We start from the raw sequence: 576,716 nt of genomic DNA on the forward strand, positions 1-576,716 counted from the left end.
TTCACACCTACTTTTTCCGCGCCTCTCCGGGGCTCAAGCGTCTCTGATAACAATGGTGCTAACACCGAGCGCTTTAAGAGAGCTAGCCTTTCACACCCAACCCTTCCGTTTACAAAGGAGCACAGTGAGCCGTAGAAGAGGAAATAATTCAGTACTGCTCCGTTGAAACAATGCATCGTCATTAAGTGAGATTAATCCAATCTCCTTTCCTCCGAGTCTATCCCAACAGCCCTAGACAATTTGTTCCACGCGTTTTTATTGCTATCCAGCCGTTTACCCTCATTTTAATGTTTATTTACATGTTCATATAAGCCGCATTCCTCGGGTACTTTGCAAAAAAATACAAGTAAATAGTTACATGCAAAAATCTTTATAGCTGCACAATGCGTGTCTGCAGGCCAAACAGGAACTTTGCACCAAAAATCGGGCTTGCACAGATTGAATGGGGCACCATTTACAAAGAAATAAGCCATATGGTTAAACATCAAGGATTTGGGGCTGCAAAGAAAACTATCTAACTGTTCACGTTTGTTCTATATAAGCATCATTTCCTGAATGTAATTCCCTTTACACTTCACTTTACTTGACACTCGTCACGTGTCACACTCTAGCTATGGTATGTATGTCATCTGCACCCACTAGTATAGCGCACGTTCTGCTCTTGGTATGCCCTTGTAGTGCCTTCCTGGGAGTAAGGACCCGTTACCATTGAGGGGTTACCATTGCCGCGCGCAGTCTGCTTCGCTCTGTGCTCTTGGGCTGTGTTTGAGATCTGGGGCCACATGGCGATGAGCTGAGCTGGCTCGGTGCAGAGCCCAGTGCCTGTTTTTTGCATCTGAGGCATCTAAGATTCATCACTATGGCCTGGAATTTCTCTGAGTTAATGAATGAACTTTAGAGAGAACAAGAGGCATTCTCTACTCACTGTTTCCGACTTTCACCAGCAGACTGGAAGAAACCTCTGCCTGCCCATCTCAGCAACTTTACTATCCAGCAAAAATCAATTCAAAACCTACTATCGAGGGAGCATAGTTTCCGAGCTTTGATGACAAATACAGGTTTAAACTCCCCTGCCCAACCACCTCAATATGCATCTCTGAGGCTCGTTTTATGGAGCGGTGTTTGATTATGTTGACTTTATCACTGGTTACCAAACATTGCGCATCCAATAAAAGCCCCACGAAGAACAGCAGATGCTAGGGTTGTTTGTTGACGGGGTGTCTGCTCTTTGGAGAGCCGCAGGTCGCTCCTTTGAGTAACGCCCATACTCTCTACTTCACTCAGAGGCTTTCCTCTGATTAAGGTGCAGCTGAGCTGCCACTTCAAGGAAACACTATATGTGACTATATGTTGCTACATGACCCAATCAGAGAAGGACACATTTCATTTTCACCTGTTCTGTCCTGGAGTTTACTTTGTCTGATAAAGAGGAACAGCATTCAGCAAGACTTGTAAACCTTCACCTGATTGGCTCAAGACGTGACTCGATTTTTAGCCAGTATGGCGACCTGAGCTTTCAGGGGCTTCGACAAGGCCTTGTAATGATGTTAAAGTGTCTTAGATACGCAGATAATTTACAAGGTTTGTTTGTCTCTAGCAGCAGCACAGATTCGAGGAGGGCAGTCATACGGAATGTACTGCAGTCCCAAGTGTCCAGAGGAATCCAGACCCTCGGGGGCATCTGAGCTTTGGAATATTCTGTCCACTGACCCTGGCCTGACCTTTGGAAGGGACACAGCGCAGCCATTTCACTCGCTTTCCCAGTGACTAATTTTTCATTGTTCTTGGAATTAACACCTTCTCCGCCATCTATATGAGCTCCTAGAGTTAAGGCTCCTTGGGGCATGGTGGTGATTTAAGAATAATTCAGATTTACCATTCGCTACTTTTCTAAGATGTTTTCCTTGTTTACCCTCACAATATTGCGTGACGGTAAATATGGCGGCTTGAATGAAGTGATGAAAATCTCAGACATTTTGTTAAAGGCGCGGTGAATTCCTGTAATTGTAGAGGTCTTGGATTTAAGACCTTCTGAATGTTTGCTTTTTTGTATTTAAGGCCTACAGCTATTCTGCCTTTTGTACTCTCTGGTGGTCATTTCTTCTTCTGTCAGCCTGTGTACCTCTTTGTACGATAAGTGTATATTTATGTGTCCTAAGGAACAAGGGAAACCAAAGGGGATTTAAGGGAGCGTGGCTATCCGTATTTTAAGGAACAGCGGTCCCTTACTATAAAATCTTTTAAACCATGTTACATAGAGATACAATGACATCTATGTTAGTTTTCCGAATGGAATAGCAAATGCTTTTAATAATGCATATAGCATAATATTGAAGTAGGAAACACAACAGAAAAAAGGTCAACAAACATTAGGACTCAGACATTTTACATGTGACTATAATGAATTCACGAGTGGCTCCTGAGGCGAAAAGCCGGGAGCGGGGACTAATTACTTTTAAAATCATTGTGATGTGATACTGTGTTTTTTAACTGTTACCCCCACCTACCTGAACATTTGGCTTTTCAGAAACAGCGCTACTCGCTGCAACGACTCCCTTCCTTCGGCCGCCATTCCCGAGGGCGAGGCGAGACACGCCCCCTCGGCTGGCCACACCCCCTCCAACCCCCCGACCCATCGGCATAAAGCATGTGTCTTGGTAGGAAGCGCAGCGGACGAGCGCAGCGGGCGCGACGTTTGCGCGCCGAAGGCGCGCCTAAGGCAAGCCCGTCTGCGCCCGTCCGCGGTCGGACGGGGCTAGGGGCACGACTCCATGCCAATTTTATCTCCTACTCCTCTGAGGAGCTTATCACCCTCCAGGGCCACTTGCCACTCTCGGACTCTGTCCGCAGGCATATTACTTCTCTAGGGATTGCACCCTCTCCCACTCCTACTCTGCCGTTCTCTCCGCCCGTCTGTTTCCCGCAATGCCCTCTCCCACCCGGCCCTTCCCCTCCCACCCCGTCACTATCCATCCTCTTGCTTAACACCAGGTCTGCGGTCAAGCACCATCATGAGCTCTTTGTCTTGCTTGATTCTGAAAAGCCTGACTTACTGCTCTTGACCGAAACCTGGTTCTGTGACTCTTCCCTGCCTGTTCTCTTGGCTACCCTCCCCCCCTCCTATGTGGCCTTACGCGCTGACCGCCCAGCAGGCAGGGTTGGCGGTGGAGTGGCGATTATTGTTCGGTCGGAACTAAATTTTCAACCCATCCCCTCTCCCCCCATCTCCTCCACTGAATTCCTCACTGTTCGTTCCCTCGCCCTCTCCCCTCCTATCACCTGTCTCCTAATGTACCATCCTCCCCAGTCTTTGCCTCTATTCTTGCCGGCTTTTCAAGACCTTTTGGCCAACATGGTGGTCAATTATGCCTCGGTCTTGGTATTAGGGGATTTCAACTACTGGCCCTCGGACCCTTCTGAGTGTACAGCCTCGAAAGAATTCACAGAGACTCTCACATCTTTAAATTTCATACCACACATCTCTGTCCCCACTCACTCTCACGGTCACACTCTTGACCAGGTCTGGTCTCTTAATCTTCCAGTTTCCCCGGTGACGGTCTCCCCCTGTCCCTGGTCCGACCATGCCCTTATTTCCTTCTCCGTCTCTCTCAACCCGATATCCAAAGTCCCCCACGCTAAAAACACCTGGGCGCGGAATTGGAATAGAGTTGACTTTCCCACTCTTATGTCTCACCTTCAGAATTCTACCCCGTCCCTCTCCGATCTCTCGTCCGACTCCCAAGCCAACACTATCAATACCTGGTTGGCTAGAGGTTGTGACTCAGTGGCTCCCCTGCGCCGCATCTCCGTCCGGCGACCAAAGGAGTCTAACAGGTGGTTTAATGACCACCTAAAAGATCTAAAGCTGTCCGCTCGACAGGCAGAAAGGCACTGGAGGAAAAATTATTGTCCCTCACTCAAATCCCTTTATCTGAAATCACTCGCCGACTATAAGATCGCAATCATTTCCGCCAAAACCTCCTATTTTTCAACCAAAATAATGTCTGCCGAAAACAAACCTAGGGAGATCTTCAGCATAGTGCAGGACTTGGCTTACTCCGACAAGGCTTCACCTCAAATCCCCCCATCCCAGCCCCTTTGTAATCAACTAAACACTTACTTCCTCGATAAGATCGCTACCATCAAAGCCAACATCCCCCCTCATCAGCCTATGTCGACCCCTCTCCTCCTACTGTTCAAAACCTTCTCACCTCCATCCCCCCCATCACTGAAGAGGTATTCCTAGACTTACTCCCCAAAGTAAAGTCAGGCTCTCCGGCAGACATCTGTCCGGCACGAATTCTCCAACGAATCTACTCCTCTTGTCCTGAACCCCCCATTACCTTTCTTAACAGCTCCCTAGCGCAGGGAGTAGTGACCCCTACGCTCAAATCAGCCACCATAGTGCCCATCCTAAAAAAACCTGGCGCTGACCCATCCATCTCAGCCAACTACCGCCCCATCTCCCTGCTGCCCTACTTGGGCAAGGTGCTGGAACGTTATGTCACCACGGTACTCAGCACCCATGTAGAGGCCAATGGGGGATTGGCTTCCCGCCAGGCTGGCTTTCGACCTAGGCACTCGACTGAATCAGTCGTGGTATCAGTCCTGGACAACCTCAGGAAGGGCATGGATTATAACAAACACCAGGCCCTGGTACTCCTCGATCTCTCGGCCGCATTTGACACGGTAGACCACACCATCTTACTGCCCGTGTCAAGGCGGCTGGAATTGAGGGAGCAGCCCTGGTGTGGCTTTCCTCCTTCCTGAGGGACCGCACTCAGGCGGTCCGGCTCGGAGATTTTACAACCATCCCACTCCCCGTCACGTGTGGTGTCCCCCAGGGTTCTTCCTTGTCCCCCCTACTATTCAATCTCTACATCTTCCCCCTCATCTTCGCTCTTCAACAGCTGGAGGTCACCGTGTTTAACTACGCGGATGACCTCCAGCTCATCTTTGATCTATCCTCTTCTCCCCTCTCTGTTTCCAGCTTCCAGTACACCATGACATTTATCAGGGACTGGATGAACCATAATCATCTCAAGTTGAATCCGGACAAAACCGAGTTGGTTCTTACCGGAGGTTCTTCCAGTCCCTGGAATTCTCTCTTCTGGCCCCCTACCCTTGGTCCTGCCCCCACTCCTTCTACCACGGTCAAAACTCTGGGGGTTAAAATGAATAATCAGCTTACCCTCCACTCTCAAATCAGCTCCGTAGTCTCCTCCTGCTTCCTCACTCTCCGAACTATCCGCACTGTCGCTCGCTTCTTCTCCCCCCAGACACTCAAAATGATTATGGCCGCTCTAGTCATATCACGACTGGACTACGCCAACGCCCTCTACAACGGCATACCAGCATACAGCCTAAGGAGGCTACAGGTGGTCCAAAACCAAGCCGCCCGACTGGTCTTTGGTCTCCCACGCTACCACCACTCCACACCCCTCCTCAGGGAGCTTCATTGGCTCCCGATAAAGGAACGTTCTCTGTTCAAAACCGCCTGCATGGTTTTCCAGGCTCGTCAAGGCACCGCACCTGCTTTCATCTCCTCACTAATAACAGAATACGTTCCCTCTAGACAACTTCGTTCCTCTTCCAAGTCCCTTCTCCAAATCCCACGCTTCAGACGCAAAAAGTGGGGTGGGTCCAACTTTTCCACCTTGGCCCCCACTTTCTGGAACTCCCTTCCAGACCACCTACGTGCGTCTACCCACTATCTATCCTTCCGTAAGGATCTAAAAACGTTTCTTTTTAATCAGGCATTCCCTGTGTAAACCCCCTCTCCGGCCCAATCCCGGGCTCCCTTCTGTCTCTGTAGCCAATCCCCTCCACTAGCGCCAAGAAACCGTTCGGTGCACGCTGCGCTTTATAAATGTTTTAAATTAGAAATTAGAATGAAGACAAGCAAAACATGTCACATATTGCAATAAAGTTCCAATGCTCACATATCAATTTATATATCAATGTTAGGAGTCATGATAGTATTTGTCGATGATGTTTCAATCCCATTATAGAGTATTGGCACCATCATCAGGGCATAAGGAATTATGGCTAAAACGCAAAATGCCAATCGGTCTCGCCTTTGGGACCTTATAAGTGTTTAACCATGCAACAGTTAAAGTTGTTGCACCAAGGATATTGTGCTGCATAACTAAACACTTATAAGGTCCCCAAAAGCGAGACCTATTGGCTATGCCAATGCTTGTTTATTTACCGTTCCAAGATGGCAGATGCCACTTCAAATGGTAAATATAAAAATACGTTTTTAAAAGTTTGAAAGTGCAAATTTCAGCAACAAAAAAAACGATTGCAGATTTGCGTATGCGTACCGGAGAAGCGAATGGTGGCGGAAGGAAGGAGAAAGCATCACACAAGGGAGAAAGCAACACTGGGTGGAGGAATGCAAAGGGGGGGAGAGGAGAAGTGCACAACACAGAATCATGGCTCACAGGGTGGGCGTTTAGTGGGCCCACACGGGGAAGAGAGGGAGAGAGCTGGGAAACACATGCATTCTCTTGGCGTGCTTACCCCCAAAGAAAATTAGTAGTTCTCTAAAGGAAAGCACTGGCAGGTTAGAAGCCAGCCAATCAGAGAGATGATAAAGAGGCTATACTCCAGGGGAGGGACAAACATGAGAAGGACAAAGCAGGGCATCGAATAAGAAACAAGCAAGTTAGAATAACAATAAAGCCAACCAATGGAAAGCAATGGGCGGGCTGTAAGCCCCTAAAAGTTCTTGGGAAGCCTACAAAAAGTTTTTCACGACTAGACAGCTTTTGCTGTCTGTTAGGCGAGACCTAGAGAAAGGTGGTTTGTGCAGAGAGATTTAGATTAACCACAACTTCTGCCAGTACCATGCTTCGAGGGGGGAGGGGGGGGACCCATAACAGAGTAAGGGAGAATGGGAAGAGACGGGGACATAGAGAGGGATAGAAGGGAAAGATGTGTGTCTATCCAAATGCAACAGCCAGAGACCACCAATAAAACATGGACGCTACAATACCCAGGAAGGGTAAGGAACGACCTATGCAAATGCTGCAAGGTGGGGGGAGAATGGAGCAGAATCAAGGGTGCAGGAGGGCAAAATGAAACAAGATGGCCTCTGTGATATGTAGGAAGGGGCAGGGAGAGTGCCTGATGGCGGTGCACGAGGAGCGGTGTAGGGGCAGTGAAAGAGAAGAAGAAGAAACAGTATTTCTAAAGCACCTGGTTACCCATGGGCATCCCCGCGCTGAATATAATATAGAATATAACCATAACGCAGCTGCTGACACTAAGCGGCACCTGCAGTGATAGGGAGGTGGCCACGACAGCCCCAGAAGGAGCGGCCGGGGACAGATGAGAAGCGATGGAGTAATAAGGGCAAAAAAAGAATAAACACAATCAAGCGAAGATGCGCATTCATGGCAATTATAATGAAAATGTGTTATTAATCTATGTACATCAATCTAGTGTGAGGGCATGGAAGCGAAAGAGACCTGTTTTTACGCATTTTGCACTGGGCGAAAAACAAGCATTTGCAAAGACGAGAGGCCTTGCTGTGCAAGAGCTATTGGCTTTGTCAATGTGCTTTAGCCATGTTTGTACACCAGTGTGGCTGCTTTTCAGCATGCCTAACAGTTAGTGACATAGAGGAGAGTGGTGTGGAGTGGAGTGTTGCAAATTGGAGTGGAGTATAATAGAGTGGAGTGGAGTAGAGCAGAGTAGAGTGCTGTAGAGTGGAGCAGAGTGGTGTAGAGTGGTGCGGAGTGGTTTAGAATGGAGTGGAATAGAGTGGTATATAGTGGAGGAGTGTACAGTGTAGGTGCATAGAGTGGAGGGTCATAGAGTGGAGTAGAATGGAGCAGAGTGTTGTAGAGTGGAGTGGCACAGAGAGGCATACAGTGGAGTGGTGTGGAGTGGAGCAGACTGGTGTGGAGTGGTGTGGAGTGGTGTGGTGAAGAGTGGCGTAGACTGGAGGGGCGTAGAATGGATGGTCATAGAGTGGAGTAGTGTGTTGTAGAGTGGAGTGGCATAGAGAGGCATAGATCGGAGGGGTGTATTGTGGAGCAGAGTGAAATATTATGCTGTAGAGTAGAGTGAAGTGGCGTAGAGTGGAGTATCATTGAGTGGTGTGTCAGAGTGAAGCAGGGTGTTATAGAGTGGAGGGAAGTAGAGTGGAGGGGCGTAGAGTGGATTCGAGTGTCGTAGAGTGGAGTGACTGATTGGAGTAGAGTGGAGTAAAATGGTGTAGCCTAGAGTGTCGTATAGTGGAATGTGGTAGAGTAGAGTGTCCTAGAGCAGGAATGTTGGAGCACAGAATGAAGTGTTGTAGAGTGTAGGTTCGTTGAGTGGCAGGTTGTAGAGTGTCATGGAGTGGAGTAGAGTGACATAAATTAGAGTGGAATAGCGTTGCGCAGTGGAGTAGAGTAGAGTGACATAGAGTGGTATAGACTACCGTGTCGTAAAGTGGAGTGTTGTAGAGTGAAATGTGTAGAGTGGAGGAGCGTAGACTGGAGGGTGTAGAGTGTCATAAAGTGGAGTGGTGTAGAGGGGAGTGGGATAGAGTGAGGTGTTATGGAGTGGAGTGTCATAGAGTGGAGTGGCGTAGAGAGGAGTAAAGTGTCATAGAGTGGAGTAGAATTACAAAAAATGTGCTTCATTTGTGCTTTCCTAATTTTTATATATTCTGAAATATTTGCACAGTTCATTTATAGACATTTAAATTTTATTGTGTGTTAGAAAATAGCCTTTCCTTTCACCCCCTCAGATTATCAGGTAAATCATCTCACTTTGATGTCAGAGAGATAAATGTTAGTTTAAACGATTAAATTTTGAAAAATAGAGATTACTACAGGAGTGCTCCCCTACCCCATAACTCCAGAGAGAGAAATGTAGACATTAAGAAGATGACTTGGAAAAGAGAGCCTGACATTTGACCTCTGTCATTGAATGCACAGCAAATGTGATACGATAATAAAAAAAATGTATAGACCCGTTTACAGAAAGCAAGCGGTCTTGGAAGAATACAGTAAACAGGCCAAGCTCCACAGGAGGGACAATGACATGCTGGACAGCCTAAAACAAATAAAACCAGCAAATGGAAAGCAAGCAATTGTGAGTTACAAATCACAAAGCCAATGATAAGCAATGGGAGGAATGTGTCAGCTTTCCAAATGTCTCCACAAAGTCTTTAGCAACCAGTCAGCTGCGCAGCCTGGTAGGCTTCAACCTAAAAGCTACTGTTTAAACAGACCAGATGCATCAGAGGCCTGGTCATCAGCCCCATTCACAGCAGAAGTAAAATTCATACATGTCTAAATCAATCAGATTTGAAGGCTGTACACCTTCTTGTTGGGCATTGCCCTCCCACTGGTGCCTAGATATGTGCTGGCCCTGTTACCGGTCCACTGCCCTCGCTTTGGACTTGAAAAGGAGCCCTGCGCCACCAGCTGAGCAAAGATTTCTTACCAGGAAAAGGATTTGGAGTAGGTTTCCCCGAGGCTGGAACAAGCCTGGATAGCCCCGTAGAGCGTGCAAAGCTTCTGTGTCCTAACCGTGATGACAAGGCTCAGGATAGCCTCACAGGAGGCAGCACCGCTGGTCTGCAGCTCACTATGGCTCAGAAGACCTGAATCCTGAGAGACATAATGACTCAAAGGAGAGTCAACTGAGATCAGAAGGTGTCTCAGCACTGCTGAACAGGACTTAGAGAATGCATCAAGATGTCCACTCCATCCAGGGAGTGCGAAGACTGTAGCAGGGCCCAGGAGAGCCAGGTGTGACTGGTTGGCGCTGTCTCTTCACTGTCCATAGGACTCCACATGTCCACTGACCCTGGCTCGCCTCACAATGGTATTCGGGACCTGTGCAAGAGAGTGGCCAGGACTCCACATGTCTACTGCCCCTAGCTTGCCTCACAGTAGGCACCTTGGGCTGTCATTTAGAGACGGTGCAAGAAAGTAGCCAGGACTCCACATGTCCACTGACCATAGATCACCTCACAGTGGGCACCTGGGCGTGTCATCCCGGGAACTGTGCAAGAGAGCAGCCAGGATTCCACATGTCCGCTGACCCTAGCTCACCATGTAGTGGGCACCTGGGCCTGGTTTCTCGGGACGTGCAAAAGAGTGGTCAAGACATCACATGTCCACTCACCCTAGCTCGCCTCGCAGTGGGCATGTTGGCCTGTGGTCTAGGGCCGTGCAGAAGAGTGGTCAGGACTCCACTGTCAACTGACCCTAGCTCGCATCACAGTGGGCACCTGGGTCTGTGGTCCAGGGATGTGCAAGAGAGTGACCAGGACTCCGTTTGTCCACTGACCCTAGCTCGCCTCGCAGTAGGCTCCGGAGCCTGTGGTCTAGGGACATGCAAGAGAGTGGCAAGGACTCCACATGTCCACTGACCCTGGCTCGCCTTGCACTGGGCATCTGGGCCTGTGGTCTACGGACATGCAAGAGAGTGACCAGGACTCCATATGTCCACTGACCCTAGCTCGCGTCACATTGGGCACCTGGTCCTGTGGTCTAGGGACGTGCAGGAGAGTGTCCAGGTATCCACACGTCCACTGACCCTAGCTCACCTCACAGTGGCCACCTGGGCCTGTGGTATAGGGACATGCAAGAGAGTGGCCAGGACTCCATATGTCTACTGACCCTAGCTCGCCTCGCAGTGGGCTCCGGAGCCTGTGGTCTAGGGACATGCAAGAGAGTGGCCAGGACTCCACATGTCAACTGACCCTAGCTCGGGTCACAGTGGGCACTTGGTCCTGTGGTCTAGGAACGTGCAGGAGAATGTCCAGGTATCCACACGTCCACTGACCCTAGCTCACCTCACAGTGGCCAGCAGGGCCTGTGGTATAGGGACATGCAAGAGGGTGACCAGGACTCCATATGTCCACTGACCCTAGCTCGCGTCAAAGTGGGCACCTGGTCCTGTGGTCGATGGACGTGCAGGAGAGTGTCCTGGTATCCACACGTCCACTGACCCTAGCTCACGTCACAGTGGGCACCTGGTCCTGTGGTCTAGGGACGTGCAGGAGAGTGTCCAGGTATCCACACGTCCACTGACCCTAGCTCACCTCACAGTGGCCACCTTGGCCTGTGGTATAGGGACATGCAAGAGAGTTGCCAGGACTCCATATGTCTACTGACCCTAGCTCGCCTCGCAGTGGGCTCCGGAGCCTGTGGTCTAGGGACATGCAAGAGAGTGGCCAGGACTCCACATGTTCACTGGGCATAGCTCGCCTTGCAGTGGGCACCTGTGCCTGTGGTCTAGGGACTTGCAAGAGAGTGACCAGGACTCCATATGTCCACTGACCGTAGCTCGCATCAGAGTGGGCACCTGGCCCTGTTGTCTAGGGACGTGCAGGAGAGTGTCCATGTATCCACATGTCCACTGATCCTAGCTCGCCTCACAGTGGCCACCTGGGCCTGTGGTATAGGGACATGCAAGAGAGTGGCCAGGACTCCATATGTCCACTGACCCTACCTCGCCTCACAGTGGGCTCTGGGGCTTGTGGTCCAGGGATGTGCAACAGAGTGGCCAGGACTCCATATGTCCACTGACCCAAGTTCGCCTCACAGTGGGGTCCGGGGCTTGTGGTCCAGGGATGTGAAAGAGAGTGGCCAGGACTTCATATGTCCACTGACCCTAGCTCGCCTTACAGTGGCCACCTGGGCCTGTGGTCCAGGGACATGCAAGAGAGTGGCCAGGACTCCATATGTCCACTGACCCTGGATCACCTCACAGTGGGCACCTGGGCCTGTGGTCCAGGGACATGCAAGAGAGTGGCCAGGACTCCATATGTCCACTGGCCCTAGCTCACCTCGCAGTGGGCACCTGGGCCTGTGGTCCAGGGACATGCAAGTGAGTGGCCAGGACTCCATATGTCCACTGACCCTACCTCGCCTCACAGTGGCCACCTGGACCTGTGGTATAGGGACATGCAATGGAGTGGCCAGGACTCCATATGTCCACTGACCCTACCTCGCCTCACAGTGCCCACCTGGACCTGTGGTATAGGGACATGCAAGAGAGTGGCCAGGACTCCATATGTCCACTGACCCTAGCTCGCCTTGCAGTGGGCTCCGGAGCCAGTGGTCCAGGGACTGTGAGAGAGCGTGGCCAGGATAATAGATGGCCTCCTCTCATGCTGCACTCACACTAAAACGGCTGGGTCTAAGCTGGGGTGACATGGTGAGCAAACGAGCAGTGGACTTGACCCAGATCTCTTGACTAGATGTGAATGTTTTGATTTGTTCTGCATTCCGTCCATCACGTGTGTTTCTTTTGTTTTCACACCCACACTCTTACATCGACTGAACCCCATAAGACGTCCTTGAGCGCCTTTATTTCTGATCCCCAAAAGGACACACGGGTTCTTCTATTGCATTCCCAAATACACGTGGGTCAGGATGAACTCTTCTAAACCATCGTTCTATTATATATTGTTTCACTTCTATCACCCTTACACCCGTACCCCGTTCCTTGTCTAGTGAGTGCTCCCACATCTCAGGTGCTTCAGGCATTGTGAAAACATGTACTGGGGTGAATGTATGACATTGTTCTGCATTCTGTCCATCAACTGTTGTTTTTGCATTGGTCACCCCGAGTGGGAAGGGTATGCTCAGACGTGGGTCCCGTGCTCTCCATGCCACTGGAATCAAGCTATCCTGGCTGAAGAGGGGTGAAACCCTGAATCCGGTCCTAGGATGCTTGTTTCCGGTCCAGGGAGGACCTGGCATGGCAGTTCGGGCTGGACTGTTCTCATGAGGCACAGGGTCAAGACTGATTTGCATATGGCTGAGTTCAAACTGGAACGGCATGGTGAGAAAACAAACGATGGATTTAGGCCCAGATCTCTGTACTGGGGTGAATGTATGACATTGTTCTGCATTCTGTCCATCAACTGTTGTTTTTGCAATTGTGAAAACATGACCACTGTGGGCCATTTAAGAGATGTGGACTCCTAAAGCCTGGTCTGGTGGCCTCCTGGACTAATGTGTCCACGGTAGGGGCCTGTGTTTGATCTCATGGTCGTAGGTTCAAATCCTGGTGGGTCCACTCAGTCTTTCATCCTTCTGAGGTTGATAAAATGAGTACCATTTAGATGGGTAACAATAAACATGCTATTCAGCGCCAACATACCTTTCTTGGTGAACGTGCGCTTTACAAATACATATGTTATGAAGTTTTTACCCCCTGCTGGGTGGCGAGCATTGGTGGTATCCCACTACCTTCACCCTGCCCCCCAGGAGTATTTGCAGTGATCAGTTGGATGTCCAGCTGGCATTCGCGACAGCCAGTGGTGACCCGACATCAGCTGACTCCACAGCCTTGGTTGACCAATGCTCCGAAGCCCTCGCCCTCCTAGAGTAGGGTGACCAGAATTTTAAAGCCAAAAACCGGGACATTTCCCAAAAATAGGACTACAATTTTCCTTCAACCCAGCGCACAGAATGACAGTGGTCCTTAGCAGATATTTAGTGAAGAGGCAATAAGAGCGTACATAAAATGCCATTTATAAAGCCAGTAGCATGCCTGTTAATCAAAGTGCTTTTTTTATAACAGTTGCTAACGATCCCTGCTTTGCAAAACATAACAGAAAACCTCCCACCGTTTTCACCCGACCCTCTCTAAAAACCGGGGCATGAGCTGCATCTCCTGAAATGTGCCGGGACAGCTGGTGAAATTCAGGGACTGTCCGGGCTGATCCGGGACGCCTGGTCACCCTGTCCTAGAGCCCCTGTGATGTGCACGCCCTGCTGATCTCTGCCCCCAGGCCCTTCCCAGCCTCAGGGCCAAGGTCACACAAGCAGAGGCGCATCCCTGCTCTAGCCAGCGCTGGTCTTCATTCATTCACAGGGCTTCCCCTTGTGGGACAGGAAGTCATTCGCCCACCAGGTGTTCACTGAAGGGCTCCAACGCCTTCGGAATCCGCCCAACTTGATAAAGCCCCCCACGTCCCCCCGAGTTGCACCTCAGTTACCCCTTTTAGAAATGAAATCAAATGCTTGATTGCAAACACTCCTCTGGTCAGGCAGCTGACTGACGTGTAAAGGTGCCACAGTGTGATTGTGAGTGATGGTGGAGGAGAGGCTTGAGGAATATTTGGAGTCCCCTCCCTTTGGCACCTACTCCCAGCCAGGATATAAATGACAAAAGGTGTTAGTGACGCCATCACACGGTGCGTTACTTACTCTTTTTCCATCCAAAACAAAACGCTTTTATCACCCAAAATGCTTCTCTTGGTCAGAGCCAGGCGCCCTACCCCCTCCCCCCTCCTCCCCCCCATCAATAAAGACCCCCGCATCACACACCTCCGGGGGAGGGCAGCCCCCCCCAGTTTGAAGATTTCTGCTCTAAGATAACTTTGGACAAGCACTCTAAGGCTAAAAGGAAGCTCTTTGTGCCCAAACACTACAAAGCGCTTGGGGGTCATTACTGGCCCCAGAAGGCGGTGGCACATTATTGGTTTTCTTTGGGATCACTATGGTAACTACCGTACCTTTCAGCACTATAAAGGCTCAGCATTGGCTGAAAGTACCAGCACTGATGGACCAAGTTGAGTGTGAGTGATTACTGCGTCACACCGCAGCTGAGTTTTAAGCCCGCCCCCTCCTTGAGTGAGCCTTGTTTGCTCGACCCTGTACCCTGTTTACCAGGTGAGTCTCGTGCCGCCCAGGTTCAGTGCAACAGTGCCAGGGTCCAGGGACAGCACCCCCTGGTGCATGCCCAGTACCGGAAGCGTAGGCCTGACAACGCCCCTTGAACCCTGAAATGTCACTCATATCCCCCTCACGAACACACAGTCCACCTATCTTTAGCAACGTCATCAATACTGCCCACCCTGCTGTGCGCATTGCTGGCACCACCACCGCTCACATCACAGGAACCCTCTCATGCCAACCTTGTCACACATCCCCTGCCCCACTACTGGCTAAAGCCCCTACTGACCACCCTGGAAGAAAAGTGGCGACCCAGCAGCCCATGAAACTCCAGGGAGCGTTTAACAATATCCTTGCCTTCAAATGCCTCCTTCGGGCCTTCCCTCCACCTCTGATGTTCCCCCCTCACCCACACACCACCAGGAACCAAAACCTCACCCACTGATACATTCACTGATTTCATTTTGACTCACCAATCAAACATGCTACAGCAGAGACTGTAACCTCCCAGGGAACCCCGCGCCAGGAAGATGAAAGAAGCTCTTGTTAGCTTCCTCAGCACACTGGACTGCACCCAAGACACCCCCAGCCCCACACAGAACAAAGCAAATATGTTCTTCTACACCTGGCCAGCGCTGCCCTTCCCTCTGCTGAACACCACCCACCTCCTTCCTTGGAATGGACAGAGCCGAACTTCTCCCTTCAGCCAACAAGACAAAAACTCTGTTTTGGAAGCTGTGAGTGGGCAGAACGGAGGTAGGCGTGTGTCAAGGATGTAACGTCCCCACCCCCTTCTTAGACAAACTATGAGTAAACACCTCCTGTGGTTGGACAGATCCTCCAAACAGAACGTAACCTTCTCGCACCAGAATACACCTAGAAGCTTGACCTCGTCTGTGCGCGCCTCTTGGCGCACGCGACTCATCTACGAAATGAAACCTGGAGTTCATGGCCATTTGTGGCATCAGAGACTTTGGGGTGCCTCTTGGCGCACGCGACTCATCTACGAAATGAAACCTGGTGTTCATGGCCATTTGTGGCATCAGAGACTTTGGGGTGCCTATTGGCCCACGCGGATCATCTACGAAATGAACCCTGGTGTTCATGGCCATTTGTGGCATCAGAGACTTTGGGGTGCCTGTTGGCGCATGCGACTCATCTACGAAATGTACGCTGGTATTCATGGTCATTTGTGGCATCAGAGATATTGGGGTGTCTCTAGGCCCACGTGGATAATCTGCATCATGAACCCTGGTGTTCATGGCCATTTGTGGCATCAGAGACTTTGGGGTGCCTCTATTTATTTATTTATTTATTTGCAGAGTTTTATATAGCGCTGGCTAGAGCCAGAGGTATCAGAGCGCTTTACATGAGGATCAGCGAGTAACAGGTTACAAAATTACATGAGTTACAGGAGCCAAGAATGAACAGAGGAGAAAACCAGTGATTACACAATAACAAGAAATATTAACGCATATCATAGCCAAGACACACGTCTAATGGGGAATGGAAGGCAGAGGGGGATGGTAAAAGGGGTAAGGAATGCAGCTAGAGTCAGGCAGACCGGCAAGGGGCAAAGTACTTCAGAGGGACAAAGCAGTCAAAGTGAGAGACAGGCAAACCGGCTGGGGACCCCCGATCCAAAACATCCCACGTATCGGTGAACGTATACGATGAGAGGGGTGTGGGAGGCCTAAGGGGGGGGAGAATAAAGGAAAAGGTCAGTAAGGCAAATAAGGAGTAGTCCAGCAGCATTGAGGATCCGTCGAAACTGCCAAGCTGGAAGACCCACGTCAGCCAATAGTATTATCCCCAAATGGCGGGATATACAAAAATCAATCCAAAAACCATAAAGGTAGCTGACTCCACGGCTCCACGCAGGGCTGGAAAGGGGAAGTAGCCACAGGATCATGGTGGGAGGAGGCGGGGGAGGAAAGGAAACATAACGGGGAGACGAGGAAAAACTATGTCTAATGTTCGGCTGGGTAGGTGACGGCCGAGGGGGTGACCAGAGCCAAACTCATTTATAGCTGCCTAAACAGCTCCACCGGGCATCGGCCATGTTGCTCGGTCTCCGCGGTAAGTACAACATTCATGGTTTCCACCTGGGGAGCATTGTTTTAGTTCCATCGGCAGCACCAGTCCCGGTGTTACTGGGAAACCCTGAACTATGTAAAGAAAATCTTAAATACACATATTTCAAGATATTGCAACACTTGTTTGTGTCCCTCCAGTCTGTTTAAAGAAAAACTCTCCATTATCGACCGCTGGTGGAGGTACAAGGCTTCTGAATGTGATGTACTACCTATGCCATGGTCCGGCCTATGAATACACAGCACTCTTGACCTAGGCCCACGCAGCTCATCTACGACACGAACCCTGGTATTCATGGCCATTTGTGCCATCAGAGACTTTGGGGTGCCTCTAGGCCCACGTGACTGCTCTACCACATAAACCCTGGTATTCATGGTCATTTGTGGCATCAGAGACTTTGGGGAGCCTGTTGGCCCACGCAGCTCATCAACGACATGAACCCTGGTGTTCATGGTCATTTGTGGCATCAGAGACTTTGTGGTGCCTCTTGGCCCACGCATCTCATCTACGACATGAACCCTGGTGTTCATGGCCATTTGTAGCATCAGAGACTTTGGGGAGCCTGTTGGCCCACGCGGCTCATCTACGACATGAACCCTGGTATTAATGGCCATTTGTGGCATTAGAGACTTTGTGGTGCCTCTTGGCCCACGCCGCTCATCTACGACATGAACCCTGGTATTCATGGCCATTTGTGGCATCAAAGACTTTGGGGTGCCTCTTGGTCCACGCAGCTCATCTACGTCATGAACCCTGGTATTAATGGCCATTTGTGGCATCAAAGACTTTAGGGTGCCTCTTGGCCCACCCGGATCCTCTGTAACATGAACCCTGGTGTTCATGGTCATTTGTGACAGTCATACACTTTGGGGTGCCTATTGGCACACGCGGCTCATCTACATCATGAACCCTGGTATTCATGGACATCAGACACTTTGGCGTGCCTCTTGGCCCAAGGAGCTCATCTAGGTAATGAACCCAAGTATTCATGGCCATTTGTGGCATCATAGACTGTGGGGGGCCTCTTGGCCCACGAGGCTCATCTAGGACATGAACCCTAGTATTCATGACCATTTGTGGCATCAGATACTTTGGGGTGCCTCTAGGCCCACGTGGCTCATCTACGACATAAACCCTGGTGTTCATGGTCATTTGTGGCATCAGAGACTTTGGGGAGCCTGTTGGCCCACGCGGCTCATCTACGACATGAACCCTGGTATTCATGGCTGTAAGACCTGGGGTCTCCAGGCCCTATGGGGCGGTAACGTGACACGAGCGGTCGGGCCACCAAAGGTCTGTGTGTAAAGCAACCATACAACACGCACCTCACATGCGACGAGGAACACACACAATAAGTGACGCCACACTGTAGGAATTATGTAAATACTCAAGTTTATCCACGTAGATCACGTTAAATGCAGTTCATGAGGTAGCAGTACATTTCATATGCGGATAATACAATAGCTAGCGATGTACATATCAGTCAGGAGCTATAAAGGCTGTTTCTACCACATATGCAATTCATGAAATGACAGTACTGCCTGGGGCACAACTACCACTCACGTAGCTGCACACGCGCGTTGGGCGCGCTAACCGGTGACGACCTCAGAACGGGGCACCTAGCATGGAGAGCTACTCGTGATCTCTGGCACATAGCACTGTAATAGGGAATATAAATAACAGAGCGCTACTCGTAATCAATAGCGTTTAACACATCAATATGGCACATGAATAACAGCGCGCTACTCGGACTTGATAGCACGTAACACTTTAAAGCAGGGCATGTAAAAACAAAGCGCCACTCGTAATCGATGACTCTCAGTACCTTGGAGCGGAGCGTATAACATAAAGCGCCACTCGTAATCAATGACTCTCAGTACTTTGGAACGGAGCATATAACATAAAGCGCCATTTGTAATCAATGACTCTCAGTACTTTGGGACGGAGCATATAACATAAAGCGCCACTCGTAATCAATGACTCTCAGTACTTTGGAGCGGAGCATATACCATAATGCGCCATTCGTAATCAATGACTCTCAGTACTTTGGGACGGAGCATATACCATAAAGCGCCACTCGGAATCAATGACTCTCAGTACTTTGGAGCGGAGCTTCCAGCGGGGAGCTCCGGTGCAGTTCGTGGGGCACCGCGCTTCAGTACCGCTCGAGGGGACACACGGAAAGGATCCCTCGGCGGGGTCTCTTCCGTCGTGAAGACAGGGTGGGGGAATCCCACAGAGAGGAAACCCGGCTAAGGGTGCGGTGTGGCTCCCAACCCGCAGGGGGCGCACCGGGGGTGATCTCAGCCTCCGGGCTTACCTTGATCTCGGCGTCAGCAGGCGTCCGCTCCCACGATGATGGGGGAACTCGGCCCCGGCCTCGCACACCTCCTCACGCAGCTGCGACGGCAGCGGCGGGGCCCCGGGCTTCTCCGCGGGCCTCGTGACACGCTAGGGCACTTCTCCAGGCCTCCAGGCCACGGCGGTGAGCGCGCTGGCTTCGTCGTCACCAGGGGGGGGGCTCAAATTAAGGATGGGGTTCTGTGCTCAGCGGAGCACGCTGCCGGGGGTTCCAGACCAGGGCAGGGAGCGCAGGGGTCACAGCGCTAATACCTGGTCGATCCCCGGTGGTTCTCCAGTCAGCTTTGCATCAGGGTTCAGGGGTCAGTCTGGACACGCAGTCTCAGTGCTTGGTGAATAGGTTTCAGAGTTCAATCTGGACACGCAGTCTCAGTGCTTGGTGAATAGGTTTCAGAGTTCAATCTGGACACGCAGTCTCAGTGCTTGGCTTGTAAGTTTCTGTTCTTAGATGTCAGATAAGGTCTTGTTGGCGCAGATGTATCTGGCGCCCTTAAGGGGTTCTGCTACAGGGGGGTTAGGAATGGAGAGGGCGACTAGATCCTTCCTAGTCAGGCTGGGCAGAGAGTCTCTGGGTCCTCCTACTGCTGGGCAAGATCAGTGGGTTTCACAGGGTCCCTCACTCACTTAAGAGGCAGCACCTAAATCCTGTCACTCTCAGAGGCATAAGTCCCTGGCTAGGCCCTACCGCCTACACTCCTGGTGGCTTCTTCCAGCTCTGCTTCACCCCAATGGCCAACTCACCACAAAAGTTTCCCTCCCTCTCTTAAGTAGCCCTAGGTCAGGTGACCTCTAGCCAAGGCGGCAAAAGAAAAACCACACCTCCCTTCTAGAAGGTTCCAGCACATTCCAGGAGCTTCCCCACTCTACCTATGGGACAAAAAGGCGGGCTGGAGTCGCAACATTGTTGTGGGGTTCCAGCCAGCTCCTGGCAGCTAGGGTGCTACTATGAAAGACCACTCTGCAGTAGCAGGGGCCTGTGGCAGCCATCTTGGGAGAAGGGAGCACCTGCACCTTAATACTGTAAAAACGAAAAAATTCAGGGAAAAAGGGCCAAGTCCAACAATGGCCATTTGTGGCATTAGAGAATGTGGGGTGCCTCTAGGCCACGCTGCTCATTCACTCATAAACCCTGGTATTCATGGCCATTTGTGGCATCAGAGACTGTGGGGTACCTCTAGGCCCACGCGGCTCATCTACGACATGAACCCTGGTATTCATGGCCATTTGTGGCTTCAGAGACTTTGGGGTGCCTCTTGGCCCACGCAGCTCATCTACGTCATATACCCTGGTATTAATGGCCATTCGTGGCATTGGAGACTTTGGGGAGCCAGTTGGCCCAAGCGGCTCATCTGCGACATGAACCCTGGTGTTTATGGCCATTTGTGGCATCAGAGACTTTGGGGTGCCTCTTGGACCACGCAGCTCATCTACGTCATGAACCCTGGTATTAATGGCCATTTGTGGCATTAGAGACTTTGGGGAGCATATTTGGCCCACGTGGCTCATCTACGACATGAACCCTGGTATTCATGGCCATTTGTGGCATCAGAGACTTTGGGGTGTCTCCTGGCCCACGCAGCTCATCTACGTCATGAACCCTAGTATTAATGGCCATTTGTGGCATTAGAGACTTTGGGGAGGCTGTTGGCCCACGTGGCTCATCTACGACATGAACCCTCGTATTCATGGTCATTTGTGGCATCAGACACTTTGGGGCACCTATTGGCACACACGGCTAATCTACATAATGAACCCTCGTGTTCAGGGACATCAGAAACTTTGGGGTGCCTCTTGGCCCAAGGAGCTCATCTAGGTAATGAACCCTGGTATTCATGGCCATTTGTGGCATCAGAGACTGTGGGGGGCCTCTTGGCCCACGCGGCTCATCTACGACATGAACCCTAGTATTCATGGCCATTTGTGGCATCAGAGAGTTGGGGGTGCCTCTTGGCCCACGGAACTCATCTATGTATGATCCCTGGTATTAATGGCCATTTGTGGCATTAGAGATTTTGGGGAGCCTCTTGGCCCACGCGGCTTATCTACAACATGAACCCTGGTATTCATGGCCATTTGTGGCATCAGAGAATTTGGGGTGCCTCTTGGCCCACACAGCTCATCTACGTCATGAACCCTGGTATTAATGGCCATTTGTGGCATTAGAGACTTTGGGGAGCCTCTTGGCCCACACGGCTCATCTACGACATGAACCCTGGTGTTCATGGTCATTTGTGGCATCAGAGACTTTGGGGTGCCTCTTGGCCCACGCAGCTCATCTACTTCATAAACCTTGGTATTAATGGCCAATGTGGCATTAGAGACTTTGGGGAGCCTGTTGGCTCACGCAGCTCATCTACGACATGAACCCTGGTATTAATGGCCAATGTGGCATTAGAGACTTTGGGGAGCCTGTTGGCCCACGCGGCTCATCTACGACATGAACCCTGGTATTAATGGTCATTTGTGGCATTAGAGACTTTGGGGTGCCTCTAAGCCCACGCTGCTTATCTTCGACATGAACCCTGGTGTTCATGGTCATTTGTGGCATCAGAGACTTTGGGGTGCCTCTAGGCCCACGCAGCTCATCTACGTCATGAACCCTGGTATTAATGGCCATTTTTGGCATCAGAGACTTTGGGGAGCCTCTTGGCCCACGCAGCTCATCTATGACATGAACCCTGGTATTCATGGCCATTTGTGGCATTAGAGACTTGGGGAGCCTGTTGGCCCACGCCGCTCATCTACGACATATACGCTGGTATTCATGGTCATTTGTGGCATCAGAGATATTGGGGTGCCTCTAGGCCCACGTGGATAATCTGCAACATGAACCCTGGTGTTCATGGTCATTTATGGCATCAGAGACTGTGGGGGGCCTCTTGGCCCACTCGACTCATCTACGACATGAACCCTGGTATTCGTGGACAGCAGACACTCTGGGGTGCCTATTGACACACGCGGCTCATCTACATCATGAACTCTGGTGTTCATGGACATCAGACACTTTGGGGTGCCTCTTGGCCCAAGGAGCTCATCTGGGTAATGAACCCTGGTAATCATGGCCATTTGTGGCATCAGAGACTGTGGGGGGCCTCTTGGCCCACGCGGCTCATCTACGACATGAACCCTAGTATTCATGGCCATTTGTGGCATCAGAGACTTGGGGGTGCCTCTTGGCCCACGGAACTCATCTATGTATGATCCCTGGTATTAATGGCCATTTGTGGCATTAGAGATTTTGGGGAGCCTGTTGGCCCACGCGGCTCATCTACAACATGAACCCTGGTGTTCATGGTCATTTGTGGCATCAGAGACTTTGGGATGCCTCTAGGCCCATGCAGCACATCTACATCATGAACCCTGGTATTAATAGCCATTTGTGGCATTAGAGACTTTGGGGAGCCTGTTGGCTCACGCAGCTCATCTACGACATGAACCCTGGTATTAATGGCCAATGTGGCATTAGAGACTTTGGGGAGCCTCTTGGCCCACACGGCTCATCTACGACATGAACCCTGGTGTTCATGTTCATTTGTGGCATCAGAGACTTTGGGGTGCCTCTTGGCCCACGCAGCTCATCTACTTCATAAACCTTGGTATTAATGGTCAATGTGGCATTAGAGACTTTGGGGAGCCTGTTGGCTCACGCAGCTCATCTACGACATGAACCCTGGTATTAATGGCCAATGTGGCATTAGAGACTTTGGGGAGGCTGTTGGCCCACGTGGCTCATCTACGACATGAACCCTCGTATTCATGGTCATTTGTGGCATCAGACACTTTGGGGCACCTATTGGCACACACGGCTAATCTACATAATGAACCCTCGTGTTCAGGGACATCAGACACTTTGGGGTGCCTCTTGGCCCAAGGAGCTCATCTAGGTAATGAACCCTGGTATTCATGGCCATTTGTGGCATCAGAGACTGTGGGGGGCCTCTTGGCCCACGCGGCTCATCTACGACATGAACCCTAGTATTCATGGCCATTTGTGGCATCAGAGAGTTGGGGGTGCCTCTTGGCCCACGGAACTCATCTATGTATGATCCCTGGTATTAATGGCCATTTGTGGCATTAGAGATTTTGGGGAGCCTCTTGGCCCACGCGGCTTATCTACAACATGAACCCTGGTATTCATGGCCATTTGTGGCATCAGAGAATTTGGGGTGCCTCTTGGCCCACACAGCTCATCTACGTCATGAACCCTGGTATTAATGGCCATTTATGGCATCAGAGACTGTGGGGGGCCTCTTGGCCCACTCGACTCATCTACGACATGAACCCTGGTATTCGTGGACAGCAGACACTCTGGGGTGCCTATTGACACACGCGGCTCATCTACATCATGAACTCTGGTGTTCATGGACATCAGACACTTTGGGGTGCCTCTTGGCCCAAGGAGCTCATCTGGGTAATGAACCCTGGTATTCATGGCCATTTGTGGCATCAGAGACTTGGGGGTGCCTCTTGGCCCACGGAACTCATCTATGTATGATCCCTGGTATTAATGGCCATTTGTGGCATTAGAGACTTTGGGGAGCCTGTTGGCCCACGCGGCTCATCTACAACATGAACCCTGGTGTTCATGGTCATTTGTGGCATCAGAGACTTTGGGGTGCCTCTAGGCCCATGCAGCTCATCTACATCATGAACCCTGGTATTAATAGCCATTTGTGGCATTAGAGACTTAGGGGAGCCTCTTTGCCCACGCGGCTCATCTACGACATGAACCCTGGTATTCATGGCCATTTGTGGCATCAGAGACTTTGGGGTGCCTCTTGGCCCACGCAGCTCATCTACGTCATGAACCCTGGTATTAATGGCCATTTGTGGCATTAGAGACTTTGGGGTGCTTGTTGGCCCACGCGGCTCATCTACGTCATGAACCCTGGTATTAATGGCCATTTGTGGCATCAAAGACTTTAGGGTGCCTCTTGGCCCACCCGGATCCTCTGTAACATGAACCCTGGTGTTCATGGTAATTTGTGGCATCAGAGACTTTGGGGTGCCTCTTGGCCAATGCAGCTCATCTACGTCATGAACCCTGGTATTAATGGCCATTTGTGGCGTTCAAGACTTTGGGGTGCCTCTAGGCCCACGCAGCTCATCTACGACATGAACCCTGGTGTTTATGGCCATTTGTGGCATCAGAGACTGTGGGGAGCCTCTTCGCCCATGTGGGTAATCTACCACATGAACCCTGGTATTCATGGACATTAGACACTTTGGGGTGCCTCTTGGCCCAAGCAGCCCATCTAGGTAATGAGCCCTGGCATTCGTGGCCATTTGTGGCAATCACACTCTTTGGGGTGGCCCTTGACCCACACAGCTCATCTACGTAATGATGTCATCAACAGCAGCCCTCAGGGAAGATCTCACCACCCTGACGTCATCCACAGCAGCCCTCAGTGAAGATCTCACCACCCTGACGTCATCAACAGCAGCCCTCAGGGAAGATCTCACCACCCTGACGTCATCCACAGCAGCCCTCTGGGAAGATCTCACCACCCTGACGTCATCCACAACAGCCCTCAGGGAAGACCTCACCATCCCGACGTCACCCACAGCAGCCCTCAGGGAAGATCTCACCATCCTGATATCATCCACAGCAGCCCTCAGGGAAGACCTCATCATCCTGACGTCATCCACAGAAGCCCTCAGGGAACACCTCATCATCCTGACGTCATCCACAGCAGCCCTCAGGGAAGACCTCATCATTTCATTGGTACCTGCCCATAGCTATCATTTTGTTCATTCAATCCTTTGTAAAGCACTCCGATACCCTTGGGTCATGTGCGCTGTGCGCGCTTTATAAAACACTCTAAATAAATCAAAAATTGGGGCGAGGCATCCGCTGTGAAGGTGCCCAGTAAACCTCAGGGATTAGTAATAATGGTGAGATAACTCTGGTGGTTAATGCACTTGCTGGAGAGATGTGTGTTTTGTGAAGTCCCAGATTTGAATCAAAGTGGTAGAGAAGGTAAATGTGCGTCAGCTCTCAGCATGCTCCGGTGCCCCTGGACTTCAGCTCCCAGCCTGCACCTGTGTCTCAAGGCTTCAGTTCCCAGCCTGCAACGGTTTCCCTAGACTTCTCCTCTCAGCCTGCTCCGGTGCCCCTGGACTTCAGCTCCCAGCCTGCACCTGTGTCTCAGGGCTTCAGTTCCCAGCCTGCAACGGTTTCCCTAGACTTCTCCTCTCAGCCTGCTCCGGTGCCCCTGGACTTCAGCTCCCAGCCTGCACTGGTGTCCCTGGGCTTCAGCTCTCAGCATGCTCCGGTGCCCCTGCACTTCAGCTCCCAGCCTGCACCTGTGTTCCTGGGCTTCTCCTCCCAGCTTGCTCTGGTGCCCCTGGGCTTCAGCTCCCAGCCTGCACCGGTGTCCCTGCACTTCAGCTCTCAGCATGCTTCGGTGCCCCTGGACTTCAGCTCCCAGCCTGCTCCGGTGCCCCTTGGCTTCAGCTCCCAGCCTGCACCGGTGTCCCTGGGCTTCTGCTCTCAGCCTGCTCCGGTGTCCCTTGGCTTCAGCTCCCAGCCTGCTCCGGTGCCCCTGGGCTTCAGCTCTCAGCATGTTCCGCTGCCCCTTGGCTTCAGCTCCCAGCCTGCACCGGTGTCCCTGGGCTTCAGCTCCCAGCATGCTCCGCTGCCCCTTGGCTTCAGCTCCCAGCCTGCACCGGTGTCCCTGGGCTTCTGCGCTCAGCCTGCTCCGGTGTCCCTTGGCTTCAGCTCCCAGCCTGCTCCGGTGCCCCTGGGCTTCAGCTCTCAGCATGCTCCGGTGCCCCTTGACTTCAGCTCCCAGCCTACACCTGTGTCCCTGGATATCACCTACCAGCCAGCTCTGGTGCCCCTCGGATTCAACTCCCAGCCTGCAAAGATGTCCTTGGACTTCACTTCCCAGCCTGCTCAGGTGCCACTGGGCTTCAGCTACCAGCCAGCACTGGTGTCCTAGGGCTTCAGCTCCCAGCTGGCACAGGTGTCCCTGGGCTTCAGCTCCCAGACTGCACCGGTGTCCCTGAGCTTCAGCTCTCAGCATGCTCCGGTGTCCCTTGGCTTCCGCTCCCAGCCTGCACCGGTGTCCATGAATTTTAACTCCCAGCCTGCACCGGTGTCCCTGGACTTCTCCTCCCAGCTTGCTCTGGTGCCCCTGGGCTTCAACTCCCAGCCGGCACCGGTGTCCCTGCACTTCAGCTCTCAGCATGCTCTTGTGCCCCTGGACTTCAGCTCCCAGCCTGCTCCCGTGGAACTGGAATTCAACTCCCAGCCTGCACTGGTGTCCCTGGACTTCACCTCCCGGACTGCTCCGGTGCCCCTTGGCTTCAGCTCCCAGCCTGCACCTGTGTCTCAGGGCTTCAGTTCCCAGCCTGCAACGGTTTCCCTAGACGTCTCCTCTCAGCCTGCTCCGGTGGCCCTGTGCTTCACCTCCCAGCCTGCTCTGGTGCCCCTGTGCTTCACCTCCCAGCCTGCTCTGGTGCCCCTGGGCTTTAGCTCCCAGCCTGCTCTGCTGCCCCTGGGCTTCAGCTCCCAACCTGCACCTGTGTCCCTGGACATCACCTTCCAGCCTGTACCGGTGTATCTGAGCTTCAGCTCTCAGCATGCAGCGGTGTCGCTGCACTTCACCTCCCTGCCTACTCCAGTGCCCCTGAGCTTCAGCTCCCAGCCTGCACCGTTGTCGCTAGCCTTCCCCTCCGCCCTGACTGACGCTCCTGTCCTGGTCGACTCAGTTGGTACTGGTCGAGACACTAGATGGACCTCTGTCGGTGACAAAAAAATTGGGTCAGGTAATAGTGGGATTTCCCACCTCAGTCGCGACATAAAATTGGTATTGATTGTCTGTTCAACTTTTGCAAAAGCCGAAACCAAGGGGTAAGTACTGATTGTACTGTTTTTATCGTGTATCCCTTGATGTTTGTTTCAGGAATTTGTAATGCCTGGTTTTAGTAAGTTTCGTAAATGGTGTTGCTGTTTTTGTGATAGGGACTCCGCATTGGAGCATTCCTGCCCAGTTCCTCCTTTGGGGACTCCAAACCATGAAATATACGTTAAACATGGTATAGGGCCCATAGTGTTTTCTTCTTTGTGGCAGAAATATACTAAAACAGATGATGAATTACAGTGGCCCCAGTATGGGAGTTTTGAGCCACGTGTCTGGGATAATTTGGAAGAGAAATTGTTTGGCCGAAAATTCCGACCGGCCATGTTTGATTCCTTCCGGGTTTGGCGCAAGGAGGCCAAACAGAGGGAAATCAAACAGAAAAAACTGGAATCTAAGCAAATACGATTATCAATTGTTCAAAAAGCGCAGGCTCATGAAACGGACAAAGTAGATAAAAGTATTGATATGGTTAATAGAGCTCATCATTTACACATTGATAAGTGTTATCCTGCTTTACCAATGTCACCCACGGATCGGAAAGATCCAGGTGGTGATGGTCTTCTGTCACTCATGTTATCTACACCACCTCCCTATGCACCAGGTGCACCCGTTCCCCCGTTTAATGCACCTCCTCAAGTTAATGTAGTTGCACAAGTAAATGCACCTCCTCAGCCGCCCCTCACCTTCCCCCTGGAGGTTCCGTGGTTCCCCAACATCACACCCCGCGAAACCAACAACAGGCTCATCCGACTGCCCCCGCCATTATTTCAGCCCCCTTTCTCCTGCCACTGTGTCCTCTATCGTCTCTGTCCCGCCTCCATCTCCTTCTCCATCATCCCGTGCCTCTCGGTTTCCTTCTGCAACTTGGTCACCCGTATTTCAGGCACTGCGCTCTCGTACACCCCGCAAAGGGACTCTTATGGGAAATATGTACACAGACCACTGTGAGCAGAGTGTTTTGGACAAACAGGCGCGTAAATGAATGACGAATGAGGGCGCGTATGGATCTCACGAGATCATAGAAACGTTTTTTCAATGGACGAATGCTACGCAGCGATATGTTTTTAATGTTATGTGTGACATCCTGATAACAATGTGGCAGGCTGACATATCAGAGGGCCCCCCAACGGATCTGCTTCAGTTGCAAAAGGATGTGGCGTCTGGTTCTGTCCAGGGGGAGGACATGTATAATGCGGTTATTACTTTGGTCTCTTTCCGAGACATGTGGACCTGTCGGAACAGTGATAGGAGTGGCATCTGTACTTTGGGAAAGGGTTTCCCGATGAGAGAGGTTCCACCCGTTTGGAGGGACCCAGTCCCGGCTGTGGCGGGGGGTGCAGCTGCAATACCAGGTCACTTTCAGCAGGTTTGGGTTCATGTACCATGGAAAAGAACTGATGTCCTAACTTTGAAACAAGCTTTGCCCGACGCCCGAAAAAACCCTACCGGTTACTATAAGGAACTTACTCAGACCATAGAAGCATGTATAATGAATTTGGCCGATATAGATATGTTGATGGGTAACGTGGTGCCACATGATGTTTGGACTAGGATTCGACGAGCAGATCATGTGGCGGAATTAGGAGGTACCTGGCAACATATTCAACAGATAGATGCTGCCCAGGTGGGTGGATCCAAGCCTGAACAGTTGATACAGGATTTGCCCGGGAGAATAATTGATTTAATGAAGACATTTGTGCCCCCTCTTCGGGTTAATTGGGATAAAGTGACTGCTTGCAAACAAAAAAAGGATGAAAGTGTGTCTGACTTTTTCACTAGGTTCGAGGGAGTGTTTCTTGATCATAGTGGCCAGGATATGTCCACTGAAGGAGAAACACGATTATTTGTTGATAAGTTTGTGTCTAACTTGTTGCCCGAAGTTTCCTCTAAAATAAAAATGTCCGAGAGTGCTTGGCCTATTTCCACACCCGCAGGCATCCTTACCACAGCCCAGTACTATGAGAATAGGGATCAGGAGGAGAAGGAAAAAGCAGATAGGAGAACAAAGGATTTAAAGACGAAGGTTTTGCTTCAGCAAGCTTATGCCCCCACAAATAGGCAGGCACCCCATGCTGCCCCTCCCCCTCAACGACTACTCCAGTCTGTCAGATATACTGGTGTGCGCCCTCCCCTGGGCCCGAATCAATGCGCATACTGTAGACAGGAAGGCCATTGGCACGACCAATGTCCTGTATTAATGGCTCAACAGAGGCAGGGAGGTGCCCCTCGTGGAGGAAAAGGCCGGCAGGGCTCCTCATCTAGAGGCAGAGCCCGTGGTGGAGGTGTTCCCCAGGACTCTAGACCTCTCCTACAGCAGGCCCAAAACTGTTTCAATTCCCCTGGAGGGAATTATTACAACGATGATTATTATCCAGAGGAAGGGACTGGCTTTATTTCCCACTAGGAGTGCCCAGGACAGAGTGAGGGAGCTATCGATACTCCTGTGGATCAACGTGGCCCTTATGTCACTATGACCACTTTAGGAGTATGGGAGAAATTTTTGGTTGACACTGGCGCATCCCGAAGTTCCATCATCCATTCCAAGCTCCCTGGGGCACCTTTGTCTGGCGCACACAACGTTTCGGTGGGTTTCTCTGGAACGCCCGTCCGGAACCCAGTTTCCTGCCCCCTACCCCTATCTATTGGACCTTGCCACTTGGAGTCGCCCTTTATTCTTACCACTGGATGTGGTGAAAATTTGTGGGACTGGATTTACTAAAAAGACTGTATGCTACCATCCATTGCTCTCCCGAAGGGGTCCATTTGACATTAGGTCCAACAACTGTCTCCCCTACGTATCTCTCTCGTTCAGCTCTGCCAGAGGACCTTAAGTCCCTCCCGGCATCCTTTATGGGCTAGTGGGGATAATGATGTAGGACTGTTAGACATCCCCCCTTATACTGTCACTGTGCAGGAGAATGCGCGTCCTCCACGTATTCCTCAGTATAAAATACCACCGGAAGGTGAGCGTGCCCTTTTAAACATTATTTCTGAATTGATCCAGAAGGGTGTGATGGAGGAGACCCGCGGTAATCCATGCAATAGTCCCGTCCTTCCTGTCATCAAACGAACAGATCCTGACAAACCTCCTCAGTATAGATTAGTAGTAGACCTGCGAGCCCTTAACAAACTGGTAGTTCCACAGTTCCCTGTTGTCCCAGATATCACCACTCTCCTTACTATGATTCCTCCCGCTGCTTGTTTCTTTTCTGTTATTGATTTGAAAAATGCCTTTTTTAGCGTTCCCATTGCACCCACCAGTAGAGGTCTTTTTGGGATATCCCTGGGTGGTCGCAGCTTCAGGTTTTGTCGCGCCCCCCAGGGGTACACTGAGAGTCCATCTATTTACAGTCAAGCATTAAAAGCGCAGTTGGATTCTCTATCTCTGCCCACTGGCACCACCTCGATTCAGTATGTGGATGACTTGCTGATTGCGACTGATTCGGAGGAATTGTGCCGACGGGCAACTCTGAAGCTGCTACAGCATTTAGCTACTCATCATCACAAGGTTTCCCTGCCTAAATTGCAGTATTGTCAACACCAAGTGACCTACTTAGGTCATTTGTTGTCGAAGGAGGGAAGACGTCTGACCCCTGAAAGAATACAGACAATTTTAGCAATGACACCCCCGCGTACACAGAAGGAGGTTCGTGCCCTTATCGGTATTACCTCTTACTGTCGCCAATGGATACCCAATTCTTCGTTAATGGTCAAACCATTATTATCTTTGACACTCAAAGACACACCTCATCCCCTTCCTTGGTCAGAAGAATGTCAGAAAAGCTTTCAAGACCTACGCTCAGCTCTATGCTCAGCCCCTGTGTTAGGAACACCAAACTATACAAAACCATTCACATTGTATGTCCATGAGCGAGAAGGGTGTGCATTATCAGTGTTAACACAGCAATTTGGAGACAAACAGCGCCCATGTGCATATTTCTCTGCAGTATTAGACCCTGTGGCTCGAGCAATTCCTAGCTGCCTGAAGGCAACAGCGGCAGCTGCGGTGTCTATCCGCCAGTCAGCAGGTCTGGTATTGGATACCCAACTTATTGTAATGGTTTCCCATGCAGTAGACATGCTATTAAACAGAACGAAGACACAACACCTCACTAGTGCCCGTCTGTCTGGTTATGAACTGACACTATTAGCTAGCCATATCACTATTAAGAGATGTACCACACTGAATCCAGCTACACTCTTACCGCTTCCCTCCGATTCAGATCTTGTGGAGGGAGAACATGATTGTAGTTTTAGAACAGAGCAGGAGACTAAGGGTCGAGTGGATCTACAGGATGTTCCCTTTCCAAAGCCTGATGGAACACTCTATGTTGATGGTTCATGCTCTAAGCTACCCAATGGCGACACAACAACGTCCTATGCTATCACCACCCTCTCTACTGTGGTAGAGGCACAGCGAATACCACATAAGTCGGCCCAGGCTGCTGAATTAATGGCCCTAACAAGAGCATGCGAGCTAAGCGAAGGGAAAGTGGTGAATGTCTATACTGATAGCCAGTATGCCTTTGTGGTAGCGCATAACTTTGGCCGCCTGTGGGCAGAAAGAGGGTTCCTCACCTCCCATGGCACTAAGATACAACATGGTCAATTGATTAATAGATTACTAGAAGCACTTACGATGCCAGCTAAGATAGCAGTAATAAAGTGTAGCGCCCATAAGAAAATAAGTGATGATACTGGGCGAGGGAACGCATTTGCGGACCAAATTGCTAAAGGAACAGCAAGCGACATATCCAATAGAATATATGTGGCTGGACCCGCACGATGGGTTGTAGAAGGAGGGATGTGTGAAGATACTTTGGAAAATGTAAAGGATATTCAGGCCGATGCTACGGTAGAGGAAAAAGCAAAGTGGGAGGAAATGACTGGTCAATTGGACGAAACTGGCTGTTGGATAGATCTGTCAGATCAGCAGCGCTGGCTCTTGCCAGACGCTTATGTCCTCCCAGTAGTTACTATGGCCCATGGCCCAGCTCATATTAGCACAAAAGGGATATGTAAAACGTTAACACCAGTGTGGCAGAATTAAAAAATACCAAAATGTGCAGAAAACGTAGTAAAGAATTGTTTGATTTGTGTAATGCATAATCCTGGTAAGAGCACGCCAACACCAGCTGGACACTTTGCACCACCCTCGTATCCATTTGAGGTCCTTCAGATAGACTACATACAAATGGAAAGGTGGTGTAATAATCTGAAATATGTCCTGGTGGTGGTTTGTGCCTTTTCTAAATGGATAGAGGCTTATCCTCTTAAGGATAATACAGCTGTCTCTACTGCTAAGGTACTCCTGAAAGAGTTCTTCCCCAGATTTGGCCTACCTAGAGTTGTGTGGAGTGACAATGGTAGCGAATATGTGGGACAAGTCATGCAGAAAGTATGTACAGGTCTGGGCATTAAGCAGAAATTTCATGCAGCCAACCACCCACAGTCAGCTGGACTGGTGGAACGATACAATGGCACATTGAAGCTGAAGCTAGCAAAGATACAGGCTAGTACAGGTCTGGCATGGTCCGATGCCTTGCCTCTGGCCCTCCTGTCTACTAGGACAACAGCACACTCACGTACAGGGATATCTCCTTATTCAGTGGTGTTTGGGCGACCGTCCAACGTGTGGGGTATCCCTAGGCCAAAGAAATTTTCTGATTTTGATTATCCTATGTTAATTGATTACCTGTATGAACTGACTAATAAAATGCATATTCTCCATCAGCAGGTGCATGACGCCTTGCCCTCAGCTTCCACTGATGCAGGCCACTCCATACAACCAGGAGACTGGGTTTGCGTGAGAAACTTCCAGAGGTCCAAGAATCTCGAGCCTCGGTGGAAAGCTCCTCAACAAGTTCTCCTGACAACACGCACGGCCGTGAAAGTTGCTGGAAAGAAAAACTGGATTCACGGAGTGCATTGCAAGAAAATCCCACTGCCTCTGCCATATGACCAATGGGTAAAAGAAGGAGTAGGAGACGTTGAATGTGAGAAAGTACCAAGGTTCGTCCCTTTCAGCGATGCTCATTTTGACTTTGCTACCTCTGAGAAAGAAGACGACGCCATTCTGCAAGAGGCTGTGCCACCACACTTGAGGTTAAATACAACTGAACCCCACCTCCTCTTCCAAGACCCTACGGTGCCGGACTCGGCACGATATAACTTGCGCCGGAGGCCAAGAAAAGATTCTTGACAAGTCCTTCTCTGAGCTTGCTGATACTCTTGTTTGTCCACTCAAGCTGCAGGGCCGTGATATCTGTCTCAGTACGTGACCCGAGTCGTGCTTATAGGGCTGCGGGACCTGAGTGGTCAATAGGACTGCAGGGCATCACTGCTGGGTGAAACAACCACCAGTCACGGGCAGCGCCTAGGGACACGGGAGTTTGGCTGATCTACCAGCATGACTGAGAATTCGGTTGAAATAAGGTTGCCAAGCACAGCATTGAAGATAACCAAATATGCAAAGGTAATGCATGGACGCTATGCCGCCTGTCTCTTGATATCATTGCTGTTCTGTCTGGTTTTGGCTGGCATTGGCTGGGGCCTTCAGGCCCTGTTACCACAACAACAGCGACCAAATGTAACGGAAGAACATAGCTATGTTACTTTGCCACCACATGAGGAATACCGACGCAGAGAATATGTTAATAATACGTTCGTCCAACTTTTGCACCAACACCAACTGGTAGTGAACGTAACTGGCTGTTGGGTGTGTGGCCTTCTGCCACACTCCACTGGCAGGGGAACGCCATACTTGACATTGCCTTTCACCCTGAAGGGGTCGGCCTGGGTCTTCACGTCCCTGTTCGCTAATGCCTATCTGAACAAACCCGGCCAACACGGCGAACCCCGCACTGACCCTCTGGTAACTGGGATACTAGCAATGTCGCACTATTACCAAAAATTGAATGAATTCCCAAGTGAAGAGCGCAAAGCATTTATTGACTGGAATGTGACTTACTACGTTACCAGTCTCAAGGAAAATGTGAAGCGTAAGAATGAACAACCAACGGTGTGGACGGTGCCTCATAAGGGCCACTTGTGCCGCAATGGTACAGGTCGGAATGCCAAGGCTCAGTTGGGAATGAGCATCTGTGTGCGGACGTATACATTCCCTATCCCGACCTCTCCTCCCTTGGTGGCGGCCCAAGGAACATATTTCATTTGCCATGACATGGCTTTCACATGGCTGCCAGCTAACTTCTCGGGGACATGCTATGTCGCCTTCCTCCTTCCACCGACATATACCGCTCCAGCAGGGCATCATAGGTCAGCACATACGACTAGGGACAAGAGGGGTGTCATTGGTGCCAAGGATACCGCTGGCCAGGAGGCTGGGGACTCCCTCAAAGGGTTTATTCCTTTCTGGGGTCCCATGATGAATAGCCGGGACATAAGACATCTCACGAGGGTGGTCGAAGCAACGATAAATAAGACGGCTGGGGCGTTGGGCAACATTACAGCTGAGCTCCAGGCTGACCGCCTTATGGCGCTTCAAAACTGCATGGTCTTAGACATCATCCTCGCAGACCGTGGTGGTGTATGTAAATTGATTGGATCTAGTTGTTGTATATATATTCCAGATAACGCCCCAACAGTGTACCAGGCCATTTCTCGCTTGCATAAGATGGCAAGTTCAATTCATCAGGACGAAGGAAGCTGGTCCCTGACGGGATGGCTCTGGGGAATACTGTCAACATGGGGTTGGAAAATATTGACTTTTATAGGACTTGCATTAGCCCTGGTCTTTTCCTGCTGTCTTTGTCTCCACTGCGGTCCAACCATGTGTGGTCTCTGTGCTTCTGCCTGCCAGTCATATCCAATGCGAAGAGCAGATTAAAAGGCTAAAAATATGCTACAACAACAAATATATGAACTAATGGCCATAGAGGTGGAGTAGCATTAGAGCAGAGTTGCCTTCGCATGGCAAAAGGAGGGACTTTGGAAATGTGATGGACTGAAGAGACGCCATTCTGTATAAAGCAGGCTTCATTTTATATTGCATTGCTTCGACAACTCTGCTGATGTGTTCATAACCTTTGCTCTGGTGCTCTGTTGGCCTTCCCCGCTCCTTGCGTTAAGCCGACTCTGATAAACTATATGCTAACCCGCCTTGTTATGTTAAAACTGCTGGTGGCAGTCGAGCCGCTCCTTGCAAGGTTCGCACTTGCATTATTTGTCTGTCCTTGGCCTCTGCCTGATGTTGCAAGAATGGAGAAACCCCATCACGCGGCGTTCACGTCGTCTGCCCTGTAACGAAGAAAATGTTTATGATTGGTTGATGCTTAGGGCATGTTTTTGTCTACAAAAGATTGTACACTGCGGAGTAAAGCAGCAGTCTCCCGAGAACTTACTCTGTGTACTTCTGGGACCACTGTTCATAGCTGCAGCTAATAAATTGTTCTTTCTCGCAGACAGATGGTTCCGTGTCTCTGTTCATATTGGTAAGGTGAACCCAGAAGAATTTAGGTGTTCCCTGCACCGCCGGACAAAACGGTGCCCGGTTTCTTCACAGGGACACCAAATGTGCCCCCAGTGCTGACTTCAAAGCACTCTTGGAGTGCACCCACCCAGCCCCAATACACTAAAGCCTGTCTGGGAGGTGGTGACACCTCCCTGTGACAGGAAACCTATTGTCCAGGCCTCCCCTGCTGGAGTTTTGTCCAGCAGCAGGAGTGCAGACTCGTGTCTGTGGCTGGCAGCATCCATTTTGTGATGCCAGGGCTCTGTTAGCTGGTACCGGGTATACTGGTGCTGTCATGTCTCTCCCTCTAGAAGGGTGGGTTCATACTCCCACACCAGTTACTAGTGTGGAGGTATGATTCCAAGGTGTTTGACACCAAACATGACATGTTTCCATGCAGATATTCCAAAGTTTGAATTTACCGTTTGGTTATAATGCACTTAAGAGTATATGGCTTGGATGCATCACAAACAACCCTGGAATAAAGGTTCTGAAAGCTGCAGAGGAGCTCTGCTCATGCATGGGCACCCTCTCAAATGAAACCCGGCACCCTGCCTTCAGGATTGGTAAGGCCGGCCATAGGGGTCACTGTTAAATGTGCAGTGAAATGGAGAGATATAGTGAACCTATATCTCAGTAAGGGGTGCATGTACCACCTTACCCAGGCTGCAGTAGCAGACCTGTGGTGTCATTTTGGAAGGCTTCCCAGGGGTGGCACAATACATGCTCCAGCCCCTAGTAGGCCTGTGGGGTACTTATGCCCTGGGTACATAGTATACCATATACTAGGGACTTACCAGGGTACCCCAGCATCCAATCTGGAGTGTACCTAAAGTACTTGTAATCAATTTAAAGGGGAAAGCAGATAGGCTGGGGTCCTGAATAGAAGGATCCCAGCCAAACTAAGTCAAAAACCAGCAAAACACCAGGAAAAAAGTGGGGGCAACCAGATTCAGCTACCAGCCTGCAACGGTTTCCCTAGACTTCACCTCTCAGCCTGCTCCGGTGCCCCTGGGCTTCAGCTTCCAGCCTGCACCGGTGCCATTGGGTTTCAGCTTCCAGCATGCACCGGTGCCCCTAGGCTTCCGCTCTCACCCTCCACCGGTGTCCCTGGACTACACCTCCCAGCCTGCTCCGGTGCCCCTCTGCTTCAGCTCCCAGCCTGCACCGGTGTCCCTGGACTACACCTCCCAGCCTGCTCCGATGCCCCTGGGCTTCAGCTCCCAGCCTACACCAGTGTCCCTGGAATTCAGCTTCCAGCCTGCTGCAGTGCCCCTGGACCACACCTCCTAGCCTGCTCTGGTGCCCCTAGGCTTCCGCTCTCACCCTCCACCGGTGTCCCTGGACTACACCTCCCAGCCTGCTCCGGTGCCCCTCTGCTTCAGCTCCCAGCCTGCACTGGTGTCCCTGGACTACACCTCCCAGCCTGCTCCGATGCCCCTGGGCTTCAGCTCCCAGCCTACACCAGTGTCCCTGGAATTCAGCTTCCAGCCTGCTGCAGTGCCCCTGGACCACACCTCCTAGCCTGCTCTGGTGCCCCTGGGCTTCAGCTCTCAGCCTGCACTGGTGTCCCTGGACTACACCTCCCAGGCTGCTCCGGTGCCACTGAGCTTCAGCTCACAGCCTGCTCCGGTGCCCCTTGGCTTCAGTTCCCAGCCTGCACCGGTGCCCCTCGGCTTCAGCTACCAGCCTGCACCGGTTTCCCTAGACTTCACCTCTCAGCCTGCTCCGGTGCCCCTGGGCTTCAGCTTCCAGCCTGCACCGGTGCCATTGGTTTTCAGCTCCCAGCCTGCTCCGGTGCCCCTTGGCTTCAGCTCCCAGCCTGCACCGGTGCCCCTCGGCTTCAGCTCCCAGCCTGCACTGGTGAATAAAGTGAGCACAAGGGAGCTCCTTTTGTGTTTAGAAGTCAGTCCATGGCTGTCTACATCATAACTGTGACTGGCATCTGGATATCTCTGCACCTCCCCCAGCTCACTGAAATCACTCACAGACTAGCTCCTCAAGCTGTGCCTGTAGATAGCCACCCGGCCTCTGCTTAACAAAGTTGCACCCTGTAGTACTCCTCCGGGTGGGCTCACCCAGAGGAGATAAATAAAGGGAGCGGAAGACCGCTCGGGGTCTTCATCCACACAATGTATTACTGTGTGGTGTGTGTTTTGTGCGCTGAGCGTTGCTAGGCCTAGCTGCGTAGGAAGGCCGAGCCGCAGGAGCTACCTCACCCTCCACACTGGCGATGAGGCCGGTGCCTAGCCAAGCTGTGACAGCCGAGTGCTGGCTGCCCAGCAACACTACCTGCGTGAACTGCAGCCGCCACAAGAGTCCGCACACCTGGGACGATGTCTCCGGAACTCCTGTACTATGATGGCAGTGCAGTGATCAGGCCTCACCTCGTTGGAGTGGTTTCCGGCCCTTAAGGCCTCCTAGGAGGACTCCTGAACTTCACAACCATGAGGAAAGAATTTGGCGCCTCCACTGAGCCTTGCCGTGTCACGCTGGCTGGCCGACGCCTGCATACAGCATCCCACTGGTGAGTGCCCTGCTGCCGGCCCAGCTCGCACACATAAGCTGCCTGTTCGCTGGCAAAGAGTTGCCCCGCCTTGCTTCACTCCGACAGCGGCTCACGCTCTCGCTGCTGCCTCACTTAGCAGACCCAGCGCCGCCCACCTGGAGGAGTGCGTGCCCGATCCTGCGGCGTTCTGTGGCCACGTGTTGCTGCACGGCCGGACAGCAAAGGACTGCAACCCAAATTTTAAAAAAAGGAAAAATACGAAGAGAACAGTAGGAATCAAAAGGAGACATAACAAGGGGCACAATATATAAACTGCATCACACAGACTGAAGGGGGTGTCACGCAGTGGATCACTGGAAGCAAATCAGGGTCACACCTACCAGCTTGCCAGATCTAGTATTGTATTGTATTGTATCTGGGTTTTGTATCGCGCCAACTCACCGACAGGTCTCAAAGCGCTACTGACCAAGTACAGAACGAAAGACGGGAAAGATATATAGATGGCAGGTCTAGCAGTTCATTATTGAAGCGGGAAACGCATTCTTGAAGAGTAAGGTCTTCAAAGACTTCCGAAAGCGGAGGAGATTGGGCTCTCTACGAAGCGCCTCTGGCAGCTTATTCCAGTTGATAGGAGCCTGCACTGAGAAAGATCTGCCTCCTTTGGTGGTTAGCTTAAAGCGTGGTTGAGACAGTAAGAAAGAACCCGACGATCGCAAGATGCGTTTAGGTTCGTGAAGCTCGAGCCTTTCTTTTATATAGGCTGGCGCCTGTCCGTGTAATGCTTTGTGGCAGATACACATGCTTTTGAACTCCACTCTCTGTAGCATGGGCAGCCAGTGTAATCGATGGAGCAGGGGGAGGCATGGGTCCTCCTTGGTACTCCAAAGATCAGGCGTGCTGCGTCGTTTAGAATGACCTGGAGACGGCTAATGGAATACTTTGGAAGGCCGAGATACAGCGCATTTCCATAGTCTATTCTAGACACTATTGTGGCTGACACAATGGTTTGCAGCATATTCCTCGAGAGCAGGGGGGCGAGTTTACGTAGTTGCCTGATTAAGTTAGTACAGCAGCCAACTACAGCAGAAACTTAATTAGCCATTGAGAGTTCTTGATCGATTTTCATCCCCAGACTCTTGACATTGGGGCATGGTTTAGGGGTAGGGCCTAGCTCCTGTGGCCAGTATAGGTCGCTCCAGGGGGACACAGCAGTTGAGATAACCAGGACTTCCGTTTTATCCGGATTGATTTTCAGCAAGTTAGATGACATCCAATTCACTGTGAAGCGTAGGATGTCTTGAGCCACTGATTGTGCCGATGATGTATTGTCGATGCTCAGCAAAAGCTGAGTATCGTCGGCATAGTTGAATACTTTACACTTCATGTTTGCCAGTGACTCTATCAGTGGTTGCAAGTAGAGGTTGAATAAGAGTGGCGAGAGCGCTGACCCCTGTGGAACCCCACAGACTAAACTGCCCACCTCTGAGACCTGGTCTGCCAACTGGATCTTCTGCGTCCTTCCTGTTAAGAAGGCTGTGAGCCATTTAAGAGCCTGTCCCCCTATCCCGAACCCAGCCAGCCGCCTCTTCTTACTTCATCCTCACATGCCCCACGACCAGCTCCAACATCATGAGCATGCCGCCACAAGCTGATGCGGCTACACCGCCAAGGGACGCCACCCAGCCCCCGCAACACCACAGTCATGTTGTGGTGATGCGCCTCCCGCAATTCAGTGAACTCTCCGACCCCGCAACAGCGGCTCCTCGCTTGAGGTCATGGATCGGATGCTTCAACCATTACTTCAGGGGCACAAGGGAGACAGAAGGAGCCGTCAAGAGATCCCTGCTCATGCACTTTGGCGGCAGGGAGTTGTACCACCTGTTTGAAACGCTCCCGGACACAGGCGATGATGACGACTTCGACGTCGCAGTGTTGGCGCCCAACAGGCATTTTGACCCCCAGTTGAACCTGGACTTTGAGTGTTTGAAATTGGGCCAAGCCAAACAATCATATACTGAGTCTGTTGATGCCTTCTAAGCACGCCTAAGAAAACTAGTGAGCACATGTGCCTTCCACGACCAGTGGAAGGAGATACGGGCCCAACTCATTGAAGGGTGCCGGTCAGTGGTGTTACGACGGCTAATCCTCGGGCAGCCTGGGATATATCTCGTTGATATCTTTATATTAGCTGGGTCCCGTGAGCTGTCAAACTCTGGAGCCGAAGAAATGAAATCAGCCCTCAATAGGCCGCCGGCAGCACCCTGCACCTCCAGACCCGCCACCATCAAGGAAGAAAGGGTAGACACCGTCCAGAAGCACCCGGGTCCTGTTTGCATGGCCCAGAGAACACCCACGAGCGGGCCCTGCGGAAACAGTGGATGCAAGCCCAGTCGGCCTCGGAGCTGTACTCTGCAGAAAAATGCAAACAAAGACTGGTTTTCAGTGGTGTAAGCAAGTCGGGCACTGTCAGAGACAGAGATGAGATATGCTCAAATCGAGAGGGAGGCTCTTGCCATCAAATGGGCCTGTCAGCACTTCCACCTCTACCTGTATGGCCATGAGTTTAGGGGTTAAGACAGACCACAGGCCACTAATTCCCCTGTTCACCAGGACCACGTGCCTAACACAGGATAGAAAGGTGGGCTGTGTAGCTTCAGGCCAACTGCTTTGATGTTGTTTTCGCCCTGGTGCCAGCAACCCGACCGACTACCTGTCACGCCACAGCGGCTACACAGCCGCCCCGTAGAGAAGAAGAGCACACGGAAGGGCTCATCAAGATGATTACCCAGGAGGCATGTCCCATGACACTGACGCTGGAGGAAATCGGTGCATCAACCGAACAGGACGGAAACCTGGTGAAGTTCAGGGAGCCACTGACGCACAGAATGGCAGCATTTCTTGGATGGCTCCCGGTCGCTGACTGAGGAGGACCAATTCACGAGGCAGCAACTGTGGAGAATCCGCCATGAGCTCAGCGAGGAAAATCACGGAGTAGTGCTGCGAGGCCAAGTAATGGTGGTCCCGAGGGACCTGTGGAGCCGAGTCGTCAATCTTGTCCATATAGGGCCCCAGGGAGCAGCAAAAACCAAGGCGTGTCTCCGCAGCAAAGTGTGGTTCCCAGGGATGGATGCTCTGGTAGACGAGACCGTTTACCAGTGCCACTCATGCACGATCCCAGGGGGAGGTCCAGCGCCAGCACCAGTGCTCACAGAAGGACCCAGCCATGAACCATGGTCGAAAGTCAGCATTGACTTCGGATGCTTCACCGATGGCCGCAGCGCCATTGTCATGATGCACTCGCATTCCAAGTTTCCGGTAGTGGAGGTAGTCTCATCCACAGCGTTTCCCCAAGTCAAAGTGGTACTCGAGAAGACATTTGCAACGCTGGGCATCTCAGACGAGATCAGGTGGGACAATGGGTCACCAATCCAGGGCGAGAGTTCCAAGACTATCTAACGTCTTGAGCCATCCAACACCGGAAGATTACACCTCAGTGGCCCCAAGCAAACGGGGGGTGGAACGGGTGGTCACAAGGAACGTGTCCTCATTCAAGAAGGTGTTTGGACCCCGACCAGACCGAGGGCAAGACATCGATCCCGAAGGAGAACCCGACGAAGCCTTTGACCTGGCATCCTCCCCTGCTCCGGGTGGAGGGTGCCATGCTCCAGAGGGTGCGGCCGGAGTGATCCAAAATTAAACCCTGCATTGCCAAATCCCCGAAAGTGACACCTCCCCGGCCGGACCGGCGGGGACAGGACCAAGCATCAGCTCCCAGAGCCCGACATATGGTCTTGGGCCAAATCCTGCCCCAGTCAACAACTCAGAGACTTTGTGGGTTCTTTGCACCTGGAGCTGTAGCTGAGTTGGTCGTGGGCACCAGAGGAAAGGAGAGATGTAGAGAACCACCCGGCCTCTGCTTAACAAAGTTGCACCCTGTAGCACTCCTCAGGACGGGCTCGTCCAGAGAAGATAAATAATGGGGCGCAAGACCGCTTGGGGTCTCTGCCCACACACGTATTACTGTCTGGTGTGTGTTTTGTGCGCTGAGCGTTGCTAGGCCCAGCTGCGTAGGAAGGCCGAGCCGTGGGAGCTACCTCGCCCTCCACAGTGCCGAGGTGTTTGCTGTTGGAGGGTGGGGGTAACAGTGGGTGGCAGCAGGGGTCGAGAGGGAGGTGGGACGGTAAGAAAGGTGACTGAAGGGGGGCTAAAAATAGCGCTTGTAGCCCTAGAGCCTGGTGACAGGGACTCTGACGTCCACATGACCTTTATACTCACAGACACTTACCCCCTCTGAAGACGGGCGCCCTGAACCTGGGCCCAGGGCGCCCATACCAATGGTCGGCCCTGCTTCACTTAATCACTCGCTCACACACCCCGTCACTCACTCAAACACGTCTCACTCACTAAATACTCATTCACTCACTCACAGGCTTACTCACTCAATGACCCTCTCATTCAATCACTCGGGCACTCATTTGCTTACCTAATAACTGCCTCACTCACGGACTCCTCGCACTCACTCACCTCTAACAGTGCCCCAGTCTCCTGGCCCAGCACAAGCACCGGTCTATTTACAAGCACGTGTACAGCTCCTCCGTGTCACCGGTTCACAAGCACGTGTAAAGCTCGTCCGTGTCACCGGGTCACAAGCACGTGTAAAGCTCAGGCACATGTAAAGCTCGTCCGTACCACCGGATCACAAGCACGTGTAAAGCTCGCCCGTGCCACTGGGTCACAAGCACGTGTAAAGCTCGTCTGTGTCACCGGATCACAAGCACGTGCAAAGCTCGTCCGTCTCACCGGTTCACAGGCACGTGTAAAGCTTGTCCGTGTCACCGGGTCACAAGCACGTGTAAAGCTCAGGCACATGTAAAGCTCGTCCGTACCACCGGATCACAAGCACGTTTAAAGCTCGTCCGTGTCACCGGTTCACAAGCACGTGTAAAGCTCGTCCGTGTCACCGGGTCACAAGCACATATAAAGCTCGTCCGTGTCACCGGTTCACAAGCACTTGTAAAGCTCGTCCGTCTCACCGGTTCACAAGCACGTGTAAAGTTCGTCCGTCTAACCGGTTCACAAGCACGTGTAAAGCTCGTCCGTGTCACCGGGTCACAGGCACGTGTAAAGCTTGTCCGTGTCACCGGGTCACAAGCACGTGTAAAGCTCAGGCACATGTAAAGCTCGTCCGTACCACCGGATCACAAGCACGTTTAAAGCTCGTCCGTGTCACCGGTTCACAAGCACGTGTAAAGCTCGTCCGTGTCACCGGGTCACAAGCACATATAAAGCTCGTCCGTGTCACCGGTTCACAAGCACTTGTAAAGCTCGTCCGTCTCACCGGTTCACAAGCACGTGTAAAGTTCGTCCGTCTAACCGGTTCACAAGCACGTGTAAAGCTCGTCCGTGTCACCGGGTCACTGTTCACCAGCGCTGGTCGGTGAACTCTGTAGCAAAGTGTGGTGTGAATCCCATGATGGAATTAGGCCACAAGTCCTAAAAAAGAAGTGGGGGGACTAACCTAGTTAGTAAGTAAGCAAGTGGCATCACAGCGCGTGACATTACGCCGCGTGACATTGTGGTGCATGACGCGCGTGACATCACAGGAAGTGGCATCACAAGAAGTGATATCAGATCTTAAGCCCTCGCATACATGTTTAGCTGGTGTATCATGAGTACATTTGAGCACATTTTGAGTAAACTTGCAAATTCTTATTTAAGCAGAAGAGTCGCACTTTTGTACACTACACATAAACCAATGTTGCCTTTTGTCAGCGTAAAGCTTCCTCTAGACATAGTGCTTAAAAAAAAAGGGGATATTTAAATTATTACAGCGCCTCCTCAGGGGTAGTAAGCACTATATAAATGCTATTTATTCTGTGCACATACTGGGAAATACCAACTCATCTGACGTTCTTGCAGCGCTTGCAGATCTCCTAAACAGGGACTGAATAACGTGAAATGCTGCTCTTTAAAGTATGTGTGAAGTGCTCAAAGGTGGGCTCCTTTGCTTCCCCTCTGCTGCATTTGCTTCTAGGCGCGAGGCTCCCGACTGCTGCCAGCCAGGAGACTCAACAAAAGGAGGCCTGATGACCCCTCAACCTCGACCTTTGTTAAGAGCCAAGCACGTGCCATGGGCCCAGCAGGAGTTAGAAATAAGATAGCCCCCTCCCCGCTGCACGTTGTTGCCGATGGAAAGCAGATAACGCGCAGTCGCTGCTAAAAGTGGGTGTTTGGACATTACACCGGACGATTTCAGCATATTTTCACAGAGCCCAACTTCTTGGCATGGTGGACGGCGTTCACCTTGTGAAAAAAGTGGGTGGACGCCCTCCACCCCAGGGTACCCCGACTCGTGCCCTAGGGAGAGGATGTGGTCCGTCGGCTAAACTGCCGACTTTGGTGCAGGAAACCAGGGTTCGAGCCTCGAGGTCGCGTCCACATCCTGTGATTCTGGGCAACTCACTTAATCTCCCCGTGCCTGAATGTGTAATGTAAATACGGTGCTATGTAAAGCGCTCCAAAACCTTCGGGTTGAGTTCGCGCTATATAAATATGCAAAAAATAAAAATCATGTGTATTAACGTCAAACAGTGATCTCAGGCCCTTCTAAACGCCGCAGCGCCCCCTCGAGGTTGACTCTAAAGCTGCCAGCGCGCCTCGGGGACCCTCGGACCGAGGCCGCCTCGGCTGGGGGGTCCCTGCCCATTCGACGCATCTCCACAGACTTGGAAGGGAGGTGGGCGCCCCCAGCCCTCGCAGCTTCGGTCCCCCATCCCCCCACGAGAGCAGGCGTGCTGCAGGGACTGGGAGCCTGGGCAAGGGGCCCGCAGTGCTTCACTTCTTGTTGGCGCCTAAAGCTGGTGAAAGTGTCCTGCTGAGCGTTGTCAGCCGTCTGCAAAAGTGAGATTCTGCCAGGGCCCCCCCAGGGAGGGCTGTAACCACCCCTCCGCCTCCATGGGCGAAGGAGCACACAGTAACAGCAAACGGCATGTAGCGCTGAGAGCGCACCAAATGAGCAGACACTGGTGACGCCACAGCCCCTTGGGCTCCACAGCTCCACAGCCTCTTTTTTCCCCATTCAGCCCAAGCCCCACGTTGAGCTAGCGCCCCCGGTGAACAGCAAATGACATGTAGCGCCTAGAGTACACGAATAATCAACAGATACTGGCGCCACAGTCCCATGGCTGAAACAGCTGGGAGGTGTGCGAGGAGGGCCTTTCCACCACTCGGCCCAATGCGCCATCAGGTGAGCTAGGTAGGACCCACGAGTATTTATTTATTATTTATAAGTTTTATATAGCGCTAGCTAGACCCGTGGGTATCAGAGCGCTTTACATACACAAAGGGAAAAAAATACATTACCTAGCAGGACATGTGGATGCCTAAAGATATAAGCAAAACATTATAATTCGCCATACAGTGAAGGGGAGGAAATGGCACGTAGCGCCTAGAGCACACCAATAATGAACAGAGACAGGTGCCACAGCCACTCGGCCTGGACAGCTGGGGAGGTCTTGGGAGGAGGGTCTCTTCCACCATTTATCCCAATGCCCCCCATACCCCCGTGAGCTAGCACCCACGAGTATCAGCAAATGGCACGTGGCGCCTAGAGCACACCAAGAAAGAACAGAGACTGGTGCCGCAGTAGTATGGCCTGGACAGCTCTGGAAGTGATGGTAGAAGGGTCTCTTCTGACGACTCTTCTGAGGGTGGACCCCTGTATGAGACCCCTCCCCACCGTTGTTGCTGCACTGCATTGGATTGTGAGGCAAAGGCTGCTTTGCTGCTGCACTGCATTGGATTATAAGGCAAAGGCTGCTTTGCCCCTGCACTGCATTGTATTATGAGGCAAAGGCTGCTGTTCTGCTGCACTGCTTTGGATTGTGAGGCAAAGGATGCTTTGCTGCTGCACTGCATTGGATTAAGAGGCAAAGGCTGCTTTGCTGCTGCACTGCTTTGGATTGTGAGGCAAAGGATGCTTTGCTGCTGCACTGCATTGGATTAAGAGGCAAAGGCTGCTTTGCTGCTGCACTGCGTTGGATTGTGAGGCAATGGTTGCCTTTTCTGCTGCACTGTATTGTATTATGAGGCGAAGACTGCTTTGCTGCTGCACTGCGTTGGATTATGAGGCAAAGGCTGCTTTGCTGCTGCACTGCATTGTATCATGAGGCAAAGACTGCTTTGCTACTGCATTGGATTATGAGGCAAAATCTGTTTTGCTGCCGCACTGCGTGAGGCAAAGGCTGCTTTGCTGCTGCACTGCGTTGGATTATGAGGCAAAGGCTGCTTTGCTGCTGCACTGCGTTGGATTATGAGGCAAAGTCTGATTTGCTGTTGCACTGCGTTTTATTATGAGACAAAGGCTGCTTTGTTGCTGCCCTGCAATGGATTATGATGCAAAGGCTGCTTTTCTGTTGCACTGCGTTGGATAATGAGGAAAAGGCTGCTTTGCTGCTGCACTGTGTTGGTTTGTGAGGCAAAGGCTGATTTTCTGCTGCCCTGTTTTGGTTTATGAGGCAAAGGCTGATTTTCTACTGCCCTGTGTTGGATTATGAGGCAAAGGCTGCTTTGCTGCTGCACTGCGTTGGATTGTGAGGCAAAGGCGGCTTTGTTCCTAAACTGCATTGGATTATGAGGCAATGGTTGCCTTTTCTGCGGCACTTCATTGGATTGTGAGGCAAAGGCTGCTTTGCTGCTGGACTGTGTTGGATTCTGAGGCAAAGGCTGCTTTGCTGCTTCACTGCATTGGATTATGACGCAATGGTTGGCTTTTCTGCTGCACTGCGTTGGATTGTGCGGCAAAAGCTGCTTTGCTGCTGCACTGTGTTGGATTACGAGGCACAGGCTGCTTTGCTGCTCCCCTACATTGGATTATGAGGCAAAGGCTGCTTTGCTGCTGCACTGCATTGGATTATGAGGCAAAGGTTGCTTTGCTGCTGCCCTGCATTGGATTATGAGGCAAAGGCTGCTTTGCTGCTGCACTGCTTTGGATTGTGAGGCAATGGTTGGCTTTTCTGCTGCACTGCGTTGGATTGTGAGGCAAAAGCTGCTTTGCTGCTGCACTGCGTTGGATTATGAGGCAAAGGCTGCTTTGCTGCTCCCCTACATTGGATTATGAGGCACTGCGTTGGATTGTGAGGCAAAGGCTGCTTTGTTCCTACACTGCATTGGATTATGAGGCAATGGTTGCCTTTTCTGCGGCACTTCATTGGATTGTGAGGCAAAGGCTGCTTTGCTGCTGGACTGTGTTGGATTCTGAGGCAAAGGCTGCTTTGCTGCTGCACTGCATTGGATTATGAGGCAATGGTTGGCTTTTCTGCTGCACTGCGTTGGATTGTGAGGCAAAAGCTGCTTTGCTGCTGCACTGCGTTGGATTATGAGGCAAAGGCTGCTTTGCTGCTCCCCTACATTGGATTATGAGGCAAAGGCTGCTTTGCTGCTGCGCTGTGTTGGATTGTAAGGCAAAGTCTGCTTTGCTGCTGCACTGTGTTGGATTATGAGGCAAAGGTTGCTTTGCTGCTGCACTGCGTTGGATTGTGAGGCAAAGGCTGCTTTGCTGCTGCACTGCATTGGATTGTGACTAAATGGTTGCCCTTTCTGCTGCCCTGCATTGGATTATGAGGCAAAGGTTGCTTTGCTGCTGCACAGCGTTGGATTGTGAGGCAATGGTTGGCTTTTTTGCTGCACTGCATTGGATTGTGAGGCAAAGACTGCTTTGCTACTGCGTTGGATTATGAGGCAAAGGCTACTTTGCTGCTGCCCTGCTTTGGATTATGAGGCAAAGGCTGCTTTTCTGCTGTACTGTGTTGGATTGTGAGGCAACGGCTGCTTTTCTGCTGCACTGTTTTGGATTGTGAGGCAAAGGCTGCTTTGCTTCTGCACTGCGTTGGATTCTGAGGCAAAGGCTGCTTTGCTGCTGCCCTGTGTTGGATTCTGAGGCAAAGGCTGCTTTGCTGCTGCACTGCATTGTATTATGAGGCAAAGGCTGCTTTGCTACTGCACTGCATTGGATTATGAGGCAATGGTTGGCTTTTCTGCTGCACTGCATTGTATTATGAGGCAAAGACTGTTTTGCTACTGCGTTGGATTATGAGGCAAAGGCTGCTTTGCTGCTGCACTGCATTGGATTGTGAGGCAAAGACTGCTTTTCTGATGTACTGCGTTGGATTGTGAGGCGAAGACTGCTTTTCTGCTGCACTGCATTGGATTGTGAGGCAAAGGCTGCTTTGCTGCTGCACTGCTTTGGATTCTGAAGCAAAGGCTGGTCTGCTGTTCACTGCATTGGATTCTGAGGCAAAGGCTGGTCTGCTGCGCACTGCATTGGATTCTGAAGCAAAGGCTGGTCTGCTGCTCACTGCATTGGATTCTGAGGCAAAGGCTGGTCTGCTGCGCATTGGATTCTGAAGCAAAGGCTGGTCTGCTGCTCACTGCATTGGATTCTGAGGCAAAGGCTGGTCTGCTGCTCACTGCATTGGATTCTGAAGCGAAGGCTGGTCTGCTGCTCACTGCATTGGATTATGAGGCAAAGGCTGCTTTGCTGCTGCGCTGTGTTGGATTGTGAGGCAAAGTCTGCTTTGCTGCTGCACTGTGTTGGATTATGAAGCAAAGGTTGCTTTGCTGCTGCACTGCGTTGGATTGTGAGGCAAAGGCTGCTTTGCTGCTGCACTGCATTGGATTGTGACTAAATGGTTGCCCTTTCTGCTGCCCTGCATTGGATTATGAGGCAAAGGTTGCTTTGCTGCTGCACAGCGTTGGATTGTGAGGCAATGGTTGGCTTTTTTGCTGCACTGCATTGGATTGTGAGGCAAAGACTGCTTTGCTACTGCGTTGGATTATGAGGCAAAGGCTGCTTTGCTGCTGCCCTGCTTTGGATTATGAGGCAAAGGCTGCTTTTCTGCTGTACTGTGTTGGATTGTGAGGCAACGGCTGCTTTTCTGCTGCACTGTTTTGGATTATGAGGCAAAGGCTGCTTTGCTGCTGCACTGCTTTGGATTGTGAGGCAATGGTTGGCTTTTCTGCTGCACTGCGTTGGATTGTGAGGCAAAAGCTGCTTTGCTGCTGCACTGCGTTGGATTATGAGGCAAAGGCTGCTTTGCTGCTCCCCTACATTGGATTATGAGGCACTGCGTTGGATTGTGAGGCAAAGGCTGCTTTGTTCCTACACTGCATTGGATTATGAGGCAATGGTTGCCTTTTCTGCGGCACTTTATTGGATTGTGAGGCAAAGGCTGCTTTGCTGCTGGACTGTGTTGGATTCTGAGGCAAAGGCTGCTTTGCTGCTGCACTGCATTGGATTATGAGGCAATGGTTGGCTTTTCTGCTGCACTGCGTTGGATTGTGAGGCAAAAGCTGCTTTGCTGCTGCACTGCGTTGGATTATGAGGCAAAGGCTGCTTTGCTGCTCCCCTACATTGGATTATGAGGCAAAGGCTGCTTTGCTGCTGCGCTGTGTTGGATTGTGAGGCAAAGTCTGCTTTGCTGCTGCACTGTGTTGGATTATGAGGCAAAGGTTGCTTTGCTGCTGCACTGCGTTGGATTGTGAGGCAAAGGCTGCTTTGCTGCTGCACTGCATTGGATTGTGACTAAATGGTTGCCCTTTCTGCTGCCCTGCATTGGATTATGAGGCAAAGGTTGCTTTGCTGCTGCACAGCGTTGGATTGTGAGGCAATGGTTGGCTTTTTTGCTGCACTGCATTGGATTGTGAGGCAAAGACTGCTTTGCTACTGCGTTGGATTATGAGGCAATGGTTGGCTTTTCTGCTGCACTGCATTGTATTATGAGGCAAAGGCTGCTTTGCTGCTGCCCTGCTTTGGATTATGAGGCAAAGGCTGCTTTTCTGCTGTACTGTGTTGGATTGTGAGGCAACGGCTGCTTTTCTGCTGCACTGTTTTGGATTGTGAGGCAAATGCTGCTTTGCTTCTGCACTGCGTTGGATTCTGAGGCAAAGGCTGCTTTGCTGCTGCCCTGTGTTGGATTCTGAGGCAAAGGCTGCTTTGCTGCTGCACTGCATTGTATTATGAGGCAAAGGCTGCTTTGCTACTGCACTGCACTGCATTGGATTATGAGGCAATGGTTGGCTTTTCTGCTGCACTGCATTGTATTATGAGGCAAAGACTGTTTTGCTACTGCGTTGGATTATGAGGCAAAGGCTGCTTTGCTGCTGCACTGCATTGGATTGTGAGGCAAAGACTGCTTTTCTGCTGTACTGCGTTGGATTGTGAGGCGAAGACTGCTTTTCTGCTGCACTGCGTTGGATTGTGAGGCAAAGGCTGCTTTGCTGCTGCACTGCTTTGGATTCTGAAGCAAAGGCTGGTCTGCTGTTCACTGCATTGGATTCTGAGGCAAAGGCTGGTCTGCTGCGCACTGCATTGGATTCTGAAGCAAAGGCTGGTCTGCTGCTCACTGCATTGGATTCTGAGGCAAAGGCTGGTCTGCTGCTCACTGCATTGGATTCTGAAGCAAAGGCTGGTCTGCTGCTCACTGCATTGGATTCTGAGGCAAAGGCTGGTCTGCTGCGCATTGGATTCTGAAGCAAAGGCTGGTCTGCTGCTCACTGCATTGGATTCTGAGGCAAAGGCTGGTCTGCTGCTCACTGCATTGGATTCTGAGGCAAAGGCTGGTCTGCTGCGCATTGGATTCTGAAGCAAAGGCTGGTCTGCTGCTCACTGCATTGGATTCTGAAGCAAAGGCTGGTCTGCTGCTCACTGCATTGGATTCTGAGGCAAAGGCTGGTCTGCTGCTCACTGCATTGGATTCTGAGGCAAAGGCTGGTCTGCTGCGCATTGGATTCTGAAGCAAAGGCTGGTCTGCTGCTCACTGCATTGGATTCTGAAGCAAAGGCTGGTCTGCTGCTCACTGCATTGGATTCTGAGGCAAAGGCTGGTCTGCTGCTCACTGCATTGGATTCTGAGGCAAAGGCTGGTCTGCTGCGCATTGGATTCTGAAGCAAAGGCTGGTCTGCTGCTCACTGCATTGGATTCTGAAGCAAAGGCTGGTCTGCTGCTCACTGCATTGGATTCTGAGGCAAAGGCTGGTCTGCTGCTCACTGCATTGGATTCTGAGGCAAAGGCTGGTCTGCTGCGTATTGGATTCTGAAGCAAAGGCTGGTCTGCTGCTCACTGCATTGGATTCTGAAGCAAAGGCTGGTCTGCTGCTCACTGCATTGGATTCTGAGGCAAAGGCTGGTCTGCTGCTCACTGCATTGGATTCTGAAGCAAAGGCTGGTCTGCTGCTCACTGCATTGGATTCTGAGGCAAAGGCTGGTCTGCTGCTCACTGCATTGGATTCTGAAGCAAAGGCTGGTCTGCTGCTCACTGCATTGGATTCTGAAGCAAAGGCTGGTCTGCTGCTCACTGCATTGGATTCTGAGGCAAAGGCTGGTCTGCTGCTCACTGCTTTGGATTCTGAAGCAAAGGCTGGTCTGCTGCTCACTGCATTGGATTCGGAAGCAAAGGCTGGTCTGCTGCTCACTGCATTGGATTCTGAGGCAAAGGCTGGTCTGCTGCTCACTGCATTGGATTCTGAGGCAAAGGCTGGTCTGCTGCTTCACTGCATTGGATAATGAGGCAAAGGCTGCTTTGGCACTGTGTTGGCACCCAGAGGTCGGGGGTGCCTGAGCACTCACCCCCTCACAGGGGAAGCGGAGGACTAACTGGGCCTAAGGTGTGCTCGGAAAAAGGACCTTCCTAAGAACCCAAAAGGAAGGTTCGGTTCGAGGTCAGAGTCCAGGGGGTGAAGCGAGTGTGACACAGCTCAAGAAGTCCAATAGGCCAGTGTGGATAGAAAAGTAACTTCATTATTCAAAAATAATTCTTATAAAAATCATTGGGTTTAGACAATCCAGCCAACGCGTTTCATTCCCATATAGGGAACTTCCTCAGGGCTGTAAAGTTATAACATAGGCACATATAAATAACATATAAATCAAACGGCACAAGACTACAAAACATAACACAAATTGTACAAAAGAACACACACAAAGGTAAACGGTATTGATACAAACAAAACAGAAAAAGACACAAAGTTCTGAACAATTTGACTGCACAGTCCTAACAAAGAAAAAGAAAAAACACATCATATGTCAGAACAAAGCATGTAATTTATAACATTAATACCAAATTGAGTCAACTATTTGTACACCATGCTAACAGTGTTGACCTAATATCCAGCATAGGAATTCATTGGATGCTAGAATAATAAAAATCATGTGGAAGAGAAAAGAAAAGAAACAGAGAGGGGACAAGGAAAAAGAAACAGAGAGAGGACAAGGAAAAAGAAACAGAGAGAGGACAAGGAAAACGAAACAGAGAAGGGACAAGGAAAACCAAGAGTTAGAGAATTGATACTGTAGAATGATGAATAAAAAAATGTGTGCAAGGTTTAGTTAGACGGCATCTTTGAATAAAACACAAACTATGTATAATATAATATGAGGCACCAAATCAACCTTCTTACCAAACAAAGTATCATGTGTAAGAGTTTTCGTTTCTTATTCCTTGTCCCCTCTCTGTTTAGTTTTCCTTGTTCCTTGCGCACCCCCATTTGTCACATGATTCTTTGATCTGGAGTACAGTTACGCCACTCGACGGCTGGCGTAGGGGTAGTCTGCACAGCGATCGCACATATAGGAACTGGCACGAGGTGCGGAATAGGAGGTCCGCCGTTGTTGCTTTGGGATTCTTTAGAAACTCCCTTCAACTTAAGGCTTTTCCTAACAGCTCCTTCCGCACCTTTAAATGCCTATCACTTGAGCTTCAATTGCACCACCGCTCACCCCTCTGATTCCATGCCATTTACCACCCGCCTGGTAGCGGCCCTTCGTTTATGGAGGAACTCAGTGACCTCATTAGCGACCAATACTCGCAAAGTGACAATCAGATCTTCGTGGGTGACTTCAATCTCCACTGGGGCTTGCTGGAAGACTCTTCTGCGAATATGCTGGCCAACTTCCTCTCCGCAAACGATCTTATCCAACACTGCACAGATACAACACACTGTAAGGGCTCAATCCTGGACCTTGTTATTTCTAAAGCAGGCATGCTTACTATCGCTACCCCTATTCATGTAGACTGGTCTGACCACCTCCTCATCCCATTCTCTCTTCACCTGTCACACTCTATAACTCTCGGCCAACCTAAGAGGGCTACCTCCTGGTTCCGTAACACTAAAAATATTGACCTCGGTACCCTCTGTGATTCTGCTTTGCTATCACTCCCAAGGCTAGACCCAAACCTGGATGTTAACGAACTCACCTCCCAATGCCTCTCAGTCCTAGCAGTCGAAATCAATAACGTCGCTCCTCTTCAAAGCAAAAGGAAAAGGCCCACTCCCTCAGCACCTTGGTTCAACAAATCCCTTTATGAAGAAAGGAAGTACCTAAGAATCCTGGAGAAACAATGGAGGCAAGCGCCCTCCACCAATAATTTGGCCACGCTTCGTTCAGCAAGATCCAAGTAGCACAAGCACATCTTCCTTGAAAAAGCATCGCACTTCAGAACCCTCCTCGACTCAGCCAAAAATAGACCCAAAAAACGATTCGATCTCATCAATAACCCAAACTGCTCTCCCCCAACCTCCAAGTTGGAGGATTCTACAAAGAAAGCAGCGGAATTCGCTATATTCTTTGATGAAAAAGTGAAATCACTGGTGGATCAGGTCATTCATCCTACCCCTCCAGAGGAGCACAATTCCTTAGCCATTTGGCAGAACTTTGACCCCATCTCTGAAGATGCCCTCCTCGAATGCATCCTCGAAACAAAGCCCTCCAACCATTCTCTTGACCCCATCCCTAGTGCCATTGCCATTGACTTCTATACCCATTCTCTTTCCTATTGGACCATTCTGGTCAACCTCTCCCTCTGTCAAGGCTCCTTTCCTGTTTCCTTCAAAACTGGGCAGGTCACCCCTCTGCTTAAAAAACCCACAGCTGATGCGAACGACCTCAACAACTTCCGCCCCATCACTAACCTACCTTTTCTTGCGAATATCACAGAAAGATGTGTAGCGAAACAAATCTCTCTGTAGAACTGGCTTTTTGGAGACCCCCCCCACTAGGAGAGTCAAAGCCAGTGTTGCAGGGGACACCTTAAAATCTACGGGTTCTTCTTGCTTAAATCATACATTACCAAAGAGTCCAGGACAACCAGCCGTGGAGGGAAGTAAGTTATTTATTAGCTCGACTAAGGACAGAGGTCCCAGAATGGTACAAAGACAATTCTACGGAGACTGCTGTTTTACTCCACAGCTTACACATATTTATAGCGCTAGCCACGCCCATTTGTACAATACACAGTTCCACATTTTGATAAGTTCCTCATTCTGACAAGTTCTTCGTCAGTCTTGTGGTGCAATCGTGGTCAGGGGACATCTGTTCTCTGATTGCACAATGTCCACAGCCCCGTGCTTCCTTGCCCAACTGGTGTGGTCTTGGGGCACAGCCTCGTGCTTCCTCTATCAGTTGGTGTGGTCACAGTGCACAGCCTCGTGCTTCCTCTATCAGTTGGTGTGGTCACAGTGCAGCTGGTCGTGACAGGTTGAGTTACCAACAATGGACAGGATGTGGCTGAGTCTCTGGCACAACTGGGGGGTGAGGCACACAGGCAGCTTCTCGGAATCAGCTCGACCACAAGGAGCAGGGAGGGTTGGGCAAGTTTCAACAGGGACGTGGAAAGCAATTCTTCATCAGGTTGCCGAGAGCATGGCAACACAAAATGGAGTCATGTGGCTCATTTTAAAATACAGTTCAACAGTCCCTCCTTTTGCCATGCAGAGGCAACAATCAGTCGTCATCCAGGTCAATGTCCATCATCACCTGGACCTCTTTCTCGATCATCATCATGGCATTGTGATGGTGTGAATTTACTTGTTTGTGTGCCAAAGAGGTGGCACAGAGCCCACACAGCACGGGCACGCATTGAACACAGAGGCAGCAAGAGAACAATGCGGCTGCAAGGATTGCAATGCTGTAAAGTCATGAGGCGGTCCGCTTGAAGTTCAGCCGTGATGTTACTGAGGGCACCGGCAGTTGCGTTGATGGTGGCTTCTACCACCCTGGTGAGATGTCGGAGATTGCGACTATTGACCATAGGGCCCCAAAAGGGGAGGAACCCTTTAGCAAAGTCACCAAATTCTTGGCCAGCTGTGTCTTCAGTGTCAACCACACCTCTCTTCTGGATGTGGTGTTTTGCATCGCTGTGTAGGTGGGGGGAAGCAACCAAGCAATGTAACAGGTGCCTGCCCAAGACTTGGGTAGCCAGGTGTAGGCCTTGTTCCCACACACAAAGTACGTGTTCAGTGAGGACACCAGAGCTGGGAGAGTCGAACCATTGAGCTGGATTGTGTAGGCACAGTCACTTTCTCCCACCCATACTGTTCCACTGCTCTTCATGCAGTATTTCCCGGGATGTGGGTAGACAGGGAGATCTCTGATAGGTGGCAGTCTTTTCTTTCCCCCACCATTGTAGTTGTTCGATGGATAGAAAGACCCATGATTGTCCTCATATTCATTCTTTTCTGCTGAATCTTTATTCATGCTTGGCCACTCCGCAGCCATGATGTGGCGGAATGCTTGTCTGCTACTGATCTTTCCCAGGGATCGCGTGGATGTGTCACCTGAATAGAATGCATCAAAGAACACAGTGTACCAGCCGTAGGCCGAGCCAGCTCGAGAAAAAGGAGCAGGAATCAGGGACATCCCAGTGCTTGCAGTATGGGGCAGCAACCCACATAGCCAACAGTTTGTCGTGTTCACCACAAGCTGGTGCTGGTGTAGCATTTGAATGAAAGTGTTGTTAAAGAAACCTGTCCTTCTGTTTCTCTCATGGGTGGGTAATGACACATGTTGATGAGGCGATTCTATAGTGGTAGGAGGCTCAGATGCTGCAAGGGTAGCGTGTATTACCCATCCGAGGCAGGCCAGTCCCAGTGAAATAGTCATTAATACGATTAGACAGATCGAGTACCGGCCACGTATTGTCTTCATGTACTCTTGTTTCTTTATTTCTTTGCTCTTCAAGCTTTCAGTGTTCATTTTGTTCATCGTCTGCTTCACTTGGTCTTCCCTAGTTGCTGCCTGTGATTGGAGGTTAGTGATTCCGGCGGCCCTATTGGCACGTTCCAGTCTGCTGTACCGGCTCTGGCCAAAAGCGTCGGTGTATCACAGCCCTGCAGCGGTTTGTCGGACCATGTCAAGCAGAGGGCAGAGACCCTTGTCTCTTCAGTCCTTTTTTCTGGGTCGGAGGTTGTACCGAGTGGACCTGGGCGTTGTCTGATCAGGAAACAAAGGCTCTGGCTGTTGAGTGTCCCACAACCTCAGTTGCGGAGGAACGGCAGATTGCAGGATGTCGTCGTCCTCTCGTTCAGATGAAGCCCAGGCAATGTTGGCGTCACCGAAGGGTACAAAGCGTGGGACTCTTTCACATTCGTCGTCACCCAGGCCTTCCTTGACCCACCCGTCGTATGGTAGTGGTAGGGGCACCTTCTTGCAATGCACTCCGTGGACAGTTTTTTCTTCCTGCCACCTTCACTGCAGACCTGGTAGCCAGCAACACTTGCTGGGGCGGCTTCTACCTCGGCTCCAAGTTCTTTGTTCTCTGGAAGTTCTGGATGCAGACCCAGTCACCGGGCTGGATGGTGTGACCAGGGTCCTCTGGTTTGGGTGGCAGGATATCTTGTACCTGACGATGAATGAGACGTAGGTTAGTGGTCAATTCATGTAAATAATCAATCAACAATGGGTATTCACTGGCAGCAGTAGGAGATGATACCAATGAAAGCACGGACCTCCTTCTGCATCTTTGGTGGGGGCATTTTACTGATTGTTTGTATTCGTTCAGGGGTGAGGCGGCGTCCCTCCTTCGACAGGAGATGACCTAAGTAGGTCACCTCATGTCAACAATATTGGAGTTTGGATAAAGAAACTGTGATTGAACTGGGCCAGATGTAGGAGCAATTTCATTGTAGCTTCTTTACACAACGTCTCGGTGTCTGCTGCTATAAGCAAATCATCAACGTACTGGAGTAGTGCTGTACCTTGGGGTAGGGTCAGGGAATCAAGTTGGCCCTTGAGGGCCTGACTATAAATTGAAGTGCTCTCTGTATATCCTTGTGGAGCTCTGCAGAACCAGAAACTCCGTCCTGCCAATGAGAAACCAAAAAGGGCCCTACTCTGTTCATCAACGGGTATACTAAAGAAGGTATTTTTTAAGTCAATGACAGTGAAAAAACATGCAGACGGGTGAACCATAGTCAGTAGGGTGGTGATATCTGGGACCACAGGAAACTGGGGAACTACTATTTTGTTTATCTCGCGCAAATCAATGACAAAATGATAAAGAGGGGGCTTGGAAGGATCGGTGCGTTTTAGGACAGGCAAAATTGGGCTATTGCACACATTTCCTCTTGTCTCTTCAACTACACCCTTGTTAACAAGTTCAGAAATGATCTGGAATAATGCCCTTTCCCCTTCTTTGGGTATTTTGTATTAGGGAAGTCGGGGAGGGCGAGCATTTTCCTGCAGGGTAACAGAAAAGGGGGGTATGGACAAAAGGCCGACATCAGTATCACCTTGGGCCCAAAGATCAGGAGAGACTTTCTGAAGTTCCTGGGGAATTGGATCTGAGGAGGCTAAATATACTGGGTGTGTGGTGGGGGACCCATAGTGATGTAAACCGCATCAGGAGAACAGTATATTGTTTCATGTAATCTTTTTAATAGATCTAAACCCAACAAATTTTCCCCACATGTAGAAGTCAAAACCAAAGGGGAATCAACTGTGTAGGGTCCTATCGTTAGTTCCAGTGGTTGTGAAATGGGGCTAGATACTGGGGTGCCAGAAAACCCTACAGAAATGTTATTCGCGCCAGACAAGGGGGCCCCAAGGACTTTGGACCTAGCAATAGAACTTTTGGTTGCACCAGTGTCGACCAAGAATTTTTCCATAGAGCCCAGTGTTGTAACATGAACATACGGTCCCTTCTGGTCAACAGGAATAGGCACGGGTTCCTTCTCTTGTCCTTGGCAATCCTAGTGGGACAAATACCCAGTCCCTTCTTCAGGCTCATAATCCTCAGTAAAGTAATTGCGGTCCTCATAATTAGCGGTATCAAATCTATTCTCTTGCATAAGGGAGCGCCTGTCCTGTAACTGTGTTCTAGGTCCGCCTCGGCCTCGTCCTCTCTGGGGACGTTGTCCTGTGAAGTGGTCAGCGGGGGCAGAGTTGTTTTGGGCCAACAAGGGACACTCGTCGCGCCAATGACCCTCTTGGTGACAATAAGCGCACTGTTTGGGTCCCAGCGGCGGGCGAGGAGTTACGGGGGCAGGTCTCTGAGCTATTCGTTGAAACTTAGGGGCACCTCTGTTTTGGGTCTGGGTCGGGTATGCTTGTTGGAGTAAGACCTTTATCTTTAAGTCTTTAGTCTTTTTATCCGTTCTATCTCGCTCTTCATTCTCCCTATTCTCATAGTACTGGGTCATTGTCAAAATACCAGACGGGTTGGAAATGGGCCATGCACTTTCTGACATTTTGAGCTTAGTCCCAAGTTCTGGCAACAGATTAGACACAAATTTATCCACAAACAGTCGCTGTCCCCCTTCTGTAGTCATGTCCTGTCCACTATAGTCGTTGAATGTGCTTTCGAATCGTGTGAAAAAGTCAGAGACACTTTCATCTTTCTTTTGTTTACAAGCAGCTAATCTGTCCCAATTAATACGGTGGGGTGTCAACATCTTTTTCATGGCAGTAAATATCTGGGCCGGAAGGGCCAAGATCATGGGATCGGGTTTCTCACCGCCAGTTCGAGCTCTGTCAGCTTCCTTAAATACCTTCCATGTATGGCCAAATTCTGTTTGATCATTATGGCGTATTGTTGGACCATACTTCAGTCGGTACTACTTGTCCCGTTAACATATCTATATCTGCTAAAGTCATTACGCCAGATTGGAGTGTCTGAGTCAATTCCTTAGAATAACCTGCTGGATTTTTACGCGGGTCAGGCAATTGATTTTTAAGTTGGAGGACGTCAGACCTTTTCCAAGGGACATGGACCCACATCTGCCTAAAACCTGCCGGTATTTCAGGGTTGCCATCTGCGCAAGCGACGCGGTCTCTCCAAACAGGCTGTACCTCCCTCATCGGAAACCCTTATTTTTTATTTATTTATTTATTTATTTTTTTAAATTTGTTTTTATTTTTAATAATAAGCAGCAGTACAACACAGCAGTCGAACACGCAGTTTTCCACAATATTGAGCAGTTCAGTAGCCACTGATAGTGACAAGTTTGTAGGTAACAATTCCACAACAGTGCATGTCATCAATACCCACCACCCCGCGCCTATACCTCTGGGCCTCCCCGCATCAGTCTGAGTCCGAGGCATCATCGTCAGAATCTGAGGGTGGGTCACAGATGCCACCTCTGAATTTATTCCACGCCCCCCACACTTTACTCCATTTACGAGGGCAGCCTCGTCCAATAAAGGCCGACCTCTCAGCAAACATGGCCTCGTCCATGTCTGCTCCCCATGCGGTTAGTCTCGGCAATTCCCCTGTTCCCCATTTTTGAGCTATGTTGCGTTTGGCTATCATAATCCCTAGCGTAGCCCAGCCCTGCGCCAGGCGCGAGAGGTCGTTAGGTTCCCATATATTCAACAGGCAGCGTCTAGGTTCTGGTATTAGTGAGACTCCCCCTGACTGCGACAGCGTCCGCATCACCTGTTTCCAGTACTCCTGGAGTACGGGGCATTCCCATATGGTATGGAGGAAGGTTCCCACCTCCCCGCAGCCGCGCAGGCAGAACATATGTGACACACTACCTATAATGTGTAGAGTGTGTCTGGTGTAGTATGAGCGGTGCAGAATGCGGAGCTGTACCAGTCGGAGCCTCGATGGTATACCCGCCTCACGCGGTGAAGCCAGCGCCTCCCGCCACTCCGGGTCATAAAATTCCCCCATATCCCGGGACCATTTCTCACGGAGAGGACCCACTGGGTCAGGTAGGTTGTTAATCAGTTTGCGGTATGTAAGCGATGTGGCCCTTTTGGGCATATAATCCGTTAATAACCGGTCCTCCAAGGGCGATGCCTCCGGTACCGCCGCGCCTGGTGTCAACCTCGCCAGTAAGGCGTGTTTGAATTGTGTGTATCGGAACCATTCGGAGGACGCCAGTTCGTATTGTTGCTGAAGGCGCTCAAATGTAATGATGCCACCCCTGTGCCACATGTCGCCAATTGTGGAGATCCCGATATTGTCCCAATTATCAAAGCCCCTGCTGTTTCTGAGCTTCCCGAGCTGTTTTGTGTCCCACAGAGGTGTGAGTTGGGTCAAGACCCCGCGCCACCCTAACTTGGCCTGCGCCGCGTGCCAAATGGCAACGGTCTGTCTAAGTGAGCCGATGAGCGCAGGAGCCAGTTTACCATCATACAGGGGTGACAGCACCCCTCGCTCCCCCAGTAGGTCCCTATCGGCTTTGAATGCCGGGTCTGTGCGCGGAACATGGAGCCACTGATTAATTACTTTTAGCTGCGCCGCCCAGTAATAGAGTTGAATGTCTGGAAGCGCTATCCCTCCATCATACCAGCCGCGAGTTAATTTGGACTGTGCTATACGCGGTGGTCTGCCACCCCACAGAAGGTTAGTCACCTGCGCTGCTACCGCGCGGAAGTATTCCGGCGGTATGCGACACGGTGTGTTTTCCAGTATATATACGAATCGAGGCAGGGCCATCATTTTAAACAGGGCAGCTTTCCCCAGCAACGTGAGCGGCAACGCACCCCAGTGACGCACATCGCATTTGAGCCGGTCAAGTGAGGGTTGCAGATTCAGTTTTAGGAAGTCCGCATGGTTTGCAGTGACGTGGATACCCAAATATTTCAACGATCCCAGCGCCGTCTGTAGTGGGCAGTTCGCGGGGAGCCGAGGGGAAGGGCCGTGCAGCACATACATTACCGATTTTGACCAGTTGATCGTATAGCCGGACGCTCTCCCGAAGATTTCGCAAATGTTAAGTAGAGCGAGGATTGAGCGCCTCGGGGAAGATAGATAGAGCAGCACATCATCCGCGTAGAGGGATATGCGGTCTTCCCAGTCATTTGTGCACTTAAGTCCCCGTATCAGGGGCTCCCAGCGGATCCAAGCCGCCAAGGGCTCCAGCGCTAGGGCGAAGAGCAGGGGCGATAGGGGGCACCCCTGACGAGTGCCACGCATCAGGGGAAAGTCTTCAGACATATGCCCGTTAACGGCAACATGGGCCAGTGGTTAAGTATAGAGAAGCCGGACCTATGCACAAAATTTGGGTCCAAAGCCCAAATGTGATAGTACTGCGAAGAGGAAGGGCCATTCGACCATGTCAAATGCCATTCGCGCATCCAACGAGAGCAGCACCGCTGGCTCCTGCAATTGCCCCACTCGGGCCAACACGCCGTGTAAGCGCCGCAAATTAAGGGCCGTGCTCCTGCCGGGCATAAAACCAGATTGGTCTGGGTGTATAATGTCTAGCAAATGCGGTGTTAGTCTGGACGCCAAAAGTTTCGCAAGGACCTACACCTCCGCATTCAGCAGCGATATAGGACGATAGGAGTGACACTCTGAAGCAGGCTTGCCAGGTTTCAGTATAGCCACTATGGTGGCTGTTCGCTGGTCCTGTGGGAGTTCGCGCACACGGAGACTATCTGTAAACATATTAAGCAAATGAGGGGCAACCGTCCCGGCTGTCCGCTTATAGAGTTCGACCGGAATGCCATTCGGTCCCACCGCCTTACCCGATTGCAGCGCAACGATTGCCATTTGTACCTCCTCTCCTGTGATGTCCGCCTCCAAGACACTCGCCGCCTCAGGGGTGAGCCGGGGCATCGCCAAATCCCGCACATATGTCCCCGCCTCCTCCTCTGTCATGGAGGAGGTGGAGGAGTAAACCAGCTGGAAATGACGCGCAAGAGCGCCCACTATCGCGTTGGGTTCCGTCAGCACCTGGCCCTCCTCAGATTTGAGTTGCGCTATCCACCTGGCTCCACCCTCCCGCCTGTCGAGCCACGCCAGGAGCTTCCCAGTCTTATCACCCAGGTCATCGATTTCGCAGTGACATCGACTGTACATTATGGAAGAGAAAGGTCTTTACAAGGTGTTGCACCCCTACGGGGGGCAAGATTGCTGCGGACTTACTAGGAGGCTTCTGGACGACGCAATGGCCAGACCACTGCTGGGTGCCTTGTGTGGGCTTGGTCCCTTGGTAATTAGTGGATAACTGCCCTACGGCTTCTTGGGTTAGAGTCCCTTCGAGGCACTTGTCAATAAGGTTTTGGTATGCAGTGTACTGATGATGATGTATGTCGAGATCTTGAGGAAACCAATAAAGTTTGTTGAAAATCAAAAAAAAAAAAAATCACCCAGGTCATATATCTTGTGCCGCGTGGCTATCAACTGTTGCTTCGTGTACTCTGTGAGGTGCGCCCTATACTTGGTCTGTGCGGTCTTCAGGTCCGAGGCCGACTCCGGAGAGGGGTCCCGAGCCTGTCGTGCCTCTGCCGAGTGCAGCTCTTGTTCGATCGACTCCAGCTCTGCCAGATGCGCTCGCTTGTGCGCTGCTATGGTAGTGAGCGCCTTATCTCGGAGGGCCGTTTTATATGCCTCCCACAAAATCGTCGGTGAGGCAACCGAGGGGGCATTTTCCACAAAGTAGAGGCTCGATGCCTTCGAAAGCGCCTTGTGGATCGCGGGGACCTGTAGATAACCGGGGCGTATTGAAGGGATACGACGACGTGCGAGGCGGTAACATTCGTACTTCAGAAGTAGCGGGGAGTGGTCGGAGATACCCCTGGGTCTGATCTCAACACTGTCTATATTGCGAAGACAATTAGCGGAGCCCAGGAAGTAGTCAATCCTAGTGAGACTGTTATGCACCCCCGAGTGATACGTGTAGTGCTTTGTTGTTGGGTGATGCAGCCGCCACAAGTCCGACAGCCCCAGGGCTTCAACAAAACTTCCGAAACGGGACATTCCCGCCCCACCTGTTCGCTGAGGGTGTCTATCAAGTGCTTCATCTACAACTGCATTAAAATCGCCGCCGAGGAGCAGTTCCCCTTCTGGTAGGTCAAGGAGAAACTCACTAAGTGCCGGCAGCGCAGTGGCATGCATTGCGGGAGGAATATAAACAGAGACTATGTTAAGGGGGCGTCCCTCCCACTGGGTGGCTATCGCCGCGAACCTCCCCGATCTGTCCGTTTTATGTTTGTGTATAACTAATGGGTACTGCTTCCGTACCAGAATGCCCACCCCCCTAGACCCGGAGGTAAATTCTGAATGCGCCACCATTTCGTAGCCCCATCGGTCCATTGCCTTACTAGTTGTGTTAGTCAGATGGGTTTCCTGTAGTAGGACAATCGCTGGAGCACATCTCTTGAGACTATGCAGGACTAGGCCACGGTTAATTTTGTCCCCCAAGCCACGCACGTTCCACGTGAGTAGGGAGAGTGGCGGTATCGGAGTGGAGGAACTCGTCGCAGGCTCCCCCTCACAAGCAGCAGACATTAGAGCGCGTGAGAACGAGGGTAATTAACAGCGCGTAGGGATCGACGCGCAGCATGTGTTCTGTAGTGGCTGTGTGCACTGCATTGTATACATTACTTTCAATTTGAACCGTAAATACTGAAAAAACCTGAAGAAATACCCCCTTTCCCCCCAACCCCCTCCCTGCCTCCCTGCCATGCGGACTCCAAACTGCCCGCCACCCCAACTCAGCAGAGTGCTCAGAACCCATACCCCAATACCTAACTTCTGTGCAAGGAGCGGGAGGTCCGAGAAAGACCAGAAACATCCCCATTTCGAGCGTCCAAATGTTCCGAGCTACATTAGGAGTGCGCAGACACCTCACCACCCAGGAGCCGTCCCCCTTACCCTCCACCGTCCAATAAAGAGTCAAAGTTTATCGCTTCTGGATTAAGCCTCGCGTTGCAGCCGGGCCGCAGCTTCCACAGCACCATCTCGGCCAGTGGGTTCCTCCGTCTCTCCAGTAGGCCGCTTTTGCCTGTCTGAACGTCCTGAATGTTTCACCTGCTGCCATCCCTCAAGCCAATCATGCGCTTCCTCAGGCGATTCGAAAAACCACGTCTTCCCATCCGCTACCACCCGCAGCCTGGCTGGAAATAACATGGAATAGGAAAGTTCACGGGCCCTCAGTCTCTATTTTACTTCCAAGAAACTTCTCCAGCGCGCCGACACAGCCGCCGTGTAGTCCGGAAAGAAGGACACTTGCGAATTCTGTATACGCAAGGGTGAAGCCACGCGGGCCGTCTGGAGAATGGCATCTTGATCGCGAAAGTTAAAAATACGGGCCAGGACCAGCCGGGGGGGAGCTCCGATCTTAGGCCTACCCCCGGGCACCCTGTGCGCCCGCTCCACCGAAAAGAAGGCAGAAAGTCCCCTGGGTTGCAGTTCAGTTTTTATGAGGTTCTCCACGTAGAGATCCATGGCTGGGCTCCCCTCGCTCTCCGGAATGCCTGTGATGCGTACGTTGTTGCGACGGGAGCGCCCTTCCTGGTCATCAAGCCTCTCGAGCATGCGCTTGTTTTCGGCCTCTAGATGCGACACTTTTGAAAGCAGAAAGCTAGAGTCTTTCGCCAGAGTAGCAGTCACCTGTTCAACCTCCGTGACTCTGGTGGACATTTTCTGGAAGTCAGCGCGGAGGAGCGTCACGTCCATGGAAATAGACCCCACCGTCGTTTGCACTTTAGTAAGGGCGGCCATGATATCCTCTGTCACTTTAGGCGGGCCAGCTGCAGCGGGGGCCCTCTCTGTGCGATCGGCGCGTTCCGTCAACGGGGGAGAGTCTTTAGTATATGCGTACTTGTCCAATTTCCCTTGCTGATGCGCCCTACTCCCTTTACCGCTCATGACGGAGCCGGGGACCAGGCTATATAGATGGTTGTTAGCGCTATGGCACAAGGGACAGAGCGCAGGGCCCCAGGACCAGTCGCCCTTGATCTCCACGCTGTGCTCGAGGCGGCGCCGCCACTCCTCAGGCTCCGGCACTGCGTGGGGGCAGAGCCCACGGGGGACGGCACACCAGTGAGCCACTCACCACCACTCTGAGGCTCCTACAGCCGCATGCGCCCGTGTGTCCCACTCATCCGCGCCCCTCGCCATAAAGGGCGCGGTGCGTCGCCGTCCCGCAGATCACCGCCGCCGCACCTGGCTTGTGTAGGCGGTACACGTACTTTATATAATGGAGTTCGGGCGTCACAGACATCTATTCAGGCCCTCACATCAGCCCCCGGTCCATCCAGGCCACCAGCCCCGTCACTCCCGGCGTCTCAGATGCCGTGTAGCCGCAAATGCACAGCCGGAGCACCGCTCCGCCCCCACCTCGTCGATGCAGCAGTGCCACTGATATGCTGTCAGTCCGAGGCAGTCAGGCTCCGGGCACCACCCCCCGGGTCGTCTTCTGTGCAGTCCGTCTGGCTTCCGGGCTGAAGGCACTTCACCGCAGCGTTCCCGGGTCTCGTGCGCAGCACCCGGGTCGCGCCTCCCTAATCGAGGCTCCGGCTTCAGCCGAGGATATAGGCCCCAACTATCTGTTCTCAGGCCACGGGGAGACTCCGGAGCGGTATCGCTGGGTGTCGCTTCGCTCCAGTGTTACTGGCGTGGACTTTAGGCTCGCTTTTAAGCGCGGATCATTGAGCGGATGGCGGGGAGGACGGTCTCACTCCCGGAGCTCCTTCAGGCTGCGGCCATTACGCTCGGCAGCTAGCCACGCCCCTCCGGGAAACCCTTATTTAACGAAACACCAGATAAGGAGTGTCTGTAGGCTACTAACATGATTAGATCGCATAATAGTGCTGGGCCCCGAATATCCCCTTTTTCAACCTTATGGCGAAGGTCAGACAGACCTGGGGGTGGACCTGATTCTACAACATCCTCCCACATTTGGATCAGTATGTCACACATTTCACAAAAAAAGTAAATCTGTTGAATGCGTGTCCACTGATCCATTGTCATCCATATATCCTGAGCGGTGTACATAGTGTTATTTTCCATCCATACATGAGCTTGTTGACTCATAGTGAGTTGTTCCTGTGTACTACCTATCAGTCTGCGCAAGGTGCGTCGTCTGGGAGTGGATGGTCTATATGGAGTTACATAAGGGATATAATCACGGACCACTGACCATGCATTCGCTAATAGCCCTGCACTGGGGGAAGGCGTCGGATGACTGTCAACAAGAAATGGGTTGGTTACAACAGGAGTTAAAGGCACATTAGGTTGGACAGGTACGGGACTAGTGGAAGGTGCAACAAGGGGAAAGGAAGGGTGGACTTGCATTGGTGCGGTGGCCTGAACACTCAGGGCGTTGGGAACGAGTGGCTGAGGTATCGGATTGACCGAGGTATGGGCAGGGGCAACAACTGGAGCAGTAGCGGGGGTCAATTGGGCGGGATCAAGGGCCGGATACATGGCGGGAGTATAAGGGGGAGGGGTGTTCAACATGGAGGCCATGAGAGAGTCATCCTCCTTGTCCCGGGCCTTTCCCGGAACCTTTTTTTGTAACGTAACATCCATCTATCTGCATTCTATTTAATCTATCATGTATTACTATACCCTCTTGTATTCTCTGATTATCATGATTCTGGGCTTTCTGAATCACACTCATACGCATTATTTTAGCTTTGTTCTTTTTGAGTTTGATTTCTTTCTGTTTGGACTCCTTGCGCCAAACCCGAAAGGAATCAAGCATTGCAGGCCTAACGTTTCTAAATGATCTAATACAGGAGGCTCAAAACGACCATACATTGGCCATTGCAATTCAGTATTACCCTTTGTATACTTGTGAACATAATCGGGCCAACACCATGTTTAGCATAGACTTCATGATTAGGGGTCCCCAAAGGAGGAATCGGACAAGATTCCTCCAATGCAGAGTCCTGTGTACAATAACAACAACACCATTTCCGGAATTTACTAAGTCCAGGCATCTCTAGATGTGTATCCTGGATCCAAACGTCAAAGGGTACAATCGAATATTTACAGCCTATAACTGTGCTTACCCCTTGGCTTCGGCTTTTGCAATCAAATACCAAAAACAAAATACAATTCACCAAAGAAGTGGGCCACTCCCACTCTTACCTGACCGTTAATCTTCCGTCACACGGCAAGTGTCACAAAGGTCTCGATCTCCAAAGACTAGGAACCGGAACTGGGGCGTCAGTCGGGGCCGCAGTCAGGTAGCCCACTGGAGGGAGGAATCACGCAATCGGAGACCTCGGGCCCACAAAGACAATTTTCAGCCAATGTAGTGGCGCGCCTTCCTTGGAATTCGATCACGGACCCCTCACGACCACCAGGCTTGATGATGACCACCGAAGACGCCCCACGTTTGGGCGCCAGATTGTAGAACCGGCTTTTTGGAGACCCCCCCCACTAGGAGAGTCAAAGCCAGTGGTGCAGGGGACACCTTAAAATCTACGGGTTCTTCTTGCTCAAATCATACATTACCAAAGAGACCAGGACAACCAGCCGTGGAGGGAAGTAAGTTATTTATTAGCTCGAGCTAAGGACAGAGGTCCCAGAATGGTACAAAGACAATTCTACGGAGACTGCTGTTTTACTCCACAGCTTACACATATTTATAGCGCTAGCCACGCCCATTTGTACAATACACAGTTCCACATGTTGATAAGTTCCTCATTCTGACAAGTTCTTCGTCAGTCTTGTGGTGCAATCGTGGTCAGGGGACATCTGTTCTCTGATTGCACAATGTCCACAGCCCCGTGCTTCCTTGCCCAACTGGTGTGGTCATGGGGCACAGCCTCGTGCTTCCTCTATTAGTTGGTGTGGTCACAGTGCACAGCCTCGTCCTTCCTCTATCAGTTGGTGTGGTCACGGGGCACAGCCTCGTGCTTCCTCTATCAGTTGGTGTGGTCACAGGGCAGCTGGTCGTCACAGGTTGAGTTACCAACAATGGACAGGATGTGGCTGAGTCTCTGGCACAACTGGGGGGTGAGGCACACAGGCAGCTTCTCGGAATCGGCTCGACCACAAGGAGCAGGGAGGGTTGGGCAAGTTTCAACGGGGACGTGGAAAGCAATTCTTCATCAGGTTGCCGAGAGCATGGCAACACAAAATGGAGTCATGTGGGTTATTTAAAATACAGTTCAACATATCAAGGACAATGATCTTCTTGACAATTCCCAGTCCGGCTTCATTCAAAACTGCAGCACTGAAACAGCCCTGCTGCAAGTGATTGATGACGCGCTGCGGATACTCGATTTGGGAGAGTCTTGTCTTCTAATCCTCCTTGACCTTTCTGCAGCCTTTGACACTGTCAATCACAACACTCTCCTTAACACTCTTCAACAGAGAATGGGCATGGAGGGCACTGTGCTTAAATGGTTTGCGTCCTTCCTCTCTGATAGATCCCAAATGATCAAAATAGCGAACAGTCTTTCATCTCCTTTGGCGGTCGGTCAAGGTGTTCCTCAAGGCTCTATACTTGCACCCACATTGTTCAATCGCTATTTAGAACCATTGGGAAATCTCCTAAGTAAATCCCGGATCCACTATCATCTCTATACGGACGAAACCCCAATCTACCTTAAGGTGTCCTCCACTCACGATCTCTCCATCCTAAACCCTACTCTCGACTCCATTCAAAACTGGATGTTAACTCATCAACTGATTCTGAATCCTTCCAAAACTGAATAACTCCTCCTCTCCTCCTCACTCTCTCCCCCTCCGGTTCAATCATGGATGGATCAGATAAATCTACTTAACAATAAACCCATCATTGTCGACAGCGCGAAATCCCTTGGTTTCATACTCGACAAAAAACTCAATCTACTCTCCCACATCAATTCCATTGTTGAGTCTACTCGATACCAACTGCTCCTTCTTTGGAGGATTAGTCGCTTCTTCCCGGAGCACGACCTTAAAACCCTGGTCCAATCGCTGGTTCTCTCCAGACTGGACTACCGCAATTCTCTTCTTACTGGCCTCCCCAAATCCCACCTGTCCCCCCTTAAATCGGTGCTTCATTCAGCAGCTTGTTTCATTTATGGGGCCAAAAGAAGCGACCACATCACACCCATTTTATCCACCCTTCGTTGGCTTCCCATCGAGGCAAGATCTATCTACAAGACTGCCTGTATCACCCACAAAGCCTTGCACTCCTCCTCTCCTCGCTACCTGGCGAATAAACTGAAACTCTCTGGAGGCTCCAGACCATCACGTAATGCAGAAAATGTATTGCTTGAACCTCCCACTTTCAAGAAGGAAAGATCGATGGCCCAATCCTTTTCAGGCAACGCGGTGAGAATCTGGAACTCACTTCCGCCTCAGCTCCGGACCACCACCTCTTCCCAGGCCTTCAAAACTGACCTCAAAGCTCTCCTCCTTCAAAGACACTTCCAAATGTAATTCACGCCCTCTCTATTATCTGAAGGAAGTCCTTCCACTATAGGCAATTCGGTTCTCCATGACTATAGAAGCGCCTTCTCAGTGTGTTCTTGTGGTTTGAGTGTCTGCCATTTATTGCAGTATTATACTTCTACTTGTATCTTGTACGCTTATGTAACATGCACACTTGTCACTTTTTTCCTCTTGTAACGTATTGTTTGCTACCTCTTCTTGTATCTTGTTTGCTTTTGTTACTAGCACAATTGTTACTTTTACCTCATGTAACATAACGTTTGCTTTTGTAACATGCCCACTTGTAATTTTCTCCTCATGTAACGTTACTGTTCTTATTGTGAAGCGCTCTGACACCTTCGGGTAAAGTCCGAGCTATATAAAAACGCAAAAAATAAAGGGGGAAAAGGTTAAAATAGCGTGAAAATAAAAGCACACGTGAGAGCAGGACTCTACGGTCACTCACCCCTGCACCCGCCGAAGAGAGGATAGTCATTCCAGGCAGACCATAAAACCAACAGATGCTGAAAGCCCGTTATCCAAGTTAGAAGGCATCATTTACAGCCGGCGCCTCACCTCACACCCAGGAACAGCAGGAGACGCGCTGACACGTCAGCACGCAAAGCCTACCAGAAGCAGAACGTAAACACGACGTCTGTGCTGTGCCTCCTGGTCTGTGGAAACCAGCCCAGGCACCGACGCTGTCTGCAGACCGCATCACGAACTGCCACCCACGGTACCCAGCCTGCGACACCCAGTGCCCCAGCAGTGTGTGGTCCCAGGCCTGAAGAGGTCTCCATCACCTGAGACCTCTGTCAATGTTACAAGAACAGGGATAATGCCCCTTCTGGTACCCAGCCTACGACACCCGGTGGCCTAGCAGTGTGTGGTGTCAGGCCTGAAGGGGTCTCCATCATCTGAGACCTCTGTCAATGTTACAAGAACAGGGATAATGCCCCCTCCGGTACCCAGCCTGCGACACCCGGTGCCCTAGCAATGTGTGGTGTCAGGCCTGAAGGGGTCTCCATCATCTGAGACCTCTGTCAATGTTACAAGAACAGGGATAATGCCCCTTCTGGTACCTTGCCTGCCAACTGGGCGACACCCGGTGTCCTAGCAATGTGTGGTCCCAGGCCTGAAGAGGTCTCCATCATCTCAGACCTGTGTCAATGTTACAAGAACAAGGATAGTGCCCCTTCAGGAACCCAGCCTGCGACACCCGGTGCCCTTGCAGTGTGTGGTGTCAGGCCTTAAGAGGTCTCCATCACCTGAGACCCCTGTCAATGTTACAGAACAAGGATAATGCCCCTTCCAGTACCCAGCCTGCGACACCCGGTGCCCTAGCAGTATGTGGTGTCAGGCCTGAAGAGGTCTCCATCACCTGAGACCTCTGTCATTGTTACAAGAACAAGGATAACGCCCCTTCCGGTACCCAGCCTGCGACACCCGGTGCCCTAGCAGTGTGTGGTGTCGGGCCTGAAGAGGTCTCCTTCACCTGAGACCCCTGTCAATGTTACAAGAACAAGGATAACGCCCCTTCCGGTACCCAGCCTGCGACACCCGGTGCTCTAGCAGTGTGTGGTGTCAGGCCTGAAAAAGGTCTGCATGATCTAAGACCCATGTCAGTGTTTAAAGAACAAAGATAATGCCCCTTCCGGTACCTTGCCTGCCTACTGGGCAACACCCAGTGACCTAGCAGTGGATGATGTCAGGCCTGAAGAGGTCTCCATCACCTGACACTCCTGTCAATGTTACAGAACAAGGATAACGCCCCTGCCGGTACCCAGCCTGCGACACCCGGTGCCCTAGCAGTGTGTGGTGTCGGGCCTGAAGAGGTCTCCTTCACCTGAGACCCCTGTCAATGTTACAATAACAGGGATAATGCCCATTACGGTACCCAGCCTGCGACACCCGGTGCCCTAGCAGTGTGTGGTGTCAGGCCTGAAGAGGTCTCCATCACCTGAGACCCCTGTCAATGTTACAGAACAAGGATAATGCCTCTTCCGGTACCCAGCCTACGACACCCAGTGCCCTAGCAGTGTGTGGTGTCGGGCCTGAAGAGGTCTCCATCACCTGAGACCCCTGTTAATGTTACAGAACAAGGATAATGCCCCTTCCGTTACCCAGTCTACGACACCCGGTGCCCTAGCAGTGTGTGGTGTCGGGCCTGAAGAGGTCTCCTTCACCTGAGACCCCTGTCAATGTTACAAGAACAGGGATAATGCCCCTTCCGGTACCCAGCCTGCGACACCTGGTGCCCTAGCAGTGTGTGGTGTCAGGCCTGAAGAGGTGTCTCCATCCCCTGAGACCTCTGTCATTGTTACAAGAACAGGGATAATGCCCCTTCCGGTACCCAGCCTGCGACACCCGGTGCCCTAGCAGTATGTGGTGTCAGGCCTAAAGAGGTCTCCATCACCTGAGACCCCTGTCAATGTTACAAGAACAGGGATAACGCCCCTTCTGGTACCCAGACTGCGACATCTGGTGTCCTAGCAGTGTGTGGTTTAGGCCTGAAGTGGTCTCCATCACCTGAGACCCCTGTTACTGTTACAGAACAAGGATAGTGCCCCTTCCGGTACCCAGCCTGACACCCGGTGCCCTAGCAGTGTGTGATGTCAGGCCTGAAGAGGTCTCAATCACCTGAGACCCCTGTCAATGTTACAAGAACAGGGATAATGCCCCTTTCCGGTACCCAGCCTGCGACACCGGGTGCCCTAGCAGTGTGTGGTGTCAGGCCTGTAAAAGGTCTCCATGATCTAAGACCCATGTCAGTGTTTAAAGAACAAAGATAGTGCCCCTTCCGGTACCTTGCCTGCCTACTGGGCGACACCCAGTGCCCTAGCTGTGGATGATGTCAGGCCTGAAGAGGTCTCCATCACCTGAGACCCCTGTCAATGTTACAGAACAAGGATAATGCCCCTTCTGGTACCCAGCCTGCGACACCCGGTGCCCTAGCAGTGTGTGGTGTCAGGTCTGAAGAGGTCTCCATCACCTGAGACCTCTGTCAATGTTACAAGAACAGGGATAATGCCCCTTCTGGTACCCAGCCTGCGACACCCAGTGCCCCAGCAGTGTGTGGTCCCAGGCCTGAAGAGGTCTCCATCACCTGAGACCTCTGTCAATGTTACAAGAACAGGGATAATGCCCCTTCTGGTACCCAGCCTATGACACCCGGTGGCCTAGCAGTGTGTGGTGTCAGGCCTGAAGGGGTCTCCATCATCTGAGACCTCTGTCAATGTTACATGAACAGGGATAATGCCCCCTCCGGTACCCAGCCTGCGACACCCGGTGCCCTAGCAATGTGTGGTGTCAGGCCTGAAGGGGTCTCCATCATCTGAGACCTCTGTCAATGTTACAAGAACAGGGATAATGCACCTTCCGGTACCTTGCCTGCCAACTGGGCAACACCCGGTGTCCTAGCAATGTGTGGTGTCAGGCCTGAAGAGGTCTCCATCACCTGAGACCCCTGTCAATGTTACAGAACAAGGATAATGCCCCTTTCGGTACCCAGCCTGCGACACCCGGTGCCCTAGCAGTGTGTGGTGTCAGGCCTGAAGAGGTCTCCATCACCTGAGACCCCTGTCAATGTTACAGAACAAGGATAATGCCCCTTCCGGTACCCAGCCTACGACACCCGGTGCCCTAGCAGTGTGTGGTGTCGGGCCTGACGAGGTCTCCTTCACCTGAGACCCCTGTCAATGTTACATGAACAGGGATAATGCCCCTTCCGGTACCCAGACTGCGACACCCTGTGTCCTAGCAGTGTGTGGTTTTAGGCCTGAAGAGGTCTCCATCTTCCAAGACCTCATTCAATTTGAAAAAAACAAGGATAAGCAAAAACATCTAATAAGTATGAGCGCATCTCCACACAAGCCAAGTTGGGCACTATTTCAACACAGGAGTGGAAGTGAGTCATAAATCAACCAGGGACCTTTTTATAAGGACCTGCTAGATCTGCAGGATCATCCCTCATCATTTAATATAATTCAGGGATACAAGATTATTTACCATAGAATTGGGCAACGACCCAATCGAAAAGAATTATGCTTCTGGTCAAGTTCAGCAGTATCTGGAGCCGATAAAGCCACATGCGGTATTTCCAATGACCAGATTACTGATGATTCAGGTTTGGGGTATTGCAGGAGGATTCCAAGTAATCCCATATAAGCCCCTATCGGACGTAGAGGGACATGCTACTGAGCCCATTTCTGTAAAATGAAATTCTACTGCACTCATTCACGGATGTTGGCATGTCATTCTGGGCCTTTATTTCTTGGACAAATTTAGCCAAGTTTGACTTGGAGGCGTTGTACCTGAAAACCAGACTGGTAATATCATGGGTCACCCTATACCTATTTGGGCATAAACTCCCGTTTTGACCTAAATTGGTAACATGCGCCTTACAATACCTGATAACAGAACTAGGTAATGGAGTGACAGAGTAGGTGTGGGGTCAGTCACTTAGTAGAGAAGCTGTGCTGCAAGAAGTTACTATGACATACAAGAAAATGGTAGCTGGAGAAAAGATGAGAAATGAGATATGGCTGTACTGGGTCTGCGGTGGGAAATGAGTTCAGTTCAGAGATATGACCCACTGAGTCCTCCCAAGGTCATCAAAGACAGGTAGGTGGACATGACCCATGAGAGTCTTCTAGGGATATCAATCAATCAATTAATCAGTACATTTGTAAAGCGCACTACTCACCCGTGAGGGTCTCAAGGCGCTGGGGGGGGGGGGGGGGGGGGGGAGGGGAGGAGTGCTGCTACTGCTCGAATAGCCAGGTCTTGAGAAGCCTCCTGAAGGTTAGTAGGTCCTGGGTCTGCCGTAGGAGGATGGGGAGGGTGTTCCAGGTCTAAGCGGCGAGGTGGGAGAATGATCTGCTGCTGGTGGTCGCTCTTCGGATGCGGGGGACGGTGGCGAGGGCGAGGTCCGGGGAGCGGAGCTGTCGGTTCGGGGTGTAGAAGGTGAGTCGTCTGTTAGGTAGCCGGTCCGGTGTTGTGGAGTGCCTTGTGTGCATGGGTGAGGAGCTTGAAGGTGATCCTCTTGTTGACGGGAAGCCAGTGCAGGTCTCTCAGGTGTGGTGTGATGTGGCTGTGGCGCAGGATGTCGAGGATCAGGCGAGCAGAGGCGTTCTGTATGTATTGTAGTCGTTTCAGGAGTTTGGCCGAGGCTTGTGCGTAGAGGGCGTTTCTGTAGTCCAGCCTGCTGCTGACAAGGACCTGGGTGACAGTTCTTCTTGTTTCGGTGGGGATCCACCTGTAGATCTTGCGGAGCATGCAGAGGGTGTTGAAGCAGGAGGACGAGACGGTGTTGACTTGCTTGGTCATGGAGAGTGTTGAGTTGAGGATAGACCCCAGGTTGCGTGCGTGGTCGGTGGGTGTTGGTGCTGCTCCCAGTGCGGACGGCCACCAGGAGTCGTCCCAGGCTGAGGGGGTGGAGCCGAGGATGAGGACCTCTGTCTTGTTTGAGTTCAGCTTCAGACGGCTGTTCTTCATCCACTCGGCGACGGCTTTCATTCCTTCCTGGAGGTTGGTTTTGGCAGTTAGGGGGTCCTTGGTGAGGGAGAGAATCAGCTGGGTGTCGTCGGCGTAGAAGATGATGTTGAGATCATGCAGTCGGGCGACGTGGGCGAGTGGTGCCATGTAGACGTTGAACAGTGTCGGGCTGAGGGATGATACTTGGGGTACGCCGCATATGATCTCGGAGGCTTCGGAACGGAAAGGGGGGAGGCGGACGCTCTGGGTTCTGCCGGAGAGGAAGGAGGTGGTCCATTCCAGAGCCTTGTCTCGGATCCCTGCGTTGTGGAGGTTTGTGCGTAGGGTGCGGTGGCAGACAGTATCGAAGACTGAGACCAGACTTAGAGCTCATTGTTGGTGGCCTGATTTTCATTGTGTAGCGAAGGGACTATTTACCATCCAGGGAACAATGGGCAAATAGAAAGATTTAACCACACATTGTCATGGGGTTTGCAGTATATCATATACGATTAAATCTTGGCACAAGAGTTTTAAAAACTAAGATATATAAAATAATACTGTATTTGCAGCTGTATCAACCCTTTTTACAATCTGAACAGATATGAGGGGCCATATGTAGGTAGCTAAATACCGGTCGGTAACGGCCGAAATTCGGTAAATATCCCGTTACCGACCGGTATTAAGGCATTTGAGATGTAGGAGGCATGATTTAAGGATTCGGTAATTTACCGAATCGATAAGGGATCGGTAAAATACCGAATCGGTAAAATACAGATTCGGTATATTACCGAATCCTTAAATCATATGTAGGGAGCACTCAAGTGAGTGAATTTCAGTAGTAAGGATTCGGTATTTATCACCAACTACAGGTTGATGATAAATAACGAATACCTTTCAAAAAGCTATATTTGGCTGATTTAAAAGTGCCATGTGGCAGACATACATGCCCTTAGGGCATGTATGTGCGCCACATGTGCACACATGCACGAATCAGGGGTGCAACAGGGTGTCAATGTGACACCCTGCCACCCATGAATATGCTTCCCCTATTACCGATTCGGTATATACCGAATCGGTAATAGTAAATGGCTTCCCATTCATTCGGAATGAATGGGAAGGGATGCATTATTACCGATTCGGTAAATACCTAGTCATAAATACCGATATTTACCGAATCGGTAATAATTACCGATTGCTTACCTACATACTATTTACCGATTCATAAATACCTAATCGGTAAAATTCGGTATTTATGAATCGGTAAATATAATTTATCTACATATTGCCCCAAGTGAGGGCTTTCCTAAATCCCGAGTGACTGTCCTCAAAGGGGTGCAAACAAACAGCAGTGAGAGGCAGCACTAATGGAGGGAAAGTTGAAAGAGGTAGAGACATATTGGCCCAAACAAGAAACCTCAATGGAGGCTACGTTTGAAATGCACTGTGATAGAAAATCCAAAACCAGCACCTGTCCCTGGAGGCAAAAGGGAATAAACCAGGCGTTTGTGGAAGGTAGGTGAGGGGAAGGATAGAGAAAAAAGGTGTGGGGAAGGGTCAACAATGAGTTCAGGAGGGAACATCATGAGGTCAATGTGAGATGGAAGGATTAAGGAAAGTTTTGGGAGAAGACTGATGCAAGAGGAAATATTTAGCACAAAATGAAGCTGGTGTATCTTATGGACTACACTGCTTTTTCATTTTCTAAGGCAAAGGACATGTGAGATCCCGTGTGTGTATCTGTGTGTGGGATTCTGTTGACCTTGTGTGTATCCAATGGCTGTTATCACACGATGAGTAGCATAACCTGCAGTGCAGAATATTTGCACTTATACCCTTCAGATTCCTTCCCTTCTGTTTTACGTGCTCGAGAAGAGTCCCCTGTTAAATATTAGTAGTCACATCTGGTACTGTGTAAGTGCATTTTCCATCCCTACCCTAAGAAACCCCCATAAGTGCGGTTCAGGACACTGCACCAATGCGCTGCATGCTCTGTATGGCTGCAGCTCTAACTAACTCGGTAAGATCTCCCTCCCTCCCTTGCTAGGTGGCAGACACCATAGTGTCCTGCGTTCTGGCTCCTGCATAGGCCTGCAGGATGCCAACTGTCCTGCATTCTGGCGCCAGCTCCTTCATAGGCCTGCAGTATGCCCACTGCCCTGCATTCTGGCTCCAGCTCCTACATAGGCTGCAGGATGCCCACTGTCCTGCATTCTGCCTCCAGCTCCTACATAAGCCTGCAGGATTCATCACTGTCCTGCGTCTTGGCTCTGGCTCCTACATACGCTGCAGGATGTCCACTGTCCTGCATTCTGGCTCCTACATAGGCCTGCAGGATTCATCAGTGTCCTGCGTTCTGGCTCCTACATAGGCGGCAGGATTCCCACTATCCTGCGTTCTGGCTCCAGCTCCTGCATAGCCCTGCAGGATGCCCACGGTCCTGCGTTCTGGTAGTTATTCAGGGCCACTGAAATTATGTGGCAAGGGAGGGCCAGATTAAGTGGCAAGGTTGAGAAAATTATGCAGCACAAAAAGACAAATTATGCGGCATAATGCGGTACATTTTCAAATAGTTAAACAGATATATAAACCTTGGCACTCTTGTTCAATTTAATATTAATTCGTACAGTTGTTTAAACAAGTCAATTTAAAGTACCAGCAGGACATAAATTTAGTTCTTGCCGTATCAATTTAATATGAATATATAACAGAGTCTTGAATCACAAATTTAAATAGCAGTGACATTATAATCCAGGAGTAGACAGCTTGGTGTAACAATCCTCCTTTTAAGCAGTGAAACGGCAGCCGACATGTGTTTCGTTTCATAGAAACTTTTTCAAGGCTGCAAATAATGCCATAAGAAAAATTCTTTTCATTGTTCATATCCATAAAAGATCAAACTTCAAAGGAAACAGGAAAAATGAAATCTTATATATATATATATATATATTCACTGAAAAAACCATAGCTTTCACACACGTTATAGTTAGGAATTAGCATTTAAAAAACCTTGCAATTCACTTAAAAAACCATAGGTTTCACACATGTTATAGTTGGGTGGATATTTCACTCGTAAAAAACCAATGAAATTTCCCCGTTATAGTTAGTTCAGATAACTATAACTCGCGCGCCCGCAATCCTCTGCTCATGACGTCACATATTACATCATTCATGACATGGTCAGTGGCATCACTCTTGACATCACTGATGACATCATCCTTGTGATAGAGTGGCGGTCGCGCGAGTTATAGTTATCTGAACTAACTATAACGGGGGAATTTCATTGGTTTTTTACGAGTGAAATATCCACCTAATTATAACATGTGTGAAACCTATGGTTTTTTAAGTGAATTTGCAAGGTTTTTTAAATGCTAATTCCTAACTATAACGTGTGTGAAACCTATGGTTTTTTTCAGTGAATTTGTATGGTTTTTTAAATGCTAAGTTATGTATGTATTATTATTTTTTTTATATATTTATTTTTCAATAAACTACGTATTACATTTTTTAAAAATGTTCTTTATGGTTTTTCACCGTGCGCGCACGGTGCGCGCACCCCCGCGATTTAAAAAAAAAAAAATTTTAAATGTTTTTTTCTGCCTTCGGGGTCCTTCAGGGACCCCCTGACAAAGGCTAGGGGGTCAGGAACTCTCTACCCTGCCCCCTTTTCACGTTCGCCACCTTCCTTTTCCACTCTCGCACTGAAAACAAACAAAATGGCGGCCGACACTTCCTGATTTCGACCGATTCGAACGTTGACTGACATGTAACAACCAATCAGAATTACGCTCGCGCACGTTAGGGTGCGCGCACGGTGCGCGCACTGTGTGCGGCTATAGATATGTATGTGCTTTTTACTGCAATTTTGTCTGGAACTACTGAACAGATTGACTCCATATATGCAAAAGGCACATCCCTGACCTGAGGACTACCTCTCTGCCAAATTTCAAGTAATTCTGTTCAGCCGTTCGGGCTGTATCTTCGACTAAAGGTCCTATGGGAAAATGCATGGGGAAAACGCATTTTGGGACCCCCTTTTTTTCTCGGCCCCGCTTGACGAATCCCCCTGAGACTTTCAGGGTAGGAGCTGAGCGGAGCGCCCCATTAGTTTTGAAAATTTCGCGAAGATTCGTCAACCGGCGCCAAAGTTATTCAAAATAGAATTTTGAGATTTCCTATGGAAACACGGTCCTAACTATAACTATCTACTCCGCCAGTAGATAATATATATATATATATATATATATATATATATATATATATATATGTATGTATGTATGTATGTATATATATATATATATATATATGTTTGCATTCCGGTTAGTTTATTAAACTAACCGGAATACAATGTAATAAATGGAATGAGAATGCCAGCACTGATTAGCATGCCTATAGAAATGTTAAAAATTAAGTAGTCACCCATCAAATCCTAGAAATATTCTGATTCTATGTTTATTCTAACCTTACAGATAAAACATCCAGTGGATTTATACAAAAAATACGTGACGCGGTCTTCTGTTCTGACAAAGAGCTATAATATATTTAGGTATATTTACTATGTTTAATCTATCAACATATATGGGATATCATATCTTTTATTCTTGAGCTAGAATGTTCTTAGACTTTCCTTTTTTTTTTTGTTTTGTTTTGTCATTGTTAATTCATTAGGGACAGACGATTCCCCAATACAAGACTTGGACATTTCTATACAACTTTTTGGTCGCCTACTTTATCAATGATCGAAGGTATCTATTTGCACAAGACCCAAAGAATCTTTAGTGGGCTATATGAAATAGCCCTCTATCTGCTAGAACATCTTCATCTTGGGCTATAAGCACTGCATGCTTTTTACATTTTTCACTACGGGTTACTCTTGGTCTATTTGCACTATCTTCTTGTCTTAAGCAAGTTCACACGTTATATCAACATAGCTGATCTTACGATCTCCATGTTGTTGCTTTCTATATAGAAATAAGATTGCGTTTTTCCTGTTTCCTTGAAAGTTTGATCTTTTATGGATATGAACAATGAAAATTATTTTTCTTATGGCATTATTTGCAGCCTTGAAAAAGTTTCTATGAAACTAAACACGTGTCGGCTGCTGGTTCAACGCTTAAAAGGAGGATTGTTACACCAAGCTGTCTACTCCTGGATTATAATGTCACTGCTTTTTAATTTTGTGATTCAAGACTCTGTTATATATTCATATTGAATTGATACAGCACGAACTAAATTTATGTCCTGCTGGTACTTTAAATTGACTTGTTTAAACAACTGTATGAATTAAAATTAAATTGAAAAGGGCCTTCCACTGCATAGCAATGCATGTCACTGCATTTTTAGTAATTTTGAACCGTTTGAGCGAGAAACACTTTTTTTCCCCTTTAAAATCTGCAGATTATGTGGCAGGTGATTAATTATGCGGCAAATGTATAATTAAGTAAAAATCGTCTCGACCGCACAATCACATAATTCCAGGGACCCTGATATATTGTATACAGAACTGGGCTACATCAGCGTGGTGAGGATCTGGGACACGGTCCCACAATCGGCCGACTCATAGTTGCATTTTGACGCGATCCGAGCCCATATCCCTCATTCCAGGACAGTCGCCCCCACCATGACATCGTCACTTCAGTCTCCCCTATACACTGCTGCTTGTTAAGGCCACAATTCTATTCTATTTATGCATTACTTTGGTGGTTCTCTTCCCACCCCCTGCTTCAGTAAAATCCAGTCCATTTTTTATCTCATACTCACTACCAGCTCCCCCACTGATGCTCTGTGCTCCCAAACTTTTCAAAAGGAAGCTGAGGAGTGCGCTCAAAAAGTGACTGCCCACATCACACAATTTGGAAAATGAGAGGCTGGGAGTAAGACCCATGTTTCTTGGCTCTACAGTCTCCACTACCGGAGACAATGAATGCCAAGGCCAGTGCTGTGCCCTTCCCAGTCAAATGCCAGAGTGCCGCGGGCCTTGCCTAGCTTTAGACTACAGTCTTTATTTCCAGCATATTTAGGTGAAGTGGTAACGCTGAGGCCAGATGTCAAATATCCCAGTTTCATGGCTAAACTGTACCCACTGGACCACATCTGGTTCTGTCGTCTGTACACCCAAGTAACGTGCCACCCTTGCTAGGGGTGCCGTCATGTTTAGCAGTGTCCACCCATGAGACTTGCCACCCTTGCCATGGGTCCCACCATGTTTTTACAGCACTGCCCACTCGCCACCCTTTCCAGGGGTCCCGTCATGTTTGTTCAGCACTGCCCGCTCGCCACCCTTGCCATGGGTCCCTCCATTTTTTTACTGCACTTCCCACACAAGGGGCTCGCCACCCTTGCCAGGGGTCCCTTCATGTTTGTACAGCACTGTCCACCCAAGGGACTCACCACCCTTGCCATGGGTCCTGCCATGTTTGCACAGCACTGCCCACCCAAGGGACTCGCCACTCTTGCCAGGGGTCACGCCATGTTTGTACAGCACTGCCCACCCAAGGGACTCGCCACCCTTGCCAGGGGTCCCTTCATGTTTGTACAGCCCTGCCCACCCAAGGGACTCGCCACCCTTGCCAAGGGTCCCGCCATGTTTTTACAGCACTGCCCACTCGCCACCCTTGCCAGGGGTCACGCCATGTTTGTACAGCACTGCCCACCCATGAGACTCGCCACCCTTGCCATGGGTCCCACCATGTTTTTACAGCACTGCCCACTCGCCACCCTTTCCAGGGGTCCCGTCATGTTTGTTCAGCATTGCCCGCTCGCCACCCTTGCCATGGGTTCCTCCATTTTTTTTACAGCACTTCCCACTCAAGGGACTCGCCACCCTTGCCGGGGGTCCCTTCATGTTTGTACAGCACTGCCCACCCAAGGGACTCGTCACTCTTGCCAGGGGTCACACCATGTTTGTACAGCACTGCCCACCCAAGGGACTCGCCACGCTTGCCAGGGGTCCCTTCATGTTTATACAGCACTGCCCACCTAAGAGACTCGCCAGCCTTGCCAGGGGTCCCTCCATGTTTGTACAGCACTCACTACGCTTTCGTTTGGTCCTGTGGCAGTAGGTGGTTAGTGGGCTGGAACGCGTGCGGTGTTGCTATTTACCACGGTGGGTCAAAGGTCAAGACTATTTCAATCCATTTGGATACCAGAGTTGTGAGTTTTTTAAACGTATCTCTCAAACGTCGCCCTAGCAGCAGTCTGGGGTTACTCCAGGAGGTGGTAAAGTGACTTCAACTCACGAACAGTATGAACAGTAGTCACTCTCCCTGGATAAACTCGGTCTTGCGAGGCGATGCAGCTCTTAAAGGGCCTGATTTACAGAAAAGGGGTAGAATGAATCTCCAGAAACGAGCCCCTCTGTTCATCGACAAACATCTGCTGAGCCACGCTCCAAGTGTCTGCACACACATGAAGTGCCCTAGAAGCGAGGGGGACAAGTGGCCACCTTAGGTGTACAAAGTCCCAGAGACATAAAATAACCCATAGACCTGGCCCAGGTTGTTCGGACCGGTGACCCAAATTTGGGTGCCCAGGGCTGGCTTATACAGGGGCGAGGACAAGAGAGGTAGCGGGGCCCCTAGACCACCCTTTTTCCCTCACACACTGTTCTGTGTGTCCCTCTTCCTCACAGCATGTCCCCTCCCCCCACCCCCCCACCCCCCGCTCCTCACAGCACATGTAATTTACTTTATTCCCGTTTTAGGTCTCGCGACCTGCGTTGCACTGCGCAGCAGTGCTCGCGCAGGCGAGAGTCCATTTGTCCAGGGTTCAGAAATGAACCCTGGAATTGCACACGTTCGTGCGTGTTCATTTTCTTTTCAGATCTGTCATTGGCCCTTGCGTGCGTCTTAGTCTTAAAGACTGCACGCAATTGGCCCAAGGCGCGTGCATAGCTCCTCCCATGGCCTATTGGTATCTATTACGCGCACCAAGCGTGTAATAGACACCAATAGGCCGTGGGAGGAGCTGTGATCGTGGCAAGAGTCAGGCGTGACGCGCGCGCCACTTGCTTTTATTTACTTTTGGTATAATTGCGGCACACGCGCTTTACTTATAACATTGAAAGTAAAGCGTGGGTGCCGCGATTATACCAAAGGTAAAGAAATAGATTTTGTTTTCTATTTCTATACTTTTGGCATGATCGCGGCACCCGTGCTTTACTTTTGATGTTATAAGTAATGCGCGGGTGCCGCGATTATACCAAAAGTAAAGGGATAGAAAAAAACATCTATTTCTTTACTTTTGGTATAATCGTGGCACCCGCGCTTTACTTATAACATTAAAAGTAAAGCGCAGGTGCCGCGATTATACCAAAGGTAAAGAAAAAGATTTTGTTTTCTATTTCTTTACTTTTGGTATAATCGCGGCACCCGCGCTTTACTTTTAATTTTATAAGGAAAGCACAGGTGCCGCGATCATACCAAAGGTAAAGCATTTTTATTTTTACTGTGCCTTCTTCAATTGAAGCTGAAGCAACCCTTCCAGCAAAAGTTCGCGCACACAATAATTCCTCCCGATAGCTGCTCCGCTGAACTCTTTGACAACTAAATGAAAAGAAAATGGCGTCCCTCAATCCTCTTCGCTGTAGCTGTCCTGTACAAACTGCTGGAATACTGATGAATTTGTAATCACACTGCGTGTTTTTATCAGATGAGACAATGAATATATGGAGACAAGACAATCTGTTGAAGGGAGGGAGGTGTACATGCAACCATACTGTAGAGAGCTGATATAATGGGGCCATGCGAAGAACAATGTTTAGGTGAGAATTTAGAGGGTATGAAATGTTTAATGCTGAAGTGATTTCTCTCTAACTAAAGCTCAAGAAAAGCATCGGCCCAGGCAGCACAGCCCTCCTACTGTGCCCAACCAATCCTTTTAAATCACTCATTAAATGCAAGTTATGTCTAGTGTCATTATCTTAACAAGCATTTGCAATGCAACAAGTCTCGCATTTACGCCAGTTTCAGCTATTGTAATTGTAAATGACAGCGCCTTTTATTTATGTTTTGGTTTTTGAAACATAAATAAAATACATTGTCATTTACGATACCAATAGCTTAAACTAGTTTTTGGGGGAAACGCCTTAAATGTACAATCAATATAACTGGAAGGCTATGCTGACTTTGTGAGACTTGCGTGTTGCAGATTCCTGCATATCTCTTCAGTAAACCTTGTACAAACCGAGCCATCCACACCGTGAGGACTCATCTCTGTTATTTGACGCTTTGTTTTTTATCTTTGCAACCGTGAAGTTGGCAGATGCTGAACGAAGTAGCTAATATTTACCCGGTGTGCTTTGAAGGTAAAATGGTGAATTGTTGCGACTGCCTCCATCATCAAGGCATGGAGTATTGACTGTCCTACGTTGTGTGACTGATAACCGCTGGAGCTGCAGAAGGTGTCTATGGCTAGTCTGCAAGCGGCCGGTTATACCTAAGAAACCAACACAAAAGAGCAGGGATTTTTCAGTCCCATGAGCGGGCGGTTTGCTGCTTTGCACTACCACAAGGCACGCTGTCCAGGGCATACTGTCGGCCTTTGTGGCTACTGTTTTGGTTGGTCTAGACTGCTTCTTGGTCGGTCTGGTGCCCTGTTTGTACCCTCGTCTCTTCAGATGTTGGCACATCCAGCCTGTCCACTGTCGCACTCCCTTGACACCCATTTGCCTGGCTACGGGTGGGAATGGTCGGGTCTGTGCATAACTTACCTGGCCCTCACTCTACTCCATTAAAACATAAATATATGCCTTTGGGAAGTGTCACCAACTGGCACTGGGCATACAGAATCCAGCAGTGCCTGCCTTTGGCCACGTTAACCTAAGATTATCTGTGATTGGGTATGGGAACTGATAATAGGCACCAGAAGCCTGGGAGCTTCTCCTAACAGGCACGTGAAGCTGGACAGACAAACAGGGATTGTGGTTGTGTGTGTGGTTGTGTGTGTGTGGTTGAGTGTGTGTGTGGTTGAGTGTGTGTGTGTGGTTGAGTGTGTGTTTGTGTGGTTGTGTGTGTGGTTGTGTGTGTGGTTGTGTGTGTGGTTGTGGTGGTTGTGGTTGTGTGTGTGGTTGTGGTGGTTGTGTGTGTGGTGGTTGTGTGTGTGGTTGTGGTGGTTGTGTGTGTGGTGGTTGTGTGTGTGGTTGTGGGTGTGTGTGTGTGTTGTGTTTGTGGTTGTGTGTGTGGTTGTGTGTGTGTTGTGTTTGTGGTTGTGTGTGTGTGGTTGTGTGTGTGTGTTGTGTTTGTGGTTGTGTGTTTGTGTGTGTGTGTGGTTGTGTGTGTGGTTGTGTGGTTGGATGTGGTTGTGTGATTACACATCACATAATTACACTGTATTCAATACAACATAAATACACTCCACATACCACTCAGTACTACATAATTGCACGTCACATAATTACTCTCTACTTAATGCAACATAAATACACTCCACACAATACCATTCTGTGCCACATAATAACACAACACAACACATAATTACACTGTACTCAATGCAACATAAATACACACCTTTCACTCAAGTTCTTGCTATGTAAAAAAACAAAAAAACAATTGCAATGCGATAGGTCTCACGTTACTGAATCCTTGAGCTGCTATTGGTGTTGCATTATTATTAGCAATGCCAACAGCTCAAACTTTAATAATGCGAGACCTATTGCATTGAAAATGCTTGTTACATGAGTTGCGTCGCGGAGCTTTTCACAGAAAGGCGTCCCTTCCTCACATTACTTGCACCTCTCCCCTTACACTACGCTCGCGCCTCTCCTTCACACATCCCACTCTCACACCACATGTGCGTCTTTCCCTCTCCCTGACCTTGCCTCCATCAAAGCGCCTTTTAACTAACCCTACACCTTGATGGCCGACTCCCCGAGTTACGTGCCTCGTGCTTGCACACATTTCCCCTACACGCCCCCCCACGCTAGTCATATCTCACCTTAATTCCTCACCTCGCTCGCCCTTAGGCCCCTCTCCCCAAACCCGTCGCCTCATGTCACACACCGCACCCTACTCCCTGCTTCAGGCATCTGTGCCCCGAACCCCATCACCTAGCAAAACTCACGCTGTCGCACACGTCACATCTCACTTTAGCTCCCTACCACCCTCGTGCTCTCGCACATGTCCTTCATACCTCACATCTCACTCTAGCCTCTCACATATCTCATCCTAGCTTCCGGGGACTCTCCCCCTGCCCCCACCTTTACATGACACATCTCACACTAGCTCCCTCACACGCCCTGCCCCCTCACATGTCACATCTCTAACTCCCTCATACACTCCTGACCCCCTCACACGTCACATATCTCACACTAGCTCCCTCACACACCCTGCCCCATCACATGTCACATATCTCACACTAGCTCCTTCACACCCCCCTGCCCCCTCACATGTCACATCTCCCACTAGCTCCCTCACACACCCCTGCCCCCTCACATGTCACATCTCACACTAGCTCCCTCACATACTCTGCCCCCTCACATCTCGCCCTTGTTTAAAGAATCCTTCACCGCCCTGCCCTCTCCACACACCCTTCACATCACTGTGACACATCCTGAGCCGCCTCCCGCTCCTCTCTCCCTCAAGGCCCCATCCTTCCCTCCCTCCCCCTCCACGCACGCACGCACACTCTCCCCCCCAGCTGGGAGCTTTGTGCTCGCTCCTTCCCCGGTATAGATTTCTCTTCCCAGCCTCATTTGTGCTTCTCTTTCTTCCGTCTCCCCCGTCCCTCGGCCCCCGCAGCCAGCTGCCTCGGCGCTCCCTCCCCCTCCATAACTCAAAGGCTGTCAGCCGGGCCCAGACTGCTGGCGCCGGGCGCCTGTCCAGGAAAACACAGCCGGCGAGAGGCCTGCCCGGGCAGGGCCCCCGGGCCCCACATCAAACCGCCCTTTATCTGCGAGGGAACATTCCCCTCGGAGGCAGCCGGGGCCAGGCGCGGGGCGGCCCGGGGCCCCCGGCCTGCTGGGGCAGGAGGGGGTGGGGAGAGGGAAGGGGCGACCTCACAGGAGGGGTGAAGGGTGTGAGAAGGAAAGGGGCGACCTTACGGGAGAGGTGAGGGGGGAGAGGGAAGGGGGCGACCTCACAGGAGGGGGAGAGAAAGAAGTGTAGAGGGGAGAAGGGCCAAGCAGCTGAGCCCTGCTGGGGCATGATGGGGGGGGGGCAGAGAGACAGAGGAGGAGAGGGGGGGCAGGAGGAGAGAATTAAATATACTGGGAGAAGAGAGAAGGAAGGGTCAGGCAGCTGGGCAGAAACCCAGAGATGGAGGGAACAACCTTCCAGATGGGGAGACGGGGCAAAAGAGGAGGGAAGGAATATACTGGCAGAGGAGACGAATTAAGGCTCAGGCAGCTGGGCCCTCGGCCTACGGGGGCAGGAGGGCGGGGGGGAGGGGGCAGGAGAGAGCGACCTTATAGAGGGGTGAGGGAGAAGGGGGTATATACTTGGAAAAGAGAGAAATAAGGCGGCACCAGGGAAGAAAGAATGGTTATTGGGAGGAAGGAAGAGAACCAGAGATAGGCACAGGAGGGGGGAACATAAAGGAGAAACCCCAGGGAAGAGGGCTGTGCTTCACCCACACCTCTCCAGCTGCCCTTATCTGCATGTCACGTCACTAGGTACTGCACAGCTACCCAACTGGCATGTGTCTACGCTGCATCCTGTTCCGCATACAGTAACCTAACGCCCCGGTAGCAGGGTCACTGGAATTATGCGGCAGGGGAGGCCCACATTATGCGACAGAGTTGAGTAAATTAGGCGGCAAGAAAAGCCTAATTATGCGGCAATTTTTGTGATAGTATGTCTTCATTATTTTGTCATTTTCAAACTTGTTAACTTTGGGCATTGGTTGCACCTCATTGGTGCCAGTTTAACACCTAAATGTAGAAATAAGCAACACAAATGTAATTAGTCAACTTGAGCAAAGGGCCTTCCACTGAGCTGCATCGAGGTCCGCTGCATTTGAGTAACTTTTGAACCGTTTGAGCTACAAACAAACATTTTTTTGGGTGAAAATCTGCAGATTATGTGGCAGATGATTGGTTGTGTGGCAAATATATAATTATACGAAAATCGCCGCACAATCGCATAGCTCTAGTGGCCTTCCCCACCTTTCACATCCTTGCATCGACGCTCCATGTATTCCTAATAAAAGCTGCAATGTAAGAAATATGTGCATGGCTGTGTCTGTAGTCAGCATATGGGTGACGTGCATACAAGCCAACATTTTAAAAGTGGAAAGTGGAAGATTTTGCCAATAAAATTGGGGGAAAGTATTTTGCCCTTTGCCTTACATTAAAGCACCGGCAGTTGTAGGCGGGAGGCAGTTAAAAAAAGAAGCTATTTTTTGGTTAAAAAAACACATCGCCCTCTTTACTCGGGTCACTTGGCATGTATGCCCAGCCTGGTGATTTCACGCTCACCCATGTACAGCCCTCTGAACCCTGCGCGGTGAAGGCCGTGCTATAAAACACAACAAGTAAACAAGAAAAGGGTGACTGCAGGAGTCGGGGAGGCTGAGACCTCACAGAAGGGAAAGGGCGAGCCACTGGGAGAAAGGAGGGTACCTCACAGAAGGGAGAGCCAAGGGGAGAAAGGGAGAAACTTCACGAAAGGGAGAGACGATGGGAGAAAGGGTGAAACCTCACAGAAGGGTAATGGAGAGACGAGGGGAGAAAGGGTGAAACCTCACAGAAGGGTAATGGAGAGACAAGGGGAGAAAGGGTGAAATCTCACAGAAGGGAAAGGTCGAGGCACTGGGAGAAAGGAGGGTACCTCACAGAAGGGAGAGCCAAGGGGAGAAAGGGTGAAACCTCACAGAAGGGAAAGGGAGAGAAGAGGAGGGGAGAAAGGAGGCTACTTCACAGAAGGGAGAGACAAGCAGGCGCGCAACACCCATTGGACTCACAGGGCTTCAGCCCCCCCCCCCCCGTCGTGTGTGGCAGCCCGGGATGAGACACCTTCCCGGGCAAAAAAGCAGCCGCACCCGAGCACTTAACAGGTCTCTTTAAAAGACCATTTGCATGTTAATGGGGCCTCGCTGGTGTTTCACCCCTTCTAAGAGCCCCTGCAGCTCCGCTCTGCCTATTGCTTAAAGTTCAGCCCCCCCCGAAATTTTTGCTCAGCCCCCCCCCCGAAATTTGGCTCTAGTTGCGCCTCAGACAAGGGTAGAAAGGGTGAAACCTCACAGAAGGGAGAGACAAGGGTAGAAAGGGTGAAACCTCACAGAAGGGAGAGACAAGGGTAGAAAGGGTGAAACCTCACAGAAGGGAAAGGCCGAGACACTAGGAGAAAGGAGGGTACCTCACAGAAGGGAGAGCCAAGGGGAGAAAGGGAGAAACTTCACGAAAGGGAGAGACGAGGGGAGAGAGGGTGAAACCTCACAGAAGGGAGAGACAAGGCTAGAAAGGGTGAAATCTCGAACAAGGGAAAGAGAGAGACAAGGGGAGAAAGGGTGATTCTCGAAGAAGGGAAAGACGAAGTGAGACAGGATGGAACTTCACAGAAGGTAAAGGGAGAGACGATGGGAGAAAGTAAGAAACCTCACAGAAGGGAGAGACAAGGGAAGAAAGGGGAAAATCCACAGAAGGGAAAGGGGAGAAAGGATGAAACCTCACAGGAGGGAAAGGGAGAGACGAGGGTAGAAAGGGTGAAACCTCGCAGAAGGGAAAGGGAGAGACAAGGGGAGAAAGGGTGAGATCTCGCAGAAGGGAAAGGGAGAGACGAGGGGAGAAAGGGTGAAATCTCGAAAAGGGAAAGGGAGAGACAAGGAAAGAAAGGGTGAAACCTTACAGAAGGGAAAGGGAGAGACGAGGCGAGAAAGGGTGAAACCTTACAGAAGGGAAAGGGAGAGACGAGGGGAGAAAGGGTGAAACCTCACAGAAGTGTAAGGGAGAGAGATGGGAGAAAGGGTGAAACCTCAGAGAAGGGAAAGGGAGAGACGAGGGGCAGAAAGGGTGAAACCTCACAGAAGGGAAGGGTGAGACGAGGGGAGAAATATTGACTTAGAGATAGAAAGTAAAGTTGGATAACTGGGTAGAGACTGGCCGAGGGAAACGCACTACAAGGCAGAGGAGACAGAGACCGGGAGAACCAGGGAAACACTTTGCAGAAAGGAGGTGCGCCCAGGTAGGGAAAAGAAATCCCGGCACTAGGAGGAGGGGTGACCGGGAATGTGGGATGGAGATAGAAGGGCTAACAGGGATAAGGGGCGGGGGAAACAGGGGAAAACCTCACAGAAAGACGAGGGAGACAAAGAGGCAAAGGAATACTACGAGGGAGAGAAGGGAGGCGGGCAGAGGAAGGGAGAAACCTTCAAGAAAAGGAAGAGCAAGTCATACTGACAAGGAGAGTGGAGAGGCCAAGAAAGAGGTAATGGTGATGCACCCCTGGAGAGGAGAGGGGTAAATGGGAAAGTGGGGCAGGAGAGGCCCTAACAGGCCGAAGAGAAGGGAGTTATTGTGGGACAAAGACCCAGTGACGGGGAGAAGGAGGAAGAATTGGTGAGAAACCTCATAACGAGAAGAAAGGTAAATAAAGACGTGAACAGGGTGTGAGGTGGTGGGGGAGGGCACTGAGAGTTAGAAAAGAGACATCAACAAAAGAATGAATAGGGGGGAAGGAAATACCATGGAGGAGATGAGGCAGGCAGACAAAGGGGAGCATATAATAATAATAAAACCATTTCTAAAGCGCCTGGTTACACTACCATAGTGTGTCCCCGCGCTAACAAATGCTGCTGCTGCTCACCTAAGATCAGAGACCGGGAAACACATAGTACCAGGGGAGGCAGACAAAGGATAGGAGAGGAAAACATAGCATCAGGAACAGGCAGACAAAGGTGAGGGCAGGGGAGGAAGAAATACTACCAGGGGAGGCAGACAAATGGGAGCATAGGAGAGGAAGAAATACTACCAGGGGAGGCAGACAAAGGGAAGCATAGGAAAGGAAGAACTACTACCAGGGGAGGCAGACAAAGGGAAGCATAGGAGAGCAAGAAATACTACCAGGGGAGGCAGACAAAGGGAAGCATAGGAGATGAAGAAATACTACCAGGGGAGGCAGACAAAGGAGAGCATAGGAGAGCAAGAAATACTACCAGGGGAGGCAGACAAAGGGAAGCATAGGAGAGGAAGAAATACTACCAGGGGAGGCAGACAAAGGGAAGCATAGGAAAGGAAGAACTACTACCAGGGGAGGCAGACAAAGGGAAGCATAGGAGAGCAAGAAATACTACCAGGGGAGGCAGACAAAGGGAAGCATAGGAGATGAAGAAATACTACCAGGGGAGGCAGACAAAGGAGAGCATAGGAGAGCAAGAAATACTACCAGGGGAGGCAGACAAAGGGAAGCATAGGAGATGAAGAAATACTACCAGGGGAGGCAGACAAAGGGAAGCATAGGAGATTAAGAAATACTACTAGGGGAGGCAGACAAAGGGAAGCATAGGAGATTAAGAAATACTACTAGGGGAGGCAGACAAAGGGGAGCACAGGAGATGAAGAAATACTACCAGGGGAGGCAGACAAAGGAGAGCATAGGAGAGCAAGAAATACTACCAGGGGAGGCAGACAAAGGGAAGCATAGGAGATGAAGAAATACTACCAGGGGAGGCAGACAAAGGGAAGCATAGGAGATTAAGAAATACTACCAGGGGAGGCAGACAAAGGGAAGCATAGGAGATGAAGAAATACTACCAGGGGAGGCAGACAAAGGGAAGCATAGGAGATTAAGAAATACTACCAGGGGAGGCAGACAAAGGAGAGCATAGGAGAGCAAGAAATACTACCAGGGGAGGCAGACACTGGGGGGCATAGGAGAGGAAGAAATACTACCAGGGGAGGCAGACACTGGGGGGCATAGGAGAGGAAGAAATACTACTAGGGGGCAGACAAAGGGAAGCATAGGAGAGAAAGAAATACTACCAGAGGAGGCAGACAAAGGAGAGCATTGGAGAGCAAGAAATACTACCAGGGGAGGCAGACAAAGGGGAGCATAGGAGATGAAGAAATACTACCAGGGGAGGCAGACAAGGGGGAGCATAGGAGATTAAGAAATACTACTAGGGGAGGCAGACAAAGGGGAGCATAGGAGATTAAGAAATACTACTAGGGGAGGCAGACAAAGGGGAGCATAGGAGATTAAGAAATACTACTAGGGGAGGCAGACAAAGGGGAGCACAGGAGAGGAAGAAATACTACCAGGAGAGGCAGACAAAGGAGAGCATAGGAGAGCAAGAAATACTACCAGGGGAGGCAGACACTGGGGGGCATAGGAGAGGAAGAAATACTACCAGGAGAGGCAGACACTGGGGGGCATAGGAGAGGAAGAAATACTACCAGGGGAGGCAGACAAAGGGGAGCACAGGAGAGGAAGAAATACTACCAAGGGAGGCAGACAAAGGGGAGCCTAGGAGAGGAAGAAATATTACAAGGGGAGTCAGACAAAGGGGAGCACAGGAGAGGAAGAAATACTACCAGGAGAGGCAGACAAAGGGGAGCATAGCAGATGAAGAAATACTACCAGGGGAGGCAGACAAAGGGGAACCTAGGAGAGGAAGAAATATTACAAGGGGAGTCAGACAAAGGGGAGCAAAGGCGAGGAAGAAATACTACCAGAGAGAGGAGCGAGGCAAGAAAAAGGAAGCATAAGATAGGAAGAAATACTACCAGGGGAGGCAGACAAAGGGGAGGACAGGAGAGGAAGAAATACTACCAGAGAGAGGAGAGACACAAGAAAAGGGGAGCATAGGAGAGGAAGAAATACTACCAGGGAGAAGAGAGAGGGACGCAAAGGGGAACATAGTAGAGGAAGAAATACTACCAGGGGAGGCAGACAAAGGGGAGCATAGGAGATGAAGAAATACTAACAGAGAGAGGAGAGAGGCAAGAAAAAGGAAGCCTAAGAGAGGAATAAATACTACCAGGGGAGGCAGACAAAGGGGAGCATAGGAGAGGAATAAATACTACTAGAGAGAGGAGAGAGGCAAGAAAAAGGAAGCCTAAGAGAGGAATAAATACTACCAGGGGAGGCAGACAAAGGGGAGCATAGGAGAGGAAGAAATACTACCAGGGGAGGCAGACAAAGGGGAGCACGGACAGGAAGAAGTACTACCAGGGGAGGCAGACAAAAGAGACCACAGGAGAGGAAGAAATACTACCAGGGGAGGCAGACACAGGGGAGCACAGGAGAGGAAGAAATACTACGAGGGGAGGCAGACAAAGGGGAGCACAGGAGAGGAAGAAATACTACCAAGGGAGGCAGACAAAGGGGAGCACAGGAGAGGAAGAAATACTACCAGGGGAGGCAGACAAAGGGGAGCACAGGAGAGGAAGAAATACTACCAGGAGAGGCAGACAAAGGGGAGCATAGCAGATGAAGAAATACTACCAGGGGAGGCAGACAAAGGGGAACCTAGGAGAGGAAGAAATATTACAAGGGGAGTCAGACAAAGGGGAGAAAAGGAGAGGAAGAAATACTACCAGAGAGAGGAGCGAGGCAAGAAAAAGGAAGCATAAGATAGGAAGAAATACTTCCAGGGGAGGCAGACAAAGGGGAGCACAGGAGAGGAAGAAATACTACCAGAGAGAGGAGAGACGCAAGAAAAGGGGAGCATAGCATAGGAGAGGAAGAAATACTACCAGGGAGAAGAGAGAGGGACGCAAAGGGGAACATAGTAGAGGAAGAAATACTAACAGGGGAGGCAGACAAAGGGGAGCATAGGAGATGAAGAAATACTACCAGGGGAGGCAGACAAAGGGGAGCACAGGAGAGGAAGAAATACTACCAGAGAGAGGAGAGAGGCAAGAAAAAAGGAAGCATAAGAGAGGAAGAAATACTACCATAGGAGGCAGACAGAGGGGAGCATAGGAGAGTAAGAAATACTACCAGGGGAAGCAGACAAAGGGGAGCACAGGAGAGGAAGAAATACTACCAGAGAGAGGCAACAAAGGGGGAGCATAGGATCAGAAGAAATACTACCTGGGAGAAGAGAGAGGGATGCAAAGGGGAACATAGGAGAGGAAGAAATAGTACCAGGAGAGGCAGGCAAAGGGGAGCATAGGAGAGAAAGAAATACTACCAGGGAAGGCAGATACTGGGGGGCATAGGAGAGGAAGAAATACTACCAGGGCGATGAAAGAGGCAAGCAAATGGGAGCACACAACAGGGAGAAACATTACCAGGGAGAGGAGAGGGGCAAAAAGGGGAGCATAGGAGAGGAAGAAATACTACCAGGGAGAGGAGAGAGGCAGATAAAGGGGAGCACAGGAGAAGAAGAAATTCTGCCAGGGAGAGAAGAGAGAGACAGACAAAGGGGAGCATTGAAGCGGAAGATATACAACCAGGGAGATACGGAAGGTAGACACAGGGGAGCATTAAAGAGAGGAAGAAATACTACCGGGAAGAGGAGGGAGGCAAGCAAAGGGAAGCACAGAAGAGGGGGAAATACTAACAGGGAGAGGAGAGAGGGAGACAACGGGGAGCACAGGAGAGGAAGAAATACTACCAGGAAGAGGAGAGAGACAGATAGAGGGGAGCACAGATGAGAAAAAATAGAGACAGGGAGAACAGAGAGGCAGGGGAGTATAGAAGAGCAAGAAATACTGCTAGGAAGAGGAGAGAGGCATACAGAAGGGAACATAGGAGAAGAAGAAATGCTACCAGGTATAGAGAGAGGCAGACAAAGGGAAACATAGGAAGGTAACAAATATTACCAGGAAAAAAGAGAGACAGCGAAAGGGGAGCATTGGAAAGGAAGACATACTGCCAGGGGGATGAAAGAGGCAAGTACAGGGGAACGCACGTCAGGAAGAAATACCACCAGGAAGAGGAGAGAGATAGATAGAGGGAGCACCGGAGAGAATAAAATAGAGTCAGGGAGAACAGAGAGGCAGGGGGGCATAGAAGAGGAAGAAATACTGCCGGGGAGGCAGACAAAGGGGAGCATAGGAGATGAAGAAATACTACCAGAGAGAGGAGAGAGGCAAGAAAAAGGAAGCCTAAGAGAGGAATAAATACTACCAGGGGAGGCAGACAAAGGGGAGCATAGGAGAGGAATAAATACTACTAGAGAGAGGAGAGAGGCAAGAAAAAGGAAGCCTAAGAGAGGAATAAATACTACCAGGGGAGGCAGACAAAGGGGAGCATAGGAGAGGAAGAAATACTACCAGGGGAGGCAGACAAAGGGGAGCACGGACAGGAAGAAGTACTACCAGGGGGGGCAGACAAAAGAGACCACAGGAGAGGAAGAAATACTACCAGGGGAGGCAGACACAGGGGAGCACAGGAGAGGAAGAAATACTACAAGGGGAGGCAGACAAAGGGGAGCACAGGAGAGGAAGAAATACTACCAAGGGAGGCAGACAAAGGGGAGCACAGGAGAGGAAGAAATACTACCAGGGGAGGCAGACAAAGGGGAGCACAGGAGAGGAAGAAATACTACCAAGGGAGGCAAGAAAAGGGGAGCATAGCAGATGAAGAAATACTACCAGGGGAGGCAGACAAAGGGGAACCTAGGAGAGGAAGAAATATTACAAGGGGAGTCAGACAAAGGGGAGAAAAGGAGAGGAAGAAATACTACCAGAGAGAGGAGCGAGGCAAGAAAAAGGAAGCATAAGATAGGAAGAAATACTTCCAGGGGAGGCAGACAAAGGGGAGCACAGGAGAGGAAGAAATACTACCAGAGAGAGGAGAGACGCAAGAAAAGGGGAGCATAGCATAGGAGAGGAAGAAATACTACCAGGGAGAAGAGAGAGGGACGCAAAGGGGAACATAGTAGAGGAAGAAATACTACCAGGGGAGGCAGACAAAGGGGAGCATAGGAGATGAAGAAATACTACCAGAGAGAGGAGAGAGGCAAGAAAAAGGAAGCCTAAGAGAGGAATAAATACTACCAGGGGAGGCAGACAAAGGGGAGCATAGGAGAGGAATAAATACTACTAGAGAGAGGAGAGAGGCAAGAAAAAGGAAGCCTAAGAGAGGAATAAATACTACCAGGGGAGGCAGACAAAGGGGAGCATAGGAGAGGAAGAAATACTACCAGGGGAGGCAGACAAAGGGGAGCACGGACAGGAAGAAGTACTACCAGGGGAGGCAGACAAAAGAGACCACAGGAGAGGAAGAAATACTACCAGGGGAGGCAGACACAGGGGAGCACAGGAGAGGAAGAAATACTACGAGGGGAGGCAGACAAAGGGGAGCACAGGAGAGGAAGAAATACTACCAAGGGAGGCAGACAAAGGGGAGCACAGGAGAGGAAGAAATACTACCAGGGGAGGCAGACAAAGGGGAGCACAGGAGAGGAAGAAATACTACCAGGAGAGGCAGACAAAGGGGAGCATAGCAGATGAAGAAATACTACCAGGGGAGGCAGACAAAGGGGAACCTAGGAGAGGAAGAAATATTACAAGGGGAGTCAGACAAAGGGGAGAAAAGGAGAGGAAGAAATACTACCAGAGAGAGGAGCGAGGCAAGAAAAAGGAAGCATAAGATAGGAAGAAATACTTCCAGGGGAGGCAGACAAAGGGGAGCACAGGAGAGGAAGAAATACTACCAGAGAGAGGAGAGACGCAAGAAAAGGGGAGCATAGCATAGGAGAGGAAGAAATACTACCAGGGAGAAGAGAGAGGGACGCAAAGGAGAACATAGTAGAGGAAGAAATACTAACAGGGGAGGCAGACAAAGGGGAGCATAGGAGATGAAGAAATACTACCAGGGGAGGCAGACAAAGGGGAGCACAGGAGAGGAAGAAATACTACCAGAGAGAGGAGAGAGGCAAGAAAAAAGGAAGCATAAGAGAGGAAGAAATACTACCATAGGAGGCAGACAGAGGGGAGCATAGGAGAGTAAGAAATACTACCAGAGAGAGGCAACAAAGGGGGAGCATAGGATCAGAAGAAATACTACCTGGGAGAAGAGAGAGGGATGCAAAGGGGAACATAGGAGAGGAAGAAATAGTACCAGGGGAGGCAGGCAAAGGGGAGCTTAGGAGAGGAAGAAATACTACAGGGGAGGCAGGCAAAGGGGAGCATAGGAGAGAAAGAAATACTACCAGGAGAGGCAGACAAAGGGGAGCATAGGGGATGAAGAAATACCACCAGGGAAGGCAGATACTGGGGGGCATAGGAGAGGAAGAAATACTACCAGGGCGATGAAAGAGGCAAGCAAAGGGGAGCACACAACAGGGAGAAACATTACCAGGGAGAGGAGAGGGGCAAAAAGGGGAGCATAGGAGAGGAAGAAATACTACCAGGGAGAGGAGAGAGGCAGATAAAGGGGAGCACAGGAGAAGAAGAAATTCTGCCAGGGAGAGAAGAGAGAGACAGACAAAGGGGAGCATTGAAGCAGAAGATATACAACCAGGGAGATACGGAAGGTAGACACTGGGGAGCATTAAAGAGAGGAAGAAATACTACCGGGAAGAGGAGGGAGGCAAGCAAAGGGAAGCACAGAAGAGGGGGAAATACTAACAGGGAGAGGAGAGAGGGAGACAACGGGGAGCACAGGAGAGGAAGAAATACTACCAGGAAGAGGAGAGAGACAGATAGAGGGGAGCACAGATGAGAAAAAATAGAGACAGGGAGAACAGAGAGGCAGGGGAGTATAGAAGAGCAAGAAATACTGCTAGGAAGAGGAGAGAGGCATACAGAAGGGAACATAGGAGAAGAAGAAATGCTACCAGGTATAGAGAGAGGCAGACAAAGGGAAACATAGGAAGGTAACAAATATTACCAGGAAAAAAGAGAGACAGCGAAAGGGGAGCATTGGAAAGGAAGACATACTGCCAGGGGGATGAAAGAGGCAAGCACAGGGGAACGCACGTCAGGAAGAAATACCACCAGGAAGAGGAGAGAGATAGATAGAGGGGAGCACCGGAGAGAATAAAATAGAGTCAGGGAGAACAGAGAGGCAGGGGGGCATAGAAGAGGAAGAAATACTGCCGGGGAGAGAGGTATACAGAAGATAACACAGGAGAGGAAGAACTCCTAACAGGGAAAGATAGAGGCAGACAAAGGGAAGCATAGGCAGGGAAGACATACTACCAGGAAGATGACAGAGGCAACCAAAGGGGAGCCCATGACAGGAAGAAATGCTACCAGGGAGAGAGGCAGACAGAGGGGAGTGCAGAAGAGGACATACTTCCAGTGAGAGGAGACAGGCAGACAGAGGGGAGCACAGGAGAGGGAAAATTACTACCAGGGTGAGGAGAGGGGCAGACAACGGAGAGCAGGAGAGGAAGAAAAACTGTCAGGGAGAGGAGAGAGGCAGACTGAGGAAAGCACAGGGGAGTTAGAATACTACCAGGGAAAGCAGAGACGCAGACTAAGGGGAGCACAGGAGAAGAAGACATCCTACCAAGGAAAGGAGAGAGGCAGAGAAAGGGGAGAGCAGGAGAGGACGGAATACTGCTGGTGAGAGAGGCAGACAGAGGAGAGGACATGGCAGGAAGAAATACTCCCAGGAGAAAGAGAGGCAGACAAAAGGGGAGCACAGGAGAGGAAGAAATACTGCCAGGGAGAGAGGAGAGGCAGGCGACAAGGAGCATCGGTGAGGAAGAAATACTACCATAGAGAGGAGAGGCAGACAAAGGGAAGCACAGAAGAAGAAAGGCTACCAGGGAGAGGAGAGAGTCCAGCAAAGGGGAGCACAGATGCGAAGGAAATACTAGCAAGGATAGGAGAGAGGCAAGGGGGAGCACAGGAGAGGAAGAAATACTACCACTAATAGAGGCATACAAAGGAGAGAGCGGAAGAAATACAGCCAGGGAGAGGAGGAAGGTATACAAAGGGTAGCATTAGAGAGGAAGAAATACTACCAGTAATAGAGGCATACAAAGGGGAGCATAGGAGTAGAAGAAATACAACCAGGGAGAGGAGGAAGGTAGACAGAGGGTAGCATTAGAGAGGAAGAAATGCTCAGTGGTGGCTCCTCTGCGCGTGTTCGCCCCACTGCTATTGGGTGGTGGGGGCGGGGACGGGCTCCGTGACGCTGAGTGGTTTGCACTCCTCTAAGTGCATATGACAGTTTGGCCAGCCCTCTGGGGCAGGCCAAACCATCATGCACACTTGGCATGTTCTCCATTGGGCTAGGTTGCGCAGCCCCGTGGAGAACATGCCCATCCACCCCAGGCACTGCCTGAGCGTCCAAACAGGACGCTCATACCAATCAGGACTCTGCTTCTGAAGCGTTGTAATTGGCTGGGAGAGCCCGTAAGCCTGAGTGTTTCTGGTGCTGTAGAGGACCTGAAGAGGAGAGGAGGAGAGGCGGCGGCGGCACGGCGGCGAAGAAAAAGGTACGTTTATTTTTTTATTATTATTTTTTATTTATAATCCATTTGCACCACCCTGCTCACCTCACCACACCTTTCTGAGGCAGCTACCACTGGAAATACTACCAGGGAGAAGAGAGAGGGAAGCAAAGCAAAGTACAGAAGTGGAAGAAATACTAACAAGGAGAGTTGGGAGGCAAACAACCGGGAGCACAGGGGAGGGAGAAATACTACAAGTGAGAGAAGAGAGGCAGGCAAAGGTGAGCATAGGAGAGGAAGAAATACTACAAGCGAGAGAAGAGAGGCAGGCAAAGGGGAGCACAGGAGAGGAAGAAATACTATAAGTGAGAGAAGAGAGGCAGGCAAAGGGGAGCACATGAGAGGAAGAAATACCACAAGCAAGAGAAGAGAGGCAGGCAAAGGGGAGCACATGAGAGGAAGAAATACTACCAGGGGAGGCAGACAAAGGAGAGCATTGGAGAGGAAGAAATACTGCCAGGGGAGTCAGACAAAGAGGAGCACAGGAGAGGAAGAAATACTACCAGAGAGAGGAGAGAGGCAAAAAAAGGGGAGCATAAGAGATGAAGAATTACTACCAGAGAGAGGAGAGAGGCACAAAAAAGGGGAGCATAGGAGAGGAAGAAATACTACCAGAGAGAGGCGAGAGGCAAAAAAGGGGAGAATAAGAGATGAAGAAATACTACCAGAGAGAGGAGAGAGGTAAAAAAAGGGGAGCATAGGAGAGGAAGAAATACTGCCAGGGAGAAGAGAGAGGAAGACATAGGAGAGCATAGGAGAGGAAGAAATACTACCAGTGAGTGAGGCAGACAAAGAGGAGCGCAGGAGAGGAAGCTATACTACCAGATACATGAAAGAGGCAAGCACAGGGGAGCACACGGCAGGGAGAAATACTACCAGGGAGAGGAAAAGGAGGACAACAGAAAGAATTAGAGAGGAAGAAATACTTACAGGAACACGTGAAGGGCAGAAAAAGAGAACATTGTAGGGAAAAAATAATACCAGGGAGAGGCAGACAAAGGGGAACTTAGGAGAGGAAGAAATACTACCAGAGAGAGGAGAGAGACAGGCAGAGGGGAGCATTGGAGTGGAAGAAATACTACCAGGGGAGGCAGACAAAGGGGAGCATAGGAGAGGAAGAAATACTACCAGAGAGAGGAGAGAGGCAGACAGAGGGGAGCAGTCGAGTGAAAGGAATACTACCAGGGAGAGGGGACAAGCAGAGAAAAGGGAGTACACAACAGCAGGAAATACTACCAGGGAAAGAGAGGCAAGCAAAGGGGAGCACACGACAAGAAGAAATACTACCAGGGAATGAGAGGCAAGCAAAGGAGAGCACACAACAGGAAGAAATACTACCAGGGAAAGAGAGGCAAGCAAAGGGGAGCACACGACAAGAAGAAATACTACCAGGGAAAGAGAGGCAAGCAAAGGAGAGCACACCACAGGAAGAAATACTACCAGGGAAAGAGAGGTAAGCAAAAGGGAGCACACGGCAGGAAGAAATACTGCCAGGGAAAGAGAGGCAAGCAGAGGGGAGCACACGACAGGAAGAAATACTACCAGGGAAAGAGAGGCAAGCAAAGGGGAGCACACGACAAGAATAAATACTACCAGGGAAAGAGAGGCAAGCAAAGGGGAGCACACGACAGGAAGAAATACTACCAGGGAAAGAGAGGCAAGCAAAGGGGAGCACACGACAGGAAGAAATACTACTAGAGAGAGGAAAAGGATGACAACGGGAAGCATTGGAGAGGAAGAAATCCTTACAGGAAAATGTGAAAGGCAAAAAAAGAGAGCATTGTAGGGAAAAATAATACCAGGGAGAGGCAGACAAAGGTGAACTTAGGAGAGGAAGAAATACTACCAGAGAGAGGAGAGACACAGGCAGAGGGGAGCATTGGAGTGGAATAAATACTACCAGGGGAGGCAGACAAAGGGGAGCATAGGTGAGGAAGAAATACTACCAGAGAAAGGAGAGAGACAGACAAAGGGGAGCATTGGAGTAGAAGAAATACTACCAGGGGAGGCAGACAAAGGGGAGCATCGCAGAGGAAGACACACTACCAAGGAATGGAGAGAGGCTGACAACAGAGAACACAGGAGAGGAAGAAATACTAACAGGGAGAGGAGAGAGGCAGACAGAGGGGAACATATAGGATGGGAAGAAATACTACCAGGGAGAGGAGAGAAGCAGATAAAGGGGGGCAATAGAGAGGACCAAATTCTGGTAGGGAGAGGAGGGGGCAGACAAGGGAGAGCTTAGAAAGGGAAGAGATACTACCAGGGAGAGGAGGAAGGCAGACAGAGGAGAGCACACGAGAAGGAGAAATACTGATGGTGAGAGAGGCAGATAAAGGGTAGCATCAGTGAGGAAGAAATACTACCAAGGATATGAAAGTGGCAAACAAAGGGTAGCAAAGGAAAGGAAGAAATACTTTCAGGAAGAGGAGAGAGGAAGACAACGAGAGCATTTGGAGGGAAGAAATAATATTAGGGAGGGGGAGACAAATGGGAACATAGGAGAGGAAGAAATACTACCAGAGATAGGAGAGAGACAGACAAAAGGGAGCATATAATAGGGTAAGACAAACTACAAAGAGAGAAGTAGATAAATGGAGGCATAGGAGAGATTGAAATTCCACCAGGGAGTGGAGAGAGGCATACAAAGGGGAGCATAGAAAGGGAAGAGATACTACCAGGGAGAGGAGAGAGGCAGACAAAGAGGAGCACAGGAAGGTAAGAAAGGAGAGGAGAGAAGTAGAAGTAGGGAAGCATAGGAGAGTAAGAAAGTTTGCCAGGGAGAGGAGAGAGGCAGATGCAGGGGTACATAGGAGATGAAGAAATACCACCAGAAAGAGGAGAGGCAGATGAAGATGTACATAGTAGAGGAAGAAATACTTTCAGGTAGAGGAGTGAAACAGACAATGGAAGCATAGGGGAGCACATATAAAGATGAGATGATGAGACAGTTTACTGTCGGAGAGAAAAAAAGAGCTAGGCAGTGATCTAAAAATAAAATAAAAGCACATGTATAAGACTACACACTACTTTCACAGTGAGAGGAGAGACGAGAAATCTGCAAAAAGAAGTTGAAAAAACCCCAAAGATGGAGAGGAGAGTAAACAGCATCTCAAACAACACAAAGACAAACAGATGAGTTTAGGCAGTGAACTTCGCTCCGCTTGCGGAGTTTGTGGAGTTGTCCGCAGTCCGCATTATGTGGAGCTAACAAAGTTTTTTTTCTCGCTCACGTTCGTCAACGTCGAGTTGGGGAGCGCGAGGGAGGAAAATCCACCTCCCAGTGTGATTTTTCCTTGTTCGTGATCGCCAACATCAAGTTGGCGAGCATGGAAAAGCAACCCCCCGGCGAGATTTCTTAACTCCGGCGGTCAGATGTCTCATTGCGAGTGGTCGCGAATGCTCATGACCGCTACCGTTGAGAAACCGTCCGTTTGCGTTGAGAAAGCTGCGGCTCAAGTAAAAATCTACTCGAGCGGCAGAAAGGAAGTAGCACCCGCTTACGCTGGGCATTGTGCTATTCGCGATGATTGAACAGTGCGGACAAGCACCTGGCAATGAAAATCACAGTGAACAGCATTTATCTAACGCACGCTGCTGCTTGCAGAGCTCCGTGTAGCGCAGCTGAGTTTGTTTTGCACTCCGCGATTTCTGCCCAGGCTTACGAACAGAGAGCCATTCTGAGGGGCTAGTGCTAGAAGCAAAGACAGTGAAAAACAAAGAAATGTTTCCACAAGTAGTGAAAATCATATTAGACAGCTCCCCTACACCCCGTCCCTCACATGCCATGCTTTCTCCTTTGCCAACTTTCTTGTTCAACCTCCTGCTTCTCACAGCCCTGTGCTTTTCATCTACCTCTCCTTCCTATTTACACATCTGGTACCGTCTCTTCTCTCCCCTCTCATCCCATGATTTCATTTTTCTTACCCCTTGCTTCTCACACCCCTCTGCTTTCCATCTACCCTCATCTTCCTCTTTACACCCTGGTGCCGTCTCTTCTCTCACCTGACATGATTTCATCTTTCTTATTCCCTGCTTTTCACATACTGTGGTTTTCATCTAACCCCCTACCTTTAACTTTAGACCCCTGAGTCTCTGTTCTCTCACCTCAGATCCCAGTGAGTTCATCTTTCTTATCTTGCGCTTCTCACACCCCTCTGCTTTTCATCTACCCTCATCTTCCTCTTCACACCATGGTGCCATCTCACCAATCGCATCCCATGATTTCATCTTTTTATCCTCTGCTTTTCACACCCCTGTGCTTTTCATCTACCCTTGCTTATCACACCCCTGTGCTTTTCATCTACTCTTTACACCCCTGATTCTGTCTCTTCTCTCACCTCACATCCCATGATTTCATCATTTTATTATCTACTTCTCACACACCTGTGCTTTTCTAACCTCATCTTCATTTTTATGGCTCCTTCCATTATTTCTCTTCTCTACTGCTTCCTCTCACTCCTCCTACCCTCTGGCACAGCGTTTCCCTCGTCAGCACTTTGCTACCCCCACACATAACTTCCTTTCCTCTCTCGTAACTCTTATCACATCACTACATCTGTGCCCTCTCCTGCTTTCCCCTCATTTTCCCTCTTGAGCTTTCCCACGCCCTCTTCTTCCTCACAACCCTTTCTGACTGTCTTTCTCCTACAGCCCTGTTTGTTTCTTCTATTCCCTTTTGGCTTCTTGTGCAACCAGGCACTATACTAGCCACCACCATAACTTGACACAAGAGCGTTTACAGAATAGGGGAGAAAACTGAGCGCAAATGGGAAACATCACTAAGAGAGACTCCAGAGCTCAACAGAGACAGACCCCCAAGAAGGAAAACTGAGCCTGAACACAAACCTGAGAAATCAGTGTTAATCGTATAGAGCCACCAGAGTTGAACAAAGATAGATTCACAAGAAGGGAAACTGAGCTTGAATATAAATATGAGAAATCATTGTGAATCGCAGTGAGCAACTACAGCTGAACAGAGATAGATTCACAGCAAGGGAAACTGAACCTGAACACAAATATGAGAAATCAGTGTGAATTGGAGCGAGCCACCAGAGCTGAACAGAAATAGATTCATAAGAACGGGAACTGAGCCTAAACAGAAATATGAGAAATCACTGTGAATCGAGCAAGCCGCCAAAGATGAAAAGAGATAGATTCAAGGGGAACTAAGCCTGAACACAAATGTGAGAAATCACTGTGAATCGGAGTGAGTCACCACAACTGAAAATAGATAGATTCACAACAAGGGGAAAAGACCATGAATACAAATCTGAAAAATCACTAGAAATCGGAGCAAGTCACCAGAGTTGAACAGAGATAGATTCACATCAAGGGAAATTGAACTTCAACACACATAGAGAAATTACTATGACTCGTATATAGCCACCAGAGCTGAAGTTGTCTGAGCTGAACAGAGATAGACTCACAACAAGAGGAACTGAGCATGAATACAAATATGAGAAACAAGTGTGAATCGTATAGAGCCACCAAGCTGAACAGAGATAGATTCACAAGAAGGGAAACTGAGCTTGAACATAAATATGAGAAATCACTGTGAGTTAATCGTATAAAGCCACCAGAGCTAAAAAGAGAAACATTCACAAGAAGGGAAACTGAGCTTGAACACAAATATGAGAAATCAGTGTGAATCGCAGAGAGCAACCACAGCTGAACAGAGATAGATTTACAGGAAGGGAAACTGAACCTGAACACAAATATGAGAAATCACTGTGAATCGGAGCGAGCCACCAGAGCTGAACAGAAATAGATTCATAAGAAGGGGAACTAAGCCTAAACACAAATATGAGAAATCATTGTGAATCGTATAGGGCCACCAAAGCTAAACAGAGATAGATTCACGGTAAGGGAAACTGATCCTGAACACAAATATGAGAAATCACTGGGAATCGTATACAGCCACCAAGCTAAACAGAGATAGATTCACAAGAGGGTAACTGATCCTAAACACAAATATGAGAAATCACTGTGAATCAGAGCGAGTCACGAGAATCGAACAGAGATAGATTTACAAGAAGGGGAACTAATCCTAAACACAAATATGAGAAATCACTGTGAATCGGAGCGAGTCACGAGAATCGAACAAAGATAGATTTACAAGAAGGGGAACTGATCCTAAACACAAATATGAGAAATCACTGTGAATCGGAGCGAATCACGAGAATCGAACAGAGATAGATTTACAAGAAGGGGAACTAATCCTAAACACAAATATGAGAAATCACTGTGAATCGGAGCGAGTCACGAGAATCGAACAAAGATAGATTTACAAGAAGGGGAACTGATCTTAAACACAAATATGAGAAATAACAGTGAATCAGAGCGAGTCACGAGAATCGAACAGAGATAGATTTACAAGAAGGGGAACTAATCCTAAACACAAATATGAGAAATCACTGTGAATCGGAGCGAGTCATGATAATCGAACAGAGATAGATTTACAAGAAGGGGAACTAATCCTAAACACAAATATGAGAAATCATTGTGAATCGTATAGGGCCACCAAAGCTAAACAGAGATAGATTCACGGTAATGGAAACTGATCCTGAACACAAATATGAGAAATCACCGGGAATCGTATACAGCCACCAAGCTAAACAGAGATAGATTCACAAGAAGGGTAACTGATCCTAAACACAAATATGAGAAATCACTGTGAATCGGAGAGAGTCACGAGAATCTAACAGAGATAGATTTACAAGAAGGGGAACTAATCCTAAACACAAATATGAGAAATCACTGTGAATCGGAGCGTGTCACGAGAATCGAACAGAGATAGATTTCCCATAAGGGTAACTGATCCTAAACACAAATATGAGAAATCACTGTCAATCGTAGCGAGTCACGGAAATCGAACAGAGATAGATTTACAAGAAGGGTAACTGATCCTAAACACAATTATGAGAAATCATTGTGAATCGTATAGGGCCACCAAAGCTAAACAGAGATAGATTCACGGTAAGGGAAACTGACCCTGAACACAAATATGAGAAATCACCGGGAATCGTATACAGCCACCAAGCTAAACAGAGATAGATTCACAAGAAGGGTAACTGATCCTAAACACAAATATGAGAAATCACTGTGAATCGGAGCGAGTCACGAGAATTGATCAGAGATAGATTTACAAGAAGGGGAACTAATCCTAAACACAAATATGAGAAATCACTGTGAATCGGAGCGAGTCATGAGAATCGAACAGAGATAGATTTACAAGAAGTGGAACTAATCCTGAACACAAATATGAGAAATCACTGTGAAACGGAGCGAGTCACGAGAATCGAACAGAGATAGATTTACAAGAAGGGGTACTAATCCTAAACACAAATATGAGAAATCACCGTGAATCGGAGCCAGTCACGAGAATCGAACAGAGATAGATTTACAAGAAGGGGAACTAATCCTAAACACAAATATGAGAAATAACTGTGAATTGGAGCTATCCCCAGAGCTAAACAGGAATAGATTCACAAGAAGGGAAACTGAGCTTGAACATAAATATGAGAAATCACTGTGAATTGAAGCTATCTCCCAAAGCTGAACAGGAATAGATTCACAAGAAGGGAAACTGAGCTTGAACATAAATATGAGAAATCACTGTGAATCGCAGAGAGCAACCACAGCTGAACAGAGATAGATTTACAGGAAGGGAAACTGAACCTGAACACAAATATGAGAAATCACTGTGAATCGGAGCGAGCCACCAGAGCTGAACAGAAATAGATTCAAAAGAAGGGGAACTGAGCCTAAACACAAATATGAGAAATCATTGTGAATCGTATAGGGCCACCGAAGCTAAACAGAGTTAGATTCACGGTAAGGGAAACTGATCCTGAACACAAATATGAGAAATCACCGGGAATCGTATAAAGCCACCAAGCTAAACAGAGATAGATTTACAAGAAGGGTAACTGATCCTAAACACAAATATGAGAAATCACTGTGAATCGGAGCGAGTCACGAGAATCGAACAGAGATAGATTTAGAAGAAGGGGAACTGATCCTAAACGCAAATATGAGAAATCACTATGAATCGGAGCGAGTCACGAGAATTGAACAGAGATAGATTTACAAGAAGGGGGACTAATCCTAAAAACAAATATGAGAAATCACTGTGAATCGTAGCGAGTCACGGAAATCGAACAGAGATAGATTTACAAGAAGGGGAACTACTCCTAAACACAAATATGAGAAATCACTGTGAATCGGAGCGAGTCACGAGAATCGAACAGAGATAGATTTACAAGAAGGGGAACTACTCCTAAACACAAATATGAGAAATCACTTTGAATCGGAGCGAGTCACGAGAATCAAACAGAGATAGATTTACAAGAAGGGGAACTAATCCTAAACACAAATATGAGAAATCACTGTGAATCGGTGTGAGTCACGAGAATCAAACAGAGATAGATTTACAAGAAGGGGAGTTGATCCTAAACACAAATGTGAGAAATCACTGTGAATCGCAGCGAGTCACGAGAATCGAACAGAGATAGATTTACAAGAAGGGGAACTAATCCTAAACACAAATATGAGAAATTACTGTGAATCGGAGCGAGTCGCGGAAATCGAACAGAGACAGATGTACAAGAAGGATAACTGATCCTAAACACAAATATGAGAAATTATTGTGAATCGTATAGGGCCACCAAAGCTAAACAGAGATAGATTCATGGTAAGGGAAACTGATCCTGAATACAAATATGAGAAATCATCGGGAATCGTATACAGCCACCAAGCTAAACAGAGATAGATTCACAAGAAGGGTAACTGATCCAAAACACAAATATGAGAAATCACTCTGAATCGGAGTGAGTCACGACAATCGAACAGAGATAGATTTACAAGAAGGGGAACTAATCCTAAACACAAATATGAGAAATCACTGTGAATCGGAGCGAGTCACAGAAATCGAACAGAGATAAATTTGCAAGAAGGGCAACTGATCCTAAACACAAATATGAGAAATCACTGTGAATCGGAGCGAGTCACGAGAATCGAACAGAGACAGATTTACAAGAAGGGGAACTAATCCTAAACACAAATATGAGAAATCACCGTGAATCGGAGCGAGTCATGAGAATCGAACAGAGAGAGATTTACAAGAAGGGGAACTAATCCTAAACACAAATATGAGAAATCACTGTAAATTGGAGCTATCCCCCAGAGCTGAACAGGAATAGATTCACAAGAAGGGAAACTGAGCTTGAACATAAATATGAGAAATCACTGTGAGTTAATCGTATAAAGCCATCAAAGCTAAAAATAGAAAAATTCACAAGAAGGGAAACTGAGCTTGAACACAAATATAAGAAATCAGTGTGAATCACAGAGAGCAACCACAGCTGAACAGAGATAGATTTACAGGAAGGGAAACTGAACCTGAACACAAATATGAGAAATCACTGTGAATCGGAGCGAGCCACCAGAGCTGAACAGAAATAGATTCATAAGAAGGTGAACTGAGCCTAAACACAAATATGAAAAATCATTGTGAATCGTATAGGGCCACCAAAGCTAAACAGAGATAGATTCACGGTAAGGGAAACTGATCCTGAACACAAATATGAGAAATCACTGGGAATCGTATACAGCCACCAAGCTAAACAGAGATAGATTCACAAGAGGGTAACTGATCCTAAACACAAATATGAGAAATCACTGTGAATCAGAGCGAGTCACGAGAATCGAACAGAGATAGATTTACAAGAAGGGTAACTGATCCTAAACACAAATATAAGAAATCACTGTGAATCGGAGCGAGTCACGAGAATCGAACAGAGATAGATTTACAAGAAGGGGAACTAATCCTAAACACAAATATGAGAAATCACTGTGAATCGGAGCGAATCACGAGAATCGAACAGAGATAGATTTACAAGAAGGGGAACTAATCCTAAACACAAATATGAGAAATCACTGTGAATCGGAGCGAGTCACGAGAATCGAACAAAGATAGATTTACAAGAAGGGGAACTGATCTTAAACACAAATATGAGAAATAACAGTGAATCAGAGCGAGTCACGAGAATCGAACAGAGATAGATTTACAAGAAGGGGAACTAATCCTAAACACAAATATGAGAAATCACTGTGAATCGGAGCGAGTCATGATAATCGAACAGATAGATTTACAAGAAGGGGAACTAATCCTAAACACAAATATGAGAAATCATTGTGAATCGTATAGGGCCACCAAAGCTAAACAGAGATAGATTCACGGTAATGGAAACTGATCCTGAACACAAATATGAGAAATCACCGGGAATCGTATACAGCCACCAAGCTAAACAGAGATAGATTCACAAGAAGGGTAACTGATCCTAAACACAAATATGAGAAATCACTGTGAATCGGAGAGAGTCACGAGAATCTAACAGAGATAGATTTACAAGAAGGGGAACTAATCCTAAACACAAATATGAGAAATCACTGTGAATCGGAGCGTGTCACGAGAATCGAACAGAGATAGATTTCCCATAAGGGTAAGTGATCCTAAACACAAATATGAGAAATCACTGTCAATCGTAGCGAGTCACGGAAATCGAACAGAGATAGATTTACAAGAAGGGTAACTGATCCTAAACACAATTATGAGAAATCATTGTGAATCGTATAGGGCCACCAAAGCTAAACAGAGATAGATTCACGGTAAGGGAAACTGACCCTGAACACAAATATGAGAAATCACCGGGAATCGTATACAGCCACCAAGCTAAACAGAGATAGATTCACAAGAAGGGTAACTGATCCTAAACACAAATATGAGAAATCACTGTGAATCGGAGCGAGTCACGAGAATTGATCAGAGATAGATTTACAAGAAGGGGAACTAATCCTAAACACAAATATGAGAAATCACTGTGAATCGGAGTGAGTCATGAGAATCGAACAGAGATAGATTTACAAGAAGTGGAACTAATCCTGAACACAAATATGAGAAATCACTGTGAAACGGAGCGAGTCACGAGAATCGAACAGAGATAGATTTACAAGAAGGGGTACTAATCCTAAACACAAATATGAGAAATCACCGTGAATCGGAGCCAGTCACGAGAATTGAACAGAGATAGATTTACAAGAAGGGGAACTAATCCTAAACACAAATATGAGAAATAACTGTGAATTGGAGCTATCTCCCAGAGCTGAACAGGAATAGATTCACAAGAAGGGAAACTGAGCTTGAACATAAATATGAGAAATCACTGTGAATCGCAGAGAGCAACCACAGCTGAACAGAGATAGATTTACAGGAAGGGAAACTGAACCTGAACACAAATATGAGAAATCACTGTGAATCGGAGCGAGCCACCAGAGCTGAACAGAAATAGATTCAAAAGAAGGGGAACTGAGCCTAAACACAAATATGAGAAATCATTGTGAATCGTATAGGGCCACCGAAGCTAAACAGAGTTAGATTCACGGTAAGGGAAACTGATCCTGAACACAAATATGAGAAATCACCGGGAATCGTATGAAGCCACCAAGCTAAACAGAGATAGATTTACAAGAAGGGTAACTGATCCTAAACACAAATATGAGAAATCACTGTGAATCGGAGCGAGTCACGAGAATCGAACAGAGATAGATTTACAAGAAGGGGAACTGATCCTAAACGCAAATATGAGAAATCACTGTGAATCGGAGCGAGTCACGAGAATTGAACAGAGATAGATTTACAAGAAGGGGAACTAATCCTAAAAACAAATACAAGAAATCACTGTGAATCGGAGCGAGTCACGAGAATCGAACAGAGATAGATTTACAAGAAGGGGGACTAATCCTAAAAACAAATATGAGAAATCACTGTGAATCGGAGCGAGTCACGGAAATCGAACAGAGATAGATTTACAAGAAGGGGAACTACTCCTAAACACAAATATGAGAAATCACTGTGAATCGGAGCGAGTTACGAGAATCGAACAGAGATAGATTTACAAGAAGGGGAACTACTCCTAAACACAAATATGAGAAATCACTTTGAATCGGAGTGAGTCACGAGAATCAAACAGAGATAGATTTACAAGAAGGGGAACTAATCCTAAACACAAATATGAGAAATCACTGTGAATCGGTGTGAGTCACGAGAATCAAACAGAGATAGATTTACAAGAAGGGGAGTTGATCCTAAACACAAATGTGAGAAATCACTGTGAATCGCAGCGAGTCACGAGAATCGAACAGAGATAGATTTACAAGAAGGGGAACTAATCCTAAACACAAATATGAGAAATTACTGTGAATCGGAGCGAGTCGCGGAAATCGAACAGAGACAGATGTACAAGAAGGATAACTGATCCTAAACACAAATATGAGAAATTATTGTGAATCGTATAGGGCCACCAAAGCTAAACAGAGATAGATTCATGGTAAGGGAAACTGATCCTGAATACAAATATGAGAAATCATCGGGAATCGTATACAGCCACCAAGCTAAACAGAGATAGATTCACAAGAAGGGTAACTGATCCTAAACACAAATATGAGAAATCACTCTGAATCGGAGTGAGTCACGACAATCGAACAGAGATAGATTTACAAGAAGGGGAACTAATCCTAAACACAAATATGAGAAATCACTGTGAATCGGAGCGAGTCACAGAAATCGAACAGAGATAAATTTGCAAGAAGGGCAACTGATCCTAAACACAAATATGAGAAATCACTGTGAATCGGAGCGAGTCACGAGAATCGAACAGAGACAGATTTACAAGAAGGGGAACTAATCCTAAACACAAATATGAGAAATCACTGTGAATCGGAGCGAGTCACAGAAATCGAACAGAGATAAATTTGCAAGAAGGGCAACTGATCCTAAACACAAATATGAGAAATCACTGTGAATCGGAGCGAGTCACGAGAATCGAACAGAGACAGATTTACAAGAAGGGGAACTAATCCTAAACACAAATATGAGAAATCACCGTGAATCGGAGCGAGTCATGAGAATCGAACAGAGAGAGATTTACAAGAAGGGGAACTAATCCTAAACACAAATATGAGAAATCACTGTAAATTGGAGCTATCCCCCAGAGCTGAACAGGAATAGATTCACAAGAAGGGAAACTGAGCTTGAACATAAATATGAGAAATCACTGTGAGTTAATCGTATAAAGCCATCAAAGCTAAAAATAGAAAAATTCACAAGAAGGGAAACTGAGCTTGAACACAAATATAAGAAATCAGTGTGAATCACAGAGAGCAACCACAGCTGAACAGAGATAGATTTACAGGAAGGGAAACTGAACCTGAACACAAATATGAGAAATCACTGTGAATCGGAGCGAGCCACCAGAGCTGAACAGAAATAGATTCATAAGAAGGGGAACTGAGCCTAAACACAAATATGAGAAATCATTGTGAATCATATAGGGCCACCAAAGCTAAACAGAGATAGATTCACGGTAAGGGAAACTGATCCTGAACACAAATATGAGAAATCACCGGGAATCGTATACAGCCACCAAGCTAAACAGAGATAGATTCACAAGAAGCGTAACTGATCCTAAACACAAATATGAGAAATCACTCTGAATCGGAGCGAGTCACGAGAATTGAACATAGATAGATTTACATGAAGGGGAACTAATCCTAAACACAAATATGAGAAATCACTGTGAATCGGAGCGAGTCACGACAATCGAACAGAGATAGATTTACAAGAAGGGGAACTGATCCTAAACACAAATATGAGAAATCACTGTGAATCGGAGCGAGTCACAAGAATCGAACAGAGATAGATTTACAAGAAGGGGAACTAATCCTAAACACAAATATGAGAAATCACTGTGAATCGGAGCGAGTCACGAGAATCGAACAGAGATAGATTTACAAGAAGGGGAACTAATCCTAAACACAAATATGAGAAATCACTGTGAATCGGAGCGAGTCACGAGAATCGAACAGAGATAGATTTACAAGAAAGGGGACTAATCCTAAACACAAATATGAGAAATCACTGTGAATCGGAGTGAGTCACGGAAATCGAACACAGACAGATTTACAAGAAGGGGAAATAATCCTAAACACAAATATGAGAAATCACCGTGAATCGGAGCGAGTCACGAGAATCGAACAGAGATAGATTTACAAGAAGGGGAACTAATCCTAAACACAAATATGAGAAATAACTGTGAATTGGAGCTATCCCCCAGAGCTAAACAGGAATAGATTCACAAGAAGGGAAACTGAGCTTGAACATAAATATGAGAAATCACTGTGAATTGCAGCTATCTCCCAAAGCTGAACAGGAATAGATTCACAAGAAGGGAAACTGAACCTGAACACAAATATGAGAAATCACTGTGAATCGGAGCGAGCCACCAGAGCTGAACAGAAATAGATTAAAATGAAGGGGAACTGAGCCTAAACACAAATATGAGAAATCATTGTGAATCGTATAGGGCCACCAAAGCTAAACAGAGATAGATTCATGGTAAGGGAAACTGATCCTGAACACAAATATGAGAAATCACCGGGAATCGTATACAGCCACCAAGCTAAACAGAGATAGATTCACATGAAGGGTAACTGATCCTAAACACAAATATGAGAATTCACTGTGAATCGGAGTGAGTCACGACAATCGAACAGAGATAGATTTACAAGAAGGGGAACTAATCCTAAACACAAATATGAGAAATCACTGTGAATCGGAGCGAGTTACGGAAATCGAACAGAGATAAATTTACAAGAAGGGCAACTGATCCTAAACACAAATATGAGAAATCACTGTGAATCGGTGCGAGTCACTAGAATCGAACAGAGACAGATTTACAAGAAGGGGAACTAATCCTAAACACAAATATGAGAAATCACCGTGAATCGGAGCGAGTCATGAGAATCGAACAGAGATAGATTTACAAGAAGGGGAACTAATCCTAAACACAAATATGAGAAATCACTGTGAATTGGAGCTATCCCCCAGAGCTGAACAGGAATAGATTCACAAGAAGGGAAACTGAACCTGAACACAAATATGAGAAATCACTGTGAATCGGAGCGAGCCACCAGTGCTGAACAGAAATAGATTCATAAGAAGGGGAACTGAGCCTAAACACAAATATGAGAAATCATTGTGAATTGTATAGGGCCACCAAAGCTAAACAGAGATAGATTCACGGTAAGGGAAACTGATCCTGAACACAAATATGAGAAATCACCGGGAATCGTATACAGCCACCAAGCTAAACAGAGATAGATTCACAAGAAGCGTAACTGATCCTAAACACAAATATGAGAAATCACTCTGAATTGGAGCGAGTCACGAGAATCGAACAGAGATAGATTTACAAGAAGGGGAACTGATCCTAAACACAAATATGAGAAATCACTGTGAATCGGAGCGAGTCACGAGAATCGAACAGAGATAGATTTACAAGAAGGGGAACTGATCCTAAACACAAATATGAGAAATCACTGTGAATCGGAGCGAGTCACAAGAATCGAACAGAGATAGATTTACAAGAAGGGGAACTAATCCTAAACACAAATATGAGAAATCACTGTGCATCGGAGCGAGTCACGAGAATCGAACAGAGATAGATTTACAAGAACGGGAACTAATCCTAAACACAAATATGAGAAATCACTGTGAATCGGAGCGAGTCATGAGAATCGAACAGAGGTAGATTTACAAGAAGGGGAACTAATCCTAAACACAAATATGAGAAATCACTGCGAATCGGAGCGAGTCACGAGAATCGAACAAAGATAGATTTACAAGAAGGGGAACTGATCCTAAACACAAATGTGAGAAATCACAGTGAATCGGAGCGAGTCACGAGAATCGAACAGAGATAGATTTTCAAGAAGGGGAACTGATCCTAAACACAAATATGAGAAATCACTGTGAATCGGAGCGAGTCACGAGAATCGAACAGAGATAGATTTACAAGAAGGGGAACTAATCCTAAACACAAATATGAGAAATTACTGTGAATCGGAGCGAGTCACGAGAATCGAACAGAGATAGATTTACAAGAAGGGGAACTAATCCTAAACACAAATATGAGAAATCACCGTGAATCGGAGCGAGTCATGAGAATCGAACAGAGATAGATTTACAAGTAGGGGAACTAATCCTAAACACAAATATGAGAAATCACTGTGAATTGGAGCTATCCCCCAGAGTTGAACAGGAATAGATTCACAAGAAGGGAAACTGAACCTGAACACAAATATGAGAAATCACTGTGAATCGGAGCGAGCCACCAGTGCTGAACAGAAATAGATTCATAAGAAGGGGAACTGAGCCTAAATACAAATATGAGAAATCATTATGAATCGTATAGGGCCACCAATGCTAAACAGAGATAGATTCACGGTAAGGGAAACTGATCCTGAACACAAATATGAGAAATCACCGGGAATCGTATACAGCCACCAAGCTAAACAGAGAGAGATTCACAAGAAGCGTAACTGATCCTAAACACAAATATGAGAAATCACTCTGAATCGGAGCGAGTCACGAGAATCGAACAGAGATAGATTTACAAGAAGGGGAACTGATCCTAAACACAAATATGAGAAATCACTGTGAATCGGAGCGAGTCACGAGAATCGAACAGAGATAGATTTACAAGAAGGGGAACTGATCCTAAACACAAATATGAGAAATCACTGTGAATCGGAGCGAGTCACAAGAATCGAACAGAGATAGATTTACAAGAAGGGGAACTAATCCTAAACACAAATATGAGAAATCACTGTGAATCGGAGCGAGTCACGAGAATCGAACAGAGATAGATTTACAAGAACGGGAACTAATCCTAAACACAAATATGAGAAATCACTGTGAATCGGAGCGAGTCACGAGAATCGAACAGGGATAGATTTACAAGAAGGGGAACTAATCCTAAACATAAATATGAGAAATCACTGTGAATCGGAGTGAGTCATGAGAATCGAACAGAGGTAGATTTACAAGAAGGGGAACTGATCCTAAACACAAATATAAGAAATCACTGTGAATCGGAGCGAGTCACGAGAATCGAACAGAGATAGATTTACAAGAAGGGGAACTAATCCTAAACACAAATATGAGAAATCACTGTGAATCGGAGCGAGTCACGAGAATCGAACAGAGATAGATTTACAAGAAGGGGAACTAATCCTAAACACAAATATGAGAAATCACTGTGAATCGGAGCGAGTCACGAGAATCGAACAGAAATAGATTTACAAGAAGGGGAACTAATCCTAAATACAAATATGAGAAATCACTGTGAATTGGAGCGAGTTACGAAAATCGAACAGAGATAGATTTACAAGAAGGGTAACTGATCCTGTACACAAATATGAGAAATCAATGTTAATTGGAGCTATCCCCCAGAGCTGATCAGGAATAGATTCACAAGGGGAACTGTGCCTGTACACAAATAAGATAAATGACTGTGAATCGGAGGGAGCGGCCAGAGCTAAACTGTGATAAAAACATAAGATGGGAAACTGAGCATGAACACAAATGGGAGAAACCAATGTGAATCGGAGCGAGCCACCAGACCTAAACAGAGATAGATTCACAAGAAGGGGAACTGAGCCTAAACAAAAATAGGAGAAATCACTGTGAATCGAGCGAGGCGCCGAAGATGAAAAGAGATAGATTCAAGGGGAACTAAGCCTGAACACAAAAGCTTTGAACCACAGCCCTCTTGCAGACTTCAGGGACATTCTCAGGGTTCAGTACTGTGAATTTATCCGCAACCAAATATTCCATGGGTTCAGTGTGTGGATTTTTCCATGGCCCCTGTTGTAGAATTAAGGAATATTCCATGGGTTCAGTGCGTTAATTTATCCATGGCCTGTGATGCAGAATCCATTCGCTCAATACGAGAATCTAGCCTTGCCACTTGATGCAGAATCCTCGAATATTCCATGGGTTCACTGTGTGAATTTATGCATGGCCTTTGATGCAGAATCCTGGAATATTCCATGGGTTCACTGTGTGAATTTATGCATGGCCTTTGATGCAGAATCCTGGAATATTCCATGGGTTCAGTACCTTGAATCAATCCATGGCCTGTGATATACAATCTTTGAATAGTCGATGGGTTCGGTGCATGGATTTATCCACAGCCCCTGATAGAGAATCCTGAAATATTCCATAGGTTCAGTGCATGAATTTATCCACAGCCCTTGATGCAGAATCCTGAAATATACCATGGGTTTAGTAAGCGGATTTATCCACAACCTTTGATGCAGAATCCTGAAATATTTTATGGGTTTAGTAAGCGGATTTATCCATAGCCTTTGATGCAGAATCCTGAAATATTCCATGGGTTCAGTACATAAATTTTTCCACGGTTCATGATGCAGAATCCTGAAATATTCAGTGGGTTCAGTACATGAGTTTAACGACATACCCAGGGGTGGCTCCTCCGCAATGGCAGACGGGTGTCGCCCCACTGTTTTCAAGCAGCGCAGAAGCAAAAACATAAAATGATAATAGCTGTCAGTTATTATCATTTTATGTTTGGCTGCTTTGCGGGTGCGCGGGGCTGCTCTATGAGCAGCGCAGCAGAGGAGTGGTTTGCCCACTCCTAAAAGTGCGTAGTGACTGTTTGGTCGGCCGCCAAAACCAGTCATGCGCACTTTGCCACTTCTCCATGCAGGCTGCATTACAGCCTGCATGGAGAAATGGGCCCCTCCTACAGCCCCTCAGACCAATCACATTGCTGTAATTGCAGCATTGTGATTGGCATAGGGGAGGGAGCTCGGCTCCCCGCTTCCTTTTCCTGAATTCGGAAGCATCAGCGCAGGAGCAGTGATACCAGACTGGGCTGCGGCAAGGTAAGTGAGGTTTTCTTTTTCTTCTCCTGGTATCACGAGCCCCCGCTGTTGCACATACCCCGATACAGAATCCTGAAAAATTCCATGGGTTCAGTGCATAATTGTATTTACAGCCCCTGGTACAGAATCCTGGAATATTCCGTGGGTTCAATGCGTGAATTTATCCGCGGCCCGTGATGCAAAATCCATGAGTTCAGTACAGGAATATATCCACGGCCCTTAATGCAGGATCCTGAAATATTCCATATTTTCAGTGCATGGATTTATCCGCATACCCTGGTAGTGTATCCCAAAATATTCCATGGGTTCAGTACTGTGAATTTATCCACAGCCCATGATGAAGCATCCTGGAATATTCCATTGGTTCGGTGCGTGGATTTATCCACATCCCCTGGTACAGAATACTGAAATATTCCATGGGTTCAGTACATGAAATTTTCCATGGTCCATGATGCAGAATCCTGGCATATTCCTTGGGTTTAGTACCATGATTTTACCCATGGCCCTTGATGCAGAATCCGGGCATATTCCATAAGTTCAATGCGTTAATTTATCTACAGCCCCTCATACAGAATCCTGAAATACTCCATGGGTTTAGTGTGTGAATTTATCTACAGCCCCTGGTAGAGAATCCTTAAGTATTCCATGGCCCCTTCTTATGGCGGCCGCTGCGCGGTTAGGAGAGTGACCCTTGACCCTGTTACAGGCATGTCGCTCCCCATGCCGCACAGCACCGCCTGTGTGTCCTGCCCTTAGCCCCAGCTACTGCTGCTGAGGAGAGTTCGAGGCCCTTCTCCACCCGCAGGCTGCCACCTGCGCCTCATCCCTGGTGGCCAGTGGTAGGCCAAACGTAGGTTTTGTCTTGCTGTAATTGTCTTTGTGTCATTGTGTAGCGTTCTTTCTCCTGCTCCCCGTTTTGTACTTTGTGCCCCTTTGCCCCGGCTACCTCCATAAATTGTATCTATTTTGCCTCACTTGTTCAGTGCTTCTTCCCCCGTTTTCTTTCTGTGCCCTGTGCCCCCTTGCCTTCTGTACCTTCGCCGTTTCCTGCCCCCGTTTTCCCGCCGCTGCGTCCCCGCCCCCTGTTCGCCCATTCGTCCGCTCCCTCCTCCCAGCTGCCTCCTCCCTCCCACCTCCCCTTCTTATGGTGGCCCCTGCGCGGTGAAGATAGCGACCATTGACCTTGTTACAGGCAGGTCACACCCCACGCCGCACAGCACTGCCTGTGTGTCCTGCCCTTAGCCCCAGCTGCCGCTGCTGAGGAGAGTTCGAGGCCCTCCTCCACCCGCAGGCTGCCACCTGCGCCTCATCCCTGGTGGCCAGTGGTAGGCCATAGGTAGGTTTTGTCTTGCTGTAATTGTCTTTATTTGTTTTGTACTGTAAACTGCCTTATTGTTTAGCATTTCTTCATCCTGCTCCCCGTTTTGGACTCTGTGCCCCTTGCCCCTGCCTCCTCCGTAACTGTCATTGTGTAGCGTTCTTCCTCCTGCACCCCATTTTGTACTCTGTGCCCCTTGCCCCTGTCTCCTCCGTAACTGTAATTGTCATTGTGTAGCATTCTTCCTCCTGCTCCCCGTTTTGTACTTTGTGCCCCTTTGCCCCAGCTTCCTCCGTAAATTGTACCTGCTTTGCCTCACTTGTTCAGTGCTTCTTCCCCCGTTTTCTTTCTGTGCCCTGTGCTCTCTTGCCTTCTGTTCCTTCGCCGTTTCCTGCCCCCGTTTTCCCGCCGCTGGTCCCCTGCGGCCCCTCACCCTTCTTGCCCATTCGTCCGCTCTCTCCTCCCAGCTGCCTCCTCCCTCCCACCTCCCCTTCTTATGGCGGCCGCTGCGCAGCCACGCAGCGGACGCGCGCAGTGGGTGCGCCTAAGGCAAGCCTGTCTGCATCCGTCCGCGCCTGGATCGCGCCCAGCGCCGGAACCCATGTCCCCCGCAAATGCCACAACGCCCGTCTCTGCTACGACTCCAGCACCCTCCACGCACTCAACGGCGGATGAGCTCGCATCTGCTGCCTGGCCGCCCCGAATCGCACCCAAGGGCCCTTCTCCTGCCAGAACTGCAGCTTCACCAGCATCGGCCCAACAACCCACCGACCAGGAAAGAACCCAACCACCTCAGCTGCATTCTTCTCAACACCGGCTCCACCCGCAAACACGCCGTTGAACTCTGGGACCTGCTCGACTCAACCTCCCCAGACGTCGCCTTCCTGACCTAGACCTGGATGAATCCCTCCTCGGCACCCGAGATAGTCATAGCCATCCCAGATGGCTACAAGATCACCCGCAGGGACCGCACCAACGGAATAGGAGGAGGAATCGCCATCGTCCACAGGAACACTCTCAGAGTCTCGACCAACACCGACGACACCCTCAGCACCGCCGAACACCTGCACTTCCAGATCCACACCGACCCCAACACCACCCTCAGAGGAACCCTCGTCTACAGACCCCCCGAACCCTGACCACAGTTCAGCGACTCCATCGCCGACTGCGTCAGCACACACGCCCTCACCTCCACGGAATACATCCTCCTTGGGGACCTGAACTTCCACCTAGAGAACAAATACACCAACTCCACCATCCTGATCGACAACCTCGCCAACCTCGGACTCAGACAACTCATCACAACACCCACCCACTCTGCCGGCCACACGCTTGACCCCATCTTCTCCGCAAGCCCCCACGTCTCCTTCAACCACACCAACGAACTCCACTGGACCGACCATCGCTGCGTCCACTTCACCTTCCGAAAACCCACCACACACCACTGCACCCAACAGATGCCTCGCCGCTGCTGGAGCAAAGTCACCGAAGACCAGCTAACCACCACCCTTGCCCAGAGCCCACCTGCCGACCCCACCGACCCCGACACCCGCAACCTCAGACAGTGGATCGACGACTGCGCCAACACCCTCGCCCCGCTCAAGAAACCCTCCAAAAGCCACACCAGCAAGAAAGCCAGCTGGTTCACTGAAGACCTCCAGGCCTCCAAGCAAACCTGCCGAAAGCTGAAGAACTGGCTCCGTGAACGAACACCGGACAGCTACACAACCCACAAGGACGCCACCCGCAGACACCATCACCTCATCAGATCTGCCAAAAGGGCCTCCTTCAAAGACCACCTAGACAACAACGCACACAACGGCAAAGAGCTCTTCAACATCGTGAAGGAACTCTCCAATCCCAACTCCAACACCAACGACATCCCACCTTCGCAAGACCTGTGCGACTCGCTTGCCACCTTCTTTCATCGCAAGATCGCAGACATCCACGACAGCTTCAACGCCACAACCGCCCCGACAACCACTGAGACACCCGCCCCCAAGACCACCATCCACACCAACCGCCTGCTCTCCTGGACCAACATCAAAGACGACGACACCGTCACGATCATGAACACCATCCACTCCGGATCCCTGTCAGACCCCTGCCCACACCACATCTTCAACAAAGCCAGCACCGCCATCGCACCCCATCTCCCGAAAGACATCAACATCTCCTTCGAGACAGCAACCTTCCCGGAGAGCTGGAAGCACGCCGAGATCAACGCCCTACTCAAGAAACCCAAGGCGGACCCCAAGAACTTCCGTCCCATCTCCCTGCTCCCGTTCCCAGCGAAGGTCATCGAGAAGACCGTCAACAAACAACTGACCCGCTACCTCGAGGAGAACAACATCCTGGACTCGTCCCAGTCCAGGTTCAGCAGCAACCACAGCACTGAAACTGCCCTCATCGCCGCCACCGATGACATCAGAACCCTGCTAGACAACGGAGAAACCGTGGCCCTTATCCTCCTGGACCTGTCAGCCGCCTTCGACACGGTCTGCCACCGCACACTATGAACACGCCTCCACGACGCCGGGATCCAAGAGAAAGCCCTGGACTGGACCACCTCCTTGCTCTCCGGCAGAACACAGAGCGTCCGCCTCCCCCCCTTCCGCTCCGAAGCCACTGAGATCATCTGCGGTGTACCCCAGGGCTCATCCCTCAGCCCAACGCTGTTCAACATCTACATGGCACCGCTCGCCCAGGTCGCCCGTCTGCACAACCTCAACATTATCTCCTACGCCGATGACACCCTCCTGATCCTGTCCCTCACAAAGGACCCCCACACCGCCAAAACTAACCTCCACGAAGGAATGAAGGCCGTCGCCGAATGGATGAGGAACAGCCGACTGAAGCTGAATTCAGACAAGACTGAGGTCCTCCTCCTCGCATCCACCCCTTCGGCCTGGGACGACTCCTGGTGGCCGACCACACTGGGAACAGCTCCAACACCCACCGACCACGCACGCAACCTAGGGATCATCCTCGACTCCACCCTCTCCATGACTAAGCAGGTCAACGCTGTCTCTTCCTCCTGCTTCAACACCTTCTGCATGCTCTGCAAGGTCTACAAGTGGATCCTCACCGAAACTAGAAGAACGGTCACTCAGGCCCTTGTCAGCAGCAGGTTGGACTACGGAAACGCCCTCTACGCAGGAGCCTCGGCCAAACTCCTGAAAAGGCTTCAACGAGTCTAGAATGCCTCTGCACGCCTGATCCTCGACATCACTCGCCGCAGCCACATCACACCCCACCTGAGAGACCTGCACTGGCTCCTCGTCAACAAGAGGATAACCTTCAAGCTCCTCACCCACGCACACAAGACACTCCACAACACCGGACCAGCGTACATCAATGGATGACTCAGCTTCTACACCCCCACCCGCCAGCTACGCTCCGCCGACCTCGCCCTCGCCACAGTCCCCCGCATCCGAAGAGCAACCTCCGGCGGCAGATCATTCTCCCACCTCGCTGCAAAGACTTGGAACACCCTCCCCATCTGCCTACGGCAGACCCAAGACCTGCTGACCTTCAGAAGACTCCTCAAGACCTGGCTTTTCGAGCAGTAGCAGCATTCCCCTCCTCCCAGCGCCTTGAGACCCTCACGAGTGAGTAGTGTGCTTTACAAATGCAATGATTGATTGATTGATGGGTTTAGTACCGTGAATTTATCCACGGCCCTCAATGCAGATTCCTGGAATATTCCATGGGTTGAGTGCGTGAATTTATCCACGGCCCTCAATGCAGATTCCTGGAATATTCCATGGATTGAGTGCGTGAATTTATCCACGGCCCTTGAAGCAGAATCCTGAAATATTCCATGGGTTCAGTGAGTGAATTTATCCATGGCCCTTGATGCAGAATCCTGGGATATTCCATGGGTTCAGTGAGTGAATTTATCCATGGCCCTTGATGCAGAATCCTGGAATATTCCATGGGTTCAGTGCATGAATTTATCCACGGCCCTTAATGCAGAATCCTGGAATATTCCATGGGTTCAGTGCATGAATTTAACCACGGCCCTTAATGCAGAATCCTGGAATATTCCATGGGTTCACTGAATTAATTTTATCTATGACTCTTGATGTTGAACCCTGGAATATTCTGTGGGTTCAGTAATGTGAATTTATCCGCAGCTTTGATGCTGAATCAATGAGTTCAGTACATGAATCTAACCACAGCCCTTGATGAAAAATCTTGGAATATTCTATGGGTTCGGTAAGTGAATTTATCCATGGCCCTTGATGCAGAGTCCAGAAATATTCCATGGGTTCATTTCATGGATTTATCCACATTGTCTGGTACTGAATCCTGAAACATTCCATGGGTTCAGTACTGTGAATTTATCCACGGCCCATGATGCAGAATCCTGAAATATTCACTGGATCACTGTGGGAGGGATGGGCGGAAACAGAAGGAAGGAGGCCGGATCGGTGTAATATTGGAGCGTTTTATTGCTCAAATGGTTGGGTAAAGTATGCACAGGTATGATGTTCAAAATAAGGAAAAGATTGGGACAAACAAATGTTTATACATAACAGGGATTATTTTCCCTAGGAGATCCACAGTTCTATATCAAGGGTATTTTAAGTCTGTTCCACTAAGGTTTAAACGAAATTACTAGTTTCTTCACTGACGTATTCTCTTTCTCGTCTCTTTCAGGTACTCTGGTCGGTCGGAGAGGGTCCCGGAAGGCTTGGAGAGGGAATAAACAACAGAGGAAAATGACGCGGTAAGTATGTTTGTTTGTATCACTTTTATACTTTTACCTCACTCTGGTGGAAGATTTGTGCACAGGCAAGGAAAAGAAGGAGGGGAAACCTAGGAGGGTCTGATTAAACAGTTTTACAGGTGCTCGAGGGGGTAGGTGTACGATATAGAAGCAGCGGGAGGTTGGTGATACTGCAGAGTCAAGTAGTTACTCTCATGCATGAGAAGAGGACAATTGTAGTGCCCAAAATAGTGCAGAGGGTGGGTAAGAAACAATAAAACAAAGACAAAACAAATGGACTTTTCGTTTCCTGCTACCCAACCTCTGCCCTCTCTGATGTTTACGTACCGGCTCTGGCCGCAACTCTCCAGAGTTGCGGCGGTTCTTCAGTGTCCTCCGGTGACCACCACTCCTGGCTCCACACGTCCGAGGCATCTTCGGTCTCTTCCCGGAATGCGTCCGTGGCGTCTTCGGCTTCGTCTTCACTGGTGGAGTTCCTCTTCTGAGCCTCCTTCTCCGCGGTCGATTTCCTTCAGTCTTCTGCCTTCAAACACCTTGTTGGCCCCTCCTGTTCGCCATCTTCCTTTCTTTTATGGCGGCTGATTGGTCCACTGGCGCTATGGCCCCGCTCCTTGATTCGTCCGTTCGGCAGGGAGTGGAGATCTCGTACTGTAGGGATGAAACAGTCTATTTTCAACGTCTCTTTTCCACTAACGCCGTCAGCTGGACACGGAAAGAAAGGAGACCGCAGTGCTGGAATGGCAGATAAGCCAGGTTTTGGGGGCGCTTTCTTACATTCACTACCGTGAATGTTTACACAGCCCTTGATACAGAATCCTGACATTTTCCATGGGTTCAGTGCGTGAAGTTATCCATGTCCCTTGATCCCGAATCTTGGAATATTCTATGGGTTCAGTACCATGAATTTATCCACAGCTTTGATGCACAATCAATTAGTTCAGCACCTGAATCTAACCACAGCCCTTGATGCAGAATCCAGAAATATTCCATGAATACAGTGCATGTATTTATCAACATACCCTGGTACTGAATCCTGAAATATTCCCTGGTTTCTGTACATGAATTTATCCACAGTCCATGATGCAGAATCCTGGAATATTCCATGGGTTCAGTATGTGTGAATTTATCCACGGTCCATGATGTAAAATCCTGGAATATTCCATTGGTTCAGTATTGTGAATTTATTAAGGGACCGTGATGCAGAATCCATGAGCTCAGTACGTGAATCTATCCACGTCCCTGGATGCAGAATCATGAAATATTTCATGGGTTCAATGCGTGAATGTATCCACGGCACTTGAAACTTAATACCGAAATAACCCATGGGTTCAGTGTGGGAATTTATACAAGGCCCTTGACACAGATTCCCGAAATATTCCATGGGTTTAGTGCATGGATCTATCCACAGCCCGATACAGAATCCTGAAATATTGCATGGGTTCAGTGTGTGAATTTATCTACGGCCCGATAGAGAATCCTGAAATATTCCATGGGTTCAGTACTGTGGAGTTAGCTATATCCCCTATTGTAGAATCCAGGCAGTTCCATGGGTTCGGTTCTGTGAATGTTTTCCCGGTCCCCTGATGTTGAATCCTGGAGTATTCCATTGGTTCAGTGCATGAAGTTATCCAGGGCCTTGATGCAGAATTCTGAAATATTCCGGGTTCAGTTCTGTGAATTTATCTATAGCCCTTTTGTAGAATTCAGGAATAATCCATGGGTTCAGTTCTGTGAATTTATCCACGGCCCGATGTAGAATCCAGGAATCTTCCATGGGCTAAGTGCGTGAATTTATCAATGGCACAGGATGTAGAATCCAGCAATATTCCATGGGTTCAGTGCCTGAATTTATCTGCAGCCCATGATACAGAATCCTGAAATATTCTACCATGGGTTCAGTACCAAATGTATCCACGGCCCTTGATGTAGAGTCCCGAAATATTCCATGAGTTCAGTGCATGGTTCTATCCACAGCCTGATACAGAATCCTGAAATATTCCATGGGCTCAGTGTGTGAATTTATCCACAGCCCCTGGTATAAAATCCTGAAATATTCAATTGGTTTAGTACATAAATATATTCCCAGCCCTTGGTACTGTGAAATTATCTATAAACTTTATTGTAGAATCCTGGAATATTCCATGGTTCAGTGCGTGAATTTATCCACAGCCCTTGATGTAGAATCCTGGAAGTTTCCATGGGTTCAGTACAGTGAATTTAGCCACAGCCCATGATGCAGAATCCATGAGTACAGTACGTGAATCTACTCATGGCCCTTGATGCAAAAATCTGGAATATTCCATGGGTTTAGTACATAAATGTATCCACGGCCCATGATGTAGAATATCGGGATATTCAGCGGGTTCAGTTTATGAATTTATCCACAGCCCCTGAGGTAGCCTCCAGGGATATTCAGTTTGTTTAGTATGTGAATTATCCACGGTCCTTGATGCAGAATCCTAAAATATTCTGTGGGTTCAGAACCTTTTGTAGATCCCAAGAATATTCCATGGGTTTAGTACTGTAAATGTATCCACGCCCCCTGATGCAGAATCCTGGAATATTCCATGGGTTCAGTGCGTGAAGTTATCCACAGCACCCTGGTACCGAATCCTGAAATATTTAATGGGTTCAGTACTGTGAATTTAGCCACAACCCCTGATGTAGGATCTATGAATATTCAGTGGGTTCAGTATGTGAATTTATCCACAGCCACTGAGCTAGAATCCTGGAATATTCAGTGGGTTCAGTACTTGAATTATTCACAGCCCTCGATGCAGAATTATGAAATATTCCAGGGGTTCAGTACTGCAAATTTATCTACAGCCCCTAATGTAGAATCCAGGAATATTACATAGGTTCAGTTCTGTGAATTTATCCATGGCCCCTGATAAAGGAATCCTTGATTTTTTAATGGCTTCAGTGCCTCAACGTATTCACGGTTCCTGATGCTTGGTATACCCCAGCCAGGCAGCTTCGCTCTTCTGAAGCCAAGCTGGCAATGGTTCCAAAATTCAAAAAAATCAGATCCGGAGGCAGATCCTTCAATGTGGCAGCTGCCAAGCTTTGGAACTCGCTCCCAGCGGAAATTAGACATATTTCTGAATTTCTACCCTTTAGGAAAAGAATCAAAACCTGGCTTTTCCCCAAGACTTCTGTCCACTAATCTTGTCCCCTGTTGCTTCTGGCCTTTCCCCACCCCATTAGTTTCAGTCAGCGCCAGGATGCCTGCCATGGTGACAGCACGCTTAACAAATAACTAAAATAAATAAATAAATAAATAAATGCAGAATCCTGAAATATTCCTTGAGTTCAGTACCATGAAATTATCCATGGCCCTTCATGCAGAATCCAGAAATAACTCATGGGTTCAGTGTGGGAATCTATCCGCAGCCCATGATACAGAATCCTAAAATATTCCACCATGGGCTCAGTAGGCAAATGTATCCACTGCCCTTAAATGTCCAGTATTTGTAAAGTGCAATCAATTACCCGAAGGTGTGAAGGCACTGGGGGCCGTCGGGAAGATTGAGTGAACTATTGGCCAGAGTCACATGGTGCTGGGCTGATCTGCCGCTGGTGCCAGGGATCAAACCATGAGCTCCCGGGTTCCGGAGTCAGTCGCCCTGGCTGCTGCGCCACACCTCTACCAAAGAGGCCCTTGATGCAGAGTCCTGAGATAGAACCCCACAGGGTAGTTGTGAACCTGACCTGATACAACACCAACACCAGCCTAACAGTGTTATACCTCGTCGCTGAACCCACTGATATCCAAACCGAAACTATTTTGGCTGGGCTCAGTTCAAGGACATCTCAGAAGAATTCAGACTGTTCACAGAGACACAGCTGAGGGCAGGGGGGTTGATACCCTTCCTCAACCTACAGACAAAATCTAATGCCCACTGGTTGAAGATAACTTGGTGGGAAATGCTCAAGATGATGAACAGCACTGAGCTCTGCCTCAATTTGATCAAGGAAGAAATGCGAGCCATCCTCCTCATGGTAATGCAGCATCAGTATGTGCTGGACTTAATGACCGTGATGGAAGGAGGGGTCTGTTGCAAGATCAGTGCCTCCTGCTGCACGTTCATACCAGGGAATGACATGGACAATGGAACTCTGACACTTGCCATCCAAGCACTTTATGATCTACAGTGAAGCATGTGTGATGAAGGAGGTCCCCTGAGCAAGAGTGGTTTCAGAATTAGTTCTCCTGGCTCCCACAATGGATCTCCGGTTAGTGCAAATCACTGTTGCTAGTTGTGATTGTGTTCCTGTTTGTTTGTGGGATTGTACAATTGAAGATAACCTGCTGTAAAAACTCAGTTCTCAAATTAGGTAGAAAGCAAATAACTAGGAAGATTGTCTTAGTCAAAAGCGAGCAAAGGGAGCAGGTGTCACGAATGCACTCAGTATCGAGATACAAGGTGGTGTCACGGAAGAATTCTATAAAGCGAAATAAGTACAGAGAGGACAAACTCTGGAAGAAATAAGAACCAGAGAAACACATTCCGGGACACAGACGCTGCCACACCTAAAACCATTTGCGGTTTGGAATTATCACCGCCTAATAAAATGTATTCACATACGGAATATAGCCTTGAGAAAGTCGCGGGACGACATCCCCATGTTGCGACGAAACACGTGTTGGCTGTAGAGAATTACTGGGAAGATTTGTACGAAATAAAGTAAACAACAAAGAAGAAGGAAGACTAATCTTTTGCGCATTATTTTGTCTAGCGTTTGTGGAAACACGTTACATACTTATGTTATTTGAACACTGTCACGTGTGCTAAGTAGTGTCATTTGTTACAGAAGGCTGAGGCCTATCCTGAGGAGTAGGGTGGTTCCCCTCACCTTATAGCACCGTCATATACTGGGTCTACATATTAATGTGTGCAAATAGACTATGTGGCGCCTTTACCTAAATTAAATACCACTGTCTAGCTTTATCTGAAAGGGAGCAGGTGGAGCCTAATAAAGTAATGGTACAGATGCATGAGTTAGATAGTGTAGTTGAAGAATCAACTAGAGGGGGGAATGTTAATATGGTTATTGATGAGTGCATCGATAAAATTTAACTATCGTCATTAATAGAAACACCCATCCCTAACTCTACATCTACCTTGACATGCACATATGTAGGGAGGCAGACCCTGCAACCTGGGCCAGAGATTACTGATTGGTGGGTCACAGGTGGGAGGGTGTATAGCTGGCAGGCAAAACACATGGGCAAGAAACTCTTGATCAATCCCACACATTGGTGCAGTGACATCACAATGGTCAGGGGGCATTGCCCCCAATAAACCACACATGTCCAGAGAGGGTACGCACACATCAAAAAATACCATAAAGTCAAATGCCACACAAGTTAGTAACACATAGCCAATCAGGACCTAGCACACATACTGAATATGCTGTACATTTTGACAGATTCACCACTGGCCACACTGTGTCCGTGCAAGGTCAAGACCCACCTGTAGTAACCATTGACCATTAATTTATGACTCTAAGGCAGCAACCAACATTCCTCACCAAATATGTTACACCAGATACATTTATGGCTTAATGTAAAAAGGGATATAATACTTACGAAAACCCAACGTAAATGGAGACAGTTCTCAGACCTCATGCCTGTGACTGTTCTCCCAGCCGATTGGTTTAATTAAATGAAACTATTCCTGTTTTGCCAAACGCCTCTTATCTTCTGTTTTTTCTAAGAAATTTGAACCAGAGCAACACGAGTGCTACCCTGTACCCTTAGCATACAACGCCTCCCGGAGAATGCTGGATCTATGCACTAGGGCTATACCGTACCCTTATCCACAGTGCCTCCAGCAGAATGGTGGGATCTGTGCACGGGTGCGAAGTAGCATCGGAACCCGCCGTAGACCACAATGGAGGATGGCAGGAAGATGCTGCTGATGAAGAAGGTGAAAGTGTCCGGTGGAATCTAAAGGTGGATTCAAGATGAGCGGTACCTGCAAGCAGAGGAGACAGAGTCTATGCCACTCAGGAGTGACCAGGAGGCACAGGAGACAAATGCCCACCGATGTCAGAGATGCAGGAGAGTTTGATGGTGCCTTTTAAGTTGCAGCTGTGGGGACCAGGCGTCACTGTAGAAGATCTGAGTAGTCAGAAAACATAATGACACCAGCAAAAATTGGGGTATGACCATAAAAGCAGATCCTACTTTCCTATAATTTCCCAGAATGGCCCTTATAACCAGAGCTATCAATTTTAAAGAATTAAATAATCAGTACTTTGCAATGTGAATACATTAACGCTGCGGTCAATGAGAAAACACATAAATGCAATCAGTTACTTAGAGAATGAGTTCCTCGGAAACCACTCAGAGTTAAGGTCTTGTGAGTCCCTAGACCAGTTCCCATTAGCTGGCACAATTTTACCTGGCTCAGGGGAGCGGGGTTCAGAGGTGCACTTTAGATGTCAAACCGAGCTGTCAGTCAGGGTTGCATTGTTGAAAAGGTCCCCTTAGCTAAAAGGTACTTGCGGGGTGAGTTGTGCAAAACCCTTTGGAACCTAAGCAAGGAGTTGGCCCTGGACCAGGAGTCTCCAGGTAGATCTGATCTACCTGGCTCGGGGGACTCAGGTGCAGAGGGGCTCTTGGCTATCCGTGGTGCTGAACCATATCCACGGCGAGAGGAGCTGGCAGGCGCGCTAAGAGAGGGTGAAAATAACTGCAGGATCTTTACGATGGAGCAACAGGGGTGGCTGGTCATTCATGCATGTGGATCCCTTCTCTTGGAGTGTTGAATGAAGCAGGTTGTCATCGGTCTGACTACCAACAATCCTTGGTACCTGCAAGCACTCTGGTTGAGAAAATCTTTATCCGCAGGACCAGGGGAATGTTGTAGAAAGCTGAGCCTCGCTGAGGGTTGGGACTACAGCTCCCAGGAGCCACCTGCCCAAGGAATTTAAGTGGCTAAGCTGGACGGCTCAGGGAAGAGGACTTTAAGACTGTGGGCTTTGTGGTTTCTGCCTGGTGACTGCAGGGGACTGGTTCCTCTAGCCCAAGAGAGTTCTTTTGATGTCTGCAGTTGGCAGAGAGGTTTACCTTCCTTTTGGAACCAGCCTCTTGCCTTGGTTGAGTCGAAATCCAGAGGGTGCAAAGGTGGCTGTCACAGGTGCAGAGCTTAGCGCTTCTCTTCGTGGAGTCCAGCCTTGTCTCTTCTTGTTATCATGTTGACTCTGAGGTTCTGGTGTTTTTGGTGCCCCTTAAATCCTGGATTTAGGGGGTCTTACTGGGTGTGAGGAGTAGTATCCAATGGGCATCTAGTCGTGTAGCTAATCTGCCCCAGTAATGATGACATCCTGTGGGTGTATGTCACCAAAACTAGTCGGAACCCCTGATTTCTAGCCTAAATTCAAGATGGCCAGTGCCATCCTCGACTGTACACATCAGCTGCAACACCCTAGAGGTGTGGTCAGCATTGTGCAGGTGGACGCCTCCTGCAGAGCTAACTTCCTGCCTGTCTGTAAAAAACAGCGCCTGCGGTGGGGGGAGGCTTTGTCCTCGAGTGAGGGACAAGTTCCTTTGTCCAGTGGTGCCAGTGAAGCCTTTGAGGCTCACCGCCACACTGGTGTAATCACTGGCCACCCAGTGTGGGTGGAGGTGTCACCTCCTGCTCACCCTGGTCTTTGTCTCAAGCCTCTGGGAGCAACACACACTCCCCAGCGTGAGGTAAGACTTCAATCTTGGTGCCAAACCTACGAAAAAGCCCGCCAAGGCACAGGAACACTGGGTTAACTTGGTGGACACTCTAAAGTGCCAACTGAGAATCTGCTGGTCAAACCTTTGCACCACCATCGTGTTAGGGGTTAAAAAAGCACAGTGTTTGGTACCAAACACAAAAGAAATCGGAGGGGCCGTCATGGAGCAGGACATATTGAAAATGCCCATTGCCAGTCCATGTTATCTTACAGATCGCTGGTCACTTGCGGTAGGATTGCGTTTAGAATGCTACCACAGGGCAATATATGCTTGCACATATATTTCCACACATGTAATGTACTGCATCCTGCCTCCTTGGCTATAGGAGACCTACCTTTGGGGTGACTGACATACATTTACTGCAGTGAGGTGACCCTATCACACTTTGTGTGTGCAGGGTCGAACTCGAGCAGGCCACCTGCTCATACAGGGGTGGCATGGCAGACCTGCGGCTATTGGTTTCACTCGGGTCTGGCAGGGTGGCACAATCAGTGCTGCAGCCCTGGTACCCTTTACGCATCCCTGTCCTGGGTATGCCTTATGGGGCAGCAAAAGTACTTGCCAGTTGGGTGTACCAATTCTCATTTCCCAGTTTAAGGGAAAGAGCACTGGTGCTGGGCCAGGTTAGCAGGACCCAGCACACTTTCAGATCACTCACCACAGCATCTGACAGCAAAAAGGGGGGGCATGTGCAAAAAGCCCCGTTTACCACAGTGAGTGAGTCTTTGTAAGAGGCTGAGGTGAGTAAAACCCTCAATCCTTACAGTGTGCGAGTAAGCCTTATAATGGGCCGACGTTTGTAACTCCCTAGGTAATCACCACATACGAGTGAGCTGTATAAGGGACTGAGGTTGACTCCCTCACTCCCTGCCGAGTCAGCGAAACATGTAATGAGCTGGGGTCGTAACTCCCTTAGTCCTTACAGCGTGTGATTGAGGTCTAAAAGAAGCAGAGGTTGGTAACTTCCTCAGTCCCTACCTTGTGTGAGTGAGCTGAGAAAGGGTCTGACTGAGATTACTAAATACCTCAGTTCCTGCTGTGTGTGAGTGAGCCTCATATGTGGCTGAGGTTGGAAACTCCCTCAATTCTGTACATGATTGAGTTGTGTGAGTGGCAGATGTTGGGATCTCTTTCAGTCCCGACAGCATATCAGTGAGCCTTCAGAGAAGAGGTTGGTAATTCCCTCAGTCCTTACGGCATGTTAGCAAGCAGTATCAGGGACTGATGTTGCTACCCCCTCAGTCTCTGCTGTGTATGAGTGAGCTGTATAAGGCACTGAGGCTGCTGACTCCTTCAGTCCTTGCCGTGTGTGAGTGAGCCTTATAGGGGTTGAGGTTGGTAACTCCCTCAGCTTTACAGTGTGAGAATGGCCCTTATAAGCGGTTGAGGTGGGTAACTCCCTCAGTGCCTGCTGTATGTGAGTGAGCTGTATAATGGGCTGTGATGATAACTCCCTTAGTCGTTACAGCATGTGAGTGAGCTGTAGGAGACACTGAGGATGCTAACTCCCTGTGTGTGTGTGTGAGTGAGCCTTAAAGGGGCTGAGGTTTGTAACTCCCTCAGTCCTTACAAAATGTGTGTGCTGTACAAGGAGCTGAGATTGGCAACTCCCTCAGTCCTTACGGTATGTCAGTACGCCTTATAAGGGCTGGGTTTGGTAACTCCCTGAGTCCTTAGGGAGTGTCAGTAAGCCTTTAAAGGGCTGAGGTTGGTAACTCCCTGAGTCCTTAGGGTGCGTCAGTGAGCCCTATATGTGGCCGAGGTTTGTAACTCCCTGAGTTCTTTGGGAGTGTCAGTAAGCCTTATAAGGGCTGAGGTTGGTAACTCCGTGAGTCCTTAGGGTGTGTCAGTGAGCCCTATATGTGGCCGAGGTTTGTAACTCCCTGAGTTCTTTGGGAGTGTCAGTAAGCCTTATAAGGGCTGAGGTTGGTAACTCCGTGAGTCCTTAGGGTGTGTCAGTGAGCCCTATATGGGGCTGAGGTTGGTAACTCCCTGAGTCCTTAGGGTGTGTCAGTGAGCCCTATATGTGGCCGAGGTTGGTAACTCCCTGAGTTCTTTGGGAGTGTCAGTAAGCCTTATAAGGGCTGAGGTTGGTAACTCCCTGAGTCCTTAGGGAGTGTCAGTAAGCCTTATAAGGGCTGACTGAGGTTGGTAACTCCCTGAGTCATTAGTGTGTGTCAGTGAGCCCTATATGGGGCCGAGGTTGATAACTCCATGAGTCCTTAAGGTGTGTTAGTGAGCCCTATATGGGGCTGAGGTTGGTAACTCCCTGAGTCCTTAGGGTGTGTCAGTGAGCCCTATATGTGGCCGAGGTTGGTAACTCCCTGAGTTCTTTGGGAGTGTCAGTAAGCCTTATAAGGGCTGAGGTTGGTAACTCGCTGAGTCCTTAGGGAGTGTCAGTAAGCCTTATAAGGGCTGACTGAGGTTGGTAACTCCCTGAGTCATTAGTGTGTGTCAGTGAGCCCTATATGGGGCCGAGGTTGATAACTCCGTGAGTCCTTAAGGTGTGTTAGTGAGCCCTATATGGGGCAAAGGTTGGTAACTCCCTGAGTCCTTAGGGTGTGTCAGTGAGCCCTATTTGGGGCTGGGGTTGGTAACTCGCTAAGTCCTTAGGGTGTGTCAGTGAGCTCTATATGGGGCCGAGGTTGGTAACTCCCTCAACCCTGGGTCGTGTCAGTGAACCTTAAAAGGGACAGAAGTTAGTGGTTTCGTCCGTGTCGGTTAGTCACAGATCAACAATGAGGCAAATCCGCACCTAACCTTTGGAAGAGGAGACGGGGTGTTGAGGTGAGGTGAAGGGGTGTTGCGGTGAAGGGGGGTTGAGGTGAAGCCTTCCTCGGTGTCCAAAGCCGTCGGGGGTGCTGCCAGGGAGGGGTAGCTTGGCACAAAGAGCCCTAGTAATGCCTCCGTTTCACTGATCACAAAGCGCCGAGACGGGGGCAGCCGCTGGAGAGGCGGCTTGGAGGGGAGGCGCCGCCTTTGATCTGTTTTTGGAAGGAGGCCAGCTCACATTCCTCAGGTAGGCGGAGGGGGGCGGCTCCACAAAGGGAACCATCGCCCCCCCACCATCGCGCTCTGCTTTTCGGCACCGCGAGGCTTCGCTGTCAGATGAAAGGAGGAGCCGGAAGGATGCGCTTGGCACAGAGGCGTAACCATGGCAGCGCCGCGGATTAGGGCGAAGCCACGGATTCAAAGCTGCGCAGGGGGAGCCGGCTGCAGAGGAGGCACACGCGGCCCTCCATGTGCCTCGACGCCACTCTGGGAGCTGTGATCGGGCCACGGTTGTATCCAAAGCCCTAAGGAGGGCGGCAGAGAGTGCCACCCCCTGCACGTTCAGCGGCCGGGCATCGAGTGCAGGGCACAAGGTGTGGACCCACGTGCCTCCCCGAGGACGCCACTCCTGCGCCGTGACGCCGTCCCCGGCGTCGTGACGTCATCCCCCGGCGCCACAAGCTGCTGTTAGCACATGCCACCCTGCTCCCCAAAGGATGGCAAGGGCGGCTGAGGGCCAGTGTCAGGGTGAGGTGAGAGGCACCACGTTTTATTAATCTCTTACCCCTACCCCTACCCCTGTGGCCGAAAGGCATCGCGCCCCTGCCCACCAACAACCAGCACCCAACTTACTGATTCTACTCTCCGAAGCCGCGCACGAGGGGGCGCGTGCTCAGGCACCCAAGGGAAGGTGGGGAGGACTATATAACGACAAGACGACTAACAGCCGGTGGATGACGGCCTGTAATGTTCGCTGGTACCAGGCGGGGCTGTGGGAAGAGCACAATAGTTGTTGCCATAGTTAGTTTTTAAATGTATAATGCGCAACAGCTACCCAAAAAGGGTTTCCCGGCGCAAAAGACAACGTCAGAGCTACAGAATAAAAGAGCGGTAAAACAATTATCTGTTGAACAGCCAGGTTTTTAAAGACTTTTGAAATTTAGTATAGTTCATCTCGTTCCGGAGTGATGTGGGTAAAGAGTTCCAGGACAAAGGGCCGAGGTAAGAAAAAGACCGGCCGCCCATCCGAGCTAATTTGAATTTTGGGATGACGAACCTTCCTTGGGTGGCAGAGCGGAGATTTCGGGAGGGAAAATAAGGACTGACCAGGGACTGAAGATAACTGGGAGCACAACAAGATTTAATTTTGTGCATATAACTCAGTGCCTTGAACTTTATTCGATTCTCGATTTTAAGCCAATGTAACTTGCATCGATAAGGTGAAATGGAGGCGGTCTTCGGGACTCCACACAGGAGTCTGACTGCCGCGTTTTGTACCGTCTGTAGTCTTTGGACTATAGACTTGTTTGCGCCAAAATAAAGTACATTTCCATAGTCAAGCCTGGATGTGATAAGAGCATTGACTACGGTTTTCCTTGTAGATTCCGGTAGCATCCAACAGATTTTTTTTAACCATTTGAGAATGGTGAAACAAGTCGCTGCGACTTTGACAGATTGGGGGTGCATACTAAGTGAGTCGTCGATCGTGATACCCAGATTTCGAACTTGGGGAGAGGGGGAAGGAAGAACACCCATTTCACAAGGCCAGTGTTGGGGATTCCAGAGATCTTTATTTTTTCCCAGTACCAGTACTTTAGTTTTCTCACCGTTTAGTTTGATAAAATTTTCCTGCATCCAAGAAGCTATTTTACTCAGTCCAATTTTGAGAACAGAAGGCACATTAGTTTTGTGTGAGGAGAGGGAAAAAAGGATTTGTGAATCATCCGCATAAGAAAAGAGAGACAACCCTGAGCTCTCAGCTACCTCGGCCAGTGGTTTTACATAAAGATTGAATAACAAGGGGCTGAGAATGGACCCTTGTGGCACCCCATGGGCAAACGGGTGGACTTCAGAGCAAGCTGAGTGCGAGAGAACTTGGAAGGTGCGATTGGAAAGGAAAGCAATAAGCCAGTTTAAAGCGGGTCCGTTTACGCCCAGTGATTTGAGTGTCTTTATTAACACAGTGTGAGACACCGTGTCAAAGGCGGCGCTCAGATCAAGTAAAATGAGCGCGACTGTGTCCCCGTTGTCCAGATGGTGACGTAGGTTTTCAGTGACCCCAAGTAGGGTGGTTTCGGTGGAAAAACCTGCTCTGAAGCCCGACTGAGAAGGATGAAGTAGTCCGTGAGTCGTCACATACTGGGTAAGGTGTGAATGGATGTGTCTATCCAGAATCTTAGAAAAGATCGGGAGCAGGGATATAGGACGGTAATTACTCGACACGTCCGGGTCAGCATTAGTCTTTTTAAGAAGGGGGTGGATCATGGCATGTTTCCATGTAGATGGAATGGAAGCTTCTAGCAGTGAAGCATTTAGGAGATCCATTATCACAAGTAGAGGGGAAGAGCTTAATTGTTTTAATACTGAGACAGGTAATGGGTCATTTGGAGATCCCGATTTAATGTTGTTCAAGAGTGTAGTTAAGCTTTCAGTGGTACGTAAAGGCCAAGTTTCAAGGAAGTGGTCAGGGGGATCAGGTTTCTCAAATCTATTTAGGAGTGGATTTATAATATCGGGAGGAGGCTGAGGTGATAAAACAGTGGGGAGATTATTGGCCTGTTTCAGCACGATATCTTGATATATTGTGTCGACTTTTTGAATAAAAAAGGTGGCCAAAGCATCACAATTAAGTTTAGTTAGTGCAGGAGGTTGTGCTAGAGTTTTGGAGCCTGCAAGTTCCTTGACGGTGTTAAAAAGAGTCTTGGAACAATTAGTTGCATTTGCAATGGTGGTGCAAACAAAGTTTGCACGAGCTAATTTGCAGAGCTTGTGATAATTTTTTAAGGCACTTTTGTAGTCAGATTTTGATAAAGAAGTGTAATTCTTTCTCCATTTTCTCTCCAAAATTTTACAGTTAGTTTTTTCAGTTTTCAGTGACTCAGTGAACCATGGGGCTGGTGGTCGATGGTTTGCGATTTCTTTTTTTGTAAGAGGCAAACATGTGTTAATGGCATCCGTAAGCCAATTTTGCACTGAAGATGATAGTTGGTTAACTTGTTGCAAGGGACATGGTTTATGGGTATCTAAATGAGTGTTAAAGGCATTGATATCTAACTTTTTCCCAATTTCTAAATTGTAAAGAAGACGTGCTGGAAATTGATGAAAAATGTGCTGGGAGTGTTAAGTTAAATTTGACAAGGTAATGATCGGACCAGCTAATTGGGATGGCCAAAGAGCAAGAGATCTCTGTTAGGTTAGAAACAATAGGGTCGAGGAAATGCCCTGCTGCATGTGTGGGGCCAGAGTTTAATAAGTTAATATTCAGGGAAGCTAGATCGTAAATAAGATTTGAGCTGCTTTTACATGATTTCTTTTCTAGGTGGAGATTAAGGTCTCCTAAAATAGAGAAATTGGCTGATTTCATAGCTAAAGGAGCTATGAGTTCAGCGAAGGTCGAGGTCCAAGATGAGGAGGAAGAAGGGGGCGATAGACGAGTATACCTGAAAAGGTAAATCTAGGGGAAAGAGTCAGCTTAAGAAGAGCAGCCTCACAATTAGGGAAAGGGAGATGTTCAAAGTCGCATTTGAAGTCTTTCTTAAAAATAACAGCCATCCCACCACCCATTTTCAGATTACGATCTTTCCTCACTATAGCGTAGTTTATAGGTAATGCAGCAGCAATGTCAGGACCTGAACACTCATGGAGCCAGGTTTCTGTGAGGAAAATCGCATCAGGTTGGTCGTTAGATAAAAGGTCAAAGATGTCTGATTTATGTTTGGGTAAGGAGCGGCAGTTAATGCTGAAGAAAGAGTAGAGGTTATTTTGAGGAACCAATGAGTTAGGGTTAGATAATAGGCTTCCGGTTGTTTCTTTCAAACTAGAGGAAAAACAAAAACCACAGTTTTCACAGGTTCTGAAATTTCCTAATAAGTGAGCTTTGGTGCAGTTTGGAAGCAGGGGTGTGTGAAAGGCCATTAACTGCTCAGATGTGTATTTAAGGCTGCTGGTTGGGATCATGGTATCGCGGCTCTGAGTATGGAGAGGCTTTGGGTAGATTGCCGGGCAACCAGGGGTTCTGGCCCTGGGCCCGAGCCAGGTGCGGACGGGCACAGACGGGCTTGCCTTAGGCGCGCCCACTGCGCGCCCACTGCGCGCGTCCGCTGCGCTTCAGGGCCAGCATCCTAATTTATGCAGTTTTCAGCAGCTAGACTGCTAACTACAGTGCGCGTAATGGAGACAGCCCACACTTCCGGTTTTGCGTCCTAATTCCCTCCACAACAAACGGAAGAATCCGTGGTGGACCGGGGATGACACTTTGGCCGGTTGAAAAGTGCGTTTGTACAGGTAAAATATGCAATTTTAAGAACAGTGAAAAATTGTGATTTTTAAAAGCAGTATCCAAATTGATTTCGAAATGACTTTCAGTGACTTCAATGTTTAACACATTCAAACAGAAAAAGGTGGAGGATGAAGCCCTTTACCAGGCGCTTCGTTTACCAGCTCCTCAAAGCCAGAGTTCGTCTCTCTAAACCAGTCCATCCCATCAGGAATGGACTGGCCTTAGTGAAGACAACAAGAAGTAAGGGGATTTTATTCATAGTTCACCAGCACCCTGCAATGGACATCATAACAAGTGCAAGGTGCGAGGGAGGAGGGAGGGAGCAGCAAAACAGAGGACGGTGGGAGATGGGGTGGGTGTTTGGGCAAGAGCCCAGATGGTGAGAGAAGAAAGCAAGATAGGAGGAAAGGGTGGGAGATGGGGTGGGTGTTTGGGCAAGAGCCCAGATGGTGAGAGAAGAAAGCAAGACAGGAGGAAAGGGTACAGACTGCACATACAAGCACTCATAGAGTGAATGGAAAAAAGTTTTATAAAAGTACTTGCAGGAGTGTGTGGTCAGTGGAAGGGCACCGGCTGCAGACAGGAAATTGTACTTGGTACATGCTCCATGACAGGGAGAAACACTGGATGCGGCTGGAGGAAGCAGGAGGCGCTGACCAATAAGAAGCAAGGAAACACAAGTGACGTTGAAGCCAACCAATGATAAGTAATGGATGGACTCTGAGCCTGTTTTAAGATTTAACTGGCACATGCATCAAGGATGGCTTTTGCGATTCCTTAGTTGCGATTATTAAGGAATCGCAATTAAGGACTCGCAAAAGCCTATGCATGTAGGAATCGCTAAAAAAATAGCGATTCCTAAACAATCCTTAATTGCGAATCGCAAATTGCGAGTCGCAATTAAGGAATGGCTTCCCATTCATTCCTATGGGCCCACAGGCCCATAGGAATGAATGGGAGATTGCATGCGCAATTTGCGAGTACCAAATAGGTTCTTGCAAAGTGCTCATGCAATTTCAAGGGTGCAAGGGTGCCAAAAGGGCACCCTGGTGCACCCCTGAAATTGTAATGTGCACCCATGTTGCGCGCACACATGCCCCAAGGGCATGTGTGTGTGTAACATGTAACTTTGAAAAATGCATTTTAGTGCATTTTTCAAAGTTTTTGCAAATTACCGACCAGTTTTTTCCCCCGGTAATTTGCAACCCCTAAGGCAAAATCGCTATTTTAAATTGCTTCTAGCATTGCATTTAATGAATCTCAATTTGAGATTCTTTAAATGCAATCGCAATTTGCAAGTTTTGCATTTGGGATGATGCATCCCAAATGCAAAAATACCGGTCGCAAAGGGGCGGATTCTCGCTGGCGAAGTTTATTTCCCACCTTCTGGCTTGACCTGAGCAGCACAATAGTGACAGCAGGCAGAGCAGCAGGTCAGTCATCAAGAAAGTCAGCAGAATGAGCAAGAAGTGCGTTTACTCAGCACTTTACACCGGACTGGGAAGCACTGCTACTTCTGGGAAGGACCTGACTACCCATCTCCTGTCATGGTCTGTCTCCAACCAGCCCTTGCTCCTTGCCTGGTGGATGTAGGATAATACCGAACTCAACTGAGCCATGCAGACCAGAACATTCACTCCCTCAACAGCAACATACAGCTTCACATGACCATTTCTGCCTTTGAAAATGATATTCACTCTACAATAACCTAACGTGTCATTACTGTGCCCTTTAATGCCTCTCCGTGACAATCAGGAGGCTCCAGCTCTCCTAGGCCTTTGTAATCTTTCCAAATTCCCCACTTAGAATTCCTTGGTGACAATCGTCCCCGAAGACCCAGAATCAGCCATCAGGGACATGTTCCCTTGGATTGTCACGTGACACACCGGAGGACCCTATTTCCAGAAAGCCTTCTCTCTTGCTTTTGTCACTCATGGATAACACAAAACCTTTCCCTTCCTTTGTTGTGATATTCATCTCACGCTTATGCCTTAAAACGTCACCGCTATTCAACACATGCAGTATTGTAGATTTGGCAAACATATTTCCTTTCTTTACAGATCCTCACAAAATGCTGTGAATGACTCCAGATGACTCGTACTACCTCATTCATCACAGGAAAATCTCCGGTCAAATCCTTTGTCAATTTTCTTCAAATGAGTGTGTCCTTTGTTACGCCTCGCCACACTACACACTTCCACACCCTTCTCTCCTTCATGTCTTCATCCACAGACCTCGTCTACCCTTCAGACTGCTCATTACCTTTAAGAGTAGCAGCTCATCCTGACTATTGGGATCTCTCAACGCCCTCAACGGCTCTTGGATCCGAGCATTTACTATCATTTCACCCGCCGAAGACGTTGAAATGACATGCCGAAGACGTTGAAATGACATGCCGAAGACATTGACGTAAGAGTGGTTAAAATTCATCAAATGACTCCTTCAGACACTTAGCACAAACATCAGACTTGTATCTTTCTAATGATATACTTAGGTTTAATCATTTTCTTCATCATTAATAAAACATCATCAAATTAATCCATCACCCCTGGTGTTCCTGGAGTTCAATAATAGGTAAAGTTCTATAAACTCCATCCTTCCCAACTTAACCAATGCACAAAAATTGTTTTTCTGCTTTTCAAAGGCAATTTGTCCTTCCAGATGTGCCCTTCTAGGTCATAAATGTCTCTTTCCAGCTACTTCACGGCTTGAGATGCTCTCTTCTTGGTTTGAAGAAACTTGGATGGACTGGCGAACTGCATTCTGTACCTTTATCACGCTCTGGACAGTACTGTGGTAATGAGTAGGCACAGGGTACTGGGACTCTCTGATGCTGCAGCTATAGTTGTCAAGACCCAACCAATAACTGATCATTTAGTTTTACCCAACCTGTTGGCACAGAAGGTCTGCAGGAATGACATGGCGTCCAACCTGGTCTTAACTGACCTCACGGTGTTCAATCCTCGCACCACTTACCACATTCGAGCCAAGTTAGGGCCCCATGATGGAAGTGCAGGTAGGGGTTCGGGAACGAGTGAGTGGAGGTGGATGACTTAGTATTGTAGTCTTCTCATGTGTCTGGATATTTGTTCCTCTGTTAGGCTTGGGGACATGTATCATACATGGTTCACCTCCTTCCTGCAATACCGCTCGCAACAAATTAAAATCAACTCCTGTCTCTCGAAGCCAACAAAAGTCACACTTGGGGTCCCGCAAGGATCGATCCTCTCCCCGGGCCTCTTCAATCTTTTCATGGAGCCCCTCACAATCATCTTGAAAAAAGCTGGAGTGAATTGCCACCTTTACGCGGATGACACCCAAATCTATTTCAAAATCAAGTCTCCCAGTGACATCCAACACCTTAATGCCACTCTAACCGAGATCCAAACTTGGTTCAACGCTAACCACCTAAAGCTCAACCCAGATAAGACTGAACTAATCCTATTCTCTCCCAAAAGCAACCATCGTCCAATCCAAGAGTGGCTCAAGAATCTGGTCGCCCTAAACTGCCCCATCGTCCTATCCGACTCAGTTAAGTCTCTAGGCATTACCCTTGACAAGAACTTATCTATGGAGGCCCACATCAAAAACTCTGCAAAAAGTGCTCTTTTTTCTCTAAAACACCTCAAGAAATTGAAACCTTTTCTTCCCCATGATGACCTCAAGACAGTAGTCCAATCCCTAGTTCTCTCTAAAATCGACTACGGGAACGCCATCCTAACAGGGACTCCAAAAGCTCACCTAGCCCCTCTAAGGGCAGTGTTGAACATGGCCGCTCGACTCGTATCTGGAGTAAAAAGATTTGAACACACCACTCCAGCTCTCAACTCCCTCAACTGGCTTCCCATGGAAGGGAGGTGTATTTACAAACTGGCCTGCATCACACACAAAACCCTTCACTCTCCGGCCCCTAACTACCTGAACAACAAACTGGTAAGAGCAGGTCAATCCAGAATGCTGAGAAGCTCCAACTCACTCCTTCTTATTCCTCCGAAACTGAAAAAGAAAACCCCACTATACCGATCGTTCTCTGGCAACGCTCCCAGGATGTGGAACGCTCTCCCTAGAGTCCTCAGATGCAACCCCTCCTTCTCCTGTTTCAAAAAGGACCTGAAAATCCATCTCCTTAACAAATACTTTCCTGACCAACGTCAACTAACCTAGACTTCAATATCCGAGTTTACTCATCTCTCTAGACATTCGAGGATAGTTGGTGACCGGACTGTGTTAACCACCTTATCTTCCATGCTGTATTTGTTCTATCCCTGGTTTGCTTCCTTACTGGCTACCTCCTATGTAATGCAATTTCCGTCTGTTTTTTTTCTTTACAGTATGTATGTAAAGCTCTCTGATACCTACGGGTCAAGCTAGCGCTATATAAAACTTTTAAAATAAAAATAAAATAAATAAATACATCAACAATAACTCCTTGTGTGTGCAGAGCTATAGAGAGGTCCCTTTCAATCCAGTATGGGCATGCACTGGTGACGTGTGTGTATCACGGCTGTATGTTGGAACAACGCATGCCTTTACCACGCATGCCTTTACTCTGCAGTCTTTAAAATAAATGCGTCTTTTTTTTTTTTTTTTTTTTTTTAAACCTTTATTTGTGCATATTAACAGAACAAATACGGGCCTACAACCATCAGGCCGGCCACAATACGGTTAAGCACTAAGACAAACATTACATCCCCTGTGCATCAATGGTCAAGATTAGCAACGATTCAGGAGTTATACACTGGAGAGATCTTTGACACCAGGGGAAGGAGAAGTGAAGGTTAATTTTAAGGTTTTCAAAATAATTTTATCAAGGAAAAAGTCAGTAGAGGATAGAACCAAGGAGATTCGAGTCCGCGAGATGGCTTCACCACACGGGAGAGCAGCAGCATCATTAAAACGGCCATAGAAAATCTCAGACAGTGAGGCGACGCAGTTATATAACAGGATAGTCACATGAGTAAATACGCACCCCTCCAAAGCCGCCCCCACTCAGTCCACCCCACCCCCGGACCCCGAATCGAAACAAGTATAGCGCAGAGACATAGAAGAAAAAGGCCCATAGAACTAAAAAGAAACAGTAAATTACCCCCCCACCCTACACCAATGCGGAGGCTACGGCCTGCCCCCCCCCCCCAGCATAGTGCCTGTCGCCCTAATGAACCCGAAATATAGACAAGAGAGAAAGTAGGAATAGAGTAAAGATAATAAGAAAACAAAGAAGAAAGCGGGGAGGAGCCCACGTAACCTTGGAGCGCCCGAAACCACCGGCCAGCTACGCCTCCACACACTGAGAACCCACTACACCCAAAGGCGGTCGTGTGAAGATAGCGTGTCACAACAATATAAGTGAAGGCAGACAAATCGCGACGAATGCGCACAACATATGCAAACAGTTCCAGTCCCAGTCCAGCCCATCCGAGAAACCATGGTGATAGAAATCAATCTAGCCCTGGCCCGATCGCGGGCTTAAGATTAGACTAGCCCCCACATGAAGGCCCCGCAGCCCGTGCAGACAAAGACAATATGGCCGCTTGGGAGAAGATGGAGAAGTAGAGTCACAAAATGGCCGCCGATCATCTATTAAGGTCCCCTTGTGCACCATATAAAATCCAGACCTGGCCTGTAAAGTACAGGAGTTCCACATAAAAGAAGCCGTAGGCCACCGTGAACGGTTCCTCGAGGACGTCAGGTGTAGCTCAGCTGGATACTCTTGCGGACGCGGTGAGGCAGGCAACAACAAAGCAGGCAGCAATGGACGGGGAAACAAAGTGTCCACAATTGAGCAGGAGATCGATTGATCCTGGGTGCCGGGAAAGCATGATGCAGACACCAGTGTAGCACGGTTATACACAGTCGTTGCGTCCCCGCAAGAGGACGGAAGCACTGGCAGACCCACGTCTTGTTGATAACAAACGGGGCGCTCACGACCCGCAGCCGACAGTATGGAGTCGAACCGCTCACTCAGCGTTTGCAAGCCAACACACAATTGCAGATGAAAGTCCCGCAGGGCAGCCAGAACGGAGCCGCATGTCAGCGGAAGCTGCGCCCCCACATCGGCAGCAATCCGGGACGGCACTGTGGAGCTGGAGTCTGGTAGAGGGAGGGCGCAGCGGGCAGCGGGCGAGACCGGAGCATCACCCCCCAGCAGCGAGCAGGCAATCAACGCCATGTTTTACCGCTGGACGGTACAGTGGCCAGGGGGGGGGTTCTAACAAGGAGGCAATTCCCCGCAGGTCTACGCCGCAACAGGTGAAAGCCAACAGTCGCTTCCCCTCCCTCGGACTCTCTTTGCAGCCGACTTGGCAATAGAAGAAGGGGGTCTGCAGCCTTCCACAGCGCGGGCCACAGAGCGGGGCAGGAGACCCGCCACACCGGGGCTTACCCTATAGCTCCAGCCCGTCAGGTGAAAGGTGAGGGAGGTGTCCGGGCGTCTCTCCCCCGGCTCATCTGGCGACAGTCCGTGGTGTGAGGCGGGATCGGGGCCGCGGGGCTCAGGTTTGCGCCGGCGGGTCCAGTGACTGCGGAGCTTCCAGGGGGCCGGCCAAGGCCACAATAGAGCAGGGGTCCAGCGCGGAGAACAGAGGCCCCAAGAACTCCGGCATCCGGGCGGGCTCAGACTCCGGGAAAGCGGCGGCGCGGTCAGCACGTCGTCGCGCACGTTGCACCTCGAAGATCGGCTAGGATAGGAATCAGGATGATAGTCCGAGGCCAAGGGCCGGCGGAGCCGGGCGCTCAAGCGTCCGCTCCGGTCGCCATCTTGGCTCCTCCCCCATAAATGCGTCTTTAAAACACATTCCTTTACTGCGCATATCTTTACAATACATGCCTTAGGGAAAGCGCTGGACTTTGGAGCGGTATAATTTACTATTCCAACTCCAGTCTGCATAACAGTAGTGAAAGCGTCAGACTTTGATCACAGGATCAAAGAAATACGACCACATCTCTCCCTCCCTAAGAGAACTAAAATGGCTACCAATCGAAATGCGTGCCAACTTCAGAACTGCCTGCGTCACACACAAAGCTCTTCACACCGGAAAACCAGCCTACCTGGCTTCCAAACTCAAAAAGGCAAGACAAACGAGGAACCTCCAGAGCACCAATACCCTTCTTCTCATTCCACCGAAAGCCCGCAAACAAAAAAGCCTGTCTCGCTCCTTCTCGGGAAATGTACCCAAAATCTGGAACTCCATATCAGTTCACATCAGGACCAACCCCTCCTTCATAAACTTCAAAAGCCAGCTCAAAGACCTCTTCCTCAACAGATCACACCCGAAGTGAGAGATGCCACACAATGTGACAGAGCCCCTTCACCAAAGGAATCCTGCTAAGCGCAGAACCTAGACTCCTCAAGAGAAAGACTTTCCATCGCCTGTTCCCCTTCCCTTTTAGCCTCGTTCCCAAGACCGCCGGAACAAGATTCGACACAAGACAATGCTGTCTATCGTAACACTGTATAACTATTCGCTTCACGATATATGTTGTAAAGCGCTCTGATACCTCTGGGTCTAGCTAGCGCTATATAAAACTCTTAAATAAATAAATAAAAATAAATAGTTTGAAGTTCAAGCCACTTTTGTAAGTCATGGTGTTGTAACGACATGCGTGGTAAAGGAATGCGTGATAAAGGCACATTTGTTGTAACAGGCGCATTTTAACTGTAGTGCATGGTTTGGCCGTCGTGGTAAAGGCTGTTTCCCGTGTATCACAAGTGACCCAGCGAAGATACGTCAGTGCGGCGTGGGTTCAAGTTAAATGGTACGTTTCAGTGTTGTCCAATGAGACAAGATAAAAGGATGTTGGCAACGAGCTAATCTCCCTGTGTACTCTTTGGAGCCATCTCTGTGCCTCCCGCCCTCAAACCCCAACCACTGGCATTCCCAGCGCCCGCTGCCTGGCACAAATAGAGATATGGGGCAGCAGCCACTGTAACATTGCAGCAGGATGCGTGGCAAGGCAAGGGGCATCATTGCCTGCTCTGCTTGGCTGGGCGAGATGACACATTGTGTGCATTGATGCACAGAAGAGCATGGCATCATTGGTCTGACTGGCAGGGCTGCATAGTAGCATTGTCTGCATTGATTGGCAGGCCTTGATGGCATCATTGCAATAGTTGAAAGGGCATCTTGGCAGCATTGTCTGCAGTGACTGGCAGGGCAGGACGACAGCACTGTCAGCAGTTGTAAAATAAAATAAAATGACAGTGGATGTGGGGGCAACAGACGAGCGGCTGGATAGGGAGCAACAGGAAGCGAGTGGGGTGGGGAAAAGTACAACACACTGGAGAGCAACATGGGGGAGGGGGAGAAGAACAAAAGCGAAAAAGCAACACCGAGTGCGGGGACGATGGAGCTTGGCAGAGTGAGACGCTCTGAAGAGAGAGCATGGAACACGAGAGAGACAGCAACAAGGAGCGCCAGGTGGCAAGAGTGTTGGGGGGAAGAAGCACACAAGGGAGAAAGCTGGAAAACAGATATACTCTCATGGAGTGCTGAGCAAAACGAAAAAATAGTTCCCTAACAGTGGGCACTGAAAGGATTGAAGCCAATCAGAGAGGTGGTAAAGAGGCTGTGCTCTAGGGGAGGGACTAACACAAGATGGACATGCCATTGAATAAGAAGCAAGCTAATGAGCATGAAAATAAAGTCAACCAATGGCAAGCTAAGGGTGGGCTCTTAGCCCCGGTAAGGTCTTGGTAAGCCCACAAAAGTCTTTTGCAAATAGACAGCTTGTGCGTCTGCTAGGCTCGGCCCGAAAAGGAGCCCACAAGAGTTTTGTTGTGGAGTTACGTTAACTTTCCAAGTACCGAGGCTATTTACTGCTCCACGGACCCCTGTGCAGAGCTCAATGAATACATCAATATGCATTCGGTTCATCAATTGCATTGGGGCAGGCTGAGCTGAGCTCGATTACTTGATTTGTTAGTCGGTGAGGCTGAGACATGCATGATGGAAAGCATCGCCCTTGCAGCCTTAACATGTTAGAAGCCACACAATATGGCCTTCGTATAAGGCAGGGTGGGAATGCATTTTGCTGAAGAGACTGAGTCCGCTAGTAGGGGCGCGGCAAATGGGCCTGGTTAACTATGCTGAAGGCTTTCCCTTCATTGTTCGAGAGTGCCGCCTCTGCCGGCTGCGACTGTAGCGGCGTGTACAAAACACGTATCAAATTAGCATTTTAAATGACTTATTTATTTGTATAGTTTATAGGACAATTATGTTGTTAGACAAATTATTGTTTTGTACTGTGCTTTTGGTAAAAAAATCATAAAAGTTGCCAGTATTAATCAGAGATAAGGAAATATGATTTGTGACAAAAAACTTTTAATTTCTGTTATGAACATACCACATCTGTTTTGTATAATGTGACCAGCATACTGAACCTAACTTGCAAACATTTGTATGTGTTAGATAATAAAAGATTACACAGCTACGTTGCTATAGGGACGCCAGCGACCTACCCCTTGTCGGACATTGCTGTGAACAAGGATTTCCACTACTTCACGGGAGACCCATACATTGTACAATCTACATGCATTCATGTATGTATGGTATTACTATAGAGTGAACCTCGCCAAAAGGCTTTAGAGCGCTGACCAACATTTGAGGATATTTCTGGAGTTTTGATGCAAATAGAAGAGTGGCTGGAATGTGAAGGATTCCTTTGCTGGTGTCTCTTGTCTCCTATGGTTAGTAGGTACAGGTTGGGTGTCGATGACCACAGGAAAGGTACAAATGGGGGCGAAGGATATGGCCATTGGCTTTCAGTGGAGGTTACCAGGGCTGGACTGGCCGTAGCGGGCACCGGGCATTTCCCCTTGTGGGCTGCCAGGCTAGGGACCGGTTTTGGGCCCTTGGGGGCTGTTTTTGTTAGAGGACTGTGTTTGCAGCATAGCTGCAATATCTGCCCCTATAACAAAATTGGCCGAAACCGGCCCTGGCAAATAGCTCAGCTGCACCCCCAGCACCCCAGGGGGCTGGCCGAGCACTTTGCCAGGGCCGGTTTTGGTTCCCAGTCTGGCCCTGGAGGCTACTCTTACATTCACAGATATGGCTTGGGCTTGGCAGAGGGAGTGGGCAGCAGAGATCGTTGCTGCTAATACTACTTGTAGAGAGGGTTTGCCCATGGGTTCTTTCTTCACCTGATGCCCTCCTTAGTAACAACTAAAGAACCAAAGTGTTCTGTGTAAGTGGGAGAGAGAGTCCTGTTCTTTGAATGATGTGGGTGAAAAATTAGTGTGTTAGAATGACTGTTTAAGTGGGAAAAGTGGTAAGACAGCCCCTGCGACCCAACCCAAGCCTACCGATTGACAGGTCACAGGAGGGGTTAGACTTAGCCCAAAGACAAACGTGCACCCAGGGAAAACACTGATCGATCCCACAGATAGGTAGTTATACCACAAATAGAACTGAGGAGATTGGCCCCAATAAAACACGTGCGCGTTCCCAAAATACCCCAAAGTAAGATGCCACATTTAGTTAGGAACACTCAGCCAATCAGGCCACACCGTACCGCATGAGGTGATCAAGCGCTCTCCACACCAGACATCTGGACAAGCACACACTGGCCCGCACTAGCTCTCCCCGGGGTCGAGAGTCATCTGGGTCTCCCTTATCATGTGGTTGAATTTGTTTTTTAGGACTATGATGCTCTTCAAAGAGTGTCGAGGTGTTTTATTGTACCCACAAAATGTATATATGTGCGGCCAAAACGCCTGTACTCCGAGACTGTCTTCAGACGCGCCTCTGTTGAAACCCTCCCGGCTGCTGCATTTAATTAAACCAACTTGTTCCTGTTTTGCAAACCCCTCTTGTCTTTTCATCTATTTAAGGTAAATTCATATTTGAGTAACACATCACATTACTGATTGATTCATACACTTTGAAATTGACATTTTGAACAATAATGTCGCTGTTTATATGATTTCTGTAGATGCTAACCATTCATTTACAGTTCTCCTTGAATAAATTGCAGCATTAATCCATAATGTTTTTTCAATAATAATTCAGTTGTTGTAGTTTTAGATTATAATTTTACTTTTGACTACTCCTACCAAGAACATCTTCCAGTGTTTACCTGCAGGGTTGGCCCTCGACGGATATAGTTTGGAGCTTGAGCTGAAAATAATTTTGGTCTTTGGTACAAAAATGTGGAGGTTACGATAGCCTAGGATAAACCTTTTTATCCATAATTATGGTACAACTAAGAACACACATTTACTGTCATACAGAGGTTTACCCCAAAGACATCATATGTGACTTAAAGGACTCGATGTTTGAGAGGCTTTCACCTGATTGGATGGTGAGCCGTAGTTTTACCTATTGGGGTGTCAACCAGTAAATCTTCTCACACTCTTATCTCAGCTCGTATGAGTCAAACCTGTCCTGAGATTTCACATTAGTCACATCCAATCAGCAGAGACCTTATGTTACTGTTCAGAGAAGCCACGATCACCGCCCAAAGATGAGAAAGGGAAGAAGGACATTGCACCCCATAAAATTAAACAATACTCAGGAAACTGCTAAAGCAAAGTTAGCCGCTTTGACGGGGGGTGCCGGGGGTGGGGTGGAGAGGGAGGGCGGTTCTTCAGATGTTGGAAGCGAGCTACCTCCACTTCTTCCGAATGGTTTCCAGACATGTTCTGCCCAGCCTACTTTCATTCTGATGTTAGGAATCTGCACATCTCCACTGTTCCATCAGGATCCAACAAGGAACTAATACCAGTGACGCGGCTTCAGCAGCTGCTGGCTTCATTCATCTGGAGGATTAATCATGCGATAAAATACTGGATCGTGGCTTCATTGGTAAATTGTTGAAGGTTTTAAAATAAGCCTATTATCGTCGTTCAATTTTAGGATTTAAATGATTTTATTTAATTCTTGATCAGTCACTTGTTTTAGAACCAATCTTATGTATTTATGGTGATACCTTTTTGTAAATAAATGTATATTTTGTTTCTGGCTTTAGGGGGGGCTCAGGCTAAGGTCAATGAAAACCAGGAATAAAAAAATCATGGACCAGAGAGACATCAACTACAACAATTTGATATTATGAATTTCACAACAAACTATTAAGTATTGTTTCTGTTCAGATCTACAGAAGTTCAAGAAAAAGGTGCATCTCTTGATGACCATCTGCCTGCCTTGATCTGCGGTTCAATAGCAATAGATGTGCCCAGGGGTATCTCCGAAAACCCTGGAAGAGAGAAGCTGCTTTGAGAGTAGGGAGGACAAGGGGCATTTGCTCGCCTAACACCCCAAGGAGAACTCACAGAAATTGAATTCTCTCTCTTAAGAATAAGTAGTATCAGGCAGCGATTGGGCAAGTCTTCCAATCTTTGTATGCGCTATCTGAAGATGGCTGTCAGGGAACTCAAGGTCACGTTTCTGTGTATTATAACAAGTTAATTTTGAATAAACTGAAAAGCCAACAAAAAACAGCCTTTGACTCTCCTATTAGCCAAATCAAGATAGAAACAGCAATTTCCCAACTTGCGCAAGGGCAGGCAGCGGGCCTGTATATCCTGTCCACAGAGTAATATAAGACATTTCCCAAGAACCTGGCCCCCTTTCTGCATAAAATCTTTAATTCTATTCCTTTACCTGGCGCAGTGTCTCAGTCATGGAAGGTGAATGTTTTTCAGTCTGTGTGAAAAAGGGAAGGACCCAACAATTCACACCAACCCATTTCTCTAATAAATTCAGATTCAAAAACATACACAAGAACTCTATCAAATCGCCTTGATACCATGAAAATCTCCCTGGTCGATCCTATGCAGCGTAGCTTTATTCCAACGAGAGACACAACGTCACATATCAGTTTGTTAATATCGACTTGCAATGCATCAAGGACACTAGCCCAACCTGCCGGGAAGACCCTGCTGGATGCCGAAAAGGCATTTGACAGGGTCTCCTGTCTGTTCTTGTGGGCTGATTTGTCCTCTATGGGCATTCAAACACTTTATTAGAATCCATCAGCTCAAATACTCTATATGGGAGGTTTGTCAGGAGTATCTTTTATCAGTATCTTTTATTGAGTGAAGGACGAGGCAGAGTTGCGCACTGTCTTATCGCCTATTTGCTCCGTATCACACTTTGTATCCAGACACTTAAAACTCTATCTACTATTCCACCTTTAAATATACATAAGATAAAGGTTCAATTACTGCCATAGGCCAATAATATAGCAATCCTATCTTGATGCCCTACTAAAGCTCAAGAAGTCATTGACCCGGCAGCAAAATAGTAGCAACTTCCATGGTTTGAGGAAGGCAACTAGGTGAGGACAAGGAGACGGCCCTATGATGAAGGTGTGACTGCATGGACGGTCCCACCCGATAACCTTATGGAGCCTAACTGAAATTTCAGCCATATTAGATCGCAACAAAGGAAAGAGTCCAATCTGAGGGTCTGTATAAATTGCGTGCATGTTTTCTATTGCATACATTTATGAAAGCATGTATTAATGGCTGCAAAAAGCAACCATTAGATACAGTAATAATCATACTTAATGATCCTAAAGAAAGCCGACTGACCCACATGGGGATTCAAAACGGTTGAAACATGTCGATCACAGATGTATGGGGTCACTACACCCTTATGACATCGCACTGTTTCTAACCTTGCCAAAGAGCCAATAGAATAAAACACAATTGGATCTTGCAGGCAATTTTATTCTTAAGCACAATCCCTTCGCAATAGATCAAGTGCTCTGTTTACAAACACGTTGAGCCCACCCACCCACACTAGGTGAGTAGGACGTTGAGCCCACCCACCCACACTAGGTGAGTAGGACGTGGGTCGATGATGAAGCAAGCCATGAGTGGTACCTGTCGGTGAGGATACCACAATTATATCCTAAAAGCTGCATAGATTATACCGATTTACCCGGAGTACAGGTCTTACACTTAGATGAGATATACATTGGGCCACACAACAATCTCGCTGGCAAAACCAGGATTTACATATGCAAGAGTAACTCTCTTTAGTGGTTTAAGGCAATACAATTTCCGCAGGCCGAGGGCTCCAACCCAACATACGCTTCTCACTTCTGCCGAGTGGTGACCCAGCAAAATAGTATGGCCAGGTGTCGGGCACAAACTAAATACAGATAAAACTGCGATCTTGAGCAGTTCAGACGGTTCAGATACACGCTTTGTGGTATCAGCTACTTACTTGGGGGGCCACATTTCCATGCTCTTGGAGGAGATATCCGAGCTTAATGACGATACATGATCTAAAAAGTCTCTGGTGCTTATGCACAAATGGGGCGGAATCTGGTTGGGCTTCATAGGTCGTTGTAATCTCATTAAAATGATCATTCTGCCTCAATACTAACATTTCTTCTGGCTATACCACTTTTTCTTCCTAAGACAAACTTCAAAACGGTTGAAACCAGCCGGCAACTCTTCACCGGGCAGTAAAAACACTCCTCAGCGCACCATTGGTGACCTCTACTTCCTCCTAAAAAGGGGGAATGGAGCTTTCATCGCTTTGGCTTTACTTTACCACCGCTTCCATAGACACAAATAGCGCTGGGAGGGGTTACACCTGGACTTCCAGCGCTACCAATATTAAAATACGACCCGATAGCTATGATCCAGAATATTTTCAACACACGGGATTTAATACTTTAGCGGTTTATCATGAGTTCTGGCAGAAGGTTAGAACCTGGTTTAACATTGCACAGGTCAACACACACACGTGATGGTTAAACCACAATGTGCTGCCATTTTCCCAGGATGCATGTGTGCATGGCTTCAATTCATGTATGAAGTCAGGATCGGGGGTCACTTCCTGAAACTAACAGTTCAGGGAGTTTTTAGTTATCGTCAGTTGAGTGTTTCCTTCCACATCTCTCCACTAACGATTTTAATTCGACTTGCAACCAGTTTATGGAATTTTTGACTAACATGCCCAGGCCAGGGAGCATGCGTATTTCTTGGCAGTTCTTAATCAATATCCAGGAACATAATTTTGACCACTTAGCTAATAGGTGGACAAGAAATATGAGTTACAACGTTCAGTAACATTTTTTAAGTAATCAAATGTGCCACACGATTTGGAATGCCTTAGAGTTCAACTCTTCAAGGTCCTGCAGGATGCGTACAATACACCACACGATTACACAACTGGCGCCCCAGAAGACAACATGCTGGCACATGCATCAACAATGCCATTTGCGATTCCTTATTAGCGAAAAATAAGGATTCGCAAATAAGGAATAGCAAAAGGCTATGCATGTAGAAATCGCTTACAAAATAGCGATTTCTAAACATTCCTTAATTGCGACTCGCAAATTGCGAGTCGCAATTACGGAATACCTCCCCATTCATCCCTATGGGCCTAGAGGCCCATAGGAATGACTGGGAAGACCTTCTCAATTTGCGATTCTGAATTAGAGAATCGCAAATTGCTCATGCAACTTCAAGGGTGCCAGGGTGTCAAAAGGACACCCTGTTGCACCCCTGAAATCTGCATATGAGTACATCTTGCACACACACATGCCCCAAGGGCATGTGTGTGTGTAAAATGGAACTTTGAAAAATGCACTTTAGTGCATTTTTCAAAGTTTTTGCAAATTACCATGAAGTTCAACTTCATGGTAATTTGCTCCCCCTATTAGCGAAATCGCTAATATTTTTACTTTCATGCATTGCATTTAAGGAATCTCAATTTGAGATTCCTTAAATGCAATCGCAATTTAAGTAATCGCAATTTAGAGATTACTTAAATTGCGATTTTTGCCTTTGCTGCCAGTTCGTCGTGGGATTTACAGTGAGACTCCTTTTTCAGCGCCAGCAACTCGCCGGACCCGCTGCGCGGATCCCGCAGCGCCCTCTTAACACCGTAAGGGTGCTCTGGAACAGGGTTGAACTAAGCGGGGTGAGCGGTAGCAAACAGGGCTGCGAGCTGCAGGGGACTCCATTGCCCAGGAGTCCCTGCGTGCCCAATTGCTTCCACCTGGGCTGCTCTCCCTGTTCGTCACGCCCCCCTGCATAGCTGCTTGATTAAAACAGAGCCAAAACCTTGTTTGCCTGGGATTTACCTTTGCTGCCAGTTCGTCGTGGGATTTACAGTGAGACTCCTTTTTCAGCGCCAGCAACTCGCCGGACCCGCTGCGCGGGTCCCGCAGCGCCCTCTTAACACCGTAAGGGTGCTCTGGAACAGGGTTGAACTAAGCGGGGTGAGCGGTAGCAAACAGGGCTGCGAGCTGCAGGGGACTCCATTGCCCAGGAGTCCCTGCGTGCCCAATTTCTTCCACCTGGGCTGCTCTCACTGTTCGTCACGCCCCCGTACCTATTCCCCCCTCTTATTTAGGGAAGGTCATTCCAGCGACGCGGGAGCGCCCGGGGCTAAGCCCGGGCAAAGGGCGGGCCGTCTGAGGCCGGAAGAGACCGGACCGGGCCCTGTCTCTAACAACGAGTTTGTCTGTGAACCGCTCCTTCTGAACTCCACCGATCATTTAATGATTTTCTGCATATGAGAGTCCTGTATAGCCTGGTCTAATATTTCTAATATTATTAGTTGGCGAATAACTGTATTGGGTGACTGTGGACATGGTTCTTACGAGAGGAAGCAAAACCAAAGTAAAGGGAGGTGGGGGAAAATGCTTAGGCCCCATGGATGACTTTATTGCCAAGGCAAATAACTTTATTGATCAAAGCATTAGTCTAATAGAAGGCAGGGTGTCTTTAGATCTTGCTCTGGCAAAGAGGTCGTCCATGGGAAATTTGAAGAACGCAAAAACTCCCAAGGCCCAGCAAATAAGGGGGTGTGGGACGACTCCCATGGGTAGGAGAAGTCTCCCAAATAACGTAGATTTATCGGCCTCACATCTCTCTGATTTTCAATTAAGTCTGGACCTAGAAAGGACCCCAGAATTAATGCCCGAAATAACCCCAGATGAGATAAGGATTATCAGAGGGAGGAGAGAGGGAGCGATAGGGAAAAGAAGGATAAACCCTAAAAATCCGATTCAGCATGACTCCAGTATCCAACACGAAGTAAAACTCACAACACCCCTACAAGACAATCTCCTTTCTGACAACTCAGCTATTAATCAGTCCATACATGACAATCCAGACTCTCTTAGCGTAGCAAACTCTATTCATTCTCCACCTAGTAAAACGCAAAGGGATAATGTCAACCCACTTTTAATAAACAACATAGCAGAGCTCTTAAAAATCGCTATTACACCACTTGAATTAAGACTGTCCCAGATGGAGCAACAATTACAGCTTCTTGTTAACATCATGAAACCTAAACAAGTAATAAGGGATAAAAAAAAAGAGAGGAACCAAACCACCCCCTCAAAAGGTGCCACATATGCATAACAACAAACACGAAATTGCCCCAACAGAGTCCCCCTCAAAACTACAACCCCCCGAAGTACTTATAATAGAGAGAGTAGAAGAACCTATTGTTAACTCCAATATAAATTCTCCCCAGGTTAATGTCCCGGCCGTACTAACCACAGGTCCCAAAAATCCCTCCTTTAGGGGGGAAAAAACGTTGTACCAAACAAACACTTCGATTTTAAACAAGCAGGCCCCCAAAACAGCAACAATTGATTCCAGCATAGCCGATACGAGGGGCCCTAAAAGTAGATTGGTGGTAGACTTGCCACCAGAAGCAAGTCCATACGTTGTAGTTATGGTTGGCGTACCCGAGCTAGAAGATCATGCTGTGGAATCTACCTGGTCGTTGAAAAACAAGGTTCAGTTCTGGTTAAACAATAATCGCCCCATCACTGAACCCGGGTCTTCTAGGATTTTGATGGTCCGTAGAACGCCTTGGGTGGGAAATAGCAAGAAAACAATACCGGGAGACTGTATCTTGATTTCATTTGAACATCCCTGGGTGGCGGATTATATATGCTCTTGGGAGTTTCCAAACACCTATGGTGAAATAGGAACTAGGCGACTCTCCTTTTTCTACCCCTCGAGGTTCTTTAGGGAGGCTCCTACCATCAATGCTCCTCCCCGGGTAATAACAGCCCCAGCCCACGACAATTATTCTAACCAATGGAAAACAGTGGGTTCTCGTTCCCGTGAGCATGGTGGTTATCGGCACATACCAGGGCCTCGATTTTGGGGTGGAGGTAGAGATGAATGGGGCGTCCACCAACAGTGGATATCAAACAGAGAGCCAATGCAAAGGGAAACCTGGTTTGGAATCCCAACTGACAATAGATTCAGTGTCCTTGAGATGGTTGACTGACTATCAATTCCTTCTAAGGTCACCAACCATAGTTCATCTCACTCATTATCCAATGCCACAATAGATTGCTCAATTCAAGAAATAGCGACTAACGCAGAATCGTACCCGTTATCTATTCTTTTTTGGAACATAGCGGGGCTTCGTTCCAAAATCGAAGATGGCTCGATAGCATATTACCTGGAACAGGGGAAAATTATATGTCTACAGGAGACCTGGTCTCTAACGGAGCTTCATCTCCATGGGTTTCAAACGTATTTTACATCAGCTTTGGGAGGAGGCATTGGTAGACCAAAGGGGGGGCTGACCACATATATTGCCAACACAGTAAATTATCTTACAACATCGCTGGTTGCGTCGGACCCAAATTTCCAACTATTAAAGCTCCTTTTCAATAAAACCGAGCCCATCCTCTTGCTTAATGTGTATAACAATCTCGAGGATGATCAATTTTTGTCTCTTATTAGTAAAATCAAGGAGAAATTGAGAAATAATTCTATAATTGGTAAAGGGCCAGTTCACTTCATATGTGGCGGAGATTTAAACATACATCCATGCCCACATGTCGGGAAAAATAGATGTGGAATTGTGGATGAAGATGACGCTCCTATTATGCACTTCACTCATAGTAAAGTGGGGATTGCTATGAATAACATGTTACTGGATTTAGAACTTGAAATAGTAAACGAATCAATTCCAGGGTCAAACCTCCTACAACCAACGTACGTGGGCAGGGGCCATAGTACGACATTAGACTATATCCTCCTCTCGTCAGGATTGTCTCCTGGAGTAAGGTCCTGCGAGGTGTTGTTAAACACCTTTAGTGACCATTCCGCTCTCAGATTAGAAATACAACGAACAAAGGGACAACCTGAAATGGGCGCAATAGCGACAACCCTCGCACAAAATAAATTGGAGCTAGGCAGGACAAACGGGTATGCATTGAAGTGGGAGATGATCAATCCGGAGGTAATTATGGGGAAACTAGTAAAAGAGGCATATATAAATATAATCAACTGCCTCGATCTAGCGCTATCTGACGAAGAAGTTTTAACTAATTTTATACAAATATCAGAGAAGATCAAGGAACTTCTCACCACAACATCGAGGAGGCCACCCTCAACTAATAAAGGCTGGTTTAACCATTCCTGCACTATGGCCCTAGCTAACTTAAAAAAGGAAATAAAAAAAAACAGTTAGAGTCCCTGAAACGATCCAATTGCTGAGGCGTCAATATCTTTCTGCACGAAAGCAAACAATCATTGAATTAAAAAAGAAATTATGGGACGATTTACACTCCAGTGCTGTATCAAAGAATAGTCTGGATTTTTGGTGTACTGTCAAAACACCATATCTCTTGGATTCAGACAGCCCCAAGATAGAAGTGGCCATCGATGAAGCTACGTGGGTGGCACACTTCTCTAAAAATTTTAAAAACACAGCAACTGTTAGCAAAGGACCAGAACATTTTCTCCCAAATGTTGATTATCCCATGTCCCTATTCTTCGATATTACCGAAGTTTTAGCGGCCTTGAATGCAAGTAAAAGTGGGAAAGCCCCAGGCCCTGATGGGGTCCCAGTAGACCTGTTTAAATCTAATCCGGACCTCTGGACCCCCATCATAACAAGAGTATACACTGCAGTGGCAAAAGTGGGCCTAATTGATTCTTGGACAAAGTCAATTATGGTCCCGATCTTTAAAAAAGGAGACCGCCAAGATGTTAATTGTTATCGTCCCATTTCCCTTTTGGACTCGCTAGGTAAAGTGGCTGGCAGAGTTGTCCTCGAACGACTCCGGCAGTGGGCTGAGGAGGGAAACATTATTTCAGATCTACAATTTGGATTTCGGGAGGGGTTTGGAACGGTGGAGCAAGCCCTTAATCTCAGTCTGATCCTGGGAAAATATTGCCAAGCAAAAAAAGAAACAGTTTATATGGTGTATGTAGATTTATCTGCCGCCTTTGACTGTGTATCACACATAAAACTCTGGAACATCTTGACACATATGGGAGTGGACCCCCCTCTCGTAGATTTTATGAGAGAGTTATATTCTGGGGCCTCCGCAAGGGTGCGTTTTGGTACGAAGGGTGAATTGACCGCGCCTTTCGGAGTGGAGCGAGGAGTCAGGCAGGGGTGTGTCCTCGCCCCCTTCCTCTTCTCCTTGTATACAAATGGTTTGGAGGTGGAGATGATGAGGGGGGCTCTGGACCTACCTCGGGTAAAACGGCGTTTGATACCTGCCTTGCTCTACGCGGACGATGCGGTCATTCTGGCCCGCACCCCATGCGAACTGCAGAAATCCCTAAATAGATATGTCAAGTTTATGGGCGGCTTGGACTTACAAGTCAATGTCAAAAAAACATTTGTTATGGTAGCCGGGCGAAAAAAGAAGCGAGTAAAGAACATCTTTCTCAAAGATCAAAAATTGGAGGTGACTACGAAGTATTGCTATCTGGGGATAATGATTGACGACGGGCTCAACTGGAGAGCAGCAGTAGAGGCCAGATGTCACTTGTTTAAGAGAGCAATAATGTCCCTGATAAGTTTCTCACAGAGACTAGGGAAAAGGCCCCCAGTGGAGCTTCTAAAAATCTACTTAGCTAAATGCCAGGCGATTGCCCTCTACGGAGCCGGAGTATGGGGATCCGCAGAGGTCAGCGCCCTCCAGGTTGCTGAAAATAACTTCCTGAGATTTCTTTTAGCCGTACCAACGAGCACCTCAGTATACGCTCTCCATTTGGAGCTTGGAATCCCCTATCTCGAGGATTTGATAAGAATTCAGCCCCTATTGCTCTGGAGACGGATTTGGACGTCCGATAATAATATCTTTTCGCAGGAAATTTTGACGGACTCAATGACCATAGACCATTCTGTAAAAATAAAATGGTTATGTTATGTAAGAAATTTCCTCATGGATCTTGGCTTGGAGAAATATTATTCCGACCCTAAAAAAATTATTGAAATCCCAAAGAGAACGCTGAAAAAATTGGCGTTAACGCATCTGGAGTCCTTGAGGATGACCTCTGTTGCGACAAAGCCATCGGCCATTCATGCCAATCTGATTCAGATCACTTACTCCATTCAACCATACTTGACATTACAGATTAGCACCTATCATAGAATGTTGCTGACAAAATTCAGATTAGATTCTTTTTTCAGATTAGTTTCTTTCCCCGATAGAAATAGTTGGGATTCGATTTCGACCCTTTGTCCTTGCGACGAAGTATCGACACAGTCAAATTTACATACTATTCTGTTTTGTAAATTTTATCATCCACATAGGAAGGTTTGGTTACTACCTGTTTTAAAGCGATGGGGATTAAGACAATGTCGCCCGGCGATGCTGTTATCATGTCCTCAACTTTCTAAGATGTATTGTGAAACATAGGAATAACCTGTAAACTGGAGTTTGATCTGAGTCTATGTTGACGAAACGAAACTATGTAATTCCATGGTTTAAAGCTATATGACATGATATTCGATTAGTTTTAACCAACACTTTTTAAGATTAGTGTGTTTTTTTTTTCTCTTTTTCTTTTTCTTTTCTTTTGTATTGTATTGTCGAAACAATTGTTCTTTTATGGTTTTTAAAATTGCAAAAAAACGAATAAAGAAGATATTATTATTGCATTTGGATGATGCATCCCAAATGCAAAAATACCGGTCGCAAAGGGGCAGATTCTGAGAATCTGCCCAGTTGCGACCGGTTTTTGCTTTGATGCATGTGGGCCATGGTTCTTTCACTGTGCAGCTTCCATGTGGACACAACTCACACTATGGAGGATTGGTGTTTGAGGAGCTAAACTAAGGGTTCTAATACAGTGAGAACCTACATTGCTGGACACGTCCGAGTATAGATTTCAGGATCACTGGTTTGCTTGGAGCTATTGAAGGGTTCACATCTGTTTTACTTGGAGCTATTGAAGGGTTCACATCTGGTTTACTTGGAGCTATTGGAGCTATTGAAGGGTTCACATCTGGTTTGCTTTGAGCTATTGAAGGGTTCACATCTGGTTTACTGGGAGCTATTGGTGCTATTGAAGGGTTCACATCTGGTTTGCTTGGAGCTATTGAAGGGTTCACATCGGGTTTGCTTGGAGCTATTGAAGGGTTCACATCGGGTTTGCTTGGAGCTATTGAAGGGTTCACTTCGGGTTTGCTTGGAGCTATTGGAGCTATTGAAGGGTTCACATCTGGTTTGCTTGGAGCTATTGAAGGGTTCACATCTGGTTTACTGGGAGCTATTGGTGCTATTGAAGGGTTCACATCTGGTTTGCTTGGAGCTATTGAAGGGTTCACATCGGGTTTGCTTGGAGCTATTGAAGGGTTCACTTCTGGTTTGCTTGGAGCTATTGAAGGGTTCACTTCGGGTTTGCTTGGAGCTAGCTATTGCAGGGTTCACATCTGAAACAAATTGAAGTGCCAGGGGAGGTGGCTGATCCCCATCACTGTGCCCTTCACCGCTGGACAAAGAATGTTCTTGTGACTTTCGAAAGCATAGAAATGGACCTCGATTCAACTGCAGAAAGCTACATTCAGAAGACCTGATGGAGAAGCCCACTTGGTGTGTGGATGGATGTCTCCTTATCATCTCTTCAGATACTGTGGGGAGGTTTAGTGACTGCCATTTACAAGGCATGGGCTGGTCAATCAATCAATCAATCAATCAATCAGGAGTGTGTATAGGCATGGCTAATCACCCGTGAGGGCCTCATGGCGCTGAGGAAGGCTGTTGATCCGTCTGGGTGTGGAGGTTCAGTCGAAGAGCCAGGTCTTGAGGTCCTTCCTGAATTGTGTTAATGACGTTGATTGCCTGAGGTGGAGGGGCAGGGTGGTCCAGGTCTTGGTGGCGAGGTAGGAGAATGATTTTCCCCCGGTTCTGATCTTGTGGATCTGTGGCACGGAAGCCAGGGCGACTTGGGCAGAGCAGAGTTGTCTGGTGGGTGTGTGGAATGAGAGGAGGCGGTTCAGATATTCTGGTCCTGTGTTGTGGAGGGCCTTGTAGGCATGTGTGAGGAGCTTGAAGGTGATTCTCTTGTTGATTGGTAGCCAGTGGAGTTGTCGGAGGTGTTGTTATGTGGCTGTGGCAGGGGTTGTCGAGGACCAGTCTGGCTGCAGCGATTTGGACGTTCTGTAGCTTCCCGAGCTGTTTCTGGGTGATGCCTGCATAGAGTGCGTTGCCGTAGTCAAGTCTACTGGTGATGAGTGAGTGGGTGACAGTCTTTCTGGACTCTGTGGGGATCCATCTGAATGTCTTCCAGGGCAGGCAGAGCGTGTGGAAGGAGGATTAGGACACTGCATTGATTTGGTGGTTGGCCGGTGAGTATGAATGTCCCTTGAGCATCTCCACAGACACCATGGGGAGATTTAGTGGCTTCCACTTCTAAGGCATAGGCTAGTGAGTATGAATGTCCCTTCAGTATCTCCACAGGCACCGTGGGGAGGTTTAGTGGATGCCACTCACAAGGCATTGGCCGGTGAGAATGAATGCCCCTTGAACATCTCCACAGACACTGTGGGGAGGTTTAGTGGCTGCCACTTCTAAGGCATGGCCCTGTGAGCTTGAATGTCCCTTGAGCATCTCCAAAGGCACCATGGGGAGGGTTAGTGGCTGCCACTTCTAAGGTATGGGCCGGTGAGTAGGAATGTCTCTCTTCATCATCTCCACAGGCACTGTGGGGAGGTTTAGTGGCTGCCACTTCTAAGGCATGAGCCGGTGAGTATGAATGTCCCTTCAGCATCTCCACAGGCACCGTGGGGAAGTTTAGTGGCTACCACTTCTAAGGCATCGGCCGGTGAGTATGAATGTCCCTTCAGCATCTCCACAGCACCGTGGGGAGGTTTAGTGGCTGCCACTTCTAAGGCATGGGCCGGTGAGTATGAATGTCCCTTCAGCATCTCCACAGACACCATGGGGAAGTTTAGTGGCTGCCACTTCTAAGGCATAGGCTAGTGAGTATGAATGTCCCTTCAGCATCTCCACAGCACCGTGGGGAGGTTTAGTGGCTGCCACTTCTAAGGCATGGGCCGGTGAGTATGAATGTCCCTTCAGCATCTCCACAGCACCGTGGGGAAGTTTAGTGGCTGCCACTTCTAAGGCATGGGTGGGTGAGTATGAATGTCCCGTTGTGAGAAGTTGGCCTGGCATATGCTGGTCACTAGTTAAAGTGGCCACCTTGCACCAGTCAAATTCGACTCTTATGGTAGATTGGTTTAAGACAACATTTTAAAGAAAGCTATCCTAGTGGTAGCTGTGGATAGCAGCCTTCAGGCTAAGTCTCAGGGGAATGTAAAGCAGCTTGTTTTACCTTATAATCTCTTGAATTACCAAATGAAAAGACACCACACAGGTATATATATAAAATATATATGTATTTATTTCTAGACACACTCTACTAATCTCTTTATGAGATTAGAAGTCAGGAACATATGCACAAATCAATGTTTCACAACAGATTAAGCACTTATATGGCTGTGGCCCTAGGGGCGTACCAGACCATATACTAAACAAGCATTTGCAATGCAATAGGTCTCGCATTTGTGAGAGTTCGAGCTATTGGCATTGAAAATGACAATGCCTTTTATGTATGTGTTTTAAAAACTTGCAAGCGGTCGTAAACACGCACTTTTCTACTTATAGTCGTTGCTTACGACAACCACGGCTGCCAGTAACTGCGCCTCGTTTACTGACAGACTTGCTTGTCATAAGCAAGGACTACAAGTACAAAGGGCCTCATTTATGAGTTCCCTTGCGCCATCGGAACATCACTCTTTGTGACGTTCCGTGGCGCAGAAGCCTGCGTGATATTTATCAGGCAGCACTAAGTCACGTTTTTTGACTTAATGCTGCCTGATAAATATCAGTCCCTTTAACGCAGTGTTCTGCGTTAAAGGGGCGTGCAATGGGTGTTGCTGGGGATGTTCCCAGCAACATCCATGGCCTATTGACACTGCCCCAGATTTACGAGAAATCGTAAATCTGAGGCAATGCCAAAAGTAAGGGAGGCTCAACTGGGAGAAATAACTTTATAACTCCTTGTTTTTCCTTTTTATGTGTGTGCTACATTCTGCAGCACACATAGAAAGAGGAAAAGCCTCTTGTGATTATTTTTGAACAGAAAGGTTTCCCTTCCTGTACAAAAATAATCATCCCTGCAACGCAGGCACCCTTGCACCATGGTTGTGGGAGCCGGCCTCGTGGCGTGGTCCTGTTTCCCCGCGCTAAGCCGCACGAGGTCCCATGCACATCGGGGCTCCTCCATCTTGGATTGCACGTCACTCCACGTGACCACCTGTATGACCCTGCTCTACCCGGCCTCGGTCCCAGCGAGGCCCGACATCGAGACGCCAACCCCTGGCTCGGGGGATACCACGTGAGCCCTTCCCACTCTCGGCGGAGGGCAGTATCGGTGGGACCCCCTACCGTCTCTCCACACCTGGGTGTGATCACCCCACAGCTCTCTGGGGCCTGGCGCCTCTCCTGCTGGGCGTCTGGCCGGCCCCTACCCGTCCTCTCCGCCCCCTCCGGGCGCACGGGTCCGGACATCAAAGGGCTCTCGTCCTATATCTGGGGCGACCCGACAACAGGGCAGTAGTTGTATCCTGGAGTCGAGAGCCCTGCTGATCGGATCGCGGCTGACCCTACGAAGAAGGATCACCCTGAACCACCCCTTGAGCCCTGCTGACGACGTCGCGGCTCCACCGTGCCTAAAGACCTTCACGAACCTTTGGGGCCCTGCTGACGCTGTCGCGGCCCGACCTTGTTGAACCTGACCACCAGAGCCCAGCTGACCTCGTCGCGGCTCGACCTAAGCGGAACTACCATCCAAGCCCTGCAGACGACGTCGCGGCTCTCCATGTCCGAGCCGCTCTGAGACCAGCATCCAAGGTCTGGCGCAGAGCCCTCCCGTGCCTGGCTGGCACTAAGACTGTCCCGCTACCCTATCCTCTTGAACGAACACTGAGACTCTGACAGGATCCCTCGATCCCTCTGTAAATATTGCACGTATTACTGCCGATAAAGAATCTAATCTCGCAACTACTATTGAGTCCTGTGTGGTGGTGTTACTGGGCCTAGTACGATCATAGGAGAAAGACCTCCCCGAGGAGGCTTCTCAGCGGCGCTCGGCTATAACTTTGCGGTAGGAAGGTGCCGGAATAGTCTCCCCGACTACCCGGCGGGCCTCCCTCCAACATATGGTGGCCAGCGGCGGGATCCGAGCAAACGCAATCGTACAAGCAAGTAACGCAACCACTACCTGACCAGACGAGAAGAGAAAAATGGAACCATGGATGGCCAAGAAGCAACCATGGCCGCAACCTTCCAGTTGGAGAAACTGGAGGAATACACCCACAAGGAACTCAAACAATTCTGCAAAGACAAAGGGATCCCAACCACAGGATTGGGCACCAAGGAGGAAATGCAGAAAGCCCTGAAAGCCTGGGCAGAACCCGAGACCCCTCCACCCCGAGCCGAAGGGACCTCGGCCCGGGACGGAAACCTGCCGACCACGGCCCCGACAAACGGGGAGCGAACCATCCCAGACACCAGCCTTTCCCCCGAAGAGATACGAGAACGGGAAAGGGCCCGGACACACGAAATGGATCTTGCCCGACTCCGGCTGGACGGTGAGCTCCTACTGGCGGAGAAAAAGATAGCCCTGGAGCAACTACGACTACAAGAAGAAATCGAGGAGAAGAAAAGGCATCGGGAGCTAGAGGAGAGACGGCTAACCCTCGAGCACGAGAGGAGCCTCAAAGAACTTGAACTAAAAGCTAAAGCTGGGGAGACCAGCAACCCCGGAGCCCGGGACGCTCTGCCCCCGACCGAGCCAAAGGTTCACATCCCCAAGGATGTCGTCAAGGAGTACTATAAAAATGACGACATCCAGCAATGGTTCCGAGCGCACGAAGTCGCCATGACCTCCCATCGGGTCCCCCGGAAGGATTGGGGCGCCGGCCTATGGGGGAGGTTCCTCAGCGAGGGACGGGATACCCTGCTGCAACTCCCCGACGCAGTGATGACCTCGTACGACCACATGAAGGAAGCCCTACTCACACGCTACGGACTGTCGGCCGAGATGTACCGGCAACGCTTCCGGGACTGCAAGAAGATCCCCGGTACCACATGGGTCGAATAAGTGGACTTCTTCAGCCGAGCGTTGGAGGGATGGATCAAAGGGAGCAAGGTCACCTCATATAACGAACTATTCGACCTCATTGTCTGGGAGCACCTCGCCAACAACTGCTTTGTGGAACTAAGGCAACACCTCCTGGACAGTAAACTGACCGAGCCCCGGAAGCTCGCCGCCGAAGCGGACCGATGGGTCAACACCCGGGTCCCTCGGAACCCCGTGGGGGACTACCAACGGAGCACCACGGGACCTCCCCGCCAGCGCGGCGTAGGGGGGTCCCACCGCAGTCGAGAATTCCCAGCTGGACCGCCCAGAAGTCCGCCACGAGGGCAAACAACCAACCCCGCTTCCCCGACCCAGGGCCAAAGAGGGACCCCTGTCGCCCGGTCTGGACCACGACCGACAGTAACCTGCTTCGGATGCCAACAGGCCGGCCATTATGCAAGTGACCCGGCTTGCCCCGTGAACCGACGGAACGGGACCACGGGGCCACCTCCCCGACAAATTGCCGCCGCAGCCCTGGGGGAGGGAGAGGACGAGGAGGAGAACCACGACGACGGGTCCCCCGAGTGGGAACCAGCCGCCATGTCGCTTGTATGCCTAGGCTCCCGAGAAATGGTGCCCCGCGCCACCATCCCAAGCAACACCCAGAAGTACCAACAGTGGGTCACCATCAATGGGCGACGGGCCGAGGCCCTCCGGGACACTGGGGCCAGTGTGACCGCTGTCCGCTGCCATCTGGTGACCCCCGAACAGATCCTACCACATGTCCTCTGCCCTGTCCAGACCGCCGACAACACCGAGAGCATGTGCCGGATGGCCCGAATCCCCTTCGAGTGGGGAGGAGTGTCCGGCACCCTAAAAGTGACTGTCCGCGACGACGCCCCGGTGGACTGCCTCCTGGGGAACGACCTAGAGAGCTCCCCCTGGGCCCAGGTGGAGCGCCGAGAGCATCTGGGGATGCTAGGACTACCCGAGTGGGCCTGCACCACCACTCGGTCCATGACCGTCCAGCCAGCTGCGGCCCCGGCCCCCGACAAACCGGCGGGCCCCGAACCATCCACCTCCTCCAGCCCGGAGGAACCTGACGAGGAGGCCGGGCCCTCCGAACTTTCTTCCAACGAGGCCGCTCCCCTCAGCGAGATCCCCGAGCTGGCCCAGTGGCGCCACGACGAGGGCCCCACCCGTGAACAATTCCAGCAAGAACAGAAGGGCTGCCCGTCCCTCGAGGGGGCCCGACAGCAGGCGGCCGCCCAGGCTGCGGGGGACCCCTCGGGAACCCACTGGGTCTATTGGGACAATGACTTATTGAATAGCGAGCAGAAAGTCGCCGAACTAGGGGCCAGCCGGGTGCTGGTGGTCCCCCTCCGATTTCGAGAATTCCTCTTGAACCTGGCACATGACGTGCCCCTCGCCGGACATCTCGGGCGGGACAAGACGTACAGCCGCCTCGTGACCCATTTCTATTGGCCCCGAATGAGACGAGACGTGGACCAGCACTGCCGGTCCTGCCCGACCTGCCAAGCTAGCGGGAAGACTGGGGGACGCGTGAAAGCCCCCCTGCAACCATTTCCAGCCGTCCACACCCCGTTCGAACGAGTGGGGATAGACATCGTGGGGCCCCTCGACCCCCGGACCGCCCTGGGCCACCGCTTCATCCTGGTACTGGTCGACCACGCCACCCGTTAGCCAGAAGCTGTTCCCCTCCGAACTGTGACCGCTCCAGTGGTGGGCCGGGCCCTGATGGGCATCTTCTCCAGGGTGGGGTTCCCCCGAGAAGTGGTGAGCGACAGGGGGACGAACTTTATCTCGAAGTACATGAGATCCCTCTGGCAACAATGTGGGGTCACCTATAAATTCACCACCCCTTACCACCCCCAGGGGAACGGACTGGTCGAGCGGTTCAACCGAACCCTGAAGGGGATGATCAAGGGCCTGGAAGAGCCCCTCAGGAGGAGATGGGATGTCCTGTTGCCCTGCCTCCTGTTCGCCTACCGGGAGGTACCACAGAAGTCCCTGGGCTTCAGCCCCTTCGAACTGTTGTATGGGCACCCCGTCCGAGGGCCCCTCAGCCTGGTCAAGGAGGGTTGGGAGGCGAACGTCCAGAGTGCCCCGCCCGACGTCTACCGGTACCTCCTGACCTTGCGGAACCAGACTCGAAAGTTCCGTGCCCTGGCAGAAGCCAACCTTGAAGTCAGCCAAGAAGATATGAAACGCTGGTATGACGAGAATGCCTCAGCCGTCGAGTTTGAGCCGGGCCAGCAGGTCTGGGTCATGTCACCCGTGGACCCCTGCGCCCTGCAGGACAAGTGGACCGGGCCCTTCAAGATAGTTGAAAGGAAGAGCCCCGTCACGTACCTGGTCGATATGGAGTCTCCGAGGAACCCCCTCAGGGTCCTGCACGCCAACCGGCTCAAGCCCCATTTTGCCCGAACGGAACTAAGCTTACTACTGGCTACCGACGATGGGGGTGAAAGTGACTCCGAGCCCCTACCAGACCTCCTGGGGTCCTCGAGCCAAGACGGCTCCTTGGAGGGCGTCCACCTCTCCGCCACCCTGACACCAGAACAGCGCCATGATTGCCAGAAGCTACTGCAACCCTTCGCTGCCCTCTTTTCTCTCACGCCCAGGGTAACCCCCTGGTGCGTCCACGACGTGGACACGGGGGATAGCCCCCCTGTACGACACCGCGCTTATAGAGTGCCTGACCGAGTCCGGGCCTGCATAAAGACCGAGGTCGCCAAGATGCTCGCCCTCGGAGTCATCGAGCCTTCCGACAGCCCGTGGGCCAGCCCGGTAGTCTTGGTGCCGAAGGCCGCCGCCCCCGGCACGGCCCCCGAACTCAGATTCTGTGTCGACTACCGGGGCCTGAACGCAGTTACCAAGACCGATGCCCACCCTTTGCCACGAGCCGATGAGCTGATTGATCGCTTAGGGGCCGCCCGCTACCTAAGCACCTTTGATCTCACTGCTGGGTACTGGCAGATCAAGCTCACTCCCGGCGCACAAGAACGATCAGCTTTCTCTACCCCCGACGGCCACTACCACTTCCGGGTGATGCCCTTCGGCATGAAGAACGCCCCAGCGACCTTTCAGAGGCTGGTAAATAAGGTCCTGGCCGGTCTCGAAGCCTTCAGCGCGGCCTACCTCGATGACATTGCTGTCTTCAGCGACCACTGGGCCGCGCACCTAGGACACCTTGGGGAAGTCCTGACCGCTCTCCAAAGAGCCGGCCTCACAATTAAGGCCAGCAAGTGCCAGATCGGTCAAGGATCTGTGACCTATCTGGGCCATCAGGTGGGGAGTGGCCAGGTGGCCCCCCTCTGGTTAAAAGTGGACGCCATCCAGGCGTGGGAGCCCCCCGCCGCCCAAACCGCTGTCCGGGCATTCCTGGGTCTCACAGGCTACTACCGACGCTTCATAAAGGACTACGGCAGCATTGTGGGCCCCCTTACGGAACTCACTTCAAAGAAACAACCCAAGGCGGTGCACTGGACGCTCCGCTGCCAGACCGCGTTTGATACTCTCAAAGCAGCCATGTGCGCTGCCCCTGTGCTACAGGCCCCCGACTACAGCAAGGAATTTGTAGTCCAGACCGATGCCTCGGAGTACGGGGTCGGGGCAGTCCTCTCCCAGCTGGACGCCAAGGGCCTCGACCGACCGGTGGCCTTTATCAGCCGCCGACTGCTGTCGCGAGAACAGAGGTGGAGCACCATCGAGCGGGAGGCCTTCGCTGTGGTATGGGCTCTCAAGAAGCTCCGGCCCTACCTTTTCGGTACCCACTTCAGGGTCCAGACTGACCACCGGCCCTTGCGGTGGCTCATGCAAATGCGGGGCGAGGACCCCAAGCTGTTACGCTGGTCCATCTCGCTACAAGGGATGGACTTCACTGTTGAACACCGGCCCGGCAACGACCACGCCAATGCTGACGGCGTGTCCCGATTCTTCCGCCTCGGCGAGGAGAACCCCCAAGAAGATGGGTGACTCTCCCTGCCTTCAGCTGGGGGGGACGCGTGTGGGAGCCGGCCTCGTGGCGTGGTCCTGTTTCCCCGCGCTAAGCCGCACGAGGTCCCATGCACATCGGGGCTCCTCCATCTTGGATTGCACGTCACTCCACGTGACCACCTGTATGACCCTGCTCTACCCGGCCTCGGTCCCAGCGAGGCCCGACATCGAGACGCCAACCCCTGGATCGGGGATACCACGTGAGCCCTTCCCACTCTCGGCGGAGGGCAGTATCGATGGGACCCCCTACCGTCTCTCCACACCTGGGTGTGATCACCCCACAGCTCTCTGGGGCCTGGCGCCTCTCCTGCTGGGCGTCTGGCCGGCCCCTACCCGTCCTCTCCGCCCCCTCCGGGCGCATGGGTCCGGACATCAAAGGGCTCTCGTCCTATATCTGGGGCGACCCGACAACAGGGCAGTAGTTGTATCCTGGAGTCGAGAGCCCTGCTGATCGGATCGCGGCTGACCCTACGAAGAAGACTCACCCTGAACCACCCCTTGAGCCCTGCTGACGACGTCGCGACTCCACCGTGCCTAAAGACCTTCACGAACCTTTGGGGCTCTGCTGACGCTGTCGCGGCCCGACCTTGTTGAACCTGACCACCAGAGCCCAGCTGACCTCGTCGCGGCTCGACCTAAGCGGAACTACCATCCGAGCCCTGCAGACGACGTCGCGGCTCTCCACGTCCGAGCCGCTCTGAGACCAGCATCCAAGGTATGGTGCAGAGCCCTCCCGTGCCTGGCTGGCACTAAGACTGTCCCGCTACCCTATCCTCTTGAACGAACACTGTGACTCTGACAGGATCCCTCGATCCCTCTGTAAATATTGCACGTATTACTGCCGATAAAGAATCTAATCTCGCAACTACTATTGAGTCCTGTGTGGTGGTGTCACTGGGCCTAGTACGATCAAAGGAGAAAGACCTCCCCGAGGAGGCTTCTCAGCGGCGCTCGGCTATAACTTTGCGGTAGGAAGGTGCCGGAATAGTCTCCCCGACTACCCGGCGGGCCTCCCTCCAACAATGGTGCAAAGGTGCCGGTGTTGGTGCAGGCAGCCCATTGTGCACTGGTGCAGGGGAAAAGGACAGGAATGCGCCGTATCTTATAGCTACGGCACAATCCTGCCCTTTTCTTTTGCCGCAGGGAAGCGCAGCAGGAAGGCCTGCTGCGCTTCCCTACGGCAAAACCTCATAAATGAGGCCCAAAGTGCTTATTTACACACCGCTTTCAGGTTTTCAAAACACATAAATAAAAGGCATTGTCATTTACAATGCCAATAGCTCAAACTCTCACAAATGCTAGACCTATTGCATTGACAACTCTTGCAAATCCTTGTTTTTTCCTGCCTTGCTTTCACTGTCTGGCTTTGCTGTGCTCTGAAGTCTAATTGGGTGGAGTCTGCGTTATATATAAAATAATATATATAAATAAATGCACATAAAAAAGCAGACATATTGGGTGGAAGTTTATCTGGAGGATGTCTTAAAGGCTCTACCTACCCCTCTGCTGTTGACCCATGCTTCTCTAACCAGCCCTGCTTTTTAGGAAGAAAAGGCTGATCCTGCCTCATAGGGTCCTGGAACAGACTGGAGCCTAAGGAGGAACTACTGTTCAGTGCACTGGCATTATCTTGGCATACATGCCAACCCTCCTGATTCAAGCGGAAGACTCCCGATTTGAGACCTAGTCTTCTGTCTCCCGATTCATGGTTTCAGAAATCCGATTTTAAGGAATCTGCTGCTTGTAGACAAGTAAGCACGGAAATTATTTATAACCTCTGTCAAGCAATTGTCACCAGGTACCTTGAGCCTGCCCTAAAGCAACATACGAGCCTCTATCACATGTATAACACAAGCCTCTGCAACCCCTGTGGTGCAGGGTGGCCCCCTAACCAATCAGGTTGCCCGAATCGACCATGGTCAATGAATATTTGTGAGATATGGGGCCCCTCAGCACATTCAACAAGCATTGGCATAGCCAATAGGTCTCGCCTTTGGGACCTTATAAGTGTTTAGTCATGCAACAGTTGCATAACTAAATACTTATAAGGTCCCAAAAGCGAGACCTATTGGCTATGCCAAGCAGTGAAAATGATCGCGATCGCAATCAAACATCAAAGCGGCCCTGCGGCCGCGAAAGTGAAAGTAATTGCGGTAAAGCGGGGCACGCGCGCCCACGCGCATGCACTGTAGCTACAGGCTGGCCAGGTAGCACTTTTTAGAGCCCTCTCAATAAGTCTTGCCAGACCAGCGCATGTGCTGGGTCAGGCGAGACCTAAAAAGCAGGGCATAATTTTGTGTTACGCCACAGGCCTCTCTCTGTAGGTTTAGATGTGGGGCATGGACTGGTGCACTTAAGAGTATATGAATGAATGAATGAATAGAGTTTTTATAAAGCGCGATGGCTACCCTGAGGCGTCCCAGCGCTAGCGCAATTAAGCATAACATAAGTTAAAGAGGGGAACTAGTCAGTGGTAGTAAACAGTAGCGTTTTTAACCCCTTGCGGAATAAGAGATGGTTAGGTTTAACCGCATCCACAAACAGCCACAAGGAATAGACCCTGCCAGCTGCAGAGGGGACCTGCTCAGGCAGAGGCACCCCCTCACATTGTAAACCAAGCACCCTGCCCTCAGGATTGATAGGGCCTGCCTTAGGGGTGACTGATAGGTTTATATGTGTGTGTATGGTGAGATATAGAAACCTATACCTCAGTGAGGAGTGCTAACACTACCCCACTGCAGGCTGCAGTAGCAGGCCTGTGGTGTCAGATTTAGTCTGCTTCCCAGGGGTGGCATAATACATGCTTCAGCCCCTGGTAGGCCTGTGAAGTACCTATGCCCTTGGTACCTAGGGTACCATATACTAGGGGCTCATAAGGTACCACAGTATCCAATCACTAGTGCATCTAGTATGCACTCAAAGTTGTTTAGAGAGAACAGAGAGGCTGGGGCCCTGATTAGCAGGGACCCAGCCAGACTATAGCCAGAAACCAGTGTAAACATCAGAAAAAAATGGGGGCAACATAAGTGCAGATCCTACTCTCCTACACAAACCCCCCCCCCCCCCCCCAAACGCAGGGACACTAAACTAACCTTGACCAGTTGAGTCTTCGTGTTCTAAGTGGATATACCTTGAGAGTCCATCTGCATTGGCATGTTGGGTCCCAGGTCTATGTTCCACTGTATAGTCCATCCCCTGTAGGGAAATGGACCACCTTAAAAGTTTTGGGTTTTCACCTTTCATCTGTTTAAGCCATAGGAGGGGCTTGTGGTCAGTCTGAACTATGAAGTGAGTGCCAAACAAGTATGGCCTCAGCTTCTTCAGGGCCCAAACCAGAGCAAAGGCCTCCCTCTCTATAGCTGACCAACGTTTCTCTCTATGGGTCAGCCTTTTGCTTATAAAAGCTACTGGCTGGTCTTGAGCTTCATCATTCAGTTGAGACAGTACAGCTCCCAAACCCAGCGCAGAAGCATCTGTTTGGACAATTAACATTTTGGTGTAGTCTGGACTCTGTAAGATGGGGGCAGTGCACATGGCCTGCTTTAGGTCCTCAATTGCCTTTTGACAGCTAGCTGTCCACTGAACCTTTTTTGGGCATTTTCTTTGAGGTAAGATCATTTAAGGGGGTCACTATAGATCCATATCCCTTAACAAACCTCCTATAGTACCCAGTCAGGCCCAAAAAGGCTCTCACCTGTGTCTGGGTGGTTGGAGCAATCCATCCCATGATGGTTTGGATTTTGCTCTGTAAAGGGTGAACCTGGCCTCCACCTACAAGGTGGCCCAGGTACACAACCTGACTCTACCCTATCTGGCACTTAGTGGCCTTGATAGTGAGGCCTGCTTTTGCAGGGCCTCCAAAACATTTCTGAGGTGGACCAGGTGATCCTGCCAGGTGGAACTAAATACAGCAATATCATCTAGATAAGCTGAGTAATACGTTTCCATACCTGTCAGAACTTTGTTCACCAACCTCTGAAAAGTGGCAGGTGCATTTTTCAAACCAAAGGGCATCGCCACAAAGTGGTAGTGCCCACCAGGGGTTGAGAATGCTGTTTTGGCATTGGCATCCTCAGCTAACCTGATCTACCAGTAGCCAGCTGTTAGGTCAAATGTACTCAGATACTTGGCTGAGGCCATAGTATCAATCAGTTCATCTGCCCTGGGAATTGGATTGGCATCAGTCCTGGTGACTGCATTGAGGCCTCTGTAGTCTACACAAAACCTCATTTCTTTCTTACCACCCTGGGTATGAGGTTTAGGCACAAGGACTACTGGGCTAGCCCAAGGGCTATCTGAAGGCTCAATAACACCTAGTTCCAACATTTTCTGGACTTCAGTCCTGATACAGTCCCTGACATGGTCAGGTTGCCTGTAGATTTTACTCTTGACAGGCAGACTGTCTCCAGTGTCCACCTCATGGGTGCACCAGGAAGTCTGACTAGGGGTCAGGCTAAACATATGTCTAAACTGTTGCAGAACCTGTCTGCATTCAATTTGCTGATGATCAGTGAGAATGCTTCCAATGCAACACCATCTACTGACCCATCATCAGGGTTCTGTGAGAGCAGGTCAGGGAGAGGGTCACTCTCCTCCTCCTGTTCCTCGTCAGTTGCCAGGAGCAAGCCCATGTCAGCCCTGTCAACATATGGTTTCAATCTGCTGACATGGAGCACCCTAAGGGGGCTCCTGGAAGTTCCAAGATTCACCAAGTAGGTGACTTCTCCCTTTTGCTCAACAATCGTATGGGTGCCACTCCTCTTGTCTTGGAGAGCTGCTGGGGCCACAGGTTCCAACACCCACACTTTCTGTCCTGGCTGGTATACAGTCAGCACAGCCTTTTGGTCATGCCAAGTTTTTTGTAGTTCTTGGCTGGCCTCCAGGTTTTTAGTTGCCTTCTTCATGTATTCAGCCATCCTGGAGCGGAGACCAAGTACATAGTCCATCACATCCTGTTTGAGAGGTATCTCCCAGCCCTCCTTCACCAAACATAATGGACCTCTTACAGGATGCCCAAACAGAAGTTCAAAAGGGCTGTAGCCAACCCCCTTCTGTGGGACCTCCCTGTATGCAAACAGAAGGCAGGGAAGTAAAAGGTCCCATTTTCGCCTAAGCTTTTCTGGGAGGCCTTTAATCATTTCCTTTAGGGTTTTGTTGAACCTTTCAACTAACCCATTGCATTTTGGGTGATAGGGAGTAGTGAATTTATAATTTACACCACACTCCTTCCACATTGCTTTTAGATACCCTGACATAAAGTTTGTATCTCTGTCAGATATAACCTCCTTAGGGAAACCCACTCTGGAGAAAACTCCAATGAGGGCTTTTGCCAACACAGGGGCTGTGGTGGTCCTCAGGGGAATTGCTTCTAGGTACCTGGTAGCATGATCCACTACCACCAGGATAAACCTGTGCCCAGATGCTGTTGGAGGGCCAAGGGGACCAACAATGTATATCCCTACCCTTTCAAAGGGTACCCCCACCACAGGTTGTGGTTTCAGGGTGGCCTTTGTTGTGCCACCTGACTTGCCACTGGCTTGGCATGTGACACAGGAGTGACAAAACTCCTTGGTGTCCTCTGACATATGTGGCCAATGAAAATGTGGAACAAGCCTATCCCAGGTCTTGTTTTGACCCAAGTGTCCTGCTAAAGGGATGTCATGTGCTAGGGTCAAGAGGAACCCCCTAACCTTCTGAGGTATTACCAACCTCCTGGTGGCACTAGGGGTAGGATCTCTAGCCTCAGAATATAGGAGTCCCTCATCCCAATACACTTTATGGGACCCACTAGCACTCCCAGCAGCCTCAGCAGCAGCCTGCTGTCTGAGGGGTTCAAGAGAGGGGCAGCACTGTTGCTCCTTGCTCAGATCTTTCCTAGAAGGTTCCCCTGCCCCCAAGAACTCAACCTGATCAGGTTCAAGTCCCTCTGGGGCAGTTCCTTCTTCAGGAACTGCTTCTCCTTAGAAGTCAGGAACATATGCACAAATCAATGTTTCACAACAAATTAAGCACTTATATGGCTGGGGCCCTAGGAGCGTACCAGACCATATACTAAAACAAGCATTTGCAATGCAATAGGTCTCGCATTTACACAACTTTAAGCTATTAGCATTGTAAATGACAGTGCCTTTTATTTCTGTTTTAAAAACCAAAACATAAAAGGAGTTGTCATTTACAATGCCAATAGCTGAAAGTTGCGTAAATGCAAGACCTATTGCACTGAACAACAAGCATTTCTATTTACCCATTAAAGTGAAATCTGACTCTGTGGCAACCAGCAGCTGTGAGCAGAGGCCTTCTTCCGGTACTGACGGCTATGCAGTGCTGCATGATACCGCATAATTTGCTTTTTGTTGCCACATAATTTATCCAACCTTGCTGTATAAATTGGACTATTCCTCTTCTCCTCCCTCCTAATACCAGGTGCTCTGTATATGGGAGACCTATGGGCCTCTGTTTACATTCTGCGAGTAGAGCATAATTTTAGGTCAATCCGCAGATGGGCTGGGTACGTTACCGTAGAGTTCTGGATTTTATTACCCAGTATTGTACAGTGTTGTGTGATTTTGTACGGAGTTCTGCAGTGCACATCTTGGTCAGCCACACCCAGGAATGTGTTCAGGCCGCACACACAGATTTATTATAACGTACCTATAATTTGGACTGCATTTGTCAAGATAACATTAAAGTTGGGAGACAGTTCGCATGTTTAGGCTGCTGTTGCCATTTTCACCTTTGTGTAGATCCACCAAGAGAAGTCACATCTAAAGGGGTGTCATAAAGTCAGAAAAGTGCTCATTTACTAATTAATACCGGTAACACAGGTTGGCAAAATCGCGAGAAATTTTTTAAACGTTGTTGTTTTTTTGTAATTATAACTATCAATCTATCAAGATAACTCTAAAGTTTAACAATTTGAAGGTGGCCCAACATTTTATTGTAACACCAATCCCACTAACTACATTTACTCCAAAACAAGTGAGAGGAAAGGGTAAGATGACAAAGAGAAGGAGGAGACTAGAGGAAGGGAGAATACATGGATGATGGAAGGGCGGGGAGGAGAGTACAGTCTCTTGGGACCGAAAGTAAATGGAGGGGAATGAAGGTGGGGTAAGAATGGAATGACTGAGTGAAAGTAGGAGGGGAAAGGACGGAGGGATGGATGGTGAATGAAAGAGTGTAGACAGGGTAGGCATAATGCATTAGGGAGAGTGAGAAAGTGAATGAAGGCGCTATATGGGTGCGTATGACAGTGAAGTGTAAAAGAGACAAATGGAATAGCGGAGAAAGGAGGAGAGAGGAAATAGCAAAGGAAGGAAGAGATGGGGAATAGGAAGAGGTGTGAGAATGGAGTGGCAGAGTTAAAGGCGAGTCAAAAGTGGAAAGCATGGTGAGTCAGATAAGGAGACATTCTACACTTTGAAAAAATCATCGTTTTGTGAGAAAGAACTGCGTTGGCACAGGTGGCAGCTGTGTACAGTTGTGACAAGAGTATGACACACAAGAGGTCTAAACACTCCTGTGCGTCTGGAGCGGGTGCAGTACCCGGAAATGTCTCAGGCTTTGCCGGCACTTAAATGCCCCAGTTGTAAGTGCAAAGATAGCCCAAAGGCCAACAAATAAAATATATCGAGGGCTGGAATGTGGTCGCATCCCCCTCCCCTGAGCCACGCCGTTATCTGGAGGCCAGGCTGCAGTGGCGTGAACAGACGTTAGAAGCCTGACTGGCTGGGGTAGTCGTGTGAAAATACTGAGCGCTGGTCCCAAAAAAATGCCATTTCCCTCGGCATAAAAATGCATGGGGAAAAGGACGGGATTGAACCGCTAATAAATGCAGGGTGGCATCCAAACACAATCCATGTGTTTGTGTCACCCTGCTGCAGAGAATGCCCACATACACCAACAGCTTTAATTCCTGCCATGAAATCACCACGGCGGCTTCAAGCGCTGCTGGAAAGGGGAAAGTTGCGCGCACATGTTAATGCGCACTATTTACTTTAATTCCTGCCACGAAAAATCGCTATGGCCACTTCAAGTGCTGCTGGAAGCGGCCGTGGCGATTTCATGACAGGAATTAAAGCTGTCGGTGTATGTGGGCATTCTCTACAGCAGGGTGACACAAACACATGGATTGTGTTTCGATGCCACCCTGCATGTTAATGCGCAGTATAAAATAAAAAAGACTCGCTTGTAAATTACAGAGTAGACATCATCACCGAGCATCTGTTTTGGAGTATTGTACCCCTTCCCCCGCGCTATTTCAGGAGCGCCGATAGATGAGCAGTTGTGGCGAAGTAAAACGCGCGCGGCTGGGCAACATTGATCCAGCGAGAGCAGACGAGCGGCCGCCGGCAGGAGGAGGCCTTTGACTTGGTTTGTTTTATTATGCATCAAAGGCGGGATTGCCATTTTGTGGACTTTTTGTCCCAGCTGCTTAGGTTCTTTGAGAGCATCGGAATAACAAGACAAGCTCGGCGGAGCGTGGCGCGCGCGCTTGGCGGGGGCTGGGGAGCCCATTCCAGGCGGGGGAGCGGACCCTTTGAAGTAGGATGCCAAACGGATTGCATGGCGGCACGATGCACGTCATTGTGCGCGTGCTCGCCATGCAATCCGCTTTTGGGAGCACTTTTGGGAGCTCCTTTACTAGAGTTTCGCTGAGCGATCGCTTACGCGATAGCCAGCGAGACCTAAAAAGGGGTATAAAAAGAATGACTTGAGAAGGGAGAAGGCCTATGGTCTTCAGAAGCGCTGGGGCCTCACTAATCCACCCAAGACAGGTAAGTAAAGGACCCACGGGAGACGCTAGCAGTGTGAGAACACAGCCGCGGATCCCAATAGACTTTAATGGAGCAAGTCGCGGTTGGAATTTTAAAGTTTTAGGATACTTCGGGAGAGTCTACAAGCAAGTCACTTACAGGGTAAGTAGTTCTAGAGCCAACACACACAGGAGCACCGGAGTGCACGAGTTACCTAACTCAGGGAAGCCGGGTGCATAGGTGTCTTTTGGTGTCGAGTCGCGGTGTCGTTTTCACTGGGAGCCAAAGAAGACTTGCTGCTTGTGAAGACAGAAGAATTGTCCGGTGGAATCCAAGGCTGGATTCTGAAGAAAGAAGACCTTAAAGCAGTGGAGACAGTGTTCAAAGTCACTTGCCAGTGACCCGGGGCCAGGAAGCTGGATGCCTACAGAAGTCGGGTGATTTCAGGTGATCACAGGTGTCTTGACTCTCCAGCCATGAGGTCCAGGAGGCGTCAACGATGAAAAGGAGCTGGATTCGGAGTGTCCCACGAAGTCTGCAGCTTACTGAGGTGTCGGCAACCGTATTGGAGCCAACAAGCCTTGGCAACAGCAAGTCTTGTGGAATGTGAAGAAAGTCAGCGGTGCAGACCAGCAAGGTCTGAGGGACTCACCCAGCAAGGGTAAGTCAGGGCAGGCCTGGAGCAACCAGGGGAGCCCTTTGGTTAGATGAAAAATTCTTCAGGGGACCCACAAGCCAGCAAGGGATCGCAAAGATGCCTCGGGAGGATTCACTTCAGAGGAGCCCCCGGTCACTCGGGACGAGGTAGGCCTCTGATTTTCGATGGAAATCCTGCTGGAGGCTTGGACCACATGTGATCCAATGCACAAGTTCGTAGAATGTTGTGAAGGGGTTGCACTCAACAATAGTGCACGGTACCTGGGTATTGCTGTTCCTCGTCACTTGTGGGGTCCACTCGCCTCAGTTTTGCTGGGGACTCACAATGTTTGTCGAGAAGTCAGGAAATCCACTTCCGGGGCTGCATGGACTTCGGACTCCGGCGGGAGCGGGAAAGTTTGCAACCGTTGATGCAAAGTTTTGGTGCCTGCCAAACAGGGGAGTCACTCCTTGACTCCAAGGGAGATTCTTCAGTCTTCCAAAGGTAGTGGAACGTCGAAGGTCCAGGATTCTTCTTATAGAGCATCGTCCAGGGATATCTAGTTTGCAATGGCAAGGGTTCCCTATCTTATACTAAAAGAAAGGGAGGGACTAGCTCTATGACCACTCCTCTGGGAGGGTCAGGGGAGTGGGTGGTTACACCCACTTCCCTTTGTCCAGTTTCGTGCCAGAGCAGGGGCTGGTAGCCCCTGAACCGGTTTGAGCTGGCATATGCACAGAGGAGCCTACTGCTCCCCCAGTGCAGGACTTCAAAGCACTCTAGGAGTGCACCCACCCAGCCCCAATACACTAAATCCTGTCTAGAAGGTGGTTACACCTCCCTGTGACAGGATGCCTATTGTTTGGGCCTCGTCCACTGCGAGTTTCGGTCAGCAGCAGGAGGGCAGCCCAGTGTCTGTGCTGGTGGCATCCATTTTGTGATGCCAGGGCTCTTTCAGGATTCTACCGTGTTTCCACAGTAGGTACATGTCTATCCCTCTAGAAGGGTGGGATCATACTCCCACACCAGTTACTGGTGTGGGGGTATGATTCCAAGGCGTTTGACACCAAACACGATATGTTTTGATGCAGGGACCCAGCCAGACTATAGCCAGAAACCAGTGTAAACATCAGAAAAAAAGTGGGGGCAACATAAGTGCAGATCCTACTCTCCTACACTCTTGAGCATCTCCACAGACACCATGGGGAAGTTTAGTGGCTACCACTTCTAAGGCATGGGTGGGTGAGTATGAATGTCCCTTGAGCATCTCCACAGACACTGTGGGGAGGTTTAGTGGCTGCCACTTACAAGGCATGGGCCTGTGAGTATCCGGATCACTCAGTAGATTACAGTTTTGGGCACCAAAGCATTCAAGTCTCAGTACAACAGTCTGTTCTGATGACTGGATAGCAGCTGTACAAAACAAGCATTTGGAATGCAATAGGAGTTGCATTTACGCAAGACCTATTGCATTCAAACATGAGTAAGGGCTGGTGAGGGGCAGGGGGGCGGGGGGAGAGAAGGCACAGACAGCGGGAGGGGTAGAGAAGGCACGGGAAGAAAATAGTGCTCATACAACACTCAAAGTAAAGGGGCTAATAGCCATGGAAGGATACAACTGACGACATGGCTGCCATAAGGAGGTAATAACAATCCTATAAACCAATCAGAAGGCAGAATTTAGAAAGAACAAAGAGACAACCCAATGAAAAAGATGGGCGTGGAGTGGGCGTGGCTTCTCTCCCATACTCGACTACCACAGATCAACCCCAGAGCAGCGCTTGCGCCCTGGCTCAGGGCTCGACCTAAAAATTGTCAAATGTACCAATTCATATTAATTTTGATGATCAAAACTTAGGGCCCATTCACAAAGGTAAACTGAGACCAAAGTATAACTTTACGACTTTCGGTATTCAGATGGGCATTTACGAGTAGTAAAGTTTAACTTTCGTCTTAGTTTACCTTTGTAAATCAGGCCCATAGAGTTAAAAAGACCTGCTGGAGTGTCTGGAAGGCAGTGAAGATGCCCAAAGATCACCCCACAGTGAGCAGACAAAGCCACTTGCCATTACTAGAGGGTTGGGTGGAAAAGAACTCAGGAACAAACCCACAATCAACTTGAGGGCCAGGGTGGTAGGAAGGCATCTCAGAAGTACAACTCTGGTCACCTGTGATGGCCAAACATGAGAGCCTCTGAGCTCAGGTCTGTGCAGGTCTGTGAAGACTGCCTCTGTGCCAGGGCTGACTGAGGCAGGTCTGTGAAGAGTGCCTCTGTGCCAGGGCTGAATGCTGCAGGTCCGTGAAGGCTGCCTCGGTGCCAGGACTGACTGCTGCAGGTCTGTGTAGGTCTGTGAAGACTGCCTCTGTGCCAGGACTGACTGTTGCAGGTCTGTGCACGTCTGTGAAGGCTGCCTCTGTGCCAGGACTGACTGCTGCAGGTCTGTGAAGAGTGCCTCTGTGCTAGGGCTGACTGCTGCAGGTCCGTGCAGGTCTGTGCAGGTCTGTGAAGACTGCCTCGTGCCAGGGCTGGCTGATGCAGGTCTGTGCAGGTCTGTGAAGACTGCCTCTGTGCCAGGGCTGACTGCTGTAGGTCTGTGCAGGTCTGTGAAGACTACCACTGTGCCAGGACTGACTGCTGCAGGTCTGTGGAGGTCTCTGCAGGTCTGTGAAGAGTGCCTCGGTGCCAGGACTGGTTGCTGCAGGTCTATGCTGGTCTGTGAAGACTGCCTCGGTGCCTGGGCTGGCTGCTGCAGGTCTGTGAAGAGTGACTCGGTGCCAGGACTGACTGCTGCAGGTATGTGCAGGTCTGTGAAGGCTGCCTCGGTGCCAGGACTGACTGCTGTAGGTCTGTGAAGGCTGCCTCTGTGCCAGGACTGACTGCCGCAGGTCTGTGCAGGTCTGTGAAGACTGCCTTGGTGCCTGGGCTGGCTGCTGCAGGTCTGTGAAGAGTGACTCAGTGCCAGGACTGACTGCTACAGGTCTGTGCAGGTCTGTGAAGAGTGCCTCTGTGCCAGGACTGACTGCCGCAGGTCTGTGCAGGTCTGTGAAGACTGCCTCTGTGCCAGGGCTGGCTGCTGCTGGTCTGTGCAGGTGTGCGTAGACTGCCTCTGTGCCTGGACTGGCTTTTGCAGGTCTGTGAAGGCTGCCAAGGTGCCAGACCTGCATGCTGCAGGTCTGTGCAGGTCTGTGAAGACTGCCACTGTGCCAGGACTGACTGCTGCAGGTGTGTGGAGGTCTGTGAAGACTGCCTCGGTGCCAGGGCTGACTGCTGCAGGTCTGTGCAGGTGTGTGAAGAGTGCCTCGGTGCCAGGACTGGCTGCTGCAGGTCTGTGCCGGTCTGTGAAGTCTGCCTCGGTGCCAGGGCTGACTGCTGCAGGTCTGTGAAGAGTGACTCGGTGCCAGGACTGACTGCTACAGGTCTGTGCAGGTCTGTGAAGAGTGTCTCAGTGCCAGGACTGGCTGCTGCAGGTCTGTGCCGGTCTGTGAAGAGTGCCTCGGTGCCAGGACTGACTGCTGCAGGTCTTTGCCGGTCTGTGAAGGCTGCCTCTGTCCCAGAACAGACAGCTGCAGGTCTGTGCAGGTCTGTGGAGGTTTGTGAAGAGTGCCTCTGTGCCAGGCCTGGCTGCTGCAGGTCTGTGCAGGTCTGTGAAGGCTGCCAAGGTGCCAGGCTTGCATGCTGCAGGTCTGTGCAGGTGTGAGAAGACTGCCTCTGTGCCAGGGTTGACTTCTACAGGCCTGTGCAGGTCTGTGAAGAGTGCCTCGGTGCCAGGACTGACTGCTGCAGATCTGTGTAGGTGTGTGAAGAGTGCCTCTGTGCCAGAACTGACTGCTGCAGGTCTGTGTAGGTCTCTTCAGGTCTGTGAAGAGTGCCTCGGTGCCAGGACTGGTTGCTGCAGGTCTATGCTGGTCTGTGAAGACTGCCTCGGTGCCTGGGCTGGCTGCTGCAGGTCTGTGAAGAGTGACTCGGTGCCAGGACTGACTGCTACAGGTCTGTGCAGGTCTGTGAAGAGTGCCTTGGTGCCAGGGCTGACTGCTGCAGGTCTGTGAAGGCTGCCTCTGTGCCAGGACTGACTGCCGCAGGTCTGTGCAGGTCTGTGAAGACTGCCTTGGTGCCTGGACTGGCTGCTGCAGGTCTGTGAAGAGTGACTCGGTGCCAGGACTGACTGCTACAGGTCTGTGCAGGTCTGTGAAGAGTGCCTCGGTGCCAGGGCTGACTGCTGTAGGTCTGTGAAGGCTGCCTCTGTGCCAGGACTGACTGCCGCAGGTCTGTGCAGGTCTGTGAAGACTGCCACTGTGCCAGGACTGGCTGCTGCAGGTCTGTGCAGGTCTGTGAAGACTGCCTCTGTGCCAGGGCAGACTGCTGCAGGTCTGTGCAGGTCTGTGAAGGCTGCCTCTGTGCCAGGGCTGGCTGCTGCAGGTCTGTGCAGGTGTGTGAAGAGTGCCTCTGTGCCAGGGCTGACTGCTGCAGGGCTGTGAAGAGTGCCTTGGTGCCTGGACTGCCTTTTGCAGGTCTGTGAAGGCTGCCAAGGTGCCAGACCTGCATGCTGCAGGTCTGTGCAGGTCTGTGAAGACTGCCACTGTGCCAGGACTGACTGCTGCAGGTCTGTGGAGGTCTGTGAAGAGTGCCTCTGTGCCAGGGCTGACTGTTGCAGGTCTGTGCAGGTCTGTGCAGGTCTGTGAAGACTGCCTCTGTGCCAGGACTGACTGCTGCAGGTCTGTGGAGGTCTGTGAAGGCTGCCTCTGTGCCAGGACTGACTGCTGCAGGTCTGTGGAGGTCTGTGAAGAGTGCCTCTGTGCCAGGGCTGACTGTTGCAGGTCTGTGAAGAGTGCCTCTGTGCCAGGGCTGACTGCTGCAGGGCTGTGAAGAGTGCCTTGGTGCCTGGACTGGCTTTTGCAGGTCTATGCCACTCTGTGAAGGCAGCATCAGTGCCAGGGCTGACTGCTGCAGGTCTGTGCAGGTCTGTGAAGAGTGTCTCAGTGCCAGGACTGGCTGCTGCAGATCTGTGTAGGTCTCTGCAGGTCTGTGAAGAGTGCCTCGGTGCCAGGACTGGTTGCTGCAGGTCTATGCTGGTCTGTGAAGACTGCCTCGGTGCCTGGGCTGGCTGCTGCAGGTCTGTGAAGAGTGACTCGGTGCCAGGACTGACTGCTGCAGGTCTGTGAAGGCTGCCTCTGTGCCAGGACTGACTGCCGCAGGTCTGTGCAGGTCTGTGAAGACTGCCTTGGTGCCTGGGCTGGCTGCTGCAGGTCTGTGAAGAGTGACTCGGTGCCAGGACTGACTGCTGCAGGCCTGTGCAGGTCTGTGAAGAGTGCCTCGGTGCCAGGACTGGCTGCTGCAGATCTGTGTAGGTGTGTGAAGAGTGCCTCTGTGCCAGAACTGACTGCTGCAGGTCTGTGTAGGTCTCTGCAGGTCTGTGAAGAGTGCCTCGGTGCCAGGACTGGTTGCTGCAGGTCTATGCTGGTCTGTGAAGACTGCCTCGGTGCCTGGGCTGGCTGCTGCAGGTCTGTGAAGAGTGACTCGGTGCCAGGACTGACTGCTGCAGGTCTGTGAAGGCTGCCTCTGTGCCAGGACTGACTGCCGCAGGTCTGTGCAGGTCTGTGAAGACTGCCTTGGTGCCTGGGCTGGCTGCTGCAGGTCTGTGAAGAGTGACTCGGTGCCAGGACTGACTGCTACAGGTCTGTGCAGGTCTGTGAAGAGTGCCTCGGTGCCAGGGCTGACTGCTGTAGGTCTGTGAAGGCTGCCTCTGTGCCAGGACTGACTGCCGCAGGTCTGTGCAGGTCTGTGAAGACTGCCACTGTGCCAGGACTGGCTGCTGCAGGTCTGTGCAGGTCTGTGAAGACTGCCTCTGTGCCAGGGCTGGCTGCTGCAGGTCTGTGCAGGTGTGTGAAGAGTGCCTCTGTGCCAGGGCTGACTGCTGCAGGGCTGTGAAGAGTGCCTTGGTGCCTGGACTGCCTTTTGCAGGTCTGTGAAGGCTGCCAAGGTGCCAGACCTGCATGCTGCAGGTCTGTGCAGGTCTGTGAAGACTGCCACTGTGCCAGGACTGACTGCTGCAGGTCTGTGGAGGTCTGTGAAGAGTGCCTCTGTGCCAGGGCTGACTGTTGCAGGTCTGTGCAGGTCTGTGCAGGTCTGTGAAGACTGCCTCTGTGCCAGGGCGGACTGCTGCAGGTCTGTGCAGGTCTGTGAAGGCTGCCTCTGTGCCAGGGCTGGCTGCTGCAGGTCTGTGCAGGTGTGTGTAGACTGCCTCTGTGCCAGGGCTGACTGCTGCAGGGCTGTGAAGAGTGCCTTGGTGCCTGGACTGGCTTTTGCAGGTCTGTGAAGGCTGCCAAGGTGCCAGACCTGCATGCTGCAGGTCTGTGCAGGTCTGTGAAGACTGCCACTGTGCCAGGACTGACTGCTGCAGGTCTGTGGAGGTCTGTGAAGAGTGCCTCTGTGCCAGGGCTGACTGTTGCAGGTCTGTGAAGAGTGCCTCTGTGCCAGGGCTGGCTGCTGCAGGTCTGTGCAGGTCTGTGAAGACTACCACTGTGCCACGACTGACTGCTGCAGGTCTGTGCAGGTCTGTGAAGATTGCCTTGGTGCCGGGGCTGACTGCTGCAGGTCTGTGAAGGTCTGTGAAGGCTGCCTCTGTGCCAGGGCTGACTGCTGCAGGTCTGTGAAGAGTGCCTCTGTGCCAGGGCTGAATGCCGCAGGTCTGTGCAGGTCTGTGAAGGCTGCCTCTGTGCCAGGGCTGACTGAGGCAGGTCCGTGAAGAGTGCCTCTGTGCCAGGGCTGAATGCCGCAGGTCTGTGCACGTCTGTGAAGGCTGCCTCTGTGCCAGGGCTGACTGCTGCAGGGCTGTGAAGAGTGCCTTGGTGCCTGGACTGGCTTTTGCAGGTCTGTGAAGGCTGCCAAGGTGCCAGACCTGCATGCTGCAGGTCTGTGCAGGTCTGTGAAGACTGCCACTGTGCCAGGACTGACTGCTGCAGGTCTGTGGAGGTCTGTGAAGACTGCCTCGGTGCCAGGGCTGACTGCTGCAGGTCTATGCCACTCTGTGAAGGCAGCATCAGTGCCAGGGCTGACTGCTGCAGGTCTGTGCCGGTCTGTGAAGAGTGTCTCAGTGCCAGGACTGGCTGCTGCAGGTCTGTGCAGGTCTGTGAAGAGTGTCTCTGTGCCAGGGCTGGCTGCTGCAGGTCTGTGCAGGTCTGTGAAGAGTGTCTCTGTGCCAGGGCTGGCTGCTGCAGGTCTGTGCAGGTCTGTGAAGACTGACACTGTGCCAGGACTGACAGCTGCAGGTCTGTGCAGGTCTGTGGAGGTTTGTGAAGAGTGTCTCTGTGCCAGGGCTGACTGCTGCAGGTCTGTGCAGGTCTGTGAAGACTGCCTCTGTGCCAGGCCTGGCTGCTGCAGGTCTGTGCAGGTCTGTGAAGGCTGCCAAGGTGCCAGGCCTGCATGCTGCAGGTCTGTGCAGGTGTGAGAAGACTGCCTCTGTGCCAGGGTTGACTTCTACAGGCCTGTGCAGGTCTGTGAAGAGTGCCTCGGTGCCAGGACTTGCTGCTGCAGGTCTATGCTGGTCTGTGAAGGCTGCCTCTGTGCCAGGACTGGCTGCTGCAGGTCTATGCTGGTCTGTGAAGGCTGCCTCGGTGCCAGGACTGACTGCTGCAGGTCTGTGCAGGTCTGTGAAGAGTGCCTCTGTGCCAGGGCTGACTGCTACAGGTCTGTGCAGGTCTGTGAAGGCTACACTCAAATAAAAAAGAAATGGTGTATTTACATATAATCCTAACTAAGTGGTGCCCATAAATTCTACAGGCACAGTATACTATACCCCAGTAGTTATATTGTTTAATGGGTTTCTTATATCGCCCAGATAATGCCCCATGAGCCTTCAAAACGGAAGGGAAGGGGCATCTATAGTCACACAAATATCAAGGTTACCTCCTCACCAGGACACTGCCTCGCCGTGGCTCAGTGGGTTATAGTATACTGTGCATGTCGAATTTATGTGCACCACTTAGTTAGGATTATAGAATTTGTACAAAAGGGTAGTAGTGTTCCCTAACGGGAAAAACCTGCACATCAATACAAAATGTAATATACGGCCAAAAGTCAATGGCGTGAAACAATAAAATGAAATATTACTGTAAATGCAGCGGGCTGCTTGGCTAGCTGAAAGCACCCACCACCCAGGAGTGCTTATTAAGCAGATAGAAAGAACAACCTGCCAATTAAGAAATCAAGAAACAAAAGCTAATACAGCACACCCATAATCTGTATACAGAGGTCCTGCTTAAGAACCAGTAATGAGGGCCATTAGTCGTTTGAAGTCAAAGAAGCAATTTCACAACTTATGAGGTCATGTACGGCAATCCAAAGTCCAACAAGAGATGATGAAACGTCCACGTGATGTCAGTAGAAGACCTTCTTTTATTTCTTTAAGAAACCAATATCCAAGATAGAACACAGTCAACACGTGTTTCGTCAGTATTTGTCAGAACTAAAGACTTTCTCAAGGCTGTAAATGTAAACATATTTATCATCAATAAAATCCATAAACAGATATAATTCCTCTTATTACATCATGCCTAAAAGGCATGTATTGTAGAATGACAGAACATTATAATACCAATAAATTTTGCCCAGGTTAGATGCGGCAAATATGGTGAGCTTTCTTCCCGTTTTCCTGTAAATCGTGGAGTCCGACAGGGATGCGCGTTGGCACCCACACTATTTTGTCTATATATCAATGGGCTTATTAAGCACCTGGAGGATATTAGGGACATAGATGCGCCCAGACTTGCCACAGGTTTGGTGCCAGCGTTGATGTTCGCTGACGACACTCTTTTGTTATTGCGAACATCAACTGGCATTCGACGCATTCTGGATGGCTTTGTGGATTTCTGTGCAGAAAGAGGCTTAGAGATCAATTTGGCTAAAACCAAATACATGATCCTAAATCCCCCCAAACACACACGGCCAAACCCAGTCCTGAATGGTGTCTACCTTGAGCGGGTAACCACATTCAGTTATCTGGGGATTTTATTACAAGAAAACTTTGGCTGGGGTGGTCAAATTGCAAATTCTGTGTTAAAACTTGCCCAAACCACAGGGGGAATATCCCAAGTATTTAGGGGTTCGGTCTCCAAACCAGTGTCCCCAGCATTAGAAATATATAGGACACAAGTAAGAGCAGCCTCCATATATGGAGCAGAACTGTGGGGCCATACCAGAATACACAGCTTGATTGGGTCGGAAAATTCATTCGTGAGGAGCCTGTTGGGCCTTCCCTCTAGCTCCCCGCTGACCCCTATCAGGTTGGACTGTGGGTTACTACCCATCGAACAAGTGGTAATGCTGCGTCCATTGTTATATTGGAAGAGACTATGGTCAAATGAGGAGTTGGGATTCTACCGTGAGGAATTCAAGGGAGTCTGGTCCCAACTTAAGAGCAAGAATATCCCCTGGCTGAGATTCGTCAGGGATTCTTGCACTAAGATTGGCCTTCCAGAATTATGGACTACTCCGGAGGCCTCATGCCTGGCCCTACCCAAAGCTAAATTGGTTGAACAGTTTAAAAACTACCATCTTGCGCGTTTGTATGAATGCCCTAAGATCGGCAGGCTGACGGCCGTGTTCCTCCAAATTAAAGATAATTACAGGAAAGAGGAGTTTTTAGACTTGGTCAGTCCACCGGCCGCGAGGAAGCTTTACTGCCAACTGAGAATGGGTTGTCTCCCGCTCAGGTCATTTACATCTGGATGGGATGCCAATAAAATCACTGCTTGCCCGGCCTGTAGCTACATATTGGAGGATGAAAAACATGTCTTCTTTTTCTGCCCAATATATCTACCCCAAAGGAAACGCTGGATTAAGCCCCTATGCAATAATCTTGGTTTTAGAGAATGCGAAAAAGCAATGAGAGTTTTAAAGTATGACACTAAACCTCCGATAGTTTTTGCAGTCTCCCGGTTCCTCAACTCTGTTTGGTTATTACGTAGGAAATTTTTATAATCAACCATCCTGTCAAATATTTTTCTGTTTAACTTGAATGTAATGCGATACCTTGAAAATGATTGGATTGGTTGTTCTTTTTTATGTTTTCTTTTTATTGTATTATCTATTGTGAAATTGCTTGTTGCTTTTATGGTCATTGAACCGAAATAAAGTTTAATGATGATGATGATGATAATACCAATAATTAAAAGAAACCCAAGACAAAGTGTTAAGACACCAACTCGTGTCCAAAGGAAATTCCCAAAAGAGTGTGGAATAACAGAAAAGAATTTGTGAAGCAACAAACACGTTCAGAGAAGACAAAGGGCCCAAAAAAGCAAAATGATGTCTCAAAAATCATTAAAAGAAGAGTGTAAAAACGAGAGAAATGTAGACACACCTTTAAAAGAATCACTAATGTGCAAATAGGAATCTCCATATGTAAAAGAGGTGATGATCAACTATGAAAGAATTGCAGGCCTTACAAACCAAGTGACGAGTGAATAGCGAACAATGGAGGCAGAGCAACGACATAGCTAAAAAGGATAAAGAGTAACAGACCTATCGATTAATCGTATCCATTTTATGACTTTAGTCATTTACATGGTGTTGATTTTGTACTCTATATGCACTGACTCTTCAGGACTTCTTCATCAGATTTCAAAATGTATAAAATGTATACTATTAATCGATAGGTCTGTTACTCTTTTCACGCATTTCATTCTCAAAATCTTCCACACTCACATTACTGTTCTTGACTCTGTTATTATAACTGCCCCAACAGCCGTTCTCCTACACACACCTTGAAAGTGGCCCATTTTACGGCACCTGCTACACTTCTTGCCAACAGCAGGACAAAATGAACTATTCCCAGTGTGGTTCCTGGACCCACAGCTAAAACACACCTGTTGCCCGTGAGTTTGTTAACCTCCCTTAGCCCTCATGTCATTTGCATGTTTGTTACTCACAGAACATACGATCTCCTCATCAGTAACAGAAGTGATGGCGGTCTGCAGTTCCCTGTGTGATTGGACAGCACCTTCGAGGTAGATCTCTCAATACTCTTGGCTATATCTATCGTTTCAGTTAAAGTGGGATTGCGACACATAAGCAGGCGCTCCTGAGTTTTTTTTAAAGCAATAGAACACCAATTGGTCTCTTATATAAACATCAACATTTGCCCCAAATTCACACTTAGCTGCCACGATTCTCCGGGTAGCCACATAGTCTTCAACCGACTCATCATTAGACTGTTCGCACGTTGCAAAATGAAACCTTTCAGGGCATCCGAGAGCAGTTTCAGTCATCACAATCGATGCCGGAGTACCCAGACTCAGATTTTCACTCCAAGATGGCCGCACGTGGGTGTGATGGCTGACGTCACCTTGTGTGCTAGCCTTCAGCGCATGTGAGTGCCGCCACAGGAAGACGCACCACTGTGACGCACTCACTAGAAACGTGGCTCACTGATTTGAGCGGGCACCTCACAGTGCACTCGCGCTAAACCACTCACAGCAGATCCCTGAAACTGAGGGCCAGCAGGACACCCCCATGGAACAGCGGAGATTTCAGCAGAATTGTGCCTCCTCTTCTGCGGCCGTCCCCCCGACCACTGGTGCGAGCCTGGGAAACAGGCGCAACAGATGAAAACTGTTCCGTGGGTCTACCATAAATGCAAGGAGACCGGAGGACACCCCACTCCTGGTACCATAATATGTGGGTGCGGCAAAGTACACAGAGGTAAGGTAAAATCTTCTCTGAAGGTTATTTCTCCGTAGACCCACAATGGCGAGCTCCCGTCCAGTCTAGATCGGCAGCCAACTGACCAACCCAAACACTCTAGAACTGGATAAGCACTCGCAGCCAAAGGCAGCTATGACAATCTAGATCATTAAATACATTTAAACATGAACACTGCACAAGCAGAGACAAAAGAGAACAGATGACTACCACAAGTGCTGGACTCTGGACTCTGAAGGCTGCTGAACAGAACCCAGAACCATGTCTGCTGTGTTAATGGCTAACTGAACGCCTTTAGTGGGGCCCTTTAACTAAGGAACGCCGGCAGTGGATTGTGGGTATGCTTTGAAAGGTAACCACATGCATGCTGATGGCCTGGCTACTAACCTGTCAGCTACAGCGAGGAGACGCAAAGCAAACTCTCTCCTCCCTGGAGCATTCCGCATAATCCGGCTCCGGTGAAGGATGCCAAGTGCCAGCCTGGACTGCAGAGTTCTCTCAGAAAAGTGCAACATTTTTAAGTGCGAAGAATTATTCTTTTTTCTGTTCTGCTGGCGACTACTGGAGATTGGACCAAGTTAAGACACGCCCCCCGTGTGAGAAGGTGGTCTGATATATGCTGTCCACTAGTTCTAGTGGGCACCTTGTATCAGTCCAAACAACCCCTTATGGCGATAGGTTAAAGACAACCTTATATGAAAGCTATCCTAGTGGTAGCTAGCTGTTTCAAGTGCCGAGCACCAGAAAGCACTGGCTGAAATTAAGCACCAACAGATTACTTCCAAAATCCACGTTATTTCTGATTGGAGCTCCACCTGAAAAGCAACGTTCCAGTTAGTGGAAAGTTTGGCATCTCGAAACACCGCTGTTATCCCCCACCTGAGCCGGTTTATCCACAGTTAGTATACTTTAACTGTGAGGGTATACCTTATTTAATTTCTTTTGTTTGGCAACAATATGCTACTTAATATTGCTACTTTCGTTTTCTAAGAATTGCTGTTGCTCTTTTACGTGGCAGTGTTAGTATAGTGTTTGGTTCACAGTGGCCAGAATTAAATCACACGCATAACAGGAAGGCCAAAACTAAAATACACACCACACTAACACTGCTATCAACATGCAGGAGCCAACACACTTTTATCTCTTCGGGGTACAAACGTAATACCCGATTTGTCAGGCATAACCAGTTGTAATCAGTCCTGAAGCGAAGCCTTTGTTAGCTGGTGGAAACGGCTTTATCGCGATAGAGACACGCATTTGCAATACAATAGGTCTCGCATTTGTGAGAGTTTGAGCTTTTGCCATTGTAAATGACAATGCCTTTTATTTATATGTTTTGAAAACCTGCAAGCGGTGCGTAAACACACACTTTGTACTCATAGTCCTTGTTTACGAGACACGCACTCTGTACTTATAGTCCTTGTTTACGAGACATGCATGTTGTACTTATAGTCCTTGTTTTAGAGACAGAGACACGCACTTTGTACTTATAGACCTTCTTTATGAGACAGAGACGCACACTTTGTACTTATAGTCATTGTTTATGAGACAGAGACACACACTTTGTACTTATAGTCCTTGTTTACGAGACGCGCACTTTGTACTTATAGTTCTTGTTTACAAGACACGCACTTTGTACTTATAGTCCTTGTTTACAAGACATGCTCTTTGTACTTATAGTCCTTGTTTATGAGACAGAGACACACACTTTGTACTTATAGTCCTTGTTTACAAGACGCGCACTTTGTACTTATAGTCCTTGTTTACGAGACACGCACTTTGTAATTATAGTCCTTGTTTACGAGACACGCACTTTGTACTAACACTGCTATCAACATGCAGGAGCCAACATACTTTTATCTCTTCGGGGTACAAGCATAATACCCGATTTGTCAGGCATAACTAGTTGTAATCAGTCCTGAAGCGAAGCCTTTGTTAGTTGGTGGAAACAGCTTTATCGCGATAGAGACACGCATTTGCAATACAATAGGTCTCGCATTTGTGAGAGTTTGAGCTTTTGCCATTGTAAATGACAATGACTTTTATTTATATGTTTTGAAAACCTGCAAGCGGTGCGTAAACACACACTTCGTACTCGTAGTCCTTGTTTACGAGACACGCACTCTGTACTTATAGTCCTTGTTTACGAGACATGCACTTTGTACTTATAGTCCTTGTTTTAGAGACAGAGACACGCACTTTGTACTTATAGTCCTTCTTTATGAGACAGAGACACACACTTTGTACTTATAGTCACTGTTTATGAGACAGAGGCACACACTTTGTACTTATAGTCCTTGTTTACAAGACACGCACTTTGTACTTATAGTCCTTGTTTATGAGACGCGCACTTTGTACTTATAGTCCTTGTTTAAGAGACAGAGACACACACTTTGTACTTATAGTCCTTGTTTACGGGACACACAATTTGTACTTATAGTCCTTGTTTGAGACACGCACTTTGTACTTATAGTCCTTGTTTACAAGACACGCACTTTGTACTTATAGTCCTTGTTTATGAGACACGCACTTTTTACTTATAGTCCTTGTTTTTGAGACAGAGACACACACTTTGTACTTATAGTCCTTGTTTACGAGATGCGCACCTTGTACTTATAGTCCTTGTTTATGAGACGTGCACTTTGTACTTATAGTCCTTGTTTATGAGACAGAGACACACACTTTGTACTTATAGTCATTGTTTATGAGACAGAGACACACACTCTGTACTTATATTCCTTGTTTACGAGACGCGCACTTTGTACTTATAGTGCTTGTTTACAAGACACGCACTTTGTACTTATAGTCCTTGTTTATGAGACGCGCACTTTGTACTTTTAGTCCTTGTTTATGAGACAGAGACACACACTTTGTACTTATAGTCCTTGTTTACAAAGCACGCACTTTGTACTTATAGTCCTTGTTTATGAGACGCGCACTTTGTACCTATAGTCCTTGTTTATGAGACAGAGACACACACTTTGTACTTATAGTCATTGTTTATGAGACAGAGACACACACTTTGTACTTATAGTCCTTGTTTACGAGACGCACACTTTGTACTTATAGTCCTTGTTTATGAGATGCGCACTTTGTACTTATAGTCCTTGTTTACAAGACACGCACTTTGTACTTATAGTCCTTGTTTTAGAGACATGCTCTTTGTAATTATAGTCCTTGTTTACGAGACACGCACTTTGTACTAACACTGCTATCAACATGCAGGAGCCAACACACTTTTATCTCTTCGGGGTACAAGCGTAATACCCGATTTGTCAGGCATAACCAGTTGTAATCAGTCCTGAAGCGAAGCCTTTGTTAGCTGGTGGAAACAGCTTTATCGCGATAGAGACACGCATTTGCAATACAATAGGTCTCGCATTTGTGAGAGTTTGAGCTTTTGCCATTGTAAATGACAATGCCTTTTATTTATATGTTTTGAAAACCTGCAAGCGGTGCGTAAACACACACTTTGTACTCATAGTCCTTGTTTACGAGACACACACTCAGTACTTATAGTCCTTGTTTACGAGACATGCACTTTGTACTTATAGTCCTTGTTTTAGAGACAGAGACACGCACTTTGTACTTATAGTCCTTCTTTATGAGACAGAGACACACACTTTGTACTTATAGTCACTGTTTATGAGACAGAGGCACACACTTTGTACTTATAGTCCTTGTTTACAAGACACGCACTTTGTACTTATAGTCCTTGTTTATGAGACGCGCACTTTGTACTTATAGTCCTTGTTTAAGAGACAGAGACACACACTTTGTACTTATAGTCCTTGTTTACGGGACACACAATTTGTACTTATAGTCCTGGTTTGAGACACGCACTTTGTACTTATAGTCCTTGTTTACAAGACACGCACTTTGTACTTATAGTCCTTGTTTACAAGACACGCACTTTGTACTTATAGTCCTTGTTTATGAGACACGCACTTTGTACTTATAGTCCTTGTTTTTGAGACAGAGACACACACTTTGTACTTATAGTCCTTGTTTACGAGATGCGCACCTTGTACTTATAGTCCTTGATTATGAGACGCGCACTTTGTACTTATGGTCCTTGTTCATGAGACAGAAACACACACTTTGTACTTATAGTCATTGTTTATGAGACAGAGACACACACTCTGTACTTATATTCCTTGTTTACGAGACGCGCACTTTGTACTTATAGTGCTTGTTTACAAGACACGCACTTTGTACTTATAGTCCTTGTTTATGAGATGCGCACTTTGTACTTATAGTCCTTGTTTATGAGACAGAGACACACACTTTGTACTTATAGTCCTTGTTTACGAGACACACGCTTTGTACTTATAGTCCTTGTTTATGAGACAGAGACACACACTTTGTACTTATAGTCCTTGTTTACAAGACACGCACTTTGTACTTATAGTCCTTGTTTATGAGACGCGCACTTTGTCCCTATAGTCCTTGTTTATGAGACAGAGACACACACTTTGTACTTATAGTGATTGTTTATGAGACAGAGACACACACTTTGTACTTATAGTCCTTGTTTACGAGACGCACACTTTGTACTTATAGTCCTTGTTTATGAGACGCGCACTTTGTACATATAGTCCTTGTTTACAAGACAAGCACTTTGTACTTATAGTTCTTGTTTATGAGACAGAGGCACACACTTTGTACTTATAGTCCTTGTTTACAAGACGCACACTTTGTAATTATAGTCCTTGTTTACGAGACACGCACTTTGTACTCATAGTCCTTGTTTACAAGACACGCACTTTGTACTTATAGTCCTTGTCTACAAGACACGCACTTTGTACTTATAGTCCTTGTTTATGAGACAGAGACACACTTTGTACTTATAGTCCTTGTTTACGAGACGCGCACTTTGTATTTATAGTCCTTGTTTACAAGACACGCACTTTGTACTTATATTCCTTGTTTACAAGACACGCACTTTGTACTTATAGTCCTTGTTTATGAGACAGAGACACACACTTTGTACTTATAGTCCTTGTTTACAAGACGCGCACTTTGCACTTATAGTCCTTGTTTACGAGACACACACTTTGTACTTATAGTCCTTGTTTATGAAGACGCTCACTTTGTACTTATAGTCCTTGTTTATGAGACAGAGACACACACTTTGTACTTATAGTCATTGTTTATGAGACAGAGACACACACTTTGTACTTATAGTCCTTGTATACGAGACGCGCACTTTGTACTTATAGTTCTTGTTTACAAGACACGCACTTTGTACTTATAGTCCTTGTTTACAAGACACGCTCTTTGTACTTATAGTCCTTGTTTATGAGACAGAGACACACACTTTGTACTTATAGTCCTTGTTTACAAGACGCGCACTTTGTACTGATAGCCCATGTTTACGAGACACGCACTTTGTACTTATAGTCCTTGTTTACGAGACACGCACTTTGTACTGTACTTATAGTCCTTGTTTACAAGACACGCACTTTGTACTTATAGTCCTTGTTTACGAGACACGCACTTTGTACTTATAGTCCTTGTTTACGAGACAGAGACACACACTTTGTACTTATAGTCCTTGTTTACGAGACAGAGACACACACTTTGTACTCATAGTCATTGTTTATGAGACAGAGGCACACACTTTGTACTTATAGTCCTTGTTTATGAGACAGAGGCACACACTTTATACTTATAGTCCTTGTTTACGAGACGCACACTTTGTACTTATAGTCCTTGTTTACAAGACAAGCACTTTGTACTTATAGTCCTTGTTTACAAGACACGCACTTTGTACTTATAGTCCTTGTTTACAAGACTCGCACTTTGCACTTATAGTCCTTGTTTACGAGACTCGCACTTTGTACTTATAGTCCTTGTTTATGAAGACGCGCACTTTGTACTTATAGTCCTTGTTTATGAGACAGAGACACACACTTTGTACTTATAGTCATTGTTTATGAGACAGAGACACACACTTTGTACTTATAGGCCTTGTTTACGAGACGCGCACTTTGTACTTATAGTTCTTGTTTACAAGACACGCACTTTGTACTTATAGTCCTTGTTTACAAGACACGCACTTTGTACTTATAGTCCTTGTTTATGAGACAGAGACACACACTTTGTACTTATAGTCCTTGTTTACAAGACGCGCACTTTGTACTTATAGTCCTTGTTTACGAGACACGCACTTTGTATTTATAGTTCTTGTTTACAAGACACGCACTTTGTACTTATAGTCCTTGTTTACGAGACACGCACTTTGTACTTATAGTCCTTGTTTACGAGACAGAGACACACACTTTGTACTTATAGTCCTTGTTTACGAGACAGAGACACACACTTTGCACTTATAGTCATTGTTTATGAGACAGAGGCACACACTTTGTACTTATAGTCCTTGTTTATGAGACAGAGGCACACACTTTATACTTATAGTCCTTGTTTACGAGACACACACTTTGTACTTATAGTCCTTGTTTGAGACACGCACTTTGTACTTTTAGTCCTTGCTTACGAGACACACACTTTGTACTTATAGTCCTTGTTTACCAGAAGCAAGGCTGGTAGTAAAAGAGGTGCAGTTACTGCCAGTCTTGCTTTTGGTAAGCAGGGACTATAAGTACAAAGTGCATGTTTATGCACCACTTACAGGTTTTCAAAACATAAAAATAAAAGGCATTGTCATTTACAATGCTAATAGCTCAAACTCTCGCAAATGTGAGACCTATTGCATTGAAAATGCTTGTTTTATCTTGTCCCCTGTTGAAAGTTGGACTAGCATGGCCATTTAAATCATCCGTAAATGGACACATGTGGCTCACGCACTTTCTCCTCAAGTACAGCCACGTGGTCTCAAGCTGCATTATCAAAGGCGAGGAGGCGGGGATCCCTTATTGGAAAACCAGTAACCCCTGCAGATCAGACTGTGGGCCTGAGCTCAATAAGCTGGCCCCTCAAACTGATGGATAGCAATGTGGATCTTACTGGTCTAGCTGCAGAAGGAGGGATGGAGAGACCCTTGAACCTCCTTCCTTGACTGGCCTGATGGCCACAGCTCTCAGGCACTCTTCCTCGAGGCAGTAGAGTCTGATAAAGTCCTTACAGCCTGAGAAGAGGCAAGCCAGGTCACAAAGTACATCCTGAGGTTAGGAGAAGCCATGGAGAACAAGAGGCACGCCATGCCACACAGGGCATCCCGAGGGTGAAGAGATGACCCCGTAGGACAAGAACCAAGCCATGATACACATTGCACCCTGAGATTGACAAGGCCCCTGAGAACAAGAAGCATACCATGCCACACAGTGCACACTGAGGGTGAAGAGAAGCCCTTTAAGACAAGAGCCAAGCCATGACACACAGGGCACCCTGAGGGTGAAGAAAAACACCTTAAGGCAAGAAGCAAGCCATGCCACACAGTGTACCCTGAGGTTTAGAGCCCCTGACGACAAGAGGCAAACCATGCCACACATTGCGACCTGAGGGCGAAGAAAAGTCCCTTGTGGACAAGAGGCAAGCCATGCTACACAGTGCACCCTAAGGTTGAGAGAAGCTCCTGAGGCCAAGAGGTAAGCCATGCCACACAGTGCACCCTAAGGTTGAGAGAAGCTCCTGAGGCCAAGAGGTAAGCCATGCCACACAGTCCACCCTGAGGTTGAGAGAAGCACCTGAGGACAAGAAGTACGCCATGCCACACAGTGCACCCTGAGGATGCGAGCACCCCTGAGGACAAGAGGCAAGCCATGCCACACAGTACACCCTGAGGTTGAGAGAAGCCCTGGAGGACAAGAGGCAAGAAATGCCACACAGTGCACCCTGAGGTTGAGAGAAGCCCTGGAGGACATGAGGCAAGCCATGCCACACAGTGCACTCTGTGGCTGAGAGAAGCTCCTGAGGACAAGAGGTAAGCCATGCCAAACAGTGCACCCTGAGGTTGAGAGAAGCCCTGGAGGACAAGAAGCAAGCCATGCCACACAGTGCACCCTAAGGCTGAGAGAAGCTCCTGAGGACAAGAGGTAAGCCATGCCGCACAGTGCACCCTGAGGTTGAAGGCAAGCCCCTTAGGACTAGAGGCAAGCCATGCCACACAGTGCACCCTAAGGTTGAGAGAAGCCCTGGAGGATTTGAGGTAAGTCATGTCACACAGTGCACCCTGAGGTTGAGAGAAGCCCTGGAGGACATAGGTCTCGCATTTGTGAGAGTTTGAGCTTTTGCCATTGTAAATGACAATGCCTTTTATTTATATGTTTTGAAAACCTGCAAGTGGTGCGTAAACACACACTTTGTACTCATAGTCCTTGTTTACGAGACACGCACTCTGTACTTATAGTCCTTGTTTACGAGACATGCACTTTGTACTTATAGTCCTTGTTTTAGAGACAGAGACACGCACTTTGTACTTATAGTCACTGTTTATGAGACAGAGGCACACACTTTGTACTTATAGTCCTTGTTTACAAGACACGCACTTTGTACTTATAGTCCTTGTTTGAGACACGCACTTTGTACTTATAGTCCTTGTTTACAAGACACGCACTTTGTACTTATAGTCCTTGTTTATGAGACACGCACTTTGTACTTATAGTCCTTGTTTTTGAGACAGAGACACACACTTTGTACCTATAGTCCTTGTTTACGAGATGCGCACCTTGTACTTATAGTCCTTGTTTATGAGACGCGCACTTTGTACTTATGGTCCTTGTTTATGAGACAGAAACACACACTTTGTACTTATAGTCATTGTTTATGAGACAGAGACACACTCTCTGTACTTATATTCCTTGTTTACGAGACGCGCACTTTGTACTTATAGTGCTTGTTTACAAGACACGCACTTTGTACTTATAGTCCTTGTTTATGAGACGCGCACTTTGTACTTATAGTCCTTGTTTATGAGACAGAGACACACACTTTGTACTTATAGTCCTTGTTTGCGAGACACACACTTTGTACTTATAGTCCTTGTTTATGAGACAGAGACACACACTTTGTACTTATAGTCCTTGTTTACAAGACACGCACTTTGTACTTATAGTCCTTGTTTATGAGACGCGCACTTTGTCCCTATAGTCCTTGTTTATGAGACAGAGACACACACTTTGTACTTATAGTCATTGTTTATGAGACAGAGACACACACTTTGTACTTATAGTCCTTGTTTACGAGACGCACACTTTGTACTTATAGTCCTTGTTTATGAGACGCGCACTTTGTACATATAGTCCTTGTTTACAAGACACGCACTTTGTACTTATAGTTCTTGTTTATGAGACAGAGGCACACACTTTGTACTTATAGTCCTTGTTTACAAGACGCACACTTTGTAATTATAGTCCTTGTTTACGAGACACGCACTTTGTACTTCTAGTCCTTGTTTACAAGACACGCACTTTGTACTTATAGTCCTTGTCTACAAGACACGCACTTTGTACTTATACTCCTTGTTTACGAGACGCACACTTTGTACTTATAGTCCTTGTTTACGAGACAGAGACACACGCTTTGTACTTATAGTCATTGTTTATGAGATAGAGGCACACACTTTGTACTTATAGTCCTTGTTTGAGACACGCACTTTGTACTTATAGTCCTTGTTTATGAGACAGAGGCACACACTTTGTACTTATAGTCATTGTTTATGAGACAGAGACACACTTTGTACTTATAGTCCTTGTTTACGAGACGCGCACTTTGTATTTATAGTCCTTGTTTACAAGACACGCACTTTGTACTTATATTCCTTGTTTACAAGACACGCACTTTGTACTTATAGTCCTTGTTTATGAGACAGAGACACACACTTTGTACTTATAGTCCTTGTTTACAAGACGCGCACTTTGCACTTATAGTCCTTGTTTACGAGACACACACTTTGTACTTATCGTCCTTGTTTATGAAGACGCTCACTTTGTACTTATAGTCCTTGTTTATGAGACAGAGACACACACTTTGTACTTATAGTCCTTGTTTACGAGACAGAGACACACACTTTGTACTCATAGTCATTGTTTATGAGACAGAGGCACACACTTTGTACTTATAGTCCTTGTTTATGAGACAGAGGCACACACTTTATACTTATAGTCCTTGTTTACGAGACGCACACTTTGTACTTATAGTCCTTGTTTACAAGACAAGCACTTTGTACTTATAGTCCTTGTTTACAAGACACGCACTTTGTACTTATAGTCCTTGTTTACAAGACTTGCACTTTGCACTTATAGTCCTTGTTTACGAGACTCGCACTTTGTACTTATAGTCCTTGTTTATGAAGACGCGCACTTTGTACTTATAGTCCTTGTTTATGAGACAGAGACACACACTTTGTACTTATAGTCATTGTTTATGAGACAGAGACACACACTTTGTACTTATAGTCCTTGTTTACGAGACGCGCACTTTGTACTTATAGTTCTTGTTTACAAGACACGCACTTTGTACTTATAGTCCTTGTTTACAAGACACGCTCTTTGTACTTATATTCCTTGTTTATGAGACAGAGACACACACTTTGTACTTATAGTCCTTGTTTACAAGACGCGCACTTTGTACTGATAGTCCATGTTTACGAGACACGCACTTTGTACTTATAGTCCTTGTTTACGAGACACGCACTTTGTACTGTACTTATAGTCCTTGTTTACAAGACACGCACTTTGTTCTTATAGTCCTTGTTTACGAGACACGCACTTTGTACTTATAGTCCTTGTTTACGAGACAGAGACACACACTTTGTACTTATAGTCCTTGTTTACGAGACAGAGACACACACTTTGTACTCATAGTCATTGTTTATGAGACAGAGGCACACACTTTGTACTTATAGTCCTTGTTTATGAGACAGAGGCACACACTTTATACTTATAGTCCTTGTTTACGAGACGCACACTTTGTACTTATAGCCCTTGTTTACAAGACAAGCACTTTGTACTTATAGTCCTTGTTTACAAGACACGCACTTTGTACTTATAGTCCTTGTTTACAAGACTTGCACTTTGCACTTATAGTCCTTGTTTACGAGACTCGCACTTTGTACTTATAGTCCTTGTTTATGAAGACGCGCACTTTGTACTTATAGTCCTTGTTTATGAGACAGAGACACACACTTTGTACTTATAGTCATTGTTTATGAGACAGAGACACACACTTTGTACTTATAGGCCTTGTTTACGAGACGCGCACTTTGTACTTATAGTTCTTGTTTACAAGACACGCACTTTGTACTTATAGTCCTTGTTTACAAGACACGCACTTTGTACTTATAGTCCTTGTTTATGAGACAGAGACACACACTTTGTACTTATAGTCCTTGTTTACAAGACGCGCACTTTGTACTTATAGTCCTTGTTTACGAGACACGCACTTTGTATTTATAGTTCTTGTTTACAAGACACGCACTTTGTACTTATAGTCCTTGTTTACGAGACACGCACTTTGTACTTATAGTCCTTGTTTACGAGACAGAGACACACACTTTGTACTTATAGTCCTTGTTTACGAGACAGAGACACACACTTTGCACTTATAGTCATTGTTTATGAGACAGAGGCACACACTTTGTACTTATAGTCCTTGTTTATGAGACAGAGGCACACACTTTATACTTATAGTCCTTGTTTACGAGACACACACTTTGTACTTATAGTCCTTGTTTGAGACACGCACTTTGTACTTTTAGTCCTTGCTTACGAGACACACACTTTGTACTTATAGTCCTTGTTTACCAGAAGCAAGGCTGGTAGTAAAAGAGGTGCAGTTACTGCCAGTCTTCCTTTTGGTAAGCAGGGACTATAAGTACAAAGTGCATGTTTATGCACCACTTACAGGTTTTCAAAACATAAAAATAAAAGGCATTGTCATTTACAATGCTAATAGCTCAAACTCTCGCAAATGTGAGACCTATTGCATTGAAAATGCTTGTTTTATCTTGTCCCCTGTTGAAAGTTGGACTAGCATGGCCATTTAAATCATCCGTAAATGGACACATGTGGCTCACGCACTTTCTCCTCAAGTACAGCCACGTGGTCTCAAGCTGCATTATCAAAGGCGAGGCGGGGATCCCTTATTGGAAAACCAGTAACCCCTGCACATCAGACTGTGGGCCTGAGCTCAATAAGCTGGCCCCTCAAACTGATGGATAGCAATGTGGATCTTACTGGTCTAGCTGCAGAAGGAGGGATGGAAAGACCCTTGAACCTCCTTCCTTGACTGGCCTGATGGCCACAGCTCTCAGGCACTCGTCCTCGAGGCAGTAGAGTCTGATAAAGTCCTTACAGCCTGAGAAGAGGCAAGCCAGGTCACAAAGTACATCCTGAGGTTAGGAGAAGCCATGGAGAACAAGAGGCACGCCATGCCACACAGGGCATCCCGAGGGTGAAGAGATGACCCTGTAGGACAAGAGCCAAGCCATGATACACATTGCACCCTGAGATTGACAAGGCCCCTGAGAACAAGAAGCATACCATGCCACACAGTGCACACTGAGGGTGAAGAGAAGCCCTTTAAGACAAGAGCCAAGCCATGACACACAGGGCACCCTGAGGGTGAAGAAAAACACCTTAAGGCAAGAAGCAAGCCATGCTACACAGTGTACCCTGAGGTTTAGAGCCCCTGACGACAAGAGGCAAACCATGCCACACATTGCGACCTGAGGGCGAAGAAAAGTCCCTTGTGGACAAGAGGCAAGCCATGCTACACAGTGCACCCTAAGGTTGAGAGAAGCTCCTGAGGCCAAGAGGTAAGCCATGCCACACAGTGCACCCTAAGGTTGAGAGAAGCTCCTGAGGCCAAGAGGTAAGCCATGCCACACAGTCCACCCTGAGGTTGAGAGAAGCACCTGAGGACAAGAAGTACGCCATGCCACACAGTGCACCCTGAGGATGCGAGAAGCCCCTGAGGACAAGAGGCAAGCCATGCCACACAGTACACCCTGAGGTTGAGAGAAGCCCTGGAGGACAAGAGGCAAGAAATGCCACACAGTGCACCCTGAGGTTGAGAGAAGCCCTGGAGGACATGAGGCAAGCCATGCCACACAGTGCACTCTGTGGCTGAGAGAAGCTCCTGAGGACAAGAGGTAAGCCATGCCACACAGTGCACCCTGAGGTTGAGAGAAGCCCTGGAGGACAAGAAGCAAGCCATGCCACACAGTGCACCCTAAGGCTGAGAGAAGCTCCTGAGGACAAGAGGTAAGCCATGCCGCACAGTGCACCCTGAGGTTGAAGGCAAGCCCCTTAGGACTAGAGGCAAGCCATGCCACACAGTGCACCCTAAGGTTGAGAGAAGCCCTGGAGGATTTGAGGTAAGTCATGCCACACAGTGCACCCTGAGGTTGAGAGAAGCCCTGGAGGACATGAGGCAAGCCATGCCACACAGTGCACCCTGAGGTTGAGAGAAGCCCTGGAGGACAAGAAGCAAGCCATGCCACACAGTGCACCCTAAGGTTGAGAGAAGGTCCTGAGGACAAGAGGTAAGCCATTCCACACAGTGCACCCTAAGGTTGAGAGAAGCTCCTGGGGACAAGAGGTAAGCCATGCCACACAGTGCACCCTAAGGTTGAAGGCAAGCCCCTTAGGACTAGAGGCAAGCCATGCCACACATTGCATCCCAAGGTTGAGAGAAGCCCTGGAGGATTTGAGGTAAGCCATGCCACACAGTGCACCCTGAGGTTGAGAGAAGCCATGGAGGACCTGAGGCAAGCCATGCCACACAGTGCACCCTAAGGTTGGGAGAAGCTCCTGAGGACAAGAGGTAAGCCAAGCCACAAAGTGCACCCTGAGGATGAAGGCAAGCCCCTTAGGACTATAGGCAAGCCATGTCACACAGGGCGCCCTAAGGTTGAGAGGAGCCCTGGAGGACATGAGGCAAGCCATGCCACACAGTGCACCCTGAGGTTGAGAGAAGCCCTGGAGGACATGAGGCAAGCCATGCCACACAGTGCACCCTGAGATTGAGAGAAGCCCTGGAGGACAAGAAGCAAGCCATGCCACACAGTGCACCCTAAGGTTGAGAGAAGCTCCTGGGGACAAGAGGTAAGCCATGCCACACAGTGCACCCTAAGGTTGAAGGCAAGCCCCTTAGGACTAGAGGCAAGCCATGCCACACATTGCATCCCAAGGTTGAGAGAAGCCCTGGAGGATTTGAGGTAAGCCATGCCACACAGTGCACCCTGAGGTTGAGAGAAGCCATGGAGGACCTGAGGCAAGCCATGCCACACTGTGCACTCTGAGGCTGAGAGAAGCCCCTGAGGTCAAGAGGCAAGCCATGCCACATAGTGTACCCTGAGGGTGAGAGAAACCCCTTAGAACAAGAGCCAAGCCATGATACACAGGGCACCCTGACGTTGAAGAGAAGGCCCCTGAGGACAAGAGGCAAGCCATGCCACACAGTGCACCCTGAGGTTTAGAGAAGCCCCTGAGGACAAGAGGCAAGCTATGTCACACAGTGTACCCTGAGGTTTAGAGAAGCCCCTGACGACAAAAGGCAAGCCATGCCACACAGTACGACCTGAGGGCGAAGAGAAGTCCTTTGTGGACAAGAGGCAAGCCATGCCACACAGTCCACCCTGAGGTTGAGAAAAGCTCCTGAGGACAAGAGGTAAGCCATGCCACACAGTGCACCCTGAGGATGAGAGAAGCCCCTGAGGACAAGAGGCAAGCCATGCCACACAGTGCACCCTGAGGTTGAGAGAAGCTCCTGAGGACAAGAGGCAAGTCATGCCACACTGTGCACCCTGAGGTTGAAGGCAAGCCCCTTAGGACTAGAGGCAAGCCATGCCACACAGGGCACCCTAAGGGTGACAGGAGCCCCGGAGGACATGAGGCAAGCCATGCCACACAGTGCACCCTGAGGTTGAGAGAAGCCCTAGAAGACATGAGGCAAGCCATGTCACACAGTGCACCCTGAGGTTGAGAGAAGCCCTGGAGGACAATAGGCAAGCCATGCCACACTGTCCACCCTGAGGTTGAGAGAAGATCCTGAGGACAAGAGGTAAGCCATGCCACAAAGTGCACCCTGAGGTTGAAGGCAAGCCCCTTAGGACTAGAGGCAAGCCATGCCACACAGTGCACCCTAAGGTGGCGAGAAGCTCCTGAGGACAAGAGGTAAGCCATGCCACACAGTCCACCCTGCGGTTGAGAGAAGCACCTGAGGACAAGAGGTAAGCCATGCCACATAGTGCACCCTGAGGATGAGAGAAGCCCCTGAGGACAAGAGGCAAGCCATGCCACACAGTGCACCCTGAGGTTGAGAGAAGCTCCTCAGGACAAGAGGTAAGCCATGTGTCAGAGCTCACCTTCAGCTTCTCGCTGGTTACCGTTGTCTTGCACAGGAACAGAAGCTGCTAGCTTCCCGACTCCCACTACTAATCACTCAGCCCCAAGAAATGTCTTTGGCTCTAACTGATCAGCAAGGGGGAAGGGGGAAATTGGATAAAATAACAAACAAGAGAAGAGACTGGTTCTGGACCTTCTGGTTTTCCTATCTGGAATTCTTCTTCAGCTATCACTCTGCTACTGAAGATTCCTGAGGTAACTAAGCACACAACATAATTATTATTCCTCCTCTACTCTATTCTGTCTCTTTTCTTCTCTTCTCTAATGGTGCTTTCTACCTACCCAGTATCCTGAACTCTGTGCCTCTCTTCTTGTTCAACTCTGCCTTTTTTCTTCTTTCTTGTTATTTATGTCACTAATTATCTGTAAAACATATATTCGTTAAATTATACCTATTTATCTTTGTAGTTTTTATATCTTCTAAATTTTTCTCTTTTGACCTACCATCAATCTTTCGATAGTTGCCTTCTCTTTCTTCTCGTGGTTTCTCTTCTTTCTTTTCTTGCTTCTAGCTATACTAACAACTGTTGTCTTCTAGATGATTCTTTTGTGCTTTAACTTCTCCAGTTGCTTCCTCTCCTAGGTTACTGTGAACTGTTATAGCTCAGGCAAGTCTTTCTCCTTACTTTCCTAGTTGACTTTTCTATATGTCTTTTTATTTTCTCCCTTAGTAACCTCTTCAGTATATACTACAATAAACTTCTTTTCTTTTACAGGACTCGGTATGCTGATCTCTGCTGACCCTGGTAAGTCTTTACTTATTGCGTCACCCAACACTACTTATCATTTTAATGTGACCTTAAAATCTTTCAGTAATTCACTTAGCTTTCTTCTGTCTTCTTTTCAGGTGCATATAAACATAAACAAAATAGGGAGTGGAGAGGTACCACTCATCCGAGTGGTGGAGGTGGATACTTCCTCCCGGTCAAATGTTCATAAACATATGGATCCACCCGTAGGTTGAGTATATTAGGAAAATTCCTCAAGAAGACGAAATGTATCCCACGGCCGTGGAGAATACAAATCAGTTGTTTAAATACCCCTCACACACCAAAAGGGCCCTTGGTGTCATGCTTCATCATAGGGGTCTTCCCGCCCCTCTACGGGACGGGGCGTGCTGCGACCTACGTCTACGCGGGAGCACTGTTATAAGTGAAACCACTATGTGTGATGCAAGGGTGTGAGAGGAAGGGTCAGGAGTGAGTGGAAAAGTGAGTTAAAAAATACCTGGCTCTTCTGGTTGAATGAACTTTATTAAACCGTATGAGCTGGTATTAGTAAAATAGTGGGGGGAGGAGGAAAGTATGCCTCAATGAGCTAGACCTCCTGATGGTGCCGACATGTTTCGAAGCTTCCCCAAGCTTCTTCTTCAGGACCATAAGGATCCCTTCCTAAGACTCACAGTGATGTATTTACAATGAAAAATTAACGTATTGTGTCCCAAATAAATAGAATAATGTGGGAAGAAAATAACTTCCAATGGTTAGTAATGCCTAAATAGGTCTTATATGGTCCATTTACTTGCTGTAAATGAGAAAATTACTTCATGAGCGCAGGACCTGGTGGGGGGAATGCCAACTCGGCTATGAATCCCTGGGAAATTGTCCCGCCAAAATAACCACCCCGGTCGGCTCCGTAGATGACCGGGGTGGTTATTTTGGCGGGACAATGGAAGTTATTTTCTTCCCACATTATTCTATTTATTTGGGACACAATACGTTAATTTTTCATTGTAAATACATCATAGTGGTTTCACTTATAACAGTGCTCCCGCGTAGACGTAGGTCGCAGCACGCCCCGTCCCGTAGAGGGGCGGGAAGACCCCTATGATGAAGCATGACACCAAGGGCCCTTTTGGTGTGTGAGGGGTATTTAAACAACTGATTTGTATTCTCCACGGCCGTGGGATTCTTTTCAGGTGCTGCAGAAGTCATATCTCGTTTCCTGGAGCGATGAGGAAATAACTCCGAACTCGACTCTCAGTAAGTTGCCTCTACGGACTCTGCGGCTTTTTCTGTCCTCTTCGGTGAGTATCGGTTACCTAACTCGACACTACTCTCTTGCGTTACTCTGGAAAAATTTTCTTACACTAGATATTCTCTTCAGAACTGGGAACTCTCTCGAACACGTCTTCTCTGAGGAAATGTCTTGGTGAAGTGCGCACTACCTCAGGCGCGCGCGCGTCACATCGTCTCTCTCTGGATCTGTTAACAACTAGACCGCCGACCCCAGCGTCTGCGCGGCCATCTTGAAAATGCGGGCATGCCACAAACTTGACCATTGAAACCCATTCAAAACTGAAGCGCCCATTGAACTTAATTCCTTGCGCTTCGTTTTGGAACTCACATTAGGGATCCTGACACCATGCCACACAGTGCACCCTGAGGATGAGAGAAACCCCTGAGGACAAGAGGCAAGTCATGCCACACAGTGCACCCTGAGGTTGAAGGCAAGCCCCTTAAGACTAGAGGCAAGCCATGCCACACAGGGCACCCTAAGGATGAGAGGAGCCCCGGAGGACATGAGGCAAGCCATGCCACACAGTGCACCCTGAGGTTGAGAGAAGCCCTAGAGGACATGAGGCAAGCCATGTCACACAGTGCTCCCTGAGGGTGAGAGAAGCCCTGGAGGACAAGAGGCAAGCCATGCCACACAGTGCACCCTAAGGTTGGGAGAAGATCCTGAGGACGAGAGGGAAGCCATGCCACAAAGTGCACCCTGAGGTTGAAGGCAAGTCCCTTAGGACTAGAGGCAAGCCATGCCACACAGTGCACCCTAAGGTGGAGAGAAGCTCCTGAGGACAAGAGGTAAGCCATGCCACACAGTCCACCCTGAGGTTGAGAGAAGCACCTGAGGACAAGAGGTAAGTCATGCCACACAGTGCACCCTGAGGATGAGAGAAGCCCCTGAGGACAAGAGGCAAGCCTTGCCACATAGTGCACCCTAAGCTTGAGAGAAGCTCCTGTGGACAAGAGGTAAGCCGTGCCACACAGTGCACCATGAGGTTGAAGGCAAGCCCCTTAGGACTAGAGGCAAGCCATGCCACACAGTGCACCCTAAGGTGGAGAGAAGCTCCTGATGACAAGAGGTAAGCCATGCCACACAGTCCACCCTGAGGTTGAGAGAAGCACCTGAGGACAAGAGGTAAGTCATGCCACACAGTCCACCCTGAGGTTGAAGGCAAGCCCCCTAGGACTAGAGGCAAGCCATGCCACACAGGGCACCCTAAGGGTGACAGGAGCCCCGGAGGACATGAGGTAAGCCATGCCACACAGTCCACCCTGAGGTTGAGAGAAGCACCTGAGGACAAGAGGTAAGTCATGCCACACAGTGCACCCTGAGGATGAGAGAAGCCCCTGAGGACAAGAGGCAAGCCATGCCACATAGTGCACCCTAAGCTTGAGAGAAGCTCCTGTGGACAAGAGGTAAGCCATGTCACAAAGTGCACCCTGAGGTTGAAGGCAAGCCCCTTAGGACTAGAGGCAAGCCATGCCACACAGGGCACCCTAAGGATGAGAGGAGCCCCGGAGGACATGAGGCAAGCCATGCCACACAATGCATCCTGAGGTTGAGAGAAGCACCTGAGGACAAGAGGTAAGTCATGCCACACAGTGCACCCTGAGGATGAGAGAAGCCCCTGACGACAAGAGGCAAGTCATGCCACATAGTGCACCCTAAGCTTGAGAGAAGCTCCTGTGGACAAGAGGTAAGCCGTGCCACACAGTGCACCCTGAGGTTGAAGGCAAGCCCCTTAGGACTAGAGGCAAGCCATGCTACGCAGTGCACCCTGAGAGTCAAGAGAAACCCCTTAGGGCAAGAGGCAAGCGATGCCACACAGTGCACCCTGAGGTTGAGTGACGCCCCTGAGGACAAGGGGTAAGCCATGCCAGACAGTGCACCCCGAGGGTGAAGAGAAGCCCCCTGAGGGCCAAGAGATCAGCCAGAGTACTCACTTGGTTTAACCCCCACCAGAAGCAGAAGCCAGTTCACGCCAAGGAGTGTTTCTGTCAGTGCGTCAGCGTGAAAGAGAAAGGGGCCGGATATGAGAGCATAGCAGGGGATTCTGAATGACGTGTGAGCAGGTATGGGGCTTCTGGGGGGTCCATATGTGCATAGTAGAGGGCAACTGCCCTTAAGGGCTGGGGGAGTCTCTGAAGCAGGGGAGTGTGCATAGTGGGGGCTCAGAAGTGCATGTGTGCATGGTGGGGGCTCAGAAGTGCATGGGTGCATGGTGGGGGCTCAGAAGTGCATGGGTGCATGATGGGGCTGTGTATTCAGAGGTGTGCATGGTGCCTGGGGTCTGGGGGCTAGTACTTTGTACGATGGAGCTGTGACTAGATATGTGTGCTTGGTGACGGGGTGTCTAAGCAGGATATGCGTGCATAGTGGGGGCTTCCAGCTTGGATTTTGTGTATGGGGCGCTTCGGATCTGGATTGTGTGGCCTGCTGGGTGCTTCTGAGCGGGGTATGTGTGTATGGTGGGGATTCTGAGCTAGATGTGTATGTACGGTGGGGTCTCTGAAATAGATGTGTGTGAAACGTGGGGCCTTCTGAGTAGGATGTATGTGTATTGTGGGTGGCACTATCTTGGATGTGTGGGCATGGGTGGTCTCTGAGCATGAAGGTGTTGTCTCTAAGCTGGAAGTGTGTGATGGAGGGGGGTCACTGAGCTGTGTGTTATGTTATGCTCTGTTATGTGTATTTGTATAGCGCACGACTCACCCAGGAGTTTATTCTGGCACTGAGGCAGGGGGTGTATGGACCGAGCCAAGGTTGCAGCTAGGTGAAGGCGAGGTCTTCAGTTACTTGCGGGAATCAAGAACTGCGGTGGGGCTCGATGTGAGGAGGCAGACTGTTTCATTCCTTAGGAGTGAGGTAGGAGGAGGCATGACTCCTGGCTCTGGCTCTGTGCATGCAGAGGTTGTGTGCGAGAAGGAGTCTGGCTGAGCAGAGGTGTCTGGTAGGTGTCAAGAGCTCGTCTTCCGGGTGACGGTGGCAGAAGCTTCTTTGTGCGCAGAAAAGGCCCTTTACCTCCAGAGGCAGAACGGGATGTCAGATTGAACACAAATCTGGAACTGCTCCAGGAAATAATCCAGCAAGGAGAAGAAAAACTGAATTTCAGAAAAAAACCTTCAACCTGGTTAGAGAAGGCAGCAGGAAATGGAAAAGAAGATCAAATAAACTGGAGGTGGTGGAGGAGACACGAAATCCGCAGAGTGGCGATGAACAATGAAGAATTGCGACACAACTGGGCTTCACGGTGGTGTTTCTTATATAGTGGGAAACAGGATGTGACTTAATTCCAAAAAAGGATTGACCATCTTGGATTGGGAAGAAACAGAACAAAACATGAATTAACTTATATCCATAAATAGATATATAACCAGATTTTCAGGATATTATATAACACAAAATAATACAGAACACACTCTATTTTCTTGACAACATTTTTTCAGTGAGGACATCACTGTGTCCATCCCGAAAGAAGCAAACTAGGTTTGTGTAAGATTGTGCAGTTGTCAAGGTATGTGGGGCCAATGTTGTGTAAGTCTTTGCATGTGTGTGTGAGTAGTTTGAACGTTGAAGAGAGTTTGTTTGTAGATTGGCAGCCAGTGGAGCTCTTTGAGGTGTGGGGTTGTGGAAATATATCTTTTTAGGGGTACACTGGTGCAGGGTCACCCTTCTGTCCACGGGTTCAAAAAGCAACAAAGTAGAGATCTGCACTGGAGTTGGGAATAAATAACAAGTTTATTTATCACTTTTGAGTGGGACCACGTCCACACAGCACTCTCAAGTGCTGGAGGAAGTAGTACACTGAAGTCACAGAACACAGAGCTTTTATACAGTTTTTCTGGAGTGTAAGCACGTGAACAGAAATAGGAGGAGCACGTTTTGGAAATAGTTATCAACAAACAAGGGTAGATAAAAACTACTTGGTCAGCAAAGTGGGAGGGGGAGCTGAAATGCTTATGGCAGCAACAAATGATTGACATTTAACAGGTGTACTGGCAGCTACAAACTCTCAGCACACATATTGCTTTTAGCTGAGTCAGGAAGTCAACTAAAATAGATAGCACAGGCAGGAAAAAAGACGAGCAGCAGAGGACGGGAGAATTACCAAGGAAACAAAATGGACACCTCAGACAAAATGGCTGTTGCTTATGCCAAATATATATTACACGTTTTCCACTGGGTGATGAGAGTGTGGGTAGCAGATTGAGAGTTTTGTACGGTTTGCAGTCTTCTGATCAGTTGAGCGTTGATTCTGGCATAGAGTGTGTAGCTTTAGTTCAGCTCGCTGGTGATGATGGCATGGGTGACAATTCCGCAAATGTTAGTGGGAAGTCACTTGAAGATGAATGGTGAGGGGATCTCTAAGCTGGATGTATGTGCATGGTACAGGGTCTCTGAGCTGCAAGTGTGTGTATGATGAGATGGTCTGTGAGCTGGATGTATGTGTACTGTAACCCCAGGCGGAGTTGGCGGAGTGCCACAATGCGGAGTTCCATGGATTTGGGAAAAAACTTCACTCCGCTCCCCGCCTCCACCTCCCTAATAAAAAATATCAATAAAAAAAATATAAAAGAAAAAACACTTACCTCTGGTGTGGCGTCTCCAGGGTGCCCTCCTCCTCCTCGTCTGGTCTATCTCGCCATCTCCTCGTCCACATACGTCTTGCAAGAACTGTGCATGCACGCTCGCATGCGCAGTCCTACCAAGACGTACGGCTGACATAGGGGTTTGCGTGGGTGGACGAGGAGATGGCAAGAGAGACCACAGCGAGGAGGAAGAGGGCAGCCCGGAGACGCCACATCAGAGGTAAGTGCTTTTTTTGAGTTTTTTCCTTTTTTTTTTGCTGCAGGTGGGGGCTGGCTAACTCCACTCCGCTGCGGACTCGGAGTTTTGCCTCTACTCTGCATTCTCAATGGAGTGCGGAGTAGGAAAAACTCTGCAAACTCCCCTGGTGGTGCGGAGTTCTCTGCCCAGGCTTGGTGTACTGTGGGGGTCCCTAACCTGTATCTGTGTGCATAGATTTTCTCTGGGCTGGATGTGGGAACATGGCACGGGTCTCTGGGCTGGATGTGTGAGCATTGTGGGTGTCACTAACCTGGAACTGTGTGCATGAGGGTTGTGAGAAGCTGACTTGGTATATGGTGTACACTTATGTAAGTGGTCACCTTGCACCTATCCAGCCAACCTTTAGGGTGATTTTAGTGGTCTTAAACAACCTTAGAAAGCTCTCTTAGTGGCAGCTGTGGAGAGCAGCCTTCAGGCTTAGTCCAGAAGGATTGTAAAGCTGCTTGTGTTACCAGAACATAATCTTGTACGTATAGGTTAATTGAAAAAGAACCACACAGTGTATTTATAAAAATATGTATTTATTATAAGACACTCACTAACACATAAAGATATCTCCTATCCGGAGACATGCACAATGCACACAATACTTTTCAATAGAAACAGGTAAGTAGCACGGTATATACAGTGGTCACCAGGGGAATACCAAACCATATACTAAAATAGTGGTATGCGAACCACGACTCAAGTCAAGACTATACCCAGAAGACATAGAAGTGCCGGAGATCTCAGAATCCACCCAAGGTAAGTAGCCAGGATCCCCATGGAGGCCATGTGCAGAGTGGGATCATGACCATGGGATCAATGTAAGTCAATGAGTAAGTCGGGGTTGCAATTTTAAAGAAGAACTCTTCCCAGTGGACCCTGAAGAAACCCTTTGGAAGACAGAAGGTTGGAGAACCTCCCCACCCATGGATACCCTAGGAACCAGAATACCTACACCAAAGAAGCCGGGTGCATAGGTGTGAAGTGGCGTCGGCAACCATAGTCCAACCCAATGGAGGACTTCAGGAAGATGCCACTGCTGGAGAAGGTGAAAGTGTCCAGTGGAACCCAAAGGTGGATTCAATTTGTGGAGTATCTGTAAGCAGAGGGGACATAGTCTATGCCGCTCAGGAGTGACCAGGAGGAACGGGAGATGAATTCCCACCGATGTCGAGTGTTGCAGGAAAGCTGACGGTGAACTTGAAACTGCAACTGTGCAGACCAGGCGACACTGTGGATGACCAGGAACCGCATACAAGCTGTCCCACGTCAGATGTCGAGAGATGAGGAGTCGGTGTCCGTCGGGAGCTCCAACAAGCCTTGGCAACTGTAACCAATTTGGTCGAAGAAGGTACAATGACAGGACAAGCAAGTTCCAGGAGACTCACCGCAAGCAGGGGAGTCAGGGCAGGCCCTGAGCAATCAGGGAGCCCAAAGAATTCAAAGATGACCCTCAAGAGGACCTATAGACCGGAGGCACTAGACCTCGAAAAGCTCATCAAAGATGCAGGCCCACGGTGCAAGTGATGCGGTGAGAATGAAGATGTTCGTCACTGGACATGCTTGAGGTTGAGGCTACTTGGAGCCCGAAGATCTTGGTTCAGGGAAGCCAACAAGCCTTTGCAGCTGCAATTCAACACAGTGCACAGGGGTTCGGGTCCTGCAGCTTCAACAGGGGATACTAGCCTCAAACTTTGTGAGAGGACAGGACAGACCTCAAGGGATGTGAAGAACCACCACCTGTGTTGCTGAGCCTTTCGGAGTACATTGGAGCCCAGGATCACCAGACCAGTCAGCTTAGTTGCGATGCCTGCAGATGCGGGGAAGTGACACCTTCACTTCAAGGGAGATTCCTTCAGGTGTCTTGGATGCCCACAGTCCTTGGAAGGTTTCCTGTATGGACCACAGGCATGGACGTTGCAGCAGAAGAGCGACGAGAACAGGAGCAGCAGTAGTCTTCCCAGTTGCAGCTTTGATGCCCAGAGCGAAGTCCAGCGAAGCCCAGAGTGCCCAGATGGTTGAAGAAGTGGTGTCTGAAATTAATCTTGTCCCACCCTCAGGTAAGTCCTTAAGTACCCTAAGGAAAGGGTTAGGACGATTCAGGGTTCCCTCCCAGGGAAGGGGTCAGATGGTAAGGAGGATACTCCCATATCCTTTGTCCAGTGTCACACCTCCCTGTGACAGGATATCTATTGTTTTGCCTTCCCCTGCTCGAGCTTGGCTCAGAAGCAAGAGGGCAGAATAGTGTCTCTGGTAGGCAGCATCCATGTTGTGCTGTCCGGGTCTAGAAGAATGGTACCGGGAGCACTGAGGGCCTCCCGGAGGAGCTTTACAGTGCATGGAATCATACCGCCCACACCGTGTGGAGGTATGATTCCAACATGTTTGATACCAAACATGATAGGATTCATTACAGTCAGTTTCGAGATGGTCATCGCGTAATGACGCTGTGTGAGAAGGTGGCCTGATATATGCTGTCCACTAGTTCTAGTGGGCACCTTGTATCAGTTCAAACAACCCCTTATGGTGATAGGTTAAAGACAACCTTGATTGAAAGCTACCCTAGTGGTAGCTATGGAGAGCAGCCTTCAGGCTAAGTCTTGAAGGAATGTAAAGCAGCTTGTTTTACCAGTCTATAATCTCTTGAATGATCAAATGAAAGGACAACCACACCAGATATATATTTAAAATATATGTATTTAAGATAAAACACACCCCTCTAGTCTTTTAATGAGACTGGAGTTCAAAGTACTTAAGTTACAAGTGAGAAATCATCAGTAATAGCACAAATACACGTTTGGGCCCTAGGGGCGTACCAAACCATATACCAAAAAAGTGGTATAAGAACCACGACTGAACTAGACACAGGGCCTAGAGCCTGTAGAATCGCTGGGAGTACTCGAGTTACCTCACCCAGGGAAGCCGGGTGCATAGGTGTCTTTTGGTGTCGGGTCGCGTTGTCGATTTCAATGGAAGCCTGCAAAGAACTGCTGCTGCCGTGAAGAGGAGAAGTGTCCGAAGAGATCCAAGCCCGGATCTAGGAAGGAAGGAACCTGAAAGCAGAGGGGACAGAGTCTGGGTCACTTGCCAGTGACCGAGGGCAGGATGGACCAATACCCACAGATGTCGGGTGCTTCTGGATAGTTGATGGGTGTCTTGACTCTTCAGCCACAAGGTCCAGGATGCATCGATGAAGCCCACAAGCCGGATTCGAGCTGTCCCACAAAGTCTATCGAGTGCTGCGGTGTCGGCGACCGGAAAGGACCCAACAAGCCTTGGCAACGGCAAGTCACTGGAATTCAGAGAAAGGACTGCGGTGCAGACCAGAAAGGTCTGAGGGACTCACCCAGCAAGGATAAGTCAGGGCACGTCTGGAGCAACCAGGAAAGCCCAAGCAGAAGAGCAGTTGCCTTCGTGGGGACCTGCTAGCCAACGGGCTAGTGATCGCGAAGGAGCCTCGAGCGGTCGCACTTGAAACGGGCACATGGGTCACTCGTGGAGTGGAGGCCAGCAATCTTCGGTGTAGGAGGTGCTCAAGGCTGGGGCTACTCGGAGCCCAAAGTACAACTTCGAGGAGGACCAGGAAGATAGTATTGCTGCAAACGTTCACAGTGTCCAGGGGTCACGGTTCCACATCACCCACGATAGCCACAGGCCTCAGCTTTGCTGTGGACTCAGGGTAGCCTCGGAGAAGTCTGGAAATTCACCTCTGGTGATGCAAAGACCGGTCAGTTGCTTCTTTGGTACCTGCCAAGCAGGGGAGTCACTCCTTGACCCCAAGGGAGATTTCTTCAGTCTTCTAGTCAGGATAGAACGTCGAAGGTCCAGGATCTACATTGCAGAGTTTCGTCCAGGGTAATCTAAAGTCCTAGGGACTGGATTCCTATACTTACAGTAAGTTTATGGGATGGACTAACTCTAAGGCCCTACCTATGGGTGGGCCTGGAAAGAGGGGTGGTTACACCCATTTCCTTTGTCCAGTTTCGCGCCAGAGCAGGGGCAGGTAGCCCCTGAAACCGGTTTGAACTGGACTATGCACAGGGACACCAAATGTGCCCCCAGTGCAGGACTTAAAAGCACCAGAGAGTGCTCCCGCCCAGCCCCAATACACATCTGCCTGTCTGGGGAGGTGGTTACACCTCCCTTCGACAGGAAACTTATTGTCCAGGCCTCCCCTGCCGGAGTTTCGTTCAGCAGCAGGAGGTCAGACCCGTGTCTGTGGCAGAGGCATCCATTTTGTGATGCCAGGGCTCAGGAAAGTCCTACCGGGTTTGACCAGTGTGAACATGTCTCTCCCTCTAGAAGGGTGGAATGCTACCCCCGCCGCCAGAACTGGTGGGGGGGGGGGGGTAGTATTCCAAATCGTTTGATACCAAACATGACATGTTTTGATGCAGCCATTCCAAAGTTAGCATTTACCGCGAGGTTATAATGCACTTAAGAGTATATGGTATGGCTGTATCACAGAACAGCCATAAGGAAGTATTTCCGAAAGCTGCAGAGGTGCTCAGCTCATACTCGGGCACCCTCTCACATAAAACCAAGCACTCTGTCTTCAGGATTGTCAAGGCCTGCCATAGGAGTGGCTTATAGGTTTATATGTGTCTGTATATATATGTGGATATAGGTAGCCTATACCACTGTAAAGGGTGCAAGCACACCCTTACCCAGTCTGCAGTAGCAGACCTGTGGTGCCATTTTGGAGTGCTTCCCAGGGGTGGCATAATACATGCTTCAGCCCCTGGTAGGCCTCTGAGGTACCTATGCCCTAGGTACATAGTATACCATATACTAGGGGCTTATAAGGCATTCCAGAATGCAATTAGATATGTACCTATTGTACATGCAAACCATTTTAGAGAGGAAGCAGCTAGGCTGTGGGCCTGATTAGCAGGGCCACAGCCAGACTAAGGTTGAAAAACAGTGAAACACCAGCAAAAAGTGGGGGTACCCATGTGAAGCAGATCCTACTCTCCTACACGCGGTGCCCCTCTCTATGTTATATGGCTGTCTCGCAATCCGGGAGAATGTATTCTGTAGGCTGTAGGGGTGGTCTAGCCGATGCAGGGACACCCTCACACTTAGAACTGAGCACCCTGCCTTCAGGATTGAAAGGCCTGCCTTAGGGGTGACTTATTGGTTTGAGTGCAGTGACCTTAGATATAGGGAAACCTATATCTGTCATAAGTGGTGCTAGCACCTGCTTACACAGGCTACAATGGCAGGCCTGTAGTTACAGTTTGAGTGATCCCCCTTGGGTGGCATAATGCATGCTTCAGCCCATGGGGGACCCCTGGTGTACCTGTGCTCCGGGTACCTCAGTACCATATACTAGGGACTGATAAGGGCACCCCAGTATCCAATCTGGGATGTACCTAAGTATTTACTATTACCAATTTAGGGGAGAAAGCACAGAGACTGGGGTCCCGATTAGCAGGATCCCAGTCAGACTAGTCAGAAACAGCGTTACATCCAGCAAAAAGTGGGGGTAACCATAAAAGCAGATTCTACTTTCCTACAGGGGTTCTCTAAGCTGGATGTGTGTGCATGGTGCATGGTACTGGGTCTCTGAGCTGCAAGTGTGTGTATGAATGGATGATGTGTATGATAGGATGGTCTCTGAGCTAGATGTGTGTGCACTGTGGGTATCCCTAACCTGGATCTGTGCGCATGGGAGTTCTCTGGGCTGGATGTCAGAGCATGGCACAGGGTCCAGATTGGATCTGTGTGCATGGGGGTTCTCTGGGCTGGATGTCAGAGCATGGAACGGGGTCCAGATTGGATCTGTGTGCATGGGGGTTCTCTGGACTGGATGTCAGAGCATGGCACGGGGTCCAGATTGGATCTGTGTGCATGGGGGTTCTCTGGGCTGGATGTCAGAGCATGGCACGGGGTCCAGATTGGATCTGTGTGCATGGGGGTTCTCTGGACTGGATGTCAGAGCATGGCACGGGGTCCAGATTGGATCTGTGTGCATGGGGGTTCTCTGAGCTGGATGTGTGTGACTGGAGGGTGTTTTTGTGAGCTGGGTGTGTTAGCATCGTGTGGTATCTGCACTAGATGTATATCGATGGTGGTGTCTTCTGTGTGGGACATTTTTGCATGCTGTGGGGGTCTACACTGGATGTGTGTGTGTGCTGGGGGCTTCTGAGTGGTGTTAGATCTGACTTCGATGTGTGTGCATGGTTTGAGGTGCATGTCTGTGCATGCTGGATGTAGGAGAGTAGGATCTGCTTCTTATAGTTACCCCCACTTTTTGCTGATGTTTCACTGTTTCCGACTTAGTTTGGCTGGGATCCTGCTATCCAGGACCCCAGCCTAGCTGCTTTCTTCTCTAAATTGATTGCATGTACTTTAGGTACACTCCAGATTGGATTCTTGGGTACCCTTATAAGTCCCTAGTATATGGTATACTAGTGTACCCAGGGCATAGGTACCCCAGAGGCCTCTCAGGGGCTGCAGCATGTATTATGACACTCCTGGGAGACCATTCAAAATGACACCACAGGTCAAAGCCCCCATGCCTATCACTGCACATATAAACCTATCAGTCACCCCTATGGCAGGCCTTATCAATCCTGAAGGCAGGGTGCTGGGTTTTATGTGAGAGGGTGCACCTGCATGAACAGAGCCCCTCTGCAGCCTTCAGAACCTCTATTCCGGGGATGTTTGTGATGCAGCCAACCATATACTCTTAAGTGCATTATAACCTCACGGTAAATGCTAACTTTAAAACGGCTGCATGGAAACATGTTGTGTTTGGTGTCAAACACCTTGGAATCAAACCTCCCCGCCAGTAACTGGCGGGGGAGGTATGATTCCACCCTCCTAGAGGGTGAAATATGACAACACAGGTACACCCGGTACCAGCTTTCTCGACCCTGGCATCACAAGATGGATACTGCCAGCCACAGACACGAGTCTGCCCTCCTGCTACTGGACGAAACTCAGGCAGGGGAAGGCTTGATGTTAGACCTGGCACCATTGGCGTGGGTCTCCCTTCCATTTTTTGCTGTTGCCTCACGTGTTTTTGCTGGTGTTAGATGCTTTGGGCACTGTGCCACTGCTGTCCAGTGCCACATTGCAAGTGCTCCCTATTGTAAATTGTTGTAGGAATTAGTGATTCCATGATTGGGTATATTTGATTCACTGTCAGGTCCTAGTACAGTGCACAAGAGGTGCCTGGGGCTTGTGAGTCAAATGCTGCTGGTGGGCTTGCAGCACTGGTTTTTCCACCCAAAGAAGCAGCCTGTAAACGTGTGTCTCAGGTCTGCCATCGCAGAGCCTGCGTGCAGTCTCGCACTGCCATGACGACTGGGGAAGTGCACCCACTTACCAGTCCCTAAACCTTCCCTTTGCTTCATATCAGTCACTCCTATGGTAGGCGCAAGGGCAGGGTGCATTGTAAGTATAAGGTAGGACAAGCCCTGATGTGTGTGGCATGTCCTAATAGTGAATTACAGCCATTTTCGTTTTTCACTATTGTAAGGCTACCTGTTCTCCATAGGCCAGAATGGGCAGTTTTGATTATTACATCTTATAATCCTAACTGACCCAGGGAACGTGGTAGGAATTCGAGTTTAGAATGCCTGAACTCAGAATGATAAAATACATCTTTTAGTAAAGTTGGTTTTAACATTCTGTGTTTGAAAATACCACTTTTAGAAAGTAGGTATTTTCTTGCTTAACTGTCCAAACCTGCCTCTGCTAGGTTGTGTATTGCTTGTCTGGAGTTTGAGTGAAAGGGGCTGGGGAAATTCCAGGAGACAGGGTGAGGCAGCCAGGGCTGAATAGAGAGATCTCCATGCAGATGGGTGGGAGGAGTTGCACCTGGGACCTGAATAGGGCTGTGCCTTCCCTCCACAATGCTGGCTCCACCCCCTGTGGAGCGTCTGATGTCTCTGCCCTGCTCTCTGAAAGGAAAGAAGGAGTCATGTACACAAAGTGCTCCAGTACTGGTTTGGACTGGGCAAATGCCTCTCTGCCCTCATAGGACAAAGGATTTTGGGGTATAAGTACTGGGACGCTGATCCCAAGAATTTAGATCACTTTTGGGAAGACAAGAAGAAACCTCTGCTGAGGAAGGAACCTGCGAAGACTGAAGGAGAAGCTATCCCCACCTGGTTGCTGTTTTGGGGAATTGGCCTGCAGTGGTTGCCTTACTGCCTAAGAGAGGGAGGAGAACTGTGTGTGTACCCTCATCCACTTGTGCAAAGATCTCCAAGGGCTTGGAAGAGAGCTTGCCCCCTGACCGAAGTCTCAGGACCAGTAGACTTCACCAGCCTTTGTGGATTGCTGCTGGAAACGCTGTTTCAGTGTCTACAGAGGCAGGGAGCTGTGACCGACTCTCACGATCGGCCCGGTGTCCTGTAGGCACAGCATCAAACAACGTCCGCATCGAACAACGCAAGCTCTGAGCTCACCGACTCCGTCCTGACGCAGTCACCGAGCCATTGCCTGCACGTCACTTGCAGACACCGCGACGTGCAACGCCTCGCTACACCAAATCGAACTGGTCTGACTGACACGATCACTGTTTCTGACTTCGAGTCCTGTGAACGTATCGGAGTTGGGCACCACTCGCACCCTTCGCGAAGCACCGCCCGACTCGTACCGCTGTCCGGACTGATCGACGCCAGCTCCCGCAATCCGGCTCTGTCGCTACACCGCAAGCTGCAAGCACCGCATCGAAGAACCGTCTCACTCTGCAACGTACGCCTCGGACCCACCGACTCCGTCAACGGGCCGTTGCCTGCACCGCATCGAGGGACAGCGCGTCCTGAAATGCTTTCTTTTCTGCACCACGAAGAACGCCTCAAGCAAAAGGTACTGTGACTGAGTCTGTCGACATTTGAGTGGGTCCGGACCGACACGGTCGCTGGATTTGTTAGACTCTGTGTTATTTCAGCAACGCTGTAGCCAGACAGGGCTACCGACTCGCACAGAACTTTGATTTAAGCCTTTTTAACATGAACTCTTGATTTCTAATAGTATTGTGGATTATTTTTGTCGTTTATGGTCTTGTGGTAACTCTATATAAAAGATAATTATTTTTATCAATATACAACCTGTGTGGTGTCCATTTGTAGTGTTGTCACTTGATTACCGTATGTGTTCACAAATGCTTTACACACTGCCTCTGAGACAAGCCTGTCTGCTCGTGCCAAGCTACCAAGGGGGTGAGCAGGAGTTATTTTTGGAATGTACCCCCATACCCTGACTAGAGGAGAGGGCCCCTATTTGTCACAAGTACCTACCTGTGCCAACTAGAGAAAACTAATTCTAACACTTGACAATAGGTATCCTGTCACAGGGAGGTGTGACCACCTCCTAGACAGGCTTTAGTGTATTGGGGCTGGGTAGGTGCACTCTGAGAGTGCTTTGATGTCTGCACTAGGGGCACATTTGGTGTCCCTGTGCATAGTCCAGCTCAAACCAGTTGCAGGAGCCATTTTCTCCTGCTCTGGCGTGAAACTGGACAAAGGACATGGGTGTAGCCACCCCTCTGTCCTGACCTTCCCATAGGCGGGTCCCCAGAGTTTGTCCCACCCCTTCCTTGGGTATAAAGTAGGAACCCCTGACTACAGAACTTTAGATTTTACTTGGAATAAACTCTGCTACAGAAACCAAGTACCTCGACGATCTGCACAACGCTGGATGACTGAAGAATCTCCCTTGGAGTAAAGCAGTTACTCCCCTGCAAGGCAGGCACCTGAAAAGCATCTGACCGGTTTGCATCTCCCGAGCTCCCGAGCTCCTGAGGACTCTGAAGATTTCTGCAACACAGGAGGTGGGTTTCCATGGTTTCTGAGGTTGATCTGCACTCTCAGCTATTCTGAGGCCCGTATCCCTCGTGGGGACCGTGCAACCCGAACCCCTGTGCACCGTGTACATTTGCAGCATATGCTTTTTGGCCTCTGAGGCTGTGCTTTGGTCTACTTGCAGTCCTGACCCCGAGCAGTATTTCCACTGAAGATTTCCGGCCTACACTCCACGAGTGTTCCGTGGGCTGGTATTTTGTGATTCAGCTCGAGGTCCCTTTGCGATCCCTGGTCCGTCGACCTGTGGGTCCCTGTGAAGGTAGCTTTGACTTTCCAGGGGCTTTTCTGGTTGCTCCAGACGTGCCCTGACTCTCCATTGCTTGGAGACTTCCCAGGACCTTGCTGGTCTTCACTGAAGCATCTTTCCTCTGTCCGCGTGGGTTGCAGTTGCCTAGGCTTGCTGGTGTTCAATCCATACACTGACCCCCCAGCACTCAACATCCTTCGTGGGATAGCTCACCTCCAGACTTTGGTTGTCGTCGACGTCTCCTGGTCCCCGTGGCTGCAGAGTCAAGCTTCACCTCTTCTCACCTGAAACACCCGACATCGGTGGGCATTCATCTATCGTGCCCCTGGTCACTGTGAAGGGACCCAGACTCTGTCCCCTCTGCTTTTACGTTCTTCTCAGCTCTGATCCAGGCTTGGATCACACCGGACACTTTTCATCTTCCCGGCAGCAGCACTTCTTCGCATCACGCCATTGAAATCAACGAGCATTTCCGACATCATTTGACCCCTATGCACCCGGCTCTCCTGGGATAGGTAACACGGGTACCTCAGTATTCACAAGGGTGCTGGCCTTAGAACCTTCTATGTTCCAAAGGGTTTGCTTGAAGTCCTCTCCGAAGTGTCCTTAATCTTTAAAATTCCAACCGCGACTTTCCCATAGAGTTGTGCGGAACTCGCGTCTGTGTTCTCACACTGCACCCGTCCTCCGTGGGTCCCCTGTGTCACTACCTTGGGTGGTTCCTTAGGGTCCCAGCGATTCTACGTGCTCTAGGCACTGTGTCTAGTCAGGTCGTGGTTGTTATACCACTTTCTTACTATATGGTTCGGTCTCCCCCTGGAGCCCGCTGTGTTTGGGCTATTTACTGTCGTTCTAGTGATTTAATATTGTGTGCTTTGTTCTCTAATCTCATAAAGAGGTTAGTAGAGAGCTTTTAGTAATAAATAAATACATTTTATATATTCCTTGTGTGATTCTTCTTTCATTTGACCATTCAGGAGGTTATAATCTGGTAAAACAAGCTGCTTTACATTCCTTCGAGATTTAGCCTGAAGGCTGCTCTCCATAGCTACCACCAGGATAGCTTTCAATAAAGGTTGTCTTTAACCTAATCATCAATAAGGGTTGTTTAGACTGGTAGAAGGTGCCCACTTTAATTAGTGGTCAGCATATACCAGGCCAGCATCTCACACTGGAAGTTCTCTACTTCATGTGTACCTGATGGGGGTTATGAACAGATGTGTGTGCACGGGATGGGCTCTGACCTGGACGTTTGGGCATGCTGCACGTGATAAGCACTATATGTGCAGGGGGGCTCTGATCTGGATGCATCAGCATTCTGCATACTCAAATCTCTATGTGTCCATGGGGGCTCTGAGCCGCATGTTTGGGCATGCTGCATGCTCCTAGCTATATGTGTGCATGGGGGGCTCTGACCTGCATGTTTGGGCATGCTGCATGCTCCTAGCTGTATGTGTGCATGGGGGGCTCTGACCTGAATGCATTGACATGCTGCATGCGACAAGCTATATGACTGCATGGGGGGCCCTGCCCTGGATGTTTGGGCATGCTGCATGCTCCTAGCTATATGTGTGCATGGGGGGCTCTGACCTGAATGCATTGACATGCTGCATGCGACAAGCTATATGACTGCATGGGGGGCCCTGACCTAGATGTATTGCATGCTGCATGCTCCAAACGCTATGTGTGCATGGGGGGCTCTGACCTGGATGCATCGGCATGCTGCATGTGACAAGCTCTGTGTCTGCAGGGGGCTCTGACCTGGATGCATCGGCATGCTGCATGCTCCTAGCTCTATGTGTGCATGGAGGGACCTCTGACCTGGATGCATCGGCATGCTGCATGCTCCAAGCTCTATGTGTGCATGGAGGGGACTCTGACCTGGATGCATTGGCATGCTGCATGCGACAAACTCTATGACAGCATGGGGGTGCTCTGACCTGGATGCATCGGCATGCTGCATGTGACAAGCTCTGTGTCTGCATGGGGGCTCTGACCTGGATGCGTCAGTATGCTGCATGCTCCAAGCTCTGTGTCTGCATGGGGGCTCTGACCTGGATGCATCGGCATACTGCAAGCTCCAAGCATTATGTATGCATGAGGGGGCTCTGACCTGGATGCATCGGCATGCTGCATGTGACAAGCTCTGTCTGCATGGGGAGCTCTGACCTGGATGTTTGCTGCATGCGACAAGCTCTATGTGTGCATGGGGGGGCTCTGTCCTAGATGCATCGGCATGCTCCAAGCTCTGTGTCTGCATGGGGGATCTGACCTGGATGCATCGGCATGCTGCATGTGACAAGCTCTATGTGTGCATCGGAGAGCTCTTACCTGGATGCATCGGCATGCTGCATGCAATAAGCTCAATGTGTGCATGGAGGGCACTGACCTGGATGAATCGGCATGCTGCATGCGACAAGCTCTATGTGTGCATGGGGGCTCTGACCTGGATGTTTGGGCATGCTGCATGCAACACACTCTATGTGTACATGGGAGGGCTCTGACCTGGATGCATCGGCATGCTGCATGCGACAAGCTCTGACCAGGATGTGTGTGCATGGGGAGGCTCTGACCTGGTTGTGTGTGCATGGGGGCTCTGACCTGGATGTGTGTGCCGTGGTGTGGGCTCTGACCAGGATGTGTGTGCCATGGGGGGGCTTTGACAGAGATGTGTGTGTATGGGGAGGCTCTGACCTGGATGTTTATGCCGTGGTGGGGGCTCTGGCCTGGATGTGTGTACAAGGGGGGCTCTGGTCTGGATGTGTGTGCCATGGGGGCTCTGACCGGGATGTGTGCGCCATGGGGGGGCTCTGACCGAGATGTGTGTGCATGGAGGGGCTCTGACCTGGATGTGTGTGCATGGGGGGCTCTGACCCGGATGTGTGTTCAAGGGGGGGCTCTGACCTGGATGTGTGTGCCAATGGTGGGGGCTCTGACCTGGATGTGTGTGCATGGGGCCGCTGACCTGGATGTGTGTGCATGGGGGGTCTCTGACCTGGATGTTTGTGTATGGGGGATCTGACCTGGATGTGTGGGCATGGGGGGCTCTGACCTGGATATGTGTGCATGGGGCCTCTGACCTGGATGTGTGTGCATAGGGGGGCTCTGACCTGGATGTGTGTGCCATGGTGGGGGCTCTGACCTGGATGTGTGTGTATGGGGGGCTCTGACCTGGATGTGTGTGCATGGGGGGCTCTGACCTGGATGTTGGTGCATGGGGGGCTCTGACCTGGATGTGTGTGCATTGGGGATGTGTGTGCATGAGGGGGCTCTGACCTGGATGTGTGTGCCAATGGTGGGGGCTCTGACCTGGATGTGTGTGCATGGGGTGCTCTGACCTGGATGTGTGTGCATGGGGTGCTCTGACCTGGACGTGTGTGCATGGGGGATCTGACCCGGATGTGTGTGCATGGGGGGATTTGACCTGGATGTGTGTGTACAGAAGGCTCTGACCTGGATGTGTGTGCATGGGGGCCTCTGACCTGGATGTGTGTGCATGGGGGGCTCTGACCTGGATGTGGCTGCATGGTGGGGGCTCTGACCTGGATGTGTGTGCATGGGGGCTCTGACCTGGATATGTGTGTATGGGGATCTGACCTGGATGTGTGTGCATGGGGGCTCTGACCTGGATGTGTGTGCATGGTGGGGGCTCTGACCTGGATGTGTGTGCATGGGGGCTCTGACCTGGATGTGTGTACATGGGGGCTCTGACCTGGATGTGTGTGCATGGGGGGCTCTGACCTGGATGTGTGTGCCATGGTGGGGGCTCTGACCTGGATGTGTGTGCATGAGGGGCTCTGACCTGGATGTGTGTGCATGGGGGGGCTCTGACCTGGATGTTGGTGCATGGGGGCTCTGACCTGGATGTGTGTGCATGGGGGATGTGTGTGCATGGGGGGCTCTGACCTGGATGTGTGTGCCAATGGTGGGGGCTCTGACCTGGATGTGTGTGCATGGGGTGCTCTGACCTGGATGTGTGTGCATGGGAGGCTCTGACTTGCATGTGTGTGCATGGGGGGCTCTGAACTGGATGTGGTTGCATGGTGGGGGCTCTGACCTGGATGTGTGTGCATGGGGGGCTCTGACCTGGATATGTGTGTATGGGGCTCTGACCTGGATGTGTCTGCATGGGAGGCTCTGACTTGGATGTGTGTGCATGAGGGGGCTCTGACCTGGATGTGTCTGCCAATGGTGGGGGCTCTGACCTGGATGTGTGTGCATGGGGTGCTCTGACCTGGATGTGTGTGCATGGGAGGCTCTGACTTGCATGTGTGTGCATGGGGGGCTCTGACCTGGATGTGGTTGCATGGTGGGGGCTCTGACCTGGATGTGTGTGCATGGGGGGCTCTGACCTGGATATGTGTGTATGGGGCTCTGACCTGGATGTGTCTGCATGGGAGGCTCTGACTTGGATGTGTGTGCATGAGGGGGCTCTGACCTGGATGTGTGTGCCAATGGTGGGGGCTCTGACCTGGATGTGTGTGCATGGGGTGCTCTGACCTGGACGTATGTGCATAGGGGCTCTGACCTGGATGTGTGTGCATGGGTTGCTCTGCTCTGGATGTGTGTGCATGGGGTCTCTGACTTGGATGTGTGTGTGCCATGATGGGGACTCTGGACGGCACATGTTGCCCGTTCTGGGGTACGTGTACATCAAGTAATAAAATAGAAGCTTCGTCTGTGACCAGGAGGCCAGGCTGGACTGCTTGTCCGGGTGAGAGTGGGAGTCCGGCAGATTGGCCAGCGCCTCTGACTAGACCATGGGGCCTCAACCCGCATTATTGAATAGCCTGGTTAGTGCTTCTCTGATTCTGGCGTACACTGGGCTGACACACCTTCCTGAAGGGCCTGGGGGGCCGCAGCCCCCTCCCCGGTAGGTGAGGTGTCCATGGCTGCACTGGGATGGGCTGACACCCCTTCCTGCAGGGCCTGGAGGCCGCAGCCCCTCCCCGGTAGGTGGGGTGTCCATGGCTGCACTGGGCTGGGCTGACACCCCTTCCTGCAGGGCCTGGGGGGGGCGCAGCCCCCTCCCCGGCCTGGAGGGTGTTCATGGCTGCACGGTGCTGACACCCCTTCCTGCAGGGCCTGGGGGACGCAGCCCCCTCCCGGCAGGTGGGGTGTCCATGGCTGCACTGGGCTGACACCCCTTCCTGCAGGGCCTGGGGGGCCGCAGCCCCCTCCCCGATAGGTGGGGTGTTCATGGCTGCACTGTGCTGACACCCCTTTCTGCAGGGCCTGGGGGGCTGCAGCCCTCTCCCCGGCTGGAGGGGTGTCCATGGCTGTACTGGGCTGACACCCGTTCCTACAGGGCCTGGGGGGCTGCAGCCCTCTCCCCGACTGGAGGGGTGTCCATGGCTGTACTGGGCTGACACCCCTTCTTGCAGGGCCTGGGGGGTTGCAGCCCTCTCCCCAGCCGGAGGGGTGTCCATGGCTGTACTGGGCTGACACCCCATCCTGCAGGGCCTGGGGGGCCGCAGCCCCCTCCCTGGCCTGGGGGGTGTTTTTATTTATTTATTTATTTATTGCGATTTCATATAGCGCGAACATTACCCAAAGGTGTCAGAGCGCTTTACAAATGAACCAGTTGTGTTACATAAGGACTTTGGATTACATGAGTTACATAAGAGATACAAATGGAAAAAAAATTGCAAATGTACAAGTTGAGCTGACACCCCGTCCTGCAGGGCCTGGGGGTCGCAGCCCCCTCCCCGGTAGGTGGGGTGTCCATGGCTCTACTGGACTGACACCCAGTCCTGCAAGGCCTGGGGGGCCGCAGCCCTCTCCCCGGCCGGAGGGGTGTCCATGGCTGTACTGGGCTGACACCCCTTCCTGCAGGGCCTGGGAGCCACAGCCCCCTCCCCGGCTGGTGGGGTGTGTACGGCTGCACTGGGCTGACACCCCTTCCTGCAGTGCCTGGGGTGCCACAGTCCCCTCCCCGGCTGGACGGGTGTCCATGGCTCTACTGGCTGACACCCCTTCCTGCAGGACCTGCGGGGCTGCAGCCCCCTCCCCGGTAGGTGGGGTGTCCATGTCTCTACTGAGCTGACACCCCGTCCTGCAGGGCCTGTGGGGCCACAGCCCCCTCCCCGGTAGGTGGAGTGTACATGGCTGTACTGGACTGACACCCCTTCCTGCAGGGCCTGGGTGGCCGCAGCCCTCTCCTGACCGGAGGGGTGTGCTTGGCTGTACTGGGCTGACACCCCTTCCTGCAGGGCATGGGGGCCGCAGCCCTCTCCCGGCCGGAGTGGTGTCCATGGCTGTACTGGGCTGACACCCCGTCCTGCAGGGCCTGGTGGGCCGCAGCCCTCTCCCGGACGCAGGTGTGTCCATGGCTGTACTGGGCTGACACCCCTTCCTGCAGGGCCTGGGGTCCGCAGCCCTCTCCAGGCTGGAGGGGTGTCCATGGCTGTACTGGGCTGACACCCCTTCCTGCAGGGCCTGGGGGCCGCAGCCCTCTCCCGGCCGGAGGGGTGTCCATGGCTGTACTGGGCTGACACCCCTTCCTGCAGGGCCTGGGGTGCCGCAGCCCCCTCCCCGGTAGGTGGGGTGTGCATGTCTCTACTGAGCTGACACCCCGTCCTGCAGGGCCTGAGGGGCCACAGCCCCCTCCCCGGTAGGTGGGGTGTCCATGTCTCTACTGAGCTGACACCCCGTCCTGCAGGGCCTGAGGGGCCACAGCCCCCTCCCCGGTAGGTGGAGTGTACATGGCTGTACTGGGCTGACACCCCTTCCTGCAGGGCCTGGGTGGCCGCAGCCCTCTCCTGACCGTAGGGGTGTGCTTGGCTGTACTGGGCTGACACCCCTTCCTGCAGGGCATGGGGGCCGCAGCCCTCTCCCGGCCGGAGTGGTGTCCATGGCTGTACTGGGCTGACACCCCGTCCTGCAGGGCCTGGTGGGCCGCAGCCCTCTCCCGGACGCAGGTGTGTCCATGGCTGTACTGGGCTGACACCCCTTCCTGCAGGGCCTGGGGGCCGCAGCCCTCTCCCCGGTCGGAGGGAAGTGTATGGCTGTACTGGCCTGACACCCCTTCCTGCAGGGCCTGGGGGCTGCAGCCCTCTCCTGGCCGGAGGGGTGTCCATGGCTGTACTGGGCTGACACCCCTTCCTGCAGGGCCTGGGGTGCCGCAGCCTCCTCCCCGGCCTGGGGGTGTTCATAGCTGCACTGGGCTGACACCCCTTCCTGCAGGGCCTGGGGGGCCGCAGCCCTCTCCCGGCCGGAGGGGTGTCCATGGCTGTACTGGGCTGACACCCCTTCCTGCAGGGCCTGGGGGGGCGCAGCCCTCTCCCGGCCGGAGGGGTGTCCATGGCTGTACTGGGCTGACACCCCTTCCTGCAGGGCCTGGGGGGCCGCAGCCCTCTCCCGGCCGGAGGGGTGTCCATGGCTGTACTGGGCTGACACCTCTTCCTGCAGGGCCTGGGGTGCCGCAGCCCCCTCCCCGGCCTGGGGGTGTTCATAGCTGCACTGGGCTGACACCCCTTCCTGCAGGGCCTGGGGGGCCGCAGCCCTCTCCCGGCCGGAGGGGTGTCCATGGCTGTACTGGGCTGACACCCCTTCCTGCAGGGCCTGGGGGGCCGCAGCCCCCTCCCCGGCCTGGGGGTGTTCATAGCTGCACTGGGCTGACACAGCTTCCTGCAGGGCCTGGGGTGCCGCAGCCCCCTCCCCGGTAGGTGGGGTGTGCATGGCTGCCCTGGGCTGACACCCCTTCCTGCAGGGCCTGGGGTGCCGCAGCCCCCTCCCCGGCCGGTGGGGTGTCCATGGCTCTATTGGGCTGACACCCAGTCCTCCAAGGCCTGGGGGCCGCAGCTCTCTCCCCTGCCGGAGGGGTGTCCATGGCTGTACTGGGCTGACACCCCTTCCTGCAGGTCCTGGGGGCCGCAACCCCCTCCCCAGCTGGTGGGGTGTGTATGGCTGCCCTGGGCTGACACCCCTTCCTGCAGGGCCTGGGGGCCGCAGCCCCCTCCCCGGCCGGTGGGGTGTGTATGGCTGCGCTCCATCCGTGGGGGGGTCACCCTTGTCTGGTTTCCTGGCCGCTGTGAGTCCACATCCGCACAGACGGTGAGTCACCCCCGCCCTCCGGGGAGGGCTCCACCACGTCACTCCTGTGAGGGCCTGCGTCATCTCTGAAGCCCCCCCACCACCGGGCCTCCAGACTCACCGGCTCCATCGCTGAGCTCCGTGCTGGGGTTTCTTGTACCAGTGCCCAGCCAGCAGTCTGGATTCACGGCACCCTCTGTTTTTGTATCTCATTGCTTTATTACGTTTTTCCAAATTTAAACAATTAATGACCATCAATCTAATGCCTTCATGTAGCATAAAGTGCTGATGATACATAAAAAAAAAACAAGCATTTACAATGCAATGGTCTCGGCATTGGTAAAGTTAGAGCTATTGGCATTGGTCATGACATTATTTTTGTTTTTAAAACATTTAAAGAAACGGCACTGTCATGAGCAATGCCAATAGCTCTAACTTTAACAATGCCGAGACCGTTGCATTGTAAATGCTTGTTTCTTCTGCTCAGGATGTCCCCATTAATATTAGACATACACGAAGGACTCTTTGGGTGAGAAATAACTGTCAATCGTATTCATTAGGTTGTTAAACAAGGAATGAAAGAAGATAAGAGAAGGAATGAGAGAAGGAAGGAGTAAAGGAAGGGGTAAACGAAGGAATGATATATGGAAGGGATAAAGGAAGGAATGAGAAATTGAAGGATAGAAGGAAAGAACGAGAGAAGAACGGAGTGATGGAAGGGGTGAAGAAAGAAATGAGAGAAGAAAGGGGTAACGGACAGAACGAGAGAAGTAAGGAGTGACGCACGGGAGCCCCATTTGAGCAGACACTTCCTGCTACACCGCAGGCTCCGCACATGTCCCGGGCAAGGATGCCTGGCTTCCTGTGGGCCGCGGCGGTGATTCTGTTGCCTCGGCAGTAAAAGGTGTAGGCTCCCTCGTAATTTTAATATAAAATAAAGGAGGAAATTCACCAGTACACGCCGAGGTATGGGAAAATCCAGGAGCTAAGTGTGGTCACCGGCAGCTGCTGCTTCTTGGGGACGCAGTGATCAGTTTCGGCAATACGGCGGCAGAACAGCCGTGGGCGAGCGCGGTCATTGCTGTTACTCATTATCTTTTTTTTTTTTTTTTTTTGAAACCGTTTATTGCAGTTTATAGAAGTTACAGGTATGGGCCTACAACCACCCGGCCGGCCGCTAGAGCATCAAAAGCATAGTACATACATACAGCAAAAAGCTTTCTCAGCGGTGCACAGTAGGAAGACAGGAGTGATCAATGGTGCAGGCCTCACAGCTCCATGCCCACAGTACGGTTCCATTTTCTTAATGCAAAACAACGTAAACAAACCACAACCGCAAGGCAACCCTCGATCCAAAGTGACAACACGTGCTCCATAAGTGGGGGATCCAAACCAGCAGCAAAATTCTGAAGAGGGGGACGGGAGTAGATCAGGGACTGGGGGACCGCGCGCCCGCGGCCAAGGGAGGGGCGCCATCTAGGGAGACGGAGCCGGCGAGGCCGCCGGTAGCAGCGGCGGCTCACAAATACCCCCGCGGTAGGCGTTCCAGGGGCCCCAGAGTTTCATCCACGCCCCAGGCTTACCCCTCGCCACATACACCACCTTTTCACGAAACATACACCAATCCATATGCTCTTTCCAGGCCGACACCGCAGGGGGCCTCTGGGATCCCCACAATTGGGCAATATCACGCTTGGCTATCATGTATCCCAGAGTCACCCACCGCGCCTGCGGGACCGAGTAGTCATTTGGTTCCCAGACATTCAGCAAGCATCTCCTCGCTTCAGGCAGCAGCGCGACACGCGTAACCATTCGTAGAACCTCATGCACACCACGCCAGAATCGCTCCACCTTCGGGCACTCCCACAGTATATGCATGAAAGTCGCCAACGCACCACAGCCACGCTTACACATTCCATCACCGGCAAAACCCATACGTAAAAGCCTTGGCCCCGTCACGTAGACCCGGTGAAGGATCTTGAGCTGGACGAAACGAAGGCGAGCCGGGATGGCCACCTCTTTCGGAGAGGCCACCGCGGAGATCCAATCCTCGTCGTCCAGTTCCAGCCCGTCGGCAACCCAAGCCTCGCGGAGACTAGTCAGCAGACACGATCTATCGTTAATCAATTTTTTGTATATGAGGGAGATCGTGCTGTCCGGGACATGGCCATCTAGCACTCTGTCCTCCAGGGGGGAAGACTCCGGAATGGATGCAACATCCGGGAAGACGGAGCCCAGCGCATGGCGGACCTGTAGGTACCGAAAGTACTCACTGCCCTGCAGCTGAAACTCCGCCTGCAGCGTCTCAAAAGTTTTGAATCCCCCCCTCGTCCAGAGATCTCCCACCGTGCTGATTCCGATCGTGTCCCACTTCTCGAAGCCCTTCGACGTCCACAGGGAGCCCAACCTCTCAGATGCATACAGCGGAGACGCTCGGGTCAAACGGTCCTTCCACCCCATAGCTGCATTAGCCGCGTGCCAGACACGCACCATGACACGCGTCGGTCCCGTCAAACGGGAGTCGGGCGCGCCAGAGTAGAGCGCTCGATTATAATCGCCACCGGGCAGAAGCGTCCTGTCCATCTCAAATGCCGGGTTCAAGGCGGGCCCGTAAAGGCCATGATTAATTGCAGCTAGTTGGGAGGCCCAGTAATACCGTTTGATGTCCGGGAGGGCGACCCCTCCATCGTACCACGGGAGCGTCAATTTAGCCAGAGCAATACGCGGCCTCCCGTCCCAGAACAGGCGCCGCTGGAGGCCCTCCACCTCGCGAAAGTAGCGTGCCGGGACCAGGTCCATGGTATTCTGGAGGGCGTAGAGGAAGCGCGGCAGGGACATCATTTTAAATAAGGCCGCTCGGCCGAGCGCCGAGAGCGGCAGACGCCGCCAGCGCACCACGTCCTCCCTCAGACGCTGGAGGGGGGGCAGCAAGTTCCGCTCATAGCGGGCCTCCGGGTCAAGAGTGATATATATACCCAGGTACCGGAAACCCTGGGAGGCAATCTGGATCGGACAGTCCCGTGGCAAGACCGGGGCCTCCCCGGAGAGCACATAGACACAGGATTTCGCCCAGTTGATGACCAGGCCTGAGTTGCGACCGAAGGAGCGCAAAACATCAACCAGGACGATCAGTGACTTGCGCGGGGAGGCGAGATACAAAAGGATATCGTCAGCATAGAGGGACACGCGGTCCTCATGCTCGGGGGTCCAGCGGAGACCACGGATAGAAGGGTGCCACCGCAACCACTCCGCCAGGGGCTCCATGGCCAGGGCGAACAGGAGAGGCGACAGGGGACAACCCTGTCGCGTGCCCCGCCCCAGCGCGAATGGGGCAGATACTCGCCCATTCACCACCACCTGCGCCAACGGGCCCGAATATAGCAATTTGACCCAGCTGACGAAACCCGGGCCGAACCCAAACTTCGCCAGCATCGCCCAAATATATGGCCATTCGAGCGTATCAAACGCCATGGTGGCGTCCAAGGACGCCAAGATGGCCGGCTCCCGCACAAATGGGACACGCGCGAGCACCCCGTGTAAGCGCCGCAGATTAAGCGCCGTGTTGCGGTGTGGTATAAAGCCCGATTGGTCTTGGTGGACCAAATCGCCCACCACGCCAACCAACCGGTTGGCCAACACCTTGGCGAGGATTTTGGGCTCCGCGTTCAGAAGCGAAATCGGCCTATAGGATGTGACCCGCTCACGGGGCTTCCCCTCCTTATGGATCACCACAATTGTAGCCAGACGCTGGTCCGGCGGGAGGGAGCCCTGCGAGTGGGCCGCAAGGAACATCGCGCGCAGGTGGGGCGCCAACACATCCGGGCGTAGCTTGTATAGCTCAATGGGAATACCATTGGGGCCCATGGCCTTGCCGGATGCAACCGAGCGAATAGCCGAGGCAATTTCGTCCGAGGTGGGCGGGGCATCCAGCGAATCCCTGTCCTCCACCGTAAGGGAGGGCAGTGCGATGTCCCGAAGCAAGGCATGGGAATCTTCCTCCGAGCAGGGAGAAACCGGGGAGTAGACTTCGCGGAAATAATCCGCGAAGCAGGAGACAATGGCTTCCGGCTCAGTGACGCACACACCATCCACGCTCTCAATCAAAGGCACCACGCGGCTCGCTCTTTCCCTCTTGTCCAACCACGCAATCAATTTGCCAGCCTTGTCACCCACATCATACAATCGCCCCTGCTGCTCTCTACTGAGGCCCCTGGCCGCCTCCGTGACGAGGGCCCGATAGGCCGCCTGCTTTAAGTGCAAAACATGCAACTTGGCGTCTGTTACCCCGCTCCCCAGGTCACCCTCCAGTTCTGCAATCTCGGCCTCAACCCGGGTCACCTCCTCCCGCTCGCGCCGCCGGGCATTGGAAATAAAGGAGAGGGCCTCCCCTCTAAGAACCACCTTGAAAGCCTCCCACAGGGAGATGGCAGACGGGACCGACCCCACATTCTCATCGAAATAGCGCTGTAAGGAGTTGATCAAGTCGGCACGAATGGTGGGGTCGCGCAAATACCATGCATTGATCGGGGCCACTCTGCCATCCCCCCTCGGGAAGACATCGAAATGCAACAACAATGGGGAGTGGTCTGAGATACCCCGTGCCAAATGGCGCACCTCCCCCACCCTCCCTGCCTGGGCCGCCGGGACAAGGATGTAATCAAGCCGCGAGAGGCTACCATGGGCCCCCGAGTGGAAGGTGTACTGTTGCAATACGGGATGCTTTAAGCGCCAGCAATCCACCAGGCCCAGCGTGTCTAAAAGGCCGGGCAGCCACGCCTGTGCCCGGGGGAGGTCCCTAGGGGGATGGCGATCCATAGACCCAGAGGCAACCGCGTTAAAGTCCCCTCCAACCACCAACAGGCCACCCGGAAGGTCCAGAAGGAGGCGCCCCAGGTCCGCAAATGTAGTGGCTTGTAACCCAGGCGGGACGTACACTGATATAAAGATAAACACTCTACCCTCCATTCGTCCCACCAGAACAGTGTAACGTCCCCTCTCATCATGGCGCACCTCGTCAATCTCCAACGGGAGCGAGTTCTTGACCATAATACCCACCCCCCGCGAGCCCGAAGTGAAGCCGGAGTGGGCCGCCAAACGATATCCCCGCCGATTCATTGCATGAAAGGTGTTACCTATAAGGTGTGTCTCCTGCAGGAAGACAACATCTGGAGAAATACGTTTTAAATACTGCAGGACCACACCACGCTTAATCCTATCCCCCAGGCCGTTAACATTCCATGACAACACAATCAAATCCCTACCCCCCATCATAAGTCAAAACAATCGGTCGCCCCCCACCGAGCATCTTAAAAACAACAAAACAGTTGCGGGTTTGCCTTGCGGTGCGAACAAACAACACACCCCCCCCACCCCCCGGTCCCAACAGAACTCCCCCCTCCCTGCACCCCTGCATGAGCCCAGACAGCCCCCCCAAAGTGCAGTGTGCCTGTCGCCCCATAGCTAAGTACTAACTAGTCCCCCCGAGGAGGAGGGAAGCCCCCAGCAGACCCCACCCGACCTCCATGGGAGGGGAACATACGAAAGCAATATATGGTAAAGGAACAATATCCAGAGCAAGGCCTATACAGTCACCCCTCAATTCTGATCCGGCGGGCCCTCCCCGCCAGCCGCGCCCCCCCCACCCCGATCTCCAGGCAAAGTATCTAACCAGTCCCCAGCCACCTCGGGCCGGTCGAAGAAGTGCGTACGGCCATCCACCTCCACCCTCAGCTTAGCCGGAAAGAGCATTGAGTACTTGAGGTTTAGGTCCCTTAGGCGACGTTTAATACCAAGAAAGCTCTGTCGCTGCTTCTGGACCGCCGGAGTAAAGTCTGGGTAGAAGTGTACATCCATGTTGTCCAGCCTGACCGGTCCCTGTTGCCTGGAGGTCTGGAGGATGGCGTCTCTGTCCCGGAAATTAAAAATCCGGGCAATAATAGGCCGCGGCGGGGCACCGGTCTTAGGGCGGCCCCCAGGGACCCGGTGGGCACGCTCCACCGCAAAAAGCTTACTCAGCCCCCGGGTCTGGAGATGGGTCAGGATCAGTTCTTCCACGAAGAGATCTGCCGCCTCCGCCTCTCGGCCCTCCGGCACACCAATAATGCGAACATTGTTCCTCCGGGCCCGACCCTCGGAATCCTCCAGTCGCCGGTCCATCAGGGCGCTCGCCTGGCCAAGCCGGCGCACCTCCTTCTGGAGGGCCACCACGTCCGTAGTGAGGCTCGTTGTGGTGTGGGCCAGGGAGTCAACTCGGTCGTTCGTTTTTGACAAGTCTGCCCTCACAAGGCCCACATCCACCAGGACTGAGTCAATTTTTTGCGCCAAGGTATCGAAACGCTGGTCCACTGAGGCCTTCATCTCTGCGATGGCGCCCATGACGTCCCGGAGGGTCAGATCCACCGGTTGGGCAGGCGCCTCCGTCGGGCCCACCAGGGATGACCGCGATGTCTCCGGAGAACCCTTCTGGAGCGTATAGCGATCCATACTATTGGCCTGGTGCGCCGTGCCACGGCGGGTTGTCTTCATCTTCGCCCGGTCGCCATCTTGTTTGGTGGACATGCTGGCCCTTCCACCGTCGTGCCAAGATCTCCAAACGGGCCGCCACACCAAATCACGGGTGTCAGGGGGGGGGGCGGGGGCGACCACCGGGCCGCGGGTCAACCCACCGCCGGCGGGTCAGCCGGGCACCTGGACAAGGCAACACCACCGCACCCCGCTCCGCAGCCCGACCCCGCCTGAGGCAAGGAGGGCGCAAAAGCGAAAGTGAAAGTGCGGGGTACGCGAGTCGCCCAGCCCCGCTCGCCGCTGTTATTCACTTCGTCCCCGGATCGCCCCACTACTCCAATCCGGGGGGCCGGCGAGGAGAAGGCCGCAACCTTCAATCGATGCTCCCTCCGGTGTTCGGGGTCCGATTCGAGCCCAAAAAACGGGTGGCGCCTCAGCTCGGGTTCACCGACACAGTCCCCTCAACAAGGACAGGATATCGCCAGGATTAATTCAGGAGGTCGCGGAGGTCCTCGGGAGCCTCGCACCTACGCGGCCATCTTGGTTGCGCGCTAGGCTCCTCCCGTTACTCATTATCTTAAATGTTTGGCTGCCATTGACAAATCCAATAGTCCGGGCTGGTTTTAGCTGTAGAACAATTGTTGTTTTATATATTTTGATGCAATAACAGAAGCTTGGGGAGGAGCCAAAATACAGGTTGGGGCACCCTATCGGAATCGCAGAAATGTAGTTTAGGTGTTTACGCCACGCGGCTAGTCACGCCCCTTTTTTAGAGCCCCACCATTTTTCATGCCCCTTAAATCTCGCGTCCACTCCTCCTTCCTAGTTTACAATGCCGTTCAGGCGAGGAGGACACCAGGAGATGTCACTTAATAGCGGGGGCGGAGACAGCAGCATTGTGGCGCTTTACAAATGAAGTGCGTACCATAATCCCGTACCAAACATGAGCAGTGTGTTTGTAATCTAGTCAGGGACACTTTTCGCTATGTTATAAATCATCACGGAACAAATATTCAAAGCATTCGAGTGGTGTTGTAGGACGTCACTGCTTGCACTTCTCGCACAGACATTGAAAGACGACGTCATATTTTCCAGTGGGTAAACATAAAGAATAAGTATATGTATTCTAAAGTCCATATTAATAAAAAGAAATCCAACTGGAGATGCCGGGGATTGAGCCCGGGGCCTCATACATGCAAAGCATGCGCTCTACCACTGAGCTACATCCCCTGACATGAAGACATACTCCCTTTACGATTTTATATAGGAAAAAGTGATGTATATATGTAACTTTGTTCACTAATACGGACCGGTTGTATGTTTTTCATGATTTCACGTCAAGTTCTTGCCCAGGATCACACTGTATGTCTCTGATGCTCACGGGCGCTGGTTCACTGCAGCGCTTCTGTACACAATGTCCCTTCCTTACCATCCATGCGGCGCTGGACACTGCGGCCAGTCTAGGCTTTGTAGACACCTCTCTCTACATTGGGGTGACGGCGACTGCTAGCCGTGTTAGAGGAAAAGCTACCCATCCCCGTTACTCCTCCAGTGTCAGCAACCCGCTTCTGCCCCGCCAGCTCCCACCCTCCTCTCAGAGTCCCACAACCGCCTAACCACAACCTGCCCGGAAAGGAAATTCAAACTGCCACAGACACGTTACCGGGGGGTTCATGAGAAACTATAGGATCTCCCGCGCGCAGGATATTCATCGGTTCACTGCGCAGCTGCACGTGCAAGGTTAAAGGCCTGAAGTAAGCAGTAGAATCGTAGGACCTGACATATGTACTTGTCACCCGATTTCGTAGTAAAAAACACACATTGTCTTGAATTGGGGTTAAACGAGCCCCTCGCGGCCTGGGGCTGCTGTGTCACTGCACCCGCTGCACCATCGAAAGCTACGCCTAAGCCCCTGGTAGCAGGGTGAACGGGGTATGAATGCTAGGATAGAGTTACATTACGGCCGCGGGGCATAAGGATGCCGAGAGGAGACAAATCTCCTTCCTGTTCTCACTGCGTGGAAGGTGCAGCTAGCAGAGCATTTGATAGAGCGACGAAAAGTTGTTTGCAGAGGAGAGTGTGGGACGGAATCACTACATTTGCAGATTACCCCCAAAAACATACGTAGCCAGGTAAAATACGTTCAAGAGTTTCATGTCACTGATGGAACTTGGCTTCAGTGCATTTAACAGCTAACGTAAAGAAGCCCAATAGGAAACGAGCACACCACCGCCTTTCTCCGAGGCGAAACAGAAATGCCTCGGAGAAAGGCAGCGGCCATTTCGGATTCGGGGGCGTGTTCTCCTCTTGCCATTGGCTGGAGGAGATAATTAGACTTCTTGAAAAAAACACGCACCCGAATCCGAAAAGGACGGGGCCTAATCGGAATGATGGACCTCTTCTCCAATGGCTGGCCAGCATTCAAGAGGCCAGCCAATGGAGAACAGGGGAGAAGAGGGGCGGGTTCAAGCCCCTCTTCTCCAAGTCATTAAATCTCGGATCGAGACTGCAAAAGCGCAGCCTTCGAGCCGAGACCTAATAAACACAATAGTAACAGAAAAAACAAACAAAAAAATATTTCAGGTACCACACTTACATACATGGGTGTAAACCCATCAATAATCAGGATATATTTAAAGTCGGACAATTCGTGAACCTAAAAAAGGGTCCCCATATATAGTAAAAGTGATGTGAATTGTAGTCCTGGGCGTAAAATTCGGCTCCGCTTGAGGAGTTTGTGGAGTTTTTCCCACTCCACATAGCGTGCGGAGTTCTTTCCTCGCTCATGCTCACCAACGTTAAGTTTTCATTGCGAAACCTTCCGTTTCTTGCTGAGGACGGTGCCGCTCGTTTAGGACATCTACTCGAGCGGAAGAAAGAAGCTGCGCCTCGTGACCTACGAATGGTGACGTTCATGCAGACTTTCCAGCGCGGAACAAACACCCGGGGTTAAAAATCAGCATGAACAGCTTGACCTAACGCACTCCGCCGCTTGTGGAACTCTGCATAGCGCGGCAGAGTTTTTGGGTCATGCGGAACTCCGCGAACTCCACCCAGACCTAGTAAATTGTAGTTTAATTTATAGATAATTTTTTCAAATTTAGCCACATCACTGAGCCGCCTGCGTGCTGGGAGCTCTTGTACTCCAGTGCCCCCAGCCAGCACGCTGGACTCACTCAAGTGACCCCTCTGCGTCAGGTGCCTTTTATTCTAAAATCAACTCCCACCACCAGCACTCCGGACTCATCAGCACTACTCACTGAGCTGCCTCCATGCTGGGGTCTTGTACTCGAAGTCCCCTCTTTGCTAGCCCCAGCAGCACTCAGGACTCACAGCACCACTCAAGTGAGCCTCTTCCACTCTGGGGGCTACTTATACTCCAGCAGCCCTCAGCCTCCAGTATGGACTCACGGCCACCACTCAAGTGACCCTCTCTGCGTGGGGATTCTTCCTACACCAACCCCATCCATCGTCATCCTCCCTCCTGTCCACTGACTTCTGGGCCTCCCCGGGATCGGTTCAACTGAATGTTCTCCATTCTCCCCATTCCTACCCGCCTCAAGGACCTCCCAGGATCAGAAGCGACTCATCGCCATCTCCATTCCCACCCATGTCCACCCCCTTTAGGCCCTTCCATATTTAGAAGTGACTTGACACCATGTTCTCCTTTCCCATCTATTTTCATCCTCTTTAAACCCTTCCAGGGTTAGAAGTGACTCAACGCCATCTTCTTCATTCCCACCCATGTCCATCCCCTATAGACCCTCCCAGTGTTAGAAGTGACTCAACGCCATCTTCTCCATTCCCACCCATGTCCACCCCCTTTAGGCCCTTCCAGGGATAGAAGTGACTCAACGCCATGTTCTCCTTTCCCACCCATGTCCACCTCTCTAGGCCTTCCAAGGATCAGAAGCGACTCAACGCTATATATTCCATTCCCACCCATGTCCACCCCTCTAGGCCTTCTGAGGATCAGAAGTGACTTGACGCCATCTTCTCCATTCCCACCCATGTCCACCCCCTTTAGGCCCTTCTAGGTTTAGAAGTGACCTGACAGCATGTTCTCCTTTCCCACCGATGGCCACCCCTCTAGGTCTTCCGAGGATCAGAAGTGACTTGACGCCATCTTCTCCATTCCCACCCATGTCCACCCCCTTTAGGCCCTTCCAGGGTTAAAAGTGACTCGACATCATGTTCTCCTTTCCCACACATGTCCACCCTTGTAGGCCTACCCAGGATCAGAAGTGAGTCAACGCCATCGTCTCTATTCTCACCCATGCCCACTGCCTTTAGGCCCTCCCAGTATTAGTAGTGACTCGATGTCAGAGTTGAAGCCCGTACTGCTGCCCGTAATGTCTTTCTCGCTGTGCACTGCTGCGTGTTGCAGGGTGTTCAGCCCCTTTCATTCACGCGTGCCTGCATACTGTTTTTTAGTTGCCTGATTTTAATTTGTTTTATCCATGCTGTGCACTGCCACATGTTGCAGGGTGCACAGCTCCTCTTTTTGGACTATTTTAACTGTTTGCCTGCATAGTTCTTTGACTCCAGACCCTCCTTACTACACTCTGTGGCGTGGAGACGTCTCGCTTGAGCACCATCTTTCCTCGCTCCTGCGGTGACATTTTCCGCCGCCATCTTTAGGGGGTTAGCAGAGCAGTTATTTGGACTGGCTGTTACTTAATCGTCACGACGATGCAGACGCGCAGCAGGTGCGCCGCTGGCGTGCCGAAGGTGTGTCAAAGGCAAGCCTGCCTGCGCCCGTCCGCGTCCTGATCGCGGCCAGCGCCAGCCATGCTGCCAAATGGCTGCCGGCATAATGGTAGGATGGGGCCGAGATGAATTACTGGCGCTTAGGCCCAATATATGCCCTTGCTCCTCTTGTGCCACACTGAGAGAGAGGGACAAGTCATACTGTTGCCCTGACTGCAATTTCACCCTCAGCCCCAAACTCGCAAATCTGGCGGCAGAGGCTGCGGATCACGCTCCTCCTAGGACCTCCAGCTCCTCTGAATTTAAAGCTTGCCTTATTAACTGTAGGTCTCTACCTAAACACGCACTCGACATATATCAATCCCTCGTAGATAATGATTGGGACTTAATGTTTCTTACGGAGACATGGTTACGTGAAAACACAAACCTGGTGGTTACCCTGGCGATCCCCTAGGGCTGTCACATAGTCTGTGCCAATGGGGGGGACAAAAGACTTGGGGGTGGGGTGGCTATAGTCTAGAAAGACACTTGGGAGACGGCCACCGCCAATTTTAGTCACATAGGCAGTATAGAAGGACTCCCTTTCTGTATAAAACTGACCCCCTTCTTCTCCTTCTCGGGGCTTCTCCTTTACTGGCCTCCGGGCTGATGCCATGGTGCCACGCCAATTTCGCCCAGGCTTGCACCCAGTATTCTAACTTTATGGTCCTAGGTGACCTTAATCTCCATGTTGACTATCCACACTGTACTCATAGCGCCAACTTCATTTTGACGCTTGCTGGCTTTAATCTTACCCAATTGGTTTCCTTCCCTACTCACAAAGCTGGCCACACGCTTGACCTCATCTGTTCCAATATGCAGGAGGTAAAGGTGGACAAGCCGATACAGGTTATCTGGTCTGACCATTACCTGAACCCTTTCCGGGTCCACCTGAAGGCCACTTCTAGGGCCATAGCCCCTCCTAAGGAAACCAGGAGAAACTGGAGCAGGGTCACACCTGAGACATTAGGCCCATTATTGAAGGACTTTAGGCCCCCCCCTCATGGACAACCCCGGCACCAGTATTGCGAACCTGAATACTTGGGTTAAAGAGGCCCTCGATAAACTCGCCCCACGGAGAGCTGTTAGCTACCCCATCTGCACCTTGGTTCTCCGAGGATATCAGAGGCAAAAACAACGATTGCAAAAGACTGGAGCGAGAGTGGAGAAGGCCTACTCACACGATGCCAAAATTATTTACAGAAAAGCCTTGAAAGAATACTATAAATTGCTCAATAGCAAAAGAAGGGACTTCCTGGACGCCCGCATCACAAGTGCTAAAAACTCCTCTAGGGAAGTATTCAGGATTGTGAAATCCTTCACTAATCCCACAGTACTTGAGCACTCAGCCATCCCTTTGCTGGACCGGTGCACTAGCCTCTCAAACTTTTTCGAAGATAAAATTCTGCAGACTTATGCCTCCTTTCCCCTGTCTCCCGGCCCCAGTGCAGTGGGTGACACCCATTCCCTTATCAAGAACCAGCCGGTGTTCGCCTACATTTCCATGATTCCTCACTGGCTGAACTACGGAAATGCAAATCCGGGTCACCTGGGACTCCTGGCCAGCACGGCAGTATAGTTTACTAGCCGACTGGCTTAACCCGGTCCTCGTCTACATTTGGAATACCTCACTTAGGTGAGGGATTTTCCCCTCCGCATGGAAACATGCTTTCTTATTACCTATCCTGAAGAAGCCCAACGCCGACTCGCCCAGTTGTCTGATCAGAAGGCTGCAGATAGTGCAGAATGCTGCCGCGAGGTTGGTCCATAAGGTTCCATTCCGCCATCATATTTCTCCACATCTGAGACAACTCCATTGGCTCCCAGTCTCCAAGAGAATTGAATTCAAGGCCCTTACAATGACATTCCGGGCCTACCAAGGCGGGGGTCCTAGCTATCTGAGGAAGAGACTCCTCCCTTACCAGCAGTAGAGGTCCAACCACAGACGTTACCTCGCTGTTTCTCACTTTTCCAAAGCCAGGCTAAGGGGTAGATCCTTCGGGATGGGAACCACCAAACTGTGGAAAGACTTGCTTCTCCACTTGCGTGTGCTGAACTCAGAGCTGGAGTTCAGAAAGTCACTGAAAACCTGGCTTTTCAAGCATCAGGATCGCTTTGCTCTGATGGCTTTAGTCTTAGCGCCGGAACACCTCAGCGGAGATAGCTGTGCGCTTTATAAATGCCCTTTATTATTATTATTATTATTATCTTCTCCATTCCCACCCATGTCAATCCCTCTAGGACTTCCCAGGATCACAAGTGACTCAACACCATCTTCCCCATTCCCACCCATGTCCACCCCCTTTAGGCCCTTCCAGGGTTAGAAGTGACTCGACACCATGTTCTCCTTTCCTACCCATGACCACAACTCTAGGCTTTCACAGGATTAGAAGTGACTCAACACCATCTCCTCCATTCCCACCCATGTCCACCCCTCTAGGCCTTCCCAGGAACAGAAGTGACTCAAGGCCATCTTCTCCTTTCCCACCTGTTAGAAATGGGATTTTTTGGTAAGCTAGGGCATGTGCCAAAGCCAGGCAGAAACCACCACTCTAGACAGGATAAGGGAGTTACACTCCTAAAATATCCCCTGCTCACGCCCTTGGTAGCTTGGCCCGAGCAGTCAGGCTTATCTTAGAGGCAGTGTGTAAAGCATTTGCACATAACCAACAGTAATACAGTGTAAGCACTACAAAAGGACACCACACCAGTTGAGAAAAATATCCAATATTTTTATATACTTAAGACAAGACCAAAAACGATAAAAAAATCCACAATACAGTACTTAAAATTCTTCAGTTATCAAAATATGCTTGAAAAACAGTTCCTTGATGTCAATAGCTCCCACCGGGGCTATCACGGAGACGTGAACAAACAAATCCAAACAGTTCTGCCTGACCACAGCGTCGCGGGCCAGCTACGGTGTCGGGAAGACCCCCAAACAGTACCTTTTAGAAATGCAGGGTGTAGGCGGCCTCTCGTTGAGCTCCCGAAAGCACGGCGTCCGCAGGCGTCGGTTCCGGAGGTCGGTGCAGAAGTCGTCGGTCTCTCGAAGTCACACGCATTGCAGATGGATCTCCTCTCTGTTGGAGTCAGGAACGCTGGCGTCGGCAGGTGTCGTGTGCTGCGGTGCGAAGTGCAGCAGTGCGGCGTGCAGTGGCCTCAGGTCGCGGAGCGAGCAGCGGCTCGGTGGCAGCGACAAATGGCGTCTTCGGTGAGACCAGGGTCGCGGTGCGAGGTGAATGCGGTGCTCGTCGCGGTGCTGGCAGGTCACGATGCAAGCAGCAGCGCCGTCGTTGCTGAAGCCTTGTCGTTGGCTGATGAACTGGAGCCGATGGCGCCAGCATCGGTAGGCCAAGGCTGCGGTGCGGGATGAGGGTGATGCATCGTGTAACTTTACGAGCGATGCCCTTGAACCACGGTGCAAGCAGCGGCATAGATTTTGGCGTGGAGCGTCGTCATCAGGGATACAAAGGCATTGTCGTGAAGTGAGGCGGTGTGGAGTGCGGTGCCCACAGGTCGCGGTGCGAGCAGCGGCTGGGTGGCGGCATCAGCAGGCGGCGTCGGTGAGACCAGGGTCGCGGTGCAGCGTTGCGGAGGTGCCCTCTGCAGTGCCTTCAGGGCACGGAGTCGGCAGCGGCGTCGTAGACGGCGTCGGGTTGCTTTTTCTTCTGTTGCAGCACAAAACACGCAGTCCCCAGTGCTGAGGGCAGAAGAGCTTGACGTCTTTGCTGTTCCTGAGACTTCTTGAACAGGGGGCAAGCTCTATCTCCAGCCCATGGAGAGACTCACAAAGTAGATTGCAGAAAGTTCAGTCTAGTCCTTCACTGCTTAAGACAGAAGCAGCCACTGCAGGCCAACACAGCAAAGCACACAGCAAAGTGGTAGTTCCTCCTCACAGCTTCTCCAGCTCTTCTTCTTGGCAGTCTTCTTGATCCAAAAGAGTTCTAAAGTTCAGGGGTCTGGGCCCCAGTATTTATATCCCAATATCCTTTGATCTCTTAGGCAGAGAGTGTCTGTGCCCAGCCAGAACCAGTTCTGCCTTCTCTGGTGTGACTTCCTGGCAGAAGGTGGAGACGGCATGGTCAGAGGCAGACCAGGCCCTTTGAGGTACAAGGAAATCTCCTACCCCTTCCCCAATTTCAGCCCAGGTCTATTCAGCCCTTTCCTGACCCACCTAGACTATCTGGAGCCACTCCTGGTTCCCAGCCTTCTGTCATCTAAAACCCAGACAGGTAATCCACATTCCAGCAGAGGCACACGGGATGACCGAGCAAGAAAATACCTGCTTTCTAATCACCTTCACTAAAAGATGCATCTTTAGATTCTGAGTTCAGGCATACGAAACTTTATTTTCCTACCTAATTCACCAGGTCAGTTATGTTTATAAGATGTTATAAACAAACTCCCCATTCTGTCCTATGGGGAACAGATAGCCTTGCAATAGCGAAAACCGAAATTGGCCGTAATTCGCTATCAGGACATGCCACACACACCAGGGCATGTCCTACCTTTCACATACACAGGGGAACCATGGGCCTGCCTTAGGGGTGGCTGACATGTAAGAAAAGGGAAGGTGAGGGACTGGCAAGTGTGCTCACTGGCCAAGTCGACATAGCAGTTACAAACTGCACGCAGACTCCACAGGTCTGAGTTTCCTTTTCAGGGCTACTCACGTGGGTGGCACAATCAGTGCTGCAGGCCCACTAGTAGCATTTGATTCACAGGCCCTGGCACACTCAGTGCACTTTACTAGGGACTAACAAGTAAATCTAATATCCAATCATGGAAACACCAATCCAAAACACCATTTACCACAGGAGCACTTGCACTTTACCACTGATCAGCAGTGAGAAAAGTACGCAGAAACACTATGCCAGCAAAAACAGAGTCAAACCCAGGAGGTCAAAAAGCAAAAACTCAGGCGAAATACGCCAAAAGATGCCAAGTCTAACACATGTCCCTCCAGCTGAAAGTAGGGAGAACTACCCACCCTCCTGGGAGTTCTCTTCACTCAGGCGGAAGAACCTGGACAGACCATCTGCATTGGCGTGTTCTGTGCCAGGACAATGTTCTACCATAAAGTCCATTCCCTGTAGGGAGATGGACCACCTCAGCAGTTTTGGATTCTCACCCCTCATTTGCATCAACTATCTGAGGGGCCTGTGGTCTGTCTGAACCCAGAAGTGAGTCCCAAACAGGTATGGCCTCAGCTTCTTTAGTGCCCAGACCACAGCGAAAGCTTCCCTTTCTATGGCACTCCACCTCTGTTCCCTGGGGAGTAGTCTCCGTCTAAGGAAGATTCAGGCTGGTCTAGATCCCCTTCGGTCAGTTGTGAGAGCACCGCTCCCACTCCATGCTCTGAAGCGTCAGTCTGCACGACAAATTCCTTGGAGAAGTCGGATGCCTTGAGCACAGGTGCCGTGTACATGGTGGCCTTCAGGGCATCAAAAGCCTTCTGGCAGGACTCAGTCCAGATCACCTTCTTGGGCTGCTTCCTGGAAGTCAGCTCTGTTAAAGGGGCAACAATGGTGCCATACCCCTTGTAGGAGAGTAGGATCTGCTTCTTATGGTTACCCCCACTTTTTGCTGATGTATCACTGCTTTCGACTTAGATTGACTGGAATCCTGCTATTCAGGACCCCAGTCTATCTGCTTTCTCCTCTAAATTGATTGCATGTACTTTAGGTACACTCCAGATTGGATACTGGTGTACCCTTATCAGTCCCTAGTATATGGTTCACCATGTACTCAGGGCATAGGTACCACAGAGGCCTCCCAGGGGCTGCAGCATGTATTGTGCCACCCCTGAGAGACCATTCAAAATGGCACCACAGGTCTGCTACTGCAGGGTGGTGCATGCACCCCTTACTTATATATAGGTTACCTATATCTATTCTAAATCACTGCACATACAAACCTATCAGTCACCCCTATGGCAGGCCTTATCAGTCCTCAAGGCAGGGTGCTGGGTTTTATGTGAGAGGGTGCCCCTGCATCAGCAGAGCCCCTCTGCAGCTATCGGAACCTATTTCCCGGGGTTGTCTGTGATGCAGCCAACCATATACATTTACGTGCATTATAACCTCTCAGCAATCCTGAGACCAGTATCCCTTGTGGGGACCGTGCAACCCGAACCCTTGTGCACCGTGTACTTTTGCAGCAGCATATGCTTTTTGGCGATCCCTGAGGCTGTGTTTTAGGCTACATGTAGTCCTGACCCCGAGCAGTATTTCCACTGAAGATTTCCGGCCTACACTCCATGAGTGTTCCGTGGGCTGGTATTTTATGATTCAGCTCGAGGTCCATTCGCGATCCCTGGTCCGTTGGCCTGTGGGTCCCTGCAAGGGTAACCTTGAATTTCCTTGGGCTTCCCTGGTTGCTCCAGATGTGCCCTGACTCTCCATTGCTTGGAGAGTCCCCATGACCTTGCTGGTCCTCACCGTAACTTGTTTCCTCTGCCCCGTGGGTTACCGTTGCCAGGGCGTGTTGGTGTTCAATCTGGATACTGACCCCCCCAGCACTCGACATCCTTTATGGGACAGCTTACCTCCGGACTTTGGTCGTCGTCGATGTCTCCTGGTCTCCGTGGCTGCAGAGTCAAGCATCCTATCTTCTCACCTGAAGCACCCGACATCAGTGGGCATTCGTCTACCGAGCCCCTGGTCACCCTGAAGTGACCCAGACTCTATCCCCTCTGCTATTAGCTTCTTCTCACCTCGGATCCAGGATTGGATTCCACCAGACACTTTTCATCTTCTTCGCATCACGCCATTGAAAACGATGAGGGTTTCCGACACCACTCGACCCCGATGCACCCAGCTCCTCTGGGATAGGTAACACAGGTACCTCGGTACTCACAAGGGTGCTGGCCTTCAAACCTTCTATGTTCCAAAGGGCTTGCTTGAAGTCCTCTCTGAAGTGTCCTTAAACTGTAATTTTCCAACCGTGACTTTCCCATAGAGTTGTACGGAGCTCGCTTCTATGTTCTCAAACTGCACCCGTCCTCCGTGGGTTCCCTGTGTCACTCCTTTGGGTGGTTCCTTGGGGTCCCAGCGATTCTACGTGCTCTAGGCACTGTGTCTAGTGAAGTCGTTGTTGTTATACCATTTTTTTGGTATATGGTTCCATCTCCCCCTGGAGCCTGCTGTGTATTGTGCTATTTACTGTTGTGCTATTGATAAACTATTGTGTGCCTTGTGCCCTAATCTCATAAAGAGGTTAGTAGAGAGTGTTTAGTAATAAATACATATATTTTATATAAAACTGGTGTGGTTCTCCTTTCATTTGGTCAAACAAGCTGCTTTACATTCCTTCGAGACTTAGCCTGAAGGCTGCTCTCCATAGCTACCACTAGGATAGCTTTCTATAAAGGTTGTCTTTAACCTAATCATCAATAAGGGTTGCTTGGACTGGTACAAGGTGCCTACATTAATTAGTGGACAGCATATACCAGGCCAACTTCTCACACCCCTTAACAAACCTCCTGTAGTACCCGGTGAGTCCTAAGAAGGCCTTCACCTCTGTCTGGGTCTTGGGGAGCTCCCAAGCCAGAATGGTGTCAATCTTGGGTTGTAGGGGGGCTTCCTACCTGGTGTCCCAAGTACACCACCGAACCCTGCCCGATCTGGCACTTACTGGCCTTGATCGTGAGGCCTGCCCTCTGCAGTGCCTCTAACACCTCCACGAGGTGCTGCAAGTGTTCTTCCCAGGTGGCAGAGGCATTCTACAATCCAAAGGGCATCACCCGGAACTGGTAATGTCCTTCTGGGGTTGAAAATGCTGACCTCCCCTTGGCACCATCGGTTAAGGCAATCTGCCAGTACCCAGACGTTAAATCAAACGTGCTGAGGAACATGGCAGCCCCCAACCGATCAATGAGCTCATCAGCTCTGGGGATGGGGTGTGTATCAGTCCTGGTGACGGCATTGAGCCCACGGTAGTCCACACAAAACCGCAGTTCTAGAGTGGCACCGGGTGCAGTAGCCTTTGGGACCAAGACCACTGGGCTGGCCCATGGACTGTTGGAAGGCTCAATCACCCCTAACGCCAACATCTTAGAGACCTCCTCTTTATTGCTGGCCTTGACTCGGTCAAATTGTAAATCTTGTGCTTCACAAGAGGGCTGTCACTGGTGTCCACATCTTGGGTACACCAGAGAGTAACACCTGGAGTCAGGGAGAACAGTGGGGCAAACTGTCCCAACAACTGGTGACAGTCGCTCTGCTGCTCTGGAGTCAGTGTAGGGGAGAGGATCACACCTTCCACTGACCCATCGCGCTCCTTGGTAGACAGGAGGTCAGGGAGAGGTTCACTCTCCTCTTCCGCCCCATAATCTGTCGCCAAGAGCATGCTCACTTCAGACCTCTGGAAGTGGGGTTTGAGGCAATTCACGTGGAGGACCCTCAAAGGGTTCCTGGGAGCCCGCAAATCCACCAGGTAGGTGACATCACTTTTGCACTCCACCACCTCAAACGGCCCAATTCACCTGTCCTGCAAGGCACAAGGTTCCACTGGGGCTATGACCCACACTTTATGCCCAGGTTGCAATTCTACCAGAGTGGCATTCTGGTCATACCACTTCTTCATTTCTTCCTGGCTTGCTTCCAGGTTCGCCTGAGCGAGTTTCCTGCAGCGGGCAGTTTGGCTTCTGAAGGCCAGGTTGGTAAGGGGTGGTAAACTTGTAAGTTACCCCACATTCCTTCCACAGGGATGTCATATACTTGGATATGAAATTGGTCTCCATGTCAGAAACCACCTCTCTGGGGAACCTCACTCCGGAAAAGATCCCCATTAACGTCTGGCCCACCACTGGTGCCGTCGTTGTCGTGAGAGGGATGGCCTCCGGGTACCGGGTGGCATGGTACCCCAAGACCAGGATGTATCTGTTGCCCATGCCTGTCTTGGGGTCCAGTGGCCCCATAATGTCTATCCCTACCCTTTCAAAGGGCGTTCCAACCACTGTAAATGGTTGGAGAGGAGCTCTGACCTTCCTCCCCCTCTTACCACTTGCCTGGCAAGTTTGGCAAGACCTGCAATGTCCATCTGACTGCCTTCACATTTAGGACCAGAAGAAGTGGGTGACCAGCCTGTCAAAGGTCTTGTCCTGCCTCCAATGTCCTACGAAAGGCACGTCATCAGCCAGACCCAGTAGGAAGGTCCTGAAGCGCTGGGGTACCACCAGCACAGGGGCTGATCCAAGCTCAGTGACCTTTGGCTCACTGTACAGGAGATCGTTCTCCCAGTAGATCCAATGTGATCCGGGCTGATCACCATCTGCCTGGTCTGCAGCATGCCGCTGCAGACCCTCCAGAGAAGGGCACTCCTTCTGCTCCTTGCAGAATTCCTCCCTGGTGGGACCCCCTTCTTGCTGCCAATGGGTCAGCTCAGAGATGTCCCCCAGTTCATCTACCTGCTCCCCTGTAGGCACCGGGGCGTCCCCATCAAGGTCCGCCTCTTCTCGGTACGTGGGTATGTCAGGGGCCGGTTTCCCGCACTCCTTGCCCTTTCTCTTGGCAGGGATTTGGGCCACTGTTTCAGGCTCCAAGTCCTCTTGATCACCCTCTCTCGCCGCTATTGACCGAGTAGACACGCATGCCCAATCTGGCAACCCAAGCATCTCCCAGTGAGACCTCAGCTCAACATCCTTCCATAAGGACTGCTCTAAGTCATTACCTAGCAGACAATCTACAGGCATGGAAGGGCTCACAACCACCCTCCAGGGACCTAAGACCCCCCCACCCACTCGAAGGGAACCTGCACCACCAGACACTGGTGCTCTGAATTGTCCACCGCAATTACTTGGTGATATGCCCCAGGGACTACCTGCTTCTCAGAGACCAGGTGACACCAGACTGAGGTTATGCTGGCTCCAGTATCTCTGAGAGCCTCTACCCTTTTCCCATTGATGGTCACCCAGGTGTTGTTTTTCTTTGTGTTAGGGGGCACCGGGTTTCCTGGGACCATCTCACTGTCCCCCTAGTGAGACGAGGATAATTTCTGCGTGGCCCCCACCCTCCTTTGGGTACTCCTCCTCCCCAAGCGCTACACTAGCCAACACCTTGGACTGCCCACCGGTGGGCAGCTGTGCCCCCTTTGGGCACATGGGGTCCCCCTTCATGTGACTCACTTGGTCACATGCATAACACTTGCGGGGGCCAGTCTCAGCACGCTTTCCTGACAAGACCCCTTGTTGCTTATTTCCAGGGGGATGAGAACCTTTACCATGGGTGTTAGTTTGGGGACCTTTAGAGAACTCCTGTGCTTCACCTTTGTCCCCCCCACTTTTCTGCTGAGGACCCTGCCCACCTTTGGCTTAGTCTCCCCCAAACGCTTTCTTCTGGACCCTGGTACTCACCCAGCGGTTCGCCTCCATAGCAAGCTTCCTGGAGTCAGTCAGCTTACTATCAACTAGGTGCTGGTGTAGATCTGCAAAACATAGACTAGACGAGTGCTCCCACGCAATCAAATTGTAGAGCCCCTGAAATCTGTCACATTACTGCCCTTCACCCAGCCATCCAGTGACAGGCAAAACACATCCACACATTCCAACCAAGTGTTGGCATCAGACTTCTTACTGGACCTGAACTGATCCCTGTACTTTTCAGGAGTAAGACCATACTTAGGGCCTCATGTAGGTAAATAAATTTTACCGGTTCTTAAATACCGAGCCGTACCGAATCGGTAAATTAGAATCGGTAAGTTATATGTAGGTAAAAATTCGGTAACAGTTACCGATTCGGTAACATTCGGTAAATACGAATCGGAATTCACCGAATCGGTAAATACCGAGGTGATAATTACCGATTCGGAAAATACCGAGGTGGTATCTACCGAATCGGAAAATACCGAGGTGGTATCTACCGAATCGGAAAATACCGAATCGGTACGTACGGATTCGGTAAATAACATCACATGACTTGACGAAACAGCTAATCCTGTGCAACGACAGCCCACCCAACCAGGAACTGCCCACACCCAGGCAGGTGTACACAATTAGCCGAAGTGGCCACACCCAGGCAGGTGTACATAATTAGCCGACCCTGGAGAGGCTCGGAGTGCAGAGGAGAGGCAGGGAGCAGTTGCATGTGCGAGCGGGAAACGAACAGCATGTCCAGCCAGAGCACACAGAAAGACAGAGGGGAAAGGAGGAGGAAGCTCAAATTCAGCCCCAAGGAACTCCAGGTGCTGGTGGAGGAGGTGGTGAAGCAGCACCAGAAGCTGTTTGGGAGGCAATCCCTGCAAGTGCCTGAGGCCGAAAAGCGCAACATATGGCTGGCCATCCAGGCGCAGGTCAATGCTGTGGGAGTGACCCACAGGGAAATTGAGGTCCTCAAAAAGCGCTGGTATGACCTGAGGATTGTGACCAAGAGGAAGATGGGCGACATCCAGAAGGAGGCCAGCCAGACCGGAGGTGGAACCAACAGGGCACCTGCCCTCACCGAACTGGAGGAGCTGGTGGCGGCCACACTCGAGCAAGAGAGCGTCGTGGGTCTTGGGGACGCCGACAGCTCTGCCAGAGCCGCAACACACCAAGGTAAGACGAAAGCACAGCAATGTAGCCGCCCCTACCCCTATCCCACATCCCCCATTGTGAAACGAGAATCACACTGCAGTCCACACGTGTCAGTGCAGACAGGCAATGCATTCCGGGAGATGTAGTCAGGGCAACACTAACCATGACGTAAATGTCACAGGGCAACAAGGCATGTCACGCACTCGAGGCACAAGGAGACAGAGGACAGATTGGAATGTGAAATGATTTATTGTGACGCTTGCAATGCAGCCCTTCGGGGACACTGAGCCAATGTTGTTTTTCTGTCCACAGATGTGACATCATGCAGTACAGGGCATGCTGCAGGGGAGACGGCACACCGGCCACAAAAATCACCTCTAGCCAGCACGAGTTCAGACCAGGGAGCAGGCCCACTTTCAGCCGCACCACCTACGCAGCCAGCCGCGCCGCACACAGAGCCACCATCACCTCACCGAGAGCCAGCATCACCACCACCAGAGCCAGCATCGCCACTCATGTTCGATTCACCGGCCACATCTCCGCTTGCAGGTGTGAGAATGAGGAGGCGTCCAGCAGCCAGGCTACGAGCCTTAGACACCTCGTCAGACGACAGCATGGGCCCAGAAGACCACACCGGGCCCCAGGAAGGGAGCCATGCCACTGTGCCCCACACCTCACAGGCAGCACAGACGGGAGCAAGAGGGCGCCGCAGGTCGCGTGTCCAGAGTCCACCAGCACCCACTGACGGCCATGGTGTCTTCTTGGGGCTCGAGGGCCAAATGTTGAAGCAACAGCGCCTGCAATCAAAGGCAGTAATGTCAGTCCAGAGGCACATGCGGGTGATGAGGACAAGCTTAGTCAACATGGACACAAACATTGGCGGCATGGCTGCGGGCATTCGGGACATGTCCCAGTCAATCCAGCAGTTGTGCAGCAAATTAGATGCTGACATCGAAGCACGGCGCCGGGAACGCCAGAGAAGGGACACTACCAGCAGGGCACTCAACCGTCTGGCAACTGCGACTTCCCTACTTTGCCGGCGCTCTGTGACGATGCAGGAGGGCCTAACACAGTGCTGCAGCGACCTGTCTCGGGGGATGGTGCAGGTGACAAGTGCACTAGGGGTGCTATTGACAAGTCAGGCGTCGACAACTGCTGCAGGGGATGCTGCGGAGAGCATCGACACCAGCAGCAGCATCACACCCCCCGTCCCCGAAGCACGCAGGAGCAGCAGGCGGCTTGGGGTTGGCTCTAGTGAGGATGCACAGGCCGTGCAATCCACCACTGCAGCGCGTATGCGCAAACATTGATGTGGCCCTGCTTATCCACTTGCCATTGGGTGACGTAACCCTGGACATACTCATTGTATAGATGGCATATTGCCAGATTGGCCTGTTCATGTGTTCATGGCGTGGTGCCACATTAAACTACGTCATGACTTCTCACGACTCGCTGTGTCCCCTCACTTACTCAGAAATAGTTGCATGTGATCTCTGCCCGTCTCTCTCTCCCATCGATTGCAGTTGGCACTCTAGCTGCGCTGCCCTCTGGCTGGCCTGACTCATCCTCGTTGTCCTCAAAATATGTTAGTTCCACATCTGTACCTTTTTTCGTGGCAAGGTTGTGCAGCATTGCACAAGTGGCAATTATCTTGCAGCAGGTGATGGGTTTGTACTGGCGTGCGCCTCCGCTCTTGTGGAGGCAGCGGAACCTGCTCTTCAGCAGTCCAAACGTGCGCTCCACCACATTGCGTGTAGATTTGTGGGCCACGTTGTATCGTCTCTCACTCTGGGTTGCTGGGTGTAGGTAGGGAGTGAGGATGAATGAACGGCATGCATATGCACTGTCGCCTGGATGAGTAAAAGGGAACCATCAGTTACATGCCTCTATACACTCTGATTTGCAGGTTTCAAGGGGCGTCACTGTTACTTACCCAGCAGGTATCCCTCTCCGAATTCTCCGGCTCTCAGTCGTGTGTAGATCCCACTATTCTGGAAGATGTAAGAGTCGTGGGTGCTCCCAGGAAACTTTGCAACAATATCTGTGATGATGTTCCCTGCGTCACAGATCACCTGCACATTGATGGAGTGGGTGGACTTCCTGTTCCTGTAGATGTGCTCTGTATCAGCTGGTGGACAGATTGGGATGTGTGTACCATCAATACAGCCGATGACATGGGGGAACTGTGCCATGTGATAATAGTCTGTTTTTGTTTTCTGCAGTGCAGCCTGTGTGTTTGGGAAGCTTATGTAGTGGTGCATTCTCTGCATCATGGCATCCAGGAACTTCCTGAAGAAACGTGACAGGCAACTCTGGGATACCCCACCCACCGCAGCTATCACCACCTGATAACTGCCGGATGCCAACAGATGTAGGCTGCAGAGCACCTGCACATGTGGGGGTATGGCGTGCGCCCTTCTTATTGGCTGGTCCAGGAGTGGGTGAAGGTCCCTGATTAAGTCCATGATGGTTTCGGGGTGTAGCCTGTACCTCTCATGTATCTCTGCATCAGTCAGCTGGAATAGTGTGATGCGCTGTCTGTAGATTTGTTCCTCCCGTCGCCACACCCTCAGTCCTGCTGCCTGTAGACGTAGGCGCCTTGCAATGACGTACATGGCGGCCATGTTGTCCACGCAGTTGCATTTTGGGATTGCTTATGTGCATTGTTGATGGTTACCACCTGCTTTCCATCCGTGTTAATTACCGACTCTTATTTACCGATTTTCCTGGATTTCTTAATTACCGACTGCTCCTACATGTCATTTTAAATTTTTACCACTTCATATTTACCACTTCATGTTTACCGATTCGTTAATGATGTATTCGGTAAATATGAATCGGTATTTTAGAATTCGGTAACTATGAATCGGTATTTACCGCCTCATATTTACCGAAAAGTGGTTTTTGGACTCCTACATCTCACTTGTCTGAATACCGGTCGGTAACGGCATATTTACCGAAAATCGGCCGTTACCGACCGGTATTTGGCTACCTACATGAGGCCCTTTGTGAGAAGGCGCCTTCATATAAGGATAGGTGAGGTGATACCCCTTACCCAAAGCTATTAAAGTATCCCGGCTTCTTCCGGAAAGAGAGGCCACAATCCTGTTCTCCAATTCTCCTCAGGGCCCCAATTCATGTGTGTGACTGCCTCGTAACCCGAAAACCACCTTTGTATGTCATCTCCCTTCTTGCATTCCTTGACTACATTCTTAGGGATGTGTACAATTCTGTCTGCCTGTCTTGACGAATTTCTGCCACCATCTGAGCTGGGCCTATTTCTTAGCTCCAGCTCCTTAAGACTTCGCACATGATCTAAGATCATCTTCTTTTCCTCCATGGCTATTCTTTTGTCTTCCCTCTCACTTTCCATCCTAAGTTTCTCCAACTCAAACTTCCTCGCTTCCCGCCTGTCCTCCAGCTCCTCTGGGGACAGGCCACTGCTGCCTAGCCTGGAGGGTTCTCCCCCTCCCAAAAGCACACCCACCCTTGGAATAGGCTCCTCCGCCTCTCCACTGAGATCACCAGACTGCTCGCTGGCATGTCTGGCTGCTACCCAGGCCCTCAGCGCCTTTTGTAGCTCCTCCTTCCTAGCAAGGCCTCTGACTTGGACTTTTAGGTTTTTGCAAATTGATTTCAATTCCCTAACATTGTAGGATTCCAACCTATCCTGCTCAAAGGCAATTTCCAGGGATGCAACAGATGATGGTCTTGATTCAGGCATGATGAAGTAGCGAGTTCAAACTGGCAAGATCACAGATAGGAGAAAAAGAACCAGTATGTGGCACATAATGGTCTGCGATATGGTAGTAGTGCACACCAATCACTGTAAGTCAAGTGCAAATGCAAGTCCTATCCTCACCGCTGACAACCAATGTCAGAAATTGGATTTTTGGCAGGCTAGGGCATGTGCCAAAGCCAGGCCGAAACCACCACTCTAGTCAGAATAAGGGAGTTACACTCCTAAAAACACCCCTGCTCACCCCCTTGGCAGCTTGGCCCAAGCAGTCAGGCTTATCGTAGAGGCAGTGTGTAAAGCATTGCACATAACCAACAGTAATACAGTGTAAGCACTACAAAAGGACACCACACCAGTTGAGAAAAATATCCAATATTTTTATATACTTATGACAAGACCAAAAACGATAAACAAAATCCACAATACAGTACGTAAAAATATTCAGTTATCAAAATATGCTTGATAAACAGTTCCTTGATGTCGATAGCTCCGTCCGGGGCTATCCCGGCGTCGTGAACAAACAAATCCAAACAGTTCTGGCTGACCGCGGCATCGCGGGCCAGCTACGGTGTCAGGAAACCCCCCAAACAGCACCTTTTAGAAATGCAGGGCGTCGGCGACCTCTCGTTGGGCTTCCGAAAGCACGGCGTCCGCAGGCGTCAGTTCCGGTGGTCGGTGCAGAAGTCGTCAGGTCTTCGAAGTCACACGCTTTGCAGATCGATCCCCTCTGTGTTGGAGTCAGGAGGGCTGGCGTAGGCAGGCGTTGGGTGCTGCGGGGCGAAGTGCAGCGGTGCGGCGTGCTCTGCCCTCAGGTCGCGGTGCAAGCAGCAGCTTGGTGGCGGCATCAGATGGTGGCGTCGGTGAGACCAGGGTCGTGGTGCGAGGTGAATGCGGTGTTCGTCGCGGTGCTGGCAGGTCACGGTGCAAGCAGCGGCGTCGTCATTGCTGAAGTGCTGTCGTCGGCTGACGAACTGGAGTCGATGGCGCCGGCATCGGTAGACCAGGGTCGCGGTGCAGTGGTGCCCTCTGCGGTGCCTGCAGGACACGGAGTCGGCAGCGTCGTCATCGACGGCGTCGGGTTGCTTTTTCTTCTGTTGCGGCACAAAACACAGTCCCCAGTGCTGAGGGCAGAAGAGCTTGAAGTCTTTGCTGTCCCTGAGACTTCTTGAACAGGAGTCAAGCTCTTCCTCAAGCCCTTGGAGAAAGTCACCAAAGTAGATTGCAGAAAGTTAATTCCAGTCCTTTCACTGCCCAAGACAGAAGCAGCCACTGCAGGCCAACACAGCAAAGCACACAGCAGAGTGGTATTTCCTCCTCAAAGCTTCTCCAGCTCTACTTCTTGACAGTCTTCTTGGTCCAAAAGAATTCTAAAGTTCAGGGGTGTGGACCCCAGTATTTATATCCCAAAATCCTTTGATCTCTTAGACAGAGAGTGTCTGTGCCCAGCCAGAACCACTTCTGCCTGCTCTGGTGTGACTTCCTGGCAGGAGGTGGAGACGGCATGGTCAGAGGCAGACCAGGCCCTTTGAGGTGCAAGGAAATCTCCTCCCCCTTCCCCAATTGCAGCCCAGGTCTATTCAGCCCTTTCCTGACCCACCTAGACTATCTGGAGCCACTCCTACTCCACAGCCTTCTATCATCTAAAACCCAGTCAGGCAATCCACATTCCAGCAGAGGCACACGGGATGAGTAAGCAAGAAATACCTACTTTCTAAAAGTGGTATTTTTAAACACCCAATGTAAAAATCACCTTTACTAAAAGATGCATCTTTAGATTCTGAGTTCCGGCATACTAAACTTTAGTTCCCTACCTAATTCCCCAGGCCAGTTATGTTTATAAGATGTTATAAACAAACTCCCCATTCTGGCCAAGTCGACATGGCAGTTACAAACTGCGCGCGCAGACTCCGCAATGGTGGTTCCGAGTTACCTTTTCAGGGATACTCACGTGGGTGGCACATTCAGTGCTGCGGGCCCACTAGTAGCATTTGATTCACAGGCCCTGGCACACTCAATGCACTTTACTAGGGACTAACAAGGAAAACAAATATCCAATCATGGAAACACCAATCCATAACACCATTTACCAGAGGAGCACTTGCACTATACCATTGATCAGCAGTGAGAAAAGTGCGCAGAAACGCTACGCCAGCAAAAACAGAGTCAAAACCGGGAAGTCAGAAAGCAAAAACTCAGGGGAAACATGCCAAAAGATGCCAAGTCTAACACCACCCATGTTCACCGCCTTTAGGCCCTCCCAGTTTAAGAAGTAACTCGACACCATGTTCTCCTTTCCCACCCATGTCCACACCTCTAGGCCTTCTGAGGATCAGAAGTGACTCAACGCTATCTTCTCCATTCCCACCTGTGAGAAGTTGGCCTGTTATATGCTGTCCAGTAATTAAAGTGGGATCCTTGCACCAGTCCAAACAACCCTTGTTGTGAATTAAGAAGTCAAAGATAACCTTAGAAAGCTATCCAAGTGGTAGCTGTGGAGAGCAGCCTTCAGGCTTAGTCTTGAAGGAGTGAAGCAGCTTGTTTTACCAGAATGCAACCTTATAGTGTTGGTTAAATGAAAGGAGAAGCACAGAGTAATTATAAAAATATGTGGTTATTAATATAACACTCTCTAGTAAGACACAGTATCTTCTACACAAAGATACTCACAAAGCACACAATACTGCAGCACAGAAACAATAGTAAATAGCACTAATACACAGTGGGCTCCGGGGGAGACCAACCATATACTAAAAAAGTGGTATAAGAACCACGACTCGAGTCAATACAGTGTCTAGAGGATGTAGAATCGCTGGGACCCTCAAGGAACAACCCAAGCGAGAGCATGTGGGGACCCCACGGAGGACAGGTGCAGTGTGGGAACAACACCGTGTGCTTCCCAGTGGACTTCGAAGAAACCCTGTGGAAGTTATGAGGTTGGAGAACCACTCCACCCGTGGATACCATAGTACCAGAGTTACTTTTCCCAGGGAAGCCGGGTGCATAGGTATGAAATGTGGCATTGGAAACCGCCGTCAATCTAAATGGAGGACTTCGAAGAAGAGCCACTGCTGGAAGGAAAAAAAGTGTCAGCTGGAATTCAAGGCAGGATTCTTGTCGAAGAGTACCTGAAAGCAGAGGGGACAGAGTCTGGGTCACTCAGGAGGAAGCAGGGGTTCAGTAGACCAATGCCCACCGATGTTGGGTGCTTCAGGTGCATTGATAGAGTTCTTGACTCTGCAGCCACGGAGACCAGGGGACATCGAGATGACCAGGAGCTGAATACGAGCTGTCCCACGAAGGATGTCGAGAGCTGAAGGGTCGGTGTCCGGCAGGAGCACCGACAAGCCTTGGCAACGGCAACCCACACAGAAGGTCAAGGAAGGTTACGGTTCAGACCAGCAAGGTCCAGGAGACTCACCAAACACAGGGGAGTCAGAATGCAACCTTATAGTATTGGCTAAATGGAAGGAGAACCACACAGTAATTATAAAAATAGGTGTTTATTAATATAACACTCTCTAGTAAGACACAGTATCTTCTACACAAAGATACTCACAAAGCACACAATACTGTAGCACAGAAACAATAGTAAATAGCACTAATACACAGTGGGCTCCGGGGGAGACCAACCATATACTAAAAAAGTGGTATAAGAAACACAACTCGAGTCAAGACAGTGTCTAGAGGACGTGGAATCTCTGGGACCCCAAGGAACCACCCAAGGTGATTAAGTAGGGATCCCACGTAGGATGGGTACAGTGCAGGAACATGACCGCGTGCTCTGTACAATTCTATGGGGAAGTTGTGGTTGAAGTTTTAAAGTTTAAGGACCCTTCTCAGTGGACTTCGAAGAAACCCCATGGAAGTTAGGAGGTTGGAGAACCACTCCACTCGTGGTAAACCGCCGTCAACCTCAATGGAGTACTTCGAAGAAGAGCCACTGCTGGAAGGAAGAAAAGTGTGCGCTGGAATCCAAAGGTGGATTCTTGTCGAAGAGTACCTGAAAGCAGAGGGGACAGAGTCTGGATCACTCAGGAGTGACCAGGAGCTCGGTAGACGAATACCCACCGTTGTCAGGTGCTTCAGGTGCATTGATAGAGTTCTTGACTCTGCAGCCACGGGGACCAGGAGATGTTGAGGATGACCAGGAGCCGGATACGAGCTGTCTCACTAAGGATGTCGAGTGCTGGGGGTTGGTGTCTGACGGGAGCGCCAACAAGCCTTGGCAACAGCAAGCCACGCAGAAGGTCATGGAAGGTTACGGTACAGACCAGCAAGATCCAGGAGACTCACCAAACACAGGGTAGTCAGGGCAAGCCCGGAGCAACCGGGGAGCCCAAGAAAAGCAAATTTGACCCTCAAATGGACCCACTGACCAGAGGCACAGAAGTCACGAGAGGACCTCAAGCAATTTCACCAAACAGCAACCCACGGAGCATTCGGTGTGAGGAGGCCGAAGGTCTTGGTAGGAAATGGTGCCAGAGGTGGGGGCTACTTGGACCCCAATGCGCTTGCTCAGAAAACGCCAACAAACAATGCACTTGCAAATGTTCACAGTGCACAGGGGTACAGGTATTGCAGTCTCAACGAGGGATTCTGATCTCAAACTTGGTAAGAGGGCAGGTCGGACCTCGAGGGACATAGAAACAAGCCTCCTGTGTTGCTGAAGCCTTCGGAGTCCGTAGGAGCTCAGGAGCAGCAAGCTAGTCAGTCGTGATGTAGTGCCTGCGGTTGCATGGGAGTGACTCCTTCACTCCAAGGGAAATACCTTTGGTTTTTCTTGATGCTCCACAAGTCCTGCACAAAGCCTGTATGGTGCATGGGCACAGACAATGCTTCAGACTGAGAGGGAGACTAAGTCCGGCCAAAACAAAGTCCAGCAAAGTCCAGAGTGTCCAGATGGTTGAAGTTCAATGGTTTCTTGTTCAGAATCTTGTCCACGTCAAATCTAGGGTCCTACAGCCAGGTAAACCCTTTTGTACCCATGGGAGAGGGTTGCACAGATTCAGGGGATCCTCCCAGGGGAGGGTCTGGACAGTGGGGAGGTTACTCCCATGTCCTTTGTCCAGTTTCGTGCCAGATCAGGAGCCAACGGCTCCCAGGACTGGTTTGAACTGGACTATGCACAGGGACACCAAATGTGCCCCTCTTGCAGACATTCAGTCGCTGGCAAGCACACCCACCCAGCCCTAATACACTAAATCCTGTCTGGGAGGTGGTCACTCCTCCCTGTGACAGGATGCCTCTTGTTCCACCTGCCTTTGCTTGAGCTTGGCTCAGCAGCAGGAGGGCAGAAATGTGTCTCAGGTCGGCAGCAACCATTTTGTGCTGCCCAGGACAAGAAGGCTGGTACCAGGAACACAAGAGACACAATGAAGCTCGCTTCTGAGGCACAATGTTTGACACCAAACACGACAGGGTTACTTTCTGCCATTTTCGAGTTGGTCATCACGCGGTCGCATAATGCCATTCTATATGTCATAAATGGCTGCTGCACTAACAACCCAGGAGAATGGACTCCGTAGGCTGCGGGGGCGTCCTGCTCATGCAGTGGTAACCTCTCACTGAGCCAAACACCCTGCCTTCAGGATTGTCAAGGCCTGCTATAGGGGTGACCTATTGGTTTTAAGTGTAGTGACCCTTAGATATAGTAAACCTATATCTTAAGTACATGGTGTGGACCTCCCTGACTTTTTATCCTGTAGTTACAAGTAAAGAATAATAGAGGATTGCAGAATAAGGAGCCGATGAGAGACGTGGTCAAATAAATAGTGAGCGACATTATCTTTACGTGACAATAAGATTGGCGCTTTTAGGAAGTTTGGAATAACACGTCAGCCTTCGCTTACATTTTCTCCCCCATTTAGATTTGAACTAAGGTAAAGTCGCTCCCGTAAAAGAAGGGGAGTTGGGAGCAAGCTAAGCTTAACCCCTTTGACCCAAGGTGGGTGAGAGTTCTATGCAATCATAGGAGGTGTGAAAGACTTTATATGTGGTACGACTTAATTGGGGTGATTTGGGGGCAGATTTACTACTTCTGGCGCATCTCTGCTAATCAGCAGGGATGCGCCAGAAGAGTTGCGATGCATCTGCCCACCCGTGCGCCACCACTGATGCACCGCATTTACAATGCGGTGCACTGTGGCGCACAGATGGGCAGATGCGTGTCGCATCCCCCCGCGGAAAGGCGGCGCATTGCTGGAGTTGCGTCGCAACCGCGGCGCAGCTCCAGCAAGGCTCGGGGTGCTACTATCCCTAACATGCTGCGTCAATCCTTACGCCTGCTTCAAGCAGGCGCAGGGTTTTGACGCAGCATGGCCGGAAAAGTGACTGAGTGAAATCTTGTAGATTTCACTCAGCCACTTTTTGGAGGCGTTCCTGCGCTGGAACGCCCCCCCTGCGCAGGTACGCCCACATGTGGCGCAGGCTTTACAATGTGACGCATCTCCCTAGATGCGTCACGTTGTAAATAGCCCGCAGCATGGCGCTGGCTTTGCGCCGCCGCTGTGTCACAAAAGTGACGCAGCGGCGGCGCAAATCTGGCGTAAGGGGCTTGTAAATTTGCCCCTTGGTTTTTATTCAATTTCTGACATAATCCCCTCTGTGGTTGAAATCAGGTACTAATCTGTCTTTGGGATCCTGGATCTGGGATTAGACATACACAGCCTTAGATGCCCCATCAGAGAGAGGGGATGATAACAAGTACGTTTTTGATTCCAATGGCACTCCTACTGGGGCTGGGGCTCGATATGTGGGGGGATTATAGACTTCTCTAATTACCGAAATATCAAAGGAACAACATTTCCTACATGTGGCTTCAGATTAGGAGAGGACCAGGTCGTGTCTCTCACCGTAGAGTTTTGGATCAAGAACATCGGCACGTCTCAAAATAGCTCACTAGTGAGTAAGCTTGCACTTTTTAAGTGGCACTAAAATATATGCGTGTAATTTGTGGGGTAAATGTTGTAATGTGAGAGTAGTCATCGAGATGGGTGCGGGATGTTAGCTAATTATTAGAAGTGCCGACTGAGCTGTTCTGGATGAGTGTGGGCCTGTGGATGAATGTGGTCTGTCAATCTATTTTTTAAATGGCCTATAGGGTACTGTTGGGACTAAGCGGAGTGTTGTATTGGCATCACAAACTGCAGTTTTTTTAAATGGGCAGTGAAAGGAGTATAGCTTTCATTCTGATAACATTATTTTAATCTATAGTACATGTTTTAATTTTTGTTTAATATATGTGTTTGCATTTATAGATGCTCTGGTACAACGAGAGTACATTACGCTATCGTCTTGAATAGACCTTCGAAACGCATCGACGCCGTCTTGCCATAAATCTACCAAACTTATGTTACCCTCGATGTTGATGAATTACAGTGCACCAGGGTTCATTTGTATAATGAATTATTTTGGTTATGGCGACTTATGACAAAGATTATTGTCTGTTTTAACTCTCTTGTTGTGTTTTTAACATTGTTTTCCATTGTGATTATATTTGTTGCATCTTTTATTGACATAATGATGTTTTTTTTCTGTAATTTTTGATGAAATGCTTTTTTAACTTTGTATTAACTTTTTTTAATAAACTGTGATCATAATTGAACAAACTGTAGGTTTCTGTGCCTATACATTGCAAACACTGGTTTGAACAGCGAACCTCTTGGTTGTATGTTGAATGCATGAGATTTGATCATATGCTCGGTGAAGTGTTTGTGAGTAGGTTCCTAGTAAAAAGTACTCCCAGAGGACACTTTTTTTAGACGTGCATGCACCAATGGCGGACCTGTAGTTCCTTTTTGCATGGCCTCTCATGGGTGGCATAATACATGCTTCAGCCCATGGGAGGCCTCCGGGGTACCTATGCCCTGGGTACATGGGTACCATATACTAAGGACTGACAAGGGTACCCACGTATCCAATTTGGAGTGTACCTAACTACATGACATAGCAGTTTAGTGAGAAAGCAGATAGACCGGGGTCCATGTTAGCAGGATCCCAGTCAAACTAGTCAAAAACAGTATCACCTTTAGCAAAAAGTGGGGGTAACCATAAGAAGCAGATCCTGCTTTCCTACACCACCCATGTCCACCCCCTTTAAGCCCTTCCAGGATTAGAAGTGACTTAACGCCATAATCTCCATTCCCACCCATGTCCACCCCTCTGAGCTTTCCCAGGATTAGAAGTGACTCAACGCCATCTTCTCCATTCCCACCAATGTCCACCCCTCTAGGCCTTCCCAGAATCAGCAGTGACTCGACGCCATCTTCTCCATTCCCACCCATGTCCACTCTTCTAGGCTTTCCCAGGATTAGAAGTGACTCAACACCATCTTCTCCATTCCCACCCATGTCCACCCCTCTAGGCCTTTCCAGGATCAGCAGTGACTCAGCGCCATCTTCTCCATTCCCATCCATTACCACCACCTCTAGGCCTTCCCAGGATCAGAAGTGACTCAACGCTATATTCTCCATTCCCACCATGTCCACCCCTCTAGGCTTTCCCAGGATTAGAAGTGACTCAACACCATCTTCCCCATTCCCACCCATGTCCACCCCCTTTAGGCCCTTACAGGGTTAGAAGTGACTCAACACCATGTTCTCCTTTCCCACTCATGTCCACCCCTCTAGGCCTTTCCAGGATCAGCAGTGACTCGTCGCCATCTTCTCCATTCCCACCCATTCCCACCACCTCTAGGCCGTCCCAGGATCAGAAGTGACTCGACGCTGTATTCTCCATTCTCACCCATGTTCACCTCCTCAAGGCCTTCCCAGGATCAGATGTGACTCAACACCATCTTCTCCATTCCCACCCATGTCCACCCCTCTAGGCTTTCCCAGGATTAGAAGTGACTCAACACTATCTTTTCCATTCCCGTCATGTCCACCCCTCTAGGCCTTCTCAGGATCAGAAGTGACTCAACGCCATCTTTACCTTTCCCACTCATGTCTACCCTCTTTAAGCCCTCCCAGTGTTAGAAGTGACTCGATGCGATGTTCTCCTTTCCCACCCATGTCCACCCCTCTAGGCTTTCCCAGGATTATAAGTGACTCAACACCATATTTTCCATTCCCGTCTTGTCCACCCCTCTAGGCGTTCCCAGGATTAGAAGTGACTCAACACCATCTTCCCCATTCCCACCCATGTCTACCCTCTTTAGGCCCTCCCAGTGTTAGAAGTGACTCGACGCCATGTTCTCCTTTCCCACCCAAGTCCACCCCTCTAGGCTTTCCCAGGATTATAAGTGACTCAACACCATCTTTTCCATTCCCACCCATGTCCACCAATCTAGGCCTTCCCAGGAACAAAAGTGTCTCGACGCCATCTTCTCCATTCCCATCCATTACCACCACCTCTAGGCCTTCCCAGGATCAGAAGTGACTCAATGCTATATTCTCCATTCCCACCCATGTCCACCCCTCTAGGCTTTCCCAGGATTAGAAGTGACTCAACACCATCTTCCCCATTCCCACCCATGTCCACCCCCTTTAGGCCCTTCCAGGGTTAGAAGTGACTCAACACCATGTTCTCCTTTCCCACTCATGTCCACCCCTCTAGGCCTTTCCAGGATCAGCAGTGACTCGACGCCATCTTCTCCATTCCCACCCATTACCACCACCTCTAGGCCTTCCCAGGATCAGAAGTGACTCGACGCTGTATTCTCCATTCTCACCCATGTTCACCTCCTCAAGGCCTTCCCAGGATCAGATGTGACTCAACACCATCTTCTCCATTCCCACCCATGTCCACCCCTCTAGGCTTTCCCAGGATTAGAAGTGACTCAACACCATCTTTTCCATTCCCGTCATGTCCACCCCTCTAGGCCTTCTCAGGATCAGAAGTGACTCAACGCCATCTTCTCCTTTCCCACTCATGTCTACCCTCTTTAAGCCCTCCCAGTGTTAGAAGTGATTCGATGCGATGTTCTCCGTTCCCACCCATGTCCACCCCTCTAGGCTTTCCCAGGATTATAAGTGACTCAACACCATATTTTCCATTCCCGTCTTGTCCACCCCTCTAGGCTTTCCCAGGATTAGAAGTGACTCAACACCATCTTCCCCATTCCCACCCATGTCCACCCTCTTTAGGCCCTCCCAGTGTTAGAAGTGACTCAACGCCATGTTCTCCTTTCCCACCCAAGTCCACCCCTCTAGGCTTTCCCAGGATTATAAGTGACTCAACACCATCTTTTCCATTCCCACCCATGTCCACCAATCTAGGCCTTCCCAGGATCAAAAGTGTCTCGACGCCATCTTCTCCATTCCCACCCATGTCTGCCTCCTCTAGGCCTTCCCAGGATCAGATATGACTCAACGCTATCTTCTCCATTCCCACCCATGTTCACATCCTCAAGGCCTTCCCAGGGTTAGAAGTGACTCAACACCATCTTCTCCATTCCCACCCATGTCCACCCCTCTTGTCTTTCCTAGGATTAGAAGTGACTCAACACCATCTTCTCCATTCCCTCCCATGTCCATCCCTCTAGGACTCCCCAGGATCAGAAGGGACTCAACTCCATCTTCTCCATTTCCACCAATGTCCTCCCCCTTTTGGCCCTTCCAGGGTTAGAAGTGACTCACCACCATCTTCTCCATTCCCACCCATGTCCACCCCTTTTGGCCCTTCCAGGGTTAGAAGTGACTCGACACCATGTTCTCCTTTCCCACCCATGTCCAACCCTCTAGGTTTTCCCAAGATTAGAAGTGACTCAACACCATCTTCCCCATTCGCACCCATGCCCACCCCTCAAGGCCTTCTCATGATCAGAAGTGCCCCGACGCCATCTTCTCTATTCCCACCCATGTCCACCCCCTTTAGGCCTTCCCAGGGTTAGAAGTGACTTGACGCCATCTTCTCCTTTCCCACCCATGTCCACCCCTCTAGGCCTTCCAAGAATCAGAAGCGACTTAACGCCATCTTCTCCATTCCCACCCATGTCCACCCTTCTAGGCCTTCTGAGTATCAGAAGTGACTCGATGCCATTTACTCCATTCCCACCCATGCCACCTCCTTCAGGTCCTTCCAGGTTTCAAAGTGGCTTGACACCATGTTTTGCTTTCCCACCCATGGCTACCACTCTAGGCCTTCCAAGGATCAGAAGTGACTCATCGCCATCCCCATTCTCCACCATGTTCACCCACGGTTAGGCCCTCCTAGGGTTAGTAGTGATGCGATCCCACCTTCTACAGCCTTCGCCATGTCCACCCAATCTAGGTCCTTACAGTGTCAGAAGTGACTCAACGCCATCTTCTCCATTCTCCCCCATGTCCACCGACCGTCAGGCCCTCCTGGGGATAGTTGTGATGCGACCCCACCTTGTATAGCCACCCCATCTAGGTCCTTACAGGGTCAGAAGTGACTCAACGCCATCTTCTCCATTCCCACCCATGTCCACCCCCTTTAGGCCCTTCCAGTGTTAGAAGTGACTTGACACCATCTTCTCAATACTCCCCCATATCCATCCATCTCTAGATACCCCTGTATCAGATCAAACCCATCTTCTCTAATCCCACCCATAGCCACCCTCTTTGCTCCCACTAAAGTCACTCTCAACACAATCCTGCCTCAGACTCCCTCCTCCCTAATCAAAGTCACACTCTGCACACTCCTGCCTCTGACTCCCTCTTCCCTCATTAAAGTCCCTCCCTGCACACTCTTTCCTGTAACTTCTCTTCCCCAACAGTTACTCTCTGCACATTCCTGCCTCTAACTCCCTCCTCCCCTCACCGGTCACTCTCTGAACACTCCTGCCTCTGACCCTGTCCTCCCTGACCAGAGTCACTCTCTGCCCACTCCTGCCTCTGACTCACTCTTCCCTCATTAAAGTCCCTCCCTGCACACTCTTTCCTGTGACTCTCTCTTCCCCCACCAGTCACTATCCGCACCCTCCTGCCTCTGACTCCCTACTCCCCTCACCAGTCACTCTCTGCCCACTCCTGCCTCTGACTCACTCTTCCCTCATTAAAGTCCCTCCCTGCACACTCTTTCTTGTGACTCTCTCTTCCCCCACCAGTCACTCTCTGCACACTTCTGCCTCTGATTCCCTCCTCCCCCACAGTCACTCTCTGCCCACACCACCTCTGACTCCCTTCTCCCCCACCAGTCACTCTCTGCACACTCCTGCATCTGATTCCCTACTCCCCTCACCAGAGTCACTCCCTGCACACTCCTGTCTCTGACTTTCTCCTTCCCCACCAGTCACTATCCGCACACACCGCCTCTGACTCCCTCCTCCCCCACTAGTCACTCTCTGCACCGACCTGACCTGACTCCCATCCTACCCTCACCAGAGTCACTCTCTGCACACTTCTGCCTCTGACCCTGTCCTCCCCTGACCAGAGTCACTCTCTGCACACTCCTGCCTCTGAGTCTCTCCTCCCCTCACCAGAGTCACTCTGCACACTCCTGGCTCTGACTCCCTCCATCCCTCACCAGAGTCACTATCTGCACACTCCTGCCTCTGACTCCCTCTTCCCTCATTAAAGTCCCTCCCTACACACGCTTTCCTGTGACTCTCTCTTCCCCCACCAGTCACTCTCTGCACTCACCTGTCTCTGACTCCCTCTTCCCTCATTAAAGTCCCTCCCTACACACTCTTTCCTGTGACTCTCTCTTCCCCCACCAGTCACTCTCTGCACTCACCTGTCTCTGACTCCCTCCTCCCCTCACCAGAGTCACTCTCTGCACACTACTGTCTCTGACTCTCTCCTTCCCCACCAGTCACTCTCTGCACACTACTGTCTCTGACTCTCTCCTTCCCCACCAGTCACTCTCTGCCCACTCCTGCCCCTGATTCCCTCCTCCCCTCACCAGAGTCACTCTCTGCACGCTCCTACCTCCCCCACCACCTCTTTACTAGTTGGTTCTCTGTGCTCCGATCAGCTCGCTCGCTGCTCCTGTCCCTTTCACCCTCTCCCTTTGAAGCCATGAAGGCCTCCTTGCTCACCTCACACTGTCCTGTCTCCCTCAGCGCTGACACACGTCTCATGGGAGAGTACTGGCACTTCTCAGCGCTGTCACACGTCTCATGGGAGAGTACGGGCACTTCTCAGCGCTGTCACACGTCTCATGGGAGAGTACCGGCACTTCTCAGCGCTGTCACACGTCTCATGGGAGAGTACGGGCACTTCTCAGCACTGTCACACGTTTAATGGGAGAGTACCTGCACTTCTCAGCGCTGTCACACGGTTAATGGGAAAGCACCAGCACTTCTCAGCACAGCTGTTATATGTTTAATGGAAGAGCACCTGCACTTTTCAGCACAGCTGTCATACATTTAGTGACAGAGTATCTGCACTTTTCAGCACTGCTGTCATGCATCTAATGGGAGAGTACCTGTGTAGGAGATTAGGATCTGCTTCTTATGGTTACCCCCACTTTTTGCTGATGTTTCACTGTTTTTCGACTTTAGTCTGGCTGGGGCCCTGCTATTCAGGACCGCAGCCTAGCTGCTTCCTCTCTAAATTGATTCCTAGTACCTTAGGTACACAACAGATTGGATTCTGAGGGGCCCTTATAAGTCCCTAGTATATGGTATATTATGTACCCAGGGCATAGGTACCCCAGAGGCCTACCAGGGGCTGAAGCATGTATTATGCCACCCCCGGGAAGCCCTCCAAAATGACACCACAGGTCTGCTACTGCAGCCTGGGTAAGGTGGTGCATGCACCCCTTAAAGAGATATATGTTCACTATATCTCACCTACCACTGCACATAGAAACCTATCAGTCACCCCTATGGCAGGCCTTATCAATCCAGAAGGCAGGGTGCTTGGTTTTGTGTGAGAGGGTGTCCATGCATGAGCAGAGCCCCTCTGCAGCCTTCGGAATCTCTTCTCCGGGGTTGTCTGTGATGCAGCCTGACCATATTCTCTTAAGTGCATTATAACCCAACGGTAAATGCTAACTTTGGACTGGCTGCATGGAAACATGTCGTGTTTGGTGTCGAACACCTTGGAATCATACCCCCACACAAGTAACTGGTGTGGGAGTATGATCCCACACCAGTCATAGCCGACTGGATGAAGGACAGCAGACTGAAGCTGAACTCAGACAAGACAGAGGTCCTCATTCTCGGACCCACCCCATCAGCCTGGGACGACTCTTGGTGGCCCACGTCACTAGGCACAGCCCCGAAACCCACGGACCACACACGCAACCTGGGGGTCATCCTCGACTCCACTCTCTCCATGACCAGGCAAGTCAACGCCGTCTCCGTGTTCTGCTTCAACACCCTCCGTATGCTCCGCAGGATCTTCAAATGGATCCACCTCGACACGAGAAAAACCGTTACCCAGGTCCTCATCACCAACAGACTCGACTACGGGAACGCCCTCTACTCAGGAACTACAAACAAGCTCCTGAGACGACTCCAACGCATCCAGAACGCCTCGGCCCGACGTCCCCCGCCGCAGCCACATCACACTCCACCTGAGAGGCCTGCACTGGCTCCCCGTCAACAAAAGGATCACCTTCAAGCTCCTGATCCACGCACACAAACCACTGCACAACACCGGACCCACCTACCTCAACAACCGACTCAGCTTCCACACCCCCACCCGAAGCCTCCGCTCAGCCAACCTCGCCCTCGCCACAGTCCCTCGCATCCGAAAAACCACTGCCGGCGGAAGATCCTTCTCCTACCTCGCCGCCAAGACCTGGAACACTCTCCCCACCATCCTACGACAGACCCAGGACCTGCTGGCCTTCAGAAGACTCCTCAAGACCATGGCTCTTCGACCAGTAGCACCCCCCCCCCCCCCCAAGCGCCTTGAGACCCTCTCGGGTATGTAGCGCGCTTTACAAATGCAGTGATTGATTGATTGATTGATCCCACCCTTCTAGAGGGAGAGACATGACAGCACCGGTATACCCGGTACCAACTTAAAAGAGCCCTGGCATCACAAAATGGATGCTACAGCCACAGACACGAGTCTGGCCTGCTGCTGCTGACCGAAACTCCGGCAGGGAAGGCCTGGACAATAGGTTTCCTGTCACAGGGAGGTGTCACCACCTCCCAGACAGGCTTTAGTGTATTGGGGCTGGGAGGGTGCACTCTGAGAGTGCTTTAAAGTCCTGCACTGGGGGCACATTTGGTGTCCCTGTGCATAGTCCAGCTCAAACCAGTTCAGGGGCTACCAGCCCCTGCTCTGGAGCAAAACTGGACAAAGGAAATGGGTGTAGCCACCCCTCTTTCCAAACCCTCCCATAGGTGGGTCCCCTGAGTTAGTTCAACCCCTTCCTTGGGTATAAAGAAGGAACCCCTGACTACAGGACTTAAGATATATCTCTGGACGAAACTCTGAAACTGAATCCTGGAACTTCGACGATCTGTTCAACGCCAGATGACTGAAGAATCTCCCTTGGAGTAAAGCAGTTACTCCCCTGCTTGGCAGGCACCAAAGACACATCTGTCCAGTCTGCATCACCGAAGCTCCCGCCGGACGCCAAAGACTTTGCAACACCAGAGGTGGATTTCCAGACTTCCCAGAGGCTGGACCGAGTCCCCAGCAAAGCTGAGACCCGTAGCCCTCGTGGGTACCGTGGAACCGGAACCCCTGGACACCGTGCACATTTGCAGGTGCATCAGCTTCTCGATGACCCCTGAGGCTGTGCATTGGGTCATGTGTAGCCCAGACCCCAAGCAGAGAATCCACTGAAGATAGTCGGCCTAGTCACCCCGAGTGACCCGTGGGCCGCCATTTTGTGATTCCTCTTGAGGTCCCTTCACGATCCCTGGTCCGTCAACTGGTGGGTCCCTGTGAAGGTAACTCTGACTTTCTTTGGGCTTCCCTGGTTGCTCCAGATGTGCCCCCACTCCTCATTGCTGGTGAAGTCCCTAAGACCTTGCTGGTCCGCACCAAAGCATTTCTTCACTTTCTGCGTGTGTTGCTATTACCAAGACTTGTTGTGTCCAATCCGGGCACTGACACTGCAGCACTCGACATCCTTCGTGGGACAGCTCGAATCCAGCTCCTGGTCATCCTCGACGCCTCCTGGTCCTCGTGGCTGAAGAGTCAAGCTTCACCTTCTTCACCTTCTTCACCTGAAAACACCCGACATCGGTCGCCATTCGTCTATCGTGCCCCTGATCACTGGCAAGTGACCCAGACTCTGTCCCCTCTGCTTTCAGGTTCTTCACATCTTCGATCCAGGCTTGGATCTCTTCGGACACATTGCATCTTCCCGGCCAAGCAGCACTTCTTCGCCAGCTTCCATTGAAAACGACGACGCAACCTGACACCATTTGACACCTATGCACCCGACTTCCCTGGGTGAGGTAACTCGAGTACTCAAGTGCCCCCGTGGGTGTTGACCCTAGAACTGTCTAAGTCCTAAAGGGTTTGGTCCCAGTCCATCTCTAAGTGTCCCTTATCTCTAAAAATCTAACCGTGACTTTCCCCATAGAAGCTAATGGGAGCCCGCGGCTGTGTTCTCACACTGCACACGGCCCCCATGGGTCCCCTGTGTCACTACCTTGGGTGGTTCCTTGGGGTCCCAGCGGTTCTACCGGCTCTAGGCCTTGTGTCAAGTTAAGTTATGGTTCTTATACCACTATTTTAGTATATGGTTTGGCTCGTTCCTAGGGCCTTACGTGTATTTGTGCTATTTTACGGTAATATTTGAAGTGTAACTCATGTGTTTTGACCTCTAGCCTCATAAAGAGACTAGTAGGGTGTGTTTAGAAATAAATACACATATGTTATATATATACCTGGTGTGGTCTCCTTTCATTTAGCAACTCAAGAGATTATAGACTGGTAAAACAAGCTGCTTTACATTCCTTCAAGACTTATCCTGAAGGCTGCTCTCCATAGCTACCACTAGGATAGCTTTCAATAAAGGTTGTCTTTAACCTATCATCAATAAGGGGTTGTTTGGACTGGTGCAAGGTGCCCACTATAACTAGTGGACAGCATATACCAGGCCAACTTCTCACATTGGTGTGCAGCGTGTGGGATTCCAGCTTGCTATTGTTTTACCAGATAATCTCAATTGAGTGACTAACTGAAAACCACCAAAGGTACCTGAGGTACATATAATACAAGCTTTAGAATACAGTAAGTTCTACTGAACTTAGAGTTGTGTGTCAAGGGCTTAGCACACCCTTTCTACAACTCAAGAGAGTTTAGTAGGCCACACTAGAGTTAGGTAGTGCATACACCACACCTCACTAGTAATGTCTTCAAGGCCAGGAACCAGTGGGTCCCTGCCAGAAGCCAGTGGGCTTCTTCCCTCCAAGTATGATAACCTCCCATTCTAGGAATTAAGAGCATTATGCAGTACCAGGAGACTGAAGACAGGCAAACGTGCAAACACCCAACGCCTCATAGAGGTACTTCTGTTGGATGATCTCAGAAGACCTACAGGGTCTGAAGGGGTAGGCAGAGTGGGTGGGGCAGCTGATGAGGGAGGGCCTAGGGGTTCAGACACCCCTGACCTGACCTCTGGAGCTGGCCAGGAGGATGACAATGATCCTGACCTGGACAATGCAACTCCTCCTGAAGACGAGCAAGATGGCCATGAAGGCCCTCTCTTTACTCCACCAGGTAGAGTTGGGAGTGTGCCTAGAAGGTTCAGATCTCCTTCTCAGGAGTCTAACCATTCCGACACCTCCATAGGGACCTCTGTCTCCTCTCATAGGAGGGAAACCTCTCAGGAAAGGAGGGAGAGACTGCTCCAGTATGAAGAAGCTTAGCTTAAGATTAGGAGAGAGCAGATAGCCCTAGAAAGGGAGTCCCTAGAGCTTCATAGAGCTAGACAAAAGATGGGACTAGAGTCCCATGGTGGCAGCAACATCCCTATTGTTAGGGAGAGGTCTCATGACCATAGAAACCTAAACAAGATTGTCCCTCCCTACCAGAGTGGGGATGACATCCACAAATAGATAACTGCACTGGAAAGGGCCCGTAAAGTTCAAAGGGTCCCCCAGGAGCAGTGGGTAGCAATCTTGTGGCTCTCGTTTGCAGACAAAGGCAGAGATACTCTCCTCACTGTTAGAGAGGAGGATGCTGATGATTACTCCAGTCTGAAAAGTGCATTGATTGATGGGTTTGGCCTAACCACTGAACAATATAGGTTAAAGTTCAGGGATACCCAAAAGGCACAAAAGCATGACTGGGTGGACTTTGTAGATTGTGCTACTAAGGCTCTGGAGGGCTGGTTACTTGGCAGCAAGGTGCAAGACTTTCATGGATTGTAAAACTTAATTATGAGGGAGCAGATCCTTAATAGTTGTCAAAATCAGCTGTTGCTTCAGTACCTGGCGGACTCTGATCTGACCTCTCCCCAAGAATTGGGAAAGAAGGCAGACAAGTGGGTCAGAACCAGGGTGAGGCAGAAGGTTCAGAACCAAGGTGCTGACCCAAATAAGCAAGATTCTAAGAACTCTGACAAGGGTGGGGACATGGGTAAAGACCAGAAGTCTTCACAAGGTCCCCTTCTTCAGAGGGGGAATCCCAATCCAACAAGGGAAAAGGCCAAAAGAAACCATGGTGCAAGATCTGTAAGCAGAAAACTCACTGGACTAGTGATTGCACCAAGTCCAAAGACTCAACACCAGCCACCATTGCCCCTAAGGCAACTATTCCCCCCAGTGCAGCTACAATTGGTGGTGGTAATACTCAGAATAAGGGTGTAGTAGGGTTAACCCTGGGTTCTGAGATGGTCTCTGGCCGAGTCAGAGTTCCAACTCAGGCTGTCCTGATCTGTGATGGAGGCATGGACATGTCCTCCTTTGTGAGTCCCAGTAACTTGGGCAAATACAGACAGCAGCCTTTGATTAATGGAAAAGAGGCTTTGGCATTCAGGGACACAGGAGCAAGTGTCACAATGGTGACAAAAGGTCTTGTGGACCCTGGGCAGATTATACTTGGTGAAATGTACCAAGTGACCAATGCTAGCAATGTCAGGACAGACCATTCCTTGGCAGTTGTTAATTTCTCCTGGGGAGGGGTAACTGGCCTCAAAAAGGTTGTGGTAAGTGCAGACCTCCCTGTTGAATGCTTGCTGGGCAATGATCTGGAAACTTCAGCCTGGGCTGAAGTGGAGCTCAGGACACATGCAGAAATGCTAGGGACCCCTGCACATGTCTTTGATGTGACTAGGTCACCGGCCAAAATGTCTAAAACTGAACATGCCCTGGATTCTAGAAGAATGGACCAGGTGGCTCCCAAGAGGAAGAGCAGTAGGGTTAAGGCAGTGCCTTCCCCCCTGACTAGGGAATACAGATCAGTCTCCTGAGGGAGATGATCTTGGACCTGAAGAAGGAACTGTCCCAGAGGAGCTTGAACCTGACCAGGTTGAGTTCTTGGGGACAGGGGGCCTTTCCAGGGCAGAACTGAGCCAGGAGCAGAAAATCTGCCCCTCTCTTGAAACCCTCAGACAGCACGCTGTTGATGAGGCTGCTGGGAATGCTAGTGGCACCCATAAAATGTATTAGGATGATGGGCTCCTATATTCAAAGTGTAGAGACCCCATGCCTGGTGCTTCCAGGAGGTTAGTAATACATTTGAAGTTTAGGGGCTTCCTATTGACACTAGCCCATTATATTCCCCTAGCAGGACACTTGGGACAAAACAAGACTTGGGACAGAATTGTTCCTCACTTTCATTGACACCACATGTCTGAAGACACTAAGGAGTTTTGTCACTCCTGTGTAACCTGTCAAGTCAGTGGGAAGGCAGGTGGAACCACAAAGCCCCCTCCTGATACCACTACCTGTGGTGGGGGTTCCCTTTGAGAGTGTTGGGTTTGACATAGTTGGTCCCATGGATCCCCAAACAGCATCTGGGCACAGATTTATCCTGGTGGTGGTGGACCATGCCAATAGGTATCCAGAAGCCATTCCAATTAGGACCACTACAGCCAAATGGTGGCAAGGGCCCTCTTGGGTATATTCTCAAGAGTGGGTTTTCCTAAGGAGGTAGTATCTGACAGGGATGCAAACTTCATGTCAAGTTACTTGACTGCAATGTGGAAGGAGTGTGGAGTGAATTATACATTTACCACACCCTATCACCCACAATGCAATGGTTTAGTTGAAAGATTCAACAAAACCTTAAAGGGCATGATCAAAGGTCTCCCAGAAAAGCATAGGCGCAGATGGGACATCCTTTTGCCCTGCCTTTTATTTGCCTACAGGGAGGTGCCTCAAAAGGGGGGTGGTTACAGCCCTTTTGAACTTTTGTTTGGCCATCCTATTAGGGGTCCTTTGTGTCTGGTGAAGGAGGGATAGGAGTTACCTCTCAAACCCTCTAAACAGGACATAGTGGACTATGTACTTGGTCTCCGCTCCAGGATGGCTGAGTATATGAAAAAGGCAACAAAAAATACATGAGGCTAGCCAGGAACTACAAAAGCCTGGCATGACTAAAAGGCTGTGCTGACTGTTTACCAGCCAGGGCAGAAGGTGTGGGTGTTTGAGCCAGTGGCCCCAGCAGCCCTCCAAGATAAATGGAGTGGCCCCCATACAATTGTTGAACAAAAAGGGGAGGTTACCTATTTAATAGACCTTGGAACCCCTAGGAGTCCCCATAGGGTACTTCATGTCAACAGACTGAAACCATATGTTGACAGGGCAGACATGGGCTTGCTCATGGCTACTGATGTAGGACAGGAGGAAGAGAGTGACCCACTCCCTGACCTACTCTCTCAGAACCCTGATGATGGATCAGTAGATGGTGTAGCCTTGGCAGGCAGCCTCACTGTCCAACAGCAAACTGACTGCAGAAAACTTCTCAGCCAGTTCAGACATATGTTTTCTCTGACTCCAAGTCCGACTACCGGGTGCCCTCATGAAGTGGACACTGGGGACAGTCTGCCTGTGAAGAATAAGATCTACAGGCAACCTGATCATGTCAGGGACTGTATAAGGACAGAAGTCCAAAAGATGTTGGATTTGGGAGTCATTGAACCCTGAGATAGCCCTTGGGCTAGTCCAGTAGTCCTTGTGCCTAAACCTCACACCAAAGATGGAAAGAGAGAGATGAGGTTTTGTGTGGACTACAGGGGTCTCAATGCAGTCACTAGGACTGCTGCCCATTCAATCCCAAGGGCAGGTGAGCTGATAGAAAGTTTGGCCTCAGACAAGTTTCTAAAAGCACATTTGACTTGACAGCTGGCTACTGGCAGATCAGACTAGCTGATGATGCAAAGCCAAAGACAGTATTTTCTACCCCTAGTGGGCACTATCAATTTGTGGTAATGCCCTTTGGTTTGAAGAATGCACCTGCCACTTTCCAAAGGTTGGTGAATCAAGTCCTTACAGGCCTGGAAGACTATAGTGCAGCATATCTAGATGATATTGCTGTCTTTAGCTCCACCTGGGAGGATCACCTGGTCCACCTGAGGAATGTTTTGGAGGCCCTGCAAAAGGCAGGCCTAACTATCAAGGCTACTAAGTGCCAAATAGGGCAGAGTCAGGTTGTGTACCTGGGCCACCTTGTAGGTGGAGGCCAGGTTTAACCATTGCAGAGCAAAATCCAGACCATAATGGACTGGGTTGCTCCCACTACCCAGACTCAGGTGAGAGCCTTCTTAGGCCTAACTGGGTATTACAGAAGATTTGTAAAAGGTTATGGATCCATTGTGACCCCATTGAATGACCTTACTTCCAAGAAAATGCCCAAAAAGGTTCAGTGGACAGTTAGCTGTCAAGAGGCATTTGATGACCAGAAGCAGGCCATGTGCACTGCTCCCATTCTGAAAAGTCCTGATTACTCCAAGAAGTTCATTGTGCAGACAGATGCATCTGAATTGGGGGTAGGGGCTGAACTGTCACAGTTGAATGATGAAGGTCAGGATCAGCCAGTAGCTTTCATAAGCAGAAGGCTGACCCCCAGAGAGAAACGTTGGTCAGCCATTGAGAGGGAGGCCTTTGCTGTGGTTTGGGCTCTGAAGAAGTTGAGGCCATACTTGTTTGGTACTCACTTCATTGTTCAGACAGACCATAAGCCCCTCTTATGGCTAAAACAGATGGAGGGTGAAAACCCCAAACTTTTAAGGTGGTCCATTTCCCTACAGGGGAAGGACTATACAGTGGAACATAGACCTGGGAGTAACCATGCCAAAGCAGATGGACTCTCCAGATATTTCCACTTAGACCATGAAGACTCAACTGGTTAAGGTTAGTTTAATGTCCCCGCCTTTGGGGGTGGGGGGTTGTGTAGGAGAGTAGGATCTGCTTCTTATGGTTACCCCCACTTTTTGCTGATGTTTCACTGTTTTTCGACCTTAGTCTGGCTGGGGCCATGCTATTCAGGTCCCCAGCCTAGCTGCTTCCTTTCTAAATTGATTCCTAGTACCTCAGGTACACAACAGATTGGATTCTGAGGGGCCCTTATAAGTCCATAGTATATGGTATACTATGTACCCAGGGCATAGGTACCCCAGAGGCCTACCAGGGGCTGAAGCATGTATTATGCCACCCCTGGGAAGCCCTCCAAAATGACACCACAGGTCTGCTACTGCAGCCTGGGTAAGGTGGTGCATGTACCCCTTGCAGAGATATAGGTTCACTATATATCACCTATCACTGCACATAGAAACCTATCAGTCACCCCTATGGCAGGCCTTATCAATCCTGAAGGCAGGGTGCTTGGTTTTGTGTGAGAGGGTGCCCATGCATGAGCAGAACCCCTCTGCAGCCTTCGGAATCTCTTCTCCGGGGTTGTCTGTGATGCAGCCTGACCATATACTCTTAAGTGCATTATAACCCAACGGTAAATGCTTACTTTGGACTGGCTGCACGGAAGCATGTTGTGTTTGGTGTCAAACATCTTCGAATCATACCCCCACACCAGTAACTGATGTGGGAGTATGATCCCACCCTTCTAGAGGGAGAGACATGACAGCACCAGTATACCAGGTAACAACTTAAAAGAGCCCTGGCATCACAAAATGGATGCTGCAGCCACAGACACAAGTTTGGCCTCCTGCTGCTGACCGAAACACCGGCAGGGGAGGCCTGGACAATAGGTTTCCTGTCACAGGGAGGTGTCACCACCTCCCAGACAGGCTTTAGTGTATTGGGGTTGGGTGGGTGCACTCTGAGAGTGCTTTGAAGTCCTACACTGGGGGCACATTTGGTGTCCCTGTGCATAGTCCAGCTCAAACCGGTTCAGGGGCTACCAGCCCCAGCTCTGGCGCGAAACTGGACAAAGGAAATGGGTATAGCCACCCCTTTTTCCAAACCCTCCCATAGGTGGGTCCCCTGAGTTAGTTCAACCCCTTCCTTGGGTATAAAGAAGGAACCCCTAACTATAGGACTTGAGATATCCCTGGACGAAACTCTGATACCGAATCCTGGAACTTCGACGATCTGTTCAACGCCAGATGACTGAAGAATCTCCCCTGGAGTAAAGGAGTTACTCCCCTGCTTGGCAGGTACCAAAGACGCATCTGTCCGGTCTGCATCTCCAAAGCTCCCGCCGGATGCCGAAGACTTTGCAACACCAGAGGTCAATTTCCGGACTTCCCAGAGGCTGAACAGAGTCCCCAGCAAATATGAGACCCATAGCCCTCGTGGGTACCGTGGAACCGGAACCCCTGGACACCGTGCACATCTGCATGTGTATCAGCTTCTCGATGTCCCCTGAGGCTGTGCATTGGCTTACTCCTAGCCCAGACCCCGAGCAGAGAATCCACCGAAGGTTGTCAGCCTAGTCTCCCCGAGTGACCCGTGGGCCGGCATTTTGTGATTCCTCTCGAGGTACCTTCGTGATCCCTGGTCCGTCGACTGGTGGGTCTCTGTGAAGGTAACTCTGACTTTCTTTGGGCTTACCTGTTTGCTCCGGACATGCCCTCACTCCTCCTTGCTGGTGGAGTCCCTCGGACCTTACTGGTCCGCACCGAAGCATTTCTTCACTTTCTGCATGGGTTGCTGTTGCCACGGCTTGTTGTGTCCAATCCGGGAAACCGATGCTGCAGAACTCGACATCCTTCGTGGGACAGCTCGAATCCAGCTCCTGGTCATCCTCAAAGCCTCCTGGTCCTCGTGGCTGAAGAGTCAAGCTTCACATTCTTCACCTGAAAACACCCGACATCGGTGGGCATTCGTCTATCGTGCCCCTGGTTACTGGCAAGTGACTCAGACTCTGTCCCCTCTGCTTTCAGGTACTTCACATCTTCGATCCAGGCTTGGATCTCTTCGGACACTTCGCATCTTCCCGGCAGCAGCACTTCTTCGCCAGCTTCCATTGAAAACGACGACGCAACCCGACACCATTTGACACCTATGCACCCGGCTTCCCTGGGTGAGGTAACTCAAGTACTCTGGTGCTCCCATGGGTGTTGACCCTAGAACTGTCTAAGTCCAAAAGGGTTTGGTCCTAGTCCATTTCTAAGTGTCCCTTAGCTTTAAAAATCTAACCGCGACTTTCCCCATAGAAGCTAACGGGAGCACGCGGCTGTGTCCTCACACTGCACATGGCCCCCGTGGGTCCCCTGTGTCACTAGCTTGGGTGGTTCCTTGGGGTCCCAGCGATTCTACAGGCTGTGGGCCTTGTTTCTAGTTAAGTCGTGGTTCTTATACCACTATTTTAGTATATTGTTTGGCTCGCCCCTAGGGCCTTACGTGTATTTGTGCTTTACTGTAATATTTGAAGTGTAACTTATGTGTTTTGACCTCTAGCCTCATAAAGAGACTAGTAGGGTGTGTTTAGAAATAAATACATATATTGTATATATATACCTGGTGTGGTCTCCTTTCATTTAGCCACTCAAGAGATTATAGACTGGTTAAACAAGCTGCTTTACATTCCTTCAAGACTTAGCCTGAAGGCTGCTCTCCATAGCTACCACTAGGATAGCTTTCAATAAAGGTTGTCTTTAACCTATCATCAATAAGGGGTTGTTTGGACTGGTGGAAGGTGCCCACTATAACTAGTGGACAGCATATACCAGGCCAACTTCTCACAACCTGCACTTCTCAGCGCTGTCACACGTTTAATGAGAGAGTACCTGCACTTCTCAGGGCTGTCGCACGTTTAATGGGAAAATGGCAGCACTTCTCAGCACAGCTGTCATATGTCCAATGGGAAAGTACCGGCACTTCTCAGCACGGCTGGCATATATTTAATGAGAGAGCACCTGCATTTCTCTGCAGGGCTGTCATACGTTTAATGGGAGAGTACTGGCACTTCTCTGTGCTGTCACATGTTGAATGGGAGAGTACTGGCACTTCTCTGCGCTGTCACATGTTTAATGGGAGAGTACCAGCACTTCTCAGCAGAGCTGTCATACGTTTAATGGGAGAGTACCTGCACATCTCAGCAAAGCTGTCATACGTTTAATGGGAGAGTACCAGCACTTCTCAGCAGGGCTGTCATACATTTAATAGGAGAGTACTGGCACTTCATAGTGCGGCTGTCATATATTTAACAGGAGAGTTCCAGCACTTCTCAGCCGGTCTGTCATACATTTAACGAGAGAGTACGGGCACTTCTCTGTGGGTCTGTCATATATTTAAAGGGAGAGTTCCAGCACTTCTCAGCAGGGCTGTCATACGTTTAATTGGAGTACCGGCACTTCTCGGCACTATCATATGTTTAATGGGAGAGTACCAGCACTTCTTAGAAGCAAACACGTACTCTAAATAAAGAGTATGTGCACTTCTACATTTCCATTTAAAGCTCTCTTTCAATCCCTTGTGAATCTTGCTTACTTCCTCCTCTGAGATCAGAGGGAACTGGGGCACAGCTGTAGCACCCGTGCTCCCACCCAAGGCGTGTGGTAGGGAGGGTAAGGCTGGAGTGATGGTTGTGGTACAGAGTGGTCATCTTACTGTTATTAAATGTCAGGGGTCTTCAAAGGGCCACTGAGTGGTTGCCAGGGAGATAAATGTCTTGACCACTGACCAATTCTATGAATACCCCAAGGAGCTTTTTTATGGAGTTTGTCTGCTCAGATCTCCATGGTAGGTACTAAGCCAGTTCTACGCAGGGTACATCTTCCTTGTAACACTACGATGTATGCGGTAGCCAATCAGCTCGCGGGGAGATCTGATTTGCTCTATTTTCTCTCTACAAGGTTTCAACATCGATAGCTTTTCATGGAGCCGCCTCAGTGTTGGCAAAGGCAGGCTTGTCATTCTACTGTAAGAAGTGGGCCCTGGGGGACAGATTGACAGACCCCTTATTTGATGAGGGCTAAAATACCCTAGGAGGGGCAGTTCACAGTGGACTCAATGTATTTGTTTACTTAGGTTCTTCTAGTGCTTACACCACCTTACAGGTGCATCACAGCGCTTTGTCAAAGACCGAAGCAAGGTATTTGGAGACACTATAGCTTCATCAGATGAATTGAGAGAGGAAACAGTTGCCCTCACTGAAAATGTGAAAAGTGTGCTTGAAATCTAGGGGTGGGCGGTACTCGCCGGCTGCGCGTTCCATGCTGAATAATCAGCATGAACAGCACCTCGCGGAGCCCCAGAGGGCGCAGCTGCCCGGGTTTGTTTTGCTGCTGCTCGCATAGGCTTCCTACTCTAGTGGCACCCTTCTGACCGCGAACGGTCATGACCACCTGTGTTAGAAAAATCTCTCCAGTCCTTCTAGCGACCGAAAATCACGCATGGGTACTCCAAATCTCAGTCTCGCTCTCCCACACGAGAAACAAAGCTGCCATGCACCAATTGGTGGAATTTGGCTGGAACTCCGCCTTACATGGGTCACCAAATTTCCGCCAGTTCCGCTAGCAGAACATGATATTTCGCTCACCCGTATTCCAATCCTAGTTCGAGTAGGAGCAAGCTGAAGAGGTTGAAGTATCTCCTACAAAGCGCTTCCCATGAGGCTCAAGCAGTAGGCTGTGGACCAATGATGCTAGAGGCCTGACGAGCTGGTGAGGTTGGTGGTCGTAGCGTGGTTGCCGACACATCGGTCCCCATTGTGACTTGTGATTGGGAGTCATTAAGGGCCTCCAAGGTAGGTGAGATCAGTCACAGCGCCTAAGACTGAGGAGGAAAGAGGGTGTGTGTCTTGGAAGTGCCTGGATGGTGATTGGGTGGTGGGAAGTGCTTGGGTGCAGACCTGGCCTGTGGCACATGGGCTGGCATCTGTAGTCTGCTGGGATGCCGCTGGATGACGTAGTCAACTGAATGGCCATTTTGTTGTTGAGATGCAGTGTGACAACAAGAGGGGGCGATAGTCTGTGCTGCGGAGATTCAGGCTGTGCACCAAAGCAGCATGGAGGACGTGCTGGCCTTCTGGAGGTTCTCTTCGACCAGCTGGACAGATCGATGGACACTGGGTAGGAACATTCCCTGGCCATGTGCGTTTAGCCAGTAGGTCAGCTCGCTGAGCAGAACGGCTCACAGGACATTGCGACGCGTGTTGTAGCATGACACCTGTGCCCCTAGGAAGGAGGTATGCCTCCCTCCAGGAGTGGCGAGGTATGTGAAATGAAGGCATATCCCAATGGTGAGGCTGTCCTGGTGCTGCGCCAGCATTATTGCTAGAATTAGATGTAGGGTGGACTTGGGCGGTCTTGCAGGTGCAGTGCTTCTTGAGATTGCGACCACACCTCCAGAGTATTAGAAGATGCTGCCGCCACATGGAGGCTGGAGGCGGGCTTCAAGGCAGATGGGGCAGGAACCCAACGGCACTGCACTGGTCCATTGACGCAAACGAGGCGTTGATGGAGAGCATGCGGGTTATTCCTTTCTTGAGACAATCTTGTGCCAGAGGGAGACATTGACCTCATGTTTGGGCACCCTTGAACCTCGTCTCAGAAGCACTTGTGCCATGCCAAACATCAGACCCAGAACAAATATGGTGCCCTTCCTGTGATCCTGCCTTAGGGTATCTCTAGGTGGCATTCATGGTCCGGTCACAGGTGGCAAACAGTTACCAGTGAGCATCTGGTCAGAGATGTCATGCTGTTGCAGTGAACACCTGGCCAGAGATGTCATGCTGTTAATTGCCAGTGAACACCTGGCCAGAGATGTCATGCTGTTAATTGCCAGTGAACACACGGTCAGAGATGTTATGCCGTGTCAAGGCCGCCGGGCTGAGGGGATTGGATAAAGTCCTTTTTATCGGACTTCTCAGAATCGGTTCACCCCTGCCCCTTCTGCTCCTCTAAAGTTAAGCTCAGTGTGGGGCGCCTCCAGGGTCATCGTTATCCCCCATATTTTAAACCTCTAGATTTGCCCATTGGTAATCGCCCTACAAAGATGGAAAGTGAAAATATACAACTATGCTGAGGATTAGCAGCTCGTATTTAACCTCGTGGACACTCCTGACTGGACAGCATTCTTCCTGAGCACCGGGGTCTTCATTCGATCTGCTATTAAATAGGCTTAATTGGATCTGATTTTAACTGCTAACCACTGATTTCGGCCAATGTATACCTGCCTGACTGCTTGCCTGACCCTAACATGGCGGCCGATCGAGAAACTGCGAACGCAGCTCCGTTCATGGTCGGCGCAAGATAGGCACGTCTAACATGGGATGGAGCCCAGCATGACCTCGGGATCGGCCCGAGGATCCAGCGTGCTGCTTCTCCCACCACCATCCGGCCGTCTACCCCTATGGACATCTCCAACGCGGGGATCACTCTAGACCCAAGACCACGACCCTTGAGTGCAACACCACCTGAACACCTGGCTGAACAAGAATTTCCTGCTCTGTAAATATGTAAATATATATTTGTCCAAGCCTAATCGCTGTTAAATGTAATCCTGAGTGAATTTGCAATTTGTATATATATAACTCAAACCACTAGTATATGTAATAGACCTTTGTACTTACTACCATTCCTATGTGATTTTAGAGTTTTCTGTTTGTATCTCTTCCTTGAGAGACTTTACAACTTGTACTTTTGCAAATGTTTTCTGTTTCTATCTCTTATGTAACTCATGTAATCCAAAGTACTTATGTAACGCAACTGGTTCTTTTGTAAAGCGCTCTAACACCTTCGGGTAATGTTCGCGCTGTATAAAATTGCATTAAATAAATAAATTCGGGACCGTGTGGACAGTCAGGGCCCGATTCACGGAACTAGCTTAAGACAAAATCCTAAACTTACTACCATTTTGGTATTCACAGAAGGCACTTACTCATTTCGGTATTCAGAGAAGTTAGGCATCCTAACTTTAGGACTCCTAAATGCCTTCTGTGAATACCGAAAGTCTTAAAGTTAGGATTTTTCTCAGTTTAGGAGTAGTAACTTTAGGACTCCTAAACTGAGAAAAATCTTAACTTTAAGACTTTCGGTATTCACAGAAGGCATTTAGGAGTCCTAAAGTTAGGACTCCTAACTTCTGTGAATACCGAAACGAGTAAGTGCCTTCTGTGAATACCAAAATGGTAGTAAGTTTAGGATTTTGTCTAAAGTTAGTTCTGTGAATCGGGCCCTCAGTCACCAACTGAAGCTGAACTCGGATAAAACCCTGGTGATGGGGTCAACAACAAGCTGCCCTGCGGGAACCCTTCCATTTGGTCTGGGAGTTAGGCCCCTCCCACTCCCTAAAAGGCGCCAGGAGCCACGGCATACTTGTCATGGAGATCTGTCAATGACGCACCAGATTGCAGCACTGACTTCTTCTTTCTTTCAACTTTGTAAAATTTAAAAAAATCTGAAAATGTTTCCCGATTCAAGCCATCGTCCTGATTCTACTCCACTTGATGTCCCGCATCGACTATGCGAACGCCCTGCCCCGGGGCCTCACAGAGGGTCTGAGCCAGACTGGGGCTGACCCTCAATCAGGCAGCGAGATTGGTCGATGGGCTACCGAGATATGTCTCACTGCACCCTGCTGCCCCCAGTGCACCAAGAACTCTGTTCAAAACAGGGTGCACGACCTTCAAAATGCTGCAGTTAAAACTATTTATTTTATCCCCAAGCTTTATTTCGATCATTACAGACCATAAAAGCAGAAGATAAAAAAGCTTATAATACATAAAACAATTTAAGCATCACAAGGTATAACCAATAGCAGCTCATTATACAACCTTGATAACAAGTCTAAAAGTTATTGAAATTTAAAAAGCATTTAAAATAGTGAATTCATATTTATTAAGTTCAAAGCTGGGGAAGACGGAAAAGGGACATTTAGACTGCACTAGTGGAATTTAAAAACTGGCGACGCCTAAGCCACGTGGAGTTAAGGAAGCGGGACACAGCAAAAACAATCTGGGGGTGCGTTCCAGTTCGCATGACTCTAAGAGCCTCCCGTGTCTGTCTGAACCCCAAGTTCCTGCATATTGGTAGGAGCCAGTACCTTCTAGTTGCGATATAACCTGGGCAGGAGAAGAGAACGTGTGTAAGGGACTCTTCCCGACTCTCACAGACCGGACAGCAGGATGGGGAGGCTTTGGTCCAGTTGTTTGTGAATGCATGAATTGGGAGGCAACCAGAGGCGCAACTAGAGCCAAATTTCGGGGGGGGGGGGGGGGGGGCTGAGCAAAAATTCGGGGGGGGGCTGAGCAAAAATTTCGGGGGGGGGGGGCTGAACTTTAAGCAATAGGCAGAGTGGAGCTGCAGGGGCTCTTAGAAGGGCTGAAACAACAGCGAGGCCGCATTAACATGCAAATGGTCTTTTAAAGACCTGTGAAGTACTCGGGTGCGGCTTCTTTTTTGCCCGGGAAGGTGTCTCATCCCGGGCTGCCACACGCGACGGGGGGGGGGGGGGGGGGCTGAAGCCCCGTGAGTCCAATGGGTGTTGCGCGCCTGGAGGCAACCCCATCTTAATTGGACACAGAGTTTCCTTGCCATGAGTGGATAGACGTCAGTTAAACCCCATTGTTGTCTCCTCCAGAATACCGAATTAAACTCCTAGGCGCATCCTCGGATCGACTCATCTCAAAGTCCTAGAGGGTCCCAGATTCGACAGGAAGACGCCGGGATCCATGTTTGTTGCGGTGGCTCCGCCGCTTGTAACTCCCTTCCGGCCACATTAGAGCAGCGACTTCGAGGGCGATTTAGAATTCTGCAAAACACGCGGCTCTTCGGACGAGCCAATGATTAAGGCACATCCAGCCCCGCCGCTGGTGCTCCCGGCGCCCTGAAACCTGCTGGTGAACGCGCTCTTTAGAACTTCCCCATAACATAACATATCACATGCTGTTACCAGTGACCGCAGTCAGAGGTGTCATGCTATGATCAGTGAGCACACAGGCAGAGATGTCATGCTGTTGTTACCAGTCACCGCAGTCAGAGATGTCATGCTGTGGTCAGTGAGCACACGGGCAGAGATGGCATGCTGTTGTTACCAGTCACCGCAGTCAGAGATGGCATGCTGTTGCCAGTGAGCCCCCGGTCAGAGGTGTCATGCTATGATCAGTGAGCACACAGGCAGAGATGTCATGCTGTTGCCAGTGAGCACCCGGGCAGAGATGTCATGCTGTTGTTACCAGTCACCGCAGTCAGAGATGTCATGCTGTGGTCAGTGAGCACACGGGCAGAGATGTCATGCTGTTGCAGTGAACACCCGGGCAGAGATGTCATGCTGTTGCAATGAACACCTGGTCAGAGATGTCATGCTGTTGCCAGTGAGCACACGGGCAGAGATGGCATGCTGTTGTCAGTGAACACACAGGCAGAGATGTCATGCTGTTGTCAGTGAGCACCCGGTCAGCGATGTCATGCTATGGTCAGTGAGCACACGGGCAGAGATGTCATGCTGTTGTTACCAGTGACCGCAGTCTGTGACGTCATGCTGTTGTTACCAGTGACCGCAGTCAGAGATGTCATGCTGTTGTCAGTGAGCACCCGGTCAGCGATGTCATGCTGTTGTTACCAGTGACCGCAGCCAGAGATGTCATGCTGCTGTTGCCAGTGAACACCCGCGAAGAGATGTCATGCTGTTGTTACCAGTGACCGCAGTCTATGACGTCATGCTGTTGTTACCAGTGACCGCTGTCAGAGATGTCATGCTGTTGCCAGGGAGCACCTGGTTATGTGACGTCATGCTGTAGTTAATGAGCACACACTCACAGGTGTGCTATTACCAGTGAGCACGAGGCCTGACATCTCTTTACCTGGCATTGCCCCGTGAGTAAGGAGGGGCCGTGTTTGACACCCCGGGGCCTGCGGAGGCCGGAGCGGGAACGAGGCAGCCCCCCCCACCCCCCCTCCTGGAAAGTTTTGCGAAGTTTATTTCCATCCTTCGTGGGAACGAGTCGAGGCGGCGTCTCTCGCACGCTGGGAGGCAGGGAGAACGCATCTGAGGATGTCAGGAATCCGTGGAGCTGGAGAGGAGGGGGGGGGGGGGTCGCCACCGAAATAGAAGCGGCTGGGAGGCCTGGAGTCCAATGGAAGGCAGGAGAGGCGCCCCCGCCCCAGCGCCGCTGCGGTACCCGCAGCCACATCCTCTGCTCTGAGGCGCGCAGCGCCAGCGCCGAGCCTATTAGCGCAGAAAAGCCCGACAACACAGGCAGAGAAAAAAGCAAAACTCACCCGGGGAAAAGAAACCGCCGCAGAATTGGGATTTTTTTGTATTATTATTATTTTAAAAGACAGGGCTAAAAAATGGGGGGAAAACCCAGACTAAAGTGAGATGGAAATAATTGATTGGAGGAAGCGGCGGCCGGAGGGCTGCGGCTGCCGGGGCCTGGCGGGCTCTGGTGGCGGGAGGTAAACACGGGCTCCGAGCTCCGCTAATGGCGACCTCCCTTGTCCTCGCCGAGGCCTGGCCCACTTACAGGAGGCAGTTGCCAGGCAACGGGCTCTGACTAACCATTTGCGCAATGACCTTTCTCCCCCCAGAGAGAGGGGGGAGCGGGGAGGGGATGAGAGGCAGCAGCAGCACCGGAGGGGCTATAAACAGGGGCTGCCGCGGAGGGGCTGGGGCTGAGGGGCAAGAGGAAACCGAGGGGGGAGGGGGGCGGAGGTAGATAAAGAGAAGATGGAGAGATGGATGGAGAAAGAGAGGGCATGGAGGGAAGAAAGGGAGAAGGGGAGAGGTAGCGCTCTGCCTCTGGCGGGGCTATAAACAGGGGCTGCTGCACAGGGGCTGGGGCTGCGGGGCAAGAGGACACTAGGGCGTGGGGGGGGAGTAGAGAGAGAGAAGATGGAGAGAGGGAGGGAGAGGGCATGAAGGGAAGAAAGAGAGAAGAGGAGAGGCAGCAGCTCCGGAGGGACTCCAAACAGGGCCTGTGGCAGAGGGGTGGGGCAAGAGGGGCAGAGGGACAGGGGCAAGAGGAAACCAGGCCGGGGGGGGGGGCAGAGAAAGAGGAGAGGGAAATAGGGATGGAGAGGGAGAGAAGAACGAGAGAAAGAGAGGAGAGGCAGCGTCACCGGAGGGGCTATAAACAGGGGCAGATGGGCCGAGGGCAAGAGAATCCTGCTGAAAGGAGAGAGGGGGGAGACTGAAGGACTGAGGGGAGGGGGAGAGGGAGAGAAGGGCAGGAGACTCATCAGGAACACTGTAGAGGTTTAAACAAGGCCTGCTGCAGAGGGGCAACGGCTGGGGCAAGGACCCCCCCCCTTAACAGGGAGAGGGGCGAGGGAAAACTGGGGAGGAAAAAAAGGAGAAAAGGAAAGCAACTGCTGCTCTGGAGAGATGGAGAGATTATAAACAGGAGACCCCCCCCCCCCCACCCCCCATCAAGGAGATGGATGGCTGGAGAGGTGGGATGGAGAGAAGGGTGGAGGGGATGGAGATGGGGTACAAGGGAATGGAGAGGTGGGATGGAAGGAGGGGTGGAGGGGGTGGAGGTGGGGTAACGAGGGAATGGAGAGGTGGGATGAAGAGAGGGGTGTAGGGGATGGAGATGGGGTACTCGGGAATGGAGAGGTGGGATGGAAGGAGGGGTGGAGGGGGTGGAGGTGGGGTAACGAGTGAAGGGAGAGGTGGGATGGAGAGGGGGTGGAGGGGATGGAAATGGGGTAACGAGGGAAGGGAGAGGTGGGATGGAGAGAGGGGTGGAGGGGATGGAGATGGGGTACAAGGGAATGGAGAGGTGGGATGGAAGGAGGGGTGGAGGGGGTTGAGGTGGGGTAATGAGGAAGGGAGAGGTGGGATGTAGGGGGGTGGAGGGGATGTGATGGGGTACCAAGGGTAGGGAGAGGTGGGGTGGAGAGGGGGTGGAGGGGATGGAGATGGGGTTACGAGGAAAGGAAGAGGTGGGATGGAGGGGGTGGAGGTGGGGTAACAGGGAAATGGAGAGGTGGGATGAAGAGAGGGGTGGAAGTGAAAGAATGGGGAAGGAAGGGGAGGAGATACCTCTAAAGGGAGTGGGGTGTGAGAAAGAAGATGAGAGAGGGATGGAAGGAGGGGAGAGGCAGAGACGGAAGGATAAAGAGAGGACAGAATGAAAAGGGGCAGGAGCTTTGGGAGTTATAGACGGGCTACTGCAGAGGGCGTAAGGTGGATGGCCAAGAGTGAGCCTCTGCAGTTGGAGAGGGGTAAGAAGAGAGAGGGAGCAAGGAGAGAGAGGGAGCAAGGGGGAGAGAGGGAATCGGGGAGAGAGAGGGAGTGAGGAGAGAGAGGGAGTAAGGAGTGTGAGGGAGAGAGAAGGAACGAGGGAGAGAGAAGGAGCAAGAGAAAGAGAGGGAGCAGGGAGAGAGAGAGGGAGCGAGGCGTGAGAGGGAGCGAGGGAGAGAGAAGGTGCGAGGGAGAGATAAGGAGCGAGGGAGAGAGAGGGTGCGGGGAGAGAGGGAGCAAGGAGTGAGAGGGAGCAAGGGAGAGAGAGGGATCAGGGAGACAGAGGGAGCGAGAAGTGAGAGGGAGCGAGGGAGAGAAGGAGAGAGGGAGAGAGAGGGAACGGGAAGAGAGAGGGAGGGAAGAGTGAGAGGAAGCAAGGGAGAGAGAAGGAGCGAGGGAGAGAGGAGCACGGGAGAGAGAGGGAGCAAGGAGAGAGGGAGCGAGGGAGAGAGAGGGAGCGGGGAGAGAGAGGGCACTAGGATTGAGAGGGAGCGAGGGAGAGAGAAGGAGTGAGGGAGAGAGAGAGGGAGCGGGGAGAGAGAGGGAGTGAGGGAGAGAGAGAGGGAGCGGGGAGAGAGAGGGAGTGAGGGAGAGAGAAGGAGCGAGGGAGGGAGCGGGGAGAGAGAGGGAGCGAGGAGAGCGAGGGAGGGATAGGGAGAGGAGAGGAGAAGCTAAAGGAGAGAGAAGAGGGAAAGGGAGAGGAGAAGCTAGAGGAGAAAGAAGAGAGGGAGAAGAGATGCTAGAGAGAAGGGTAGATGGAGGAGATACACGGGGAGAAATATAATGTAGGGACACAGACTGGGGCCCTCACCTCCTTCTGAGAAAGTGAGATGCTCACTGAATAAATGAGGGGGGGGGGGGGTAGGTTAACAACATCTGGAGACCCTCATGTGCATGTGTAGTATGTGTGTGTGTGTATGTGAGGGTACTGAGTGTGTATGTGGTGTGTATAGTGCATGTTTATGGCATGTGTACTATGTGTTTTAGTGGGTGTTGTGTGCGTGGGTGGCATTTGTGTGGAGTGTGTACTATATGTGTCCTGTGTGAGTGTTTGGTGTATGTGTATGGGTGCATGTGGTTTGTATGTGTTTGTGGGATGTGTGGGTGGTAAATGAGTGAGTTTCATGTGTGGTGTACATGTGTGGTTTGTGTGTGGTGTTATGTGAGTGGTGTACGTCTGTTATCTGTGAGAGTGTAGTGTGTGTGTGTGTCTGGTGTGTGATGTAAGTGAAAATTATGCATGTGTGTGAGCTATGTGGTTGGTGTGAGTGTGTGTGTGCATGTGTGTGCTGCCTGTGCGTGTGGTATTTGAGGTTGAATATGTGGTATGTGGGTGTTTGTGTGGGAGTGTTTGTGGTTTGTATTGGGATGTGAGATATGTAGGTGGTAAATGAGTTTGCGCGTGTGGCGTGTGATGTGTGTTTGGTACATGGTGTGAAGTGTGGCTTCTGAGTGTGTGGAGTGTCTGGGTGTGAGTTAGTGATGTGTGTGAGCATAGTTTGGTGTGTGTGAAATGTGTGTGAATGAGTGTGTGCATGTTGTATGTGTATGTGATGTCTGAGTTTGGGTGTGTGGTGTGTGTGGTACGTGTGTGACATGAGTGTGTAGTGTGTGATTTATGTGTGTAGCGTATGTTTGTGATGTGATTGTGTGTTTAATTTACGTAGGTGGTGCTTCTGTGCATGTGTTTGGTGTGTGTGTGGTTTGTTTGGTGTATGTGTGTTTTGTGTTCGGTGTGTGGTCTGTGTGTGATTACTGTGTGTATTTATTTGTATGTGGTTTGTGTGTGAAGAATGTGTGTGTGATAACTGTGTTTGTATAGGGGGCTGTGTGTCATGTCTGTATGCATGTGTGTGATGAGTATGTGTGTGTGATACCTGTGTGTGGGGTGGTCTGTGTGTTATTACTGTTTGTGTTTGTGAGAGAGAAAGGGAGGGACAGAAAGAGAGCGTCAGAGGGAGGGAGGGTGAGAGAGAGAGAGAGAGAAAAAGAGAGAGAGAGGGAGAGAAAGAGAGAGAGAGAGAGAGGGAGGGAGAGAAAAAGAGAGAGAGAGGGAGAGAAAGAGAGAGAGAGAGGGAGGGAGAGAAACATAGGGAGAGCGAGAAAGGGAGGGAGAGAGCCAGAGAGAGAGGGGGAGAGAGAGAGAGAGAGAGAGGGAGGGAAAGAGAGAGAAAGTGATGGAGAGAGATAGAGAGATAGAGGGAGAGAGGGAGGGAGAAAGAGAGAGATAGAGAGAGAGAGGGAGAGAGGGAGGGAGAAAGAGAGAGAGAGAGAGAGAGGGAGGGAAAGAGAGAGAAAGTGATGGAGAGAGATAGAAAGAGAGAGAGGGAGAAAGAGAGAGAGAGAGGGAAGGAGGGAGAGAAACATAGGGAGAGCGAGAAAGGGAGGGAGAGAGCCAGAGAGAGAGGGGGAGAGAGAGAGAGAGAGAGAGGGAGGGAAAGAGAGAGAAAGTGATGGAGAGAGATAGAGAGAGAGAGGGAGAGAGGGAGGGAGAAAGAGAGAGAGAGAGAGAGAGAGAGGGAGCGATTGACGTCTGTTGCTTCCCTGCTGTTGGTACATCACTCCCCTTTACTTGTCTCTGCTGCCGCCTCCTCTCCCCAGATCAGCCTGGACCAAGTTGTCTGTGGAGCAGCAAACACTACACTGGAGTAGGGCGGGGCCTGTTGTGTTTATCCCACTGCTTTGGGCGGGATGCAGCAGCTCGGTCTCTAGCTGCTAGATGTGAAACTTGAACAAGGTCACGCCCCCCACTCCTACCTGAGACACAGGGCACGCTGCAGCCCCTGCATCTGCCCCTTGCCCTTACCTGAGACACAGGGCACACTGCAGCCCCTGCACCTGTCCCTTGCTCTTACCTGAGACACAGGGTGTGCTGCAGCCCCTGCACCTGTCCCCCGCTCTTACCTGAGACACAGGGCGCTCTGCAGCCTCTGCCCCTGTCCCCTTCCCTTACCTGAGACACAGGGCGCTCTGCAGCCACTGCACCTGTCCCTTGCTCTTACCTGAGACATAGGGCGCTCTGGAGCCCCTGCACCTATCCCCCACCCTTACCTGAGACACAGGGCGCTCTGCAGCCTCTGCACCTGTCCCCTGCCCTTACCTGAGACACAGAGCGCTCTGCAGCCCCTGCACCTGTCCCCCGCTCTTACCTGAGACACAGGGCATGCTGCAGCCCCTCCACCTGTCCCTTGCTCTTACCTGAGACATAGGGTGCTCTGCAGCCCCTGCACCTGTCCCCCGCTCTTACCTGAGACACAGGGCGCTCTGCAGCCCCTGCACCTGTCCCCCGCTCTTACCTGAGACACAGGGCATGCTGCAGCCCCTCCACCTGTCCCTTGCTCTTACCTGAGACATAGGGTGCTCTGCAGCCCCTGCATCTGTCCCCCGCCCTTACCTGAGACACAGGGCGCTCTGCAGCCTCTGCACCTGTCCCCTGCCCTTACCTGAGACACAGAGCGCTCTGCAGCCCCTGCACCTGTCCCCCGCTCTTACCTGAGACACAGGGCATGCTGCAGCCCCTGCACCTGTCCCTTGCTCTTACCTGAGACATAGGGCGCTCTGCAGCCCCTGCACCTGTCCCTTGCTCTTACCTGAGACACAGGGCGCTCTGCAGCCCCTGCCCCCCGCTCTTACCTGAGACACAGGGCATGCTGCAGCCCCTCCACCTGTCCCTTGCTCTTACCTGAGACATAGGGTGCTCTTCAGCCCCTGCACCTGTCCCCCGCTCTTACCTGAGACACAGGGCGCTCTGCAGCCCCTGCACCTGTCCCCCACTCTTACCTGAGACACAGGGCATGCTGCAGCTCTTGCACCAGTCCCTTGCTCTTACCTGAGACAAAGGGCGCTCTGCAGACCCTGCACCTGTCCCTTGCTCTTACCTGAGACACAGGGCATGCTGTAGCCCCTGCACCTGTCCCTTGCTCTTACCTGAGACACAGGGCACTCTGTAGCCCCTGCACCTATCCCCTGCCCTTACCTGAGACACAGGGCACTCTGTAGCCCCTGCACCTATCCCTGCCCTTACCTGAGACACAGGGTGCTGCAGCCCCTGCACCGTTCCCCTGCCCTTAACTGAGACACAGGGCACTGCAGTCCCTGCACCTGTCCCTTGCTCTTACCTGAGACACAGGGTGTGCTGCAGCCCCTGCACCTGTCCCCCGCTCTTACCTGAGACACAGGGCGCTCTGCAGCCTCTGCCCCTGTCCCCTCCCCTTACCTGAGACACAGGGCGCTCTGCAGCCACTGCACCTGTCCCTTGCTCTTACCTGAGACATAGGGCGCTCTGGAGCCCCTGCACCTATCCCCCGCCCTTACCTGAGACACAGGGTGCTCTGCAGCCTCTGCACCTGTCCCCTGCCCTTACCTGAGACACAGAGCGCTCTGCAGCCCCTGCACCTGTCCCCCGCTCTTACCTGAGACACAGGGCATGCTGCAGCCCCTGCACCTGTCCCTTGCTCTTACCTGAGACATAGGGCGCTCTGCAGCCCCTGCACCTGTCCCCCGCTCTTACCTGAGACACAGGGCGCTCTGCAGCCCCTGCACCTGTCCCCCACTCTTACCTGAGACACAGGGCGTGCTGCAGCTCTTGCACCAGTCCCTTGCTTTTACCTGATACACAGGCCGCTCTGCAGACCCTGCACCTGTCCCTTGCTCTTACCTGAGACACAGGGCATGCTGTAGCCCCTGCACCTGTCCCTTGCTCTTACCTGAGACACAGGGCACTCTGTAGCCCCTGCACCTGTCCCCTGCCCTTACCTGAGACACAGGGTGCTGCAGCCCCTGCACCGGTCCCCTGCCCTTAACTGAGACACAGGGCACTGCAGTCCCTGCACCTGTCCCCGCTCTTACCTGAGACACAGGGCGTGCTGCAGCCCCTGCACATATCCCCCACCCTTACCTGAGACACAGGGCACTCTGCGGCCCCTGCACATGTCCCCTGCCCTTACCTGAGACACAGGGTGCACTGCAGCACCTGTCCCTTGATCTTACCTGAGACACATGGCGCTCAGCAGCCCCTGCACATGTCTCCTGCCCTTACCTGAGACACAGGGCGCTCTGCAGCTCCTGCACCTGTCCCTTGCTCTTACCTGAGACACAGGGCGTGCTGCAGCCCCTACACCTGTCCCCCGCTCTTACCTGAGACACAGGGTGCTCTGCAGCCCCTGCACCTATCCCCAGCCCTTACCTGAGACACAGAGTGCTCTGCAGCCCCTGCACCTGTCCCCTGCCCTTACCTGAGACACAAGGCGCTCTGCAGCCCCTGCATCTGTCCCCTGCCCTTACCTGAGACACTGGGTGCTCTGCAGCCCGTGCACCTGTCCCTTGCCCTTACCTGAGACACAGGGCACACTGCAGCCCCTGCACCTGTCCCTTGCTCTTACCTGATACACAGGGCTCTCTGCATCCCCTGCACCTGTCTCCTGCCCTTACAAGAGACACAGGGCACTCGGCAGCCCCTGCACCTGTCCCCTGCCCTTACCTGAGAAACAGGGCGCTCTGCAGCCCCTGCACCTGTCCCCTGGTCTTACCTGAGACACAGGAGGGCACTCTGCAGCCCTTGCACCTATCCCCTGCTCTTACCTGAGACACAGGGCACTCTGCAGCCCCTGCACCTGTCCCCCGCTCTTACCTGAGACACAGGGTGTGCTGCAGCCCCTGTATCTATCCCCAGCCCTTACCTGAGACACAGGGTGCTCTGCAGCCCCTGCACCTGTCCCCTGCCCTTACCTGAGACACAGGGCACTCTGTAGCCCATGCACCTGTCCCTCGCTCTTACCTGAGACACAGGGCGCTCTGCAGCCCCTGCACCTGTCCCTTGCTCTTACCTCAGACACAGGGCACTCTGCATCCCCTGCACCTGTCCCTTGCTCTTACCTGAGACACAAGGCACACTGCAGCTCCTGCACCTGTCCCCTGCCCTTACCTGAGACACAGGGCCCTATGCAGCCCCTGAACCTGTCGCTTGCTCTTACCTGAGACACAGGATGTGCTGCAACCCCTGCACCTGTTGTGAGAAGTTGGCCTGATATATGCTGTCCACTAATTATAGTGGGCACCTTGTATCAGTCCAAACAACCCCTTATGGTGAATAGGTTAAAGACAACCTTTATTGAAAGCTATCCTAGTGGTAGCTATGGAGAGCAGCCTTCAGGCTAAGTCTTGAAAGAATGTAAAGCAGCTTGTTTTACCACTCTATAATCTCTTGAATGATCAAATGAAAGGACAACAACACCAGGTATATATTTAAAATATATGTATTTAAGATAAAACACACCCCTCTAGTCTCTTTATGAGACTGGAGTTCGAAGTACTTAATTTACAAGTTAGCAATCAACAGTAATAGCACAAATACACGTTTGGGCCCTAGGGGCGTACCAAACCATATACCAATAACGTGGTATAAGAACCACGACTGAACTAGACACAAGGCCTAGAGCCTGTAGAATCGCTGGGACCCCAAGGAACCACCCAAGGTAGTGACACAGGGGACCCACGGGGGCCGTGTGCAGTGTGTAAACACAACCGCGGGTTCCCATTAGCTTCTATGGGCAATGTCGCGGTTGGAAAATTAAAGATTAGGGACACTTAGAATCGAGTCAGGACCAAACCCTTTTGGACTTGGGAAGTTCTAGGGCTAGCACCCACGGGAGCACCGGAGTACTCGTGTTACCTCACCCAGGGAAGCCGGGTGCATAGGTGTCTTTTGGTGTCGGGGCGCGTCGTCGATTACAATGGAAGCTGGCGAAGAAGTGCTGCTGTCGCGAAGAGGAGAAGTGTCCGAAGCGATCCAAGCTCGGATCTAGGATGGAAGGAACCTGAAAGCAGAGGGGACAGAGTCTGGGTCAGTTGCCAGTGACCAGGGGTACGATGGACCAATGCCCACAGATGTCGGGTGCTTCAGGTGAGTTAACGGGTGTCTTGACATCAGCCACGAGGCCCAGGAGGTGCCAATGATGACCAGGAGCTGGATTCGAGCTGTCCCACGAAGTCTGTCGAGTGCTGCGGTGTGGGCGACCAGATTGGACCCAACAAGCCTTGGCAACGGCAAGTCACTGGAAATCAGAGAAAGGACTGCGGTGCAGACCAGCAAGGTCTGGGGGACTCACCCAGTGAGGGTAAGTCGGGGGACGTCTGGAGCAACCAGGAAAGCCCAATCAGGAGAGGAGTTGCCTTCGTGGGGACCTACTAGCCAACGGGATAGCGATCCCGAAGGAGCCTTGAGCGGTCGCACTTGAAACTGGCCCACGGGTCACTCGTGGAGTGAAAGACAGAAATCTTCGGTGCAGGAGGTGCTCAAGGCTGGGGCTACTCGGAGCCCAAAGCACAACTTCGAGGAAGACCAGGAAGATAGTGTTGCTGTAAAAGTTCACGCCATCCAGGGGTCACGGTTCCACGTCACCCACGATAGCCACGGGCCTCAGCTTTGCTGTGGACTCAGGGTAGCCTTAGGGAAGTCTGGAAATCCACCTCTGGTGATGCAAAGACTTCGGCGTCCGGCGGGAGCTTCAGCGATGCAGACCGGTCAGTTGCTTCTTTGGTGCCTGCCAAGCAGGGGAGTCACTCCTTGACCCCAAGGGAGAGTTCTTCAGTCTTCTAAGCAAAGTAGAATATCGAAGACCCAGGATATATGTTGCAGAGTTTCGTCCAGGGTAATCTAAAGTCGCAAGGACTGGGTTCCCATACTTATACTAAGTTTGGGGGTTGGACATACTCTAGGGACCCACCTATGGAAGGGTTTGGAAAAAGGGGTGGTGACACCCATTTCCTTTGTCCAGTTTTCCGCCAGAGCAGCGGCAGGTAGCCCCTGCAACCGGTTTGAACTGGACTATGCACAGGGACACCAAGTGTGCCCCCAGTGCAGGACTTCAAAGCACCAGAGAGTGTTCCCGCCCAGCCCCAATACACATCTGCCAGTCTGGGGAAGTGGTTACACCTCCTTGGGACAGGACACCTATTGTCCAGGCCTCCCCTGCTGGAGTTTTGGTCAGCAGCAGGAGGCCAGACCCGTGTCTGTCACAGAGGCATCCATTTTATGATGCCAGGGCTGTAGAAAGTCCTACCGGGTTAGACCAGTGTGAACATGTCTCTCCCTCTAGAAGGGTGGAATGCTACCCCTGCCGCCAGAACTGGTGTGGGGGGGGGGTGTAGTATTCCAAAGTGTTTGACAACAAACACAACATGTTTTTGTGCAGCCATCCCAAAGTTAGCATTTACCGCGAGGTTATAATGCACTTAAAAGTATATGGACAGGCTGCAACACAAACAGCATCAGAGGAGATACTCCGAATGCTGCAGAGGGGCTCTGCTCATGCAGGGGCACCCTCTCACATAAAAACCAAGCACTCTGCCTTCAGGATTGTTAAGGCCTGCCATAGGAATGACTTATAGGTTTTATATGTGTGCAATGGTAGTGCTATAGGCAGCCTATACCACTGTAAGGGGTGCAAGCACCACCTTACTCAGGTTGCAGTAGCGGACATGTGGTGTCATTTTGGAGTGCTTCCCAGGGGTGGCATAATACATGCTTCAGCCCCTGGTAGGCCTCTGAGGTACCTATGCCCTAGGGACATAGTATACCATATACTAGGGGCATATAAGGCACTCCAGAATCCAATTAGAAATGTATCTAATGTACATGGAAACCATTTTAGAGAGGAAGCAGCTAGGCTGGGGTCCTGATTAGCAGGGCCAAGGCCAGACTAATGTCGAAAAACAGTGAAACACCAGCAAAAAGTGGGGGTACCCATGTGAAGCAGATCCTACTCTCCTATACCTGTCCCCTTCTCTTACCTGAGGCACAGGGTGTGCTGCAGGCCCTGCACCTGTCCCCTGCCCTTACCTGTGATACAGGGCGCTCTGCAGCCCCTGCATCTGTCCCTTACTCTTACCTGAGACACAGGGTGAGCTGCAGCCCCTGCAACTGTCCCCTCTCTTACCTGAGACACAGGGTGCTCTGCAGCCCCTGCACCTCTCCCCTGCTCTTACCTGAGACACAAGGTGCGCTGCAGCCCCAGCACCTGTCTCCCGCTCTTACCTGAGACACAGGGTGTACTGCAGCCCCTGCACCTGTCCCTTAATCTTACCTGAGACACAGGGTGCTCTGCAGCCCCTGCACCTGTTCCTTGCTCTTACCTGAGACACAGGATGTGCTGCAGCCCCTGCACCTGTCCCTTGATCTTAACTGAGACACAGGGTTCTCTGCAGCCCCAGCACCTGTCCCTACATAAGACACAGGGCACACTGCAGCCCCAGCACATGTCCCCCACCATTACCTGAGACACAAGGCACGCTGCAGCCCCTTCACCTGTCTCTTGCTCCTACCTGAGACACAGGGCGCTCTGCAGCCCCCACCTGTCCACCGCCCTTACCTGAGACACAAGGCACGCTGTAGCCCCTGCACCTGTCCCTTGATCTTACCTGAGACATAGGGCGCTCTGCAGCCACTGTACCTGTCCCTTGCTCTTACCTGAGACACAGGGTGTGCTGGAGCCCCTGCACCTGTCCCTTGATCTTACCTGAGAAACAGGGCGCTCTGCAGCCCCTGCACCTGTCTACCACCCTTACCTGAGACACAAGGCACGCTGTAGCCCCAGCACCTGTCTCTTTGTCTTACTTGAGACACAGGGTGCACTGCAGCCCCAGCACCTCTACCCCACTTTTACCTGAGACACAGGGCGCTCTGCCGCCAATGCACCTGTCCCTTGCTCTTACCTGAGACACAGGGTGAGCTGCAGCCCCAGCACCTATCTTCCACCCTTACCTTATGACACTGGGCATGCTGCAGCTCGAGCCACCCGCTTTTACCTGAGACACAGAGTTCGTTGCAAACCCAGTACCTGTCCACCGCCCGTACCTGAGACACAGGGTGTGCTGCAGCCCGAGCACCTGTCCACTATTCTTACCTGAGATGCAGGGTGCGGTGCAGCCCCAACACCTGTCCTCTACCCTTACCTTTTGACACTGGGCATGCTACAGCCCGAGCCATCCGCTTTTACCTGAGACACAGGGTGCGCTGCAAACCCAACACCTGTCCACCGCCCTTATCTGAGACACAGGGTGCACTGTAGACCCAACACCTGTGCCCCGCTCTTACCTGAAACACAGGACATGCTGCAGCCTCAGCACCTGTCCCCCTTTCTTAACTGAGACCCAGGGTATGCTGCAGCTCAAGCACCTGTCCCTTGCTCTTACCTGAGACACAGGGCGTGCTGCAGCCCCAGCATCTGTCCTCCGCCGTTACCTGAGACCCAGGATGTGCTGCAGCCCCAGCACCTGTCCTCCGCCCTTACCTTTTGACACTGGGCATGCTACAGCCCGAGCCACCCGTTTTACCTGAGACACAGGGTGCGCTGCAACCCCTACACCTGTCCACCGCCCTGCCTGATACGCAGGGTGCGCTGCAGCCCCAGCACCTGTCCCTGGCTCTTACCTGAGACACAGGGTATGCTGCAGCTCAAGCACCTATCCCTCGCTCTTACCTGAGACACAGGGCGTGCTACAGCCCCAGCATCTGTCCCCCGCCCTTACCTGAGACCCAGGACGTGCTGCAGCCCCAGCATCTGTCCTTCGCCCTTACATGAGACACAGGGTGCACTGCAGCCCCAGCACCTGTCCCCCACTCATACCCGAGGCACAGGGTGCACTGCAGCCCCTGCACCTGTCCCCTGCCCTTACCTGAGACACAGGGCGCTCTGCAGGACCTGCACCTGTTCCATGCTCTTACCTGAGACACAGGGTGCGCTGCAGCCCCTGCACCTGTCCCCTGCTCTCACCTGAGACACAGGTTGCGCTGCAGCCCCAGCACCTGTCCCCTGCTCTCACCTGAGACACAGGGTGTGCTACAGCCCAGCACCTGTCCCCTGCTCTTACTTGAGGCACAGTGCGCGCTGCAGCCCCAGACCCTGTCCTCCGCCTTTACATGAGACACAGGGCGTGCTGCAGCCCCCGCACCTTTGCCCTGCTCTTACCTGAGGCACAGGGTGCGCTACAATGCCAGCACCTGTCCCCTGCTCTTACCTGAGACACAGGGCGTGCTGCAGCCCCAGCACCTTTGCCCTGCTCTTACCTGAGGCACAGGGTGCGCTACAATGCCAGCACCTGTCCCCTGCTCTTACCTGAGACACAGGGCGTGCTGCAGCCCCAGCACCTGTCCCCTGCTCTTACCTGAGGCAGAGGGCATGCTGTAGCCCCAGCATCTGTCCCCCGCTCTTACCTGAGTTACAGGGTGCACTGCAGCCCCAGCACCTGTCCCCTGTTCTTACCTGAGACACACGGCGTGCTGCAGCCCCAGCACCTGTCCCCTGCCCTTAACCGAGACACAGGTTTTGCTGCAACCCCAGCATCTGTTGCTTGCTCTTACGTGAGGCACAGGGCACGCTGCAGTCCCTGCACCTGTCCCCTGCCCTTACCTGAGACCCAGGGTGCTCTGCAGCCCCTGCACCTGTCCCCTGCTCTCACATGAGACACAGGTTGCGCTGCAGCCCCAGCACCTGTCCCCTGCTCTCACCTGAGACACAGGGCATGCTGCAGCCCCAGCACCTGTCCCCTGCTCTTACTTGAGGCACAGGGCACGCTGCAGCCCCAGCACCTGTCCTCCGCCCTTACATGAGACACAGGGCGTGCTGCAGCCCCAGCACCTGTCCCCTGCTCTTACCTGAGGCACAGGGTGCGCTACAATGCCAGCACCTGTCCCCTGCTCTTACCTGAGACACAGGGCGCGCTGCATCCCCAGCACCTGTCTCCTGCTCTTACCTGAGGCAGAGGGCATGCTGTAGCCCCATCACCTGTCCCCCACTGTAGGAAGGTGGATATCAGCCTGTCTGTTCTCTCTTTAAAATAGACTCCATGTACCCTAGGTACATACACATTTGGTAAGGATCACCTTATTGGACCCTGTACAGTGTACACTAGGTACCCAGGGCATAGGTGTACCCTAGGCCTCCCAGGGGCTGCAGCATGTATTATGCCACCCCTGGTCTGGCCTTCCAATTGGACACAACTGGCTGATCACTCAGCTGGGGTAAGTTGGTGTAACCACCTCTTACTTAGGTGTAGTATACCTATACCTAACCTTAAATGGGACACATGTTAACCTAGAAGTCCCTCCTATGGCAGGCCTTAACAATCCTGAAGGCAGAGTGCTTGGTTTCATGTGAGATGGTGCTCTGGCAATAGCTGAGCCTATCTGCAGTGGTCGGAACAACTTCCTTCTACCGTTTCCAGATATCGCCATACCATATACTCTTAAGTGCATTATGAACCTGGCGGTTAAATGCTATCTTTGGTTTGGCTTTATCAAAACATGTCGAGTAAGGTGTCATACGAATTGGAATACTAACCCCTCGCCAATTCTGGCGATGGGGTTAGCATTCCACCCTTCTAGAGGGACACGACATGTACAGATCCTGAAACCCGGGTAAAATCAGACTTAGCCTCAGCTCCACAAAATGGACGCTGCCACCACAGACACAAGTCTGCTCTCCTGCTGCTGGGAGTCCTTCCAGCTTGGGAGACGTGGACAAAGGGTTTCCTGCCAGGGGAGGTGCGTGCACCACCCCAGCCAGGATTTTGTGTATTGGTCAGGTAGGGCTTGAAAAGAAACAGACATGCCTGAGGCTCACAAGGAGCCTCGGTGCATATGCCAGTTCAAACCGGTCCTGGGGCACACCAGCCCCAGACCTGGGGCGAGCTGGACAAAGGATTGGGGGTGTAACCATCCCCCTTCCTGGTCCCACCCTTAGGGAAGGACCTAGCAGGTAGTCCGGCCCCTAGAATCCGCTTAAAGGTAGGAGCTGTGTCCTAAGACTTCAGACATCCTGGAATCAACTTGAAACTAAGAAGAAGACGGGAACTTCGACGTTCTGCTGCACAGAAGACTGAAGGAAATCTCCCCTATGGTCAGGGAGTGACCATCTTGCTAACGCAAGCACCAACCAGCGAATCGACGTCTGCTTTGCCGCTGCCTCCCGCCGGAGCCCGAGCCCAGAGACTGACAAGAACTGGACCTCCAGACCTCTCACAGCCCGATAAACAGTCCCTGCAAAGAAGGAACCCGTGGAGGCACCGAGACACGTGGAGCCAGCCATCTTGGAAGACACTCGACAAGCTGCAAGCACGACAACAGAGGCTCCCTCTGAGTTGTGCTTTGGATCCTGAGAAGCCCAACATCCGAGCAGCATCTGCACCAAAGGTGAGCCCTCCAGCATCTCCACGATCTGCGTGGGGCCCCTCTGCACTTTGCGACTCGACACGCCTACCCAGTCCCTGGCACGTTGGTTAGTGGCCATTTTGGTGAACCTTTTTGAAAACTATGACACTGGTCTGGTTGCTCCAGACTGGCCCCTGCTTTCCTCCAAAGGAGCAGCCCCTCTGACCTTGCTGGTCAGAGCTAAGAGCTTTCCTCGATTCCTGCGACTCCTGCTTTTGCCAAGGCTTGTTTGCTTCTTCTGAGTCGCCGACACCGCTGACAGCGAGAGCCTGCATGGGACAGCTCGTGAACCGACTCCTGGACGTCGTCGACCTTCAGGGACCACGTGGCTGCAGAGACAAGCTACACCTCTTCACCTGTTTGCACCCGACATCGCCTGGTACCTACCTGGTGCCACGCCGGTCACTGGCTAGTGACTGTGAACACTGTCCCCTCTGCTTACAGGTCTTCTACACTTCCGATCCATCCTTGGATCCACCGCATCTCTTCTGGACCGACCGCCTGCAGCATCTTTGTCGTCAGGCTCCATTGAACAGATAGACGAAACCCGACGCACTTCGAGCCCTATGCACCCGCTTCCTGTGGGGGAGGTAAAGCTGGCACTCCGGTGCACAAGTGTAGAGTAACATCTTTAATGTCTAGGTTTGAAGTCTTGAATTCGTAGTCCAACCAGAAGACCCTTCTAGCAGTAACTTTTGAACATTTACGCACCCATTGAAAACCTATGGGCGCTCGCGTGTAACTTTCCTCACTGCACACGCGACCCGTGGACCTCCTGGTCACTAACTGAAGTTAGCTCCTTGTAGGCCCAGCGATTCTAGAGGCCCTAGGCCTTTTCCCTTTCCTGTTCGTGGTACTTATACCACTATTTTAGTATATGGTTTGAGCGGCCACCAGGGCCTATCCATATAAAGTGCAACTTCTGTATATTGTGATACTTTCTTGTTTAACGATTTGTGCTCCTGTGCTCATAAAGAGTCTAGGGGATACTTTGAGTAATAAATACATATATATTTTGAATATATATCTGTGTGGTGTCCTTTCATTGGTATAAAAGGGGGTTACATATGGTAAAACAGCTTGCTTCACATGCCTAAACGAGTTTAGCCTGAAAGACTGCTTAGCCTACGCTACCACTAGGGCAGCTGGTCCAAAAAGGTTGACTTACAACCACACCATAAGGGTTGCTTGGCATGGTACAAGGTGGTCACTTTAACTAGTGAACATCATATACCAGGCAAACTTCTCACACCCACTCTTACCGGAGTTACAGGGTGACCTGCAGCACCAGCATCTGTCCACTGCTCTTACCTGAGTCACAGCGCGTGCTGCAGCCCCAGCACCTGTCCCCCGCCCTTAACCGAGACACAGGTTTTGCTGCAACCCCACCGCCTGTCGCCTGCTCTTACCTGAGACACAGGGCACACTGCAGCCCATGCACCTGTCCCCTGCCCTTACCTGAGACACAGGGTGTGCTGCAGCCCCAGCACCTGCCCCCCGCTTTTACCTGAGAGACAGATTGTGCTGCAACCCTAGCACCTATCCCCTGCTCTTACCTGAGACACAGGGTACTCTGCAGCTCATGCCCCTGTCCCCAGCTGATACCTGAAACACAGGGCGAACTGCAGCCCCTGCACCTGTCCCCTGCCCTTATCTGCGACACAGGGTGCGCTGCAGCCCCTGCACCTGTCCCCTTCCCTTACCTGAGACACAGGGTGCGGTGCAGTCCCAGCAACTGTCCCCCAACCTTACCTGAGACACAGGGCATGCTGCAGCCCCAGGACCTGTCCCCTACCATTACTAAGACACAGGGCACACTGCAGCCCCAGCACCTGGCCCCTACCCTTACTAAGATACAGGCGTGCTGCAACCCCAGCTTCTGTTTCCCGCCCTTACATGAGACACAGGGTGTACTGCAGCCCCACTCAGCACCTGTCCTCCGCTCTTACCTGAGACACAAGGTGTGCTGCAGCCCCAGCACCTGTCCCCCAACCTTACCTGAGACACGGAGCACACTGCAGCCCCAGCACCTGTCCCCTGCTCTTACGTGAGGCACAGGGCGCGCTGCAGTCCCTGCACCTGTCCCCTGCCCTTACCTGAGACACAGGGTGCTCTGCAGCCCCTGCACCTGTCCCCTGCTCTCACCTGAGACACAGGTTGCGCTGCAGCCCCAGCACCTGTCCCCTGCTCTCACCTGAGACACAGGGCATGCTGCAGCCCCAGCACCTGTCCCCTGCTCTTACTTGAGGCACAGGGCACGCTGCAGCCCCAGCACCTGTCCTCCGCCCTTACATGAGACACAGGGCGTGCTGCAGCCCCAGCACCTGTCCCCTGCTCTTACCTGAGGCACAGGGTGCGCTACAATGCCAGCACCTGTCCCCTGCTCTTACCTGAGACACAGGGCGCGCTGCATCCCCAGCACCTGTCTCCTGCTCTTACCTGAGGCAGAGGGCATGCTGTAGCCCCATCACCTGTCCCCCACTCTTACCTGAGTTACAGGGTGCACTGCAGCCCCAGCACCTGTCCACTGCTCTTACCTGAGTCACAGGGCGTGCTGCAGCCCCAGCACCTGTCCCCCGCCCTTAACCGAGACACAGGTTTTGCTGCAACCCCACCGCCTGTCGCCTGCTCTTACCTGAGACACAGGGCACACTGCAGCCCATGCACCTGTCCACTGCCCTTACCTGAGACACAGGGTGTGCTGCAGCCCCAGCACCTGCCCCCCGCTTTTACCTGAGAGACAGATTGTGCTGCAACCCTAGCACCTATCCCCTGCTCTTACCTGAGACACAGGGTGCTCTGCAGCTCATGCCCCTGTCCCCAGCTGATACCTGAAACACAGGGCGAACTGCAGCCCCTGCACCTGTCCCCTGCCCTTATCTGCGACACAGGGTGCGCTGCAGCCCCTGCACCTGTCCCCTGCCCTTACCTGAGACACAGGGTGCGGTGCAGTCCCAGCAACTGTCCCCCAACCTTACCTGAGACACAGGGCATGCTGCAGCCCCAGGACCTGTCCCCTACCATTACTAAGACACAGGGCACACTGCAGCCCCAGCACCTGGCCCCTACCCTTACTAAGATACAGGCGTGCTGCAACCCCAGCTTCTGTTTCCCGCCCTTACATGAGACACAGGGTGTACTGCAGCCCCACTCAGCACCTGTCCTCCGCTCTTACCTGAGACACAAGGTGTGCTGCAGCCCCAGCACCTGTCCCCCAACCTTACCTGAGACACGGAGCACACTGCAGCCCCAGCACCTGTCCCCTGCTCTTACGTGAGGCACAGGGCGCGCTGCAGTCCCTGCACCTGTCCCCTGCCCTTACCTGAGACACAGGGTGCTCTGCAGCCCCTGCACCTGTCCCCTGCTCTCACCTGAGACACAGGTTGCGCTGCAGCCCCAGCACCTGTCCCCTGCTCTCACCTGAGACACAGGGCATGCTGCAGCCCCAGCACCTGTCCCTGCTCTTACTTGAGACACAGGGCGTGCTGCAGCCCCAGCACCTGTCCCCTGCTCTTACCTGAGGCACAGGGTGCGCTACAATGCCAGCACCTGTCCCCTGCTCTTACCTGAGACACAGGGCGCGCTGCATCCCCAGCACCTGTCTCCTGCTCTTACCTGAGGCAGAGGGCATGCTGTAGCCCCATCACCTGTCCCCCACTCTTACCTGAGTTACAGGGTGCACTGCAGCCCCAGCACCTGTCCACTGCTCTTACCTGAGTCACAGGGCGTGCTGCAGCCCCAGCACCTGTCCCCCGCCCTTAACCGAGACACAGGTTTTGCTGCAACCCCACCGCCTGTCGCCTGCTCTTACCTGAGACACAGGGCACAGTGCAGCCCATGCACCTGTCCACTGCCCTTACCTGAGACACAGGGTGTGCTGCAGCCCCAGCACCTGCCCCCCCGCTTTTACCTGAGAGACAGATTGTGCTGCAACCCTAGCACCTATCCCCTGCTCTTACCTGAGACACAGGGTGCTCTGCAGCTCATGCCCCTGTCCCCAGCTGGTACCTGAAACACAGGGCGAACTGCAGCCCCTGCACCTGTCCCCTGCTCTTACCTGAGACACACGGCGTGCTGCAGCCCCAGCACCTGTCCCCTGCCCTTAACCGAGACACAGGTTTTGCTGCAACCCCAGCACCTGTTGCTTGCTCTTACCTGAGACACAGGGCACACTGCAGCCCATGCACCTGTCCCCTGCCCTTACCTGAGACACAGGTTGTGCTGCAGCCCCAGCACCTGCCCCCGCTGTTACCTGAGAGACAGGTTGTGCTGCAACCCTAGCACCTATCCCCTGCTCTTACCTGAGACACAGGGTGCTCTGCAGCTCATGCCCCTGTCCCCAGCTGATAACTGAAACACAGGGCGAACTGCAGCCCCTGCACCTGTCCCCTGCCCTTATCTGCGACACAGGGTGCGCTGCAGCCCCTGCACCTGTCCCCTGCCCTTACCTGAGACACAGGGTGCGGTGCAGTCCCAGCAACTGTCCCCCAACCTTACCTGATACACAGGGCATGCTGCAGCCCCAGGACCTGTCCCCTACCATTACTAAGACACAGGGCACACTGCAGCCCCAGCACCTGGCCCCTACCCTTACTAAGATACAGGCGTGCTGCAACCCCAGCTTCTGTTTCCCGCCCTTACATGAGACACAGGGTGTACTGCAGCCCCACTCAGCACCTGTCCTCCGCTCTTACCTGAGACACAAGGTGTGCTGCAGCCCCAGCACCTGTCCCCCAACCTTACCTGAGACACAGAGCACACTGCAGCCCCAGCACCTGTCCCCTGCTCTTACGTGAGGCACAGGGCGCGCTGCAGTCCCTGCACCTGTCCCGTGCCCTTACCTGAGACACAGGGTGCTCTGCAGCCCCTGCACCTGTCCCCTGCTCTCACCTGAGACACAGGTTGCGCTGAAGCCCCAGCACCTGTCCCCTGCTCTCACCTGAGACACAGGGCATGCTGCAGCCCCAGCACCTGTCCCCTGCTCTTACTTGAGGCACAGGGCACGCTGCAGCCCCAGCACCTGTCCTCCGCCCTTACATGAGACACAGGGCGTGCTGCAGCCCCAGCACCTGTCCCCTGCCCTTACCTGAGGCACAGGGTGCGCTACAATGCCAGCACCTGTCCCCTGCTCTTACCTGAGACACAGGGCGCGCTGCATCCCCAGCACCTGTCTCCTGCTCTTACCTGAGGCAGAGGGCATGCTGTAGCCCCATCACCTGTCCCCCACTCTTACCTGAGTTACAGGGTGCACTGCAGCCCCAGCACCTGTCCACTGCTCTTACCTGAGTCACAGGGCGTGCTGCAGCCCCAGCACCTGTCCCCCGCCCTTAACCGAGACACAGGTTTTGCTGCAACCCCACCGCCTGTCGCCTGCTCTTACCTGAGACACAGGGCACACTGCAGCCCATGCACCTGTCCACTGCCCTTACCTGAGACACAGGGTGTGCTGCAGCCCCAGCACCTGCCCCCCCGCTTTTACCTGAGAGACAGATTGTGCTGCAACCCTAGCACCTATCCCCTGCTCTTACCTGAGACACAGGGTGCTCTGCAGCTCATGCCCCTGTCCCCAGCTGATACCTGAAACACAGGGCGAACTGCAGCCCCTGCACCTGTCCCCTGCTCTTACCTGAGACACACGGCGTGCTGCAGCCCCAGCACCTGTCCCCTGCCCTTAACCGAGACACAGGTTTTGCTGCAACCCCAGCACCTGTTGCTTGCTCTTACCTGAGACACAGGGCACACTGCAGCCCATGCACCTGTCCCCTGCCCTTACCTGAGACACAGGTTGTGCTGCAGCCCCAGCACCTGCCCCCGCTGTTACCTGAGAGACAGGTTGTGCTGCAACCCTAGCACCTATCCCCTGCTCTTACCTGAGACACAGGGTGCTCTGCAGCTCATGCCCCTGTCCCCAGCTGATACCTGAAACACAGGGCGAACTGCAGCCCCTGCACCTGTCCCCTGCCCTTATCTGCGACACAGGGTGCGCTGCAGCCCCTGCACCTGTCCCCTGCCCTTACCTGAGACACAGGGTGCGGTGCAGTCCCAGCAACTGTCCCCCAACCTTACCTGATACACAGGGCATGCTGCAGCCCCAGGACCTGTCCCCTACCATTACTAAGACACAGGGCACACTGCAGCCCCAGCACCTGGCCCCTACCCTTACTAAGATACAGGCGTGCTGCAACCCCAGCTTCTGTTTCCCGCCCTTACATGAGACACAGGGTGTACTGCAGCCCCACTCAGCACCTGTCCTCCGCTCTTACCTGAGACACAAGGTGTGCTGCAGCCCCAGCACCTGTCCCCCAACCTTACCTGAGACACAGAGCACACTGCAGCCCCAGCACCTGTCCCCTGCTCTTACGTGAGGCACAGGGCGCGCTGCAGTCCCTGCACCTGTCCCGTGCCCTTACCTGAGACACAGGGTGCTCTGCAGCCCCTGCACCTGTCCCCTGCTCTCACCTGAGACACAGGTTGCGCTGCAGCCCCAGCACCTGTCCCCTGCTCTCACCTGAGATACAGGGCATGCTGCAGCCCCAGCACCTGTCCCCTGCTCTTACTTGAGGCACAGGGCACGCTGCAGCCCCAGCACCTGTCCTCCGCCCTTACATGAGACACAGGGCGTGCTGCAGCCCCAGCACCTGTCCCCTGCCCTTACCTGAGGCACAGGGTGCGCTACAATGCCAGCACCTGTCCCCTGCTCTTACCTGAGACACAGGGCGCGCTGCATTCCCAGCACCTGTCTCCTGCTCTTACCTGAGGCAGAGGGCATGCTGTAGCCCCATCACCTGTCCCCCACTCTTACCTGAGTTACAGGGTGCACTGCAGCCCCAGCAACTGTCCACTGCTCCTACCTGAGTCACAGGGCTTGCTGCAGCCCCAGCACCTGTCCCCCGCCCTTAACCGAGACACAGGTTTTGCTGCAACCCCACCGCCTGTCGCCTGCTCTTACCTGAGACACAGGGCACACTGCAGCCCATGCACCTGTCCACTGCCCTTACCTGAGACACAGGGTGTGCTGCAGCCCCAGCACCTGCCCCCCCGCTTTTACCTGAGAGACAGATTGTGCTGCAACCCTAGCACATATCCCCTGCTCTTACCTGAGACACAGGGTGCTCTGCAGCTCATGCCCCTGTCCCCAGCTGATACCTGAAACACAGGGCGAACTGCAGCCCCTGCACCTGTCCCCTGCTCTTACCTGAGACACACGGCGTGCTGCAGCCCCAGCACCTGTCCCCTGCCCTTAACCGAGACACAGGTTTTGCTGCAACCCCAGCACCTGTTGCTTGCTCTTACCTGAGACACAGGGCACACTGCAGCCCATGCACCTGTCCCCTGCCCTTACCTGAGACACAGGTTGTGCTGCAGCCCCAGCACCTGCCCCCGCTGTTACCTGAGAGACAGGTTGCGCTGCAACCCTAGCACCTATCCCCTGCTCTTACCTGAGACACAGGGTGCACTGCAGCTCATGCCCCTGTCCTCAGCTGATACCTGAAACACAGGGCGAACTGCAGCCCCTGCACCTGTCCCCTGTCCTTATCTGTGAAACAGGGTGCGCTGCAGCTCCTGCACCTGTCCCCTGCCCTTACCTGAGACACAGGGTGCGGTGCAGTCCCAGCACCTGTCCCCCAACCTTACCTGAGACACAGGGCACACTGCAGCCCCAGGACCTGTCCCCTACCGTTACTAAGACACAGGGCACACTGCAGCCCCAGCACCTGGCCCCTACCCTTACTAAGATACAGGGGTGCTGCAACCCCAGCTTCTGTTTTCCGCCCTTACGTGAGACACAGGGTGTACTGCAGCCCCACCCAGCACCTGTCCTCCGCTCTTTCCTGAGACACAAGGTGTGCTGCAGCCCCAGCACCTCTCCCCTGCTCTTACGTGAGGCACAGGGCGCGCTGCAGTCCCTGCACCTGTCCCCTGCCCTTACCTGAGACACAGGGTGCTCTGCAGCCCCTGCACCTGTCCCCTGCTCTCACATGAGACACAGGTTGCGCTGCAGCCCCAGCACCTGTCCCCTGCTCTCTCACCTGAGACACAGGGCATGCTGCAGCCCCAGCACCTGTCCCCTGCTCTTACTTGAGGCACAGGGCACGCTGCAGCCCCAGCACCTGTCCTCCGCCCTTACATGAGACACAGGGCGTGCTGCAGCCCCAGCACCTGTCCCCTGCTCTTACCTGAGGCACAGGGTGCGCTACAATGCCAGCACCTGTCCCCTGCTCTTACCTGAGACACAGGGCGCGCTGCATCCCCAGCACCTGTCTCCTGCTCTTACCTGAGGCAGAGGGCATGCTGTAGCCCCATCACCTGTCCCCCACTGTAGGAAGGTGGATATCCGACTATGGTTACCCCCAACTTTTTGCCTAGTGTCTAGCTGGTTTTTCGACTTAGTTGGCCTGAGATCCTGCCATTCAGGATCTCAGCCTGTCTGTTCTCTCTTTAAAATAGACTCCATGTACCCTAGGTACATACACATTTGGTAAGGATCACCTTATTGGACCCTGTACAGTGTACCCTAGGTACCCAGGGCATAGGTGTACCCTAGGCCTCCCAGGGGCTGCAGCATGTATTATGCCACCCCTGGTCTGGCCTTCCAATTTGACACAACTGGCTGATCACTCAGCTGGGGTAAGTTGGTGTATCCACCTCTTACTTAGGTGTAGTATACCTATACCTAACCTTAAATGGGACACATGTTAACCTATAAGTCACTCCTATGGCACGCCTTAACAATCCTGAAGGCAGAGTGCTTGGTTTCATGTGAGATGGTGCTCTGGCATGAGCTGAGCCTGTCTGCAGTGGTCGGAACAACTTCCTTCTACCGTTTCCAGATATCGCCATACCATATACTCTTAAGTGCATTATGAACCTGGCGGTTAAATGCTATCTTTGGTTCGGCTTTATCAAAACATGCCGAGTAAGGTGTCATACGAATTGGAATACTAACTGTTGGACAGGCCTCACAGACGGCTCGCTCCCTCCCCGCTCGACAGGGCCCGAACTCCGGCCCACCTGGCATATCCCCGCGACAAGCACCTGTACTCCGTCTCCCGACGGACCCTCTGCCCTCGGACCCCTACTCATCACGGGGCCCAGCCCCACCGGTTTTCCCGGCCGGGTCAAGCCGCCATCTTGGGCCCTGCACCACGCGGCCGCATGGCCTCCCCTCGACCCTAACCCCGGGCCTGGCCGGCCCCGACATCCCGGCACCACTATCCGCCCAGGAGGTGAGCGGACCACTTGGCAGGTCAATGGGAGACCGAAGTGTCAAGGGCTCTCCCCCGCCAGGTGCCGATTGCCCCCAGCTCCCCCAGGCACTGGCTCCACCCCCTGCTGGGTGTCTGGACACCTTCATCCCGGACCCTCCGACCTCCAAGTGCGAGGGTCCGGACATCAAAGGGCACCAGCCCTATAACTGAGGCAGCTCCGGAGCAGGAAGGCAGTTGTATCCTGGAGTCGAGAGACACCGAGTGAACTCAACCCTGACGGTCTACTGGCGTTGCCGTAGCCCGCTCTTGCGAACCATAGTCCTGCCTGCTGGCGCTGCCGCGGCCTTCTGCAACAGTCATCTTCCTGGGACCTGCTGGCGCTGCCGCGGCCCGTTGTAACGACCATCTGCACCGGGACCTGCTGGCGCTGCCGCGGCCTTCTGCAACATTCATCTTCCTGGGACCTGCTGGCGCTGCCGCGGCCCGTTGTATCGACCATCCTCACCGGGACCTGCTGGCGCTGCCGCGGCCTTCTGCAACATTCATCTTCCTGGGACCTGCTGGCGCTGCCGCGGCCCGTTGTATCGACCATCCACACCGGGACCTGCTGGCGCTGCCGCGGCCCATACCACCTAACCACCAAGCTCGAGGATTGTGAGCTCATCATCACCTCAACCGAACTACCTGATTGGTAAATAGACTGTCCCGCTACCCCCTTCCCTACCTTGCGAGACTCTAATCGAGGGGACCCCTGAGTCCAGACCTCCTTGTACCATTTCACCGTACCTTAAATAAGTGCCTATAAAGAACACTGAACCTTATCCGTGTGTGATATTCGTCTGTGGGGGGGGAAGTTACTTGTCTGTACGATCGCTGGAGACGGCTCTCCCCGGAGACCTCTCCTCCTGACCCCGGCCGACCCTCCCGGTCCGTCTACCTTTTCTAACATTGGTGGCCAGCGGCGCGATCCGAATCAACGCGTAATCGTACAGAGAGTAGCTCGCCCCACGACAAAGCACGATGTCGACCAAAGATAGCAGCTCCACCGAGAAGTTCCAAATGGAGAAATTAGAAGAATACAACCACCGCGAACTGAGACAATTTTGCATAGAACTTGGCATTGCTACCACCGGCCTGAGTACCAAGGATGATCTAAAGCGCGCTCTTGAGTCGTGGACAGAAACTGGGGTCGCAAGACCCTCCGACCAAAGCAGCGTCACACCAGACCAAAACAGCATCACACCAGAGGGGAACGCCACGACTCCCGAGGAGCGGGGAACGGGCCTCTCACAGGAGGAGATACGAGAAAGAGACAGAGTCAGACTACACGAATTAGAGATGGCACGACTCAAGATGGATGGGGAGCTCAAGTTAGCTGAACAGAAACTCAACCTCGAGCATATGCGGCTTCGAGAGGAACGAGAAGAAAAGCAGAGACAGAGAGAGCTGGAAGAGAAAAAAATAACGCTCGAGCACGAGCGCCAACTGGCGGAAATAGAACTGCGCAAACAGAATAAGGAACTGGGGGTGCCTGAGCGACCACACACCCCGGGACCAATCGAGAAAAAAGTTCACATCCCCAAGGATGTGGTCCGCGAGTATGTCCGAGAAGACGACATACAACAGTGGTTTAAAGCCTATGAGATCGCAATGACCTCCCACCGGATCGACCGGAGTGATTGGGGAGCCGGACTTTGGGGGAGATTTATCAACGAGGGTCGCGATGCCCTGCTGCAGCTCCCCGATCACCAAATGTCGTCCTACGACCACATGAAGGCTGCCCTCCTCACCCGCTACGGCCTCACGCCCGAGATGTACCGCCAGAGGTTCAGAGATTGCACCCGGATCCCAGGTACAACTTGGGTGGAATACGTGAACTATTTCAGCCGGGCCTTCGAGGGTTGGATCAAGGGAAGTCAGGTCACCACCTACGAACAACTCTTCAACCTTATGGTATGGGAACACCTGTCAAACAACTGTTTCGTCGAGCTCAGGCAGCACCTACTCGACAGTAAGCTGACTGACCCCCGGCAGCTCGCCGCCGAAGCTGACCGGTGGGAAAGCACCCGGGTGGGCCGGAAAGGGCCACACGACCAGAACAGAAGCAACCAAGGCCAGCACCGTCCTCGGGGAGGAGGAGGGGGCCAGGGGCGAGGGAGAGACGCCTTACCAGCAACACCCGTGGCCAGCACCCCGCCTCCGGCCGGCCGGGGCAACCCCCCGTTGCGGCCTGGGTACCGAGCCAACGTCACGTGCCACCGGTGCCAGCGAGTAGGCCACTACGCCAACGATCCGAACTGCCCGCTGAACCAAACACCCAAGCCCCGCCAGGTAGCTGCCGCTGCCCTGGGGGAAGAGCAGTCGTCGGAGGGACCCGAGGAGTGTGAGCCGGACCAGCAAGGGTGGGAACCGGCCGCCATGGTCCTGGCATGCTTAGGGGGAAGAGACATGGTTCCGCGGGCTCCCCTACCCGCCAACACCAGAAAATACGGTCAGTGGGTGACCATTAATGGACAGAGAGCCGAGGCCTTGCGTGACACCGGCGCCAGCGTGACGGCCGTCCGCTGTCACCTGGTGAAGCCCGAGCAGATCCTGCCGAACATTCTCTGCCCCGTCCGCTCGGCAGATAACTCTGAGAGCATGTGTAAGATGGCCTGCGTCCCGTTTGAATGGGGAGGGGTCTCCGGCCTACTGAAAGTGACGGTCCGGGACGATGCCCCCGTGGACTGCCTCCTGGGGAATGACCTCGAGAGTTCCCCGTGGGCCACCGTCGAGAGAAGAGAGCACTTGGGGATGCTGGGCCTTCCGGACTGGGCCTGCATAACCACCCGATCCATGGCCGGCCGTGCCGCCCCCCGTTCAGAAGAAACCGAATGGCCAGCACCTCCGCCCCGGTTGCCCCCGTAGAGGACAACGGCGAGTCCGACCTCCCGGACCAGACTACCGAAGAAGACGCGCAACCCCAGGACCTTCCGGATCTGGCTCAGTGGCGGCAAGAAGGGGGGCCCACCCAAGAACAGTTCCGCCAGGAGCAAAAGACCTGTCCCTCCCTCAAGGGACTCCGCCAACAAGCCAGCACCCAAAACGCCGGGGACACCACCGGAACCCACTGGGTCTACTGGGATAACGACCTGCTCTACAGCGAGCAAAGAATCGCCGAGCTGGGGGCCGGTCGAGTTCTGGTGGTACCGCTCCGCTTCCGAGACTTTCTGCTCAACCTAGCCCACGATGTCCCCCTGGCTGGACACCTGGGCCAGGATAAAACGTACAGTCGACTGGTGACCCACTTTTTCTGGCCGAAAATGAGGAATGACGTCCTGAACCACTGCCGATCGTGCCCCACATGCCAAGCCAGCGGGAAGAGTGGCCGGAAGCTGAAGGCCCCTCTACAACCCTTCCCGGTGGTCACCACCCCGTTCGAGAGGGTGGGGATAGACATTGTGGGACCTCTGGACCCCCGCACGGCACAAGGACACAGGTTCATCTTGGTACTAGTGGACCATGCCACCCGCTATCCCGAGGCAGTGCCCCTACGGACAGTGACCGCTCCAGTGGTTGGCCGGGCCCTGATGGGGATCTTCTCCCGGGTAGGCTTCCCCCGAGAAGTCGTCAGCGACCGAGGTACGAATTTCATATCAAAATACATGAAGTCCCTCTGGCAACAATGCGGGGTCACATACAGATTCATGACCCCCTATCACCCCCAAGGGAACGGACTAGTGGAGCGTTTTAACCGCACTCTCAAAGGGATGATTGGGGGATTGGAAGAGCCTCTCCGTCGCCAGTGGGATGTACTGCTCCCGTGCCTCCTCTTCGCCTACCGGGAAGTGCCCCAGAAGTCCCTCGGTTTTAGCCCCTTTGAACTCCTATACGGACACCCTGTGCGAGGGCCCCTCAGCCTAGTCAAGGAAGGTTGGGAGTTGGCCCCCCTAACGACCCCTCCAGACGTCTTCAAATACATCCTGGCCTTACGAAACCAAACCCGGCGCTTCAGGGGGATGGCCAAGGCGAACCTCGAGGCCAGCCAGGAGGACATGAAGAGGTGGTATGATCACAATGCCTCCTCCGTTGAATTCGAGCCTGGGCAGCAAGTATGGGTGATGTCCCCCACCGAACCGTGTGCCCTGCAAGATAAGTGGACGGGGCCCTTCAAAGTGGTCGAGCGCAAAAGCCCCGTCACTTACCTCATCGACATGGGGACCTCCCGGAACCCCCTTCGGGTCCTCCACACCAACCGGCTCAAACCGCACTTTGTGCGCTCCGAACTAAGCCTCTTGATGGCTACGGACAGTGGCACAGAAGAAGACTCCGAGCCCCTCCCGGATCTCCTGAAAACTCAGGAGAAGGACGGCTCCGTGGACGGGGTCCGGCTCTCTGACGCCCTCACTTCGGAGCAACGACAGGACTGCCGGGACCTCCTGCTGCAGTTCGCTGCCCTGTTCTCCCTCACCCCCGGGGTCACCCCCTGGTGTTTGCACGACGTAGACACCGGGGACAGTCCCCCTGTCCGGCACCGGGCCTACCGCGTACCAGATCGGGTACGGGCCTGCATACAGGAGGAAGTGGCCAAGATGCTCACGATCGGGGTCATCGAGCCCTCGGACAGTCCCTGGGCCAGTCCGGTCGTATTAGTTCCCAAGGCCGCTGCCCCCGGCTCCGCCCCTGAACTGAGATTCTGCGTCGACTACCGGGGCTTGAACGCTGTCACCCGGACCGACGCTCATCCCATCCCCCGAGCAGACGAACTGATCGACCGGCTAGGGGCCGCCCGCTACCTTAGTATCTTCGACCTAACGGCGGGCTACTGGCAGATCGGCCTCACACCCAGGGCTCAGGAACGGTCAGCCTTCTCTACCCCCGATGGCCACTATCAATTTAAGGTCATGCCCTTTGGCATGAAGAATGCCCCCGCCACGTTCCAACGCCTTGTGAACCAGGTCTTGGCGGGGCTTGAAGAATTCAGCGCTGCCTACCTGGACGATATCGCTGTATACAGCCGCCACTGGTCCGACCACCTCCGTCACCTCCAAGAGGTCCTACAAGCCCTCCAGCGGGCCGGCCTCACCATTAAGGCCGGCAAGTGCCAGATTGGCCAAGGGTCTGTGACCTACCTTGGGCACCAAGTGGGGAGCGGGCTGGTGGCCCCACTACAACTTAAGATTGCTGCCATCCAGTCCTGGCAGCCCCCCGTCACCCAGACCGAGGTCCGAGCCTTCTTGGGGCTCACCGGCTACTACCGGCGGTTCGTGAAGGACTACGGCAGCATCGTGGGGCCCCTCACGGGTCTCACATCCAAGAACCAGCCAAAGCGGGTCAATTGGACTCCTGATTGTCAAGCGGCCTTCGAGGAGCTGAAGGCCGCCCTGTGCACCGCCCCGGTGCTCCAGGCCCCCGATTACAGTCGGGAATTTGTGGTGCAGACCGACGCCTCCGACCACGGCATCGGAGCCGTCCTCTCTCAGTTGAACCCCGAAGGTCATGACCAGCCGGTGGCCTTCATCAGTCGACGTCTCCTGGCCCGAGAACAGCGTTGGAGCACCATCGAGAGGGAGGCATTTGCAGTAGTGTGGGCCCTCAAAAAGCTCCGACCCTATCTCTTCGGTACCCACTTCCGGGTACAAACCGACCATCGACCCCTGCAATGGCTGATGCAGATGCGGGGGGAGAACCCAAAACTCTTGCGCTGGTCCATCTCCCTGCAGGGAATGGACTTCACCGTGGAGCACCGACCAGGCCAAGACCACGCCAACGCGGATGGCCTGTCCCGCTTTTTCCGCCTCGACGAAGAGAGTCCCCAAGGAGATGGGTGACTCTCCCCGCCTTCAGCTGGGGGGGACGCATGTTGGACAGGCCTCACAGACGGCTCGCTCCCTCCCCGCTCGACAGGGCCCGAACTCCGGCCCACCTGGCATATCCCCGCGACAAGCACCTGTACTCCGTCTCCCGACGGACCCTCTGCCCTCGGACCCCTACTCATCACGGGGCCCAGCCCCACCGGTTTTCCCGGCCGGGTCAAGCCGCCATCTTGGGCCCTGCACCACGCGGCCGCATGGCCTCCCCTCGACCCTAACCCCGGGCCTGGCCGGCCCCGACATCCCGGCACCACTATCCGCCCAGGAGGTGAGCGGACCACTTGGCAGGTCAATGGGAGACCGAAGTGTCAAGGGCTCTCCCCCGCCAGGTGCCGATCGCCCCCAGCTCCTTCAGGCACTGGCTCCACCCCCTGCTGGGTGTCTGGACACCTTCATCCCGGACCCTCCGACCTCCAAGTGCGAGGGTCCGGACATCAAAGGGCACCAGCCCTATAACTGAGGCAGCTCCGGAGCAGGAAGGCAGTTGTATCCTGGAGTCGAGAGACACCGAGTGAACTCAACCCTGACGGTCTACTGGCGCTGCCGTAGCCCGCTCTTGCGAACCATAGTCCTGCCTGCTGGCGCTGCCGCGGCCTTCTGCAACAGTCATCTTCCTGGGACCTGCTGGCGCTGCCGCGGCCCGTTGTAACGACCATCCTCACCGGGACCTGCTGGCGCTGCCGCGGCCTTCTGCAACATTCATCTTCCTGGGACCTGCTGGCGCTGCCGCGGCCCGTTGTATCGACCATCCTCACCGGGACCTGCTGGCGCTGCCGCGGCCTTCTGCAACATTCATCTTCCTGGGACCTGCTGGCGCTGCCGCGGCCCGTTGTATCGACCATCCACACCGGGACCTGCTGGCGCTGCCGCGGCCCATACCACCTAACCACCAAGCTCGAGGATTGTGAGCTCATCATCACCTCAACCGAACTACCTGATTGGTAAATAGACTGTCCCGCTACCCCCTTCCCTACCTTGCGAGACTCTAATCGAGGGGACCCCTGAGTCCAGACCTCCTTGTACCATTTCACCGTACCTTAAATAAGTGCCTATAAAGAACACTGAACCTTATCCGTGTGTGATATTCGTCTGTGGGGGGGGAAGTTACTTGTCTGTACGATCGCTGGAGACGGCTCTCCCCGGAGACCTCTCCTCCTGACCCCGGCCGACCCTCCCGGTCCGTCTACCTTTTCTAACACTAACCCCTCGCCAATTCTGGCGACGGGGTTAGCATTCCACCCTTCTAGAGGGACACGACATGTACAGATCCTGAAACCCGGGTAAAATCAGACTTAGCCTCAGCTCCACAAAATGGACGCTGCCACCACAGACACAAGTCTACCCTCCTGCTGCTGCGAGTCCTTCCAGCTTGGGAGATGTGGACAAAGGGTTTCCAGCCAGGGGAGGTGCGAGCACCACCCCAGACAGGATTTTGTGTATTGGTCAGGTAGGGCTTGAAAAGAAACAGACATGCCTGAGGCTCACAAGGAGCCTCGGTGCATATGCCAGTTCAAACCGGTCCTGGGGCACACCAGCCCCAGACCTGGGGCGAGCTGGACAAAGGATTGGGGGTGTAACCACCCCCCTTCCTGGTCCCACCCTTAGGGAGGGACCTAGCAGGTAGTCCGGCCCCTAGAATCCGCTTAAAGGTAGGAGCTGTGTCCTAAGACTTCAGACATCCTGGAATCAACTTGAAACTAAGAAGAAGACGGGAACTTCGACGTTCTGCTGCACAGAAGACTGAAGGAAATCTCCCCTATGGTCAGGGAGTGACCATCTTGCTAACGCAAGCACCAACCAGCGAATCGATGTCTGCTTTGCCGCCACCTCCCGCCGGAGCCCGAGCCCAGAGACTGACAAGAACTGGACCTCCAGACCTCTCACAGCCCGATCCACAGTCCCTGTAAAGAAGGAACCCGTGGAGGCACCGAGACACGTGGAGCCAGCCATCTTGGAAGACACTCGACAAGCTGCAAGCGCGACAACAGAGGCTCCCTCCGAGTTGTGCTTTGGGTCCTGAGAAGCCCAACATCCGAGCAGCATCTGCACCAAAGGTGAGCCCTCCAGCATCCCGACGATCTGCGTGGGGCCCCTCTGCACTTTGCGACTCGACGCGCCTACCCGGTCCCTGGCCCGTTGGCTAGTAGCCATTTTGGCGAACCTTTTTGAAAACTACGATGCTGGTCTGTTTGCTCCAGACTGGCCCCTGCTTCCCTCCAAAGGAGCAGCCCCTCTGACCTTGCTGGTCAGAGCTAACAGCTTTCTTCGATTCCTGTGACTCCTGGTTTTGCCAAGGCTTGTTTGCTTCTTCTGAGTCGCCGACACCGCCGACAGAGAGAGCCTGCGTGGGCAGCTCGTGAACCGACTCCTGGACGTCGTCGACCTTCAGGGACCACGTGGCTGCAGAAACAAGCTACACCTCTTCACCTGTTTGCACCCGACATCGCCTGGTACCTACCTGGTGCCACGCCGGTCACTGGCTAGTGACTGTGAACACTGTCCCCTCTGCTTACAGGTCTTCTACACTTCCAATCCATCCTTGGATCTACCGCATCTCTTCTGGACCGACCGCCTGCAGCATCTTTGTCGTCAGGCTCCATTGAACAGATAGACGAAACCCGACGCACTTCGAGCCCTATGCACCCGCTTCCTGTGGGGGAGGTAAAGCTGGCACTCCGGTGCACAAGTGTAGAGTAACATCTCTAATGTCTAGGTTTGAAGTCTTGAATTCGTAGTCCAACCAGAAGACCCTTCTAGCAGTAACTTTTGAACATTTACGCACCCATTGAAAACCTATGGGCTCCCGCGTGTAACTTTCCTCACTGCACACGCGAGCCGTGGACCTCCTGGTCACTAACTGAAGTTAGCTCCTTGTAGGCCCAGCGATTCTAGAGGCCCTAGGCCTTTTCCCTTTCCTGTTCGTGGTACTTATAACACTATTTTAGTATATGGTTTGAGCGGCCACCAGGGCCTATCCATATAAAGTGCAACTTCTGTATATTGTGATACTTTCTTGTTTAACGATTTGTGCTCCTGTGCTCATAAAGAGTCTAGGGGATACTTTGAGTAATAAATACATATATATTTTGAATATATATATGTGTGGTGTCCTTTCATTGGTATAAAAGGGGGTTACATATGGTAAAACAGCTTGCTTCACATGCCTAAACGAGTTTAGCCTGAAAGACTGCTTAGCCTACGCTACCACTAGGGCAGCTGGTCCGAAAAGGTTGACTTACAACCACACCATAAGGGTTGCTTGGCATGGTACAAGGTGGTCACTTTAACTAGTGAACATCATATACCAGGCCAACTTTTCACACCCACTCTTACCGGAGTTACAGGGTGACCTGTAGCCCCAGCACCTGTCCCCCGCCCTTAACCGAGACACAGGTTTTGCTGCAACCCCACCGCCTGTCGCCTGCTCTTACCTGAGACACAGGGCACACTGCAGCCCATGCACCTGTCCCCTGCCCTTACCTGAGACACAGGGTGTGCTGCAGCCCCAGCACCTGCCCCCCGCTTTTACCTGAGAGACAGATTGTGCTGCAACCCTAGCACCTATCCCCTGCTCTTTCCTGAGACACAGGGTGCTCTGCAGCTCATGCCCCTGTCCCCAGCTGATACCTGAAACACAGGGCGAACTGCAGCCCCTGCACCTGTCCCCTGCCCTTATCTGCGACACAGGGTGCGCTGCAGCCCCTGCACCTGTCCCCTGCCCTTACCTGAGACACAGGGTGCGGTGCAGTCCCAGCAACTGTCCCCCAACCTTACCTGAGACACAGGGCATGCTGCAGCCCCAGGACCTGTCCCCTACCATTACTAAGACACAGGGCACACTGCAGCCCCAGCACCTGGCCCCTACCCTTACTAAGATACAGGCGTGCTGCAACCCCAGCTTCTGTTTCCCGCCCTTACATGAGACACAGGGTGTACTGCAGCCCCACCCAGCACCTGTCCTCCGCTCTTACCTGAGACACAAGGTGTGCTGCAGCCCCAGCACCTGTCCCCCAACCTTACCTGAGACACAGAGCACACTGCAGCCCCAGCACCTGTCCCCTGCTCTTACGTGAGGCACAGGGCGCGCTGCAGTCCCTGCACCTGTCCCCTGCTGTTGGACAGGCCTCACAGACGGCTCGCTCCCTCCCCGCTCGACAGGGCCCGAACTCCGGCCCACCTGGCATATCCCCGCGACAAGCACCTGTACTCCGTCTCCCGACGGACCCTCTGCCCTCGGACCCCTACTCATCACGGGGTCCAGCCCCACCGGCTTTCCCGGCCGGGTCAAGCCGCCATCTTGGGCCCTGCACCACGAGGCCGCATGGCCTCCCCTCGACCCTAACCCCGGGCCTGGCCGGCCCCGACATCCCGGCACCACTATCCGCCCAGGAGGTGAGCGGACCACTTGGCAGGTCAATGGGAGACCGAAGTGTCAAGGGCTCTCCCCCGCCAGGTGCCGATCGCCCCCAGCCCCCCAGGCACTGGCTCCACCCCCTGCTGGGTGTCTGGACACCTTCATCCCGGACCCTCCGACCTCCAAGTGCGAGGGTCCGGACATCAAAGGGCACCAGCCCTATAACTGAGGCAGCTCCGGAGCAGGAAGGCAGTTGTATCCTGGAGTCGAGAGACACCGAGTGAACTCAACCCTGACGGTCTACTGGCGCTGCCGTAGCCCGCTCTTGCGAACCATAGTCCTGCCTGCTGGCGCTGCCGCGGCCTTCTGCAACATTCATCTTCCTGGGACCTGCTGGCGCTGCCGCGGCCCGTTGTATCGACCATCCTCACCGGGACCTGCTGGCGCTGCCGCGGCCTTCTGCAACATTCATCTTCCTGGGACCTGCTGGCGCTGCCGCGGCCCGTTGTATCGACCATCCTCACCGGGACCTGCTGGCGCTGCCGCGGCCTTCTGCAACATTCATCTTCCTGGGACCTGCTGGCGCTGCCGCGGCCCGTTGTATCGACCATCCACACCGGGACCTGCTGGCGCTGCCGCGGCCCATACCACCTAACCACCAAGCTCGAGGATTGTGAGCTCATCATCACCTCAACCGAACTACCTGATTGGTAAATAGACTGTCCCGCTACCCCCTTCCCTACCTTGCGAGACTCTAATCGAGGGGACCCCTGAGTCCAGACCTCCTTGTACCATTTCACCGTACCTTAAATAAGTGCCTATAAAGAACACTGAACCTTATCCGTGTGTGATATTCGTCTGTGGGGGGGAAGTTACTTGTCTGTACGATCGCTGGAGACGGTTCTCCCCGGAGACCTCTCCTCCTGACCCCGGCCGACCCTCCCGGTCCGTCTACCTTTTCTAACATTGGTGGCCAGCGGCGCGATCCGAATCAACGCGTAATCGTACAGAGAGTAGCTCGCCCCACGACAAAGCACGATGTCGACCAAAGATAGCAGCTCCACCGAGAAGTTCCAAATGGAGAAATTAGAAGAATACAACCACCGCGAACTGAGACAATTTTGCATAGAACTTGGCATTGCTACCACCGGCCTGAGTACCAAGGATGATCTAAAGCGCGCTCTTGAGTCGTGGACAGAAACTGGGGTCGCAAGACCCTCCGACCAAAGCAGCGTCACACCAGACCAAAACAGCATCACACCAGAGGGGAACGCCACGACTCCCGAGGAGCGGGGAACGGGCCTCTCACAGGAGGAGATACGAGAAAGAGACAGAGTCAGACTACACGAATTAGAGATGGCACGACTCAAGATGGATGGGGAGCTCAAGTTAGCTGAACAGAAACTCAACCTCGAGCATATGCGGCTTCGAGAGGAACGAGAAGAAAAGCAGAGACAGAGAGAGCTGGAAGAGAAAAAAATAACGCTCGAGCACGAGCGCCAACTGGCGGAAATAGAACTGCGCAAACAGAATAAGGAACTGGGGGTGCCTGAGCGACCACACACCCCGGGACCAATCGAGAAAAAAGTTCACATCCCCAAGGATGTGGTCCGCGAGTATGTCCGAGAAGACGACATACAACAGTGGTTTAAAGCCTATGAGATCGCAATGACCTCCCACCGGATCGACCGGAGTGATTGGGGAGCCGGACTTTGGGGGAGATTTATCAACGAGGGTCGCGATGCCCTGCTGCAGCTCCCCGATCACCAAATGTCGTCCTACGACCACATGAAGGCTGCCCTCCTCACCCGCTACGGCCTCACGCCCGAGATGTACCGCCAGAGGTTCAGAGATTGCACCCGGATCCCAGGTACAACTTGGGTGGAATACGTGAACTATTTCAGCCGGGCCTTCGAGGGTTGGATCAAGGGAAGTCAGGTCACCACCTACGAACAACTCTTCAACCTTATGGTATGGGAACACCTGTCAAACAACTGTTTCGTCGAGCTCAGGCAGCACCTACTCGACAGTAAGCTGACTGACCCCCGGCAGCTCGCCGCCGAAGCTGACCGGTGGGAAAGCACCCGGGTGGGCCGGAAAGGGCCACACGACCAGAACAGAAGCAACCAAGGCCAGCACCGTCCTCGGGGAGGAGGAGGGGGCCAGGGGTGAGGGAGAGACGCCTTACCAGCAACACCCGTGGCCAGCACCCCGCCTCCGGCCGGCCGGGGCAACCCCCCGTTGCGGCCTGGGTACCGAGCCAACGTCACGTGCCACCGGTGCCAGCGAGTAGGCCACTACGCCAACGATCCGAACTGCCCGCTGAACCAAACACCCAAGCCCCGCCAGGTAGCTGCCGCTGCCCTGGGGGAAGAGCAGTCGTCGGAGGGACCCGAGGAGTGTGAGCCGGACCAGCAAGGGTGGGAACCGGCCGCCATGGTCCTGGCATGCTTAGGGGGAAGAGACATGGTTCCGCGGGCTCCCCTACCCGCCAACACCAGAAAATACGGTCAGTGGGTGACCATTAATGGACAGAGAGCCGAGGCCTTGCGTGACACCGGCGCCAGCGTGACGGCCGTCCGCTGTCACCTGGTGAAGCCCGAGCAGATCCTGCCGAACATTCTCTGCCCCGTCCGCTCGGCAGATAACTCTGAGAGCATGTGTAAGATGGCCTGCGTCCCGTTTGAATGGGGAGGGGTCTCCGGCCTACTGAAAGTGACGGTCCGGGACGATGCCCCCGTGGACTGCCTCCTGGGGAATGACCTCGAGAGTTCCCCGTGGGCCACCGTCGAGAGAAGAGAGCACTTGGGGATGCTGGGCCTTCCGGACTGGGCCTGCATAACCACCCGATCCATGGCCGGCCGTGCCGCCCCCCGTTCAGAAGAAACTGAATGGCCAGCACCTCCGCCCCCGGTTGCCCCCGTAGAGGACAACGGCGAGTCCGACCTCCCGGACCAGACTACCGAAGAAGACGCGCAACCCCAGGACCTTCCGGATCTGGCTCAGTGGCGACAAGAGGGGGGGCCCACCCAAGAACAGTTCCGCCAGGAGCAAAAGACCTGTCCCTCCCTCGAGGGACTCCGCCAACAAGCCAGCACCCAAAACGCCGGGGACACCACCGGAACCCACTGGGTCTACTGGGATAACGACCTGCTCTACAGCGAGCAAAGAATCGCCGAGCTGGGGGCCGGTCGAGTTCTGGTGGTACCGCTCCGCTTCCGAGACTTTCTGCTCAACCTAGCCCACGATGTCCCCCTGGCTGGACACCTGGGCCAGGATAAAACGTACAGTCGACTGGTGACCCACTTTTTCTGGCCGAAAATGAGGAATGACGTCCTGAACCACTGCCGATCGTGCCCCACATGCCAAGCCAGCGGGAAGAGTGGCCGGAAGCTGAAGGCCCCTCTACAACCCTTCCCGGTGGTCACCACCCCGTTCGAAAGGGTGGGGATAGACATTGTGGGACCTCTGGACCCCCGCACGGCACAAGGACACAGGTTCATCTTGGTACTAGTGGACCATGCCACCCGCTACCCCGAGGCGGTGCCCCTACGGACAGTGACCGCTCCAGTGGTTGGCCGGGCCCTGATGGGGATCTTCTCCCGGGTAGGCTTCCCCCAAGAAGGCGTCAGCGACCGAGGCACGAATTTCATATCAAAATACATGAAGTCCCTCTGGCAACAATGCGGGGTCACCTACAGATTCACGACCCCCTATCACCCTCAAGGGAACGGACTAGTGGAGCGTTTTAACCGCACTCTCAAAGGGATGATTGGGGGATTGGAAGAACCTCTCCGTCGCCAGTGGGATGTACTGCTCCCGTGCCTCCTCTTCGCCTACCGGGAAGTTCCCCAGAAGTCCCTCGGTTTTAGCCCCTTTGAACTCCTATACGGACACCCTGTGCGAGGGCCCCTCAGCCTAGTCAAGGAAGGTTGGGAGATGGCCCCCCTAACGACCCCTCCAGACGTCTTCAAATACATCCTGGCCTTACGAAACCAGACCCGGCGCTTCAGGGAGATGGCCAAGGCGAACCTCGAGGCCAGCCAGGAGGACATGAAGAGGTGGTATGATCACAATGCCTCCTCCGTTGAATTCGAGCCTGGGCAGCAAGTATGGGTGATGTCCCCCACCGAACCGTGTGCCCTGCAAGATAAGTGGACGGGGCCCTTCAAAGTGGTCGAGCGCAAAAGCCCCGTCACTTACCTCATCGACATGGGGTCCTCCCGGAACCCCCTTCGGGTCCTCCACACCAACCGGCTCAAACCGCACTTTGTGCGCTCCGAACTAAGCCTCTTGATGGCTACAGACAGTGGCACGGAAGAAGACTCCGAGCCCCTCCCGGATCTCCTGAAGACTCAGGAGAAGGACGGCTCCGTGGACGGGGTCCGGCTCTCTGACGCCCTCACTTCGGAGCAACGCCAGGACTGCCGGAACCTCCTGCTGCAGTTCGCTGCCCTGTTCTCCCTCACCCCCGGGGTCACCCCCTGGTGTTTGCACGACGTAGACACCGGGGACAGTCCCCCTGTCCGGCACCGGGCCTACCGCGTACCAGATCGGGTACGGGCCTGCATACAGGAGGAAGTGGCCAAGATGCTCACGATCGGGGTCATCGAGCCCTCGGACAGTCCCTGGGCCAGTCCGGTCGTATTAGTTCCCAAGGCCGCTGCCCCCGGCTCCGCTCCTGAACTGAGATTCTGCGTCGACTACCGGGGCTTGAACGCTGTCACCCGGACCGACGCTCATCCCATCCCCCGAGCAGACGAGCTGATCGACCGGCTGGGGGCCGCCCGCTACCTCAGTATCTTCGACCTAACGGCGGGCTACTGGCAGATCGGCCTCACCCCCAGGGCTCAGGAACGGTCAGCCTTCTCTACCCCCGATGGCCACTATCAAATTAAGGTCATGCCCTTTGGCATGAAGAATGCCCCCGCCACGTTCCAACGCCTTGTGAACCAGGTCTTGGCGGGGCTTGAAGAATTCAGCGCTGCCTACCTGGACGATATCGCTGTATACAGCCGCCACTGGTCCGACCACCTCCGTCACCTCCAAGAGGTCCTACAAGCCCTCCAGCGGGCCGGCCTCACCATTAAGGCCGGCAAGTGCCAGATTGGCCAAGGGTCTGTGACCTACCTTGGGCACCAAGTGGGGAGCGGGCTGGTGGCCCCACTACAACTTAAGATTGCTGCCATCCAGTCCTGGCAGCCCCCCGTCACCCAGACCGAGGTCCGAGCCTTCTTGGGGCTCACCGGCTACTACCGGCGGTTCGTGAAGGACTACGGTAGCATCGTGGGGCCCCTCACGGGTCTCACATCCAAGAACCAGCCAAAGCGGGTCAATTGGACTCCTGATTGTCAAGCGGCCTTCGAGGAGCTGAAGGCCGCCCTGTGCACCGCCCCGGTGCTCCAGGCCCCCGATTACAGTCGGGAATTTGTGGTGCAGACCGACGCCTCCGACCACGGCATCGGAGCCGTCCTCTCTCAGTTGAACCCCGAAGGTCATGACCAGCCGGTGGCCTTCATCAGTCGACGTCTCCTGGCCCGAGAACAGCGTTGGAGCACCATCGAGAGGGAGGCATTTGCAGTAGTGTGGGCCCTCAAAAAGCTCCGACCCTAACTCTTCGGTACCCACTTCCGGGTACAAACCGACCATCGACCCCTGCAATGGCTGATGCAGATGCGGGGGGAGAACCCAAAACTCTTGCGCTGGTCCATCTCCCTGCAGGGAATGGACTTCACCGTGGAGCACCGACCAGGCCAAGACCACGCCAACGCGGATGGCCTGTCCCGCTTTTTCCGCCTCGACGAAGAGAGTCCCCAAGGAGATGGGTGACTCTCCCCGCCTTCAGCTGGGGGGGACGCATGTTGGACAGGCCTCACAGACGGCTCGCTCCCTCCCCGCTCGACAGGGCCCGAACTCCGGCCCACCTGGCATATCCCCGCGACAAGCACCTGTACTCCGTCTCCCGACGGACCCTCTGCCCTCGGACCCCTACTCATCACGGGGTCCAGCCCCACCGGCTTTCCCGGCCGGGTCAAGCCGCCATCTTGGGCCCTGCACCACGCGGCCGCATGGCCTCCCCTCAACCCTAACCCCGGGCCTGGCCGGCCCCGACATCCCGGCACCACTATCCGCCCAGGAGGTGAGCGGACCACTTGGCAGGTCAATGGGAGACCGAAGTGTCAAGGGCTCTCCCCCGCCAGGTGCCGATCGCCCCCAGCCCCCCAGGCACTGGCTCCACCCCCTGCTGGGTGTCTGGACACCTTCATCCCGGACCCTCCGACCTCCAAGTGCGAGGGTCCGGACATCAAAGGGCACCAGCCCTATAACTGAGGCAGCTCCGGAGCAGGAAGGCAGTTGTATCCTGGAGTCGAGAGACACCGAGTGAACTCAACCCTGACGGTCTACTGGCGCTGCCGTAGCCCGCTCTTGCGAACCATAGTCCTGCCTGCTGGCGCTGCCGCGGCCTTCTGCAACATTCATCTTCCTGGGACCTGCTGGCGCTGCCGCGGCCCGTTGTATCGACCATCCTCACCGGGACCTGCTGGCGCTGCCGCGGCCTTCTGCAACATTCATCTTCCTGGGACCTGCTGGCGCTGCCGCGGCCCGTTGTATCGACCATCCTCACCGGGACCTGCTGGCGCTGCCGCGGCCTTCTGCAACATTCATCTTCCTGGGACCTGCTGGCGCTGCCGCGGCCCGTTGTATCGACCATCCACACCGGGACCTGCTGGCGCTGCCGCGGCCCATACCACCTAACCACCAAGCTCGAGGATTGTGAGCTCATCATCACCTCAACCGAACTACCTGATTGGTAAATAGACTGTCCCGCTACCCCCTTCCCTACCTTGCGAGACTCTAATCGAGGGGACCCCTGAGTCCAGACCTCCTTGTACCATTTCACCGTACCTTAAATAAGTGCCTATAAAGAACACTGAACCTTATCCGTGTGTGATATTCGTCTGTGGGGGGGAAGTTACTTGTCTGTACGATCGCTGGAGACGGTTCTCCCCGGAGACCTCTCCTCCTGACCCCGGCCGACCCTCCCGGTCCGTCTACCTTTTCTAACACCTGCCCTTACCTGAGACACAGGGTGCTCCGCAGCCCCTGCACCTGTCCCCTGCTCTCACCTGAGACACAGGTTGCACTGCAGCCCCAGCACCTGTCCCCTGCTCTCACCTGAGACACAGGGCATGCTGCAGCCCCAGCACCTGTCCCCTGCTCTTACTTGAGGCACAGGGCACGCTGCAGCCCCAGCACCTGTCCTCCGCCCTTACATGAGACACAGGGCGTGCTGCAGCCCCAGCACCTGTCCCCTGCTCTTACCTGAGGCACAGGGTGCGCTACAATGCCAGCACCTGTCCCCTGCTCTTACCTGAGACACAGGGCGCGCTGCATCCCCAGCACCTGTCTCCTGCTCTTACCTGAGGCAGAGGGCATGCTGTAGCCCCATCACCTGTCCCCCATTCTTACCTGAGTTACAGGGTGCACTGCAGCCCCAGCACCTGTCCACTGCTCTTACCTGAGTCACAGGGCGTGCTGCAGCCCCAGCACCTGCCCCCCGCTTTTACCTGAGAGACAGATTGTGCTGCAACCCTAGCACCTATCCCCTGCTCTTACCTGAGACACAGGGTGCTCTGCAGCTCATGCCCCTGTCCCCAGCTGATACCTGAAACACAGGGCGAACAGCAGCCCCTGCACCTGTCCCCTGCCCTTATCTGCGACACAGGGTGCGCTGCAGGCCCTGCACCTGTCCCCTGCCCTTACCTGAGACACAGGGTGCGGTGCAGTCCCAGCAACTGTCCCCCAACCTTACCTGAGACACAGGGCATGCTGCAGCCCCAGGACCTGTCCCCTACCATTACTGAGACACAGGGCACACTGCAGCCCCAGCACCTGGCCCCTACCCTTACTAAGATACAGGCGTGCTGCAACCCCAGCTTCTGTCTCCCGCCCTTACATGAGACACAGGGTGTACTGCAGCCCCACCCAGCACCTGTCCTCCACTCTAACCTGAGACACAAGGTGTGCTGCAGCCCCAGCACCTGTTCCCCAACCTTACCTGAGACACAGAGCACACTGCAGCCCCAGCACCTGTCCCCTGCTCTTATGTGAGGCACAGGGCGCGCTGCAGTCCCAGCACCTGTCCTCTGCCCTTACATGAGACACAGGGCGTGCTGCAGCCCCAGCACCTGTCCCCTGCTCTTACCTGAGGCACAGGGTGCATTACAATGCCAGCACCTGTCCCCTGCTCTTACCTGAGACACAGGGTGCGCTGCAGCCCCAGCACCTGTCCCCTGCTCTTACGTGAGGCAGAGGGCATGCTGTAGCCCCAGCACCTGTCCCCCGCTCTTACCTGAGACACAGGATGCCATGCAGCTCCAGCACCTTTTCTGCGTTCTTACCTGAGACACAGGGTGCACTGCAGCCGCAGCATCTGTCCCCTGCTCTTACCTGAGACACAGGGCGTGCTTCAGCCCCAGGACCTGTCCCAAGCCCTTAACCGAGACACAGGTTTTGCTGCAACCCCAGCACCTGTCCCCTGCTCTTACCTGAGACACAGGGCACACTGCAGCCCATGCACCTGTCCCCTGCCCTTACCTGAGACACAGGGTGTGCTGCAGCCCCAGCACCTGCCCCCGCTGTTACCTGAGAGACAGGTTGTGCTGCAACCCTAGCCCCTATCCCCTGCAATTACCTGAGACACAGGGTGCACTGCAGCTCATGCCCCTGTCCCCAGCTGATACCTGAAACACAGGGAGCACTGTAGCCCCTGCACCTGTCCCCTGCCCTTATCTGAGACACAGGGTGCGCTGCAGCCCCTGCACCTGTCCCCTGCCCTTACCTGAGACACAGGGTGCGCTGCAGTCCCAGCACCTGTCCCCCAACCTTACCTGAGACACAGGGCACACTGCAGCCTAAGCATCTCTCCTTACATGAGACAGAGGGTGCGCTGCAGCCCCAGCACCTGTCCACTACCTTTACTGAGACACAGGGCATGCTGCAGCCCCAGCACCTGTCCCCTACAATTACTGAAACACAGGGCACGCTGCAGCCCCAGCACCTGGCCCTTACCCTTACTAAGACACGGGCGTGCTGCAACCCCAGCTTCTGTCCCCCGCCCTTACATGAGACACAGGGTGTGCTGCAGCCCCACCCAGCACCTGTCCCTGCTCTTACCTGAGACACAAGGTGCGCTGCAGCCCCAGCACCTGTTCCCCAACCTTATCTGAGACACAGAGCACACTGCAGCCCCAGCACCTGTCCCCCAACCTTGCCTGAGAACACAGGGCACACTGCAGCCCCAGCACCTGTCCCTCAACCTTGCCTGAGAACACAGGGCACACTGCAGCCCCAGCACCTGTCCCCTGCTCTTACCTGAGACACAAGGCATGCTGCACCACCAGCACCTGTCCCCCAACCTTACCTGAGATACAGGGCACTCTGCAGCCCCAGCACCTGTCCCCTGCTCTTACCTGAGACACAAGGCACGCTGCAGCACCAGCACCTGTCCCCCAACCTTACCTGAGATACAGGGCACACTGCAGCCCCAGCACCTGTCCCCCAACCTTGCCTGAGACACAGGGCACCCTGCAGCCCCAGCACCTGTCCCCTGCTCTTACCTGAGACACAGGGCGTGCTGCAGCCCCAGCACCTATCCCCTGACCTTATCCGAGACATAGGGTGCACTGCAGCCCCAGCACCTGTCCCCTGCTCTTACCTGAGACACAGGGCACACTGCAGCCCCAGCACCTGTCCCTCAATGTTACCTGAGACACAGGGCGTGCTGCAGCCCCAGCACATGTCCCCTGCCCTCACCTGAGGACTAAGGAAGAAGTGCCAGGGACAGACCTAGGACTACGGACTGAGGAAGAAGCCCCATGGATAGCCGTAGGACTGTAGACTGAAGAAGATGTGCCAGGGATAGCCCTAGGTCTGAGGAACAACTGAGGAAAAAGCACCAGGGACCATCCCTAGGACTGATGATGAAGCACCCCGAATAGTTTCTAGGACTATGGACTATGGAAGAAGCCCCAGAGGTCCAGAGGTAACCTCTACGACTGATGAAGAAGCATCAGGGATTGTCCTATGACTATGGACTGAAGAAGCACCAGAGATAGCCCTAGGACTATGGACTGAAGCAGCAGCAGAGATAGCCCTAGGACTATGGACTGAAGCAGCAGCAGAGATAGCCCTAGGACTATGGACTTAAGAAGCACCAGAGATAGCCCTAGGACTATGGACTGAAGACGCACCAGAGATAGCCTTAGGACTATGGACTGAAGAAGCAGTAGAGATAGCCCTAGGACTTTGGACTGAAGAAGCACCAGAGATAGCCCTAGGACTATGGACTGAAGAAGGAGCAGAGATAGCCCTAGGACTATGGACTGAAGAAGCACCAGAGATAGCCCTAGGACTATGGACTGAAGAAGCAGCAGAGATAGCCCTAGGACTATGGACTGAAGAAGCACCAGAGATAGCCCTAGGACTATGGACTGAAGAAGCAGCAGAGATAGCCCTAGGACTACGGACTGAAGCAGCAGCAGAGATAGCCCTAGGACTACGGACTGAAGAAGCACCAGAGATAGCCCTAGGACTATGGACTGAAGAAGCAGCAGAGATAGCCCTAGGACTATGGACTGAAGAAGCAGCAGAGATAGCCCTAGGACTATGGACTGAAGAAGCAGCAGAGATAGCCCTCGGACTATGGACGGAGGAATAAACATTGTGGATAGCCCTAGGACTATTGACCAAGGAAGAAACATCGTGGATAGCCCTAAGACTATGGACTGAGGAAGCCCCCAAGGAAGAAACAGTGTGGACAGCCGTAGGACTATGGAATGAGGAAGAAGCATCATGGACAGCCTCTACGACTGAGGAAGAAGCACCAGGTATAGCCCTAGGACTATGGACTGAGGAAGAAGCATCAGGGATAGCCCTAGGACTATGGACTGAGGATGAAGCATCAAGGAAGGCCCTAGGCCTGATGAAGAGGTGCCACATATCACCCCTGGGACTAAGGAATAAGCATCACAGATAGCCTCTAGGTCTGAAGAAAGGGGTGCCTGGTATAGCCCCTAGGACTGTGGTAGAAGCCCCAAATGTAACCTCTAGGACTGAGGAAGAAGCATCATGGATAGTCCTAGGACTATGGACTGAGGAAGAAGATGCATCAAAGATAGCCTCTAGGACTGATAAAGAGGACTGAGGAAGAAGTGGCAGGGATAGCCCTAGTATTGTGGACTAAAAAAGAAGTGCCAGGGACAGTCGTAGGACTATAGACTGAGGAAGAAGCACCACTCAACTCCATTCTCGACTATGGACTGAGGTAGAAGTGCCAGGGACAGGCCATAGAACTGATGAAGAAGCATCACAGATCGCCTCTAGGACTGATAAAGAGGATTGAGGAAGAAGTGCCAGGGGTAGCCCTAGGAATGTGGACTAAGGTAGAAGCCTCATGAATAGCCCTGGAACTATGGACTGAGGAAGAAGTACCAGGGAGAGGCCTAGGACTATGGACTGTAATGGCAGTGCGCTACCACACCCTTTACTCCATGATACCCTACTACACTCAACTCTGCTCTACGCTACTCCACTCTAAGCCACTCCAAGTCACTCCATGCCACTCTACAACATTCCATGACAATCTAAATCACTCCACAACATTCTACTCCCCTCTACCACACTCTATCACCCTCTACTCCATGACACCCTATTACACTCGACTCCCCTCTACACTACTCCACTCTATGCCACTCCATGGCACTCCACCCCACTCTACACCTTTCCATGACAATCGACACCACTCCATGACACTCTACTCCACTCTACCACACTCTAAGAACCCTCCACTTCATGACACTCTATTACACTCAACTCCCCTCTACACTACTCCACTCTAAGCCACTCCAAGTCACTCCTCACACCTCTACGGCATTCCATGACAATCTACACCATACCACTCCACGAAACTCTACTCCACTCTACCACCCTCTACTCCATGACATCCTATTACACTTGACTCCCCTCTGCACTACTCCACTCTATGCCACTCCACGGCACTCCACGCCAATCGATGCCTTTTCATGGCAATCTGCACCACTCCACAACACTCTACTGCACTCTACCACAGTCTACCACACTCTACTCCGCTCTATCCCCCTCTACTCCACTCTATGTCACTCTACTCCACTTCACTCTAGTCCTTTCCACTCTATACCACTCTACTCTACGACACTCTACTCCTCTACACTTTACAACATTCTACGCCACTCTGCGTCCCTCCAGTGTACAACAATCTACTCCACGCTAAGCCACTATACTCCACTCTAGTCCTTTCCACTCCACTCTACAACACTCTAGTCCACTCTGTGCCACTCCAGTCTACAACAATCTACTCCACGCTATGCCACTCGACTCTGCGCCACTCCTCACCACTCTATGCCACTTCACTCTAGGCCAATCTACTGCACTCTGCGACACACCACACCAGTCCACTCTACTCCAATCCACTCCATGCCACGCCACTCTATCACACTCTACTCCATTCCACTCTACTACTATCTACTCCATTCCACTCTACTATTTTCTACTCCACTCTATGCCTCTCCACTCTATGACACTCTACTCCACTCAGTGCCACTCTATGCCACTTCACTCTGGGCCACTCTACTCCACTCTGCCACACTCCACACCAGTCCACTCTACTCCAATCCACTCCATGCCACTCCACTCTATGACACTCTACTCCACTTTATGCCACTCCACTCTACTCCACTCACCGCCACTCTACTCCACTCCACTCTACAACACTCTACGCCACTTCACTCTAGGCCACTCCAATCCACTGCATCCTATGACACGTTACTCTACACCACTCTACAACACACTCAATGAAACTCCACTCTACGACTCTCCCCTCTACAGCACTACACTCTACTTTGCTCCACTATACGCCACTTCACTGTATGCCACTCCGCTCTACAACCCTTTACTCCACTGTATGACGCTTTACTCCACTCTATGCCCTCTACAACACACCCTCTACTCTACAAACCTCCTCTACTCTATTGCCCTCCACTCTCCACCCCTCCAATCTCCACCCCACCACTCTTTGCCCCTCCACTCTACTCTACTCTTCGCCACTCGACTCCACTCTGCTCTGCCCTACACCACTCTACTCCACTCTACGGCACTCTAAATCTACTCCACTCTATGCCAAACCACTGTGCGCCACTCCACTGTGCAAGCCTCCACTCTACGAACATCCACGACACTCCACTCTACAACACTTTACTCTACACCATACCACTCTACCCCACTCTATGCCACTCTACTCTATGCCACCATATGACACGCTTGTCCACTCTACAAAACTTTACTCCACTCTGTGCCCCTCCACTCTATGACACTGTACTCCACTCACCGCCTCTCTATGCCACTCCACGCCACTCTACGCCACTTCACTCTCGGCCACTCAACTCCACTCTCGACACTCCACACCAGTCCACTCTATTCCAATCCACCCATGCCACAGCACTCTATGACACTCTACTCCATTCCACTCTGCTCCACTCTACTCCACTCTATGCCACTCCACTCTACGACTCTCTACGCCACTTGACTCAAGGCTACTCCAATCCACTGCATCCTACGACACTCAACTCTGCGCCACTACACAACACTCTATGCCACTCCACTCTGCAACTCTCCACTCTACAGCACTATACCTTACTTTACTCCACTCTACACCACTGTGAGATGTTGGCCTGGTATATGCTGTTCACTAGTTAAAGTGGACACCTTGCACCAGTACAATTCGACTCTTATGGTAGTAGGTTTAAGACAACCTTTTAAAGAAAGCTATCCTAGTGGTAGCTGTGGAGAGCAGCCTCCAGGCTAAGTCTTTAGAGGAATGTAACGCAGCTTGTTTTACCTTATAATCTCTTGAATTACTAAATGAAAGGACACCACACAGGTATATATATCAAATATATATGTATTTATTACTAACAACTCTCTGCTAATCTCTTTATGAGATTAGAAGTCAGGAACATATGCACAAATCAACATTTCACAATAAGTTAAGCACAAATATGGCTGGGGCCCTAGGGGCGTACCAGACCATATACTAAAAAAGAGACTTAGAGAAAACGACTTGCAAGGGGACAAGGCCTAGGGCCTTCAGAAGCGCTGGGGCCTCACTAATCCACCCAAGGCAGGTAAGTAAAGGACTCACGGGAGACGCATGCAGTGTGAGAACACAGCTGCGGATACCATTTGACTTCAAAGGAGCAAGTCGCGATTGGAAATTTAGAGTTTTAAGGATACTTCGGGAGAGTCTACAAGCAAATCACTTACAGGGTAAATAGTTCTAGAGCCAACACCCACAGGAGCACCATAGTGCTGGAGTTACCTCACCCAGGGAAGCCGGGTGCATAGGTGTCTTTTGGTGTCGGGTCGCGGCGTCGTTTTCAATGGGAGCCAAAGAAGTCTTGCTGTTTGTGAAGACAGGAGAAGTGATCGGTGGAATCCAAGGCTGGATTCAGAAGAAGGAAGACCTGAAAGCAGAGGAGACAGTGTTCAAAGTCACTTGGCAGTGACCCAGGGCAAGGAAGATGGATGCCCACAGTCGTCGGGTGATTTCAGGTGATCCATGGGTGTCTTGACTCTTCAGCCACGAGGTCCAGGAGGTGTCAACGATGACCAGGAGCTGGATTCTACATGTCCCACAAATTCTGCAGCTTACTGCGGTGTCGGTGACCAGATTGGAGCCAACAAGCCTTGGCAACAGCAAGTCTCGTGGAAAGTGTAAAAAGTCAGCGGTGCAGATTAGCAAGGTCTGAGGGACTCACCCAGCGAAGGTAAGTCAGGGCAGGCCTGGAGCAACCAGGAGAGCCCGTTGGAACTGTAGAAAAGTCTTCTGGGGACCCACAAGCCAACTGGCAAGGGATCGCGAAGACACCTCAGGAGGATTCACTCTACAGGTGCCCACGGTCACTCAGGATGGGGTAGGCCTCTGATGTTCGGTGGGAATCCTGCTGGAGGCTAGGACCACATGTGGTCCCATGCACAAGTTCGTAGAACGTCGTGAAGGGGTTGCACTCAAAAATAGTGTGCGGTACCCAGCGATTGCGGTTCCTCGTAACTCGTGGGGTCCACTTGCCCTTGGGGAAGTCAGGAAATCCTTTTCCTGGGATGCAGGGACTTCGAACTCCGGCGGGAGCGGGAAAGTTTGCGACCGTTGATTGCAAGATTGGGTGCCTGCCAAGCAGGGGAGTCACTCCTTGACTCCAAAGGAGATTCTTCTGTCTTCCAGAGGTAGTGGAACGTCGAAGGTTCAGGATTCTTCTTCAGAGCGTCGTCCAGGGATATCTAGTTTGCAATGGCAAGGGTTCCCTAACTTATACTGAAAGGAAGGGAGGGACTAGCTCTATGACCCCACCTATGGGAGGGTCAGGGGAGTGGGTGGCTACATCCACTTCCCTTTGTCCAGTTTCGTGCCAGAGCAGCGGCAGGTAGCCCCTGAGCCGGTTTGAACTGGTGTATGCACAGAGGAGCCTACTGCTCCCTGAGTGCAGGACTTCAAAGCACTCTAGGAGTGCACCCACCCAGTCCCAATACACTAAACCCTTGTCTGGGAGGTGACCACACCTCACTGTGACAGGATACCTATTGTTGGGCCTCCTCCACTGCGAGTTTCGGTCATCAGCATGAAGAAAATGAGTTTTCACTAGGTTCTATTAACTTCCTTACATTCCTCAATTACTTGCCATCTCGTGACAAAACCCTGCCTACAGCCTCCATTTCTGCTGACGCTCAAAACTATCGCATTCCCAAGTCCCCCTGTTCTTTGCAGTTAGCCAATTCATCAACAGAAAGCCATGAGACACCTACGCCCTGTGTAAACAAGCTTGTTTTTCATCTTCAGCTTCCTGCTTGGTAAACATCCTTGACACCTTGATCAGTTTATCTGGACAATGGTCTGACTGACCGAGCCTTGATCAAGCTGATTGAACAATGGTCTGAATGCCGAGCCTTGATCAAGCTGATTGAACAATGGTCTGAATGCCGAGCCTTGATCAGGTCATCAACTACAAACACCACCTTGATCAGGTCATCAACTACAAGCACCACCTTGATCAGGTCATCAACTACAAACATCGCCTTGATCAGGTTATCAACTGCAAACACCACCCTGATTGAACAATGGACTGAATGCCAAAAGAGTGGAGTAAAAATGTATATAAGGCTTGTTCGCTGTGGAGTAAAGCAGTAGGCCTCCTGGGTTTTGTCTCTGACTAGCTTGGGACTCTGTTCCATAGCCCGGGCTATTGTAATAAAGGTGGTTCTCTGTGCAGACGAAGGTTTCCGGGTCCACTTTATTATATACGGAGGGTAAGAGTAGACTCGGGTGATTCCTGCACCGCCAAGCCCCCACTCCTCCTTGAGGTGGGCTTTTCTTGGTTATACAAATGGCGCCTGAACAGGGACACCACTGAGACGTAGGTCTGCCCGGTGGTCGTGAGGGGGCACGTGGTGGAAGTCCAACGGAGGTACCCTACCCGAGGGACCATTTTGAGTCCGGTAGACCAGAAGTCTTGCACACGGTCTTCCCCATCCGGTCTGGGCCACCTGACTGCGTCCCGCAGGTGTCCCCTTAAGTGCGGTCTCTGTCTGGATCTGGACTCGTGCCTACGTCTGCAGAAGAGAACAACATTTTTGGGTAAGGGTGGTCTGTTTTCTGTCTGTATTGACTTTTGCAAAAGCCAAGCCAGTGAGGTGAGTGTTTTTCTCCCACTGTTGTCTGCCTGAAGTAAAAATATGCCAGTCAGTAGTAAGTTCTGAAAGTTATGTTGTTGCGTATGTACAGAGGCCTCCCTTCTGGAGGCAGCCTGCCCACTTCCTTCAGAAGGAACTCCAAGTTATGAGATGTATGTTAAATATGGGCCATCTGCTATCATGTTTTCTTCCTTATGGGTAAAATATACGAAACAAAGCAATGTTGAATTACAGTGGCCACAGTTTGGCTCCTTTGATCTCCAGGCCCTTTCGAGCCTGGAGGAGCAGCAAACGGTCTCGTCAAGCCATGTTTGATGCCACCACGTTGTGGAGGAAAGAAATAGATCAAAGAATGAGAAAAAGCAAGCATTGAATAAAAAGAAAGAGAGGATGTCTGGGGCTGATCATGCGAAAGCGCATTTAGAAAATAAGGTTCAGGAAGGGGTTGAAATGGCAGATAGGCATCATAGGGCTAAGGCGACAAAATGTTACCCCGCTCGTTCTCCCAGGGACCTTGAGGTTAAAGGAGAAGAGGGGGACTCATTGTTGAATGCTATTTTTGAAGGTCCACCTCCTTCCTATGCTCCGGCTCCTATTTATCCAGCTCTTTCTCAAAATGTTCCTAACGCTCCACCCCCACCAGTGGTGGTTCAGGCTGCCTCACCCATTGTACCACTGCCTGATCCTTTGACTCCCGTCATCCTGCCATCACCCCTCCCTTCAACAGTTCATACCGCCCCACCTATTGACCCAACCCAACCATACATTCCCGTCTGCTTGATAATCAGTCTATTGGTACCCCTGTTGGTGACCCTTATGCCACTCCGGACCGAACGAGATGGTCCTCTGTTATGCCCAATACCCTGTTTGGATTCTTCGGTACCCCTAGAAAGGAGTCTTTGAGGTCTGCTGAACTCGCTGGGGGTAGTGAAAGGGACTCTATGCGAAAACAATGTGCATTTTGGGTAAATAATGGTAATATTTATGGCGTTAAAAATATGTGGTCGACGTTTAGACAATGGACGGCCATACAACAAACAGACATGGCCGAGTATATGTGCACACTTATAATGAAAAGATACAAAGCATTGTTCATAGATACTCCCCGGGGATTGATTTATTTAAAACTAACTATTGCCAAGGGTCATGTTCGGGGAGATGATATGCATGAAGCGCTTGTTACCATGATTGCGTTCAGAGACACAACGGCTTTTCCACCACCTCCGAATGACAAAGCCATGCCTATGAGAGAGACAGCTCCCGTCTTTATCCCTGCAGTACTCGCCAATAACCAGGGTGTTGGAGCAGCCCCAGCCCACTGGCGTAGGATGTGGGTGCATGTCCCATGGAAAAGAGCAGATGTTCTTCAATTGAAATCCCAATTACCAGACCCCGGTAAGAATCCGGCCCTTTACTATTAGGAATTAGGTCAGATTGTTTCCTCTGGTGTCCTTACCTTAGAGGATATTGACTTATTGTTCGGGTCAGTAGTACCACCCGACATATGGGACAAAATACGCCATGCCAACCGTAATGCTGCTTTGCATGGTGACTGGACCGACTTTGAGAGGATGGAGAATGACAGAGAGGGAGGGACTAAGCCTGATCCGGCTATTCTGGCTCTCCCAGGCCTTCTGTTGCAACTCATGAAGACCCTTTTGCCCGAAGTAGCTGTTAATTGGGATAAGATAAATGCATATAAACAACGTAAGGATGAGTCTGTTGCTGATTTTTTCACCCGCTTCGAAACTGAGTACAAAAGTCACAGTGGATTGGACCCTAGAGCCCCTGGCTCGGGTTCAGTGTTTATTGATGAATTTGTATCTAATTTATTACCGGATCTCTCGGCCCGCCTTCAGAAGGTTGAGAGTATGTGGTCAGCTCAGACTATGGCAGGCATCCTTGCCATGGCCCAATATCATGAGAATAGAGAGAATGAAGATAAAGACAAAGAGGTTAGGAAGAACAAGGACCTTAAAACGAACGTTTTGTTACAACAAACTTATCCACCCCGGGGACAAAATGCTAGAGGCCAAGGTCCGCCTTCGGACCAGTTCCATAGGCTGCCCCAGCGCCCCCTTCAGTCTCCTTTACAGAAGTCCATCAGTTCGGCAGGTCCTGTTGATAAAGACCAATGTGCCTACTGTAAGGCTTATGGCCACTGGGTTACTGAATGCCCGGTATTATCCCAGAATATTCAGTCAGGAAAAACTAGGCCCCAAACCCAAAGGGAAGCAAATATGGGACCTCCTAGGCAGAGGCGTGCACCAGATCCTAATGTTTGACCCCGTATGGGTCCACCCCAGGGTACAGTTAACAGATTTGACAACGGGTATGAGGCCACTAGGACCTACTTTAACGATGATTATGATGAGACCGATGAGACAGGCTTCTACCAGCCATAGGAAAGCCAGGAAAGGGGTAATGTAAGAGTGCCGATTCCTGTGGATCAGCGAGGTCCTTATGTCCGGATGTCAGTTGCAGGGGATAAAAAGAAGTTTCTCCTAGACACCGGGGCTACTAGATCCTCTGTTGCGCACACCTTGATACCGGAGGCACCCCTTTCTGGCTCTCTCAATGTCTCCGTGGGTTTTTCTGGGGTCCCTGTTACCAACCCCGTCTCTAAGCCTCTTCCGCTGGATCTCGGTCCAGCTCATATGGATGCTCCTTTGATTCTCACGACTGGATGTAGTAAAAATTTGGTGGGTATGGATTTGTTAAAGGCTTTACATGCTACCATTTCTTGTCGTCCTGATGGCGTGTCCCTTACCATATCACCAGATTCCTCCGCCTCTATGTTTCTCTCTGGACCCCTCCCTCCCGTTCTGCAGGCCTTACCCTCATCACTTTGGGCCACTTCTGACACTGATGTAGGACTTCTCGACATTTCTCCGCATACTGTCCGTATCCAACAAGGTGCCCAACTGCCCCGGCTTCGCCAGTATTGCCTGCCCTAGGAAGGTGAGGCTGCCCTATTATCTATAATATCAGATCTCGTGAAGACGGGAGTAGTTGAGGAGACACATGGTAATGAGTGTAACAGCCCAATTATTCCAGTTCTTAAAAAATGTATTGATCCCTTTCCCGCGGACCCCAAAATCTATCGGTTTGTCATCGATCTGCGAGCTCGCAACAAAATTACGGTCTCACAGTATCCCGTTGTCCCTGATATCACAGCCCTCTTGACCATGGTCCCAGCGACCGCCACTCATTTTTCTGTTATTGACCTAAAGAATGCGTTTTTTCAGCATTCCCATACATCCGGACAGTAGACATCTTTTTGGTTTCTCCCTTGGAGGGCTGAGTTTCCGGTTGTGCCGCACCCCCAAAGGTTTTACTGAAAGCCCCAGCATCTATAGTCAGGCTCTCAAGAATCAGTTGGACTCCCTGACGCTCCCGCAGGAGCCACTCTGTTGCAATATGTAGATGACCTCTTAATTGCAGCCACTTCTACTCCACTTTGTGAACAAGCAACAGTACGTCTGCTTCACCACCTTGCCTCCCACAATCATAAGGTTTCCTTGAACAAATTGCAATTTTGTCGAGAGAAAGTGACCTACCTCGGCCACCTCCTCTCGAAGGAGGGAAGACAACTTACCGCTGACCGAGTGTCCCTTATTACCTCCATGCCTCCCCCTTTGACACAGAAACAAGTACGTGCCTTTATAGGCCTCACTTCCTATTGCAGACAATGGATCTCAAACTTCTCGGCCATTGTCAAACCTCTTTGAGCTCTCACTACTAAAGATATGCCAGGAAGAGGTTTTCCATGGACAACTGAGCATGTGGCTGCCTTTCAGACACTCAAAGATGCCTTATGTACAGCTCCAGTGTTAGGCACCCCAGACTATGGCAAACAATTTTTTCTTTTTGTCCATGAGACACATGGCTGCACTTGCGCGGTCTTAACTCAGATTTTTAGAGACAAACATCGCCCTTGTGCTTACTTTTCGGCTACACTTGGCCCAGTAGCCCGAGCCCTCCCTGGATGTTTACGCGCAACTGCTGCTGCTGCACTTATGGTCCGCCAGAGCGCAGGCATTGTTATGTCTTCACCCTTGACCTTAATGGTCCCACATGCAGTAGATACCTTGCTCAACAACACCAAGACACAACACCTTACCAGTGCACGACTTACAGGTTATGAGCTCACTCTTTTTACCAGTCACATTGACATTAGGAGATGTAATATTCTAAACCCAGCTACACTACTCCCTAATGAGACACAAGGAAAAAATTCTGACCCTCATGACTGCATATTACGGAGCGAAGAAGAGACAAAGGTTCGTGTGGACCTACAAGACACCCCCCTAACAGACGCTGAGGGAACACTATACATAGATGGTTCATGTCTTAAAAGATCAGATGGAACTACATCTGCTGCATATGCCCTCACCACTCTTGTTACAGTAGTTGAGGCAGCACAAATTCCACAGGCATCATCCCAAGCGGCTGAATTAATGGCCTTGGCACAAGCTTGTGAAATCAGTAAAAACATGACTGTTAATATCTATACGGACAGTCAATACGCCTTTGGGGTGGCTCAGAATTTTGGCAGACTCTGGAAAGAAAGACATTTTCTCACCTCATATGGGACTAGAATACAACATGGTCCCCTGATACACAGACTTCTAGACGCCTTGACATTACCTAGAAAAGTTGCAGTGATTAAATGTAAAGCCCACCAGAAAGTGACTGATGAAGGCAATGCCCTTGCAGCCCAAACAGCAAGACAGACTGCTCTAAGTAAATCAGATGGAATGTTTGTGACAGGACCAGCCAGATGGGTGGTGGAAGGAGGAATGTTGGAAAATACTACTCAGAGTGTGATCGAAATTCAATCTCATGCCACTGCAAAAGAACTGCACACATGGGAGGAACATCTGGCAGAGAAAGAGATTGAGGGATGTTGGGTGCGTATATCCGAAGGGAGGCAATGGATGTTACCAGACAGTCATGTCCCCCCAGTTGTCACTATGGCCCATGGCCCTGCCCATATCAGTGCGAAGGGAATATGCAAGTTACTAGAGCCAACATGGTATAATGAAAAAATACCCCTATAGGCTGACTGAGTGGTTAAGTCATGTATGATCTGCCTTATGCACAATCCAGGAAAAGGTACAGTTAACCCCGCTGGTGGCTTCTCCCCTCCTACATTTCCTTTTGAGGCCATCCAGATGGATTATATCCACATGGACAGGTGTGCGAATTTGAAATATGTTCTTGTAGTGGTCTGTGCCTTCAGCAGATGGGTGGAGGCCTACCCCACCAAGGATTGCACAGCTATTACAACGGCTAAAGTTTTGTTGAAAGAATACTTTCCCTGATTTGGGTTGCCCCGTTTGATTTGGAGTGACAATGGCCAACATTTTACGGCCAATGTGGTCCAGTTTGTGTGTTCCGGGCTTGGTGTCAGACAAAAGTTTCATGCTGCTAATCACCCCCAGTTAGCCGGGTTGGTGGAGAAATACAATGGGGTACTTAAATTAAAATTGGCCAAAATAGTGGCGGAAACAGGTGTTACCTGGGTAGATGCCCTACCCCTTGCTCTCTTGTCAGTAAGGACGACTGCCCACTCAAGGATAGGATTATCTCCCTACGAATTGGTATTCGGTGGACCAGCTAATGTATGGGGCGTACCAAGGCCATAGAAATTGTCTGATGTTGAGTTCCCAGTATTGACTGATTACCTATACCAGTTAACTGATTCCTTTCGTACTCTTTATCATCAGGTACATGCTGCTATCCCCGACAAGAGCGAAGGCCCGGGTCACACCATCCAGCCAGGTGACTGAGTGGTAATCCGAAATTTCCAGCGTACCAAGTGTCTGGAGCCCCGCTGGTCGCACCCCCGACAGGTTCTTCTGGCCACCCGCACTGCTGTAAAAGTCGAAGGAAGAAAGAACTGGATTCATGCTACCCACTGGAAGAGGGTGCCTCTCCCCCTTCCGTACGACCAATGGGTGAAAGAAGGACTGCCGGATTGTGACACAGAAGTAGTACCGACCTTTGTTCCTTTCCGTGATGCTCGACTTCGTTACACCACTACGGAAGCCGAAACTGATCGAATCTTGGGGGTCCAGTCGTCCCTCCTCTGCAGGATCAGCGGAAGGAACAAGAAGCTCTCTTTCCAGATCACTCCATACCTTCCTCCACTCACTACAACTTTAGACCAAGAAAAGGGGCTGGCCCTTGACTCTGTTTGGTGTCTATAGGCTGTAGGGCTGTGATATCCCGGCTGAGACCGGTGCTGGTATGCTGGACCAAGGGGATGTCCATAGGACTCTTGGTCTCCACATCAAGTGAAGCAACCAACAATCACAGACAGCCGCTAGTGACAACAGGCGGAGCACAATGGCAGCAGTCCGAGGATCTGAAGCGCACAAGAAATATGTCAAACTTCTGAACTATAAATGTTTCCTTTCCACGATAGTTATAAATTTTGCTCTCCTCATCCTGCTGGTTGTGGGATGGCTTCTGTTACTGACCTATCCCCCAGCTCCTCTGGTTACGACACCTGCGGAACATCTCCACGCCACCTTGTCGCCCCATGAACTACCACGACGCCTGGAATTCATGAACAATACTTTTGTCCAATTATTGCACCAGCATCAGCTTGTGATTAATACTTCGAACTGTTGGGTATGTGGGCTCATGCCACACTCTATGACACACACTGTCCCCTATTTGGTCTATCCATTTTCAGTTTTTGGGTCCTGTCTGGCTTGGAGGATGCTCGTCACCGATGCATATACGATCAATGGAACAACGAGCTCCATCATTGGCGATTTTCATGACATTTTCACCCGAAACAGAACAGGCAATGTCAGTAATCCTTTCTGCCCTACTACTACATCTGACATCTTGAACATTTCTCGTGCTGAACGCAATGAGATGGTTGTGTTCAACACCTCGAGTAGAATCATCTTTTCTCGCTTCCGGTCCAGCCGCAAAGTTTCCACCAAATTGCAGGCTTTCAATGTGATCAGCACGCATATCCAGGTGTGCCTGAAAGGATTGGGGACCCGGGAGGTAGGAGTCAGTGACTGTGCAATAGTCAGTACACTGAATATTAGCTCACCACCACTCCTAATAGCTTCTCCAAATACATATTTTGTTTGTGAACAGCCTGCTTATACCTGGCTTCCCGGAAATTGGTCAGGTGTGTGTTATTTGGCATTTCTACTCCCCAATACCTTTACTGCTGTTGGGACGCATCACTTGACCAATCCCCACCTCCCCCATCGTATGCCTAGGGGAGTAATTGAAGTCGATGACACTGCAGGACAGGAGGCGAGGGACTTCTTCAAAGGTTTCCTGCCGTTCTTGGGTCCTATGGTCAACAGCTTACCCGAGTGGTGGAGGCAACCATTAATGAAACAGCAGGGGCATTGGGCAACATCACCGCGGAGCTTCAGGCGGACCGTCTGATGACACCACAACATCGAATGGTACTTGAAATCATCCTTGCTGACCGTGGTGGTGTATGTAAACTGATCGGCTCCAGCTGCTGCATTTACATACCTGATAACGCTCCATCAATCTATCAAGCTATCCAACGTCTGCATAAACTTTCCTCTGAGATTCATCAACAACAAGACGACTGGTCCCTCATGGGCTGGATTTGGGACATCCTTTCCAGATGGGGATGGGGGTTCCTCATTTTTCTTGCCTTGGGAATAGAAGTCATCATCTCATGCTGCCTGTGTATCCAGTGCTTGCCTATGCTTTGTGCTATGAGTACACAGGCCCTTAAAAGTTCCCCGGTCAGTACACGTGACACCAACGTAAGGATAATGCTTCAACAAGAGATTGGCGACCTAATGCAGCTAGACATTTCCTAAGAAACATGTTTTGCCACTCAATGGCAAAAGGAGGGTCTGAAGAAAATGAGTTTTCACTAAGTTCTATTAATTTCCTTACATTCCTCCATTCCTTGCCATCTCGTGACAAAACCCTGCCTACAGCCTCCATTTCTGCTGACGCTCAAAACTATCGCATACCCAAGTCCCCCTGTTCTTTGCAGTTAGCCAATTCATCAACAGAAAGCCATGAGACACCTACACCCTGTGTAAACAAGCTTGTTTTTCATATTCTGCTTCCTGCTTGGTAAACATCCTTGACACCTTGATCAGGTTATCTGGACAATGATCTGACTGACCGAGCCTTGATCAAGCTGATTGAACAATGGTCTGAATGCTGAGCCTTGATCAAGCTGATTGAACAATGGTCTGAATACTGAGCCTTGATCAGGTCATCAACTACAAACACCGCCTTGATCAGGTCATCAACAACAAACACCGCCTTGATCAGGTCATCAACAACAAACACCGCCTTGATCAGGTCATCAACTACAAACATCGCCTTGATAAGGTTATCAACTGCAAACACCGCCCTGATTGAACAATGGACTGAATGCCAAAAGAGTGGAGTAAAAATGTATATAAGGCTTGTTTGCTGTGGAGTAAAGCAGCAGCCTCCTGGGTTTTGTCTCTGACTAGCTTGGGACTCTGTTCCATAGCCCGGGCTATTGTAATAAAGGTGGTTCTCTCTGCAGACGAAGGTTTCCAGGTCCACTTTATTATATAAGGAGGGTAAGAGTAGACTCGGGTGGTTCCTGCACCGCCAAGCCCCCACTCCTTGAGGTGGGCTTTTCTTAGTTCTACAAGCAGGAGGGCAGCCCAGTGTCTGTGACTGGTGGCATCCATTTTGTGATGCCAGATCTCTTTAGGATTCTACTGTGTTTCCACCGTAGGTACGTGTCTATCCCTCTAGAAGGGTGGGATCATACTTCCACACCAGTTACTGGTGTGGGGGTATGATTCCAAAGCGTTCGACACCAAACACGACATGTTTTGATGCAGCCATCCCAAAGTTAGCATTTACCGCGAGGTTATAATGCACTTATGAGTATATGGTTTGACCGCATTCACAAACAGCCCCAGAGAATGGACTCTGAGAGCTGCAGAGGGGCCCTGCTCAGGCAGAGGCACCCCCTCACATGGAAACCAAGCACCCTGCCCTCAGGATTGATAGGGCCTGCCTTAGGGGTGACTGATAGGTCTAAATGTGTGTGCAGGGAGAGATATAGTGAACCTATATCTCAGTGAGGAGTGCTAACACTACCTCACCCAGGCTGCAGTAGCAGGCCTGTGGTGTCAGATTTAGTCTGCTTCCCAGGGGTGGCATAATACATGCTACAGCCCCTGGTAGGCCTGTGAAGTACCTATGCCCTTGGTACCTAAGGTCAAAAATGATTCTCATGCGTTGGCTGAACACAGGCAACGTCCCTCTGGGCACACCTCTTCAAGCGACAGCTTAAAATGTATTTAAACACATTGAATGAGGATGTGATGAATACTTGAAGTCAAAAGATATTTATTGATCGCTGATTTTTCAAAAATGCTTCATGCGTTTTAAATGCAATAGTGATGATATTATATATATTCCATATCATCTAGTTGCCGTGGTCCCAATGCATTTCGGGCCCATTTGGCCCTTCATCAGGGGAATCTAAACAAAAAGATACACGTGTATAACTAAACATTTTCAATGAGAGATTGCGCCATAGAACAAAAGACAATAAAGGACTCTGCCAATGAGTTAACAAATGGTGCCGGGATGCTAAAATGACCCCATTGTCATGTGCTACAGTACAGAATTAAACAAAAGAAAACGTACCATGTGGAGCAAACATGTGTCGCTCGAATCGCAGTGATTGGAAAACAAAAGACATGTGTAACCAGCAGTAGAAAAGGAAGTGAACCCAGTCAAAAGCCATTTACAGTGCTCGATAAAAATGCGGGGGGACGAACGGAAAAAAAGTGTTTGCAACTACTAAGCGCAATGTAAAAATCAATCGTATGCAAACATCAAGCGGAAAAGTGAAACGAGTGACGTTGCTAAGCTCGTAAGGTACCATATACTAGGGGCTCATAAGGTACCACAGTATCCAATCACTAGTGCACCTACTATGCACTCCAAATTGTTTAGAGAGAACAGAGAGGCTGGGGCCCTGATTAGCAGGGTCCCAGCCAGACTATAGCCAGAAACCAGTGTAAACAACAGAAAAAAGTGGGGGCAACCTAAGAGGCAGATCCTACTCTCCTACACAACCCCCCCCCCCAAACGCAGGGACACTAAACTAACCTTGACCAGTTGAGTCTTCGTGTTCTAAGTGGAAATACCTTGAGAGTCCATCTGCATTGGCATGTTAGGTCCCAGGTCTATGTTCCACTGTATAGTCCATTCCCTGTAGGGAAATGGACCACCTTAAAAGTTTTGGGCTTTCACCTTTCATCTGTTTAAGCCATGAGAGGGGCTTGTGGTCAGTCTGAACTATGAAGTGAGTGCCAAACAACTATGGCCTCAGCTTATTCAGGGCTCACACCACAGCAAAGGCCTCCCTCTCTATAGCTGACCAACGTTTCTCTCTAGGGGTCAGCTTTCTGCTAATAAATGCTACTGGCTGGTCTTGACCTTCGTCATTCAGTTGAGGCAGTACAGCTCCCTCACCCAGCTCAGAAGCATCTGTTTGGACAATGAACTTTTTGGTGAAGTCTAGACTCTGTAAGATGGGTCAGTGCACATGGCCTGCTTTAGGTCTTCAAATGCCTTCTGACAGCTAGCTGTCCACTGAACCATTTTTGGCATTTTCCTCGAGGTAAGATCATTCAAGGGGGTCACTATAGATCCATATTCCTTTACAAACCTCCTATAATACTCAGTCAGGCCTAAAAAGTCTCTCACCTGTGTCTGGGTGGTTGGAGCAACACATTCCATGATGGTTTGGATTTTGTTCTGCAAAGGCTGAACCTGGCCCCCACCTACAAGGTGGCCCAGGTACACAACCTGACTCTGCCCTATCTGGCACTTAGTGGCCTTGATAGTGAGGCCTGCTTTCTGCAGGGGCTCCAAAACATTTCTGAGGTGGACCAGGTGATCCTGCCAGGAGGAACTAAAGACAGCAATATCATCTAGATAAGCTGAGCAATAAGTTTCCATCCCTGCCAGAAAGTTGTTCACCAACCTCTGAAAAGTGTCAGGTGCATTTTTCAATCCAATGGGCATCACCACAAAGGGGTAGTGCCCACCAGGGGTTGAGAATGCTGTTTTGGCTTTTGCATCATCAGCTAACCTGATCTGCCAGTGGCCAGCTGTTAGGTTAAATGTACTAAGATACTTGGCTGAGGTCAAAGTATCAATCAGCTCATCTGCCCTTGGTATGGGATAGGCATCAGTCCTGGTGACTGCATTGAGGCCTCTGTAGTCTACACAAAACCTCATTTCTTTCTTACCACCCTGGGTATGAGGTTTGGGTGCTAGGACTACTGGGCTAGCCCAAGGGCTAACTGAAGGCTCAATCACACCTAACGCCAACATTTTCTGGACTTCAGTCCTGATACAGTCCCTGACATGGTCAGGTTGCCTGTAGATTTTACTCTTGACAGGCAGACTGTCCCCAGTGTCCACCTCATGGGTGCACCAGGTAGTCTGACTAGGGGTCAGGCTAAACATATGTCTGTACTGTTGCAGAACTTGTCTGCATTCAGCTTGCTGATGGTCAGTGAGGCTGCTTGCCAAAGCAACACCATCTATTGACCCATCATCAGGGTTCTGTGAGAGCAGGTCAGGGAGAGGGTCATTCTCCTCCTCCTGTTCCTTATCAGTTGCCATGAGCAAGCCCATGTCAGCCCTGCCAACATATGGTTTCAATCTGTTGACATGGAGCACCCTCAGGGGGCTCCTGGGAGTTCCAAGATTCACCAGATATGTGACTTCTCCCTTTTGCTCCACAATGGTATGGGGGCCACTCCACTTGTCTTGGAGAGCTGCTGGGGCCACAGGCTCCAACACCCACACTTTCTGTCCTGGCTGGTACACAGTCAGCACAGCCCTTTGGTCATGCCAAGTTTTTTGTAATTCTTGGCTGGCCTCCAGGTTTTTAGCTGCCTCCTTCATGTATTCGGCCATCCTGGAGCAGAGACCAAGTACATAGTCCATCACATCCTGTTTGGGGGGTTTGAGAGGTAACTCCCAGCCCTCCTTCACCAAACATAATGGACCTCTTACAGGATGCCCAAACAGAAGTTCAAATGGGCTGTCACCAACCCCCTTCTGTAGAACCTCTCTGTATGCAAACAAAAGCCAGGGAAGAAGAAGGTCCCATCTTCGCCTAAGCTTTTCTGGGAGTCCTTTAATCATTCCCTTAAGGGTTTTGTTGAAATGTTCAACCAACCCATTGCATTGTGGGTGATAGGGGGTAGTGAATTTATAAGTGTGAGAAGTTGGCCTGGTATATGCTGTTCACTAGTTAAAGTGGACACCTTGCACCAGTACAATTCGACTCTTATGGTAGTAGGTTTAAGACAACCTTTTAAAGAAAGCTATCCTAGTGGTAGCTGTGGAGAGCAGCCTTCAGGCTAAGTCTTTAGAGGAATGTAAAGCAGCTTGTTTTACCTTATAATCTCTTAAATTACTAAATGAAAGGACACCACACAGGTATATATATCAAATATATATGTATTTATTACTAACAACTCTCTGCTAATCTCTTTATGAGATTAGACGTCAGGAACATATGCACAAATCAGCATTTCACAATAAGTTAAGCACAAATATGGCTGGGGCCCTAGGGGCGTACCAGACCATATACTAAAAAAAAGACTTAGAGATAACGACTTGCAAGGGGAAAAGGTCTAGGGCCTTCACAAGAGCTGGGGCCTCACTAATCCACCCAAGGCAGGTAAGTAAAGGACCCACGGGAGACACATGCAGTGTGAGAACACAGTCGCGGATCCCAATTGACTTCAATGGAGCAAGTCGCGATTGGAAATTTTAGAGTTTAAGGATACCTCGGGAGAGTGTACAAGCAAGTCACTTACAGGGTAAGTAGTTCTAGGGCCAACAGCCACAGGAGCACCATAGTGCTGGAGTTACCTCACCCAGGGAAGCCGGGTGCATAGGTGTCTTTTGGTGTCGGGTCGCGGCGTCGTATTCAATGGGAGCCAAAGCAGACTTGCTGTTTGTGAAGACAGGAGAAGTGTCCGGTGGAATCCAAGGCTGGATTCAGAAGAGGGAAGATCTGAAAGCAGAGGGGACAGTGTTCAAAGTCACTTGGCAGTGAACCGTGGCAAGGAAGATGGACGCCCACTGTCGTCGGGTGATTCCAGGTGATCCACGGGTGTCTTGTCTCTTCAGCCACGAAGACCAGGAGGTGTTGACGATGACCAGGAGCTGGATTCTGCATGTCCCACAAAGTCTACAGCTTACTGCGGTGTCGGCAACCATATTGGATCCAACAAGCCTTGGCAACAGCAAGTCTTGGTAAAAGTGTAAAAAGTCAGCGGTGCAAACCAGCAAGGTCTGAGGGACTCACCCAGCAAGGGTAAGTCAGGGCAGATGTTGAGCAACCAGGAGAGCCCTTTGGAACTGTAGAAAACTCTTCTGGGGACCCACAAGCCAACCAGCAAGTGATCGCAAAGATGCCTTGGGAGGATTCACTCAACAGGGGCCCACGGTCACTCGGGAAGGGGTAGGCCTCTGATCTTCGGTGGGAATCCTGCTGGAGGCTTGAACCATACGTGGTCCAATGCACAAGTTCATAGAACGTCGTGAAGGGGTTGCACTCGAAAATAATGTGCGGTACCCAGGGATTGCGGTTCCTCGTCATTCGTTGGTTCCACTTCCCTCAGCGTCACTGGGGACTCACGATGGCCTTGGAGAAGTCAGAAAATTCTCTTCCTGGGATTCAGGGACTTTGAACTCCGGTGGGAGCGGGAAAGTTTGCGACCGTTGATTGCAAGATTGGGTGCCTGCCAAGCAGGGGAGTCACTCCTTGACTCCAAGGGAGATTCTTCCGTCTTCCAGAGGTAGTGGAACATCGAAGGTCCAGGATTCTTCTTCAGAGCGTCATCCAGGGATATCTATTTTGCAATGGCAAGGGTTCCCTAACTTATACTGAAAGAGGGACTAGCTCTATGACCCCACCTATGGGAGGGTCAGGGGAGAGGGTGGCTGCACCCACTTACCTTTGTCCAGTTTCGTGCCAGAGCAGGGGCAGGTAGCCCCTGAGCCAGTTTGAACTGGTGTATGCACAGAGGAGCCTACTGCTCCCCCAGTGCAGGACTTCAAAGCACTCACCCAGCCCCAATACACTAAACCCTGTCTGGGAGGTGACCACACCTCCCTGTGACAGGATGCCTATTGTTGGGCCTCCTCCACTGCGAGTTTTGGTCATCAGCAGGAGGGCAGCCCAGTGTCTGTGACTGGTGGCATCCATTTTGTGATGCCAGGGCTCTTCAGGATTCTACCGTGTTTCCACAGTAGGTACATGTCTATCCCTATAGAAGGGTAGGATCATACTCCCACACCAGTTGGGGTATGATTCCAAAGCGTTTGACTCCACACACAACATGTTTTGATGCAGCCATCCCAAAGTTAGCATTTACCGCGAGGTTATAATGCACTTAAGAGTATATGGTTTGACCGCATTCACAAACAGCCCCAGAGAATGGACTCTGAGAGCTGCAGAGGGGACCTGCTCAGGCTCAGGCAAGCCCCTCACATGGAAACCAAGCACCTTGCCCTCAGGATTGATCGGGCCTGCCTTAGGGCAGGGAGAGATATAGTAAACCTATATCTCAGTGAGGAGTGCTAACACTACCTCACCCAGGCTGCAGTAGCAGGTCTGTGGTGTCAGATTTAGTCTGCTTCCCAGGGATGGCATAATACATGCTTCAGCCCCTGGTAGGCCTGTGAAGTACCTACATCCTTGGTACCTAAGGTAATATATACTAGGGGCTCATAAGGTACCACAGAATCCAATCACTAGTGCACCTAATATGCACTCCAAGTTGTTTAGAGAGAACAGAGAGGCTGGGGCCCTGATTAGCAGGGTCCCAGCCAGACTATAGCCAGAAACCAGTGTAAACATCAGAAAAAAAGTGGGGGCAACATAAGAGGCAGATCCTACTCTCCTACAACCACTTCATGCTATGCCACTCCACTCTACAACACTTTACTCCATTCTATGACACTTTACTCCACATGATGCTATACCACTCTATTTTCCTCCACTCTACATCACTTCACTCTATGACACTCTATGACACTCTATGACACTCTTTGTCACTCTGCACCACTCTACTCCCTCTACAACACTCCCCTCTATTCTCCAAAACTCCCCTGCTCTATGCCCCTTCACTCTACGCCCCTCCAATCTCTGCCCCACCACTCTACGCCCCTCCACTCTACTCCACTCTATGCCACTCAACTCCACTCTACTCTACCCTAAACCACTCTTCTCCACTCTATGCCACTCTACTGCACTGCACTCTAAATCTACTCCACTCTATGCCACTTCACTGTACACCACTCCACTCTGCAAGCCTCTACTCCACTCCACTCCACCCCATAACACTCCACGACACTCCACTCCATTCTATGCCACTCCACTCTACACCATTCCACTCTATGCCACTCCACTCTATGTCACTCTACACCACTCCACTCCACTCCACTCTCCTCTCTATGCCTCTAACCTTTGGCCATGCTGAATATCAGCCACGCTGGTACAACATGGTTAAAACACAATGGCAAAGCCAAGAGCTCTTGCAAAGGAGAGACCTACTGACTTTAGCCAATGCTTCTTTAATTTAGAAAAATGAATTCCCTTACTTTTTAGATCTCGAATAGACAGCGAATGTATGATACAATTGTCATTCTGAGTGCCCGTGATTGACTTTCAAAGCACGTGGTTAAATCACACTTCTATTGCTTGAATTTAAAGATTTTATTTGGGCGCGTGTTTACAAACTGTTACTATTGATAAATTATGTTGATGTGCACCATGATATAAGTACATGTAATAATGAACTCGCATCCCTGTTGTTGAATTCACCCTATATGACCTCCTCCTCAACCCCGAGTCAGATGTACGTGGTCAGGCAGTCCCTGCGACCTAGGCCTGAAGTAACTGATTGACAGATCACAGGTGGGGTGACACGTAGCCCTTAGACAAACACGCTAACAGGAGAACCCAGATTAATCCCACAAAAAGGCCGAAACTCCGCAATGGTCTCAGGAGCTTGGTCCCCAATAAAACATGTTTGGCTGGAGGGGCGCGCATTCCCAAACACTATAAAGTTAGGAACACTCAGCCAATCAGAACACAGCATGCACACTACATGCAGTGATCACACGATCCACATGTCGGACATCTGAACATGTACCCACTAGCTCCGCATTGTGTCTGCACAGAATCGAGACCCACCAGATTCATGGCTCCGTGACGAGGCCCAGATTCCTGTTGTAAGAAGAATGCACAAATCACTTTATTGTACCTTATGAAATGTATAAAATGACGTCAAAACCAATGTACTTTGAGATAGGCTTCAGACCTCGACTCTGTTGCCTTTTCTCCCGGGTGCTTCGTTTAATTAAACAAACTCTTCCTATTTTGCCAAACGCACCTTGTCTTTCATTTTTTCAAAGTAAATCCCCATTTGAGCAACAAAACAAAATCAAGCGATGCAAAGCCTTTGTTTAAGCGCATGTTGTAAAAGTAATTGACTTGACACAATAATAATTAAATGTAATGTTGCACCGGCAAATCAAAGGTAAATACTTTCAACATACTGCGTTTATTTTTAATTTTGATTTGCCGGTACAACATTACTTTTAATTCTGAGTGCATCTGATTTAATTGCAAAACATACTCTTAAACGAAGGCTTTAAAAAAAAAATACATACCTAAATAAACTCTTTTCATTGCAGTGATAGAAATGTGATTAAACTGTGTGTTTTGTACGCAATCACGATTGAAAATGTTTCACCAGCAAATCAGCGTACAAATAAACGCAATGATTTGCCATTTTCACCATTACTTTTAATTCTGATTTACTTTCAAAATGCTCGCTTAAGAAAAGGCTTTAGATCGGTTTCAGTTTTCAGGTTTGAGACATACACTCACATACAGCCTCTATGAAATACAAAGAAGTGAGAGTTTATATTTACATCTCTCTTTCACCTATTATTTTATCATGCCTGTGCGCTTGATTTCCTGTTGTCACATCCATCAAATTAAAGGCTGGCCATCACATGGAAACAACAGTGACTACGTTATATTTACCAATATACATTTCCCTTACATACCTTTTATTAATCTCTTTCACATGATGGACCAAGAAATATAGAGCGGAAACAAACATACTCAGTAGGAGCATATACATTGTTCCATGCATGCAGGGAGACCAACATAACAAAAACAATTGCTTACATTATACTAACTACATAATATAATAACATTGTTATTACACTGTTATTACATGATGCCCTTTGTAAGCGGAGAACTGCTGTGGAGATGTCGCTTCTCTATGTCAATGCGTGTCGGCTGCGCTGCTTTCAGTGATCCGGCCCCCGAAGGGGCGAGGGCACATTACACGGCCTGCTGGTGATGCTGCGAGGAGGGCAGGCCTCCCCTGGCACTGACTGCGCATGACTGTGCTGGTGTGCCAATAGCCTAGACAGCACATTGACCACGCCTATAGACATTAACATTGACAACGCCTATAGATCTTGGATTGCCGAGACCTATTGGCTTTGCCAATGCTTGTTGTTGAAAAAAAGACATTTCAGGATTGCTAATTCCAACAGATGAGATGCCTCAAGTGAAATGAAGTGGGATCCGGGGGTTCTCCTGTGCTGTGAAGTCTGGGGAGGGATACTCAGTTAAACAAGAAACAAGTCTTCTTGCTAGGACGCCTGCTGCACGAATAAAGGTGCGCCCGTGGTTCATCTGCAGCCCTAAAGGCTGCTTGGAAACCAGTATTGGATTTCATTGATGGGGGTCACAGGAGGCTTCATGATGGCAAAAACCTCCTCTTTTTGAAAGGTAGTGTAAGGTTGTTACCCTCACTCACCAACCTGGTTGGTGACATGCTTCATCATTGGGTTCCCACCAGAGAGGCCGAGTGCCTCTCCGGTGTGCTGCGACGCCTGAACTACAGCGGAGCTGGATTTTTGTGAAGGCAGTGCAAATTGTGAACAGTTTTTAGTGTGAAGTTAAAATGGCGTCGCAATTTTATCCAGAAATTATTTTAATGGTGGAAAACTGGACACAGTTAAAAGATGTGTCGGATGCGTAAAAACTGGTTTAAATAGACCAGTTGCATCCTGGATTATGTGAAAAAGGTCAACATGTTTCTGCTTCTAAAAGTGTTGAGCGAAGCATTCGTCAGGACCTAGAGGGACAACCATGGCGGTGTACGCATGCTAAGGCGCACCCTAACCTGTGGAGTCTGGGACCGCTTTAACTTATGGTTCTTAAATGGCCTTCAGGACTTCTGAAAGCTTTGATCTGTGAAGTACAAGTACACCTCACGGCATGAGTCCTATTAGGGGGCGGGACTTGTAGTCACACATTTGTCAAAGTCTTCCGCCCGCCCGGTACCTGTATTTCCCCTCCAGCTGAACTGCGAAGTGTTTGCTTTTAATGGGCAATTACATTGTTTATATGATGTACACTCTGCCTAGCGCTAAAGTCTATAGTTTTATCTTTAACCTAAATCTGTTTGCCCGTTTTGTGACAGCTTTTCTTATACTAGGTGTAACAGTAGTGATTCTGTCGCCTTGCATTTACTTTTCATTTCAGATGTTTGTTAGGTTATATGTAGTTACCTGAACGTGAAAGACCAATGACATAATTATAGAATATATTGTTCTTTTTAGCCACGCCTTTGAGTCTCCCCCACAGTCAATGAGCCCCGCCCCCAATGCACTCGGGATCACAGTTCCCATATTGTTTTTAATGCACTTCGACCTCTGGAGATAGGGGGGGAGTGAAAGAGGTGGAAGAGGAGCAAGCGAGGAGAGAGTGGGAAGGGGAGAGGGGAGGAGTGAGGGTGGATGGAGAGAGTGAAGCAGAGCCTGAGTAAAGGTGGAAGGGAGAGGAGCAGCAGACGCGGAGAGAGAGGGTGGAAGGGGAAAGGGAAGAGTAAGGCAGAAAAATAGTTTTTTTTTGTTTTTGCATATTTATATAGCGCGAACTCGAGCCGAAGGTATTGGAGCGCTTTACATAGCACCGTATTTACATTACACATTCAGGCACGGGGAGATTAAGTGATTCGCCCAGAATCACAGGATGTGGACGCGACCCCGAGGCTCGAACCCTGGTTTGCAGCGCCAAAGTCGGCAGTATAGCCGACGGACCACATGCTCTCCCCAGAGTCAGGGAGACGAGCAGGTGAGGAGAGAGCGGGAAGGGGAGAGGGAAGGAGTGAGGGTGGATAGAGAGAGTGAAGCAGAGCCTGAGTAAAGGTGGAAGGGGAGAGAGAAAGAGTCAGGGAGAGGAGGAGGGAGTAAAAGAGGCAGAAGAGGAGCAAGAGAGGAGAGAGCGGGAAGGGGAGAGGGAAGCAGTGAGGGTGGATAGAGAGAGTGAAGCAGAGTCTGAGTAAAGATGGAAGGGAGAGATAGAAATAGTAAGGGAGAGGAGGAGGGAGTAAAAGAGGCAGAAGAGGAGCAAGTGAGGAGAGAGGGGGAAGGGGAGAGGGAAGCAGTGAGGGTGGATAGAGAGAGTGAAGCAGAGCCTGAGTAAAGGTGGAAGGGGAGAGAGAAAGAGTCAGGGAGAGGAGGAGGGAGTAAAAGAGGCAGAAGAGGAGCAAGAGAGGAGAGAGCGGGAAGGGGAGAGGGAAGCAGTGAGGGTGGACGGAGAGACAGAAGCAGAGTCTGAGTAAAGATGGAAGGGAGAGATAGAAAGAGTCAGGGAGAGGAGGAGGGAGTAAAAGGCAGAAGAGGAGCAGGCGATGAGAAAGCGGGAAAGGAAAAGGGAAGATTGAGGCTTGACGGAGAGAGAAAAGCAGAGCATGAGTAAAGATGGAAGAGAGAGAAAGAACGAGTCAGGGAGAGGAGGAGGGAGAGAAAGAGTCAGGGAGACTAGAGGGAGGACAGAGCGGGAAGGGGAGAGGGAAGGAGTGTGGGTGGACGGAGAGAGTGAAGCAGAGCCTGAGTAAAGGTGGAAGGGGGAGAAACAAAGAGTCGGGGAGAGGTGCAGACGCAGAGAGAGCGGAAAGGGGAGAGGGAAGAGTGAGGCTGGACAGAGTTGAAGGGGAGAAAGAAAGTGTCAGGGATACGAGAAGGGAGTAAAAGAGGCAGAAGAGAAGCATTCAAGGAGAGAGCGGGAAGTTGTGAAAGGGGAGAGGGAAGAGGGAAGGAGTGAGGGTAGATGGAAAGAGAGAAGAAATAGTCAGGGAGAGGAGGAGGGAGTGGGGCTGACAGGGAGAGGGAACAGAGGTGGAAGGGAAGAGAAGAGAGTGGAAGGGAAGAGAGTGAAAGAGAATGGGTAGAGAGGAGAAGAGGAAGGGGGAGAAAGAGTGAGGAGAGACAGAAGGAGAAAGAGTGGGAAGAGGTGGAAGGATGGAGAGGTGACAGTGAGGAAAGAGAGGAGGGCAAGTGGAGATGCCGAATGGGACAAAGGGAGAGAGAGGAGAGGAGAATGGGGAGGAGAAGAGAGGAGAGCAGAGGAGAGAAGAGTCAAACACCGGGGGCCAGGAGCAGCATTGAGGGGTGATGGCAGGGTTGGGAAAGAGGGAGGTAAGATTTGGGAAAAAGGAGGGAGGATGTGGAGGGATGAGAGGTAGGGGGGTTAAAAGAGTGCAGGGGGGCAGAGAGAGAAGGGAGAGGGAGGACGAGGTGGTAGGCCAAAAGGTGAATAGAAAGGGACACACATGGATGCCCCACATTTAGGAGGGTGACTCACCCTGGTTAAGGGAACCATTCCTATTTGTAAACTCATTCAGGTTATCTCCAGGGCTTAATTTGTAATACAGTAAGTGCCAGAGCCCTCGCCGGGAGGCCACTGCAGCTTGAACTACCCATTGCCAATGCCAGCGCTGCCAATGACAGTACCTACACAACTACTGCTCCTAGCACCCCCACAAATGTGACAATTGTGACTATTCCAGGCCCCCAAAGTTATAAGAATGGCTTGGGCCTCAGGTATTAGTCACTTTTAGCGTATTTTGAAGTAATAAACAGCTCACATTCTGCTCATCTCTAAATTACACAGACAGCGCCACCATCTGTCAAACTGTCAAAGGTGCAGTGTTCACAATTATGTGCTGGTGCCGAGCACCGGAAACCACCAGCTTAAATTAAGCACTGCACATCTCTTAGAAATGGGGGTCTCTAGTTGGCAAGGGCTTGCACCTTTGTCCAAATAGGGACACTTCTTCCTAGTCAGTGTAAGGGAGTTACACTCCTAAAATAACCCCTGCTCACCCCCTTGGTAGCTTGGCACAAAAGTCAGACTTATCTTAGAGGCAGTTTGTAAAGCATTTGCACATAACCAACAGTAATACAGTGTAAGCATTACAAAAGGACACCACACCAGTTTAGAAAAATATCTAATATTTCTATATACATAAGACAAGACCAAAAACAATAAAAAAAAATCACAAAACAGTACTTAAAAATCTACAGTTATCAAAATCTGCTTTAAAAACAGTTCCTTGATTTCAATAGCTCCGTCCGGCTGACCGCAGTGTTGTGGGCCAGCTACGGTGTCGGGAAGACCCCCAAACAGTACCTTTTAGAAATGCAGGGTGTCGATGACCTCTCGTTGAGCTTCCGAAAACACGGCGTCCGCAGGCGTCGGTTCCGGAGGTTGATGCAGGAGTCGTCAGGGCCCTCAAAGTAACACGCGTTGCAGGTCGATCTCCTCTCTCTGTTGGAGTCAGGAGCGCTGGCGTCAGCAGGCGTCGTGTGCTGAGGTGCGAAGTGCAACGGTGCGGCGTGCCATGCCCTCAGGTCGCGGTGCGAGCAGCAGCTTGGTGGCGGCGTCAGATGGCGTCGTCGGTGAGACCAGGGTTGCGGTGCAAGATGAAGGCAGTGCTCGTCACGGTGCTGGCAGGTCACGGTGCAAGCAGCGGCGTTGTCGTTGCTGAAGCGCTGTCGTCGGCTGACGAACTGGAGTGGATGGCGCCGGCATTGATAGGCCAAGGCTGCGGTGCGGGATGAGGGTGGTGCATCGTGTATCTTTACGAATGGTGCCCTCAAACCACGGTGCAAGCAGTGGCGTCGATTTTGGCGTGGAGCGTCGTTGTCAAGGATACCAAGGAATTGTCATGAAGCGAGGCAGTGTGGAGTGCGGTGCCCACAGTTCGCAGTGCAAGCAACGGCTCGGTGGTGGTGTCAGCAGGCGTAGCCGGTGAGACCAGGGTCGCGGTGCGGCATTGCGGCAGTGCCCTCTGCAGTGCCAAGGCGTCATTGCGAAGCGGTGCGGAGTGCGGTGCCCACAGGTCACGGTGCGAGCAGCGGCTTGTGGCGGCGTCAGCAGACATCGTCGGTGAGACCTGGGTCACGGTGCGGCGGTGCCCTCTGTGGTGTCTTCAGGAAATGGAGTCGGCAGCGGCGTCGTAGACGTCGTTGAGTTGCTTTTCTTCTGTTGCAGCACAAAACACAGTCCCCAGTGCTGAGGGCAGAAGAGCTTGAAGTCTTTGCTGTTCCTGAGAACAGGGGGCAAGCTCTACCTCCAGCCCTTGGAGAGACTCACAAAGTAGATTGCAGAAAGTTCAGTCCATTCCTTCACTGCCCACGACAGAAGCAGCCACTGCAGGCCAACACAGCAAAGCACATAGCAAAGTGGTAGTCCCTCCTCACAGCTTCTCCAGCTCTTCTTCTTGGCAGTCTTCTTGATCCAAAAGAGTTCTACAGTTCAGGGGTCTGGGCCCCAATATTTATATTCCAAAATCCTTTGATCTCTTAGGCAGAGAGTGTCTGTGCCCAGCCAGAACCAGTTCTGCCTTTTCTGGTGTGATTTCCTGGCAGGAGGTGGAGACGGCATTGTCAGAGGCAGACCAGGCCCTTTGAGGTGCAAGGAAATCTCACCACCCCTTCCCCCATTGCAGCCCAGGTCTATTAAGCCCTTTCCTGACCCACCTAGACTATCTGGAGTCACTCCTGCTCCCCCGGCCTTCTGTCATCCAAAACCCAGACAGGCAATCCACATTCCAGCAGAGGCACACGGGATGACTGAGCAAGAAAACACCTACTTTCTAAAAGTGGTATTTTCAAACACAGAATGTAAAAATCACCTTCCCTAAAAGATGCATCTCTAGATTCTGAGTTCAGGCATACTAAACTTCATTTTCCTACCTAATTCCCCGGGCCAGTTAGGTTTATAAGATGTTATAAACAAACTTTCCATTCTGTCCTAAGGGGAACAGGTAGCCTTGTAATAGTAAAAAATGAAATTGGCTGTAATTCACTATCAACATGCCACAAACATGCCACACACACCAGGGCATGTCCTACCTTTCACATACACAGGGGAACCTTGGGCCTACCTTAGGGGTGGCTGACATGTAAGAAAAGGGAAGGTGAGGGACTGGCAAGTGTGCGCACTGGCCAAGTCGACATGGCAGTTACAATCTGCGCGCTGACTCCACGGGTCTGAGTTTCCTTTTCAGGGCTACTCACGTGGGTGGCACAATCAGTGCTGCAGGCCACTAGTAGCATTTGATTCACAGGCCCTGGCACACTCAGTGCACTTTACTAAGGACTGGCAAGTAAATCAAATATCCAATCATGGAAACACCAATCCACAACACAGTTTACCACAGGAGCACTTGCACTATACCATTGATCAGCAGTGCGAAAAGTGCACAGAAACACTACGCCAGCAAAAAAACAGTCCAAACCGGGAGGTCAGAAAGCAAAAACTCAGGGGAAACACGCCAAAAGATGCCAAGTCTAACAACATCCCTCACTCTAATGCGAGTGACCATGCAGACCCCTCACCCTGTGCTTCCGAGGGGAAAGGAGATGTGTTGGCAGGGAGAGGGCTGGGGTGAAAGGGGAGCAGCAAACACAGGAAAAGAGTGTGAGGAGGCAAGCACAGGGGTGGGACAAGAAAGGAAGAGGTGCAGGGGAGAGAAGGAGGAGAAGATATGAGCAATGGAAGAAGAGAAAGAGGACAGAAAAGAAAAGAAAGGTGAGAAGGAAGAAAGGAGGGTCGATGGATCTTCAGAAGGAGGGACACTGGTGAGTAGTGGGAGAAGCAGACACAAGAACTGAAAGAGGAGGAGCTTGCAGGGCCCCTGGGCCCATCATGCAAGGAAGAAAATTGAGCCATCCAGTTTGGTTGGAGAAGATAGCTGTAACTGGGGTTCCATGGGCTCGTCAACTCCTGGGACCCGGCACCACTGTACCTGCTGCACTATTGATAGCTGAATCCCTGCGAAGAAGAGAAGGAACAAGACAGTGCTCCATCTCAGAGAAAGAGTAAAATGAAGAACATCACCTTACCATCCTAGAAACTCAATTTTAGGGAAATTTCAAAATGAAAATATACTTTTCCATGAAAATTGTAATGGCATTTTAAAAAAAGCACTAGCAAAACCAATATGTCGCAACAGTGAAACCTATCAGCTTTACCAATGCTTTTTTTGGCTTAGGTAGCCACCGTGAATGCAAGTGCATCTGTGGCGGCCATCTTTGAATGCACTTAGTATTGTTTTATCAAATGACATTCAAAGACGGCACCATCGATGTGTGCGCATCCTTTGTAGACAGCTTTGAATAAATTTTGTTTTATTAAGGAGGGATGTGGGATAGACGACTCAGCCATCCAATCAAGAGCCAAGGGCTGACCCAAAGCCCATCCCTTGTAGATGAAATGTACTGGACTCCACAATTTCTCCATAGACAGCAAAAGCTGTGTAGCTGAGAAGAAAACAAGAAGGTCACAGAGGACAAGAAAGCAAGTAATTAGATAAGAGGCAGAAGTAATGGGAAGAGATAGACCTAGTAGACGATAGGTAGGGAGAAAGGTACTATGGTATAGGCAGGATTCTAGGGCATAAGGAGAGGTATAGGTTAGAGTATAAGCACTGGAGTATCAGAAAGAGTAGAGGTAATAGTGTTTAAGTAGCGATAGAGGTTTTAGGGGAAGGTGGGCGTATATTAATTTATTTAAGCATTTTTATTGAATGCAAACATTACCCGAAGGTGCCAGAGAGCTTTACAGCAGTAATATCTTGTTACAAGGTTCCAAAATTCACAAGTGTTGCTAAAATAGTTACATACGCTCTAGAATGACAAGATTACGTAAGGAGGCAGATTATGTAAGCGCAATGTACAGTAAGCATCGAAGTAGTGGCGGTAGTGTGCAGGCCGATCTGTACCAAGGAAGTAGCATGTTCGCATTGTGGTGGTGGGGGATTAGCTGCAATACCTTGGCTAAAGTATCATTGAAGGAGAAGGGCTTTCATTTCTGGTTTGAAGGTCACCAGTGAGGTAGTACTGCGAAGTAGGGCGTTCCAAATTCTGGTTGCACTACCCGAGAAATATTGCGCTAGAAATTGTTTGTTTTTAAAGGGGGTTAGGGCAGCAATGCTTCGGTGTTTCGCGATGGTTTAGAATCTCCTGAAAGGTTGAGTTTGTCCGCCAGGTAACAGGGAGTGGGTACAAGTAAGGCCTTATGGGTCGTGCAAGCAGTCTCGTATATGTCCCTGGCTTCATTAGGCAACCAAGCATGCAAGAGGTCGGGTAGGTGTAAGAGCCTGAGCCTTCCGACACAACTATTGTGATGACCAGCACTCTGTTGTATTGACTTATGGAACACTCTGAATAGATTGGGCCACTTCTTGGGTCTTCCAAGTGGCACCACTTGAATTGATAGGGCCACTGTGATACACTCTTCCCCATTACCCTTACCACCTTCATTTGGTCCTGAAGAAGAACGAAAGGATCTCTTGAGACCACCTAAAAGTGCGAAACATGTCGACCCTATACACTTTCTAATTAACACCGCACTTTTCCAGCTACGGAGGGCCATAACCACCCTCGAGCAATACCCAACCTCTTAATTTGTTAGATTATGACAGAGGGATCTCCCTTATTAAACTGATTCACCTCAGATACCCTCTAGTCATTTTCAACATCTTCACTTCTCACAGAACACACACCCACCATATGGCTAGATCACTAAAAAGATCTCCGACAAAGTGACCCTTCAGGGGACCCGTAGGGTATTGCAGTGCCGGCCCTACGAGGAGCATCACCCCATGAGGAAGCATGACATCCTTTGGGGTGTGTGAGGGCATCAAGCAGTGGCGGCTGGTATTAAGGAGCGGAGGGGGCGTTGCCCTACCAGCATGGGGTGGGGGGAGGGAGAGAATGATGAACATCATTGAGAAGCTTTGAAAGAAGTGCTCACTGTTTGGTGCTCCACAGTGAAATGATTCAAAATATTTTTTTGTGTGCAAAGTCTTCCTGCGCATGTGCTAGCTTGGCAAGGTGCTGGGCGAGGTAAGGGCGAGGACTATTCCTCGCCCTCGAGGCACAAGCGAGGAGGCGGGTAACAGCCTTGTGGGAGTGGCCGCATAAAGCGTCAGTGCATGGATTTAAAATGGGGCGCTTAGGAAATGGCCCAGGGTGCGGTCAGTAAATCTTCATTCACAATAATAAGAATGGGCAGGGCTGGTGTACAGTGCAGGGGGTGGTAACAATTGCAGCACTCCTTTGGAAGATTCACCTCCGTAAATTAAGCTTGCTAATTGGTTAAGGCAAGCTTGGGGGAGTGGCCTATGCATGTGCTTGGCAGCTAGTATTTCCGGGACACTATACGTATCAGTTGTCGGAAAAAGAAAGGCGCCTGCAGCCGTGATATCATACGAGCGCACACCAGGTTTTTGTTTAATGTTACTGAGACCTGAATTGGGGCTCGGGGGCTGCCATTAATTATGACAAATGTGCTGAGTCTTCCTGCTTGCCATATTCTACGTGCACTTATAAACCTCAGCCGTGCCTGCATTGCGCAGTGACGCACACAACTGTCCAAGCCTTTGTACGCCATCTCGCTACCAGAGACTAGCTGCGGCAAGTTGCCCGTGCTTCTCTTCAAATCTATACAGTAAATCTCACTTCTACTTCTGCTTTCAGTACCTGATCCTAAAACCTATGTAAAAGCGAGATTTACTATGTAGATTTGAAGAGAAGCTAGTACCTAGAAGATTACCGAGGCCGGGAGAGTAGTGTTAGTCACTGCACAATTGAACCCTGTACATGGCCAGGCGTAGACAAAAATCACGCAGGAAACCTCCCCTTCCCCAATACAAGTGGCAGTGAAGAGGGCTCACGTTCCACCACCACCTCCTTAATCCAGCGCCTTCCACTCAAAGTCAAAGTCAAAAGTTTGCTTTATTCGGTTAAAATTTTAAAACCATCAAAGCACAGAACAGCAATCATGAAACAGGCAAATGCATTACAGAGAAAATTATTAACACAAATAATAAATACAATACAATTTGGCGCAACGTACAATAAAAATACGTCTTTGGATTAAATAATTCATTTAGTTAAAAAACTTACTAAAATTTCATTATACCTTAATAAAGATTTCATCTACAACAGCATGATGGGCACAATGATCATTATCAAGTAACTATGTCAACTGGGCCCTGTTTCTAGCTCTTAGGGCGCCCACTATAAAGCAAGCAACCCCAAAACAAATCAAAGGAGACTCCAACATTTGTAAATAAGCCAAAGCAGGCCTAGCTTGCTTAAATTGACAATTCTTTAAGATCGGCAAGATGTATTTTTTTCGCTGTGAAGAGTAAAATTTACAAAAAAATAACATGTGCAACACATTTTGTACAGAAATGTTGTCACAAGGACAGGGCCCCAGGGTTCCCTCTTTAAAAAATCCTTTTGGGTATGCCAAGAGCCAGGGGAGCAAACCATGCTTAAATCTTATTAACAAAAACATGTGGAAAGGTTTGTTAATGTAGGTTAGGTAAGGCTGGATCTCGCTCCCTGAACTCAACATAACAAACCTCCTAACTGACGGTTTCCCCAGCTCATCTCCTTCCCTTGACGACATTGCTCTAGACAAAAATTGGGTCTTAATGGCCTTGATTTGCTCTTTACTAATCACGCAAGGACTAGAGAACAATTCAGAACACCCAAGTGAATTCAGGTTGTTTTTAATGTAGCTTAACCATGGGATAGATAAGGCTTTTTCCAAGGACAGGCAATGCTGAATAATTTGTTGGTTTAGGTTTGGTGGCTGTTGTGCCCAAACCCTCAACCAACCTAATAGCGGGGCCACCGCTATATGGTCGGTAACATATCCCATCCCCAAATCCTCATGGATATTAAAAGTGGGAGCAGAGGGGGGAAGAGACAACAATTTCCGAAAGAAATTATTTTCTGCTACTTGGATGTTAGGGGAAGCCTTGTAACCCCAGACCTCGCTTCCGTAAAGTGCCATGGGTAAACACTTTGCACTATAGATTTTTAGTAGAGCAGGGAGTGGTTTACAACCTAAGCGCTTTGCGAAGCCCAACAAAGCGCCTGTAGCTCTAGCTAGGTTGTTCTTTTTTTGTGCGCGTTGCATGACCCAAGATGATCTGTCGTCGAATGCTACCCCTAGATATGGGAACGTCTGAACTTTGGTTAATTCCTGCCCATTGCAAAAAAAATTCACCCTTTTCGCTCTCCCCGAGCCAATCGACATAGAGTGTGATTTTTTAAAATTTATTAATAAGTCTAAAGAGACCATAAAATCATAAAATCCATTTAAGAGAGCTTGTAATCCTCTCGCGGTTCTAGCCAACAAAACTGTATCATCCGCGTATAGTAAAGCAGGAATCATTTTGGAACCGGCTTTCGGGGTGTCTTTACTGACCGTGGCTAAGACCGGTCCCAAATTATTAATGTAAAGCGAGAAAAGTAGGGGTGCAAGAATACACCCCTGTCTTACTCCACGCTTTACCTGCCAGGCATCAGTCTGGCTTCCGTCATCACTGTAACGAACGACTGCGGTAGTGTCCTCATGGATTACAGCCAGGAAAGAAATCAAAACTGGGTCAAGCCCCAAAACGGCTAATAAGGCCCATAATTTTTGCCGATTTACAAGGTCAAAAGCGGTGGACAAATCCATAAAAGCTAAATGGAGGTCCCCCTGCTTAGCGACTGTGTATTTTCCTATGATAAGATGTAAATTGAGGCATTGGCCCACGGTGCCCCTTCCCTGTCTGAACCCATATTGTAGGTCGGAGATTATGGATTGCTCCTCCAGCCACACAGTTAAACGAGCAAGGACAACTTTACCCATGACTTTCATGGCAGAGTCGAGGAGAGAAATAGGCCGGTAACAAGCCGGGTCTTCTCTTGAACCTTTTTTAAAAAGAGGGACAATAACGGCTTTGGCCCATGATCTAGGGGCACCGGCCTCAGAAGCAGCGTTAAAAACACAAGTTAAAAGTTTCGCCCAAAGCCTTGAGTCAGCCCTGTAAAGGTCCGCTGGAACTCCATCTGGACCTGGGGCTTTACCTGACGCCATGGCCTCAATGGCCTCCAGGACTTCCTCCTCCTTAAAAAGGATTTTTGATGCTATAGTATAATCCACATAATTTATAGGGTTAGCTTCTTGTATCTCCGAATAGAGACCACTGAAATGGGCCACCCATTTGTCTGGCGAGATAAGACATTCTTTATTGGTGTTCTCCGTCTCATTAAAGAGGGGACTATTAATCACCTTCCAAAACTGGCTACTATTTTTCTGGATGCTTGTGTCTGTCAAATCATCCCATGCCTTGAACTTTAACTCGCTTTTTCTATCCTTTATTGCTTTTTTATAACGTTTTCTAGCCTCAGTTATCTTACTGGGGGTGTTCCCAGGTTCTTTAAGTGCCAGTAAGAGAGCAGAATGAGCGCTAGAACAGGCATGGTCAAACCAGTTTTTAAATTTCCTAGGTTTTGGTTTCCCGTGGGAGATGAGATTCCCCACAACGTGTTTAGTAATTCTGTCGAAAGCGCCCAGAATGACCTTCGGTTGAGCCGATGGGGAAAGACATAAGCTAAAATCCTCTATTTTACTTTCATATAAATTAACGAGGAAGTCGGCCGGGGTAATGACATCCCATCTCAATCGTCTACCCTGACTTGTAGGCTCAAGATTTAAATTAGAAATCAAAGGCAGGAGAACGTCTGTCCTCAGTGCCTTAACTTTAATTTCCAAAGTTAGTGGGTTGTGGTCACTTAGGGCGTTTTGCGTAACACGAAAAGTGCCCAATAGGTTCACCATGTTACGTGGTACAAAAATATAGTCAATTGTACTACAGTGGCCTTGGCCAGTAAAAGTGTGAACCGGGACCAACAAATCTTGGACAGGCATGTAAAGGTAATAGGACGATACCATGTTCTCTAAAAAGATCCCGCCTTTAGAGTGCTCAAAATGGATCACCTCTTGTGGGCAAAAATCTAAATGATTGTTTAAGAAACAGTTAAGATGACATAAATGGATATTAAAATCGCCAAAAAGTAAAAGAAAATAAGGTTTATCATTCAATGCATCATACTCGTCCAGGAAACTGAATAGTGCTTTAAGATGTTCTAACTCATCCAACCTAGTAAATGAGTTATAAAAATTAACCACCAAAAATGAAGGTAGATTAACACATTCCATTTTCACTGCTAAGATGTGAGGAGAGTTAGTTACTAGTAACTCGATATTATAGCGAAGCTTTAGGCTGAATAATAACAGGAGACCCCCTCGTGGTCTCCCCATAACAGAGGGCGTGGCATATTTAATAAAAGATTGGTAACCATCCATATAAAAAGGATCTGTGGCCTCCCATGTTTCTTGTAAGGCAATTAAATGATGTGTGGAGAGAGAAGCCATCCAATTTTGATCACCTCGTTTGGAGCGAAGACCAGCTATATTCCAGATAAAGCAGAAATTGAATCTATTGCTGGAGTGCCCATTACACGCCCTTGTTCTTTAGTTAAGCAGTTGTCCAAATTAGGTAAAAAAGGTAATGGAGCAACCTCTACTCCGTTAGAAGGCAAATCAACGCCCGCATTATCAAAATTAAAAATGGGCGCTGTTCCTCTCTTAACTGCAGCCTCTGACTGTAAAGGTAAGTTATTAACTGTCGAAGCAGTGAAAGTAACATTGATAGCCACAGCAGGTGACCTAGCGGATGAAGGCCCAGAAGAATTAGAAGAAACTGTACTAAAAACATCATTATTTATATAAACTCCATTGTCACTGAGTCAATCATTTATGTCTAAAGTACTAAGGGCTTCAAATCTGTTTGTTAATAACAATGAATTGCTAGCAGGGGCATGCTGAAGGGGGCGCTCTCTCGGTCTAACCGGTCCTGCAAAGGGTGGAGGGTAAAAGAAGCCCAGTGGAAGAATGTTAATGTGATCCTGTTGAATTCTAAAAGACCCTGCTTGTCTTAAAATGTGATCAACTATATCAGGGGAACTGAAATTCACCACAACGCAGTCGCCCCTCAGAGACTTATTAGATTTCCCCACCCACGGAACCCTTCTCACCATTTTAAAACAATCAAAGAGATGACTCCCCAAAACTGTCTTCCCAGCCAAAAAGTGAAGGGTTTTATTTTTCAGAGAGGACCAATGCTCTTCATTACCATCACAAGTTTTTGGAACATTGGCCAAAATGACCGTATAAGGGCAAGCCTCTGGTGGCAAGTTTAGTGAGCGTTCCTTATGTATCAACTGTCCCTGTACTCTTCGACTTTCGATAAGATCCCTCGGTCCTGGGCTAGCCCCATTAATTCTCAGGGCAGGTGGTAAGGGGATTGTGGGACCTACAACAGTAGTTGCCATAGAGTCAACCATATCAGACACTCTAGAAGTGACTTCACCGAGGGGAAGTAAATCAGAAGGATTAGACCTTAGCACCGGGGCACATTGACCAGCAATATGGCGTTCGATAAGAATAAGTCTATTATCCATCTCACTGAGTCTATCCAAGACTGGCGATATACACTTACTCAATCGCTCGTCCAGCTGCTTGATCACGTCAGCTAACATATCTCTCAGGATGACAGTACCCCCCTGAGCAATAGACTCCATAACGCCAATTCCTGGATGAGGGGTAGCCTCAACCACTGAGCTGCCTACCGGGGGAGTCGACCCCTCACCAGGATCTTTATTTCTAGGTTGCTTAGCATGATGGCGGTTTCCATTAGGAGCATGAGTGGCTTTTCTCTTGCCCTTGGAGACTTTAACAGGAGCAACAGAGGGGGTTTTTGATTGCCTGGTGCGTAAGACTGGGGGAGAAAGAGAAGGACTAGACACATTCAACAAAGATTGAACGCTGGGGGGACAGGACTCTAATGCAGGCCCAGAAGAAACAGAATGAAATACCATAGTGGGAACAGCCAACAAGGGCTGAGTAAGGGGCTCTAGTGACAACCTTTTTTCCACGATCTCAATTTCTTTAGAGACGGCATGTTCGGCTTTTTTTAAAAAAGCATCTAAAGTCCCAGATCCTCCCACTGTTGAGCCCTTATTGTAATTTTTAGCCATGGCTTGTACTGAAACATATGACGCAAAGAACTTATAACCACAACTCACACCACATACCAAACCATCACAGGCCAAGCCTTACAATAGACTGTATATAACAACACCTAGTCCCCGAGTACAGTTCGTGCTGGATAAGGGGGGTGGCCCAGCACAGCTCTGTCCAGCCCCGGACGGCCCCAGACGGCCCGCCCTTTGCCCGGGCTTAGCCCGGCGACGCCCGCGCGCGTCCCGCGACGCGGGGGGAGAGCCTGATTTTTAAATGCCTCCTGGCGCGGGAAACGCTGTCGGCGAGTTCCGGCCGCACAGGCAGCTGGGAATTGAAGTCCCCACTCAGCGGCCGCGTTGGAATTGGCGGCGGCGGAGGACAGATGAAGAGCAGACCAGAGCACACAGAACGCACCAGGTAGGTCACACAGCAGGAGTCCACAACACGCCCCCACGTCTCCAGACAAGCAGCCCGCTCTGCCGGGGGAGAGCCTGATTTTTAAACGCCTCCTGGCGCGGGAAACGCTGTCGGCGAGTTCCGGCCGCACAGGCAGCTAGGAATTGAAGTCCCCACTCAGCGGCCGCGTTGGAATTGGCGGTGGCGGAGGACAGATGAAGAGCAGACCAGAGCACACAGAACGCACCAGGTAGGTCACACAGCAGGAGTCCACAACGCGCCCCCACGTCTCCAGACAAGCAGCCCCACTCACCGTCTGCTCCGGAGGGCATGTTCAGAGACGGAAGTAAATTCAAAGAAAAAGCATTTATTATTTTCAACACTCGCTATTTGTTTTATGTGCAGCTACTCGTTTTTTGTGCAGCCAATGTAACATTAACTTCCTTTAAAAATGTTTTCTTCACGTAGAACATTTCTATTAAATTCGAACAGCACTGAATGTGAATGACTGTGACTAAGATTAGATTTCTCACACCACAGAGTTATCCACTATGACAACATAATTTTTACGTAACTGTTTGGCTGGCCGTATCTATATTATCGTTAACAAATGTGCATTGTTAGAAGTGTACTTTTGTTTGAATGCAAATTGATTGGAGCCAATGTACATTAGTTTGTATTGCACTGCACAGGTCTTGGCATGGTCATGAAGTGTGCGTCTCGTCAGCTTCTTTGACTGCTGAATAGTATCGCAACATGTGGTTGTGAGGGCTGCATGACTTAGGTGGTATTACTTTTTTTCGATATGCACCGAATAAGACTGTTTGTTCTGCCATGCCTGAACTATTCACAAAGCAGGGCCTCTTTTAAACTTCGCAAGCAGCTGCAGAATTTTCCCCACTTGCAAATCCTACAAGGTACACCTAACATTCTTTGGGTAAACAAAGATAAAATCTGACTTGAGCTCTTCCTCAAAATGCATATGCTCGGAACTGTTTCCATACTGTAAACAAAAGATACTGTCAATAGTAAGGTGCACTTATGTACTGAGATATCTAACTATCCCATATTATAAATACATATACATAATTTTATAAATACTAATTTGAATGGACGTTGATATACTGTTAAAACAACTGATGTTTGCCAGCTTTGGTAAGCTGCACAGCCACCAGTCACACCCCATGCTCTGTTCATGATCGAACACATCTGAAATAATTTGACAACAGTGGACAGATTGTACATCACATCAACACTGACATCAAAGATATCATTACTGCTTTAATTTCGAATGTATGGATTGAGTGCTACCTTCACCAACCAGAAGCCCGTGCAAAATTTAAATAGAGAAGTGTTGTTGCAGCTGCACTCACTAGTAATATATATCATAAGACCTGTATTACACTGTTAACCTACAAATGCCATCATGGAGGAAACATATAGAAACAATGTAGTATTTTCACTGTCAGAAAAAACATTTATAAATAGGCAGCCGTTTGCTGTTCCATGAATGATTTTGATGTGGTATATGATATTAGCAGTGAGGTAATGACTGATGTCACATCTGCATGTCTGTCATGAAGTTCTGTGGTTATACTGAATAAGCAGCTACCTACGTCATTATCATATGAAATCTCTTTATAGATGTCATAACTACACTTTCACAATTGCTATATCAACCTTCTTGCTTTCTCAAAAATTCACTGTTTGTGCACTATTTTTTCAAAACTTTCTCGGGGGAGAACCGCCCCCAGCCCTCCTCATCCCGGTCAGGCTCGCTTACTACGCTTGCACGCCACATGACTGTCATCCCGAACATTTACGCACTACCACTTTCAAATATCACCAGCCGCCACTGGCATCAAGGAAGAGTCTCTCTGACTCTCTCCCACTTTTATACAATGACTTTTCCCCACTCCTCCTCTCAGGAACAATGACTCTCCTTAGTGATTTATTCAATAGGCAACCAACAGAGAGAGACCAGCACAGGAGTAATGTGGTCATTCCGTTTTAGGCCCTTTGTTGAAACTTGCCGCCGAGTGTAGAATCGATTTTGGGGGGTTGTGATGGGCTTTTGTGAGACCAGCTCGGAGGGAGTTACAATAGCCGGTTTGAGAGAGCACCAATACACAAGCAAGAGATTTCAGATCTTGCTCTGGAATGTATCCCCAGGGAAGACGCAGGTGGTAGCGCATGCCAGGCCATGGTGCTGATGAGACTGCATGCTGAGCTTCTTGTCTAGGATGGCACCTGGGGATTTGGCACCGTCCCCTATGGTGGGTTTACTGTTGAGGATGTCAAGTGCGTCCATCCATGATTGTAGCGGGAGAGTTCAGTACGAGGAGGAGCTGACAAGGAAGTCAGTTTTGCAGGGTTCCGTTTTAGGTGATGAGAAGTCATCCAGTTTTGAACAGAGTTTAGAGAGATGGAGAGGCGCGAGATGTAGGGTCCAAGTAGGGCAGTAAGTAATAGAGAATATATGTGAGTATAGGCTTAATTCTAGGGTAGGGGTACTAGCGTAGAGGTAGGGTGAGCGGTACTGTGAAATAGGGAGAAGTGTAGTGTTAGATTTGGGGATCTCTGGTTGGCACAGGTAGGTACTTGTGACAAGCAGGGACCCTCTCCTCTAGTCAGGGTAAGGGGTCACACTCCTAGACAACCCCTGCTCACCCTCTAGGTAGCTTGGCGCGAGCAGACAAGGCCTATCTCAGAGCGTCATAGGTTAAGCATTTGTGAACTCAAACAGTAATCAGGCGACCCACCACAAATGGACTCCACACTGGGATTATCAAAAATAAGTATTTCATATATAAAGACTTAGCACAAGACCAAATAACAATAAAAAGGCCCACAATACTATTGGCAATAAGCAGATCTTGATTTAAGCGTAACTTCAAAGTTCTGTGCGGTTCGTTCTTCTTCGTACGGTTCGTACGGGGATAAGAGATGCTTAAGAATGTGTCTCACAAACGCTGTGACGCTCCGGTGCGAAGCGTACACCCTGCGGTGTGAAACGTACACAGTACCTTGTCTTGGAGAGTTCGTCACGGACGATGCGGTGAAAACAAACGTGTTGTACGTTGCGATGTCCTCCTGTTACGGTGCAAGCTGCGGCTCGTTGGGGGCCTTAGTCGCGTTGTTCGAGGGGACGGTGCGTAGGTACGGTGCTCTTGCTGTTCGTTGCGGCGTACGAGCCGTACCTTGAGAGCGGCGCCTTTTCCGTAAGTGCGTTGCGAAGCAGGCAGTACGCTCCGATTGTGAGCGACGTACCCAGCCACGCTACGCTCCGCAGCCTGCCCACAACAGGGGTAGGGGGGCACGCTTGAGTAGTACGGTTCGAAGAGGGGAAAACAAAGTGTGGCGCGAAGTCCTTCCTTCACGGTACGAGCTACGGCTCGTAGGGGCCACAACGTCGCGTTGTTCAGGCCGGACAGCTTGGCACTGGCTTTCCAGTGTACACGTCGATCTACGAGACACACACTTCTCTCGGCTTCGGCGCAACGGTGAGAACGGCGGTTCTCAGCAGCGTTTCTCAAGGCGGTGAAGTCCACTTCGTTCAGGGGGCAAGCTCACCCACAAGCCCTTGGAGATCTGTAGCACAAGTTGCAAATAAAAAGTCCTTGAGTCTTTTCTTCCTCTCCTTCAGCAGCAAGGCAACCACTGCAGGCCAATCCCCCAGGTCAGGGACAGTACTCCTCCTTACAGCTTTCCCGGTTCCTCCTCGTCGGGCAGAGGTTTCTTCTTGTCAAAGCAGGATCTAATTTCTTGGGAGGAGGGTCCCAATACTTATAGTGCAATTCTTTTGTTCTTGCAGGCCAGGGGGCCTTTGCCCAGTTCAACCCAGTTCTGGAGTACTTTGTTTACCGGACTCTGGCTTCTCCTTTCAGTGTGCAAGGCAGAGACATCAGACGCTCCCCAGGGGGTGGAGCCAGCATTGTGGTGGAGAGGCACAGCCCTATTCAGAGTGCAGGTGTACTCCTCCCACCCATCTATATGTAATCTCTCTATTCACTACCTGGCTTCCCAGCCTGTCTCCTGGAATTCCCCAGCCCTGTCACTCACAGAAACCAGACAGCAGATACACATCCTAGCAGAGGCGGGCTGAAATGGTTAGGCAAGCAAATACCAGCTTTCTAAAAGCGGCATTTGCAAACCCAGAATATTAAAATAAACTTTACTAAAAGATGTATTTTATTATTCTGAGTTCAGGCATACTAAACTCGAATTTCTACCATGTTCCCTGGGTCTGTTAGGATCATAGGATGTAACAATTCTAACAGCCCATTCTGGCCTATGGAGAACAGGTAGCCTTACAATAGTGAAAAACGAAAATGGCTGTAATTCACTGTTAGGACATGCCACACACATCAGGGCTTGTCCTACCTTAGGCTTACAATGCACCCTGCCCTGGGGCCTATCATAGGGGTGACTAATATGAAGTTAAGGGAAGGTTTAGGGACTGACAAGTGGGTGTACTTGCCCAGTCAGCATGACAGTACCAGACTGCATGCAGCTTCTGCAATGGCAGACCTTAGACACATTTTACTAGGCCGCTTCTGTGGGTGGCACAACCAGTGCTGCAAGCCCACCAGCAGCATTCGTATTTACAAGCCCTGGGCACTCCTGGTGCACTTTACTGGGGTCTGACAGTAAACCAAATAAGCCAATCATGGAATCCAACCAACATATACATTTTATATAGGGAGCACTTGCACTGTGGCACTGGTTGGCAGTGGCACAGTGCTCTGAGCAGCTAACACCAGCAAAACACATGAGGCACAGCAACATAAAGTGGAAGAGAGACTCACACCAAGGTGTCAGGTCTAACATGTAGGTTCAAGAGTATACATAAGGGTAAAGGTACGAGGGTGTAGACGGCAGTGTAGGTACTGGGGTATAGCCAAGTGTAGCTGTACTAGGGTTAGGTAAGGATAGATGCATTAGCATGGATTCAGCAGTATCGATACTAGGGAACAGGTAGGGAGGATGTATTAGGGTTCAGGTAAGCCCACAAGTGCTACACTATATCAGTATAAGCACTAGACTATAAGTAGGCTTTCCTGTTTTCAGTTTCTATTTTTGGTAACTTCTGGTGGGGTTCTTTCAATACCTTAAAAAACTGGTTATCAGTGGTTACACATTTTAGTGCCATTCAAAACAACAGAAAAAGTGTATTTCCGGTGTCTATGGAATTTTAATTTAATTTTAATTATTGCTTGCTTTCTGCACTGATAATGCACGTGTATAGGTCACGTGTGCACAGGGAATATAAGGACCAAATACATTTTTACTACACCAGAATGGACTACAAAGTCAATAGCATTCTTCATTAACTTTGAAAATTGTAAAGATGTTTTCAGCATACCATCTAGCAAGAGACAAGGATCTCTTACAGGAAGGCACTTCAGCTCAGGTATCGATTTTGACAGGTCATCACATAACTTTTTCACAAACGTAGCTGCTTTACTGCAAATGCAAACAATATCACTCCAATCTTTATTGAACTTGGTAGGAACTTTTTTCAGCAGCATTCCAATTGACACTGCGTTCCATGTTTACCAAACGCCTGGGTGCCGATTACGATCCGGTAAAAAATATCCCCGTACGGCTCGTATCCGGTCTTTTTACCGTACGAATCGTACAAGTGCCGTACAAACTGCCAAGTACGATTCGCATGGGAAAAAGTCCATACGAATCGCATTGGGAATCATTCCCCACACGTCCTCGGGTCGGAAAATGTGTCCGACATGTCCTCGGACGATTTACCGTACAAATGTGAAAAGTGAAGTCCGACCGCGGAATTACGATCCATCCCGTGCGTCCGATGTTACAACCGTATGGAAAAAACACCGTCCGCACCGAACTCCCATAGCAACCATGGAGACATGTGCCCGCATACGCGCCGACCCCCCCAGCCCCCATACGTTCGAGTCGTACCCCCCGTGTATGTACACGGGTGTACATACACGGGGGGGTACGACACGCACACGGGTGTACATACACGGGGGGTACGACACGTACACGGGTGTACATACACGGGGGTACGACACGGGGGGTACGACACGTACACGGGTGTACATACACGGGGGGGGGTACGACACGTACACGGGTGTACATACACGGGGGGTACGACTCGAACGTACACGGGTGTACATACACGGGGGGTACAACACGTACACGGGTGTACATACACGGGGGTACGACACATACGTACGGGTGTATATACACAGGGGGTATGACACGTACACGGGTGTACATACACGGGGGTACGACACGTACACGGGTGTACATACACGGGGGGTATGCACCGTACATACATGGGTGCGGGTACGACTCGAACGTACGGGGGCTGGGGGGGGTACGGCGCGTACATACGGGGGCTGGGGCGGGGGTCGGCACGTACATACGGGGGCTGGGGGGAGTACGGCGCGTACATACGGGGGCTGGGGGGGTACGGCGCGTACATACGGGGGCTGGGGGGGGCCGGCGCGTATATACGGGGGCTGGGGGGGGTTGGCGCGTACGTACGGGGGCGAGGGGGGGTACCGCACGTACCGGGCCACCTACTCTGGTCGTTTCGCGCCGTACTTCGCTTTTCCGGCACTTTTTGGGTGCCGTGAAAATATCGCCGTCCGGACTGCTGTCGGTCCGAATCCTACTTCCTGGGTCGTGAAACGCTGCCTGACAGCGTCCCGACGTCATGTCGCAGCATTCCCGGATCACAATCGTATGTATATTTTAGTCGGTCGGTGTTTTTTACGATTCGTACGGAAATGGTGTTTCCGTGCGAATCGTAATTCCATGTTTGTAAAGTTTTCCGACCGGGTACGAGTCGGACGGAGAAAACTCTCCGACCGACGGTTCGTACCCGTTTTTTACCGGATCGTAATCGGCACCAGAGTGTCATGTTTTCACCACGATCTCAGATGCTTGGTGACAACATTCTTTTCACATATACCTGTCACTACATCTTGCATTCAATGTTTAAAGACTGTGGTGGTTGGCAATTCACTTACAATCAATACTGACTCAGTAGAAAAGGGGGCTGATGTATCAAAGGATTTCACCCATTCTCTTTCTGAGGGTAAATGTGATGCTACATATTAGGAAAGATTCTTATGAAACAAGCCATTTTACCTATCAGTAAAATCAAATGTAGCCAACATTTCAAATATGATTTTGATATTTCCTGATTCTCTACAGTTTATAAAATAACCAAATAAGATGTAAAACATGCTTCTAAACACTGCATCTTTAGACCAAAGACCACAAAACTGAAAAAAGCAGAAGGAAGAAGAGACAATGTTTTAGTGACATAGCTAAACAACAAACCTCAAGTAGAATAATGTTAGGCCGGTCTTTCTTGCTGCTACCTTGTATAATAAAGTTACATTGTATTGGCCCCTTCAGAAAGAAATAAAAATGACTTTCACTCCTTTTTTCCTTTTTTTGAATGGCACTTAGTTTGTGGTTGCAAAGGTGTTTTTTTAGTGTTTATATGTTTACACCGGTGATGGCTATTTTCCTTTTGTTGGTGTTTTATCAGTTATTATAGGTTTAAACCTAAAACCAGATAGCCTAACTATAAGGGTATACGTACTAGGACAAATGTAGGGCCACAGGTAGCAGGCTGTAACTAGGAGTGTAGGTACGAGGGCATTCACTAGAGTAGAGGAACTAGGGTAGAGTCAGCAGTATTGGTACTTGGGTACAGCTGGGATGGATGTTGTAGGGTTCGGGTCAGGCTATAAGTACTAGAGTATATGAGTACAGGCACTAGACTTTAAGCAGGGGTATACGTGCTAGGGTAGATGTAGGGCCCAAGTTAGTAGGGTGTAACCACAAATAGAGGTATGAGGGTGTACATAAGGGTGAGGTATTAAGGTACAGGTGCAGATCTAGTAAGGTTCAGGTAAGGCTGTCGGTACTAGTGTATATGAGTACAGGCACTAGACTTTAAGCATGGGTATGGGCACTTGGGTATAGGTGGGATGGATATCGTAGGGTTCAGGTCAGGCTGTAAGTACTAGAGTATATGAGTACTGGCACTAGATTTTATGCAGGGGTAGACGTGCTAGGGTAGATGTAGGGCCCGAGGTAGTAGGGTGTAGACACAATTAGAAGTATGAGGTATACACAAGCCTTGAGCTACCAGGGTACAGGTGAGTGAATGTATTGGGGTACAGGTAAGGCTGCAGGTACTAGAGTATATGAGTAAAGGCACTAGATGTTAAACAGGAGTATAAGTACTAGGGTAGATGGAGGTTCAGAGGTAGTAGAGTATAGAAAAGATTATTGGTATGAGGGTATACACAAGTTGAAGGTACTAGGGCACAGGTGGGATGGATGTAATAATAGGGGTCAGGTAAGGCTGTCGGTACCAGTGTATATGAGTACAGGTACTAGATTTTAAGCAGGGGTATACGTGCTAGGGTAGATGTAGGGCCCAAGGTAGTAGGGTGTAGCCACAAGTAGAAGTATGAGGGTATACATATGCCTTGAGCTACCAGGGTACAGATTTGTGGATGTTCTGGGTACAGGTAAGGCTGCAGGTACTAGAGTATATGAGTACAGGCACTAGATGTTAAACAGGAGTATAAGTACTAGGGTAGATGTAGGGCCTGAGGTAGGAGGGTGTAGCCACAAGTAGAAATATGAGGGTATACACAAGCCTTGAGCTACCAGGGTACAGGTGAGTGGATGTATTCGGGGACAGGTAAGGCTGCAGGTACTAGTGTATATGAGTACAGGCACTAGACGATAAACAGGAGTGGAAGTACTAGGATAGAGGGAGGGTCAGAGGTAGTAGAGTGTAGAACAGAGTAGCGGTATGAGGGTATACACAAGTGGAAGGTACTAGAGTACAGGTGGGATGGATGTAATAATAGGGGTCAGGTAAGGCTGCAGGTAGTAGAGTATATGAGTACAGGCACTAGACGTTAAACAGTAGTAGAAGTACTAGGGTAGAGAGAGGGTCAGAGGTAGTAGAGTGTAGAACAGAGTAGCGGTAGGGGGTATACACAAGTAGAAGGTACTAGGGTACAGGTGGGATGGATGTAATAATAGGGGTCAGGTAAGGCTGTCGGTACTAGTGTATATGAGTACAGGCACTAGATTTTAAGCAGGGGTATACGTGCTAGGGTAGATGTAGGGCCCGAGGTAGTAGGGTGCAGCCACAAGTGAATGTATTCGTGTACAGGTAAGGCTGCAGGTACTAGAGTATATGAGTACAGGCACTAGACGTTAAACAGGAGTATAAGTACTAGGGTAGAGGGGGGTCAGAGGTAGTAGAGTGTAGAAAAGAGTAGCGGTTTGAGGGTATACACGAGTGGAAGGTACTAGGGTACAGGTGGGATGGATGTAATAATAGGGGTCAGGTAAGGCTGTCGGTACTAGTGTATATGAGTACAGGCGATAGATTTTAAGGAGGGGTATAGGTACTTGAGAAGAAGGGGGGCCAGAGGTTGTAGGGTGTCACTAAGAGTAGAGGTATGAGGGTATACACAATACTTGAGCTTCCAGGGTACAGGTGAGTGGATGAATTTGGGTACAGGTAAGGCTGCAGGTACTAGAGTATATGAGTACAGGCACTAGATGTTACACAGTAGTATAAGTACAAGGGTAGAGTGAGGGTCAGAGGAAGTAGAGTGTAGAAAAGAGTAGTGGTATGAGGGTATACACAAGTGGGAGGTACTAGGGTACAGGTGGTATGGAGGTAATAATAGGCTTCAGGTAAGACTGTCGGTACTAGTGTATATGAGTATAGGCGCTAGATTTTAAGCAGGGGTATAGGTACATGGGTACAGAGAGGGCCAAAGAGAGTAGGGTGTCACTAAGAGTAGAGGTATGAGGGTATACACAAGGGTTGAGGTACGAGGCTGCAGGCAAGAGGGTGCTACCAGGGTTTAAGTAAGGACAGTGGCACTGGGGTAGTCAGCAGTATCGGTACAAGGGTATGGAGAGCTAAGAGGTATTGGGGAACGGAAGAATAAGAATAAGGGTGTAAAGAACTAGCTGGGGATGATGGAGGACACATAGTGATAGGAAGAGAGATGTCCCTTTGCCCCTCCTCTCCAAAGAATACAAGGCAAGTCGAGTCAGGGAGGAGTAAGAAGGGGGGTTCGCCCTAAACGCGATCCGAGACCCCAATGTGCAGTTATAGAAACAGAATGCCAAGAAGTTTCCCTCAATGTGTTTTTCTTCCGCAAAAAGAAAAAAGAGAAAGATCCTATTGACTGAGACAGAAAGAAGGTATCAGAGCAGGTGGAGAAACCGGCGTCCACCCACCCTCATGGGGCAGGTGTTAAGCAGAGGAGACTGGTGGAGAGAGGTGGACTGAAGAAAAGGCAGAAGGAAAAGGATGAACTATGTGCAGTTAAGCGAAGGTAGAATGGTCGGTGGAATGAATGAAGGAGAGGGAAAAATGAAAGGTATGTTGGTGGAGTGAAGGAGAGAGAAAAATGAAAGGGAGGTCGGTGGAGTAAAGAAGAGATGGGAATGAAACAGAGGTCGATGGAACAAAGGAGAGGGAATAATGAAAGGGAGGTCGGTGAAGTGAAGAAGAGAGAAGAATGAAAGGTAGGTCTTTGAAATGAAGGAGCGAGAGAGGGGAATGAATGAGAGGTCGGTGGAGCAGAAGAGAGAGAGAGGGGAATGAAAGTGAGGTCGTGGAGTGAAAGAGAGAGAGTAGGGAATGAAAGGGAGGTTGGTGGAAGAAGGAGAGGGAAGAATTAAAGGGAGGTAGGTGAAGTGAAGGAGAGAGAAGAATGAAAGGGAGGTCAGTGGAGTGAATGAGAGAGAGAAGGGAATGAATGGGAGGTCGGTGGAGCGAAGGAAAGAGAGAGGAATGAAAGGGAAGCCGGTGGAGTGAAGTAGAGAGAGAAGGGAATGAATGGGAAGTCGGTGATGTGAAGGAGAGAGAGAGGGGGGATTCAATGAGAGATCAGTGGAGTGACAGAGAGAGCGAGGCGGTATACATGAGAGATGGGTAAAGTGAAGGAGAGGGGAATGAAAGGGATGTGTGTGGAATGAAGGCGAGAGAGGGGGTGAATGAGAGGTCAGTGGAGTGAAGGAGAGAGAGGGGAATAAAAGGGAGGTTGGTGGAACGAAGGAGAGGGTAGAACAAAAGGGAGGTCTGTGGAGTGAAGGAGAGTGAGAAGAGAATGAATGGGATGCTGGTGAAGCAAAGGAAAGAGGGGGTAATGAAAGGCAGGTTGGTGGAGTGAAGGAGAAAGAGGGGATTGAAAGGACGGTCTGTGAAATGAGAGGGAAGGATGAAAGCAAGGTTGGTGAAGTGAAGGTCTGTAGAAGGAAGACGAGAGGGAGGTGATTGAATGAGAGGTCAGTGGAGTGACAGAGAGAGGTGAATACATGAGAGGTTGCTGGAGCGAAGGAGACAGAGGGGCATGAAAGGAACAAAGGAGAGGGAAAAATTAAAGGGAGGTCGGTGGAGTGAAAAAGAAAGAAGAATGAAAGGGAGGTCTGTGGAATGAAGGCAAGAGAGGTGAATGAATGAGAGGTTAGTAGAGCGAAGGAGAGAGAGTGGAATGAAAGGGGGCAGTGCAGTGAAGGAGAGAAAGAAGGGAATGAATGGGAGGCGGTAAAGAGAAGGAGAGAGAAGAGAATGAAAGGGAGGTCTGTGGAAGGAGGGAGAGAAAGAGAGGGGAATGAGGGGGGTCAGTGGAGTGCAGAAAAGAGAGGGCAATGAAAGACAGATCGGTGGAATGAATATGAGGGAAGAAAGAAAGGGAGGTCATTAGAGTGAAGGAGAGAGAAGAATGAAAGGGAGATCTGTGGAATGAAGGAGAGAGAGGAGAATGAATGAGAGATCGTTGGAGTGAAGGAGAGAGAAGAATGAAAGGGAGATCTGTGGATGGAAGGAGAGAGAGGAGAATGAATGAGAGATCGTTAGAGTGAAGGAGAGAGAAGAATGAAAGGGAGATCTGTGGAATGAAGGAGAGAGAGGAGAATGAATGAGAGATCATTGGAGTGAAGGAGAGAGAAGAATGAAAGGGAGATCTGTGCAATGAAGGAGAGAGAGGAATGAATGAGAGATCGTTGGAGTGAAGGAGAGAGAAGAATGAAAGGGAGATCTGTGGAGTGAAGGAGAGAGAGGAGAATGAATGAGAGATCATTGGAGTGAAGGAGAGAGAAGAATGAAAGGGAGATCTGTGGAATGAAGGAGAGAGGAGAATGACTGAGAGATCGTTGGAGTGAAGGAGAGAGAAGAATGAAAGGGAGATCTGTGGAGTGAAGGAGAGAGAGGAATGAATGAGAAGTCAGTGGAGTGAAGGAGAGAGAAGAATGAAAGGGAGATCTGTGGAGTGAAGGAGAGAGAGGAGAATGAATGAGAGATCGTTGGAGTGAAGGAGAGAGAAGAATGAAAGGGAGATCTGTGGAGTGAAGGAGAGAGAGGAGAATGAATGAGAGATCATTGGAGTGAAGGAGAGAGAAGAATGAAAGGGAGATCTGTGCAATGAAGGAGAGAGAGGAATGAATGAGATATCGTTGGAGTGAAGGAGAGAGAAGAATGAAAGGGAGATCTGTGGAGTGAAGGAGAGAGAGGAATGAATGAGAAGTCAGTGGAGTGAAGGAGAGAGAAGAATGAAAGGGAGATCTGTGCAATGAAGGAGAGAGAGGAGAATGAATGAGAGATTGTTGGAGTGAAGGAGAGAGAAGAATGAAAGGGAGATCTGTGGAGTGAAGGAGAGAGAGGAATGAATGAGAAGTCAGTGGAGTGAAGGAGAGAGAAGAATGAAAGGGAGATCTATGGAATGAAGGAGAGAGAGGAGAATGAATGAGAGATTGTTGGAGTGAAGGAGAGAGAAGAATGAAAGGGAGATCTGTGCAATGAAGGAGAGAGAGGAATGAATGAGAGATCGTTGGAGTGAAGGAGAGAGAAGAATGAAAGGGAGATCTGTGGAGTGAAGGAGAGAGAGGAATGAATGAGAAGTCAGTGGAGTGAAGGAGAGAGAAGAATGAAAGGGAGATCTATGGAATGAAGGAGAGAGAGGAGAATGAATGAGAGATTGTTGGAGTGAAGGAGAGAGAAGAATGAAAGGGAGATCTGTGGAATGAAGGAGAGAGAGGAGAATGAATGAGAGATCGTTGGAGTGAAGGAGAGAGAAGAATGAAAGGGAGATCTGTGCAATGAAGGAGAGAGAGGAGAATGAATGAGAGATTGTTGGAGTGAAGGAGAGAGAAGAATGAAAGGGAGATCTGTGGAGTGAAGGAGAGAGAGGAATGAATGAGAAGTCAGTGGAGTGAAGGAGAGAGAAGAATGAAAGGGAGATCTATGGAATGAAGGAGAGAGAGGAGAATGAATGAGAGATTGTTGGAGTGAAGGAGAGAGAAGAATGAAAGGGAGATCTGTGCAATGAAGGAGAGAGAGGAATGAATGAGAGATCGTTGGAGTGAAGGAGAGAGAAGAATGAAAGGGAGATCTGTGGAGTGAAGGAGAGAGAGGAATGAATGAGAAGTCAGTGGAGTGAAGGAGAGAGAAGAATGAAAGGGAGATCTATGGAATGAAGGAGAGAGAGGAGAATGAATGAGAGATTGTTGGAGTGAAGGAGAGAGAAGAATGAAAGGGAGATCTGTGGAATGAAGGAGAGAGAGGAGAATGAATGAGAGATCGTTGGAGTGAAGGAGAGAGAAGAATGAAAGGGAGATCTGTGGAGTGAAGGAGAGAGAGGAATGAATGAGAAGTCAGTGGAGTGAAGGAGAGAGAAGAATGAAAGGGAGATCTATGGAATGAAGGAGAGAGAGGAGAATGAATGAGAGATTGTTGGAGTGAAGGAGAGAGAAGAATGAAAGGGAGATCTGTGGAATGAAGGAGAGAGAGGAGAATGAATGAGAGATCGTTGGAGTGAAGGAGAGAGAAGAATGAAAGGGAGATCTGTGGAATAAAGGAGAGTGAGGAATGAATGGGAGATCATTGGAGTGAAGGAGAGAGAAGAATGAAAGGGAGATCTGTGCAATGAAGGAGAGAGAGGAATGAATGAGAAGTCAGTGGAGGGAAGGAGTGAAAGGGAAATGAATAGGTGTGGTAACCTGTATTGTATTTATCTTGTGACTTTCTCCCTAGCTGCTCAGCCAGTGTGAATGTGATGCATGGGATGTTGGTGTGATGGGCTTGAATGGAATGTTTGGGTGCCTGGATGCTTGAGTGTGACAGTTGGAGTATGGGCTGAGCAACAGGCAGACTGCTCCTGGTGGGGCTGTATCACATGAACTCCATAACCTGTAACTACAAACAATAAATTTACCTGAAATACATCACCACTACCTGGAGTTATTTACTACACTAGGGCGGTCGGTGGAGTGAAGGAGAGAGAGAAGGAAATGAATGGGAGGTGGGTAAAATGAAGAAGATAGGGGAACAAAAGGAAGGTCAGTGGACTGAAGGAGAGAGAGGGGAACAAAAGGAAGGTCAGTGGAATGAAGGAGAGAAGGAGGGGAATGAATGAGAGGTCAGTGGAGCGAAGGAGAAAGGGGGAATGAAATGGAGGTTGGTGGAGTGAAGGAGGGAGATAGGAATGAAAGAGTGGCCGGTGAAGTAAAGGAGAGAGAGGGGAATGAATGGGTGGTCAGTGGAAGGACCAAAGAGAAAAATGAAAGGGAGTTTGGTGGAGTTAAGGAGAGAGAAGAATGAAAAGGAGGTCTGTGGAATGAAGGAGAGAGGGAGTGGAATGAATGAGAGGTCGGTGGAGCAAAGGAGAGACAAGGGAATGAACAGGAAGTTGGTGAAGTGAAGGAGAGAGAGAGAGAGAGAGGGGAATAAATGAGAGATCATTAGAATGACAGAGAGAGAGGGGAATAAATGAGAGGTTGGTGGAATGAAGGAGAGAGAGGGAAATGAAAGAAAGTTTGGTGGAGTGAAGAAGAGAGTGAGAAAATTGAATAGGAGGTCAGTGGAGTGAAGAGAGAGGGAAATGAAAGGGGGTTCGGTGGAGCGAAGGAGAGGGAAGAATGAAAGGGAGTTTGGTGGAGTGAAGAAGAGAGGAGAATGAAAGGGAGGTCTGTGGAATGATTGAGAGAGAGAGGGGAATGAATGAGAGGTTGGTGGAGTGAAGGAGGGTGAGGAGAATAAAAGGGAGGTCAGTGAAATGAAGAAGACAGAGAAGGGAATGAATGGTAGGATGGAGAAGTGAAGGAAGAGAGAGAGAGAGGAGAACATTGAGGGGTCTGTGTAGTGACAGAGGATGAGGGGAATGAATGAGAGGTCAGTGGAGCAAAGGAGAGGGAAAACAAAAGGGAGGGCTGTGGAATGAAGGAGAGACAGGGAAATGAACGAGAGGCCAGTGAAGAGAAGGAGCAAGGGAGGGGATTGAATGAGGGGTTGGTAAAGTGAAGGAGAGAGGGGTCAGTACTGTGATGGAGAGAAAAAAGGGAATGAACGGGAGTTCAGTGATGTGAAGAAGAGAGAGGGCAATAAAAGACATGTCTTTGGAATGAAGGAGAGGAAAAAACGAAAGAGGGGTCGTGGAGTGAAGGAGAGAGAAGAATGAAAGGGAGTTCTTTGGAATGAAGGAGAGAGAGGAGAATAAAAAGGAGGGTTGTGAAACGAAGGAGAAGGAAGAATGAACAGAAGGTCATTGAAGCGAAAGAGAGAAGGAGGGGAATAAATGGGAGGTCGTGGAGTGATGGCTAGAGAGGGGAATGAAAGTGATATTGGTGGAGTGAAGAAGAGAGTGAGGAACTGAATGGGAGGTTGGTGGAGTGAAGGAGAGAGAGGGGAAAATAAATGAGTGAACAGTGGAGTGACGGAGAGAGAGGGCAATGGAAGAGAGGTCGGTGGTACGAAGGAGAAGGAAGAACAAAAGGGAAGTCATTGAAGTGAAGGAGAGAGAAGAATGAAAGGGATATCTGTGGACTGAAGGAGGGAAAATGGAATGAATGAGTGGTTGGTGGAGCAAAGGAGAGAGAGGGGAATGAAAAGGAGGTTGGTGGGGTGAAGGGTAGAAAGGGGAATGAAGTGGAGTGGAGGGTAGTGGAATGAAGGAAAGGGAAGAATGAAAGGAAGGTCATTGAAGTGAAAGAGAGCAGGAGGGAAATTAATGAGAGGTCAGGGAGTGATGGCGAGAGAGGGGAATGAAAATGATGTTGGTAGAGTGAAGAATAGAGTGAAGAACTGAATGGGAGGTTGGTGGAGTGATAGAGAGAGAGAGGAGAATGGAAGGGGCATCGGTGGATCGAAGGAGAGGGAAATTAAATTGAAATCAGTGGAGTGAAGAAGAGAGAAGAATGAAAAGGAGTTCTGTGGAATGAAGGAGAGAGAGGGGTATGAATAAGAGGTCGGTGAAGCAAAGGAGAGAGAGGGGAATGAAAGGAGGGCCAGTGCAGTGAAAGAGAGAAAGGAGGATGAATGAGGGATCGGTGATGTGAAGAGGAGAGAGAGGGGAAGGAAAGGGAGGTTGGTGGAGCGAAGGAGAGAGAGGAGAAAATAAATGAGTGATCGGTGGAGTGATGGAGAGAGAGGGCAATGAAAGAGAGGTCGGTGGAACAAATGAAAGGAAAGAACAAAAGGGAGGTTGTTGGAGTAAAGGAGAGAGAAGAATGAAAGGGATGTCTGTGGAATTAATGAGAGAGAGTGGAATGAATAAGGTTGGTGGAGTGAAGGAGCGAGGGGAATGAAAGGGAGGTTGGTGGAGTGTAGAAGAGTAAGGGGAATGAAAGGGAGGGTGGTGGAAGGAAGGACAGGGAAGAATGAAAAGAAGGTCAGTGAAGTGAAAGAGAGAAGGAGGGGAATAAATGAGAGCTCGGTAGAGCGATGGCGAGAGAGGGGGATGAAAGTGAGATTGGTAGAGTGAAGAAGAGAATGAGGAACTGAATGGGAGGTTGGTGGAGAGAAGGAGAGAGAGGGGAATAGAAAGGGGGCTGGTGGATCGAAGGAGAGGGAAAAATGAAATTGAGGTTGGTGGAGTGAAGAAGAGAGAAGAATGAAAAGGAGTCCTGTGTAATGAAGGAGAGAGAGGGAAGGAATGAAAGGAGGGCCAGTGCAGTGAAAGAGTGAAAGGAGGATGAATGAAGGATCGGTAGTGTGAAGGAGAGAGAAGGGAATGAAAGAGAGGTTGGGGAAGTGGAGGAGAGAGAGGGGGGAAATTAAGAGAGGTCGGTGGGGTGAAGGAGAGGGAGAGAGAGGGGTATAAATGACAGATCGGTGGAGTGACGGAGAGTGAGGAGAATGATTGAGAGGTCAGTGTGGCAAAGAAGAGAGAGAAGGGGATGAATAGTAGGAAGGGGAAGTGAAGGAAGAGAGTAAGAGAGAGAGAGGGAAATAATTGAGAGGGCTGTGGAGTGACGAGGGAGAGGGAAATAAATGAGAGGACAGTGGAGCGAAGGAGAGATAGGGCAATGAAAGAGAGGTCTGTGGAACAAAAGAGAGGGAAAAACAAAAGGGAGGTCTGTGAAATGAAGGAGAGACGGGGAATGAATGGAAGGTCGGTGGAGAGAAGGAGCGAGAAAGGAGTGAAAGGGAGGTCGGAGGATTGAAGGAGAGAAAGAAGGAAATGAATGGGAAGTTGGTAAAGTGAAGGAGAGAGGGGTCAGTGCAGTGATGCGATAAAAAAGGGAATGAATGGGAGGTCGTGACATGAAGGAAAGAGAGGGCAATAAAAGACAGGTCTGTGGAACAAAGGAGAGGGAAGAATGAAAGGGAGGTCATTGGAGTGAAGGAGAGAGAAGAATGAAAGGGAGGTCTGTGGAATGAAGGAGAGAATGAACAACGAATGAGAGATAGGTAGAGTGAAGGAGAGAGGGCAATGAAGGAGAGTTCTGTGGAATGTGGTAAATAAAAATTCCTTTACCGGGACTGAATTTGATACAGGAACATAGTAAAATAGCTCAGTAAAATGAGAGGCAGAATCCGTGATATTAGAGTTTCGGAATGGGCTTTATTCCAAAATGGCCGACTCGAGTCGCGGCCTTCAGGTTCCGTCACCACGAGGGTTCAGGAAGTGAAGTACATACTTTATTGACAAGAAGTAACTTTTATAGTCCATACATTATAATGAAGTGAATACAGTAGGCGTAACAATTGATAAAGAAATTGACGTGTGGTCCGCGTAACCGAAAATGGGTGTAACAATGAGTAAAAAGGAACATAATTGGTTGTGATGTCATGTATAGGTGGATCTATAAGATAATACTTGGCATGGATGCGCGCGCAGCAGTATGACGTGTAATTGACGTGTAACTAGGGGGTGACGGGGACTTGACATTTAGCTCTACATGTGGAGACAAGAAGTCTGGGGGGTCAAGTCAACCTAATCCCAAATCATATCTAACATCCTATGTTTAAAGAACTATGTTATCCATAAAAGAAGGACTATCGGACAGAATCTATTCTATACTGACTGTGCGTGCGTGTACAAGCGTCTAAGTGTCTACACTAAATGCGAGGGGGTAGGAATATTCCATGGTAACAGGGCTATGAATTACTTGCATGAGGACAGAGAAGATGGGCCTTTTTGCTTGGTAACTGGAGGAATGTTTACTTAAACTACTAGGCAGGAATGCATCGGCTGAGGGGGAAGCAGATAATTCGAAGGTGAAATACAGTTCTTGGCAGAGAATAGGCTGATGTCAGGCTTCGTGAGCCGCGCAGAGAATGAGACAAAGTTCATGGTCACAGATGCAGGCTCGGACTGGAGCTTTCAGAGGCAGAAGGCAAGAGGAGTTTAGATGACGGAATCAGGGCCTACTTGCCTGGACTGTAAAGTGGCATAAGTGAACCATATAAAGCCGGTGGCCTTTCATATTTAAGAATGGAATATCCGGCCTATTCATGGCGGATCTGGCAGAGGACATGTTGACGGTGGGCATACATGTATTTGCGTCTTCATAACTGGAACTGGAGGGAACATACATGTACTTGTGACATGCACATAGAACCGTTGGGGTCCAAGATAGGGGACATAACTGACCAGAGAAATCCACATTTCCACATTCCCTCCTTGTCCCCTCCTTGCCCTTCAAGAGATATCAATCTTCATCAATCCATTGATCTGTTCATATAGCATCATTTGTTCTTCTTTCTTCTTCCGGAATCTTGAATGAAATCTCGGTGGTGGAATACATGACGTGGCACACAGACCACAAATCGCTGGTCCACATTGCAGACATAGACAGCAACTGAATAGTATGAGAAGGCCAATACCTAGGAAGGATAGAACTCTCCATCCCCAGGCTGATACCGCATTCCAAAACCAACTGGACCAAGTCCAAGTGTCTGAGTTCTGGTGTATCTGGCTTACAATCTTATGAAGGCGAGTGATGGCTTTATATACAGATGGCGAATTTTCTGGTATGAATACGCAACAGCTTGATCCGATGACCCTACAAGCTCCGCCCCTATCAGCCAGGATGACGTCAAGGACAAGACGATTTTGAAGCACAACAATCCGCATAGCAGACTGCTCTTCCGTTAAATTGCCTAGGGCGGAAATAGTCTCATTCACTACTGCTTCAAGGGTTCTAGTTAATCTACGTATCAGCTTACTATTAGTAACAGTACCTATATAGGGAAAGATGCCTTTATTAAAATCTACATACTTATCCCATGCCGTCTCAGTGTAATCGACAATGGGGAGATCTCTCCGTTCTCTGTTGTGTACTAAATGAATATTTCTGTAATAATCAGGAGGAGCTAGGAAAACAGGTGGCAAAAGGAATGCTATGTAGCAGGTACCATCCCAATCTAGGGGTAGACGCATATATGCAGTCTGACCACATATAAAGTAGGAGTGGCGAGAAGCTCTAAATGAAGATTTTCCTTGATCACTGAATTCTACTATAGTAGTGCATTTACTATGTCCCATATGTATGGAACCAACCTTTCTTACACACAATTCACCTTTTGCTGGGAATACTGACATGGTGGGTAAGACTAGCTCAACTTCGGCTACGACATTTAGAATCATGAGATTAGGTGTAAAATTACCTAATCCATACACTTCATTTTCTAGATCAGTTCCTGTTCTTTTGGGGCGACCCTCCTTGTCAGGGTAGCAGACTTCGAGTAAAACTAGGTTCAGGTTTCCCCTTATCCAATGATCTTGGTAAACTGCTGTGTCTGAGTCTATGGAATTGATTAGACTGAACCATGCTCCACAGGAGCCATTATGTGTGAATGGATGTGGAAAGAAAGGCAGGACTCCTTCATAATTCTGATAGGGAGGGAGTCGGCCACACACCCAACAATTAGTAGCATTACTAGTCTGATGGGAATGATGTAACATACTAATGAAAGTGTTATTGCGCAGCGCAAGTCTATAAGACAATTCATGCGGAGGTAAGTCACTAAAAGAATGTTCAGCAGCAACATTATAAACATGTCTAGAAATAGGGTAATATATGTGCAACAACATACTTGTAATAATTATTAAAAGACTCAATAAAAACAAAATTAATAATGTCACTATGCAGTGGCTACGCAGTGATTTACAATACGCCTGTCGTTTCAACATTTTTCGGGTATTTTCTCTACTCAGGTCCAAGGGATACATGTCAGAGACAATTCAACCGCTTCACCTTGGAGAGGACTTAAACAATCAAATTGCTCGACTGGTTGGGCCTAAGCTTTAGTTTGTAATTTTCAGATTTGTTAGGTTCAACAAAAGGGAGTTTTGTATCAGTCTGTGAGGGAGTGCAGGGCACAATGTCTATATCCGAAGATAGTCCATGAAATTTCTTGATGTGGCTTGAATGAATCCAGCCCTTGCGGCCCTCGATCTTCACGGCTGTTCTTGTGGTCAGCAGGACCAACTTGGGTGCTTTCCACCTGGGCTCCAGCTGAGTCTTTCGGTCGAAATTCCTCACAAAGACAAGATTACCCGGAACAACGTCATGGGGTTTCACCTCAGTGTTGTCGGGAAAGGCTGCAGCTACCTGTGAACGAGAAGATTGTAGTGCAGACATCAAGGAAGCCAAGTAATCTGTCAGCATATTACAGTCAATATCAGTTATTTTGCGTGGTACGGGCGTCCCCCACATATTTGGTGGTCTACCGAAGATCACCTCATACGGGGATAGCCCTGTTCGTGAATGTGCTACCATTCTCATGTAAAAGAGTGCAACTGGTAACGCTACTACCCAGTCGACACCTTTCTCTCTGCATATTTTGGACATTCTAATTTTCAGTATCTGGTTATGTCTTTCTACGAGACCTGCTGCCTCGGGGTGTCGGACACAGTGGAATTTCCACTGATATCCTAACAGAAGTGAAACGTGTTTCATTAATTCGGATGAGAACGGCTGGCCGTTATCTGAGTAAACAGCACGTGGTAAACCGTATCGTGGGAAGAATTCTCGAACCAACTGTTTGGCAGTAGTCGGGGCAGTGTAATCTGAAACCGGGTATGCCTCCGTCCAACGGGACAGAGCGCAAACAACTACGAGAACATATTTGAATCCTCTGCATCGTTCCATCTGGATATAATCCATCTGGAGTACTTCAAAAGGATGATTAGGAGTATGAAATCCACCCTGTTCTACGGGAACGCTTTTTCCTGGGTTGAACTGACAACAGATCATACAGGTACGAACCTTTTGTTTTGCTGCTGCTCGTAAATGTTTATTGAACCAAATGTGTTGAATGCTGTCTAGCATAGCTTTTTCTCCTAGATGTGCTGGACTATGTATAGTGTTAATTATAACTTGGACCATTGAATCAGGAAGGAACCATACAGACTTTTCCTTCATCATCCATCCTTGGTCCGTTTGGATCCCTCCTAATTCAGTCCATTTCTTTATTTCGTCTGGTGTAGCATGTGTCTGTATGTCAATTACGTCAAGAGTAGGATCTTTAACTGTCATACAATGTGTCGGTGTCGGGACTATTGTCTTTGTCATGTCGGGGGTTTGAGTTTGAGCAGTCAGTTTAGCTGTTCTGTCGGCTAGGTCATTGCCTTGGGAAATGATATCAGTAACCTTTGTATGGGCCTTACATTTCATAATTGATATTTTAGTGGGTAGATGTATTGCATCTAATAATGCATGAATGAGGGGTCCGTGCTGAATGTGGGCACCGTGGGAAGTTAAATAACCTCTCTCTCGCCACAGCACGCCGAAGTCATGTACAACTCCGAATGCATAACGTGAGTCAGTGTATATGTTGACTTTTTTATTCATGGCTTGAATACAGGCTTGTGTCAGAGCGATAAGTTCTGCGGCTTGAGCTGACAAAGTGTTTATACGATTAGTTTCAATGACTTCAGTATCTGTTGTGACTGCGTAAGCGGCTACTAACTCTCCTGTACTTGTTCTCATGCATGAACCATCTACATACAAGGTCAGGTCTGGATCTGGCAATGGGACATCGGTTAAGTCTTGTCTGGGTTTTGTTGTTATTGTAATAACTTCACTACAGTCATGGGCTAGTGGGTCTGTTCCGATTACAGGTAGAAGTGTGGCAGGATTCAATGTGTTACAGCGTCTGATTTCTATATGTGGCTGAAACAATGTAAGTTCATATCCTGTAAGTCGCGCTATAGTCAAGTGTTGTGTTTGCGTTCTATTTACAAGAACCTCTACTGCATGTGGTACTTGAACTGTCAATGGATGTCCTAACACTATGGCATCGCTTTGTCTGATTGCTAAAGCTGTCGCTGCTACTGATTTCAGGCACGCAGGCAAAGCCTGAGCTACGGGATCTAATGTACTAGAGAAATAGGCACATGGTTTGTGTGCTCCTGCTTGATCCTGTGTGAGTACTGACAAAGCAGTACCTTCGCGTTCTGTAACAAAGAGTGTAAACTGTTTTCTGTAACATGGCGTTGCTAAAACGGGTGCTTGACATAAAGCTTTCTTTAGGCTTTCAAAAGCTTGTGTGTGTTCCTGAGTCCAAGGGAGAACAGTCGATGTGGCTGCCTCCTGTGTGGTTAACTGAATGAGGGGTTTTGCTAGAAATGCGTACTGAGGGATCCACTGCCTGCAATATGAAGTGAGGCCTATGAAAGCCCGTACTTCCTTTTGTGTCTTGGGTATTGGCATGTTAGCTATTAACTGAATGCGGTCGGGTGTAAGCTGCCTTCCCTCCTTGGACAGCGAGTGACCAAGATAAATAACTCGCTGGACACAGAATTGCAGCTTAGAAGGGGACACCTTGTGCCCCTTTTCGGCTAGAAATTGTAAAACTGTCAGTGATGCTTTCTCACATTCGGGTTCGCTTCTAGCGGTGATCAGCAGATCATCGACATATTGAAGCAGGGCAGTGTTAGCTGGCATGTGTATACTGTCAAGTTCTCGTTTCAGTGCTTGGCTATAGATGCTGGGGCTTTCTGTAAATCCTTGAGGTGCGCGGGAGAATTTAAAGCTACGCCCATTTAAACTAAATCCGAACAAATATTGGCTTTCCGGATCTATTGGGACGCTGAAGAAGGCATTCTTGAGGTCAATTACAGTAAAGAATGTTGCTTCGGAATCAATAGCTGTCAATAATGACGAGATATCTGGAACCACAGGAAATTGTGGCACAATGCATTTGTTTAACTCGCGCAGATCAATAACCAATCGGTATACTGGCGGAGCTGTAGGATCTGTTCGTTTAAGAATCGGAATTATCGGTGAATTACATACATTGGAGTCTGTTTCTACAACTACTCCTTGGGCAATAAGCTCGTCAATGATTTGTAGTAAAGCCGTTACAGCATCTGGTGGTAACTTGTATTGTCGCATTCGTGGTAGCACCACTCCTGCCTTTAATGTGACTCGATATGGTGTAATATTCATGCATCCAACATCAGTAGGGCCTTGTGCCCATAGACGTGTAGGTAAAATCTGTAATCGGGGATCCATGTCTCTAGACCAGGGGTCTCCAACCTTTACTGTAGTGAGAGCTACTTCTAATCAGTGAAAATCGTCGTGAGCTACTAAATGCCAAGCAACTCGCGCATTTTTCGGAGACACCTCCCACACCCTCATTCATTGTCTTTAAGCCAAAATTCTTTATGCCCATACTGTGGTTTGAACAAGATACATAGACCTAAGGAGCTGTTCAAAGCTGTCAGCAGACTGAAAATCATAACTTAATAAACTGTATATCTATTTCACACCTCATTCACCACACTGCTATGCACTGTGTCCCATAACATGATAACGATAACTGCATCTTGGTGTTAATCAGGCGAGACCAGGAAAAACTTCCCACATAGGATCACAAACCAAAGAAAACACTTTGAACCACCCACCCTACACGTGCCATAGCTTGCTAACCATGCAGGTAAGTGCTTCAGTGCCACACATTAGTAAGCGCTATAAAAATGCTGCAACAGAAGGCTTCCCCTTTCTTCATTATCAAAAAAAGTAAAACAAAGGGAGAAAAGTTATGTTAGTAATTAATACATATGATTTTCTTTCATGTCCAGATCTTTGCAGACTATTCGATCAACGAATGGCCAATATTTGGAAAGGTGACAACCTTACTTTCATTATAAAGCACTTCACGCAACAGACTGTCTGCTAAGCTTTGCACTCGCTGCACAGTCCTCTTCTACTTCCAGTAATAATATAATATAATAGCATTAAACATATGGCAATGTCCCTGAGCACATACCTCAATAAACAGAAAGTTCCATGATGAACTACTCTAATATACAGATCAAATTTATTCAAACTTACACATCATGAAATTTTGAAAATGTCACAAGTGAGCATGAATTTGTTCCTTAAAACAAATGTTAATTATGATCACACCTCGTGCATGCACACACACTCCAGATATCTATTGCACTTACCAGCCTGCTTTCCTCCTACATAGGCCATGAGTTTCTAAATCAGGGCAATCGAGTCCCTCATTGAACTTTCTTCTAAGTAACACCTCAAAAACCAAGCCATATAAAGACAGAACATCAATGGGATCATAGTGCATGGGTAAAATCAGGTAAGGACTAATGAGCCTTGCTCCAAAAAAATCCCACGCAAGAAAAAATTGCATCATCTCAGACTCGGCCACTAAAATTGTAAACAGAAGCTGCCTGTATTAAACGCACAGTAGTATCAAAGTACTCAACAAATCAAATTGTTTTGCAAAGCTGTGGTGCACCAAAACACAGCTCTGTGTCCCACAAGCAGAGCTGCCTTGACACAAAAGAAGAGTGTGGGAGACGAGAGGCTGGGAGTGACAGGACTGGACAGAGAGGTGAAGAGCCTGTTTTTGGAGGATCGGATCAGTGCATGTAAAGCGCTTTGATTTCAACATTGGCTGACACTGAGCTTTAAAATTGAAAGAAGATAAAATAAACCACATGTGGCAGCCGATGTTAAAATCAAAGGGCCTTGCATGCACTGAGCTGCTTTTATGGACTACAACACGAAGGCAAATTTAAAGCGTGCTGTAGTCAGTGAAAGCAGTTCACGGCAGGCAAGCACTTTTAATTTCAACATTGGCCTCCACCGTGGTAGCAGCTCAGTGCCTGCAAGGACCTTCGATTTTATGGTTGTCTGCCACTGCACTTTGTTACTGAAGAGAGATGTAAACCGCAGTGGCAGCCGATGTTAACATCAAAGGCCTTAAGGCAGCCTAAACAACAAAGCCACCTAGTAATGAGGGGGTGGGGCAGCATTTCCTTGCGGGCAATTGATAGCCCCTTGGTTGGGGGAGGGGTCATGGGCGTTTCAGGCAGACAGTTGGTGTTAGTGTACCTCCGCTGTGACCAGCATGTCAGATTCAACTGTCCATCGCCAATGCAGCCCTCCCTCCACCGGCAGAGACGCAGTGCCAGCCCTTTCCCAGGCAACAGGGATGAGTGCCCAAACTCCCTGTCAGCAGAGGCCACACCCCAGCCTTCCTGGAACAGTTATAATGTGCACCCCCACAGTGCACATGCACCCCCACCCATGTGCGACCCAAACATTCAGTAGCGGAGAACCTGCGCACCATGATCTACGAGCAGCAGAAAAGAAGGAAGGGGAGGCACTCATATCTCAGATCTAAAGGCCTGGGAATCACTAGATGCGCCTGCATGAGGACATTTGACATATAGGACATTGATACACAGATGCAGGGCAAAAAAGCTCAGTGGATGAAACGGGTTGCACGCGGGATATGGGCTGGCACAAACACATGGACATAAGTTAGTGATAGTCACATGGAATGTCTGATAGCGTGTTACTGTTAGCTATTCAAAACGGGCAAGAGTGGGAGCATATCTGCGAAGACATGGCACACATTGGTCTGTCTGCAGGCGACTCATTTACTGGCACCAGAAGCCACAAAGCTAGTACGTAAAAGGAGGGGGCATTTTTATCACACAGGTTACAGCACACATTCAAAGGGAGTAGGTATATGGGTGACGCCAGGCACACCATACCAACCGCAGCACTGAAAGGTGAGTCGGGCCATTACCTCATTCTGCAAGGTCAGTTAATTGGCAGGGAGCTCACCCTGGTGGGTGTTTATGCACCAAACACAGACAACACATTCTCCCCTCGTACATTAGATCTCACAACACACATGGACAGCCCACAGATATGGATGGGAGATCTTAACTGTGTACTTGATGAGATGCACAATTGTGCCCCTCACTACATACAAGTACAAAATGGCCACCTTACTTTACCGAGTGATGTTGAATCGGAACCTTTTGGATTTCTGTAGGGAACAAAATCCCCACATGAAGGAATACACACAGTATGGATGCCCCTATCCCACATATTCAAGGCTAGACTATATCAGATTGGACAGAAATGAGGCTCAATATGCATCGTCTGTGACCCACATGGGTAGGGCATGACCCGAGCACTCACCAGTGGAACTGGACTGGATTATGTCATTGCTAAATATAAGGTGATGATCCTCACTTGGCGGCTCCCTGTATCAGCGATATGTGACCCAGAGCTTTGCCAATCCCGCAACGAGGCCAGCACAGAGTACTACACCCTGAATGCTGATACTGCTAGTAACCGAGACATAGAATGAAATGCCTTAAATTAAAAGTAGTTATGAGAGGTACTGCGCACTCAGAGCCCCAATGACCAGGAAATGGAACACAGAACTCCGAGACAGAGACATAGAGCTGACCCGCCAGCAGAACGCCTCTGGTAAAGCTGCTCAAGCTGAAATTAAACTTGAGGCTCTTCAGGCAGAAATTTTAGGAAAAACAATGCAAAGAGAACTGTTACTGTTACGCTGTTTTCGTCAGGCTCTGCACTGAGAGAGGGATAGAATGGGATGCCTTTTAGTCTTGCTGCTAAAAAGAGAACAGTCACCCACTTGTATAATGGCCAGTAGAGACACAGAGGGCGCCATAGTAACCACACGAGGGAGGGAATTAAGGCCCTTCACATGTACTATAAGACACTTTCTGAAGCTCAACAAAAGCTACATAATTTCAACAGCCACTCGGAAGGAATTCGGTCCAAAAAATGTACTTGTTTGAAGTACTGCTCATGTTTTATTTTAGAAGCCTCGAATAACGGCATGCACAGGCATCTATTTAAAAAAAAATAAAGCTCCTCTTGCCCACATACCTGCTTTCTGTCTGGTTCTTCTTAAGGTGGCTGACACTGCATCTTCTGTATTTCAGCACGGATCTCCATATTATGCCTTCAAGGCTGCTGCTCCGGCCGCAAAAATGCACATGATCCTAGAATGGAGACATGCAGCAAAAGGCGCGCATAGTGGTTCTCCGAGGGCAGCAAACACTGCCCATGCGCTGGCCGACGTCAACCACTTCACCCCGCCCCAGATAGGCTCAAATAACAGCTGCTTCCTACCGCGGGAGACGAGCAACTTAAAAAGGCCTGAAAAACAAACAAAACGACAATGATAGGCTACTAAATTGAAAGTCAGGCCGCGAGCTACTGTCAGGGCACCTGCGAGCTACCGGTAGCTCGCGATCGACCGGTTGGCGACCCCTGCTCTAGACACATAGTGACCTTTAAAATCACGTAAAAACAATCTTACTCCTTCCGGAGAACAACATATTATAGCTCCTAGAGCTTTTAACGTTTTTATTCCTAACAGATTTTCTGGGCATGATTTAGTAAGCAATAAATCTGTAGTTCGGGTCAGAGGTCCTATCGTAAGTGGAAGAGGCTGTGACACTTCATTAACTATAGGTTTTCCTGAAAAACCAAGGGAAATATTCTGTGAGCCTGAGAGGGGTGCCCCTGGAACTTCACTACGTTTTATGGTCGTTCGACTTGCCCCTGTATCGAGTAGAAATTTTCTATCTTGACCTAATAATTCACTATGTACATAAGGTCCTTCTTGATCTACAGGAATCTCAATAAGGGGTAAGTCAACTTCCCTCTCTAGGCTAGTTCATGCGTAACGCTGATACTCGGGATATTCATACTGTGCGGTCTGATACATTTGTCGTGTTGTTGTCTGTGTGGCAGCAGCAGGCAACGGTGGTGCAGCTGGCACAAACTGTATTGGCTGTTGTGCGGCTGGCATGGCCTGGGCATGCTGCGTAGCTCCTTGTTCATTCTGATCTTGTCTAAGTGGCCGTGATCTTTCTTGTGTTTTACCTATGGCGATATTATGTTTTAAAACTGGACAATCGTGTACATAATGGCCTGGCTTTTTACAATAATTGCATGTCCCTTTTACAGGTCCTGCTGAATCGGAATGTGTCATACCCTTTTTATGTCCTTCAGCTGGAACTGTCTGGGAAACTAGCATTTTCATTTTCGTGTCTTTCATGCGTCTGTGTTCATGTTCTTGTTCCTCTCTAATTCTATTGTGGTGGTACTGTAACATTTGTAACATTTGTGTTGGAGTGTTACCTTGCCAGGTACTCTCGAATTTTAATACTCTATTCTTTACTGGGGGCAGGGCATTTTCCACTAATTTTGTTACAAACAGATGCGGGTATGATTCGCTACTTGCTTTTATGCCACTATTTATACCAAAACATTTCTCGAATCGGGCATAGTAATCGCTAGTGTCTTCATCTTGCTTCTGCTTACAGGCTGAAATTGTACCCCAATCTTCCTTTTTCGTAGTTAATAAGCGTGGCAGTACCTGTACTAGTAGACCTGGTAGTGCTTTAGTTTTGTCCCCAAGCCCCGAACCTGGACCTCGGGCCCTTTCTTCTGCTTCTAATGCTGACCATTCTATCTTTTGGTCACCTACCTCCCACTCTTTTTCCTTGAGTTTCTCATAAATGCCAGCAGGCATCAATACCTTTAATATTGTCATAATGTCGGGGTAGGTATACTCTCCCATGAGTAACATGTCTTTAATTTCTCGGTGAAAACCCGCTGGGTCTTTGTCATGACTGGGTACCACTTTCTTCATTTCTAACAATTCTATTTTTGATATGGGCGTATATACAAATACACGTTTAAACTGATCGTCCTCGCCTTTTATTGGGTGCACTTCTCGTAAGGGATTCAGTCTATCCATGTGATATGTAGTTCTTTCCTTGACAGGCAATGAGACATGCTCTGAGCATACAAAAAGAATATACTGCTTTCTTGATACCAGAATTTCTTTAATTAGTTTAGTACCTGGACCTCTCCATTTATTCATAAGTAATTCAGTTAATATGTCAGGTAAAGGACCAGGGTCCGAATGCTGACTCTGATATAGTATAATGAGTTGTTGAATCATATAAATCCCAGCTAACCTCTGCTCATCTGGGGTTAGATTCAAAAATGTGCGTACTACTGTCTCATCACTATATTTTCCGGGACTGTCCACCCAGTGGACAGCTGCCCTTGCTAAATCTTGTTCATCCATAGAATCGAGAAAATGATAACCCCTTCGTTCTCGGAGTAGTTTGTCGGCGGTTTGGAACGAATGTTCGTTAGACCTTATATTAATTATAGGTATTTGAAAATTCCTGTTATTATCTGGACATATCGGATGTATTGAGTCAGTATGATATCTAGTCTGATTCCTATTACAAGATCTTCCTTTACCTACATAGGCTATGGTGTCCGACTGTCCTGTGGGCAGTCCTGACCCTTCTTCCTCGTTTTGTTCGAACTCGTCTACCTCTAATCGTTCTTCGTGTAGGCGTTCTATTTCTTTACGGATCTTTCGGCACATGGCTATTATACAGTTTTGTTTATCATGTCTCCCTTCCGATATATTCTGGCTCCATCTTGTAAGAATTTTCATTGCTTCCGGGTCTACCCCCGGTCGGTCTTGATTTCTGATCACACAGTTTATGAGGAAACGTAACAGTTCCCCCTGTATCTCTACTTTCTGGTATTCCATGGCTCTGTAAATACATTCTGGATCTCGCCCCGTTTGGACAAAATGATATATATTATCTAGATGCGCAGTCATTCCTGGTAACTTCGCTAAATACACTGCGGCTCTTCTGATACGCAATGATGCTAGGGTCATTTCGTCCTCTTTTCCAGGCACCGGGTCATATCTACAATCTATAAGAAGTTCCTTAAGCGCACGGGTACTAAGGAGTTTGGGTGTACGTGAATGCGCTGACTCTTGAAAGGTAAGTTTATTTATTCTGGGTGGCGTAAAAAAGATATTGGTAGCTCCTCCCGCGGCCCCATCTGGGGCGTCGGGTGTAAAAGGATTCGTTGAACGTGACACAGCAACTACAGGTGTAGACACAGCCATAGAAGTAGCTGTAGGAGCGGATACAGAAACAGATGTGCTTGCCGGAACTTGTGACTCGATTTGTTGCTGTAGGGATACGGGCACTGGATCTTGGTGTTGAACCTCCCTGGTATGCGGTCTACGTGAGGCAGAATTAGCATACTCGGGTGCTGCGTCATCTAAATATGAGGAAAGAAAAACATCTTCTGCGGTTCTAGGATGCCCCTTAGGATGTACCTTTATTGGGAACAATGGGGTTGGCAAGTCTTTTGGTGTTTCTGGAGTAGCCTTAGGTAATCCTTCGGCCAGAAGGGGATACATACCATTCATAAGGGCATTTCTTTGTCTGTCTACTTGTTCTGATTTCACTCGGATACCTTCCTCAATTAATAGATTCTCTCGAACTTTATTGGAATTCTCTTTACTCTTCTCTTCCTGTCTACGTGCTTTTTCTGTTCGTCTATGTGATTCTTTACGCCATAATTCAACGGCGTCTTTCTGTGACTGTCTGACTTTCCTTTTCCATAACTCTTCCTCGACTTTCATGATGCACTCTGCATCCCAGGTTCCCGCTGTGGGCCACCTCTGACTTTCTGGTAATCCCTTGGTATAGTCTACCCATAAATCAAGAAATAATATAGCGTCTAAGCCATGTTTGTGATACATAAAGTGCCCTGGAGTGTCCCTAGGAGGAATAGGGACGGCTTCTTCGAGAACCCCTTTTCTGGTAGTGATCTGTCTTAATTTCGAAAAGAGCGGCATATTGAGAACTGACCTTATACTTGATTTTGACCTGATACTTGAATTTGAACAGACTTAATACAATAAACACGATAATGAACAGTCATTCATACCACGATATACAGAACATACTTAAACACTTTAAACATTAAACCTTAAACCTTTAACTGAAACAACAATGATGATCGTCTGCATAACTAAATCACCATGCTTAATTCTTGACACCAACTAGACAATAACTAGATACTTCGGAATACTTCGGAATACTTGATATACTGCTAAACAGTACAGATACACTGCTAAAACAGTGCAGACCGGATTTGTGTACCCAAACCCGTCTTGACCGGCACAACCTATGTGCACGTCAGAAATGCCTCCCCAGCAATGGTACTCACCGGGTAGCTTCGGAAACGGAAGGCCTCAGTAACTTGAACTTGAACCGGACCGGACTCGACTCGACTCGACTCGTCGGACACTGGGCTCGACTTCGGACTGGTGGGTCTCTGTATACCTCGGATCTTGCTCTCTCAGCTAGGCTCTGGTCGGGATACTTCGCACTTCTCACCGCCTCGTCTGGGTGTTGATCGCAGTCTCAGTCGCCCCCGCTTGACCGGAGGGAGATACAGGAAATCCTGCTGGTACGCGTTATTGTCCGTCCAGCTGTGGCAGGAGACCGGGCCTGCAACGCACCGCCGGCGCGTGAGATGAGAAAGTGTCCCTGTTCGGGCGCCATCATGTGGTAAATAAAAATTCCTTTACCGGGACTGAATTTGATACAGGAACATAGTAAAATAGCTCAGTAAAATGAGAGGCAGAATCCGTGATATTAGAGTTTCGGAATGGGCTTTATTCCAAAATGGCCGACTCGAGTCGCGGCCTTCAGGTTCCGTCACCACGAGGGTTCAGGAAGTGAAGTACATACTTTATTGACAAGAAGTAACTTTTATAGTCCATACATTATAATGAAGTGAATACAGTAGGCGTAACAATTGATAAAGAAATTGACGTGTGGTCCGCGTAACCGAAAATGGGTGTAACAATGAGTAAAAAGGAACATAATTGGTTGTGATGTCATGTATAGGTGGATCTATAAGATAATACTTGGCATGGATGCGCGCGCAGCAGTATGACGTGTAATTGACGTGTAACTAGGGGGTGACGGGGACTTGACATTTAGCTCTACATGTGGAGACAAGAAGTCTGGGGGGTCAAGTCAACCTAATCCCAAATCATATCTAACATCCTATGTTTAAAGAACTATGTTATCCATAAAAGAAGGACTATCGGACAGAATCTATTCTATACTGACTGTGCGTGCGTGTACAAGCGTCTAAGTGTCTACACTAAATGCGAGGGGGTAGGAATATTCCATGGTAACAGGGCTATGAATTACTTGCATGAGGACAGAGAAGATGGGCCTTTTTGCTTGGTAACTGGAGGAATGTTTACTTAAACTACTAGGCAGGAATGCATCGGCTGAGGGGGAAGCAGATAATTCGAAGGTGAAATACAGTTCTTGGCAGAGAATAGGCTGATGTCAGGCTTCGTGAGCCGCGCAGAGAATGAGACAAAGTTCATGGTCACAGATGCAGGCTCGGACTGGAGCTTTCAGAGGCAGAAGGCAAGAGGAGTTTAGATGACGGAATCAGGGCCTACTTGCCTGGACTGTAAAGTGGCATAAGTGAACCATATAAAGCCGGTGGCCTTTCATATTTAAGAATGGAATATCCGGCCTATTCATGGCGGATCTGGCAGAGGACATGTTGACGGTGGGCATACATGTATTTGCGTCTTCATAACTGGAACTGGAGGGAACATACATGTACTTGTGACATGCACATAGAACCGTTGGGGTCCAAGATAGGGGACATAACTGACCAGAGAAATCCACATTTCCACAGGAAGAAGGAGAGGGAAGAACGAAAGAGAGGTCATTGGAGTGAAGGGAGGTGTGTGGAATGAAGGAGAGAAAGGAGAATAAATGAGAGATTGTTGGAGTGAAGGAGAGAGAGGGGAATGAAAGGGAGTTTGTGGGGTGAAGGAGAGAGAGGGGGAATGAAAGGGAGGTCAGTGGAGTGAAGGAGAGAGAGGGAAATCCAAGGGAGGTCAGTGGAGTGAAGGAGAGAGAGAACAATGAAAGAGAGGTCAGTGGAATGAAGAAGAGGGACAAATAAAAGGGAGTTCATTGGATTGAAGGAGAGAGAAGAATGAAAGGGATGTTTGTGGAATGAAGGAGAGAGAGAGAGGGGAATGAACGAGAGGTCGTTGAAGTGAAGGATGAAGAGGGGAATAAATGGGAGGTTGGTGGAGTGAAGAAGAGAGTGAAAAAATTAAATAGGAGGTCGGTGGAGAGAAGAAGACAGAGGGTAATGAAAGGGGGTTGGTGGAAGGAAGGAGAGGGAAGAATGAAAGGGAGTTCGGTGGAGAGAAGAAGAGAGAAAGAATGAAAAGGAGGTCTGTGGAATCAAGGCGAGAGAGAGAGAGGGGAATGAATGAGACGTCAGTGAAGCAAAGGAGGGAGAGGGGAATAAATGGGAGGTCGGTGGAGTGAAGAAGAGACAGAAGGGAATGAATGGTAGGACAGTGAAGTGAAGGAAGAGAGAGAGAGGGAGGGGGAATAATTGAGAAGTCTGTGGACTGATGGAGGGAGAGGGGAATGAATGAGAGGTCAGTAGAGTGATGGAGAGAGAGGGCAAGGAAAGAAAGGTCTCTGTAACAACGGAGAGGGAAAGACTAAAGGGAGGGTCTTGGAGTGAAGGTGAGAGAAGAATGAAAGGGAGGTCTGTGGAATAAAGGAGAGAAAGGAGAATGAATGAGAGATTGTTGGAGTGAAGAAGAGAGAGAGGGAAATGAAAGGGAGGTCAGTGGAACGAAGGAGAGGGAAGAATGAAAGGGAGGTTATTGGAGTGAAGGAGAGAGAATAAAAGGGAGGTCATTGGAGTGAAGAAGAGGAAAGAATGAAAGGGATGTGTGTGTAATGAAGGCGAGAGAGGGGAATGAATGAGAGGTTGGTGAAGTAATGGAGAGAGAGGGGAATGAAAGGGGATTTGGGGAACAAAGGAGAGGGAAGAATGAAAGAAAGGTCGGTGGAGTGAAGAAGAGAGAAAAATGAAAAGGAGTTCTGTGGATAGAAGGAGAGAGAGAGAGGGGAATGAATGAGAGTTTGGTGGAGTGACGGAGAAAGAGGAGAATGAAAGGAGGGCCAGTGAAGTGAAGGAAAGAAAGGAGGATAAATAAAGGATCGGTGGTGTGAAGAAAAAAGAGGGGAATGAAAGGGAGATAGGGGAAGTGAAGAGGAGAGAGAGGGGAATGAAAGGGATGTTGGTAGAGTGAAGGAGAGAGAGAGAGGGAAAAGAAAGGGAGGTTGGTGGGGTGAAGGAGAGGGAGAGAGAGGAATAAATGACAGATTGGTGGAGTGACGGAGAGAGAGGAGAATGAATGAGAGATCGGTAGAGCGATGGAGAGAGAGGGGAATGAAAAAGAGATTATGGGGAGAAGGAGAGGGACAGGGAATAAAAAGGAGGTCAGTGGAGTGAAGGAGCGAGAGAGAGGGGAGAATAAATGAGTGAAGGAGAGAGTGGGGAAATGAAAGAGAGGTCGGTGGAACGAAGGTGAGGGAAGGACGAAAGGGAGGTTTTTGGAGTGAAGGAGAAGAATGAAAGTGATGTCTGTGGAATGAAGGAGAGAGAGGGGAATAAATGAAAGGTTGGTGGAGTAAAGGAGAGATAGGGGAATGAAAGGGGGGTTGGTAGATCTAAGGAGAGAAAATAATGAAAGGGAGGTCGGTGGAGTGAAGAAGAGAGAAGAATGAAAAGCAGTTCTGTGGATAGAAGGAGAGAAAGGAGAATGAATGAGAGGTCAGTGAAGTGAAGGAGAGATAGGGGAATGAAAGGAGTGTCAGAGAGTGAAGGAGAGAAAGGAGGATGAATGAGGGATCGTAGTGTGAATGGGAGAGAGGGGAATGAAAGGGAGGTAGGGGAAGTGAGAGGGAGAAAGGAGAAAGAAAGGGAGTTCAGTGGGGTGAAGGAGAGGGAGGGAGAGGGGAATAAATGACAGATCGGTGGAGTGACGGAGAGAGAGGAGAAAGAATGAGAGAATGGTAGAGCAAAGGAGGGAGCAGGCACTGAAAGAGAGGTTGGTGGAACAAAGGACAGGGAAGAATGAAAGGGAGGTCTTTGGAAGGATGGAGATATAAGGGAAGAAATGAGAGGTCGGTGGAGAGAAGGAGTGAGAGGAGAATGAAAGGGGCAGTGGAGTGAACGAGAGAGATAAGGAAATAAATAGGAGGTGGGTAAAGTGAAAGAGAGAGGGAAATGAAAGGAAGGTCTGTGGAGTAAAGGAGAGAGAGGGAAATGAAATGGAGGTTGGTGGAATAAAGGAGATGGAACAAAGAAAGGGGGTTGTGGAGTGAAGGAGAGAGAATAATGAAATGGAGGTCTGGTAAATGAAGGAGAGAAGGAGGGGGTATGAATGAGAGGTCAGTGGGGCGAAGGAGAGAGAGGGGAATTTAAGAAAGGTCGTTGGAGCAAAGGAGAGGGTGAAGGGAATGAATCGGATGTCGGTGAAGTTGCGGAGAAAGAGGTGAATGAAAGGCTGGTCAGTGGAGTGAAGAAGAGAGATGGGATTGGAAGGGAGGTCGGTAGAAAGAGAGAGAAGAATGAAAGGGAGGTCGGTGGAGTGAAGGAGAGAAGAGGGGGAAGGAATGAGAAGTCGGTGGAGCAAAGGAGAGAGAGGGGAATGAAAGAGAGGTCAGTAAAGTGAAGGAGAGAAATAGGTGGGAGTGAACGGGAGGTCGGTGAAGTGAAGAAAAGAGAGGGGAATAAATTAAAGATCAGTGGAGTGATGGAGCGAGAGGCGAATGAAACGGAGGTCTGTGGAGTGAAGGAGAAAGAGAAGTGAATAAATGAATGGTAGGTGGGTAAAGTGGAGGAGAGCAGAGAATGAGAGGAAGATCATTGGAGTGGACGAGAGAGGGCAATGAAAGAGAGACCGGTAGACTGAAGGAGAGAGAGGGAACTGAATAGGAAATCAGTGGAGTAATGGAGAGAGAAATATAGGGGGATAAGTGGGAGGTCAGTGGAGTAAAAGAAAAAGAAACACACGAAAGGTAGGTCGGTGGATTGAAGGAGAGCGAGAGAGGAATGCATGGGAGGTCGGTGCAGTGAAGGGGAGAGAGAGGGGAATGAATGGGAGGTCGGTGGAGTGAAGGAAAGAAAGGGGAATGAACGGAAGGTTGGTAGATTGAGAAAGAAAGAGGAGACTGAATGAGATGTTGGTGGAAGGAAGATGAGAGAGAGGAATGAAGGGGAGGTCATTGGAGTTACGAAGAGAGAGGGGACGGAGTGGGAGGTCGGTGGAGTGAAGGGGAGAGAGGGGAATGACAGGAAGGTCAGAGGAATGAATGAGAGTTAGGGGAATGAAAGGGTGGTCGGTAGACGAAGAAGATGGAAGAATAAAAGGGAGGTCGGTGGAGTGAAGGGGAGAGAGGGGAATGACAGGAAGGTCAGAGGAATGAATGAGAGTTAGGGGAATGAAAGGGTGGTCGGTAGACGAAGAAGATGGAAGAATAAAAGGGAGGTCGGTGGAGTGAAAGTGAGAGAGGGGAATGAATGAGAGGTTGGTGGAGCAAAAGAGAGAGCGAGAGTAAGGGTAGTAAGTGGAATGTCAGTGGAGTAAAGAAGAGAAAGGGAAATGAATGGGAGGTCTGTGGAATAAAGGAGAGAGAAGGGAATTAAAGGGAGGTTGGTGGAATGAAGGAGAGAGAGGGGGGTGAATGGGAGGTCGGTGGAATAGAGGAGAGAGAAGGGAATGAATGAGAAATATTTGGAATAAAGGAGAGAGAGAATTGAATGGGAGGTCGGTGGAGTGAAGGAGAGAGAGGAAGAGAGAGGAAGAAATGGAAGGTCGGTGGATTGAAGGAGAGAGAGAGCAATGAAGAGGAGGTTGGTGGAGAAAATGAGAGTGAGGGGAATGAATGAGAGGTCGGTGGAATGAAGGAGAGAAAGGGGAATGAATGAGAGGTTGGTGGAATGAAGGAGAGAGAGGGGAATGAATGAGAGGTCGGTGGAATGAAGGAGAGAGAGGGGAATGAATGAGAGGTTGGTGGAATGAAGGAGAGAGAGGGGGATGAATGAGAGGTTGGTGGAGCAAAGGAGAGAGAGGGGAATGAATGAGAGGTTGGTGGAATGAAGGAGAGAGAGGGGAATGAATGAGAGGTTGGTGGAATGAAGGAGAGAGAGGGGAATGAATGAGAGGTTGGTGGAGCAAAGGAGAGAGAGGGGAATGAATTCTGTATGGGAGGCGGGTGCAAATAAGTACCGGAAATAAAGGTAGATTAATTGCTAAAAACATGCACACATAGTGATTTTGGAAAAAGTAATGTACATTCTACATTAATTACATATTTATTTCACAACTTTGCAAAATGCAAGCCTTTTAAGTGCAGTGACGGGGGCAGCGGGTGGGAATGGCCTCTGTGTGGAAGGACGCAAACTAAACGTGGGCAGTGTGCAGGTGGAAGTGTCATCTGTGTGGGAGGCGGGTGCAAATAAGTAGGAAGGGAGGATAATTGCTAAAAACATGCACTGTCATTTATTTTGGCAACAAAAAAAAAGTACATTAGTCATAAACATTGCGCCATGTATTTGGTATGAGCACAAAACTTAATTGTGTAGTTATTAAAACCCGCGCCAGGAAGAGGAGGGCGAATATGGCGCACACGCATGGGGGGAGCGCATTGACCGGGATTTTTAGGAGGAGGCTGATAGTGTCACAAAGCCCACTTTACACAAAGTATGTCGACGTGTTTACTCAATCACAGCTATAATGGTTCGGAAAACCCTGCATTGACACATAAGGTTCATAATAAAACTTCTGGCATTAATTGTAACTTAACATTATAAATAATATTCATTAAAAGAAAAATATTACTTGTGGAAGAGGATAACTTTTAAACATAGTTTGCAAATAATAAAAGAGAAACTAATACAAGTGATGCAAATAATAAAAGTGAAACTAATACAAGTGATCGCGCGCCATGCAAAAACATGAAGCTGACAAGGAGGAAGTAGGAGAAAGGAGGGGGTAAGTGAGGGCATTCACGCGCGCTGCTAAAAACAATTGCACGGCATACAACAACATAAAGCTAACGATAAGGAAGTGGAAGAAGGGAGGGGGTAGGAGAGAGCATTCACGTGTGCAATCAAAGAAGCCAAATGGCAGCTGTGCATGTCGCGCGCGCACTTGTGCGCGTAATAGCAAGCTGGTGGTCGGCAAAGTAGCACTTTTCAAAGCAGCTACCAAATGTCTCGCCAATGCAGCGCATGCGCTGGCTCAGGCGGGACCTAAAAAAGGAGAGGGAGGGTGAGAAAGAAAAGGAGAGAGCAGTGAGACTAGAGAAAATAAGAGGAGAAAAAGGGGCGAGTCAGGGACACATGAAGGAGTGGGGTTGGAGTAAGCGGACAGAAGTTGGCAGCTACAGGGGAGCGAAGAGAGCGGGCGGGGGGGGGGGGGGCTTGAAGGGTAGGGAGCCAGAGGACGAAAATAAAAGAGAAAGATCTAGGGAGGCGAGTAAGAGGGAGGCAGTGGGCTGAGGCAGAGATGTAGGAGAGAGTAAAAACAGCGAGAACGGGGAGGAAGAGGTGGAAAAGGTGAACTGTGTAAATAAGGAACAGAGGGACAGGCTGAGCGAGGAATTAGGAGAGATAAGAGACAGAGAAAGGAAGGACAGTGAGAGAGATGGAAGAAGGAAGGGGGGCAACAGCACAAATGGCTCAACTACGCGGAGCCACTACAATTCTGGTGTTATATGAGTCCCAGACAACCCAAAATGTGTGTGGCCTCACTACTGCAGCCTGGAATACCCTACAAAGGAGACCGGTGGACACAAAAAGCTACACCGTGACCAGGTAAAAATATGCCTTCTAGCGCCGAGAGGACACAGTGATAGGAGATAGGAGCTGGAATTCTAAAGCTCTGAGAATGCACTGCGCGGTCCGATCACACTAAGAAAGTGCTTCTGAAGGTAGCTCGCACTTCAGAGGCGCTACAGTAGCACTAAGAGGGAGTCCCTGCACAGAGGTCACACTGCTGAGGTCACACTACTACTACACTAAGAGGGAGTCAGTGCACAGAGGTCACACTACTGAGGGACTACAGCAACACTAAGAGAGAGTCACTACACAGAGGTCACACTACTGAGGTCACACTACTACTACACTAAGAGGGAGTCACTGCACAGAGGTCACACTGCTGAGGTCAGAACACAACACTAAGGGGGAGTCAAAGTACAGAGGTCACACTGCTGAGGACACACTACTACTACACTAGGAGGGAGTCACTGCACAGAGGTCACACTGTTGAGGTCACACTACTACAGCAACACTAAGAGAGAGTCACTACACAGAGGTCACACTACTGATGTCACACTACTACTACACTAAGAGGGAGTCGATGCACATAGGTCACACTACTGAGGTCACACTACTACTACACTAAGAGGGAGGCAGTGCACTGAGGTCACACTACTGAGGTACTACAGCAACACTAAGAGCAAGTCACTGCATAGAGGTCACACTGCTGAGGTCACACTACTACTACACTAAGAGGGAGTCAGTGCACAGAGGTCACACTACTGAGGTACAACAGCAACACTAAGAGAGAGTCACTACACAGAGGTCACACTACTGATGTCACACTACTACTACACTAAGAGGGAGTCAGTGCCCTGAGGTCACACTACTGAGGTCACACTACTACTACACTAAGAGGGAGTCGATGCACATAGGTCACACTACTGAGGTACTACAGCAACACTAAGAGCAAGTCACTGCATAGAGGTTGCACTTCTGAGGTCACACTACTACTACACTAAGAGGGAGGCAGTGCACTGAGGTCACACTACTGAGGTACTACAGCAACACTAAGAGGAAGTCACTGCACAGAGGTTGCACTTCTGAGGTCACACTACTACTACACTAAGAGGGAGGCAGTGCACTGAGGTCACACTACTGAGGTACTACAGCAACACTAAGAGAGAGTCACTACACAGAGGTCACACTACTGATGTCACACTACTACTGCACTAAGAGGGAGTCAGTGCACTGAGGTCACACTACTGAGGTCACACTACTACTACACTAAGAGGGAGTCGATGCACATAGGTCACACTACTGAGGTACTACAGCAACACTAAGAGCAAGTCACTGCATAGAGGTCACACTGCTGAGGTCACACTACTACTACACTAAGAGGGAGGCAGTGCACTGAGGTCACACTACTGAGGTACTACAGCAACACTAAGAGGAAGTCACTGCACAGAGGTTGCACTTCTGAGGTCACACTACTACTACACTAACAGGGAGGCAGTGCACTGAGGTCACACTACTGAGGTACTACAGCAACACTGAGAAGGAGTCGCTGCACAGAGGTCGCACTTCTGAGGTCACACTACTACTACTACACTAAGAGGGAGTCGATGCACATAGGTCACACTACTGAGGTACTACAGCAACACTAAGAGAGAGTCACTGCACAGAGGTCACACTACTGAGGTCACACTACTACTACACTAAGAGGGAGTCACTGCACAGAAGTCACACTGCTGAGGTCACAACACAACACGAAGAGGGAGTCAAAGTTCAGATGTCACACTGCTGAGGACACACTACTACTACACTAAGAGGGAGTCGATGCACATAGGTCACACTACTGAGGTACTACAGCAACACTAAGAGGAAGTCACTGCACAGAGGTTGCACTTCTGAGGTCACACTACTACTGCACTAAGAAGGAGTCAGTGCACTGAGGTCACACAACTGAGGTACTACAGCAACACTAAGAGGAAGTAACTGCACAGAGGTCGCACTTCTGAGGTCACACTACTACTACACTAAGAGGGAGTCACTGCACTGAGGTCACACTACCGAGGTACTTCAGCAACACTAAGAGGGAGTCACTGCACAGAGGTCACACTACTACTACTCTAAGAGGGAGTCGATGCACATAGGTCACACTACTGAGGTACTACAGCAAAACTAAGAGGTAGTCACTGCACAGAGGTCACACTACAACTACACTAAGAGGAAATCAATGCACAGAGGTCACACTACTGAGGTCACACTACTACTACACTAAGAGGAAATCAATGCACAGAGGTCACACTACTGAGGTCAAACTACTACTACACTAAGAGTGAGTCACTGCACAGAGGTCAAACTGCTGAGGTACTATAGCAACACTAAGAGGTAGTCACTGCACAGAGGTCACACTACTGAGGTCACACTAATACTACTCTAAGAGGAAATCAATGCACAGAGGTCACACTACTACTACACTAAGAAGAAGTCACTGCACAGAGGTCACACTACTGAGGTCACACTACTACTACACTAATAGGAAGTCACTGCACAGAGGTCACACTGCTGAGGTACTACAGCAACACCAAGAGGGAGTCAGTTCACAGAGGTCACACTACTGAGGTCACACTACTACTACACTAAGAGGGAGTCACTTCTCAGAGGTCACAGTACTGAGGTCAAACTACTACTACACTAAGAGGAAGTCACTGCACAGAGGTCACACTGCTGAGGTCACACTACTACACTGAGAGGAAGTCACTGCACAGATGTCACACTGCTGAGGTCACACTACTACTACACTAAGAGGGAGTCAGTGCACAGAGGTCACACTACTGAGGTCACACCACTACTACACTATGAGGGAGTCGATGCACATAGGTCACACTACTGAGGTACTACAGCAACACTAAGAGGAAGTCACTGCACAGAGGTCACACTGCTGAGGTCACACCACTACAACATTATGAGGGAGTCAATGCACAGAGGTCACACTACTGAGGGAATACAGCAACTCTAAGTGGGAGTCACTGCACAGAGGTCGCACTTCTGAGGTCACACTACTACTTCACTAAGAGGAAGTCACTGCACTGAGGTCACTCTACTGAGGTACTACATCAACACTAAGAGGGAGTCACTGCACAGAGGTCACACTACTGAGGTCACACTACTACTACACTAGGAGGGAGTCACTGCTCAGAGGTCACACTGCTGAGGTACTACAGCAATACTAAGAGGGAGTCACTGCACAGAGGTCACACTGCTGAGGTCACACTACTATACTAAGAGGAAGTCACTGCACAGAGGTCACACTGCTGAGGTCACACTACTACTACACTAAGAGGGAGTCAGTGCACAGAGGTCTCACTACTGAGGTCACACAACTACTACACTAAGAGGGAATCAATGCACTGAGGTCACACTGCTGAGGTCACACTACTACCACACTAAGAGGGAGTAAGTGCACATAGGTCACACTACTGAGGTACTACAGCAACACTAAGAGGGAGTCACTGCACAGAAGTCACACTGCTGAGGTCACACTACTACTACACTAAGAGGGAGTCACTGCACAGAGGTCACACTGCTGAGGTCACAACACAACACTAAGGGGGAGTCAAAGTACAGAGGTCACACTGCTGAGGACACACTACTACTACACTAGGAGGGAGTCACTGCACAGAGGTCACACTGTTGAGGTCACACTACTACTACACTAAGAGGGAGTCACTGCACAGAGGTCACACTGCTGAGGTTACACTACTGCACTAATACTGAGTCAATGCATAGAGGTCACACTACTACACGAAGAGGGAGTCACTACAGAGAGGTCACACTGCTGAGGTCACACTACTACACTAAGACTGAGTCAGTGCACAGAGGTCACACTACTGAGGTCACACTACTACACTAAGACTGAGTCAGTGCACAGAGGTCACACTACTACACTAAGAGGGAGTTGCTACAGAGAGGTCACACTGCTGAGGTGTCACTACAACATTAAGAGGGAGTCAAAGTACAGAGATCACACTGTTGCAGTCACACAACAACACTAAGAGGGAGTCACTGCACAGAGGTCACACTGCTGAGGTCACACTACTACACTAAGACTGAGTCAGTGCACAGAGGTCACACTACTACACTAAGACTGAGTCAGTGCACACAGGTCACACTACTGCACTAAGTCTGAGTCAGTGCACAGAGGTCACACTACTGAGGTCACACTACTACACTAAGACTGAGTCAGTGCACAGAGGTCACACTACTACACTAAGAGGGAGTTGCTACAGAGAGGTCACACTGCTGAGGTGTCACTACAACACTAAGAGGGAGTCAAAGTACAGAGATCACACTGTTGCATTCACACAACAACACTAAGAGGGAGTCACTGCACAGAGGCCACACTGCTGAGGTCACACTACTACTCTAAGACTGAGTCAGTGCACAAAGGTCACACTACTGAGGTCACACTACTACACTAAGACTGAGTCAGTGCACACAGGTGACACTACTACACTACGAGGGAGTCGCTACAGAGAGGTCACACTGCTGAGGTGTCATTGCAACACTAAGAGGGAGTCAAAGTACAGAGATCACACTGCTGCGTTCACACAACAACACTAAGAGGGAGTTATTGCACAGAGGTCACACTGCTGAGGTACTCCAGCAGCACTAAGAGGGAGTCACTGCACCCAGGCCACCCTGCTGAGGTCACACTACTACACTAAGACTGAGTCAGTGCACAGAGGTCACACTACGGAGGTCACACTACTACAATAAGACTGAGTCAGTGCACAGAGGTCACACTACTGAGGTCACACTACTACACTAAGACTGAGTCAGTGCACAGAGGTCACACTACTACACTAAGAGGGAGTCATTACAGAGAGGTCACACTGTTGAGGTCACACTACATCACTGATAGGGAGTCACTGCACAGAGGTCGCACTGCTTAGGTCATACTACTACACTAAGAGGGAGTCATTGTACAAAGGTCACACTGCTGAGGTACTACAGTAACACTAAGAGTGAGTCACTGCACAGAGGTCACACTACAGAGGTCACCCTACAACACTAATATGTAATAACTGTACAGAGGTTACACTGATGAAGTCACACTGCACAACTAATAGGGGATCACTGTACACAGCTCACACTACTACACTAAGAGGGAGTCATTGTACAGTGGTCACTCTGCTGAGGTCACACTACAGCACTGATAGGGAGTCACTGCACAGAGGTCACACTGCTGAGGTACTACAGTAACACTAAGGGGCTCATTAGGATGGCGGGCGGAGGCACCACCGTGGTGCTGGCGGAAAATGTAATTTTCCGCACGCCAGCAGCGGTCCTCACGCCCGCCATATTACAATGGGCAAACATAGCCCATTTCCCATCTGCCGCGGTGCGACGTGAACCGCCATAAAAATGCGCACGCCACCGCAGCTGTGGTAGCTAATAGAGACCCACCGTCGTGCGTAATGATGTCTCGACTGCCATACAAATCAGGATGCCCCAAACAGCCGGTCACACCGCTGCGGAGAAACCACCCAACCAGAGACAGCGGAAGCACGACAGCGGAGCACGAAACAAGACTCCCGGTCCCCACCACCCGGTCCCAACCACAATGGATCCAGCTCTACACGTTTTTTCCGGTGCTGTAGCTGATCCACTACCAGCAAGTAATGCACCATCACGGACAACGCCGCAGGTACGCAATGAGACAACTCACAACCACAACACACAACTCCTGGGCTGATATATGGTTCCTGTCCACACCAGACACTGGTGGGGACAGGAACACATCCCCAAGTGTACCCACACATGTCCTACCTGTCACAAAATCACCCCTCCGCATCCAGGTCACCGATCAACCGCAAAATCACAGCAATCTCCGGGTCACGTCACCGTATTGGTGAAGACGCGGGAAAACATGCGCACAATGTAGTAGGCATGGCCTGCGCCAGGCATGGGCAATCCACAAAGATCACCTCCACCCTTCACACACTAGGCCCCCCACACCCATTTGGGGACATGCTGTGTGCCCCTCCTGTGCCCCCCTGCACAATTAACCAGCCAGGTAAACCCAGACCCTGCACCACACACACCAAACAACCAGGGAGCCTGTCTCAGCAGGTGGGGCTGAAGAGGAACACCCTGGACAGAAGCTCAGTGCAAGGGCAACCTTCCTTCCCACACCCACCCTCCACTCATGTCAAGCAAACTGAGTCCAATCACAAAATGAACACTCATGCTGAAGATGAACAATAACCTAACTGTACACACTGCCTGTCAAGTCACCCAGACACACCCCACACTGACACACAGCCACATACACAAACCATATGTCAGCAGCAATGGAGGATAAGAAATGGGCAAAGCTAAAGTGAGGTGGACACTAATGGAAAGCCAAGGAGCTAGCCATGAACCATCTGTACATCACATGTAAGAGAAGGAACATATCACAACACCCTTAGGCCATCAAATCACACATGGCTGGCACGGTGAGTGAAATCAAGCCACAGTGACCTCTGTGCAACAACTCTGGGATGGATACATCAAGGCAAGCCATGCATAGGAACAGGGATGATAGGAAGTCTCTGAAGTCAAACAATGATCAGCCACACATCTGTATCCAACAACTTGACAGGTGTATGTCACCAGCACAACACACAGGGCCTATTGTCACACTCCATGAGTGTCAAACACAAGTAGGATCCTTCACACATACCCCCCAACTCACACCTGCAGCACACAACACCAGTGTCAAACACACAGAAGGGTGCCAATAATGTCCTGTGAATACACTGACAAACAATCACACTCCCTGGGGTGCATCCACAAACATCACACACACACTCAGGGATGCCTGAGCCAATGCTGATACAAAAACAATAGCCACACAAACCTCACAAACAACATCCACAGAAGTCCAACCAGTCCAAACATGTGCAGACAAACAGTGGAAAGGCAATGGGAGCCCAGACAGAACAGGAGTATGCAACATTATCACTCAGGACCAATGCACAGGCACCATACCCCAACACAGACAAGAAGTGCATCATCTCAAAACAATCATGGACACAAACTGGGATCAATGGGCCAATAAAAAAACACAGACAGACATACCACACCACCCATCAAGTCAGCATGGTTTTATAGTGTACCACAAGCATGCACATGCACAATCCTGACAAGTGACAGGTCAAATATGAGAGGATAAACCACCAAGGTGCACTCAAAACAAGCTCAGGAACAAGAATACTCATAAGTGCATGTGACAGACATACAAGTAATGCACACTACACTTGCAACACACATCTGAATGTCTCATAATACACAAACAACTCACACACAATGACAGGCAAATAGAACATCACACATAGAGCATCTGTCAGATGAAATAGCCAACACAGGCCAAACACTGCACACATCCACATCAAACACACAACAGATGCACATGCCAATCCATCACATTGCAAACACAGCTGGACATCAGGGGATGCTCACCAGGCAAGTACAAGGCAACATACACTCACAGCACTGCATGCACAACAAGCAGTGTGTGCACACCAACCAAACCAGTAGCACACATATCTGAGTGCCACAACATGAACCCCCACAACACAAATCATCACAGCACACAGATGACATCACACTCAGGAAGGGTAGTAGTACCTCAGCAAACACACATACAACTAACCCAACACTCACAGATGCACAACTCAGGGACACCCAGGTGTAAAGAACATGACCAGAGGACTGTGCAGCACAAACAACTGCACTGCATATGAGCAACCCTGACTGCAAACCAGTACAAGAAATTCACACATAACTAATTGGGAAACTGTCCTGATTGGCACATTGGTCCTGTGCACAGATTAGCACCACAAAGCACAGTGTAACAAATGAAGTGGTGGGGAGGCTCACACACTGGCAACCCAAGGGGAGAGCTGACATGAGAGTGAAGTGGTGTGTACGTTAGTAGTGGACAGGTCAGGAGGGCACCATATACAAAAAGATGGAGTAGTCACTCACAATGGGTAGGTATCAGAAGCACAGATAGGGGATGGTATAACTCCACATCCCACATGCCATTCTGGAGCCAAAAAAGCCTCAAGTGACAGCAATGCATGAGAAAACACACCCACAGTGTGGCTGAGCAGGTCTGCACAGTGAGCACAAACAGTATCAATACACATGGCTGATCAACAAAACACAACACAGACTTGCCAGTCACACACTCTGCATACTCACAACTGGCAGCAACAACACGTAGGTGTCCCCCAGGAGTGCAAGGACACACCAACACACTGCACAGTGCACAACCTACAACTCCCACATGTGCACACAATCACAAGCACAGGGCTGACCAATTAAACTAACAGGCACTCCGCTCCTGTGTGACACATGTTTGCAGTTGCCATTGCAGGGGCACACACACATCAACACTACTGACCAAGTAACCCCTTTCACACTGCACACTTCATGACCACCCAAGTACACTTAAATGTACCCATGTGACTAGGATGATTGGCCATCACAAGATGACCATACGCCAACACTGCTGTGCACACATCAAGAAAGATCACACAGACATGATGGACTCTGGCCAGCCTGCCTGCAATCCTGTGGATAGAATCCCCCTCTGTCCTGGCAGTGCATCCAAACATGACATGTGTACAATTTAGCAAACCTGACCATAGAATGATTAGGATAACAGCAGGTCATCACAAACAACCATCATTGCACCCCCAAGCCTCAGAGTCAAGAAGAACTGAAGTGCCTGTCACCTCTGCAAAACCCACAAAAAGTGAAACAAGCCATTGGCAATGCTAAAGTGGCATACAGAGCATGTGCCACATTAAACCATACACATACAGAAAACCCTTTATTTAGCAAGGACACTGACAAAGCAGACAACAGGAGTAACTGTCTCTATTACATATTACACAGATAGGCATCAAAAGTAGACAAGAGCAAGGCCAGTGGCCAGTCCACAATTCAAAGTAGGCACATGTGTGCATGAGAACCTGCACAGGGAATGGGCATCAAAAGTGATGAACAGCAAGGCCAGTGGCCAGTACAAAGTAGAACAAAGTACATGTGTACATGAGAAACTGCACAGGGATTGGGCATCCATAGTAACCAACAGCAAGGCCAGTGGCCAGCACAAAGTGCAAAGTAGGTACATGAGAACCTGCACAGGGAATGGGCATCAACAGTGATGAACAGCAAGGCCAGTGGCCAGTACAAAGTAGAACAAAGTACATGTGTACATGAGAAACTGCACAGGGATTGGGCATCTATAGTAACCAACAGCAAGGCCAGTGGCCAGTACAAAGTGCAAAGTAGGTACATGAGAACCTGCACAGGGAATGGACAAACACAGTAATAAACCTCAAGGCCAGTGGCCAGTCCATACTTTAGAGTAGGCACATGTGTGCATGAGACCCTGTACAGGGAATGGGTGAGACTGTACACTGCCATGGTCAGCAACACAGCTAGGGGGATAACAATGGGCTGTCCAGGCACCGCTGTGGGAGAGACAGGTGTGTGAGGGGGACTTTGACTCAGACTTGGCTGTCAGTCGGACTGGGAGGTGGCTGAGTGTGGAGGACTGGACCTGGGAGAGAGAGGACCAGCTGAGGTAGAGGCATCAGTGGCTTTGTGTGCCGGAGGGCTGCTTGGAACGGGTGGTGTGGTGGCATGTGGAGGCAGAGACATGCTGTCGTGAGACACAGTGTGGGTGGGAGTAGGGGTGTCTTTCCACTTCTTGGGGACTCGATGTGGAATTTTGGTCTTGGTAGGAGTGGGAGGTGGGCCGGCCACAACAGGCACACTTTCCACCAAAGCTGCATCAGATGCAGCCAGTGGGTCTCCATCTGGGGACCTGCTGGATCCAGCGGTACGCTCGGCCTGGCCTTGCCTTTTCCCCTCCATCCGCTGTTGACCAGGTGAACCCCCTACAGTGCCCTCTTTTCCCTGCTTCACAGGAGTGTGGATGGGAGGTGAGGTTGTGGGTGAATCTGCCTTAGAGGGCTTTTTCTATGGACTCTTAGCAGGCACCAGCTTCACAGCAGGCACTGCAATTGTTTGCCTGTCTTTGGGAGCCGCTTTTGGGACAGAAGTGTCCTTGGATGGGGCTGATTTTGAGGCATGTGAGCCTGAGGCCTGCGCTCTGGTGTGACTTTGGTTTGTTTGGGGGATGGTGTCTGCGCTCCGGCCCACTTGGGGTGCTGCTGTTGTGTGCTGCGTGTGCTGTATCTTGAGCCTGAGGTCTGTGGTGTGTGGTCACTCTCGTCAGAAGTAGCCACTGGCAGGGGGGTGGCCAAAGGGACTGGAGCTGGACTCTGAGCCTGTGACAGCTGAATGGCTGCCGTCACTCTGGAGGACAAAGACTGGACAGTCCTGTGTAGCCCACCCAGGTCTGAATGAATCCCCTCCATGAAGGCAACCACCTGTGCCAACTTCTTGTCATGGTCAAGGAAAGAATTGAGGAGAGTTGTCTGACCCACACACAGCTGGAGCAAAAGGTCCACAGCCTCAACACTGAGGGCAGCAGGGGAGACAGGGGCAGCGGTGCCTGGGGTAAGGGCACTCTTCCCTTCTTACTGGTGTGAGCACGTGCAGCACTAGTGGAAGTAGCTGGGAGGGAGGGCACCGTACGCTGTGAGGTGGAAGAGGAGTCAAAGTTCCCGCTCCCTGTGCCCGCCAACATAGAGGAGTCACCGCTGGCGTCAGATGACATTGAGGTTTGAGCCTCTGGCTGAGATTCCTCAAGCAAACTCCTGTCCCCCCTCCGAGGCGCTGGTCACATCAGTGTCAGTGTGCTCGTGTGTAGCAGTCGTGCCTGATGCCTCACCACTTGTGTCCGTCCCCTGTCCTTCTGTGCCCACGGTAGATGCTGCAAGAGACAGAGACGTAGGTTGAGTATAGTGCCATTCACACAAACATTATATACAAGCAAAGCACAAAACAAGATGATGATACCCCCATGTCACACACCACCCTGTGCAGTCACATTGTGCAATCTGAATTCCAACGTTAGAAATTGCATGGTATCATGCAAACTTGGCATCATTGACCCATGTGATGCCCACACAGCCAAATAGCTTGCCTGTGCCTCCGTGTAAACAGACATACAGATCCCTCTGAGCATACCTAGGGCCCTGTGGGTGGAAAATATGTACCTACCAACATGTTGTCACAGTCACATATGGAGTCACCATAAGGGGCCATCACAGGTACAGACTCCAAAATGTCAGTTCGCAATAGCCATGAGCTCATGCCATCCACCATGTTGTACTTTGGGGCACAACCACAATTGCACATTGGTGTCAGATGTGTAGTCCTCACAATTTGAGGTCAGGCGCAGCACACATTGATGAAAGCACACTCAGATGAGGCACACTGCCGTTCACTGCCAGGGGATGTCCCTGACTCCCCCAATGCAGCCGATTCCATAAGGCCACAACTCAGAATACAACGTCAATGCCCATTACATCAATGACGTGAGAAAGTACATGTAGCGATAATGCATGACAGCTGCACCCAACACAGAGGCCCCTTACAAGCCATTGCATCACACCAGCAACATCACACAGCCCAGCACTGGCTCAAGGTTGGAATCCATGCAGTCACTGTGAGAAGGTGGCCAGATATAGGCTGTCCACTAGTTCTAGTGGGCACCTTGTATCAGTCCAAACAACCCCTTATGGAGAATGGTTAAAGACAACCTTTATTGAAAACTATCCTAGTGGTAGCTATGGAGAGCAGCCTTCAGGCTAAGTCTTGAAGGAATGTAAAGCAGCTTGTTTTACCAGTCTATAATCTCTTGAATGATCAAATGAAAGGACAACCACACCAGGTATATACTTAAAATATATGTATTTAGGTTAACACACACCTCTCTAGTCTCCTTATGAGACTGGAGTTGGAAGTACTTAAGTTACAAGATAGCAATCATCAGTAATAGCACAAATACACATTTGGGCCCTAGGGGCGTACCAGACCATATACCAAAAAAGTGGTCAAAGAACCACGACTGAAATAGACACTAGGCCTATAGCCTATAGAATCACTGGTACACCAAGCCGTGGAAGAAACAGAAACAGAGGCAGGAGAAGAGGACAACAACTGGTTCATTGGGAAGAAGATCCACCCCCTCCGAATACACGGAGCAGGAAGGGTCTCCAACAGCCCAGTACCAGCTCAAATCTGACAGCCTAGTGGTAAATTTGAGCTCACAGAATCTTACAACAGATGAGAACTCGGTCCTTAATCGAGGATTAGGGTTTGTACCAACCAATACTGGCGATCCTTTTTTAATCAGATGTGAATTGGCGCGCTTCTTTAGGAAGATTCGCTTACATTTTTTCTTTAAATAGATTGATCCGTGCACTGAAACGGATGAGAATCCTACTAATACAGGTTTGAAATTACCTTCTAAATTCAATCCACCACATCACCTGGTACCTGACCAGGTATTGACTTTTGAAAAAGCTGTCACACACGATATGAGGTCGATTTATGATCCACAAAACAAACCATATCAGAATCTACCTAGAAATGAGAAATTGGCCCTACTTACTTTATCGAATGACACCACGATAACAATTAAACCTGCAGATAAAGGGGGAGCGATTGTGGTTCAAGACACTGTATCTTATCGCAATGAATGTTTACGCCAACTAGGCGATTTGTGTTCTTATCGTTTCTTGAAAATTGACCCTACATCTAGACTGACTAGAGAAAATGAAAACCTAGTCGAGGAAGCAAAAACAGAAGGGTGGATAACATCAAATAAAGCAGATTTTCTGTTGACGAAATATCCTGTTATGCCTCAGTTTTACACACTACCTAAAATTCATAAGTGACAGAGACCTCCACCCGGTCGTCCCATAATTTCAGGAATAGGCTCTCTTTTGGAGCCTTTATCTACATTTGTTGATTTTTTCCTGAAACCAATGGTGAAAATGATGCCAACATTCTTGCAAGACACAAAAGATATTCTCAGACTTTTATCAGAGACATCACTCGATGTTGAGAGAGACTATCTTGTATCTTTTGACATAGAATCATTATACACCTCGATTCCCCAAAGAGAAACTCTCGATGCTATCCGAGAACTTTTAGAATTGAGATTACAAGATGTAGATACGATTACACCAGTATCGTTTATTCTTGAATGTGCGAGGTTGGCAATGACTGAAAACTTTTTTAGATTTGAAGATAATATTTATCTTCAAATCTCGGGCGCTTCTATGGGCAGTATTTTTGCGCCATCGCTAGCCAATCTGTATGTCCATAAATTCGAACAGGATCATGTCTTGACCCAGAACAACCCATTTCGAGAAAAGATTCTACTGTGGAAAAGATATATAGATGATATTCTAGTCATCTATAGAGGTACAGCTTCAGAAATTCAAATCTTTCATCAGTGGCTGAACCATCAGAATGCCTTTTTGAGATTCACAGTAGAATTTACTAAAGAGCGTTTGCCCTTTTTGGACATTTGTATATATCCAGACCAAGGACATCTAGGTAGGGAATTATATAAAAAGCCGATGGCAAAAAATTACTTTTGAAAGCCATCATCCAAGAGCATTAAGGGAAAATTTACCAGTAGGCCAATTTCTGCGAATTAAGAGAAATTGTTCCAACTCCAAAAACTTTCAAAAACATGCAAAGAGTCTATCTACACAATTGAAAGAGCGTAGTTACCCTACGCGTTTGGTTAAGAGAGCATGGAAGAGAGCCTCCAGTAATAACCGGGAGGCCCTTTTAGAACCTCCAGTGATCAAACCACCTTTAAACAGACTAACATTTGTACATACTTTCAGCACTCTGACAAATAGGGTACAAAAAAGTATACGCAGACATTGGCGGATTCTTAATGTAGAGCCAGATATCTTGCCTAGTCCACTTTTTTCATACAAAAGAGGTACCAACATAAGAAATAGTTTGGTACATACAAGGCCTAAAAATACTACACCGGCCAAAATGAATACATTGTGGAACCTACCGCCAGTGCAAGGTCATTTTCCTTGTGGTTCATGCTCAGTTTGCCCGCAGACACAACATGTTAAACAGGTTGACATAGGGACACCAAGACCATGGATTCTTAAGAAACACACAAATTGTAATTCAGAAAAGGTTATCTATATCATTACCTGTCCTTGTTCACTTAGATACGTTGGAATGACAACACGAAAAATAAAGTTACGTATTAGTGAACATAAAAGCAAGAAACAGGCAACTAGATTGACCAATCATTTTCTCATGCACAATCATAAAGCTGAGGACCTGAGGTGGACAATATTGGAACAGCCATTCATCCCTGCGCACATAAGTGATTTTACGCAATTTTTGTTCAAAAGAGAGCAGAAATGGGTTTATAGACTTCAAACTGACACACAGGGATTGAACGATGATATTCCGTGGGTAGCACTTTAGATCATAATTTTTACCCATATGAATTTTGTTGAACCAATACCTGCTGTAGCATTCATCGCAGGTAGGACTCCCTTCTGCACAGCGGGGGTTTTCCCTTCTGAAGCTGCACCTATATACAACTTTGGTCTTTGAGGGTTAGGCTAGGGAGCTCTGCTTTTTTGTGCACATTAGAGTATCACCAGGCCTTATTTGAGTACATTTTGTCTTATTTTTGATTTGTTGGCGCTAAAGTAAGCTCTACATACTTCTACTAACATTATAGTCATTTTGACACATAGTGGGCGTTATGACCGACAAGGAATGCATTATGAGTTACCTGGCTATCTTGAGTATAGCCGTTTTGCCTCCTTCGGTTTTTTAGCCCGTACAACCTAATATTCATAAGGGTTAATGACACATCGGCATAGCCATTAGAAATTTAGGACCTGCTGTAACTGTCTGTATTCTTATAAAATGGCTATTAAGGTCCGATATAGGAGTATTTTGTAGAACGAAACTACTTTGCCCATGATGCCTAGTCGTATCGGTCTGATATTATGAACAAGACAACATTTCCAATGATGCCTTGTCGCACCAGTCTGATGTAATGAACAGAGCGCGCTACACTGTGTCGTATTTAAACACGTGACACAGGCGCGCGGTTACCTCCCCGTCCTACTCTGCAAAGTACCGAGGTACCGACGGACAGGTTAGTTTCATTTTACCGGTCTCGCCGGTTCGTAACTTTAGGGATAACGTTTCCTTAGCAATTTAAGTCCTGGATATGAGGGAGTTACTCTTTGGGACCGAAGGTCTGATTCAATAACAGCTAGATGAATATAGCGCTCACGTGATGTACTTTTGTAACCACACTAGTTTACATGTGATAAGGTGAACTTATGTTTTGCCAGCGTTGTGCCTATAGTACAAACGTTTGAGAATACGTACGTTTAATACAAATAAAATGGACGTTTTAACAAATGACTGTCATCTTTGTGACACCTAATATTTGAATAAGCCAATGACTTTGAATATATTACAAGAGATACACATTAGATGGGTCCACTAAAGTTAATGCATAGAAGGATGGAACGTGAAGTCGCATATGATGGCTTTGTCTTGTGGACTTACTATTAAGTTCGTATAGACACCGCCTAGTGAATTTTCCATCTATTCGAAAATGAATAACGTAGTCATCTATTTAGACAGATTCTGGAAGGAGTAAGATGTGTGTTTTTAAATACAAGACAGAAGGTTAAAAATTATGTCTATAACCACTTGTCTTTATATAGAGTGGGGCCTCTTTTATCTGAGCGGATGCCAGGTGAGGTGAGGCGGTCTCCCGTACTGCTGACGGGTAAGCACTTTGATTTAATTTGTTGAGCATTATTTGGCTCTCCGCACTAACATTTGTGCTTAGCGGACTACTGCATAGCTGCTAAAATACTACTATGATAGATCAAGCTGTTTCACTAAATATGTTTTACATTGAGCACATATTCCTCTCTTTTTCTTCTTTTTAGGATTTGAGAGACTTTCTCCTAAAAAATAAAAGGAGAGTATTTGAGATCACAATCTCAAGTAGGTCGTTTCATTCTATTTTCTTTGTTGGTGTTTTTCACTGTTTTGGGATTACACGATATACACAGCAGTAGCACAGGTTCTTCATGGTCCTGACGAAAGCCGGATACATTTTCAATCCTTAGGCTGAAACATGTAGACCTTCTGTTTTTTTGGACTTGAGCAGTTATTCTGTTAAAACTGCTTCTACACTGTTTTTAACTTTGTCACTCGGATAGACATTATTAAAAGTTATTTCTGTCCTAGTTGATGATTTTAACATTATCACTTCACACTTTTTTTGCACTGCTTCCATCACCACCATTAATATATTAGATAGCCATATACAGATTCAGGGCATACACCTAATCTTAGATGAATGGAGAGGTTATATTTGCCCGTTCTATCTGCAGCCTTGATCAACTTGAAGGCTCAGTAAGGGCTATCGGATCCCAAATGATGTGGGCTGCTGTTCTGGTGGCTGATGGGATTTATTATTTGTTATGATTATGTTAAGTGCTCGAATTGCTTGATCTAATATGTTAGTGGACCCTAGATTACTTTGTTGTGATGATATACCCCAAGGAACCACCCAAAGTAGTGACACAGGGGACCCACGGGGACTGTATGCAGTGTGTAAACACAACCGCGGGTTCATATTATCTTCTATGGGCAATGTCGCGGTTGGAAATTTAAAGATTAGGGACACCTCTAATCGAGTCAGGACCAAACCCTTTTGGACTTAAGAAGTTCTAGGGCTAGCACCCACGTGAGCACCGGAGTACTCGAGTTACCTCACCCAGGGAAGCCGGGTGCATAGGTGTCTTTTGGTGTCGGGTCGCGTCGTCGATTTTAATGGGAGCCTGCAAAGAACTGCTGCTGCCGTGAAGAGAAGTGTCCGGAGAGATCCAAGCCTGGATCTAGGATGTAAGGAACCTGAAAGCAGAGGGGACAGAGTCTGGGTCACTTGCCAGTGACCTAGGGCAGGATGGACCAATGTCCACAGATGTCGGGTGCTTCAGGTGAGTTGATGGGTGTCTTGACTCTTCAGTCACGAGGTCCAGGAGGCGTAGAAGAAGTCCACGAGCTGCATTCAAGCTTTCCCTACAAAGTCTGTTGAGTGCTGCAGTGTCGGCGACCAGAATGGACCCAACAAGCCTTGGCAACGGCAAGTCACTGGAATTTAGAGAAAGGACTGCGGTGCAGACCAGCAAGTTCTGAGGGACACATCTAGCGAGGATAAGTCGGGGCACGTCTGGAACAACCAGGTAAGCCCAATCAGAAAAGGAGTCGCCTTCGTGGGGACCTGCTAGCCAACGGGCTAGTGATCGCGAAGGAGCCTCAAGCGGTCGCACTGGAAGCTGGCCCACGGGTCACTCGTGGAGTGGAGGCCAGCAATCTTTGGTGTAGGGGGTGCTCAAGGCTGGGGCTACTCGGAGCCCAAAGCACAACTTCGAGGAGGACCAGGAAGATAGTGTTGCTGCAAAAGTTCACGGAGTCCAGGGGTCACGGTTCCACGTCACCCACGATAGCCACGGGCCTCAGCTTTGCTGTGGACTCAGGGTAGCCTCGGGAAGTCTGAAAATCTACCTCTAGGTATGCAGAGACTTTGGCGTCCGGTGGGAGTTTCAGAATTGCAGACCAGTCAGTTGCCTCTTTGGTGCCTGCCAAGCAGGGGAGTCACTACTTGACCCCAAGGGAGATCTCTTCAGTCTTCTAGTCAGGATAGAACGTCGAAGGTCCAGGATGTACATTGCAGAGTTTCTTCCAGGGTAATCTAAAGTCCTAGGGACTGAATTCCTATGCTTATAGTAAGTTTAGGGGAAGGACTAACTCTAAGGCCCCACCTATGGGTGGGCCAGGAAAGAGGGGTGGTTACACCCATTTCCTTTGTCCAGTTTCACGCCAGAGCAGGGGAAGGTAGCCCCTGCAACCGGTTTGAACTGGAGTATGCACAGGGACACCAAGTGTGCCCCCAGTGCAGGACTTTAAAGCACCAGAGAGTGCTCCCGCCCAGCCCCAATACACATCAGCCTGTCTGGGGAGGTGGGGACACCTCCCCTCGACAGGAAACCTATTGTCCAGGCCTACCCTGCCGGAGTTTTGGTCAGCAGCAGGAGGCCAGACCCGTGTCTGTGGCAGAGGCATCCATTTTGTGATTCCAGGGTTCAGGAAAGTCCTACCGGGTTTAACCAGTGTAAACATGTCTCTCCCTCTAGAAGGGTGGACTGCTAGCCCTGCTGCCAGAATTGGCAGAGGGGTTGTATTCCAAAGTGTTTGACACCAAACACGACATGTTTTGATGCAGCCATCCCAAAGTTAGCATTTACCGCGAGGTTATAATGCACTTAAGAGTATATGGTATGGCTGTATCACAGAACAGCCATAAGGAAGTATTTCCGAAAGCTGCAGAGGGCCTCAGCTCATGCTTGGGCACCCTCTCACCTAAAACCAAGCACTCTGCCTTCAGGATTGTCAAGGCCTGCCATAGGAGTGGCTTATTGGTTTATATGTGTCTGTATAGGGTAGTGATATAGGTAGCCTATAACACAGTAAGGGGTGCAAGCACACCCTTACCCAGGCTGCAGTAGCAGACCTGTGGTGTCATTTTGGAGTGCTTCCCAGGGGTGGCATAATATATGTTCCAGCCCCTGGTAGGCCTCTGAGGTACCTATGCCCTAGGTACATAGTATATCATATACTAGGGGCTTATAAGGCACTGCAGAATCCAATAAGATATGTAACTAATGTACAAGGAAACCATTTTAGAGAGGAAGCAGCTAGGCTGTGGTCCTGATTAGCATGGCCACAGCCAGACTAAGGCCGAAAAACAGTGAAACACCAGCAAAAAGTGGGGGTACTCATGTGAAGCAGATCCTACTCTCCTACAGTCACTCACAACCAAAGTCACCCTTCCCAGAATACTCACCCCCAGCTTGCTGCTGATGGTCCTTCCAACGTGCATGCAGCTCTGGCTGTGTCACTGCCAAGATGCGTGCCATTAGTGGTGTCATGCTCCGGCGCGCCAACCTGCCAGTCCGAGGGAGCAGCCCCAGCGTCATCTCTACCACGTTCTTCCTCAGCCGGCAGATGTCATCCCACCTCTTGTGACAGTGTGTGTATCATCCGTTGGAGACACCCAGAGCCCGCACCTTGCGTGCAATGGCCATCCATGCGGCCTTACGCTGGTGGACTTTGAGTTGCAGGCATGGGAGACAAGACGAGGAAATTTCAGTGACACTGAGTTATGTACCACTGTCTCTCAGTACAGGAGCATGCACAAACTAAGCACAACTTCACAGACATGTTTAGCAGAGACAATACAGCATGACACGTAGTACATAGGCATTGGGTATTCATACCAAAATGCATGCAGGTATGAGGATGGACACAGTACCTGGCTATCTCATACACATGCAGAATGCCAGCACAGAAAGCAATGTGAAGGAGGCCCACATCTGGTATCCAGTTTGTGAGGGAGCAAGACATACATCACATTGTAAATGATGTGGCGGGGCAGACTCGCTGTGTCCAACACTGCACACCCCTCAATGTCCTTGCCCTGTGAATGGCTCACTGTGTCATGGAGGTCACATTTAGGGACATGATCTCACAATCTCACACCCTTCGAACAAGGTCTGTCTTGCACAATCCACAGGCCTGAGATAGCCCTTTGATGGATAGGGTAGCACACAACCCATATGTCTCACTCGGTCCATTCAGTGATGGGTCTTTGTGAAATTGGGCAGTGACTGTGCAGGCCAGGGTGGCTCAAACTGAGATTTAACATGGGCATCAGAAATGTCGCATGCAGAGACAATATGAGAGGGCAAACAGTACCTACACATGAGAGTCAGTACACATGATGATGAAAATGGAAGGGGAACGTTTCAACAGTACAACAATCTGCTGTGTCATGATTGAAAACATTGGCATGTACTCCCTCACATGTCACTTGTGATATTTCTGGGTATATACACAGATCAGTGTTGTGAAGGACTCTCCAATGGGTACACATGTCAATATGTGATATGGTTGAGCAACTCACAGTGATGAATGTCAGACTACACAATGTGCATATTTCATTGTCTACTTTACTTGGCTCATGCACATAGTTGATCTTAATGCACAGACTGTGCTCATTGTGTGGCTGATGTGTGCCCTGTTCGACTTACGCAAGAAGGTGTGGGAGGTACAGCAGCTAGGTAGGAGTCAGTAATGTTGCTGTTTCACACATATGCTGTATGAACTACTGTCAGTACTGGTTATGCAAGATGTGGACATATACCTTGGGGCATTCGCATAGTCAGATATTGTTTTGGAGGTACTCACTGTGTGAACAGTGGACAAGTGTACAACTAGCGTAGCTGAAGGTATCCCTACATGTAAGTTGTGCTGTAAGCTGAAGTTTGATGCCAGACATTGTTGGCGTTGTGTCAGTCAAAACGTAAGATGTTGGACACATCACATGGTGGATTGAAATGACATGTGTCCCCTTTCATCTCACCTAGGAGGCAACCAAATGTGCATCGTCCCTTCACAGTGCTGGCGGACATGGAGGATGAGTTCGTCATAAGGAAATTCTGTCCCCATCGACCCACCCTACAAGACCTATGTGCTCTGTTGGAGCCCCATCTGCGGCCTCGCAGAACGTAGCTGACTGCTTTGACACCAATGTGTAAGGTGATGGCGGCCCTGCATTTCTTTGCTACTGGTTCATTCCAGTACATGATGTCCAGCACAGGTGGGATGTCACAACCTATGTTCAGCATGGTGCTAAGTGATGTCCTGTCCGCTATGATGACCTTCAAGGACAGATCCATCCATTTCCCCAGGAGGCATGAATTGCCGGCTGTGAAGGGTGATTTTTATGCCCTGGGCACATCCCTAATGTTGTTGGTGCCATTGAATGCACACATTTTGGCCTGGTTCCACCACAGGCACATAAGCACATCTACAGGAACAGGAAACATTTCCATTCCATCAATGTGCAAGTGATGTGCCAGGCGGATATGATCATCTCACACGTCTGTGCCAAATTTCCCGGATCTGCCCTTGACTCGTACATCCTGCGTAACAGCATTGTGCTACGGCTGATGGCTAACTCCTTCCGGAGCGTGCATGGATTGTGGGTGTGTACGCAGAGTCAAGTAACGTGCTGTGTGTGTGACATGCTGTCCTCTGCCACAGTTATATCACAAAATCGGTATGTGTATCTCACACATAGGTGACTCTGCATATCCCAACCGGTCTTGGTTGCTGAGCCCACTAAGGAATCCCAGGACCCCGGCTGAAGTCCGCTACAATGATGCCCATGAGAGGACACGTCGTGTGGTGGAGCGTACTTTTGCTCTCCTGAATTCACGATTGTGCTGCCTGGATAAGACCGGAGGTGCACTGATGTACTTGCCCAAAAAGGTGTGTCAGATTGCAGTTGCATGCTGTAGGCTCCACAACCTGGCCTTGCGGAAGGAGATCCCCCTGCTCCTGGACGTTGATGAGCAGCCGAGGGCCCCGCCTGCAAACCCACACATGTCCAGTGACAAGGATAGTGGAGAGGAGGAAGGTGTCTGTTGTATTCTTATTCATGTATGGTGATCTATCAGCGCCTAGCAACAGTGTTCTTCTGTGGAATCTAGATTGTGGAAACCACAGAAGAAGCTTGGCTGAGGAGCTGAGAGGATGACTCTGGGGGTCCCTATGAATATACTTAAATTAAGACCTATTTCATCAAAGAAGGTGTTCTCAATTCACAAAAAATGGCGACGAGGATGGGAATGGTCTGTCTAAGAAGAACCTATCAGAAGAAGAATTGAATTGACTGCTCCATTTTATTCGAAAAGACCGAAAAACGCTTGAAAACGTTGAGTATGGTGAAATCGTGGACCCCCAGCTAAAAGTACGTCGTGTCGGAAGGTTAGTCATATTAATTGGATACGTTTGACTGAAGAGAGACTTATCAAGTAAATTTAATGGGATTGCTCGTACTTCCAACATATCGTTGTTAACATTCAAAGAAAAATAATCTGCCAGAGCGTGACTGCCTGCTAAGCAACCGAGGCAGTGTTCGAAGTGAGCCGCGCGTCTTACCGAAGCTACTCGAGATCCTGCGTGATCCTTCGTTGTGCCGGTAAAGAATGTGAAGTGTCCGTCATTCTTGTTTTCGAAGATCGTGAGGGTCGGAAAAGTCAAAAGTTTCCAGAGTTGCACGCAGAACAGTCCTGAGGTCCGGTATCTGTTCTGGGAAGGGAGCAGCGATAGCGGAAGGCACATGAGCAGGAAGAGTATGACGCGCACGTAAAAGACGCCTCGCTGAAAACGAGTCGTCGCTAAGCAACGTGTTGTTTACACGCTACGAGTGTGCGCTCGCATTAAAGGGGATTAAGGCTCACTGAACGTATGCGTGTGGCTACAAAATAAACGACTTTCGCACGCTTCCAGACAACGAGCGGTGAGACTCTTTAATCATATTTTGAAAGAAAAAATATACTTTATTTTTACAAGTGTGGAAAAAAATAAAATAAACGCACTTTGAAGGAGGAAATCATCAAGTATCGGGTGATTAGTCAAGAACTAAAAGTGAAGTGAAACCATCAACACCCTAATACCACAACTATTAACAGTGAATTAGTCTCAACTTTAAGCTGAAGTCATCAACAATTGATTGTATGTACATATACATTTTAAGGAAGAGCCAGTGACATTGACATTTTATCCAACGTTCAGCAGTAACTATATGTCATATCAACAGTAAAGAGAGCTTTGGATCTTTACAAGTCTGCTTACAACAAGAACATTTAAGTTTTACAACAAACAGAATTATAAAAAATAACAATAATTTTTTTTTTGCAGTGGATAAAAGACATCACCAGAAACATGGCTACACAATCGTCTATTCCTATTCCACCCACATTTTTACAAGAACCTGGTCCACCATGTATGGAATGGGATGATTGGAAGGAGGCTTTCACTACATATCTCGAAGCAATTGGGGGGGATGTGTTTATTCCAAAAAGAAAGTTAGCTATTTTGAAAGTTTGTTTAGGGGTAGAAGGGAGAAATGTTCTGAATACATTACCTAGTTTTCAACCCAATATTAGGAATGGTGATAATCCTTCAGATGAGGAAGAATCAGATGTATATGAAATGGCTTTAACAGCGTTAGCAGATAATTTTGGAAAAAAACAGTGGTTGAAAGACACAAGTTTTTTTCTCGTTCACAAAAGCAAGGAGAGAAAGTAAAACAATACGTAGCTGCCTTAAGAAAACTATCAATTACTTGCAAATTTACGGATTTAAGAGATGAAATCATTAGAGACCAACTCATAAACAGAACCAACAACAAAAGGATACAAGAACAATTGAAAATTCCAGTTTAGACAATTCCAACAAAATTGGTAAAAGAGTTCCAAGTGAACGTTTGAAAATGAGACCTAAGAAGTTGAATGATTACGAATGTTATTGAGTTAATTTTAAATGTGTTTTTTGCATTTATAGAAAGGGAGATGTGTTGTATTCTTATTCATGTATGGTGATCTATCAGCGCCTAGCAACAGGGTTCTTCTGTAGAATCTAGATTGTGGAAACCACAGAAGAAGCTTGGCTGAGGAGCTGAGAGGATGACTCTGGGGGTCCCTATGAATATACTTAAATAAAGACCTATTTCATCAAAGAAGGTGTTCTCAATTCACAAAAGTGTCAACCTGCGTCATCAGCTCATTAATCGCTACTTCCCTTGAAAGTTAGTGAAAATGAACAACGGGGCCATTGTCTGCTGATGTTGTTGGTGAAAAGGCCTAGGATAGCTTTGCTGCCTGTTGTTGGCTCTGTGCTGGCTGCTAATGTTTCTGTGACAGGGTAGTTATGCACAGCTACAGGATGTCTATGTTGGTACTATTGCTCATTGTAATGTGTGCAGATAGGAGTACCTTGATGACAAGTGTTGTGTAATGGCTGTGATGCCACCGCCTGACAAGTGAATATTGGTCTGTTGTGTTTTCCTAGGTCCCTTCAGCCTCTCATTGCCTACAATCTGAGCTCCTTGTACATTGTAATCATGGTCGACATTGTACATCCTGTGATAAACATGGAGCAGACACGAATACATAAGTGTGTAAGGAGTGTTTATTTACCTCCCCCTTAGACAAAGAAAAGGGGGGGTGGAAGGATTTATTTTTTTTTTTTCTCTATTTTTTTGTATGTACCTCTGGCTAATGCATTACATTGATATATGCCCTGATTATGTTTGTATAGTCATATTAACTGTACTCTTGTTGCTGATTTGCTTGCAATAAAACTAATAAAATTAAAAAAAAAAAAAAAAAAAAAAAAGGAGTGTTTATTTACAACGGGTAAATGAAACAGGGAAGTGAATACTTACAAAAGTGGTGAATGGTGAATCAATGAGTTGTCAGTGATGGAAGATGAGACAATCAAGTAGTCACCACATTGATGTGGTGACCCAGTCCAACAGACGGATGCCATTAACATGGCAGTGTGGGGAAGGACAGTCAACAAAGTCAATGCAATAGTGAAGAGGGGTGCCATCATGGCTGGCTCCTTGACTGCCGTTTGGCAGGTGGTTTGCCATGGGATCTTCCCTGGAATTTCTTTGGACGGCCCCTTGATCGTTTGGCGGGGGCCTCTCCTGCGGGCCCAGTGGGGTCTGAGGACTCCCCCCTCTCTGTGGCCATAGGGGAGGATGGGGAACTGTCATCCTGCGGGCCACCAGAAGGAGGCGGAGGTGTTGTTTGGGCCGCAGGCCTGTCTCTCAGAACCGCCACTAGCTGGCCCAAGAGGTCCACGATTTGGCCCATGCGGGTGTCTTTGGACATCACCATCAGATGGAGCTCACGGGAATCTTCCTGAGCCTGGCCCGTTTGTCCCTGGGCTCGTTCATAAACCCCAAGGACTCTGGCGATGTTGGCCAGGGCTTCGGTCCCAACGTCCGGTTGTGTTTGACTCCCACTTGCCCTCCCACCTGCCCTGCTTTCACGGACCTGTTGCCTCACCACTGTACGCACCCGCCTACTCTCCCTGCCCTCCTCAGTTGGTGGGGTGGGGTGGTCATCCTCTGGTGCAGGGAGAGTGCGGCAGGCATCACTGGTGGTGGTGGTGGTGGTGGCGGTGGTGGTAGTGGTGGTGGAGGCTGCACAGGTCGTTACAGCAGAGGTCAGCGTAGTTGTTGTTGCTGATGTGGTGGCGGGGGGGACAGTGGGTCCTGGGACCTGTTACGCCCTGTCATGCTTGATGGGTCGGCTTCTTGCTCTGCATCCTCGAAAACCAGGGAGTCATCATCAGAGAGTCCATGTTCCAGGGGAGGAGACTGGCCCTGCAGGTTGCTGTCATCATCCTCTGCAGTCAGTTCTTGGTCACCTGTGGGGCAGAGAGGAAATGGTCATTGACGTGCACCCCTCAAGCTTGGTGTTAGATGTATCTTATTTACAGGTTATGCACCACACAGTTTACTAGTTCTCACATTGTATGTCTGCACAGTACTGTGCATCATGACATGATGTGGAGGTACATGCATTACTCGTCCATGGTGTGACATGTCAATCAATACCATGCGCCACGTGCAGGTTTTGTGATTACGAGGACATGTTGTCATCTCACGACTAGCGGCACAACGACTTGATGTGAAGCATCTTTGCTGATTACTCTGCCTGGCAAACGTTACATCTGAGCATGAACTAGCCATTCTTATCTCATGCATACCTTTGTCATGTAATGTGCATTGCTTTATTTGTTCTACAGCCATGCTTGCTTTATTTTCATATGGTCCTTCAAGCTCTGCCCCATGGCACTTACAGATGGCATTCAGTGCTGTGCATGATTGTGCCCTGAATTTATTCTACATGTGATTTTTTGAGTCACACTTTGGTTGCTGTGACAGTTACATACGCTTAGTTGTCTGCACACTGTAAGTGGCTATTAGATCTGTATCAATTTTGGTGGGATGTGAGGGCTGACATTATCTTATGGCTCCATGCTTTTTGAGATGAATGGTGGGGTGCATGCACTGTCTACTTACCTGTTCTGTTGTCTCATTTGGGTGGAATTTCTGACACATCTCTCTGGGTGTGTGTTTGAGTGCCCCATCCTGCTCATGGGTGTAACAGGGACCTGGTGGGAGTTGTGGTGCAGACCTCCCACCCCCAACCAGCCCTCCCTGGAAAGATGGCTACCTACCTGTTAGGTGAAGGTGAACAATACAATGGCTGCCACCTGCTTCTGGGTGTGTGTTTGAGTGTTCCATCCTGCTCTGGGGTAGGACAGGGGGGCTGGTTGGAGTTGTAGTGCAGGCCTCCCACCCCCAAACACCCCTCCCTGTGAAGATGGCTACCTACCTGTAAGTTTGTTTGTTGTAATACAATGGCTGCCAGATGCTTCTGGCTGGGGGGGGGAGTGCTCCATCCTGTTCAGGGGTGGGACAGGGGGCCTGGTGGGAGTTGTAGTGCAGGCCTCCCACCCCCAAACAGCCCTACCTGTTCATGTCTGAACTGGGGTGGCGAGTGGGCTAAAGAACGGTGATGGATTAAACCCAGATCAGTTGACTGGGGGTGAGTGCTTGCAATGTTCAACACTCCGTCCATCATTTCCTTTGGTTTTTGCTCCCTGGGAAGATGGCTACCTACCTGTTAGGTGAAGGTGAACTATACAATGGCTGCCACAGGCTTGTGGGTGTGTGTTTAAGTGCTCCATCCTGCTCATGGGAGTGACAGGGACCTGGTGGGAGTTGTGGTGCAGACCCACCACCCCCAAACAGCCCTACCTGGAAAGATGGCTACCTACCTGTTAGGTGAAGGTGAACGATACAATGGCTGCCACATGCTTCTGGGTGTGTTTGAGTGCTCCATCCTGCTCTAGGGTAGGACAGGGGGGCTGGTGGGAGTTGTAGTGCAGGCCTCCCACCCCCAAACACCCCTCCCTGTGAAGATGGCTACCTACCTGTTAGGTGAAGGTGAACTATACAATGGCTGCCACATGCTTGTGGGTGTGTGTTTGAGTGCTCCATCCTGCTCAGGGGTATGACAGGAGGCCTGGAGGGAGTTGTAGTGCAGGCTCCCACCCCCAAACAGTCCTCCCTGGGAGAATGGCTATCTACCTGTTAGGTGAAGGTGAACAATAAAATGGTTGCCACATGCTTCTGGGTGTGTGTTTGAGTGCTCCATCCTGCTCAGGGGTGTGACAAGGGGCCTGGTGGGAGTTGTGGTACAGACCTCCCACCCCCAAACAGCCCTACCCGGAAAGATGGCTACCTACCTGTTAAGTGAAGGTGAACGATACAATGGCTGCCACATGCTTCTGGGTGTGTTTGAGTGCTCCATCCTGCTCTGGGGTAGGACAGGGGGGTTGGTGGGAGTTGTAGTGCAGGCCTCCTACCCCCAAACACCCCTCTCTGTGAAGATGGCCACCTACCTGTAAGTTTGTTTGTTGTAATATAATGGCTGCCACATGCTTCTGGCTGGGGGGGGGGTGCTCCATCCTGTTCAGGGGTGGGACAGGGGGCCTGTTGGGAGTTGAAGTGCAGGCCTCCCACCCCCAAACAGCCCTCCCTGGGAAGATGGCTACCTACCTGCTAGGTGAAGGTGAACAATACAATGGCTGCCACATGCCTCTGGATGTGTGTTTGAGTGCTTCAACTGACTCGGGGGTAAGACAGGGGGCCTGGTGGGAGTTGTAGTGCAGGCCTCCCACCCCCAAACACCCCTCCCTGGGAAGATGGCTACCTACCTGTATGTTTGTTTGGTGTAATACAATGGCTGCCACATGCTTCTGGGTGTGTGTTTGAGTGCTCCTTACTGCTAAGGGGTGGGACAGGGGGGCTGGTGGGAATTGTAGTGCAGGCCTCCCACCCCCAAACAGCCCTTCCTGGGAAGATGGCTACCTGCCTGTACATTTGTTTGTTGTAATACAATGGCTGACACATGCTTCTGGCCTGGGGGAGTGCTCCATCCTGCTCAGGGTGGGACAATGGGGCTGGTGAGAGTTGGAGTGCAGGCCTCCCACCCCTAAACAGCCCTTCCTGGGAAGATGGCTACCTACCTGTAAGTTTGGTTGGTGAGATACAACGGCTGCCACATGCTTCTGTGTGTGTGTTTGAATGCTCCTTCCTGCTAAGGGGTGGGACAGGGGGGCTGGTGGGAGTTGTAGTGCAGGCCTCCAAACCCCAAACAGCCCTCTCTGAGACAATGGCTACCTACCTGTTAGGTGAAGGTGAACAATACAATGGCTGCAACATGCTTCTGGGTGTGTGTTTGAGTGCTCCATCCTGCTCAGGGATGTGACAAGGACCCTGGTGGGAGTTGTAGTGCAGGCCTCCCACCCCCAAACACCCCTCCCTGTTCAGATGGCGACCTACCTGTAAGTTTTGGTTGGTGAGATACAATGGCTGCCACATGCTTCTGGCTGGGTGGGGAAGTTGTAGTGCTGGCTGCCTGGACACTAGGCCTGGGCTAAAAATCAGTTCCGCTCGCGGAAATTGCGATAATTTGACATTTTCGCGTTCCGCGGAGAGCGCAAAAATGTCAAAATTTCCACAATTTACCGTTAATTTTTTGCTTGCTCGCGCTGTAAAATAATACATCCTCGCGTGCGCGCGATCGCCTTACCTGAATCCCCGCGTTCGCCGACAAGTTTTCCCGTTCTCCACGAGATGTTGGATTGTTGGTAGCCATTTGCATTGTCTTGCGACAGTTCGCGCCCGCAGTAACGTCATTTGTCGCTCGATCACGTCTTTCTTCTCGCGATCATGCACCGCGAGACAAGTGAAAACAAGATGGCCGCACCCACGAGCAACCGCATGGGTAAGTTGGTGAGCCGCGACCACGCAGAAAATACCGCGAACGGGCGGGAAAAAACTTCCGCATCTTCGCGATATTTCCATGTGTTTGAGGAGATTTTTAACATTTTTGCGATAATTGGCTAAAGTGAATTTCGCAAATTCTGCCCACCCCTACTGGACACATGCAACCCTGGGAATGTTGCTGGCTACCTTTGGGGTGATTCAGATGGGGTGAATGTTACATCTGTGAGACCTGTGTTGGGTATTGTGGTGCAGATGAATGGGATTGGGCCTAAGAGGTGTAGCTTTGTAGTGCAAGACAGTACATAGCAGTGTGGTGGTAGACATTTGTTTGTACTTACCAGCCTGCACTCCCCCGACTATTCCTGTGAGACTCTCTGGATGCAGTATGGCAAGCACCTTCTCCTCACATGCAGTGAATGTTCTTGGTGGAATGGGAGGGCCACCGCCAGTCATCCGAGCCAGCTGACTGTTCTTGTTGTTCTTCTCTTTCACTGTCCTCTTGAGGTCATGCCACCGCTTCAGAATTTCCTGCTTGGAGCACAGGGTGGTCCCCACTGCATTGACCTTGTCGACTATCCTTGTCCACATTTGTGCCCTGGTGGCTAATGGTGTCTGTTGGACCAGGGTACCAAACAATTGTGGTTCTATTCTGATTATCTCATCTACCATGACTGACGATCTCTGTGAATTTGGGCATTTCCTTTTGTGCCATGGTGTGTGATGTGCAAATGGTTGGAGGTGCAGTTGTGATGGTGGTGGGGGTGGTGGAGGTGGTGTGTGTGTGTGTTGTTGTGCTGGTGAGATGTGTGGTGTTTTGCCTATCCAATGTGCTGCAGGGTTTAGTTCCTTCAGGGCTGGAGTAGTGCAAAGGATTCTGGTCAGAGAAGGGAATGGTTTTATACTCAGCTATGTGGGTGTGTCAAAATGGAGTATTGCTGTCAGGTGTGTTGTGTGGGTTGTCCTGGGATTTTTATTTTTTACGTTGCCATGGGGATTTTTCATTGGGGTGTGTTAGGTATTTTTGGGGGCATAGCTAGTTTGATGTGTGCACTTGGTGGCCTTGTTGTGTGTTTTTTTTGTTGACCGCCATATTTGTCACAGAGCGTCCGCGGCTGTGGATATGCAACAGCCCTTATGCCGGCTTTCCCAGTCATCACTGTTTGCGATCACAGCGGTTGGAAACAGCGAATCGTCCTGCTGTCACCTCCTTGGAATCCTAATTTTACGTGTGGTCGCTCCACTGGCCTCGCGGCGGTTTTGTGTGTTTCCGCCACAAATCCGACCGCCGCGGACAGATTTTCACTAGCTCCGCCCGCTACCGGTGGGCTTTCGTGGAATCATTCCACCGAGGTCGGATATTTTTGGCAGTTCATCCTAATCGGACCACCACTTTAGACGCTGTACCAGCGGACGGTTGATTTCCGCCATCTTAATAGACCCCTTAGAGTGAGTCACTGCACAGAGGTCACACTACAGATATATGACATAATATAAATATTTTTTTAAAAGAGAGAATGAAAAAAATATACATTTCCCACCCATAGTAATAAAAAAAAAATACTTACAGTTATATAGCCGTAGAATATCCTTAAAAACGATAAAATCCACAGCAAACCAATTAAATACAAATATATTGGATAACAAAGCCCCCCAAAAAAGCAAAAATACAACTGTAGAAAAAAAGTCCAACGCCGCAAACCTCTTATGATGAAACCCTCAAAAACCGGAAAATAGTTTTAAATAAACGCTCCAACAAACCGGGAACAAAAGTAAATATAAACTAACTTGTTATTAAACAAGAAATAACATTTTCCTTTATAGAAAAGAAAAATGCGTGGGCAACTCAGTCCGTTCACCAAAGAAAAAGCCTGTAAATAAAAAAGAAAACAACACCCGCCCACACCACAAATACAAACACACATGCATTGACATCTACATTAAATATACAATGATACATTTAATAAACTCATAACTAACACTATATAACATTCTAATTATATCCAACACTAAGTCAAATACATAAAACACTAAACTACTAACACAACACCTAACTACACCAAAAACGATCAAATAACTCCGTAACAAATCTTTTACACTACTACTACCCTACCCCTAACCTAAAACTAACTTGAAAGTATATCAAATTAAACTTACCCAACGGACAAACGCAGCTCCCAACCGCGAGGTTCCATCTTCCAAAATGACCTAAAAAGCAAAACCGATAGATAGAAAAGTGAGGAAAAATGAAAAAAATGGCCGCATAATCAAAATGAAAAAAAGACTAACTCCCATAGACAGCAATGTAAAATATAGAAAAAATGTTTAACATTATGGGGCCGATTCTGATCCGGGTCGAAAGGGCACCAAACGCGGTCTGGCCGGAGAAACTATGAGCCATACACGTGTTTTCCGCCCGACTCGTACAGCTGTACGAGCGAGCAAGTACTATGCGAGCTACATGAAATTCACTGACCGAGTCGTTCCCGGGTCCGAACCGCTCCGTACATCTCGGCCGTAAGCTAACCGTGGCGTGCAATAGATGCGATTTACGAGCGAGCCAGTACGATGCACACGTCGGACAGCCGGCGTGAACCAGAGTGTGCGGCTCGCAAAACGTCCAGGAAGTTGCTTTTGGGGGTCCGCGTCGGACCCCCTGTCACCTGCAGCCCTATGACTCGGATACAGGGGGAGACCCAAGGGTCTCCCCAACACAGGCATGTACGGTGCGGATGGCACCGAGGCGTACCCACTGTAGGGGGCGCCCTTGTGCGAGACGTACCCATTCAGTCAATGAGAGCCCATGTACACGTCGTACGACCGGCTCACATTGACTTCTATGGGAGTCCGACCGAAACGAGTCCAGCAGCATACGGCCGCATCGTACTCGCTCAGTCGGACTGCAGGACTTCGGCTCGGTCGGAAAACACTCCGGATCCGGCTCGGTCGGAGAGCTTTCCGACCCAAATCGGAATCGGCTCCTATATGTGTAACTTTATGTATAACAATATTTCTTCCCAAGGTTTAAAATAAATGTAAGAAAATATAAAACATACATTAAGGGGCTGATTCCGATCCGGGTCGGAAGGGCACCGAACACGATCCGGCCGGAAAAACTACAAGCCGTACGCATGTTTTCCGCCCGACTCGTACAGCTGTACGAGCGAGCAAGTATGATGCGAGCTACGTGAAATTCACCGACCGAGTTGTTTCCGGGTCCGAACCGCTCCGTACGTCTCGGTTGGAAGTTAACCATGGCATGCAATGGATGCGATTACGACCGAGCCAGTACGATGCATGAGTCGGACAGCCTGTGCGAGCTGGAGTGTCCGGCTCGCAAAACGTCAGGGTGGTTGCCTTTGGGGGTCCGCGTCTGACCCCCTGTCACCCGCAGCCCTACGACTCAGGCACAGTGGGAGACCCAAGGGTCCCCCCAACACAGGCATGTACGGTGTGGGTGGCACCGACACGTACCCACTGTAGGGGGTGCCCTTGCGCGAGACGTACCCAATCAGTCAATGGGAGCGGGGAACAACTTTACAACGCAACTGTTACAACGCACTACACTTACAACGCATTTTTTACAACGCAACATCCACTACAACGCATTCCATTACATAGCATGACACTACAACGCATTTTTAAAAACTACCATTACAACGCATTCCATTACATCGCATACTAACTTTACAACGCATACCATTACAACGCATAATATTACACTACACTATCCAACACTTACCCTACTGTTGCACCCCCTGGAGTTAGAATAGTAATTTTTACCCCTATACTATCCAACACTTACTCTACTGTTGCACCCCCTGGAGTTGGAATAGTAATTTTTACCCCTATACTTTCCAACACTTACCCTACTGTTGCACCCCCTGGAGTTAGAATAGTAATTTTTACCCCTATACTATCCAACACTTACCCTACTGTTGCACCCCCTGGAGTTAGAATAGTAATTTTTACCCCTATACTATCCAACACTTACCCTACTGTTGCACCCCCTGGAGTTAGAATAGTAATTTTTACCCCTATACTATCCAACACTTACCCTACTGTTGCACCCCCTGGAGTTAGAATAGTAATTGTTACCCCTATACTATCCAACACTTACCCTACTGTTGCACCCCCTGGAGTTAGAATAGTAATTTTTACCCCTATACTATCCAACACTTACCCTACTGTTGCACCCCCTGGAGTTAGAATAGTAATTTTTACCCCTATACTATCCAACACTTACCCTAGTGTTACACCCCCTGGAGTTAGAATAGTAATTTTTACCCCTATACTATCCAACACTTACCCTACTGTTGCACCCCCTGGAGTTAGAATAGTAATTTTTACCCCTATACTATCCAACACTTACCCTACTGTTGCACCCCCTGGAGTTAGAATAGTAATTTTTACCCCTATACTATCCAACACTTTCCCTACTGTTGCACCCCCTGGAGTTAGAATAGTAATTTTTACCCCTATACTATTCAATACTTACCTTAAATGCAATTTAATATTATGCGTTGTAATGGTATGCGTTGTAAAGATAGTATGCTATGTAATGGAAGGCGTTGTAAAGGTAGTTTTTAAAAATGCGTTGTAGTGTCATGCTATGTAATGGAATGCGTTGTAGTGGATGTTGCGTTGTAAAAAATGCGTTGTAAGTGCATGCGTTGTAAAAGTGTGCGTTGTAACGACATACATCCAATGGGAGCCCATGTACGCGTCGTATGACCGGCTCCCTTTGACTTCTATGGGAGTCCAACCGAACCGAGTCTGGCAGCATACGGCCGCATCGTACTCGCACGGTCGGACTGCAGGACTTCGGCTCGGTCGGAAAACACTCTGGATCCGGCTCGGTCGGAGTGCTTTCCGACCCGGATCGGAATCGGCACCTGACTGTTATATTATCCAAAAAAGCTGTATTTAATTGTATATTAAAATATATGTTTATTTAATACACTATAAATGTACAACAAATATAAAAATGTGATAAAAATATATATGTTGAACAAAATATTTCAGTTAAAAATATTGTAAATTATTTAACATATTAAATAATATTTTATTAGAAATAATATTCAATATACTAAATATTAAAATATACCCTTGTCAAATACATATTATACAATTGTTTTAAATTAATCAAATTATATAAAATGTATTATAAAAAGGTAAACAATAATGTATACAAATGTTTTCTTTTTGGTACTAAAGAATAATGAACAATACAAATGAAACTGTTTATAACAACGCCAGGAGACTCCGTTAGGAGTGGCAGTCGCGCACAGCGGCAGGAGACTCCGTTAGGAGTGGCAGTCGCGCTATATAAGCAACACCTTTCATTTCATTTTATTTAATTTTATAACTAAAAAACTAAAAGTATTTTGCTTTACCATTACATATACCTTTCTATGGGCCTGCATGAGAAAAAGAAAGTTAATGTGTGTATTGTCTCAAAGTACTGTAAGGGGCACTTAAACTCAACTATATTTTTTAAAGTGTTTTATGGTTTTTAATAACATTTGCTTGATAAGATAGAATTGTGCTTTTATGATCTCCTAGCAAATAGATCAAATAAAGATTTTAAATGAAACGACTATACTAACAAAAATGTTATTATTTTTCAAACTGTAAAAATAAAAATGTATATATAAAAATATAATTTGTTTTAGATTTATACATAAAAAGTGAATGTTACAAATATGTTATACTTTATAATAAAATGTGAATAACATAAAAATTTATGATTTTTGTTTTAAATATTATAATACATTTTCTAACAAAAAAATGACAAGAATACTACAGTGAATGAAAATATAAATGTCTTTGCATAAAAAATATTGAAAATAAATACTAACATACATCTATTTACTTAATACAATATACAAATAAACTGAACAAAAATATTATACACAATAAATAATTCCTATTACTAACTTCTAAGTAAACTAACCTCTAAGATCAAGCTGAATAACACCCCCCTGTGAGAAGGTGGCCTGATATATGCTGTCCACTAGTTCTAGTGGGCACCTTGTATCAGTCCAACATCCCCTTATCGTGATAGGTTAAAGACAACCTTTATTGAAAGCTATCCTAGTGGTAGCTATGGAGAGCAGCCTTCAGGCTAAGTCTTGAAGGAATGTAAAGCAGCTTGTTTTAACAGTCTATAATCTCTTGAATGATCAAATGAAAGGGCAACCACACCAGGTATATATTTAAAATATATGTATTTAGGTTAACACACACCCCTCTAGTCGCTTTATGAGACTGGAGTTCAAAGTACTTAAGTTACAAGATAGCAATCATCAGTAAAAGCACAAATACACGTTTGGACCCAAGGGGCGTACCAAACCATATACCAAAAAAGTGGTATAAGAACCACGACTGGAACAGGCACTAGGCCTATTGCCTCTAGAATCGCTGGGACCTCCAAGGAACCACCCAAGGTAGTGACACAGGGGACCCACGGGGACTGTATGCAGTGTGCAAACACAACCGCGAGATCCTATTATCTTCTAAGGGCAATGTCGCGGTTGGAAATTTTTAAGATTAGGGACACTTCTAATCGAGTCTGGACCAAACCCTTTTGGACTTAAGAAGTTCTAGGGCTACCACCCACGAGAGCACCAGAGTACTCGAGTTACCTCACCCAGGGAAGCCAGGTGCATAGGTGTCTTTTGGTGTCGGGTCGCGTCGTCGATTTCAATGGAAGCCTGCAAAGAACTGCTGCTGCCATGAAGAGGAGAAGTGTCCGAAGAGATCCAAGCCTGGATCTAGGATGTAAGGAACATGAAAGCAGAGGGGACAGAGCCTGGGTCACTTGCCAGAGACCTAGGGCAGAATGGACCAATGCCCACAGATGTCGGGTGCTTCAGGTGAGTTGATGGGTGTCTTGACTCCTCAGCCACGAGGTCCAGGAGGCATTGACGAAGTCCACGAGCCAGATTCGAGCTGTCCCACAAAGTCTGTTGAGTGCTGTGGTGTCGGCGACCAGAATGGACCCAACAAGCCTTGGCAATGGCCAGTCACTGGAATTCAGAGAAAGGACTGCGGTGCAGACCAGCAAGGTCTGAGGGACTCACCCAGCGAGGGTAAGTCGGGGCACGTCTGGAGCAACCACGTAAGCCCAATCAGAAAAGGAGTCGCCTTCGTGGGGACCCGCTAGCCAACGGGTTAGTGATCGCGAAGGAGCCTCAAGCGGTCGCACTTGAAGCTGGCCCACGGGTCACTCGTGGAGTGGAGGCCAACAATCTTCGGTGCAGGTGGTGCTCAAGGTTGGGGCTACTCGGAGCCCAAAGCACAACTTCGAGGAGGACCAGGAAGATAGTGTTGCTGCAAAGGTTCACGGTGTCTAGGGGTCACGGTTCCACGTCACCCACGATAGCCACGGGCCTCAGCTTTGCTGGGGACTCAGGATAGCCTCGGGGAAGTCTGGAAATCCACCTCTGGGGAGACTTCGGCATCCGGTGGGAGCTTCAGAATTGCAGACTGGATTCCTATACTTATAGTAAGTTTAGGGGATGGACTAACTCCAAGGCCCCACCTATGGGTGGGCAAGGAAAGAGGGGTGGTTACACCCATTTCCTTTGTCCAGTTTCGCACCAGAGCAGGGGCATGTAGCCCCTGCAACCGGTTTGAACTGGAGTATGCACAGGGACACCAAGTGTGCCCCAAGTGCAGGACTTCAAAGCACCAGAGAGTGCTCCCGCCCAACCCCAATACACATCAGCCTGTCTGGGGAGGTCGGGACACCTGCCCTCGACAGGAAACCTTTTGTCCAGGCCTCCCCTGCCGGAGTTTTGGTCTGCAGCAGGAGGCCAGACCCGTGTCTGTGGCAGAGGCATCCATTTTGTGATGCCAGGGCTCAGGAAAGTCCTACCGGGTTTAGCCAGTGTGAACATGTCTCTCCCTCTAGAAGGGTGGAATGCTACCCCCGCTGCCAGAACTGACGGGGGGGGGGGGGGGTAGTATTCCAAAGCATTTGACACCAAACACGACATGTTTTGATGCAGCCATCCCAAAGTTAGCATTTACCGCGAGGTTATAATGCACTTAAGAGTATATGGTATGGCTGTATCACAGAACAGCCATAAGGAAGTATTTCCAAAAGCTGCAGAGGGGCTCAGCTCATGCTTGGAAACCCTCTCACACAAAACCAAGCACTCTGCCTTCAGGATTGTCAAGGCCTGCCATTGGAGTCGCTTATAGGTTTATATGTGTCTGTATATGATAGTGATATAGGTAGCCTATACCACAGTAAGGAGTGCCAGCACACCCTTACCCAGGCTGCAGTAGCAGACCTGTGGTGTCATTTTGGAGTGCTTCCCAGGGGTGGCATAATATATGCTGCAGCCCCTGGTAGGCCTCTGAGGTACCTATGCCCTAGGTACATAGTATACCATATACTAGGGGCTTATAAGGCACTCCAGAATCCAATTAGATATGTACCTAATGTACATGGAAACCATTTTAGAGAGGAAGCAGCTAGGCTGTGGTCCTGATTAGCAGGGCCACAGCCAGACTAAGGTCGAAAACAGTGAAACACCAGCAAAAAGTGGGGGTACCCATGTGAAGCAGATCCTACTCTCCTACACCCCCTAAAAAATTACAATCGCCACTATAAAAAGAACTATACTCAGCAAAACTGCTGGATAATAAACCATAATAATATACTATTCCAATTCCAAATACAAGTAAACTCAGGGAAAGTGCTGGATAGTAAACCATAATAATTTACAATTTAAACTCCAAATACAACTAAACCCAGGGAAAGTGCTGGATAGTAAACCATAATAATTTACTATTCCAACTCCTAATTCACATAAACTCAGGGAAAGAGCTGGATAGTAAACCATAATAATTTACTATTCCAACTCCAAATTCACATGAACTCAGGGAAAGTGCTGGATAGCAAACCATAATAATTTACTGTTCTAACTCCTAATCCACATAAACTCAGGGAAAGTCCTGGATAGTAAACCATAATAATTTACTATTACTACTCCAAATACAAGTAAACTCAGAGAAAGTGCTGGATAGTAAACCATAATTTTTTACTATTCCAACTCCGAATACAAATAAACTCAAGGAAAGGACTGAATTACCACCCCCCCCCCCTCCACACTATTTTAAGCTTTCAAACTACCAAAAATATATTCTTAACAAAAATCTTGTTGTTAAGTTTTTTTAAAAAACGTAATACAATTTTCTATTAAAAATAGTTTTTAATAATTACAAATTCTTAATGATGAATTTAAAGATATAAATATTTTTTAAATTATTCACTAAATTTTATAAAAAAATAGATTTACAAATACAAATGAATGAAAATACGTGTTTTTAATGTATTAAAAGATTATCCTTTTTAATAAAAAATGATTTCTTTCACAAAATTGACATTAAAGAAATTCGCAACACAAATAATTTTCATTTTTACAAAATGTTTAACTGTACATTTTTGGGGGATTAATAATTATATATTTCTTAATTTATTATTTTAACATTTATTTTTAATACAAACATTCTTAAATTACTCACCACCCAAATCCCCTATTAACCTAATATCCTGCTTCTAAAATGTAATAAAATTTTTTTTAAAAATTCCCACACAATGGGGTCTATTATGATGTAGGGCGGATCGCCACCGCCCGCATGGCAGTGGCGATCTGTCCTACATCATACCCCAGCCGCCACCCATTTTCCCCGCCATATTAGTATGGCGGGGGGACCCCGGCAGACGGAAAGACCATCCGCCGGTTTTCCACCGGTTGACCAGTCGACCGGGCGGAAAAGGGGCTGAATAGGGTGGCGGTGTCTGCTAGACACCGCCATCCATATTAGCATGGGCAGTGGTGCAGTGCTTTCCATGGCGGAGACCCTGCCATGGAAAGCCAGGCGGATTCTGCTTTCAGGGGCCCGTTGCGGGCCCCCAGGGTATCGGGGGGTGGGGGATGCACATGGGGGTACCTATGGTACCCCCCTACATTGTCATGCACAAGGTGACAAGCACCGCGTGGTGCATGTCACCTTGTGCATGACAATGCACAACGTGCATTTCCAGCATTGTGGCAGGCGGTGCTCACAGCACCGCCCGCCACAATGCTGGGAATAGAGGATGCCACTGCCACGGTGTCGGTGGCATCCTAATTGCCGGTGCAGGACCGCCGCACCACTGGCGGCCGGTCCCAGCACTGCTAAGGTGGCGGACGGACAAAAGTCCGCCCGCCATCCTAATAGGCCCAATATTTTTAAATCACTCCCCACCAATATCGCCTATAAACCCAATATCCCGCTCCAAAAATTAAACAAAAATGTTAAAAAAAAAACATTTCTCCACAATATTTTTAAATTACTCCCCTTCCTTATGCCCTCTAAACCCAACATCCTGCTCCTAAAATATGTATGAATTTAAAATGTATGGTTAATTTTCTACATTATTTTTAAATTACTACCCACCCTTATCCTCTATAAACCCAATATCCAGCTCCTAAAATATATACAAATCTAGAAAATAAAGTACTTTTTCTACAACATTTTTAAATTTCTACCCACCCTTATCCCCTATAAACCCAACATCCCACTCCTAAAAATTATATTAAAGCAAAAAAAAAAAAATTTAAACATACAAAAAAATACTTAAACGTTATAAAATTACTAATACAAAATTACAAACAAAATAGAACATTAAAAAAAATAGAAATCATAAAATCAATATTATTTACATCGATATTTTTGCCATCGATATTTTCAAATTCGATATTTCTAAATCACAATTAAATCAATATATTTGACATCGAGAAAACGTACCTCGATATTTTACACCATCGATATTCTTGACTCAATATTCTTGCGAGTCGATATTTTTCTACCGATATTCTGTGTGTACACCATTTGCTTAATAGTACCTTCTCCTTAGTTGTGCAAACACTTGGAATAACGCATTGTAGGAAGTGTAATATTGCAACCCTGCCATGTTTCCCAGATCGATGCATAGTTCAGGTATTTTATGGCATTCTGGTTCTTATAGTCTTGGTTATCACATTATAAAATCATATGTCCCAGATTGCAAAGAAAATACCAGCTTGTCAGCACGAACCTGGGAAACATGGCAGGCATGAAATCTCAAGGGACATTTAGCTGTGCCATTTGTTTTTACAGTTGGATCTTTGAGCACTCTTGTTCTCCCAAATAAACAACGGGCGTTTGCAAAGCCAATAGGTCTTGCCTGGCATAGAGTGCTCCATAGTTGAGTATAGTGGCATTAAGGGGCTCATTACGATGGGGGGCAGACATCAGTCCGCCCGCCATTGTTGCGGTGCTAGGACCACCCGCCAGACGTGCGGCGGTCCCACCACACATATTAGGATGCACCCGCCATACTGGCGGGCGCATCCTGGGCTTTTAACATTGCGGACAGTGCTGCTGGCTGCAGCATCTAACGCAATATTAAAAGTGCTTGCACTGCATTTCCCTGCACTACGTGGCAGGCACCACGTTGTGCCTGCCACTTGGTGCATGGAAATGCAGGCGGGACCATGGGTACCCCCCAGTGCACCCCCCCCACACACAGAGGGGGGCCGCAACTGGCCCCCAAATCCAGCCTCCGCCTGTCTTTTTGCAGCTGGATGACCGCCGCAAAAAGACAAGCGGAAAGGGATTCCGTAATCCCTACGGCGGTGCCTGCAAGGCACCGCCACAATGCTGCCCTGTGTCCTGGTTCCAGAAGGTGGGCAGAAAAGGACCTCCTTGCGGAATAGTGGCGGACGGACAGTGGCGGACGGACTTTCCGTCCGCCGCAGACACATTGGGATTGCCACCACCATCCTAATTTGGCGGTGGGAATTTCCTGTGTGATGGCGGAAGGACCGCCACCGCCGACCAGGCGGTGGCGGTCCTTCCGCCATTATAATGAGCTCCTAAGTGTAGTGGTGCAGAGTTGACTGGCATTAAGTGTATTGACATACAGTGCATTGGGTTTGAGCATAGAAGTGTGGAGTACATTGGCGCAGAGTGCAGTGACGTAGTGTACAGTGCCGTAGAGTACAGTGACATAGAGTGCAGTGGCATAGAGTGCAGTGGTGCAGCATAGATTTCAGTGGCATAGATTACAGTGGCGCAGTGTGGAGTGCCCTAGAGTGGAGTGGTGCAGAGTGGAGTAGAGTAGTGTAGAGTGCAGTGGCATAGAGTAGATTGTTTCAGAGTAGAGTGAAGAGGAGTGGAGTGGTGCAGGGTAGAGTGGAGTGGTGCAGGGTAGAGTGGAGTGAAGTGGTGTAGGGTAAAGTGCAGTAGTGAAGAGTAGACTGGCAGAGAGTGCAGTGTCATACAGTACTGTGTTGCAGAGTAGAGTAGCGTAGAGTGGGTTGGCTTAAAGAGTAGAGTGGTGCAGAGTAGAGTGCAGAGGCATAGAGTGCAGTGGTGCAGAGTAGAGTGGCATAGAGTTCAGTGGTGGAGAGTGCAGCGTTACAGAGTAGAGTGTGGTAGAGTGCAGTGGTGTAGACTAGAGTGGCGTAGAGTGCAGTGGCATAGAGTGCATTAGCAGAGTGCAGTGGTGTAGAATAGACTGGAGTAGAGAGCAGTAGCGTAGAGTGTAGTGGCGTAGAGTAGAGTGGCATAGAGTAGAGTGGAGTAAAGTGCGGTAGCATAGACTACAGTGTTGCAGAGTAGAGTAATGTGGCATAGATTGCAGTGGTGTAGAGTAGAGTATTGCATAGTATAGTATATGATGTAGAGTGCAGTGGTGAAGAGTAAATTGGCATAGAGTGCAGTGGTGTAAAGTGGAGTGGCGTATAGTGGAGTAGCATAGAATGGAGTGTTGCAGAGAAGAGTGGGGCAGCATAAACTGCAGTAGCACAGAGTGCAGTGGGGGAGAGTGCTGTGGCGCACCGTCACCTCCAGCTGCTTCAACACCCTCCGCATCCTCCGTAAGACCTTCAAATGGATCCCCCCGAGACAAGGAAGACAGTCACTCACACAGTCATCACCAGCAGACTGGACTACGAAAACGTCCTCTATGCTGGCATCAACAAGTCTCTACTATGCAAGCTCCAGACCATTCATAACACCGCCGCCAGACTCATCCTCGGCATCCCCCGACATGAGCACATCACCCAACACCTACACAAGCTCCACTGGTTCCCTGTCGAGAAAAGAGTCACCTTCAAGATACTCACCTACGCCTACAAATGCCTACACAACACCGGACCCCAATACCTCAATGACAGTCACCCTCCACGTACCCAAATGAAGCCTCCGCTCCACCAACCTCCTCCTCGCCAATACCCTGCACATCCGCAGAGCCAGAGCAAGGGGAAGATCCTTCTCCTACATCATGGTCAAAACTTGGAACTAGCTCCCCACCGACATCAGACGTGCCCCCTTCCTGAACACCTTCAGGAAGGCTCTGAAGACCTGGAACAAGCTCCCCGCCGACATCAGATGCGCCCCCTCCCCGAACACCTTCAGGAAGGCTCTCAAGACCTGGAACGAGCTCCCCACCGACATCAGACGCGTCCCCTCCCTGAACACCTTCAGGAAGGCTCTGAAGACCTGGCTCTTCAACTTAATTGGACCTGCTACCCTCCCCCGCTCCCTCCCAGCGCCTTGAGACCCTCACGGGTTAGTAGTGTGCTTATAATCCCCCTGATTGATTGAAGTGGTACAGAGTGAAGTGGCGTAGAGTAGATGGTTTTAGAATAGAGTGAAGATGTTTAGAGTGAAGTGGTGCAGGGTAGAATGTAGTGGTGCAGGGTGGAGTGCAGAGGCATAGGGAAGAGTAGCAGAGTGGTGTAGAGTGCAGTATTGTAGATTGCAGTGGTGAAATATAGATTAGAGTGGCGTAAAGTGCAGTGGTGTAGAGTGCAGTGGCACAGAGTGGAGTGGTACAGAGTAAAGTGCATTGACGTAGCATGCAGTGGCATAGCGTGCAGTGTTGTCGAGTAGAGTTGCATAGCATAGATGTGAGAAGTTGGCCTGATGTATGATGTCACTAGTTATAGTGTACACCTTATATCAGTCCAAATACCCATATGGTGATTGGTTGTAAAGTCAACCTTATAGACCAGCTATCCTAGTGGTAGCATGGACAAGAGCAGTCTTAGGCTAAACTCTGAATGGCATGTGAAGCCAGCTGTGATACCATATATAATCCCTTGAATACCAAATGAAAGGACACCACAACAGATATATATGTAAAATAAAGTGTATTTATTCTAAGCAAACCCTCAGCACTCTTTATGAGATTAGAGGTAAGTACAACACAGTCTTATTTAGGCATACATTAAGTCACACAGGTAAGTAATACAGTTAGGCCCTAGGGGCCACGCAAACCATATACTAAGTAAGTGGTATAAGAACCACTGTCACGGAAATAGAATAGGCCTAGGCCTAGGGAATCGCTGGGGCTACACTACACTAGCGTTAGTTAGGAAGTGGGAGGCCCACGGGATTCGTGTGCAGAGTGGAAACACTCACGCGTAATGCGTAAAAGTCAATAGCAATAGTACAGTTTAGGAAACGGTAGATTTAGGACACTTCCGGAGTAGCTAGGAAGTTGAGACTTGAAAACTAGACACTAGGATAGTCACTATCCTGATGAGCACCGGAGTACCCAAGTTACCTAGCCCACAGGCTGCGGGTGCATAGGGGTGAAGATGCGTCGTTTTCGTCGTCGACTCCTATGGATGCCTGAAGAAAGATGCTGACAGGCAGTCAGTGAAGAGTGTCCGGTGGATCCCAAGGCTGGGATCAAGAAGAGAAGAAACCTGCAAGCAGAAGGGACAGAGTCAAGGTCACTAGCCAGTGACCACGTGGAACCAGGAAGGAACCAGGCGATGTCGTGAAGATTGCAGGTGAAGGTGAAGCTTGTCGCTGCAGCCAGGAGGACCAGGAAGCGTCGAGGACGACCAGGACCAGGAGGCGAGCTGTCCCACGAAGGCTCTTGCTGTCGGCGGCGTCGAAGTTGGACTAGGACTCACCAAGCCTTGGCAAGCGGAACCCACGAAGAACAAAGGACTTGCTTCTGGTGCAGACCAGGAAGGTCTGGAGTGCTTCTTCTTTGCAGAGAAGCGGGAGCCAGTCTGGAGGAGCCAAACCAGCGCAGAAGATTTCAGGGTGCGTCGTCACAGAGGCCACTAGCCAGCGGGCAAGCAACCGGACAGACGCGGCAAGCAGGAAAATGCTGAAGGGCCCCACGCAGGACTCGTGGAGTGTGGGGGGCTGATCTTCGGTGCAGATGGTGCTTGGGGTTGGGGCTTCTCAATCCCCGGTGCACAACTTCGAGGGTACCTCAGAAGCTGCGCTGTAAGTTACTAGCCACTTTTCCCAGGTAGCCGGTCCCACGTCGCTCGTCGCCTCCACGGATCTCAGCTCTGCTGCAGATGTGGATGAGGGTCGGAGAAGTCTGGAAGTCAAGGCTCTGGTCGGGCTCTGCAGTCGGTTCCTCGTAGAACGGTCACAAAGCAAAGGGTAGTCTCTTGATGGTGCCTGTTTGCACAGGGTAGCCACTCCTTGGCTACAAGGGAGATTCTTCAGTCTTCTTCTTTCGTCGAATGTCGAAGGTCCAGAGTTTCTGTTCAGTTTTGCAGGTTCAGGATAATCTAAAGTCTTGAGGCCCAACTCCCACTCTTATACTAATCTGGGGGGCTGGGATACCTGCTAGGTCACGCCTTATGGGTGGGACCTGGGAGGGGGTGGTTACACCCACTTCCCTTTGTCCAGTTTCGCGCCAGAGCTGGGGCTGGAGTGCCCCAGCGCCGGTTTGAACTGGACTATGCAAGGAACACCTTGTGTGCCCCAGGCATGTCTCATTCCTTTCAGCCCACCCTGCCCCAATACACTAAAGGCTGTCTGGGGAGGTGCTAGCACCTCCCCAAGCAGGAAACCTATTGTCCAGGCCTCCCTGGCTGGGATCACTCCCAGCTGCAGGAGTTCAGACTTGTGTCGTGGCAGCAGCATCCATTTTGTGATGCTGAAACTTTGGTCAGAGGCTAACAGTTGAAGTATGATTTTAACATGTCTTTCCCTCTAGAAGGGGGGGATAATATTCTCATGTCCAGAAATGGCATGGGGGTATTATTCCCTAGTGTTAGACACCCTACACGACATGTTTTGATAAAGCCAAACCATAGTTACCATAACCGTCTAAGATTATAAGGCACTTTAAGAGTATATGGTAGGCTATATCATAGAACAGCTATAAGGACACGGTTCCGAAAGCTGCAGACAGGCTCAGCTCATGCTAGAGCACCATCTCACATGTTACCAAGCACTCTGCCTCCAGGATTGTCAAGGCCTGCCATAGGAGTGACTGATAGGTACACATGTGTCTATATGTAAGTTAGGTATAGGAATACTACACCTAAGCAAGGGGTGATTACACGACCTTGCCCCAGCTGAGTGATCAGCCAGTTGTGTCAAAATGGAAGGCCAGGCCAGGGGTGGCATAATACATGCTGCAGCCCCTGGTAGGCCTAGGGTACACCTATGCCCTGGGTACCTAGGGTACACTGTACAGGAGCCAATAAGGTGATCCTATCCAAATGGGTTATGCACCTAAAGTACATAGTATTAATTTAGAGAGAGAACAGCAGGGCTGTGGGTCTGATTAGCAGGCCCACAGCCACATCTAAGTCGAAAACCAGTAAAGCAAAAGCAAAAAGTGGGGGTGAACATAGAAAGCAGACCCTACTCTCCTACACAACCCCCCCCCCCCAAACTTAGGGACATTAAACTAACCTTGACCAGTTGAGTCTTCATGTTCTAAGTGGAAATATCTGGAGTGTCCATCTGCATTGGCATGGTCAGTCCCAGGTCTATGTTCCACTGTGAAGTCCATCCCCTGTAGGGAAATGGACCACCTAAGAAGTTTGGGATTTTCACCCTTCATCTGATTTAGCCACAAGAGGGGCTTATGGTCTGTCTGAATCTTGAAGTGAGTGCCAAACAAGTATGGCCTCAGCTTCTTCAGGGCCCAAACCACAGCAAAGGCCTCCCTCTCAATAGCTGACCAACGTTTCTCTCTAGGGGTCAGCCTTCTACTTATAAAAGCAATGGGCTGGTCTTGACCATCTACATTCAGTTGTGAAAGAACAGCTCCCACACCTAACTCAGAAGCATCTGTCTGGACAATGAACTCTTTGGAGTAGTCTGGACTTTTCAGAATAGGTGCACTGCACATGGCCTGCTTCAGGTCATCAAATGCTTTTTGACAGCTTACTGTCCACTGAACTTTCTTTGGCATCTTCTTGGAGGTCAAGTCATTAAGTGGTGTCACTATGGACCCATAGTTCTTAACAAACTTTCTGTAGTACCCAGTCAGGCCCAAGAAAGCTCTGACCTGAGTCTGGGTAGTTGGAGGAGCCCAGTCCTTTATGGTCTGGATCTTGCTCTCCAGTGGTTGAACCTGACCCCCACCAACTAGGTGGCCCAGGTATACAACCTTGCTCTGCCCTATCTGGCACTTAGTGGCCTTGATAGTGAGGCCTGCCTTTTGCAGGGCCTCTAAAACATTCCTCAGGTGGACCAGGTGATCCTCCCAGGTGGAGCTAAAGACAGCAATATCATCAAGATAAGCTGCACAATAATCATCCAACCCAGTAAGGACTTGATTCACCAGCCTTTGGAAAGTGGCAGGTGCATTCTTCAAACCAAAGGGCATTACCACAAATTGATAATGTCCTCCTGGGGTCGAGAAAGCAGTTTTGGCCTTTGCACTCTCAGCTAGTCTGATTTGCCAGTAGCCTGCTGTTAGGTCAAATGTGCTCAAAAACTTAGCAGCTGCCAGTCTGTCAATGAGCTCATCTGCCCTAGGTATTGGGTGGGCATCTGTCCTAGTGACAGCATTGAGACCTCTGTAATCCACGCAAAACCTCATCTCTCTCTTACCATCTTGGGTGTGAGGTTTTGGCACAAGGACTACAGGATTAGCCCAAGGGCTCTCTGAAGGTTCAATGACTCCCAGCTCCAACATCTTTTGTACCTCAACTTTTATGCAGTCCCTGACATGGTCAGGTTGCCTGTAGATTTTACTCTTCACAGGCAGACTGTCACCAGTGTCCACCTCATGGGTGCACCAGTTTGTCTGACTTGGGGTCAGAGAGAACATATGTCTGTAGGATTGCAGAACTTGCCTGCAGTCCTGTTGCTGATGGACAGTGAGGCTGTCAGAAAAGACCACACCATCAACTGAGCCATCATCAGGGTTCTGAGTCAACAGGTCTGGGAGAGGGTCACTCTCTTCCTCCTGCCCCTCATCTGTAGCCATGAGTAGCCCCATGTCTGCCCTGTCAACATATGCCTTCAATCTGTTGACATGAAGCACCCTGTGGGGGCTTCTGGGAGTCCCAAGATCCACCAAGTAGGTGACTTCTCCCTTTTTCTCAACAATAGTGTGGGGTCCAGACCATTTGTCTTGGAGTGCTGCTGGGGCCACTGGCTCCAACACCCACACTTTCTGTCCTGGCTGGTAAACAGTCAGTACAGCCTTTTGGTCATGCCAAGCTTTTTGGAGTTCTTGGCTTGCCTCAAGGTTTTTAGAAGCCTTCTTCATATACTCTGCCATCCTGGAGCGGAGACCAAGTACATAATCCACTATGTCTAGTTTGGGTTGTCTGAGAGGTCTCTCCCATCCTTCCTTCACCAAACACAGGGGTCCTCTTACAGGATGCCCAAACAAAAGCTCAAAAGGGCTGTAGCCAACCCCCTTTTGTGGGACCTCTCTGTAAGCAAACAGAAGGCAGGGTAAAAGGATGTCCCATCTTCGCCTAAGCTTGTCTGGTAATCCTTTTATCATTCCCTTTAGGGTCTTGTTGAATCTCTCAACAAGCCCATTGCACTGTGGGTGATAGGGTGTGGTGAACTTATAGTTGACACCACACTCCTTCCACATTGCAGTCAAGTATCCTGACATAAAGTTGGTACCTCTGTCAGAAATGACCTCCTTTGGAAAGCCCACTCTGGAGAATACTCCAAGCAGGGCCCTTGCCACAACAGGAGCTGTTGTGGTCCTCAGGGGAATTGCTTCTGGGTACCTGGTGGCATGGTCCACTATCACCAGTATGAATCTGTGCCCAGATGCTGTTTGTGGGTCCATTGGTCCTACAATATCTATGCCCACTCTTTCAAAGGGGACCCCCACCACAGGTAGTGGTATGAGGGGGGCCTTTGTGGTGCCACCTGATTTGCCACTGGCTTGGCAGGTGACACAGGAGCGACAAAACTCCTTAGTATCTTCTGACATATGGGGCCAGTGAAAGTGAGGGACAAGCCTGTCCCAAGTCTTGTTCTGGCCTAAATGTCCTGCAAGGGGAATATCATGGGCCAAGGTTAGAAGGAAGCCTCTGAACTTCAGTGGTATGACCAACCTCCTGGATGCACCAGGCTTGGGGTCTCTAGCCTCTGAATACAGTAGCCCTTCATCCCAATACACTCTATGGGTACCTTGAGCATTCCCTGCAGCCTCAGCAGCAGCCAGCTGTCTGAGGGGTTCAAGAGAGGGGCAGTCTAATTGAGCCTGCCTCAGATCTGCCCTGGAAGGTCCCCCTGTCCCAAGAAACTCAACCTGATCAGGTTCAAGTTCTTCTAGGACAGTTCCTTCAGGGCTCTCAGAATCATCCTCCTGGGAGGGCTGATCCACCACCTGAGGCAGGGGGGAAGGCACAGCCTTAACCCTACTGCTCTTTCTCTTGGGTTGTGACTGGTCCATAGTTTCAGGATCCAGCACTTGTTCAGTGTTGCACTTTTTGGCCTGTGACCTGGTCACAGCAAGGACATGTGCATCTATCCCCAGCATTTCTGCATGGGTCCTATACTCCACTTCAGACCAAACTGAAGTTTCAAGATCATTGCCCAGTAAACACTCTACAGGAAGGTCTGAACTAACAACAACTTTCTTGAGGCCAGTTACCCCTCCCCAGGAGAAGTTAACAATAGCCACACTATGGGAGGTAGTGGCATTGCTAGCGTTGGTCACTAGGTAATTCTCACCTAGTATGATCTGTCCAGGGTCCACAAAAGCAGGTGTCACCATTGTGACACTAGCTCCAGTGTCCCTGTAGGCCTGAGCCATTCTTTGGTTGATAAAAGGTGTCTGTCTGTACTTGCCCAGGTTACTGGGGCCCACAGTAGAGGACAAAGCTAAGTCCCCATCACAGATCAGAACAGCCTGAGTAGGTACTCTGACTAGGCCAGAATCCTCCTCAGTTCCCAGGGTTAACCCTACTACACCCTTTTGCTGGGAACCACCACTTACAGCTGAACTAGGGGGTACAGTTGCCTTAGGGGCAATGGTGGCTGGGGGCTTATCCTTTTTGGTGCACTCACTAAACCAATGTGAGTTGGACTTACAATAGTTGCACCATGGTTTCTTTTGGCCATCTTTCTTCTTATCCTTTTTGAAACCACCCTCCCCCTGAGCCTTTTGGGGGCCTGGTGAAGACTTCTGGTCTTTTTGTTTCTGCTCATTACCCTTCTGGTCTGCCTTTTTCTGATCACCGCCCTGGTTCTGGTTTTTCTGCTTAACTCTAGTCCTGACCCACCTATCTGCCTTCTTTCCCAATTCTTGGGGAGAAGTCAGATCAGAATCAATCAGGTGTTGATGCAATAGCTGGTTTTGACAGTTGTTAAGTATTTGCTCTCTCATGATCAAATTATACAATCCTGTATAGTCCTTAACCTTACTTCCCATTAGCCAGCCTTCCAGAGCCTTAGTGGCACAATCTACAAAGTCAGTCCAGTCCTGAGTCTGTGTCTTCTGGGTATCCCTGAACAACAACCTGTATTGTTCAGTGGTTAGGCCAAACCCATCAATCAGAGCACTCTTCAGGACAGTGTAATTATCTGCATCCTCATCACTAACTGTGAGGAGCTTGTCTCTTCCTTTCTCAGAAAAGGAGAGCCACAAGATAGCTGCCCACTGACTTTGGGGTACCTGCTGTACTTTGCAAGCTCTCTCCAAAGCAGTTATCCATTTGTGGATGTCATCCCCACACTTGTAGGGAGGGACAATCTTGCTCAGGTTTCTATTGTCATAGTGCCTGTCTCTATCTCTAGGAATGTTGCTGCCACCAGTGGGTTCTAACCCACTTAACTTTTGCTCTCTAGCCAGAGCAAGCTTCTCTTTGGCAAGGGCAAGTTCTTCCCTCTGAATCCTCAGATTAGCCTCCCTCATTCTGGCTGCATGCTCCTTTCTCTCAGGTGAAGTCATTCCCCTGTGAGAGGAAGCATTAGAGATGCTAGAGACATGGGAGTGGATGGATTCCCTTGAAGGGGATCTGTCCCTCCTGCTTCTCTGTGAAAGCCTACTTGGGGGTCTGTATGGGGGGACCCCATGCAAACTCCCATGTAAACTTAGGTTAGCCTGGCTAAGTCTCCTTACTTGGCTCTGGCTGTCTACCTCCCCATCTGAAGCCCCATCTGACTCCTCTGTGGTGGGTAGACCCTCCTCTGTGCCTAGGGCACCTGCCTGAGATGCCCTATGAGCATCATACTCCTCTAGGAGTTGTCTTAACTGAAGGAGGGTAGGGTTTGCACCCTGTTTTATTCCTCTGGAGGTACACAAGTGTCTCATCTCCTGGAATGTTAAGGTATCATATCTAGAGGGGATCTTTTGCAGACCTGATCCTCCTGAGAGAGCATCTACTTGATCTACTCTCAGAGACATGATCTAGTGAGGGTGTGGTGTGTGCACCTACCTACACTAGTTGTATCTACTAAACCTCTCTAGTAGTTGTAGTCAGGGTGTGTTACTCCCTTCAACCTACAACTACAAAGTCCAGTAGGACTTAAGTATAATAATCTATGTTATATGTACCTAGACAATATCTGTGTGATCTTTCAATTTAGTATCTCAAGATTACAATGGTATTACAACAGCAAGCTCAGATCCCAACCGCTGCTCACCAATGTGAGAAGTTGGCCTGATGTATGATGTCACTAGTTATAGTGTACACCTTATATCAGTCCAAATACCCTTATGGTGATTGGTTGTAAAGTCAACCTTATAGACCAGCTATCCTAGTGGTAGCATGGACAAGAGCAGTCTTAGGCTAAACTCTGAATGGCATGTGAAGCCAGCTGTGATACCTTGAATACCAAATGAAAGGACACCACAACAGATATATATGTAAAATAAAGTGTATTTATTCTAAGCAAACCCTCAGCACTCTTTATGAGATTAGAGGTAAGTACAACACAGTCTTATTTAGGCATACATTAAGTCACACAGGTAAGTAATACAGTTAGGCCCTAGGGGCCACGCAAACCATATACTAAGTAAGTGGTATAAGAACCACTGTCACGGAAATAGAATAGGCCTAGGCCTAGGGAATCGCTGGGGCTACACTACACTAGCGTTAGTTAGGAAGTGGGAGGCCCACGGGATTCGTGTGCAGAGTGGAAACACTCACGCGTAATGCGTAAAAGTCAATAGCAATAGTACAGTTTAGGAAACGGTAGATTTAGGACACTTCCGGAGTAGCTAGGAAGTTGAGACTTGAAAACTAGACACTAGGATAGTCACTATCCTGATGAGCACCGGAGTACCCAAGTTACCTAGCCCACAGGCTGCGGGTGCATAGGGGTGAAGATGCGTCGTTTTCGTCGTCGACTCCTATGGATGCCTGAAGAAAGATGCTGACAGGCAGTCAGTGAAGAGTGTCCGGTGGATCCCAAGGCTGGGATCAAGAAGAGAAGAAACCTGCAAGCAGAAGGGACAGAGTCAAGGTCACTAGCCAGTGACCACGTGGAACCAGGAAGGAACCAGGCGATGTCGTGAAGATTGCAGGTGAAGGTGAAGCTTGTCGCTGCAGCCAGGAGGACCAGGAAGCGTCGAGGACGACATGGACCAGGAGGCGAGCTGTCCCACAAAGGCTCTTGCTGTCGGCGGCGTCGAAGTTGGACTAGGACTCACCAAGCCTTGGCAAGCGGAACCCACGAAGAACGAAGGACTTGCTTCTGGTGCAGACCAGGAAGGTCTGGGGTGCTTCTTCTTTGCAGAGAAGCGGGAGCCAGTCTGGAGGAGCCAAACCAGCGCAGAAGATTTCAGGGTGCGTCGTCACAGAGGCCACTAGCCAGCGGGCAAGCAACCGGACAGACGCGGCAAGCAGGAAAATGCTGAAGGGCCCCACGCAGGACTCGTGGAGTGTGGGGGGCTGATCTTCGGTGCAGATGGTGCTTGGGGTTGGGGCTTCTCAATCCCCGGTGCACAACTTCGAGGGTACCTCAGAAGCTGCGCTGTAAGTTACTAGCCACTTTTCCCAGGTAGCCGGTCCCACGTCGCTCGTCGCCTCCACGGATCTCAGCTCTGCTGCAGATGTGGATGAGGGTCGGAGAAGTCTGGAAGTCAAGGCTCTGGTCGGGCTCTGCAGTCGGTTCCTCGTAGAACGGTCGCAAAGCAAAGGGTAGTCTCTTGATGGTGCCTGTTTGCACAGGGTAGCCACTCCTTGGCTACAAGGGAGATTCTTCAGTCTTCTTCTTTCGTCGAATGTCGAAGGTCCAGAGTTTCTGTTCAGTTTTGCAGGTTCAGGATAATCTAAAGTCTTGAGGCCCAACTCCCACTCTTATACTAATCTGGGGGGCTGGGATACCTGCTAGGTCACGCCTTATGGGTGGGACCTGGGAGGGGGTGGTTACACCCACTTCCCTTTGTCCAGTTTCGCGCCAGAGCTGGGGCTGGAGTGCCCCAGCGCCGGTTTGAACTGGACTATGCAAGGAACACCTTGTGTGCCCCAGGCATGTCTCATTCCTTTCAGCCCACCCTGCCCCAATACACTAAAGGCTGTCTGGGGAGGTGCTAGCACCTCCCCAAGCAGGAAACCTATTGTCCAGGCCTCCCTGGCTGGGATCACTCCCAGCTGCAGGAGGTCAGACTTGTGTCGTGGCAGCAGCATCCATTTTGTGATGCTGAGGCTTTGGTCAAAGGCTAACAGTTGAAGTATGATTTTAACATGTCTTTCCCTCTAGAAGGGGGGGATAATATTCTCATGTCCAGAAATGGCATGGGGGTATTATTCCCTAGTGTTAGACACCCTACACGACATGTTTTGATAAAGCCAAACCATAGTTACCATAACCGTCTAAGATTATAAGGCACTTTAAGAGTATATGGTAGGCTATATCATAGAACAGCTATAAGGACACGGTTCCGAAAGCTGCAGACAGGCTCAGCTCATGCTAGAGCACCATCTCACATGTTACCAAGCACTCTGCCTCCAGGATTGTCAAGGCCTGCCATAGGAGTGACTGATAGGTACACATGTGTCTATATGTAAGTTAGGTATAGGAATACTACACCTAAGCAAGGGGTGATTACACGACCTTGCCCCAGCTGAGTGATCAGCCAGTTGTGTCAAAATGGAAGGCCAGGCCAGGGGTGGCATAATACATGCTGCAGCCCCTGGTAGGCCTAGGGTACACCTATGCCCTGGGTACCTAGGGTACACTGTACAGGGGCCAAAAAGGTGATCCTATCCAAATGGGTTATGCACCTAAAGTACATAGTATTAATTTAGAGAGAGAACAGCAGGGCTGTGGGTCTGATTAGCAGGCCCACAGCCACATCTAAGTCGAAAACCAGTAAAGCAAAAGCAAAAAGTGGGGGTGAACATAGAAAGCAGACCCTACTCTCCTACAATAGACTAGCAAGAGTGCAGTGGGGCAGAGTAGAGGGGAGTGGCTGAGACTGGAGTTATGTAGAATGCAGTGGCGAAGAGTGCAGTGGTGCAGAGCATAGTGGCATAGACAGCATTGGCATGGAATGGAGTGGTGCAGAGTAGTGTGCAGCACCCCACAGTGGAGTGACAGTGTGAAGTAGTGCAGAGCACAGTACAGTGGGCAGGAGTGGTGCAGAGTAGAGTGAAGTGGCGTAAAGGTGGGATGCATGGTGTGGTAGCACACTGCCATTACAGACAACACGTTTTCAATTGAAATGACCATTACACCTGCACAGACACAGTTTTACTGATAAATCTAAACAGCGCAAACACTAATTGTGGAAATGTCATCACCTAGTGTATTGATTTGCTTTGATCGTTTCAATATATTTGTTTCCACCGCACTTCAGAATGATCAAAAATGTGCTGCATTTGTACTTCACAGTGCAGTTGCGGACATTTACATTTTGTTGCACTCTAGAAAAAATAACACGGTACAGCCTTCCTCCAGCACACTTCCAGAACCCAGCATGATTGTCACATAAATCCTCTCACTTTGAAGTCAGAGAAAGAAAAGTTAACACCAACCTCCCTAAGAAGGCCGGGCCTGACATTGCACCTCTGTCTTTAAAATGCACAGCAAGATAAGAGCAAGACTTAAAGGCCTGTTTACAGAAATGGAGGAGTTGAATACAAGGAGCCCTCGTAAACAGACTATGCTCCACAGAAGGGACAACTCAAGCTGGACAGCCTAAAGCAAATGGACCCAGCAAATAGAAAGCAAGAAAATGTGAGTTACGAACCACAAAGCCAATGGTAAGCAAAGGGAGGTGCGCATTCCCAGGGAAGCTTTCCGAATGTCCCCAAGATGTCGCTAGCAAACCAGACAGCTGCGCTGCCTGGCAGGCTTTCACCTAAAAAAACAGTATTTTCTTTGTCTAGATGACGTTAGCTTCTGGATGCAACTTTTTCCAGCATTGTAACTGTATTTATTGAGATGCCTTAAATTGAATATTGCCTGTTCCATTTTTTATTGTATAGAGAAACACAAGGGCCTTGTCCTGCACCAGTGAACTCTCACCTCCGAATCCTTGTGTGAGCTACTTCCGGCAAAGCTCTCTGCGGGGTAGCCCAGCTTATGCATCCCCCCACTACGGGTTGGAAATGCATGTAGTGTCACAACCACTCCACCTCTGCCCTGCACTTCTAAGCAGTGTGGGGCCTCGCAGAGTCCTGGCCATGAATAGTATTTGTTTAACCGTGCCCCTTTAAGAGATTGGAAGCTTGGCCCAGCGCCCACCCTTCTCACAATTCTCAGAAGGGGGAGGTTATAAACCGCCATGGGGGGCTCCTCCGCGATGGAGGAGGAGTGCCGACCCGCTGCCCACTGAGGCAAACGAAAAATAAAAGGATCTCAATGAAGACCGTTGTATTTTTCATCCTACGTCTGAGTCCTGGAGGGCGGGGCCACAGCACGGCAGCAGGGGAGGGGAGTGGTGAGCCGTACTGTCAGTGTGCATGAGGGTTTGGCCAGCCGTCCTCTTACCCACTGACATCTCTCCAAACCAGCTGTATTGCTGGGTGGAGAGATCAGCAGGCATTAGGTCCAAGCTCCTGATGGAGCGCAAAACCAGTGCGCTCCGCCCAATCCCCATGCTGCTCTTATGGTGAGAGCAGAGTCAGGATTGGCCGCAGGGGAAGCTTTGAGGTGGAGGGGCAGTGGAAAGCTGGGCTTTGAGGTGGAGGGGCAGTGGAAAGCTGGACTTTGAGGTGGAGGGGCACAAGAAAGCTGAGCTTTGAGGTGGAGGGGCAGCAGAAAGCTGGGCTTTGAGGTGGAGGGGCAGTGGAAAGCTGGACTTTGAGGTGGAGGGGCACAAGAAAGCTGAGCTTTGAGGTGGAGGGGCAGTAGAAAGCTGGGCTTTGAGGTGGAGGGGCAGTGGAAAGCTGGACTTTGAGGTGGAGGGGCACAAGAAAGCTGAGCTTTGAGGTGGCGGGGCAGTAGAAAGCTGGTCTCTGAGGTGGAGGAGCACTAGAAAGATGAGCGTTGAGGTGGAGGGGCAGCAGAAAGCTCAGCTTTGAGGTGGAGGGGCAGTAGAGAGCTGGGCTTTGAGGTGGAGGGGCAGTAGAAAGCTGGTCTATGAGGTGGAGGAGCACTAGAAAGATGAGCTTTGAGGTGGAGGGGCAGTAGAAAGCTGGGCTTTGAGGTGGAGGGGCACAAGAAAGCTGAGCTTTGAGGTGGAGGGGCAGCAGAAAGCTCAGCTGTGAGGTGGAGGGGCAGTAGAAAGCTGGGCTTTGAGGTGGAGGGGCACAAGAAAGCTGAGCTTTGAGGTGGAGGGGCAGCAGAAAGCTCAGCTGTGAGGTGGAGGGGCAGTAGAAAGCTGGACTTTGAGGTGGAGGGGCACAAGAAAGCTGAGCTTTGAGGTGGAGGGGCAGTAGAAAGCTGGTCTCTGAGGTGGAGGAGCACTAAAAAGATGAGATTTGAGGTGGAGGGGCAGTATAAAGCTCATCTTTGAGGTACAGGGGCGGTAGAAAGCTGGGCTTTGAGGTGAAGGGGCACTAGAAAGCTGATCTTTGAGGTGGAGGGGCACTAGAAAGCTGAGCTTTGAGGTGGAGGGGCGGTAGAATGCTGAGCTTTGAGGTGGAGGGGCAGTGGAAAGCTGGACTTTGAGGTGGAGGGGCAGTGGAAAGCTGAGCTTTGAGGTGGAGGGGCAGTAGAAAGCTGTGCTTTGAGGTGGAGGGGCAGTGGAAAGCTGGACTTTGAGGTGGAGGGGCACAAGAAAGCTGAGCTTTGAGGTGGAGGGGCAGTAGAAAGCTGGGCTTTGAGGTAGAGGGGCAGTGGAAAGCTGAGCTTTGAGGTGGAGGGGCAGCAGAAAGCTCAGCTTTGAGGTGGAGGGGCAGTAGAAAGCTGGTCTCTGAGGTGGAGGAGCACTAGAAAGATGAGCTTTGAGGTGGAGGGGCAGTAGAAAGCTGGGCTTTGAGGTGGAGGGGCAGTAGAAAGCTGGTCTCTGAGGTGGAGGAGCACTAGAAAGATGAGCTTTGAGGTGGAGGGGCAGCAGAAAGCTCAGCTTTGAGGTGGAGGGGCAGTAGAGAGCTGGGCTTTGAGGTGGAGGGGCAGTAGAAAGCTGGTCTATGAGGTGGAGGAGCACTAGAAAGATGAGCTTTGAGGTGGAGGGGCAGTAGAAAGCTGGGCTTTGAGGTGGAGGGGCACAAGAAAGCTGAGCTTTGAGGTGGAGGGGCAGCAGAAAGCTCAGCTGTGAGGTGGAAGGGCAGTAGAAAGCTGGGCTTTGAGGTGGAGGGGCACAAGAAAGCTGAGCTTTGAGGTGGAGGGGCAGCAGGAAGCTCAGCTGTGAGGTGGAGGGGCAGTAGAAAGCTGGACTTTGAGGTGGAGGGGCACAAGAAAGCTGAGCTTTGAGGTGGAGGGGCAGTAGAAAGCTGGTCTCTGAGGTGGAGGAGCACTAAAAAGATGAGATTTGAGGTGGAGGGGCAGTATAAAGCTCATCTTTGAGGTACAGGGGCGGTAGAAAGCTGGGCTTTGAGGTGAAGGGGCACTAGAAAGCTGGACTTTGAGGTGGAGGGGCACAAGAAAGCTGAGCTTTGAGGTGGAGGGGCAGTAGAAAGCTGGGCTTTGAGGTGGAGGGGCAGTGGAAAGCTGAGCTTTGAGGTGGAGGGGCAGCAGAAAGCTCAGCTTTGAGGTGGAGGGGCAGTAGAAAGCTGGTCTCTGAGGTGGAGGAGCACTAGAAAGATGAGCTTTGAGGTGGAGGGGCAGTAGAAAGCTGGGCTTTGAGGTGGAGGGGCAGTAGAAAGCTGGTCTCTGAGGTGGAGGAGCACTAGAAAGATGAGCTTTGAGGTGGAGGGGCAGCAGAAAGCTCAGCTTTGAGGTGGAGAGGCAGTAGAAAGCTGGGCTTTGAGGTGGAGGGGCAGTAGAAAGCTGGTCTATGAGGTGGAGGAGCACTAGAAAGATGAGCTTTGAGGTGGAGGGGCAGTAGAAAGCTGGGCTTTGAGGTGGAGGGGCACAAGAAAGCTGAGCTTTGAAGTGGAGGGGCAGCAGAAAGCTCAGCTGTGAGGTGGAGGGGCAGTAGAAAGCTGGGCTTTGAGGTGGAGGGGCACAAGAAAGCTGAGCTTTGAGGTGGAGGGGCAGCAGAAAGCTCAGCTGTGAGGTGGAGGGGCAGTAGAAAGCTGGACTTTGAGGTGGAGGGGCACAAGAAAGCTGAGCTTTGAGGTGGAGGGGCAGTAGAAAGCTGGTCTCTGAGGTGGAGGAGCACTAAAAAGATGAGATTTGAGGTGGAGGAGCAGTATAAAGCTCATCTTTGAGGTACAGGGGCGGTAGAAAGCTGGGCTTTGAGGTGAAGGGGCACTAGAAAGCTGAGCTTTGAGGTGGAGGGGCACTAGAAAGCTGAGCTTTGAGGTGGAGGGGCGGTAGAAAGCTGAGCTTTGAGGTGGAGGGGCGGTAGAAAGCTGGACTTTGAGTTGGAGGGGCACTAGAAAGCTGAGCTTTGAGGTGGCGGGGAAGCAGAAAGCTCAGCTTTGAGGTGGAGGGGCAGTAGAAAGCCGGGCTTTGAGGTAGAGGGGCAGTAGAAAGCTGGGCTTCGAGGTAGAGGGGGTAGAAAGCTGGGTTTCGAGGTGGAGAAGTGATAGAAAGCTGGGCTTCGAGGTGGCGGGGTGGTAGAAAGCTGGGCTTTGAGGTGGAGGAACGGTAGAAAGCTGGGCTTTGAGGTTGACGGGTGGTAGAAAGCTGGGCTTTGAGTTGAAGGGGCACTAGAAAGCTGGGATTTGAGGTTGGGGGGTGGTAGAAAGCTGGGCTTTGAGGTGGAGGAACGGTAGAAAGCTGGGCTTTGAGGTGGAGTGGTGGTAGAAAGCTTGGCTTTAAGGTGGAGGAGCGGTACAAGGCTGGGCTTTGAGGTAGGGAGTGGTAGAAAGTTGGGCTTTGAGGTGTAGGGGTGGTAGGAAGCTGGGCTTGTAGGTGGAGGGGCTGTAGGTGGCCATTCCTTTAGGTGGCGTGGTTGTAGGGAGTTTACCCGCCTGGTGGAGCTGTACGCAGACATACCTCTAGGAAGTGGGGCTGAAGTGACCCGGCCAGTCAGGTGGAAGGTCTATATCATGCCCACAGGTGGAACGCCTGTAGGGAGCTGGACCACCAGAGGGAGGTGCTGTAGGGAGCAAGCCTGTCAGCTGGAAGAGATATACCATGACCACAGGTGGAACGCCTGTAGGAAGCTGGTCCACCAGAGGGAGGAGCTTAGGGAGCCGGCCTGTCAGGTGGAAGGTCTATATCATGCCCACAGCTGGAACGCCTGTAGGGAGCTGGTCCACCAGAGGGAGGCGCTGTAGGGAGCCGGCCTGTCAGGTGGAAGAGATATACCAAGACCACAGGTGGAACGCCTGTAGGAAGCTGGTCCACCAGAGGGAGGCTCTGTAGGGAGCCAGCCTGTCAGGTGGAAGGGATATACCATGACCACAGGTGGAATGCCTGTAGGGAGCTGGTCCTCCAGAGGGAGGATGTTAGAAAGGGTAGACGGACCGGGAGGGTCGGCCGGGGTCAGGAGGAGAGGTCTCCGGGGAGAGCCGTCTCCAGCGATCGTACAGACAAGTAACTTCCCCCCCCCCCACAGACAGATACCACACACGGATAAGGTTCAGTGTTCTTTATAAGCACTTCTTAAGGTACGGTTGAATGGTACAAGGAGGTCTGGACTCAGGGGTCCCCTCGATTCAAGTCTCTCAATGCAGGGTAAGGGGTAGCGGGACAGTCTGTTTACCAGTCAGGTAGTTCGGATGAGATGATGACTAGCTCACAATCCTCGAGCTTGGTGGTTTAGTTGGTACGGGCCGCTGCAGTGCCAGCAGGTCCCGGTCGAGATGGTCGGTACACGGTCCGCGGCAGCGCCAGCAGGTCCCGGAAAGATGGTCGAGGTACGGTCCGCGGCAGCGCCAGCAGGTCCCGGAAAGATGGTCGAGGTACGGTCCGCGGCAGCGCCAGCAGGTCCCGGTGAGGATGGTCGTTACAACGGGCCGCGGCAGCGCCAGCAGGTCCCGACGAGGATGGATGTTGCAGAAGGCCGCGGCAGCGCCAGCAGGCAGGACGATGGTTCACAAGAGCGGGCTACGGCAGCGCCAGTAGTCCGTCAAGGCTGAGTTCTCTCGGTGTCTCTCGACTCCAGGATACAACTGCCTTCCTGCTCCGGAGTTGCCCCAGTTATAGGGCAGGCGCCCTTTGATGTCCGGACCCTCGCACTTGGAGGTCGGAGGGCCCGGGATGAAGGTGTCCAGACACCCAGCAGGGGGTGGAGCCAGCGCCTGGGGGAGCTGGAGGCGATCGGCACCTGGCGGGGAAAGAGCTCTTGACACTTCGTTCTCCCACTGACCTGCCAAGTGGTCCGCTCACCTCCTGGGTGGATGGTGGTGCCGGGATGTCGGGGCCGGCCAGGCCCGGGGTTAGGGTCGGGGCGAGGCCACGTGGCCTCGTGGTGCAGGGCCCAAGATGGCGGCTTGAACCGGCCGGGGGAGCCGGTGGGGCTGGGCCCCGTGATGAGTAGAGGTCCGAGGGCAGAAGATCCGTCGGGAGACGGGGTACAGGTGCTTTTCGTGGGTTATGCCTGGTGGTCCGGAGCTCGGGCCCTGTCGTGCGGGGAGGGAGCAAGCCCTTCGTGTGGCCTGTCCAACATGCGTCCCCCCCAGCTGAAGGCGGGGAGAGTCACCCATCTCCTTGGGGACTCTCTTCGTCGAGGCGGAAAAAGCGGGACAGGCCATCCGCGTTGGTGTGGTCTTGGCCTGGTCGGTGCTCCACAGTGAAGTCCATTCCCTGCAGGGAAATGGACCAGCGCAAGAGTTTTGGGTTCTCCCCCCGCATCTGCATCAGCCACTGCAGGGGTCGATGGTCGGTTTGTACCCGGAAGTGGGTACCGAAGAGATAGGGCCGGAGCTTTTTGAGGGCCCACACCACTGCGAAGGCCTCCCTCTCTATGGTGCTCCAGCGCTGCTCTCGGGCCAGGAGACGTCGACTGATGAAGGCCACCGGCTGGTCATGACCTTCGGGGTTTAACTGAGAAAGGACGGCTCCGATGCCGTGGTCGGAGGCGTCGGTCTGTACCACAAATTCCCGACTGTAATCGGGGGCCTGGAGCACAGGGGCGGTGCACAGGGCGGCCTTCAGCTTCTCGAAGGCCGCTTGACAATCGGGGGTCCAGTTAATCCGCTTCGGTTGGTTCTTGGACGTGAGACCCGTGAGGGGCCCCACGATGCTGCCGTAGTCCTTCACGAACCGCCGGTAGTAGCCGGTGAGCCCCAAGAAGGCTCGGACCTCGGTCTGGGTGACGGGGGGCTGCCAGGACTGGATGGCAGCAATCTTAAGTTGTAGCGGGGCCACCAGCCCGCTTCCCACTTGGTGCCCAAGGTAGGTCACAGACCCTTGGCCAATTTGGCACTTGCCGGCCTTAATTGTGAGGCCGGCCCGCTGGAGGGCCTGTAGGACCTCTTGGAGGTGACGGAGGTGGTCGGGCCAGTGGCGGCTGTATACAGCGATATCGTCCAGGTAGGCAGCGCTGAACTCTTCGAGCCCCGCCAAGACCTGGTTCACGAGGCGTTGAAACGTGGCGGGGGCATTCTTCATGCCGAAGGGCATGACCTTGAATTGGTAGTGGCCATCGGGGGTAGAGAAGGCTGACCGTTCCTGAGCCCTGGGTGTGAGGCCGATCTGCCAGTAGCCCGCTGTTAGGTCGAAGATACTGAGGTAGCGGGCGGCCCCCAGCCGGTCGATCAGCTCGTCTGCTCGGGGGATCGGATGAGCGTCGGTCCGGGTGACAGCGTTCAAGCCCCGGTAGTCGACGCAGAATCTCAGTTCAGGTGCGGTGCCGGGGGCAGCGGCTTTGGGAACCAATACAACCGGACTGGCCCAGGGACTGTCCGAGGGCTCGATGACCCCGATTGTGAGCATCTTGGCCACTTCCTCCTGTATGCAGGCCCGTACCCGATCTGGTACGCGGTAGGCCCGGTGTCGGACAGGGGGACTGTCCCCGGTGTCCACGTCGTGCAAACACCAAGGGGTGACCCCGGGGGTGAGGGAGAACAGGGTAGCGAACTGCAGCAGGAGGTTCCGGCAGCCCTGGCGTTGCTCCGAAGTGAGGGCGTCAGAGAGCCGGACCCCGTCCACGGAGCCGTCATTCTCCTGAGTCTTCAGAAGATCCGGGAGGGGTTCGGAGTCTTCCTCTGCCCCACTGTCCATAGCCATCAGGAGGCTGAGTTCTGAGCGCACAAAGTGTGGTTTGAGTCGGTTGGTGTGGAGGACCCGAAGGGGGTTCCGGGAGGTCCCCAGGTCGATGAGGTAAGTGACGGGGCTTTTGCGCTCGACCACTTTGAAGGGCCCCGTCCACTTATCTTGCAAGGCACATGGCTCGGTGGGGGACATCACCCATACTTGTTGTCCAGGCTCGAACTCAACGGAGGAGGCATTGTGATCATACCACCTCTTCATGTCCTCCTGGCTGGCCTCGAGGTTCGCCTTGGCCATCTCTCTGAAGCGCCGGGTCTGATTGCGTAGGGCCAGGATGTATTTGAAGACGTCTGGAGGGGTCTTTAGGGGGGCCATCTCCCAACCTTCTTTTACTAGGCTGAGGGGCCCTCGCACAGGGTGCCCGTACAGGAGTTCGAAAGGGCTAAAACCGAGGGACTTCTGGGGAACTTCTCGGTAGGCGAAGAGGAGGCACGGGAGTAGTACATCCCACTGGCGACGGAGGGGCTCTTCCAATCCCCCAATCATCCCCTTGAGAGTGCGGTTAAAACGCTCCACTAGTCCGTTCCCTTGGGGGTGATAGGGGGTCGTGAATCTGTAGGTGACCCCGCATTGTTGCCAGAGGGACTTCATGTATTTGGATATAAAGTTCGTGCCGCGGTCACTGACGACTTCTCGGGGGAAGCCTACCCGGGAGAAGATCCCCATTAGGGCCCGGCCAACCACCGGAGCTGTCACGGTCCGTAGGGGCACCGCCTCGGGGTAGCGGGTGGCATGGTCCACCAGTACTAAGATGAACCTGTGTCCTTGTGCCGTGCGGGGGTCCAGAGGCCCCACAATGTCTATCCCCACCCTCTCGAACGGGGTGGTGACCACAGGGAAGGGTTGCAGAGGGGCTTTCAGCTTCCGACCACTCTTCCCGCTGGCTTGGCATGTGGGGCAAGATCGGCAGTGGTTCAGGACGTCGTTCCTCATTTTCGGCCAGAAAAAGTGGGTCACTAGGCGGCTGTACGTTTTGTCCTGGCCCAGGTGTCCAGCCAGGGGGACATCGTGGGCCAGGTTGAGCAGAAAGTCTCTGAAGCGGAGAGGTACCACCAGTACTCGACCGGCCCCCAGCTCGGCGATTCTTTGCTCGCTGTATAGCAGGTCGTTATCCCAGTAGACCCAGTGAGTTCCGGTGGAGTCCCCTGCGTTCTGGGCGCTGGCTTGTTGGCGGAGTCCCTCGAGGGAGGGACAGGTCTTTTGTTCCTGGCGGAACTGTTCTTGGGTGGGCCCCCCTTCTTGACGCCACTGAGCCAGGTCAGGAAGGTCCTGGGGTTGCGCGTCTCCTTCGGTCGTCGGGTCCGGGAGGCTGGCCTCGTCGTTGTCTTCTACTGGGGCGACCGGGGGCGGAGGTGCTGGCCATTCCGGTTCTTCTGATCGGGGGACGGCACGGGCGGCCATGGACCGGGTGGTTATGCAGGCCCAGTCCGGGAGGCCCAGCATCCCCAGGTGCTCTCTTCTCTCAACGGTGGCCCACGGGGAACTCTCGAGGTCATTCCCCAGGAGGCAGTCCACGGGGGCATCGTCCCGGACCGTCACCTTCAACAGGCCGGAGACCCCTCCCCATTCGAATGGGACGCAGGCCATTTGACACATACTCTCAGAGTTGTCTGCCGAGCGGACGGGGCAGAGAATGTTCGGCAGGATCTGCTCGGGCTTCACCAGGTGACAGCGGACGGCCGTCACACTGGCGCCTGTGTCACGCAAGGCCTCGGCTCGCTGTCCATTAATGGTCACCCACTGACCGTATTTCCTGGTGTTAGCGGGTAGGGGAGCCCGCGGGACCATGTCTCTTCCCCCTAAGCACGCCAGGACCATGGCGGCCGGTTCCCACTCTTGCTGGGCCGGCTCATACCCTTCTGGTTCCTCCGATAATCGCTCTTCCCCCAGGGCGGCGGCAGCTACCTGGCGGGGCTTGGGTGTTTGGTTCTGCGGGCAGCTCGGGTCATTGGCGTAGTGGCCGACTCGCTGGCATCGGTGGCACGTGACGTTGGCTCGGAACCCAGGACGCCACGGGGGGTTGCCCCGGCCGGCCGGAGGCGGGGTGCTGGCCACGGGTGTTGTCGGCAAGGCGTCTCTCCCTCGCCCCTGGCCCCCTCCTCCTCCCCGAGGACGGTGCTGGCCTTGGTTGCTTCTGTTCTGTTCGTGTGGCCCCCTCCGGCCCACTCGGGTGCTTTCCCATCGGTCAGCTTCGGCGGCGAGCTGCCGGGGGTCAGTCAGCTTACTGTCGAGGAGGTGCTGCCTGAGCTCGACGAAACAGTTGTTCGACAGGTGTTCCCATACCATAAGGTTAAAGAGTTGTTCGTAGGTGGTGACATGGCTCCCCTTGATCCAACCCTCGAAGGCACGGCTGAAATAGTTCACGTATTCTACCCAAGTTGTACCTGGGATCCGGGTGCAATCTCTGAACCTCTGGCGGTACATCTCGGGTGTGAGGCCGTAGCGGGTGAGGAGGGCAGCCTTCATGTGGTCGTAGGACGACATTTGGTGATCTGGGAGCTGCAGTAGGGCATCGCGACCCTCGTTGATAAACCTCCCCCAAAGTCCGGCTCCCCAATCACTCCGGTCGATCCGGTGGGAGGTCATGGCGATCTCGTAGGCTTTAAACCACTGTTGTATGTCGTCTTCTCGGACATACTCGCGGACAACATCCTTGGGGATGTGGACTTTTTTCTCGATTGGCCCCTGGGTGTGTGGTCGCTCAGGCACCCCCAGTTCTTTATTCTGTTTCCGAAGTTCTATCTCCGCTAGTTGGCGCTCGTGCTCGAGCGTTATTTTTTTCTCCTCCAGCTCTCTCTGTCTCTGCTTCTCTTCTCGTTCTTCTCGGAGCCGCATATGCTCGAGGTTGAGTTTCTGTTCAGCTAACTTGAGTTCCCCATCCATCTTGAGTCGTGCCATTTCCAACTCGTGCAATCTGGTTCTTTCTCTTTCTCGGATCTCCTCCTGCGAGAGGCCCGTTCCCCGCTCCTCGGGAGCCGTGGCGTTCCCCTCTGGTGTGATGCTGCTTTGGTCGGAGGGTCCGGCGACCCCAGTTTCTGTCCACGACTCTAGGGCGTGCTTTAGATCATCCTTGGTACTCAGGCCGGTGGTAGCAATGCCAAGTTCTATGCAGAATTGTCTCAGTTCGCGGTGGTTGTATTCCTCTAACTTATCCATTCGGAATTTCTCGGTGGAGCTGCTATCTTTGGCTGACATCGTGTTTTTGTCGTGGGGTGAGCTACTCTCTGTACGATTACGCGTTGATTCGGATCGCGCCGCTGGCCACCAATGTTAGAAAGGGTAGACGGACCGGGAGGGTCGGCCGGGGTCAGGAGGAGAGGTCTCCGGGGAGAGCCGTCTCCAGCGATCGTACAGACAAGTAACTTCCCCCCCCCCCCACAGACAGATACCACACACGGATAAGGTTCAGTGTTCTTTATAAGCACTTCTTAAGGTACGGTTGAATGGTACAAGGAGGTCTGGACTCAGGGGTCCCCTCGATTCAAGTCTCTCAATGCAGGGTAAGGGGTAGCGGGACAGTCTGTTTACCAGTCAGGTAGTTCGGATGAGATGATGACTAGCTCACAATCCTCGAGCTTGGTGGTTTAGTTGGTACGGGCCGCTGCAGTGCCAGCAGGTCCCGGTCGAGATGGTCGGTACACGGTCCGCAGCAGCGCCAGCAGGTCCCGGAAAGATGGTCGAGGTACGGTCCGCGGCAGCGCCAGCAGGTCCCGGAAAGATGGTCGAGGTACGGTCCGCGGCAGCGCCAGCAGGTCCCGGTGAGGATGGTCGTTACAACGGGCCGCGGCAGCGCCAGCAGGTCCCGACGAGGATGGATGTTGCAGAAGGCCGCGGCAGCGCCAGCAGGCAGGACGATGGTTCACAAGAGCGGGCTACGGCAGCGCCAGTAGTCCGTCAAGGCTGAGTTCTCTCGGTGTCTCTCGACTCCAGGATACAACTGCCTTCCTGCTCCGGAGTTGCCCCAGTTATAGGGCAGGCGCCCTTTGATGTCCGGACCCTCGCACTTGGAGGTCGGAGGGCCCGGGATGAAGGTGTCCAGACACCCAGCAGGGGGTGGAGCCAGCGCCTGGGGGAGCTGGAGGCGATCGGCACCTGGCGGGGAAAGAGCTCTTGACACTTCGTTCTCCCACTGACCTGCCAAGTGGTCCACTCACCTCCTGGGTGGATGGTGGTGCCGGGATGTCGGGGCCGGCCAGGCCCGGGGTTAGGGTCGGGGCGAGGCCACGCGGCCTCGTGGTGCAGGGCCCAAGATGGCGGCTTGAACCGGCCGGGGGAGCCGGTGGGGCTGGGCCCCGTGATGAGTAGAGGTCCGGGGGCAGAAGATCCGTCGGGAGACGGGGTACAGGTGCTTTTCGTGGGTTATGCCTGGTGGTCCGGAGCTCGGGCCCTGTCGTGCGGGGAGGGAGCAAGCCCTTCGTGTGGCCTGTCCAACAGAGGAGCTTAGGGAGCCGGCCTGTCAGGTGGAAGGGATATACCATGTGAGTGGCAAAGAGTGGAGTGTCATAAAGTGGAGTGTTATGGAGTGGTGTGGAGTGGCGTACATTAGAGTCAAGTGGAGTGAAGTGGAGTGTCATATAGTGTTGTGGAGTGTTGTTTAGGGAGTAGAGTGTCGTAGAGTGGAGTGGCATAGAATGATGTGGAGTGGTGTAGAGTATTGTAGAGTAGAGTACAGTGGCATAGAGCAGACCACAGTCTAGAGCATGATTGTCACAGAAGTCCTCTCACTTTGATGTCTCTGAAAGACACAGCCTGACACTTAACCTCTGTCTTTGAATGCACAGCAAATGTGACAAGATAAGGAAAAGATGTAAAGGCCTGTTTACAGAAAGTGAGTTTGTGGAAGAATACTGTAAACAGGGTTTGGGCAAGATGAGGGACGAACTCTAGCTGGACAGCCTGAAGCAAATGAAGTGAGCAAATAGAAAGAAAGAAAATGTGAGTTACAAACCACAAGGCGACTGGAATGTCCCCAAAATGTCTTTAACATACCGGACAGCTGTACTATCTGGTAGGCCGAGACCTAAAAATGAGACAGTGGGATGTACACGCACCTGAACTGTCATTGTGGTCTCTGCAGTGCTTCAACCAACTCAACAAAATAACAACCTGGGCACGTGGAGCACCGCTGACGTCACACACACAAGACAGCTTTACAAAGTGGGGCATGTTATGTCCTTCGTGAATTACGACAAAAATATAACGCAGAGCTGCACATAAGGTACGGTCTTTAGCACTTGCAGTGAAGCGTAGAGTGACTCAGTCTATTCAGCTCATCTCATGAGACCCCCAAACTGATGGAACTCGCGTAGAGTGACTGAGTCTATTCAGCCCATCTCATGAGACCCCAAACTGATGGAACTCGCGTAGAGTGACTGAGTCTACGCAGACCATCTCATGAGATCCCTAAACTGATGGAACTCGCATAGAGTGACTGAGTCTACGCGGCCCATCTCATGAGACCCCCAAACTAATGGAACTCGCATAGAGTGACTGAGTCTACGCAGCCCATCTCATGAGACCCCCAAACTGATGGAACTCACGTAGAGTGACTGAGTCTACGCAGCCCATCTCATGAGACCCCCAAACTGATGGAACTCGCGTAGAGTGACTGAGTCTACGCAGCCCATCTCATGAGATCCCTAAACTGATGGAACTCGCATAGAGTGACTGAGTCTACGCGGCCCATCTCATGAGACCCCCAAACTAATGGAACTCGCATAGAGTGACTGAGTCTACGCAGCCCATCTCATGAGACCTCCAAACTGATGGAACTCGCGTAGAGTGACTGAGCCTACGCGGCCCATCTCATGAGATCCCCAAACTGATGGAGCTCGCATAGAGTGACTGAGTCTACGCGGCCCATCTCATGAGACCCCCAAACTGATGGAACTCGCGTAGAGTTACTGAGTCTATTCAGCCCATCTCATGAGACCCCAAACTGATGGAACTCGCGTAGAGTGACTGAGTCTATTCAGCCCATCTCATGAGACCCCAAACTGATGGAACTCGCATAGAGTGACTGAGTCTACGCGGCCCATCTCATGAGACCCCCAAACTGATGGAACTCGCGTAGAGTTACTGAGTCTATTCAGCCCATCTCATGAGACCCCAAACTGATGGAACTCGCGTAGAGTGACTGAGTCTATTCAGCCCATCTCATGAGACCCCCAAACTAATGGAACTGGCATAGAGTGACTGAGTCTACGCAGCCCATCTCATGAGACCCCAAACTGATGGAACTGGCATAGAGTGACTGAGTCTACGCGGCCCATCTCATGAGACCCCCAAACTGATGGAACTCGCGTAGAGTGACTGAGTCTATTCAGCCCATCTCATGAGACCCCCAAACTGATGGACCTCGCGTAGAGTGACTGAGTCTATTCAGCCCATCTCATGAGACCCCAAACTGATGGAACTCGCGTAGAGTGACTGAGTCTATTCAGCCCATCTCATGAGACCCCCAAACTAATGGAACTGGCATAGAGTGACTGAGTCTACGCAGCCCATCTCATGAGACCCCAAACTGATAGAACTCGCATAGAGTGACTGAGTCTACGCGGCCCATCTCATGAGACCCCCAAACTGATGGAACTCGCGTAGAGTGACCGAGTCTATTCAGCCCATCTCATGAGACCCCAAACTGATGGAACTCGCGTAGAGTGACTGAGTCTATTCAGCCCATCTAATGAGACCCCAAACTGATGGAACTCGCGTAGAGTGACTGAGTCTACGCGGCCCATCCCATGAGACCCCCAAACTGATGGAACTCGCGTAGAGTGACTGAGTCTATTCAGCCCATCTAATGAGACCCCAAACTGATGGAACTCGCGTAGAGTGACTGAGTCTACGCAGCCCATCTCATGAGACCCCCAAACTGATGGAACTCGCGTAGAGTGACTGAGCCTACGCGGCCCATCTCATGAGATCCCCAAACTGATGGAGCTTGCATAGAGTGACTGAGTCTACGCAGCCCATCTCATGAGACCCCAAACTGATGGAACTCGCATAGAGTGACTGAGTCTACGCGGCCCATCTCATGAGACCCCCAAACTGATGGAACTCGCGTAGAGTGACTGAGTCTATTCAGCCCATCTCATGAGACCCCAAACTGATGGAACTCGCGTAGAGTGACTGAGTCTATTCAGCCCATCTAATGAGACCCCAAACTGATGGAACTCGCGTAGAGTGACTGAGTCTACGCGGCCCATCTCATGAGACCCCCAAACTGATGGAACTCTGCAGATAGTGCTGACTGGGGCGAGAGTCTTCACTTGATACGCAATGTATACCAGTGTCTCAGGACCAATCAAAGTGAAGACCTCAGTATTCTCAAGGGCTGCTGGGAAACTGACCTGCAGAAGGCCTTCTGGACACAAAGTGGGTGGACACTCCCAGGTGTGGCAGGAGACGCTCCAGGAAAGCTCGAGCAAAATTCAAACAATGTAATTACTACAGGGCACCTAGACCCCCAATGTAAATGGCACCTCATGCCTCCCACAGTCCCAGGTGGCTGCTCCAGGTGTCTAGATGAAAGCAACACGTGTCTACAGGACATGGCTGTGCCCGGGGATGCACGTCAGAGGACAGACCTAGGACCGGGCTGGACAGGTAGCGCTTACTGGAAGCTAAGACCTGCCTTCAAGCGCTAATGCCACAATCCAGCCTGGACAGACTGATGTGCAAACTCCTTCATTCATGTCCATAGATAGCTCAGCGAGCAAACCGCAGTGTGCTGGGGGCCACCGCCTGACCCTGACATCAGCAATGGAGGGCGGAGCTTTCCCAAGGGCCCGGCCGAAGATGCAGCGAGTGATGCTTCTGCCCCTGGAAGAAGCCGGGGAAGGAACTCCCTGGACACTCCTCTGCTAAAGCCCACCCCGCTCCGGATACTCCGCCCCCGTAATCCGTGCGGGCGACTTTAGGGTGAAATGCTGACTTCGGATATCCTGCCCTTTAATCTGTGCGATCGATCCTGCCTTTGGGGCCGACGCCCCGCTTTGGAACTCGGGTTGTACATATGTCAGCAGCAGCCTTAGTGCCGGACCCTGTGCCACGCCTCGGTGCTGTTATGTCTTGTTTGTTTGTTAATGGTTTGCAGTGTCCTACAAGACACCTTGTGGTACCTGTGATGTTTAAAGCCAATACAGAGATATTGAAAAGTAGAGCGCCTGGTGTTAAGGAGCTACAATTCTTCTTGGAGGTGCAGAGGGTGCTTGTGATGTTTGGGGTCCCTCTCTTGTCGGGGTGCACGGCGTTTGAGGGTCTAAACTCCTGCAGGAAGCCTTGACTGATCGGCCCTCTCCTCTGCGAGAGCCGGGTCCTAGGAGGGAATACTCGAGTATTAAACTTGAGTAAATAGTATTGTTGCACCCAGACAGCAGAGGGAAACTAAAGTAACTGTCACAGGTATTGGCAGGTGATCTGAACCCTAAGAAACAAGCCTGACACTCACCTGGTATCGGACCCACCCCCCGAACCCCAACCCACCCCCTGTCTCACCGTGTGTCCAGTACTTGTGTGGAACCCTAGGTGGGGCCTGGTCTGTGTAGCCGGACGCTGGGAAGTCTGGGGATGGGGGGTGCAGGTCTCATACAGAGACAGGGCCTCACACTCCACAAACTTAGTGTGAGGGTGTGCGTGTATGAGCTCATGAAGAGATGTAATCCCCTTACACACAGATACCTCAGACACCGTCTTTACACGTTGATAGTGTTCGATCCCCGTTCTTTCCCCTGACGCCTTCGTTCCTCCTCGCTGGAGCAGACTCCTGGCTTTGGGGAGTCTGAGATGTCCCCGCTATTGCTGGGAGCAGCTGCGCGCTCTCCGGATGAAACCCTGGTGCCCACAAGAGTTTATGAAGCTGTTGGAAGCAACTCAGCAACTGGGGGGGGGGCAACCTGGGCTATGGGCTCAACCCACGCATGCTGTGGTGTCCCCCAGGGTCCAGCTCATGCATGATGTGGCGTTTGGTTTGGGGTCTCACAAGATTCCTGTCATGCATGTTGTAATGGGTTCAGGATTCCACCCATGCATGTTGTAATGCCATGATTCCCCTCATGCCTGTTTTAATGACCTCAGGATTCCACTCATGCCTGTTGAAATGGCCTCAGGATTCCGCTCTTGAATGTTGTAATAGCTTCAGGATTCTGCTCATGCCTGTTGTAATGACCTCAGGATTCCGTAATGGCCTCAGGATTCCACTCATGCCTGTTGTAATGTCCTCAGGATTCCTGTAATGTCTGTTGTAATGTCCTCAGGATTCCTGTCATGCATGTTGTAATGGGTTCAGGATTCCACCCATGCATGTTGTAATGCCATGATTCCCCTCATGCCTGTTTTAATGACCTCAGGATTCCACTCATGCCTGTTTTAATGACCTCAGGATTTCGCTCATGCCTGCTGTAATGTCCTCTGATTTAATGTCCTCAGGTTTCTGCTAATGCCCTTGTAATGTCCTCAGGATTCCGCTTATGCATGTTGTAATGTTCTCAAGATTCCGCTCTTGATCATGCCTGTTGTAATGTCCTCTGTTGTAATGTCCTCAGGATTCCGCTGTGCCATCTATAGTGTCCCATGGGGTTTTATTCAGGCCTCCTTTGTTATTGTTATTTATTCATCTCCAATAATTCATCTATAGAAATATTAAGTGTGACATAATCATATATAAAACAAATAAAACTCTCCTATACAAAAGTCAATTTAAAATAGCCTAGATAAATACAGGGATCCTGAAGTAAACTTAGACATTTGGTCTAAACTCAGACCAAACGTCTAAGTTTACGACTTTGCCAATTCACACAAAGAGCATTTGCGAGTATTATCTTTGTGTCTGCACTTGGGCTGGATCTCTGCCCCGCCTTCGGATATAAACATAGTAATAATAAATGCCCTTTGTGCATTCCCAAAACCTCGGTGTAAAACTCCACTCCACTCGTGGAGTTTGCAGAATACGGCAATTCCGCGTTCCGTGAAGAACGCGGGGTTACTGATAAACTCCGCACTTTGCAACTGAGCAAAGTTTTTTATTGTTGGCATGTTCAAAATGCCCTTTTGCCCACGCGGGAGCGACTTGCCGGATGCTCGTGATCACCCACGAGATTTCCTAGCCGTTCAGGAGCACAAGATTTGCTAGCCACCAGCAAGCTCCAGTGAGATTTTGCAGTTGTTAACTCGTCTTTCTGCCGCAACAGCGACTTCCGGTGGATATTTTCTGACATACGCGAATGACCACGATCTACCGTGGCTGCAATCTGGAGAAGAGTCTCTCCTCGATAAGCATCAAAACCTTCCCGAAATGATGATTTGGAGTAAAAAACCTCTTCAAAGGTACTGTTGGCATTGTTTTTTTGTGCGAGGTGTCCTTTTTTTTTTCCAACAGGAAGGAAGTGCCTCAGAGTCTCCAACTTCCTCTTTCCTCTCCAGCGGGCTCCTCCCAGTGCTTTATCCATCTCCTGGGCACTTTTCATTTGAATATTTGAATTTAGAGCTGGAAGGATCTCTCTCTGTGTCTGCTGCATATATACCATTGGATTTAAGGACTTTGAATTTGGATTTCGCAAGTAAGTTAAAAAAACTGTTGTGTAAGGGTTTTGTTTGTTTGATAGAGGGCATGCACCAAGATTTACTTCTTTTTTTATTTGATTTTTTACATTTATTGTGTGTGTGTGTTTGCCATAGGCCAACATCTGCCTTTGTTCCCCATGCCATGTGGCCATTTTGTATAGTCAGTGTTCACAGGCCTGCATTTGTTCTTTGTTTTCCAGGCCTCCTGCTTGTTATTGCGACCATGTGGCTTGCGACCCTTTTGTGTAGCCAGCCAGTGTGCTTTTGCCATAGGCCTGCATGTGTTGCTTTTCTATCATTATGTTGTGGCCATGCCTCCTTGCTTGCTGTTTCATCATGTGGTCAGTGGCCATTTTGTGTAGGCAGCCAGTGTGCTTTTGCCACAGGCCTGCATGGTTTCTCGTTGTTCCCAATGCCTTCTTGTTCATTGTTGTTGTTGTTGATGACCATATGGCACTGGCAGCCATTTTGTGCATCCAGTAAATGTGGCCCTATGCCATAGGTTTGCATGGATGGTTTAGAAATAAGATAGCAGTATAATAAATGATATCCTTGAGGATATTTTCACTTATGTACAATTTTTTATTTTTATTTTGTTAATCTGTTTTACATTTTAGTTTCTTGAATGCTTTAAGTTATGTATTTTTAATTATATTTTTTAATTTAACCCCTTCGCGGCGTGGGGAGTAGGGGGCGGGCGCGGCACTTCGGTGCTCATGACAGCACCACACCATCATGAGTCAGGGCGGCGTGTGCGGGGAATTAGTGCCAAGTGGGCGGAACGGCAGAGGCATGACGGCTCCACGCCGTCATGAGCACACGGCTACCGTGACTCATGACGGCATGGAGCCGTCATGAGCACGAAAGGGGTTAAATCCCCTCCCCATTTTCATAACTTCTGGCATCAATCAACTCCACGTCAGACGAGAAGTGAAGTTGAAATTTACTTATCTCTTTCGCAAAGTAGTACCCAATCGGTGCAGGAAACTCAGATATGTAGACAATAACTTCCTCAGCCAGCAATAGTAGCTCCTCCTGAAGTAGGAGCAGGTCAGGAGATTGAGCTTTATGCTGAGGAAGTAAAAGAAGCTACTCTTTCATAAGCTCCATTATCTTCTAGATCTCCAGCAAGAAAAAGGAGGGCTAGCCCACCATCTTCTTCTTCAAGCCCCCCTTCTGATCATCAAGACTCCACTCGGATCCCGCCTCAGTCTGAGAGTCCGACACGCCACGAGAGGTAAGGGAAAAGGAAGGTTCCTGAAAACCTTCAATCAATCAATCAGGGAATTGTTGGCACGCTACTCACCCGTGAGGGTCTCAAGGCGCTGACTTATACATGTAGAAGAGGAGGATGACGACGAGCCAGTCATCATGGATGTTAGCTCCGCCACAGTGTAGACCGAAGTTTCCCCCTCCCAACTTACTCTGAGGGATGTGGCACCACAGATGCCGCCACCACCACCAGCTGCCATATTTGCAATGCCCGGCAGTGACCTACATACACAACCACCAAAGTAGAAGTAGGTACTGCAGAGAGGCAAAGGTCAAAATGCCCACCTACCGCCAGTTTATCCGACATTGGCAGTCGCAGTGGCACCAGCATCAGAAAGTGGACCTCCCCAGTTTGGGACTTCTTTACAGTTAGCAAGAAGGAGCTGAACATTGCCATATGCTCCATTTGCAGAGCAAGTGTTAGTCGGGGTAAGCTTTTTACATACTATGGTACCGGAGGCCAAACAACCCATTTGAAAGAACACCAGACAATCCAGTGAGAGAAGCACCTTAGTGGCCAAAAATCTGCAAGTGGTGTTGATGAAGGGGGTGAAAGAATGAGCAGGGTATCCAATTACAGTGGAAGGTGAAGAATAGGAAGACATTTTTGTTACACAAATCAGCCCTGTCCACAGAAGTGCAGTAGTATCTCCCACATCAGCAACATCACAATGGCACAAGACTCAGGTCGAGACACCAAGGCAAGAGCGTACAGTGACTGCCCTGCTGAGACACACATTGAGCCTACCACTGTCTGCTCTCAAGAAGTCACCTGCATCAGTGGCACCAGAAAAGAAAGAAATCCAGGCTACTATTCCTGGCAGGTGCAGACAGGAGGGACAGTATGAACACAACACCCAGCGGCACATTTGTACAACGTGAAGATGGCTAAATTGTTAGAGCTGGAGCTCCTCCCTTTTTCTTTTGTGGAAGGGGTGGGCTTTCTAGAATTTGTGGCAGCCATCTGCCCGAAATGGAAGGTCCCAAGCCGGTCCTATTTTGCCAGAGTTGTTGTTCCAGCACTGCATCACCACGTGCTGGAATTGCTTGGACAAGCTTTGCAGCAGAGTGCTGTTCACACTATCCACCTGAAGAAAGACATGTGGACCAGTTGCCAAGCCACTGATTACATGTTCATCACTGCACTCTGGATCTCTTTTGTGGGGATTAGAGAAATGTTGTCTCAGGTGTTGACACTGCTAAGAATTTTAATGCTGCTCGGAAACATGCAACAGTAGCCGTGTTCGCTATTGAGAAATCCCATACTGCTTCAAACATCTTGGAAGACTTTAAAAACAAAGTCTTTGAATGGCAGCGACCAAGAGGGTTTAACATTGGTTTCGTTTCCACGGACAATGGCAGTAGTATAGTTAAGGCCATTGCAGATGGTGGCTACTTCAGAGTTCTGTGTTTGGCGCACTGCACCGACATCATTGTACAGGACTTTCTCCCAAAAAAAACCAAGTCAGCAACTTACTGTCACCTGCAGAAGAATCTGCACTCATTTCAGCCATTCTTTTAAAACACAGAAAGAGCTGAGGGTCATTCAGCGTGATAACAGAATGCCAGTTGAAGCACTCATTCAGAAGGTGCCAACACATTGGAACTTGACTTATTATATGTTGCAATGTCTGTTTGAGCAGTATGAGGTTCTGTAGCGATCCGAACCCGTGTATTCGGTATCGTAGTACTGACACGATTTTGGTACCAATGAACCGTAAATGATCCATTATATGCATGACAGTGTTTTCGCTGCGCAACTAGCATGAATTCACTGAGAAATAGGGCATTCTGTTGTTAAGTCATGGCATCCATTTTAGTTACGGTATCCATTTTGTTTCTTGCCCTCACATAGTCAATGAACGGGCGATGACCCCGGCAGAATCACCTTGTTAAGGATACGTAAGCTCGAGCCCCGAGAAAGGCTGACGCTGCATGACTAGGCAGAATCAAGCTGCCTCCCTTGCCTGAGGCCAGTCCTGCTATACTGGTTCTCGTGTCCGTTGTCCTGACTGAAAGGCCGAAGACGGTAGCCATGCCCGTTTATGATCCATAAACACCTCTTATCCTACTTTTCAATCCTTTGCACCTGGCTCTGCTCCTCTCCTTCTGGGCTTTTACAATGGGGAGGTTACGATTTTTATGATGGGGAGGATCGGGCAAAGAATGGAAAACTGACAAGGGGACCTGATCGAATACCGAAAACCTACGATTAGTTATTGTTTGATATCTATTTACTGTTTGTTTGGGATACCGGGTTGGGCATGAGAAATATTCGTGTAATGTTGCCTAAAGACATTTTTCGTGTATTTAAGGAACAACCCACTTAATGCAATTTGAACAGTCTCGTAGATTCTGCCTCTGTGTGGTTCCTATGACTTCTGTGTCCCTGCAGTGAATAAATCTTGGTCTCTGACGCCACCATCGAGAAACCCGCGTCTCTGTTTATTTGTGCACCGAGACAGGAAGGAACTCAGGGGTCTTCGGGTGTTGTTTCCCTGACACCTCTGGACTCTTAAAAGTCCAGAACCTCAAATTGGCGCCCAACGTGGGGTGACGTCATCCGGTACCGGTCCAAAGCCTGAAAAGTTTGAGGAGTTTTGTGTGAAGATTCCGGAGGGAGGTACCCCGCTTCATCAATCCCTGCATGTCGTAAAAGTGGCCCGACGATCTCTTCCACGAGGGTTCCCGTTCCCAGACCGCTACAGAGGACCGCTGCCTTGACTGTCGCCCTGTCTTGGACCCGAGGTGCAGACCTTAGTACGGCGAGACGTAGACGGGTTCTCCTTGGTGACGTCTTCCACATTTCAGTTAAGTATTAAGTGGGTTGCGCTCAGTTTGGTCGTTCTTTGTTGCTCTGGTTTAATTCGTAGATTATCATTGGTTGCTCTTGTTTAGATAATCTTTGTTTTGGTATTGGTTCATTTTGGTAGGCCTAAGTTCCCTGCGCATTTTGGTTGGAATTTGTCTTTGTTTGTCATGACTAACAGTAGTAATTGTTTCCTGTCCTGGTTACGTTGCAACGGGGATTCCCGGTTGGAGGATTCGTGTTCGGTTCCTCCGATTGGAACTCCTACATATGAGCTCTATTGTAAACACGGTGTAGGTCCTATTGCGTATAATGAAGTATGGGTCCGTTATACCAGAAAAGATGGTGTCCTTAGTTGGCCACCGCATGGTAGCTTCGAAAGCGAAATTCTAGACAATCTAGAAATGAAGTTGTTTAAAAGAAAAGCCCAGCCGGCAATGTTTGATTCTTTTCGTGTATGGCGTAAAGAAGCCAAACAGAGAGAAATTAGGAAGACGAAGAAAGAACAGAAAGAGAAAGGGTTGACTTTAATGGAGTCTGCTAGGCAGCTGCATATCAACGAGACTGAGAAAGCAATGGAGATGGCGAATAGAAAATATAATTTGGCAATTGATAAATGTTACCCTGTATTGCCATCTTGTCCTACTAAGCCGATAGAGGACCATGAAAAGGATCCTCTGTTGTCTTACCTGTTGAATTCACCTCCACCGTATGCACAGGATATTACAGCACCACAGTTACTACCTGTTGTACAGCCAGCTGCTGGTCAGCCTGGAATAGTTGCTCCACTTCCTTTGATTCCAGCTCCTGCCTTTCCCGTGGTTAATGTTCCTTCGGCACCCCCTCTTCCTGGGTCGCCTGTTCTGTCTTTGCCTGTCGTTTCGCAAACTGCTTTACCTACTACTCCCACCCTTACTATTTCATCTGCTCCAGTTGCCCTGCTCCCGAACCCTGTAAACATTCTGACTCCGCTTTCCGTTCGTCGGAAAATAACCGACTCTGTAACTAATATCTTAACTCCTCTCTACAGGTCTTTTATTGGGACCCCCGTTTCTGACTCTATACAGAGACGTAGCCAGCTTCCTGGTCCCCAGGAACGAGAAATGTTAGATTCGACAGCTCTTAGGTGGATGTCGAAAGCTGCGAAGTATGATGCACGAAGAGTGTTAGATACCTTTATACAATGGAATGAACCAACTCAACGTTACGTTTTTGACGTGATGTGTTCTCTTGTACGTGAGGAATGGGAAGATGATGACTTAGATTCTGTCCCCTCTGATCTGATAAATGTTCAGCAGAAATTTGCCGCAGGAATGGTGATAGGTTCAGAAGTAAGGGAAGCGGTAGAACTGATTTTAGATTATAGGGATGATTTCCCTCTTCGAGCGCCAAGAGACCCTGATGGTTCACCGATTACTAGGAAAAGACGAGGTCAATATCCGATGAGAGAAGTTCCACCGATATGGCGTGATGCAGTTCAAGCTGATGCGGCTCAGGGTATTTTAGCTGCTCCGGCACAATTCCAGAGAGTGTGGATACACATCCCTTGAAAGCGGGCCGAAGTATTAGCAGTAAAACAAGCGCTGCCGGACCCGCGTAAAAACCCTGCTGGTTATTATAAAGAGTTAACACAGACAGTTCAAGCGTGTGTCATGAATTTGGCAGACATTGAAATGCTATTTGGCAATGTAGTGCCACAGCCTATATGGGCCAAGATTCGGCAAGAGAACCACCCGGTCGCCCTAGGAGGTGATTGGCCAGCTATTGTAGCAGCAGATGCGCAACAAGTTGGCGGTGCTAAACCTGAACCTCTGATTGCTGCCTTACCTGGCAGAATAATTAATCTGATGAAAACGCTGATGCCAGCGTTACGAGTTAATTGGGATAAACTATCGGCATGCAAGCAAAAGAAGGACGAAAGCGTCTCTGACTTTTTCACTAGATTTGAAGAGACCTTCGTAGACCACAGCGGGCAAGATATGAGTACTGAGGGAGGCCAGAGGTTGTTTGTCGACAAGTTCGTGTTTAATTTACTACCTGAGCTTAGTAACAAGTTAAAGGATTCTGAAAGTGCATGGGCAGTGTCGACGACAGCACAGATACTTGCAACTGCTCAGTATTACGAGAATAGAGAGAAAGAAGAGAAGGAAAAGTCAGAAAAGAAGACAAAAGATTTGAAGACTAAAGTACTATTGCAACAGGCGTATCCGCCTCGCTCGAATCAGTCAGATTCACAGCAGCGACCCCAGTTTCAGCAACAGCCACAATTCCAGCAAGGGACGTCCCAAAGATTTAATTATGGTTTTTCCCGACAACAGTTAGCATGGAATCAGTGTGCCTATTGTAAAAAGGAGGGTCATTATAAGAATGAGTGTCCGGTACTGCACGCACAGACTAGTGGTGTCCCAGCTCAGAGAGGTAATGTTGGGTTTATGCAAGCTCCTAGAGGTAGAGGACGTGGTACAATGACACCACAGGCCGATCGCCCATCAAATTATTTCGATCAGCGAAATGTACAACCTGCGCAACTAGGTAGATCTCCACAGTATCATGTTGAAGATTACTATGATCATAATGAAGAGATTCAGAGAAGCGAGTACTAGGACAGCCACAGGCAAAGAGAGGGAGTAGTATCAGTTCCAGTTGATCAGAGTGGACCTTATGTCGCAGTAGTTACATCAGGCGTGGTCGAACCGTTTCTGTTGGATACTGGTGCGGCAAAAAGTTCAATTATGCATGCGAAACTCCCTGGCGCACCTTTGTCTGGCTTAACGAACACTTCAGTAGGTTTCTCAGGCACCCCTGTTCACAATCCTGTTTCTAGTCCTTTATCAATTTCTGTTGGGTCATGCGAACTAGAAGCACCCCTTATCCTAACAACCGGTTGTAATGAGAATCTGCTTGGTTTAGATCTGTTGAAACGCCTGCATGCGAAACTGTACTGTTCTCCTTCAGGAGTACAGCTCACATTAGGCAAAAGAGTCATTTCTCCAATGTATATGTCGATGGATAAGCTCCCACCGGAGCTGCGTTCTCTCCCTGATACTCTTTGGGCGACTGGTCCTAACGATGTAGGCCTCTTGGAAATTCCCCCTTATGTGGTAAGTCTGAAAGCGAATGTTAGATTCCCACGAATCCCACAGTATCGGATTTCGAATGAAGGTGAACGTGCACTCTTGCTGATTGTGAAAGACTTAATACAGAAAGATGTGATAGAGGAAACTAGAGGAAATGTCTGCAATAGTCCTGTTCTGCCGATTTTAAAACGCACTGACCCGTCTAAACCTCCAATCTACAGATTTGTGATTGACCTCAGAGAAGTTAACAAAATAGTGATTCCGCAGTTTCCTGTGGTACCAGATATCACTGCATTATTGACGTTGATTCCTGCCTCAGCCTCATGGTTTACAGTGATCGACTTGAAGAATGCCTTCTTCAGCATTCCGATAGCCGAGGAAAGTAGAGACATTTTTGGTTTCTCCTTAGGAGGTCGCAGTTTCAGATTCAAACGCGCTCCACAAGGTTATTGTGAGAGCCCTTCAATTTACAGCCAAGCATTGAAGAGTCAATTAGATGCTCTTGTACTTCCTCCTGGTGTTGCTCTGATCCAATATGTAGATGATCTTTTACTGGCTGCTGATGACAAGGAAACTTGCAAAACAGCTACAATTTCTTTATTACGTCATTTATCAGACTTGCATCACAAGGTTTCACCTTCTAAACTGCAATATTGTTGCCAAGAAGTGACCTACTTAGGTCATCTTTTGTCAAAGGCGGGAAGAAGGTTGACCCCAGAGAGAATCAAAGCAATTTCGCAGATGACTGTACCAAGCACACAGAGAGAAGTACGTGCGTTTTTGGGTATTACGTCATACTGCAGGCAATGGATCCCAAATTTTTCTCTCATGGCGAAACCATTGGTGGCCCTGACTGGAAAAGGTGTTCCGAGCCCTTTGCCATGGTCTGATGAATGTCAACAGAGCTTCTCCGACTTACGAGATGCGCTGTGTTCAGCTCCTGTGTTGGGTACTCCTGACTACAGTAAGCCGTTTACTTTATATGTCCATGAAAGAGAAGGTTGTGCGTTGAGTGTATTAACGCAACAATTTGGTGACAAACAGCGACCTTGTGCATATTTCTCATCCACATTAGATCCGGTAGCCAGAGCATTGCCAAGTTGTTTAAGAGCTACATCAGCAGCTGCAGTGTCTATTCGACAGTCTGCTGGACTAGTCATGAACAACATGTTAGTAGTCATGGTTCCACATGCTGTGGATACACTCATGAATCGAACGAAAACTCAGCACCTCACCAGTGCTAGACTATCAGGCTATGAGCTGACGCTTTTGGCAAGTCACATTCACATCAAGCGATGCAACATATTGAATCCAGCAACGCTGTTGCCGACTACTCAGGAGTCGAGTAATTCAGAGCCCCATGATTGTTGTTTCAGAACTGAGGAAAAGACAAAAGGTAGGATTGATTTAAAAGACACTCCGTTACTAGATCCAGATGGCATTTTGTACGTCGATGGGTCGTGTTTCAAACTACAGAATGGTGATGTGACGGCCGCGTATGCAGTTACGACTTTGAGTACGATTGTTGAGACCGCAAGAGTAAGTCAGAATTCTGCTCAAGCTGCAGAATTAATTGCATTAACAAGAGCGTGTGTTTTAGCTGAGGGAAAGAGAGTGAATGTGTTTACTGATAGCCAATACGCCTTCGGCCTAGCACATAGTTTTGGACGTCTGTGGAAAGAAAGAGGTTTTCTCACGTCCCATGGGACTAAGATCCAACATGGACAGTTAGTCAGCGATCTATTGGAATCTCTGACCCTACCGAATGAAGTTGCGATTGTGAATTGCAGTGCACATCGAAAGATTACGGATGATGTTGGCCGTGGGAATGCGTTCGCTGATGAGGTCGCCAAAGAAACGGCCAAGAACATGACGAGCCGAATGTACGTTGCAACGTCTGCAAGATGGATTGCTGAATCAGGGATGTGTGAGAATACGATTGAAAGTGTAAAGGCAATCCAGAATGAAGCAACTGAAAATGAGAAGAATGAATGGAAGGAGAAAACGGGTAAAATGGATTCAAGTGGATGTTGGGTTGATTTGTCTGAACAGCAGCGTTGGATGTTACCTGATGCGTATGTGCCCGCAGTAGTCACGATGGCGCATGGAGCGGCACACATCAGTTCGAAAGGGATCTGTAAAATGTTAGCTCCAGTATGGAAGAATGATGGAATTACTAAGTGTGCGGAAAGAGTGGTGAAAAACTGCATGATATGCCTGATGCATAATCCTGGCAAGGGAACCCCAACCCCAACTGGTCATTTTGCTCCCCCTTCTTGTCCCTTTGAAGTGATTCAGTTGGATTTTATCCACATGGACAGGTGTAACAATCTTAAGTATGTCCTAGTGGTAGTCTGTGCCTTTTCAAGATGGATTGAGGCATATCCATTAAAGGATAACACTGCTATGTCCACTGCCAAAATCCTCCTCAAAGAATACTTCCCCAGGTATGGTATGCCACGGATTGTTTGGTCGGACAATGGAAGCGAGTTTGTAGGGAAAGTCATGAAGAGTGTATGTACGGGTCTGGGTATCACCCAGAAATTCCACAGTGCGAATCACCCACAGTCAGCAGGTTTGGTTGAAGGGTACAATGGTACCCTGAAGCTGAAACTTGCTAAAATTCAAGCTTCCACTGGTCTATCTTGGCCAGATGCACTGCCTTTAGCTCTACTGTCCACCAGAGTGACTGTACACTCTCGAGTAGGGCTTAGCCCATATGAGATTGTGTTCGGTCGTCCTGCTAATGTTTGGGGAGTCCCTAGGCCAAAGGAATTCAAACAGATCGAATATCCAATGTTGATTGATTATCTTTATGACTTGACTGCTAAACTAAGCCTTATTCATCAACAGGTATTCGAATCCTTGCCTAAACTGCCAGAGAGTCCAGGCCACACGCTGAAACCAGGAGACCAAGTGGTGGTACGGAATTTTGAACGAACCCGGAACCTCCAGCCAAGATTTGTGGGTCCGTTCCAGGTACTCCTAACAACGAGAACTGCTGTACGCCTAGCTGGAAGGAAGAATTGGGTGCACGCTAGCCATACGAAGCGTGTCCCTCTCCCACTCCCTTATGACAACTGGGTTAGACAGGGATTTGGTGTATCCGAGACAGAACCTGTTCCTAGGCTCATCCCTTTCAGTGATGCAGAGTACATAACGGACCCACGAACTGAAACGCAGAACTTTGACACCTCAGCAGGAACTGCTCCTTTGAACCCTGGACAGAGTGTTGCACAAAGTGAACATTTGTCACCTGTGGAGTCGAACATTTCTGCACCTGTAGACCAGCTATTCCAAGATCAGACAAGACCCGGGAAGTACAGATATAATCTACGTTCTCATGCTATGAACTAATGACATTGCATAATTACCTTTCTGCTTGAAAACTGTTTTGATCTTATTGCATTCCATTCAGTCAGGAAGTTTGCTCTAAATTTTTATCTTTTTGTTTTTATTGTTCTCTTGCCTTGCCGTCTGGGTTACCGTAGGGTCGTAACGTGTGCCTTGTTTTAATTTGCAGGGAACCAGACACAAGGTCGGTTCCTTCTGTTTACTTTGGGAACTCCCAGGGTAGACAGAGGCAATTTTTTAACAGGTACAAACCATCCGTTGCGAACGGTTGTAGAAGATGGAGCTTCCTGAACTGCGACGGGTTAACGTCATAAATGTGCACAAGACAAAACTATATGACATATTGTATAGCAAATGTTTTCTAATGCAATGTGCTCTGACACTTCTGATTGTTTTAATAACTTTGGTAGGCAGAATTATTTTTGGTATTCAGTTGATCTTTACACCTGTTACATCTACAGTATCTCCCCGTGTTCCCGTTTCTCCGACTGTCGTTTCTCTTCATTCTTTCCATCCTTTTCCTGCCCACGAGCAAGCTCGACGCTCAGAGTTTATAAATAACACTTTCATTCAACTCTTGCACCAACATCAACTAGTGGTTAACACAACGAACTGCTGGGTGTGTGGCTTGATACCACATACCATGGACAAGGGCATCCCTTATCTGGTTCTGCCCTTTAGTTATAATGGATCATTCTGGGCATTTCAGACCATGTTCGCTTATGCCCTAGAGACCTATCCTCCACGACCTCCGCGTTGCACTAGGTATAACTCCGCTAATAGAGCCTTGGTAAAAGGAATCACTGACATGGTTAGAGACGTCAATAACACTCCGTTCATTCCCAAGGATGAATTGCGAGTTTACATGGGTTGGAATGTTACGGAATATGGCATTACTTTGGGTGAGAACAAACGTAAAAGCTCGACTCCGATCTGGGTCGTACCCCACCAAGGTCAGGTCTGTTTGCAAGGAAATGGGAGGAATCCGAAAGCTCGACTAGGGAAGAGTGACTGTATCGAAACATACGTTTTCCCGTCACAGTCTTCCCCTGCATTTTTAGCTGCTAAGGGCACCTATTTTGTTTGCAAAGACAGAGCATACACATGGCTGCCTGCTGACTTCTCAGGCTCATGTTATATCGCTCAACTGTTACCTCCGACATACACTGCTGCACCGGACTATCACAAAACTAGAGTTGTGAGAGGTGTTTTCAGTAAAGAAGATACTGCAGGCCAAGAAGCAGGAGACTTCTTCAAAGGTTTCCTTCCATTCTGGGGGCCTATGGCCAACAGTAGAAACCTACGTCAACTAACACGGGTAGTTGAATCCATTATCACCGAAACTGCGGGTGCCCTTAGTAACCTGACAGCTGAGCTTCAAGCGGATCGCCTCATGATGTTACAGAACCGTATGGTCCTTGATGTGTTACTTGCAGATCGAGGTGGGGTATGTAAGATGATCCAGTCAAGTTGCTGTGTTTTTATCCCAGATAATGCGCCAACGGTATATAAGGCCATCTCTAAGTTACACAAAATCTCTGACTCTATTCATGTAGAGGAAGGTGACTGGTCATTAATGGGATGGTTCTGGAGTCTGTTATCTGCGTGGGGATGGAAGGTTCTGATAGTCACTGGTGTTGCGTTGGTATTTTTATTTTCGTGCTGTCTCATTGTTCAGTGTGGTCCTGCCTTATGTAGCCTTTGTGTTTCGACATGCGTAAGAAGACCACCTGTTTTTAGAGATACGCCACGGGATAGAGTAATGCTTCAGCAACATATCAGTGACCTGATGAACATAGAAATGGACTCTGACATAGAGTAAGTTATTGCCTATGTAAGGGCAAAAGGACGGTCTGAGGTTCTGTAGCGATCCGAACCCGTGTATTCGGTATCGTAGTACTGACACGATTTTGGTACCAATGAACCGTAAATGATCCATTATATGCATGACAGTGTTTTCGCTGCGCAACTAGCATGAATTCACTGAGAAATAGGGCATTCTGTTGTTAAGTCATGGCATCCATTTTAGTTACGGCATCCATTTTGTTTCTTGCCCTCACATAGTCAATGAACGGGCGATGACCCCGGCAGAATCACCTTGTTAAGGATACGTAAGCTCGAGCCCCGAGAAAGGCTGACGCTGCATGACTAGGCAGAATCAAGCTGCCTCCCTTGCCTGAGGCCAGTCCTGCTATACTGGTTCTCGTGTCCGTTGTCCTGACTGAAAGGCCGAAGACGGTAGCCATGCCCGTTTATGATCCATAAACACCTCTTATCCTACTTTTCAATCCTTTGCACCTGGCTCTGCTCCTCTCCTTCTGGGCTTTTACAATGGGGAGGTTACGATTTTTATGATGGGGAGGATCGGGCAAAGAATGGAAAACTGACAAGGGGACCTGATCGAATACCGAAAACCTACGATTAGTTATTGTTTGATATCTATTTACTGTTTGTTTGGGATACCGGGTTGGGCATGAGAAATATTCGTGTAATGTTGCCTAAAGACATTTTTCGTGTATTTAAGGAACAACCCACGTAATGCAATTTGAACAGTCTCGTAGATTCTGCCTCTGTGTGGTTCCTATGACTTCTGTGTCCCTGCAGTGAATAAATCTTGGTCTCTGACGCCACCATCGAGAAACCCGCGTCTCTGTTTATTTGTGCACCGAGACAGGAAGGAACTCAGGGGTCTTCGGGTGTTGTTTCCCTGACACCTCTGGACTCTTAAAAGTCCAGAACCTCAAGTACAGACCAATCAATGAATATGTCATGCAAAGAGGGGATGGAACAACTGAGTACAACCATGCAACAACTAAGTACAACCATGCAACATCTGAGTACAGCCAGGCAACAACTGATTATAGCCATGCAACAACTGAGTACAACCATGCAGCAATTGAGTACAATCATCAACAACTGAGTACGACCTGGCAACAAATTAGTACAATCAGGCAACAACTGAGTACAAACATGCAGCAAATGTGTACAACTTACAACCATTGCAACTACTGAGTACAATCATGGAACAACTGAGTACAACCATGCAACAACTGAGTACAACCAGGCAATAACTGAATAAAACAATGCAACATCTGAGTACAGCCATGCAACTACTGAGTACAGCCATGCAACAACTGAATACAACCAGGCAATAACCAAGTACAACCATACAACAACCAAGTGCAACCATACAACAACTGAGTACAACCATGCACCTACTGAGTACAACCATGCAACTACTGAGTACACCCATGCAACAACTGTAGGAGAGTAGATTTGCTTCTTATGGTTACCCCCACTTTTTGCTGATGTTTCACTGTTTTTCGACTTTAGTCTGGCTGGGGCCCTGCTATTCAGGACCCCAGCCTAGCTGCTTCCTTTCTAAATTGATTCCATGTACCTTAGGTACACCACAGATTGGATTCTGGGGTGCCCTTAGAAGTCCCTAGTATATGGTATACTGTGTACCCAGGGCATAGGTACCCCAGAGGCCTACCAGAGGCTGCAGCATGTATTATGCCACCCCTGGGAAGCCCTCCAAAATGACACCACAGGTCTGCTACCGCAACCTGAGGAAGGTGGTGCATGCACCCCTTACTGAGGTATAGGTTCACTATACCTCATCCTATCACTGCACATATAAACCTATCAGTCACTCCTATGGCAGGCCTTATCAATCCTGAAGGCAGGGTGCTTGGTTTTGTGTGAGAGGGTGCCCATGCATGAGCAGAGCCCCTCTGCAGCCTTCGGAATCTCTTCTCCGGGGTTGTCTGTGATGCAGCCTGACCATATACTCTTAAGTGCATTATAACCCAACGGTAGATGCTAACTTTGGACTGGCTGCACGGAAACATGTCGTATTTGGTGTCAAACACCATGGAATCATACTCCCACACCAGTAATTGGTGTGGGAGAATGATCCCACCCTTCTAGATAGAGAGACATGACAACACCGGCATACCCGGTACCAGCTAACAGAGCCCTGGCATCACAAAATGGATGCTGTCAGCCACAGACATGGGTCTGGCCTCCTGCTGCTGACCGAAACTCCGTCAGGGGAGGCCTGGACAATAGGTTTCCTGTCACAGGGAGGTGTTACCACCTCCCAGACAGGTCTTAGTGGATTAGGGCTGGGTGGAAGCACTCCAGGAGTGCTTTGAAGTCTGCACTGGGGGCACATTTGGTGTCTCTGTGCATAGTCCAGCTCAAATCGGTTGCAGGGGCGTGAAACTGGACAAAGGAAATGGGTGTAGCCACCACTCTTTCCAAACCCTCCCATAGGTGGGTCCCCAGAGTTAGTCCAACCCCTTCCTTGGGTATAAAGAAGGAACCCCTGACTACAGGACTTTAGATATTCCTGGACAAAACTCTGCAACTGATTCCTGGACCTTCGATGATCTGTTCAATGCCAGATGACTGAAGAATCTCCCTTGGGGTAAAGGAGTTACTCCCCTGCTTGGCAGGCACCAAGGAAGCATCTGTCCGATCTGCATCTCCGAAGCTCCTACCGGACACCTAAGACTTTGCAACACCAGAGGTGGATTTCCAGACTTCCCAGAGGCCGAACAGAGTCCCCAGCAAAGCTGAGACCCGTAGCCCTCGTGGGTACCGTGGAACCGGAACCCCTGGACACCGCACACATTTGCAAGTGCATCAATTTCCCGATGACTCTCGAGGCAGTGTATTGGGTAACTTGTAGCCCAGACCCGAGCACCTTTTGCACCGAAGATTGTGGGCCTACACTCCACGAGTGTTCCGTGAGCCCGCTCTTTGCATACCCGCTCGAGGTACCTTTGTGATCCCTGGTCTGTCGACTGGTGGGTCCCTGTGAAGGCAACTCTTACTTCAATTGGGCTTCCCTGGTTGCTCCAGATGTGCCCCGACTCTCCATCGCTTGGGGAGTCCCCAGGACCTTGCTGGTCGGCACCGAAGCATCTTTCTCCTTTCTGCGTGGGTTGCTGTTGCCAAGGCTTGTTGTGTCCAATCCGGTCACCGACGCTGTAGCACTCGACATCCTTTGTTGGACAGCTCAAATCCAGCTCCTGGTCATCCTCGATGCCTCCTGGTCCTCGTGGCTGAAGAGTCAATCTTCACCTCTTTCACCTGAAACACCCGACATCGGTGGGCATTCGTCTATCGTGCCCCTGGTCACTGGTAAGTGACCCAGACTCTGTCCCCTCTGCTTTCAGGCTCTTCACATCTCCGATCCAGGCTTGCATCTCTTCGGGCACTTCGCTTCTTCTCGGTAGCAGCATTTCTCTGCAAGCTGCCATTGAAAACGACGAAGCGACCCGACACCATTTGACACCTATGCACCCGGCTTCTCTGGGTGAGGTAACTCGAGTACTCCGGTGCTCCCATGCAACAACTGAGTACAACCATACATCTACTGAGTACAACCCTGCAACAACTGAGTACAACTTACAACCATGAGATTACTGAGTACAACCATGCCACAACTGACTACAACCATGCAAAAACTGAGTACAACAATGCAACAACTGAGTATAACCATGCAACTACTGAGTACAACCATACAACAACTGAGTACAAACATGCAAGAGCTGAGTACAACCATGCAACAACTCAATAAATCCATGCAACAACTGAGTACAACCATGCAACTGCTGACTCAAACCATGCAACTACTGAGTACAGCCATGCAACAACTGATTATATCCATGCAACAACTGAGTAGAACCATTCAGCAATTGAGTGCAACCATCAACCAGAGTACAACCAGGCAACAAATTAGTACAATCAGGCAACAACTAAGTACAACCATGTAACAACTGAGTACAACCATGTAACTACTGAGTACAACCATGCACCTAATGAGTACAATCATGCAGCAACTGAGTACAACCATGCGCAACTGTATACAACTTACAACCATGCGCAACTGTATACAACTTACAACCATGCAACTACTGAGTACAACTTACAATCATGGAACTACTGAGTACAACCATGGAACAACTGAGTACAACCATGCAACAACTGAGTACAACCAGGCAACAATTGAATAAAACAGTGCAACAACTGAGAACAACCATTCTCCCACTGGGTACAGCCGTGCAAAAATCGAGTACAACCAGGCAACAACCAAGTATAACCATACAACTGTGTACAACTATGAAACTACTGAGTATAACCATGCAACAACAGTTTACAAACAAGCAACTACTGAGTACAACCATGCAACTACTGAGTACAACCAAACAACTGATTACAACCATGCAACTACTGCATACAAATATGCAACTACTGCGTACAACCATTCAACTACTGCATACCATCACGCAACTGCTAAGTACAACCATGCAACTACGGAGTACAATCAAACAGCAACTGAGTACAACCATGCAACAACTGACTATAACCATGCAACAACTGACTATAACCATGCAACAACTGAGTACAACCAGGCAACAACTGAGAAAATCGGGGAACAACTGAGTATAACCATACAACTACTGAGTACAACCATACAACAACTGTTAGACTTGGGGGTCTCTAGTTGGCACAGGTCAGGGTAAGGGGTACACTCCTAAAATAACCCCTGCTCACCCCCTTGGTAGCTTGGCACGAGCAGACAGGCTTATCTCAGATGCAGTGTGTAAAGCATTTGTGAACACATACAGTAATCAAGTGACAACACTACAGATGGACACCACACAGGTTTTATATCAAAAATAAGTATTCTCTATATAGATTTACCACAAGACCATTAAACGACAAAAATACACAATACTGTTACTTTAGATGGTAGAATTTTGCTTAGTTCTCTTTAGTTCATAAATGCGACACTTTAAGTCAATGTACCATTTAGATGCGACACGCAGAGCAACGAAAGTGTTGCAACGATGTTAATGCGTTGAAGATTTTGGTGCAAAGAAATAAAGACGTGAAGATCTTCCAGATGCGGCACGCTTCTCCGATGTTGCGAGAAGACTCGATTTGAAGCTTCAGCTGCAGCGGCGACATACTTTACGCGATGCGACGACAGCGGCCTTAGCAGCGACACTCTTCTCCGACGTTGCGAGACGCTTCCGCTCGATGCGATGCTGCAGTGGCGACACCCCTTTACGCGATGCGACGACAACAGCTCCGACGGCGGCATGCTTCTCCGTGGATGCGAGGCGCTTTCTTGATGCGGTGCAATGCGTCAGCTACGATGGCTGCGATGGCCACACGCTTCCTCGGCGTTGCGAGACACTTCCTGGATGATGCAAGATGCTTCCGCTCGATGCGAGAACTGCAGCGGTGACACACTTTACGTGATGTGACGACAACAGCTCAGACGGCGGCACGCTTCTCCTTCTTGAGTCGCGCTTCCAGCTCCTTGCGACACGCAGTCCCTCAGAAGGCCCATCAACAGCAGCAGGCACTTCCAAAGAACTCTGGGGGGTGAAGTCTGTTGTTCCTGAGACTTCAGCAGGAGGCAAGCTCTTTTCCAAGCCCTTGGAGATCCTTCACAAGTTGAGCAAAAGTACACACAAAGTTCCTTTCTCCTCTCTTTGGCAGTAGGCAACCCCTGCAGGCCAATCCCCCAGTTTCAGGGATAGTCTCTCCTCAGTTTCTTCTTGGTTCCTCTGCTCAGCAGAGTTTCTTCTTGTTTCCCAAAGTGATCTAAATTCTTGGGATCAGGGTCCCAATACTTATACCCCAAAATCATTTGTCCTATGAGGGCAGAGGGGCCTTTGCCTTGTTCAAACCGGTTCTGGTCAGTCCTGGAGCACTTTGTTTACCTGACTCCTTCTTTCCTTTCAGAGTGCAGGGCAGAGACATCAGAAGCACCACAGGAGGTGGAGCCAGCATTGTGGAGGGAAGGCACAGCCCTATTCAGGTCCCAGGTGCAACTCCTCCCACCCATCTAGATGCAGATCTCTCTATTCACCACTGGGACACCTCACCCTGTCTCCTGGAATTCCCAAGCCCTGTCACTCAAACTCCAGACAGGGAATACACAGCCTAGCAGAGGCAGGTTTGAATGGTTAGACAAGAAAATGCCTACTTTCTAAAAGTTGCATTTTCAAACACAGAGGGGCCGATTCCGATTCCGGTCGCAAATTGTACCGACCGACACGGACCCGGACCGGATACCAACTGACATGGACCAGCGCCGTACGACCCGTGCAGTACGATGCAACGTGTGTGAATTACAACCGACACGTACGGAATACAAGCCGTACGACCGAGCCGTAGGGAAAATAGTGAACCGGCCGGAAAACCGACGCCATTTTCACCGACCGACACGAACCCGGAATGAACCCGACCGCCCCGTACCCGCGATGTCCGACCCGCGCAGTACGATGCAATGCGTGTAAAACCAGACAGACTCGGACGGAGAACAAGCCGCACGACCGACACGCACAGAAAACCGGGCCCACATGTAATACAGATCTCTGCGACCGACGCGTATGAAACTCAGAAGATAGGCGGAGAAGCCCACAGGAGCCAACATCAGCGTCCGTTTCCATCAGATGAACGTCTCCTTCATGCCTACAAAACCCAAAGGAAAAAAGACAAAAAAAGGACCAAACAAGCAATGACAAAGCTAATAAATATCAAATAAAAAAACATGTGACAAAGACACACCCACAACTCCAACTATATAAAGGACTACAATCACTACCATGACCCCTTGCAAACAGGAGACACAGCCAGCAGCAAACACCATTACACAGCAACCACAGACACACTCACAACTCACCCATCACACAACTCACACACCATCAGCACCTCATCCAAAAGCACCCACACATACAGCCAGCAAAACCAACACCAACCCACCCTCACTTGCACCTTCACACATACATACCTCACCACCACCACCCATCACCATGCCCCTAAAGAAGAATCCAAAGTTCACAGATAGTGAGTTAGAAGTGCTGGTAGACGAGATCATCAGAGTAGAGCCACATTTGTTTGGTACATTAGTCCAAAGGACCCCCATTTCACAGAAAACCAAGATGTGGGCGAGGATTATGGACAAGGTGAATGCTCAAGCACCAGCAAGGCGCACAAAGGACGGTATTCAGAACAGGTGGTATGACGTGCGCAGGAGGGTCAAGAAACGAATCGAAAAAGATTACGCCCTGAGTCAGTGCACCGGCGGTGGCCCTCCTGCCAAACCAGTCTACTTCAGGACCTGGGAGGAGAAGGTGCGGGACATCCTACCACCAGAGAGCGTCCATGGGCTAACAGACATACCAGAGCCTGGTAAGTACACAAACAACATACCCAAGATTGTGTGGCAAGGGGACAGTGAAACCATGCACCGCAAGCAAAGCTACAGTAACCAATAGATAATCATCCCAAGATGTGTATGCCAGTCAGACAAACACAATACCTGCCATCTCATAGTGACTTGGAACTGTGTCATGACATGCGCCTACCTACAAACAAATAGAGCAAGCCAGTGGCACAAAGCTAAATCGACACTGCCAGACAGTTTGCCACCACAAACACACTACCTCACAGTGCAGCTGACTGACAGGAAGGAATAGTGGGGATGCAGGTGAAGTGAGTGTATCCAAAAGCATGATGGGGTTTGTAGTCACAGATAATGCTCCCCCTCCTGATTGGCCCATCAAGACCTCTCTGAAACAAGCCCACATCACAGGGAGTGGAAAATGACTGACAAGATGGTTGACACTGGGTCCTGCTCTGGGGAGCACAAGGCCCTGGTAGGGCATGTGCGCAAATCAGAAACAGGACACCACTGACTGACATCCTGAAAGACAACTTGCACGCCCTCCAATGGAAGCACGTTTCATGGTGGGATGTCTGGCCGGGTGGGAAGGAGGACTGACAGCTCTGACCATACTTACCAACATGTGGAGACACACCCCCCCCTCAACACAAACTCCACACAACTCACCGGGTAGAATGCATTGACCCACACCTCTGTGAAATATCAGCAAAAGATACCCCGTACTGGGTGATGCTGTGTGAAGCACAGGGGCTCTCTTTGGACTTGTAGCCAAACAAACACCAGGATTTCACAGTCAGCCATCTTGCCATTTCTGTCACACCCCCTCACAGGGAAGCAGGGTCAAGAGGGAGGAAGTATGGGCATGCTGGGAAGGTGGGTGTAGCCAAGAGTATGATAGGAGTTGCAGACACAGACAATCCACACCCACCCACATGGCCCAGCAAGCATACACTGAACCATGTTCGCCTCACAGGGAGTGGGAAAGGACTGACAAGATGTCTGACACTGGCCTCTGTTGTGGAGAGCACAAGGCCCTGCTGGGAAATGGGCAACAACAATATCAAACTCTGTCCGTGACAAGCTGGAAAAAAGCTGTGTACAGGCAGGCATCTGTTCGTACAGTAGAAAATATCATGTTTGTGAACCATTGATGCCTGTAGAAACATAACTCACATTGTGTGTCTCTTCCAAACACATGTGGTGCTGGGGACCCAGCACCAAATGAAGAGGATTCCCAGGTCCAGACTCTGGTAGACACTGAGCTCTCTGGTTTGACTCTGTCTCTGTCCTCTTCGGATGACGACGACCAACCTGGCCCCTCCGGTGTGAGTTATCATGCAGCACCAGTAGCATCAACATCTGCACCCCCTGTACCCACACCTCCAGCATCTGGACACCGACAGGGCACCCCCGCCAACACGGACAGACCAAGGCCACTGAACACCCACAGCTCAGGGACACAGGACCCCCTGGAAGCTACAGCAAACACCACCAGAAACACCACCCAAGGGGTCCCAGTGTCACCTGTGCGTCCCGCCGCTGGTCCTGCCCGTGTGGATAGGGGTGCTGGGAGGGGTGGGAGGCAGAGGGCGCGCCTTGCAGAGGGGTCTGGACTGCATGATGACCCCCAACTGGTACGTATCATAGATGTGTACCAGGATAGCAGCGGAGGATTTGGCCAGGTAGTGGGGATCCTCAAGGACATGCAACAGGAGCAGTCTGCCCACCATGCCCGCATGGAGGCCAAGTGGGATGCCCTTACTGTGGTGCATCGGGACATACTCCAATGCCTCCGCCAGATCAACACAAACCTGTCCACACCTCCCTGTGTGGCCACAACATCTGTTGCAACACCATCTGCCAGCGCCACAGGGAGGGAGGAGGACTCTGGCGGAGAGTCCCCTGCACCGCAGAGGCCTGCACCTGAGTATCCCCCCCCAGGAAGAAGAGGCGTTGTCCAAAGAAGGACATGTGAGAGGCAGTGGTCCCAGCACATCCCCCAGGGCCTCTAAACCTGTTCTGGACAAGGTTCTTTGTGCGCAACCCAATCACCTCGTTCAATCGCACACAAATCGCCCACATGACAGGAGGGTTCATGTTGGGCCAATGTAACAGATGACTGTGGACTTTACTCTGGACATTTCATCTCCCAGCACTTCCAACTCTAATGTGAACTTTGGATTCCAAAACCAATGTACAGCACCCACCATCCTGTGCACTTTCCTCACACATGTTCGAAAATAAACTCACCAGTACACCATACTTGCCTCTGTTGTGATTCCAAATTGTCATGTGTCATGGAGATGTCGATCTGCTACACAACACAGTGCATGCCAAATACTGCAACAATGTGACCAATGTTAGGTGAGTCATGGTGATGTGACAAATGTGAGGGAGACACACCACTATGGCAACACAACACATACTCACCATGGCCATTTTACTCATCACACACAATGATGTTGACCTGAAACACATAGGTATGCACAACCACAACACCTATCCACAGTCAGTAGTAACAAGTCCACAGGTGAGGTAAGCAAATGTCACTCAGATGTGGGAAGACAGACAATGCACCTAACAAAGCATAGCACAGGTTCATTACACATCAGCAACATGTTTATTCAAAAATAGTTGCAAGGCAATTGTACATTACGGTGGACACACGGTCACAGAGTGTCTGAGAATTGTAGTTCAGGGGTGTGTGGCACATCACTTGATGTCAATTGACTACTCCCACACTGGTCTCGGATTCAGGGTGTTGGGGGTCAGTGTTAAACAAACAACAGGCAAATTACCCTGTGAAGGACAGACACAAGACACAGTCAAAAGCACAGCAAAACAGGAGTGAAATGCAATACACATGCACAAAACATGTGACAATAAACCTACACAAAAACAAGCTAGCAGTACTACCCTATTGTGGAGTACACACCACCTGAATGGACACTGCACGCATCCAGTCAAGTGGCACACAAACACACTGAGACAGCAACAGAGCAGCCACAACACATTCCAGGCTAACTCCATACATTGACATAACAACCCTGGAAACTCATATTCAGGTGAAGAAGTTGTTGATGAGCTGTGAGTGGACGTCACCCTCATCGTCATCATCACTGGCATCTTGGCCCAGGTCGGGATCCTCCACAGGTGGTGGAGGTTGGTCATCGTCATCCTGGATGAGAGGCACCTTCTTCCGCACTGCCATGTTGTGAAGCATGCAGCATACAAGGATCATTTTGCACACCTTTGCAGGTTCATATGGGAGGGCCCCTCCGGTCCTGTCCAGGCAGCGAAAGCGGCTTTTCAGGAGGCCAAATGTCCGCTCAATCACCCTCCTGCTCCAACCATGTACCGCATTGTAGCGCATCTCGGCTGGTGTCACAGGGTTCCTGAGGGGTGTCAGCAACCACGGCATGTTGGGGTATCCGGAGTCACCTACACACACAAAAATGAACAAGTAGCTGAGTTTTGTAGGAGTGCGGAATACAACATTAACAAACACACACAATGATAAACAGCCAGTACACACCAACAAGCCAGGCATGCTGAGCTGGCATCTGTGACATCAGCGTTGCAATGCGACTACTCCTCATTATGTAGGCATCCTGCGCAGAACCAGGGAACCGTGCACACACATGTTTGATACACATGTCTGCAAGACATACCACCAGAGCGTTGATCGAGTGGAAAAGTTTCCTGTTACGGTATGCCTGCTCATGTGCCTGTGGTGGTATCAGGGCCACATGTTTCCCATCAATAGATCCGATGACGTTCGGCATCCTCCCCAGTGTATAAAAGGCATCCTTTATTTCAGGGAGTTCAACTGGGCTCGGGAACTTGATGTACAGGTCAAGGAAATACAATGTCCCCTCAAAGACATCGCGTAGTACATGACTAAACACAGTTTGCGACATACCACCTGCTGTAGCCACAGTGTATTGGAAGGTACCAGTAGCAAAGAAGTGCAGGGCTGCCATCACCTTCACCTCTGTGGTCAGTGCTGTAGGGTATGTCATGCCAGGTAGCAGATGTGGCCCCAACTGCTCCGCCAACTCCTCAATCAGTGGCCTGGTGAAGCGGTACCGTCGGATGCAGTCGCATTCCTGCATGGTTGCAAGGTCTGGGAACGGTTGATGGACAGCTGGTGCCCTGCAGAACAGAGCTGAACAAAGGAAGATTGTCGGTTCATCCACCCATGTGGCCATGACCAGGCTCAATATCACATGATAGATCATGACATTACACAATGTACTGAGGTGTGTGCTGTTGGGCATGGACACATATGTCACCTACATGAACATCACCTCACATCTCAATTCCACATGTCCACATGAGTCCCATGTAGTGCAATGGACAATCATCTGGCTGTGTCACCCGACCTATGTACTGCTGTGACGTTACGAGCACACACCACAGTGACAAGTGAGGCCTGATATCTCCCAGGCATCACAGATCTTTGCCATGCAGATACCCAGGGTCCCTGTATTGCCACATTGACAGTGCCATGGACATGGCGTATCAGGTACACACCACAAGGCAAGCGTGAGTCCCACAGGTAGTGGCCACTGTTGTCCCTGCAGGCCCTCCATGTACGTCTCTTAGACACACACACACCATCAAGGTAGATCCATATACCACATGGATGTGGATACTGTCTCCCATTGGGCACATTTGATCAGCCACATCTGAGACACAACATGCACACAGACTGTGGGTGCACATCAGAATTGTGGCTACAGGTCTCACTGTGATGCACATGCCATCACCCCCAGGACTCAGGGTGTATGTGACATGTCCTAAACATATCCAACATGAAACTATGTCCGTGACTCATGCCCATTACTGTACATTTGCACATCACAGTGGTAATGTGCACGACACACAAAGGATTCTGCCACCATGTACACGTGCACAGCCTGAGAGTGGCTGAACAAAAGTGCCACCCAACAAACCAAATGTGCCCCCCCAACACACAGGGAATGCAGCCTTACATGCCATGAGACACTGTGTGGCCAATGCTGTAGTGTGGTAAGTGTGCACAGGTGTCCCTGGCAAGTAATTGTGTGTTGAATCCGTCGAATAGTCAACCAATGAGCTCCGAAGCGGGTGACAACGCTTACGCATTGCACGGTTCATTACCGAGCCGTGCGTACGTTTTGCCATTGAATGCAATGAGGTCCGACGCGGGTGACTATCATATATACGCATCGGGCAGGCATGTTCCGAGACAGGTGTACGCCTTGGCCATTGAATCGTATGGAGACGGGTGCATGTGTATTTTCAAAATACGTGTTGTACAGTCAGTTGACCAAGCCGGATGCACCCATTGGCTCTGGACTGTCATGGAGACGGATGCGGATTCAAAACTTGTACGAGTTGTGCGCTGGAAATTCAGTTGGATGCCTACAACAATGTTGCAATTACTAGTGTTTCATGAAGGTGAAGATTTGAACGATGCGGAAGGCGTGTACGAGTCGTACATTTCCATGGATTGGCCAGATTCATAGAATGCAACCCTGTTGGACCTATCACATGGGACACATGGCACAGATTTTGCCTCCGCAGCACAGATATAAGGCTGGCTGCCCCCCAGGGAGCTCACTTGCCTGCACTACATGCTCCTGGACCACATCCCTGCTACCACTGCTGCTGTCTATGCATCCTCTGGCTCCTGCTATGGCACGTACTCTGGAGAGGGCCCCAGCCTTCACTGAGGAGGAGAACCAGGCCCTGCTGGACGGGCTCCTTCCACAGTACAGCAAGCTGTATGAGAAACCAGGGGAGCAGGTGAGTGTGCAGTCCACTGCCTTCCTAATTGTGCATGCTGTCTGACTAGCAGTACTATCAGAGTGTACACCAGTGGCAAGCATTCTCACTGACTACTTTCATCACCCAAAGTGTGTAGGTACATATAATGAACAGGTGTTCTGCTGCTAAAGTGCATTAGTGCAAGCTTAAACTATCCAGGCATTGTTAACATGTCAGACATGCAGGTGATTTCTCCTTCCCCATGGTTGCACTACCTGTGTAACTCATTTCCCTTTGTGATGATGACATGTATCTCCAAATGTGTGCAGCACAAATATGGGGCATGTGTGTTAATGTACTTTTAACTTTATCATCCTCACAGGTTGATGCCCACCAGAAGCAGCAGATATGGCTGACCGTCGCCCGGGCAGTTCGTTCGGTGGAGGTCTACAAGCGCCGGATCCGCAACCGCCAGAAGAGGTGGCTGGACCTTCGGGGCCGGACCCGGAGGATAGCTAGAGTCCAGCTGAAGCTGTCACCTCCACGCAGGAGGGGTGGACATCGGACCCTGACCCCCCACATGCTCCGGATCCTGGCGGTGGTCTTCCTGGACCTGGATAGGCAGCTGAAGGCCAGACAGCAGCAAGAAGGGGGTACGTCCATGCCTAATCTGTGTACTATGTCTGACATGCTAATTGCAGTCTTTTGGCCTGGTCACACTTCCACATTACGTAGGTCTTGTAGTCCAATACTCAGGTCCCTCAATTGTGTGATGCACCCTCCTCATCTGTTCCACATGTGTGGCCCCTACAGTCTGTTGCTTGTGTCACTAGGGCCCTGTGTCCCTGCAGTCAGCTATGCTTCAGCTACCGGACAGCATCTGTTCCCGTTACTCTGTTGTGTGTTTCATGGGTGGTTCAGTTGTTTGCCCAATGCCTGTTATCTGACATGTGATCTGTTTGTGCCCTTGATATGTGTTCCAATTGCTGGTCTGACTCGCAACATGTGGCTGGGGTATTTCAAACAAACCCATGCAGCAGGGGACTCCAATTCGGGGGCCTCAGGAGTATGTATATCAAGTATGTCACACTTGCTTAGCCACCTGACTACTGTCCAGAGCCAAACACTGTTTCACGTAGAACTGGGCAGTCATGCCTCCTCAAGGGCATTTAGAAACACTCTGTAATCCCACTCCTGTGTATCAACTTACAGGTTGTGCTTCGTGACATGTGCCTTCAGGTGTCTGCCTCTGTGTCATTATGGTGTGGCTTCCTGTTACGTACAACTGGGTGTCCATGATTTTGAGGGTCAGCATGACATCTGAGATGTGACTGTGTGAGACAAGACCTGTGTGACATATAGGTGTGTGATCATCTGACAGCGCACAATGGTGTATGCAACTGTATAATTCAGGCAGCTGGGTTACATGCACGGCAGACTGTGATGTCCTAATGTACATGGAGTTGTGTTTGCAGAGACCCATATGTCTGATTTGCATGATGTGGGGTCTTCTGGGTCCTGGATATGTTGTTTGCAGGGGATGGGAAAGTGCACTTGTCATCTGCAGAGTTTACTTTACCCCTGAGCTATGATTGTGACACAGTGCTTACTGTTGTTGTCTGGATGCCTTGCCCCTGTGACAGGAGACAGTGTTGACTGACTTTCCAGGCATGCCAGTGCCATGGCATTTAATTTGCTATGAGTGATCCTGCATTGTGTTCAAGTGTGCACCATGCACCCCATTGTGGCATTGACTGTCAGGACATGGAAACATCATAGTGTGTGTTGTTGGCATGCATCACAAGCATGTGAAATGAGTCTCTGCCCATCCCTTCATCCGGACACCTGTACTGAGTCAGTGGCAAGAGATGTGCTGTGTGTATAGTGACATACTCCTACATGTTCACTTGCATATCCAACTGATGTGTGGGTGGTGCATGTCGGCACATTGGGGTAATAGCATCCAACATGCAACAGACATATGGGTGCAAGTCAAGGAGGGATATGTGTGCCATCGTTGATGGCGAGAATGACAATTGCCTTATCCTAAACAGTGTTGTCACTTTAAGCAGTGTTCAGCTGATGATGCCAGGGCTTGCCCTGTGATGTGATGTACTCACTGTGGTGTGTGCAGTCAGTGCAGGTGACTGAAGTTGTTCTCTTTCTTCCTATTCCTATCCAGATACATCCACGACCACAGGAGGGGACAGCTCCGCGGACCAGGAGGAGCCACAGAGCCTGACTGGGACAGAAGGAGAGGAGTCGGGGGCACCCAGTGGCACGGAGGGCGAGTGGAGCCACGCCGAGGAGTCGTCAGCACCATCCCCCCCAGCTGAGGGCCACAGCAGCTCTGAGGATGACTCCCTTGTGGAGGCGGGTGTCAGCAGCCACCAAACCCCAGCTAGTGAGGCTGTCCCCACCACTGCCCCCACCACCACTATCACCACCCTCCCATCGGCTCCCATCCCAGAGGTCTGTGGAGGCTCCCGTGGTCGGGAGCATGTCTCCTTTGTGCCAGGCACCGCACCCCCTGTCCCTGTGTCCCCTGCTGCCCTGAGTGAGGATTCTGTGGACTTACTTAGACAGATCCATGTAGGGCAGACATCGATGCTGAGTGTCCTCCATGCACACACCACTCTGTTGACGCAACTGGTGTCGTTCATGGAGGGCATTTCATCGGGCATGTCTGCCCTACAGAGGACCAATCAGTCCGTGGCCTCCTCCCTGACGGCAGTAGTGTCTCTCCTTCAACAGCACCCGCACCCCTCCTACCCCTGCATCACCCACAATTCCTATCCCAAGCACACACACAACTTCACATTCTCACAAAGCCACAGACACGGGCAGCACACAAACACCCAAACCAAGGGCTAGACATGCACACAAGCAAGCGCAGAGGACTGATACCACACTCACAGGGGATAGTTTGCAGACACACACACAGTCATCCACAACCACTCCGCAGTCCTTCGAAACCTCTCCCTCCCAGCCCCCTTCCCTTGCCTCACCTGCAACCCCATCTCCACAGAAGCTCTTCCTCTGTGACCTTGGCCTCTTCCCCACCGACCCAGCAGATCCAGATTAAAAGGGGAAGAGGAAGTCCCCACACACAGAGGGGAGTGCCCCTCACACCTGGACACCCTCCCCTAGGCGCAGTCAGACTGAGACCCCCACCCGCAAGTCCCCCCGGAGCCGGAAGAGCAAGACCCCACCGCCGCCACGCAGCTCCAAGGCAAAGTCTCAGTCCTCCATCCCCCAGGCCACCACTCCAGAGGTTCCACCGCCACGCCCTGCCCCGGGTTCCCCCACCCACAGATACACCATCCCCAAAATGCTGAGGTCCTCCCCCCCACCACTTGCTCCTCCACATCCGGTCAGACGGTTAGTGCCCCTGATGTGGGGACTGTGTCCACCCCCTCTGTCCTGAAGACCTCACCTGCACCCCATTCCGCTCACATGGAGTTAGGCACTGCAGTGGAGTCCACGACCACCCCGCTGAATTGGGCACTGCAGTGGGGACCCAATCCACTCCATCTGACCTGCCCACTGAAGTTGTGCCGGCACCCACCCCATCTGACTTGTGCCCCACAGTTGTGACTACACCCACCACTTCAGTCAGCTCCACTGCAGTTGCAAATGACTCTCCTGCATCCACCACTCCTCCACTGCCTCCTTCTGCTGCGCCCTGATCCTGTCCCTGCGGTGCCTGGCCTGCCCCCATGTATGCCCCTCCGAGGTGATGTCCCCTGTCCTTCCAGTGCAGGCAAGCAACGTGTGACAGTTGTCACTCAAGTTCACTCCATGTAATTTGATGATGGACTGGCCATTGGCCTTTTGTTTTAACGGACGTTTCAATTTTCGTATGCTGAATAAAGCTTTTTTCTTTATCCTTGTGAACTTGATTTAGCTGTACATTAGGTTGATGATGTTTAGCATTCCCTTGCACCTGTAATGCTTGGTTTCTAATGTTGAATACTGAGGTGTTGATTTGAGGTACTCCATGTGGTCCATGAGATATGTATCCTATTCTGGTCAGTATCCATGTCATCCTCTGCAGCTAACTGTGTGTGTCATGATCAACAATTTGTGGACATCTCTGTGAACATTTCATTTGCATGGTCACATCTGTGGCTTGCACCCATGCACAAATGATGTGCTTCCCATTGTCCAATTTTTCTATTTCCCTGACTTTGGGCGCATCTCCATTGTACCTACAGGTGTGGGCATCATTGGTATAGGAGCAACTGGGTCCTCTGTGCAACTTGCTGTACATATGTGTGGAGTATGTGCAGATGACTTTAGGGAGACTCACGTACCCAGGCTGTTGTGACCAGAGCGTTCATTGTGTGGTAACTGATGGCTGACTGACCAAGTGTTCTGCAGACATGAGTGGGACGTGCTGTGACTATGTGTGGCACAGCTGGACTTACACAGGAGTTGGGTCCCCTCAGGCTATCTCATGGATATGTTGTCCCGTGACATAGCCTGGGCCCATGGTGGGTGTTGTATGAGCATGTGTGTGTGTGTCCACATCCCTTTTCATACACAGGCAGTGTTCCCTTGATATGTTCCTGTTGTTGATGCTTGCTGAGTGGTACTGTGTTCATCCCACAACTTTGCCATGGGCTACCAGATGTGTGGGTGCATGACACACTACTGTTAATTGGTGGTTCATCATTGGGATTTGTCTGTTCTGAGTGGTGATGATGTGGTCAGACGCAGATGGGACACAGTCAGGATTCCCCAAGGCACTTGTTTGTTCGCAATATCATGTAGTTGTCCCTAGGTGGTACCTTTCAGTGATTGAGACATGTGCATGTGTTTGTGACTGCTCCCACTTGTCGGATTCAGGGCTACACTGTTTGCAGGTGTCAGCATGTGTGCCTTGTGGTTCTCCTTGGGTTCTGCATTGCCCTGGGACTGTGGCAGGTATTCGGAAGGTTACGTGAGCTTTGTCGTCATGGCCATGTACAGCATACTGTGCAGTATGTCTGTCATTCACCAGGGTTGTAAACTGTCCTTGTGTGATGAGTCTGTGCACCTTAGTTCCTCCCAACATTCCTATGTTTGTCATGGGTGCATGTGCAATGTCACCTGTCCATGTGGGCTTCACAGATGCACATTGTTGCAGTTCAGGGTGTGTGCTGTTGAGGGTGGACTGATGTAAATGTTTGCATGGATGGGCCCCTAGCTCCCGTTTGTCCATGGATGATGGGCCATGATGAGTGATTTGTGTTTGTGTATGTGTGATGTATGTTTGTGGCACAGGACAAATGTCTGGCTTTCCCAGTTTGTACGACATCTACCTTTGTCATCACAGTGGGGGTGTCATGCATGCTTGTGTCACCCCAATGTCTGGTCCCTGGGGGTAGTGCTGTTGTGTGTCAGTCTCTTGCTGTGTTAGTTGGTGTTCATTCCAGCTTGTGCCACATGTGTCTATTGTGCTCCCTCTCATCTCACAATGCCTGATTGCCCACTAAGGGTGTCCCAATGATGGTTTACTTTTGTATGGCACTGTGTCCACATCTGTGTCACTGTGGTTCAGCCCCCCTCATGTGTTGTGTAGTTGCCTGGGGATACTGATACACACACACACACACACACACACACACACACACATGTTGTGTCAGATGTGCAGTGTGAGGTTGCCTGTTTGTGTTAGTGCATCTGCATCAGTGCATTGTTATTGCAGGCCATTGTCTGGATGCTGTTTCTGTGATTTTCCCTGCAGTCCCTGTGAGTCATATCACATCATTGTGCACATTTGTTGTTGTTAGGTGCCATTGCTGGCATGGAATGGGAGTTTGTGAGCTGACACCTGCAGTCTATACAGGTTGTTTTGATTAGTGTGTCTATTTTCAAGATGTGTGTATGCTTTGTGAAGGTCACTTCTGCTCTTGTGTCATTGTACACTGTATGCATTGTCAGCCCCCATGTTTGGTGCTTGTCTGCACATGGCCGAGAGTATTTTTTGTTTTCACTGCACTGTTAGCCTCACCACATCTCTGTGGGTATAGGACACAGCCACTACTTTGCCCCAGAAGTGTTTAATGTGTTGGGAGCAGGAATCATACATGCTGTTTGGCATTTGCAGCTTTGACCACGATGACACTTACCTTTTGCTCACTGTGATGAGGGGGGTTTAGACCCCATCACCACAATGCTCAACATTTGCTGCAGTTTTAACCCCACACCTAACTTTTGTTCTACACAGTGAGGGGGTGTTCGTTTTACATTGACACAGTGCTATAGTGATGCTTGCCTTGTGTAGGGCACACTCATTTGTTGGTCACACATGTGCTGTTAGTTACACTGTATGTTCGAAGTCATAATCACTGTTGTGGGCATTTGTCACAGACTACACACTGTTGTCATGATGTTAGGGGGGATGTGTTTTGCTGACATACCTAATGTTGGAGTATGATGGATGTGTGGCGCAGCACCCATCCTATGGGTAAGGTGGCAGGGGTGATGGGCAACATAAGCCCTATGGGTGGGGGTGGCAGTAGTGATGGGCAACAGGTCCCCTATGGGTGGGGGTGGCAGTAGTGATGGGCAACATGAGCCCTATGGGTGGGGGTGGCAGTAGTGATGGGCAACAGGAGCCCTATGGGTGGGGGTGGCAGTAGTGATGGGCAACAGGTCCCCTATGAGTGGGGGTAGCAGTAGTGATGGGCAACAGGTCCCTTATGGGTGGGGGTGGCAGTACTGATGGGCAACAGGTCCCCTATGGGTGGGGTTGGCAGTAGTGATAGTAACATGAGCCCTAGGGTTGGGGGTGGCAGTAGTGATGGGCAGCAGGTCCCCTATGAGTGGGGGTGGCAGGGGTGATGGGCAACATAAGCCCTAGTGGTGGGGTGGCAGGGGTGATGGGCAACAGGACCCCTATGAGTGGGGGTGGCAGGGGTGATGGGCAACATAAGCCCTATGGGTGGGGGTGGCAGGGGTGATGGGCAACAGGTCCCCTATGAGTGGGGGTGGCAGGGGTGATGGGCAACATAAGCCCTATGGGTGGGGTGGCAGGGGTGATGGGCAACAGGTCCCCTATGGGTGAGGGTGGCAGTAGTGACGGGCAACATGAGCCCTATGGGTGGGGGTGGCAGTAGTGCTGGGCAACAGGTCCCCTATGAGTGGGGGTGGCAGTAGTGATGGGCAACAGGTCCCCTATGGGTGGGGGTGGCAGGGGTGATGGGTAACATAAGCTCTATGGGTGGGGGTGGCAGTAGTGCTAGGCAACAGGTCCCCTATGAGTGGGGGTGGCAGTAGTGATGGGCAACTGGTCCCCTATGGGTGGGGGTGACAGTAGTGATGGGCAACATGAGCCCTAGGAGTGGGGGTGGCAGTAGTGATGGGCAACAGGTCCCCTATGAGTGGGGGTGGCTGGGGTGATGGGCAACATAAGCCCATGGGGTGGGGGTGGCAGGGGTGATAGGCAACAGGTCCCCTATGAGTGGGGGTGGCAGGGGTGATGGGCAACATAAGCCCTATGGGTGGGGGCGGCAGGGGTGATGGACAACAGGTCCCCTATGAGTGGGGTGGCAGGGGTGATGGGCAACGTAAGCCCTAGGGGTGGGGGTAGCAGTAGTGCTGGGCAAAAGGTCCCCTATGAGTGGGGGTGGCAGGGGTGATGGGCAACATAAGCCCTATGGGTAGGGGTGGCAGTAGTGATGGGCAACAGGTCCCCTATGAGTGGGGGTGGCAGGGGTGATGGGCAACATAAGCCCTATGAGTCGGTGTGGTAGTAGTGATGGGCAACAGGTCCCCTATGTGTGGAGGTGGCAGTAGTGATGGGCAACATGAGCCCTATGAGTAGGGGTGGAAGAAGTGATGGGCAACAGGTCCCCTAGGGGTGGGGGTGGCAGTAGTGCTGGGCAACAGGTCCCCTATGGGTGGGGGTGGCAGTAGTGATGGGCAACATGAGCCCTATGGGTGCGGGTGGTAGTGGTGCTGGCCATACAACCCCTATGGTGGCCTGTTGTTAGTGGCCAGGATGTGGATCCTCTGTGTGTGTGTGCCATTTTGCGGGTACGTGTCGTTTGTTTGTGTGGTGGGTGTCTGACTTACCGTCTGCGCCGTCGGCATCGGTTCCTGATCCAGTCATAGATGTAGAATACTGGTATGACCTGCGCGATGGGATTCATGATGTGTTTGTGTCGTACATGCTGCTTGTTGCTCCGTCTCGTACCCGTTGCAAGCTGGTCCGTCTCGTAGCCATGGATTGAGTTGTGGCGTGAATCATAGCTGATATGCTTGTTTTCTGGATGCTGTGACGTGCCGTACGTGGCGACCCGTCAGGCGCATAGGAAGTACGCATCGTACTTGTCAGGGCGGAAACTGCTATGGATACTGCTTCCGGGCGATTCGGGTTGGCGTAAGGAGTTACGGCTCGGACGGAGATTGAAGCTTGAATCACAGCTTATGTGTCGGTCGTGTTTTTGGCAGTTATGCGCATCGTACTTCATCTAAAGGATGGAACGGCTAAGGGCACGTGTCGGTCACACGGTAAGGCTACGGACAGCTCTCGGAGAGCTGTCCAACCCGGATCGGAATCGACCCCAGAATGTTAAAACCAACTTCACTAAAAGATGTATTTTATCATTCTGAGTTCAGGCATACTAAATTCGGATTTCTACCATGTTCCCTGAGTCAGTTAGGATTATAAGATGTAATAACCAAACTGCCCATTCTGGCCTATGGAGAACAGGTAGCCTTGCAATAGTGAAAAACGAAAATGGCTGTAATTCACTATTAGAACATGCCACACACACCAGGGCATGTCCTACCTTATCTTTACAATGCACCCTGCCCTTGGACCTACAATAAGGGTGTCTAATATGAAGAAAAGGGAAGGTTTAGGGACTGGCAAGTGGGTGCACTTGCCCAGTCAGCATGACAGTACAAGACTGCATTTTTACAGGCTGCTTCTGTGGGTGGCACAACCAGTGCTGCAAGCCCACCAGCAGTATTTGGATTTACAAGCCCTGGGCACTCCTGGTGCACTGTACTAGGGTCTGAAAGGTAAACTAAACCAACCAATCATGGAATCACAAATAATACATTCATTTACAATAGGGAGCACTGTGGCACTGGACAACAGTGGCACAGTGCTCTGAGCAACTAACACCAGCAAAAACACATGAGGCAACAGCGGAAAATGGAAGGGAGACCCACGCTAAGGTGCCAGGTCTAACACGTGTCCCCTCCAGCTGAACTACCCTACCTCCTGGGAGTTCTCATCACTAAGGCGGAAAAATCTGGACAGACCATCAGCATTGGCGTGTTCTGTACCGGGACGATGTTCCACCGTGAAATCCATCCCCTGTAGGGAAATGGACTACCTCAACAGCTTTGGATTCTTACCCCTCATCTGCATCAACCATCTGAGGGGCCTGTGGTCTGTCTGAACCCGGAAGTGAGTCCCAAACAGGTATGGTCTTAGCTTCTTCAGCGCCCAGACCACAGCAAAGCCTCACGCTCAATAGCACTTCACCTCTGTTCCTGTGGAAGTAACCTCCTACTGATGAAGGCTACAGGTTGATCTAGGCCCTCCTCATTCATCTGTGACAGAACACGTGAAGCGTCTGTTTGCACTATGAACTCTTTGGAGAAGTTGGGTGCCAAGAGCACGGGCGCTGTGCATATAGCAGTTTTTAAGGCCTCAAAAGCTTTCTGACAGGTGTCAGTCTAAATCACTTTTTTTGGCTGCTTCCTGGAAGTCAGCGCTGTCAAGGGTGCAACAATGTTGCCATACCCCTTGACAAACCTCCTGTAGTAACCTGTGAGTCCTAAGAAGGCTCTCACCTCTGTCTGGGTTTTGGGCGGCTCGCAAGCCAGGATGGTTTCAATCTTGGGCTGCTGGGGCGCCACCTGGCCGCTCCTTATTTGGTTTCCCAAGTACACCACGGAACCCTGCCCGATCTGGCACTTACTCGCCTTGATCGTGAGGCCTGCCCTCCGCAGCGCCATCAACACTTCCCAGAGGTGGCGCAGATGTTCTTCCCAACTGGCGCTGAACACTGCGATGTCATCCAGGTAGGCGGTCTGAACGAGTCAAGTCCAGCCAAAACCTGGTTGACCAACCTCTGAAAGGTGGCATGGGCATTCTTTATCCCAAAGGGCATCACCCGGAACTGGCAGTGCCCATCTGGTGTGGAGAATGCTGACCTCTCTTTTGCCCCCTCGGTCAAGGCGATCTGCCAGTACCCAGACGTTAAGTCAAACGTGCTGATGTACCGTGCAGCCCCTAGCCGATCTATGAGCTCATCAGCTCTGGGGATGGGGTGTGCATCAGTCCTGGTGACTGCATTGAGCCCTCGGTAGTCCACACAGAACCGGAGTTCGGGTGTGGCACCCGGCACGTCAGCCTTTCGGACCAAGACCACTGGGCTGGCCCAAGGACTGCTAGAGGACTCAATTACCCCTAGCGCAAGCATCTTGGAGACCTCCTCCTTGATGTAAGCCCTTACCCTGTCAGTCACTCTGTAGGCCTTGTGCCTCACAGGTGTACTATCCCCAATGTCCACCTCATGGACGCACCAATCAGTGACACTAGAAACCAGGGAGAACAGATCAGAAAACTGTCCCAGCAACTGGTGGCAGTCATTCTGTTGCTCAGGGGTCAGGGTGGAAGAGAGGTTGACACCGTCCACGGACCCATCTTGCTCTCTGGATGACAGGAGGTCAGGAAGAGGCTCGGTCTCCTCCTCCATCCCAGCATCTGTTGCCAAGAGCATGCCCACTTGGGACCTCTCTAAGTGGGGCTTCAAGCGGTTGACATGCAAGACCCTCAAGGAGTTCATGGGAGACCGCAAGTCCACCAAGTAGGTAACCGGACTCTTGCACTCCACAACCTCAAAGGGGCCAGTCCACTTATCCTGGAGCGCACAGGGCTCCACTGGGGCCATGACCCACACCTTCTGTCCAGGCTGAAGCTCAACCAGAGTGGCATTCTGGTCGTACCACCGCTTCATCTCCTCCTGGCTGGCTTCCAGATTCGCCTCAGCGAGTTGTCTGAAACGCCTAGTCTGGTTCCTAAAGGCCAGCATGTAGCTATATACATCCTGGGGAGGTTTCCTGGGAGATTGCTCCCAGTCTTCTTTGACCAGACTTAGAGGTCCTCTCACAGGGTGTCCATAGAGAAGTTCAAAGGGACTGAACCCTAGAGATTTCTGTGGCACCTCACGGTAAGCAAAGAGTAGGCATGGTAAGAGGACGTCCCACTTATGCCTCATGGGTTCCTCAAGACCCATTATCATGCCTTTAAGGGTTCGGTTGAATCCAACCCGTTTCCTTGGGGGTGGTAAGGATTGGTAAACTTATAGGTTACACCACACTCCTACCACAGGGACTTCATATACTTGGAAATTAAGTTGGTTTCCCGGTCAGACACTACCTCGTGAGGGAATCCCACTCTGGAGAAAATTTCCATCAGTGCTCGTCCCACCACGGGGGCCGTCATTGTCCTCAGAGGTATAGCTTCCGGGTACCGGGTGGCATGGTCCACCAAGACCAGGATGAACCTGTTGCCCATGGCTGTCTTGGGGTCCAGTGGCCCCACAATGTCAATACACACCCGTTCAAAGGGGGTGCTGACTACAGGGAATGGCTGGAGAGGAGCCTTGCGCTTCCTCCCACTCTTACCACTTGCCTGGCAAGTCTGACATGTCCTGCAGTGAGTGTCTGAACTCCTGCGCATTTGGGGCCAATAAAAATGGGTGACAAGCCTTTCAAAGGTCTTGTCCTGCCCCAAATGTCCTGCCAATGGAACATCATGAGCCAGCCCCAGTAGAAGGCTCTGAAGCGCTGGGGTACCACCAGCACACGGGCTGACCCAGGCTCAGCAACCTTAGGCTCTGTATACAGGAGATAATTCTCCCAGTAGATCCGATGTGACCCAGACTGATCACCTGCTGCCTGGTCTGCAGCCTGTTGCCGCAGACCCACAAGAGAAGGGCATTCTTTCTGCTCCTGGCAGAATTCCTCCCTGGAGAGTCCTCATTCTTGCTGCCAATGGGTCAGCTCAGGCAGGTCCCCCAGTTCGGCTACCTGTTCTCCTGTAGGCTCCAGGGCATCCCCCTCAGGATCTACTCCCTCCTGGACCGTGGGAACTTCGGGGGCCGGTTTTCCCGCACCCCCTGCCTCTACTCTTGATGGCAGGTACCTGGGCCTCCCTCTCAGGCTCCAGGTCCTCTTGAGCACCTTTACTCGCGGCCATTGACTGGGTGGTCACACACGCCCAGTCAGGCAAACCCAACATTTCTAAGAGAGCACTTCGCTCCACCTTCGCCCAAGGGGAGCTCTCCAAGTCATTCCCTAACAAACAGTCATCAGGCATGGCGGGCCTCACAGCTACCTGAAGAGTACCGGAGACCCCCCCCACTTAAAGGGAACCTGAGCCACCTTGCAGTGACTCTCTGTGTTGTCAGCAGCAACAACTGGGTAGAATGCTCCAGGGACAACCTGCTATTGAGACCACAGGTGACACTTGACAGCTGTCACACTGGCTCCTGTATCTCTAAGAGCCTCCACTCTATGGCCATTGATGGTCACCCACTGCCTCTATTTTTTTGTATTATCAGGCAGCTGGGTCCTGGGTACCACCTCACAGTCTCTTAATGAGACAAGGGACATCTCAGAGGGACCCCACCCACCTTGGGCACCCATCTGCTCACCCAGGGCTACACTAGCCATCTGCCAGGGGGCTGCACCAGTGGGTGCTGGTTTTCCAAACAGGCGACACTTGGGTTCATTGGCAAAATGACCCAGTTCTCCACATTTGTAGCATTTTGGGGGCCCTCTTTGAGCAGGTGGACCTGTCGGGCCCATGACGGTTTCCGGGGGGGGAGGCTGAGAACCTTTCCCTTGGTTCCCTTGGGGATTACTTTGGGGCCTCCTATGGAACTCCCTCTGTTTACCCTTGTCCCCCCCCCCCCCCATTCTTCTGCTGGGGACCCTGCCCACTCTTGGCTGAGTCTCCCACGTAACCCTTGTGGACCCTGGTACTGACCCAGCGGTCTGCCTCCTCAGCAAGCTTCCTAGGATTAGTCAGCCTACTATCAATTAGGTGCTGACATAGCTCAGGAAAACAGTTACTTGACAAGTGCTCCCAAGCAATTAAATCAAGAAGTCCCTGAAAATCATCAACTTTGCTACCCTTCACCCAACCATCCAATGTTCTGCAGAACAAAGTGACATATTCAACATAGGTACTGTTTGCTATCTTTGTGCAACCCCTGAACCTCTGTCTGTACATCTCAGGGGTCAAACCATATTGTAGGAGAGTAGGATCTGCACTTATGTTGCCGTCACTTTTTTTCTTTTGTATACACTGGTTTCTGGCTATAGTCTGGCTGGGTCCCTGCTAATCAGGGCCCCAGTCTCTCTGTTCTCTCTAAACTACATTGAGTGAATACTAGATGCACTAGTGATTGGTTACTGTGGTGCCTTATGAGCCCCTAGTATATGGTACCCTAGGTACCAAGGGCATAGGTACTTCACAGGCCTACCAGGGGCTGAAGCATGTATTATGCCACCCCTGGGAAGCAGACTAAATCTGACACCACAGGCCTGCTACTGCAGCCTGGGTGAGGTAGTGTTAGCACTCCTCACTGAGGTATAGGTTCCTATATCTCACCATACACACACATATACACCTATCAGTCACCCCTAAGGCAGGCCCTATCAATCCTGAGGGCAAGGGTGCTTGGTGTACAATGTGAGGGGGTGCCTCTGACTGAGCAGGGCCCCTCTGCAGCTGGCAGGGTCCATTCCTTATGGCTGTTTGTGGATGCGGTTAAACCATATACTATTAAGTGCATTATAAATGCTAACTTTGGAATGACTGCATCAAAACATGTTGTATTTGGTGTCAAACAACTTGGAATCATACCCCCACATAAGTCCATGATGTGGGAGCATGATCCCACCCTTCTAGAGGGGATGACATGTGCCTACTGTGGTAACACGGTAGAAATCTGAAAGAGCCCTGGCATCACAAAATGGATGCCACCAGCACAGACACTGGGCTGCCCTCCTGCTGCTGACTGAAACTCGCAGTGGAGGAGGCCCAACAATAGGCATCCTGTCACAGGGAGGTGTCAACACCTTCCAGACAGGATTTAGTGTATTGGGGCTGGGTGGGTGCACTCCTAGAGTGCTTTGAAGTTCTGTACTTGGGGAGCATCAGGCTCCTCTGTGCATATGCCAGCTCAAACCGGTTCAGGGGCTACCTGTCCCTGCTCTGGCATGAAACTGGACAAAGGGAAGTGGGTGCAACCACCCCCTACTCTGACCCTCCTAGAGGAGTGGTCATAGAGCTAGTCCCTCCCCTATCTTCACTATAAGATACCAAGCATTGCCAATGCAATTCAGATTACACATGGACGACGCTCTACAAAGAAGAATCCTGGCCCTTCGACGTTCCACTATCTCTGGAAGACTGAAGAATCTCCCTTGGAGTCAAGGAGTGACTCCCCTGCTTGGCAGGCACCAAAACTCTTCGACAACGGTTGCAAACGTCACCGCCGGAGTCCGAAGTCCCTGTGTCCCCTGAAGTGGATTTCCTGACCTCTCAATGGCCATTTTGAGTCCCCAGCGAAGCTGTGGCATCTGGACCCCACGAGTGACGAGCAACAGCAATACCAGGGAACCGTGCACTGATTTCGAGTGCAAGCCCTAATCTATGTTCAACGAAGTTGTGCTTTGGACCATTTATTGTCCAAGTCCCTAGCAGGTCTAGTACTAAAAATCAGTGGCCTACCCCATCCCGAGTGACCGTGGGCTCCTGTGAAACTTTTCCTGCAAAGGTGTCTTTGCGGCTACTTGCCCATTGGCTAGTAACTCACCTGAAGACTTCCACATCAACCTCAAGGACTCGCCTGGTTGCTCTGGGCCTGCCCTCACTTACCCTTGCTGGGTAAGTCCATCAGACCTTGCTGGTCTGCACCATTGACAATCTTCATTCCACATGAGACTTGCAGTTGCCAAGGCTTGTTCGCTCCAATCCGGGTGCCGACACCGTCAACAGCTGCAGACATTGTGGGACCATCCGAATCCAGCTGCTGGTCATTGCTGATCCCTCCTGGACCTCGTGAGCGAAGAGACAAAACACCATCATTGACCTGAAGAGACGCGACAGCTGTGGTCATCCATCTTGCTGGCCACCGGTCACTGGCAAGTGACTTTGAACTCTGTCCCCTCAATTTCTAGGTCTTCTGAAACTCCAATCCATCTTCGGATTCCAGCGGACACCTCTCCAGTCGTCACAAGTAGCAAGTCTTCAGTGAACTCCATTGAAAACAGCATCGCGACCCGACACCAAAGGACACCTATGCACCCGGCTTCCCTGGGTGAGGTAACTCGTGCACTCCGGTGCCCAAGTGTGTGTTGGCCCTCGAAGTACTTACCCTGTAAGTTGCTTGCTTGTTGACTTTTGCGAAGTGCCCTAAAACTGTAAATTACAAACCGCAACATTTGCCATTGAAACGTATAGGAAACCCACGTGTGTATTTAGACACTGCATGCATCTCCTGTGGGCTGATTACTTACCTGCTAACACTGCAGAAGTGAAGCCCCAGCGATTCCCAAGGCCCTAGGCCTCTTCATTTTGCAAGTCGAGTTTGTTACACCATTTGTTTAGTATATGGTACGCCCCTAGGGCTACAGCCATATTTGTGCTTAATTTATTGAGAACTGTTGATCTTTTGAATGTTTACCTGGCTCTAATCTCATAAAGAGATTAGTAGAGTATATTTAGAAATAAATACATATATATTTGATATATATACCTGTGTGGTGTCTTTTCATTTGGTAATTCAAGAGATTATAAGGTAAAACAAGCTGCTTTACATTCCTCAGAGACTTAGCCTGAAGGCTGCTCTCCACAGCTACCACTAGGATAGCTTTCTTTAAAGGTTGTCTTAAACCTATCTACCACAAGAGTCGAATTGGACTGGTGCAAGGTGGCCACTATAACTAGTGACCAGCATATGCCAGGCCAACTTCTCACATTGGTGGGCAGCGTGTGGTATTCCAGCTTGCCATTGTTTTACCAGAAAATCTCTATTTGAATTACTAACTGAAAACCACTAAAGGTACTCAAGGTACATATAAAGTCAAGCTAGTATCAATAAGTTCTTCTGAACTTAGAGCTGTTTGTGAAGGGATAAGCACACCCTTGCTACAGCTCAAGCTAGGTTCAGTAGGCCACAACTAGTGTAGGTAGTACAACACTGCATAACACTAGTATGTCTCACCAGGGTGGAGCCAGTGGTTCCACCCCATCTCAGTACAAAGATATACCCTACACTGAACTGAAGGCCTTATGCTTTGAAAGACAACTGAGGGTGGGCAGGAGTCCCTCATCACAACACCTGATAGATCTGTTAGTAGCAGATGACCTGAGACAAGCTCTAGGAGCAAGTGGGTCTGCATCAGGGAGTGTGTCAAACATAGTCTCTGGGTCTGATGATGAAAATCAAGATGACCTGGAGTCTGTGGTTGAAGGGCCAGACCCAGAAGGGTCTGAAAAGAACAGAGGAATTCTCCCTAAGAGAACTGACAAAGTGGGAGGAAGGCCTAGGTCCCTTTCAAGGGACTCTGACCATTCATACCACTCTGGAAGAGAATCTGTTCACCAGAGGAACTCCAACTTTCCCAGGGAGTCCTCCTTTGAAAGAAGGTTCAAGATGCTCCAGTATGAGGAAGCTAGGCTTGCCCTCAGAACCAAGCAATTGGCCTTAGATAGGGAAGCCTTCGAGCTCCAAAGAGCTTCTAAGAAGGAGGGGTTAGATATCCCTGGTGGCAGCAACAGTGTCCCTAGAGGCAGAGATTACATTCCAGACCATAGGAACCTGTCCAAGGTTGTTCCTCCCTACCAGAGTGGGGATGATATCCACAAATGGATAACTGCTATGGAGAGGGCCTGTAAAGTTCAACAGGTCCCCCAGAAACAGTGGGCAGCAATCTTGTGGCTCTCCTTTTCAGATAAAGGTAGAGACAAGCTCCTCACTGTTAGAGAAGAGGATGCTAATGACTATGAATCCCTGAAGAGTGCATTAATAGATGGGTTTGGCTTAACCACTGAACAATACAGGTTTAAGTTCAGAGACACCCAGAAAGCACAGACTCAGGATTGGGTGGACTTTGTAGATTGTGCTACCAAGGCTCTGGAGGGTTGGATAGTTGGCAGTAGAGTCACTGACTTTAAAGGATTGTATAGTTTGATTATGAGAGAGCAGATCCTTAATAATTGTCAAAACCAACTCTTACACCAGTACCTGGTGGACTCTGATCTGACCTCTCACCAAGAATTGGGAAAGAAGGCAGACAAATGGGTCAGAACCAGGGTTAGGCCCATGAACCAAGGTGGTGACCAGAAGAAAGATTCCACTAAGCCCAAAGAGAAAGGTGGGGATAATAAAATAGAAAAGTCCCCTGAAGGGCCCCAAAAACCCAGTTCTGGGGGTGGGTCTTAAAATCCTTCCTCTTCCAATAAGAACCCATATTGCCATGTGTGTAAGCAACCTGGACACTGGAAAACTGACTCCAGCTGTCCAAAGAATGGCAATAAGGAAAATGTTCCTCCCTCTGCAGCTCCAACACCCGCTGATACTACCAGTAGTAATCCCCCAGGTGGTAGGAGTGCACCCAAAAACTTAGTTGGGTTTTCTTGGGGAACTCAGGTGGACTCTGTCCTAACCAGGTCCCCTACACAAGCAACTCTAGTCTGTGATGGTGGCATGGGGTTTGCCAACTTTACCATGAGTCCCAATATCTTGGGCAGGTACAGACAAGAGCCCATGATCAATGGTCAGAAGGCTGTGGCCTACAGGGACACAGGGGCTAGTGTCACCATGGTGACAAAGAGGCTAGTGCCCCTAGAACAGCTTGTACCTGAGTTTAGCTACCAGGTGACCAATATTGATGGAATTAGGACAGACCATCCCATGGCAGTGGTAAATCTCAGCTGGGGAGGGGTCACTGGCCCAAAGAGAGTGGCAGTGTCCCCAGCCTTGCCTGTGGATTGTCTACTGGGGAATGATCTGGAAATCTCAGCCTGGGCTGAGGTAGACCACAATGCCCATTTAAGAATGTTAGGCATCCCTGAGAGAGTGGATGAGACCCCGAGGGCCTCACCTCCACCCCAGGAGAAATTAAGGGGAGTGAAGCCTGAAACTAAGGATCACTCCACACAAACAGAGAGCATAGGGGGTGAGGAACAGTCCTCCCCCCACCAGACTAAAGGTAAGGGTCAGCTTTCTAAGGGAACTGACCCTGCCCCTTGTAAAGTAACTGCCCCAGAAGTGGTCAGGCCTGTCCTGGCCACAAGTCTGATGGCAGGGGATTCTTCCAAGGTGGCACCCAGTCTGGAGCAGGTACCCTGCCCCTCTCTACCCTGCCTCAGTCAGCCCAGGGCTGCAGAGGTCAGGGAGGTCAGTGGACCCTTAGTGTGCCCCTGTCCAGAGGAACCCCCTCATCAGCAGATTAGGGACACCCAGCAGAGTAGTTCTAGCCAGGTGAATATTCCTCTACAAACTGAGGGATCCCCCTTACCCCTAGGTACAGGTACCCCCCAGATGGACTTTGTTGGGCACAGGGAAACCTGGGGCATAGTTGCCCCAAACATTCCAATGCCCTCCACTACTCCAACCAGAGGGACCCAACCCCCAGCTGTAGGCAGCCAGAGGTTGACCCTTAGGGCCAGATATTACACAGTCATGGACAGAAAGGCTTCCATGGTGACCAGTGTGCTGATGAAGTTGAGACCACCCCAAATAGGGCCTCACTTCCATACTCAGACACCCCACCAGCCTACTTCTGTACCAGAAAACAATGCAGGTAATTTCCCTAGACTTTGGAGAAACTCCAAAACCCCTTGGGGTAGGATTTCCTAAGTGGACCATGAGACAGGGAGCAACCATGCTAGTGCAGGTTCTTCCTTATATGGCCACTCAGGAAATAAAGGCTTAACTGGGCAAGGTTAGCCTTATCTCCTCTCGTTTGGGGGGGGGGGGGGGGGGGGTTGTGTAGGAAGGTGGAATCTGACTATATGGTTGCCCTCACTTTTTTCCTGGTGTTTGAATGCTTTTTGACTACTCTGGCTGGGATCCTGCTATCCAGGACCCCAGCCTATCTGCTTACTCCCTTAAATGATTGGTGTGCATATTAGATGCACTAGTGATTGGATACTGTGGTACCTTATGAGCCCCTAGTATATGGTACCTTAGGTACCTAGGGCATTGGTACTTCACAGGCCTACCAGGGGCTGCAGCATGTATTATGCCACCCCTGGGAAGCATTCACAATCTGACACCACAGGCCTGCTACTGCAGCCTGTGTGAGATAGTGTTAGCACTCCTCACTGAGGTATAGGTTCCTATATCTCACCATACACACACATATAAACCTATCAGTCACCCCTCTAGCAGACCCTAACAATCCTGAGGGCAGGGTGCTTGGTTTACTATGTGAGGGGGTGCTTCTGCCTGAGTGGGACCCCTCTGCAACTAGCAGAGTCTATTCTCTACTGCTGTTTGTGGATGCGGTTAAACCATATACTCTTAAGTGCATTATAACCTTGCGGTAAATGCTAACTTTGGAATGACTGCATCAAAACATGTCGTGTTTGGTGTCAAACAACTTGGAATCCTACCCCCACACCAGTAACTGGTGTGGGAGTTGGATCCCACCCTTCTAGAGGGGACGACATGTACCCACTGTACTACACGGTAGAAATCTTCTAGAGCCCTGGCATCACAAAATGGATGCCACCAGCACAGACACCGGGCTGCCCTCCTGCTGCTGACCGAAACTCGCAGTGGAGGAAGTCCAACAAAGGGTATCCTGTCACAGGGAGGTGTTACCACCTCCCAGACAGGATTTAGTGTATTGGAGCTGGGTGGGTGCACTCTTAGAGTGCCTTTGAAGTCCTGCACTGGGGGAGCAGTAGGCTCCTCTGTGCATATGCCAGCTCAAACCGGTTCAGGGGCTACCTGCCCCTGCTCTGGCACGAAACTGGACGAAGGGAAGTGGGTGTAACCCCCCCACTACCTTGACCCTCCTAGAGGAGTGGTCATAGAGCTAGTCCCTCCCCTATCTTCACTATAAGATACCAAGCATTGCCAATGCAATTCAGATTACACCTGGACGACGCTCTACAAAGAAGAATCCTGGCCCTTCGACGTTCCACTATCTCTGGAAGACTGAAGAATCTCCCTTGGAGTCAAGGAGTGACTCCCCTGCTTGGCAGGCACCAAAACTCTTCGACAACGGTTGCAAACTTCACCGCTCCCGCCGGAGTCCAAAGTCTCTGCGTCCCCTGAAGCAGATTTCCTGACCTCTCGACGGCCATTTTGAGTCTCCAGTGAAGCTGTGGCATCTGGACTCCACGAGTGACGAGGAACAGCAATACCAGGGAACCGTGCACTGATTTCGAGTGCAAGCTCTAATCTACGTTCAATGAAGTTGTGCTTTGGACCATTTATTGTCCAAGTCACTAGCAGGTCTAGTACTAAAAATCAGCAGCCTACCCCATCCCGAGTGACCGTGGGCTCCTGTGAAACTTTTCCTGCAAAGGCGTCTTTGCGGTTACTTGCCCGTTGGCTAGTAACTCACCTGAAGACTTCCAAATCAACTTCAAGGGCTTGCCTGGTTGCTCTGGGTCTGCCCTCATTTACCTTCGCTGGGTAAGTCCATCAGACCTTGCTGGTTTGCACCATTGACAATCTTCACTCCACACGAGACTTGCAGTTGCCAAGGCTTGTTGGCTACAATCCGGGTGCCGACACCGTCAACAGCTGCAGACGTCATGGGACCCTCTGAATCCAGCTGTTGGTTATTGTCGATCCCTCCTGGACCTCCTGAGCGAAGAGACAAAACACCATCATCGACCTGAAGAGACGCGACAGCTGTGGTCATCCATCTTGCTGGCCACCGGTCACTGGCAAGTGACTTTGAACTCTGTCCCCTCAATTTCTAGGCCTTCTGAAACTCCAATCCATCTTTGGATTCCAGCGGACACCTCTCCAGTCGTCACAAGCAGCAAGTCTTCAGTGAACTCCATTGAAATCAGCATCGCGACCCGACACCAAAGGACACTTGTGCACCCAGCTTCCCTGGGTGAGGTAACTCGTGCACTCCGGTGCCCAAGTGTGTGTTGGCCCTCGAAATACTTACCCTGTAAGTTGCTTGCTTGTTGACTTTTGCGAAGTGCCCTAAAACTGTAAATTACAAACCGCGACATTTGCCATTGAAACGTATAGGAAACCCGCGTGTGTGTTTAGACACTGCATGCATCTCCTGTGGGCTGATTACTTACCTGCTAACACTGCAGAAGTGAAGCCCCAGCGATTCCCAAGGCCCTAGGCCTCTTCATTTTGCAAGTCGAGTTTGTTACACCATTTTTTTAGTATATGGTCTGGTACGCCCCTAGGGCTACAGCCATATTTGTGCTTAATTTATTGAGAACTGTTGATCTTTTGAATGTTTACCTGGCTCTAATCTCATAAAGAGATTAGTAGAGTATATTTAGAAATAAATACATATATATTTGATATATATACCTGTGTGGTGTCTTTTCATTTGGTAATTCAAGAGATTATAAGGTAAAACAAGCAGCTTTACATTCCTCAGAGACTTAGCCTGAAGGCTGCTCTCCACAGCTACCCCTAGGATAGCTTTCTTTAAAGGTTGTCTTAAACCTATCTACCACAAGAGTCGAATTGGACTGGTGCAAGGTGGCCACTATAACCAGTGACCAGCATATGCCAGGCCAACTTCTCACACGTATCTAGACATCAATGCCTCTTTCATGTGGGGATAGGAATTGTAGACATCAGAAGGCAAGTCTAGCAGTGTTTCCCGCCCCTCACTAAGGAACCGCTCCCACAACCCCGCTCCCCAATCTTTCTCAGGGACCGGTGGGAAGACATGGCTACATCATAGGCCTTGAACCACTGCCCAATATCATCATTTTTTTTTTATTCTTTCACCCCATCCTTAGAGATGTACACTCTAGATTCCACAGGCATTGACGGTGTGATGCCACCAGAGAGAGCAATTTCTAAGCTCTTGACCTTCAACTCCAACTCCCTCAAAACCTTTTCATGTTCAAACTGTAGCTTCTTCTCTTCTAGGGCTAACTTTCTACTTTGCATTTCAAATTCTAACTGCCCACTTAACTTGAGCTTGGTCAGCTCCATTTCGTACATCCTACACTCTTTTCTATCTGCCAACTCCTCTGGAGATAGACTTTTACCAGAAACACTGCTACCAGCAGGGGAAGGGGTTCTCCTTCCTGTTGGACCCACTGGCCCTTCCAGCTGCTCCTCTGCATTATCATCATCAGTGGCATTCCTTGCTTCTACCCAGGCCCTCAGCGCCTTGTAGAACTCTGCCTTGATTTTGCATCCAGTAGTAGAAACATTGAATTTCTTGCAGAAGAACTTTAATTGTTTTACTGGGTAGCTGTCCAGTTTCTCTTCTTCCCACTCCCATTCATTCTCAACAGAGACTATGGATGCTGCTTTCTCCACCATGGTTAAGCTTGGCAGTACTCAAAAGTAGACAGTCCCAAAAAGAAATCTACCAACAAGTATTGGTTGCGTTAAGGTCTGCACAAATGCAAGTCCAGAATCCTCACCGCTACCCCCCAATGTTAGACTTGGGGGTCTCTAGTTGGCACAGGTATGCACTTGTGACAAATAGGGACCCTCGCCTCTAGTCAGGCTAAGGGGGTACACTCCTAAAATAACCCCTGCTCACCCCCTTGGTAGCTTGGCACTAGCAGACAAGCTTATCTCAGAGGCAGTGTGTAAAGCACTTGTGAACACATACAGTAATCAAGTGACAACACTACAGATGGACACCACACAGGTTTTATATCAAAAATAAGTATTCTTTATATAGATTTACCACAAGACCATTAAACGACAAAAATACACAATACTGTTACTTTAGATGGTAGAATTTTGCTTAGTTCTCTTTAGTTCTTAAATGTGACACTTTAAGTCAATGTACCTTTTAGATGCGACACGCAGGGCAACGAAAGTGTTGCAACGATGTTGATGCGTTGAAGATTTTGGTGCAAATAAATAAAGAAGTGAACTTCTTCCAGATGCAGCACGCTTCTCCGATGTTGCGAGAAGACTCAATTCGATGCTTCAGCTGCAGCGGTGACACACTTTACGCGATGCAATGACAGCGGCCTTGGCAGCGACACTCTTCTCCGACGATGCGAGACGCTTCCGCAGGATGCGATGCTGCAGCGGCGACACCCCTTTACGCGATGCGACGACAACAGCTCCGACGGCGGCATGCTTCTCCATGGATGCGAGGCGCTTTTCTTGATGTGGTGCAATGCGACAACTACGATGGCTGCAATGGCGACACGCTTCTTCCTCGATGCGAGACTCTTCTCTTGATGTGGTGCAATGCATCAGCTACAATGGCTGCGATGGCGACACGCTTCCTCGGCATTTCGAGACACTTCCTGGATGATGCGAGATGCTTCCGCTCGATGCGACAGCTGCAGCGGCGACACACTTTACGTGATGCGACAACAACAGCTCTGACGGCGGCACGCTTCTCCTTTTTGAGTCGCGCTTCCAGCTCCTTGCGACACGCAGTCCCTCAAAAGGCCCAACAACAGCAGCAGGCACTTCCAAAGAACTCTGGGGAGCTGGGGGGTGAAGTCTGTTGTTCCTGAGACTTCAGCAGGATGCAAGCTCTTTTCCAAGCCCTTGGAGATCCTTCACAAGTTGAGCAAAAGTACACACAAAGTTCCTTTCTCCTCTCTTTGGCAGTAGGCAACCCCTGCAGGCCAATCCCCCAGTTTCAGGGATAGTCTCTCCACAATTTCTTCTTGGTTCCTCTCCTCAGCAGAGTTTCTTCTTGTTTCCCAAAGTGATCTAAATTCTTGGGATCAGGGTTCCAATACTTATACCCCAAAATCCTTTGTCCTCTGAGGGCAGAGGGGCCTTTGCCTTGTTCAAACCGGTTCTGGTCAGTCCTTGAGCACTTTGTTTACCTGACTCCTTCTTTCCTTTCAGAGTGCAGGGAAGAGACATCAGACACACCAAAGGAGGTGGAGCCAGCATTGTGGAGGGAAGGCACAGCCCTATTCAGGTCCAAGGTGCAACTCCTCTCACCCATCTAGATGCAGATCTCTCTATTCACCACTGGGACACCTCACCCTGTCTCCTGGAATTCCCCAGCCCTGTCACTCAAACTCCAGACAGGGAATACACAGCCTAGCAGAGGCAGGTTTGAATGGTTAGACAAGAAAAGGCCTACTTTCTAAAAGCGGCATTTACAAACACAGAATATTAAAACCAACTTCACTAAAAGATGTATTTTATCATTCTGAGTTCAGGCATACTAAATTTTAATTTCTACCATGTTTCCTGAGTCAGTTAGTATTATAAGATGTAATAACCAAACTGCCCATTCTGGCCTATGGAGAACAGGTAGCCTTGCAATAGTGAAAAACGAAAATGGCTGTAATTCACTATTAGAACATGCCACACATACCAGAGCATGTCCTACCTTATCCTTACAATACACCCTGCCCTTGGGCCTACCATAGGGGTGTCTGATATGAAGAAAAGGGAAGGTTTAGGGACTGGCAAGTGGGTGCACTTGCCCAGTCATCATGACAGTACCAGACTGCACGCAGGCTCTGCAATGGCAGACCTTAGACACATTTTTACAGGCTGCTTCTGTGGGTGGCACAACCAGTGCTGCAAGCCCACCGGCAGTATTTGGATTTACAAGCCCTGGGCACTCCTGTTGCACTGTACTAGGGTCTGACAGGTAAACCAAACCAACCAATCATGGAATCACAAATCATACATTTGGTATGGCGGTAAGGGAGGACAGTGGCAGTGTCTCCCGACTCCGCTTGGCGTCAGGTAAAACCTTATCAGAACGGAGCTTTGAGCATCAAACAGTGTAGCGTGCAATTGGCTATTGGCATTGTTTAATACGTTTTTAGAAATTACGTTTTAAAATCACTTGCGGCGTTGTTTTTACTTGCACGCATTGCTACAACATTTCCATCTGTGTTGTATATCCTTTAGTGGACAGCCTATTGTTCCTTTCTGCACTGTGTGGGGCTCCGGGGGCCGGATTCTGTCTTGACTCGGTGTTTCAGCCTACCCGCCCTGGTCCGACTCGGTAGCCAATACCGTTGAGCGGAGGGCGGGCAGACAAGAGCAAGACACGCCCAGTATACCCGGAACTGTCGAGCGGTTAGCGCTCTAACATCAATCCACACAGGGCTATTTAGGCGTCGAGGAGGACCGGTCATTTGCGGTAAGGGAGGACAGTGGCAGTGTCTTCCGACTCCGCTTGGCGTCAGGTAAAACCTTATCAGAACGGAGCTTTGAGCATCAAACAGTGTAGCGTGCAATTGGCTATTGGCATTGTTTAATACGTTTTTAGAAATTACGTTTTAAAATCACTTGCGGCGTTGTTTTTACTTGCACGCATTGCTACAACATTTCCATCTGTGTTGTATATCCTTTAGTGGACAGCCTATTGTTCCTTTCTGCACTGTGTGGGGCTCCGGGGGCCGGATTCTGTCTTGACTCGGTGTTTCAGCCTACCCGCCCTGGTCCGACTCGGTAGCCAATACCGTTGAGCGGAGGGCGGGCAGACAAGAGCAAGACACGCCCAGTATACCCGGAACTGTCGAGCGGTTAGCGCTCTAACATCAATCCACACAGGGCTATTTAGCCCCTCGGAGGTCGAAGCGCGCAGCGGTTGCGCGCAGAGGGGCGCCATTGACGGCGCCGAAGACCAGCCAAAGACCTGCCCGTCTGCGCCCGTCCGCGACAGGACGGGGCCAGGGGCTATGGGGCCATACAACACTGACCTCCCATCTACGCCGATTCCTAGGACGACGTACTCAGCACAGGTACTCCTTGCGATAGGCCAGAATCTACATCAGCTTCAAGAGTGTATGATGGGAAGATGTCTCCAGTTAGACAGCCCATTTTCTTGCCGCTTTTGTCGAGCTCAATTTGGCATAGTTTCAGAGGAGACTGGTTTTAATAAAAATACCCATTGTGCAAGCGATAAAATGAATGGAAGTAAATCCTTTGTCGGAAGGAAAAATTAACTTTGTAACATTAGATCCCTTTCTAAACATACGTCTGAGGTATGGGATCTAATTTCTACCTGTGAGCCTGATTTTTGTTTTCTCACGGAAACTTGGCTCAAACCCCATTCTAATCCAGCAATTGCGTTAGCAATTCCCTCAGGTTACAAAATAATTAGGCTGGATCGTCCGAGCAAGATAGGAGGGGGGATAGCCATTGTACATAAACATGACATTTACTGTACCATTCTGGCTGAATTGAGCTCACCAGTCATTGAATTATTGGTTTTTAAATTCTACTATTCTCCTAAAAACATCCAGATGGGTGCTTTAGTATATCGCCCCCCAGGTCCATGCACTAATTTTTCCAACACGTTAATTGAGGCTCTTGCCCCCCATATTACTATTGACAGGGACTTTTTACTGGTGGGGGATTTCAACATACACAGTGATGTCATAGACTGTAAAGAGGCACAATCTGTGTTAAATGATATATCCTTACTTGGGCTAACCCAAAGGAACTCTGGGCCAACTCACCGGGCAGGACACACATTAGACCTGATTTTATCCAAATTTCCGGCAGTTACATGCTCTCCGCCCATTCAAGTAAGTTGGACTGACCACTATATTATCGAATTTTATTCTTCCCACCCTACTAACACTTTGCACAGACCAACTGCTCTTCCCTGTCTCCGTCGGCAGTGGTACAAAGTTAATAAAGAAGTTTTTTCTAACAACTTTACTGAGCCCTCCATTACTCGTTTGGACAATGTGGAAAGTGTTCTGAGCAGCCATAGACAATATAGCCCCCATAAAGAGCTTCAAATCCCGGCCTACTAATAAACAGGAAGTTTGGTTCTCCAATGACCTGAAAATATTAAAACAAGCAGCTAGAAAACTGGAGAAAAGATGGAGGTCCTCCCATTTGGAGAGCGATAGAAAGCTCTATTGGGTTTCGTTATCTAGCTATCATAAAGCTATCCGGAGTGCGAGGAAAACACATATAACTTCTCAAATCTCGGCAGCAGGGAATTCTCCCAGGGTTCTTTACCAAGTACTTAACTCTTTTGTTAAACCAGTAGCGTGTGAAAGCACCGAACTTGTATCTCAGCAGCTCTGTAATAACATATCCTCTTTTTTCTCTAATAAAATTGATGTTATTTATGAGAACATTGTGGCATCTAATGCTGTTATGGTTACAGATGCAGCTTCTGCCTTTCAAAATACTGAGTTTGATCATGGCATACATACGCTGGACTCCTTTCCCCCCATTACTGATGAGGAGCTATCTGTATTGGTTAAACAGATTAAAAGTGGTAGTCCAGACGATACCATTCCAGCCAGATTAATGCCCTCTCTATTTGACACATTATGTCCCACTATCATCAAACTTATCAATCTGTCTCTGAGTACAGGATCTGTCCCTAAAGAATGGAAACGTGCACTTGTCAGGCCCATCAGGAAAAACACCACCATTGCCTGGACTGAACTATCCAACCTGAGACCAATTTCACTGTTACCTTTTCTTGGGAAACTTACAGAAAAGTATGTCAATAGACTCCTTTCCAACTTTATTGAAACTGTGGGCGGCCTTGACCACTCTCAATCTGGTTTTAGGCCGAAACACAGTACAGAGTCTACATTACTTTCTGTTATGGACGACCTGCATATGTTCCAGGATAAGGGTTACTCAGTGATCTTGGTCTTACTGGACTTGTCAGCAGCGTTCGACACCGTGTCACATAACATTCTTACTGACCGGTTGTCGAACGTGGGGGTGAAGAACAAAGCTCTGGCATGGTTGGGAAGCTTCCTCTCTGATCGTACCCAGACTGTCACCATGGGTACGTATCGCTCAGCAGAGATGAAAGTCTCGAAAGGGGTACCACAGGGCTCTTGTTTAAGCCCAACACTTTTCAACATCTATGTGGCACCCCTAGCGAGAGTGATGCGCAAATTTGGCTTCATCCCCGTGTCTTACGCGGATGATACGCAGCTCCTCTTCCCTTTTAAGACTCTTACCCCGGAATTGAGGAGCTCTTTCTCTGCAGGCATGGAAGCTGTGGCATGTTGGATGTCCTCCAACTACCTACAGTGTAACGTAAATAAAACGGAGGTCATGCTGTTTGGTGAAGCAAAAATACTTTGGACCCCTGACTGGTGGCCTCCTGGTCTAGGCGTAGCACCTGAGCCCAAACAGATTGTTAAAAACCTGGGGGTTCCCCTTGACCAGGATTTGTCATTGAAACAACATACGAACTATGTCACTGGTGTATGCTTCCACACTATTAGCTTGCTGCGTAAAGTTTTTCCATTGCTGCCTGAGCAATTCAGGAAAACGCTGGTGCAGGCCCTTGTCATGAGTCGGATTGACTATTGTAATGGTCTCCTACTCTCTGCAAATGAGGGAGTACTGAATAGACTTCAGGTAATACAAAACACCGCGGCTCGCCTTGTTCTCAATGCCCCCCCAAGAACAGCATCAAAGCCTCTGTTAGAAGAACTCCATTGGCTTCCTATCCGTCAAAGGATAACATTTAAAACTTGCTGTTTAATACACAAGAGCTTAAATAGACAAGGTCCACTTTATTTGGAAAAGAAATTTATCCCATACATTCCATCTAGAACGCTGAGATCCAGCAATGGGCACTTACTGGTAGTGCCGCGTGCCAAGAAAGCCAGGCACGGAAGTAAGGCACTCTCAGTGTTGGGACCTAAATTGTGGAACTGTCTTCCCGTAGCTATTCGTTCCTGTTCTGAACACTTGGTGTTTAGGAAACAATTAAAAACCCTGCTGTTCACAAATGCGATCTAATGCCTTCCGCATGTTCCACTCTTGATATAGGACTCTTACGCCAGAAGCGCAGAGATACTCCAGTTGGAGTCGATTCCAGCGCTATAAAAACCTGCAAATAAATAAATAAATAAATAAATTAATTTACAATAGGGAGCACTTGCACTGTGGCACTGGATAGCAGTGGCACAGTGCCCTGAGCAACTAACACCAGCAAAAACACATGAGGCAACAGCGAAAAATGGAAGGGAGACCCACGCCAAGGTGCCAGGTCTAACAACAACTGATTATATCCATGCTGAGTACAACCATGCAGCAAGTGAGTACAACCATGTAACAATTGAGTACAACCATGCAAGTACTGAGTACAACCATGCACCTGATGAATACAATCATGCAGCAACCGAGTTGAAGAACTGGGTTTTTAGAACCCAGGGGCGCCAGGGGCACGCCCAAAGTCTTCGGGTTCACCTGTCTTAGAATACAGAGACACAGGATACTTCTTGGTGGCGTCAGAGATCGAATTTATTGGCTGCAGCCAGTAACAGAAGTCCTAGAAGTCATCACGGTATGAGTTCTCAGGAGACTGCTCAAATTTACAAAGCAAGTCATCCCTTTTTATGCCAGAAACATCACATTCCAGACAAACACCCATTATTTTACAAATTGTCCAATCGCATGTAACCACACCAAAAGTATCGCATGACGGTAAAACCCACTTTTCAGTTGTCCGGCCCATGATCAATCATCGAACAATCCCAACATTCTTCTTTAGACAAGCCGGACAGACCCATAATAAAGAGACCACAACCCATATCGTAAATGGACCATAAAAGAAGAAACAGAAACAGATAGAAGTAGGATGGGGCATGTTTGTGTGCAATAAAACTTTACAAGATCCCGTGCTCTGACCCTTAATCAAGATCAGTTAGCTGGCGGGAACGGGTTTGGCAGGGTCGGCCTCAGGCAACGAGGTCAGTTCACTCAAGTCATGTAGGAGTCAGCACAAACTCGCGCTCAAGGTGCGCCTGACCAAAAAGCTCGTTTGACCACAGTCATCGGCCTATGTGAGGGCAACCACAAAATGGCTACCATGCGCAAAATGGAACCCAGGGTTCGCAACGAAAACCCTAAATACGCAGTGAATCCATTGGTGTAATGTGACGAAAACACACGTACTAGCCAAACTCACTAGTTACGGTTCGCTGTTACCAAAATCGTAACGGAACCATGATATTTATTACGCAGATTCAGATTTCACGGAACCTCAGACCCTCCTTTTGCCCTTACATAGGCAATCTCAGTCTGCATCTGAATTGATGTCGATATTCATCAAATCATCAAGGTGCTGTTGAAGCATCATCTTATCTTTCTGTACCTTTCTCAAGACAGGCGGTCTCCTAACACATGTAGTAGCACAAAGGCCACATATGGCAGGACCACACTGTACACAGAGACAACACAAGAAACGAATCGCTAAAGCCACACCAATGATCGTCAGAATTCTCCATCCCCAAGCGGATAACAGTCCCCAAAACCATCCAGTTAACGACCAATCTCCTCCGTCCGTATGTATTGACTCGGAGATCTTATGTAGCCTGGAGATGGCCTCGTATACTGTCGGAGCATTATCTGGAATGAAAACGCAGCAACTCGATTGGATCACTTTACATACTCCACCTCGATCTGCAAGTATGACATCTAAAACCATACGATTCTGCAATGTCATAAGGCGATCTGCTTGAAGCTCAGCTGTCAAATTACTAAGGGCACCGGCAGTTTCGTTTATGGTGGATTCAACCACTCTCGTCAATTGCCGCAAGCTCCTACTGTTAACCATAAGTCCCCAAAACGGTAGGAAACCGTTAAAGAAGTCTCCCACTTCTTGTCCAGAGGTATCTTCCTGATCGAAGACACCCCTAACAACTCTCGTCTTGTGGTAATCTGCGGCAGCAGTATACGTAGGAGGCAACAAATATCCAACATAACACGTTCCCGAAAAATCAGGGGGCAACCATGTATATGCTCTGTTGTAACAAACAAAATACGTACCCTTGGCTGCCAAAAACGGCGGGGAAGACTGAGACGTAAAAACATACGTCTGAGTACAAACACTCTTCCCTAACTGAGCTTTCGGATTCCTGCCAATACCTTGCAGACAAAAATGACCTCGGTGGGGTATGATCCAAATCGGAGGTGACCTCTTCCGTCTCTGCTCTTCACTCAGGCTAACACTGTATCCAGTCGCGTTCAAGCCAACATAAGCTAGTAACTCAATGCGCAATGCGAAGTGGGTCGCACACCGCTCGTCATACTAGCAAATAGCCCCATAGGATTCTGGAGAATGTAGTGACAGCGGCGGGTACACCTATGCCACGAGTGTTAAGTTTAAAATGCCATCCCTGGACACGTGTTTCGAGGTAATTGCCTCTCGTCAGCAGGGAGCAGGACCGTATGCGGGGTGCCAAGTAGACTGCCAAAAAATAAAATCAGGTATAGTACCTCTCAAGGCGCGCGGGTGCGGGATCCGGGCTCGTCAACCCAATAGCTCAGGGAGCTTTAAATACAAAATGCGAAGTGGGTCGCACACCGCTCGTCATACTAGCAAATAGCCCCATAGGATTCTGGAGAATGTAGTGACAGCGGCGGGTACACCTATGCCACGAGTGTTAAGTTTAAAATGCCATCCATGGACACGTGTTTCGAGGTAATTGCCTCTCGTCAGCAGGGAGCAGGACCGTATGCGGGGTGCCAAGTAGACTGCCAAAAAATAAAATCAGGTATAGTACCTCTCAAGGCGCGCGGGTGCGGGATCCGGGCTCGTCAACCCAATAGCTCAGGGAGCTTTAAATACAAAATGCGAAGTGGGTCGCACACCGCTCGTCATACTAGCAAATAGCCCCATAGGATTCTGGAGAATGTAGTGACAGCGGCGGGTACACCTATGCCACGAGTGTTAAGTTTAAAATGCCATCCCTGGACACGTGTTTCGAGGTAATTGCCTCTCGTCAGCAGGGAGCAGGACCGTATGCGGGGTGCCAAGTAGACTGCCAAAAAATAAAATCAGGTATAGTACCTCTCAAGGCGCGCGGGTGCGGGATCCGGGCTCGTCAACCCAATAGCTCAGGGAGCTTTAAATACAAAATGCGAAGTGGGTCGCACACCGCTCGTCATACTAGCAAATAGCCCCATAGGATTCTGGAGAATGTAGTGACAGCGGCGGGTACACCTATGCCACGAGTGTTAAGTTTAAAATGCCATCCCTGGACACGTGTTTCGAGGTAATTGCCTCTCGTCAGCAGGGAGCAGGACCGTATGCGGGGTGCCAAGTAGACTGCCAAAAAATAAAATCAGGTATAGTACCTCTCAAGGCGCGCGGGTGCGGGATCCGGGCTCGTCAACCCAATAGCTCAGGGAGCTTTAAATACAAAATGCGAAGTGGGTCGCACCCGCGCGCCGTGAGAGGTACTAGACCTGATAATTTTTGGCAGTCTACAGCACCCCGCATACGTACCTGCTCCCTGCTGACGAGAGGCAATTACCTCGAAACACGTGTCCAGGGATGGCATTTTAAACTTTTTACTCGTGGCATAGGTGTACCCGCCGCTGTCACTACATCCTCCAGAATCCTATGGGGCTATTTGCTAGTATGACGAGCGGTGTGCGACCCACTTCGCATTTTGTATTTAAAGCTCCCTGAGCTATGGGTTGACGAGCCCGGATCCCGCACCCGCGCGCCGTGAGAGGTACTAGACCTGATAATTTTTGGCAGTCTACAGCACCCCGCATATGTTGGACAGGCCACACGAAGGGCTTGCTCCCTCCCCGCACGACAGGGCCCGAGCTCCGGCCCACCAGGCATAACCCACGAAAAGCACCTGTACCCCGCCTCCCGACGGATCTTCTGCCCTCGGACCTCTACTCATCACGGGGCCCAGCCCCACCGGCTCCCCCGGCCGGTTCAAGCCGCCATCTTGGGCCCTGCACCACGAGGCCGCGTGGCCTCGCCCCGACCCTAACCCCGGGCCTGACCGGCCCCGACATCCCGGCACCACCATCCACCCGGGAGGTGAGCGGACCACTTGGCAGGTCAATGGGAGGACGAAGTGTCAAGAGCTCTTCCCCCGCCAGGTGCCGATCGCCTCCAGCTCCCCCAGGCGCTGGCTCCACCCCCTGCTGGGTGTCTGGACACCTTCATCCCGGGCCCTCCGACCTCCAAGTGCGAGGGTCCGGACATCAAAGAGCGCCTGCCCTATAACTGGGGCAACTCCGGAGCAGGAAAGCAGTTGTATCCTGGAGTCGAGAGACACCGAGAGAACTCAGCCTTGACGGACTACTGGCGCAGCCGTAGCCCGCTCTTGTGAACCATCGTCCTGCCTGCTGGCGCTGCCGCGGCCTTCTGCAACATCCATCCTCGTCGGGACCTGCTGGCGCTGCCGCGGCCCGTTGTAACGACCATCCTCACCGGGACCTGCTGGCGCTGCCGCGGACCGTACATCGATCATCTTTCCGGGACCTGCTGGCGCTGCCGCGGACCGTGTCCCGACCATCTCGACCGGGACCTGCTGGCGCTGCCGCGGCCCGTACCAACTAAACCACCAAGCTCGAGGATTGTGAGCTAGTCATCATCTCATCCGAACTACCTGACTGGTAAACAGACTGTCCCGCTCCCCCTTACCCTGCATTGAGAGACTTGAATCGAGGGGACCCCTGAGTCCAGACCTCCTTGTACCATTCAACCGTACCTTAAGAAGCGCTTATAAAGAACACTGAACCTTATCCGTGTGTGGTATCTGTCTGTGGGGGGGGGGAAGTTACTTGTCTGTACGATCGCTGGAGACGGCTCTCCCCGGAGACCTCTCCTCCTGACCCCGGCCGACCCTCCCGGTCCGTCTACCCTTTCTAACATTGGTGGCCAGCGGCGGGATCCGAGTCAACGCGTAATCGTACAGAGAGTAGCTCACCCCACGAAAAAAACACGATGTCAGCCAAAGATAGCAGCTCCACCGAGAAATTCCAAATGGATAAGTTAGAAGAATACAACCACCGCGAACTGAGACAATTCTGCATAGAACTTGGCATTGCTACCACCGGCCTGAGTACCAAGGATGATCTAAAGCACGCCCTAGAGTCGTGGACAGAAACTGGGGTCGCCGGACCCTCCGACCAAAGCAGCATCACACCAGAGGGGAACGCCACGGCTCCCGAGGAGCGGGGAACGGGCCTCTCGCAGGAGGAGATCCGAGAAAGAGAAAGAACCAGATTGCACGAGTCGGAAATGGCACGACTCAAGATGGATGGGGAACTCGAGTTAGCTGAACAGAAACTCAACCTCGAGCATATGCGGCTCCGAGAAGAACGAGAAGAGAAGCAGAGACAGAGAGAGCTGGAGGAGAAAAAAATAACGCTCGAGCACGAGCGCCAACTAGCGGAGATAGAACTTCGGAAACAGAATAAAGAACTGGGGGTGCCTGAGCGACCACACACCCCGGGGCCAATCGAGAAAAAAGTCCACATCCCCAAGGATGTTGTCCGCGAGTATGTCCGAGAAGACGACATACAACAGTGGTTTAAAGCCTACGAGATCGCCATGACCTCCCACCGGATCGACCGGAGTGATTGGGGAGCCGGACTTTGGGGGAGGTTTGTCAACGAGGGTCGCGATGCCCTACTGCAGCTCCCAGATCACCAAATGTCGTCCTACGACCACATGAAGGCTGCCCTCCTCACCCGCTACGGCCTCACACCCGAGATGTACCGCCAGAGGTTCAGAGATTGCACCCGGATCCCAGGTACAACTTGGGTAGAATACGTGAACTATTTTAGCCGTGCCTTCGAGGGTTGGATCAAGGGGAGCCATGTCACCACCTACGAACAACTCTTTAACCTTATGGTATGGGAGCACCTGTCGAACAACTGTTTCGTCGAGCTCAGGCAGCATCTCCTCGACAGTAAGCTGACTGACCCCCGGCAGCTCGCCGCCGAAGCTGACCGATGGGAAAGCACCCGAGTGGGCCGGAGGGGGCCACACGAACAGAACAGAAGCAACCCACGCCAGCACCGTCCTCGGGGAGGAGGAGGGGGCCAGGGGCGAGGGAGAGACGCCTTGCCAGCAACACCCGTGGCCAGCACCCCGCCTCCGGCCGGCCGGGGCAACCCCCCGTGGCGTCCTGGGTTCCGAGCCAACGTCCCGTGCCACCGATGCCAGCGAGTCGGCCACTACGCCAATGACCCGAGCTGCCCGCAGAACCAAACACCCAAGCCCCGCCAGGTAGCTGCCGCCGCCCTGGGGGAAGAGCGATTATCGGGGGAACCAGAAGAGTATGAGCCGGCCCAGCAAGAGTGGGAACCGGCCGCCATGGTCCTGGCGTGCTTAGGGGGAGGAGACATGGTCCCACGGGCTCCCCTACCCGCTAACACCAGGAATTACGGTCAGTGGGTGACCATTAATGGACAGCGAGCCGAGGCCTTGCGTGACACAGGCGCCAGTGTGACGGCCGTCCGCTGTCACCTGGTGAAGCCCGAGCAGATCCTGCCGAACATTCTCTGCCCCGTCCGCTCGGCAGACAACTCTGAGAGTATGTGTCAAATGGCCTGCGTCCCGTTCGAATGGGGAGGGGTCTCCGGCCTGTTGAAGGTGACGGTCCGGGACGATGCCCCCGTGGACTGCCTCCTGGGGAATGACCTCGAGAGTTCCCCGTGGGCCACCGTTGAGAGAAGAGAGCACCTGGGGATGCTGGGCCTCCCGGACTGGGCCTGCGTAACCACCCGGTCCATGGCCGCCCGTGCCGTCCCCCGATCAGAAGAACCGGAATGGCCAGCACCTCCGCCCCCGGTCGCCCCAGTAGAAGACAACGACGAGGCCAGCCTCCCAGACCCGACGACCGAAGGGGACGCGCAACCCCAGAACCTTCCTGACCTGGCTCAGTGGCGTCAAGAAGGGGGGCCCACCCAAGAACAGTTCCGCCAGGAACAAAAGACCTGTCCCTCCCTCGAGGGACTCCGCCAACAAGCCAGCGCCCAGAACGCAGGGGACTCCACCGGAACTCACTGGGTCTACTGGGATAACGACCTGCTATACAGCGAGCAAAGAATCGCCGAGCTGGGGGCCGGTCGAGTACTGGTGGTACCTCTCCGCTTCAGAGACTTTCTGCTCAACCTGGCCCACGATGTCCCCCTGGCTGGACACCTGGGCCAGGACAAAACGTACAGCCGCCTAGTGACCCACTTTTTCTGGCCGAAAATGAGGAACGACGTCCTGAACCACTGCCGATCTTGCCCCACATGCCAAGCCAGCGGGAAGAGTGGTCGGAAGCTGAAAGCCCCTCTGCAACCCTTCCCTGTGGTCACCACCCCGTTCGAGAGGGTGGGGATAGACATTGTGGGGCCTCTGGACCCCCGCACGGCACAAGGACACAGGTTCATCTTAGTACTGGTGGACCATGCCACCCGCTACCCCGAGGCGGTGCCCCTACGGACCGTGACAGCTCCGGTGGTTGGCCGGGCCCTAATGGGGATCTTCTCCCGGGTAGGCTTCCCCCGAGAAGTCATCAGCGACCGAGGCACGAACTTTATATCCAAATACATGAAGTCCCTCTGGCAACAATGCGGGGTCACCTACAGATTCACGACCCCCTATCACCCCCAAGGGAACGGACTAGTGGAGCGTTTTAACCGCACTCTCAAGGGGATGATTGGGGGATTGGAAGAGCCCCTCCGTCGCCAGTGGGATGTACTACTCCCGTGCCTCCTCTTCGCCTACCGAGAAGTTCCCCAGAAGTCCCTCGGTTTTAGCCCTTTCGAACTCCTGTACGGGCACCCTGTGCGAGGGCCCCTCAGCCTAGTAAAAGAAGGTTGGGAGATGGCCCCCCTAACCACCCCTCCAGACGTCTTCAAATACCTCCTGGCCCTACGCAATCAGACCCGGCGCTTCAGAGAGATGGCCAAGGCGAACCTCGAGGCCAGCCAGGAGGACATGAAGAGGTGGTATGATCACAATGCCTCCTCCGTTGAGTTCGAGCCTGGACAACAAGTATGGGTGATGTCCCCCACCGAACCATGTGCCTTGCAAGATAAGTGGACGGGGCCCTTCAAAGTGGTCGAGCGCAAAAGCCCCGTCACTTACCTCATCGACCTGGGGACCTCCCGGAACCCCCTTCGGGTCCTCCACACCAACCGACTCAAACCACACTTTGTGCGCTCAGAACTCAGCCTCCTGATGGCTACGGACAGTGGGGCAGAGGAAGACTCCGAACCCCTCCCGGATCTTCTGAAGACTCAGGAGAATGACGGCTCCGTGGACGGGGTCCGGCTCTCTGACGCCCTCACTTCGGAGCAACGCCAGGGCTGCCGGAACCTCCTGCTGCAGTTCGCTACCCTGTTCTCCCTCACCCCCGGGGTCACCCCTTGGTGTTTGCACGACGTGGACACCGGGGACAGTCCCCCTGTCCGACACCGGGCCTACCGCGTACCAGATCGGGTACGGGCCTGCATACAGGAGGAAGTGGCCAAGATGCTCACAATCGGGGTCATCGAGCCCTCGGACAGTCCCTGGGCCAGTCCGGTTGTATTGGTCCCCAAAGCCGCTGCCCCCGGCACCGCACCTGAACTGAGATTCTGCGTCGACTACCGGGGCTTGAACGCTGTCACCCGGACCGACGCTCATCCGATCCCCCGAGCAGACGAGCTGATCGACCGGCTGGGGGCCGCCCGCTACCTCAGTATCTTCGACCTAACAGCGGGCTACTGGCAGATCGGCCTCACACCCAGGGCTCAGGAACGGTCAGCCTTCTCTACCCCCGATGGCCACTACCAATTCAAGGTCATGCCCTTCGGCATGAAGAATGCCCCCGCCACGTTTCAACGCCTCGTGAACCAGGTCTTGGCGGGGCTCGAAGAGTTCAGCGCTGCCTACCTGGACGATATCGCTGTATACAGCCGCCACTGGCCCGACCACCTCTGTCACCTCCAAGAGGTCCTACAGGCCCTCCAGCGGGCCGGCCTCACAATTAAGGCCGGCAAGTGCCAAATTGGCCAAGGGTCTGTGACCTACCTTGGGCACCAAGTGGGAAGCGGGCTGGTGGCCCCGCTACAACTTAAGATTGCTGCCATCCAGTCCTGGCAGCCCCCCGTCACCCAGACCGAGGTCCGAGCCTTCTTGGGGCTCACCGGCTACTACCGGCGGTTCGTGAAGGACTACGGCAGCATCGTGGGGCCCCTCACGGGTCTCACGTCCAAGAACCAACCGAAGCGGATTAACTGGACCCCCGATTGTCAAGCGGCCTTCGAGAAGCTGAAGGCCGCCCTGTGCAGCGCCCCTGTGCTCCAGGCCCCCGATTATAGTCGGGAATTCGTGGTACAGACCGACGCCTCCGACCACGGCATCGGAGCCGTCCTTTCTCAGTTAAACCCCGAAGGTCATGACCAGCCGGTGGCCTTCATCAGTCGACGTCTCCTGGCCCGAGAACAGCGCTGGAGCACCATCGAGAGGGAGGCCTTCGCAGTGGTGTGGGCCCTCAAAAAGCTCCGGCCCTATCTCTTCGGTACCCACTTCCGGGTACAAACCGACCATCGACCCCTGCAGTGGCTGATGCAGATGCGGGGGGAGAACCCAAAACTCTTGCGCTGGTCCATTTCCCTGCAGGGAATGGACTTCACTGTGGAGCACCGACCAGGCCAAGACCACGCCAACGCGGATGGCCTGTCCCGCTTTTTCCGCCTCGACGAAGAGAGTCCCCAAGGAGATGGGTGACTCTCCCCGCCTTCAGCTGGGGGGGACGCATGTTGGACAGGCCACATGAAGGGCTTGCTCCCTCCCCGCACGACAGGGCCCGAGCTCCGACCCACCAGGCATAACCCACGAAAAGCACCTGTACCCCGTCTCCCGACGGATCTTCTGCCCTCGGACCTCTACTCATCACGGGGCCCAGCCCCACCGGCTCCCCCGGCCGGTTCAAGCCGCCATCTTGGGCCCTGCACCACGAGGCCGCGTGGCCTCGCCCCGACCCTAACCCCGGGCCTGACCGGCCCCGACATCCCGGCACCACCATCCACCCGGGAGGTGAGCGGACCACTTGGCAGGTCAATGGGAGGACGAAGTGTCAAGAGCTCTTCCCCCGCCAGGTGCCGATCGCCTCCAGCTCCCCCAGGCGCTGGCTCCACCCCCTGCTGGGTGTCTGGACACCTTCATCCCGGGCCCTCCGACCTCCAAGTGCGAGGGTCCGGACATCAAAGAGCGCCTGCCCTATAACTGGGGCAACTCCGGAGCAGGAAAGCAGTTGTATCCTGGAGTCGAGAGACACCGAGAGAACTCAGCCTTGACGGACTACTGGCGCAGCCGTAGCCCGCTCTTGTGAACCATCGTCCTGCCTGCTGGCGCTGCCGCGGCCTTCTGCAACATCCATCCTCGTCGGGACCTGCTGGCGCTGCCGCGGCCCGTTGTAACGACCATCCTCACCGGGACCTGCTGGCGCTGCCGCGGACCGTACATCGATCATCTTTCCGGGACCTGCTGGCGCTGCCGCGGACCGTGTCCCGACCATCTCGACCGGGACCTGCTGGCGCTGCCGCGGCCCGTACCAACTAAACCACCAAGCTCGAGGATTGTGAGCTAGTCATCATCTCATCCGAACTACCTGACTGGTAAACAGACTGTCCCGCTCCCCCTTACCCTGCATTGAGAGACTTGAATCGAGGGGACCCCTGAGTCCAGACCTCCTTGTACCATTCAACCGTACCTTAAGAAGTGCTTATAAAGAACACTGAACCTTATCCGTGTGTGGTATCTGTCTGTGGGGGGGGGGGAAGTTACTTGTCTGTACGATCGCTGGAGACGGCTCTCCCCGGAGACCTCTCCTCCTGACCCCGGCCGACCCTCCCGGTCCGTCTACCCTTTCTAACAGCATACGTACCTGCTGACGAGAGGCAATTACCTCGAAACACGTGTCCAGGGATGGCATTTTAAACTTTTTACTCGTGGCATAGGTGTACCCGCCGCTGTCACTACATCCTCCAGAATCCTATGGGGCTATTTGCTAGTATGACGAGCGGTGTGCGACCCACTTCGCATTTTGTATTTAAAGCTCCCTGAGCTATGGGTTGACGAGCCCGGATCCCGCACCCGCGCGCCGTGAGAGGTACTAGACCTGATAATTTTTGGCAGTCTACAGCACCCCGCATACGTACCTGCTCCCTGCTGACGAGAGGCAATTACCTCGAAACACGTGTCCAGGGATGGCATTTTAAACTTTTTACTCGTGGCATAGGTGTACCCGCCACTGTCACTACATCCTCCAGAATCCTATGGGGCTATTTGCTAGTATGACGAGCGGTGTGCGACCCACTTCGCATTTTGTATTTAAAGCTCCCTGAGCTATGGGTTGACGAGCCCGGATCCCGCACCCGCGCGCCGTGAGAGGTACTAGACCTGATAATTTTTGGCAGTCTACAGCACCCCGCATACGTACCTGCTCCCTGCTGACGAGAGGCAATTACCTCGAAACACGTGTCCAGGGATGGCATTTTAAACTTTTTACTCGTGGCATAGGTGTACCCGCCGCTGTCACTACATCCTCCAGAATCCTATGGGGCTATTTGCTAGTATGACGAGCGGTGTGCGACCCACTTCACATAAGCTAGTAACTCGTCCTTGGGAATAGTCCTATACGTATCGATATCTCTACTCATATTCGCAATTCCCTTCACCAAGGCTTTATTACTCGAGTTATCTCTTATGGAATGCAGGGGATAGACTTCGATAGCATAAATGAACATCGTCTGGAAAGCCCATAAAGACCCATTCTGACTAAATGGCAGAACCAGATAGGGAATACCTCTATCCGTAGTATGTGGCATAAGACCACACACCCAACAATTAGTGATGTTCACTACCAACTGATGTTGATGCAGAATCTGTACAAATGAGTTATTTGCAAATTCTGACCTTCTAATCTGCTCGTGTTCGGGTAAGATATGAAGAGAATGCAAAGAAGTAGTAATAGGAAAAGACGTAGGTTGGGAAGTGGGTGCAGAGGTCAATTGGGTAGAAAAAACAATCCAACCCACCAAAGCTAACGTCATGCTAAGAACCATCAGAATACATGTAATCGGAAAACATTTGAGATGCATTATCCTGCATAGTTTCATCTTAAAGTTCGTTTTCTCAACAGCTCTCTTGACCTCAAAAAATTCCATCCTCTCACCGTGCTGTTCGCGGCGGTTGGTTTTCTTCTGCTAAGGAGTGCGTCTGTCAGTCCAGGGAATGCCCTAGGACCAACCAGAACCATCGACCTTGTGTCTACACGGCTGCAATCCCAAGTCTTTACACCGCGACCTTACAGCTGAACCCGGATGGTGGTTCGAAAAAAAGAAAAAAAGACCAAAAATTTCTTGCCTGATAGAGTGCTGTTCTCAAAATGAAAGGAATTATTTGTTCTTTATTAGTCCATTGTCTCTAGACCGCAGGTTATAACGACTTTTACCAGGCTCTGTCTGACTTTGAAACAACAGTTCAGGTTCAGTGGTGTCCAATCTTAAAGGTGAAGGCACAGCTGCTTGCAAGACATCGTCATCTCCTTTCTCAGACCTTGTCCATACCAATTCAGCGTCGCTAAACGGTGTGAATTTCGGTAATCTCTCAGTTTCGGTGTCTGCGATGCCTTCGCGGATCCACTGGTCATACGGCAGTGGTAAAGGTACCCTCTTACAGTGTACGCCGTGGATCCAATTTCTTTTTCCGAAGACTTTTACAGATGTCCTTGTAGACAACAACACCTGGTGAGGGCCCGTCCAATGGGGCTGATCGTTCTTAGTCCTCTGAAAATTCTTTACCAGGATCCAATCACCAGGATTGATAGTATGACCTGGGTCCACAGATGCTGGTGGCAAGCTATCATGAACCTGTTGATGCAAGACACGCAATTTAGCCGTCAGGTCATACAAATAGTCCACCAACACAGGATAATCGATGTCACTAAATTTCGTTGGTCTCGGCACTCCCCACACATTTGCCGGTCGACCAAAAACAATTTCATACGGACTAAGTCCAATTCGGGAATGCACTGTAGTTCTAGTTGACAAAAGTGCCAATGGCAAGGCATCGGGCCATTGGAGACCAGAACTCGCCTGAAGCTTGGCTAACTTCAGCTTCAGAGTGCCATTATAGCACTCCACTAAACCAGCTGATTGGGGATGATTCGCAGCGTGGAATTTCTGCTTTATGCCCAAACCCTCACATACTCTCTTCATGATCCTGCCCACAAACTCACTTCCGTTATCACTCCACACCATCCTTGGCAACCCGAACCTAGGGAAATATTCTTTGAGCAAGACTTTAGCTGTGGACAAGTCAGTATTATGGTTTAGGGGGTATGCCTCTACCCATCTAGAAAAGGCACAAACAACTACAAGGACGTATTTCAAATTGTTGCATCTTTCCGTGTGGATAAAATCCAATTGCAAAACCTCGAACGGATACGTCGGAGGCGCGAAGTGACCAGCTGGAGTTGGAGTTCCCTTACCAGGATTATACATCAGACACACCATACAATTCTTGACCACATTCTCCGCACACTTGGGAATTCCTCCATTCTCCCACACTGGAGCCAACAGCTTACAAATCCCTTTCGCACTGATGTGAGACATTCCATGTGCCATCGTAACCACTGCAAGCACATACACATCGGGTAACATCCATCTTTGGTGTTCCGACAACTCAACCCAACAACCAGTCGAATCCAATCTACCCGTAGTTTCTCTCCACATGCTTTTTTCACTCTCCGTAGCTTCGGCCTGAATCGATTTCACACTCTCAATCGTATCCTTACACATTCCAGCCGCGCCAATCCATCTGGCAGGGCCTGCAACATACATTCGACCCATCATATTTTTCGCTGTTTCTTTCGCAACGTCGTCAACAAATGCGTTACCACGGCCAACATCATCCGTAACCTTTCGGTGAGCACTACACTTCACAATCGCAACTTGCTTCGGCAGAGTAAGTGACTTAAGAAGCTCATTCACCAACTGTCCATGTTGGATTTTAGTCCCATGCGACGTAAGAAATCCTCTCTCTCTCCACAAGCGTCCAAAACTGTGTGCTACACCAAACGCATACTGACTATACATTCACTCTCTTTCCTTCAGACAAGACACACGCTCTTGTTAATGCGACCAATTCCGCCGCTTGTGCTTAATTATAGCTCACTCTTGCAGTTTCAACAATCGTACACAATGTCGTCACGGCATATGCCGCAGTCATATCACCATTCGGGAGCTTGTAGCATGACCCATCAAACCATAGCGTACCATCTGGATTTGAAAGAGGAGTATCTTTTAGATCAATTCTACCCTTTGTTTCCTCTTCTGTCCTAAGAAAGCAATTATGCTGTTCTTGACCATTCCTAGCCACAGAAATCGGCAACACGTGACTGGCCAAAAGCGTCAACTCATAACTCGACAACCTTGCACTAGTAAGATGCTGAGTCTTTGCTCTGTTCAATAAAGTATCCACTGCATCTGGAACCATCACAACCAACGTATTATCCATCACCAACCCAGCAGACTGTCGGATGGAAACAGCCGCTGCTGCTGTAGCTCTCAAGCAACTCGGCAACGCTCTAGCTACCGGATCCAAAGTCGACGAGAAATACGCACATGGACGCTGCTTCTCACCAAACTGCTGCGTCAAAACTGACAATGCACAACCCTCTCTCTCATGAACGTAGAGTGTAAAAGGCTTACTGTAGTCAGGAGTACCCAACACCGGAGCAGAACACAACGCGTCACGCAATTCAGAAAAACTTTTATGACAATCGTCAGACCAGGGAAGAGGACTCGGTGTATCCTTACAAGTCAAAGCCAACAAAGGTTTTGCCAACAAGGAAAAATTCGGAATCCACTGTCTACAGTACGACGTGATACCCAAGAAAGCGCGTACCTCTCTCTGCGTACTAGGCACAGTCATTTGAGCAATCGCTTGGATTCGTTCTGGGGTCAACCTTCTTCCTTCCTTCGACAAGAGATGACCTAAGTAGGTCACTTCTTGGCGACAGTACTGTAACTTTGAAGGTGACACTTTATGATGCAAATCAGACAAATGTTGTAACAACGAAAGAGTAGTTTCTTTACAAGTTTCCTTATCATCAGCAGCCACTAACAGATCGTCAACATACTGAATAAGAGCAGCACCCGCAGGCAACACAAAAGTATCAAGCTGAGTTTTCAAAGCCTGACTATAGATGGACAGACTTTTCGCAATAGCCTTGAGGAGCGCGTTTAAACCGGAAGCTTCGTCCTCCCAAAGAGAAGCCAAAAATATCTCTACTTTCTTCGGCGATCGCAAAAAGTGCTCTTTCACCATCACTCGAAATCCGATATTGGGGAATACGTGGCAATCTAACATTCGGTTTGAGCGTCACAACATATGGTGGAATCCCCAAAAGACCCACATCATTAGGACCAGTAGCCCAAAAAGTATCAGGGAGACAACGCAATTCCAGTGGAAGCTGATCTCTAGACAGATACATCGGAGAGGTCACTCTCTTACCCAATGTAAGGTGTACTCCCGAAGGAGAACAATACAATGTCGCGTGCAGTCTCTTTAACAAATCCAGACCCAACAAATTCTCACCACAACCTGTCGTTAAAATAAGGGGTGCTTCCAATTCACAAGGCCCAATAGAAAGAGACAAGGGACTAGAAACTGGATTACGAACCGGGGCGCCAGAAAATCCCACTGAAATATTCGTTAAGCCAGACAAAGGTGCGCCAGGGAGTTTAGAGTGCATGATAGAACTCTTCGCTGCACCAGTATCCAAAAGAAAAGGCTCTACCACACCCGATGTAACCACTGCAACATAAGGTCCATCCTGGTCTACTGGAACTGACACTACTCCCTCTCTTTGTCCTTGGCTGTCCTAGCAATCATTATAGCCAGTACTCTCACTCTCAACATAGCAATCGTCAACATAATATTGCGGAGATCTGCCAGTCTGTACGTTCTGCTGATCAAAATAATTCATAGACGTCTGTGGGGGAAAAGAACGTTCGTTCTGAGGGAACGCGCCACGTCCTCTACCCCTAGACACCTGCTGGAAACTACCACGACCTCTTGGAGCCAACATACCGCTCGCACGTTGTCGTAAAACAGGGCACTCATTCTTGTAATGACCTTCCTCTCTACAATACGCGCGCTGATTCAGACCCAAAGGTGGTCTTGGAGGAAAATACTCAGGTTTCTGTGACAGTCTCTGAAACGACGGAGGTTGCTGAAACTGTAGACGTTGCTGTGATTCTTGCTGATTCGAGCGAGGCGGATACGCCTGCTGCAGAAGAACCTTCGTTTTTAAGTCTTTTTTCTTTCTCTCTAATCTATCTTTCTCATCCTTATCCCTATTCTCGTAGTACTGTGCAGTCGCCAATATCTGGGCCGACGAAGAGACAGCCCAAGAACTCTCAGAATCTTTCAACTTATTACACAGTTCGGGAAGTAAATTAAAGACAAACTTATCTACAAACAGTCTCTGGCCACCTTCCGTACTCATATCTTGACCGCTATGATCTATAAAAGTCTCTTCAAACCTGGTGAAGAAATCAGACACACTTTCGTCCTTCTTCTGCTTACATGCTGTCAACTTGTCCCAATTCACTCGTAACGCTGGCATCATCGTTTTCATCATATTAATAATTCTACCGGGTAAATCTGCAATTAGAGGCTCAGGTTTAGCTCCTCCTACCTGTCTAGCATCTGCAGCTGCAATATTCACCCATGTATCACCTAATTCTACCGTATGATCCTCATGGCGAATCTTCGCCCACAACGGTTGAGGGACTACATTACCCAATAACATATCCACATCAGCTAGATTCATAATGCATGCGTCGACTGTCTGGGACAACTCCTTATAATACCCCGCGGGATTCTTACGGGGGTCGGGTAAGGTTTGCTTAAGAGCCAAAACCTCAGCTCTCTTCCAAGGGACATGTATCCAAACTCGTTGGAAATGAGCCAAAATAGGTGGATTAGCGTCTGCGTCTCCCTCTCTCCAAACTGGAGGAACCTCTCTCATTGGATATTGTCGTACCTTCTTTCTAACTGAGGCATCAGGCTCAAACAATGACTGGTGAGGAAGTGCAGACCTATATGTAAGAAGTGTCACTACCGCATCTTCGACACCAGCTCCCACTATCGTCCCTTTGGCGAACTCACTCTGAATATCAAGCAATCCAACAGGAGCCAACTCCAATTCATCATCTTCCCATTGTTCCCGAAGCAAAGTACACATCATATCAAAAACATACCGCTGCGTCGTCTCTTTCCACTGTAGGAACGTATTCAAAACCACTCCCGGATCATACCTAGAAACGTTCGTAACCCACCTACGAGCCAGCGAATCCAACACTCCACGCTCCACAGAACCAGGGAGCTGACTACGTTTCTGTCTGTCATCAGAAACGGGGGTCGTGACTAGCGACCCAAATAGAGGAGTTAAGAAATTAGCAACAGTGTCAGCTACTCGCCGACAAACAGAAGGGAAAGCAGTCATAAGAACAGGAGAAAAGGTACCTTGCGATGGCAAAGAAAAAGACGCAGAAGTGGAGGAAGTCGAAGGGACAGGAGCAAGAGGCAAAGCAGTCTGAGTCAAGGCAGGCAAAGGTAAAGTAGGCAACCCAGGAAGAGGGGGTGCCGGAGGAACCTGAACCAACTGTGGAACAGGAAAAGGGGGTTGCGGAGGGACTAAAGGCTGACCAGCAACCTGTTGTACAACAAGCGGTAATATCGGTGCAGTAGCACCTTGCACATAAGGGGGAGGTGACTTTAACAAATAAGACATTAATGGATCCTTTTCGGGATCCTTAATCGGATTCACAGGAGGGGGTGACAAAACTGGATAACATTTGTCAATAGCCATATGATGTTGCCTATTTGACACCTCGATCGCTTTATCTTCTTCATCTTCTTTAAACTGCCTAGCAGCTTGCATTATCGATACACCCTTTTCTCTCTTATCTCTTTTAGCTTGTTTTATCTCTCGTTGTCTGGCTTCTTTGCGCCAAAGGCGGAAGGAGTCGAACATTGCCGGCCGGGCTTTCTTCCTAAATAATTTCGCTTCCAAATTGTCTAAAATCTCTGTATCAAAACTACCATGTTGGGGCCATCGTAAGACATCATCTTTCCTAGTGTAGCGGACCCATACTTCATTGAACGTAATGTGGCCCATTCCGTGTTTAGAATAGAGCTCATAAGTCGGAGTTCCAACTGGAGGTATCGGACACGAGTCCTCCAATCGGAACTTCCTGTTATAACCACAACAAAACCAAGTACCAAATTTGCTACGATCAGGCATCTTCGCTCACTAATCGAACTTCAAGGGACTATCTCTACCGATACACTCGTAAATATACGAGACCCTCGGCTTTGGAAATTGCAATTTTCAAATCAAAACTAAGGACCAAACAAACTAAGAACCAAACTAAGAACCAAGCAAAACCAAGAACCGCTCAAACTAAGGACCAAGTAAAACTAAGAACCAAACAAGTTAGTGGGAGCGACCCACTTATACTTAACCAAGTTGTCTGCTACGCCACCCAGAAGATCCGTTGATCGTCTCGCCTTACGAATTTTCACAAAAGGGGGGGTGTCCAAGACAGGGCGACAGTTAGGGCAGCGGTCCTTACGTAGCCGTCAGAAGGGGGAAATCTTCGGTCCACGTTTTCGACATACAGGGGTCGCTGAAGTGGGGGCCCTCCTCCAGAGTTTCCTCACGAAGTTCCTCTCGATCCTCGGGCTTGGACCGGTACCGCTTGATGTCGCCCCACGTCGGGCTCCAACTGAAGAACCGGGTTTTTAGAACCCAGCGGCGCCAGGTGCACGCCCAAAGTCTTCGGGTTCACCTGTCTTAGAATACAGAGACACAGGATACTTCTTGGTGGCGTCAGAGATCGAATTTATTGGCTGCAGCCAGTAACAGAAGTCCTAGAAGTCATCACGGTATGAGTTCTCAGGAGACTGCTCAAATTTACAAAGCAAGTCATCCCTTTTTATGCCAGAAACATCACATTCCAGACAAACACCCATTATTTTACAAATTGTCCAATCGAATGTAACCACACCAAAAGTATCGCATGACGGTAAAACCCACTTTTCAGTTGTCCGGCCCATGATCAATCATCGAACAATCCCAACATTCTTCTTTAGACAAGCAGGACAGACCCATAATAAAGAGACCACAACCCATATCGTAAATGGACCATAAAAGAAGAAACAGAAACAGATAGAAGTAGGATGGGGCATGTTTGTGTGCAATAAAACTTTACGAGATCCCGTGCTCTGACCCTTAATCAAGATCAGCTAGCGGGCGGGAACGGGTTTGGCAGGGTCCGCCTCAGGCAACGAGGTCAGTTCACTCGAGTCATGTAGGAGTCAGCACAAACTCGCGCTCAAGGTGCGCCTGACCAAAAAGCTCGTTTGACCACAGTCATCGGCCTATGTGAGGGCAACCACAAAATGGCTACCATGCGCAAAATGGAACCCAGGGTTCGGAACGTAAACCCTAAATACGCAGTGAATCCATTGGTGTAATGTGACGAAAACACACGTACTAGCCGAACTCACTAGTTACGGTTCGCTGTTACCAGAATCGTAACGGAACCATGATATTTATAATGCAGATTCAGATTTCACGGAACCTCAGAGTACAACCATGCAGCAACTGTGCGCAATGTACAACCATGCAACTACTGAGTACAACCATGGAACAACTGAGTACAACCATGCAACAACTGAGTACAACCAAGCAACAACTGAATAAAACAGTGCAACAACTGAGTACAACCATGCAACTACTGAGTACAGCCATGCAACAACTGAGTACAAGCAGGCAACAACCAAGTACAGCCATACAACAACCGAGTACAACCATACAACAACTGAGTACAACCATGGAACCACTGTGTACATCCATACAACTACAGAGTTCAACCATGCAACTACTGAGTACAACCAGGCAACAATTAAGCACAACTATGCAAATACTGCATACAAGCATGCAACTACTGCTTACAACCATGCAAGAGTTGAGTATAACCATGCAATAACTAAGTACAACCAGCCAACAACTGAGACAACCAGGCAACACCTGAGTACCGAGGCCAAGAGCTGCTCGGGGTCCAGCCCATTTAAGCTGGGTTTCTTCAACAGTGGAAGAACGGTAGCTGCCTTCCACTGTTTAGAAAACACACCCGAACTAAACATGGCATTGAAGATCTTAGCCAGGTGTGGGGCCACTGATTCAGGTACTAGATGGAAGATCTTAGACGGACAAGGGTACATTCGAGATCTTGATTTTGAATTAAGAATGGCCAGTTTGACTTGATCCTCAGAAAGCGGAGAGAATTCGGTGAACAAGATCCTATCAGAGACCACTGGTCTAACCACATCACTATTCTGGCATTTTAAAACACTGGAGGAAAATCTGTTAAAGATTACCTCCACTTTCTGTTGAAAGAGATTCACTAACGAATTGCAGAAAGCCTGGCTACTTCCTGCTGAATTCCTGGTAGCTGGTGTAGAAAGTTTGGTGACAGCTTTAAACGATGCCTTAGTCGAATTGCTGGCAGACTTTATTTGCTTACTGAAAAGGAAAGATTTTTCAGTCAGTAAGAGTTTTTTTTATACTCTGCAATGCAACAATTGATTATAACCATGCAGCAACTGAGTGCAACCAGGCAACAACTGAGTGCAACCATGCAACTAATGAGTACAACCAGGCAACAACTGAGTGCAACCATGCAACTAATGAGTACAACCAGGCAACAACTGAGTGCAACCATGCAACTAATGAGTACAACCAGGCAACAACTGAGTGCAACCATGCAACTAATGAGTACAACCATGCAACAACTGATTATAACCATGCAGCACTTGAGTACAACCGTGCAACAACTGAGTACAACAAGGCAAAGCCTGACTACTTCCTGCTGAGTTCCTGGTAGCTGGTGTAGAAAGTTTGGTGACAGCTTTAAACGATGCCTTAGTTGAATTGCTGGCAGACTTTATCTGCTTATTGAAAAAAAGGCAGATTTTTTCAGTCAGTAACAGTTTTTTATACTGCACAATGCAACAACTGAAAATAACTATGCAACAACTGAGAACAACCATGCAGCTACTGAATACAACCGTGGAACAACTGATTACAACCAGGCAACTGAGTATGATCAGGCGACTGAGTACAACCATGCAACAACTGAGTGCAACCAGGCACCAACTGAGTGCAACCAGGCACCAACTGAGTATAACCATGCAACAACTGAGTATAAGCATGCAAAATGTAGAACAACTATGTAACAATGGCGTACATCCATGCAACAACTCAGTACAACCATGCAACTACTGAGTACAATCATGCAATTAATGAGTACAATCATGCAATTAATGAGTACAACCAGGCACCAACTGAGTACAACCATGCAACAACTGAATATGACCATGCAAAACTTAGTACAACCATGCAACAACTGAGTATGAGCATGCAAAATGTAGAACAACTATGCAACAATTGCGTACATCCATGCAACAACTGTGTACAACCATGTAACAACTGAGTACAACCATGCAACTACTGAGTACAATCATGCAATTAATGAGTACAACCAGGCACCAACTAAGTACAACCATGCAACAACTGAGTATGAGCATGCAAAATGTAGAACAACTATGCAACAATTGCGTACATCCATGCAACAACTGTGTACAACCATGTAACAACTGAGTACAACCATGCAACTACTGAGTACAATCATGCAATTAATGAGTACAACCAGGCACCAACTAAGTACAACCATGCAACAACTGAGTATGAGCATGCAAAATGTAGAACAACTATGCAACAATTGCATAAATCCATGCAACAACTAAGTACAATCATGCAACAACTGAGTACAACTATGCAACAACTGCTCCAAAAGCCCGCACTGGTTCTCAGTAGTATGAAAACTTGAGTTCCATATCCCACACACTGGGCATGGTCAACTGGTGGAACCATCCGAGCACCTTCAGAATTCCAAGTTTCACTGTTCTCTGATCAGACTCTGAGGTCCAATCACTGAAAAGGAAGCAACTTGGCCGAAGATTTGTAATTACTGCTGGGTCATAGATCTGAAACTATCTCTATCAATCTCTCACACTAGTCTCTTCAGAAAAGCTGAAAATCAGGATGCCTAGTAGCGGATCGTCTCTGACCTCTTGACGCTTTACATAGGTTGATCCTGCAAGGCAGACAACATCAGAGGAGCACATCAACCCAACAGCTTGTTGCCCACACACAGTGCCTGAAGAAGCAAAATGTAAAATCTTTAAATGAGTATATACCCTGGTATACCAACAGCAGTCTTGGATCAGACCAAAGGAAAGTCATACCGGTGGAGAGAGGCTATCTGCAGAAAGGAATCTTTGCCTGGGAGTACAGGCGCCTTCGCCTATCAGTATCCACTCTGTGTGCACGGATGTGTGTAATGTACCTGTATAGAGCAATGAAGCACCTGAAAATGGACTAGTGCTTAAAATGAGAACAGGGACGCAGAGGTCCTGCTGTGTGGTGGTTGAGCGCTCTTTGGAGTCAGGCGTCTTCATCTCTCTTCGGAAACGTATACATTAGTATAAGGCAACTGCCCTAAGTACGGGGGAAATTTACCCTAGAGAAGTGGCCAGAGTGGGCAGACATGGCAGCGCAGATTTTAGTGGACGCCCCATTACAGGCCAGTCCTGGTGACGCCTTCTGAGTCTTGCTGGTGTACACATGGGTCTGGCACCCTAGAGGAGATTGTTCTCTTCCAACCCAAGGATTCCATTCTGTGGGATATGTTAGCTCCCAAAATTGCTACTCGGGGAGGTGGTGACGGTGGTAGGTATGAAAGATTTGATTTAAAATTTGTAGCGCACAATATATGCCCGGAGGCGTATTGGCAATGCCAGTAAACAGGTGAGCAGGCCACCAAATGTGGCTAATCATGACTAAACAGCCAGGTTTTCGGAGCTTTCCTGAAACCTAGCAGAGAAGTTGCTGCTCTCAGCTCCGCAGGGAGATGGTTCCAGTTTTGGGCGGTGCCGATGGCAAAGCACCCCAAGAGGACAGTTTACAAGAGGGAACTGCCAAGTATCTGGCGGAGCTAAAACTAAGGGCCCTACCAGACTGATACCATCTGGACCTTTCTTTCAGATCGGCAGGACCGAGACCCTGAAGTGCCTTGAAAGCAGCCCAAAGGGCCTAGATGACTATACCAGTGGTGTAACCCCCACACTCCAGGCCCAGTCATGAGCTCTCAGGACTGCCTGTGCATGGTACTCAGAGTTGGCCCCCTGGAGCTCGGGCCCTCCTGCTCCGCAGGGGTTGTAGGGCTACTGTTACACAACTGGACTATACACTTTTTTACGGGGAGCTAATGAAGTCTACTGATAGCTTGTGAGGCCAAACAGAATCTAGAGACCTTCAAAAGCACTCGGGCTGCTGAGTTTTACAAGATTTGCAGTTTGTTCAGGGACTTTTTGAGAGGTTTTGCACAAACCATTACAATAGTCTACTCTGGATAAGACTAATGCAATAACAACTGTCTTTAGAAAATCAAACGGCAGAAATGGAGCCATTTTCTTGACAATGTGTAAGGACAAAAAGGATGCAGGGATTACTTTATTGACTTGCTCTTTAAACGTTAGTCTGTCATCGACCAAGACGCCGAGGTTTTTGGCCTTCTTAACTGGCGTTGAAAGGGAGCCTAGCTCATCTGGCCACCATCAAGGGGACCAGAAAGAGGTATTGTTACCAAATAGGATAACTTCTGTCTCAAAAGAATTCAATTTAAGACAGTTGTTGTCTATTCATTGACTCACTGCACTCATGCAGTTCCAAACGTTATCGCTAATATTAGGACCCTTGTTAGAGAGCGAAACCACAATCTGGGTGTTGTTAGCGCAAGAGAATAACGACAACCCAAAACACTTGATCAAGGCTGCCAAAGAGGTGATGTAAAGATTAAGCAATGTCAGGCTCAGTGATGGGCTCTGTGGTACCCCAGATGATAGAGAAAAAGACTCAGAAGTAAAGGATTCAAAGGAGACAGACTGGATGCGGCCTGTGAGGAAGGAGCGCAGCAAATTCAGGGCTGCATCCTCGGTCCCCAAGCTCTGTAACCTGTCAATCAAAAGGTCATGGTTGACCATGTCAAATGCTGTGGATAGGTCAAGCAAGATAGGGGCAGCGTTACCACTCTTATCCACTGAAACCATAATTTCCTCCATGGCCAAAATTAGTGCCGACTCAGTGCTTTGACCACCTCAGAAGCCAAACTGTGTAATGAAGGAAGTAGCCCAATTTAGGGTGACTCGGGTCACTCATGACCACCTATACGCCTTCCCAATAAATGAAGAGTCGATCAGGCAGTAGAGAATACAAACCTATCTGCTGCAGCGGAGCCCAGTCCGACCAGTCTCCTTAGATGACTGCAGAGGGGTCTGATCTCCCTCAACACGGTAACACAAATTATACAATTCCAACACATCTAGAGTCCCGCCCAAACTTGGATTTTCTAGCTCAGGCCACGGTGAACAAAGAAGGCACATAAGATGGGCTGTACCATTGGGCAGGTAACACGCTATCTCAGTCCCAAGGCCGTTTGGCAGCTCTTTACCATGTAAAGCTATGGGAACGACTGTATCTAATGGTGAAGGTATGTAACAATGGACAGTACATTCATTAGAGCGGCAAAGCTTCAACCTTGAGAAGTACAAGCTGGAGGAGCAGGGCAGCCTTTCTGCAGAGACAAGCATTTATGAGACAGACACTCGATCTCTGCTACAGAACAACATGGCATCAATAAAGATGGAGCCATGCATGCTAACTTAATGAGAAGAGGGGTTTGAACATAGCAAATAGAGCATTTTATCCTGTGCATCACGAAAATAGCATTTCAAATCTAACAGTATCATCTAGCAGACAATTGTTTTCCAGAAACGTGGTCAGTTGTGGCCTTCTCAAGTGGCGGGGAGGGGAAGCCTGGAGATAGGCTGATAGCTGTGTGGGGTCCAGCGTATTTAAGCTGGATTTCCTAAACAGTGGAAGAACAGTAGATGTCTTTCACTGTTTAGGAAACACACCTGAACTAAAGATGGCATCGAACATCTTAGCCAGGTGAGGGGCCACTGATGCAGGTAATGGATGGAAGATCTTAGACGGACAAGGGTCCATTCGAGATCTTGATTTCGAATTGAAAGTGGCCACTTTGACTTGGTCCTCAGAAAGCGGCGCGGTTTCGGTGAACAAGATCCTATCAGAGACCACTGGTCTAACCGCATTACTATTCTGGCATTTGAAAACACTGGAGGAAAATCTGTTAAAGATTACCTCCACTTTCTGTTGAAAGAAATTCGCTAACGAATTGCTGAAAGCCTGACTACTTCCTGCCGAGTTCCCGGTAGCTGGTGTAGAAAGTTTGGTGACAGCCTGCAACAATGCCTTAGTCGAATTGCTGGAAGACTTTATTTGCTTAGTGAAAAGGGCAGATTTTTCAGTCAATAAGAGTTTTTTATACTGTGCAATGCAATGTTTATATTTTTCTTTCTCTATCGGGTCATAGACTTTCTTCCAGATTCGCTCTTGTCTGTGACACCCTTGTTTTGCAGACCTGAGAGTGCCATTGAACCATGGGGCAGTGGGCTTACTTCCCCTTACTGTTTTGGTTATTGCGGGGGCTAGCTTATTAACTGCAGAATTCAGCCAAACTGGGGATTTCGCCAACATTAGATCAATGTCATTGGTTTCTTCTGGCTGGGACCCAGTGAGAAGAGAATTCAGCTCCGGGCGTGAACCCGCGGCCAGGCATGGGATTATAAAGATGTTCCCACCATTTGGCTGAAGGGAGTTTACCGGGAAGCTTGATTTCCCAGAGTACTGTTCTGTGGTCTGAGCAAGTTATGGGTAGTGTGGTAGGGCTAGTGAAGCTTGAGGTGTTAGCGAACACTCCTTTGAGTGTAAGCCCAGACAGGTGCGTAGGACCAGACATGGTGTTGACCGAAAGTTCTATATCAGGATCCATTTGATTCTCCAGATGAAAATTGAAGTCACCAACTAAAGCCTAACTTGGAAGGGGAGGATTCCATAGGTGAGTCAATAGTATGAATGAAAGGGGATCTGGGCCCCGGCGGGCGGTAATCCAACAGTCCTCAAAGGACTGAGTTTTGGGTCGTTCGGCATTGAACAGGCGGGCTTTATACTCAAAGGACAAGGCTGGTGTAAAAACAGCTGAGATCGAGATGCAATGAATAACCACTATTCCTCCTCGTTTCTTATGGGGTCGATCCAGTCTAATGATAGTATATCCAATGGGCACCACAACTGTAATCTCTGGGCCTGAGGTCTGGTCGGCCCAAGTTTCAGTGATGAAAACCAGATCTGCCTGATTCACATCTAAGAATTCAGAGAATTTAACTTGATGTTTGACCAATGATCTAGCATTGATCAACACGCAGCTGACTCTTGAGTCCCAGGACATAGCTTTGTTAGACCCTCCTGCTATCCCGGGAGCCACTAGCGGTCCTTCCCTCTGAGAGCTCATGTAAATGACTGTCGCATTGCATACATGGCAGAAGGAGTGAATAATGGCGGTTGTCGACAGAAATGGACGAGGACGCCCTGTAAATACTAGAAATAATCTACCTCTTTCCAAACATTCCTTCATGCCGACTCGAGCAAATACATATCTTCTCGACAATAGATCGATATGGACCTTTCATTAGAAGAACGAAAGGGTTTGACAATATTTACCCTGTGATCTTACAACTTGAAAAAGCCCCGGCTCACGGGTCACAGGGGGCGAAACACGTGTTGGCTGTGTACAACAAAAGTTTCTTTATCATGATCGTTCATAACCTCAAATAAATGTTGGCGAAATCAAGAGAAGATACGAGTTTCCAACCTCATTTCACAGCTAGTATTTAATTAGATTCTGAATTTGATTTACAACGAACAGCTACAGAACAACCTACTTGTCCTGGTGCACGTCTTTCCCTTCTGAATTAATTGGTAAGGGGTTTCCCATTTCCATGGACAAGGGGTACCCGAATCACCTACATTGATAAACAATCTGGCAAAAAAACTGGGCCATCACCCCACCTAGACTTTCGCATGGCAGAAGGACTGAACAATGTCTGCTGTTGTGGGGCTCAGTATAGGGCAGGTATGAACTCACAAAGGAAGTGTGAACTGGGTGAGAGGACAGAAATAGCTGCCAGGTTTCAGATTGCTTACATGTGACATCACTCGTGCGCGACAGCCATGTTTTATCTCTGACACTATTTGAGAAACTTAATTGTGATTAAAACCATGCAGACAATTCCCTGTAAAGAAAAATATTAGAAATGATCCCACTTGGTGCCATTTCAAGAGCTAGAAGAGCCCCTCTCTGTGCAAATGGCCCAGCACTGAGGCAATGCTGGCCACAGGGAAATAATGACATTGAACGTAAAGTTACCTGTGTATGCAGGGAGCAGGGACCAACCACCATGCGCCTTGCAAAACAGTTACCACTGTCCCGAGGTTTAACCATGACAGCTGCTGATCTTTCCTTGACCACCCATAATCTGTCCTGTATGTAGACACTGGCAGCAAATACATGCTGGTTTTCAAAGTCTTCGACAAATACCTTTTTTCTCTCGTGGCACTAAAACAGGACTCCTGCTGAGCGCAAAGTAACTTTCTAAATTGTGTAACAAAATGTTCCAATGCAGGAATTACTAACGATTTGTGTTGATCTGACCCGTGGTGCGTGGCACTTCGTAGGGCATTTGCAGGCGTCATGTTTGGTTGAAAGATTTCAAAACAGAAGGTTAGGCCGGGAAAGCTCGGCTGAGTGATCTTATGTGGAAATTGGTGCCCACACTTGCCCTCCATGTTCCCAGACAACCTTTGTAAGTGCAGGCTATGGGTCTTATTTAGATCTTGTGGCGCAGTTTACTCATAAATCCCATAGGATATAATGGGATTTATATTTTGACGGTCGGGCTATCCATCACCGTTGTGACGGAGTGACCCGTCCACTGAGATCTAAATCAGGTCCGGGGTTTCAACTCCTCTATACTGACAGATAAGAAGTTGTTTGTGTACGTCATGACTCGATATGTGTTTAATTCTGATCTGAGTGATTTATCAGATTGGAGCGTTTTTTTATTTTGCTTATTTTCATGTTTATCAGTAGGAGATGCATGCCTGGCATGCTGGTGGGCCCTGGTGGAAGGTGTTCTCTTCCAAGCTCAGGACTGCAGTCTGTGCCAGGTGCCGCAGGCCCCCTCTCTTGGAAGGAGCTGGCCTCCAGTGCTCAATAAAGAACCCATGTTCTGCCTACCTCGGTCCTGGGAGCAGTGATCTGCCCCCTCGGGCTGCCCCACTGTTCTGTGCCCTGTCAGCAGACCCCAGACACTGAGGAGGAGAGCCTGGGGCAACTGGTTTGTGAAGACCCCCAAGTGGTTTCTTGGAGATCCGAGCACAGAAGCTCCTCGAAGCCCGTCAGTGCCAGCCAACTGCTGTGACAGGACTCTGCCATCTGGTGGCAGAGTTTGCAGCCATTCTAACTCCGAGCCCCTCACACGGCCCACCACAAACTGGAAACAAACGTCTGCAGGAGCTGGAATTCCTCTGCGCGTCCCCCCCCACCACACTCTTCCTGGAATCCTCCCGGCTGCAGAAATGGTTCCAGATGCAAGAAATTACACGCTACTGCTGGCCACATCTGCACAAAGTTTGGAACAGGAAAGTGCATCCCAGTCCTTCACATGCCTTACAAGGGTCTGGGCAGCGCCCCAGCCGCTCTCTGGAAACGGGGGTCTCTGGGCGGGAAGCAGCTGGCCTCAGCAACGCAGACACGACACATAGCAGATCCCTGTAAATACCCCTCTGGCACTGTCTAGACTCTAGAGCACAGCAGGCCACGCCCACTAACACTCTGGACAACGCCTGCGGCAGGACAGGCCCCTCCCACTGTAACCCCCTGGGCAGAGTCTAGAGCTGCATAGGCCACGCCCACTAACACTCTGGACAAAGCCTGCGGCAGGACAGGCCCCTCCCACTGTAACCCCCTGGGCAGAGTCTATAACTGCATAGGCCACTCCCACTAACACTCTGGACAAAGCCTGGGGCAGGACAGGCCCCTCCCACTGTGAACCTCTGGGCAGAGCCTAGAACTGCATAGGCCACGCCCACTAACAATATGTTCAGAGTCTGGAACAGAGAGGCCTCTCCAACTAACACTCTGGGCAAAGCGTGGGGCAGGACAAGCCCCTCCCACTGTGAGCCTCTGGGCAGAGCCCAGAACTGCATAGGCCACGCCCACTAACAATCTGGACAGAGTCTAGAACAGAGACCAACTAACACTCTGGGCAAAGTATGGGGCGGGACAAGCCCCTCCCACTGTGAGCCTCTGGGCAGAGCCTAGAACTGCATAGGCCCCGCCCACGAACAGTCTGTTCAGAGTCTAGAGCAGAGAGGCCTCTCCAACTAACACTATGGACAAAGCCTGGGGCGGGACAGGCCCCTCCCACTGTAACCCCCTGGGCAGAGTCTATAACTGCATAGGCCACGCCCACTAACACTCTGGACAAAGACTGGGGTGGAACAGGTCCCTCCCACTGTGAACCTCTGCGCAGAGTCTAGAACTGCATAGGCCACGCCCACTAACAATCTGTTCAGAGTCTAGAACAGAGAGGCCTCTCCAACTAACACTCTGGACAAAGCCTGGGTCATGACAAGCCCCTCCCACTGTGAGCCTCTGGGCAGAGCCTAAAGCTGCATAGGCCACGCCCACTAACAATCTGTACAGAGTCTAGAACAGAGACCAACTAACACTCTGGGCAAAGTATGGGGCGGAACAAGCCCCTCCCACTGTGAGCCTCTGGGCAGAGCATAGAACTGCATAAGCCCCACCCACTAACAATCTGGACAGAGTCTAGAACTGAGACGCCTCTCCAACAAACACTCTGGACAAAGTATGGGGCGGGACAGGTCCCTCCCACTGTCACTACTGGACAGAGTCTAGAACAGCATACGCCTCTCCCACCAACAAACTGTACAGAATCGAGAACACAGCAGGCCCCTTTGTCTAACACTCTGGACAAAGCCTGGGGCGGGACAGGCCACTCCCACTGTGAACCTCTGCGCAGAGTCTAGAACTGCATAGGCCACTTTAATGTCCTCACCCAACAAAGGACACAGGACGCGGGAGCGCTTTCATTTACCTCCTTTATTCTTCCCTTTCACTACCTAACTGCCCCTCCTTTTCCGCCTCCACCCTAGCCCCTCCTTTTCCCTTTCCTGCCTGCCCTGTCTGTGTATCAGGGTCAGGCATAACAACATGACACCTCCCCCCTTTGTATTTTAAGTGTTCACTGTATTTCAGAGTTCTTCAATGAGCCGGACAGGTCTTCGAATTGTTCTTCGCGGTCGGCTGGCTTGTATCTAGTCAGGCGAGCTCCTTTCTCTCGTGTTGCCAATTTCCAGCGCTCGTCTGTACTCGTGGTCACTGTTTCTTTCTTGACTTGACGAGTTTGTGTTCCAGTCAGGCTCTCGAGCTCGGGTATAGACAGAGGGGTTGCACCTTTTGATGTGCGATATGTTTCTGGTCATCCGCTTGACTCCAGATTCGGCGGTGACCATGGTCCCTTTCCTTCTTGTCACCTGCAGGGGGTGTGCAAGGTAGCGGCTGTCCGCTTTGGTTCTCTTGTCCAGTTTCACCAGCACCCAGTCTCCCTCACGGATGTCGGACGTCTTTGCGCGTGTGCGGTGATCAGCATACTCCTTCATTTTGGACTTCTTGGCGTGATCAAGTTCTACTAGGGTGTCATGGTCTGTGGTTACGACTCGGGATTGTGTGACAGCATCCGTAGTCGGGAGCTGGGTGCGTGGGGTTCGCCCGAGCATCAGAATGGCAGGACATTGGTTTGTAGTGCTGTGTGGCGTGGTCCGGTAGGCTCGTAGCACTTCATTTAGTGCCGGTTGAATGTCTCGATGAGCCAGTTCAGCTTGTTGTATGGTCTTCTTGATTGTTCCCATAAAGCGTTCCACCATCCCGTTGGCCTGGGGCCACAGGGGAGTGATCTTCCGATGTTTGAAGTTCAGGTGTTTTGCAAAATCTGCAAATTCTTGTCCGTTGAACGGCGGTCCGTTGTCTGTCTTTACCACCATAGGTATTCCCCATGCCGCTAATGCTTCGTCGATGACAGGTATGACAGCAGTCACTTTGGTGGAGGGAATTTGATGGGGGAATGGAAAGCCTGAGTATTCGTCCATGATGACAACGATGTATTTCCCTGATTTCAGTGGGCCGAAGAAGTAGATGGCTACTTGTTGCTATACACTGTCCGGGAGGTCCGACATCTGCAATGGGGCGGGTAATTCCTCTCGTCCCACTAATTGACAGGATGGGCAGTCTTGGAGCGTTGCTTCCACCATCTGGTCAAGGGACGGGAACCAGATGCGTTCTCGTAATGCTTTCTTCGTGGCCACCACTCCTCTGTGTCCTTCGTGTGCCAGGTTGACGGTTCCTTGTCTTAATTTTTGAGGGATCACAATTCTTCGGTCTCTTTGTAGCAGCCCATCAGCACTGATGGAGAGTTCGTCTTGGACGTGTTTGAATGCCACAAGTTCTTGAGTGTTGACAGCGTCATTCATGTTTGCGTCTTCTAAGTGTCTCCATGAGTTGGTGCGGATTCGGTGCATGATGTTTTGGATTGTGGCATCTTGGGCAGACGCTTCACGGATGGCTTCTAACGGGACCGCTGATGGGCAGGCTTGGTCAATGACGAAATGGAGGTATTCTTCCGCCACAGAGCGTCGCACTTGGTTTGTGGATGTCGCGACATATAGTCTGCCGGGTTTTCCGCCTTGCCTGGTTTGTGGATAATGGTGTAGGTGTAATCTTGTAGGTGAATTCCCCACCGTTCAATCCGTGGGGGCATCTTGGCCCACGGGTTACCAAAGATGGTTGTGAGCGCCTGGTGATCAGTGATGAGCGTGAAGTGTTTTCCGTATATGAAGAGATGAAAATGTTCACACGTTCACACAACCGCAAGACTCTCTTTTTCCGGTTGTGAGTAGGCCTTTTCCGTGTCGGTAAGGCTGCAACTGACGTATGCAACAATGTGTCGTTGGTCGGCGTCATCATCATATTGTGCCTGGATTGCGCCTAACCCTACTGGGCTGGCGTCCACAGTAATTTTGGTCTTCTGTTTGGTGTTGAAGCAAGCTAAGTTGATGGCAGTGCACACCGCCTATTTGATCTTGCTGAAGGCTTGTTCGCATGTGGCTGACCTTTGGAATTGTTGTCCCTGACGTGTCAGTTCTCTGAGCAGGTAGCTGATGGTGGCATGGTCTTTGATATTACGAGCGCAGTAGCTGGCCATCTCTAGGAATGAATGGAGTTCACTGACATCACGTGGTTGTGGAGTGTCAGAAAGTGCAGATACACACGCCAGATGGCCTCCTGAAAAATCTCGGCTGCCGATGAAATTCCGAAATTGAGACGTTTGTATCTGAAGAGGCCTTGGTGAGTGGTGAATGTGGTAATGTATCTCGACTTCTCATGCAATTCCAGTTGGATGTGAACCTTGGGTGTTGCTTTAGGGGATTCAAGCGCTATAAAAGACTGTGAGCCACGGATTGAAGTGGCAGTCTCCTGAGAACCTACCACTGATGTACTTCTAGGACAACTGTACCTAGCTGCAGCTAATAAATTGAAGTTCCTATGCCAACAGAGTGTTCCGTGTCTCTGTACATTTAGAAGGCGAACTCAGAAGATTTCAGGCGTACCCTGCGCCGCCAGGCCTAATTCAGCCTGGTTCTTCAAATGGTGCCCTCTGTGAGGCGGCTTCAGAGGTCGTGGGTCCAGCCCGAGGATCGTGAGGAGCCCTGCAAGGAAATTCCGGAGGACGCGTACCACGTGATCGACCCCTGCATGTCGTGAGTGGACCGAAGGTTTTTACAGATTGGCTTCTCCCTTCCAACGGCTGCGAAGACCTGCTGCCCTGACTGCCGCCACAGTTTGGCTCCCTTGGTGATTGGTATTGCGAGACATTAGACGGACCTCTGTTTGCGTAAGAAAACATCTGGTTAAGTTAAGTATAGTGTCCACTCCTTTGTCTTTGTTTTGTCTTTGTTCGACTTTTGCAAAAGCCGAAACTGAGGGGTGAGTGCAGTTTTTGTACTATAAAGTGACTAATTAACCCCTTGAAGTTTGTAAAGAAACTACTGTGATAGCGATGCCTGGTTTCAGTAAGTTTGGAAGATGGTTTTGTTGTTGTTGCGATAGGGATTCCCGACTGGAGGACTCTTGTCCAATTCCTCCGGCCGGGACTCCCACTTATGAAGTATATTCTAAACATGGTATTGGCCCCATAGCCTTTAATGAGGCGTGGGTTCGCTATACTAGGAAAGATGGTGTTTTACAGTGGCCGCAGAATGGCAGTTTTGAGCTCAATATCTTAGATAATTTGGAGGACACTTTGTTTAAACGAAAAGCCCGGCCGGCTATGTTTGACTCTTTTCGCTTATGGCGTAAGGAGGCCAAACATAAAGAAATAAAACAAGCTAAAAGAGATAGGAGGGATATCTCTATTTTACAAGCTGCCCAACAGTTTAAAGATAATGAGACCGATCATGCGATTGAGGTTTCAGATAGGCAACATCGTATGGTGGTAGATAAATGTTATCCAGTGTTGCCAACTTCCCCTACAGAGAAAAATGTGGACCCTGAGAAGGATCCTTTAATGTCCCATCTGTTGAGATTACCTCCGCCCTATGCGCAGGGGGCTAATGTACCTTTTGCACTACCGCCTGCCCCGGGAGCGAATGCAACTTTATTATTAGCACCTGCCCCACCTGTTCCACCTGTTGTTCCACCTGTCGCTCCTCAATCGGTTCCTGCACCCCCATCACAGCCTCTTCCGGTATTACCGAGCTCTCCCCTACCTTCGTCTCCCTTTGTACCTATTACTCCCTCTTCTGCCCCGCCTAATATTCTGTCTCCTGTCCTACTGACGAATTCTCCCTCCGCTCGGAGGCGAATGGTTGATACCGTTTCTGGCCTTTTGTCCCCTCTCTTTGGGACACTTCAAATGACCCCTGTTCCTCCTCGTAGACAAACTCGTAGTCAGCTCCCAGGTCCAGATGAACGGGAGGTGCTAGATCTCCTTGCCCGAAGGTGGATCACGAATGGCCCCCAGTATAGTGTGCAAGACATTATGGTCACTTTTCAACAGTGGGAGGCACCAACGCAGAGATATGTTTTAGATACTATGTGTAACATTTTAGGTCAAGAGTGGGAAGATATGGGATTGGGACCAGCCCCTCAGGGCCTGCTAGATGTTCAGGCCGAGTTTGATAAAGGGCTGATTGTGGGCGCGGAGGTTGAGGATGCAGTAAGGACGCTTGTCACATTTAGAATGATGTTTGCTTGCCGGTCTTTGCCAAAACGCGATTCCTCTGTTAGACGAAAATTAAAACACTATCCTATGAGAGAGGTTCCCCCCGTGTGGAGAGAGGAGGTTGCAGCTCAGGGTGGTAATCCTCTCATACCTGCTCACTTTCAACGTGTGTGGGTACACGTTCCTTGGAAACGATCTGAGGTATTGGCCCTTAAACAGTCCTTACCAGACCCCCGTAAAAATCCTGCTGGGTACTACAAAGAGTTGTCCCAAACTGTCGATGCATGTATTATGAATTTGGCCGATATAGACATGCTAATGGGTAATGTGGTCCCACAACCATTATGGGTTAGGATTCGAAAGGAGGACCATCCTGGGGAATTGGGGGGTGAATGGGCTGCCATACTTACCGCGGACAGACTCCAAGTGGGTGATGCCAAACCTGAGGCTTTAATTACAGAACTCCCAGCTAGGATCATTGCCTTACTGAAAACTATGATGCCCCCTCTGCGAGTTAATTGGGATAAGTTAGCAGCTTGTAAGCAGAAAGCGGATGAAAACGTCTCTGATTTCTTCACTCGTTTTGAGGAGACGTTTATCGATCATAGTGGTCAGGATATGAGCACGGAAGGTGGCCAACGACTGTTTGTAGACAAATTTGTGTCAAATTTGGTTCCGGAAATATCTAATAAATTGAACAATTCCGAAAGTGCGTGGGCGGTCTCCTCTTCGGCCCAGATATTGGCTACTGCTCAGTATTATGAAAATAGGGATAAAGAGGAAAGAGAGAAACTTGATAAAAAGACTAAAGAGCTGAAAACAAAAGTTATTTTGCAACAAGCTTATCCTCCTCGCCCTGCCCAACGTGAATATCAGCCGCCTCCACAATTTCAGAGACAGTTGCAGAGGCCTGGGCCTTTTGTTCCCCGACCCCCACTGGGCCAGAATCAATGCGCCTACTGTAAAGAAGAAGGCCATTTAAAGTATAATTGCTAGGCCTGGGCGGTAAATTCCGTTCCGTTTGCGGAATTTGCAAAATTTGGGCAATTTCGCGTTCCGCGGAGAACGCGAAATTGCAAAAAAATCTACGTTCCGCAACTTCGCGAAATTTTTTGCTTGTTCGCGTTCTCAATATGCGTGTTCACGAGATATTTCACCCCGAGCACGCAAACAGCGATCGCGAACAGGAAAAAAGTATCGCGAACAAGCAATTCCGCGTTTTCGCGGAATTTCTGCATGTTCGCGGAGATTTTTTACCGTTTCGCGGAGATTTGCGTAACGCGATTACGCAAATTCCGCCCACCCCTAATAATTGCCCGGTTTTGTTACAGCGCACGAGCGGCATTCCCGGGTCACGAGGCCGGGGTGGTTATCAGTCAGCACCCAGGGGTAGAGGACGGGGTACGTCGCCTAATAACCAACGTTCCATGCCCCCTGGAAACTCCACGAATTATTTTGATCAGCAAAATGTTCAGTCTACCAACTATTACAATGATGATTATTATACCGAGGATGAGAGCCAGAATTTCCAATCTAGCTAGGACAGCCATGGACAAAGTAAGGGAGTAGTATTAGTTCCAGTGGACCAAAGCGGGCCTTATGTTGATGTGGTAGCACTAGGTGTTACAGAGCCATTCCTATTAGACACTGGTGCGACGAAGAGCTCTATGATTCACTCTAAACTCCCTGGGGCACCTTTGTCTGGCTGTACGAATGTTTCGGTAGGTTTTTCTGGCGCCCCAGTTCAAAACCCAGTTTCACGCCCTTTGCCCATTTCAATAGGTCCTTACAAATTGGAGGCCCCGCTCCTTTTA

At 50.1% G+C, this 576,716-nt stretch overlaps 1 protein-coding gene across 1 annotated transcript; it reads right to left on the bottom strand.

The window, feature by feature from the left end:
• Positions 1 to 54,116: 54,116 nt before the first annotated feature.
• Positions 54,117 to 402,286, bottom strand: LOC146868939 (uncharacterized). Its single transcript, XM_085614008.1, has 2 exons — positions 402,143 to 402,286; positions 54,117 to 56,623 (listed from the first exon to the last, which is right to left on the bottom strand). Exon 2 carries the CDS (start codon positions 55,984 to 55,986, stop codon positions 54,991 to 54,993), a length of 996 nt encoding a protein of 331 aa, XP_085470134.1. The 5' UTR covers positions 55,987 to 56,623; positions 402,143 to 402,286; the 3' UTR covers positions 54,117 to 54,990.
• Between the last annotated feature and the right edge of the window lie 174,430 nt (positions 402,287 to 576,716).

Source organism: Triturus cristatus, chromosome 1_2 (genome assembly GCF_964204655.1).
Source record: "Triturus cristatus chromosome 1_2, aTriCri1.1, whole genome shotgun sequence".
Taxonomy (NCBI): domain Eukaryota; kingdom Metazoa; phylum Chordata; class Amphibia; order Caudata; family Salamandridae; genus Triturus; species Triturus cristatus.

Bases quoted from the DNA above. Each gene is read 5' to 3' on its own strand.
- LOC146868939 (XM_085614008.1), bottom strand. From the start codon at position 55,986: ATGAACAAAATGAACACTGAAAGCTTGAAGAGCAAAGAAATAAAGAAA.